This window comes from Panthera pardus, unplaced genomic scaffold (genome assembly GCF_024362965.1).
Source record: "Panthera pardus isolate Hobbes unplaced genomic scaffold, ASM2436296v1 HiC_scaffold_27, whole genome shotgun sequence".
NCBI classification, from domain to species: Eukaryota; Metazoa; Chordata; class Mammalia; order Carnivora; family Felidae; genus Panthera; species Panthera pardus.
The window spans coordinates 92,418,352-92,984,148 of record NW_026526843.1 but is presented as its reverse complement, the minus strand read 5'-3'; the positions used below and the strand labels follow the sequence as shown (position 1 = coordinate 92,984,148).

Genomic DNA, 565,797 nt, shown 5'->3' with positions numbered 1-565,797 from the left:
TAGATCTGAGGACACCTTCAGATTGAGAGTGAGGGGATGGAGAACTATTTATCATGCTACTGGAAGCCAAAAGAAAGCTGGAGTAGCCATACTTATATCAGACAAACTAGACTTTAAATTAAAGGCTGTAACAAGAGATGAAGAAGGGCATTATATAATAATTACAGGGTCTATCCATCAGGAAGAGCTAACAATTATAAATGTCTATGCGCTGAATACCGGAGCCCCCAAATATATAAAACAATTACTCATAAACATAAGCAACCTTATTGATAAGAATGTGGTAATTGCAGGAGACTTTAACACCCCACTTACAGAAATGGATAGATCATCTAGACACACGGTCAATAAAGAAACAAGGGCCCTGAATGATACATTGGATCAGATGGACTTGACAGATATATTTAGAACTCTGCCTCCCAAAGCAACAGAATATACTTTCTTCTCGAGTGCACATGGAACATTCTCCAGGATAGATCATATACTGGGTCACAAAACAGCCCTTCATAAGTTTACAAGAATTGAAATTATACCATGCATACTTTCAGACCACAATGCTATGAAGCTTGAAATCAACCACAGGAAAAAGTCTGGAAAACCTCCAAAAGCATGGAGGTTAAAGAACACCCTACTAACGAATGAGTGGGTCAACCAGGCAATTAGAGAAGAAATTAAAACATATATGGAAACAAACGAAAATGAAAATACAACAATCCAAACGCTTTGAGATGCAGCGAAGGCAGTCCCGAGAGGAAAATACATTGCAATCCAGGCCTATCTCAAGAAACAAGAAAAATCCCAAATACAAAATCTAACAGCACACCTAAAGGAAATAGAAGCAGAACAGCAAAGGCAGCCTAAACCCAGCAGAAGAAGAGAAATAATAAAGATCAGAGCAGAAATAAACAATATAGAATCTAAAAAAACGGTAGAGTAGATCAACGAAACCAAGAGTTGGTTTTTTGAAAAAATAAACAAAATTGACAGACCTCTAGCCAGGCTTCTCAAAAAGAAAAGGGAGATGACCCAAATAGATAAAATCATGAATGAAAATGGAATGATTACAACCAATCCCTCAGAGATACAAACAATTATCAGGGAATACTATGAAAAATTATATGCTAACAAATTGGACAACCTGGAAGAAATGGACAAATTCCTAAACACCCACACTCTTCCAAAACTCAACCAGGAGGAAATAGAAAGCTTGAACAGACCCATAACCAGCGAAGAAATTGAATCGGTTATCAAAAATCTCCCAACAAATAAGAGTCCAGGACCAGATGGCTTCCCAGGGGAGTTCTACCAGACGTTTAAAGCAGAGATAATACCTATCCTTCTCAAGCTATTCCAAAACATAGAAAGGGAAGGAAAACTTCCAGACTCATTCAATGAAGCCAGTATTACTTTGATTCCTAAACCAGAGACCCAGTAAAAAAAGAGAACTACAGGCCAATATCCCTGATGAATATGGATGCAAAAATTCTCAATAAGATACTAGCAAATCGATTTCAACGGCATATAAAAAGAATTATTCGGGGCGCCTGGGTGGCGCAGTCGGTTAAGCGTCCGACTTCAGCCAGGTCACGATCTCGCGGTCCGTGAGTTCGAGCCCCGCGTCAGGCTCTGGGCTGATGGCTCGGAGCCTGGAGCCTGTTTCCGATTCTGTGTCTCCCTCTCTCTCTGCCCCTCCCCCGTTCATGCTCTGTCTCTCTCTGTCCCAAAAATAAATAAAAAAACGTTGAAGAAAAAAAAAAAAATTGAAAAAAAAAAAAAAAAAAAAAAGAATTATTCACCATGATCAAGTGGGATTCATTCCTGGGATGCAGGGCTGGTTCAACATTCGCAAATCAATCAACGTGATACATCACATTAACAAAAAAAAAGAGAAGAACCATATGATCCTGGCAATCGATGCAGAAAAGGCCTTTGACAAAATCCAGCACCCTTTCTTAATAAAAACCCTTGAGAAAGTCGGGATAGAAGGAACATACTTAAAGATCATAAAAGCCATTTATGAAAAGCCCACAGCTAACATCATCCTCAACGGGGAAAAACTGAGAGCTTTTTCCCTGAGATCAGGAACACGACAGGGATGCCCACTCTCACCGCTGTTGTTTAACATAGTGCTGGAAGTTCTAGCATCAGCAATCAGACAACAAAAGGAAATCAAAGGCATTAAAATTGGCAAAGATGAAGTCAAGCTTTCGCTTTTTGCAGATGACATGATATTATACATGGAAAATCTGATAGACTCCACCAAAAGTCTGCTAGAACTGATACATGAATTCAGCAAAGTTGCAGGATACAAAATCAATGTACAGAAATCAGTTGCATTCTTATACACTAACAATGAAGCAACAGAAAGACAAATAAAGAAACTGATCCCATTCACAATTGCACCAAGAAGCATAAAATACCTAGGAATAAATCTAACCAAAGATGTAAAAGATCTGTATGCTGAAAACTATAGAAAGCTTATGAAGGAAATTGAAGAAGATACAAAGAAATGGAAAGACATTCCCTGCTCATGGATTGGAAGAATAAATATTGTCAAAATGTCAATACTACCCAAAGCTATCTACACATTCAATGCAATCCCAATCAAAATTGCACCAGCGTTCTTCTCGAAACTAGAACAAGCAATCTTAAAATTCATGTGGAACCACAAAAGACCCCGAATAGCCAAAGTAATTTTGAAGAAGAAGACCAAAGAAGGAGGCATCACAATCCCAGACTTTAGCCTCTACTACAAAGCTGGAATCATCAAGACAGCCTGGTATTGGCACAAAAACAGACACATAGACCAATGGAATAGAATAGAAATCCCAGAACTAGACCCACAAACGTATGGCCAACTCATCTTTGACAAAGCAGGAAAGAACATCCAATGGAAAAAAGACAGTCTCTTTAACAAATGGTGCTGGGAGAACTGGACAGCAACATGCAGAAGGTTGAAACTAGACCACTTTCTCACACCATTCACAAAAATAAACTCAAAATGGATAAAGGACCTGAATGTGAGACAGGAAACCATCAAAACCTTAGAGGAGAAAGCAGGAAAAGACCTCTCTGACCTCAGCCGTAGCAATCTCTTACTCGACACATCCCCAAAGGCAAGGGAATTAAAAGCAAAAGTGAATTACTGGGACCTTATGAAGATAAAAAGCTTCTGCACAGCAAAGGAAACAACCAACAAAACTAAAAGGCAACCAACAGAATGGGAAAAGATATTTGCAAATGACATATCGGACAAAGGGCTAGTATCCAAAATCTATAAAGAGCTCACCAAACTCCACACCCGAAAAACAAATAACCCAGTGAAGAAATGGGCAGAAAACATGAATAGACACTTCTCTAAAGAAGACATCCGGATGGCCAACAGGCACATGAAAAGATGCTCAGCGTTGCTCCTTATCAGGGAAATACAAATCAAAACCACACTCAGATATCACCTCACGCCAGTCAGAGTGGCCAAAATGAACAAATCAGGAGACTATAGATGCTGGCGAGGATGTGGAGAAACGGGAACCCTCTTGCACTGTTGGTGGGAATGCAAATTGGTGCAGCCGCTCTGGAAAGCAGTGTGGAGGTTCCTCAGAAAATTAAAAATAGACCTACCCTATGACCCAGCAATAGTACTGCTAGGAATTTACCCAAGGGATACAGGAGTACTGATGCATAGGGGCACTTGTACCCCAATGTTTATAGCAGCACTCTCAACAATAGCCAAATTATGGAAAGAGCCTAAATGTCCATCAACTGGTGAATGGATAAAGAAATTGTGGTTTATATACACAATGGAATACTACGTGGCAATGAGAAAGAATGAAATATGGCCTTTTGTAGCAACATGGATGGAACTGGAGAGTGTGATGCTAAGTGAAATAAGCCATACAGAGAAAGACAGATACCATATGTTTTCACTCTTATGTGGATCCTGAGAAACTTAACAGAAACCCATGGGGGAGGGGAAGGAAACAAAAAAAAAAAAAAAGAGGTTAGAGTGGGAGAGAGCCAAAGCATAAGAGACTGTTAAAAACTGAGAACAAACTGAGGGTTGATGGGGGGTGGGAGGGAGGGGAGGGTAGCTGATGGGTATTGAGGAGGGCACCTTTTTGGGATGAGCACTGGGTGTTGTATGGAAACCAATTTGACAATAAATTTCATATATTAAAAAATAAATAAATAAAAATTAAAAAAAAAAAAGAAGATACTTAGAAGACTGGAGATTTTAGCTCTTTATACTGCCAAAATCAGTCTTCTCCACCAATGTGATCAGAAATAAAAACAGGAAATTTACTCTCTATGACTCACAAAATGGCACATACTAAGTTGTATATTAACAAGACCTAGGGTAAGCAGATAAGTCACCAAGATAGAGGAGACCAAGTAGTCTTAAGCATGGGTAGATACTATAAGGGAATAATTAGGATTGAATTCCATACAAAGTTAAAAAACATGGGAACACAAATTAATGCAGTAAAAACAATGTATCATTGGAGAGTGGTGAGTATTTGAGTCTGGCTGGATTACAGGGTTCTTTCACCAGAGTAGCAGGATGAAATTCTCTTTTGCGGTTGGTAAAATTTGATGGTCACATGAAAGAATATGAACACATTTTGTGAGTTGCACATTGATTGTTGCTTTAACAAATAAGAGATATTCTCACTGTAGTATTTCAGGAAGGCAAATCCTGGAGGCATAAGAAATGAGTTGAATTAAAAATGGCAGAGTGGGGGCTCAAAAGGTTCATTCCCTTCACTGAAGCAACAATTAAACTGTAAAAAAATTAAAAGTATCAAATTTTTTGGAGCTCTTTAATGTAATAAGAAGAACTTGCAGCTATCAAGGAAGTGTTGAATGAAGAAGCAGGTTGCTAAATTTTGCCAAGAAAGTGTTGTAGTGTTTTGCCTATCAGTCAAGCATCTCCCATTACCCTGGGCATTAACAGTCAATAGAGATGGAAGCCCATGATCCTGGTGTGGCTTTCTGGGGTGCCAATACAGACCTTGTTCTAAAACAATTGTGGTTGTGTGATTTTCCTGTCTGGTGGTTCTCTGAGAGACCAGCACAGAGGCAGACCTTTGCTCTGCCCACCTTTCACTGGAATGGCTTCCTGGTTGGCAGCATCTGTTTAAATTACTTAAAGATTTGTACCCCCAGTACCAACCTAATTCAAGGGATAACAGACAGGATTCACAGCACACAGACCCAAAGTCTGGGAAGGAGGAGTCAGGAGGAAGATCGTTAGGGGAGTAAGGGCTTTATAGGGCTTTCATGTATACCAAGGAAGCTGGAAGGTTCAGCTCATGCCCAGGACAGGACATATGCTTAGTAAACACCTAAGAGGACCCCAGATTTTGCACCTCTGTCTGATTTGTAGACTCTGCACAACAAGGAGGTATAGGGTGAGACAGATTTGTAGTCAGCCTGGCTTAATATGCAAGGAGTTTCCCAATTCAGAGCCAATATGCAAAGACCAGGAGACTATTTTTAATCTCCAGGCACTTAATGATATCTCTGTTAGGTCACTGGCTGACCACTAAGATAATAGGACAGAGTCTTCAGTTACCACATATAACAAAGAATTCAATCTGAAAAAATCATTTGGAAATGTCACTAAACAAATGGATGGCTCCAACCACAGCAATCAATAGCAGCAAACTCTTGGAAAGAAAAAGCATCTGATTTCTGGAGCTACTATATCAAAACGTTTGAAATACCCAGTTTTCAAAAAAAAAATTCTACAGTAAACAAAGAAATGGGGAAGTATGGCATATGCACAGGAAAAAGAAAATTGACAAAAACATCCTGAGGAGGCCCAGGTATGGACAAACTAGACAAAGACTTTAAATCAACTATCTGAACTATGCTCAGAGAGCTAAAGGAAACCATGGACAAGAGTTAATTGATACCAGAGCAGTTTATAAACAAAGAATATCAATAAAGAGATGTAAAGTATAAAAAGGAAACAAATACATTCTGGAGCTGAAAATACAATACCCAAGTTGAAAACTTCACTAGAAGGTTTTTCAATAGCAGATCTGAGCAAGCAGAAGAAAAAATGAGCAAATTTAAAGATACGTCAATTGAAATTATCCAGTCTGAAGAACAGAAAAAAAAAAGAAGAAAAATGAACAGAGCCTGAGGGACCTGTGGGATACCATCAAGAATAGCACAATACATATTATGAGAGTCTAAGAAGAGAGAAGGAAAATGGCAAAAAGAACACTTGAATAAATAGTAGCTGATCACTTCTCAAATTTGATGAAAACCATGAGTCTACCCACCCAAGAAGCTCAACAAAAACCAAGTAGTCTAAACTCAAAAATATATACACTGAGACACATTATAATGAAATCATCCATCAACAAGTGAGCACATAAATTGTGAAATATATGTTTATAATTTATATTACTATATTTATTGTATATATAATAAATATATTTATTTCACCCATACAAAGGATTGAAGTACTGATACATAGATACATGAGTGTATCTCTGAAATACTATGCTAAGTGAAAGAAGCCAGAAAGAAAAGATCACATACCGTGTGATTCTGTATATATATATATATAAAATATCCAAAATAGATAAATTCATTAAAACAGAAATCATACTGGTGCTTGCTACAGTCTAAGGGGAATAGGGAATGGAAAGAACTGTTTAATGGTTCCCTGTTTTCCTTTAGGGTGATAAAAATGTTTTGGAACTAAATAGAGGTGGTGGTTGCACAGTAATGTGAATGCACTGAATAATATTGAGTTTTTCACTTTAAAATGATTAATTTTGTATTATGTGAATTTCACATAAAAATGATTTGAAATTAGATCTTGAAGGCTAGTAAGAAAAATATTGGAATATTTTTGTTTCTGCATGAAATAATAAGGTAAGACTTGGATATTAACATTTTCCATACACAGACAACCACTGTGAGAGATGTAAGAAGGAAACATCATTAGGATTTAAAAGACTTGTCTGAAGGGAAGATAAAGAATTTCAGACTATAGTGACTTAGTGATCTAAATATTTATAAAAGATAAAATGAAATTTCAGAAAAGAACTTGGTTGCTTTTATATTGTTATATGGGTACTTATAACATTATATTGACCTTCAGGCAGGGTAATTCTGGCAGTGTCTGTAAGACAACAAAGTATCAATTCCAGGAGTATATTTTTTGTTGTTGTTGAAAATATCTTTAACATAAAGAACATAAATACTTATTAATTCCTGGTAGTAAAAACACAGGTGTTCAATTTTTCCATAAATTTCTGATTTTTAAAAAATTTTTCAAAATAAAGACAATAAATGAAGGCAAGGAGAATAAATGAATCTGTTTAAAAATGAGAGCATGAGGAAGAATAGATTAGCTAATTTCTAGTTGGGGGAAAGATGAGAATGTATGTGTGTAAAGGCAATTGTTATTCAGTATGTATTAGTTCAGGCTGCATAACAAAATACCACAGACTGGGTGGTTTATACAGCAGAAATTTATTTTGTCAAATTTTGGAGGTTGGAAATTCGAGATCATGGTACCATCATTGTTGGGTTCTGGTGAGAACTTTGTTCCTAGTTTACAGAAGGCTGCTTTTTTTCTGTGTCTTTGGATGGTGGAGAGAGCTCTGGTTTCTTCTCTACGTCTTTTAAGAATACAAATCCCATTGGATTAGGGCCCCATCTTTATGGCCTCATTTGCCTTTAATTAATTTTGCAAAGGCTATATCTCCAAATAGTTACCTTGGAGGTTACACTTCAACATATGAATTTGGAAGTGGAGGGACAAAAACATTTAGTCCATAACAAGTATATGAAAATTAAAAAAAAAAAAAGAAAAGATGATGGACAGAGAGGAAGTCATTGTGCAATGTCATACAAGCAATTAGATAGCATGGAATCAGAAGCTTCAGTTGATTTGACAGGCATGTAGGAATCCTCTTGTATAGAGAGGAAGAAGAACTAGAATTCACAGAGACATTTAGAGGCAGTGATGAGAGGCGGTAATTAGAAAGAGGATTTTTTAATTACATGGTCTCAGTCTTTCAACTAGTTTGTAAATGTATTCATTTATCGAGAGTAAGAGATGCTGTGATTAAATTATACCCTGAGGAGTGCATGAAGAGTTTGAAATGGCTTCCATGGACATTATAACAGAAATTCAAGAAGAAGTGTATTTTTTTTATTGTCGAGGAGCAGTGAAGGAGCACTTGAGGTTAGAAGACATTAATTTGCAGTGGATTTTCAAAGTAAATGATCATAATTTTCTTCTGATCAACTCTTGACAGCAAGGCTTGGTAATTGGCATGACAGATCTGGTAGTGAAAGTTTCCATGTGAAAAAGAAAATAAGAACCATGAGAGATGGCAGCTAGTAGTTGATGTAGTTGTTTCTAGCTAGACTATGATGCTCCTCTGCTGAAGACAAAACCACAGAGTATCATCATCAGATAAAGGTTCTCCATGACTGTGATTGAACAAGACAAGAACAAAGACAAGAACTCCATAATCATCCAACCACAAACATCCCCCCTCTTTCAGCTAATACAAGTAATTACTGCTTCTTGCTTAATGATAACTTTAGTCCCACTCCTTTCCTCTTGCCACCTAGAAAATTATAATGACCCAATCCTCAAGTTATTCTTGCTTTCTATCTATGTACACTCCAGAACAGACATTCACTCTTTGGAGGGGGCCTCCCTAAATCAGTTAGCATAAACCCAAGTCCTAGGAAGATCCCTGAACTCCTTATTAGTGGAGTATCTCACAGTTCCTCCTGATTTAATCTCCCATGTTGCAACAATAAACTTAACTTTGTTGACTGTAGGTGTCCTTGATGGTCTCTCTCTGGAGGATGTCAACATAGGGCAAAAAATTTTTGACTTTCATCCCTAACACAGCTGTTTGGGGGGTCCAAGCCAAGAAGACACTAGTGAAACCAAAAAGGATCTGATAGACATGAAAGCCAGAGAGCTAGCACTTAGAATAATGGTGGAGATCTGGTTTAATGTGTGAGAGACTGGACAGGGAACATGAGAAGACAGACTTCACACTGAAAATGACATCTTGTACGGAACACTTAATATTTACGGCTGTAAGCACAGCTTCTTGAATTCAGTAGATTGTACTTTGATTAAAAACTAATTGGTATTTTGAAGATGGAGCTTAGAGCTCCTTCTCTTAACCTTCTTTTATCTCAAGATGAATAGACATTTGCACATCAACTCAGCCTCACAAAGTATGTCAGAAACACAAAGATTCTGTAATGTTCTCTCTCTTTCTCACTGACCTAATAGAGAAGAAAATAGGAGGAACCATTGCCAAAGAAGAGAAGCTTAGGGATGCACTTTCTCTATTTTTCAGGCATGGCAAAGTCACTCAAAATAAAACGTAATTTATTTGTGTTGTCATTCAAAGACCACCCTTTCCCACTAACTTGTCGATGGAGAAAAAATATCACTAAATATTCAATTTGGTGCGAACTTAGTGTGATACAAAAATATTGAGGAGCATCAATTCAGAAATGCAGATAATACAGATCATCAGATTTTGAATAAAATATTTCATCTTTAAGACAGCCTTCCCTTACCCTTGCTTCCCTCCCTAAGGTGGTACCAGGGTATAAGGAGAGAAGGGTTTTAAGTACCTCCCTGACATTATAAAAAAAAGCCAGGGTCCTCACATGTGATGCCCTCTATTCTTGTGGTCTCTGGGACAAGATTCCTTGTAAACATTGGTTGTGATTAACCCTGCTGACAGTCATGGCTGAAGTCTCCGATTGGTTCAGTTAGTGATCTTACCTCTTTTAACTTGGTCAGAACAATTGGACCTCAACTTGGTTTCCACTGGTGACAGGTTACTGATTGCAACTGATCCCCCATGGCATCTGCTGGCTTGACAGCTACAGTGAGCCCCTCTTATCAAACCAGTCAGATTTCAATCTGTGCTATATGGGAATTGGGGTTGGCTCAGCAAAGGAAAACTTCAGGGCTTCCCTCTGTCAAATCCCATTATAAGGCCAAGTTCCTAGAGTCTTGTTCAAGATTGAAGGGAGAGGTAGCCCAAGAAATGACTTTTTCCTAACGCACAATGGAGAGTGAAAGCATCAGCCTCCTTCTCAGCCTTTAATGTTATCCTTTTCTCCAGAAGCTACCTCCATTCCATATCCTTCAGCCACAGTGGGGAAATGGGTGATTACTTCCTTCTTTCCCTCTTTCCTTCCTTTTCCTCTTCCTTCCATCATTTCCTAGCCAGAAAAGGGCATTATTTCCCTAAACTTCCCCTATGCTCTATTTTCTTTGTACCACCAAGAAATAAACTTAAAAGCCAGTAGTTATTCAAGGGTGGGATAAGGAATAACTCTATAAATTCACTTAGTATGGTTGACACTTCATAGTCTAAGATTTGGAAAATACTTTCTAATGGACGACACTACCAGACTTGCAAGGCTGCCACCTAGTGTCATAATCCAATTTAGAAAATTAATGAATATTACCTAGGTCTTCCATGACCAGTTATGATCACCCTTCAGACAGATGAATGCATAGGAAAAATTAAATTAATTGTGGTTTGCAGTGAAAGCCATAAAGAGACTAACCTGTTAGTTCAGGGAGAACTGATTCATAAAGAAATTGTGATAATGGTGTCAATTTGTGAGAGTAAAAACAGCAACCAGAAAGACTACTATATATAATTTCTGATATTGTATACCTTAACATGTTCTATTGAATTTGAGTGTTTTGGGTGGCAGTAGAGGTCCTCTGATTATTTTCATTGGTAGTAGGACATATGACTATTAACTCTGAGAGAGACAGCACTATACAAAGGCTTTCCATCCCTAGGGACTTGATTTATCCTATAGGGTCAAGGAACAAACAGATGGTGGTTCATATGTTTTATATGCATATTTTGGATTTATTAAAAATTTCTAGTCTATGGTTATTATTATAAATAATTCTATTTTTCCAATCAACAGACAGATTCACTTGCCATGTAATTCTCTGTTGCAACTATTATAGAACTATGAGGAAAGTACCGGGTTTAAGATTCGAGCATTGCCCTAATCAGAAGAGAGAACTGAAAATTTTCATAAGCCTCTTTAAAATGCTCTAGGGTCTTTAATAAAAAAGCTAACATAACACAAAGTATACTATTAAACATATTTACACATTAAATATCCCCTAATGTTGTACAAATACTAGATCTTACCAGAAACTGGTTTATAGTCCATGTTATTAAAATCTCATTTTTCCCACTTCATAAATTATTTCAGAGTCACTTTTCTCCAGCAAGTGACTATAAAGTGCTGGTATTTTTTTATCCTCTTTAAATACATTTCAAAATTTAACACAGTGGGAAATTGCTCCTCTGTTGGAAATTACATATAGCTGTGCTCAGCAAATGAATGTTAGTTGTCTTTCAAATTGAACATATTAATTTCTTCCAGTTTTATTGAGGTATAATTAAAAAATAAAAATTTTATATATTTAATATTTTCATATGCTCACATATTATAAAATAATCACCACAATTAGACTAATTAACATATCCATCACCTCACATAGTTGTCATTTTCGTGTGTGTGTGTGTGCGTGTGTGTGTGGTAAAAGAACACTAAAGATCTACCCCCTTAGTAAATTTCAGGTATACAATACAGTATTTAGTCACATTGCTATAAATTAGACCTTCAGAACTTACTCATTTTGCATAACTGAAAATTTGTACTTCTTGACCATCACCTCCCCATTTTTCCCTTCCCCTAGTCCCTGGCAAACACCATTTTACTCTGTTTTTATGAGTTTATTTATATTCCACATATAAATGAGATCATGCAGCATTTGTCTTTTTGTTTCATGCTTGTTATACTTAGCATAATGTCCTCCAGGTTCAGCTAAATTTTCACAAATGGCACGATTTCTTTCTTAATAGACACACACACACACACACACACACACACACACACACAGGAATATTATACATACCACATTTCTTTATTCATCTGCCAATAGACATTTAGGTTTCTTCTATATCTAGGCTATTGTGAATACTGCTGTAAGGAAAATTGGAGGACAGATAATCTCTTTGAGATCCCGATTTCATTTCTTTTGGATATATACCCAGAAGTGGAATTGCTGGATCATAACATGGTTCCATTTTTAATTTTGTCATTTAATTTCTGTATAATGATTGTAACCATTTACATTCTCATAATACTGAACAAGGGTTCCCTTTTCTCCACATTATGGTCAACACTTGTAATTTTTTGTCCTTTTGCTAATAGCCTTTCCAACAGGTGTTAGGTGATAATCTCATTGTAGTTTTGATTTCCCTTTTCCTGATCCTTAGTGAAATTGAGCACCTTTTCATAGAACTATTGGTCATTTGTATGTTTTCTTTTGAGAAATATTTATTCAGATTTTTTCCCTATTTCTTAATTGGGTTGTTTTTCTGCTATTGAGTTGTTTGAGTTACTTACATGTTTTGGATATTAACCCCTTATCTGATACGGTCTGATAATATTTTCTCCCATTCTGTAGGCTACCTTTTTACGCTCCCAGTTGTTTTCTTGGCTGCACAGAAGCTTTTTAGTTTTATGTAATCTCACTTGTCTATTTTTTTCTTGTGTTGCCTGTGCTTTCAGTGTCATATCCAAATAATCAGTGCCCAGACCAATGTCAAAAAGCTTTTTCCCTATGTTTTCTTCTAGTAGTATTTCAGTTTCAGGTATTATGTTTAAGTCTTTAATCCATTTTAAGTTATGTTTTCTATATGGTGTGAGTTAAGGGTTCAGTTTCATTCCTCTTTATGTGTATATCCAGTTTTCCTAACACAATTTATTGAAGCAACTATCCTTTCCCCATTTTGTGTTTATGGCACCCTCCCTGAATATTAGTTGACTATAGTTGTGTAGATTTATTTCTGGGCCCTATTCTGTCCAATGATCTATGCGTCTGTCTTTTTTAATTTGTTTTTTTAACGTTTATTTTCAAGAGACAGAGAGAGACAGAGCACGAGCAGGGGAGGGGCAGAGCGAGAGGGAGATATAGAATCTGAAGCAGGCTTCAGGCTCTGAGCTGTCAGCACAGAGCCTGATGCGGGTTCAAACTCACAAATGCGAGATCATGACCTGAGCTGAAGTTGGACGCCTAACTAACTGAGCCACCCAGGCACCCCACTATGTGTCTGTCTTTATGCTAGTACCATATAGCTGTGTAATATATTTCAAAATCAGGAAGTGTGATGCCTCCATCTTTATTCTTCTTGCTCAAGATTATTTAGGCTTTTTGGGGTCTTTTATGATTCCATATGAATTTTAGGATATTTTTTTTTATTTCTGTTAAGAATGCCACTGGGATTTGGATTGAATTGGATTTGTAGGTCACTTTTGGTAGTATGGACACTTTAATAATATTAATTCTTCCAATCCATTTATATGAGATATCTTCCACTTATCTGTGACTTTAAATTTATTCATAATGTTAACTAAAGCAAATTAAATTCCATACTGTAGGATGTCAACCTGATTTAAAACTTGTAGTTTAATGGTTAAAAATAACTATTGTTTTAAATAACACCTTAAATTAGGTTAACAAAAAGTTAATCACCTTGTAGCAGTTGAATGATCAAGTTACATTAATTTGGAGATGACTTAGTTATAGAGTATTATTGATTTAGCAAGTGTACTTCATTTCATTTAGCTCATTTTATTTTTTTAAAATTTAAAAAAATAAATAAATAAATAAATAAAATTTTTTAAACATTTATTTATTATTGAGAGACAGAGAGACACAGAGCATGAGCAGGGGAGGGGCCGAGAGATAGAGAGACACAGAATCTGAAGCAGGCTTCAGGCTCTGAGCTGCCAGCAAGCACAGAGTCCGACTCGGGGCTTGAACTCACAAACCGTGAGATCATGACCTGAGCCGAAGTCAGACACTCAACTGACTGAGCCACCCAGGTGCCCCACGTCATTTAGCTCTTTTTACATACACATGCCCACAGACTGCAAAATATTTACTAGATATGTCATAAATATCCCTTTAATAAAAATACTGCAAGTATTAAAAAAAAATACTGCAAGTATTACTACTTCCACAATTCTCCTTACTTCTCTAACAATAGAAATATTTGGGGTCTTGCCTTTATAATGGCAAATTTATATTATAGAATGTTTTTCAAGGTTTCAGATTTCAAAGAGCAGAGAGTACTATTCCAGATAGTAATTCCTCAGAAGCATGGTCATAACAGTCAGTCCTTTGACTCTCTAATCATGTCACATGCCTACAGTGACACTCAAACCTTTTGATCCTTGGAACCATGCCATGAGTAAATTTGGTCTTTTAATCGGAACCTACTCAACCAGGCACATTGACAACTGGATTGAATTGGAAATCAACTTAGTTCTGTCAGTGTAACAGTACACAGTCTTCAGCGAGTCTTCTTGCCTTTGTGCATCAGTCAAGAGTGACACTACAGGGACTAAAAACAATGGAATAATGATTGTCTTCTAGATACCTGAATTGATCACAGAAACAAACATATCCAAAGAAACCTTTAGGCCTACCAAAGCCCTACCATCAGCAACATAGAGTAAAATGTCCTATGAATCTGGACACAACCCATTGTCCCCTGAAGCACAAAAAAGTCAAGACAGATCCAGCAATGTTGTCTTAGAACAAAGCACAATGACAAGAGATATGGAGTTGCAGGTCATTATGTTGTATGCTGTGGTGATGTAGTCATGAAGGACATAGCCTCTAAAGAAGGTATCTCACTGCATGTAGGAAGCCTAGCAAGAAAGGTACATATCCTAAACTGGTACTAGTAAGTTTTAATATCACAGAGACAAGATGAGTGTATGGTTTTAAAATATATCTGAAAACTCATTAATAGTCTGCCCATCAAGACGTGAAGTCTCATTTCCCATCTCACTCCCTTTTGAACATAGAATGGCCTTAGTTAGCAACATCTAATAAAGAGAATGTACCTGAAGTGATGCTGTGTAACTTCTGAGGCTAGTTTAGAAAAGGCCGTACAACTTCCCACTGGCTTTCTGAGGATACTTCCATTTAGAACAAAGCTGTTATAGTGTATGGAAGCCTAATCCACATAGAGAGACCATGTGTAGGTTTTTCTGTTGTTAGCCTCTGCTGAAGTCCCACTCAACAACCAACATCAACCACCAGACATGTAAGGAAGGCTTTGAGATGGTTCCAGCTTCAGCCATCATTCTAGTGCAACGTGAGAGATTCCAAGTAAATCTCTGCCAAGCTGAGCTCAAGTCAACACCTAGAACTGTAATGGAATAATAATTAAACATTAATTACTGTTCTTGTTTAACACCACTAACTACAGATCAGATTGTTAATCAGGAAGAGATAATTGAAACAATAGGACATATACAGGGGTAGTAGCTTTTAGACATGACCTGTGAGAACATTACTCTGAAGCTAGCATGTTTCCCTGTTATCATCCAAGGATTAAGGCAAATCTCAGGTCTCTATCAGAGACACTGAGATGTAATTCATGTAAAATACTGTGAGATTGAAAATAATAGCCACCTACTTTGTATATCGTTTCCATAATATGTAGGAAAATGATTTGTTGAAATTTAAGAAATGAAGAGTTAAAGAGTAAGAATTATTCCATTCATGAGATTATAACTTCACCATTTGTCACGAATATTCTAAGCATCTTGACAGGTATAGTCTTCCAGTAGATAGGGTATATCCATGTATGATACTATTATAGAACTAACCACTTAATCACATTTTATATGATTAATCTGTATGCTTACACTCCTTGTTGTTCCAAAAAAGGATTTGAGGAAACTTAAAAGAATATGTAAGATTGGAAAATAAGTGAGTTTAGAAAAAATTGTGGCAAGGGAAAATAAAATGAAGGGTGAGGACTAAGCACGCCCATGACTTAACATCTGTGGGCCACAAATTTCTAATGTTCCATATACAGTATTAAATTTAGACAATTATATAATTCAAGAGGCTTACCAAATGAAATCAAATAACTACTCAAGAGCACTTACTCCTTGAACTACAAAAATGCGACATTTTTTTCTGGAGAGGAGTGTCAAAAAAATAAGACATTATGTGCTACAATGAACATCTTTTCAATTATTCTGTTGACAAAGTCCAGGATATATATTTTATTTTGTTTTCTGTTTTTCTTTTGTTTTTCTTTCTTATGGTTTAAATTATGTAAGTGATACCTTCTTAATTGAAGAAAATATGAAAGATAAATTAAAAGATAAAAAAATATTTCTTCATCTTGCCACCACTTGATTTGAAATATCTCTTTTATCAAGTAAGAAGTTCTGCACAAATTACTTACTTTCATTGAAATAATGACCAAAAATCTTCCAAATTAGGTGAAAACTATAAACTTTTAGATTCAAGTAACTCAAAATCTAAGCAAAAGGAACATAAAGAATACTACACCAGCATACATCATAATCAAATTGCTCAACACCAGTGATAAAGAGAAAATCTTAAAAGCAGCCAGAGAAAAAAGACATGTTACATAAAAAGTGATGAATTTAGGGATGACAGCAAATATCATGTTGGAAACCATACAAGTGAGAAGACAGCACTGCAAAAGAAAAACTATAAACCTAAAATTATATTACCAGAAAAAAAATGTCTTTTAAAACCGAAGGCAAAATTGTTTCAGGTGTGTAAAAGCTGGAATAGTTAATCACCAATGGATCTGTACTACAATAAATACATACACAACGTGATACCTTTTGTGGCTATGTCAGTCAGACTTTTTGAGTGTTGATGGAAATATTACAGACTTGGAGATGTTGATTTAGGATTCATCAACATAAAGATGACTGATATCATAGGTGGCAAGAAGATTCTGTAAAATAAGGAAGGAGGTACAGAGCCAGAAGAAGATGAGAAGTGAGAGTTAAATTTGATGAGTGCCTAATGTACCAGACACCATACAAGGTATTTAACATACCTTATCTCATTTTCCCCTTCCATTAGGCCTATAAGGTAGATATAATTATCCTTGCTTTATAGTTGAGAAAACAAACTCTTGAGAGTATAAGTAAATTTCCTAAGAACATGCTGCTTATAAAGAGCAGAGGCAGGATTGGAATCCAGGATACACATCTCCACTATTAGCTTATCATATTAATATCTCTACCATGTTGCTTAACTATACCTTTACCTGGAAAAAAAAAATACTTGTCTCTTCCCTCTAGCTACCTGTCTACCCATAATAGGTAAAGTCCTCCACTGACATAATCCTGTGCATTTCCTTTGTAGCTCTTTTTACAGCTGTAATTGAATAATTACTGATACAATTATTTGCCACCTCTGCTAGATTTTAAGTTCCATGGTCCATGGAATAAAGGTATCTTTTTCACAGTGCATGAAGCAGTGCTTCAGAAATAGCAGTTGCCCAATACATTGTGTTTGAATGAATGCTTCATCTGTACCATTGCAAACAGGCTGAAAAGGAACTAGTACCAGGACTGAGAACAAGCTATTGAATTTACCAACTAGTAATACTCTAAAGTCACATGATTTAACGTGAAGTGTCATTCTCATTACAAAGCAGCTATCTAGAAGAATGACCACAGTTAATAGCCTGTACTAGCACTGTACAATAGAAGCATAATATGAGCCTCATATGTAGTTTAAAATTTTCTAGTAATCCATCAAAAGGATGAAAAACAGGTGAAATTAATTTTAATAGTACAATTTATTTAATCCAATATATCTAAAATATTAACATTTCAACAACTAATCATTTTAAAATTATTTATGAGATATTTACACTCTTTATTTCCATACTAAGTCTTCAAAAGCCACTGTGAAATTTATACACACAGCAGATCTACAATTTTTCCACAAGAAAAATCAAGGAAGGCTTTCTATGGTGGAAAAGCATGGCACTGTTGTCATATGTTGAACAATTAAAAGTCATGTCTCATCTAGAAAAATACGTTTGAAACATGAAAAATGGTAGGGAGGGAGTTGAGAGGTTCATGCCAAGAAAAAAAAAGGAATTATGGAAGGGTATCTAAGCTAAGGTTCCTCCATCATTTTGGTCCTATTAAAGATATTAGTAACCAGGTTTTAGTCTAGAAAACCCCTACATTAATGCTATTAGGTATACTTTAGAAGTAGAAATTCATGAGTGAATTATTGCGAACTCTGAATTTTTCATCCCTATCTCTACTTAAATTCTGCATAGAATCCTCGCTACTAAAAAGTTTGGCTGCCAAAATGAAATGTTAAAAAGGAAGAAAACTCTGTTGCAAAAATCAACTATGTAATAATCACTAACAGTTTTGTCAGAGATATGACAATAAGAACTCCCTGCATTTTGAGTAATCACATTCATAATAGGAGGGAAAATGTGCAAAACTCTTTATGAGCCAAACCCATTTCCTGGGGGCATATACATTGGCTAATATTAGGATTTAAAAATGAGAGCAATCTGGCTTGTGTGTGTGTGTGTGTGTGTGTGTGTGTGTGTGCGCGCGCGCGCATGCGGACAAGCAGAAAATGAACAGGGGTAGAACAAAAATGGAAATAATTGGAAGTTACTGAAAGACCTGTGGCTGCAGTGAGGAGCGTAATGTGCTCAACAATGGAGATTTCCAAGCAATCCAGAATTTTGCTGCCCAAGTCTCATTCCCACCTTCCTGCCCCCGATGGCCTGTGTTCATGCGAGATGAGCCACAGTCCTCTGGAGAGACAAGATCCTCTGCCCGACTTGCTGGTGTTTTAGTCTGGCCGTTTGGAAATATGCTCCTGTTGCTGCCGTGATCTCAAGATGCATGAGGAATGTTGATTTTTCAGTGTGTTCTTTCACACTGGCCATTTCTCTGGCAGGCTGTTTCGGTGAATGTAGTAAGAACAAGTGTATTATCCAAACAGTGGGAAATAAAATCACAGCTGGGCATTATCTCAGCCGCAGGCATCGCATCGTGAGCGCTGTGGTATTGTCTGGCTGATTGTACCCGAAACTGCCAGAAGGCCGAGAAACTTCTGTCACGGATAGCACCGTGAATTGGAATGAGAGGACTTCTGGGATCTCAGAGATACTTGGAGCTGCGTCTCTGCACGGTCCTAGAAGCCTCCTTTCCTGGACCTAACCTGGTTCAGAGTCTGAGGTGGTGACACGTTTACATTTATTGTCTTCCCTGAGGAAACAGTGACATTCTCCTCCCTCTCTACCGTGGAAACACAGGTGCCTGGGGTGTTTATTGGCTCCCATCAGTCACACACATATGCAGCACTGGAGCATGAAGGTGGGTTATCTTGAGAGAGGCACAGGAAGATTATCTTTGCCCAAATAAATGTCTCTATTTTATTTTAATCTAACGAATGGAATGTAGTAAAATAGTGGCACAGAGTAAAGTGGCATTGTTAAAATCCTGATATATTTTCCCTTTCATAAATCCAATCTTACGAGCCATGTGAGCCTAACTAAATGGCAAACACATTCTCTTGTTGGAGACCAAGAGCGTCACACATTTGAACAGGAGCACAAATTGTAGAGCAAGATATGCCATAGTGAGGGTGGGTGACACTACAAAAATAGCAAATAACAGTTATCTGAGTAGGTTTCCCACCCTAGCAAGATGTGATTGTTCTTCTTTTTGTCATGCCTACTTCCAGATTTTCACTCATGTTTCCAGTGTACTTGTCAAGCTGAACTCCTAAGTTAGGCCCATGATGTCCTATTACTAAACTGTTTTTACAACAAATAGGATAACTCATAACAAAGTAGTACTGTATTATAACCCAAAGTATAAAACAAATATCCATGAGTCCATGCTAAAATAAATGATTGATTAAATAAATAAATTGGGGAAAAGAGACAAATCTCCCATGGAGAAGAATTCCAAATAATTTTAAGTAGATACTCCAGCCTCAGTGGGGTAGAGCGTAGCTCCCACTTCTTAAGTGTGGGCTGCTTATGGTGACTTCCTTCCAAAAAGTATTGTGATGGAAAGGGGAGAAAAAGAGTAACTTTACAATGGAGAAACCTGACAAACACTACATCAGCCAGGCGATCAAGGTCAACCTCAACAGTGACAAATCATGCTGACAGCATGTACCCTGGGTAGGATGTGTGAGAAAGACACTTCACCTCTATGATCTTCTTCCCCAAAACTCATACTCCCAGTCTAATCATGAGAAAAACATCACACAAATCCCAGTTGAGGGACATTCTACCGAATACCTGACCAATATTTCTCAAAGCTGTCAAGTTCATCAAAAACAAGGAAAGGCTGAGAAACTGTCACAGCTAAGAGGAGGGTAAGGAGACATGATAACTAAATGTAATATGGTATCCTTAATATGATCCTGGAACAGAAAAAGAATAGTAGGTAAAAACTAAGGAAAGCTAAATATATACTTTAGTTATAATGTATCAGTAACAGTTTATTAACTGTGATAAGTGTACCCTATTAATGTCAGACGTTAATAATGAGGGAACTGGCTATAGAACATACAGGAACTCTGTATAAAATCTTGATATTTTTTCTGTAAATCTAAATTCATCCTAACAAATTATTTTTAAGGGGTTAAGTTCCCCCAAAACACACAACATTTGCACATATAAACTGGAATTCAAATGTAGGGTTTTGTGATGCAGAATTCTGCACTCTTTTTACTACACCATACTGCCTCATTTCACAAGTCCCTCTAGGGTGTACCATGTGTGGCCATTTTTAGTTTCCAAAAATATCCCTATTTTATTTTATTTTATTTTATTTTATTTTATTTTATGTATTCATTTATTTTTGAGAGAGAGAGAGTGCGTGTGTGCACACACGAGCGGGAGGAGGGGCAGAGGGAAAAGGAGACAGAGAATCCCAAGCAGGCTCCACCCCCAGCACAGAGCCTGACACAGGGCTCAATCTCGCAAGCCTGAGATCATGACTTGAGCCAAAATTAAGAGTCCGATGCTTAACTGAACCACCCAGGCGTCCCAGTATATCCCCATTTTAGGAGTGAAACACAAAATTCCCTTTTGTGTATCAGCTCCTGTCCAGTTCTGCATTTAAGGGTGGAAAGGAACATAAAGAGGAATTAACATTAAGAAAGTAATTCACTAAGTGCCAACCACTCCCCAGCATGTTTGCATGTGTTAATTTTCTCTAATTCCAATAACAATCCATGAACATTTTTGTCAAAGGCTGTCAACTGAAAGTAACAGAAAACTCTTTATTATTTTCTTGTCTCCTTCTCCATTATGTTGGCTCCTTTACGTATATTACTTGTCTTGTGAGTTTGAGATGGCTAATCTCTGCCAGGCTCTTGTCTATTTGATAGACAGGAACAAGGAGTAATGAAGCCAACAGGAGGCACCTATATTGGAAAAGTAAAATATTTCCCTGCACACTACTACTTATAGCTTATTGACCAGAACTGTGTGAAAAGGGGAACGTCTCATGGCAAGGGATCCTGGAGAAGCAAATATTTATGCTGCACACATTGCCTAGACAACATCATGTTTCTGTTAGTAAAGAAGAATGGAGAATAGATCCTAGGTAGGCGACTAGCAGATACTGCCCTTCTTTCGATTGTATACGTGAAGAAATTTATAAATATTTCATAAGAAAATTTCATAAGAAATTTTAAGCTCCCTTCCCAGGTCATAGATAATAAGTAGAAGAGATGGAATTTAACATAGAACTGACTGGTTGAAAACATTTGCTTTTTCCTTCAAACTGGACTGGGAAAGCAAAATCTACCTACCCCTTTTTGCCTAATGGATCACTTCTCAAAACCTAAAGAATAGGTTCGTTACTTAAAATCACATAATTAGTAGAAAATCCATCTTACCACATGGTCTTGCAGATTTCTACCTGTGACTTTTAAAAACATGTATTATTGACTATATTCCCTGTGCTTTACTTTTCAGTCTCTTATTTATTTTATATTTGGGAGTTTGTACCTCTTAATCCCCCTCACTTATTTTGCCCATCCCCTCAGCCCCCTTTCCTCTAGTAACCACCAGTATGTTTCTCTGCATTTAAGAGTCTGTTTTTTAGATTCTGCATATAAGTAAAATCCTATAGTCTGATTTGTTTCATTTAGCATAATACCCTCTCGGTCCATCCATGTTGTCACAAATGACAAGATTTCATTCTTTTTTTAGTAGCTGAGTAGTATTCCATTAGAATGGAATAGTGTGGTGTACATACCACATCTTTATCCATTCATCTGTTGGTGGATACTTGGGTTCTTCTATATCTTGGCTATTGTAAATAGTGCTGCAATAAACATAGGGGTACATACATCTTTTTGATTTACTGTTTTCATTTTCTTTGGGTAAATACCCAGCAGGGGAAATACTGAATCATATGGTATTTCTGTTTTTTAATTTCTTGAGATACCTCCATACTGTTTTCCACAGTGGCTCTACCAATTTACATTCCCACCAACAGCACATGAGGGTTCCCTTTCTTCCACATCCTTGCCAAGACTTGTCATTTGTCTTTTTTATAATAGCCATTCTGACTTGCGTGAGGTAATATCTCATTGTGGTTTTGATGTGCATATTTCCCTAATTGGTGATGTTGAGAATCTTTTCATGTGTCTGTTGGCCATCTGTATGTCTTCTTTAGGAAAATGTCTATTCAGGTCCTCGGCCTATTTTTTGTAAATTGGATTGTTTGTTTTTCTTTTGTTGTTGAGTTGTATAAATTCTTTATATATTTTGGCTATTAACCTCTTATCACATTAACCGTCTACAAATATCTTCTCCCATTCAGTTGGTTGCATTTTTGTTTTGTTGACAGTTTTCTTTTGCCTTGCAAAAGCTTTTTGTTTTTTTTAAAGTTTATTTATTTATTTGTAAGTAATTTCTACATTCAATATGGGTCTCAAACTCATGGCCCCGAGATCAAGAGTCACATGCTCTTCTGACTGAGCCAGCCAAGCACCCCCAAAAGCTTTTCATTCTGATGTAGTCCCAATAGTTTATTTTTGCTTTTGTTTTCCTGGCCTCAGGAAACATATCCATAAATATGTTACGAAGGCCAATGTCCAAAAGATTTTTGCCTATGTTTTCTTTTAGGAGGTTTATAGTTTTGAGTCTCACATTCAAGTCTTTAATCCATTTTGAGCTAATTCTTGTATATGCTGTAAGATAGTGGTCCAACTTTTATTCTTTTGCATGTGGCTGTCCAGTTTTCCCAACACTTTTTCACATTGTATGTTTTTGCCTCCTTTGTCATAAATTAATTGACTGTGGGTTTATTTATGGATTTATTTATTAAATAAATCTCTCTATCCTGTTCCATTGATCTATATGTCTCTTCTTGTGCCAGTACCATGTTGATTTGATTACCATAGCATTGTAGTAACTCTTGAAATCTGGGATTCTGATACCTCCAGCTTTTTTTTCTTAATGTTTGTTTATTTTTGAGAGAAAGAGAGACAGAGCCTGAGTGGGGAGGGCCAGAGAGAGAGTGGGAGACACAGAATTTGAAGCAGGCTCCAGGCTCTGAACTGTCAGCACAGAGCCTGACGTGGGCCTCAAACCCACAAACCGTGACCTGAGCTGAAGTGGGACATTTAACTGATGGAGTCACCCGGGCACCCCTATGATCACTCCAGCTTTGATCTTCTTTCTCCAGGTTGCTCTGGCTATTCAGGGATTTTTGTGGTTCCATACAAATTTTAGAACTGTTTGTTTTATTTCTGTGAAAAATGTTATTGGTATTTTGATAGGGACTGCATTGAATCTAGATTGCTTTTGGTAGTATGAACATTTTAATATTCTTCCAGTCCATGAGCATGTCATACCTTCCTTTTGTTTGTGTTATCTCCAATATCTCTTATCAGTGTCTTACAGTTATTAGACTATAGGTCTTTCACCACTATGCTTAAATTTATTCCTAGGTATTATATTCTTTTTGATGCAATTGTAAATGGGATAGTTTTATTAATTTCTCTTTCTGCTAATTCATCATTAGTGTATAGAAATGCAGCAGATTTCTGCGTATTAATTTTATATCTTACAGTTTACTGAACTCATTTATTCTAATAGTTTTTCGGTGAAGTCTCTACGGTTTTCTAAATATAGTATCATGTCATTACAAATAATGACAGTTTTATTACTTACCAATTTGGATGCCTTCTATTTCTTGTCTAAATGAAAAAGACTCTAAAAACAAGAATAACATTATCACTCCTACATAGTGAGTAGAATGTCTTAATCTCATACAATATCTAGCCTATACATTGCAATGAGTTATGTCCCTTAACTCTTTTTATTGATAGAATGCCTCTCTTTATTTTCTTGCCATTTATTTTTTGGGGGGGGAAAAACCCGTGAAGGGTTTCTTGTATACTGTTTCACACAATATGGATTTCGCTAATTGAATCCCTGTAGTTTAGTTTAACATGCTCCCTGGTCTCTTGTGTTTTATGTAAATTCTTGATTAGATCTAGAACTTTCATTAGATTCTGATTTGCATTTTTAGGAAAACAGCTTCATAAATGGGATGATATGCTGTTTTTAGAAGGCACAGAATATTAACACTCTCTCTGTGTCATAGTAACAGCCACCGATGGTCTTTGCCTTATTCCATTATTTCATTAAAGATTGCAAAGTGATGGTGTTCTAATTCAAGTATTTTTTTTTTCATTTATTAGCTGGAGTGCTTTTATAAAGAGCTACCTAAAGTTACATTGAGTTCTGGAAAAGCAAGACTAATGCTTAATACTTGTATTTATTTTCTAAGTGATGAATTTATTCCTTTGCATTCTGCATTCCCCAGAGTTAACCAATGAATGTGATGGGGTGTGTGTGTGTGTGTGTGTGTGCATGCATGTGTGTATGTTAGAGAGTGCTCATGGATCTAAACATATTTTAAAACTTGTTTTCCATTCATTGTAGTAATTATTATTATTCATGTTCAAATTGTTCCATTTTTGACAAAATATGATTCTTCTCTAATTGGTTTGGCATGATTTATATATTATTTAATAATCTTCTTGTTTCCTAGTATGTACAGATGTTTTGGGCTCACTTTCTACATTTTTATCTCCCAAGTGTATAATCACCCATTTCTATAAGGAGACTTGTGTTTCTTGTTTTAAATCTTTTTTTTTAACTTCTGTTTTTATAGACTTTGCTTTTCATTTATTTCCTGTGTTATTTTTTTGCTGTGCTTTCTGTAGCAGTTATTCTGTGTTCCTTGTAATTTCATCATCATTTAAAATATTTTTTTCTATTTGTTTTCTGAATTCTGTTGATTCACATTTCACATTATCTTATTTTCAGGCTATCACTACCTGTTTCTGATCACCTGTTTTGGTTTTTGTTTTGTTTTGTTTTGAACTCTTATATTTGTGCTCTGTGATATTCCTGCATAACTATAATTGCTTTTTCAAGCTTTTGCTTTTGTTTTCTCTTTCCTTTTTTTTAGTTCTTATTGTAATGTTAGATTATAATATTTATCTGCTTTGTTGAAATTATTTTTAAATGAGTTTTCCTATTATATATAGGAATCAATGTTGCTTTCATTTATGATTTATTCTATGGTGCCTTTCTGTGCAGGCAGAGCTGCCTCATTTCCTGTTACTTGCATTTACACGGGATGGGGTTTTCCTAGACTTGTAGTAGGAGATGGAGCAGAGGATACAAGGGTGTGACAACACATCATCCCAAGTTTCATAGCTCACATCTCTCTCCTGTCACTACAGTGAATGTCTTGCAATATGTTAATTTCTATAACCGGCCCTGCTCTGATTCTCAGAGCCCAGCCTGGTTCTGGTGACCTTCTCCCACCAGCCTTGCATTTCCTACTCCCCTCCGCAGCCCTTTCTTTCACCAGGATATACTCTTAGACACTATTTCTTGCTGGCACATCTGCTATCTGCTACCTCTGGGCTCTTGGACACTTTCTGAACCATGTCTCTCTCTTCCTTCCCCAGTACTCTTGAGGTGCTCAATCTCAGTTATACTCACAGTAGTTCCCTCTCAGATGGGACACTCTCATTTGGGAATCAACTATCTGCTGGAGACGTGTGAGATCCACCGGCCCTCAGAACCCCTTTCCCCACTCTGCCCTCCCCTCAAGCTTTAAAATCACCAGCTTCTGTGTTGCCTCACAGTTGCTGTAATACTTATGCGGCTGAAGTCTGTGAGTTTTCTGTCTCCTAGTTTCACTAAAGATACAAAGTTGTTTTTAATTGCTTCTTTTTTCTCCATATGATTGCCAGGAGAAAAGAGATATTCCAGAATTAGTTGCTTGGTTATAAAGCTTTTGGTTATCAAGTTTGATTTCCAAACTTTTCCAAATACTTATAGGAGTAGATATCACTTACTAAGGGCTGCCAAGGCCCGGGCTCAGTGCCGTGGACTCTAGATATAATGACTCACTAGGACAAATCGGAGCACTAATTGCTGCCATTATCTCATTTTCAGATGGAGTAGCTGAGGTCCAGGAAGGTTAAGTAATTTGCTTAACCTGCCATGAAGAGAATAAGTTAGAAGAATTGGGATTTAAAACCCATTTGTTTTAAATCCAGAGACCAAACTCTGATCCCATGAAATGGCTTGCCACACTTCCTGCAGATTTTAATATCCCAAGACTAAAATGCTTATATACATTTCCTCTTGTGCATATAATGGTACATCTTGTCATGGTTTAATGTGGACCAAGCATAAAGACCTTGATTTATAAACTGCACTGAATATGATTTCCTGACAGCTTCACATATTTTTCAGTCCACTTGAAAGTGGAAATATGACCTATAATTTTAACATGAAAAGATAAGTATGTCCTACATTTCAGTAATGTGTGAAAATAAAAGGAAATCTTTAATCTTTTCTCTAAAACTTGATAAAAATGCTGAGTTAAAGATAAACATGGAAACAAAGAAGATATTTTGAGCATATTGCATATGTCGAAATCCTAAGATATTATATCAGGGTACATAAGTTATCCACCGTGACAATTTGTACTTTTTGATTTGTCAACATCTTCATAAATTTGTAATTAGTGCACTATATTCCACACATAAACTGTATCGTAACTATAGTTTCGAGGTTATACATTTGTGTAGTTTAAAACCAAAGTGTGTAGGGGTGCCTGGGTGGCTCAGTCAGTTAAGTGTCCAACTTCAACTCACGGCTCATGGGTTTGAGCCCTGCATCGGGCTCTGTGCTGACAACTCAGAGGCTAGAGCCTCCTTCTCTCGACCCTCCCCCGCTCACATCCTGTCTCTGTCTCTTTCAAAAATAAACATTAAAAAAAAATTTAGTTTTATTTATGTGTGTGTGTGTGTGTGTGTGTGTGTGTGTGTGTGTGTATAATTTGTTTCCTATTGATTCTGTAAGAAATTACCATAAATTTAGTGGCTTAAACAAAACAAATTCCCTCTCTTATGGTTTTGGAGGTCAGATGTCTGAAATCACTTTCACTGGACCAAAGTCAAAGTGTCTGCAGGCCTGGTTTCTTCTGGAGGCCTTGAGGGGTGAATCTGTTTCCTTACCTTTTTCAGCTTTAGTGGCCATCTGTATTTCTTGGCTTGTGGCCCCTGCTGCCATCGTCAGTGTGCATCACTTCATCTCTGCTTCTCTCAGCACCACCTCTTCTCCTCTGTCTCCTTTATGTATAACACTTGTGATTACAATTAGGGCCCGGGAAAAACTCCCATATCAAGATCCTTAACTTAATTCCATCCACAAAGTTCTTTTTGCCATATAGGGTAACATTGACAGGTTCCAGGGTTTCAGACCTAGATACCTTTAGAGGCTATTATACAACCTACTATCCATATACTATATATACTATTCAGTCTAATACATATATATTATTTTTATATTATAATTTATATCATACATATTTATATTTTGTGTTATATGGCATAAATGTAAATGTGTATATATTTTATATGTCTATATCTATATTATATAACTTTCACAAATTAAATACAATTACATTATTTTACGTATATGATAACTGGCTTTTAGTCGTCATCATCAAACAACCAATATCAGGCTCAGAGTGTTTGAGCAATCTTCCAGAAGTACTTTAGCTCTTCAGTGTCAGGGCTTGGGATAGAATGCAGTACTCCTTGATTTTGAAAGTCCTTCCTGATTTTCTTGAAGAACTAATGTATTCAATAAAGAGAAACTGCATCTTGCAAAGATGTGAACTGGAATTAAAGAAGGAAAAATTAATTTGAAGCTAATTTATTCTGAAAAGTTTAATTTTATGGTGAATTCTGATTTTGTGGACACTATCATTTCTGCACCAAAATTATTTAGACATATTCAGGAAGTATCCACACTGCTCAAAAGCCCTGGATAATATCTGTTTTTTCTCATGATGATATCTTTCACTTGAGGACAAAGCCTGAAGGCAGAGCTAGAATTAGACAGTTAATACAAGTCATATACACTTCTGTTAGTCAGCACAAGCTGCCATAACAAAATACCATAGGCTGGATGGCTTAAACAACAGTAATTTATTTTTCAGTTCTGTAGTCTAGAAGTCCAAGATCAAATTGCCAAAGGGCTGGATTCCAGTGAGAGTTCTCTCCTTGGATTCTAGATGGCAGCCTTGCTGTGTCCTCACATGACCTTTCCTTGGTGTGTGTATGTGGAAAGAGTGGCGGGGGGGCGCGGGGGATAGAATCTCTTTCTTTCTCTTCTTATAAGGCCACCAGACGTATCAGATTAGAACCTCACCCTTATGCTCTCATTTAATTTTAATGATACTAAAAGCCCTATTTTTACATGTAGTCACAGTGGTGGTTAGGGCTTCAACTTACGAATTTTGGGAGAACACAATTCAGTCCATAGCAACATTGGGCACTAAAATACTCTTTTCCTAATATTAAGTATTCCACACAACATAATTACACAACTTTGTGTTTTCAATTAATATATCCTTTAAATATGATTAAATGCATTGAAATGGCATCACACACAAATTTGTGTTTTTCTTTTTGCCATAGTACAGTAGTGGAATATGTGCACGTGAGATAAGGTAATCACCAGTCCTTCTTGCAGCACACTATTACAAGCTTATGGGGCTCAAAGTACTATCCAGGAACAAGAACCATGTCACTTTTCTTCATTAGTTGGTGAATATTGATTCAATTCTTAACAAATGGAAAAGAGTGGAATTTCTTTTCAGGCATTTATGGCACCCAGCAGCCTGACTGACTAACTGCACAGTAACTTAGAATATATATTACTTTTTTAAGGGTGAGGACATGTACATCACTTAAAATGACATCTGCTAGGAAAAAAGGCACAAATGTTCAACAAATGTTGGAATTCGGTAAATGCGTAGAAATGAAGAGGTGATTGAGTATTCTAAGTAAAAATTCATATTTTGAGGGAGACTTCCAGGTTCAGCTCCAGCATGTAAAGAACTTGAGCTCATCATTCCTGTTCTTGAATCTATAAAAAGCCTGAGTAGGGGCGCCTGGGTGGCTCAGTCGGTTAAGCGTCCGACTTCGGCTCCGGTCACGATCTCACGTTCCATGAGTTCGAGCCCCGCATCGGGCTGTGGGCTGATGGCTCAGAGCCTGGAGCCTGCTTCCGATTCTGTGTCTCCCTCTCTCTCTGCCCTTCCCCCGTTCATGCTCTGTCTCTCTCTGTCTCAAAAATAAACGTTAAAAAAAAAATTAAAAAGCCTGAGTAAATTGAAAATGTATGACATTGTTTGAACTCATCAGAAAATTAAGGTCACGGGGCAAATGGCCACACTGAAATCTGGAGATGTGCTAATCCAGTGAGTAACAACTGAGGTTTGTTTGCCTGGAGCAAAAGACACTGGAGCCATAAGCATGTAGGAAAACTTAAATTATAATTTTGAAGAATTTCTGGAGACGAAGTGTGGACTAGTATGAGAACTAGTGTGGTAACCACTGTCTTAGTCCCCTCACCCCTTTCTTGGGTCATATAGACAAGAATCCCACCAAGTTCTCACAGTGAAGAATAAAGAAGGATCTCTTCATGACTCTGGCAAGAGGAGGAGAAAAGTGACCATTGTAAAGTATTTCCAAAGTATTCCTCATAACAAAGGACCATTCTTCAGGGGAAAAGACTTAACCAGAGCCTTATCCCATCTGAAAGAAGAGAATTTCTCTGACTTTAGCTTTCTCCAGCCTTCTGTCTTATGTAGATGGTGTGGAAATTAAGGTACACTTGTGAAGATCACAGAAGAAGGGCACAAACCTGCTAAAAGACTGATATTTAATCATAGGATTTTACACCAGTTATTACCATCCTTTTCACACTTTACCACCACACCAATAAAGCTTCAGTATAATTATAGTTGGTTGCAGCAGAAGGAGCTACAAGATCCAGACTCTATCTAAGGAGAAGTTTTGGGAAAGCCCAAAGACAACAGAGACCAAAACCATGACAGTGGAGGAATTTGAAAACTCTGGGACCTACCACTATAAGTAACCATTTAAAACAGCTCAATTTATGGGTGCCTGGATGGCTCAATCAGTTAAGTGTCCCACTCTTGATTTCAGTTCAGGGAATGATCTTTTGGTCATGAGATCGAGGCCTGTGTAGGACTTTGCGCTGGGCAAGGAGCCTGCTTGAGATTTGCTCTCCCTCTCCCTCTCTCTCTGCCCTTTGCCCATTTGCTCACATGTGCACATGTGCTTTCTCTCTCTAAAAAATAAAAATAAATAAAAAATAAAACAGCTCAATTCTGAGTGGCATTAACATAAAGTCACACCCTATAGGCCTATTTACTTTAGTTCCTATTACTTGATACTACATTTCCAGATTTCTATTAAAAATTACAAGGCATGCTAGAAGGCAAAACAAAAGCAAACAACAAAAACAACAAATCACAGTCTGAAGAGATAAAGCAAGCATCAGAACCAGACTCAGGCATGACACAAATTTTGGAAGTATCAGATTTAGAATTTAAAATAACTATGATTAAAATAAATAAATACAATAAATATGATTAATGTATTAAGGGATCTAATGGAAAAAAAGATAATGTGCAGGGGACAAAATGGGTTATAGAAAGAAAGAGATGGAAACTCTAAAAAATAACCAAGAGGAAATGCTAGATATCAAAAACATTTTCACAGAAATGAAGACTGCAATTGATGGGCACATCATTAAACTGGACACAGCTAAGGAAAGAATCAGTGAGCTTGAAGATAGGTCTGTGGAAACTTCCCAAATTAATGGCAAATAGAAAAAAAGAATTTAAAAATCAAAACAGGAATATAACAACTATGGGGCAATTTCAAAAAGTATAGCATAGGTGTAATTGGAATATCAGAAGAAAGATAGAACAGAGATGAAAAAATGTTTGAAATCATGGTGATTGAGAACTTTCCAAGATAAGTGACAGACATGAACTACAGATCAAGGAAGCTCAAAGAAAACCAAGCAGGAAAAGTATTTTTAAAAATCTACCAGGCATAAAATATTCAAACTGCAGAAAGCCAATGACAAAGAGAAAATCTTTGTGTGTTAATGCTGAATTATTTTCTCCTTCAGTTCTTCCAGTTTTTTGCTTCATGTATATGCAGGCTCTTTTGTGAGGTGCATATATGTTTATTGTTGTCATATCTTCCTGATAGATTGACTCTTTTGATATTATGAAATATCCCTCTTTATCTCTAGTAACTTATTTTTTAAAGTCTAATTTATCTGATGTCATTAGAGCCACTCCAGCTCTTTTACGGTTGTTGTTTGCATTGTGTCACAGTTTTCCATCCTTTTTTCTTTTAATCTGTATCTTTGAATCTAAAATATGTCTCCTATAGATATCATAGAGGTGGATATTGCTCTTTCTTAAAATATGTTTATTTTTGAGAGATGTAGAGAGAAAGAGAGAGCATGAGCAAGGGAGGGGCAGAGAGAGACACGGAGGAGAGAGAATCCCAAGCAGGTTCCATGCTGTTAGTGCAGAGCCCGACATAGGGGTCAATTTCATGAACCATGAGATCATGACCTGAGCTGAAATCAAGAGTCAGACACTTAACCAGCTGAGCCATCCAGGTGCCCCTGGATTTTGTTCTTTTATGCAATCTAACTATATCTGGTTTGATTGGATTGTTTAATCCATTCATATTTAATGTATTATTGATATGGTTAAATTTACATCTGACTTTTTTTGGTGTTGTTTTCAAAGATTTAAGTTTTTTACCTACCTCCTCTATTGCCATTCCACTCTCTGCTTTTATGAGTTTGACTTTTTTAGATACCACATGAAAGTGAGATCATATAGCATTTGTCTTTCTGTGTGTGGCTTATTTCATCTAGCATACATCCTCCAGGTTCATCTGCATTTGTTGCAAATGGCAGGACTTACTTCTTTTTTAAGGCTGAATAAAATTTCATTGTATATGTATATAAACTGCATTTTCTTTATCCATTGATCTGTCAATATATGCTTAGGTTGTTACCTTATCTTGGCCGTTGTGAATATTGTTGCAGTGAACATGGGAATGCAGATATCTCTTTGAGATACTGATTTCATTTTCTTTGGATGTGTACCAGAAGTGGTAGTTTTACATATATTTTTTAAATTTTTGCCATGTTTATTTATTTATTTTGAGAGAGAGAGACAGAGACAGAGCGTGAGTGGGGGAGGGGCAGAGAGAGAGAGGGAGACAGAATCCAAAGCAGGCTCCAGGCTCTGAACTGTCAGCACAGAGCCAACGTGGGACTCAAACTCACCAACTGTGAGATCATGACCTGAGCCGAAGTTCGACACTTAACAGTCTCAGCTACCCAGGCGCCCTTAATTAGACCTTTCTTTGCAAAGAAATGCTTGTAAGTTTGAGTTCCACCTCGGGTTCTCTGCTGTCAGCACGGAGCCTGTTCTGGATCCTCTGTCCCTCTCTCTCTCTCTGCCCCTTCCCTGCTCCTGCTCTCTATCTCAAAAATAAATAAACATTAAAAAAATATTTTTAAGGGCTGAACGTCTCAGATAATTTATTACAGCAACTCTGGATACTGACCTTTCTCTAGAGATGATTGTGGTGGTTTTTTGTTTTTGTTTTTGTTTTTGTTTTTGTTTTTGTTTTTTTTGCTTGTTTTGTGATTTGGCTCAACTATTTCTATAAAGTTTATTTCCCCTCAGTTATTTTTCCCTTATTTTTGTCTTTCAGTTATTTTTCCCTTTTTTATCTTTGTCTTTTGTCTAGAGCTCTCTTCTGTTGTTACAAGGCACTTACTGGTCAAGGTTATGTTTAAGTCCTCTTAGCCAGTATGTATTTTACTCTTTAACATGGGACATTTGTGTGGTTTAGAGGCTGCCACTATCTGAGTTCAGACAATTTTCATTTTTTCCCCCATATTCAGCTAGGTACTAGTAGCTTGAAGTTTATCTCTTTGATAATTCTAGATAGAGTGCAGCTTTGGGTATGTATACAGTCTTCCAGACTGCCAGAGATTACTGTGCTGTTATTCTTAAGCCTTTCTTCTTAGAAAGTGCCTGGGTTAGAGTACTTCACTGGACAGTCAGTGTCTTGTTAGAGGTTTTGGTTAAACCCATTGTGCCAGTGAGACTTCCGCCCTGTATCAATGGATCTTTGTGGTTCTGCCTCATGTTCTGCTCTGACTAGTTCTCAATGAGTGAAGTATAATATATATGCACAGACTTCAACTCTGGGATTGGCTGTGATCCTAGGGAGGTTCTTCCTGGCTCACTCTTTGGTTCTCACCATTAAAGTTCTAGCTGTTCTGCCAATTTTTTTATATCAGAATTACCACCTTCAGTCCACCAAGGTCTCCATTGTCATTAACACCCTTAGGCATGAGTTCTCCACTCCCTGTTCCAAATAATGTCCATCCATCCCCTCGGTCAGAGCTGAGGAGTTCTTGGCCCATAAAAGCTTATCTGTCTTTATTGTTGGAAAGAACCCCTGTGTCACTGCACTGGAGATGATGATGAGGACCTACTTTTCCAGAGGAACAATCTCATTCTCACACTGGGCACTGGGTGACTGCAGTATTATCCCTGGTCTTCTCAGCTTCTCCTCCAGACACAAAACTTCTAATCTTTCAGTGAGCTGGGGCTTTGACAGTTGGGGCTAGTATTTTTGCCCCACAGCAACTGTGCTAGAGGTTTCACTTGATGAGTGGGAACTGGATGTGAGAAGGGAGACCAATTCTCTCTTCCCCCCACTCAAAATAGAGGTTCTACACTTTGAGAGTGAAAAGAGTGAGAAAAACCAGCACCGTGCCCTTCCTGTGATGACAATATAGCCTCAGACTGGGAACTGGAGTGACAGGGATCCAGAATATTCTTTGCTGCACATGCCTGGAGTAGAACTTCTATAACAGAGTACTGTGAATGGGTGGGTAACGGACTGGTTTGTGGCTCAAATTCCACAGATTCTCACCACTCTTACCATGATTCAGTAGATTTAAAAAATAAATAAATGTTTCTCCTATGCGGTATGGTTTTAGGAAAATTCCCAGAAACTTGAAAATATTTTGTTGTTGTTGTTTTGTAATTTTTACTGGTTAAATTGTTTTGCCAGGCAGGGGTTTTTGCCATGCTTCTTATGTTATCATTATAGAAGTTCCACCTCTAGTAACTATTTCATATTCTTTGTACTCATAGTTTCTACCCCAGGATCTTATGTTTCATGTCCAGTGTCTTCCTCCTTGTTGATGCTAAAAGAATGAATGAAGTTTCAGGAGATTGGCCGGCAAGCTCTTCAGGATGGTGTTACTGTGTCCTGCACAGCTACTTGTCCTTTTCCGACTCTGACTCTGTACTGGGAAGAGGAAATTACGTCTTTGCTCTTTCCTGCATTAATGAGAGCACTGTTTCTTTCCAGTATATAGAAGGCAAGCTTTGTGCATTCTTCCTCTTTTATGCAATGTTGTGTCTGGGGACTTTAAAATTATTCAAAAATCCATAAGCAAATCAGTCCTTGATTATCTGCCCTGCTACCCCAGAATTGGTAATGTAGGTATGAAGTCTTATTGTGGCACTGGACCATTTATCTACTAAGCTAAAATCTTTATTGCTTTCCGATAAAGCAAAACAATCTAATTTTTCTGGAGCGCCTGGGTGGCACAGTCGGTTAAGCATCCAACTCTTGATCTTGGCTCAGGTCATCTCATGGTTCGTGAAATTGAGCCCCACATCAGGCTCTGCACTGACAGCATGAAGTCTGCTTGGGATTCTCTCTCTCCCTCTCTTTCTGACCCTCCCCCACTTGTGCTTTCTCATGCACACACATTCTCTCAAAATAAACTTTAAAAAAAATTATTTTTTCCATAAAAACTCTAAAAGTCTTTAGAAGAATTAAATGGTGTCCCTAGGAATCTTCTTTACACTTGACAAAAAAAATCCAAGAATACTGGTACTACTCCTTATATTATTACTTTGGGTTATTTCTCTTAGGCTACACTTGGGATGGTTTCAGAGTTGTTTCTGATCAGTACAATGTGACTCTTCCCTCTTGAAAACTGGACATTACCTCTTTTTAAGTTCATCCTTTTATTCTGAGAGAGAGAACTCAAGTTGGGGAGGGGCAGAGAGAGAGGGGAGAGGGAGAGAGAGAGAATCCCAAAAAGGCTCTGCACTGTCAGCACAGATCCTGATGCAGGGCTCAAACTCATAAACTGTGAGATCATGACCCGAGTCAAAGTCAGACTCTTAACCAACTGAGCTGCCCAGGCGCCCCTGCAGACTACTTCTTTTAATGCAGCCTAAGATGGAGGCAGATAGGCTCTGGAATTAAGCACTGCTAGATGTTTTGGTTTATATTCTGAGAATCATCACTGCAATGAACAAATTTCTAAACAGAAATGTATTTATAAATAGCTGAGCTGCAGTTCTAATAATTCATAGTTCTCATGTCCACTTACAGCTCTCTATTTTCACCCTAAATCACTGCCTATCATGGCAAGTGACGGCCTGATCTATTTTCTGGGTTTGAGAAAGAATTTTGACTTTCTTTCATATTAAAAAGCAATTCTTTCTTACCTTAAAACTTCTAAAATTTTCTATTTCCCCTTATACACATGATCTCAGTTGAATTCTACTTTTATATGGGCCAATGTGTTTCTTTTTATATCTGTTTTTAGTCCTCTAAAAGACTGAAAGAACTATTAGGACACTTGCTTTTGAAAAACATAAACTTAGTCATTCTTTAAAACAGACAATTCCCTTAGCTCTCTCCAAAGTGAAAACACATATAGAAAGCTTACTGATTTTACAAGGTTGTAAGTAACATCAATGTAGGTGCCAGGAAATGGAGTTAGGGAAGGGGGTATTTTTTTTCCTGGAAATGTACTCAATCTGCAGTTAACTAATAGTGTGGGCCTTGCAATATTGTTGCCAAACTCACTAGAGGAAATGATAGGTGGGAAGGAGGAAGATGTCAGCAACAAACTTTATTTCCACAGTGTGTTTATTTCTCTCTCAGAGGATACATAACTGCCATCATTAAGTTATTTCTCACATTGTTAACCTGGAAAATACCATTTTTGATACCAGTGTCAAAGAGCAGTATCAAAGAGAACAGCTGTTTATGTGCTCATAGTATTTTGCTTCAGAAGCATGCGTGGCCTTTACTATTTCATGCATGGTACAGAAATATTTATATGAACAATAGGACTACTAAACTATTAAATGTATGAAAAGGATTCAGAAAAAGATTCTGCTCCCAGCATGCTGTAGAAGAGTTCCAATATCTGACTACCTTAATGCCTTTAAATACAGGATGGGAACATCAAAGACTTTTTTCAGATTTCCAAGTTTTCTGGTTATAAATGTGAGCTGAATACACATATCTGACTATGTAAAAATCATACTGCTTCATGGAGATTAATAATATAGTGCAAGCAGTTAAGAAATGAAAAATAATCATGTTTACAAACAGAATAAAACACAGATATAAATGTTATGGGTTTTTTTTTAATTTTTTAATGTTTATTTTCGAGAGAGAGAGAGAGTGAGAGCATGCACATGAGTGGGGGAGGGGGAGAGGGAGAGGGAGACACAGAATCCGAAGCAGACTCCAGGCTCTGAGCTGTCAGCACAGAGCCCGACACGGGGCTCGAACTCATGAACCGTGAGATCGTGACCTGACCTGAAGTTGGACGCTTATCCAACTGAGCCACCCAGGTGCCCCTAAATGTTATGTTTTTTAATTTAAGCTAAATTGTAGGTGAAATGGTTCTTTTTATTATTAATTATTTTATTTTAAATTAATTAAAATTATTATCATTATTATTAAAATGGGCCTACAATATATTACCATGTACAATTTGCATCATGTATACACATTGTTATTTAAGGAATTTTATTTTACATAATTTATAACCACAATATTTTTTAAGGAGATAGATGTAGGTAAATATAATATCATATAAATATTTAAATGTAATAGATGTATAAGTAAAATTAAATGTTTTTTATTTGGTTAGAAAAGCTCAAAATCTAAAATTCAATACTTCATTAATGTATGAGAATTCAAAATTTATTTTTGTCAGAAGAATCAACATATTGATAGTCTGTGCATGTGTGCATGTATGTAATTATGTAATTAAATAATGTTTTACTTTTCACAAATAATAATGAATTTGCAGTTCAGTCTGAGAATATTTGAAAGGTAACAAATATTTAGAGATATAACAGTTCCTACAATACCAATATTTTTCTAGAGCCTTAAGTATAATCTTTTCCAACAAGAAATTATAATACACTCATGCAATTTCAATAAGGCAACTTAAATTGTACACTTTATCTCTCTTAACTATAAATCTGACAATTCAAAGTGATCTGTGAAAATAAAATCCTAAAACTCTGATGGAAGGTATGCTTTATTGTATCACCGAACTACTTTACATTCCTTTTGCTCTAAAACACGTTGGTGGTTGTCTTAGCACCACCAAAATAATTCAGAGTGTAGACATCATGTGATTCTCATAATATCATAAAAAAGCTTAGGTAACTTGTTTGGATAATAATATATTTCAATCTTTGTGTAGTTGTAATCACTACCAGATATGCAAATCCTTTTCCTTCAAAGTCAATTAAATACCTAATTACAAGTTACTCCTGCATGTGTTCCTCCCATGGCTGTCCTTTCAAATGCTTCAGAGTCATATAGCTCTTTACAAAATCATACAAAATAACTTATGCAAACTGTATCCTAAATAGCTTAAAAGTATTAAAAGTTCCATTTTATAATTTCTTCTGGGTAATGAAGTGATATATCTTCATCTTTCTTTTCTTTTTTAATATGAAATTTATTGTCCAATTGGCTTACATACAACACCCAGGGCTCATCCCAACAAGTGCCCTCCTCAATGCCTGTCACCCACTTTCCCCTCCCTCCCACCCGCCATCAGCCCTCAGTTTATTCTCAGTTTTTAAGGGTCTCTTATGGTTTGGCTCCCTCCCTCTCTAACTTTTTTTTTCCTTCCCCTCCCCCATGGTGTTCTGTTAAGTTTCTCAGGATCCACATAAGAGTGAAAACATATGATATCTGTCCTCTGACTGACTTATTTCATTCAGCATAATACCTTCCAGTTCCATCCACGTTGCTGCAAATGGCATGATTTCATTCTTTCTCATTGCCAAGTAGTATTCCATTGTGTATATAAACGACAATTTCTTTATCCATCTTCATCTTTCTAAAGGCCAAAAAGTGTCTTCATTCTTGAAATGCCTGGTTTTGCAGGTTTGGCAAAAAAGTAAGAGTGAAGGGGAGAGCAGGTCATGAAAAAGAGATGGGAGTGCAGGCAGCACCTGGAATGTGGCAGGATGGTGTTTAGGAAGAACTAAACAAATTTACCCTCTTTTGGATATTTCTTTCTGCCCTGTGACTCTCATCTTATTCAGTCGAATAGCCATCGGTGTGAGTCAGCCTTGGCTTTTGAATTTCAAACATCTAGGATCAGAAGAATAGGAATAATTTGTATTCAGAGATAATATATTCATAAGAAGTTATGATACAGAAAAAAAGATTTCTTGATTTGGTGATTTGGGTTAATAATAAAAGTGTGAAAAGTAATAAAAGTCTGTGAGGGTTTAGAATTTAGGATGAAAGGGAGTGACGTTGGCAAGATGATCAAATAAGAAATTCTTTATTTATATTCCTCTCACAACAACAATTTGACATGCAACCATGAACAAAAGTGCCTTTGTGGGAGCTGGGAGATCCAGGTAGAAGGTTGTGAAACTTCAGTACAGTTTCACAAGAATGAAGAGAGTTGTTTTGAGAAAAGAGGCCTCCATTCAGGCAACCAACTTCCTGACCATTGTCCTGGCTATAGACCTAGATACAGGTCCAAGAAATAAGAGGAAAGATGGAAATTTCACAAATATATGGAAGCTAACAACATACTCCCAAAGAATGAATGAGTCAAGAAAGAAATTAAAATAAAAATTTAAAAGAATCTTGAAACAAAAGAAAATGAAAATCCAACTACCAAAATGTACGAATGCAACAAAAGCAGTTTTAAGAGGAAAACTGATAGCAACAAATACTGAATTTGAGAAAAAATAAAAATCTCAAATAAACACCCTAACTTCCTTACACCTCAAGGAACTAGAAATAGAATTTTAAAACTAAGCCCAATATTAGCAGAAGGAAAGAAATAACGTTCAGAGCATAAATAAATGAAATAGAGATCAGCAGAACAGTAGAAAAGGCTGACAAAACAAAGAGCCAGCTTGTGAAAAAATAAACAAAATTGACACACTTTAGCTAGACTAGAAAAAAAAAAGAATCAAATAAAATCATAAATGAGAGGGGAGATTTTATAACTGATACCACAGATAATACAAAGGATTGTAAGATACTATTATGAATGTTTGTATATACCAACAAATTGAATAACCTAGAAAAAAATGGATAAATTCTTCAAGACCTGCAGCCTACCAAGACTGAATCATGAAGAAACAAAGCCTGAACAGACCCAATAACATTGAAGGACATTGAATCAGTAATCACAATCCTCTCATTAAAGAAAAGCCAGGACCAGATAGTTTCAGTGAGTTCATTTATTTTTTTAAAAATGTTTAGGGGCGCCTGGGTGGCTCAGTCGGTTGGGCGGCCGACTTCGGCTCAGGTCACGATCTCGCGGCCCGTGAGTTCGAGCCCCGCGTCGGGCTCTGTGCTGACAGCTCAGAGCCTGGAGCCTGTTTCAGATTCTGTGTCTCCCTCTCTCTGACCCTCCCCTGTTCATGCTCTGTCTCTCCCTGTCTCAAAAATAAATAAAACGTTAAAAAAAATTTTTTTAATAAAAAAAATAAATAAAATAAAAATGTTTATTTACTTATTTTGAGAGAGAGAGACAGAGCATGTACACACACAAGCGGGTGAGGGTCAGAGAGAGAGAGAGAATCCCAAGCAGGCTCCATGCTGTCAGCACAGAGCCCCACGTGGGGCTCGATCTCATGAACTGTGAGATCATGACCTGAGCTGAAACGAAGAGTCAGACACTCAATCAACTAAGCCACTCAGGGGCCCCTCTACCAAACATTTAAAGAAGAATTAAAGACAATCCTCAAACTCTTCCAAAATAATTGAAAATGAAGGAATACTCCCAAACTCATTTTTTGAGTCCAGCATTACCCTGATACCAAAGGCAGAAAAACACACTACAGGAAAAGAAATTACAGGTCAATATCCCTGATGAATATAGATTCAAAAATTCTCACCAAAATACAAGCAACTAATTCAACACCACATGAAAAGGACCACACACCATGATCAAATGGGATTTTCCCCTGGGATTCAAAGGTTATTTAACATACACAAATCAATAAATGTTATATGCCACATTATTAAAATGAAAGATAAAAATCATGACTATTGGAATAGATGCAGAAATATCATTTGACAGAATTCAACCTCCATCCATGGTAAAAACTGTCAAAAAATTGGGTATAGGTGGAATGTACCTCAACCTAATAAAAACACAATAAAGGACATACATGACAAGCTACAGCTAACATCATACTCAAAAGTGAACAAGTGAAAGCTTTCCTCTAAGATCAGGAATAAGACAAGGGTGCCCACTCCAACTACTCTTACTCAACATAGTACTGGAAGTCCTAGCCAGAGTAGCTGTCAGCAGTGGAAGAAGAGTCTGCCTTGTGTGAATGGAGGACTCAGTTCTTGGATTTCCCACAAAAGATTTACATGAGAATCTGAGCTTGAATAAAGACAGCCAGGAGGAAAGTAGCAAGCACAAAGCAGTTTATTAAGGACAGTACATTTTATTTCTTTTTTAAAAAAATTTAAAATTTTCTTATTTTAGAGAGAGGGAGAGCATGAACAAAGGAGAATGGCAGAGAGAGAGAGAGAGAGAGAGAGAAAATCCTAAGCAGGCTCCATGCTCAGCACGGAGCCTGATGCAGGGCTTGATTCCATGACCCTGGGATCATGACCTGAGCTGAAGTCGATAATCAGACACTCAGCTAATTAAGCCATCCAGGCACCCCAAGGACAGTACATTTTCAAGAAGGGAGAGAGGCAAGCCCAGAGGTGGCAACTGCCTTTAGGCTACAGGGATTCTTTCCTTTTATGTCAGTGACATGGGGGGAAGGTGGATGGGGTCATGGGTCTTGGACAGGGGGAGTGTTTGACCCTACAAAATTTGTACTAGAACCATCATGGCAGCCTTCCCCCATAGTGTTGGGAGTGTCTATAACCACAATGCAAATGGGTTATACTGAATCCAGAAGTTACTCCGGGGCAGAGGTAGAAGAGGAGAGTGCATGTTTTGTACCTGTGGCTCTTCATTTGTTAGCCTCAGGGTCTTAGAAGCCACAAGGCCAGGATGTTGAGGGGTCTTAGAAGCCACAAAGTCGTGATGTTGTGCCCCCAGGCTTCTAATGTGTGATGTTGTGTCCCCACACCCAGCTTCTAATGTGTAACCTATTTATTACCATCCTTCCCTCCTGCTCATGTCTAACGAACTGCCTACTCTCATAACTAGGCAAGAAACAAAAATAAAAAGCATCCAAATCAGAACAGGAAGAAGTAAAATTATCTCTCTTTGCAGATGACATAATGTTATATATAGAAAATCCTAAAGACTCCACCAAAAAAAAAAAAACTATTAGAACTAATCCACAAGTTCGGTAAAGTTGCAAGAATCAAAATCAATATACAAACATCAATTTCATTTCTATACACAAAGAGCAAAATATGTGAAGAATAAAGAAAACACTCCCATTTACAATAGCATCAAAACCAATAAAATACTTAGGAATAAATTTAATCAAGATGGTGAAAGATCTGTGCACTGAAAATTACAAGACTTTGATGAAAGAAATTGAAGAAGACACAAATAAATGGAACCATATCCTACATTTGTGGGTCCAAAGAATAAATATTGTTAAAATGTCTGTACTACCCACAGCCACCTGTAGATTCAATGCAATCACAAAATTCCAGTGGCATTTTTTACAAAAATAAGAAAACAACCCTAAAATTCACAGGGAACCACAAAAAGACTCTGAATAGCCAAAGCAATCCTGAGAAAGAACAGAGCCAGAGCATCACACTTCCTGACTTTAAACTATGTTACAAAGCTATAGTAACTAAAATAGTACGATACTGGGACAAAAACCGACACATGGATCAGTGGAACAGAATCAAACGCCCAGAAATAAACCTTCGCATATACAAGCTACTTATATTTAACAAGGGAGCTAAAAATAGTCATGGGGAAAAGATAGTGTCTTCAATAAATAGTGTTGGAAAGGCTGGATAATCACATGCAAAAGAGTGAAGTTGGACTCTTACACCACTCACAAATATTAACTCCAGTGCATTAAAGATTTAAACAGAAGACCTGAAACCATAAAATTCCTGTGAGAAAACATAGGGAAAAAGCTCCCTGACACTGCTCTTGGCAGCAATTTTCTGGATATGATGCCAAAAGCACAAATAAGAAAAGCAAAAATAAACAAGTGTGACTATGTCAAACTAAAGTCTTATGCCCAGGAAATAAAACAATCAATAAAATGTAATGGCAACCAATGGAACGGGAAGAAATATTTGCAAAACATTTGTCTGGTAAGATGTTAACATCTAAAACATGTAAAGAACTCAGAACTCTCATAACTCAATAGCAAAAAAACAGTTCAGTTAAAGAATGGGCAGAGGACTGAATAGATATTTTTCAAAGCAGACATACAAATGGCCAACAGGCACATGAAATGGTGCTCAACATCACTATTCATCAGGGAAATGCAAATCAAAACCCCAATGAGATATCATCTCTTATCTGTTAGAATGGCTATTATCAAAATCGTAAGAGATAATAAGCATTGGCAAAGATGTGGGAAAAAGTAAAACCTTGTGCACTGTTGGTGGGAATATAAATTGGTGCAGCGATTATGGAAAACAGTATGGAGGTTCCTCAAAAAAATTAAAAATGGAACTACCATATGCTCCATCAGTCCCACCTCTGGGTATCTATCCATCCAAAGGAAGTGAAATCACTACCTTGACAAGATATCTGCACTTCCATATTCATTGCAGCATTATTCACAGTATCAAAGACATGGAAACAGCATCCATTGATGGATGAATGGATGAAGAAAATGTGATAAATATATATCATAAATGAGTATTTTATGTGTGTATGTGTGTGTATATATATATATATACACATACATATATATGTATGTATGTATGTATATATATATATATATATATATATATATATATATATATATATATATGAAATTGAATATTATTCAGCCACGAGAAAGAAGGAAAGCTTGCCATTTGCAACACAGTGGATGGACCTTGAAGGCACTGTGCTAAGTGGAATAAGTGAGACAGAGAAAAACAAATACTGCACTATCTCACTTATATGTGAATCTAAAAAAGCCGAACTCTTAGAAACAGAGTGGAATGATGGTTGCCAGGGACTGAGGGGTGAGGGAAATGGGGAGATGTTGATCAAAGGATAGAAAATTCCATTTAAAAAAATTATTTTTAATGTTTATTTATTTTTGAGAGAAACAGAGACAGAATGTAGGTGGGTTAGGGGCAGAGAGGGAGACACAGAAGAAGAAGCAGGCTCCAGGCTCTGAGCTGTCAGCACAGAGCCCGACGCGGGGCTCAAACTCACGAGCTGTGAGATCATGACCTGAGCCGAAGTCGGACACTCAACCGACTGAGCCACCCAGGCACCCCGAAAATTCCATTTATAAGATGAATAGGTTCTGGGAGTCTAATATATGGCAGGGTGACTATAGTTAACGGTACTGTATTATTTATGTGAAAATTGCCAAGGTCTTAATGTTCTCACGATAAAACAAAAATAGTAATTATATAAGGTGATGGAGGTGGTAGCTAACTTTATTGTGGTAATCATTTCATAATATATACGTGTAACAAATCATCACACTGTATACCTTAAACTTATACAGCGTTATATGTGAGTTGTCAATTATATCTCAATAAATCTGGGGGGGAAAAGAATTTAGAATGGAAGGACCCATCCTGGAATGAACAATGGACAGGAACAGAGACTAATAGAGACTGTGAACTTCAGGAGTGATTTCATTGCCTTACAGTTGGTCATTGGTAAAGATTTAAAGGGTAAAATATCCCTTTGTTAACAGTTTATTTCCTGTTGGCTGTCCAGCAGGTGTGATGTTACTTTGAGGTCTAGATTTTCCCAGTTCTCATTAACTTTGCTCTAGATTTTCCCAATTACCATTTAACTTAGGACAGGCCTCATTTTCAATGTCTAAAGCCACTCATACACCCTGAGGTATAGGGTGGGACCTAGCCATCTTGAGAAGTCAGTTTGAAGGAAAAGTCTCTTGCATATGGACATGGATGGAACTGAACAGAATCAGCTCAGTAACTTTCCCTGGTCATGAGAGACACAATCCAGTGAGATGAAAAGGATCTTCCAGGTCATTGCCATCTTGTGAACCTAAAGTTACATTGCAGAACATTCCTATAGAAGAGTCGAGTGTGTCTCTTTCACCCTTTTAACATCATTCAAGGCAGTGGATAGGTTGTACAATGAACTTTGCAAGATCAACGTAAGCAGGGTTGTCAACTACACTGTCCTTGTGGACATGTGCAGTTCAAGGATGGATATATCTGTAGGATATTAGCTTACATGTTGTTCTTGTGTAAAATATACCATGACACTAAAAGCTACAGAGAGGAGAGAACTCTACAATATATTTCTTCACCTTTTTCTTAGTGTGGATTTTGCATAAAGGAACACGTGTCACAAAAGCTTAGGTGCTACTACTTTATTAAGGAGGTGCAACCCTAGAAGCAGGAGGGAGGAGGACATGATAAGGTAAAGGAGGAATGAAAATCAATACAAAGTCATACAGCATAGAACTTCTGACCGACCAAATGCTTGGTATCAAGCACTGTTGGTTGAGCCATCGCTTGGAACCAACTTCCAAGATGCCATGTGAACAATTGCATTTCGGGATAGTCCATCCAGAGGAGGAATGGGAAACTTAACCTGTTGGCTCCAATTTCCCATTGTTCACTGTTCTCATCATTACAAGATTTACTCCACTGCTCTTCTGGATGGCATTTGCGTTGGAACTAAGCAGATATTGCAGCATCCGAAGTCTTAGAGTCAAACAAGGATGTGCTAGAGAAATGTGACATGAGAACTGCTATCGGTTTGCACTTTTGTGAAGTTAGTCAGAATCTATGCCAAGATGATTGTCATAATAGCAGCTGGACCAGAACAAGTGCCCAAAGAAAATCTGAAGTGACATGTGACATGCATTTGATATAACCCTTCCTATCTGCACCCCCAGCCAAGGGCTACCCCACTTGGGTAGGAAATCCCTTCTAATTAGCCTAGAGATTTGATACCCATACACAGCCATGGGGAATATATTCCTCCTATTCCTAAGTGAAACAGTAATTGAAAGGTGAGCTATTTTTCAGAACTCAGATATGGACAGTGCAGAGGATTAAGATATGGATGGGTGGTCACAATCTGAGTCTGAGAAATGCCTTACATTTATGAAATCTGAGAGGCTAAGTATTTGAGGCTCTTGGCACTATCAGGGCAAAACAACCATTGATTGTGGCAAAATATCTGAGTTAAGTGGAGCAAGTTTATGGGCCAGTAGAGAGATGAAGGGAGTTAACAATCTCTTTAACACTCTCTAGAAGGCTAGACAAAACAGTAACCATATTTATGCTAAGGTCATATGAATTTGGTGCACTCTGTGTTGGCAGAAACAGCTCTAAGTGAACCTTAGTAGAATACAAGAAGAAGCCAAAAGCAGGACAGGCATTCATACAATATTACAAAAACATAAAAGTACAGATAAAATTTCAAATTTCCTAAAACTACTGTACCAAGGAATCACAAAACAAAATATGGCCAAATGAAATTGGAAGAATCAATGGCAAAAATGTTACAGCCACAAAACACCAATCCAGTTATCTCAAAAATTAGGTGTGCATGCTGAATAATTCTTTGGTAAAAGTGGAAATCACAAAATCTTTGTAAAAGAAAATGAATCACCATATTTCAAACCTGGGTTTTGTATCTAAAGCAGCAATGAAGGTGAGATGCTTAGTAATTAACATTTACTAGAAAACTAGAAAGCCTGGAAAAGAAAGAATATTTCAACTGAAGAAGGCAAAAAAAGAACAAGCAAAAACAAAGCACCAAAATAGGGCAACAGTAATAATTAAATCAAAATACCAAAAAAAAAAAAAAAAACCCACACACAGACTTGATCAATAAATTAAAATTTTCTCATTTTTTGGTAAGAAAAATGAAATAGGACATTCTGTCAAATATTGTTTTGTTTTTTAAAAAGTGGGTAGGAATAAACATCAGTAGTGGAAATGTAAACATATAATTTAAGATTTTAAAAATAAATGTAAAAACAATATAATACTTTGAACACATTTATAAGGATAAATATGAAAAGCTAAGTGGCATGGAAAATTTTTTTAGGAAAGTATAAATAAGATGGTTGGTTAATAAGAAAAAGAAAGCTATATAATGAGAAAGTAGTTAAATTTCTTCAATAAAATGGACATCAGACCCATGTGGACTTATAGGTGGGTTCTACTAAATGTTAAAAAAGCAGCTAATGCCAATTGTATGAAAGCTGTTCCAAAACACAGAAAATAAGATGGGAAACTACCTAACTGATTTTATGAGGTTAGTAATGACTGTGACCCTAAAGACAGAAAGTCACAAGAAAATAAAATTTTAATTAATCACACCTATAAACATAGAAACATAAGTTCTAAACAGATCATCACCAAACCTATACAATCAACAGTTTACTACAAAAATTATGTAACATCAAGGGCTAATCTCAAGACTGAAAGAATAGCACCATATTAGAAAATTTATCAAAGTAATCGAATCACTATAATAACAAATGAGAGAAATATTTCATTAATAATAGCTCTTAATATACCATCGAATAAAATGCAGCAACTATTTGTGGTAAATATTTTTGGCAAAGTTAACTTTCATAAGTGTATCTACCAGACATCTATAACAAATGTATGTACGGTGTAAGGTTCAAAGATCTAGAATAATTTACATTAAAGCAGGAATAAAATTATCACCCCTTATAATAATAGCATTGTGCTCAAAGTCCTACCCTTTGCAATAAAACAAGAGAAAAAAAATATGGAGTGTGGTTGTAAAAGAGAAGATGAAAAATATATTATTTGCAGACAATTTGATCATTTATGAACAAGTCAAGATAATCAACTAACAAACTTAGAAGAGAAAATTCAGCAGTGGAACTTAAATTTATTACTGACAGCTACCTATAGAGTTACGCTGTTTTACTACAATTGTGCTTAGTACACCAAATGCAAGAAGGAAGACGGAAGCATTTTGAGTTGGTTTGTCAGTGCATGTGGTTAAAAAACAGCAGGTTAGGGGTGCCTGGGTCGCTCAGTTGGTTAGGTGTCTGACTTCGGCTCAGGTCATGGTCTCACACTTTGTGAGTTTGAGCCCCATGTTAAGCTCTGTGCTGGCAACTCAGAGCCTGGAGCCTGCTTTGGATTCTGTGCCTCCCTCTCTCTCTCTGCCCCTCCCCAGCTCGCTCTCTCTCTCTCTCTCTCTCTCTCAAAAATAAACATTAAAAAATAATAATAAAAAAATAAATAAAAATAAAAAAATAAAAAAAAATAGCAGTCTAATGATATTAAAGGAAATTGTTTGGAAATAGATTAATCAGTGAGTGAGATCTGCATTTTATTTTTAGACTTACCTGTCAAATCTAAATCTACCAGATAATTGTCAACTACATTTCCAATTATCCTGTAGAGATGCAGTTTAAATGTGAATTTCCATTAGGAGAATATAAATAAACCAAGAAAGTAAAATTTGAAGCACAAACATCCTGGCTTGTTTTTGTTTTTAATATACTCCTCCCAAAAAATCAGTTGAAAATCTCTGAGAAAGAGCAGAGTTAGTTTCTTTAGTGGAACAAAATGTCCTGACTAATAAAAATAATGTGTTTAGATCTCTTATTCAAAGGAACATGGTTTAGTTAACGAATGAATGATGAGAGATGAAATTACCTTCAAAGCAAAACAAAGCTACCATCATCAGAGATGCTACTTCAAGAATAATATATAACCTTTATTACTCCATTGATACATAGTTATGACAATAAATAGACATTGCTTTGAGTTGATAACAGCATTCTATCACTTCCTGAAATGTATGTGTCATGTAGTTTCTTGATTTAATGTACACGTGAATAAAAAGAAATCAATGCAAAATTCATTTTTCATACGGAAATGAAAAGGAATGAAGAAACCAAGATAACTACATATGCTTTGCTCAGCCCTCCTGCAATGAATTGTACCACATTGAAAGCATTTTTATTAGATTTTAAACCTGTTGATTGATGAGCTATTTTTAATATTCCTTCTCTTGGAGATGCACTGGGTGTGCACACACATAATGCAATTCATTTCTCATATACAGAACCACTTAAAGTTGAATAAAAACAAACAGCATTCTAATCTCATGACATTTGGAAAACAGCATGTGGAAAAGAAATTAGAGTATAGATTTGGCAGTAAAATAAAATGACAGAATTGGATTCCCTCATCTATTCTTCTCCAGCTTGAGAGAGACCTAAATTTAAGAAGGTGGTAAAGAAAGTAAAATGAGCCAATTATAAGTAAAGCCAACTATTTCAAAAACATTTCATTTTTAAATGTGCCTGTGATTTATTTATCTGCATATTACTTTAGCACGTTTCTTTCACTTGTAAATTTTGGAAGTTTGCCTTTGTGGCAAGTTACCGACAATGAGCTCAGTCTTTTTCAATTTAGGAAAATCAAGTCTGCTCTAAGTGCTAGCAGACTTATAAGAAATGCAATCCTGCCTCTACTGTAATAGATTTAGAAGTCTCCAATGCAACAGCGCTAATAATAAGATTTTGAAAGCAATTTTAACCCAAAAAGTCAATGACCTGTAGGATTGATTCTACTTCACTGAGGGTGTATTAATAATGCCATTTCTTTGGATTTCAGAAATAATAGATTTATTTCACTATAGACACAAAAGCAGTGAAGTCAACTTTATTTTTGATTTACTAAATTATTTCATGTCTGTATCTTACAAAATATTATTTAGAATTAGATATGGAATTAGATACTTGGGAACTACTTTAATGTGTCAGGTTAGTTTTCTGTAGCTCTTTTGAGTATAGCTTCTGTTAAATAGGAAAGTTTTTCCTTTTACCCTTCTAGGTTCTTTGGCTGGTCTAATAATTAAACTGACATAAGACAGATTAACAGGAGAAAAACAAATTTAATTTCATATGTACAGGAGCCCCATAACAATATGAGACTCAAAAGCAGCTCAGGGGTTTATATGCCATCCTAAACTAACAAATGGGATAAGGGCCTGGGACTTCAAAGGGAAAGGGGTAATTCACAGGACAATTAGAAAAGCAGATGTTGGGGCACCTAGGTGGCTCAGTCAGTTGAGCATCCAACTCTTGGTTTTGGCTCAGGTCATGATCTCTCAGTTCATGGGTTCACGCCCCGTGTCAGGCTCCGTGCTGATGATGCAGAGCCTGCTTAGGATTCTCTTTCTCTCCCCCTCTCACTGCCCCTTCCCCACTCACTCATTCACTCTCTCTCAAAATACATAAACAAAAACTTAAAAAAGAAAGAGCAGATGCTTGGTAATTACATGTTTGTCCTGCCATACAGATGGGTCATTCAGAGAAAAGTTATCTCTGTCTGAGCTAGGCCTCTAATCTAAATTCTTTTAGATAGTTAAGAGAGAGGTTAAAGTTTGTCTTGAGTCTCCTGGGTCTTGATTGTCTTCAGTTCAAAATAATCCACATGCCAAGGTGACATATTCTGCTTTCCTTTGCTTCTATTGGCCAAATGAATGATTTGAGTCATTATTATATAAAAATGCTCCTTTTGACAAGGTATACAGGTAAGCTCTACTTTCTGAGCTGACATTAAAGTAATCATTTAGCATTCTGATAATAAGACCAAGACTGCTGGTATATTTCCTATAATATAGGGAAAATGAGAAGTAACTTGTATATTTAGGAATATTAAGTTCATAAGATTAAAAGAGGACATTAGTTGTTGATGCCATCTAGTGCTGAACGCATGGCAGAGGATGGGTGAAATGCTGTTATAAATACTGAGGAAACAAAGAGTACAGAGCCACCTAGTGATTATTTTAGCACTTCAAAATAGTCACATCAAATAGGATGTATGAATTGTGTTCAGGAAATGTTCCATAAATCTAAAGTATTTTCAGTTTTTACATAGCATCAAATTTCATTTCATTTCATGGATCTTGATCCTCTAAAACAAAGATCAGCAAACTATGGCCTATGGGCCAAATTTAGCCTGCCATCTGTTTTTGTACATTGCATAAGCTAACAATAGTTTTTACATGTTTACATAGTTGAAAAGCTTAGACAAAAGAATAATATTTTGTGACATATGAAAATTGTATGGAATTTCAGTGACCATAAATAAAATTTAATTGGAGCACAACTATGCCCATTTATCTACCCGCTGTCTGTGGTTGCTTTAGAGCTATAATGAAAGAGCTAAGTAATTATATGTGGCCCGCAAAGCCTAAAATATTTATATCTGGCCCTTTACAGAAAAAGTTGGCTGCCCGTGTTATAAAACATATTGGATTTGAGAAACATCCCAGGAAAGAAAGAACACATGTGTATATTATACTTAGTATGTATAATATATGTTTATATGTGTGTGTATTGTATGTATAGCCCTATTTCTAGTTTCTTTAGCACATCTATTTGTTGTATTATTTATTCAGTTATAATTAAACATCACTTTCCATAAATACAGGATATTATCCTTTTTAGAGCTTTGCTCTCAAGGATTCTAGGGTATAAGTTTCAAGTTTGAGCTCCATTATTTTTCTCTTTATTTCTTTCTCCATGCCTTAGCCTGAGTACACAAAGCCTCCAAGACATTCCCGCACTGCACTCTTCGGGAGTGTTTCACACCATCTGGGTAACTTTTTCATAAAGGTCCTACATAGTAGAGTTATAAATCATTGCTTGACATTTCCAAAGGGTTAACAAAAGGGATGTAAATTCTATTAGCATTTCTTGAGGAGGACAGGCCAGTCGCCATCTTCCCTCTCTGAAGAGTTTGATAGCATGAAGTTTCTATAAAATGGAAACAGGCCCAAAAGGGAGATAAAGATGCCAATAGTAAAGGTTAAAAACTCCAGTAAAATTACTCTAAGAAATATGCAGGTATTCTGGCTGCTTTTGACATGTGAAAAGGGAAGAGTGGAAAATACAGGAGAGAGATGAATTAATAATTGTTTACTGCTATGGACATTTGTCTGCTATGCTTGGACAGAATGATTTTGAAACATACTTGAGATTTGTCTGACATTTATCTTCTCAAACTTCCCTGTTTGTAATTTGGTTTGTAAAACAGTGAGACATAATAAAATACATTTTAAGATGCACGTTTTGCAGATAAGCGTTTACATTTTTATTTCTTTCTCCATTTTACAGCCTTAATTTTACTAATACCTGTGATATGTGAACTTAATGCAAAACCCAATCTTTATATGAATGGAATACTTTATAGAAACTTCATACAAGGTCTCTGCTCTAACCTCCTTGGCCCAGAAGATACTGCTCATCGATATTCCTGTCAATGCTTTTTGGGAAACAGAAATGATTGGGGTCCCATTGGGGAATGGGGCTAACAGTGCCTCTGGACCAGGAACCCAGAATTACTTCAATCCTACCTAGCCCTGCAGGATTTTCCCTGTCACCTTCCCAAGAAAGGTACATGAGAGGCACAGAAAATAAAGAGGTACTTTATTCTTAAATAGTTCTTTGGTCCTAAACCTCACACAGAGCACTACAAGATGATCTAAGTTACCTGTCAGGGTTCATAGTCCTGTAGGCTGGAAGAGAGATACTTAGAGCTCAGAATCAAAGCAGGCTGAGTGGCCTCCTGGCTTCCATGGACCTGCAATGAAAAATGTTTGTTTCCTATTTCAACTAGACAAAAGGCTGCACCAAATTTTCATGTTAAATTCTGGCCCCTTAGACCCCACTTCTGTGAACAAGAAAAGACTCATGAATGGTGCAGAAGGATAGAGCTGCTCATATGAGGCCAATCTATATGGGTGAAGAGGAAGAGAACACACAGAAGGAAGAGAAAGATCAAGTTCATTGGAGAAGGCCCTTTAAGCATTTAGTACTAAATACAATCAAAGACTGGCTCACCAGATTAGGACCCTTGCACATTGGGTGTACACATTTTTTGCCTTCATCATATCTTTATTGAAAAATGAGTAATAGGGTCAAAGGACCAATAGTGATTTACTAATGGGGAAGTTTCCTATTCATTAGTTTTAACATGTAGAAATTTTTCCTCTTACTGATCAAAATTTTACTTCTACTTCGCTTGTAACTTTTTCTCAGTGTTTGCTTTTAGGTCTGCCCTCTAGATGTACATAGTTTTTCATGAAGCTGCTGGTGTAGCAGGATTTACCCTTTATCACCTCAAATGAAAAATTTGATTGCTACTCTCTCGCCATACACATACACACAGAGGCAGAAAAAGGTATCATCTGAATGCTTGAAGAACCCTGACTTTAGGAAACCACAATCTTTTGAAAGGGGCTGCTAGCAACTCTGTCCAACCTTTGCCCTAGAAAGAGACAATCTTTATTGTGGCTGGCATCTGAAGTGGGAGAGGTGGGACAGATGTTGTGGGACTGATGCCTTAAACTGTGGAATCTGACTTTATATCCAAGTAGATCATGTGAGAATTAAGTTGAATTCTCAGCACCCTGCTGATGTCTGAGAATTGCTTAGTTCTGTGGGAGAACCCCTCTCCCCCGACACACAGATTGGAATGGGGTCCTGGAACCAAAAAGGAGGAGGTAATTAAGTTTAGATGAAGTCACGAGGGTGGAGTCTCCATGGTGGCATTAGTGTCTTTATAAGAAGAGGAAGGGGCGCCTGAGTGGCTCAGTCAGTTAAGTGTCTGACTTCGGCTCAGGTCATGATCTCACGATTTGTGGGTTCGAGCCCCACGTTGGGCTCTGTGCTGACAGCTCAGAGCCTGGAGCCTACTTCGGATTCTGTGTCTCCCTCTCTCTTTCTGCCCTTCCCCTGCTCATGCTCTGTCTCTCAAAAATGAATAAAAATGTTTAAAAAAATTTAAAACAGAAGAGAAAGAAACACCAGTGCTTGCTATCTCTGCCATGTGAGAAAAGAGCAATAAGGTGGCCTTCTGCAAGCCAGGAAGAGGGCCATCACCGAAAGCAAGTATCTGCTAGTATCTTGATCTTGGCGTTTCTTGCCTCCAGAACTGTGAGAAATAAGTATCTGTTGTTTAAACCACCCAGTTTATGGTGCTGTGTAATAGCACCCAAGGTAACTAAGACAGTATTCTGTAGAATTGGCATGCCATAATTGATTAATAATTCTGAACTATTTCCCTATTAGTGCCCTTTTAGATTTTTTCCCTCAAGTGTCCTGTTGTTATAAAAAAAAATACTGTAGTAAACATCCTTTCTACTTAGCTTTGTAAATATATTTGAGTATTTCTGTAGGAAAGATGAAAAGAAATGGAATTCCTTGATTACAACAGGTACATTGAGAAATTTGAAGGATATGTACAAGTTGCCCAAGTCAAATTATATTCCCCCAACAGAGTTTCAAAAGCCTGTTTTCCTGAGAGTGCTCACATACTTATGACCTCACCAAGGATAAATCCATAGAAAACTATGATTTAAAATTAACATTGGCTAGCACTTTAGAATTTAATATAATTTTACCTTTATATCAAATTTAACCCAACAAAAATGCTGGAAGCTGGCTCTTACTAGTTCTAATTTTAGATAAACTAAGTGAGACATTTCAGTAAATGAGCCTATGGAAAAGAGATGTAATCAGAACTTCCATTGCTAATTTCTTATATTTTGTATTCAGTGCTGCTGGCTTTCCCTGACACAAGGTATGTGCAGTCCAAGAGGTCATATATCAAAAAGAATGCAAGAGCTTCCTACTGGAGCATTTCTAGAATGTATTTCATCCCCCAAAGACAACTTTACTATATAGCTTCATCACATTTTCCAAAATCGAGTTTCATGGCAATGGACTTGCCACCAGGGACTCATATTGAGCTTGAAATCAACTAAAAGTCTAGTTTTGTTTGTTTGTTTGCTGCTACTGTTGTTATAGTTTTAACATAAATGACCACTTAGCCAGGTCTTCCCAACCCATTTATATATGCAATGAATTTTTTAAATCCTGAGTGAAGAATTTATATGTATCCTTAGAGGATATAAACACATCACCTTGCTAATTTTAGCTCATATATCCACTTGTCAAGATCCTGATGGTGATTCTATCATCTTTCATATTAGCTGACTCTTCCATTTCTGCATCATCCGTGCATTTAAAAAGCATACATTCTTTCCATGAATCCATTCAACTCACTTATTAAAATGTTGAACAGGACATATCCAAACACAAGTACATGTCTGTGCCACCAGCATGTTTTCTGAAGGCGGACATCATTCTATGTCTGTCTGTCTTATCTTTTATCAGAAGACCCATGGTCCTGAATTGAAATGGCTCTGATGTCACTAGCCCAGGCATGGGGTATAGGAGATGATTGTGGCAGAAAAAAAAATGTTAATGAAAGGGACAAAGCTGCAACTTTTCATTTAATTCTGTATTTAAAACTGGCCTCATGTGAAAGATGCTATAGAAGGACTGGATATAAGAATTAAATTCTTATAAAATGAGGTGACTTGACTTTATTTTTTTCCTGAGCATCAGTGTAGTAAATTATTAAAAATGCCATTCTCTTCTTAGATTTTCAGAAAGCAGGAAATTGTTAATATTCACTTGACAGATTGATTGGCTAATATTGTTCCCTTTTTTTTTTTTCAAAGAGGTCATCTGCCTACTGAATTGTATTGTTATCATTTTGGCAATTATGTTATTTTGTTTTATTTTATTTTATTTTATTTTATTTTATTTTATTTTATTTTATTTTATTTTTATTTGAGACAAAGAGAATGTGAGTGGGGAAGAAGGGCAGAGGAAGAGAGAGAGAGAGAGAAAGAGAGAGAGAGAGAGAGAGGGAGGGAGAGAGAATCTTAAGCAGGGTCCACACTCAGTGTACAGCTTGACATGGGGCTCAATCCCATGACCCTGGGATTGACCTGAGTTGAAATCAAGAGCTGGATGCTCAACCAGCTGAGCCACCCAGGCACCCCCACAATTATGTTTTTTTGAATTGAGATAGAATTCACATGACAGAATTCACCATTTTAATCATTTAAAAACATATAATTTTTTTATTATTCACAATGATTCATTATATTCACAGTGTTGTACAACTATCATCAATAAATAATTTAAGAACATTCTCCTTATCCCAGAAGGAGAGCCTCTACCCATTAAGCACTCATTCCATTACTTTCTCTCTGGCAACCACTAATTTACTTTCTGTCTCTATGGATTTATCTATTATGGACATTTCACATAAATGGAATTATTCAACAAGTGACCTTTTGAATCTGACTTTTTAATTAGCATGTTTTCAAGATTCATCTATGTTGTAGAATGTATGAGTACTTCATACTTTTTAAATTTTGTTTTTTTAATGTTTATTTTTGAGAGAGAGAGAGAGAGAGCGCACAAGCAGAGGAGGGGCAGAGAGAGAGGGAGACACAGAATCTGAAGCAGGCTCCAGGCTCTGAGCTGTCAGCACAGAGCCCAATGCAGGGCCTGAACTCATGGACCATAAGATCATGACCTGAGCTGAAGTTGGACACTTAACCCCCTGAGCCACTAAGGTACCCCTTTATGGTGTAATAATATTTCATTACACACACACACACACACACACACACACACACACTACATTTTGTTTACCCATTGTTCAGTTAGTCAACATTTAGATTGTTTCTAGTTTAGGGCTATTATGGATAATGTATAGATAATGTTGCTATAAACATTTATGTCCAAGTTTTTGTGCGAACATACGTTTTCAGTTCTCTTAGGTATATACCAAGAAATGTAATTACTGGGTCATAGTGTAGCTCCATGACTAAGTTTTTGTTTGTTTTTTTTTTCTGAGAGAGAGAGAGTAAGTGCAACTAGGGAAGGAACAGAGAGAGAGGGAGAGAATCCCAAGCAGGTTTCACACTGTTGGCAGAGAGTCCAATGTGGGGCTCAAACCCACAAAACATGAGATCATGACCTGGGCCTAAACCAAGAATTCAGTGCTTAACTGAGCCACCCAAGTGCCCCAGTGACTAAATTTTTTTAAGGAACTGACAAAATATTTTCTACAAGAGTTGTGCCATTTTACATTCACACTGGCAACATATGAGGGGGCTAGTTTCTCCACATCTTCACCAACACTTCTTATCTTGTTTTTTTTTTTTTATCATACTCATTTTAGTAGGTGTGAGACAATACCTCATTGTGGTTTTGATTTACATCCCCTTATTGATTAATGATGTCAAGCATCTTTGCCTATGATTATTGGCCATTTGTATGTCTTCTTTGAAGAAATATATATTCTGTCTTCTGCCTATTTTCTCAACTGGCCTGTTTATCTCAACTTGGCTAGTATATATTCTAGCTTTTAGGCCTTTATTAGATAAATAATTTGCAAATATTTTCACCCATTCTTTGGGTTGTCTTCACTTTTTTGATCATGTCTTTTGATACATAATGTATTTAATTTTGATGAAGTTCAGTTTAGCTATTTTTTCTTTGGTGATTTGTTCTTTTGGTGTCACTTTTTTAAAAGTCTATTTATTTATTTTTGAGAGAGAGAGCATGAGTGAGTGAGGGGGAGGAGCAAAGAGAGAGGGAGAGAGAGAATCCCAAGCAGGCTGTGCTTGAGATCATGACCTGAGCTGGGATCAAGAATCGGACACTTGTCTGGATGAATGGATAAAGAAGATGTGGTTTATATATACAATGGAATACTACTTGGCAATGAGCAAGATTGAAATCATGCCATTTGCAGCAACATGGATGGAACTGGAAGGTATCATGCTGAGTGAAATAAGTCAGTCAGAGAAGGACAGATATCATATGTTTTCACTCATATGTGGATCTTGAGAAACTTAACAGTAGACCATGGGGGGAAGGGAAAGGGAAAAAATAGTTACAAACAGAGAGGGAGGGAGGCAACCATAAGAGACTCTTAAATACAGAGAACAAACTGAGGGTGGATGGGGAGGTGGGGGAGAGGGGAAAATGGGTGATGGGCATTGAGGAGGGCACTTGTTGGGATGAGCACTGGGTGTTGTATGTAAGCCAATTTGACAATAAATTATATTTAAAAAATAAAAAATAAAAAAATAAAACCCTTACAAAAAAAAGAATTGGACACTTAACAGACTGAGCCACCCAGACACCCCCTTTTGGTGTCATATTCAAGAAACTATTGTGTAATCCAAGGTTATAAAAATTTACACTTGTTTCTAAGAATTTTATATTTGCAGCTAAATGTATCTCACTGTATACCTTGTATATCTGAAAGTCTTTGATCCATTTTGAAATAATTTTTGTATACAGCATAGGAGTTCAAATTCATTATTTTGCATGTGAATATCAAGTTGTCCCAGAACAATTTGTTTAAGAGACTATTCTTTCCCCAATGAGTAGTCTTGAAACTTTGGTCAAAAATCAGTTAACCATAGGGGCGCCTGGATAGCTTAGTCAATTAAGCGTCTGACTCTTGGTTTTGGTCCAGGTCATGACCTCACAGTTTGTGGGATTGAGCCCCACATTGGGCTCTGTGCTGACAGCATGGAGCCTGCTTAGGATTCTCTCCCTGTCTTTCTTCCCCTCCCCTGCTCTCTAAATAAATAAATAAACAAACAAAAGAATTTTTAAAAATCAATTAATCATAGATGTAGAGGTTTTTTTTCCCATAGATTTCCAATTCTGTTTTATTGACGTGCAGCTCCATCCTGATGCCAGTACCACACTATTTTGATGACAGTAGCTTTGTAGTAAGCTTTGGAATTAGAAAGTGTGAGTCCTCCAGCTTTGTTTATCTTCCTCAAGATTGTTTTAGCGATTCTGTGCTCCTAGCTTTTCTATATGAATTCAGATAATTTTATCCATTTCTGAAAAAAAAACACATTTGGAATTATGATAGTGATTTTGTTGAATCTGTAGATCAATTTGGGGAGTATTGTCATCATAACAAAATTAAATTTTCCACTGCATGGACACGGGATATCTTTCTTTAAGGTTTTTTAAAGGTTTTCTTTAAGCTCTTTCAAAAATTCTTTGTAAATTTCAGTGTATAAGTCCTGCACTTACTTAGTTAAATTAATTACTAAGTATATTCTGTTTGATGCTGTTGTAAATGGGGTTGTAATCTTAATTTCATTGGGTTTTTTCATTGCAAGTGTATAGAAATACAATAGGTATTTATGTATTGATCTTGAATCCTGCAACTACACTGAATTCATTTATTAGCTCTACTTCTGTGGGTTATTTAAGACTTCTGTATATAAGATCATGTCTTCTACAAATGCAAAATTTTACTGCTTCCTTTCAAATCTGGATACATTTCATTTCTCATTCTTTCCTAATTACCTTAGGTAGAACTTCTAGCACAGTGTTAAATAGAAGTGGTGGCAGAAAACATCTTTGTCTTGTTTTTAATTTTAGGGGTAAAGTATTCAGTCTTTCACCATTAATGTCATGTTAGTTGTGGATTTTTTCTAGATACCCTTTGTCAGGTTGAGGAAGTTCCCTTCCATTCATATTTCGTGGAGGGTTTTTATCATGAAAGAGTGTGGATTTTGTCAAATGCTTTTTCTGCATACATTGAGATAATCATGTGGAGATTTTTCCTTCTTCTATTAATATGATGTATAATATTGATTGATTTTCATATGTAGAACCACTCTTACATTCCCGGGATGAATCCCATTTGATCAAGGTGTCTGATCCTTTTAATATGCTGCTAGATTCAGTTTGCTAGTATTTTGTTGAGTGTTTTAACATTTATAGTCATAAGGAGTGTTTTTCTATAGTTTTCTTGTGATATCTCTGTCTGGCTTTGGTATTAGGCAATATTGACATTGTGGAATAAGTTAATAAGTTTTCATTTCTCTTCTATTTTTGGAAGAGTTTGAAAGCAATTTGTGTTAATTTTTAAATGTCTTGTAGAATTCATCAGTAAAGCCATCTGGTCCTGGGGTGTTTTTTTTGTTATAAGGTTTATAATGATCAAGATAAATCTTTTCACTTGTTATGAGCCTATTCAGATTTTCTGTTTCTTCATAAGTCAGGTTTGATAGTTTGTGTTTATAGGAATTTGGCCTTTCCATTTAGGTTGTGTAATTTGTTGGCATACAGTGGCTTATAATATTCTCTTATGATCCTTTTTATTTCTGTGAGGTCAGGAGTAACGTCCCATATTAACTGCTGGCATTAGAAACCCAAGTCTTCTCTATTTTTCTTAGTCTATCTAATGGTTTGTCCCTTTTCCTTGATATGTTCAAAGAACCAACTTTTGGTCTTATTGATTTTCTCTATCACATTCTATTCTCTATTTCATTTATCTCCACCCTAATTTTTATCATCCCTCCTGCTGCTTGCTTTGGATTTAGTTTAGTCTTTTTTTTCTTCTAGTTTCTGATGGTAGCAAGTTACATTATTGTTTTGAGATCTTTACTCTTTTTTTTTTTAATGCAAGCATTTACAACCAAAAATTTCACTCTGAGCTCTACTTTCAATGCACCCCCTAAGTTTTGGTATGTTGGTTTTTCTTTTTTTATCTCAAAGTATTTTTCTAATCTGTTATTTCTTGTCTCAGATGGCTGAGGCTAATATATTTGCTATTAAATGCTTGTGATAAATGCCCACTGGGAGGCTATCCAGCTGTGAGAAAGTTTCATGTTTGCAAAACAAAAGCAAGCCCTTGGAACTGAACCTTCAGAGAGCCATCAGACAGGACAAAATTCCAATTCTTTGTAAAACAAAATTTGTATTGCCCCCTCTGGTGCCTACAAGGAACTACTGGTACTGCAAAGGTGAAAGAGACCTTGAGGAATTTTCCTGCTATGGTATTTGTTTAAACTTTTTTAACATCTGTCTCTGCTTGTTAGTACTAAAAATGCTGCCTTCTCTTCTGGACTTTAATTCCAAAAGTTGGACTGTGGCTTCAATGATCCCTCATTCCCTAATACTTTACACACTGCCTGGCAAATAATAGCTGCTCAACAGATGCGTGTTAATCAGCTCAATTCTTTAAGGTAAAGAAATTAAGACCTGGGAGGATTGATGTGACTTACAGTGGCTCACACAGCTACTCAGGAGGGAAACCTCACTGAATCCCTGAAGATTCCAGTAAAAATATTGTGTTGTTAATTTACTACTTTGGATTTTAATCTTTCCTTGCTACTTTGATTTGCCCTTGAGGACACAGACCATGTGTCTACTTATAGAATATTGTGTTAGTTTCTCCATGTGCCTAACCCTAATTCCAATATGCATGGATAGTCCCAAAAGAGATCTTTAAGAAATATATGGACTACTTTATTCTAAAAATTTTGTTGTTAAAAAATACTTCAGAAAGAAAATGCTTTATGGTCAATCTCAACTGCTATACAGCAAATTGCCAACCATCATTTCCCAGATTTCTGACAAATCTCAGAGCTAAGTAGAGACTACAAAGTAACAATTTCTTTCTACTGTTTGTTAGTTCATCCCAAATACTATCTATACCTTTAAATGACCATTTAAGTAACTTTCACCTCTTGGAAATTCAGTACGATAAAACCTATGCAGTAAATGTCACCATGTGATAATATATGCCACCTTGAGGGAGAGAAAGGTACAAATGTGACTGACATGAATCTAAGAAACACAGATCTACTAGATTTGATATAATCAAGAGGGAAATCATCCATTTCCTTTATTGTACATAACGCTTCTGACAATAGCGTCACTCTAAAATGCTAATCCTTACTCAGCGCTCCCAGGCCTTGCCCTAAACCCCTATAGGAGCAATTTTCTCTGACAGCAGGCAGTAGTTCAGTCACTAGTAGGCAAAGGCATAAAACTGATAAACTTAAATCCCTGCTCCCTTAGCCAAGGAAACAATAAATAAATTCGACAGATACGTAATGAACAGGCTGCCCAGCCAGTGTTCTGAGCTCCCCAAGCAGGGATTTAAGTCCAAATATGTTATCAGTGTGTCTCCAGCAGATGAAAAGCACAGATGACAGAGAGAAACAAGATAAAAGCATGCAGGCTCCCCAAAATTCAACAAGAGGCTTAGTACCCAGTAATCATGTCAATCTGTTAGGGTCAAACACTAATACTTCCTGCCTTTGGAAGTCTCTTTAGGTCCAGCCACCAACTGTATACAATTGTTTAAAAAGGAAAATATTTTTTTAAAGGAAAATCTTAATTCAGGGGGTGGGGAGACAGTATAGAAAGAAAAGGCAAACATTCTTATGGCTGACACTCCATGTTTTGTTTTGTAGGATGTTGGTTGTGAAATTTACTTCTTGCTTCTGAGAATTGTTTTTCAAATAAAGCTTTCAAAATATAGTGTATATAACTCAAAGCCTTTAAAATTTATGCTATAAGATTTGTTAATGTTCTTATAAATCAGCACTTGGTAGTAACAAATTATCAATATGAGTTGTATATTAAAATGACAAATCAGAATTTGACAGTGAAGATAGAAGGTGTTTTCATATAAGACAGTCAAAGCACTAACTAATGAGAATATTTGGAAATGTGACAATGATTCATAGCAGGGCTCTTGGTTACAGTGGTAAATCCCGCAGAAGATTTTGCATCTGTCAACTAGGACTTTTGGTCCATTGTTTATAAATCAGGGAAGTTAACAAAGAGTCAGTGGTCTGTAAATCCAGATACTAAATTAGAAATTTTTAATTTTTGTTTTATAAATAAGTAACCTCAAGAATTACTTATGTAACTAAGCAAAACAAAAATTGCATTTAAAATCAGGTGAAGGTTAGCATTTATAAATCAAAGTTGTAAAAAAAGATTACCAGTATCAACTCAACCAATTCTACAACCATAGACCATAACAGGGATGTGTAGAGCAGTATGCCAACATTTAGCAACGTCCGAGAAATAATTAGCTCTTGTGCACCCCTCACAGACCTGTTTGTTCATCTCCAAATAGCTCCTGAAAGGAGAGGGAAGACTGTCATTACAAAAGAACATGAGTGAAGCAGAATCAAGGGACATTAAAGAGCCCAGGCTTAAGGAACCCACACAGGTGACTGACTCGGAGATGAGCTTAAACACGGCACGTTTGCCTTTCCCTGGCTGTGTTTCAGAGAGACTCTATTGCTGGACTGTGTCCCTGTGAATTACATCACGAGGGAAGAGCTGGGCCCAATGGAGTTTCAGGGAGATTGATCCTGTCAAAGCTCCTCTGTCCCGTATCTCCACATCTAGCCAACCCTTGACAGTCAAGTGCCTTGTTCTGCCGGTCACCCTGAAGCTGCAGTAAAATATCCTGCCTTCCAGTTCCAACTGCTTTCCGTCTTCTTCTCTCCATACCACATTAGTTAGTGTGTCACTAATTAATGAAATATATATGCTCCAGATTTGGATGGTTGTTAGTCCGTGACCTCATGTGGGCTAATAGCTTTATATGTTAATAAAGACCTTCATTTGCCTGCTGACCAGATGGTAACTTGTCTTTTTTTGGATGAGGTCAGGGACCTTAGTGGCCCACCACCCAGACTAATCCTCCCCAGGAGCATGATACCATGAGAATATATCTGACCTCAGGACCTAAGTTGATATCTCTACATCTCAAGAAGCACTTCATGAAGAGCTTACCCCGTGAGCTTTCAAGTCAGGAAATGCTGTTGCCTACACCCCTTATGTGCCACTGCTAGACTCTCCAGGGGCAACAAAGCTCTGAAAGGGCTGTTTGGACTCTAGCTGCATCTCTCCTCAGCTTGCCTTGTGGATGTGTACCCTCTTGTACACACGTCTGTTATTACACTGGAAAGTGATGTCATGGCTCTATTTATGGAAAATGGCCCTAATTCTAGAAAGGATTCTAGAAGGCTCTGCTGGGCAGCATGCCCCTGTAGTTGCTGAATGGATCATACAGTAGTGAGGGGAGATGTCTAAGGCAATAACAAGGAGGAAGTCTGGCAGCTCAGGGAAGTGGCTGATAATCCACTGGTACTCAAACACCTGAATATATTAATATAGTTTGCTCACCACTCAGGTACTAGATCTTTAGTCCAGGATCCTAGTGGAGCAGCTTTGGTGACAAAACATAGCTTTTCCTATTAATGACATTTTGGTCCAGGTGAGGAACACAGCATAGTTATTAGGATAGAGAGAACCAGCTAAGCCACTTGCAGGCTGTGTCTACAGCATGTTCCTCATTCTTCAAGCCATGGCTGTCCAGCAGTGAAATGGGGGTGATGACACGTACCTCACAGGGGTGTAAAGATCAAAGGAAATGGGAAAGTGCTCAGCATAGTGACTACACATAGACATTGTGCAGTAATGATCGGAATGTAATGTTATACTGGAAGGGACCTAGGTAAGATCTCATCCTATCCTTTGTTGTACATGTGAGAACCTTTACGTCCAGGGATGGTCATTTCCTCATGGTTACCCAATAGTTCATCACAAGCTCAGAAGAGGAACACAGATGTCCTGTTTCCCAGTGGAATGTTCTTCTTTCTGCATTACACTCTATCTCCTTGATCCTTTCACCAATGATTTACAGTAACTTTGGGGTGCCTGGGTGGCTCAGTCAGTTAAGCCTCCGACTTCGGCTCAGGTCATGATCTCGTGGTCTGTGAGTTCAAGCCCCACATCGGGCTCTGTGCTGACAGCTCAGAGCCTAGAGCCTGCTTCAGATTCTGTCTCCCTCTCTCTCTACCCGTCCCCTGCTTACACACTCTCTCTCTGTCTCTCTCTCTCTCTCTTAAAAATAAATAAATGTTAACAATTGTTTTAATTTACAGTATCATTGCCCCTGTGGTGCATTCATAAAATATGTGTTCATAGAACACAGAGTAGGGAAGAGGGGAAAGTCAACAGGAAATGAGGCCATACGGATAGAGGACAAAACTTGTAGAGATATGCCTATCAAAGGGACATCGAAGGGAGTGGGGTATTGAGGGGTTCCAATGACAATAGCACATGTTTAATATAGGCTATGGGCTCCTTCTTTCAAGAATGATTAGTCAGTATGATGCCATTTTCATTTCTTGTCCTCACAAATAGTTCCCAGTTATTCTCTGACTTGATTCTCCAGAAGCTCATGTAGAAGAATATATCCTGACCCAACACAGACCATATTGCTTTGGGAACTGTTGCCGCTAAGTCTCCTGTGAATCTGCATTTCTCTAACTGGCTGCTTTAAGATGACGTTTATAATAAGCAGCGATGTTAAGTAGCTAGCCACAGCACGAAGAGTGCTTTCACCAGATCAGCACCACACCTGACTGCTGGGCACAGCAAACTCACATTTAAAGAACCGCCTGATACGTCACCCTACCCCCTGCTTTTTGTTTATCCTTTGTCAGTAAATGGGATTGTGTGGGGGGAAAGCAAAGGAAACGAGCATCAGGCCTAGATTTTAGCCGCCCCCTTTTTCCCTGCCTCCTCCCCCCTAACCTGTAGATCTATAAATGAGCAGCTCCATTAATGGGAGCTGAGATATGGTTCTCTGGTTCACTGGTGTCTGTGCTTGTGTGTGTACATGATTTTTCGATAGACACAAATTCTTAATAGTTACTAAGGCAGCAGAACACGTCTACCTTCTAAGAAGCAGAAGAATCAGTCACAATCTGTCAGAAAACAACTGTTTGCCAAGGAACTCTTCCAGAAGCACTAACCTTTGTTTAACATGTTACTCATTTTCTAAACTATTAGGTATGGTTTATAATGGCATTGACTTACATGATACCATGCTTTACATCAATTAATACCTAGTTTATTAAAACATTAATGTTTTCCATAGACAGCTAACTGACAAACTGATTGTGTGAGAGAGAGACTTATAAGAGATTTCTTAGTGAATATTAAGCATTAAGGTTTTTTTTTAATGGCTTATAGTAGCTCTCTAGTACATCCCAGACTCTTACTATCTTTCTCTTTCTGGAAGAAACAAGCCAGTGCTATGCAAGTATGAAGTCCCTCTGGGCTTAGTGAGATAATCCACAATTAACCATTGGAAAGCATGTGCATAATTAAGTAAACATCACTACTGATGGAAAAGTTGTGTGTGTGTGTGTGTGTGTGTGTGTGTGTGTGTGGGCACGCACACGCCCGTGTGCATGCACACATACCTGCAGAGAACTTGAGAATAGGCTAAAGAAGAGAGTTCTAAACTATGTAAGAATACTAAATGTTGCTCCAGTGTTGGTGAAAGATAAGATTCATGTCTATTCTTTTACAGTAAGTGTCTTAGCCTACTAGGGCTCCATAACAAAATACCATAGGCTAAGTGGCTTCAACAACCTGAATTTATTTTCTCACAGTTCTGGAGGCTAGAAGTCCAAGATCAAGGTGCCGTCAGTGTTGGTTTCTTGTGAGGCATCTCCTCTTGGCTTGCAGATAGCTGCCTTCTTACTGTGTCCTCATATGATCTTCCCTTCATGCATATACATAGAGAGGTAGAGAGAGCACTCTGGTATCTCTCTTACTCTTCTTATAGGGACACACGCCTACTGGATTAGGGCCCCACCCTTATGACCTTATTTAACCTCAACTATCTCCTTAAAGGTCCTATGTCCAAATACAGTCACCCTTGGGATTACGACTTCAACATATGAATTTGGAGGGAGGTAGCATGATATACAGAAAGTGCTGGGTATTGGGAACTTGATTCCAGTTGTCTGGCCTTGGACCAGTTACTTTATCTTTCTGTCCCTCAGTTTCCTCCTCTGCCTACCTTGCAAGTTGTTAGCCTTTAATAGGTACAAACTATTATTTTCTTTTTTTGTTTGTTTGTTTCAGGCAATTTCATTATAAGGACTTTGCTTTACTCTTCATATAATTTGTCAACAATTATTATAATAGAGTTCTTTTTTATTCTCTGTGTGTGTTTTGTTGTGTTCTTTTTCGGGGTGTGTGGTTTACTTTCAATTGAATTGTAAGCTCTTTGAGGGCAGGGAACATTACATCTTATATATCTTTTTATCTGGCATCTAGCATGATATATTTTACATAGTAGACCTTTAAGCAAGTCATGTTAATTTCTATGGTTTGAAAGTTTCGGCACGTACCCCCTTGATTTGGGGGCCATTTCCTCTATCGTTACACCTGCATCATGTATAGCCCTATTAATTAATTTCAGCACATTATATGGGATTTCTGAAGTGCTTCAGTTAGTAATTAATGGCTGATGCTTATGCATTATTTTCCACCTCATTCTAGAAAATAATTGTCAATATATGTTAAGTTCTGAAACGAAAAGATTCACTTGTGTTGGTGTCACCTGTTGAACTCAAGTCAATCCATTTTCAGCAAAGTTCTCAAAAAAGCAGACACAGACTGTTATCTATTAAGTTTAACTTGTTTATGTTCGCTACTACAGTAATATTTTACCCATTTTTATAAAGGGTCTCTGTCAAATCTTTCAAGCCATTGTTTTTTTATAAATTATATCTGAAGACTACGATTTTCAGAAAAGGAATAATTAGACTTTGTTGTGTATCATTAATAATTTGAAGAAATAGTCAACAGTATTTATTACTGCTAAAAGAACATAGAAGACATATTAGTTCAAGGAGCTTATGGTCCAGTCTGGATGACAGAATCTAAGGCAATATAACAAATGAAAATATAATAGTTTGGTCAGGACTGTTTGACCTCATCAAGATTATAGGTCACTAAAGAGAAGGGATAAACTTACATTTTCTTGCATCTCCTACAGTAACTGTTTCAGTGCCAGACACAATTAATGTTCAGTAGACCTTTATTCTGTGCATCAGCTAACCAGTTTCTTGACCCACATTGGAAAATTTTCTGACATTCAATTTCTGTCATTTTTTTCTTCATGATTCCAGGTGGTCAAGATTGTGAATATAAATAAAACAAGAACATTTAAATGACTTGCATTGTCAGGGCAAATATGTATGTATTTTAATGCATGAACCAACAAGATATACCTCCTTTATTAATAATGCAGTAATAGTGCAATGTTTTCATATATAGTCAAGTTAATTACATGTTTAACAGCACCACTCTGTTCTAAACTTCTCTGTAGCCTCCAACTTAGATTATCTTCTTAAAATCTGGGTGTAGATTGCTGAATTGTGAATTCCCAGGGTTCTGTCAGGAGCTAATATCAGGTATATTTCACACAACCACATGCCCTTCTGCAGGCTAGCTTTTTCTCTTGACTTCCTCTTCCTGTGAATGTGTATCGTACTGCCAGTCTCCCATCCCCATCCCAGCCACACAGGTTACTGATATCATTCATTTTGTACCTCTGTCTTTTCCTTTTCCTCACCCCTCAAACACAAGCAATGGTTAGGATATGAGGAGTTCAGAGTCTGACTTAATTGTTATTTCTTTCAGTTTCCACTGCTTCTAGTTCAAATTATCATTACCTCTCACCTACCCCTAAGTGAACTTCTGGTCACCATTTTCTCTTTGTTCCAGATACTAGCTTGGATTTCTCTGTCACTTGTTGACTATATAAATATGACCTTGATTCCACCTTGGTGATGGGCTCCTCCCTCCATTCATGCTCCACCAATCTATTGCTTACTTTATCCACATGCCTTGCTTCTTACCATGTCTACATATCTAAAGTGTGTCTCTTCTTTAATCCTGTGCAAAGTCTGTTTTTATAAAACATTTCTTCTTTAAACACCTACAGTACTGCAAATGCACCCTTCTAGTAACGTTTATCACAAGCTCCCTATAACAGTGGTTACTGGTATATTTAAACTTATTTAAGGTCATAAAGTATTTGATTTATATAGTATCTAATCTCATGCTTTATGCCTAAATTTCACCATTACTGGCTTATACCCAGGGAGTTTAAAAAGGAAGAAAGTTTAAACCATCATGGGTTTATGGAAGAAATACAGTAAATAAACAAATGTAACAAAGTTAGGAACACAAGAAATTGGGAACACAAACAGGCAAAATCATGTATTCGGGTATCATGTATTAGAATATCAGGCAAAATCACGTATTATTGTATTTCTTACACAGAAGGATTCTTAAACTTTGGTATAAATCACAATCATGAGAGAAACTCTTAAAGATAGATAGATAGATAGATAGATAGATAGATAGATAGATAGATAGATAGAAAAATAGAGATATAAATGTTCATCAAACCATTTTATTGTCCTAGACCTTTTGCATAGAGGATATTGCTGGCCTGCTCATAGGGGAATTCAGTAGGCATGGTGTGAAACAGTGGGTTAGACTACATAATCTTCATCTCAAACCCCAATTTAATTGAACATATAAATATCAGTCCTTAAAAATTTCCTGGGGAAAACATTGTGTCATCATTATATTAAGAAAGTATTATGTTTTTCTTCCTAGTTATCAGAAATACTGTAAAATGCCAATTATTAAAGAAAAATGTAGGGTGGCTCAGTCAGTTGAGCGTCTGACTTTGACTCAGGACATGATCTCACAGTTTGTGAATTCAAGCCCCACATGGGGCTCCCTGCTGTCAGTGCACAGCCTGCTTCAGCTTTGGCTCCTCTGTCCCCCTCTCTCTCTGCCCCTCCCCAACTCACTCACTCTCTCTCTCTCTCAAGAAATAAGTAAACATTTAAAAAAATTTTCTTTAAAGTTTATTTATTATTGAGAGAGAGAGAGAGAGACAGAGCATGAGACTGGGAGGGGCAGAGAGAAGAGGATACACAGAATCCGAAGCAGGCTCTAGGCTTTGAGCTGTCAGCACAGAGCTCAACACGGGGCTCAAACTCACAAACTGCGAGACCATGACCTGAGCCAAAGTCAGATGCTTAACCAACTGAACCATGCAGGTGCCCTGAAATAAGTAAACATTTAAAAAAAAAAAAAGGAAGAAAAATGTAAGTAATTTTCTATAGCATATGTGGTACAAAACAGAAGAACTAGAAGTAGTTACTTTGTTTAAGCAGTTGTGTTACTGACTTATACTACTAAGCCATGTAGGTCCTACAAAATGATGACTGTTGTTTATTTATGCCTTATGTACACTGACAGTGAAAAAGTCATGATGCTAGTAAAGGCTTAAATGTAGTTAGAACTTAAGGCTCCAGTTACTTTACTAGCCCATTCTTGGCAGTTGCCAATATATTTTTATTGTCATTTCATGGACTAGGTCAGGATTTCACAAAGTTTTAGTTATAGAATAGTTGACTCACAAAATGCCCCAAGATAAAAAGGATCAATACTAATATAAATAATTGAATTAAGAAATAAATTGAGAAAGCAGAGCTCTTCTTTACAGAATAATTCTAATTAATAAATGAAGAAGGAATGAGGGAAATAGAAAACCACCTTTAGGCAATCATCACAGTAAGAATTGGTATAGGCAAGAACTGTTGTTTTGATGCTAAAATTAGCTGATGGAAGTATGATGAGAAACAATATATTTGCATAGTCTCAAAGCCTGTCCTCACAAGATATTTATTACCCACAAAAGGAAGAAAGCAGCAACTTTTTGGTTTTATTTAAAGAAATGTAACAGACCTCACCTACACGAGTGATCACATTTTACACCACCTGCAATAAGGCACTTCAACATGATGAATCCTGTGATATGATTCACTGAGGACAAATTATTTCTTTGGTATTCTTGCCAAAAATACATAACTTCACTCTAATCATGAAGAAAACACAGACAAATGCAAAGTGAGGAACATTCTAGAAAATAACTGACCAGTGCTTTTCTAAGTGTGTCATGAAAGGTATGGAAAGAATAAGGAACTGACATAAACTAAGGAGATGTGACAACTGAATGCAAATGTGGGGAACTGTGTTGGATGGTGGACTAAAAAAGAGACATTATTGGGAAGACTGGCAAAATTCAAATAAGGTCTGTGGTTTAGTTCATTGTATTATGTCACTGTTAATGTTCTGGTTTTGATAATTGGCATTATTGTTATGTAAGATGTGAACATTAGAAGAAGCTGAATGAAGGGTACAAAGGAACTCTGTGCTATTTTTTGCAACAAAATTTCTGGAAGTCTAAAATTGCTCAAAATAAAAAAAAATAAAATTTAAAACTCAGGAACTGATTTGAAGGGGTTCCACGTATCCAAACTTGGGGCAATTTGGGCATCAACAAGTACGATGATGGTAATAGATTTTAACACCTTAATGCAAAAATACCAAAAAATATGGTTAAGCATATGCAACTACATGGAAGGGACTGATTATGTAATGGTGCCTCATTATACAAAACAAAACAAAACATGAAATTCTTTGAACTATGCCAAGTATGAGTGACGTTAAGACTGCTCAGTGTTTCTAATTTCTTCTCATACAGTTATATACCTTTTATAAATTTTAAAGTGTAAAAAATAGTTTGGAGCTATTCCTTTTTAAAAATTTAGAGTAAAGAATTAAATTTTACTTTAAATGACTAATTTAAACTAAATGGTTTTTTTCTTGCTTTTACATTTAAAATTTTATATTGGGGGGTGCCTGGGTGGCTCAGTAGGTTAAGTGTCTGAAATCAGCTCAGGTCATGATTGCGTCGCTGTTTACGGGTTCGAGTCCTGTGTCAGGCTCTGTGTTGGCAGCTCAGAGCCAGGAGCCTGCTTCAGATTTGGTGTGCCCCTTTCTCTCTTCCCCTCCCCCCTCAAAAATAAATAAACATTAAAAAATAATAAAATTCTATACTGGGAATGAAACTATAATCTTCCCATTAAAATATTGCCTTTCTCATTGTATCTAGTATTTTTTTCAGATATATTTTTTAAAGTATAACATATATTGGACCAAGTTTTCTTCAAACATACAAAATTACAAAGCAATAAGGAATTAAAGTGACTTCTGATAGATTTTTTTTTCTTCACGTGGTTTCAGGGGAATGTAGACTGTCTGGGGGCAGAAAAGCCACAGTGTCAACTGAATCAATAACTACTAGACAATTTTCCTAAATTGTTATTTTTTATAAATTTATTTATTTTTGAGATAGAGCAGGGGAGGGGCAGAGAGAAGAGAGAGAAAGGAGAATCCTTTCGGGGATTCAAAATCACAAATCATGAGATCATGACCTGAGCTGAAAACCAAGAGTCAGACGCTTAACCGACTCAGCCACCCAGGTGTTCCACTGCTAGACAATATTCCTAACAGCAATGCCTGAAGCTCATTTCTAAGGAATTATACTTGAAATCCACCATCACCTTTGTGATTCCCTTAAGCTTAATATTCCAAAGCCCACTGATGTGAGCACTGAATGTGATTTTCTTTAAAAATCTAAATAAGATTGGCTTCAACCCTCTATAGATAGATCAATGTCCCACCAAATATTTTTGCAAATTCCTGATAGGGAAGACTTATTTTTTATGGCCATTTCAACTTCTGATTTCCTGCCCTGTCTTCTTATCCTCCAATCTGTCTCAGGAGTGTTCCTTTATCTCCACCTTAGTTGTGTGTATAATATGGTACACATTACCCTTCTCTTTTGCCAAAGGCAAACTTGCATGCAGACTCTTTGTTTAAGCAGAATTTTGCTGAAAAATATGTCTATGTATAACATAGCAATTAGTTCCAAATTGCTCTTAGATATGCTTAATCACCTTGTTACAGGGGAATTTTTCCCTATACCTACCATCACACGTGGCACCCTGGCTTCTTGACATTTTCCTGAGTTTGTTGTTCTCTCAGTGGCATAGGTCTATCACTATATTATAGAGAACACAATGAAGCTTCTTAATACTTACTTCCTGAAGCACTATTTATGTCACAGGTCCCAGGATCTCCGTGCTATAGCAAACTTGAAGTGAGCAGTGTCCAGCCAGTGAAATTTATCCTGTCAAGTATGCCAACTGTAGAGGAGGAGAAATTATCCTCTACTCCTTTATGTTCTTTGTCTGGTAAATTGATATAAGACAGATTAACAGGAGACAAGCAAATTTAGTTACATATGTATGGGATCCAGACAATTGGAGCTTATATGACATCCTGAGATAAGGAATGGGATATGGACGGGACTTCAAAAGGAAGGATGGTAATTCAAGGGACAATAAGAAGAGTAGATGTTTGGTAATTAGATGTTTGCCCTGCCATACAGGTAGATCTTTCAGATAAAAGTTATCTCTGGTAATAGCTCTCTCTGAGTCAGGCCCTCTGTTTCAATTCTTTTAGGTGGTTAAGGGAGTGGCAAAAGTTTTTCTTTAGTTTGCTGGGTCTTGAATGCCTTCAGCTCAAAATAACCCATGTGTCAGAGTGGCAGATTTGGAGGTCATTCTGCTCTTTTTCAGAACCTACTTTGAGTCGGGCTTTTATACATAATATCTTTAATCCTCACAAAGTAATTACAGTTGTGCCCATTTTACAGATAAGGGAACTGAAGTTAAGAATTGTTAATTGGTCTGTTTAAAGCCACATAGCTGTTAAGTGGGCCTGCTGGAGATTTTAACTTGATATGTACAAATCCCAAATCTGTTAACTTTCCCATTCTGTCATGCTGCCTCCCCATGCATTCTTCCTTCTGAGCAGAGGAAGTATTTTAGATGGGAAATAACTATTGAACTTCTGCTTTTATCATTCTGCCAAACATAAGTATTTGCTCCCTAAACTCTTTTTAAATTGAAAATGGAAGCTGGAGGAAATGGGGAGATATTGGTCAAAGGTTTCAAACTTCCAGTTATAAGATGAACAAGTTCTGGGGATCTAATGAACAGCATGGTGGTTTGAGTTAATAATACTGTATTATATACTTGAAAATTGCTGAGAAAGTAGATCTTAAATGTTCTCACGGCAAAAAAAAAATGGAAATGGTAATTATGTGATGGGATGGAAATGTTAGGTAATGCTATAATAGCGATCATTTTGCAATATATAAATGTATCAAATCAACATGTTGTATACCTTAGGGGCACCTGTGTGGCTCAGTTAGTTAAGCTTCTGACTCTGTTTCAGCTCAGGTCACGATCTCACAGTTTGTGAGTTCAAGACCCATGTTGGGCTCCATGCTGACCATGTGGAGCCTGCTTGGGATTCTCTGTCTCCCTCTCTCTCTGCCCCTCCCCTGCTCACTCTCTATCTGTCTCTCTCTCTCAATATAAATAAATCAACATTTTTAAAAATGTTGTACACCTTAGACCTACACAATTTATATGTCAATTATATCTCAATAAAGCTGGCAAAACTGGAAACTGGAGAACCAATATTTATTACACAGTACTACATAATTTGAAGGAACAGACAATTATCAGCTTCTCTTGAATTTTATTTGATTTGTTCCTTCAGATAGATACTGCTTTTAGTGTGAGTGACAGAACATACATATAGAAATAAGGAATCATTGTTTTGTGATACTGATAGGTAATAAGCATTTTCTGTCTCTTCAAACATATCTTATGCACATGTGTTTTCTCAAAAACCCAAAGATTCATGCAGAAGTGAGAAAAAACAAAAATAAGTACTATGGGCCTAGTTGTCCAAATAAAAGAGGAATATCACAGAAATACGAGGCAACATGGCTTCATTGATCATTTGTCTACCTGGGGTATCAGAATGTTTGTCTACTACAACATATATACTATGTTATATATGTTATCATATAATAACATAGAACAGACAATGTCTGTGTTCTTCCCAATTACTTATTTCTGCTGAATAACTTGCAGCAGGGCCATTAATCAAGAGAAAAATGAAGCTGATTTTTGGTGATGAAAATTGCTTTCCAGTGACTGATTACACTAATCAGTCTTCTGAAAGGGAAATCAAGAGTAAAATGGCCAATAATTCCATAACACTGCAGCACGCATGGAGAAAAGCAACTCTTGAGAAAATGTTGTGGGATAAGTAAGTTTGGGAAGCACTCTAATTTGAAAATTCACATTGAGTTTTTGGGACACCAAAGGTTATAAGAAGTAGAGAAACTGACTTTACTCTTTTCAATTCTATTTCTCAAGTATATTTGATCACAGATTCCTTTTTTTTTTTTTCATCAAACATGTAACGTGTCCAGAGACCTATGTGTTCTGAGGATCTTAGATGAGAAATGCTAACGTAAAGAATGACAAGTCCCTGAAGGGGTGGTATGACCAGTGTTATATTTAGGAAAAGGAATCCTGCAGAAGTATGTAAGATAAAGTGGAGAAGAAAAGGAGCAGGAGGCAGGGAGAGCAAATCTGAGCAGGGAGGGTAGTTATGACAAGAAAAGATAAATGGTACAGAGATACCCAAGTGAGAACACACAAGGCGTGAAGACTTTAACTAGACAACTCTCTCCTATTTACAAAATAATTATAGTATCAAATAGACCTTTTTACATGTGGAATTTCTCTTGTCAAATTTTGGACTAGTGTTTACTGTAGCCCTGTAGGAGTTTCATTTTTTTTTTTTTACTTTGGTTTGTTTATTTTACCTGAATGTATATAAAGTATATTTTCCTACTTTATCTGAATGACATATTTCTGATTGTATATGTTCAAGAATTTAGCCAGTGATCCCTGAAAAAAACACAGATGGCAGACATGAAGAAGAGGATCTACGATAAAAAATATATTCTTAAGCTCCTTACATCTAATTTCTGACCAATGGCTAAGGAAGTATCAACCTCTAAAGAATTCTTCCCCACACCCTGTTCTTCCCTAACCCCACCCACCCCAAATGGCTAGGTCTCTTCGACTCGTTACTTCCAGGAGACACCAGTGAGAATTTTTGTCCTCACCCCACTTTATGGAAGTAGTTATTATGTACCATAGAACTGAAATTCCAGAATTTAGGTGAAATGTCCATCAAGAAGCCAGGAGGACAAAAAAATGCCACATATGATTGGAAATTTCCAGGTTTCCAGTGAGAGGTGTGTTCATTTCTATATGCAAGTTTTAGTGTCAGTAAATTAGTTTGAAAGGTTTATCTAAACAAATCTGTCATAAACTCGTTTGTACTATATCCCTTACTTAGAATCTGTCTAAAATTAATAACAATATTCTAAGCTTCGATAATAGGTAATGCTGGGGAACGTTTGCTACCACCACGCCTAACAATTCTATGCCATGGCACTTCCTCCGGATTGAGTGCTGTAGATTTCTTCTGTTTCTACTTGAGGGCAAAATTGAATAATAAATGGCAGTTGTATTTTAATTTAAGATAACATTTAGAAATGATATAAAAAACTTGCATAATGAGAACACAGGCTTCAGAATCTAAGGCAGCCATTGGGAGGCTTGTTTTTTTTGTTTTTGTTTTTACCTCTTTCATGTTTGAAACACGTTCTTAATGATGTGGTATCAATCTGTTTTAAAGCATTTCTAAAGTGGCACCGAATTTTATAAATTATTTTATAAATCATTTACATGTCTCCCGATGTGATAAAAAACATTTTTTAATAGGGGCACCTGGGTGACTCATTCAGTTAAGCATCTGACTCTTGGTTTGGGCTCAGGTCATGATTTCATGGTTCGTGAGTTTGAGCCATGCATTGGACTCCGCGCTGACAGTGCAGAGCCTGTTTGGGATTTTCTCTCTTGCTCTCTCTCTGCCCCTCCTCTGCTCGTGCGCACTCCTTCTCTCTGTCTTAAAAATAAATAAAAACTTTAAAAAAACGCATTTTATAATAAATTATTACAGTAAAGGCAATGCTATAATTACTCATTATTAATAGCGTATTTATCAATGTTTCTTCATATTAAAATAGCATAGCGATATTTAATGTTGAAAAAAGTCCACTGAAATAAGAATTTTTTTCCAGATTCTCGACTCCAAACTAAAATACTTAGATTTTTACCTTTTAAAAGTTTTACAGTAAATATGAATGTAGATGAAATAAACATGTTCGAATTTTATAAGATATCCAACCTCTAGGGACACCTGGGTGGCTAAGTCATTTAAGCATCTGATTCTTGATTTTGGCTCAGGTCATGATATCATGGTTCCTGAGATCAAGCCCCATGTCTGGCACTGTGCTGACAGCACAGAGCCTGCTTGGGCTTCCCTCTCTCTCTCTCTCTCTCTCTTTCTCTCTGCCCCTTCCCTGCTCACATGCGTGCATGCACTCTCTCAAAATAAATAAATAAACATTTTAAGAAAAAAAGATATCTAGCCTCTAGAGTATAAAAGAGCTCTGGGAGAATATAAGTGAGGTAGAAAAAAATTAAAATTGGGTTGCGTACTATAACTTTAAAGCACTCTCTGCAATCCTTAACCAGGAAAGTGTCTCTAAATATTTATTCTAACATGTTACTATTTAGTGTATTTATGCCGTCTTCTGGCAGTGGTCCCTTAAACTAGGAATATTCAGATTTTCAGGCTCTGGTAGCATCAGTTAATTTGGTATTTCCACGCAGAATTGTTAGCCAATGTTCTTTAGGTTGTATGGAGTGCTGTAAAACCAGAATTGAGGCCACAATAGTGGTTCTCCTTAATAAATAGAAATAGGATGGTTTTAAAAAATCATTGTTCTTTTAGTCTGCTAGCCCCAGTATACCAGAATAGATACTAAACACTCAAAAAAATTGTAAAAATTAAACATTTGGAAAATAACAAGTGTATATGAAGAGCTGGAGCAACCAAAACTCTATTTCACACAGTGCTGGTAGAAGTAGAAGTTGGAAAACAGTCTGGTATTTTCCAACAAAAGTAAACAGGAGCATACCTTATGATCCACAATTCCACTCTTTAATATGTAACACTTACACATATGCACTATGCAATGGTTAAGGAATGTTCATAACAGCATTGTTCTCTTTTTTCACATTTATGTATTTATTTTGAGAAAGAATACATGCCTTTGTGTGCATAAGCAATGGAGGGGCAGTGAGAGAGGGAAAGAGAGTATCCTAAGCAGGCTCCACACTGTCAGCGCAGAGCCCAAGGCGGGGCTCAATCCCATGGATCACAAGATCATGACCTCAGCTGAAATCAAGAGTTGGACACTTAACCAACTGAGCCACCCAGGTGCCCCAACAGCATTGTCCTTAAAGTCAAAAAAAAAAAAAAAAAAAAAAGGAATCAGCCTAAATGGCCTTCCATAGGAGAATGGACAAGTATTCATTCATTGTATGAATAAGCACTAGAATATTATACAACAGGAAAAGTGAATGAACAGCAGCTGTAATCGTCAGTATGAATGCAGTTCAAAAATGAGTCACTAAAAAGACATGCTCTAAGATTATATTTATATAGCACTAAATGAGGTAAAACTCAATAGCAAATTGTTTATGTTAAAAATATAAAATAAAAGCAAGAGAATAAGTAATATAAATTTTTGGACTATGAGTATATCTAGATTGAAGAGGGGAAGGGGAGATCAGGGAGGAACATCCAAGGGGCTGTGAGGCACTGATAATATTTTATTCTAAATTTGGTGTTGGGTACAGGAGCACTTATGTCATTGTCATTCATTATTGTTCATTACATGGTAATTATCTTGTCAAGTAATTCATTAAATTGATATACCCCTTTTTGTAAGTATGATGTTTTTCTTAATAAAAAAATGTGATTGTGAAGCAAAATGATTTTAGGCTTGGCAGTTTGCTCAGAGGCAGACTCTGTCAGATGTGGACTTGCTCCTCTTGAGTGGTGGAAATTATTTACAATATTTATGGTGATTTGGACATAACACCCTCTAAGGACCTACCTACATCAACTTGGTCTTAATGCATATTTTTTAATACACTGTTGAATTCGATTTGCTGATATTTGTTGAGGAATTTTGCATCTATGTTCGTGAAAAATGTTAATCTGTTTTCTTATTATGTCTTTGTCAGATATTGGTATTAGGATAATGCATAAGTTAGGAAATGTTCTCTCGGCTTCTGTCTTCTGGAAGAGATTGTGGTGAATTGATATAATTTCTCCCTAAAATGTGTGGTAGAATTCACCAGTGAACCCATTTGGACCTGGGGCTTTCTGTCTTGGAAGGTTATTAATTATCGATTCAATTCCTTTAATAGATATAGGCCTATTCAGATTGTCTATTCCATTATTTTTAAGCAGAAAAAGAACTCAAATATTTAATCAAACTGGATTTAGACTTTATATTATAAATAAATACTATTTGTAAGTTTTGTTATTGCTTTTCCCACATTTAATTTGGCAGTTTTTTAAATTGTCTCACCTTTATGGAATCACACCAAAGTATTTAACCTAGTTTTCACATAAGCTACTCTCTCTTATATTGTTTCTATTGCTTTTAAATAGCAATTAAATTATGCAATTATCAGAACATGTACAATACTATAAACAGATATAACAAACACAGATCATTCTTTGTAACCATTCATCTCTCCATGAGAGTGGGCTGACAATAGAGTAGCCTACTAGCTCTGAGTCTTGAGTATGCCCTGGGCATCAGTGGGCTTGCTTTCCAGAGATCTTGGAGAGCACTGGTTAATTTGGTGATTTGGTTGAGGAGACATAGATTTGATAAATGAGCTCATGATTTATTAAAGAACATATGAAGTATTGTGGTACAAAGGAAATATGAACTAGAAAGCACAGTTGGCCTGACATTTATTATCTCTCACTTAATCTTCCAGGACTTCAGTTACTACCTTATACAGTAGTGATAACAACTATACTACACTTAGTGAAGAGATGTTCTAGGCTAGGGAATTATTTGGGATTCCTTGGGGGATGATAGAGGATAAGGGAGAGGAAAACACAATTATAGTGCATTTAAACAGCTTTGCATCCATTATGTAATACAATATTATCTTTGGACCACACAAGTCTAAAGTCCTTATTGTAATCAATGCAAAGTAAAAGACTAATTCTGTAAAACAGGATTATTTTTACAACACAGTAGATAGCCAAGAATAATGACATTAAAAAATGTTTATTTGGGGCGCCTGGTGGCTCAGTTGGTTAAGCGTCCAACTTCGGCTCAGGTCATGATCTCACGGTCCGTGGGTTTGAGCCCCGTGTCAGGCTCTGTGCTGACAGCTCAGAGCTTGGACCCTGCTTTGGATTCTGTGTCTCCCTGTCTCTCTGCTCCTCCCCCACTCACGCTAAACATTTTTTAATGTTTATTTATTTTTGAGAGAGAGAGAGTCAGGGAGAGAGAGGGGGAGAAAGAGAATCCAAAGCAGGCTCCACATTCAGTGCAGAGCCTGATGTGGGGCTCTTTCTCACAATCATGAAATCATGACCTGAGCTAAAATCAAGAATTGGATGCTTAACTGACTAAGCCACCCAGGCACCCCAAGAATAATGACATTTTTTAACTTATTATAAACAAAATAGATTTTTTTAAGTGTTACATGCTAGGTGTCTTCACTCAAGACATCAACTTGCTTCTCTTAAAATGAAGCTGTCTCTAAAAAGTAAAAAAGGTATTCCATGAGAATCATGAGCATAAACAATGCCTATCAATTCAGTTTTTAGAAAACGATGTTCCCCCTTCTGAGGGACACAAAAATACTAAAACATATGACCAAAAGAGCATTCAGAGATGGGAATGAGAGTGACAGTGAACTGGTAAAAACATTCAAACCATTGACATATTTCAATGAAGAGGCACTGAAGAGCAGAATATATTGAGGAATATATAAATATCTGCATATGTTTATGATTCTGCCTGATATTCTCTCTCTCTCTCCTTCTGCCACTCCCCCCTCAAAGAAGTTAAAAAAAAAAAAAGAAATCACATTTTCACTTACTTCACTCCAAGGCAGTAGTCAAAAAATAGAACCCTGGTGTTGATTACCCTGAGTCTGTACCAGCCATGAAAAATTGCTCCCAGCAAGGGGTACCACCTTGTCTTTCAGTCTTAATTGTCAACTCTAACAACCAATATGTTTTATGCTCTTTTACTTTCTACATGACCTACCAACTATTTATATAAATTGAACATACATAATTTTTTAATGTAAATTGAACTTTACTTGTCTTTCACTTTAATTCTCTCTCTCCATTAGCCAGTTATCTGGATTCCATTCAGAATAGCTCTTCCATCCAATAATCTGGGGAGATGGGATCTGCCTTAAGATGCTGACTCCCCTGAAAGAGCTCTTAAGCAATGTGGAACTGTGAAATCCTATGTACCATCTCTATCTTGAATGATGTGGCTTTCCATCATTCTTACTTAGTTTCCATAGATTTAAATAAATGCTTCTCAGTTTGTTTTAAGTCCTTTGATGGATCTCTAGAGACTTTGAGTGATTGTCTATGCCAATTTCACCAGCTTAACATATGTCTCCCCAGGGGTAAGACTTCCCCAAACTTCTCATACTACCATTCTGGAAGTCCCACCTCCCTCAGAATCTGAAAGATGGTTATTTGAGATACTATTGGTAAGGCATCATTATTTATCTTCATCCGTCAATTAACATATCACCAGATGCATGAGATGCAGTATAACTAATAGTGGGAGCATAACAAATCTCAACTGAGAACCAGTGAGTCTAGAATATAGTGATGCCAGTTAAGGTCAATAACGCTGACTGAAGGCACCACACTCAGTGACAATTAGAGCCTGCTGAGAAGTACACATGAAAAAAAAACACCATCTCTTGGGCAGCAGGTAACGTGTTGAAGGGTAGGGCATAAAGCGGTACATTTTTATTTGCTTAGCAGCTGCTTTGGTACAGCCACTTGTAATAGAAGTTGAGCCCTGAGAGGCACGAGATGATATAGATCAGACGTTTGTCAAACTTTAACTTGTACACAATCACTACGCATCCCATTGGGGAGAACAGTAAGGGACGGGACCGACAGATATGTGGGACAGATGCGGAGCTGATGAGGCAAGCGAGACGTGGAAGGCTTTACTCTTCATAGTGGAGCACCAGTTACTTGTGACTTATCAAGGGGTCCACAAGTTTAATAACTCAAAACTATACAGTTCTGGGTGTGTGTGTGTGGGGGTACAGTCTTTTCATCAAATGGTGCTGGGAAAACTGGATATCCACATGAAAAGAATGAAGCTAGACCCATACCTTACATCATATGAAAAAAAAAAATGAATCAAAGACCTAAACATAAGTGCTAAAACTACAAAACTCAGTAGAAAACATAAAGGGAGGCTTCATGACACTGGATATCTTAGATAGGACACCAAGCTCAGGCAAGAAAAGAAAAAATATATAAATTGAGATTAAAAGCTTTTGTCCATCAAAGAACATTATCAAGAGAATGAAAAGGCAACTGACAGAATGGGAGGAAATATTTACAAATCATATATCTAATAAGGGATTGATATCCATAATATATAATGAACCCCTAAAACTCAACAACACAACCCAATTTAAAAATAGGCAAAGAACTTAAATAGACATTTCACAAAAGAAGATAAAAAATGGCTAATAAAGACATCAAAACCTACTCAGATTTCACTAATCACTAAGGAAATGCAAATCGAAACTACAGTGAGATACCACTGTCATCCCTTAGGACGATTATCATGAAAAAAAAAAAAAAAGAAGTGTTGGTGAAGATGTGAAGAAATTGGAACCCTTGTGCACTGCTGGTGTGAAAGTAAAATGGCAAGTTGCTGTGGAAAACGGGACAGTAGTTTCTCCAAAAACTAAAAATTGAATTACCATATGATACAGCAATTCCACCTCTAGGTATATAACCAAAATAATTAAAAATAGAGACTTGAGCAGATATTTGTATGCCAGTGTTCAAAGCAGTAATATTCACAATGGCCAAAAGATGGAAATAACCCACATGTCCACGGACAGGTGAATGGTTAAACAAAATGTAGTATATAAATGCAATAGTCCCCTTTATCAGTACTTTCGCTTTCCACCTTTTCAGTTACCTGTGGTCAACCCCAGCCCAGAAAGGAGATGATGCTCCTGAGAAATCAGCAGGCCAGCAGTAGCCTAAAGCTATGTTACAATGCCCATGTCATTCATTCACTTCTCTTCATCTCATCAGTTAGGCGTTTCATATCACCTAACATCGTCACAGGAAGATGGTGAGTATAATGCAATATATTTTGAGAGAGACCACATTCACATAACTTTTATTACAGTATATTGTTATAATTGTTCTATTATTGTTAACCTCTTACTGCGCCTAATTTATAAATTAAACTTTATCTTAGGTAGATATGTGTAGGAAAGAGGAAAGTATACATAGGGTCTTGCACTAACCATGGTTTCAGGAGTCTTGGACTCGAATCACCCCTCAGATAAGGGAGGTCTAGTATACAATGGAATCTTTTTCAGCATTAAAAAGGAATGAAATTCGGATACATGCTACAACATGGAAGAACTTAAAAACATTATGCTAAGTGAAATAAACCAGACACAGAAGACGAATACTATATGATTACACTTGTATGAGATACATGAGAGGGAGGTCCCATTTTTAGAGCGCCAGCCAGGGGATGGGGCACTTTCCAGGCACCAGCCTCTGGGTTCAGAGAAGGAAACTGGCCCTGCAAGGGGCAGGGCCAGGCGCACTCCAGCCCTTCTTGCCTGGAGCAAGAGCCTGAGGCCAAGGCCCAGGTGCAGCCGCCTCTCCCCCAGCACCACTGCCTCCCGCAGCCCAGGGGCGGAGCGGGCGCCGGCAGAGCTCGGCGCGGGGCTGGCGGCGAAGGTCCGCGGCGGAATCGCCGTAGCTGCCGCTGCCGAAGACCCCCACCCGGGCCGGCAGCCCCCGCAGACCCACCTTCCCGGTGCGCGGCGGCTCCGCTGCTTCCCTCCAGAGGAGGTCGGGCTCCCCGCTCTCCGGACCCGCCTGGCGACCTCGCCTCCGGCGGGGCGGGCGGCCGCGGCGCCCGGGGCATGGCTTCGGCGGGCAGCGGCATGGAGGAGGTGCGCGTGTCGGTGCTGACCCCGCTGAAGCTGGTCGGGCTGGTGTGCATCTTCCTGGCGCTGTGTCTGGACCTGGGGGCCGTGCTGAGCCCGGCCTGGGTCACGGCCGACCACCAGTACTACCTGTCCCTGTGGGAGTCCTGCCGGAAACCCGCCAGCTTGGACATCTGGCACTGCGAGTCCACGCTCAGCAGCGGTGAGGGCCCGGCGCGCCGCGACCCCTGCCTCCCGCCCCGCACCAACCCGCGCCCCACTGCCCGGACGGCCACCGCCTCTCCGCCCCTCCCCAACCTTCTGGGTCCCCTACCCTTGTCCGCCCCGCTCCAGCCTGCCCCTTCGGGGACCCTGGGGCTGCAGCCGCCTCCCTGATGGCCACCCCTCGCCTCTCCTCCGTCCGGGCCGCCAGACCCAATGCGACGTCCCACGCCCTCTCCGTCCTCCCATGGCCATTCCTTGGGCTCTGGAGTAACACGTATGCTATTTGGGGTCATTGTTATCATTTAAGGCGAGAACCGTGTGGCTGTGTTAAAAACGCAACGCCTTCAACACTCTCTTCAAAAAAAAAAAAAAAAGACCAGCATAAACGCCCCAACTCCACCGAGACGCTGTGGGTTCTCTGCTCGCTCTTCCCCACTCTATTCTCCCTCCACTCTCAAGGAGGAATTTGCCCGAGTTTACCTCTTCGTGCCCACGTTTCTGCTCTACTCCACTTTGTCTGGGTTTTCCCCAAGGAGTTGCGGTTTGGGTTTTATTTCCTTAAATTTCTGAGGGATGTGGAAAGTTGGAAGACAGGCGTAATTTCCTTTCCTTTTTTGGTGACACGTCGTTGGTCATGAGTTGCCCTTCTTTCTTGCCCTGTCCAGATACCTCCTCTCTCCTCCATACCTTTCTTTCTCTTCAAGAACCATTTACAAAAGCCTGGAACCTTTATAGTGTATTCAGCCAACACTAAAAACTGCAAACATCTCTACTGTGGCAGCTCCTAAGACAGACTTGGTTCTTGGAGTGGACACAAAGTGCTATAAAGGATATTATTAGAATGATTTTTGAGTGTAACTATTAGATAATATTGCAACCATGTTAATTTTCGTGATTTGATCATTGATAGTGGTTTAGTAATTTTTTAAGGAAATACACAGTGAAGTTTTCAGGAATAGAGAGGCAAGATATAGGCAGCTTACTAGAAAAGGGGGTGGGGAAGGGAGAGAAAACAAAGCAAATGTGGGAAAATGTAATTGGTGAATATGAGTCAGGGGCATTTTTTGTATTCTTACAGTTTTCCTGTAAATTTTAAATTATTTACATTTTTAAGTTCAAAATACTACTGTTCACTGGTATTAAGTTCTTTCACACAGTGCATTTTGAACAAGTAACTTGCCTTTCCTATAAAGGAGATTGATAAATTAGGAGGAAAAGTCATTACCTTTGGGAAAACTGTAGAATATCTACAACTTAAAACTTATATTCATTGAAAAAAACAATATGAAGAACCAGATTTTATGTATGTTTTAGAAACATGAGCCATATTGTACTTGAAACATTTCGTGATATTTGGTATAGATAGTGAAGGTTCTAAATAACATTTGGGTCACATTTACAAATGGCACTTTATTCTCTTTAGAGTACATAATAACTTAGGATTGGTCTAAGAATATGGCTACTTTAAGACCAAGCCAGTTGTGTTAAAACACACACATACAGGGGCACCTGGGTGGCTCAGTTGGTTAAGCCTTGTACTCTTGATTTTGACTCAGGTCATGATCTCACAATGGTGAGAATGATCCCCACATGGCATGGCATGGCATGGTGGCTCCCTGCTGACAGCGCAGAGGCTGCTTGGGATTCTCTCTCCCTTTCTCCCTGCCCCTCCCCTGTTCATGCACCTGTGCTCTCTCTCTCTCTAAATAAACTTTTAGAAAATCACAATTAAAAAACCCCACACATAAATATACACACATTGACACATACACTCACAAGAAATCACATAAAGCAGTACAGTAGTGATACATCAGACGTACTCAGTTGTGTTCTAGCACATCTAACATCACTTGTTTAGTACCCAGTGTTATTTTCAAGGTCGGTGCACGGGAATGGATCTTTATATGCTGGCTACCTCTGGTAATGTAATTTCCAAGTGCAGAGCAGTTCCACAGAATTTACACCACTGCCGTTTGCATTTCCAGCCCCGCTCTCCTGGAAGAGCATGCCCTCTAGAGTAAAGAGTGGTAAACAGGGGTTTTTCTTAAAGTGGGGAAGGGAGTTGAGTTCAAAAATAGATATGTCTTTTCTTTTGTACTACAAGTAAGAGATTTTTATTATTTGTAAAAAATGTTTTTTAATGTTTATTTACTTTTGAGAGGGACAGAGAGAGAGAGAGGGAGACACAGAATCTGAAGCAGGCTCCAGGTTCTGAGCTGTCAGCACAGAGCCCGACGTGGGGCTCAAACCCCCAAACCGTGAGATCATGACCTGAGCCAAAGTCGGACGCTCAACCGACTGAGCCACCCAGGCGCCCCAGGAGTAAAAGATTTTTAAAACCGTGTCAGCCTCTATTAGGTTCGTCCACTCTTTCTCACTGATTAAGCAGAGTCAGGTGATGATATCTATATTGTTCCCCAACAGAGCCTTGTGTGAAACAAGTGCTTCCCCCCCTGCCAGGGTGATCCATCTGAGCTCAGCAGAGTCCTGTGGAAACAGGGCCCTGGAAGACAGACCAACACACGGGGAAGTGAACCTGGCTCTACTATCCACAGAGTATTCTTAGTTAGATGCCACTTGCAGAGTTCTTCACAAAGGCAGTGTGGGATCGATTTGTAATTGGTAGCAATGCACGCCATTTGGGAATGCAGACTGCAGACATCCATCCAAAAGGTAGGCAAAGCTTGTGAACGGCTCTTAAAAATTGCCAGTGTACTTACAGTTTTCTCATTATTTTCAAAAGCTTCTCTTGCTTCTTCAAATGTGCAGATTTCTTCTTTGCATTCACGCTCAATGTTGCCCTGTCTTATTTCTTCAAAAAGTCCATTAGCTCTTGGGTAGCGTTTCAATACTGAATTGGCTTTTTCTCCTGTGAGGAAAACTAAGGAGAGAGAAAATAATAAGCATAAAATTATAATTTAAAAAAACACGTGGAAACTTCATACACAAGGTGAAAACGGCTGGGTGCTCTTTAGAAACCACAGCCAACATCCTAAACCTCTTCCCGAGAGTCAGCAACAAAGTAGCATTTAGCTCCAAACCACCACCTCTGCTGTCTTCCTCATCACGTGAGCATGTCCTTTCAGTAGCAGTTGCCCTGGGCAGGGACAGTGACATAATTAGCTGTTAGATTCAGACTTTAGCACATTCCTGCCAACCATCGGCGTTTAAATATAGTAATAGCGATTCCACTGCTTATACTCACTGTTGTAAGTGGATTACCTCCCGGGCATTCTGCTGTTGCACAGCAGCAACCGAATCAAAATCCAGTCTCCAGACTACCAGTCTTTGTCCCTCTAAATAAACCTAAATAAAGCTGCAACTGACCTAGCAACATAAACCCAGAGAACCCCTGCTTGTATGAAGGGAAGGGATGACAAAATAGCATCAAGAAATTAAGATAAATTTGGCCATAATTCATTCCAAGGAACACTAATTATTTCGTTCTAAATTCACTTAAGGTAAATATATTGTGACTCTTGAACATATCTATCCCCATCCCACTCTGCTTCTGAAAAAAGGAAATGATTCTTCATGATATATAGAGATATTGCATGCAAACAGTGCACACCCAAGATATCCTGTACAATAAAAAGGCAATAGCTGCACCACACACACACACACGCTCACTCATGGGGAATTGTTTTTATTTTTCCATACAAGTAAATTTAAGCTATAATTCAATTCATATTTCTAAAAATTCTTCCTACTTTGGAGGCATATATATAATACCACCAGAATTTAGTCTCTGTTAATGTAAAGAGCTTAGAAAATTTCTTAATCTTCTAAGTTTAGAAAAGCTACATTATAGACATTTCAAAATTTTTTTAAGTTTGAATTTTCCAAAGAATTTTTTAAAGTATTCTTTTTCCAAAGAAAATATTGAAGTAAATGAAAAACAGAAAGTGAGTCCTTGTTTTTTTAATGGCTGTGATAACAATGAATTTAAATTTTATTTCACTATAGAAATGTATATTTCGTGTAATAGAAAATATAAATTTTTCACCTAGTATTTTTTAGGTATCCAAATTAGAATCAACTAGATGGCACTTGTACATGGTAACAATGGTAGGCCCACAGTGACTGTTTCCATCTTTCCACACTTCATTAGTGAAGCCATCTAGAAAACTGACTGTCAGCATGGCTGAGTAAGAGATTCAGCTAATTTTCTTTCCAAAAAGCAATGCTAAACTGGAAAAATTGTAAAAAATAACTATTTTAGTACTATGGAAATTGACCAAAAGCATACAACAAATTGCGAATGTTTATTCAAGAAAAACAGTGGAGGGGTGCCTCAGTTGATTGAGCATCCAACTCTTGATTTTGGCTCAGGTCATGATCTCAAGGTTTGTGGGTTTGAGCCCTGCATCAGGCTCTACTCTGGCAGTATGGAGCTTGCTTGGGATTCTCTCTCTCCCTATCTCTCTGCCCCTCCCCACTGCACTCATGCTCTCCCTCTCTCAAAATAAATAAATAAACTTAAAAAAGGGGGGGGGGAGTGAAAATCTGTGGCATTTACAGCCTGAACTCCTGTGCTGCCTCCTTGTCCCTTGCTCTGTTGTATAGTAGTTCTACTAGGATACAGCAGGCCATGAGGATCAATGGCCTGGATGATGGACAGAGGTTTTTTGATTTACACTGTGGAAAAAATCTAAGCTCAGGGGTGATATTAAAAACAATAGCTGGGGCACCTGGGTGGCTCAGTCTGTTAAGCATCTGACTCTTGGTTTCAGCTCAGGTCACGATCTCACAGTTCATGAGTTTGAGCCCCACAGTGGGCTCTGTACTGACAGTGCAGAGCCTACTTTGGATTCTGTCTCTCCCTCTCTGCTTGGCCTCTCCCCCACTTGTACTCTCTCTCTTTCTCAAAATAAATAAACTTAAAAAAAAAAAACAAAAACAATAGCTAACTTCATGGCAAACAGCTGAGGAAGACCAACATCACAGCTAACCTAGGGTTGCAGTATGGGTTGGTGTGAATTACAGATAGGAAAATCAGCCATAAATTTAACAGAGAGATCTGGCAACAAGGCAGCCATCATAGACTTTAATAAGCCACCACATGGCCCAGCTGTTCTAGAAGGCTGTGTACATCTGCAAGGCTGCAAGGGTGTGTGCACTATCAGGAAGACCAGAGAAAGGCCCAGTTAGCTACTTGTCTCTGGTTGAATGCGAGGCCTTGCATACCAAGGAAGTAAAAGCCATAGCAGACTTGTAAACTTACTGAACCTTAGTGCATTCCCCAATTTATGTTTGCAGATCCATCAACAAAGGCTGAAAGTCTTACTGGCTCAGGTTATGTTATGGACTGAATGTTTCTCTATCCCTCCAAAATTGAAATGTTAAAGCCCCAACCCCCAGTGTGACTGCATTTGGAGATAAGACCTTTATGGAGGTAATAAAGCTATAGGATTAGTGCCCTTATGAGAAGAGACACCTTTCCACCACATGAGGACACAGCAAGAAGGCTGTCATCTATAAGCCAAGAGAAGAGGCCTCAATGAAACTTACCTTGCTAGCATCTTGATCTTGGACTTCCCAGCCTTCAGAACTGTGAGCACTGCAGAATGGTGGTTTTGTCTAAGCTATCAGTTCATGTTCTACCAAATGAGCCAGCCACGTGCCCCTCAAGTAAGGTGAAGTAGATTGTGATAACATACATATTGTGCTCCCTAGAGAAATCACTAAAAAATAACTTTAAAACATAAGGGGGAAAAAACGAATTAAAATGGTACAGTGGAGAATATCTATTTCATACAAATGAAAGGAGTACAGGAAGAACAGGAAAACACAAAAGACAGGAAATACATCGCAAACATAGCAATATGGCAGATATAAATCAGCCATATCAATAGTAACATTAAAAGTAAATAGATTAAACTCTCCAATCAAAAGAAAGACAGTGTCACAATGGATAAAAAAGAATATCCAACTCTATACTGTCTACACAGGATACGAATTATATTGAAACAAATGGTTTGAAAGTAAAAAGAGAGAAGATAGAATATACAAACAGTGGGCAAAGGAGAGCAGCAGTGGCTATACTAATATCAGGAAAAAAATATGCATGAAGACACAAATTCTTACTAGAGGCAAAGAGGGATGTTTTATAGTGATAAAAAATTCAAATCATTGGGAAGAGATAACACTATAAATGTACATGTTCATAACCAGAAAACCTCAAATACATGAAACAAAACTGACAGAACCAAAGGATGAAACAGTAAGACAGAAATAGTTGGAGATTGCAGTTCCCACTTTCGATAATGTATAGAACAAATAGGAAGAGAAGCAACAAAGAAGTAGAAGACTTTACTAAAACTCCTAACCAATTAGGCCTAACAAAAATCTGTAGAACACTCCACCCAGCAACAGCTGAATACTTCTTCCCAAGCACTCATGAAATATTCTCCAGATTACAGTATATTCTAAGATGAGCCTCAATGCATTTAAAAGGATTGAAATCAAAGAATGTTTTTTGACCAAAATGGAACAAAATTAGAAATCAATAACAGAAGCCAATTTGGAAAATTTACACATATGTGGAAATTAAACAACACACTTCTATGGGGCACCTGGGTGGCTCAGCCGGTTAAGTGTCCGACCTTGGCTCAAGTCACGATCTCACGGTTCATGAGTTCAAGCCCCACGTCAGGCTCTGTGCTGACAGCTCAGAGCTTGAAGCATGCTTCACATTCTGTGTCTCCCTCTCTCTCTGCACCATCCCCACTTGTGCTCTGTCTCTCTCTGTCTCAAAAATGAATAAACATTAAAAAAAAACTTTTTTTTAAACCACACTTCTAAATAACCAATGGGTCAAAGAGATCACGTGGGAAGTTAGAAAATACTTTGAGATGAATGACAAAGAAACACAGCATACCAAAAATTATGGGATGCAGCAAATGCAGTGATGAGAGAGAAATGTATAGTTGCAAATGGTTACATTAAAAAATATATATCCCAAATAACTTAACATTCCAAATTTTTTTTAAAAAATGAGAAAGGTCAGAGCCGAATAAACCCAAAGCAGGCAGAACTAAGAAAATGTTAAAGATTAGAGCAGAAGTAAAAGCAATGTTGGACAGGAAAACAATAGAGAAAACAAGTGAAATCAAGTGGGGTTCTTTTAACAATCAATAAAATTGACAACATGTAGCTAGACTGACCAAGAAAAAATGAGAAAAGACAGATTATTAAAATCATGAATGTAAGAAGGACATCACTGCCTCACTTATAGAAGCAAAAGGGGAATACAGTAAAACCATGGTTTGCTCGCATAATTCGTTCCGGAAGCATGCTTGTAATCCAAAGCACTTGTACATCAAAGAGAATTTCCCCATAAGAAATAATGGCCAGATGATTCGTTCTACAACCCAAAAATATTCATAATAAAAATGATTACAGGGGCTCCTGGGTGGCTCAGCCGGTTGAACATCCGACTTCGACTCAGGTCATGATCTCATGGTTTGTGGGTTCGAGCCCCACATCCGGCTTTGTGCTGACAGCTCTGAGCCTGGAGCCTGCTTCGAGTTCTGCGTCTCCCCCTCTCTCTGCCCCTCCCCCACTCACGCTCTGTCTCAAAAATAAATAAACTTAAAAAATGATTACTGTAATATAGTACAAAATAATAAAATACAAAATATAAAGAAAAACAAATTAACCTTCACTTACCTTTGAAAACTTTCGTGACTGGTGTGAGGGAGACAAGAGAGAGGAGGGTTATTGTGTAGTACAGCTTTCACTATCCCTAAAGGAATCACTGCTATCTATTGGCTCAGTGGAACCCTTTTGTTTTCATGCACCTTTAATAAGAAACCCATCCAATGGACCCAGGCTTTTGCCTCCTTTCCAGGATTTCTTGGAAATGTGACATTGCATTGGCCTTGAACAGATTAATGGCTCGCACTGCTACAACCTTATTCAGGTGGTGCTTTTCTACAAAATTTTGCACTATTTCCCACATTTTACATATCTCCCTAATCTCATTTGAAATGAGGGATTCCTCTGCCTTTTTCTCCTTCTCCTCTGCAAACGAGATCTCCTCCATAACCTCTTGCTGTTGCTCGCAATGCAGATCCATCAGTTTGTCGGTGGTCAGCCCCTGGCCATGTTCCTCCACCAGCTCTTGAATGTTGTCCTCATTCACCTCCAGTCCTATGGTCTTCCTCAGGGACACAATTTCATCGACAAGTGGCAGCTCCTGTTCATGAGCAAGCCCCTCTAAGTCATGTCCAAGAATGCAATCAGGCCACAGTTTTCCCCAAGCAGAATTGAGGGTTCTCTTGGTGACCCCATCCCAGGCTTCATTGATGATCTTGAGGCAGTTCACAATACGGAAGTGATTTTTCCAAAACTCTCAGAGGGTAAGGTTTGTTCCTTCAGTGACCTGAAAGCATCGCTAAAATAGTGCTTTGGTGTTTTAGAGTTTGAAATGACCTGATCCATGGGCTGGAGGATTGGAGTGGTGTAGGGAGGAAGGAACTTGACCTTAATGAGCTCAAGTTCCTCCAGTAAGTCATCCTCAAAGCCTGGACGATGAGCAGGAGCATTATCCGTAACCAGCCAGGCTTTGAGTGGCAGACTCTTTTCTAAAAGGTATTTCTTCACTGCAGGACTGAAGACCTCATTGATCCACTCAACGAACAAGATACAAGTGACCCAAGCTTGCTGTTGGACCTCCACATAACATTTAATTGGCTTTTCTGCTCCTTGCGTTTCTCGAAGGCTCATGAATTCTCAGAATGTTACATGAGCAGGGGCTTGCCTTTGAAATCCCCACTTGCATTAGTGCAAAATAAGAGGGTCAGATGGTCTTTCATGGGCTTGTGACCAGGCATTGCATTCTCTTCTTCTGTAATGTAGGTCCTCTTTGGCATCTTTTTCTTAAAAAGCCCCGTTTCATCACAGTTAACATCTTGTTCCATCAGGTAACAGTCGGAAACCATGAGCTTCTGGAAGTTGGTAGCAAATGCCTCAGCTGCCTTAGCATCTGAACTCGCAGCCTCTCTGTGCCTCACAACTACACGGATGCCACTTCTCCTATTCAAGTTATCAAACCATCCCCTGCTTGCCTTGAAGCCTTCTTCGCTTTCTGTTGACGTACCCGGCAGTTTACTTACGAGGTCAAGTGTACAAGGCCCTTGCCTTCTCGCAAATAAAGTTCTCAGTCACGGTATCACTTGCTAGTTCTTCTGATTTATCCAAACATCTTTACCTACATCTTTCAGAACACGTGGCCATTGCTTTGATATTCTTGTGACTCCTTTTGATGCATCTAGAACCCTTATTTCTTCTTTGTTCCTTAATGTTATGCATATGGTCGATGTAGACTTCTTATAAAATCTTGCAATTTCAGCCACTCTCTTGCCTCATTTGTACTTCTTGATTTCCTTCTTAACTTCCACTGTAATCATCTCCTTCTTACTGCCTTTCTTTTCAACCTTTTCTGAATGGGAGCTATTATATACACTTGCATGGATGTTGACTACAGTACAGTATTAATAAACTCTTGTCATAGACTATATTTAACGTAACTGGCAATAAGGCAGCAGAGGAAAGTGTCTATATCTGCAGGCAGCCTGACCTGGAATGAAGCAAAGCATTCCTGAGCTTACTCTTGTATGGAAAAGCAAATGATTATCCATAGGTGCTTTGAAGTGACAAAAAATACACCAGTTCCAGTTGTGGGCACCTTCCAACATTCTGAAAAATCACTGATTTCTGTTAAACACTGTGGCTTGAGACCAACCATCTGAGCATGGGAGACGATCTGCCACAATCCCGCAGCAAGAGAGAGAGACAAGAACCATTGGTTCAATTGTGATCATGTGACATTCAGAGTCAGGTACTACTCATATTATAAGACATCACTTGTTTATCAAGTTAAAATTTATTAGAAATGTTTGTTTGTCTTGTGGAACACTCACAGAACAACTTACTCAGAATGCAGGGTTTTACTGTACTTTGAACCAGAACTAGATCTGCCACCTAGATGAAATAGAAAACTTCCTAGAAGATACAAACTACAGAAACTGACTCCAGAAGAACTAGAATATTTGAATAGACCTATGTAATTAGCAAAGTGATTAAATTAGTAATTTTAAAACTTTTCACAGCCAAAAGCCCAGGCTTTTGATTTCACTGGTGAATTTCATCAGATATTTAAAGAATTCATACCTATTCTTCACAAGTTCGTCTGAAAAACAGAAGAGGGAATATCTCCACATTCTATGAGGCCAATGCTATCATGAGAGCAGAACCACACAGAAATATCATAAGAAAACTACAGATCCATATCCTTTATGAGTATAGATGCAAAAATGTGAATTTGGCTTGTGGGCCATAGTTGGACAACCCATGATATAAAACAAATTAATTTGTGATAAAACAGCAAAACAGATAAAAATGTGTACATGTGTGTGTGTGTGTGTGTGAGATCAGTAATTCTTGATGCAATAATTGCTGTTGAGCACTCGGATATCACCTCACGCCAGTCAGAGTGGCCAAAATGAAGAAATCAGGAGACTATAGATGCTGGAGAGGATGTGGAGAAACGGGAACCCTCTTGCACTGTTGGTGGGAATGCAAATTGGTGCAGCCGCTCTGGAAAGCAGTGTGGAGGTTCCTCAGAAAATTAAAAATAGACCTACCCTATGACCCAGCAATAGCACTGCTAGGAATTTACCCAAGGGATACAGGAGTACTGATGCATAGGGGCACTTGTACCCCAATGTTTATAGCAGCACTCTCAACAATAGCCGAATTGTGGAAAGAGCCTAAATGTCCATCAACTGATGAATGGATAAAGAAATTGTGGTTTATATACACAATGGAGTACTACGTGGCAATGAGAAAGAATGAAATCTGGCCCTTTGTAGCAACGTGGATGGAACTGGAGAGTGTGATGCTAAGTGAAATAAGCCATACAGAGAAAGACAGATACCATATGTTTTCACTCTTATGTGGATCTTGAGAAACCTAACAGAAACCCATGTGGGAGGGGAAGGGAAAAAAAAAAAAAAGAGGTTAGAGTGGGAGAGAGCCAAAGCATAAGAGACCCTTAAAAACTGAGAACAAACTGAGGGTTGATGGGGGGTGGGAGGGAGGGGAGGGTGGGTGATGGGTATTGAAGAGGGCATCTTTTGGGATGAGCACTGGGTGTTGTATGGAAACCAATTTGACAATAAATTTCATATATTAAAAAAAATTGCTGTTGAAGTTAGAGTACATTTTTAGTGTGATTGGTCCAGCACTTGCATGATTATATGACTGAGTCATGTAAATTGAGGCATTATTATTGTCCAGCTGTCCAGGTGATACCTCAGGGCAGCCATGTTTGAGTACCAGGATGTTAATTAAACCAGTGCTTCTCAGACTTCAGTATGCATATTCATCACTTGGGATCTTGTTAAGACATGGATTCTGATTCAGTAGTTTTGGAATAGGGCTTCACATTTTGCATTTGTAACAAGTGTTCAAGTGAGGCTGATGTTTCTGCTTCCTAGACCATATTTTGAGTAGCAAGGTGCTCGCACCGGTTTTCATAGCTTGGGATGTCTAGGTCCTGCCCCAAGGGACTCTGGTGTATATGGTCTTCGATGTGGCCTGTGCCTCAAGATTTGTAAAAGCTCCACAGGTGACTCTAATGGCAGAAAAACTTAAGAACCTCTGTGCTACAGTTCATGGTTTTTTTATAAATTTTAATTTTTATATTATCAGTATCCCTAATATGGTTCTTTTTCCCATTTCTTACCCCATTCCACACCTCTTTGTGTCAAAACATCCCTACATATGGCGGGAATCAGAGTGAGAGTTCTTTGTCCTTTTGCTCTTATCCATCTCTGAGGAGTGATAAGTAGTTCAGGCAGAAAGAAGTTCAAGACGGAAATCAGGCAACCTGGATTTGGGAAGAATAAGCAAATCGTGTTCTAGAAGGCAATTTAAAAGGAAAGCCGGCTTGGGGCGCCTGGGTGGCTCAGTTGGTTAAGCCTCCGACTTTGGCTCAGGTCATGATCTCATGGTTTGTGAGTTTTGAGCCCTGCATGGGGCTCTGTGCTGACAGCTCAGAGCCTGGAGCCTGCTTTGGATTTGTGTCTCCCTCTCTCTCTGCCCCTCCCTCACTCACGCTCTGTCTCTCTCTGTCTCTCAAAAATTAAATGTTAAAAAAATTAAGAAAAAAAAAGGAAAGCCGATTTAGACAAAATAGCAGGATTACCACAGAAAGTTGTGGTGGTAAAACTCACTCCCAGGCCTGAGCTAGGGGCAGTATAAACACAAATCATCCTTGCTGAGTCCTGGCTGAACCTGAAGACCAAAGAAGCTACAGAGAATTGATTTTTTTCCCCCCTTCTCAATATGCAAGGTGACAGAGTTGGCTAAAATGTGAGAGAGATTCCCAGGAGCAAAGTATAGACATGCAATCTTTTCCACAAAGCACAAAACACATAAAGGAACTTATAAGTGAGTGAAAGATGATGATAAATATGGTGGTGGTGGTGATGATGACGGTTGTGATGTAAATGAATATGGCTAACACATAAAGTACTTACACTGTGCCAGGCACTGTTTTAAGAGATTTACATATGTTAACTTATTTAATCTTCACAGCAACCCAGTGGAATTGACCCTTTTAATATCCTTATTTTAAGTGTGAAGAAACTGAGGCACAGAGAAATTCAATAATATATCCAAGGTCACCCAACATGAGTGGCTAAGCTGAGATATGAACCCAGGCCATCTGAGGTTAAGAAACCGTTACAACAAACTGACTCTCCAGAATAGGAGAGTAAGAAGGATCCTGAGCAAACTGATGGTTTTAAACACACAAAAAGATGCTTGCTGTTTGCTTCCTCATGTCTATGGGAGGGGTACCTATTAAAGTATATAAGTAAATAGGTAAAATCTAACACAAACCCAGAGAGAGGAGAGGTCCTCAAAGTAGGCAGAGAAAGAAATAGTGAAAAGACCAAGTATGACTAAGAAAAATAAAAGTCGTAATAACATTTTCTGGAAACTAAACTCAAAGGGCCATAATCCTCATTCTTAAGAAAGTATTAAAGCACAGTCATGGGAAAATGTGAAAGCAGATTACTGCTTAGGTAAACATGTTCATATTTTACTAATACTTCAGAGCTGTCTATTAGCTTTAAAGAGATTCAAGCTACCCATGTGTCTTTGAACATAGGACACAAAATCCATAAATTTTAAATTTTGATCTTTGTAAACTACACATGGTGCAGAAGAAACAAAATGTTTTGGGTCTTTTTTTCCCCAGACATGGATGACCTTAAAGTTTACATGGCTACAGATTTCATCCGGTCAGAGAGTGGACTGAGAGAGGGGAGGACTTTTTAAAGGGAAGCAAAAAAAAAGTCCATAGAGACTAGCTCTGTCATTTCCTTGAGAAATATTTTTACTGTGAAATAATTTCTTTCTACCAATAGCCATGAAGATAAGGTAATAGGCCACCTCCTCTCCACATCTTGAAAAGAGAAACCAGAAACCACACTAGGGTCAGAAACAGGCTGATTTGGGGACACTGGGTATGGGCACAGATGGTCACAGTGTGCAATGAGATAATAGTCAAGGTGGGACCAGCGGCCCTCTGGATGTTTGAATATCTCAACCCATCCTCTAATGGTAGCTGCACTGGGCATGGGGCTGGCTGGCTGTGCCACACTCTCTATACTCTGTTTCTGGTGAGCTTATCTGGTCCCATGACCTCAACACCATCTGTATCTGATGTCACTTATGTGTGTATTTCCAAACCTGACATCCCACCTGAGCTCCAGATTCATTCTTCTGACCCCCTGCATGACAGTTCCACTTGCATATCTAATAGGCATCTCAGATTTTACGTGACATGCCTTCCCCACCCCTCATGTTCCCCAGAAAGCATCCTCAGATTAATAAATAGCATTACCATCAAGTCAGGTGTTCAAGTACAAATAGAAGAACCTAGATAATTTCCCCCATTTCTCATTTGTCACCTCTGGTGTATAAGCACATCTTGTTGATTCATCCAAATCCAACTAGAATTTGTCCATGTCGCTTCATTTCCTCAGCCACCACCTCAGTTTAAGCCACCAATGTCTCTCATTGGACTAGCTACAAATATCTCCTGACTGGCCTCCCAGCTTCAACTCTCCCCCACACTCTGCATTCCTCAAAGCAGCCAGACTCACTGGATTAACATTTAGGGGGATTTATTCTACTTCATAATCAATATGACAAATTTGACCTTCAACCTTGACCTTGTAGTTTTTCACCATTCTAGTGAGATAATTTGGGGTTTTGTATACTGCTGTTATTTTAATGGAAGAAAGGGTACAATTGAAGGAGGAAACTGTATTCAGATATTTTGTAAGGGCAATATGCACATCCAGCATGGTGACCTAGGGAGTCACTCCCCTGTATATGGGAAACCAGCCTAACACTCAGTTCAGTTGTCACTGTTGCCCAGGATAGCTCGTCAAAGAAATATTCTGCCATTTCTGCTTCCAGGGCCCCCATGTTGCTACCTAGCAGCAACAATCAGTAATATTTGCATATTTTAGTAAACTAAATGTTTTAAAGTGAAGTTGAAGACTCCCTTTAATACCAGTCTAATCCCATTCTTCACTTCTTTCTTAGGGACAACCACTATGGTGAATTCTATACCGTGTTCTTTTATACTTTTACCATACATATGCACCCATTGACACCAGGACCCCAGACGAGCCACCTCACCTCACCCCATCTCACCCCATCCCACCCCACACCCCACCTCACACCATCCACTCCATCCCATCCCATCCAATCCCACTCCCACCTCACCCCACCCCGTACCTCACCCCATCTCACCCCATCTGATCCCACCCCCCACCTCACCCATCCACCCCATCCCACTCCACTCCCTACTTCACCCCATCCCACCCCATCCAATCCCACCCCCCACTTCACCCTTCCACCCCATCCCACCCCCCCCCCACCACACACCACCAATCCCACACTGTTTATAAAGAGAAGATTGATTTGTGTTTTCCAGGGTTCCATGGAATACTTTCTCCCTCCTTCTTCAAAGATCCTGAGCTGCATAGTGATGGGGTTGGGTGGGTGGAGAGACTCCTGAATACCTGTTTTAAAACTTAAAAGGTGTGAGATTTGCACACGAATCAACAAGACCTTTATTTATGAACCAAATAACTTTATTGAAACCAAATAACTTCATTTATTTATGGAAAACTGGAAGAAAAAAAACTGGGACGTTTTGCAAGTGCAATACTGCAAAATGCATGCTCCGCATGGTGACCAGGGAAGTCACCATGCACCCTGTGGCTATGGGAAGGCAGTCCCAACTCAGTTCTTGTCGCTGTTGCCCAGGGTGAGCTTGTCAAAGAGGTACTCTGCCAAGCCATCTTCCAGGGTCTCTATCTTGCGCAGGCTGGTGATGTAGCCCCCCAGCTCTTTGATGACCTTGACTTGCTCGTGCAGGTAGTTGGTCTCCAGGAAGCTGCACAGATGGGCGTCGTTCTTGTCGGTGGCCAGCTGGTGCAGGTCGAGCAGGCTCTGGTTCAGGCTCTTCTCCAGGTGAAAGGCGCACTCCATGGCGTTGAGGCCGTTCTCCCAGTTGTCGCGGTCAGGCTTCACGATGTCGCGGAGGCGGATGCGGCCCCCACGCTGGTTCTGCAGCTGCATCAGCTTCTCGGCATGCTGGCTCTCCTCGTGGGACTGGCGCAGGAAGAACTTGGAGAAATTCTCCAGGGCCACGTCGGCGCGGTCGAAATAGAAGGCCATCGACAGGTACACGTAGGAGGCGTAGAGCTCCAGGTTGATCTGGCTGTTGATGGCGGCCTCGCACTGCGGGTGGTAGTTCTGGCGCACTTGAGAGGACGGCGCGGTGGCCATGGCTGGCGGCGCTGGCACCAAGACGAGGGCGAAAGCGGCTCAGAAGCGAGGGCTGCGGGGTGGGCAGCAGCAGGGCCGCAGGTGGCAGTGTCCTCGGAGACTGCCCGGCGAAGAGTGAAGAGAGAGGCGGGAGGAAGGTAGGCTCAGTGCCAGGCAACGGCTCTGCGATGGGGCCAACGGGTGGAATCCGTTACGGGGAAGTGGTGGGGGCGGGGTGGGGAGGAAAGATCCGTTATGTGGGGGTGGGGGAGAAAGAAGTGAAGGATGGAAGAAGGGGGCGGGTCACGAGTGCTGTGTTCAGGTTCTATCAGAGCCTGGGTAAGACAGGGAAATGGCTGAGCACCTGGCTTCTAATGAGTTTTTAATTTTGCATTAATTTTTCTAGTTTGCAAGAGCTTTATTTTATTCTCAAATTGTTGTCTTCTATAGCAGCCTTTTTTTATTTTATGAAGTAATTTTCTTCCCTTAAAATAATTTTGAGAATATGAATTTGAATGTTTTGGTGAATTATTTTCTTCTTTGTCCTGTATTATATCTGAGCTTTTTTGTTTGTTTGTTTTTCACAAATATTTCTGTTAGGTTATCATGATTTTCTCTTTTACCTTTGTCAAATACCTGCCAAACCTTGGTTTACTTATATTTAGGAATAAATGACTTGTTTGATTAGCCTAGGTAGTTAGCAAGGATCTGATCTATAGTATACTTCTTAGAATGGAAGGGCAGGGTGTGTCAATTGTTTGGCGATTTTGTCCTTCTTGAGTACAAAGCATGAAACTTGGATAGTGACCCTCCCTGTTAATAAAATAAATGTAATTTTGACATTGGAAGGGTAATGTTTTTTCCTTCTGGGTAGATGTGTCCTTTTGTTTCTCTTCTGTGAAGTCTGCAGTTATCTTAAGCTCATTCACTGTCTTGGGAGATTAAACATGTCAGATGCCACAGGTGCTTACTTCCCATTGTAAGAGTGGGGGAGAGTCAGAGCAGGGCAGGACAAATACCTCTGCTGTTCACACTAGCTCCTTCATCTCACGGCTGACCCAGGAGCCTCAACAGTGCTACAATTTCATTTACTCTGGTGTTAGAGTTTCTCTGAATGTGACCCGGTTGTCTACTGCAGCTGGTGCAACTTCTCTGAGTTGGCCAGTCTGATAGCCTCTTACCATGTTTTTCCAGAATTCCTCACAATATCTGGTCTCCTAATGACAGACACCCTTTCTACTGTGTGTGAGTGTGTGTGTAGATAATCTTTGTGTTCAGTTCACCACCATGATTCAGTTATCTTTTTACTAAACTATTTATAAATGAAAACTATACTTTGTTTAGTATAAACTACAAAGTTCCCTCTGTAGCAACCATTGGTATTATTTGTGATATCAGTAGGAGAAAAAGAATGAAAAAAAAAAAGAAATGATACTTATGTTAAGAAAAATCAGAGAGTTAAGAAACTTTAGAAACCTACTCCTTAGTAGCACATTTTTTTCAAGTGCACATAGACTATTTACTAACACCATATTCTAGACCACAACACGAATCTCAATAAATACAAAATTACTCATATCATGAAAGATATGTTCTCTGATCACAGTAAAACTGAATTAGAACTCGTTAACATAAAAATATCTGAAAAACACTTAAATATTCAGAAGTCGATAATATGTTTCCAAACAACCCTGAGGGTCAAAGAAGAGATCAAAGGGAAATTAGAAATTATTTGGATTGAATGAAAACAAAAAATAGCATATCGATATTTGTGAGATGTAGCTAAAGCAGTGTTTGCATGTTAATTTTTGAAAGCTTTAAAAAATTCTTATTTCAGAAAAGAAGAAAGGTCTCAAATCCATTATTTAACCTTCCACCTTAAAAAGAAGAAGGAACTCCCAGGTGGCTCAGTCTGTTGAGCAACCAACTCTTGATTTCGACTCAGGTCATGATCCCAGGGTTGTAGGGTTGAGCCCTGTGTTGGGCACCATGCTGCACGTGGAACCTGCTTAAGACTCTCTCTCTCCCCCTCCCTCTCCCTCTCTCCCTCTCTCTCTCCCTCTCTCCCCCTTTCCTTCCCCCTCCTTCCCTCCCTCACTCTCTCCTTCTCCTCCTCTTCCTCTCCCCTGCTCACATGTTCTTTCTCTCTCTAAAATAAAATTTAAGGGGCGCCTGGGTGGCTCAATCGGTTAAGCGTCCGACTTCGGCTCAGGTCACGATCTCGCAGTCCGCGAGTTCGAGCCCCGCGTCGGGCTCTGGGCTGATGGCTCGGAGCCTGGAGCCTGCTTCCAATTCTGTGTCTCCCTCTCTCTCTGCCCCTCCCCCGTTCATGCTGTGTCTCTCTCTGTCTCAAAAATAAATAAACGTTAAAATAAAATTTAAAACAAATTTAAATTGAAAAAAAGGGAGAAAAAGACCAAAATAAACCAAGCCAAGCAGAAAGAAGGAAATGATAAAGATATAAGCAGAGTTTGTTTTTATACATATATGTTAAAATGAGTAAGTTATGAGTTAAACTAGTTCAGTAAGTTGAGGAGAATTGGGGTCAGTATTTGGGAAGGTAGCTCAGTGTACTGAAGACTCCCCAAAGTAAGAGGACCTGAACATAAGTAGTAATTTTGTAAACAGGTTGAAAGAACAAGGGTTGTGAAAAGAAGGATAGGTCTCTGGTCATAGACCAGAGGTAGCAGTTAAAACAGGAGTCTGCGTCTAGGTAAAACCCCTCAGGATGAAGATGTTTAATGATTTCAGATTCAGAGACAGGCAGAAATGAGTTTGAATTCTAGCTCTTTCATACTATGGACATATATGATTTTTGTCATGTTAATAAAGCTTTCTGAACCCCCAAAATAAAGATATGAGAAGAATAGAGTGAAATTGAAAATATAATAAAAATAAATAAAGTCAAATCAATGAAAGTTGGAAATCAAAGAAGGTTCTTTGAGAAAATTAAATAAACAAAAAGATAAATCTCTAGACAGAGTAATGAGGAGAAGACACTAATCAGAGAGAGAATACACAAATGACCAGTTACAGGAATGAGAGAAGAGATATCACTACAGATCATACACTCATTCAAAGGTTGATGAGGGAATATAATTGTGATATAAAATACATATATTTTGATTTTTCATCCCCAGCTCCTGACCAGAGGTTCTAAAACCTTTGTAATTTTCTAAGTGATAAGAGTGATAGAAACATCTTTGTTATAATACTTGTTTGTTTATTTTTTCCCCTAGCTCCTCAAACAGCTTTGGAGTGACAAAGATAAAAGGAGCATCTTTTGTTATTCCTAACAAACTCCTTTCAACCATACCTGAATTTATAATAATGATGTGACTTCTGGAAAGCCCCTAAGGATGGAGAACTGTTTGCCAGAGGAACTAACCATGTGATTTCAGCCCTTCCTCCCGACCTCCTGAGGGGGGAAGGGCTGGAGGTTAATTGATTGATTTGACTAATCATGCCTAGGTAATAAGCCCCCTTTAAAGCCCTAATTGAAGGGATTCAGAAAGTTTCCAAGTTGGTGAACACATGGAGTTGCTGGGAAGCTGAAATACCTAGAGAGCTTCCATGCCCCTTCTCCTTCTACCTTGCTCTATGCATCTTCCATCTGACAGATTCTGAGTTGTATATTTTTATAACGAACTGGTAATCTAGTAAATAAACTGTTTTCCTAATTCTTTGAAACATTCTAGAAAATTATCAAACCTAAAGCGGAAGTCATGGGAACCTCCAGTTTATAGCCTGTCAGAAGCACAGGTGAGAACCTAGATTTGCAATTAGTATCTGTAGTAGTTGGGACAGGGGAGGGGCAGTCTTGTGGAATTGAGTCATTAACCTGTGAGATCTGTGCTAGTTAGTGTCCTCATTGGCTTTTAGAACATCCAATTGGTGTTGGGGAAGTTGGAGAATTGGTTGGCATGGGGAAAACCCCCACACATTTGTTGTCAGAAGTGTTCTCTTCAGTAACAAACAACTTTATACCTATAACTTCAGCAATATAGATGAAATTCAACTACAGGCTAATCTAATGTATGAACATAAATACCAAAATCTTAAATACGTAAGTTACCAAACAAATCCACAGTGACCGTATTGTGCATATGAAGGTACTAATGTTCATTCAACAGGAAATATGTACCCTAAATAGCCCTGTATCTTTAATTAAATGGAAATTTTAGTTAAAATATTCCCATGAGAAAACTCCAAACCCATTGGCTTTACTTATGAATTCTGCTGAATATTTAAATAAGTAGCAAGTGAATTATACAAGTTCTTCTAGAAAATTAAAGAGGACAGAATACTTCCCAACATATCCTGAGATAACCAGGGGAAAAATTACAAGAAAACTACAGACCAGTTTTCTTCATAAATATAGGCATAAATATTCTTAATAATGTGTTAGAAAATGGAATTGAAAAATGTACAAAATAATGGCATATTGTGACCAAATGGAGTTCATCTCAGGAATGCAAAGCTAATTCAAATTAAAAAATCAATGTAATACATCAATGTAATTCATCAGACTAAATAAAAAATATCATATAAGCATCTGAATAGATTCATAAAAACCACTTGACAGAGACGCCTGGGTGGCTCAGTTGGTTGGGTGTCTGACTTCAGCTCAGGTCATGATCTCATGGTTCATGGGTTCAAGCCCCGCGTCGGGCTCTATGCTGACAGCTCAGAGCCTGGAGCCTGCTACGGATTCTGTGTCTCCCTCTCTCTACCCCCCTCCCCTGCTTGTGCTCACTCTATATCTCTCTCTCAAAGGTAAATAAATATTTAAAAAAAATTTTTTTAAAGCACTTGACAAATTCAAATATCCATTCCTTTTTTTATTACTTTTTTTTTTGGGGGGGGGGGGGAGAGAGAGAGTGTGTGTGTGTGTGTGTGTGTGCAAGGGAGAGGGGCAGAGGTAGAAAGAGAATCTTTAGCAGGCTCCATGCTCTGCACAGAGCCTGACATGGAGCTTGATCCCACGACCCTGAAATCATGACCTGAGCTGAAATCAAGTGTTGGAGGCTTGACTGACTGAGCCACCCAGGCGCCCCTCAAATATCCATTCCTGATTTTTTCTTTTAAATCTTAGCATAATGGAAGGAAATTTCTCAACCTCATATAGGGCTTCTTTGAAAAACCTACACCTTGCATCATACTTAGTGGTAGAAAATTAAATGATTTCCACCCTAAAGTCAGCAGCAAAACAAGGATGTCCATTCTCATCACTCCTAATCAACTTTAAACTGGAGGTCCTCGCTTGTGAAATAAGGCCAGCAAAGGAAATGAAAGGCACACGAATTGGAAATGAAGAGGTAAAACTAGCTCTACTTGCAGATAACTTAATTGTCTATGTAGAAAATCTTAAAGTGTATATGAAGAAGCTACTGAAACTAATAAATGAGTTTAGTAAGATCTCAGGGTATAAGCCCAATATACAAAAATCAGTCTTGTTTTTATATACTAGCAACGAACAATTGAGAAGGAAAAAAATTAAAATTCTGTTTAAAATAGCACCCAGTTGTAGCAATATTTTGTGGACTCTTTTGGGTTTTCTACATAGAGTATCCTGTCCTCTGCAAATAGTGAAAGTTTGACTTCTTCTCGGCTGATTTGGATAACTCATTACTTTTTGTTGTCTGCTGAGGTTAGGACATCCAGCACTCTGTTCAATAAAACTGATGAGAGTTGGGGCACCTGGGTGGCTCAGTCGAGTTAAGTCTCTGACTTCGGCTCAGGTCATGATCTCTTGGTTCGTGAGTTTGAGTCCTGCTTCGGGCTCTGTGCTGACAACTCAGAGCCTGGAGCCTGCTTCAGATTCTGTGTCTCCCCATCTCTCGGCCCCTCCCCTGCTCGTGCTGTCTCTCTCTGTCTCTCAATAATAAATAAATGTTAAAAAAAATTAAAAAAAACTGGTGGGAGTGGATATCTCTGTCTTGTTCCCGACTGTAGAGGAAAAGCTCGTAGTTTTTCCTCATTGAGAATTATATTAGTTGTGGGTCTTTCATATATGGCCTTTATGATGTTGACATATGTTCCTTCAATCCCTACTTTGTTGAGGGTTTTTATCAAGAATGAATGCTGTAGGGGCACCTGGGTGGCTCATTTGGCTAAGTGTCCAACTTCAGTTCAGGTCATGATCTCATGGTTTGTGAGTTTGAGCCCCGAATCAGGCTCTCTGCTGTCAGCACAGAGCCCACTTCAGATCTTCTGTCTCCCTCTCTCTCTGCCCCTCCCCTGCTCACTCAATCTCTCTCAAAAATAAATAAACCTTAAAAAAATCAATTCAGAATATATTTCTACTTTCTTAAAGTAATACATGCCAACCCCTTGAAATTTGGTGACATATATTAAAGTATTAAGTTTAGCAAAAAAGAAACAGTGACTAATGCATAGTTTCTATTTTGATCACTTTTGTGTAGGCTTTTGGACTTACCCTGATTGTAGGTGGGGAATGATAGTGAAATTTGATGATTGTTTTCCCCTTTTGTAAAGGAGATTATAATATTTGTATGTTTATGTTTTTCCCTGCCTGTATAGAGAAAATTAGTTAATATGTTTTCTGCATAGGAAAAAAAATCTATAGCATAAAATAAAACCTGATGATAATTAAGTCAATGGTACCTGCAGAATTTTGTAAAATTCTGGAGTGGCATATGGGCTTAACCCAAATTCACCTAAAGGAAATTCTCAGTCATGCAGATTACTTTCATTTGCATGAGATTCCTGAATATATAGTACTCTTTATAGGAAATTGTTTTTATGGAGAAACTGTAGAGCATTTTAGAGAACAGCCTGTGCAAAGAAAACCAGACAAAAATCAAGGAACTGCACAAAATTTGTGGACAAATCAAGCAGTAAGGAGATGTAAGATTTGAGAAGTCCATTTGTTAACTCTATATAGACTTAGGATGAGAAGAGATGATGAGGACCTGCCTACCTACCATCTGTCAAGCACTGAGCCATCCACAGACTTATCTCTTTTGAACTTTAGGACAACAAATCTATTCAATGGAACCATGTATACAGGTAAAATAATAGGTATCAATAGTCCCAGTTTACAAGTAAAGAAACCAAGACCCAACAAGGTAACTAAGTTGCCCAAAGCCATATAGCTAATGGCAAAACTAGGAAGTAAACCCAAGTCTACCTAATGCAAAATTACTTTGTCGCTGAAAGATAAAATTTCTAAAGATCGTGTCTAGTTACTAGAACTAAGAGAGTCTAGAACAGCACTGTCCAGTAGAAGTATAAAAGCCACAGGGGCGCCTGGGTGGCTCAGTCGGTTAAGCGTCCGACTTTGGCTCAGGTCATGATCTAACAGTCTGTGGGTTCGAGCCCCGCGTCGGGCTCTGTGCTGACAGCTCAGAGCCTGGAGCCTGTTTCAGATTCTGTGTCTCCCTCTTTCTCTGACCCTCCCTGTTCATGCTCTCTCTCTCTCTGTCTCAAAAATAAATAAATGTTAAAAAAAAAAAAAGAAATATAAAAGCCACAAATGTAAGCCATATACTTAATTTTTTCCCCTTTGTTTTTTTAAATTTAAATTCAAATTAGTTAACATATAGTGTAGTACTGGTTTCAGGAGTAAAATTTAGTTATTCATCAATTACATGTAACACCCAGTGCTCAGCTCAACAAGTGTCCTCCTTAATGCCTGTCACCATTTAGCCAATCCCTCCAACCACCTCCCCTCCAGCAACTCTCAGTTTGTTCTCTATAGTTAAGAGTCTCCTATGGTTTGGCTCCCTCTCTGTTTTTATCTTATTTTTCCTTTCCTTTCCCTATGTTCATCTGTTTTGTTTCTTAAATTCCACATATGAGTGAAATGATGATATTTGTCTTTCTCTGACTGACTTATTTCACTTAGCTTAATACACTGTAGCTCCATTCACATCATTCTTATTTTTAAGGCTGAGTAACATTCATCATATGTATATACCACTCCTTCTTTAGCCATTCATCAGTTGATGGATGTTTGGGCTCTTTCCATAATTTGGCTATTATTGATAGCACTGCCATAAACATTGGGGTGCATGTGCCCCTTCAAATCAGCATTTTTGTATCCTTTTGGTAAATACCTAATAGTGTAATTGCTGGGTTGTATGGTAGTTCTGTTTTTAAAGTTTTGAGGAACCTCCATACTATTTCCCACAGTGGCTGAACCAGTTTGTATTCCCACCAACAGTGTAAGAAGTTTCCCTTTATTCCACATTCTCACCAACATCTGTTATATCCTGAGTTGTTCATTTTAGCCATTCTGACAGGTATGGGGTGATATCTCATTGTAGTTTTGATTTATATTTCCCTGATGATGAATGATGTTGAACATCTTTTCATGTGTCTTTTAGCCATCTGTGTGTCTTCTTTGGGAAAATGTCTATTCATGTCTTCTGCCCATTTCTTCATCGGATTATTTGGGGTTTTTTGGGGGGGGGTGTTGAGTTTATAAGTTCTTTATGTATTTTGGATACTAACCCTTTATACAGTATGTCATTTGCAAATATCTTCTCCCATTCTGTTGCTTGCCTTTTAGTTTGATTGTCTGTTTCCTTTGCTGTGCAGAAGCGTTCATTTTTGCTTTTGTTTCCTTTGCCTCCAGAGACATATCTAGTAAGAAGCTGCTGTGGCCAAGGTCAAAGAAGTTGCTGCCTGTGTTCTTCTCTAGAATTTTGATGGTTTCCTATCTTACATTTAGGTCTTTCATCCATGTTGAATTTATTCTTGTGGATGGAGTAAGAAAGTGGCCTGGTTTCATTCTTCTGCATGTTGATGTCCATTTTCCCAGCACAATTTGCTGAAGAGACTATTTTTTCCATTGGATACTCTTTCCTGCTTTGTTGAAGGTTAGTTGGCCATATATTTGTAGGTCCATTTCTGGGTTCTCTATTCTATTCTATTGATCTATATATCTTTTTTTGTGCCAGTATCATACTGTCGGGCTGACTACAGCTTTGTAATAGACCTTGAAGTCTGGGACTGTGATGCCTCCAACTTTGGTTTTCTTTTTCAACATTACTTTGGCTATTCAGGGTCTTTTCTGGTTCCTTATAAATTTTAGGATTGTTTCTTCTAGATCTGTGAACAAAGCTGGTGTTATTTTGTTGGAAATTGCATTGAATGTGTATATTGTTTTGGGTAGTATTGACATTTTAACAATATATGTTCTTCCAATCCATGGGCATGGAATGTTTTTCCATTTCTTTGTTTTCTCTTCAGTTTCTTTCATAAGCTTTCTATAGTTTTAAGTGTATAGATTTTTCACCTCTTTGGGTGGGTTTATTCCTAGGCATTTTGTGGGTTTTGGTGCAGTTGTAAATGGGATCAATTTGATTTCTCTTTCTACTGTTTCATTATTGGTATGTACAAATGCAAGTGATTTCTGTATATTGATTTTATATCCTGTGACTGCTGAATTCATATATCAGCTCTAGAAATTTTTGGGTGGAGTGTTTCGGGTTTTCTATGTAGAGTATTTTGTCATCTGCGAAGAGTAAAAGTTTTACTTCTTACTTGGCAATTTGTATGCCTTTTATTTCTTTTTGTTGTCTGATTGCTGAGGCTAGGACTTCTGGTACTGTGTTAAGCAACAGAGGTGAGAGTGGACATCCCTGTCATGTTCCTGACCTTAGGGGGAAAGCTGTCAGTTTTTCATACTTGAGGATGACATTAGATGTGTGTCTTTTGTATATGGACTTTATGATGTTGAGGTTTGTTCCTTCTATCGTTACTTTCTTCAGGGTTTTTATCAAGAAAAGTTGCTGTATTTTGTCAAATACTTTTGCTGCATGTATTGAGTGGATCATATGGTTATTATCCTTTCTTTTATTAATGTGATGTATCATGCTGATTGATTTGCAGACATTGAACCACCCCTGCTGCCCAGGAATAAATCCCACTTGATGGTGGCAAATAATTCTTTTAATGTATTGTTAGATTTGATTTGCTAGTATCTTGTTGAGAATTTTAGCATCCATGTTCATCAGGGAAATTGGTCTATAATTTTCCTTTTTAGTGGGGTTTTTATCTGGCTTTGGAATCAAGGTACTGCTGGCCTCATAGAATGTGTTTGGAAATTTTCCTTCCATTTCTATTTTTTTGGAGTAGTTTCCAAAGAATAGTTATTAATTCTTCTTTAAATGTTTGGTAGAATTCCCCTGGGAAGCCATCTGGCCCTGAGCTCTTGTTTGTTGGGAGATTTTTTTTTAATGTTTATTTATTTTTGAGAGAGAGAGAGAGAGAGAGAGAGAGCAGGGGAGGAGAAGGGAGAGAGGGAGACACAGAATCCACAGCAGGCTCCAGGCTCTGAGCTGTCAGCACAGAGCCCGACGCGGGGCTCGAACCCACAAACAGCGAGATCATGACCTGAGCTGAAGTTGGACACTTAACCAACTGAGCCACCCAGGCAACCCTATTTGGAGATTTTTGATTAATGATTCCATTTATTTACTGGTTATGGGTCTGTTCAAGTTTTCTATTTTTTCCTATTTCAGTTTTGGTAGTTTATATGTTTCTAGGAATTTATCCATTTCTTTCAGATGGCCCAGTTTGTTGGCTCATAATATTCTCTTGTAATTGTATTTCCATGGTATTGGTTGTGATCTCTCCTCTTTCATTCATGATTTTATTCATTTGGGTCCTTTTCTTTTTCTTTTTGATAAGTCTGGCTAGGGGTTTATCAATTTTGTTAATTCTTTCAAAGAACCAGCTCCTGGTTTTGTTGATAGGTTCTGCTTTTTTTATTTCAATATCATTGATTTCTGCTCTAATCTTTATTATTTCCCTTCTTCAGCTGGTTTTGGGCTTTATTTGTTGTCCTTTTTCCAGTTCCCTTAGGTGTAAGGTTAGGTTGTATATTTGAGACATTTCTTCCTCCTTTAGGAAGGTCTGGATTGCTATATACTTCCCTCTCATGACCACCTTTGCTGCATCCCAAAGGTTTTTGACTGTTGTGGTTTCATTTGCATTGGCTTCCTTGTACTTTTTTATTTCTTCTTTAATATTCAGTTAACCCATTCATTCTTTTGTAGGATGTTCTTTAGCCTCCAAGTATTTATGGTCTTTCCAAATTTTTTCTTGTGGTTGATTTCAAGTTGTTTAGTGTTGTGGTCTGAAAATATGCATGGCATGATCTCGATCTTTTGGTACTTTTGGCTGACTTGTGACCCAGTATGTGATCTGTTCTGGAGAGTATTCCATGTGCACTCAAGAAGAACGTGTATTCTGCTGCTGTAGGATGGAATGTTCGAATATATCTGTTAAGTCCATCTGGTCCAGTGTGTCATTCAAAGCCAATGTTTCCATATTGATTTCTGCTTAGATAATCTGTGCATTGTTGTAAGTGGGGTGTTAAAGTCCCCTACTATTATTGTACTATTATCAATAAGTTTCTTTTTGTTTGTTATTGACTGACTTATATATTTATTTATTTGGGTGCTTTCAGGTTGGGGACATAAATATATATAATTTTTAGGCCTTGTTGATGGACAGATCCCTTAATTATGATATAATGCCATTCTTTGTTTCTTGTTACAGTCTTAAATGTTTTAAAATGTAGTTTGTCTAATGTAAGTATGGATACTCTGGCTTTCTTCTGACATCCATTAGCATGATAGATGGTTCTCCATTCCGCTACTTTTAATCTGCAAGTGTCTTTAGGTCTAATGTTCTAAAATGAGTCTCTTCTAGGCAGCATACAGATGGGTATTGTTTGGTTTTTGGTTTTTTTTTTTACTCCATTCTGATACCCTGTATCTTTTGATTAGAGCATTTAGTCCATTTACATTCAGAGTGATTATTGACAGTTGTGAATTTAATGCCATTGTGTTGCCTGTAGAGTTAGTGTTTCTGGTGATGTTCTCTGGTGCTTTCTAATATTTGTTGCTTTTGGTGTTTTTTAATTTTGTTTTTTTCTCCACTCAAAAAGTCCCTCTTAAAATTTCTTCCAGAGCTCGTTTAGTGATCATGAACTCCTTTAGTTTTGGTTGTCTGGGAAACTCTTTATTCTTCCTTCTATTCTGAACGACAGTCTTGCTGGATATAGACTTCTTGGCTGTATGTTCTTCTCATTCAGCACATTGAATATATCCTGCCTCTCCTTTCCGGCCTACCAAGTTTCAGTGGGCAGATCTCCTGTGAACCTTATCTGTCTTCCCTTATGGGTTAAGGACTTTTTCCCCCTTGATGCTTTCTTGCTTCTTTCCTTGTTTGTGTATTTTGTGAATTTGACTGTGATATGCCTTGGTGATGGTCGGCTTTTGTTGAATTTAATGGGAGTTCTCTGTGCTTCTTGTATTTTGATGTCTGTGTCCTTCCCCAGATTAGGAAAGTTTTCTGCTGTAATTTGCTCACTTACACTTTCTGCCCCTTTTTCTATTTTCCATAATTTTATCTTCTTTATCACTGATTTGTGTCTCTGCTTTTTCTGTCCTCGCCATTGTGGCATTCATTCAAAATCGCATCTCAGTTACAGCATTTTTTAACTTTGGCCTGTCCAGATTTTATTTCTTTTATCTCTGCAGAAAGGGATTCTCTTGTGTCTTCTATGATTTTTTTCAACCTCAGCTAGTATTCTTATAATCTTGGTTTTAAATTCTAGTTTCTAGAGATAGAGATGTGTAAGAAAGAATAGACTATAGTCAAACTCTTCTTTTTTGGTGAGTTGGGATTCACAAAGCTCTGGAGAGCTTAAGTCACTGTTAAAAGAGCTGTTGATAAGAACACAAAATTGAGTTTAACTAGTAAAAATTACTTAGAGATATATGTATTCTGTGTATCTGGGGCTATATATTAGCCTTTCCTTCATTTTAATTCTCTTTCCTTCACTATCAGTTTATCTCTCCCTTCTTCCCTCTTTCTCTCTCTCTCTCCCCTTAAGTTTCTGTACCTAGAGATACAAGAAGTAGAGTAATATTGAGGAAGATGAAAACTAATAATTACTTAGCAATAGAGCAACCCTACATAAAGTGGGAAATTTTTAAATGCTAGAGTGCCAAAATTAGACAAAGACATCACAAGAAAAGGAAGCTACACATCATTATTGCTTATAAATATAGATGAAAAACTCTTCAATAAAATCCTAGCAAACTGAATCCAGCAACATAGAAAAAGAAATATACAGGGCACCTGGGTGGCTCTGTCGGTTAAGTGTCTGACTTTGGCTCAGGCCATGATCTCACAATTCGTGCATTCGAGCTCCATATCAGACCCTTTGCTGACAGCTCAGAGCCTGGAGCCTGCTTCAGATCCTATGTGTCTCCCTCCTTCTCTGCCCCTCCCCTGCTCACACTCGTCTGTCTCTGTCTGTTTCTCTCTTTCTCTCAAAAATGAAATAAACATTAAAAAAATTTTTTTAAAAGACAAGGAAATATACTTCATGATCATTTGGGATTTATCCCAGGAATGCAAAGTTGGGTTGACTTCAGAAAATCAACCAATGTAATACATCATATTAGTAGAATAAAGAACAAAATGTTCATTATTTTCTTAATGTATGAGAAGGGCAAATGCAACTATCTTTCATGATAAAACAAAAAAAGCAAAGCAAAACACTCAACAAACTCAGCATACAAAGGAACTTCTTTAACCTGATAAAGAGTGAATCTAAGAAAAACTCACAGATGACATCGTGCTTAATGGAGGAAGACTGGATGTTTCTCCCTTAAGATCAGAAACAAGAGAAGGGTCTCTGCTCTCACGACTTCCATTCAGCATCTTAAAAGAGGGTCTAACCAAGGCAATTAGGTAAGAAAAAAAAAAGACATCCCATTTGTAAAGGAAGAAGTAAACCTATCTCTATTTGTAATGACATAATCATGTACATAGACATCCCAAGGAATCTATAAAACCTATTAAAAATAATCAGTGATTTCAGCAAGCCTGCAGTATTCAAGATCAATCTACCAAAATCAGTTGTATTTCCATACGTTAGTAATAAGAAATCTGAAAAAGAAATGTTAAAATTTCAATTACAATAGCATAAAAAATAACAAAATACCTAGAAATAAATTTAACAAAAGAAGTGTAAAATTGTACCCTGAAAACTATAAAACATTCTTAAAAATCACTAAAGAATACCTAAGTAAATGTAGAAACATCCCATGTTCACGGATATGAAAATTTAATATTAAGTTGCAGTGCCCCCCAAATTAATCTACAGATTCCAGCTGCCTTTTTGTAGGAACCAGGTTATATCCTAATTCTAAAACTATATGGAAATGCAAGGAACTCAGAATTTACAAACCAAACGTGAAATTTTAGCACTTACTAAAAAGCTTCAGTAATCAAGACAGTGTGGTGCTGGCATAAAGATATTCATAGATCAAACTAATAGAATTGAGATTCTAGAAATAAACCCTTACATTTATGGTAAATTGATTTTAAGTAACAGTATCAACAATTCAATTGGGCAAGAAGAGTCTTTTCAACAAATAGTGCTGAGAGTACTAGACATCCATCTATGAAAGAATAAAGTTGGGTCCCTACCTCACATTTCACATAAAAGTAACTCAAAATAGGTAATAATCCCCCTCCCCCGTTCATGCTCTGTCTCTCTCTGTCCCAAAAATAAATAAAAAACGTTGAAAAAAAAATTAAAAAAAAAAAAAAAAAATAGGTAATAATCCTAAATATGAGAACTAAACCGATTAAACTCTTAGAAGAAAACATAGGAATAAATCATCATAACCTTGGGTTAATAAATGACTTCTTAGATATGATAACAAAAGCACAAGCAACAAAGCAATATAAATTCATCAAAACTAGAAACTTTTGTGCTACAAACAATACCATTAAAAACTCAAAGCTAATCCACACAATGGTAGAAAATATTTACAAAACGTGTATCTGATAAGGACTTATATCCAAAATAAGTTTAAAAAATAACCGTTTACAACCCATTAGTGAAAAGATAAATAACTCAATTTTAAAATAGGCAAAATATTTGAAGAGACAAATGAAATTTCAACAAAGAAGATATACAAATGGCCAGTAACTACATAAAAAGATGCTCAGCATCATTAGTTACTAGGGAATTTAAAATCAAAACTATAATGAGATATGTCACATACACTAAGATGACTATAATTTTAAAAAAAGACAAAACAAAAAGTATGAAAATGTGGAATAATTGAAACACTTGTACATTGTTGGTAGGAATACAAAATAGTATAGCCACTTTGGAAAATGTTCTGGCAGTGTCTCAAAATGTTAAAAATATAGTTAATATATTTCCCAACAATTCCACTCCTAAATATCTACCCAAGAGAGATAAAAACATGTATCTACACAAAAACTACATGAATGTTTTTAGCAGCATCATTAATAATAAAAAATTTGAAATAAATCTAGTGCCCATCAACTGACTGAACAAAATACAGTTATTCCATATAATAGAAAATGTTGGCAATGAAAAAGAATGAAGTACTGCTATGGACTGAAACATGGATGAACCTTGAAAATTATGCAAAACTGAAAGAAGTCAGCCTAAAGAAACCACATTTTGTAGATTCTATTTGTATGAAATATCCAAAATAGGCAAATCTATCGAGACAATATAGATTAAGGGTTGCCTAGTACTGGGGTCAGGGAGAATGGGGAGTGGCTGCTAATGGGTGCAGAGTTGATTTTTGGGGTGATGAAAATGTTCTAAAATAGATTTTGGTGATGGTTCTGTGAGTATACCAAAAACCACTGAATTTTTTACTTTAAATGGGTAGATTTTATGTTGTTTGAATTATATCTCAATAAAGATTTTTAAAAATGAAAAATGTGGGGACACCTGGGTGGCTCAGTCAGTTAAGCATCAGACTCGATTTTGGCTCAGGTCATGATCTCATAGTCACGCACTGGGTGTGGAGCCTGCTTAAGATTCTCTCTCTCCCTCTGCCCCTCCCCTGGTCACATGCTTTCTCTCTCTGTCTCTCTCACTCTCAAATTAAAAAAAAAAATTAAAAATGTAATTCCTTTCTAATGTTATTGAAAAATAAATTCCTAATATGACACTTTGGCTACTTCAAGTCTTTTTACATGTAGGAAGTGTAATTTTGATTAGGTGAGTTGAAACTATTGTCGGCCTGTTAGTTGCTGCTTACATACTTTTTTTTTATTTTAATTTTTGACAGAGACAGAGAGTGCAAACAGGGGAAGGGCAGAGAGAGAAGGAGGGAGAGAATACCAAGCAGGCTCCTCACTGGCAGTGCAGAGCCCGACATGGGGCTTGATCCCCCTATGAGATCATGACCTGAGCAGAAACCAAGAGTCTGATGCTTAACTGACCGAGCCAGCCAGCTGCCCCACTGCTTACATACTTTAAATACAGATATTATTGTATGATGCTTACTCTACTAGTGAGTAGAGAATAAATGTCCCTTTTGGGTAAGTTATACCTACTGTACATAAATGAGTTAACATATCAGACCTCCTTGCAATGTTGGACTTTGACTAGTGTCCGGGAACTTCAAGTTTAGGAGTGTTCCCACACTTTCTTAACTGATAGACGTGGTTAAGTTTATTCCTAGGTACTTTATTATCTTTGGATCAGTTGTAAATTGGACTGTTTTAATTTCTCTTTCTGTTCCTTCATTATTAATGTATACAAATACAACAGATTTCTGTACATTGATTTTGTATCCTGTGAATTCATGAGTCAGTCAATGTAATACATCTCATCAACATGAAAGGATAAAACCCATATGATAATTTCAATAGATGCAGAGAAACCATTTGACAAAGTATATTCATTCATGATAAAAACCCTGAACAAAGTAGGTTGCTGAATTCATTTATCTGTTCTAGTAGATTTTTGGTAGGATTCTTCAGGTGTTCTCTATATAGTATCAAGTCATTTACAAATAGTGAAAATTTTACTTCTTCCATGACAATTTAGATGCCTTTTATTCCTTTTTGCTGTCTGATTGCTGTGGCTAGGACTTCCAGTAGTGTGTTGAATAAAAGTGGTGAGAGTGGACATCCTTGTCTTATTCTTGACCTTAGGGGAAAAGCTCTTAGTTTTTCACCATTGAGTATGATGTTCACTGTGGGCTTTTCATATATGGACTATATTATGCTGAGGTATGTTCGCTCTAAACCTACTTACAATCCTGTGTGTTTTTGTGGTGTCAGTTATTTCTCCTCTTTGACTTCTCATTTTGTTTATTTGAGTCCTTTTTTTTTTTTTTTTTTTTTTTTGATTAATCTGGCTAAAGGTTTACCAATTTTGTTGATCCTTTCAAAAACCAGCTCCTGGTTTTATTGATCTGTTCGATTGTTTTAGTTTCTATTTCATTTATTTCTGCTCTAATCTTTATTATTTTCTTCCTTCTCCTGGTTTTGTGTTTTGTTCTTGTTTTTCTAACTCCTTTAGGTGTAAGGTTAGGTTGTTTATTTGAAATTTTTCTTGCTTCTTGAAGTAGACCTGTATTGCTATAAACTTCCCTCTTGGAACTGCTTTTACTGCATTCCAACAATTTTGGACCACTGTATTTTTATTTTAATTTGTCTCCATGTATTCTTTTAGTTCATCTTTGATTTCTTGGTTGACCCATCATTGTTTAGTAGCATGTTATTTAACCTGGATGTATTTCCAGATTTTTTTCTTGTGGTTGATTTTTAGTTCATAGTGTTGTGGCCTGAAAAGATGCATGGTATAAACTTGATCTTTTTGAATTTGTTGAGATTTGTTTTGTGGCCTAACGTGCAATGCATTCTGGAAAATGTTCCCTGTGCACTTGAAAAGAATGTGCATTTCACTCTTTTAGGTTGGAATTTCTTAATATATCTGTTAGCTCCATCTGGTCCAATGTGTCATGCAGAGTCACTGTTTACTTGTTGCCTTTCTGTTTAGATGATCTATCCATTGATATAAGTGAGATGGTAATGTCCCCTACTATTATTGTATTACTATCAATTACTTCCTTTATGTTTGTCAATAGTGGCTTTATGGATTTGGGTGCTTCCATGTTGGGTGCAGAAATATCTATAGTTGTTATGTCTTCTTGTTTGATTGTTCCCTTTATGATTATATAGTGTCCTTCTTCATCTCTTATTACAAGTTTCATTTTAAAGTCAAGTTTGTCTGATATAAGTATTGCTACCTTGGCTTTATTTTCACATCCATTTGCATGATAAATAGTTTTCCATTCCTTTACTTTTTTTTAAGTTTTTATTCATTTTTGAGAAAGAGTGTGCAAGCGGGCGAGGGGCAGAGAGAGAGGGAGACAGAGGATCTGAAGTGGGCTCTGCACAGACAGCAGAGAGCATGATGCAGGGCCTCATGAACTGTGAGATCATGACCTGAGCCAAAGGCAGATACTTAACTGATTCAGCCACCCAGGTGCCCCTCCATCCCTTTACTGTTAATCTGCCTGTGTCTTTCAGTCTGAAATGAGTCTCTTGTAGGAAGCATATAAATGGGTCTTGATTTTTTTATCCACTTTCTATCACCCGTTGTCCTTTGATTGGAGCATTTAGTCCATTTTCATTCAAAGTAATTATTGATAGGTGTGTACTTATTGCCATTTTGTTACTAATTGTATGGTTATTTTTTTAGTTCTCCTGCTCTATTATTTCCATTTGTTTAACTCTCATGCTGTGATTTTGTCCTGTTCTTTAATTTGGGGCATATTCCTCTATCTTCTCATTTTGTCTATCTTACTGTGTCCATTTCTATATGTTAGGAAAATCATCTACGTCTCCTGCTCTTGAAAATTGTGGTCTTATGAAGAAGAGGTCCTGTAGTGCCTTGCAGTGCAATGTGCCTTCTTCACCAGACCTTGGTTGTTCAGGAGTGTCTTCTATGTGTGTTGTATGCACCCTACTGTTGTGGTTGAGCCGTGTGTGCCTTTAGTCCATTCATTTTCAATGTCTCTCTTGGTCTACTGTGGGCAGGGTTTGGTCCCTGTATTGTTAGTGGACTAGTCTGGGGCCACCTTGGGCATGAATTGAGTTATAATAGGTGTTTGTTGGGGCACCTGGGTGTCTCAGTCGGTTAAGCATCTGACTTCAGCTCAGGTCATGATCTCAGAGTTCATGAGATCAAGCCCCACATTGGGCTCAGCACTGTCAGCACAGAGCCTGCTTCAGTTCCTCCATCTCCCGCTTTCTCTGCCCCTCCCCTGCTCACATACACATGCATGCACTCTCTCAAAAAATAAATAAACATTAAAAAAAAAAAAAGAACAGGTGTTTGCAGAGCTCCAGTATCACAGAACTGCAGAGTGCTCTCCCGGTGTTGTTCCCTGAGAAGGTTTTGCTGGTGTGCGAAGACTACAATTAACCAAATGTCCACTCCCAGCCCACTGGTGGAGCTGCAGTTGCACAGGTTTGTGAGGTTATCGTCCCCTCTCCCTTGGGCAGTAGTCACTTTGGAGTGCTGCTGGCCCCTGTTCGGGCTGCTTGCACCCTGTCAGGCCTGTGGTACCACTTTGATTGGGCTCTGGCCAAGGGTGTATGAGAGGGAGCAGGTCTCCAGGAGGGTGAGTCATGTGTCAGCAAGTTCTGTGCTGGTCCATTGTGGGAGCTGACTTGCAGCCACCTGGGAAAACTGCTGAGGCAGGCTGGGTCGGAGGAGGCAGATATGCAGAAGCACATGAGGACAGGGTGCAGTGTTTAGCAAGACACGTGGAGAGTGTTGGCACTGTGTTGGTCCTGGCTGGTGTCTGTGTATCTAGGCTGGAAGGCAGGGGAGGGACATGGTACCCTCCAGCAGTTTTGTTCTCGGAAACATCTCCGTAAGATCCCTGCCTTTCTAGCACATGCTCTGAGATTACTAAATAAATCTCCTTCCCCTATATCCCAGGCATTTTTCAAACTGCTGCTTCTATGCTATATCTCAGCAGGGATGTTTATTGTGTTTTCTCTGTAAGAGTGGGGACTCAGTTTCCTATCACCCTCCCATTCTCCCAGAGCAGAGCCACTGATTTTTTAAAGTTTCTGCTGTTAAGCCCCACTGATTGTAAGATCATAAAATTAGGCCCCTCTGGTTTTCAAAGCCAAGTATTATAGGGATTTGTCTTTCCAGGCAGGTTCCCCGTGCCTCAGGAGCCTGCTGTAGGGTCTTCTCTCCTCTCTCTGTACCCCTGGTTTCCTTCCCTCCCACTAGCAGTCCCACAGGGCAGTTTGGCTCCTGACCATGTCTCTACCCTTCCTGCCCTCTTTGATGTGGCCTCTTCTTTACATTTAGCTGTGGGGAGTCTGTTCTGCCAGTCTTTAGGTCATTTTCTGGTTTATTTACTCTGATATGGATGTTATCTCGGTGTAACTATGGGACGAGGTGAGCCTAAGATCCTTGTACTCCGCCATCTTCCCCAGAAGTCCTGGATATTTCTTTTTAGTACGGGTTTTATGAAAATCAAGATATTTTTAAGAGGCAGAAAAGTTCATTTTTAATGGTAAAATGTGAGGTATTCTGGCTAGTTGCTACTAAGGCATTTACTGACTGAGTTTATTGAAGTCATATCTAAAATGTAATAGGTTCCCTCATTGAAATAATGTTTTGATAATCCTTGAAGATTAATTCTATAGGTGGAAAATTTAAGCATGAATATTGTCAATGAAATTTTTGTCTCCAAATTCAGTACCTGGCCTATGTGAAGAAGTGTTATGAAATGAGCCCTCAGTGCTTGTGAGTGTACACATGGTTCCTGCTGCAACACTTAGAGTCAAATTCAGAGACAGTGGGCAAAGATCACTCTTGGCTTTTACTTTGGCTTTCACTTCAGCAGCATGTCAAATATAGGCACAATGGAAAATGTCTAAATCAGTAAAACCATAAGGTCAAGAATTTTAGAGTAGAAAGATATTCTATAGGTCTTCCAGCTCAATATCTTATCCAGTCTAGAGATAAATGTTCCTTCAGCTGTATGAATACTTGCATTATTGGGAAACACATTCTTGCCTGAGTTAGCTAATTCCAGAGTTGGGATGTTCTAATCCCTTTATATATTGTCTCTGCACCTGCGTCCCTAATGTTGCCACCATTGGTCTCAATTCTGCCAAATGGAACAAAAGAGAATAACAGTGACTTATTTGAAAATTTTCAAAACCTCATTTCAAAAATGTTGACTACTCACATATCAGTGTCACCCTAGCGACCCACACTACCCACTGTACTTCTCTTATTCATATTTGTATTTTAATAAGAACCTTAGAAAGACATACATTTTCCAAGTGATGTCTGATCATTTCAGAATACCATGGGAGTTCTCTGTCCATTAATTTGGACACGACACTCCCATTAATTTATAATAAGATTCCATTACTTTTTCCAATGGCTCAGTTAACACTGTTAATTCATATTAAGAGGCAAACCCTTGTGGTTGTTTTTTTTTTTTTCACATTAATTGCTGTTCAGGCTGGGTCTTCTCTATCCAGTACTAGTAATCAATCTTCTGGACTTTAATGCAAGGCTCTCATTTTTCTTAATAGGTTTCAGCTTGTTAGCTTCACCTCATCATTCTCTCCCATCAGATTCTTTAGTACCTGATTCCATTATCCGAGGTCTCTGCCAATTGTTCTCTGTAGAAAAGAGTTAATATAGCAGGCCTGACACTAGTATCCTTAGAAAGGCCTGCTTGTAAACTTGGCCCTTAGCTGGTATCTGGGAGTTGGAGTTTCAGGAGAGTTCTTTTTTTTTTTTCTTTACCAGATATTAAGATTTATTATAAGCTTATTGTAATTATGGGCAGTGCGGTACTGATGTTGGGTTAGAATACTCAGGTGGGAAAAGGAATGGCTATTCCTTAGGATAGTAAATGGTGCTGGAATGATTGGCTACCCATAGACAAGTAAAGGAATTGTCTATATCATTCCATACCTAAATAAAAATCCTATGTGGATTAAAGACCAAATTGTGAAAGGTAAAACTTTTGATCATTTGAAGACAATGTAGTACACAATCTTTATAATGTGGGACAGAAAAATATTATAAATCAAGGCCCACAAAGTACATACCATGAAAGAAAAAAATGACATATTCAGCTCTATTAAAATTAATAATGACTGTTTATAAAAATATACCTTAAAGACAGTGACCAGATAAGCCACAAATGAGGAAAAACATTTTCCACACAAATAACCCAGAAAGGATTGGTTTATAGAATAGGTAAAGAATCTGAAAAGGCTATATGATAAACACATAATACAACATGATAGAAAATTAGGCAATAGATAGGAACCATATTTCTCAGGGAGGTACTTTGAGACTTGAGTCCCTAGAAACTGGCTTCTCTGTCCTTTTGACATGTCACCAATCATTCTTTGAGAATTTATTAATGCCACGATAAGATGTTCTAAGCTCATTTTCACTTTCTCTTTCGCAGTTTTAGAATTAGCCATTTCTCCAAGGAACCCTGATTCCTTTAAGGGAGAATAGTATTTGGAAAGCAAGATTTGCATGCTGGGTTACTATTGTGGTGTTGCTGCTCCAGTTCCTTCTGTTTGGACAGAGGGAGGGGACATTTGTACACACACACATAGACACACACACGCATATACACCTACACATTTACGTCTTTTCTTATACCCATGTATATCTACAATACTGAAAACCATTACATCACACTGACACCTCCAATTTCAATCCAACACTACAACGTTCATCTCATTTTGTCCTTGGATCTCATTATCGTTAATCCTTTTACTTATTTCATGATTTCCTTACATGCACCAATTTCCCTTTGCCACCACCAGGCCCTACCTTACAACTACTTCCTTACCCCACTTTGGACTATAGGGCTGCTGCACCTAGATGCCACCATGTGGACTCCCTCTTCATCCTGCCCAGTCTCTGACACCGTGACCCAGGCCACCCTCATGTATGGACACCCTGTTCACCCTGCTCAGTCTCCAGCACTCATGGAAGACCTTCCTCCTATGCAGATATTTGTTTATCTTACCTCACTCTGGGCCACCATTGCTTTCCCTATCCTGGTGCAAATGCCTGCCCTGCTTGTCTCTACCTAATGGCTTTATGTCTGAGTTGTTCTGGAAAACAAGGGGAAAGGAAAAGGAAAAGAAATGCTACTTCTAGATCTCTATGGTTCCATTTTTTATAATCTTTTTAATCCATGAAAATATGTTATAATTTAAAGGTAATTTTAATTCTATCAATTAATTACTTATTAAATAATTCTTTATATTCCCATATAAATATCTTTGTGATTAATAGACAACACTGGAATGAATAAAAATTTTTATTTTTTAAGCAAGTGGTAGAAACACAACCCTAGGAGCAAGAAAGCCAGTTTGTTTGAAATTGAATCTACAACTGAAAGAAGAAAAATAAAGTTGAATTTTAACAACACTGAATATTCCTTTTAAGAAGATAGTATGTAACATTTAGTTTGGAAAGTTTTAAAATTTAAATAAAGAAAGCTACTCAGTAAAATGTGAAATCTTTAGGATGAACAAATGTAATCTAATCATGTTTGGGCTCTGTGATTGAAATATGTTAGTTGATCCTGAAGGATTGTTCTCTAATACATATCTGTTTCCATCTAGAAAAATAACCAAAAAAGCCTTTTCTTACCTTTGGTCCCATTTCTTTGAATTATGTCAAGTAAAATTAAACATTGAAAACTAAAAACTATCCAAGGAAAGCATGGATTGATATGAGCATATTTATTGTTATGAGTATTGTGTAAGAAAACCATCTACTGAGTTTTTAGTATAGATTATGCTTTTCCATATATCACTTAATTCTTAGTAGATACTGTTACTGCCTCAGTCTTGCCTTGAGCCAGAATCAGGAGAGTTCTTTTTTTTAATTTTTAATTTTTAATTTTATTTATTTTTTGAGAGAGACAGAGTGAGCAGGGGAGGGACAGAGAGAGAGGGAGAGAGAGATTCCCAAGCGGGCTCCACGCTGTCAGCGCAGAGCCCTATGCGGGGCTCAGACTCGTGAACCATGAGATCATGACCTGAGCTAAAATCAAGAGTCAGTCACTTAACCAACTGAGCCATCCAGGCGCCCCCAGAATCAGGAGAGTTCTTAATATTCTCTAATTTATAGGAGTATTTACTGTACCTAGACTCTTTGCACAATGTGTTTTATTCTGAGCACCTGCCTTTCTTTTGAAAGTCTGGATTTTCACTACTTGACAGGCAGAGGGTGCCTTTGTGACCAGCCTCCAGTAAAAACCCTAAAATGAGTCTGGAAGGGCTTCCCTGGGCAGAAACATCGCACGCATGTTGCTGCATTTCCCTTGCTGGGGGAAGAGGATGCTCTGTGTGAGCGCTCGGGGGAAGCAGAGAGCATAAGAACACCGGCACATGGATTCCTCCAGTCTCCGCCTGTGTCTTTTCCTTTAAGTTCTGGCCCTGTATCCTTACTGCACTGCTGTGATAAGTCCTAGTCCTGAGTACAACTATATACTGAGTTCTATGAATTCTTTTACGTGAGTCCTTGAGGTGAACCTCTGAAATTAGTGGTGATATTGAGGATCCCTGACAGTCCTGACTTTGCACTACCTGCAGATCTAAATTGCCTGATTTCAACCATCAAACACAGAAAGGGCAGAGAAAGGGAGAGCTTTAGGATGGATATGACAGTCGCATCTTTGAAGCTTAGTCTGTGTCTTCACTTGTGTGTTGTGACTAATAATGACATTGAATGTTTCCTCATGATATCTGCCATCTAATGAGGCAGTACTTCTTAAATGGGTTCTGATAGCTGTCATCGCACAATACCCTCCTTGAAAAAAATAACCCCAAAGTCAATTTTTTGGGGAGTTTTCAATAAAACGGACTCCACTTTGACATTTACAGTACCTCATAGCACAGTCCATAACTGACAGACTTCAAGGAAGATGGAACTCCTCTTGTCTTTCTATGAACTGTTTCTAATGTGAAAAAGAAATGTAGACAATAATATAAAAATCACCCATCTATCCCCTACCCAGATGCATTTACTGTTAACATTTTATCATGCTTGCTTCAGTACATTTTCTTTTTTAAAGAAATTAAATATTTTTGGGTCAGAAGCTTCTTTTGCCTGCCTCCTCAATGGCATTCTCTAAGCTGCTCTTCCTAAGAGGTAATCATTACCCTAAAGTGTAGTTTTTATTTCCTGTCTGTGTTTTCATACTTTTTCCACATGTGTAGCTGGTGTTTTTTGGAGTGCGTTTAATATTTACAGAAGTAGTTTTGATATTATTTTGCGCACCTAGCTTTTGGTGCACATATCCTGTAGATATGTGTAGATATGTGTAGCCCTTGCCTAAATATCTTGACTCATTTATACAAAGTAATTTTATACCTGTTTCACCATCTATTTCTTTATTGATTTCTACTGTTTTGTTTGGGGTATTGTTTGTTATTGTTATTGTCATTATATTTGGCTATTACAGAAATTTTTTGCCATATGTATCCTTGTAGGAAGTTCTTTGTGTCAATATGCACTTAGGAGTTTCTCTTAGCTAGATAACTACCAGTTGAATTGCCATCTTGCAGAGAATGTACATCTTCTGAAATGTGGGAGAAGGGAAATACTGAGCTCCAGCTTACTCTAGAGGTTCTGTCCCACCTAAGGGGATAGAAAAAACTGAGAAACACTTGTGAAGTTTACAGTCCAGAGGCATGGTCTCACTAAAAGATTGAGACCTAGGGGCACCTGGGTGGCTCAGTCGGTTAAGCGTCCGACTTTGGCTCAGGTCATGATCTCACGGTCTGTGAGTTCGAGCCCCGCGTCGGGCTCTGTGCTGACAGCTCAGAGCCTGGAGCCCATTTCAGATTCTGTGTCTCCCTCTCTCTCTGCCCCTCCCCTGTTCATACTCTGTCTCTCTCTGTCTCAAAAATAAATAAACGTTAAAAAAAAAAAAAAAAGAATGACTACATTTAAAAAAAAAAAAAAAAAAGATTGAGACCTAATCATAGGACTAAAGAATGTTTCCCCTTTCCCCACCCCTTACCATTGTATTACTAAAGGCCTATTTGTAGCAGTTCCTTTTACCCAGTACATCATGTCAGGCAATCAAGAAAAAATTACACAGCATGCTAAAAGACAAAAAAAACACAATTTGAAGAGACAGAGCAAGCATCAGAACCAGTCGTGGCAGGTGAGTTGGAATGATCAGACAAGGAATTTAACATGACCAGATTAATATGCTAAGGGCTCTAATGGATAAAGTAGACAGTATGCAACAACAGATTGGTAATGTAAGCAGAGAGATGAAATCTTAAGAAAGGACCAAAAAGTAATGGTAGCAATAAAAACACTGTAGTAGAAATGAAGAATTCCTTTCGAAGCTTTATTACTAGACTGAACATTGCAGAAAAAAGAAAGAATCTGAAAGCAAAGAGAACAAAGCCTGAAAAAAAAAAAACAGAACAGAATATCCAAGGACTGTAGGGCAATTATAAAAGTTGTAACATACATATATATATATATATATAATAAGAATACAATTCCTATATATAATAGGAATACTATATATATATAATAGGAATACAAGAAGAGGAAGAAAGAAATGAGCTAAAGAAATATTTGAAGCAATAATGACTGAGAATTTGCCCTATATTAAAGTCAGACACTATGGGGCGCCTGGGTGGCTCAGTCGGTTAAGCGTCTGACTTCAGCTCAGGTCACGATCTTGCGGTCCGTGAGTTCGAGCCCCACGTAGGGCTCTGGGCTGATGGCTCAGAGCCTGGAGCCTGCTTCCGATTCTGTGTCTCCCTCTCTCCCTGTTCATGCTCTGTCTCCCTCTGTCTCAAAAATAAATAAACGTTAAAAAAATAATAATAAAAAAAATAAAGTCAGACACTAAACCACAGATCCCGAAAGCTCAGAAAACTCTAAGCAACTTAATGTCAAGAAAAAGTATACCTAGGCAGATCATTTTCAACTTACAGAAAATCCAAGATGAAAAAAAAATCCTGAGGGGCACCTGGGTGGCTCAGTCGCTTGAGCATCGAACTCTTGATCTCAGCTCGGGTCATGATCTCATGGTTCATGAGATCGAGCCCTGCATGGAGCTCTGTGTTGACAGGGCAGAGCCTGCTAGGGAGTCTCTCTCTTTCTCTCTCTTTCTGCCTCTACCCCACTTGCATGCTCTCTCTCAAAATAAATATTTTTTTAAAAGTCCTAAAAAAAGCCAAAGGAAAATAGTTCCCTACCTATAGAGGACCAAAGATAATAATTACATCCAACTTCTCAGAAACCATGCAAGGAAGAAGAAAGTGTAGAGAAATAAAGTGTTGAAAGAGAAAAAAACCTACAAACATGGAATTCTGTACCCTGTGAAATTATCCTTCCAAAGCAAGAAGAAATAAGGACTTTCTTAGACAAAAATTGAGGGAATTTGTTGCCGGTAGACCTGCCTTTCAAAAAATAGTAAAAGAAATTCTTTAGTAAGAAAGAAAATAATACAGGTTTGAAACTTAGATCTATATAAAGGAAGAGCATTGAAGAAGGAATAAGGGAAAGTAATATAAAAACTTTTTTTTAATTTAACATTCATTTTTGAGAGACAGAGACAACATGAGTGGAGAAGGGGCACAGAGAAAGGGAGACACAGAATCTGAAACAGGCTCCAGGCTCCAAGCTGTGGGCCCAGAGCCTGACTTGGGGCTCAAACTCATGAACTGAGAGATCATGGCCTCAGCCAAAGTCCAATGCTTAATCAGCTGAGCCACCCAAGCGCCCCAAAACTTTTTTGATTCTTAATTAATTTAATAGATAAGTTTGTTTAAAATAATAGCAACAATGTATTCAATTGTGGATGGTTATATATATATACGTCAACCAATATATACATGTTTATGTATGTTTATATACAAATGAAATGAATGACGTCAAAGTTATAAAGGACAGGAAGAAAGAAATAAGATTATTTTGTTATAAGATACACTCCCCATAAAGTGGTATATATAGTGTTATTTGAATGATGACTTGGGGAAGTGATGTTACCAAGACAGTGGAGTAGAAGACCCCAGTCTCTCTCCTCTCACAAAGATCAGCAATTATATAGCTATCCATGAAAAAAAAAAAAAGTAGCTCTGGGAGAGCTCAGAGATCTACAAGAGGACATATATAAACAACTTAAGAAGAGCCGCCTGGGTGGCTCAGTTGGTTAGGTGACTGGCTTCGGCTCAGGTCATGATCTCGCAGTTTGTGAGTTCAAGCCCCACGTCGGACTCTGTGCTGACAGCTCAGAGCCTGGAGCCTGCTTCAGATTCTGTGTCTCCCCCTGTCTCTACCCCTCCCCTGCTCATGCTCTGTATCTCTCTGTCTGTCTAATAAATAAACGTTAAAAAAAAAAAAAACTTAACAAAATCAGGAAAATAATGCAAAACCAAAATGAGAAGTTTCACTAAAAGAGAAAATATAAAGAAGAAACAGAAATTTGGGGGCTGAAGAATACAATAACTGAACTCAAGAATTTACCAGAGAGCTTCAACATTAGACTTCACTAAACAGAAGAATCAGTGAACTCAAAAACAGAAGATTTGAGGGGCACATGGGTGGCTCAGTCCATTAAGCATCCAACTTCAGCTCAAGTCATGATCTCACGGTTTGACTTGTGCTGACAGCTCAGAGCCTTGAGTCCGCTTTGGATTCTGTGTCTCCCTCTCTCTCTGCCCCTCCCCCAACTCATGCCCTGTCTCTCTCTTTCTCTCAAAAATAAACATTAAAAATTTTTTTAGAAAAAGAATGTTTGAAATTATACACTCAGAAAAGCTCAAGGAAAAGAAAATAAAAAGAAATGAAGAAAGCTTACAGGACTTATAGGATACCATTAAGAAAAAGAAATTCCAGGAGGAGAAGAGGAGAAAGGAGCAAAAAACTTATTTAAAGAAATAATAGCTGAGAACTTTCCAAACTAGGGAGAGATTTAGATATCCAATTTCATGCAGCTAATAGGTCACCCCCAAAATTTCAATCTAAAATTATTTTTTCTAAGAAATATTATAATACAGTTATCTAAAATCAAAGGCAAAAGAGAATTTTTACAGCAACGAGAGAAAAAAAGTTTCTTTCATATGAGGGAACCACTCATAAAGCTATCAGCAGATTTTTCATCAGAAATCTTTCAGGCCAAGAGAGAATGGGCAATACATTCAAAGTGCTGAAAGAAAAAAAATTATCCAACCAAGAATACTTCACATGGCAAAGTGGTCCTTCAGTAATGAAGGTGAGATAAAGACTTTCCAAAACAAACAAAACCTGAGGGGTTATCACCAATCAGCCTGCCTTTACAAGAAAGGCTAAAAGGAGTTTTTTAAGCTGATATGAAAGGACGCTAATTAGTTACATGAAAATGTATGAAAATGCACAACACACTGGTAGAAGTAATCATATAGCAGATTCTGAATACTCTGTGTAATATTATGGTGTGTTAACCACACCACATGAGTCTTATACCTTCACATAAATTCAGGGAGAAGGGTCTGAATAGACATTTTTCCAAAGAAGACATGCAAATGGCCAACAGGCACATGAAAAGATGCTCAGCATGGCTAAGCATTAGGAAAACGCAAATCAAAACCACAAGGAAATATCACTTCACACCTGTTAGAATGGCTGTTATCAAAAGGACAAAAAAAAACAAAAAAGAAGTGTTGGTAGCTCAGAGCCTGAAGCCTGCTTCAGATTCTGTGTCTCCCCCTCTTTCTGCTTCTCCCCCACTCACACTCTGTCTCTCTGTCTCTCTCTCAAAAATAAATAAACATTTAAAAAAAAAAACAAGCATTGGTAGGAATATAAACTGATCCAGCCACTGTGGAAAACAGTATGGAATTTACTTTAACATTTAAAACTACTGTATGATCCAGCATGTTGCTATTATTTATGATAGCCAAGACATGGAAGTAACCTAAGTGTCTATTAATGGATGAATGGATAAAGAAAATGTGGTATAAAGACATCCCTCAGAGATATTATAGATTCAGTTCCAGACCACTACAATAAAGCAAATGCTGCAATAAATTGAATTGAATGAATTTTTTGGTTTCCCAGTGATATAAAAGTTTGTTTACATTATACTGCAGCCTATAAAGTGTGCAGTAGCATTATATCTAAAAAAATGATGTATATACCTTAATTTAAAAATACTTTATTGCTAAAACATGCTAACCATCATCTGAGCTTTCAGTGAGTTGTAATCTTCTTGCTGGTGGAGGGTCCTGCCTTCTATGTTGATGGCTGCCAACTGATCAGGGTGGTGGTTGCTAAAGGTTGGGGTGGCTGTGGCAATTTAAAAAAATAAGACAACAGTGAAGTGTGCCACATCTTCCTTTTGTGAATGATTTCTCTGTAGCATGTGATGCTATTTGATAGCATTTTTCCCACAGTAGAACTTAAAATAGAGTCAGTCCTCTCAAACCCTGCCTCTGTTTTATCAACTAAGTCTATATAATATTCTAAATCCTTTTTTTTTTTAATTTCAACAATCTTCACAGCATCTTCATCAGAATTTGATTCTGTCTCAAGAAACCACTATGCCCATCCATAAGAAGCAACTTCTCATCCATTAAAGTTTCATCATGACATTGTAGCAATCCAGACCCATCTTCACACTCCACTTCTAATTCTAGTTCTTTTGCTGTTTCCACATCTGCAGTTACTTCCTCCACTGAAGTCTTGAATCCCTCAAAGTCATCTGTGAGGTTTAGAATCAACTTCTTCCAAACTCCTGTTAGTGTTGACATTTTGACCTCTTCCTATGTATCACAACTGTCGTTAATGGCATCTAGAATGGTAAATTCTTTACAAAAAATTTACTTAGCTAAGATCCATCAGAGGAATAATAATCTATGGAAGGTAGTAGCCTTACAAAATGTATTTCTTAAATAATAAGGCTTGAAAGTTAAAATTACTCCTTGATCCATGGGCTGCAGAATGGGTGTTGTGTGAGCAGGCATGAGAATAACATTAATCTTTATTTAAATATTTATTTTATTTTGGGGGAGAGCACAAGGAGGGGAGGTGCAGTGAGAGGGGGTCAGAGGATCTGAAGCCGGTTCTGCAGACAGGCCGACAGGAGTGAGCCCGATGTGGGGCTTGAACTCATGAACCACAAGATCGTGATCTAAGCTGAAGTCGGATGCTCAACCGACTGAGCCATTCAGGTGCCTCTGAGAACATTAATGTTGTGCATCTCCATTAGAGTTCTTGGGTGACCAAGTGCATTATCAATGAGAAGTAATACATTGAGGAATCTTTTTTCTGAGCAGTCGGTCTCAGCAGCGGGCTTATTCAGTAAACCGCATTGTAAACAGATGTGCTATTATCTGGGCTTTGTTCTATTTATAGAGCACAGGCAGAGTAGATTTAGCCTAATTCTTAAGGGCCCTAGGATTTTTGGAAATGGTACATGAGCACTGGCTTCAATATAGCCACCAGCTGCATTAGCCCATAACAAGACAGCCTGTCTTTTAAAGCTTTTAAGCCAGGCATTGACTTTTCCTGTCTAGGTATGAAAGTCCCAGATGGCATCTTCTTCCAATACAAGGTTATTTTTTATACATTGAAAATCTTTTGTTTAGTACAGCCACCTTTACTAATTATTTTAATTAGATCTTCTGGATTACTTGCTGTAGCCTCTGCATCAGCACTTGCACTTTTATTCTATGGAGATGGCTTCTTTCCTTAAACTTCAGGAACCAACCTTTGCTAGCTTCCAACATTTCTTCTATACCTTCCTCACCTCTCTCATTCTTCATAGAACTGAAGAGAATTAGACCCTTGCTCTGGATTAGGCTGGCTATAGGGAATGTTATGGCTGGTTTGATCTCCTATCCACACCACTAAAACTTTCTCCATATTATCAAGAAGGCTCTTTGGCTTTCTTATCATTCATGTGTTCACCCTAAGAGCACTTTTAATTTTTCAAGAACTTTCCTCTGCATTCACAACTTGGTTGTTTGGCACAAAAGGCCTAGCTTTTGGCCTATCTTGGCTTTTGGCAGGCTTTCCTCACTAAACTTAATCATTTCTAGCTTTTGGTGTAAGGTAAGAGATATATAACTTTTCCTTCACTTGAACACTTAGATGCCATTGTAGGGTCATTAATTAGCCCAATTTCTTTTTTTTCTTCCAAGATTTTATTTAAATTCGGTTAGTACAGTGTAATATTAGTTTCAGGTGTACAATTTAGTGATTCAACACTTCCATACATCACCTGGTGCTCATCACAACAAGTGCCCTCCTTAGTCCTCATCACCTATTTAACCCCACCCCTCCATCCATCTCCCCTCTGGTAACCATCAGTCTGTTCTCTATAGTTAAGAGTCTATTTCTTGGTTTTCCTATTTTTCCCGCACGTTCATTTGTTTTGTTACTTAAATTCCACATATGGCTGAAATTGTATAGTATTTGTCTTCTCTGGCTGATTTATTTTGCTTTACATAATACCCTCTAGTTCCATCCATGTCGTTGCAAATGGCAAGATTTCATTCTTTTTTATTATTGGCCCAATTTCAATACTGTTGTGTCTTAGGGAATAGGGAGGCCAAGGAGAAGGAGAAAGATAGGAGAACTGCCAGTCAGTGAAGCAGTCAGAACATACATTTATTAAGTTCACCATCGTGTATGGTTCATGGTGCCCCCAAACAGTTATGACAGTAACATCAAAGATCACTGATCACAGATCACCACAACAAATACAACCTTAATGAACAAGTCTTTGAAATATTGCAAGAATTACCAAATTGTGACACAGAGACACAAAGTGAGCAAATGCTATTGGAAATGGTGCCAATAGACTTGCTTCATGCAGGATTGCCACAAACTTTCACTTGTAAAAAACACAATATCTGCAAAGCAATATTCACAAAAAACAAGGTATGTCTGTATTTATATTTATATTTATATTTATTCAGTTATTGTAAGGTTTCGCTCATGAAATTATGGAGACTGGCAAGTCCCAAGGTCTGTAGTCAGCGACCTGGAGACCCAAGGAAAGCCCATGATGTGGTTCCAGCTAGAGGGCCAGCAGGTTTAATGCTGAGGAAGAGCCAAAGCTTCAGTTTGAATTCAAAAGCAAAAAAAAAAAAAAAAAAATTCACCCTTATTCGAAGTAGGGTCAGCCCTTTTGTTCTATTCAGGCCTTCAATTGATTGGATGAAGCTCATCCACACTGGGGCCAGGCGGGGCTGTGGTGGGGTTGGGGGGGAATCTGCTTTACTTAGTCCATTCAAATGTTAAGCTTATCCAGAAACACCCTCACAAACAGTCAGAATGTTTGATCAAATACCTGGGTACTCCTTTGCCCCATCAAGCTGACACAAAATTAACCATCATGTAAGTCCTTTGTCCTACATATGAATTATAAGTATTCTTTTCCAGTTTGCAACTTGTCTTTTAGGTTTTAATTTTAATGAAATCCATTTGATCAACTTGTTCTTTTATCGTTTGTGGGTTTTATGTCCTATGAAAGAAATTTTTGTCTACTCCAAGTTTGCAAAAAGATTTTCTGCTATGCTTTCTTCTAGAAGTTTTATAGCTTATATTTTATGATTAGTTTTACAATCTATGTTTAGTTAATTCTTATACTATGAGTTAAGGGTTTAGGTTCATCTTTATTGATATTGATAACCAATTGTTCTAGAACTTTTGATGAAAAGATTATCCTTTCCCCACGGAATTACCATTGAAACCTAAGTAACCATATATATATGGGGGTCTAGTCTGTTCCATTCATCTAAATGTATATTCTTATACCACCAAATACCACAATATTTTGATTATTGTTGTTTTCATGTTGCTTTCATGCCAGTCTTAAAGTAAAGCAGTATGGGATTTCCATCTTTGCTTTTTTTTTTCCTTTTTACAAAATTGTTTTGGAGACATTTGGATTTCCATATAAATATTAGAATTAGGTTATCAATTTCTATGGAGAGTCCTGCTGAGATTTTGACTGAAACTATGTTGAATATATAGACACATTTAGGAAAGGTTGGCATGTAAATAATATTTAGTCTTCCAATCTGTTTATGGTATATTTCTCCATCTTTTTCGTTTTCTTTAATTCACTAAGCAGAGTTTTATAAATTTTAGTATATACAACTCACATATACTTTGTACAATTTATCCCAAGTTATTTCATGGTTTTATACAAATTTAGGTGACAACGTTTTCAATTTTTTATTTTCCAATTGTTCATTGTTTACTAGTATAGAATACAATTGATTTTTGTATATTGATCTTGTATACTGAAACCTTTTATTGTTTATAAATGTAGTTTTAGTAGCTTTTAGAACTAATTCCTTGGAGTTATACATAAATCATGTTGTCTGTCAATAAAGAGAGTTTTACTTCTTTCTTTCCAATCTAGATGCCTTTTTGCCCTTTCTCTTACTTTATTTAGCTGGCTAGTATCTCCCGAAAATATTGATTTGAAGTGATAAAAACAGACTTGCTTTCCTTATTTCTGGTCTTAGGGGGAAAGTGCCCAGTATTTTACCATTAAAAATAATGTTTGCTGGAGAGCTCTTTATCAAATTTATGGTGTTGCCTTGTATTTTCTGTTTGCTGAAAGTTTTTATAATAATGTACATTAAATTATGTGAAATGCTTTTTATGCATCTATTGAGATGGTCTCATTTTTTCTGCATTATTCTGTTATTATCTTGAATTAAACTGATTGATTATTAAATGTTATGTCAATCAATCCTTCATTCCTGCATTAAACCCTAAATGTTCATGATGTATTATTCTTTGTTATATATTGATGGATTTTGATTTGCAGTGTTTTAAGGATGTTTCCATGAATGTCCATGAGGGATATTTTTCTGTAGTATTTTTCCTCCCCATAATGACTTTGCTTGGTTTTAGTACTATGGTAATGCTAGACTCATAAAGTGGGTCATGAAATGTTTCCATTTCCTATATTTTCTGAAAGATTTTGTATAGGATTATTATTAGTTATTTCTTTTTAAAATTTTTTTTTACATTTACGTATTTTTGAAAGACAGAAAGAGAGCACAAGTTGGGGAGGGGCAGAGAGAGAAGGAGACACGGAATCCCAAGCAGGCTCCAGGCTCTGAGCTGTCAGCACAGAGCCCCATGCGGGGCTCAAACTCACAAACCGTGAGATCATGAGCTGAGCCAAAATTGGATGCTTAACCGACTGAGCCACCCAGGCACCCCATTACTTATTATTTCAATGTGTGATAGAATTCATCAGTGAAGAAAATTGCCCTTGGCATTTTCTTTATGGAAAGGTATTTAAATAACTTTCATCAGTATACATGTGTTCAGATTTTGCATTTCTTCTTGTGTCAGTATGAGTAATTTTGTCTTTTAAGGAATTTTCCATTTCATCTAAATTTATAAAATATATTGGTTTTCAGTGTAAAAGTCTTGTACTCCTTGGTTGAATTCATTTCTAAGTATTTTATTCTTTCTGGTGCTATTGTTAGTAGAATTGTTTTCTTAATTTCCTTTTCAGATTATTTATTGCTCAGATATGGAATAAACTGCTTTTTGTGTATTGATGATGTACTCTGCAACTTTGCTAAAATTTGTTTATTTTAATTTTTTGTTGGTGGTGGTTATTTAGGATTGTCTTTATATAAGATTATGCCATCCGTGAATAGAGATAGTTTTACTCCTTCCATTTCGCTTAGGATGTCTTTTATGTCTTTTTTTGCCTAAGTTCTGTGGCTAGAACTTCCAGTAAAATGGTTAATGGAAATGACAAAAACAGACATCTTTTTTTTTTCCTGACCTTAGAGGGAAAGCTTTTAGTGTTTCATCATTGAGTATGATGTTAACTTTGGGTTTGTCATATGCCCTTTAACATGTTGTGGATGTTTCCTTCTAGTTGTAGTCAATTTAGTGTTGTAATAATAAAAGGGTATTGGGGCGCCTGGGTGGCTCAGTCGGTTAAGCAACCGGCTTCAGCTCAGGTCATGATCTCGCGGTCCGTGAGTTCGAGCCCCGCGTCGGGCTCAGTGCTGACAGCTCAGAGCCTGGAGCCTGTTTCAGATTCTGTGTCTCCCTCTCTCTATGACCCTCCCCTGTTCATGCTTGATCTCTCTCTGTCTCAAAAATAAATAAATGTTAAAAATAAAATTAAAAAAAAAATAAAATAAAAGGGTATTGATTTTTGTCAAATACTTTTTCTGTTTCAATTGAGCTGAATTTTTTATTCCCTTAACATTCTGTTAATATGATTTAATTGATTTTTGTATGTTGAACCAACCTTGCATTCCTAGAAAAAACCCTACATGACCCATGATGTGTAATCCTTTTAATATGTTCCTGAATTCAGTTCTTTGTTGAGATTTTTACATCTATATTCATAAGCGATATCGTTCTGTAGTTTTCTTTTGATGTCATTGTCTGGCTTTGGTATCAGGTAATCCTAGCCTCATAGAATGAGTTAGGAAGTGTTCTTTCTTCTATTTTTTGCAAAACTTTGGAAGGATCAGTATTATTTCTTCTTTCAATGTTTGGTAGTGAAGCCATCTGGTCCTAGACATTTTGGTGAAAGATTATTTATTATGGATTCAATATTTTTACCTGTTATAGGTCTTTTCAGGTTATCTGTTTCTTCTTGATAAAGTTCTGGTAGTATGTGTGTTTCTAGGAATTTGTCTGTTTCATCTAGGTTATCAAATTTGTTGACGTACAATTGTTCATTGCATTCTTTTAACATACTTTATATTTCTGCAAAGCCTATAGTAATGTCCTCATATTCATTCCAGATTTTAGTTTTTTGTTTCTTCTCTCTTTTTTCTTTCTCTAACTAAAAAGGCTGTTACTGTTTAAAGAAATAAATTGGGTTCATTGATTTTTCTCTTTTGTTTTTCTATTGTCTATTTCATATATCTCTACTCTTTATTATTTTTAAGAATAATCTTTATTATTTCCTTCCTTGTGATACTTATTTTTTGTACTTTTCTTTTTCTAGTTTTTAAGGTGTAAAATAAGTTCGAGAGCTTTCTTCTTTATAAATATAGGCTCTTATACCTATAAATTTCCCTCTAAGCATTGCTTTAGCAGCATCTCATACATTCAAAGTAATACTGATAATGGAAGACTTACTTCTGCCATTTTTCTATTTTTTTCTCTATATCTTTCATATTTTTGTTCCTCAGTTCCTTCACTATGAACTTCTTTTATGTTTAATTGATTTTTTGTAGTGAACTATTATGATTCCCTCTCATTTATTTTTCTGTATATATTACTTATTTTCTTCCTGGAAACCCTACAGGTTGCAGTTAATATCCTCAACTTAGAACAATCTATTTTGAATCCATAACAACTTAGCTTCAATAGTATACAAAATCTATAACCATGCAGCACCATATTTCCCCTTTTATATTGTTATTCTCACAAATTATATTCATACATATTGTGTAACCATTTCATATGGTCATAATTAATTTTTGTGCATTTTCTTTTAAACCCTATAGGATAAAAGGAGTTATAAACCAAAAATACAATAATACTGTCTTTCATATGTAGTTACTTTTACTGGTGTTCTTTATTTCTTCACACGGCTTCTCCTTACTGTCTATAAATTAACCCATGAAAATATATTTAACTCCACTAGTGATTAGGGAAATTCAAATCAAAATCACAGTGAGGTGCCACTCATGCCCACTAGGATGACTATAATTAAAAATAAAAAGGCATTTTCATGTATTACATCTTTATGTAGAGAAATTGGGCCCTCACATATTGCTGATGGAAATATAAAATGATGCAGACACTTCAGAAAACAGATTAGCAGTGTCTTATGAAGTTGAATATGTGCTTACCACATGCCACAGCAATATCACCCCTGAAGTATCTGCCCAAGAGAAATGAAAACATTCTTTTAAATTTATATGTTCATAGCAGCAATAATCCAAACAACCTAAAAATAGAAATAACTCCAATGTCGGTCAGCTGGTAAATAAACAGAAGTGGTATATTCATACAGTAGAATATTATTCAACAATAAATAAAAGGATGAAGTGCCAATATATGTTGCAACATGGATGAACCTCAAAATCATTGTGCCCAGTGAAAGAAACCAGGCAAAAAAAGAATACATATTGTATACTTCCATATATATTAAATGTCTAGAAAAGGCAAATTTATAGATCAGTGTTTGCCAGGGGCTGGAGGTGGTTTTGCAGAGTGACTGTAATCAGGCTCAGGGTAGTGATGAATTGTTCTAAAATTAGATTATGGTGATGGTTGCACAAGTCTGTAAATATATTAAAATAATCAAATTGGGTGATATCAAGGTCACTGGCAGAGTAGGGAACTCCAAGGGTTTATCTCTCTACACAAACACCCATTGGATGGAAACATTTGAGAGCCTGGGGACAGTGACAGAATGAATGATTCATCATAAATCTCTTCACATGTTTTGATTTCTGAATCTCGCAAATGTATTACTTCTTCTAAAATTTAATGCAAACAAAGCAATTTTTTCAGGGAAGTCAGAAAGTACCGGTGACTCTTTCAAGAAACCTGACTGTGACCTAAAAGTAGAGAGTGCAGCCAATTTGTGATACATATAAGGATAGGGACCTGTGCATTTAGTGAACACCAAGCGTAAAATAAGCCATTCAGGGCTGGGTGCAACAGAGACTGGGACTCTGGGACTGAACATCTGGAAGGGATGTGTAAACACCACCCATAAACCTGTCATTTTTTAATAAGACAGGGATAAAGAGATTTATCTCAGAGTACTACTGCTTAAATGAAATCACCTATGTAATGTGGATCACATAGCTCAAGGAATTGAGATGACAGCAGAGCAAAAAATATGCAGAGTTTATCTCCTTTTGAAACCAGATGATTCTAGCCCAATCACTTATCAGCTATGCTATCTCAGAAAATGACATGACTCAGAACCCAATTTCTCATATGTAAAGTAGGGAGGATCCATACTATACAAGGTTGATGTGACAACACAGTCTGAAAAGCATGTGAAATAGCACCTCACATATAGCATGCACTTATATCACAGGTTATTCAAAAAAGGAGAAAAACTGATGGATTTAACTTTGAGACTAAAAATTGCCTTCTCTTTGTAGTCCTCTTATATATGTTAGATTAACCATATGTAACAGAATATCAACATACACACGTGCGCGCACACACACACACACACACACCTATAAGATCTGAGACAAATCAGAAAGAGAAGAGGTCCTCAAAGCAGGCAGAGAAGAAAATAAAGTAAAAAGACTAAATTTGACTAAGCAGAGTAAAGGGTCAATAGCATTTCCTGTAAAGTGAGCTCAAAGAACCATAATCCTGATTTTTGAGGAAGTGTTGAAGCATAGCCATGGGGAAATGTGGAGTGTATTTCTTGCTTACCTAAACTTGTTTATATCTTACTAAATGCTTCAAAGCCATCTGCTGGCTTTAAAAAACTACCCATGTGTCTTTGAATGTAAGATACAAAGTCTATAAATTTTTATCTTTATAGCCCACACATAGCAAAGAAGAAACAAAATATTTTGAGTATTTTTCTCATGTGGATAAGTATTAGGGGTTACATTAGGGGTTGATTATTTCTTCTGGTTAAGTAGAGAATGGACTAAGAAAGAGAGTTTTGAAAGGGGAACATAAAGAAATCATACAAATACATGTCTATTATTTCCTTTGGAAATTTTGTTTAACTGGGACATAATTTCTTTTTACACATAGCCCTGAAGATAAAAAAAAAAAAAAAAAGGCTAAATCTTTACCACATCCTAATGGGAGAAACCAGAGGCCACAATGAGATCAGGAACAGGCTGATTTGAGGATACACAGGGAGTGCACATAAGTGGCCATTACAGTCTGGTGTCTTAGACACTAAGTCTAAAGTTCTCTTTTGTCTAGCAAAAGAGCGGACGCAGGATTGAAACAAGAGATGGCTAATGTCCTGGAAAAAGAAAAGAGCCCCGAATAAGGGTCCTTGCCCCATATTTATTCGGATCAGAAGGCTTGCAAACATGATGGGCGTGTACAAAGAGACAAAGGAACTAGGAACATTAACTTGTGGATGTGAGGGGGGAAAAGAGGGTTTTGAAGATATACAGTGTTTGGGGTTTGGGTTAATATAAAACAAAATCCTGGCGCTGGGCAGATGGGTAGATGGTTGTTAACAGCAGACAGGAGGCACTGTGCCTGTTTATCTTTGCTAGCCTAGCGGATGAGACAGATAGGGGGGAAAACCTCAGGGTTAATAAGGCACCTTTTCTTTTGTTAACCATCTCCGCTCTGGGCTGCTTTGCCTGCAACGCAGCGGTCCATAGTCTAATTCACCAATTTACCTGCCCTGACCCTATTCTCCTATGAAAGCAGCTTTCTGCTATAGTACTAAATTTGGGGTGCTTTCACTCTGAATATCTAATCTTGTTATTCCTATGTGTTGGTCACCTTTGTGCCGTTTCTATTTCAGGCCTTTGCCTCTCTCTATTTGGGGGGCTCAGCACTCCCTCCCTATTTTGTGGTGCCTTTGCACCTCCCTATTCCTGGCACCTTTGTGCCTCCTGTAAGGGTAGGGCTAACCTGTAGCCTTAAGAAATAACAGCTTTGTTTTAACACTACAGGAGGTTAAGAGATAACAGCCTTATCCTATCAATCAAGGGATGGATTAGCTCTTGATTGGATTGGGGCAAGGGCCTGTTTGAACTGTTTCCACCTGGGAACTATTCGTTTGTTCTGTTCCCAGGTGATAATAAGACGCTGTGGTCGGCTATAAAAACTCTGTACCCCGTCTGTCTGAGACCGCACTCTGGTCAAGAATGTCCCGATTGATCGGTTTGCTTTGCCTCTCATTGCAATAAACTTTGTTGTGACTGTCACTAGTGCCCGTAGCATTCTGTTTCAGGAGTCGTATGGATGCAACATTTGGTGTATGGGCCGGGAAAGTTAAAGGTCTGAAACAGGGCCCTTTCCTCTGGTTGCTCTACCGACCTGTGGAAAGAGGCTTGGGATTGGGAGAGGCAAGGATTGGGGTGCGTCATTTGAATGACTCAAGAAGGGTCTGCCGGGCGCGGCTATAGACCCAGAGTTAGGGTTCATACCGGGATGCCAGTGGATCCCATTTGGTTTGGTTTTTGTTAGAAAGAATCCTATTTTCATGTGGCTGCCGCGGCCTACTGGCCTCAAGATCTCGAACTTGTGTTCTCTTCGTGTCTTAATTACTTTCTTTCCATTGATTGTCTGTGTGTCCTTCTTGGTTTTGTCTTAATTGTTTTCTTTCCGTTGACTGTCTGTGCGTCCTTCTCGGTTTTGCCTATCTTTGTCATGGGTCAAAATCAGAGTACCCCCACCCCTCTGGGTCTCATACTAACCCATTTCCAGGACTATGGGAGAGCTGCCTTAATTCTCGGCTTCCATGTCAAGCCAGTCCTTCGAACTCTCTGCGAGGTGGAATGGACCGGCTATCAGGTTGAATGGCCTCGGCAGGGGTCCTTTAACCTTACTCTGTACATAAGGTTCATGCTATTGTCTATTCTAGGCATGAAGATCAAATCCCATACATTGAGGCATGGAGAACCCTCATCGAAAACCCTCCAGGTTGGCTAAAACCTTTCCTTCCCCCTCACCTCCCTGAAGCACAGGTTTTGCCACTTAAAGGCTATCCACTTGATAGGAATATTGATGGGACTAAGCGGCCGCCCCCTTTACCATCTGCACTGGAGGAAGAAGAAACTTGTAAATGGCCCTATAGTTCTCACCCAGAGAATACGGTCTGGATGCTTCAGACCAGGAGGCAAGCCCAAGTTGGGACACTCCCCTGAGCCCGTCTCACACCCAGTCAGGAATCTCCTTCCATACCCCTCCCTTACCCCTTCGGCCACAGCCACCCCTGCAGGGTGATGTCCGACCCTTTACGATTTATGTACCCTTTTCCACTAGCGACCTTTATAATTGGAAGCTTCAAAACCCCCCGTTCTCAGGAAAACCCCAAGCATTAATTTCTCTCCTTGAAACTATATTTGTGACCCATCAGCCAACCTGGGATGACTGCCAGCAGCTCTTGCAGGTTCTCTTCACTACCGAGGAATGGGGTAAGATCTGTCACGAGGCCCGGAAATTGCTGATGGGGCCAAACAGGCATCCCACCAAGGATCCTGCCTTACTCAAGGAAGTCTTTCCTTCCTCGCACCCTGAAGATTGGGATCCACACACTCCTCACGGTAGGTGATCATTGACCCTATTTCGCCAGACTCTACTGGGAGGTCTCCGAGTGGCCACCCGCTGGCCCACAAACATGTCTAAGGTAACTGAAGTAGTTCAGGGGACCGAGGAGAGCCCCTCAGCCTTCTTAGAAAGGTTCATGGAAGCGTACTGTACCTTTACCCCTATTGACTCTGAGGCACCTGAAAATAGAAGGGCATTAAACCTGGCCTTTGTCTCACAGGCAGCCCCAGATATTCGGAAGAAATTGCAAAGATTAGATGGGTTTGAAGGGAAAAATTTATCTGAGCTAGTTGAAATAGCCCAAAAAGTTATTAATAATAGGGATTCTCAGGAAGAGAGACAGACAAAAAAATTGACTAGGGTGGTAGCGGCCGTCCTGGATGCCCGCAAGGGACAGGGACCCCAAACGCCCAAAGAATTCTAGTCTGGGAAAAAGAAAAAAGACAAAAGGTTAGAGTGCCACTAGGAAAAAATTGCAAGCAAGAGGGACACTGGAAAAAGGATTGCCCCAACTTAGCCCAGCGTAAAACTCATCCACCCTAGGCGTCTATAATGAAAGTTGATCCCGACTGATGGGGCTGTGGCTTGGTGGCCCCTTCTGAGCCATTGGTTACTGTTAATATAGGGGGCCAGCCTAAGACTTTCTTGGTGGACACTGGGGCAACCTTTTTAGTTCTAAAACAAGATCCTGGCCCCACCAGGTGAGGAGCAACCCTGGTGCAAGGAGCAACTGGGTCCCAAACTTGTAAATGGACCACTGAATGACGACAAGTAGATTTAGGCCGTGAAACTGTTACACATTCTTTCCTAATCATGCCTGAATGCCCCTACCCTGGATTACTGGGTAAAGACCTATTACATAAACTAACTGCTTCTTTGAGATTGACTGAATGGGGTATGCATGTTAAAGTCGGCCAGGATGGCCCAACAATAGTAATGGTGACTGTGCCACTTGGGGAAGAAGGCCTACTTAACCCCGGTGCCCAATGAAAATGTTCACACAGTCGATCCCCTCCTTAAAAGTCTCCAGGCAGACTTTCCAGGTATGGGCCGAGACCAATCTACCTGGAATAGCGATTCATCAAGCCCCGATAATTGTGGAACTTAAGGCATCCACGCTTCTGGTAAGACTGAAACAATACCCTATGTCCCGGGAGGCTAGGCGGGGAATCGCTGTTGACATCAAGCATTTGCACGACTCAGGCATTCTGACCCCATGCAAGTCGCCATGGAATACTCCACTTCTCCCTGTCCAAGTCTAACTCATCTGATTTTCAGCCAGTTCGAGACCTGAGAGCAGTAAACGCCAGAGTAATGGATATTCATCCCACTGTACCCAACCCGTATACTCTCCTTAGTCTGCTTCCCCCTTCTCAGGTGTATTATACAGTTCTGGACTTAAAAGATGCCTTCTTTGCCATCCTGCTGGCCCCACAGAGCCAGCCACTGTTTGCATTTGAATGGACCGATCCTGAAGAGGGAAAAGCTGGACAGCTCACCTGGACGCGACTCCCCCAGGGATTCAAAAACTCCCCTACTCTTCTTAATGAAGCCCTGCACCAGGATTTAGAACCATTTCGAATCTCCAAACCGCAGGTATCTCTGTTGGAGTATGTTGATGATATCTTGCTGGCAGCCCCCTCTTATTCAGAATGCCTGAGTGCCACCAAGGAACTCCTGAGTCTTCTGCAAAAACTGGGATACCGAGTATCAGCCAAAAAAACACAGATCTGTCGCACTGCTGTCATTTATTTAGGTTACAACATTAAAAAAGGTAAACGCTATCTCGATGAACAAAGACTCGATATTCTTCAGCCTAAAACTCAAACAAGTTCGCGAGTTCCTGGGGGCAGCAGGCTACTGCAGACTATGGATACCTGGCTTTGCTGAACTGGCAGCCCCTTTGTATGCCACTCTCAAGGGGGTCTCCGGAGTCCTTCACATGGGGGGAGACTCAAACTAAAGCCTTCCAAGCTTTACGAGAGGCTCTCATGACCCCGTCGGCCTTGGCCCTGCCAGATCCCACTAAGCCATTCTGTTTGTTTGTAGCCGAGAAAGGGGGGTAGTCAAGGGAGTTCTGACTCAGCGCCTGGGACCTTGGCACTGACCAGTGGCCTATTGATCCAAAAGGCTAGACCCAGTTGCTTCTGGGTGGCCCACATGCATTCGACAGATTGCTGTCACCACGTTACTAGTCAAAGACGCAGATAAACTAACCCTGGGACAGACGTTGTCTGTTACAGGGCCCCACGAAGTGGAGGCCTTACTGCGGGCTCCCCCAGAACGGTGGCTATCAAATGCTCGGATTACTCAGTATCAGGCATTGCTGCTACACCAGCCCCAGATACGTTTTTGTGCCCCCGCAGCCTTAAACCCAGCTACTTTGCTGCCCGAAGGACTAGGTCCCCCTCTACATTCTTGCCCAGAGACCTTAGCCACAGTTTCGTCCCTCCACTCCAATCTCACGGACATTCCCCTACAGGATCCTGATATCAACATGTTTTCAGATGGCAGTAGTTTTGTGTTTCAAGGGCAAAGGTATGCCGGTACTGCTGTTACGACAGACCGCGAGGTTCTATGGCAACATGACCCTTCCCCTGGGAACCTCAGCCCAGCGCGCAGAGCACATCGCGATAACTACAGCCCTCAAACTCAGTAAAAACGAGTCAGTTGATATTCATACGGACAGCCACTATGCCTTTGCAACTGCGCATGTGCACGGGTCCATCTATCAAGAGCGTGGCCTCCTCACAGCGGAGGACAAGGACGTCAAAAATAAAGCCGAAATTCTAGACCTTCTAACAGCCATCTGGGAACCTGCGAGACTCGCGATCATTCACTGCCTGGGACATCAAAAAGGCAACTCCCTAGAGGCAGTCGGAAACTACCTGGCTGACACGGCAGCCCGGGAAGCTGCCCTAACTGAAAGTAAAAGTGCTTTGGCACTACCGATCTTGATGGATCCCCTGCTTCCACCGGAGCCCAATTGCACTCCTAAAGACTTGGAGTGGATTTCAAGAAAAGGAGGAAGTATGGTACCAGGACGAAAGTGGTTTCAGGATCCTGAAGGAAAGATACTCTTACCCGCGGCACTTGGGTGACGCATGGTGCATCTGCTCCACCAAGGGACTCATCTGGGAAAAACAAAGATGGCGAAATTGGTGTGGAAAAAGTTCAGGGTGCAAGGGCTGGTGAGAGGCCTGAGAAAATTGAAACTTAAAAGCTTAAGTTACGGGAAACTGAAACCTAACCAAGCTTAACCAGCTTGTTCCACTTCTGTACAATTGCTTGGCGCGCCCATGTATTCCTGATCAATCATTGTTGCCTGGCACATCCGTGTATTCCTGATCAATCATTGTGATACCCGTACCCCCGGTTGTGGTCTGACCTAAAGGCAGGAACCAATCGAATACTGTTAAGTGTCCAACTTTAAACACCAACCAATCGCAGCTCTGTAACTGTGGAAAATTCCTGGTTTCCCCATGACTTGTTTGTACCTGTCTATAAAAGGGGTGTAAAAACCTCTCTCAGGGCCTCTTGGCGTCACCGGCAACAGGGGCGCAGAGGTCCAGGTTCGAACCTGCAATAAACGACCCTTGCCGCTTGGCTTTGACTTACGACTCTGGTGGTCTTTTGTGGGAGGTTTCAGAACTTCAGGCATAACACTGGGAAAAGAGATTGAGGAGATGGTTGAAAGATGTGTAAGTTGCGCCCAAGTAAATCAGGGTACAAATAAGGTTTCAGAAGCTAAAAGACACAGAGGAACTGAACCAGGTGGCTTTTGGGAAGTAGATTTTACTGAAACTAAGCCAGGGAAATACAGATACAAATATCTGCTCGTTTTTGTGGACACCTTCTCTGGATGGGTTGAGGCGTTCCCCACTAAATCAGAAACGGCTCCGGTGACAGTTAAAAAGTTATTAAATGAACTAATCCCTCGATTTGGGCTGCCTCTGAGCATAGGATCGGAAAATGGCCCGGCCTTCACGGCACAGGTATCGCAGGGTCTAGCCAGAGCATTGGGAATAGATTGGAGATTACATTGCGCATATAGACCCCAGAGCTCGGGTCAAGTAGAAAGGATGAATCAGACGCTAAAGGAGACCTTAACCAAATTGTCCCTTGAGACTGGCGAAAATTGGGTTGATGTTCTGCCTTTTGCCCTTTTGCAAGCGCGTTGTACTCTATTTATCAAGGGATTGTCCCCTTACGAAATTTTATTTGGCAGACCTCCACCTATCTTGCCAAGGCTAGGAGAACAACATAAAGGAACAGCTAGAACAGGACCACTTGTTGGCTTCATTCATTGCCCTGCATCTTGTACAAAAGGAAATAACTAAGGCCTTGAAAGAAGTCTTCGCCCATCCTCCTGTTCTTCCCCACCCCTTTCAACTAGGAGACTTAGTTTGGGTCAAGGGGCGAGTTCGTGAAATAAAAATTATGATGATTAGGTCAAACTATGTCCCCTTAGTTCCTAATGATGAATCAAGGGATTGATTCACGGACAAGAAAAGGGGGAAATGTAAGGGTAGGGCTAACCTGTAGCCTTAAGAAATAACAGCTTTGTTTTAACACTATAGGTTAAGAGATAACAGCCTTATCCTATCAATCAAGGGATGGATTAGCTCTTGATTGGATTGGGGCAAGGGCCTGTTTGAACTGTTTCCACCTGGGAACTATTCCTTTGTTCTGTTTCCAGGTGATAATAAGACGATGTGGTCGGCTATAAAAACTCTGTACCCGGCTGAGACCGCACTCTGGTCAAGAGTGTCAGTCCCGATCGATCAGTTTGCCTTGCCTCTCATGGCAATAAACTTTGTTGTGACTGTCACTGGTGCCCGTAGCATTCTGTTTCAGGAGTCATGTGGATGCAACACCTCCCTATTCTCAGGGTGTCTTTGCACCCCCCTATTCTTGGAGTGCCAATCTGGTTTACCCAAACTCGGGTGTAAGCATTTTGTTGACTTTGTATTTCTTTGTACCTTGTTAACCCATTGGTGTAAGCCCGGGGATTCCTAAGCTTAGACCCCACAGTTTGGAATAAGATAATGGTTAAGGTGGGGACAGCAGCTGTCTGGGTGTTCAAACACCTCAAATCCTTCTCTAAATATTAGATCCCCTGGGTTTGGGGCTGGCTGTACCATACTGTCTCTACATTATTTCTGGTGAATTTACTCAGTCATAGTGCTTCCCATGTGTATATTTCTTTTTTTTTTTAATTTTTTTTAACGTTTATTTATTTTTGAGACAGAGACAGAGCATGAATGGGGGAGGGTCAGAGAGAGCCGGAGACACAGAATCCAAAACAGGCTCCAGGCTCTGAGCGGTCAGCACAGAGCCCGACGCGGGGCATGAACTCACGGACTGCAAGATCATGACCTGAGCTGAAGTCAGACGCTTAACCGACTGAGCCACCCAGGCGCCCCCCATGTGTATATTTCTAAGCTTGACTTCACGTCTGAGGTTTATTTTTTACCAGCTACCTGCATAACAGTTCTGTTTGGATATCTAATAGGCATCTCAATGAATTATATTTAAAAAAGAAGAAAAAAAAGTGGGAATCTACCCAAAGGACATACGAGTGCTGATGCATAGGGGCACATGTACCCCCATGTTTATAGCAGCACTTTCAACAATAGCCAAATTATGGAAAGAGCCTAAATATCCATCAAATGATGGATGGATAAAGAAGATGTGGTTTATATATACAATGGACTACTACTTGACAATGAGAAAGAATGAAATCCTGCCATTTGCAGCAACATGGATGGAACTGGAGGGTATTATGCTAAGTGAAATAAGTCAGGCAGAGAAAGAGAGATACCATATGTTTTCACTCACATGTGGATCTTGAGAAACTTAACAGAAGACCATGGGAAAGGGGAAGGGAAAAAAAAGTTATAGAGAGGGAGGGAGGCAAACATAAGAGACTCTTAAGGACTGAGAACAAACTAAGGGTAGATGGGGGTGGGGGATAGGGGAAAGTGGGTGATGGGCATTGAGGGGGGCAGTTTTTGGGATGAGCACTGGGTGTTGTATGGAAACAATTTGACAATAAATTATATTCTAAAAAAAAATGGGCATCTCAGATTTTACATGATATGCTTTCCCACCTTTCCATGTCAGATATGCCTCCAGCAAAAGTCCCCAAATTAATAAATAGCACTACTGTCTACCCAGGTGTTCAAGTCCAAATATCAGAATCTATGTTATTTTCCTCATTTCTCATTCTTCACCTTTGATCCATGAGCAGATCCTATTGATTTATCCAAATCCAACTAGAATTGGTCTCCATTTCATGAGCCTCTGCTCCAGTTCAGATACCAATGTCTTTCATTGGCCTGACTGCAATATCTCCTGACTGGACTCCCAGCTTCAACTCCCCCACGTTCTTCAACGCAGCCAGATTCACTGGCTTAACTTTCAAGGGGGTTTATTCTACTTCATATTCAATATCACAAATTTGAGCTTCAGTCTTGTCCAGGCATTCTTCAGCCCTTCTAATAAGGTAATTTTGATTTTTTTTTTGGGGGGGGGGGGTACCATGTTACTTTAATGGAAGGGCACAATTGAAGGAAAAAATATATTTGGATGTTTTGTAAGGGCAATAAGCATGTCCAGTTTGGTGACCTACGAACTCACTCCCCTGTCTATGGGAAAGCCAGTCTAAGGCTCAGTTTATCACCGTTGCCCTGGGTAGGTTGTTGAAGAGATACTCTGCCACGCTGGCTTCTGGGGTCTCCACCTTGCTCCCCAGTTACTGTCAACAAATACTAGTGGTGCCTGGGTGGCTGAGTTGGTTAAGCGTCTGATTTCGGCTCAGGTCATGACCTCACGGTTTGTGAGTTCCAGACCTGTGTCAGGCTCTGTGCTGACAGCTCAGAGCCTGGAGCCTGCTTAGGATTCTGTGTCTCCTCTCTCTGCCCCTCCCCAACCTGTGCTCTATGTCTCTCAAAAAAATAAGTGTAAAAAAATTTTTTTAAATGTTAACAAACATTAATATTTGCTTATATTAGTAAACTAAAGATTTTCTAGTAAAATTTACCAACCCTTTATTTTAATCCCTCCCCAATCCCATTCCCTCTGCTTTCTCCAGAGGCAACCCCAACTGTGACTGTCAGGTCATGTTTTTATACTTTTATCATGGCACAGGCTCCCATATTCACCAGGGCTCCATCCATCCCACCCCACTCCACCCCACCCCCATATACCTTCAGCATTTATAAGGAGAAAATTGATTTTTGTGTTTTCCAGGGTCCCATCCACCTCCCACCTTCTCCCTCCACCTTGGGAGATCCTGAGCTGTGTGTGGATGGGGCATGGGTGGGTGGAGCGACTCCTGGAAAGGTGAGAAATTTCCACACACAAATCACCCAGAGGACCTTTATTTCTTTAGGAACCAAATAACTTTATTGAAACAAAATAACTTTATTTATTTATGGAAAACTGGAAGAAGAAACTGGAACGTTTTGCAAAAGCAATACTGCAAAATGCATGCCTGGCATGATGACCAGGGGAAGTCACCATGCACCCTGTGGCTATGGGAAGGCAGTCCCAACTCAGTTCTTGTCGCTGTTGCCCAGGGTGAGCTTGTCAAAGAGGTACTCTGCCAAGCCATCTTCCGGGGCCCCCATCTTGCACAGGCTGGTGATGTAGCCCCCCAGCTCTTTGATGACCTTGACTTGCTCGTGCAGGTAGTTGGTCTCCAGGAAGCTGCACAGATGGGCGTCGTTCTTGTCGGTGGCCAGCTGGTGCAGGTCGAGCAGGCTCTGGTTCAGGCTCTTCTCCAGGTGAAAGGCGCACTCCATGGCGTTGAGGCCGTTCTCCCAGTTGTCGCGGTCAGGCTTCACGATGTCGCGGAGGCGGATGCGGCCCCCACGCTGGTTCTGCAGCTGCATCAGCTTCTCGGCATGCTGGCTCTCCTCGTGGGACTGGCGCAGGAAGAACTTGGAGAAATTCTCCAGGGCCACGTCGGCGCGGTCGAAATAGAAGGCCATCGACAGGTACACGTAGGAGGCGTAGAGCTCCAGGTTGATCTGGCTGTTGATGGCGGCCTCGCACTGCGGGTGGTAGTTCTGGCGCACTTGAGAGGACGGCGCGGTGGCCATGGCTGGCGGCGCTGGCACCAAGGCGAAGGCGAAGGCGGCTCAGAAACGAGGGCGGCGAGGCGGAAGGCGGTGGCGGCGGGTCTCCGGCGCTTTTTCAGAGTAGCCGACCAGGCAGGCCCGGCGGCAGTCTCCGAGATGCGGCTGGAATGAAGTCCGTTACTCCGGAGGTGGGGGTTTGAATCCGTTACGCGAATCCGTTACGTGAAGGGGCGTGGTCACGAAGGCGAGGGAGGGGTGGTGGGCGGGGCGCCGTGAGGCACGAGGCCCAGAGCAGCTCCACGCTGTCTTGAAGCCATTTTTAAAACTATCTCTTTTTTAAATGTATATTTAATATAGTTTAATATATTGCTGTGATATGTGAATATATTTCATGAGAAAAAACCACAGGATTTTTTATTTTTTACCTGTTTTTTTCAAACATTCATAAAATAACTCTTGAGATACAATTCATATGCTATAACATTCACCTTTTGAAAGTGAGTATCTACATGGTTTATAGTATATTCATGGTGTTAGGCAACCATCACCACAATCTAATTTCATAGTTTCATCACTCCTGGCCTAGCAGCTCTGGAGCTCTGGGCTGGAACTGGAAGGTCCGTCCATTACCCAGGAGTTGGGAGAGGGGTGAGGATCCGTTAAAGGATTTTTGTGGTCCGAGGGAAAGGGGCCCGGGACTGTGGAGGGGCTAGGGGGCGGGGCCGGGGCGGGGTGGAGCTCGAGCTCTGTTCTAGGTTTTAAGGAGCCTGAGTGACACAGGGAGAACAGGGAGACACTGCGCTGAGCATTTTAATATTTTAAAATGTTACTCATGAATGTAAGTGCAACGGTTTTGAGTTAATCACATGCATGGTTTCTTTGAACAATTTACATGAATACTGTCCTGATGTGATTGTGCATTAAATACGGTGCTTTTGTGGTATCATTGGTATATTTAGTATCATAAGGCTTTATTTGGATGGCAGCTATCCTCTGTGGCTCAACATCCATGATGTTGACACTTCTGATAGCCTCCTCACTCAGTTCCTAGACCTTACTAGTTTCAGTGACTTCACTTCTCTCCTATTCGTGGTCAGGTTCAGATTTTTCTGGCAGCAGAACAGCACCTCCAAAATCTCAGCGAGTCTTTCTACCTCTCGATCTTCCACTGTTTTTGCATTTGTTCCTCATTCCCTTTATTCTCTCCCATTTCATAAACTTTCAGCTTAGTTTTAAAAACACATTCTTTCTGCCCTGTCTGGATCCCAATATGGACAGTGTCAGTGATCTCTTCACTGACATCCTGGATTTGCTCACTCCCTTTTACCTGGCCTGCTAATTCCCTTCCTCCTGGGTAAATTCAGGTTTCTCTTTTCTCTCACAGGAAACAAAAGGTTTAGGTGCATTCATAAGTATTTTTTAATGTTGATTTATTCATTTTGAGAGAGAGAGAGCGAACAGAAGGGCAGAGAGAGAATCCCAAGCAGACTCCACACTGCCAGTGAAGAGCCAGATGTGGGGCTCATCCTCACCAATGGTGAGATCATGACCTGAGCTGATAACAAGCGTCCACCACTTAGCCAAATGAGCCACCCAGACACCCCACCTAGGTGCTTTTTTTGTTTCACCTGGGTGTATTCTTAAAGAAAGCACTACTAACCATGTGGTTGTGTTCCTCCTCTCCAACCTCATCTGTACTTTCATTGCCACTCAGCAAGCCTTTTATTTATTTATTTATTTTTAATCTCTCAGGTATGTTCTACAAAATGAGCCACAGTGGTAAGGAATACCACTGATTTCAAATTGCCTCTTATTCATTCATTCAACAAATATTTATTGATTACCTAATATAGCCCAGGCACTGATTTGTGACTTGGGCATGCATTAGTAACAAAGACAGAAGTGTCTGTTCCAGGGGGGTTTGCAGCCTAGGGGAGAAGCAGACCAAACAAACACAAAACTGCCATCTTTCCCCCCTTATTGTTGCAAGTGCATACATACAAGATATTATACATTTGTATGGAAATTTAAAAAAACAATATATTCTTAGAATTCATGGATATTATAGTGGAAAATATAAGATCAATGTAGGTATCTATACCTAATTTGTGCATTAATTGAACAACCATTTATGTACTCCAAATATATATCAGACACTGTTTGATTCTGGAGATATACAGAAGAATCAAACGTGGCCTCCATTCTCAAGATACAAGATAGTGACACATTATTATAATTGCTCTCAAATAAAATTAGTATAAAATGCCTATTTTCACGGAAAGGATTAATCCAATGGCTCTAACTGATGCCCCTTGGGGGGGGGGGTCTTTTTATTCCTCTTTGGAAGTTTATACTATTTTATAATCAGTTTTTATGAAGAAAGCAAAGAATCAAGTATCAAATGTCCCAGTATAAACCTCTCTAGAAGGTAATTGTTGATTCTGTAAAGAAATGGAATAATAACACCGTCTACTTGATAAATTGATTTTTTTAATTTAATTTTTTTTTCATTTACATCCACGTTAGCATATAGTCTAACAATGATTTCAGGAGTAGATTCTTTAATGCCCCTTACCCATTTAGCCCAGCCCCCCTCCCACAACCCCTCCAGTAACCCTGTTTGTTCTCCATATTTAAGAATCTCTTATGTTTTGTCCCCCTCCCTGTTTTTATATTATTTTTGCTTCCTTTCTCTTGTGTTCATCTGTTCTGTATCTTAAAGTCCTCGTATGAGTGAAGTCCTATGACTTTTGTCTTTCTGACTAATTTCACTTAGCATAATATTCTCTAGTTCCATCCACATAGTTGCAAGTGGCAAGATTTCATTCTTTTTGATTGCCAAGCAATACTCCATTGTGTGTGTGTGTGTGTGTGTGTGTGTGTGTGTGTGTGTGTATACCACATCTTTATCCATTCATCCATCTATGGACATTTGGGCTCTTTCCATACTTTGGCTCTTGTTGATAGTGCTGCTATAAACATGGGGGTGCATGTGCCCCTTCAAAACAGCATACCTATATCCCTTGGATAAATACCTAGTAGTGCAGTTGCTGGGTCATAGGGTAGTTCTGTTTTTAGTGTTTTGAGGAACCTCCCTACTGTTTTCCAGAGTGGCTGCAACAGCTTGCATTCCCACCAACAATGCAAAAGAGATCCTCTCTCTCCACATCCTCACCCACGTCTGTTGTTGCCCGAGTTGTTAATGTTAGCCATTCTGACAGGTGTGAGGTGGTATCTCATTGTGGTTTTGATTTGTATTTCCCTGATGATGAGTGATGTTGAGCATTTTTTCATATGTCAGTTGGCCATCTGGATGTCTTCGTTGGAGAAGTGTCTATTCATGTCTTCTGCCTATTTCTTCACTGGATTATTTGTTTTTTGGGTGTTGAGTTTGGTAAGTTCTTTATAAATTTTGGATACTAATCTTTTATCTGATATGTCGTTTGCAAATATCTTCTCCCATTCTGTCAATTGCCTTTTAGTTTTGGTCATTGTTTCCTTCACTGTGCAGAAGCTTTTTATTTTGATGAGGTCCCAATAGTTCATTTTGGCTTTTGTTTCCCTTGCCTCCGGAGACATGTTGAGTAAGAAGTTGCTGCGGCCAAGATCAAAGAGGTTTTTGCCTGCTTTCTCTTAGAGGATTTTGATGGCTTCCTGTCATCAAATTAGGTCTTTCATCCATTTTGAGTTAATTTTTGCGTATGGTGTAAGAATGTAGTCCAGGTTCATTTTTTCTGCATGTCGCTATCCAGTTTTTCCAGCACCACTTGCTGGAGAGACTGTCTTTATTCCATTGGATATTCTTTCCTGCTTTGCTAAAGATTAGTTGGCCATACAATAAGTTGATTTTAATGAGAAAATCACACACTAGAACTGGAAAAGAACTACATGATCAGTTCTCAATGATATAAAATTTTATTCTATATTTGCTTAACACAAGTGCTTTGTCTTCATAGAATTGTAGACTTGCAAAATTTCCTTGTGTGATTCCATTGTAGACTTCACTGTAAGAATCTATTTAAAGAAGTCTTGATTTTGTGGAATATTTCCTTATTATATTCCCAATATTTAATAATGAAATTAACCCTACAATTTGACTCTGTAAATATTTTAAATAATAATGTCATTGAATAGTTTTATGTGTACCATGTACTAAGGGGTGTTAAGAGCGTATCTCAAATATTTCATCCCTCATCATTACCTCCTAGGGAAGTAGGTAACAGTAAAATATATAACTAAGAGAAACATAAGACATAAAAATCAACTCTTCTAAGAGAAAATCAACAAATAAGCATGGACTAGGACCTCAAATTTCCACAAAGAAAATATGTATATGTATAAACAAAAACATTCCATCCATTTTTTTTCTTTAGTAGGAATATAAAATTAAATACAAACATAGAATGGAAAAACTTTAGAGCAGATTATGTTTTTTTTAATTTTTTTAAATATTTATTTATTTTAGAGAGAGAGAGAGAAAGAGAGCATGAGCAGGGGAGGGACAGAGAGGGAGATGCAGAACCCAAAGTGGACTCCAGGCTCTGAGCTGTCAGCACAGAGCCTGACGTGGGGCTTGAAGCCACAAACTGCAAGATCATGACCTGAGCTGAAATCGGACACTTAACTGATTGAGCTACCCAAGTGCCCCTAGAGCAGATCATGTTTTTTAAAAATATGATTATAGGACCATAAAATGAAATGTTTCTAGTCAGTATCTGTGTTAGGGTTCTCCAGAAAAACAGAATACATGTATATATGAATGTGTGTATATATATATATATACACATATACACCTAATTATAAGAACTTGGCTTGTATGGAAGTGTTGAATCACAAACTTGTGCACCTGAAAATAACATTACACTGTATGTTAACTAACTGGAATTTAAATTAAAACTAACTACATTAATTAATTAATTGGGATGGGGGAGAAATTGGTACATGCAATTATAGAGGTTGACAAGTCCCAGGAGCTACAGTCAGCAAACTGGAGACTCAGTAGAGATGATGGCCAGCAGCATTAAGAACCATGAGGAACTGATTTTCAGTTTAAGTTTGAAGGCTAGAAAATACTAATGTCCCGGATTGAAGGAAGTCAGGGAGGAGGATTTCCCTCTTACTCAAGGGAGGGTCAGCTTTTTTGTTCTTTTCTGGCCTTCAGCTGATTGCCCTCCCAGGGGTGAGACTCACCCAATCTACCAATTCAAAATTTTTTAAGGCAAGGTGTTTTTTCAGTTTTACTGAGACATATAGGCATTGTATTAGTCCAAGATGTACAACATAATGATTATATATATATATATATATATATATATATATACACACATATATATAGCCAAATGATTGCCACAATAAGTTTGTTAACACTAATTACTTCAAACAGTTACAATTTTTTTGTCTTATGATAAGAACTGTTAAGATTTACTCTTTTAACAACTTTGAAATATACAATACGGTATTGTTAACTGTAGGCACAATGCTGTACATTACATCCCCTAAACATATTTATCTTACAACTGGACATTTTTATCTTTTGACCACCTTTACCCATTCCCCTACTCCGCATCACCACCCCCCATCTCTGGCAACCACCAATATGTTCTCTGTGGGTTTGGGTTTTTTGGATTCCACTTGTAAGTGAAATCATAAAGTATTTGTCACTGTTTGGCTTATCTCAGCATAATGCCCTCAAAGTCCATCTATGCTGCCACAATTGGTAGGTTCTCCCTTTTTATGGCTAAATAATATTCCATTGTATATATGTTACAATTTCTTTATTCATCCATTGATAGATACTAAGGTCATTTCCATGCCTTGTCTATTATAAATAATGCTTCAGTACATGAAGGTGCAGATATATTTCTGAGATAGTGATTTCAGGTTCTTCGGATATTTACCCAGAAGTGAAATACTGGATCTAGTTCTATTTTTATTACTAGTAGTTCATATTGTATTTAGTAGTTCATAGTAGTATTTATATGAGTAGTTCTATTTATAATTTATTGAGGAATTGCCATACTGTTTTTCGTAGAGGAATCTCCATACTAGTTTCCAAAGTGGCTGTACCAATTTCCCTTCCCACCAACAGTGCACAAGGGTCCCTTTTTTCCACGACCTCACCAGTGCTTATTATTTCTTATTATTGTCTTTTTGGTGATAGCTATTCTAACAGGTATGAGATGATATTTCATTGTGGTTTTGATTCACATTTCCCTCACTATGAATGATGTTGAATAGCATTTCATATACCTGTTGGCCATTTGGATGTCTTCTTTGGAAAAAATTTCTACTCAGTTTCTCTGTAATTTTTTAAATCGGTTTTTTCCTACTGAATTGTATGAGTTCTTTATATATTTTGGATATTAGCCCCTTATCAGAGAGATGATTTGCAACTATTTTCTTTTTAAAGAAAATTCCATACATTGCCTTTTCATTTTGTTAACTGTTTCCTTTGCTAAGCAGAAGTTTTTTAGCTTGATGGTTCCTCTTGTTTATTTTTTAATTTGTTGCCTTTGCTTTTGGTGTCAAATCCAAAAAGTCATTACTAAGACTAATGTCGAGAAACTTACCCCCTATGTTTTCTTCTAGGAATTTGATGGTTTCAGTTCTTATATTCAAATTTTAATCCAATTAGAGTTGATTTTTGTGTGTGCTTTAAGATAGGGATCCAGTTTCTTTCGTGTGTAACTGTATAATTTTTCCAACACCATTTATTGAAGTGACTATTCTTTATCCATTGTATATTCTTGCCTCTTTTGTCATTAACTAGTTGACTATTTATGGGCTTATTTCTATGCTCTGTATTCTGATTCATTGATTTATGTGTCTATACCAATTCCATATTGTGTTGATTACTATAGCTTTGTGAAACAATATGAAATCAGAATGCATGGTACCTCCAGCTTTGTTATTCTTTTCCAAAATTTCTTTGGCTGATTGAGTTATTTTGTGTTTCCATACAAATTTGAGGATTGTTTATTCTACTTCTGTTAAAGATACCATTAGAATTTTGATAGGAACTACCTTGAATCTGAATCTACATTCCTTCAAAGAGTATGGACATTTTAAAAATATTAATTCTTCTAGTCTGTGACCATGAAATATGTATTCATTAATTTGTGTCTTCAGTTTCTTTCATCAATGTCTTATAGTTTTCATTGTATAGGTTTTTCACCTCCTTGGTAAAATTTATTACTAGTATTTTATTATTTTTGTTACAATTACAAATGGGATTGTTTTTTGTTTGTTTGTTTGTTTTTTAATGTTTATTTATTTTTGAGACAGAGAGAGACAGAGCATGAACGGGGGAGGGGCAGAGAGAGAGGGAGACACAGAATTGGAAGCAGGCTCCAGGCTCTGAGCCATCAGCCCAGAGCCCGACGCGGGGCTCGAACTCACGGACCGTGAGACAGTGACCTGAGCCGAAGTCGGACGCTTAACCGACTGAGCCACCCAGGCGCCCCAAATGGGATTGTTTTTAATTTCTCTTTCTAATAGGTGGTTGTTAGTGTATAGAAATGCAACCGATTTTTGTATATTGATTTTGTATCTTGCAGCTTTACTGAATTTGTTTATTAGTTCTAACAGTTTGGGCTGAAGTCTTCAGGGTTTTCTTCTATTTCTTTTAAATGTTTATATATTTATTTTGAAAGAGAGAGCCCCAGTGCATGTGCATGCATGAGCAGGGGTGGGAGAGAGGGGGAGACAGAAAATCCCAAACTAGCCGAGGTGGGGCTCAATCCCAAGAACCATGAGATCATGAGATCATGACCTGAGCTGAAGTCAAGAGTCGGATGCTTAACCAACTGAGCTACACGGGCACTGGGAGGGTTTTCTATATATAATATCATGTTATCTGCAAATAGAGACAGTTTTACTTCTTCCTTCCAATTTTGATGTGTTTTATTTCTTTTTCTTGACTGAATGATCTGGCTAGGACTCCCAGTACTTTATTGAATAGAAGGGATGAGAAAGGTCATCCTTGTCCAATTAAAATGTCACCCTTACAGATACACCCAGAATGTTTGACCAAATATTTCGGTACTCTATGGCCCAGTAAAGTTGACGTGTAGAAGCAACCATCACAGTATTATTCATAACACATGCAGAATCAACAAATAAAAGTTCCAGTGTTATAGTCTATGAAAACTATTTGTTTTGACTTTGAACTCCTGTCATCGTTTAAAAATGTTACAGAATAGTTACACAGCTAGTAGTAGGCAATAAGTTCCTTTTTTTTTTTTAATTTATTTTTTGTAGTAATCTCTACACCCACCGTTGGGCTCAAACTCACAACCCTGAGATCAAAAGTCACATGCTCCTCCGACTGAGCCAGCCAAGCACTCCTAGACAAGAAGTTCTTACTTAGTATCAGTGATTAGCTCTCATTTATTCATTTGTGTATTTTTACTGATCACCTTTTTTATGCTAGGTATTTTTATAGGTATTAATATAAAAACTTGTTCTATAAACTCGTATTTGCATTGTTTTGTAGCTAACTGCTATTCTACGTTCTATATAATCTCTTCTTTTGTTTTTCAGTATATGAAATTTATTGTCAAATTGGTTTCCATAAAACACCCAGTGGTCATCCCAAAAGGTGCCCTCCTCAATACCCATCTCCCACCACCCATCAACCCTCAGTTTGTTCTCAATTTTTAAGAGTCTCTTAGGCTTTGGCTCTCTCCCACTCTAACCTCTTTTTTTTTTTCCTTCCCCTCCCCCATTGGTTTCTGTTAAGTTTCTCAGGATCCACATAAGAGTGAAACCATATGGTGTCTGTCTTTCTCTGTATGGCTTACTTCACTTAGCATCACACTCTCCAGTTCCATCCACGTTGCTACAAAGGGCCATATTTCATTCTTTCTCATTGCCACGTAGTACTCCATTGTGTATATAAACCACAATTTCTTTATCCATTCATCAGTTGATGGACATTTAGGCTCTTTCCACAATTTGGCTATTGTTGAGAGTGCTGCTATAAACATTGGGGTACAAGTGCCCCTATGCATCAGTACTCCTGTATCCCTTGGGTAAATTCCTAGCAGTGTTATTGCTGGGTCATAGGGTAGGTCTGTTTTTAATTTTGTGAGGAACCTCCACACTGTTTTCCAGACTGGCTGTACCAGTTTGCATTCCCACCAACAGTGCAAGAGGGTTCCCGTTTCTCCACATCCTCTCCAGCATCTATAGTCTCCTGATTTCTTCATTTTGGCCACTCTGACTGGCGTGAGGTGATATCTGAGTGTGGTTTTGATTTGTATTTCCCTGATGAGGAGCGACGATGAGCATCTTTTCATGTGCCTGTTGGCCATCCGGATGTCTTCTTTAGAGAAGTGTCTATTCATGTTTTCTGCCCATTTCTTCACTGGGTTATTTGTTTTTCGGGTGTGGAGTTTGGTGAGCTCTTTATAGATCTTGGATACTAGCCATTTGTCCGATATGTCATTTGCAAATATCTTTTCCCATTCCGTTGGTTGCCTTTTAGTTTTGTTGGTTGTTCCTTTGCTGTGCAGGAGCTTTTTATCTTCATAAGGTCCCAGTAGTTCATTTTTGCTTTTAATTCCCTTGCCTTTGGGGGTGTGTCAAGTAAGAAATTGCTACGGCTGAGGTCAGAGAGGTCTTTTCCTGCTTCCTCCTCTAGGGTTTTGATGGTTTCCTGTCTCACATTCAGGTCCTTTATCCATTTTGAGTTTATTTTTGTGAATGGTGTGAGAAAGTGGTCTAGTTTCAACCTTCTGCATGTTGCTGTCCAGTTCTCCCAGCACCATTTGTTAAAGAGACAGTCTTTTTTCCATTGGATATTCTTTCCTGCTTTGTCAAAGATGAGTTGGCCATACGTTTGTGGGTCTAGTTCTGGGGCTTCTATTCTATTCCATTGGTCTATGTTTCTGTTTTTGTGCCAATACCATGCTGTCTTGATGATGACAGCTTTGTAGTAGAGACTAAAGTCTGGGATTGTGATGCCTCCTGCTTTGGTCTTCTTCTTCAAAATTATTTTGGCTATTCGGGGCCTTTTGTGGTTCCATATGAATTTTAGGATTGCTTGTTCTAGCTTCAGGAAGAATGCTGGTGCAATTTTGATTGGGATTGCATTGAATGTGTAGATAGCTTTGGGTAGTATTGACATTTTGACAATATTTATTCTTCCAACCCATGAGCACGGAATGTTTTTCCATTTCTTTATATCTTCTTCAATTTCCTTCATAAGCTTTCTATAGTTTTCAGCATACAGATCTTTTACATCTTTGGTTAGATTTATCCCTAGGTATTTTATGCTTCTTGGTGCAATTGTGAATGGGATCAGTTTCTTTATTAGTCTTTCTGTTGCTTCATTATTAGTGTATAAGAATGCAACTGATTTCTGTACATTGATTTTGTATCCTGCAACTTTGCTAAATTCATATATCAGTTCTAGCAGATTTTTGGTGGAGTCTATCGGATTTTCCATTTATAATATCAGGTCATCTGCAAAAAAGTGAAAGCTTGACTTCATCTTTGCCAATTTTGATGCCTTTGATTTCCTTTTGTTGTCTGATTGCTGATGCTAGCACTTCCAACAGTATGTTAAACAACAGCAGTGAGAATGGACATCCCTGTCGTGTTCCTGATCTCAGGGAAAAAGCTCTCAGTTTTTCCCCATTGAGGATGATGTTAGCTGTGGGCTTTTCATAAATGGCTTTTATGATGTTTAAGTATGTTCCTTCTATCCTGACTTTCTCGAGGGTTTTTATTAAGAAAGGATGCTGGTTTTGTCAAATGCTTTTTCTGCATCGATTGACAGGATCATATGGTGCTTTTCTTTTATTCACGTGATGTATCACGTTGATTGATTTGCGAATGTTGAACCAGCCCTGCATCCCAGGAATGAATCCCACTTGATCATGGTGAATAATTCTTTTTATATGCTGTTGAATTCGATTTGCTAGTATCTTATTGAGAATTTTTGCATCCATATTCATCAGGGATATTGGCCTGTAGTTCTCTTTTTTTACTGGGTTCTGTCTGGTTTAGGAATCAAAGTAATACTGGCTTCATAGAATGAGTCTGGAAGTTTTCCTTCCCTTTGTATTTTTTGGAATAGCTGGAGAAAGATAGGTGTTATTTCTGCTTTAAATGTCTGGTAGAACTCTCCTGGGAAGCCATCTGGTCCTGGACTCTTATTTGCTGGGAGATTTTTGATAACTGATTCAGTTTCTTTGCTGGTTATGGGTCTGTTCAAGCTTTCTATTTCCTCCTGATTGAGTTTTTGAAGTGTGTGGGTGTTTAGGAATTTGTCCATTTCTTCCAGGTTGTCCAGTTTGTTGGCATATAATTTTTCATAGTATTCCCTGATAATTGCTTGTATCTCTGAGGTATTGGTTGTAATAATTCCATTTTCATTCATGATTTTATCTGTTTGGGTCATCTCCCTTTTCTTTTTGAGAAGCCTGGCTAGAGATTTATCAATTTTGTTTATTTTTTGAAAAAACCAACTCTTGGTTTCATTGATCTGCTCTACAGTGTATTTAGATTCTATATTTTTTATTTCTGCTCTGATCTTTATTATTTCTCTTCTTCTGCTGGATTTAGGCTGTCTTTGCTGTTCTGCTTCTATTTCCTTTAGGTGTGCTATTAGAGTTTGTATTTGGGATTTTTCTGGCTTCTTGAGATAGGCCTGGATTGCAATGTATTTTCCTCTCAGGACTGCCTTCACTGCATCCCAAAGCATTTGGATTGTTGTATTTTCATTTTCATTTGTTTCAATATTTTTTTTTAATTTTTTTTTAACGTTTATTTATTTTTGAGACAGAGAGAGACAGAGCATGAATGGGGGAGGGTCAGAGAGAGAGGGAGACACAGAATCGGAAGCAGGCTCCAGGCTCTGAGCTGTCAGCACAGAGCCCGACGCGGGGCTCGAACTCACGGACCGTGAGATCATGACCTGAGCCGAAGTCGGACGCTTAACCGACCAAGCCACCCAGGTGCCCAATATATTTTTAAATTTCTTCTCTAACTGCCTGGTTGATCCATTCATTCTTTAGTAGGGTGTTCTTTAACCTCCATGCTTTTGGAGGTTTTCCAGACTTTTTCCTGTGGTTGATTTCAAGCTTCATAGCATTGTGGTCTGAAAGTATGCATGGTATGATCTCAATTCTTGTATACTTATGAAGGGCTGTTTTGTGACACAGTATGTGATCTATCTTGCAGAATGTTCCATGTGCACTCGAGAAGAAAGTATATTCTGTTGCTTTGGGATGCAGAGTTCTCAATATATCTGTCAAGTCCATCTGATCCAATGTATCATTCAGGGCCCTTGTTTCTTTATTGACTGTGTGTCTAGATGATCTGTCCATTTCTGTAAGTGGAGTGTTAAAGTCCCCTGCAATTATCACATTCTTATCAATAAGGTTGCTTACGTTTGTAATTGTTTTATATATTTGGGGGCGCCTGTATTCAGCACATAGACATTTATAATTGTTAGCTCTTCCTGATGGATAGACCCTGTAATTATTATATACTTCCCTTCTTCATCTCTTGTTCCAACCTTTAATTTAAAGTTTAGTTTGTCTGATATAAGTATGGCTACTCCAGCTTTCTTTTGACTTCCAGTAGCATGATAAGTAGTTCTCCATCTCCTCACTTTCAATCTGAAGGTGTCCTCAGGTCTAAAATGAGTCTCTTGTAGACAGCAAATAGATGGGTCTTGTTTTTTTATCCATTCTGATACCCTATGTCTTTTGGCTGGCACATTTAGTCCATTTACATTCAGTGTTATTATAAAAAGATATGGGTTTAGAGTCATTGTGATGTCTGTAGGTTTCATGCTTATAGCAATGTCTCTGTTACTTTGTCTCACAGGATCCCCCTTAGGATCTCTTGTAGGGCTGGTTTAGTGGTGACGAATTCCTTCAGTTTTTGTTTGTTTGGGAAGACCTTTATCTCTCCTTCTATTCTAAATGACAGACTTGCTGGATAAAGGATTCTTGGCTGCATATTTTTTCTGTTCATCACATGGAAGATTTCCTGCCATTCCTTTCTGACCTGCCAAGTTTCAGTAGAGAGATTGGTCATGAGTCTTATAGGTCTCCCTTTATATTTTAGAGCACGTTTATCCCTAGCTGCTTTCAGAATTTTCTCTTTATCCTTGTATTTTGCCAGTTTCACTATGATATGTCATGCAGAAGATCAGTTCAAGTTACGTCTGAAGGGAGTTCTCTGTGCCTCTTGGATTTCAATGCCTTTTTCCTTCCCCAGATCAGGGAAGTTCTCAGCTATGATTTCTTCAAGTGCACCTTCACACTTTTCCCTCTCTCTTCCTCCTCTGGAATACCAATTATGTATAGATTATTTCTATTTAGTGCATCACTTAGTTCTCTAAGTCTCCCCTCATACTCCTGGATTTTTTAAATCTTTTTCTCAGCTTCTTCTTTTTCCATAATTTTATCTTCTAGTTCACCTATTCTCTCCTCTGCCTCTTCAGTCCGAGCCGTGGTTGTTTCCATTTTATTTTGCAGCTCGTTTATAGCATTTTTTAGCTCCTCCTGATTGTTCCTTAGTCCCTTGATCTCTGTGGCAAGAGATTCTCTGCTGTCCTCTATACTGTTTTCAAGCCCAGCGATTAATTTTATGACTATTATTCTAAATTCACTTTCTGTTATATTGTTTAAATCCTTTTTGATCAGTTCGTTAGCTGTTATTATTTCCTGGAGATTCTTTTGAGGAATTCTTCTGTTTCATCAATTTGGATAGTCCCTGGAGTGGTGCGGAACTGCGGGGCACTTCCCCTGTGCTGTCTTGAATAACTTGCATTGGTGGGTGGGGCCGCAGTCAGACCTGATGTCTGCCCCCAGCCCACCGCTGGGGCCACAGTCAGACTGGTGTGTACCTTCTCTTCCCCTCTCCTAAGAGCGGGATTCACTGTCGGGTGGCGTGGCTCTTCTGGGCTACTTGCACGCTGCCAGGCTTGTGGTGCTGGGGATCTGGTGTATTAGCTGGGGTGGATCAGCAAGGTGCACAGGGGCGGGAGGGGCAGGTTCAGCTCGCTTGTCCTTCGGTGATCCGCTTCGGGAGGGGCCCTGCAGCACCAGGAGGGAGTCAGACCCGCCACTGGAGGGATGGATCCGCAGAAGCACAGCATTGGGTATTTGTGCAGTGCACGCAATTTCCCTGACAGGAACCAGTTCCCTTTGGGATTTTGGCTGTGGGATGGGCGAGGGAGATGGCGCTGGCGAGCGCCTTTGTTCCCCACCAAGCTGAGCTCTGTCGTCCGGGGCTCAACAACTCTCCCTCCCGTTGTCTTCCAGCCCTCCCGCTCTCTGAGCAGAGCTGTTAGCTTATAACCTTCCAGATGTTAGGTCCCGCTTGCTGTCTGAACACACTCCATCCGGCCCCTCAGCTTTTGCCAGCCAGACTCAGGGGTCCTGCTTGCCCGGCAGGCTGCCCCTCTGCCCCGGCTCCCTCCCACCAGTCATTGTTGCCTGCACTGCCTCTCTGCCCTTCCTACCCTCTTCCGTGGGCCTCTCTGCGCTTGGCTCCAGGGAATCTGTTCTGCTAATCTTCTGGAAGTTTTCTGGGTTATTTAGGCAGGTGTAGGTAGAATCTAAGTGACCAGCAGGACGCGGTGAGCCCAGCGTCCTCCTACACCGCCATCTCCCCTCAATCCTCTCATAATCTCTTCTTTAAAAATTAATACATGCATTAAGTTCTATGATGCATTCATAGAGAAACTGACCATAGGTAGCAGCAATTGGTGCTTTATCTCACTTTCAATACATATATATATATATATATATACACACACATATGTTTGTATGTATATACACATGTGCATAAAAATGCATATATGTGTATGTGTGTCTACATACGTATGTGTGTGTGCATGCATATTGATAACAAATAAGGGGTAGCGAGGGGTAGTGAAAAGTGATGTATCAACCCATATTTTACACCCGTATTTTATAGGTAAAGACATCATGAATTAAAGAGTATGTTAACATGCGCAAGCACACATCTTGTAAATAGAGAGTGACTCTCTGAACTAGAATCTTCTCTAGGTAGTTTGGAAAGCTTAGCTGTGTACCATAAGTTCCTTTTTGAAGAAAGACGGTTTAACTTTTTTTTAACACTAAATTTCACATAGTAGGGGCTCAAAAATATTAATTAAAAGAGTGAGTAACCTTTTAAAGTTTTAGTCACATTCTATCCAAATTAAAACAGTGAGAGGGTGTAGATGTTAAATATGTGTTCAAAGTATATTTCCTTTAAAGGAAAAAAAATGAATATACCCAATGATGACAGATTATTATTTTAGTCAAGTGTGCATAAACCTGAAACTAGGTATAAAAATCTGTATGCTTAAAGGTATGCTTTTATAACTATAATAAAATTTATAAATATATGCAAATAATAAAATTACAATTAAGAAACTCTTAATTTTTTTAAATGTTTATTTATTTTTGACAGTGACAGAACATGAACAGGAGGAGCAGAGCAAGAAGGAGACACAGAATCCAAAGCAGGCTCCATGTTCTGAGCTGTCAGCACAGAGTCCCAGTGAGGGGCTCAAAACCAAGAACTGTAAGCTGAAGTCAGACTCTTAACCGACTAAGCCACTCAGGTGCCCCTACAATTAAGAATTTCTAATTATGTTTCAGATTATGCTTTTTCTCTTAAACATAATCATATCTCACTGAGAATTGATGTAATTTCTTTTCTCCATATACTGAGATTCAATTTTCCTTTTGGGTACCATGCCTATAGACCCTCATATTCATAGACCATCTCAGTTCTTGACCAGTCCTCTTTATTGAAATGATTGACACTCTTTAGTTCATATGATAGCTCATAATGTAATTTTGCTTTCAGATAGTGGAAGCTATTATTTAAATATGTCTGTCTATGTTAAAATACTTTATTTTGGTTCAGTTTGTTCATTTTATGAAGTACCGTTAAAAGTCTCAATAACTTTAATAACTAAAGGTACTGAAGTTTCATTCTATCCAACTATTTTTTATTTCCTAGTCATCATTTAGTCTTTATGGATGGTAAAATAAGTTGATGTGACTATAAGGGTGGACATGGGACAATTGTCTTTTTTATACTAGGACATACCGATCTAAAAGCAGTCACACACAGCCTGATTCAGAGCACACATGCAAATGTGGACTCTGAGTTTGTGTGGCTGTATTGAGCTATGAAGAAATCAAAATTATCCTGAGAATACTTATAAGTAATTTCTAATTTAGATGTAAACACAAGAACAGATCCATGGAATTCTCAAATACAGATAGAGAATACTGAGTTAGAACAGCGTGAACACACCATTTATCTAATCAGTAACTATTTTGTACTGGGGGCATCCGGGTAGCTTGGGTCAGTTAAGCATCTGACTTCGGCTCAGGTCATAATCTCACAGTTTGTGGGTTCGAGCCCTGCATTGGGCTCTGTGCCAACAGCTTAGAGTCTGGAGCTTGCTTTGGATTCTGTATCTCCCTCTCTCTCTCTGCCCCTCCCCTACTCACGCTCTCTCTCTCTCTCTCTCTCTCTCTCTCAAAAATAAGTAAATATTTAAAAAAAAATTAAATAACTATTTAGGACTAAATGTCCAGCTTTGTGTGAAAAGCTGAATGATTATAGCAGACGTTGACTTTGATCTCATGGCTCAAGTTTCTGTTTCTCTTCATTTTTTTACTGAAAAATATACATGTGACCAATATAAAACTAGTTGCTGGGGTGCCTGGGTGGCTCAGTTGATTAAGCATACAACTTCGGCTCAGGTCATGGTCTCACTGTTCAAGAGTTCAAGCCCTGCATGGGGTGAGCTCGAGCCCCACTTTGGGCTCTGTGCTGACAGTATGGAGCCTGTGTGGGATTCTCTGGCTATCTCTATCTCCCTCTTTCTCTGCCCCTCACTCACTCATGATCTCTCTCTCTCAAAAATAAATAAATAAATATAGATAGATAAAAGTTGCAAATGAATTATTAGCCAATAGTATGTGTATTTTTTCTGTAATATTTTAGCAGCTTTATTGAGATATAATTTATATACCATAAAATTCACCCATTTAAGTCTACAATGGTTTTTAAAATATATACAAAGTTGTGCAGCAATCACCATAATCTAATTGTCATCACCGCCCCTCCCCCAAATCATATCTATTAATAGTCACTTTCCATTTTCCTCCATCTCAGCCCTAAGTAACCACTAATCCATTTTTTGCCTCTATAAATTTGCATCTGATGGACATTTCATATAAAAGTTTCATATAATAAATGGTCTTTTGTGACTGGTTTCTTTCACTAACATGCTTTTTGAGGTTCATCCATGTTGTAGTACATATCAATATTCATTCTTTTTATTGCTGAATAATATTCCATTTTATGGCTATACAATATTTTACTTGTCCATTCATCAGTTGATGGACATTTGAGTTGTTTCACCTTTTGGTAGGTTCTTAAACTCCTAATAATTTTTTCTACATGGAGCCTATTTCTTTTCTTTTTAAAAAAGTTTATCCAAATTCAAGTTAGTTAACATACAGTGTAATACTAGTTCAGGAGTAGAACCCAGCAATTCATCACGTACATATAACACCCAGTGCTCATCCCAACAAGTACCCTCCTTAATGCCCATCACACATTTAGCCCATCCCCTGCCCACCTCTCCTCTAGCAACCCTCAAGTTTGTTCTCTGCACTTAAGAGTCTCTTATGGTTTGCCTCCCTCTCTATTTTTATCTTATTTTGCCTCCCCTCCCACTATGTTCATCTGTTTTGTTTCTTAAATTCAACATATGACTGAAATCATATGCTATTTGCTTCTCTGTATTAATATATTCATTTTGAAACACTTATATGTATTCAGTAACATGGAAATCTTTACTTCTGTTGTCATGGACATGGAAATTGCTACAGAATCGCTATAGAAATTTCTCATACCTTTCCCTACATAGTGATTATGTTTAATTAAAATATATTTGATGGAATTATATTAGTTAGCCTAAAGGTCCAGAATGTCTTGGGTGAGACTGTAGATACTTTGTTACACTAAAATCAAGTGTAGCAAGTTTTTCCAAACAAGTTGGGGGAAAAACATAAACCTTATAAAACTTTCCTTATGATTCCATGCCTTACTTACTATAATAACACAGGATGTTTGTAGAACAAACATATTTAATGTCATCATTATTCTTCATAATTTGACACAAGTAATGTCCTCTCACTTTTTCATTTTCTAAACTTTTTCCATATTCCCAATGGCTTATTTGCTTATTTCCTCTTTTATAAAAATATGATAATGATCTCAATAAGCCAATGGTAAAACTCATTGAAAAACACAATTTCCATCATAATAGTTCTGTAAAGTGTTTCCTGTGTGTTATTCATATTTATCACCTTCACCCTAAGCTATTCATTCTTCATTTCTTGCTCATACATGAAAAATAAACATGCCTTTTTGACTTAATTTCTTAAAGTCTTTTGCCACTTTCCAAATACATCTCTGAGCATTTAAGTTCAGTTAAATCTATTTAGAGAGTTTCAAATTTTTAAGAAATATCTGATATTTAGTAGCATTCTGCAAAAATAATTTTAAATCTCATTTATTATAAAGTGGACTGGGGTATATTCTTTAGCTAGAAAGACTAATGCAGATGGTGCTCTTAAATTATGATTTCTTACATGACAAACAACCCATGAGGAAAGGCTTACTAATGATCTGCTAAATGCTACCAGCCGTATGACTTGACTTTCTATTAGTAGTATTACCCCTTGATTTTCTCCTGCCAGAAAAGTGCAGATTCGTCTAAACTATTGGCAAAAAGATGAATTTATACAGTGTGTGTGTGTGTGTGTGTGTGTGTGTGTGTGTTGGAAGAAGGGTTGAGTGTAAAGACAAAACCTAGCATTCTTTTACAGAACCTGAATTAAAGATGTGTTATAGAGTAACTGGTGGATTTGGGAAGGAAGGTGAGGCCAAAGGCAGCCCTGTTTAAAGGGGAGAGAGAGGCTGTTGAAACTGAAAATTGAGGGGGAGAAAACTATTGAAATGAATTACTCTTCCCTTTGACTGTGTGCGTGGTAAAGTCCCTGGCCTGGAGCAGAAGGGGAAAGCTGGACTGAGAGCAACTTCTGGTGGCAGGGAATATTTTTTCCTTGTACATGTAATTGCTTAGCATTCCTTATATCATAAATAACTGCCAAAGACTAAAAGCATTAACGATAACTGGACATGTCAGTTCTGCATCCAAAATAATGTATTTACAGTGCTTCCTTCCCTATTTTGCCATGTCTCTGTCAATCATCAATACTTTCATTCCCCCTCTAAATCATTACTTTGGTCCTTAATTAAATAAATGTATTCTTTACTTATGCTGCAGAGAAATCAATTTTCCAAGTGTGGTCCTTCCCCCTTAATTCTTTTTTTCTTTTTCACATTAACAATCCCTAATTTTTAGAAAGAAAAAACTTTATAAATGAATCAAGGTACCCAATTCCCCAAATTATGAAAATGAATTCCTATATCATTATAGATTGGTAAATACATTGATCACATTGGAGTACTTTAGTATTTTGTCTACAGAGATTACAGCTACAAGATGAAAAACCATACTTGGTTTATTCAGTGGTTACAAGTGTAGGAGGGGAAAATGAAAATAGTAATAAAAAGATTCTGTTCAGAACAAAAATCCACTTTCTTTTCTCTTAGAGACATTGTTTGATAAACCATAGTGACGATTCTTCTAGCCATGCTATTAAATATTTTTAGTTAGATTACATTTTAAATTAAACCAGTTCATTGGAATAAATCTTTGTATGGGACACTAGGTTTTATAAAACTATTTCATAGTTGAATCATGTAGAGCATCCCTCAGACTATATTCTTGCAAAAGAGTGTTGGGTCAAATGAACAAGAGAAAATATGTAGTAATATATATTATTAGAATTATTATTTTTTTTTTTCTAGAGAGAGCGAAGTGCAAGCAGGTGAGAGGGGCAGAGGAAGAGAGAGAATCTTAAGCAAGGTCCACACTCAACATGGAGCCCCATGCAGGGCTTGATCCAACGACCCTGGGATCACAACCTAGTTGAAATCAAGAGTCAGATGGTCAACAGACTGAACCACCCAGGCGCTCCAGTATTCGAACTATTGTTATAAAACAATCATTCCATTCACATTTTGTGATAGGTTCAACAACATCTTAGAAAACTGGTGTGTATATGTGTATTTAATGCATACATTTATATGTACCTACTAGGCTTTGATAGTTAATGTCCGTGTTAGCTAAAATTTAGGATTATGGTATGAATAAATAAATACATATTACATTTTTATGTAATACAAATACTATATATTTGAAATTATTCTAAAGAAAAATAATTATCAACATGCAATCATAGCCTGTATTTCATAATTAGCATTACAGATATAACTTATGAATAATATGAATATTTTTGCCTGACCTTTTCTAATGTTGGACATTAGTCAGGTAGACATTAGGAAGAAATGCATCTTAGCTGATTGTGTGTGTGTGTATTCTGTGAATTTTCATTTCTTTAAAAAATATAGGGTTGCCTGGCTGGCTCAGTTGGTCAAATGCCCAATTCTTGGTTTTAGCTCATGTCATGGTCTCAAGTTTGTGGGTTTGAGCCCTGCATTGGGCTTCATGCTTACAGCATGAAGCCTGCTTGGGATTCTGTCTCCTTCTCTCTCTGCCCCTCCCCTGCTTGCTCTCTACCTCTCTTTCTCATGAATAAATAAACATTAAGATGTGTGTGTGTGTGTGTGTGTGTGTGTGTGTGTGTGTGTATATATATATATATATATATATATATATATATATATATATATAAATGTATTAGAAGCCATGGAGTAGAATTAAATCAGCACTAGTAGAAAACAGATTATTGATTATTCTGCATTTTCCTATACATAATACAAAGTGATTTGGGAAATATTTTGCTAACTATTAGAAAATAAGGCAAGATTTTAAGTTTTCATCCCTTAATATGTTGTCTGTAATGAGCACATGAATCTTGAGAATTTATATTATTAATGATCTATATTCTCAGTGTACTGCTGCATCACTTAAGTGTACATAGGTACAGAACGAATGCAATAAGCATTTCTTATTCCCTTCATTGGAGGTGGTGAAAGATATAGGGTTCTATGTCAAATAGACCTCAGTTGAAAGCCTGGCTCCATGCCTTCCCAGCTATATGAACTTGCTAATAGTGATGTATGCATCAGAAAAAATCGTAATAATGATATGAAATAGTATTAGTGATTAGTGATAGTATAGTGAATTAGGTGATTCATTTAAGATGATGCTAATATTACACTTAGCTAATTGGTTGCAATCAATACATGGTAGCTATTATTTTAGGAACTAGACTCACCCTGATAAAGCAGTATACTAATTATATGAAAGCTCACTTAGTTTTTTCAATTTTTAATTTTAGATTCTTCTGTTATAATTCTGGAAGGCTAATAGTTTTTGTCTAATTCTGTTCCTTTTCTAATTTAAATAGTCACTGAAATCTCTTTATGTTATTTCTAGGGGAAAGGTTAGCAGGTAATGCATTTTTAAAATGTGAATAGCTTTTTGGGATGCCTGGGTGGCTCAGTCAGTTAAGTATCCAACTTGAGCTCAGGTCATGATCTCACAGTTTGTGGGTTCGAGCCTGGAGTCAAGCTCTATGCTGACAGCTCAGATCCTGGAGCCTGCTTCAGATTCTGTGTCTCCCTCTCTCTCTGCCCCTCCCTTGTTCATGCTCTGTCTCTCTCTCTCAAAAATAAATAAACATTAAAAAAATAAAAAATAAAATGCCCATTACCTAAATCAATCTACTATCAAATTTAATGCCATCCCTACTAAAATACAAACAGCATTTTTCATAGAACTAGAACAAATAATCCTAAAATTGGTAAGGAACCACAAGAGACCCAAAGAAGCCAAACACCAGTTTGCATTCCTATCAAGAGTGCAAGAGGGCTCCCATTTCTCCACACTCTCACCTACAATGTTTCTTTCTTCTCTTGTTGATTTTAGCCATTCTTACAGGTATAATGTGGTATCTCATTGTAGTTTTGATATGCACTTCGCTGATGATCACTGATGTTGAACATTTTATTTAAGTTTATTTATTTTGAGGGGGGTGGGGCAGAGGGAGAGGAAAGTGAGAATCCCAAGCAGGCTCTGCACTGCCAGTGAGTAGCCTGACGTGGGGCTCAATCCCATGAACTGCTGAAATCAAGAGCTAGACCACCTACGAGCAGCTAGAAATAAAGAAGGGTATGGGGCTCATAGCAACCAGCACATGGATCTTGGTGGACTGTGTATCTGATGGCAATGGTACCTGATCAGAGCATAGCCAGCAGTTTTGCCCACCTGTGGAGTGAGGACATTGGCCTTCTCTGGCCAGGAAGCACATCAGCAGTTCTACCTAGATTTGGTCCCCAGCCAGCATTCCAGTCTAGCCATAGAGCCCATCTTATGGCCCTACCCAGGCAGAGTGGCAAGCCAGCAACCCTATCCAACTGCAGAGCATAGCCTTTGAGCTTGCCCAACCAGGAAGCCCCTTCAGTGACCCTGTAAAGTCTTGGAAAGCACCCTATTTACCTTCTTGGCTGTGGAGCCCAGCATACAGTCCTGATTAATGGCTGAGCACAGCTTGCAGCCTTGCCCAGGCAGGGAGCCCATTCAGCAGCAACTGTTCAGCCTTGGAGCACAGCCAGTGGTCTGCCCAATCACAAATCCTTGTCTGCTTCCTTGTCTAAAATGGGAGTACAAGCGGCAGTACCACCCAATAAGGGAACACAGCCAGTGACCCTACTTGACTGGAGATACTTGCAGAGTTTAGCCATGATCCCACCTGGCCGTGGAGATCAGCTGGAAGTAAAACTGTTACTATTTGAATATGACATGATAATATATATGGAAAATATATATATGTATATATCATAAATATTCCACACAAAAAACTGTTAGAACTAATAAATGGATTCAGTAAAGTTGCAGGATACAAAATTAATATACAGAAGTCTTTTGCATTTCTATACACTAATAACAAACTACCAGAGAAATCAAGACAACAATCCCATATACAATTGCATCAAATAGAATAAAATACCTAGGTATAAATTTAACCAAGGATGGAAAATATCTGTACACTGCAAACTATAAGACATTGATGAAAGAAATTGAAGAAGACATAAATAAATGCTCATGAAGTAGAAGAATTAATACTATTAAAATGCCCATTCTACCCAATGCAATCTACATATTGAGTGCAACCCTTATCAGCATTCCAAGGACATTTTTCAAAGAACTAGAACAATAATTCTAAAATTTGTATGGAACTCAAAACTCCCTGAATAGCTAAAACAATCTTGAGGAAGAAGAACAAAGCTGAAGTATCACAATCCTAGATTTCAAACTATACTACAAAGCTATAGTTATCAAAACAGTATGGTACTGGCACAAAAATAGACAAACAGATCAATGAAATAGAATAGAGGGCCCAGAACTAAACTCACACATATGTGATCAATTGATTTACAACAAAGGAGGCAAGAATATACAACAGGGAAAAACAGTCTCTTCAATAAATAGTGTTGGGAAAACTGGACAGCTACATGCAAAAAAAAAAAAAATGAAACTGAACCACTCTCTTATACTATATACAAAAATCAAGTCAAAATGAATTAAAGACTTGAAAATAAGTCCTGAAACCACAAAACTTTTGGAATAAAACATAGATGGTAAGCTCCTTGACATCAGTCTTAGTGACATCTGTGAGGGGGAGGGTGTGACTCCAAAGGCAAGAGAAACAAAAGCAAAATTAAACAAATGTGACTACATCAAACTAAAAAGTTTTTGTGCAGCGAAGGAAACCATTAGCAAAATGAAGAGGCAACCTACTGAATGGGAGAAGATATTTGGAAATCATGTATCTGCTAAGGGGTTAATATCAAAAATGTATAAGGAACTCATATAACTCAATAGCAAAAAAAATCTGAATAAAAATGGGCAAATGATCTGAATAGACATTTATCCAGGAAGACATACAGATTGGCCAACAGATGCATGAAAAGATGCTCAACATCACTAATTATTAGGGAAATGCAAATCAAAGCCGTAATGAGATATCACCTCATACTTTTCAGAATGACTATTATCAAAAAGACAAGAAATAGCAAGTGTTGGCAAGGTTGTGGAGAAGAGGGAACCCTCATACACTTTTAATGGAAATGTAAATTGTTGTAGCCACTATGGAAAACAGTATGATAGTTCCACAAAAAAATAAATATAGAAGTACCATATGATACAGCAATTCCACTCCTGGGTATCAGGTATCTATCCGAAGGAAATGAAAATACTAATTTGAAAATGTGTATGCACCCCTATGTTTATTGCATTATTATTTATAATAGCCAAGATATGGAAATAACCTAAGTGTCCATCAATAGATGAGTGGGTAAAGAAGATATGGTATATATGTACAACAAAATACTGCTCAGCCGTAAAAAAGAATGTATCTTGCCATTTGCAACATGGGTAGAACTTGAGTGTATTATGCTAAGTGACATAAGTCAGACAGAAAAAGACAAATACCACATGATTTCACTTACATGTGGAATCTAAAAAACAAAATTCAGGGTCATAGATATGCAGAACAGATTGGAGATTGCCAGAGGTGATAGGGGTTGGGAGGATGTAAAATGGGTGAAGGACATTAAGGTACAAACTTCTAGGTATTAAATAAATAAGTCCTAGGAATGTAATGTACAGCATGGGGAGTATAGTCAATAATATTATATTATCTGTGTAAAGTAACAGATTATAACTAGACTTACTATCGTGACCATATTGCAATGTAGACAAATGTCAAGTCACTGTATTGTACATGTAAAACTAATATAATATTGTGTGTCAGTTAAACCTCAGTAAAAAAAATACACACATTTGTAATTTCTGGGATTCAGCAACAGGCAGGTCTTACTGTAATTCTCCTCTATAAGTAAAGGAGAGTAAACATTATAAAGAACACCTGTATGTTTGATGCTAATATGTAAGCATGTGTGCATGTATTTGTACTCAAGAAAGTAATTTTCTTTTCTATATATAAAAAAAGGAGCTAATGCCAAGATTTGAATGGATAGTCTTTGTGACTTTGAATGGTCTTTGTGTGTCAAGAATGTTAATAAGAGTAGTCACAGAGAGGAAGACAGTAATTTAGACACTAAGAAACCTTAATGAAAAAGGAAGTAAGTGAAAGGAGAGTAGCTGATTGCATAAGGATATGAGTGGATGATACAACCTGAGGGCTTGTGTTCCCATCTTACAAAGATGAAATATACACATATACTTCCATATACAGATGGATTCTTTCATTATTAGAAACAAAAGTGTGCTTTAGATCCGTGCTACAAATATTTCTAGATACAGATTTACTTGTCCCATCCAGTTTTACCTGTTGTTTTGGACCTATAAAGAAGTTGCTCGATGTCTTATTTTAAATGTATGAGTGAATTTTAAATTGCTATTCACAAGATGCAAAGATTAATTTCACTTGAATAGAGGGGCGCCTGGGTGGCTCAGTCGGTTAAACCTCCAACTCTTGATTTCAATTCAGGTCACGATCTCATGATTCTTGGGTTCGAGCCCCACATTGGCCTCTGCAAGTCATTGTAGAGCCTGCTTGGGATTCTCTCTCTCCTTCTCTCTCTGTCCCTCCCTGGCTTGCACACTCTCTCTCTCAAAATAAATACACATTCAAAAAATTTTTCACTTGAATAGATATGTGAGGATATTTGATTCTGCTGTGTAGTTTTGCACACACAGATCTGTGCACACTAGATTTGGCATGGACTTGAAGCTCCCTAGTATTCTGCATCCATGTCACATATGGAAACATTCTTTCATGGTGAATTTTTATGAACATGTTGAAAAATTTTAAATATATTCATTTGGAAGGTATGATAAAAAAACAGCATTACTAAAGTTTTACCTATAATTTTGATGAATGTTTTAAATTGTTTTTCTAAAATTTATTTATTTTTTGAGAGACAGAGAGAGCACAAGCAGGGAAGGGGCAGAGAGAGAGAGGGAGACACAGAATCTGAAGCAGGCCCCAGGCTCTGAGCTGTCAGCACAGAGCCCAATGTGGGGCTCAAACTCATGAACTGCAAGATCATGACCTGAGCTGAAGTTGGACACTTTAACTGACTGAGCCACCCAGGCACCCCTTTATGAATAGTTTTCAATCTAGTCTGGGGACTTGATGCAATCCTGACAAGTGAGATAACAACTTTAGTATAAATGAAGCTAACATTATTTTGGCTGTGAATTTTAAGTTTTGCTTAACAAAATAATTGTCGTAATTATTTCCTTACAGTTTTAATATAAATGAAACTATACAAGTCTCTTTTACTTGGCACATTTATTTTGAAATTCCTTTCATATTGTAGTTGACATAACTAGGTTATTTTGTTAAGTAATTCTTTTATAGTTTTACTTTTACAAATGATATAATGATCTAATATTTGCCATGCTATAAAAATCTAAGAAGAGTATATATGAATATTGATTTCATAGTTAAAAAAATATTGATGAACCCAAGCAGAAGGTCATTGAGGAAACTTTATAGACATTAGGTGTTAAATTGACAGATGTGGAATCAAAATTGCACATGCACAGTGGAATACTCATCATGAATTCTACTTGATGTTAGAATGAAAGAGAAATCACAAAGTAAGCAGTAAGTAGAAAAATGTTTAAACATCTTCATGTGGATCTTCTTCTATATTTGGTTGCATTTTCATTACTCGTTCTATAGGAGTCTTAACAGAATCATAGCTCCATCCCTTCCTGGTAAACAACTTCTCAAGGAAGCCTGGCATCCTGTTGCCCTTGAGTTGAATGAAATCTTTAAAGGCAATTGTTCCATAAAGATCTTCAATAATATCCTTTTCAGGAACCTTCTTTCCAAAACTACCATCTTGACCTTCAAGTAAGACCTTGGGGTCAATCAAAGGTTCATCATTTATTAGCTTTTTCCACAACTTGGGCTTCAGGTACCATGCTCCATACCTCATTTTCACCCAATTGGGTTTATAAGGACTCTCTGGTGGCTGGAGTTTCTTCTCCCAGTCTTTATCCTGTAAGGAGAATCTTAGGCCCTCCATCTCATCTAGCCCCTTCCTGTTCTTTAGATCCACAGGAACCTGGTTTACTTTCTTCAGGCAGACCACTTTACGGGTTAGTTTGCACTCATAGCCAAGGTCAAATAGTTTCATGACGAACTCTTCATCAATGCCCGAGTCTCTGAAAGTAGCAACCCATTTGAAGAATTTACGAACTTCTCTTGGTACTTTTCTTTGAAGAGGAGGAATTTTGAGCAAATCATCTGTGCTTGATTTCTTTTCTTCAGGAGGCACTTTGTCTGGATGTGACCCAGGAGTCTTCTTGGGAAGTTCAACTTTGGCAGGACATTTCTCACAACGCTTTGTGGGAGACTTCCTTCTTTTCTCAGTGTTCTTACAAGAAGCCCAAGTGGCCTCCAGCTTCCTGTCAGGATCCAGCACTTCCAGCACCTTTAGTAAGAGGTCTGCAGGTAGATCTTTCTCCAAATCTGGGTCGAGAGCCAAGGGACGCTCAGTCAGTTGGGCCTCAATGTCCTCTAAGAATGCCTTCCGTGCTAGCTGGGCTGGTGAGAGAGTGGAAAACAGGTCTGCTTCCTTGGTCAGCTTTTTATGACTCTTTGTTGGGGCAGGTTGGGGAACTCTGTGAGTAATCACGGGGAGAAAGCCCTCCTTAGGGCTGCGAGTGATCAGACCTTTGCAAGGTGGACACCCCCTTCTGAAGTCATCCAGCCCCTCTTTCACAAATATCCACCTCCGGCTGTCCAGGGAGGTGGGGAACTTCAGAAGCTTCTTCTTGTGATTTGCAAAACACTTGGAAGGTAATTTGTCTTTGTACCAGGGCTTGCAGTTCATGCCCAGGGGCATTGGTTCCAGTGGCCCTGGGGCTAACAGCCACTTCTTGTTCTCCATGGTACCTCTAGCCCCCGGGTGACCGCCAGCTTTAGTGGTTTGTTTTCCAGTTGCTAGGAGACTTGGTAGCCAGGCGCCCCAGATTCTTCCCAGAGGGGGGTCCACGCAGTTGCCTCCTGGCAGCCGGCTTTCTCCTGGGATGGGTGCCGAAGCTTCATTCCTTTTTGTTGAAGGGTACTATTCCGTTATGTGGGCGTACTCCACACTTTAATAATCCATTCGCCTTTTAATGGGCCTGTGGGTTAATTCCAATTTGAGGGTATTACAAATAAAGCTGCCACAAATATTTGTGTTCATATCTTTGTGCATCATTTCATTTCTCCTGGGTAAACTTTAGCAGAGAGGAATAGCAGAAGCATATGACAGGTGTTTGTTTAACATTTTAGGAAACCACCTAACTTTCCCCAAGGGGATGTTTAATATTCCTTCCAATAGTGTATGAGAATTGCTCTTCGTCCACATAGTGCCCAATACTTGGTATGATTAGCCATGTTAATTTTGGCTATTCTGATAGGTGTATAGTGGTATCTCACTGTGCTTTTAATTTGCATTTCCCTAATGACTATCTGTTCATGTGCCTAGTTGCCATTTATCTCTCCTGTGGTGAAGTGTCTGTTCAAATTTTTTACACATTTTAAAATTGTATTGCTATATATCACTGAGTTATGAGTTCTTTGTGCATTCTGAATGTTAGTCCTTTATCAAATATATGATTTGTAAATTTTTCTCTCAATTTTTTCTCTCCACCTATGGCATACATTTTCATTGTCTTTACAGTGTTTTTCAAAGAGCAGAGTTTTGACATTTGATGAGGTCCAATGTATCAGTTTATTTTTTTATGGATTGTTCTTTTTGTATTGTATCCAAGAAAACTTTCCCTATGCAAAGGTCATAAAGGTGGTTTTCATTCTGCTAAGTTTTATAATCTTAGGTTTTACATTTAGATCTGTCCTCTACTTAAATTTAGTTTTTTTTTTAGGTGATGCAAAATATGGATCAAAGTTTTTATTTTTTTATTTTTATTTTTTGCCTGTGGATATCCCATAGTTCCAGAATTTTTTTAAGAATCTTTTTTTTTTTTTAAGTTTATTTATTTGGGGGGAGACAGAGAGAGAGAGTGCACACACATTTGCCTGAGCAGGTTAGGGACCTGCAGGTTAGAGAGAAAGAGACAAAATTCCAAACAAGCTCCATGCCATTAGTGCAGAGCCTGATGTGGGGCTCAAACCCACAAACTGTGAGACCATGACCTGAGCTGAGAGCAAGAGTTGGATGCTTAAGTGACTGAGCCACCAGAATTTTTTTTTTTTTTTTGAAAGAGAAGCTTTTCTCCACTGAATTACGTTTGTAATTTGGTAGGTATAAGTTGTTCATATTGCTGTGAGTTCATTTCTGGACACTTTGCTGCTTCACTGCTTTCTCTGTATGCCAATTCCACACTGTGCTGATTACTTTGTATTTTATAAGTCTAAAAATAAGACTGTATTCGTCCTTCAAGTTCGTTCTTCTTCTGCGAAGTTGTTTTGACTATTCTAGGTCTTTTGAATTTCTATAGGAATTTTAGAATCAGTTTGTCAGTGTCTCTAAAAAAACCTGTTGGGATTTTGATTAGGATTTGGTGGAATCAATAAATCAATTTTGATATCTAATATTGGGTTTCCTGACCCATGAAAAAAGTCCATCTCTCCATTTACATGTATTCTTTCATTTATCTTAGCAATATTTTGTACTTGTCAGTGCATAGTTCTTTCACATCTTTTTTCTCTAAGTTTTCCTTAATATTTTGTTTTTTGATACTACTGTAACTAGTATTATAATTTTTAGTCACCATGTTCATTGTTACTATATACAAAAATAATTTATTTTTGTGTATTGATCTTGTATTATGCAACTTTTGTAAACTGACATCAATTCTAGTAGCTTTTTTTAAAGTTTATTTTTTGTTTTGAGAGAGAGAGAGAATATGCAGGAAGAGCAGAGAAAGAGGGAAAGAGAGATAATCCTAAGCAGGCTCTGCACTAACAGTGCAGAACTCATGAACCATGAGATCATGACCTGAGCCAAAACTAAGAGTCAGATGCATAACCCCACAGAGCCACTTGGGCACCCCGTCTAGTAGCTTTTTTCTTTCTCTTTTTTGTAAAGTCCATTGAATTTTCTACATTGAGAATCATGTCATCTCTTAATAAAGATAGTTTCACTTCTTCCTTTTCAGTCAGAAAAAACTTTTTCCTGGCCTTATTGCACTGGCTAGAACCTACTTGTATTGATTATTCATTTTTGAGAGACAGAGAGAGAGAGAGAGAGAGACACAGATATGAGTGGGGGAGGGGCAGAGAGAGAGGGAGAACAGAATCTGAAACAGGCTCCAGGCTCTGAGATGTCAGCACAGAGCCCAACCTGGGTCTTGAACTCACAAACCGTGAGATCATGACTTGATCCAAAGTTGGGCACTTTACCAACTGAGCCACCCAGGTGCCCCAATTTTTATATTATTTCTGATCTTAGGGGGAAAGCCATTAAATGTGATGCTAGCTTTAGGTTTTTTGTACGTATTGTTTTTCAGTTTAAGTTCCTTTTTATTCCTAGAGGTCTGAGGCCTAGTGACAAATGTTTTGTTTCAGATATGTGGATTGTGTCAAATGTTTTTTCTGCACCCATTGAGATGTTCATACAGCTTTTACTCTCTAAAGTAAAGTTTGCTAAAATAATAAATAACAGGGGCGTCTGGGTGGCTCAGTCGGTTGGGCGTCCGACTTCGGCTCAGGTCATGATCTCGCGGTCTGTGAGTTCAATCCCCGCTTCGGGCTCTGTGCTGACAGCTCAGAGCCTGGAGACTGTTTCGGATTCTGTGTCTCCCTCTCTCTCTGACCTTCTCCCATTCATGCTCTGTCTCTCTCTGTCTCAAAAATGAATAAATGTTTAAAAAAATTAAAAAAAAATAATAAATAACAGTGATTTCCGTGTGGCTTGAAATTTTCTTTGTGGGAAGATTTTTTTGGTTTTTTTTTTGTTTTTTTTCTTAACTGCAAATTCAGCTTCTCTAATAGCTATAGGGATATTTAGGTTATCTGATTTTTCTTGAAGGAGTTTTAGTTTGTATATTTCAACTAATATGTTTGTTTTATTTATATTGTCAAAATTATTGTCATAAAGTATCCATACTATTTCCTTATTGTCTTTTAGTATCTGTGGAATCTATGGTAATGTCACCTCTTCCATTGTTGATTTTTGTAGTTTGTATCTTCTTTTTTCCTTTTCTTCCTAATCAGACCAGGTACAGAATAAGACAATTTATTGACCTTCTTAAATAAAGTTTTTAATTTCATTGACTTTTCCCATTATTTTTTGTTTTCTTTTTGATTGGTTTCTTCTCCCAACTTTGGTCTGTTGTTGTGTCACCCTTAATGGTCTGTTCATGGCAATCTACAATGCTTTTTCCAGCATGAACCTCAAAACTCTTCCAGCGTCTACTCATTACCCGATTCCAAAGCTACTTCCACACTTTCAGGTATTTGTTACAGCAGCAACTTCTTGGTACCAATTTCTTAGTCCTTTCAGGTTGCTGTAACAGAACATCCTGCACTGGGTGGCTTATTCACAACAGAAATCTATTTCTCACAGTTCTCGAAGCTGGGAAGTCCAAGTTCAGGATACAGGCAGATTAAGTATCTGGTAAGAATCAACTTCCTGGTTCATAGACACCCATCTTTTCCTGTGTCCTCACATGGCATAAAGGCTTAAGAATCTCTCTAAGGCCTCTTTTATAAGGACATTAATCCCATTTATGAGTGCTCCACCCTCAAGACTTAATCACCTCCCAAAGGTCTTATGCCCAAATACCATTATATTGGAGATTAAGTTTCCACGTATAAGTTTGGGTGAGACATAGTTAGCCTGCAGCATGTGGACATTCATTAAATTTTATATATTTTATAACCTCCACACTACTTTTTGAATTACTTTGGCTTAAAGACTATATCACTCTTAAATAGATTTTAACATAAAAATATTTACCAGGGCTCCTGGGTGGCTCAGTTGGTTAAGTGTCTGACTCTTGGTTTTGGCTCAGGTCATGGTCTCGTAGTTAGGGAGATCAAGCCCTACATCATACTCTGCACTAGAGGCATGGAGCCCACTTGGGATTCTCTCTCCCCCCCCCCCCCCCGTCCCTCCCTCATTCTCACTTGCTCTCTGTCTCTTTATCTCTCAAAATAAATAAACATTTTAAAAGTATTTACCCATGTAATGGTCAGCTTCATTGTTCTTTACTCCTTGCTTTAGATCAATATATCTATTGTATCATTTTCCTTCAGGGAAAACAAAAATATAGTGTACCATATGTCTGCTGGTGAAGAAATTGTTCTTTTCTTATGTGCTTGAATTTTTTCTTATTTTGCCTTGTTTTTTTTAAGATTTTTTTAATGTTTATTTATTTATTTATTTGGGGGGAGGGGCAAATAAATGTTTATTTATTTGGGGGGAGGGGTTCAGCATGGAGCCCGACATAGGGCTCCCATCTCACAACCATGAGATCACCTGAGCCAAGAGTATCAAGAGTTGGATACTTACTCAACTGACCCACCCAGGTGCCCCATTTCAGAGATATTTTTAAAGATGTATTTTCTGTGTATAGAATTCTGGGATGATAGGTTTTTTCTTTCAGTACTTAAAAAAAAGACAGCTCCATTGTTTTCTCATTTGCATTGTTTTGGACAACAGGTATAAAGTCACTGTGATTTTGGTTTGTACATAATGTGTCTTTTTCCCGCCTCTGGCTACTTTCAAGATGTTTTCTTTATCATTGTTTTTGAGCAAATTGATTATTATGTGCCATGGTATCATTTTTTTTGTATTTCTTGTGGTTGTGACTTGTTGAACATCCTGAATTTGTGTGTTTATAGTTTCCATCAAATTTGCAGGGAAATTGCCCTAATTTCTCCAGATGTGTTTTCTGCCTTGCTTTTTTCTTGTCTTCTTTGTAGATTCCAATATTCCACATATTATATTACTTGAAGTTTCATACAACTCACTGATGCTATGCTCATTTAAATGTTGTGTTTTTTTTTTTTCCTTTGTGATGCATTTCAGGGCATTTCTCTTGCTAGGTCTTAATGTACAGTAATCTTTTTTTCTGTAATATCTGATCTGTCTTGAATGCCTTACAATATAGCTTTCATCTTACACTTTGAAATTCTTATCTCTAGAAGTTTGGTTTAGTTTGTTTTTTCATGTCTCTGCTTAATTTTTTGAAAATTAGAAATATAGACATTAAAACTGTTTTAAGGTCTTTTCCTGATAATTTTAACATCTGTATCAATTCTGAGTTGGTTTTGATTGACTGGTTCATCTCTTAATTATAGAAGCATGTTACTGCCTCTTCCACTCTAGTAATTGCTGGATGCCAAAAATAATAAAATTTACCCAGGTGAGTGCTGGATTGTTCTGTAATTATGTAAATATTTTTGAAACTTGTTTCTATAAGCTGTTAAATTGCTTGGAAATGGTCTGATCATTTTGGGTTCTTTTTCAGATTTAATAGGCAGAAACAGAGCAGTGCTCAATCTATGGCACATTATTCCCTACTCTTCCATGTACACAACTAGTGCCTGTGAATATTGAGGCTTTCCAGTCTCGCTGGCAGGAACAGTCACTATCCTAGGCCTGGTATACATGCCAGGCATTGTTACTTATAATCTTTTTAGGTAATTCATTTCCTGGCATTAGGTAACTTCCTCATGAGCATGAGCAGATCAATAATCAGTTGAACAATTAGGATGGGGGTGGGGTTGGGGTCTGAAAGTTTCTGAAGTTTTCTCTCTGCGTAAAATTCTACTTTCTGGTCTTAAAAAGTCTACCCATTTTGTTCTCCGATGTCTCTTAGCTTAATCTCTTAAATTTAGAGTGAATGTTGGCCTCTGCCTAGACTCCTCCTCCTTGAACCATGGCCTAGAAATCTATTAAGTAATCTGGGGTAACCATAAGGCTCATCTCATTTGTTTTCCACCTCTCAGGGACGGATCTCTACTGCCTAATGTCCAGTGTCTTACAAACTATTGTCTTATATTTCCGCACCCCTCCCCTTTTTTTTTGGTTGTTTCAACAGGTAAATCTAGACCCTTTTTCTCTATCTTGGCCAGAGGAAATTTTATCTTTCTTTCTTTCTTTCTTTCTTTCTTTCTTTCTTTCTTTCTTTCTTTCTTTCTCTTTTTGCTTTGTCTCCATGAATTTGGGAAGCTGCCCTCTCAAAAGTTACCAAAGAATTCTTAACCATCAAATACCTTATCATATTCTTACCACTGATCTTAATCATTAAAAATTGTGGATCATGGGGCACCTGGGTGGCTCAGTTAGTTAAGCATCTGACTCTTGATTTCGGCTCAGGTCATGATTTCATGGTTCAGGAGATTGAGCCCCATGTCAGGCTCTGCACTGACAGTGTGGAGCTTACTTGGAATTCTCTCTCTTTCTCTCTCATTATAAATAAATAAACATTAAAATTTTTTAAATATTTTGGATCATACCGACATTATTGAAATTTATATTCTTCCAGGGGCGCCTGGGTGGCTTGGTTGGTTAAGCGTCCGACTTCGGCTCAGGTCATGATCTCACGGTCCATGAGTTCGAGCCCCGCGTCGGGCTCTGTGCTGACAGCTCAGAGCCTGGAGCCTGTTTCAGATTCTGTGTCTCCCTCTCTCTCTGCCCCTCCCCTGTTCATGCTCTGTCTCTCTCTGTCTCAAAAATAAATAAATGTTAAAAAAAAATTTAAAAAAAAAAAGAAATTCATATTCTTCCTGAAATTTTATACCATTCAGTTTTTCTCCTAATGCTTATGATATATATCCATTTTGAAATACACAACATGAATACCAAACTCCTCACCATACCACATTGCTATTTATAATTCTGATCTAACATAGCTTTTCTTTTGTCATCACCAAAATTCTCCAATACAAAAATCACAGATTAGATATCATTCCTCAGTTATGGCCTGATAATATGTCTTTGTTTAAATCCATTTGGTTATTTATTCCTCTATTTACCACACATTTGTTAAGTTCTGTGCTGGATCCTCAAACTGCTGCAATTAAAAGTATAATTACTCTGTTTTCCCAATAATGAAATTCCCCTTATTTCTTTGCCAATGAAATCAGCTTTTTCATATCAATTACTTCAAAAGTTGTGTCCACATTTTATCTTTGAGGTAAATCTTTTCTGAATAAGTATTGACTGGTATAGGCGAAGATTACACATCAATGAAATGGAATTAAATGCAGCAGTACAACTAGGGTAAACTAAGGTTGGTATCAGAAGCTGAAGTGTGAAACTAGGAAATAAAAATGTAAGCAAGAAAATAGGAACATGGTCTAAGTCTAGAGATAATTGCTTGTTTTGTTTTGTTTGTTTGCTGCAGTGTGAATCACTGGCAGACAATCTCCACTTAAATGCAGGGGCAAAGTGACATTTTCAGATGAGAAAATAAAGATGATTAGTAAGTTCACTTAAGTTTATGGCCAGAAATGGGACAAATTCTGATACTCAAATACCTTTAAAAGTTCTGTATCTTCCCACTTTGTCATATGACATTCAGATGACACTTGAGCAACTCCAGCCATCCCAGCCCTAAGCAACCACTGATCTACATTCTGTCTCTTTAGATCTGCTGATTGTGGACATTTGATATGAATGGAATCATAGAATATGTGGTCCTTTTTTATTAGCTTCTTTCATTTAGCATACTGTTTTCATGTGTCATCCATATTATAGCATATGCTGGGTACTTTGTTTCTTTTTATTGCAAATAATTTGTGTGGATATACTATATTCATTAATCAATTGAACATTTGGGTTGTGTCCACTTTTTTATTATGAATAATGTTGCTATAAACATTTATGTACAGGTTTTTATTTTTCTATTCAGTCTTTTGAAATTCATTACTCGTATTTCCCCAGCTTCATTGAAATATAATTGACAATTTAAAATTTTATATATTTAAGGTGTATGACTTAGTGAATTGATACACATTTATATTGTAAAACAGTCAGCACAGTCAAGCTAATTAACATATCCAGCACCTCACACAGTTATCATCTTCTTTTCTTGTGTGTGTTGAGAACGCTTAAGATCTACCCTCTTAGCAAATTTCGAATATACAATATGATATTGTTAAAAAAATTTTTTACATTTATTCATTTTTGAGAGACACAGAGAGGCAGAGCACGAGTGGGGGAGGGGCAGAGAGAGAGGGAGACACAGAATCTGAATTAGGCTCTAGGATCCAAGCTGTCAGCACAGAGTCCAACACGGGGCTCAAACTCACGAACCAGGAGATCGTGAGCTGAGCCGAAGTTGGATGCTTAACCAACTGAGCCACCTGGGCACCCCAAATTTCAAATATACAATATGATATTGTTAACTATATTCACAGTGTTGTACATTAGATCTCCTGAACTTATCTTAAATAACTGAAACTTTGTACTCCAACAAACTTCCCACTTCCTCCTCCCCCCAGCCTCTGACAATCAACACTACAGTACTCTCTGCTTCTAGGAGTTTATTTTAGATTCTCTATGAAAGTGAAATCATGCAGTACTTGTTTTTCTGCATCTGGCTTATTTCACTTAGTATAACATTCTCCAGGTTCATCCACGTTGTTGCAAAAAGCAGGATTTTCTTCTTTTTAAAGGCTAAATAATATTTCTGAGTGTGTGTGTGTCTCACGTTACCTTGATTCATCTGTGGGTGAACATGTAATTTGTTTCCATATCTTTTTTTTTAAGTTTATTTATTATTTTTGAGAGAGAGAGAAAGATAGCACGTGAGCAGGGAGGGGCAGAAAGAGAGAGAGAAACTCAAACAGGCTCCATACTGTCAGCTCAGAGCCTGACACGGGGCTCGGACTCACAAGCTGCAAGATCATGACCTGAGCCAAAACTAAGAGTCAGAAACTTAACCAACTGAGCCACCCAGGCACCTCTGTTTCCATATCTCGGCTATTGTGAATAATGCAGCAACAAACATGGGAGTGAATGTATCTCAATATACCCATGATTTCATTTCCCTTGGATTTATATTGTAGAGTGAGATTGCTGGATCATAATGTGGTTCTATTTGTAATATTTTGAGGAACTTCCATACTGTTTTCCATAGTGGCTGTACCAATTTACATTCCCACTAACAGTGCACAAGGGTTCCGTTTTCTCCACATCCTCACCCACACTTGTTATCTTTTATCTTTCTGATGAAAGCCATTTTCAAGTGTGAGGTGGTATCTCATTGTGGTTTTGATTTGCATGTCCCTGATAATTAGTGAAGTTGAGCACTCTTTTATACCTGTTGGCCATTCGTATGTCTTCTTTGCAGAAATTGAGGTCTTTTGTCCACTTTTTAATCAAAGTGTTTTGTTTTGTTGTGCTATTGGTTTGTTTGAATTACTTATATATTTTGGATATTAATCCTTCTCAGATATATGGTTTGAAAATATTTTCAACCTCTCTGCAGGTTGCCTTTTCACTATGTTGATTGTTTCTTTTGTTTTGCAGAAGCTTTTTGTTCCATGCAACCTCACGTGTCTACTTTTGCTTTTGTTGCCTGTGCTTTTGCTGACATATCCAAAAAATAATTGCGCAGCCTAATGTCAAGAACCTTTTCTGTATGCTTTCTTCTATTAGTTTTATAGTATCAGGTCCTATGTTTAGGACTTAATCCATTTTGGGTAGATTTTTTTAATATGGTATGAGATAATTTCATTCTTTTGCATGTCTATATCCTATTTTCTCAGCACCATTTATTGAAGAGCCTCTCTTTTCCCCATCGTGTGTTCTTGGCACCCTTGTCAAAGATCAGTTGATCCTAGATGTATGGATTTATTTCTAGGTTCTCTATTCTAGAGTTTCTTTGGTCTATATGTCTATTTTTATGCTAGTACCATACATTTTGATTGCTACAGCTTTGCAGTATATTTTGAAATCCGGAATTGTGATGGCTCCAGCTTTGTTCTTCTTTCTCAGGATTGCTTTGGCTATTTGGGTTCTTAAATTCATTAACCCTTGTTTTGTGACCTAATATGTAGCCTCTCCGGGAGAATGTTTTGTGTGGACTTGAGAAGAATGAATGTTCTTCTACTCTTGGGTGGTAACTACTATATATACCTGTTATGTCTGTTTAGTCTATAATGATCTCAAATCAGTTCATGATTGCTTTTCTGTTCTATTGTAAGTGAGGCACTAATGTCCCCTACTATTATTATACTGCTATCAATTTCTGCTTTTAGATCTGTCAATATTTGCTTTATATATTTAGCTGCTCTGAAATTGGGTGCCTATATATTTATAATTATTGTCCTATTGAATTGCCACTTTAATTATTATACAATGACCTTATTTGTCTCTAGAGAGTTTTAAACTTAAAGTCTATTTTGTCTGATAAGTATACTCAACCTTGCCAGGCTGGATAAGGTGAGCAGGACAGGCCCACCACTAATAACAGCATCCCTTTGGGGGCCTTTTAAAGTTATGGTGCTACTGCTCCAGGGTCAAGGACAGGAGACTGGTGCTCTCCATACTCCCACCACACTCCCCCTGGCATCAGCATGACATAAAAAAAAAGCCAGTGCAAAGGATTGACTGTTTTTTTCTCCTCTAACTACATAAACATATGTCTAATAAATATATATCCATTTCCAACAACTCTTGTGAGAGCAATAAGTTGCCATGACCAAAACATATTACATGAGTTTCATGCTAATGAGGTTTGAGAAGCTGATAAGTTTTTCTGTTTTTTCATTTTTGTTAGTTTAGTTATATATTGACCAGCACTTATCAGTCCATGCAGTGCATGTATGTCATAGAATCTAATGGTAGGAAGAACATGTAATGCAAAAAAAAAAAAATGGAAGGGGGAACAGGGGCCATCAGAGGATATATAAGTATGTATTTATCACAGTAATTTGAGGTATTCACTTGTATCTTCTTATGGTTGTCATTAGATCAGCCCAGAATTCAGTTCAAGATTTGGTACCTGGGCATTGTCCTATACAGTTCTTGCTTATGTGGATATCAGAGCTTCTAGCACTCTGAAGCAAGTTGGAGATCCACAAGAGTTCTGAGATCAGCTTGTATATACCGATAGGAAATGACCTTTGTCCCCCCTTTCTAAGCATACACATTTTTTAAATAATAGACAATCTAGAGCTGTTTCCTTTACCTTTTTGTACCTTTTCTCATGTGTAAAATGAAGTGGTTGAAGCAGATTATCTGGCTTCATAGACCAAAATAATTTAAGTCAGGGAGATTTTTTTCATAAATATTTGACTAATCTCTGTGTAGGGAGAATTTTAAAGCACCATCTCAATGATCTTTAAGGAGAAACAAAGAGCTTTATCCTTCCATTAAGAACAGAGAATGAAGTCCTTATATCTTAGAAGTAAGCAGACATTTTAGGAGCTTGGATCAATGCTTTAGAAAATAATTTAGTCCTCTGTATTAAAGAATTCTTAGTTTCCAAGAAAAGTTGCAGCTGCCTTCCACAATATAAGCCTTTTGATCCATTATCTCTCAAAACTAGTGCTCTAAGGAATCAGTTGTTTGGTCTCCTTTTAAACAGTCACATTAATGTTTTTTTTAATTATTATTTTAAGTTTATTCATTTTGAGAGACACAGAGAGACCGAGCAGAGGAGAGGCAAAGAGAGAGAGAGATGGAGAGAGAGAATCCCAAGCAGGCTCCGCCCTGTCAGTGTGGAGCCCGATGTGGGGCTCGAACTCACAAAATGTGAGACCATGATCTGAGCCAAAACCAGGAGTTGGACGCTTAGCTAACTGAGCCACCCAGGTGCCCCTAATGTTTCTTTTCAATTTTTTTTGTTTGTTTTTCTATCCAAACAGTAATTGAATGAGGTAATCATTTATCTGCAGTTCAGTTATTACAACTGCCTCCATGAGTTTTAAAAGTTCAAATGGATTACTGAAACAGTACTTTCTATTTGGGAGAAGGTTACAGTACCTGTCCCCTCCCACTAAGAACATATTTACTGTACTATCTTAAAGACTAACTGCAATTTTTTGTGTTTTTTCTCCCCTAGTAAATACCAAGAATAGCATGGGGTTGGTGAATAGCTTGACAGACTTGACAGTAAAAAGCATTATAAAGCTCTTAATATATGTTTTAATATTTATCAACTATTTGTCTGTAGATATATCTCATTGTCCATCTGATTCTTTTATTTACCCTTGTGAATAGACCAATCAAGTTCATTAGAAAATATGAGCAAGAAACACTTTGAATTGTCACCAATATGACAATAGATTACATTTTAACAGTTTAAATTGTCTTTAAAAGCAAGAAAAAAAGATCTGTTTAATTATCAAAAGCTAATCAGTGTTTCTATTTTTAAATCCACTCCGGGGTTTCTGATCTGCAAAGCAAAATAAATAAGGGTGGGGGTGGGGGTAGGGATACAATATCTTTGATTTTGTTTTCCAGAGATGGTGACCATTTGTTAATCCAGGGGTACTACCAAAGTTTGAGCCAGGAATCCACCCCCCACCCCACCCCCAACCCCTGTCCAGCCTGGTAGTCCTCCCCAGATGTTGATTTCCTTAGGGAGTAAGGAAAGAGGGGAGCTAGAAAGAATCCTAATATGTCTGGAAGAAGAAAACAAGTGAGCCTTCTTTTTGGTTTTGTCATTGATATGCAGAGTGCATGCATTAACATGCATAGAAAAGTGCCAGGAATCTTCATTTAGAGTCATTCTCTAATTCTTTTCTAAAGCAATCTGTTTAACTATATTCACAGATGCACTTTTTTATCTCAAAGAAGAAAACAAATGCACTAGTGTAAATGAGAGCTCATACTTTAGGTATGAAAAGAATCAATGTTGACGGTGGTATTTGATCCGTTGCATGTGTTTCAGAATCTTTGATTATGTATCTTTTCTTAAAATATTTTGTTATTGAAGTATAGTTGACATGGTGTTACATTAATTTCAGGAGTACAACATATTTATTGTGAGTCCATATGTTATGCTATACTCACCACAGGTGTAGCTGCCACCTGTCCCCATACAATGCTATTATAATGCTGTTGATTATGTTCCTTATGCTGTACTTTTCATCCCTGTGACTTATCCATTCCATAACTGGAAACCTGTATCTCCCCCTCCCCTTCACCCTTTTTGCCCATCCCCTACCTACCTTCCCTCTGGCAACTACGTTTGTTCTTTGTATTTATGCATCTGTTTCTGTTTTTGTTTGTTTCTTTGTTTGCTTTAGATTCCACATATAAGTGAATTCATATGGTATGTATCTTTCTCTGTGTGTCTTATTTTCTTAGCCTTAATACTCTCAGGTCGGTCCATCTATGTTGTCATAAATGGCAAGATGTCATTCTTTTTTTTTTTTTTGATGTTTTTATTTTATTTTTGGGAGGGGGATAGGGGAAGAGAGAGAAGTGGACAGAATATCTGGATCGGTCTCCACGCTGACAGCAGCAAGCCCAATGCGGGGCTCCAGCTCACAAACTATGAGATCATGACCTGAGCCGAAGTCGGCTGCTTAACTGACTAAGCCACCCAGGTGCCCCAAGATCTCATTATTTTTAATGGCTAAGTAATATTCAATTGTGTGTGTGTGTGTGTGTGTGTGTGTGTGTGTACCCCACATCTTTATCCACTTATCTTATCGATGGACATTTGAGTTGTTTCTATATCTTGGCTTTTGTAAATAATGCTACAGTAAACATAGGGATGCATGTATTTGCTTAAACTAGTGTTTTTGTGTTCTTTAGGTAACTATCCAGTAGTAGATTTATTGGATCATATGGTATTTCTATTTTTAATTTTTTGAGAAACCGCCATACTGTTTTCCACAGTGGTTGTATCAATTTACATTCCCACCAACAGTGCACAAGGGTTCCTTTTTCTCCACATCACCAACACCTGTTATTTCTTGTCCTTTTCATATTAGCCATTCTGACCATGTAAAGTGGTATCTTTTTGTGGTTTTGATCTGTACATCCCTGATGATGAGTGATGTTGAGCATCTCTTCATGTGTCTGTTGGCTATCTGTATGTATTCTTTGGAAAATGTCTATGCAGTTCCTCTGCCTATTTTTTAATTGGAGTATTTGCTTTTTTAGTGCTGAGTTGTAAAAGTGTTTTTTATATTTTGGATATTAACTCCTTATCAGATTTTTCATTTGCAAATATCTTCTCCCAGTCAGTAGGTTGCCTTTTTGTTTTGTTGATGGTTTCTTTCACTGTGCAAAAGTTTTTTATTTTGCTGTAGTCTCAATAGTTTATTTTTGCTTTTGTTTACCTTGCCTGAGAGACATCTAGAAAAATATGGCTATGGTTCATGTCTAAGAAATTGCTGCCTATGTTCTCTTATAGGAGTTTTATCATTTCAGGTCTCACATTTAGGTCTTCAATCCATTTTGACTTTATTTTTGTGTTTGGTATAAGAAAGTAGTCCAGTTTCATTCTTTTGCATTTAGCTATCCAGTTTTCCCAGCACCATTTATTGAAGACTCTTTTCCCCATTGTATATGCTTGCCTCCTTTGCCATATATTAATTGACCATATAAGTGTGGGTTTATTTCTGGGCTATTTTGTTCTGTTAATCTATGTGTCTATATTTGTGCCAGTACCATACCATTTTGATTATTATAGCCAAGTAGTATATCTTGAAATCTGGAATTGTGGAAAATCTGGAATTGAAATCTGGGTGGCTCAGTTGGTTAAGCGTCCAACTCTTGATTTTGGCTCAGGTCATGATCTCATGTTTCATGAGTTTGAGCCCCGTGTTGGGCTCTGCACTGACAGTGTGGAGCCTTGCTTGGGATTCTCTATATCCCTCTCTCTCTGCCTCTCTGTCTCTCTGTCTCTCTCTCTCAAAAATAAATAAATAAACATTAAAAAAACAAATCTGGAATTATACCTCTAGCTTTGTTCTTCTTTCTTAAGATTCTTTTGCTATTTAGAATCATTTGTTCTAGTTTTGTGAAAAATACTATTGTTATTTTGATAAGGATCACATTGAATCTGTAGATTGCTTTGGTTTGTATGGACATTTTAACAATATTAATTCATACTCTTTTATTTCTGACAATAGAGTTTAAATAACAGGACAGGTCATTTCATTCCATGATTATGTAATTTTTACATGAGTTTGGACATCTATACAAGGATCTCAGGGCATTTTAAAAAATAGGTACATTGGCTCAGTCATATTTGGGGAACGAATTAGTGACAATTCCAGTTGTCAACCATCATGTGCAAAAGATGTTCATGTAAAAATAGCAGAAAATGTAGAAGTTAAAAGGCTAAAGAAAATTCACATCAACCGCAAAGAGGACACAGATGTAAAAATGTGGAGTATTGTGTGGTGTCAGAATAATGCAAATCATTGAACTTTCACTTTCGTATTACATTTATTATATCCCATGTCTTTTGGTTAAGGAAACCTTTGCACATGATTACTTCTCACTCAGTGTGCCTTCTTCAGACATTTACCACCAGGCAAATCTTTATAAGAGCAATTGCACACATTTGTTACACTTAAGTACTTTCATCTCTTCCGTCTAGCCCAAGACCCTTAATCTAAGTAATACAGTGTATTCGAGACCAGTACCCTCAAGGAATATGTCAAGATAAAGAAGCAAACTGCTGCTAATCCACTGCTTTCTGCTTCCACTGCCCTCCTTCTAGCTCTTAAAGCCCCTGACCTGTGGCTATGCTCCTTATCTGGTCGGCTTTCCTTTAGGCTCTCTCTTACCCCTCCAATAAATCCTCCATACTGACTTGAGTAGTACATCTTTCCAGAATCAAGACCCATCATGGCATTTTTCCTTCACTGGATTTCTGCATCTAGAAATAAAATCTAGCTTCTCAGCTGGGCATTCAGAATCTTCCACATGTTCTCTTGACCTGCATTTTCAACTTCATCTTCTTCATTTCTTGTGTTCTGGCCATGGTGTTGCAGCATCTGTTTCTGAGTATGTCCCACCATCCTCTTTCCGAGTCAAGCTCAAGTTTGCTTCTCAGACTAGCTGCTAACCCTCATCCCTCCACTGCCATATCTGATGAAGCTGATGATGATGGAGTCCTACCCATCCTTCATGACTTTGCTCAAAATGACTTGCCCCACAGAAGCCTCCTAGATCCCTGAAGTTGAAAATAATCTTTTACCTATATTTTCAGAATAATTTGTGTCTTTCTTGGTGAACCCCTTAAGAGCTGACCTTTTTATCAGTTATTACTAGCACGTCCCTCTCACTAGATCAGGAGTGCCTTTGGGGCATGGACTGTGCCTTAATTATCATTGTGTCCCCTATAGCACTTAGTACAGTATGAATGTTTGGCAGGTATTTAGGAAACATTTGGTGAAGACATAAGGGAAGATTGCAGCAAGAATATTACACAAGTGACATCCAGAAGGTAATAGCGAACATTTTGATGGTTTTTAAGATGACTTTATCTCTGGCCTTATTTGTGACACTGTTTGGCATTGAAGACCACAGTACATAAAACGTTTATATCCACTTTATTGAAGACAGTCATTATATGTATTTATGCTAAATATTTAATGGTAGGGTCAAATGGGGGTGGAGCCAACATTGGTATTGTATATAGAATTTGACATTACCCAGATGTAAAAATAATTTGTTATATATGCTTATTGAAAGTCAGTTCTCCATGGGGTACCTCGGTGGCTCAGTGGGTTAAGTGTCTGACTTCAGCTCAGGCCACGATCTGTCAGTTCATGAGTTTGAACCCCACATCAGGCTGTCTGCTGTCAGCACGGAGTCCACGTCAGATCCTCTGCCTCCCTCTCTCTCTGCGCCTCCCCTGCTTGTGCTCTCCCTCTCTCTCAAAAATAAACAAACATGAGGAAAAAAATTTAAAAAAAAGTCATTTCTACTATTCTGTAACATATTTTTAGCTCATTGGTCAAGAGTTCCATCTAATTTGCTTTTATTTTTATTTTTTTAATGTTTATTTATTTATTTTGAGAGAGAGAGAATGCATGTGACTGGGGTAGCAGGAAAGGCAGAAAGAGGGATAGAGAAAATCTCAATCTTTCCAAAATCTCTGCAAGGAAGAACTTGTCTCCTTTCTGTAAATGAGAATCTTAAGCTCAGACAGCTTAAAATGTCTGGTCTGAGCTCTAACAGTCAGCAAGTGGTAGAACCAGGTTCAATCCAGACTTTCTGGCCCAAAATAGCTAATCCCACCTTGGACAAGAGAATGTAGGTGAGTCATTCTATAGAAATATCATTTGTAGTCCATCCCTAGACCCAATCAAAATTTTCACCTGTTCCCGAAATATATCTAGCCTTGAAGAAGTGTTGCAATGACTAGATTTCCCTGTATAAACCAACTTATCTCTTTGTGTTTTAGCAATGCCTAAATTACCCTGAAAAATATCTATGACCATTTTCTAAGATTAGTATGGTTTGTTCTCTGAAAGAAAAATGACACCAGAACTTGTTGGAACTCAAAAATGAGTGACATGCGGTCAATGCAAATCTTGCAAATTAACTTGACCTTCAAGAAAAGTTCAGGAGGAACTTACTTTATTCTTCCTGCCTCCCCCCCTTTTCTTTAAAAAAAAATTTTTTTCTCCTCCCTCTAAATACCAAAGAAGTGTTTCTCAGGAGTTCCACCTTTGAAAACAGCCTGCCTGGGTCCTTTTGCTCTGTCTTCTCCAGTATGCAGAGCCATCTATGTTTTTGTCTTCATGATCCCTTTTTTTAAGTTTATTTAAGTAATCTCTACCGCCAGCGTGGGGTTTGAACTCACCACCCCAAGATCAAGGGTTGCATGCTCTTCTGACTGAGCCAGCCAACCACCCCTTCATGATCCTTGAAGTCATTGTTTCTTAAGGAGTTTTTAATTTGCTCTCTTTTTGTCCTCCTGAAGAGACCGAGTGAGTCATTGTATGCCCTCTGTCTGTTTCTGCCAACCAAGCTGTATTTCCCAAGTCTAAATTTGTATATGTGGTTTGACAGAGCATGCTCTTTAAGACAGGGGAAAGGATATTTATTTAAATTGAGATTGTCCCAAATCCTTTGGATGTATGGACACCATATCTCTCTATATTTTGTGTTCCTTTATTCTGTAGCTGGGACTTACCTTCAAATGAGAAGAGATGGGCAGCCTCATTCCTAACTAGATATGTTATTTAATTCTGTTATTTATTCTTATTCATAACACCTCTTCACAAATCCCCTTGGGAAATATAGACTGGCTTATTTAGAAGTGTCTCAGATGTGTGTTATCATTTTAGAATTCTCTTTTTCCCAATTGTTGCGCACGGCATTCAACAAATATTTGTTGAATGAGTTAATAAATGAGTTGAAATTAAGCTGAGTTTAACTGTGGCACACATGTAATCTTTGTGACACACTCCAAAGCCCAGAGAATGGCCAACAGTCTAACATTCTTCTGTTGACCATTCTCTGATTCTTGGTATGTGCCACAAAGATGAAGTAAATGCTAAACCTGACTCTGAATTTTCCTGATAGTGCCTCTGTTTCAGTTCTGCATATCTTTTTCTCATTACCACAGATGATTCAGCCTCACTCCCATTTGGTAGAGACCACTTGGATGTTGAGAATTTCCTACTACATATCTTTATCAATGCAAACTTATACAAAGACTCAAGGTGCTTTTGTTTTAAACTGAAATCTGTAATGTCCAAATGCTGACATTATTTTTTTGTCTGTGAATGAACTCAGACTTGCTCTGAAATTTTAGGTGTGAACCTAGTAATGAAAAGGTAGCCTTTATGAGAGACAGAAACTCATTGTCATCCTGCTATCTGCGTAGCAAATTGATTAGATTGTTCCCAAGTCTAAAAGGAGGGTAAATACTAACCTGATTCACTGTGAAGTCTGAAGTTAATTAAAGTTGTCAGGAGATGTTATATGATAGCAGGGAACCCTGTGGATTCCTAGTACCTACTCTGTACTTTTCATATGTCTTTTTGTTGGGCAGCCAGACACTGTGCAGTCTAAATTTGAGTTTTCCTTGCTTCTTTTCATTCCTCCAGTGATTATGCCAGATTAATAATGTCACAGTCGTGGAAATTCTAGATTGGTTACTTACACTGCAGAGTTGAACTGGCTGGAAATCATGATCCTGTTGCTTTACCTTGTACATGAGGGATGACTTTGGGCCCGGGGCTGGCTGTTTTCTGCATAGTCTCCGCAGTCTGTACTCCATGCTACTTCAATAGGACTTTGTTGTGAGTCTCCAGTGATGGTAAGAGTCCCCAGTGATGGTAAGCACACAGCCAAGACGCCAGGACACTGAGGGGGATCAGGAGTGGCCTTCCCAGCAGAAGGAGGAGCAGAGAGTGTCAGGGTGAGGAAGAGCAGGGAATGTTGGGGAAACTTACTTTTGTGATGAGACAAATAACAGGAGCAGATGAGGCCGCATGAATGGGCAAGCCCAGGCCAGGAAGGGCGTGATGCCACCTCACCTAGGACTGGGAGCCACTAGGGCATAAAGCTGTTATGCGATGCTGTTAGATTTACACTTACATCCATCACTCAGGCAGCTGTGTGGAGGGTGACCTTGAAAAGAACTATAGTGGAAAATAATTCAAGTTGGCAGGTAGCACGGAAACCCACAAAAGAGATCACTGAGGCCTAAAGAAAGGTAAAAGAAATGGGGAAGACAGGCTGAATTTGAGTGGTATTTCTGGGCAGGGGCAGAGCTGTTCAATGTGATGGTGCAAGGGATCTGGGGACAGAAGGGACGAGTCACAGTTCTTAGGGTGTGTGGCAAGATGACGGTCGTTTGCAGCTGGGACTGATAATCCAGGAGGAGGAAAAGTGGGTCCCTTCTTTATCTATATTTTTTAAATAAATACAAGTTGATAGCATTTACACTACTTATAGACACCTTCCTCAAGGGTCAAGTACCTGGAAGACGCTGAATGGGGTGTGGGAGGGCTTGAGTTGAGGGGCTGGTGACACACCCATGGGTAAATGTCTGACAGTCAGAAATGCAACTGTGAAGCTTCCAGAGATACTAGATCTAGGAGTCACCAGCTCCCAAGTAATACTTGAAACCGTGAGAGTGAACTTGTCTACCCAGACAGCATGGCAGAAGGACGACTCTGGGTTTGGTAGAACTCTAGAAGATTCGTACGTGAAGATGTCTATTTAATTACCTTTTAAAAAATAGGTCCTGTTAGCCTAGGCCGCTCAGTTTGTTAAGCGTGCAACTTCAACTCAGGTCATGATCTTGCAGTTCACGAGTTTGAGCCCCGTGTCGGGCTCTCCTGACAGCTGGGAGCCTAGAGCCTGCTTCAGATTCTGTGTCTCCTTCTCTCTGCCTCTCCCTCCCCCCCTTCTCAAAAATAATTAAAGATTAAACAAATAAAAAAGTAGGTAATCACGCACATTAAAGGAAATCCAAGTGGTTGAAAAGACACATATAGAGAAAAATGAGTTTTTCTACAGCCTTATCCCCTGGCTGTAGTGTTCCCAGCTCCAAAGGCTACCACCTCTATTGGTTTCTTGTGTATCCTTTCACAGATATTATCTGCAGATGCAAATATTTGCAAATATGTTTGTTAGGATTATTTCACACAATGCCATATAGTGTTCATTCTGGTTGAGTTGAGGTCCTGGTGACACACCCGTATGTAAATATTTGACAGTCAGTGAGAAATGGGAACTTTGGAGCTTGTAGGAGTGTGGGCCAGAGATAGGAGATTTATGAGTCACTAGTTCACAGGTGGTAGTTCAAACAGTGAGGGTAAATTTACCTGCCCGGGCAGTGTTTATCCCCTTGTAAAAGTGCAACAGAGAAAAGAGAGTAGTGAGCAATAGATAGAAAAACAGGAAGAGAAAGATAATATAACCCCAAGAGAAGAGAAGAAAAGGTGACACATTATTGTGTTCAAGAAATTAAATTATTGGAAGAAAAAAGAGAACACTTAGTTGTTTTTTATTTCAAACGGGCATGAGGAGGAAGGAAAGTACTATGCCAAAAAGGAATGTAGGGGGCTTTGGAAGATGTGGACAGACATCCCAAAGGTACCCTTTCTCTACTTGTTTCATTTGCTTAGGACTGCCTTTCAGGGAAGTCTTGGGAGGCCTTGAACACCACAGGCATCTCAGTGGTGACACATTGAAACGGTAGGTCTTTTCTCCTAGAAACACCCTAGCATCATTTTCCTCATTTGGAGCGCTCATGTCTTCATTACTGTCCTAATGTGAGAAGCAACCCGCTCTGGCTCCAGCTCAGAGGTTGTTGACTGCAGCTTGCTGGCCTCTTGTGACCAGGAAGGACCCTCCCAGCTCCTGGCTCTGCCTGGCTTCGCTGTGACTCCAGGGAGGAGAGGGGAGCCTAGAGGCAGCAGTGGATGCTAGGTGTCTAATCACGGGCTTCCTGGGAATATTGGACAATCTGCTTCTTTACCCAAACCACCATTTACCTGGAGAAACTTTCGATGGCCCAGAACAAACCATGGAGGCCACATTTGGGCCCACCCTCCAGTCCCTTGTTTCTAGGATGTGGATAATGTTGTATGGATAAGGCTTTCCAGTTTCTCAGATGAAAGGTGAAAAAATAGATGGCAGGCGAGATATGTTTCGAGAAGCCTCTCACCAGCCCGTGAGGGGGAAGACCGAATGGAAATAACATATGCCAAAGAAGTTTGTAAACTCTAAAGAAGTACATACATATGCAACATTATTTTGGGGGGGAAAAATCAGCAACCATGTGGCCTCCATAAAAGTCTCTTGGACACTTGCAACTTCTCCAAGCTTCAGTCTCCCCATCTGGGAATAGTGGTACATCCCACAGGCAGGTATTGCCAGAATTACATGAGTCCGTAGGTAAAGGGCTTACCTTTTACTGTGCAGGACTGACAGCTATTAAAGTTTTAATAAATTTAGCTATCATTACTATTTTTAAGTATTATTCTCTAGGAGATACAGTCCCATGCTCAGATGTATGACAAGATGGACTTTAAAGCCTTCTCAGGCCTAAAGTTCCACATCACATGACTCTACGCTCTACATTATTGCCTGCAATTTTATGAGCACAGGAAAACAGCAGAAGAGACCAGAGACACGTCACAGCAGAAGCCTGTGGTCACACACTGGAGGGAAACTCCATCCTTTCATTCTCAGACACTCTGGTCCTTCCCAGTCACACAGTCACTTGGAATGGCACAGAGGCTGCCTGTGACAACAATCTCGGTCCCAGTGCTGTGTGCCAAGAATGCTTTCCAAGTGGGGAAAAGATTGGCATCGAGCTAAAGTAAATCAAAACAGTAAAACTTTGCAAGATGGCTGGAAAAAATGAAACAAACCTAAGTAAATAACTGGTCATAAAAACTAGCAAGCATGATTTAGATGTCAGTCTGATTTTTTTGCATGTTATAAACAATATAAATTCTTAACATTTTGGCAGAAAATAATACAAGTAATATCACATAGTTTGTCCATTCTGACAGCAATAGAATTAAGTGTGATTAGTGTGCATAGGAAGAAACCATATATGCTTTTAATGGGACACAGAACTTACATATACCTAATTCTTCTTTTTGAAAGGGTAGAATAACAACTTGGTGAATTAACTGCAGTAAATAATAATAGACTATAAAATCCTTAGAAGAATCGATCACTATAAATCAGCAAACATTTCAATATAGAAGATATAGTTTGGAATTACAAAACAAAAATTTAATATCAAAATGGCTCATATTCTTGACCATTTCTTGAACACCAGATGCTGTGCAAAGTCCTTTTTATGTGTTATAGTATTTAATCCTTGAACATATAGCATGTTATCGCATTTTACAAATGTTGACACTTAGGTTCTTTATAGAATTTTTTTCTTTCTCTTCATATAACTTACCACAATTCATAATTATATATTGGTTTGGGTATCTGATTGATATAAAAATTATAACCTCTTGTGAGAGGTAGCTGGGTCCATTTTTATGGTTGGTGAAGTAGAAGGGGCAGCACAGGGATCTGTACCAAGTTTGATTCCAGCTCAGAGCAGCTGTAGCCTGGGCTGTACCTTCCACGGACTGAGAACTGGCTTCCCCTCTCGACTCCCCAATGCTGGCTCTGCATACTGACTGCACTGGAGTTTAATGGCCTTTCCCTATCCCCACCCCCACCCCTACCCCTGAGGAGATGAGCTTCCTCTTCAGCAGCCATTATGCTAATACATTTAGTCAAAGAAGACCATCCCTGAAGGATTTCATGAGTGTGAACACTTAAAACCTGCAGAAGCACTCTGGGAAGTGAGAATACTAGAGGAGCAGTCTTGTTGCCAGAGGAAGACCTCAATATTAGTTGACAGCAGTGTAGACTTCTTCAACCAGATGAGAGCTCTGCACTGGAGCACGTTATTGAGTCATGTCTGTGGGTCCAAGATAGGAGTATCATTGGGAAGATGCTATTAATATTAAGGCTCAGGCCTTAATATTAAGGCTTTCTGTTTGTCTAAGCCATCGGTTTGTGGTACTTTGTTACCCTGGCAGCCCTAGCAAACTAATACAACTAGTGAAACAAACTGAGAAAATAGGGTACAAAAACACCCACTATCTGTGTTTACTGATAAAATTATTCCAAAAATAGGCTGGATTCAAAGCAAGGGCTTCTAAGCATAGCTAACTTTGACGTTCTTGATGGCCTGTTGTTTTCACAAACTCACACTTGGTTGTAATATGTGGTGACTAACCTGCACTTTATTAGTTTGGCCATTGTTTCTTTGCTGAAGAAATTGACTGAGTCTATTTCAGGTGACAACATAATAAATAATGAAAATTTCTGCCAATAATTTATTAGCACGTTTCCAAACCAAATTTCTTAGCAGCATAATCACATAATCAGGTAAATTTCATTCCACTTCAATTTAGAAGTTAAAGAAAGACATTTTTAGTGTTCTTAATATTTAGAACATTTGCATCATTTTGTATTCTGTTTTCAAGTCTGTATGCCAGTGCTTCTAAAGATTAGAATCTTTCTGTTCATATGTCTCTATTTATCTATCCATCTATTTTTTAAAAATCCACGATTGCTATTTTATTATTTATTTTCTATGACTGCTGTCTTAATCATCATGTGACATATGAGGTATATGAGCAACCAAAGATTTTTTCTAAAAGTCCTTTTTATCTTTTAATATTTATTTGATATTTTATCAACATATAAATCTATCTAGGCTGTTAGGAGAGTATATGTATAAGAAATAATATCTTTTAAGGCTTCTAAGAATAATTGTAGAGGCCACTTTTAGACAACAGTCTTGAGCATTGGAAACTTGATCAAAGCAAAAGGGCTTCTTGGCTGAATACAAACAGGCCTATCAGGTGAATCCCCCCCACAAAAAAAAATATCCATAGGCCCTAACTAACCAATGGGTACCTACAACCAGGCGCAGCTACCAAAAGAGGGAAAATCCCATACGTCGCCATGTCGCCATACCTCCTCACCTTCCCCTTTTAAATACAGCTCCCACCCACTGCTTCATGGCAGACGGTCTCTCCTTTGCTATCTTGCCCACTGCTCCCTTGCAGTGTATTTGATAAACTTCTACCTCCTTTGTTCTGCTTCCAGTGGATTCTTTCACCGCCCATACCACAGGCTTCCTCCTGATCATTGCCCCACATTTGGGGGCCCCTTCTGATCAGGAGAGACACCACAATAATCTTATAGATTTTTATTTTGAAATGCATCATTCAAATTAATTTTAACATGTGAAGATTTTGGTTAAAAAAAATCTTCCTGGGCACCTGGGTGGCTCAGTTTGTTAAGAATCAGACTCTTGTACCCCAATGTTTATAGCAGCACTCTCAACAATAGCCAAATTATGGAAAGAGCCTAAATGTCCATCAACTGACGAATGGATAAAGAAATTGTGGTTTATATACACAATGGAGTACTACATGGCAATGAGAAAGAATGAAATATGGCCCTTTGTAGCAACATGGATGGAACTGGAGAGTGTTATGCTAAGTGAAATAAGCCATACAGATAAAGACAGATACCATATGGTTTCACTCTTATGTGGATCCTGAGAAACTTAACAGAAACCCATGGAGGAGGGGAAGGGGGAAAAAAAAAGGAGGTTAGAGTGGGAGAGAGCCAAAGCATAAGAGACTCTTAAAAACTGAGAACAAACTGAGGGTTGATGGGGGGTGGGAGGGAGGGGAGGGTGGGTGATGGGTATTGAGGAGGGCACCTTTTGGGATGAGCACTGGGTGTTGTATGGAAACCATTTTGACAATAAACTTCATATACTGAAAAAAAATTTTTTTAAATAAAAATTTTAAAAATTTAAAAAAAAGAATCCGACTCTTGTTTTCGGCTCAGGTCATGATCTCATGGTCCTGAGATGGAGCCCAGTGTTGGGCTTTGCTCTTGGCTCAGAGTCTGCTTAGGATTCTCTCTCTCTCTCTCTCTCTCTCTCTTCCTGTGCCCCTCCCCTGCTCATGTACTCTCTCTCGCTCTTTCTCTCTCTCCCTCTGCCCCTCCCCCTCTCAAAAAAAAAATAAATTAAAAAATTTTTAATTTAAAACATCTTCCAAAATATTATCACAAACATGGGTCTCAAAGCCACTATTTTTATTCATGTTGTAATGTTGGAGTCCACCACCTTTATCCCAATAAAGATAAGGTAAGAGAAACCACAGTGAAAACCATGAAGGTATACAAAATTTATAGAACAGCTAAAGGTATCGTGTGCTATCTATTCTTTAATGTATATATTTATAAGGGAGGAATGAATAAAATATCTTCCCTCATGTTGCTAATATTAAAAGACTAAACTGAGCCCTCCTAGAGGTTTTCTTCAGTTTGACTGTTTCTGTATCAATACTCAAACTTATTTTATTTCTGTTGGGATAAAAAGGATCTTCCCCTTTAACAAGAAAAAAAATTTTTTTTCATTTGGGTCCTAGGACTTAGTGAACTCCAGCTGACTGTTTAGAATATATTAAGGCACAGCAAATATACTGGAAGATTTGGCAGAAAAAGCTTTAAATTCACCTACATTCTGTATTTCAGAGCTGTGATTTTTATAGTCACTCACTGACTTCCTTGATGGCTTCAGTAAAGGTTAGATTTGATAATATTTTTTGTTATTTATTTGTATTATCCCACTAGACTATAAAGAAAATCATTGTTTGAAAAAAAATCCCTTTTTTAATAACTCAATTTTAATAAATTCTTAAATATATATGGGATTTTAAATAAAAAAATTCATCTAATTTAGGCTGAAACTGTGTATCATTATTTGTGGATTTGAAAAGTAGGATATTCCCTTGTGAAAAGGGAAATGGCCCACGTGAAACATTCTAAAATTAATGTTTAAGCTAATCTGAAGTTCTCTGTCAACCATTCTGTAGGGTTACATTGAGCATTTATAAACAAGAAAGCTGATTTCTAGATACTGCCTAGAATGTTACCACCTCTCAGCTTTTTTTTTTTCTTTAGAAAATCAGTAAAACTTGGTCTATTTTTTTTGGTTTTTTATTAAGTTTTAATTTTATTTTTTATTTATTTTTAAATTTTTATTTACATTCCAGTCAGTTAACATACAGTGTTATATTAGTGCCTCTCAACTTTCAACTAAAGCTTGTTACCTTTATTTTTTTTAATTCCATAAGGAATTAACTTCCATTCAACTAGGTTTCATTTCCATCTTCATTTCTAGTATTTCTAGTATTCTTAGACAAAAGGGTGCTCACTTTTCTCCATGCATTTTCAGCAATAGGAATCTTCCTTTTCCTCATGACTAGGCTGTAAACCAAACATCATCATATCCCAAAGACAGATTACTAATCAGATATAAATCACAAGTTTGTTGGTAACCTGAGACACATAATGGCCTTTATTATTTTTAGTAAGTACTTTATCACCAGGTGCACCTAAACATTAATGTTCACGTTACTTGTTTACATTCAAGGCCAAGGAGTCAAGGGAGGGAAGAAAACTGGAAGGGGAGAGAATGGGAGACGATGGCATCTTCTTAACTTGGCTAAAGAGCCAACCTTGAATTTGAGCCAAACGAGTTTGAGCTAACCTTGAATCAGAGGAAATCAGTCTGTCCTGGGGTCTGCTGTAAAGCAGGGCTCCCTGTTCTACAACCCACCTTCCCCTTCCTCCTCAAAATCAGAATTCCTTACTTTTCATTGTCTGTGATCATTATGCTTTGTTTGTACCTGATCACAACCAAGGGGTGGAGGTCTCTTGCTCCATTGTGCAGTTAATCATATGGTGCTTTAATGGTCAGGCCTTTAAAAAAAAACCTTTTAGACAATGATGAGGGAGTGTGGGGCAGGCTGAGGGCAAAGTACAGGCTAACAGCACCACCACCACCCCCCCCCCGCCAGGTGGAATATGTGTGATATTCCTCAGACACTCCTGGCTGCCCGAACAAGGGAAAGGAAAGTAAGCAAATGGTTGACTGATAGAGATCACAGTCATGCAGGACAGGAGTCTCCTTCAGTTTATGGATAACTTAGTAAAATACAAGAAAACGGCAAGCTTACCCATAGCCTAATCTCCAGAAACCTATAGACTCCATTTCCTGGAGCTCTAATATCACCTTCATCAAGGTGCAAGGGGGTTTAAGTGCTTGCCATGGTGATGTGGGAAACTAAGGTAAATGAAAAAGTAAATTCCCTTACTGCCTACAGCCCATTTGACTAGTCCTTGAAACAGGCAGTGTGACCTTCCTCTAGGAGCTCAGCTGCCTCGATGATGACACTTTGCTAGGGGCAAAAGAGAATCTTGGCTTAACATGATCCTGACCCCTCAGGATCCTGTAAGTCTACTTTAACACACAAAAATTCCTTTGGAAACTTCCTTTATCTCAACTCCCCCAAGATAAATGCTAGCAGTCATACTCCAAGCTTATGGCCCGCGGATACACATCTGAAGGGTCTCATGACTGAGGTTTTACTAAACAGTAATAAAAGGCATTTTCCTAACACCACCTAGCCCCTCAATGTCCTGGAAACCTTGCTTCCAAAATTCCTTAGAGACTTATGCTGTCCCTAACCCCCTCCCAACCTGAAGATATATAATCAGTTACCAGTCACAATCCGAGTGCAGCTCTTCCTGCCCAAAGGTCCTGTCCCCGTGCTTTAGTAAAATCACCTTTTTGCACCAAAGACGTCTTCAAGAATTCTTTCTTGGCTATCAGCTCTGAACCCCACCATCACCCCAAAACCCCATCAATGACGCTGTCATAGATTTTTGTTTAAATATTCAAAATTCTCTGTGTTACAGTGTTTGTATTGGCAGCCAGATGTATCTTCTTCTTCAGATTGTGAATAAATCTGGTGATTTTACCGGGCTGCTAGTTAACAAAGTGTTTCCTCTTAGACTTGCAGACTCCTAGCTCAGGTAGTTGCTTGTTACTCTACAAATCCTAGTCTGCACTCACCATGACTTTGGTGACAACAAAAGGAAAGTTTTTCTAGTATTGCAAAGGCCACAGGAACAGTTCTAGTGGTGAGTTTTAAGTTTTCCAAACCTTGTTCACTTTTTCTTATGATTCTCTTGGCCTTCTGAGTGGTGAGGTTAAAGCAGAAGTGGAGCTTCTTTTTTTAATTTTTAATTTTTTAAAATTGATTTATTTTTGAGAGAGACAGAATATGAGCGGGGGAGGGGCAGAGAGAAAGGGAGACAGAATCTGAAGCAGGCTCCAGGCTCTGAGCAAGCTGTCAACACAGAGCCTGATGCGGAGCTTGAACTCACAAACTGCGAGATCATGACCTGAGCCGAAGTCGGATGCTTAATCAACTGAGCCACCCAGTTGCCCCTAAACACAACATCACTATCTCATGAGCAGAGAAAAACCAACAGTCAGTCTAGCACAAACAGCCAACAAGGCTTTAAGCCAATCAAATCATTTCCTTTCTTTGCTTCTGCCCCCTCTCTATGATGTCTTTGTCCTGGCGCCTATTGCAGAGTGTACCTAACCACTTTTCCTTTGGCACTGCTTGATTCAAATTGATTTTTCTCAAATAAACTCTTAAAAGTTTTAATGTGCCTCATCTTCTCTCTTAACAACACCAAACCCTGAACACCTTCAGATAGGGACATTATTTCCTCCTGAACATTCAGTTCATTGAGTGGATGTGATTTTTGCTACCGTAGAATCCTGGCAAAAGGGAAAATAATTATCTTACATCTTCAGTCTTACTATGTTTTGCATTATATTTTGATATACCAGACTCTGAAAGGCTTTCAAAAGGATAGCAATAATTTTATTGAAACACCTGCATTGAAATTCACTTAGATTTTTTTCTCATTACCAGATTCTATTCCAGGTAAGTATTCTGTAAACGGATTACCAGTATGTTGTACACTTGTTGTAGAACATTACATATCTTGTCTACATCGAAAATAGTAAGCCTTGCTTGCCATCTAAAATATTTTAAAGTATTCTTTACATTAAAAATTTATGTTTTATTTGTAAACCTTTAGAGGCTTTGTCTATGTTTCTGAGTAAGTTAAGTGCAGTTTTAAAAAGGCGTTTGGTATCTACTTTTGTAACCTCATCAGAATAAAATACATTGTAAGAAAAATATTTGCAGTATGTGATTGTTGAGAACAGTGACTATTGCTGTTTTGCTAAAGTGTGTGCTCAGCTCGTAACAATAAATATTTGTTGAAAAAAGGAATGAGTCTCACAGAATTTAGTAACTTGCCCGTGGTCACTGAAGGGGAGCAAAATTTGCTACCTCAAAATATGCCTCTTTGGCATAAGAATTATTTGGGGCTTATTATTTAAAAAAAAATTTTTTATGTTTATTTATTTTTGAGACAGAGAGAGACAGAGCATGAACGGGGAAGGGTCAGAGAGAGAGGGAGACACAGAATCTGAAACAGGCTCCAGGCTCTGAGCTGTCAGCACAGAGCCCGATGCGGGGCTCGAACTCACAGACTGCGAGATCATGACCTGAGCCGAAGTCGGTCGCCCAACCGACTGAGCCACCCAGGCGCCCCTGGGGCTTATTATTTTTGAGAAACTGCCGACATAAGAGAAGCTGTGAAAACAAAGTAGAAATTACCCTTTTCTGAGGGAAATTTACTTTTATATGGAAAATCTCCATTTGTTGAGGATGTTTTCCTCTCTGCACCAAGAAGAGGAAGATGACTCTAAATCTCTAGAAATTTATTAATGGAAAAAGCAAAGACCTAAATCTTGTTATAACAACCTTACCCTTGTTGACTGTGCTTTTCTGGTAGCGTCCTTTAACTGGCTCCCCCAAACCCAACATTTTGTTTTGTCTTTAGCTGGAGATGTTATTTAAGGTGGTGGCTCTATTTCGGGGGAGTTACTCCATTTTCCTGGGTCTCTTCCCTCAGTACAGGAGGTATACATGTTATTAAACTTCTGTTTGTCTTTCTCCTGTTAATCTGTCTTTTATTACAGGGCAGGGGGCGGGTGGTCCTCAGCCAAGAATGTAGAAGGGGAGAGGGAAAATTATTGTCCTTGCCTATATCACTCAGCTTTGGGAACCATTATCTTTTGGACTCTCTTTATACAACATTGGGTCTGCTAACTATATAGAGCTGGTCAGCCATTTTACAAGGATTCAAACAGGAGAAAAAAGTCAAATGAGCACATGCTGGTTCTCAAATTGTTAAGCTTCTGGATCAAGGTCAGCAGGTGTGGTGTCTACACGGGGTGTCTCTCCCAATCAGATGAGGGCCCCCAAAAGTGGGGCGACTGATAGGGTGGAAGTCAGTGGAGTGGGAGGTAAAGAATGCCCCTCAGGCAGAACAAAGGAGATAGAAGTTTGCTGAATATAGCACAAGGGAGCTGCAGGCAGGAGAGCAGAGGAGAGACTGTCTGCCATGAGGCAGTGGGTGGGGGCTGTTTTAAAGGGGAAAGATGAAGGGACGCCTGGGTGGCTCAGTTGGTTAAGCGTCTGACTCTTGATCTCAGCTCAGGTCTTGATCACAAGGTTGTGAGTTCAAGCGCAGCATTGGGCTCTGCGATGAGTGGGAAGCCTACTTAAAAAAAAATCTACATTCTAAAAGGAAAAGATGAGGAGGTATGGGAACGTATGGAATTCTCCTCTTTTTAGTAGAAGAGGGAGATCAGCCAGGTGATCGCTGTGGCCCTTTCTATATTCCACTGTTCAAGTCTGTTTGCCTGAAAGCACCCTCTACAGCAGGCACGTACATTCAGACTTTCTGTTATGAGAGAAAAATAAACATATGTAAGACAGGTGTTATGTTACTTGCAGCATAGAGTACTCTCCTGATGGACTCTTCTTTCCCCAATAAGAGCCACAGCCTTTGCTTAGCTGCTTAAAAGGAGAAAAGTATTCTGGAAAACTAGTTTTGAACAACCATACTGTAGAATTCCTATGTGCTCAGGAAAAAATTCTGTTTCACATGGCAGTTGGGGAACTAGAGGGCTCTTCGCTGTTTGTGCTTCTAACATCAGGGGGCAGAGAGGGAGAAAGGAAGGGACAGGTATATTTTAGAGCAAAGTTGAGGACTCAGCTCTAAAGACTGTGAGACTTGGGACTTCCAGATCTATTCTAAAATCTCTTAATCTGACACTAGTTTGACAGTGTTTAGTCAACACAGAAGCAGTGTGGAGAAAAAGCAAACTGAGGGAAGTAAACATAAGGGGACACAGAATGTACCTGGAGACGAGGCATTTACTTTCAAGTTGAGCGGCCTGAGTGACGTGGGTGCCAGCTGGGGTTGAGCCAGTGAGGCCTGGGGTCCTGACACAGGTCAGCAGTAGGAAGGGGAGAGAGCAGTTTGCCAGGCAAGCAGGTTTCCCGAGGCACCTGAGACCCACGAAGCCTTCTGGATCATTTGCCCGTGAGGCGTGGCCCCGTGCATGTGCACGTTACACGGAGGACTGCCCACACCTGGGACCCGTACAGCTTCTCAGCCATCTGGGGCCCAGAAAGTGGTGGACGCTCCCTCCTGATCCGGTCACCCCGATGAACTGAAGAGAGCAGGGGGACAGTCATTTCAGCCGCAAGGTGATGCTGCACAGACATTTTCTAACATGTGAAAAAGGATGTAGGGTTCAGTTATGCAACCAACAGCAGCCACAGATGATTGTAACTCTTTGACGAAGTATTCGAGTCCTGCCTTGCCATTACTTGTGTCACTTGGGATTTGTGTCGGCAGAAGGTAAACTCGTGATTGCTTCTGCCTCCTGAATTTATCAGAATTAGGGGTGTTCAGGGCGCCTTCTCTGTTTCTAAGGTTAATAGAGTGCTGATTCCATTGTACCAGCAGAGCCCCCATGGACTCAGAATGCCGCAGGTTGAAGGAAGACTTTAAAGGTAATCTCCTGTTTTCCAGATGAATCAACTGAGGCCCAGAATTGTAACAAAGCTAATTTGAGTGGAGACCAACAATATGCCTCTACAATGCCATGTTTGTATCCTAGTGCACCCCTCCTGGTGGGAAAAGATCCCTACTCAGTGTTTTCTAAAAGGCCCCTTATAGGGTTGCTCCAAGTGTTGGTTGTAGGAAGCTTTCGTGCCATATCGGACTGTCAATACTCCGTGTCAGTGCAAGTGACCCCCTTGGGAGGCAGCAAAGATAGAAATGAGTCAGTTAACTGAAAGAAGATAGATTGACGATGCAGTCATTTGGAAAACCACTTAATTTCACTTGCTGCCACCGTCAGATAAGAAGCATATACACAATCACATAAGCCAGGAGGAGTACCACTTAATATTTTTTCTAAGTGTTTGAGTACCACCACCTCTTGGGGATTACCTCTGCATATTTGTGTGAAAACACACAATGAAATATATTACTGGGATATTAAGTGGCATTTTCTTATAAGGGACTTTAAATAAATTTAATATTTTAGTTTATCAATTATGTTATTTCTCTTCAGTTTTCAAGTATGATTGATTAAAATAGTTTGCGATTTGTGATCATTATTTTATTAATAACAAAATTATTAAAGTATTGAGAGAAAATAATTTCCCACAAATAAATTTAATTTAAATAATTTTCCATGTTATACTAAGAGAAAAAAAAGAGAGGGAGAAAATAATTTTGAGGTTTTTAACATGAGCAACTCAGAGGATGAGTTTGTATAATTATAAATACCATAATAATTATGGAAGATTATTTATAAAAAAGGCTGCAGTAATTTCCGCCCGCTGTCCATGCCTTTGAGCATTTCCCTCCCACAGTGGCTCTGTGATTGCCCATGTGACTTGCTTTGGTTAATAGGTCAATAGCAAATGTGACATAAACAGAGACTTGAAAATTGCTTGCCCTCTTTTGCTGCTCTGGGAAGCCTGTAATCACCACCATGAGCAAGCCCAAGCTAGACTCCTGGATGATGAGAGGCACACAGCCAGGTCATCCCCTGCCTCATCTGATACAGAGTCAACAACAACCAGACAGGTGAATGAGGCCATCTAGTACCAAGCAGACAAAGTGAAGTTTAAGCTAAATCTGAAGAAGGATAGCAGTTAGCCAGCAGTTTCTTTGTGTCAACCAGTACCAAATACCAAGCCAGGGCCTCTCAAATCTGTATACTAGTGTCAGACATGTAAGAGCGACCCTTCCTCAGGAGCATAATAGTTATAATTCCTATACTAAAAGGTTCTGGGTAAATAACCTTTGATCAAGTGGTCACCTGGGACAAAGTAATGTTTGCAATTCTCCTGTGATAAACTATACTGGGACCCCACATTGGGTATAGAGATTACTTTAAAATAATTATTAATAATAATTAAATAAATATGGAATTCAAAAATGTCTACATACAGTAATTGTTTTTACTTAAAAATATTTTACTTTATTCTGTATATGAATGTATATAGTCTTTCTTTCGACTTAAGAATAGCATCACTGGGGGCGCCTCAGTGGCTCAGTCGGTTAAGTGTCCGACTTCAGCTCAGGTCATAATCTCTGGTTTGTGAGTTTGAGCCCCACATCAGGCTCTGTGCTGGCAGTTCAGAGCCTAGAGTCTGCTTCAAATTCTATGTCCCCGTCTCTCTCTGCCCCTCCCCTGCTTGCACTCTGTCTCAAAAGTAAACATTGAAAAACATTTAAAAAAAGAAAAGAATGGCATCCCTGGGGCACCTGGGTGGCTCAGTTGGTTAAGCGTCCAACTCTTGATTCTGCTCAGGTCATGATCTCATGGTTTGTGGGATCGAGCCCCACAACAGGCTCTGCACTGACAGCATGGAGTCTGCTTGGGACTCTCTCTCTCCTCTCTCTCTGCTCCTTCCTGGCTCGTGCATGTGTGTGCACTCTCTCAAATAAGTAAACATTTAACAAAAAAGAGAATGGCATCACTAACTCAATATATATCTTTCCTCTAGCACAGGGGTCAGCAAAGTTCTTCTGTAAAGGTTCAGCTAGTAAATATTTTTGGCTTGTAGCCCACATGATCTGTGTCACAATTACTAAATTCTCTTGGCATAATGCAAAAGTAGCCAGACAGTACATAACCAAATGGGTGTGACTGTGTCCCCAAAAAACTTTATTTCTGAGCACAAATTTGGACTTGGTAATATTTTCAAAGAAAAATTTTCAGTACTAAATTTAAAAAAATAGATAAAACCAAAAACAGTTACCAAAATCTTTGGTGCTTAGTCAAAATTAACAGATCAGTCTGGATCTGAACTTTAAAGTGAGTTCAGTTTAGTATCAGAATCCCAGCTTAGTATCAGAATATTTTGGAATTGTTTTGGAAAAAAAGGCAATATTACACCTCAAGGCCAGCCCAGTGGTATACAAAGCCAGGCAGTGGGAGCAGCTGTCCCTATGGGAAGGCTTATTACTTCCACTGTTTTGCTGTGCTTAGCGATAATGAAATGCAGACAGATTTTAGTCAGTTTTATTATTATTTTAAGTTGTCTACAGTCAATAAGTTCTATTATTGCCTGTACTCTGCCTTCACCAAGGGGAAATAGCTTCCACTGCGTCATCCTTGGAATGCCACTCAGGGCCAGCCTACAAGACTTTTGCCTCCCTAATGTAATCTGAGGACTATGGGAAACCTTCTAACAAGTACATCATAAAGCACCTGAAATTCTACCATTAATAACAGAAATAATGAGTCGGTTAACCGTCCGACTTCAGCTCAGGTCATGATCTCACCATTCATGTGTTGCAGCCCCGCGTCCTGACAGCTCAGAGCCTGGAGCCCTCTCTCTCTCTCTCTGCCCCTCCCCTGCTCTTACTCTATGTCTCTCTCTCAAAAATAAATAATCATTTAAAAAAAATTTTTTTAAATAACAGAAAGAATGGTAATGATAGAAATGGATAAGAATTACCATTTGTTGACTACCTACTGCATGCTAAACATTGTGTGTTAAATGCTTTACTTATATTTTAGAAGTGAGGGAATGGAATTTCAGAGAAGTTAAATACCTTGTCCAAGACCACAGGACAAGTATGTGGGAGATCCAGCATTGGGCTCAGGGAGCAAGTAGGGTAGAGAAGGTGTGGAACCCTTCAGGAAAAACAATGCTTACAAGTGGTGTGAAGTAAGAGGGTTGCATGAGAAAAATATGAAAGGCTAGGCTTGAAATGAGAGAGTATCTCACAAGTTTCCCATGGCTGCTTTTGTGCCCCAATGTGTCCTTTCTCCTTATCTTTGGCAGTTGATTTCTTGCTAAAAATATGCAGAGTGCTTCCATGCTGCTACTCTCACAGTAGCCAGGGTTTTGTGCCAACGGAGCCAAAGAACACTCGCTTGTTCACTTCGTAAGCTAAACTACAAAGAATGTCAACCATGAGATCAAAGGAGTAAACGATTGTCGTATAAAATTGCTCTGAAAGAAAGCTTACTCCACCTACCTTTATGAAGAACCTGAAATAATTATTCAAGCCTTTTTCGTAATACTTTGACACAGTATTTGAAAACACACCAAAACATACTCCTGAAGCCAATATTACACTACGTTAACTTACTAGAACTTAAATAAAAACTAAAAAATAACACAAAAAACACACCAAAACAGCATTCACAAACATCACCATATTGGGCAATAATCAATTGCTATAATTTGATTGTTAAATAAGATCACCCTTTCTAACCTCTAAATCATATTTGACACTGTTTGAAAAGTTGGATGATTGCCTAAGATACAGAAGTAGTTTTGGTCTCATAGAAAGATTTCAGCATTTAACAGAGTCAGGACCCTATAGATTTCCTGGTTCAAAAGACATATGCCTTACATTGGCAACCCAGATGTTTTCTCCTCTTCCTGAGACTGTAAATGTTTTAGGTATGGTCAAAGACATCAACTAAGATGAATATTGAAAACTCCTCTAGTGAGAATAAAAGGAAAATAATAGAAAAAAAAATAAAACAAAAAGCATGCCCACCTTGGTAAAAAGATAAGGGAGAGACAGGGAAGGTATAAACATATTCACTATAATTGGGAGTAAATGTGACATTGATAGAAAGTTTTAAAGTTAAGAGACTAAAAGGGACTCTCCGACTTCAGTGTGCATCTTTGTCACCTGGAAGGATTGTTAAAGCATAAATTGCTAGACTTAATCGCCAAAGTCTCTGATTCAGAAAGTCTGAGGTGAGTCCTGATAATCTGCAATTTTAACAAGTTTCCAGGTGATGCTGATGCTACAGGTCTGGGGGCCACACTGGGGACCAGAGTAAGTTAAGTGGGTCTTAAACTTCCCACCAGCAAGAGAGAATAGGTGACCACTGCCTGCATGTGAATCCTGTCTCTACCACTTACCAACACTAAGACTTTAGTCAAGCTACTTGACTGTTCCCTGAGTTTTACATTCTACTCTATGATATATCCCTGTTTGTTTTCATATAAAAAATTATACCCCCTTAATATTTCAAGTAAAACTGTAAGTCCTAAGGAAGGGGGCTGCATAGCACACTAGAATCACCTGGGAGACTTGAAAATAGACTGATGATGGGTGACACCCATTCCCAGAGACTCGAATTCATCAATCATAGGGTTAGTTTGGGAATAGGCATTTTTAAAAATGGTTGAGGGGTGCCTGAGAGGCTCAGTCGTTAAGCATCTGACTCTTGATTTCAGCTCAGGTCATGATCTCATGGTTCATGGGCTGGAGCCCCGCGTTGGGTTTCTTGCTGTCTGTGTGAAGAATCCTGCTTGGAATTTTCCCTCTCTGTCTCCCTCTCTTTCTCTCTCTCAAAAATAAATAAACTTAAAAAAAAGAGAAAAAATGGTTGGTATAGTTATAACCTTACATGGTATACACCAGTGAAAATATATAAACCAAGACTATACAAATCTACCTGGGGAAATATTATACCCTCAAAAATCAACTTGTACGAAAAATCACATTATTATACCCCCCAAAAGTAACTTGCAGGAAAAAATCACCTTTTAACACAATAATAACACTTCTGTTAAGATTAAACACATCTAAAATAGTTCCACTTACACAGATGGTAAAAGTGTGACAACAGACACAAGAAACAAACTACACTCCCAAAGTAATAGTTACCTCTTGGGAGGAAAGGGCTCGGAGTATCTCAGTGAGGAGGCACACAAAAAAAGCTTCTGTCACAAAAATATTTAACTTCCTTTAAAAAAAGGAATTGGAGGGGTGCCTGGGTGGCTCAGTTGGTTGGGCGGCCGACTTCGGCTCAGGTCATGATCTCACGCTCCGTGAGTTCGAGCCCCGCGTCGGGCTCTGTGCTGACAGCTCAGAGCCTGGAGCCTGTTTCGGATTCTGTGTCTCAGTCTCTCTGACCCTCCCCCATTCATGCTCTGTCTCTCTCTGTCTCAAAAATAAATAAACTTTAAAAAAAAAAAAAGGAATTGGAGCAAGTATGGCAAAATGTTAACATCTAATACATCTAGGTGGGGGTTAGATGGGTCATTTTTATATTAGTTACTTTTTAAAAAGATTTTTAAAGTGGTTTTTATTTATTTTGAGAGACCAAGTGTGTCAGTGGGGGAGAGGCAGAGAGAGACGGAAAGAGAGAATCTCAAGCAGGCTCCGTGCTACCAGCACAGAGCCCAATGTTGGGCTCTATCCCACAAACTGTGAGATCATGACCTGAGCAGAAATCAAGGGTTGGATGCTTAACTGACTGAGCCACCCAGGGGCCCCTCTACCTTTTTTTTCTAAAGTAAGCTTTATACCCAACATGGGGCTTGAACTCACAGCCTCTAGATCAAGAGTCACATGTTGTACCGACTGAGCCAGCCAGGTGCCCCTATATTTCTTTTGAGTATGTGAAAGAGTCATAGAAAGGAAACTACATTTTCTTTCATCAGGGAGTGTGTCAGTTATGCACCCTGCTACAGGATGCTGAGAACATCTAGGGGATCTCTATTGTATTGAGAATTGACATTGGGGCTCAAGAAGAGTCTTAAGGGGTGAGAGCTCCTGCAACACATTTGGGAAGCATTGCTTCACCATACATTCAGTGTCATTATTTGTTACTCCAAACAAGTGAAGGCACAGTCTTAAACTTATAAAGGTTAGACTATACTAGTCAACCTTGAGCTCCCACCCATGCTTGTTAGATAGAATCAGGCAATTTAGATCTGCAGGTAGTGCAAAGTCAGGACTGTCAGGGATCCTCAATATCACCACTAATTTCAGAGGTTCACCGCAAGGACTCACGTAAAAGAATTCATAGAACTCAGTACATATTTGTACTCAGGACTAGGACTTATCACAGCAGTGCAGTAAGGATACAGGGCCAGAACTTAAAGGAAAAGACACAGGCGGAGACTGGAGGAATCCATGTGCCGGTGTTCTTATGCTCTCTGCCTCCCCCGAGCGCTCACACAGAGCATCCTCTTCCCCCAGCAAGGGAAATGCAGCAACATGTGTGCGATGTTTCTGCCCAGGGAAGCCCTTCCAGACTCTTTTTAGGGTTTTTACTGGAGGCTGCTCACAAAGGCACCCTGTGCCTATCAAGTAGCGAAAGTCCAGACTTTGAGAAAGAGGACAGGTGGCCTGAATAAAACACACTGTACAAACAATCTAAGCATAATAGACATGCTTATCAATTAGGGAGTATTAAGAACCCTCCAAGTTCCCAGACACCACCAGCCACAGACCAAGTTTACAAACAGGCCTTTCTAAGGTTACCACTCTTAGGCCTGTGAACTATTTTCTGCAGAGGACAATTGGCAGAGACCTCAGATCGTGCAACCAGAAGTATTACAGAGCCCTATGGGATAGAATGATGAGGTGAAACCAACAAGGCGAAGCCTATTAAGGGAAAACAAGAGCCTTGCATTAAAGTCCAAAAGATCGATTACTGGTACTGGATAGGGGAGACCCAACTTGACAGCAATTAATGTGAAAAACACCCAGAGGGTTTGTTGCTCAATATCAATTAACAGTGTTAACTGAGCCATTGGAAAAACTTAATGGAACCTTATTCTAAATTAATGGGAGTGTCATGTCCAGATTAATGGACAGAAAACTCCCATGGTATTCTGAAATTATCAGACATCACTTGGAAAATGTGTGCATTTCTAAGGTTCTTATTCTATCTAACACAGATATGAATAAATAAGAGAAGTACATAGTGTGGGTCACTAGGGTGACACTCATATGCGAGCACTGTTAACATTTTTGAAAGGAGGTTTTGAAATTTTTGAAATGAGTCATCATTATTCTCTTTTGTTCCATTTGGCAGAATTGAGACCAATGGTGCAGCTTTAGGGAGGCAGATGCAGAGACAATATAAAAAGGAATTAGAATGGCCCAACTCTGGAATTAGCTGACTTGAACAGGAATGTGTTTCCCAGTAATGGAACCACTCGCACAGCTGGATGAAAATTGATCTCTAGACTGGATAAGACATTAAACCCATAGACCTATAGAGACCTATAGAGTCTCCTTCTACTCTAAAATTCTATGGTTTTATTAATTTAGACATTTTCCATTGTGCCAATGGCCTAGATGCTGCTGGATTGAAAGCCAAAGTAAAAGCCAAGAGTGATCTTTGTCCAGTGTCTCTGAATTTGACTCTGACTGTTGCAACAGGAAGCATGGGTATGCTCACAAGCACTGAGGGCTCATTTCATAACATTTCCTCCTAGAGGCAGGCCTTAATTTTGGAGACAAAGCAGTTTTCATTGACAACGTTCATGCTTGAAATTTCCACCTCTAGAATTAATCTTTAAGGATTATGTGACAAACCTCAAGACACTACCTCAGTGGGAAGACTGTTCAATTTTAGATGTGATTTCGGTGAATACTAGCAAGTTCCTTAGTCCCCACTGACCAGAACTCCTCAGATAATACCATTAAAAAGTCATTCCCTTGCACCTTGGGAATATGTTGACTTTCACAAAACCCCTATTAAATACAAACATCCCTGGGGGAAGTAGTGCTGTAGCTACTGTCATCATAATATCATCATGTAAACCAGAGGTCTCTAAACTTTTTATATCACATACCCAATCGGTAAAAAGAAAAAAAAAATTAAGTTGTATCCCTACCCTGTATATATTCATTTAGTTATTTATCTCCTTGACTATTTTGACTCATTCAAGCTTATATCCTTAAAACAACTATAACTCTAGTCACATCCAGCTCTCTGCCTGTTCTGCAGCTGTGCCATGCTAGTGCATTTGGCTGGAGTAAAACCCATAACCGTGCAGATGGTCCTGTCTTTAAATTTATGCTGCACACCTCATGTGGGCCCTTAGTGCAGCTGGACCATCGGACTGTTCTTCCTTAATCTAGTCACTCTCCCTAAAGTGTACCTCAAACTTTAGTGTGCTGTAAATCACCTGGGGATCTTGATGAACAATTTTTGACATTGCTATGGAATATGAGAACCTATATTTCTAACCAGCTTCCAGGTGATGCTGACACTTCTGGCCCTTGAGTAGCAAGGTCCTAGATGACTATTTTATACCTTACTATCTCTCTTCACACCTCTGACTCCTCCTTTCCCACCCCTACTCCCAGCTAGTGACCTGTTTCCTGCTGCACTGAGGAAGTCCTAGCAATCAGAAGAGGACTTCACAGACTCCACCAGCTCATCTCTCCAGCATTTGGACACATAGTTTCTTCTTCCTGTTAGTAGACATCTCAAACATAACTGGCCTGTAAATGAACTCCAATGTTGTCCACATAATCTTTTCTACCAAGTTCCATGCACCCTCTTCTGATGGCTTTGTTATTTCTCCAGTTGCTCAAATCAGAAGCCTTGATTTACTCCTCATGTTTCTTTCCTTCACAACCTGTATCCAATCCTATTTGCTTTACCTTCAAAATATATCCATTGTCTGACCACTTCTCACCACTTGTACTGTTACCACCATCTCCAGGTCACCTGGATCACCATAATCATCTGGTAAATGGCCTCTCTGCTTCAATCCTTGCCCTCTTAGGGTCTTTGTAAAACCAAGTCGTTAGAGTGATCTTGTTAAACTTACCATGTTATTGCATCTAAAATGCCATCAATTGTAATAAGCAGTCTTGATTTATAAGTGACATTGCCATGAACTAAGAACTATGAGACTTTGCCTTAATAGTAATCTTATGCAAAACATCACACTTTTTCATCAGAATCTGCCTGTTTTGAAGATACTTGCACAATTCCAGGACATGTGACACTTTCTACTGCATCCAGATTCATTGCTTGATGTAATGATAGGCAATCCTTTTGGAAGCATGTCATGAACAAGAGAAAATCAAGGTCCATCTACTCGTTGGTGTATTTTCATTGGTCTTTTAAAGCACTTACGTGGTCACTGCTTTGTAAGAAATTCCAGACTTTCAATAATTCCTCCAATAATGAATGTTCCTTTCACTAGTCTCAAGGTTTTCCCCTGCTGCTGTGTTTCCCTGACTTTCTCTTGCACCTCAACTTCTCGTTTCAGGACTACATCATATAATCATTTGCAAAGCACATAATATTCATAATGCACAGAATTTGATGGATGAGAAGAAAATAAGGACTTCCCTGAACAAGCTCCTCTTTGTGCAGTCAATGACAACTATGTCTGAAATGCTACCTGCAAGATGACTGTTATAAGACAGTTTGTACCAAGGCTATCTCAATAGCCCCAATCTAAGACCTGATAACGTGTAGAAAAAATTGTGTCTTGGAATAAATAAAATTCAGCAAGTCAGATCATGTAGTTGCTATACTCAAATCTGTCAACTCCTCTCCACTGTGCTTTTCAGAATACATACCATATCCTATAAGGTGCCATGTGAGCTTAGCTGGGATGGGCCCAGCAACTGAGTCTTTGTCGCAGCGGGATTTTGTCATTTGAGTGACTAGGTGGGTATTTGGAATGTAGCCATGGGAATACTGAGCTGGGGATATGTTTAGTTTGGATTTCTGAGGCATATTTATGTGGTTTGCATTCCTTCTTAGAGGTAAAGCTGCTTCTAGCCTTGCCATGTAGGGAATGGCTTCCAGAAGTGTCCTGCCCATTTTGTTGACTCACCCAGAGTTAGAACGTGAGGATGCAAGGCCCAGCAGTGCTTAGTGATATAAACATGTGTTAGAGTTCGTGGGGCCTGGAAGCATGTAGGTAAGTGGGAGAGAGAAACAGTTATTGAGATGGATAGCACCAGGTGCTAGACTATGGGGAACTCTTCTAATCACTAGATATAAAATTGTAAGCAGAATGGTTTGCTCCCATCAATGCTTGTCTAAACAGAAGTTCTCTCCTATCAGGAACATACATGAAAATGCAGCACATGCAGTTACATACTTATGAGAAGCGAGATGATTATGATTCATTTTCAGAAATACCAAATGAAAGCTGTGCTGTCTAGTCAACAATAGGTTTACAACCTATTAGAAATATGTATGAACCACCCCCCACATGTACAATGGAGTCCCAAACCCTTGGACACTTCACTTCCTGATTCTTCTTACCCTCTTCATTTTGCAGACTTATTTTTCATGAGCTTTCAATGAGCATGCGCCAAAGAACTGAAGTCTCTGCCTCACATCAAGGAATGTATACTTGTTCCAGCAGACTACTTTTTGCCTTATGTGGGCATAGGCATAGTCCGGTAAGGCTGTAACCTCTGTAGTGTTTAGCCAATGAGGAATCAGGGGAGGGACTTGCATGATAGGAGATAAATTGTCTGCTGTAACCTCACGAGTGTGCCTGCCCATCAGACACCCGCTCTAGTGAGAACATTGATTAAAGCCTAGCTTCATTGTGCTCTGAGTCTCCATGTCCCTACTTTCATTGGGTCAGTAGACTTATTTCTCACAATACTGTATCATAATGCAGGATTTTGGTGTTTGTTCTGTTAGCCTTTTAAGGTTTGAAATTTATTGCAATTTACTTGGTCATTCTGCATAAATCTTCACTTTTGTACCTAATTTTCCATTTGTACATTGGAATTATTTCTCTTTTTTTTTAAACATTTATTTATTTTTGAGACAGAGAGAGATGGAGCATGAATGGGGAAGGGTTAGAGAGAGAGGGAGACACAGAATCTGAAACAGGCTCCAGGCTCTGAGCTGTCAGCACAGAGCCTGATGCGGGGCTCGAACTCACAGACTGCGAGATCATGACCTGAGCTGAAGTCGGCCGCTCAAACGACTGAGCCACCCAGGTGCCCCTGGAATTATTTCTCTTAAAGAGGAGATCGATTGGAGCGCCTGGGTGGCTCCGTCAGTTAAGTGTCTGACTGTTAATTTCGGCTCAGATCATGACCTCACAATTCCTGGGTTCGAGTTTGGAGCATGCTTGGGATTCTCTTCCTCTCCTCTCTCTGCCCCTACCCCTCTCTCGTTCTCACTCTCTCTCAAAGTGGATAAACTTATAAAAAGAGAAGAGCCCCAAATTGTGTAAGATTCAGGCCCCACAAAAACCTAGATCCACCTGTGCTCTGACATCTGTACCCCCACCCTTCTCCTTCTCCTCCCCACCCCCACCCTGACCCTGCTTCTGTACATACTTACACAGAGCTCTTACCATGATAGCCTCCTTACTGGTCCCCAGACAGTGCAGACATTCCCCAGTCTTTGCACTGGTGATTCCTCTGTCTGGAGCCCTCTTCCTTCAGACATCCACACTGGTTGCTTCCTCCTCTTTTGAAAGTCTTTTCTCAAAATTTACCTTCTCCATAAGGCCCTCCCTGTCTTGTCCTTTCATTTTAAATATGCAGCCCATATCTATACACACCCCTCAATTTTTTTTTACTCCACTTTAATTTACTCCTTTCTATAGCATTTGTCACACTCTGAGGTAGATGGATGGAGAATGATTGACAGATCAATAGATAGATGACAGGCTATCGATACATAATCAAGCTATTATGCTTAGAGGTTATTGCCTGGCCCTCCATGAGAATGTACTCAATAAGTATTTGTTGAATGAATGAAACTCTACTTATATCAAAACCTGTGAATCATTTACTTAGATGACATAGTAAAATGCTCTTCCAAATTGAACAAATTCTTCTAGGATCTTAAGTGAGCCTTTCACGATGCCTTGTAGAAATTTAATACTAACATTGTAGGGGCCCAAGGCAGGCAGCCCCAAGATAGGCCATGTTGGCATAAAGATTATTTTGAGTTAAAAGTAATCAAAAACCCAGCAGATGCAGGAAAAGCTGTCTGCCTAAATTTACACTGGAAAGGAGAGCCTGTACCAGGAAGAGAGCTATTAACAGAGACTCCCCTTCACCTAAGAACCTTATCTGCATCATAGGGCAACCTTGTTTTTCAAAACATATCCTTTCCCCTTCTTGCTAATGGTCTTTCTCCCCTTTGTGTCCCCACACCCCTACCCTCTCCTTAGTGACTATGAACTTCCTGTTGCTTCACTGTCTTTGGAATTTCATGTCTCTGGATTCCCCATACATACACCTATTAAATTTGATTTTCTCCTGTTAATCTGTCTCATGTCAATTTGATTCTAAGTCCAGCTAGAGGGACCATAAGCCAGTGGAAGGTCTTCCTTCCCGACAGCATGATACTCTAGGCCCAGCACGTGAAAACGTGTAGAAAATGTGAATCTTGAATTGAAAAATCCCAGAGAAATATCTTAGATTTTTGTTGTGGTCATTGGTTGCAGATTCCTTTGTTTTGTTTTTGATTATGTGAAGATGTTTTTAAGCATTTTTTTTTTAGAGCAGTTTTACGTTCACAGAAAACTGAGGGGAAGGTATAGAAGTTTCCCATGTCTAGTTTCCCTGTCTAGTGGTTGCAGATTCTTACTACAGAAAAATGACAGGACAGTTTTTATAGTTGAGTGACTACATGACAAAAGACAGAAGCTGCCTTTGAAATAAAGCTTCTCGTAGGCATAGTTTTCAGTTCAGGAAACCAGAGTATTCGATCACGGTCATTCTTTAGAACAATGAGGAAAATGAGTACAGCAGAAAATGTTGAATGCTGTGAGCATTTGACACAAGCCAGACATTTGAAGTGATTGTTTAATAACTTCTTTCCTGCCTGGATTAGTTTAGGTAGGGTTTTTTTGTTTGTTTGTTTTGGCTTTTTTGTTTGTTTGTTTGTCCTTTGAGAATGAGGATCACTTTTGTACATCTGAATGATACAGTGACATCAAGGGCTTCCATCACAGTGCAGGAGGCCATAGTGGCTGGATCCTCGCAGATGTTAATTTGGCTTATGTCTCAGAACTTCACACTTCAGGAAAAATCTTCCTCCTTTTCTTGACCAAAGTGAGTTGCACTTAATATCTGTCTCTCGTGTTTTTACTTGGCTGTGGGCTGCTTCAAGCAACTTCTGTCACAGTGCAAACAGCTGGATAGAAGTCATGTGTCTCCTTTTCGCTGAAACAAAGGAGAGATTCAGGTGTAGTGTTTTCTGTCTGGCCTAGCAATTGCACCAGAAACACATACTGTGCATAGATGTTCTGTGGAAGTCTTAATTTTAAGAGGAGTATCCCCTATCAGGATCAGTTGTGGTACAAAATATTGTTGGGATGCTAAATTATTTTTGCTCTTTCTTTACATTATAAACCGATATTTGTAGATTTATTTTATTTATTTTGAGAGAGAGGGAAAGAGAGCACACATTCGTGCATGAGCTGGGGAGGGGCAGAGAGAGAGAGCGAGAGCGAGAGCGAGAGAGAGAGAGAGAGAGAGAGAATCCGAAGCAGGCTCCTTGCTGTCAGTGCAGAGCCCAATGCAGGGCTCGATGCCACGAACCACGAGATCATGACCTGAGCCAAAATCAAGAGTCAGACACTTGATGGACTGAGCCACTAGTGGTTCCTTTATGGCTTTGATTCTTGTCTCATCTTGACCCTTGGCAATGGTCAGTGAGCTCTAGCTGTCTATTCACAGCATGGTGGACTGGCAGGAGGGAACCTCCCATAGGCACGTGTTTGTGAGGCTTCATGGTTTGTGGGGCAGAGGGAGGGGCCGCATGTGCCAGAGCCTGTGAGGCTGGTGGTCCTCTGAGATTTGTTCCTTTGTTGATCCGAGTGAACATGACTGTAGTCTCACTGCCTCTGTTACAGCAAATATTCGGCTCCCAGGAAGAGACAAGCCACACACACTCGGGGAATCAGGAAAAGACTGTTTATTGCACACCAGTGCCAGCCCAGCGGAGTCACCTCCAAAGGCCGAGCCCCGAACCTTGGCATCAGCCTCCTTTTATGGCTGGGATGGTAGGGGGTCAAGAGAAAAAAGAAAAAGGGGAGAGGGCACTTATCAGTGGTGCTTTCCGGGCAGTTGGTGGAGGCAGGAGGCAAGTAAGATTACAGAAGCCAAAAGTATGCAAGGAGAGTATCCAGCCTTGCACATATGGCTAGCCCCTTTTATCTTGTTTTTGCTAGCTTTTCTTCTTACTTCCACTCGGGCCCCATAGTCTACTCTCAACACAAGGTTGAAATTAGAATCAGATCATGTCACTCCACTGCTTCAGACCTTTCCTTGGGTTCTCATTTCATTCACAATAAAGGCAAAGTCTTCACAGTGACCTGAAAAGCCCTCCTTGATCAGACCCATGCCTTCGTTTTGCCTTTCCTACCTCTTCCCCTGCCTTTTTTTTTTTTTATTAACCTCTTTTCTTACCCTCCACTTCCCTCACTCTAGTTGAACCACACTGGTCTTCTTGCTGTTCCTAGAATGTATCAAGCACATGCCCCCTCCAGTCCCTTCAATCTGCTGTTCCCTTTGCCTGGAATTCTCTTCCCTCCTGTTTCCTTATGGTGCACTCCTTCATCCTCCATAAATGTCTCCTCAGAAGTCTTACCCTGACCACCACATTTTGTGATTTAGTTTGAGAGTCTGCATTTCTTTTTTTTTTTTTAATCTTTTTTCCTTTTTTTTTTTTTTTTTTTTTTTAGACAGAGAGAGACAGAGCATGAACGGGGGAGGGTCAGAGAGAGGGAGACACAGAATCTGAAACAGGCTCCAGGCTCTGAGCTGTCAGCACAGAGCCTGACGTGGGGCTCGAACTCACGGACCGCGAGATCATGACCTGAGCCGAAGTCGGCCGCTTAACCGACTGAGCCACCCAGACGCCCCTCCTTTTTTTTTTTTTTTTTAAGTAATCTCTACACCCAATGTAGGGCTTGAACTCACGACCCTGAAATCAAGAGTTGCATGCTCTACTGACTGAGCAAGCTAGGTGCCCCCTGACCACCACATTTTAATTAGCATTCCCTCGCTCATTCACATACACACACACACACTCTCTCTCTCTTTCTTCCTTGCTGTATTTTTCCCATAGCCCTTTATCATTAGTATTCTAGATTATTCTAGTTAATTATTATTTGTCTATCTTTCCTACTAGAATGTATGCTCCAAGAGGGCAGTGATTTTTGCCTTGTCTGTGCTATTCACTGCTCTAATTCAAGCCCCTGGAATAGCACTTAGAATACAGTCAGGTTGATGGGGAACCTGGGTGGTTCAGTTAAACATCTGACTTGGTTTCGGCTCAGGTTATGACCTCACGACTTCATGGGTTCAAGCCCTGCATCGGGCTCTGCACTGGCAGCATGGAGCCTGCTTGGGATTGTCTCTCTCCATGTCTCTCTGCCCCTCCCCTACTCGTGCTGTCTCTGTCACTCTCAAAATAACTAAACTTTAAAAAAACACAGGCACCTGGGTGGCTTGGTTGATTGAGTGTCTGACTTGGCTCAGGTCACAGTCTCATGGTATGTGAGTTCAGGCCCCGTATCCAGCTGGCTGCTGTCAGCACAGAGCCTACTTTGGATCTTCTGTTCCCCTCTCTCTCTGTGCCTCCACTGCTCCCACTCTCTCTCTCAAAAATAAATAAAATATTTTTTTAAAAATTTAATAAAAAATAAAAAGAACATAGGTTGAGCATCCATACTGGTTTGCCAGGGCAGTCCCAGTTATGCCTCTTGTCCTGGCCTGAGTATTAACTGCACTCCCTTCACTGTGCAGTGTTAGATGATTAGATTTCTGGTCACTGTACACAGGAGAGATGCTCAGTAAATATATTTTAACTGAGAAGCTGCTCCTTCAAGGGCAGAGTTTCTCCAGTTGCAGTTCAGGCAAATAGTACAGGTAAAAAAAAAAAAAAAAAAAAAAAAAAAAAGCAGAGCACACACCTGTATGGTGGTACAGAAGAGACGTTGGCGTCTGGAAGGTTAGTCTTTGGATTATGGTCCATCAATCTCTGATACTCACCAGCAGAGTCCTACTCTCCAACAAAGAGCACAGTGGAGTTGCTGTTCCTGCAATGAAACTTAAGGACTAGAAGGCCTAGTGGAGCTAAAATGCAGAACAGCATTGTCAGGGCAGAGGAATTTCCTCTGCCCTTCAAGGTCCTTCTAGCCAGACTAAGAATCAAACTAACATGAGACATTAACAGGGGAAAATGAAATTTAACTTCATGCATATAGGGAATTCACATGGACATGGAAATACGAAAGACAGGCAAAATGAGGTATATATGTCGTTCTGAATTAAGAAGTGGGTAGGGGGGCACCTGGATGTCTCAGTCGCTTAGGTGTCCAACTTCGGCTCAGGTCATGATCTCACTGTTCGTGAGTTCAAGCCCCACATCCAGCTCTGTGCTGACAGCTCAGAGCCTGAAGCCTGCGTCCGATTGTGTCTCCCTCTCTCTCTGCCCCTCCCCTGGCTCACATTCTGTCTCTCTCAAAAATAAGTAAACATAAAAAAAATTAAAAGAAAAGAGAAGTGGGTAGGGGTCTGGGACTTCAAAGGGAAAGCATGCATGCAATTCACAAGAAGATGAAAAAGAGTAAGTGTTAGGTAAACAAATGTTTGCTGGACCACTCAGAAACAATGAGACACATAGCACTGATCAAACAGGCCTTGCTAGGTTCTTCCCTGTCCACCATACCTAATTCATATCATAATGTAGTTATCTGTGGTGATAGCTCGCTTCCTGGAGCAGGTCCTCTGTCTGATTTCTCTTGAGGCAGTTGGTAGAGTTGTAAAGAGTTGTTCCTGAATATAACTAAGGGCCTAAATAGGCACACTGAGCCCTGTCTCTCTAAACAGTGAGCTCCTCCTTTGGTGGAACTTGGATGTGATGTTGCCAAGGTGCCCTGCCCATCAGAGAGGGAACAAATTTATTGTGAGTGAATGAGGGAGGCAAAGGGAGTAGAAAAGGTGGAGGGCATGGTTCAACCCATCCATCTGCCTGGCCTCTAAAAGAGAGGAGTGGACTGTTCTTTAAAGAAATTGAAAAAAAAAAAAAGAAATTGAAATTTTGTCCTCTTTACCTTGCTAAACAAGAGACTATATATGCTTTTCACTGAGACTATCTAAGCTTTAATTTTTTGTTTTCCTTTGTTTTGTTTTTTGGGAGATCTGGAAGCTCTAAGACCAAAAGAAATGGTCTTTCTTGATGTTTTTACATGCAAATTTTGACATACCCAATTTACAACTCCTGAAACATATTCCTTGAGAGCTGATTGTACCCAAGCTCTGCCATTTCCAAACTCTATTAGCTTAGGCAAGTCACTTAGCATCTCAGTGCCTCCTCAGTAAAATGTAAATATAATGGTTCTTAACTCATTGGATAACTTTCAGGATTAAATGAGTTCATAAATATCAAGCACTTACAACTGTGCCCTACATAGGATGGGCACACCACAAATGGAAATTATTATTGTTGTGGTGGTGATTGTTTTCCTTGCCCTGGATCTTTGACCTCTCACACTTTCCATCTCTCACCTGACATGTACCACATTCCTGGTAAGCATAATTAGGGGAGAAGACAGAGGCTATTGATTGGAGGTGAAATAAACATTGAGATTCCCCCAAATGCCACACCCCATCTGCACCTATAGTACCTCCAGTCTTCTTTCACTGACCATGGGTTCATGAATGAAATGGCAGGAAAGTGAAAGAATAACAAAGAGTCCCTTTAATGACCTGGAAATATAGCCTTTTAGCATATGGAAATGCAAAAAGTAGAAACTAGCAAAAACAAATTTTAAATCATGCCAACATAATGCACAGACTGTATCAATCAGGATAGGCAAAGTCTTGTACAGTGACAAAGAAGCCCAGCGTTGTAACAGCGTATAACAGCAAGAGCTTATTTCTTGCTCACCTAACCTGTCTGTCACAGAGAGGCTGAGTCACCACCCCAAAGCTCTCTTCTCTAGCTGACTTGGGCTGAGCAGCCTAAGATGCATCTCCAGATGCAACCAACATCTGGGGAGTTGCTATACTATCACCATGGCACATAAAAGGGGGATGAGGCAAATATCATATACTGGCTATTAAAGCTATAGCCCAGAAATGAGTCACTTCTGCTCACATTCTTTTGGTTAAAACAAGTCAGATGTCTATGCTTAACTTCAACAGGGTATGTGAAATCTTTGAAGCCGTATTCTAAAAACCACAAACATAAAATGTTGCTTCAAAGGCACTAATTAAGAATATGTAATATGTGAGGCACCTGGGTGACTCAGTCAGTTGAGCGGCCAACTGTTCACTTTGGCTCCAGTCATAATCTCAGGGTCATGGGATCAAGCTCCATGTTGGGCTCCATGCTGAGCTTGGAGCCTGCTTAGAATTCTCTTCTCTCTCCTTCTCCCCCTCTCCCTCACTCACATACACTCTCTCTCTCTAAAATAAAAAAAAGAAAGATATATTTAATATTTAACAGTATAAAAATACAAATCAACCTGAAATTAGTAATCTCAAACCTTACTCAAATTGTATAAATTCAATTTTTTTCAGTCTTTAAAATTTCATAATTAGTATACTTTTCTGAAACCATAATCACAAGCATGATCACCACTCTGTATAATTTTCAGACATTTCAGTTGTCTGAGAAAGAACTGCATGAAAAGATCATTCTTGTTCCCACTTTAGGACAATGGAGAGAGAAGTGGAAGTTTCCCCTGAGTGGTTTGTATTGTCCTAAACTCATAGATACGTAATTTCTAAAGTACATTTATCTGTAATGTCTTTTGTTCCTGGTGTTTAGTGTGTGCATATCAGTATTCAAATTGCTTTAATCCAAAGGAATATCTTAAAAATTCACTTTGACTAGGAAGTGTATTCTATATATACTCTAGCTATATATAACCTGTGTCTTTATATATATATAATCTATAAGGTTTACTAAATTGTAAGCATGGACTGTGTATATATATTTAGTTAACATTGGTAAAACCAGCTGTACAATTCAGTGTTTGCATTTAAAGCCAACTCTGAAAGATCCATAGTCATGGAATCATTATCATCAGCAGCAGCAGCAGCAGCATGAAAACAAGATCTTGATTTACTAAGTTTTATGTACTTACTTAGTCCTTTCAATGCTCAGAAGGAGGAGCTATTATTTCCCCTCTATTTCACACATTTGAAGATTGAGGAGAGGTTAAGAGACCTAACCAAGGGTCACACAGCAGGTAGCAGGGAAAGCGCTTAGATTCCAATCTCCCTGGCCCCAGAGTGGGTGCTCCTAAATACTACTTATGCTCAGTCTGACCAAACCCCACGAAGTGAAATAGGACAGTTTTGATTATTCAACTGCACTTATCCACATGGATTCCCTGAATAAATAATTTTTTTAAAAAGGTTACATAGGGCCAGACAAAATGCCCCAATGAGATAGGAGTAGAAATAACTTGCCCAGGGGCGCCTGGGTGGCTCGGTTGGTTAAGCGGTTAAGCGTCAAACTTCAGCTCAGGTCATGATCTTACGGTCCGTGATTTCGAGCCCAGCGTCGGGCTCTGTGCTGACCGCTCAGAGCCTGGAGCCTGTTTCAGATTCTGTGTCTCCCTCTCTCCCTGCCCCTCCCCTGTTCATGCTCTGTCTCTCTCTGTCTCAAAAATAAATAAACGTTTAAAAAAAAAAGAAATAACTTGCCCAAAGGGTCATTTGTCACCTACCCACTAGTAGAATGAGTCCAGTACAATGATGTCTCCATTTAAAGTATGTAAGTAGTGAGTAGCAGGCTTTTAGACTAAAAGAATGAAAAAAAGAGTTGTGCTTAAAGGTAAACAACTGAATTCTTAATGTTAAAGAAAAAATAACTATAAAAATATTTGAGTTAAACTTGATAGGTATGTCAAAGTCTTCTTTATTAAACATAGAGGTGAGTGACAAAGAAAGTGCTGTAGCTTCAACTCACCTATTAAAAAGCGAACCTCCAGGCATGCCACGAGACTTAAGTAGCCAAAGTATCATATTAGGCTTTTAGTTTGCAATAGGATCAGAGATGAATTACATCTTAACTCATGTTAATTCCAACATCCTGTCAACCAAATACCTTGACAAGCCGGTTAATGAGACCATTGACAGGACAGTGTAAGATTAGTTGTTTTTTAATGTGGCTTTTCAGTTTACATTCCCTTCATAAAGAAAAGCTTCATAAAGAAATTGCATTGGAAAATCAATTTGTAACCAGAAAATAAATTGTTATTTCAATAAGTTTGCTGAGGTGAGTAGCCTACAATATAAAGGGCATTTATTTTTAGGTATATTGCTCATGTTCAAGAATTTTCTATTTGCAAGGCTAGCTTGGTTAGCCTCTGTACAGAACAAAGTTAAGATACCATGCCTGAGATGGCTAGCCTAAGAACAGTCTGCTTGTGAGGCTGGATCTTGGCTAGCATCTGGGAACTTGGATTTGAGGAGGGCTCACACCATTCCCAGAACTGATAAGGGTGGCTTACTGTATGTAAATTATTTGTGCAAATGACGTGGTTTATGCTGAACTCCTGCTGCCCTTCTGGAAATCTGGAAACTTGATAGATGATTGGCAGAGGGTACCTATGTGACCAGCCCCTAGTAAAAACCCCAGATGCTGAGTCTTTAATGGGCTTCCCTGAGCAGAAACATCAGGCATGTATTCCTCCATTTTTGTTGCTGGGGGAAGGTTTGCTCTGAGTGATTCTTCATGGGAGAAAGAGAGCCTGCACGTGGGTTCTTCCAGATTCTGCTTGTGTCTTTTCCTTCATGATCTGGCTGTATATCCTTATTACATCACTGAAATAAGCCTTAGCCTTGTGTACAACTATATGCCCAGTCCCGTGAGTCCTCTTAGTGAATCTCCGGATGTAGGGGTAGTCTTGGAGACGCTCGGCATAGCCACTTTTCTGCAGGCGTTTACCTCCACAGGCTTTAATTTAAAAAGCAGTACTGCATTAAGGTGTTTCATCAGAAAGTTGTGGAAAAGACTTGACATTTCACTCCTGTTCTGACAAGATAAACAGAACTCCAAATATATTTGCAATCTGTGATTTCACTGCATCAGCTTGTAACAAACATTTTACACAGTAAGAAATTCTGGAAGGGAATCAGGAAAGCAAGGGAATGTACACAGCAGAAACAATAGTGCACTTCTAAAGAAAAATAAGCAGAAGTGTCATTGTTCCTTTAGCCTTGAGGCACAATTATTCTTTGTTCTGAGAATTGTGAAAAAAAAAAAATCTAAGAAGCCATAGGAAGGTCTCCCGTGGACTTCCAAAAACAGCAGCCGTGGGAGAAAGTGGGCAGAGAGCAAGGGATCATGTTATTAATGAATGTCATCTTTTAAAATTATAGTATTACCTTTACTACAACATCAGTCTGTGTTTTGTCTAGTTTTCTTTTTAGGTGCCGGAGGCTGTTAAATATTTGTGAACAAAGGAAGGAAAAATATTCACACAGTATGTTCTGAAATTGAATTGAAAACAAAGGAACAAAGCAGTGTTCATTGAGATCATCACATTAAAAGAAAAGATGCCTGACATCAGATAGAATGAAAATGCCAATGCCTGACATCAGACAGAATTAAAATGCCAATTCCATAATAAATATGTCATGAAGAGCTACTGTAACACAATATAAAATGTTGGAAAACAGTAATGCAATGTGTATCTTCTAAGCATCACTGTTAAGTTTTTTTCATCCTTTAAAGCAATGTGATTTTTCAGAGTGTATAAAATGCAATGTTATGAGAGTAACACATTTTATATAACTTCACAGGGTGTACTCAGAAAATGAGTAATAATTTAAGGAAGAGATTTGATGTATTGAGAGGATGGCTCGAGACTCTTTTCCTTTCCCCCCTTGCCATCCACTTACCACTTGGTAATTTATTTTTTTCCTATAAACTAAATGATTCATTAATGGGAGAAAAGTTAAAATACTAGCCTTAAGGGGAAGTGGGGCTTGAGAGAAAGTTGTGTTGGGAACCAAGGATTTCCTGTCCCCTTCAAGATCCTTCTAGACAGACTAAAAATCAAATTAACGTGAAACAGATGAACAGGAGAAAATCAAATTTAATACTGCATGTACAGGGAATCCCCACAGACATGGAAATTCCAAAGACAGGTAAAATGAGGTATATATGTCCTCTTGAACTAAGGAGAAGTGGGTATGGGTCTGGGACTTCAAAAGGAAAGAATACAATTTACAAGAAGACGAAAAAAAGAGTAAATGTTTGGTAAACAAATGTTTGCTGGGACACTCAGAAACAATGAGACACAGAGGACTTTGATCAAACAGGCCTTGCTAGGTTTTTCCCTGTCCATCATACCTAGTTCATATCATAATATAGGTATCTCTAGCTCTCTTCCTGGAGGAGGTCCTCTGTCTAAATTCTTTTGAGGCAGTTGGAGGTGGGAACAAAGAGCTTTTCCTGAATCTGCTTGGTTTTGATGGCTTTTTAATTCCAAATACTCTTGATGCCAAACTGGCCCATCCTGGGGCGGCCTGCCTTGGTCTCTATAGTTGCAAGAGGACAGGATTAAAAGGAGAAAGGTAGTGAGAGTGATGACTAGTTTGAGTACTGTGTATAGATTTGTATCACTAGTAGAGAGTTACTCTAGTTGTAATGCATAAGCCTATTGAATGACTTGTCATTAAAATAGAAGTGCTCTGACAAATAATTATGTCTATCAAAGAATTTCAATATTGTCACAGAAAGGATTATTTTCCCATACTCTCAGTCCAGTTAAAATATATAAATCATTTGTAACAAAGACATGTTTATCTCTGTTCCATTTCTCGGGATAAAGGTGAGTGGATTTAGCTTCACAATTTTCTTTTCTAAGACTTTAAATTCCATTAAGGAAAGGAAGTGAATCCATAACTCTGTACTTATATTTTTCTCCCACACCCTCAGGCTCTTCTCATAATAGGAATCTGGAGAAAAGGGTAGGGAATGATGGGGAGTATCTTGCTCCTTTATTGCCATTTTGTGAAAAATTAATTTTACTTTGTAATTCATAATTGAGAGACTACAACTCTATATGAATTCAGTTCTAGAATTTCCACTGTTTTTTTATAGTTCCTAGTTTTTTGCTGAGACTCCCTGTCTTTATATTCAGCGTGAGGGTATTTTTTTAATGTTTTTTATTTATTTTTGAGAGAGAGCGAACGCAAGTGCAGGAGGGGCAGACAGAGGGAGACAGGATCCAAAGCGGGTTCCACACTGACAGCAGAGAGCCCGATGCCAGGCTCAAACTCACAAACTTCGAGATTTTGACCCGAGCCGTAGTCGGATGTTTAACCGACTGAGCCACCCAGGCGCCCCCACATTTCTCTTCTTAATAAGAGAGGGACTACTTTCCACATGGCTACTTCTTGCACGTTACAAGAATATCGATAGGACCAGGATTACCTCAGAAAAGTATTTATGCAGTCGATCCAAAGCGAGCAAAGGGGCTGACTGACAATAAAGAATATCTTTATTTACAGACAGAATGATGTTTGGGGGTTTCTGGTATTTTAGAAGATGTTACTTCTGCTTGCTTCCTTTTCTCAGCATTCTTAGCAACTTGCTCTATATTACAAGGGCAACATAGAGTGTGTGGTTGGTGTACAATAAGAGGTATAGTATATATATATGTATATATATGTATGTACATATATGTACATACATATATATACATATATATATAGTTGTTATACACAAGAGAATAATCCACAGCCCAGACTGAGGAGGGTAGGAGCACCGGGAACCTGCCACTGAGGGTTGGTGCAGCAGGGACTGCCTTTCTGCTGATTGCCCTTTATCCCCAGGGAGGCTAGCGGGCTGGGCTTTGATCTTTCTCTCTTGGGGCTATCTGCCCTAACAAGTGGGAGAGGCCTGCGCATAACCCATTCAGGACTCCCAAAGACTGAAAGGTTCTCCAGTCATTACTGATTCTCCCTTGAAAAGTATTTCCTATCTTGGATTTTGGATTTACTGTGAACAGACTGTTTCATTGTTATAATTGGGTTTTAATTTTTTTTTTAACTTAGAATATCTTAGCTAATCTTTCATAGTTTATCTGGTGTGTTTCTTTATATTTTTGTAACTATCTAACTTTAAACCCTTTCTTCAATTTTACTAAATGTTTAGCATACTTAGTTTTATATATTTTAACTCCTTTCATACCTATCTACAGAAAGGGAGAAGAGAGAGACTAAAAGACACAGGAACAGACTGGATTTCTATACACAATGCAGTATTTTTGTGCAGAATCATCGAAAACTCTTTTCTGAAAGAGCCAATGTCTCTGTCCCCATAGATAATTTTAGCAAAAAGAATTTTATTATTTTAATATAATATATAGTATTTTCTAGAATTATATACATTATGTATAAAAATATAATAGAAATTGATTTATTAAATAATTTATACTATATTAATATGTATTATTATATTAATATAATTATATTACATACAGTATGTTCTAGAATATATACAATATAAAGTACATCAAAAATACCCCAAAGAGTCACAAGAAGAAAAAAATCACTCATAGTCCCATCCTTCAATCATTGTTTACAATTTTAAAAACTTTTACACTGAAAATGATGCTAAGTAGATAACAATCCACTACAAAATCATGAACATCTGGTTAGCTGAGGAGGTAGTCTGTAGAAATGGAGATTTGAGACTTTGACATTAGAAGAGCATAAAGCAACCAAATGAATGAGAAGGAATAAAAATATTCTAAAGGTACAGTTTTAACATTTTTAAGGGATAAAAAAGGAAGTGATAAGCCACAAGCAAAATCTCTTAGATCAAGAAAAATCCCTAATGCTAATTTCTTGATAGGAAAAAGCTGGACATGGCTCCTAAGCCCCCAATATAGAAAAACTGATGTCACCCCAAAGACCAATAACATTAGCCCTAAAAGCCAAAGTGCTTCAGAGTGTCCTTCCTGACGGAAATAAACAGCATGAGGTAAAAGTAATTAATCTAATTTTATGGCCCCACTTGGGAAAGAGCAATCGGGCAATTTCCTCACTAGGTGCATAAATAAATAAATAAATAAATAATTCTGTTTATATTAATTTTGGATATATGTTTTATATGTAAGTCTAGCATCTTTTTTCAAATAAGCACTGCCCTTCCATTTAGGATTGATAACAGAAAAATGCACATTCAAGCTGGAGGTTTATTTATTATTGAGTTCAAAATTGACTAAGAAATGACTGTAAAAGCTCAAGAACTTATATAGAACCATTAAATAATTTATAGAGGAGCATAACTGAGAAAAGGAAAGAAGACTGGGAAGAGAATAAGAGCAAAGGACAGAAAGAGGGAAGGGAGATGAGAAGGGAGGATTTTTCTTTAAGTTTGAAATAGATTTTGGTTTTTGGGTTTTGGGGTTTTTTTTCTTTTTCTTTTTTTATTTTAGAGAGAGAGAGAGCGCACGCGCGCACAGGGGAGAGGGGCAGGGGAGAGAGAGAGAATCCCAAGCGGGCTCTGCACTCAGCAGGGAGCCCAATGCGTGGTGTGATCCCAGGACCCTGGGATGATGACCTGAGCCGAAATCAAGAGTTGAGCACTTAACCGATGGGGCCACTCAGATGCCCTGAAGTAGAATTTGTTTTTGAGAGAAATGAGCCATGTATGCAACAAATTCCCAAATTCAATCTAAAAATCTCCATTACTGAAGTTCTTAAATTGCTTTTAAAAGTTAAATTACTGTTTCATTTTTCACAGTGCAGGCATTCTAGGCATTCCTGTTTAAAACATTGACCTGATTAGTTTTTCGGTTTACTTTTGGAAATTAGTTTTTCGTCTCTAATTAAGCCAAGTGTGATAGGTTGAACCATGACCCCCAAAGATATCCATATCCGAATCTCGGGAACCTGTGAATATATTGTCTAACAGGGTAAGAGGGTCTTTGCAGATGTGATTAAGTTAAGGATCTGGGATGGAGAGCTGAGCCTGCATTATGTAAGCGGGCCTTAAATGTAACCACAGCGTTTCATGTAAGAGAGAGGAACAGGGAGACTTGGCAACATAAGAGGAAATCTGACAATGGAAGCAGGAAGCAGAGGCTGGAGAGAAGCAAGAGATCTGAGCAATGTAAGGAAGATGAAAGGAGCCACTAGCCAAACAATCCAAGTGACCTCCAAAAAATGGAAAGGCAAGAAAACAAGTTCTCCCCTCAAGTCTCTAAAAACACAGTCCTGACACCACCTTGATTTTAGGCTTTTTAAAGATTTTAGACAGTTCTGACATCCAGAACTGTAGGAAAATAAATATATATTGTTTCAAGTCAAGTCAGTAAATCTGTGGTAATCTGTTAAAACGATAACAGGAGGGGCGCCTGGGTGGCTCAGTTGGTTAAGCTTCTGATTCTTGATTTCGGCTCGGGTCACGGTCTCATGGTTAGTGGATTCGAGCCCCGTATCAGGCTCTGTCTGCACTGTCAGCGTGCAGATTCTCTATCTCACTTGGGATCCTCTGTCTCACTCTCTCTCTGCCCCTCCCCAGCTCACTCTCTCTCTTTCTCTCAAAATGAAAATCATGAAATAAATAATAATGAAATAATGAAATAAGTAAAAAAATAATGAAATAATATTTTAAACATTAAAAATAATAAAACAACAACAGGAAACTGATACAGCAAGCCAGTTTAAAAAGATCTGAAAACTCAAGAAAAGGCTCTCTCTACATATATTCATAGATATACATACATAAAGGCTGTGTGTATAAAAAGCTATCGTATTTATATAAAAAGGCTATTCATATATATACATATTTATGAAGTCAAATATCTGACGTGTTAGATTTTTAATAAAAACAGAAAATACAACACATTCCTCTGGAATCATATGAAGGTACTGTTAAGATACATAACATTATATACTACTTGTACTACTCTCAGTCTCAGCCAGAAAGCTAAGAAGCCATTACTCTATCACTTGTGATTTTACTAAAGCACAGATGAAATTTAAATGTGATGGAAACTCCCTTAACCAACCTCCTCCTGAAGGAGATGTGGATTAATTGATGATCTCCATTTCAACTGTAAAACATACTAACCGATGTCCACAGCATATTGAATATTCCTGGGCAATAATACTCATGCCTACTTTTGATCCCACCAGTTAAGCTGTCTGCTCTAAAAATAGTTGTGCTCTTTCCAAAACCAATTTATTTCAGTAAATAATATACATCCATAATTTGATCACAAAGATTAGAATTCTTATTTTTAATATTTTCAAGTTTTATTTTATTTTTTTAAATGTTTATTTTGAGAGAGCAAGAGAGTGCACGCGCTCACACACACACACAAACACACACACACATACACACATATGCACGGGCGTGCATGTGTGAACAGGGGTGGGGCAGAGAGAGAGGAAGAGAGAGAATCCCAAACTGATAGCGCAGAGCCCAAGGTGGGGGGGTCAATCTGATAAACCACAGTGAGATAATGACCTGAGTGGAAACCAAGAGTTAGAGGCTTACCCAACTGAGCCACCCAGGTGCCCCTTTAATATTTTTTTTTTATTTTTAAGCGATCTCTACACCCAATATGGGGCTCAAACTCACAACCCTAAGATCAAGAGTCACATGGTCTACGACTGACCTAGCCAGGCACCCCACAAAGGTTGTGATTCTATATGTACAGTTTAATTCTACACTTAGACTAAGTGTTTCACAAATTAATAAAATATATATTGAAAAAACCCTGTTATTTTCATGAAGATGCTTTGGAAAGATTTAATGTAAATGAATAGTTCATAAGAATTACTGTTAGAGTATGTATGGGGAGACAACTTAAAGGTTTTGAAAAACATCATAAAAATATGGAAGGATTCTTAGATTGCTTCATAAATGTCTTCAGTTTCTTAAAGCCCTTCTCGGACACTCAGAAGTGGAAATTAGAGATGATGTGCTGGTTAAGAATGTAAACTTGGAAGCCAGACAGCCTGTGTTTTAACCTTATCTCTACCATTTACTGTCTGTGTATCCTTAGGCAAGTTTCTTAACCTCATATGTAAAGTGAGAATAATATTTGCTACCTCAAAGAGATACAGGAAGGATTAAAAGTGCCTGACACATAGTAAGTGCTCAACTATTATTATTATTCTTTTAATTTGAGAGACAGAGAAAGTGAGCACCAGCGGGGGAGGGACAGAGGGAAAGAGAATCCCAAGCAGGATCCATGCTCAGTGTGGAGCCTGACATGGGGCTCGATCCACAACCCTGGGATCATGACCTCAGCCAAAATCAAGAGTTGGAAGCTCAGCCCACTGAGCCACCCGGGCACTCCTCAACTATTGTTATTAATACTATTACCGCTATTAAATATGTGGTTTATTCAAGAATATCTATCTGGACCATCTATTACTGGAATCATACTCAAAGAAGAGTCCTGGGCTTTATGTCAAAAGACTGATAAGTAAATATTCATATAGTTTTATATTAAAAAAGATTTTTCAATTCTCCACTTTAGCCAACTTTGCCAATTAACAAACCATTTCCAATCCTAATCGCTTCTGATGAGGGATTCTCCTATAAATTGGTTTGTTTTTCTGTAAATTATTAGCTTAAAAACACATGCATAAGACCCAAAAGCACATGAAAATTAAAAGCTCCTGTGACCTGTAAGTATCACTTGACCCAATCCTTCCTTCATATACTTTTTTTAAGATTAAGCCTAAAACAATAAGACAATCTGCCTGTGGCCCATGGCATCCTGTACCACTCTGGCCTAGCTCTTGTGTCTCCATGCACCATTCATCTTATGATAATAAGGGCCAGGGTCCTTTCAAGCTGAAATTGCCTTCTGTAGCTGGTACAGAAGGATCCATTAGCATCTGCTTTCAAACATTTCAATGCTGTTGCATCTTTGTTGTTACCTTACAGAATCATATTGAAGTCGACAGTATTAGAACTCTCCTAAGACCTAGCGTTTAGTAGTGCCCTAGGTCACCCAGAGGTACCTATCCACCAGAAATGAGAGAAGTGAATCACTGCCTTCTTTTTAGAAAAAAAATTTTTTTAACGTTTATTCATTTTTTGATAGAGACAGAGCGTGAGTTGGGGAGAGGCAGAGAGAGGGAGACACAGAATCTGAAACAGGCTCCAGGCTCCAAGCTGTCAGCACAGAGCCCGATGCGGGGCTCAAACCCACGGACCATAAGATCATGACCTGAGCGGAAGTTGGACACCCAACCGACTGAGCCACCCAGGTGCCCCATGAACCACTGCCTTCTGACAAAATAAACAGAATATCCTTTTTCTTATTTGGGATCATAAGAACTTAATAACTACTTCTGGTTAGACAATAAAGGGCTGAAGTGAAGAAGGTAGTGGGATCCCAGGTTGCTTCTGATAGAATCATGTCAATGTTTTAGTAATTAGGAATTGGGCTTTTCTCAAATGTCTTATATTGGAAATTTCTAATTATTTGGGGACAAAATGTTCCCACTTTTTGGATCAGATTGGGGAAAAACACTCCAAAGTCTACGGCTGTTGCTCAAAAAGGAAGACTAAATACGAAGGAAGCAAGTGTTGTCTGATAACATTTATTAAGGGTGGGCTCTGTTGTGCTTCTTCCCAGAAATTCAAGGGAACTTGGTCCCTCTTCTCCCAGAGATAATGGATTTAGGAAAATCAACTCAGATGGTGATGAAACTAAAGGTATATTTGAGCTAAAAACAAAATGGCCAACGAACATTGAGACTAAATAGAGAGCAAATAGAAAATTATTAAATGTTGCCTCTCTGTGTCTGCCTGAAAGCTGAATGTTTGGTTGACTAAAGGAATTCAGGATCAATCATACATTTTAGATTAAGAGTCATAAGAGCACCTGGGTGGCTCAGTCGGTTAAGCGGCTGACTTCGACTCAGGTCATGATCTCACAGTTTGTGAGTTCGAGCCCCACGTCGGGCTCTGTGCTGACAGCTCAGAGCCTGGAGCCTGCTTTGGATTCTGTATCTCCCTCTCTCTCTGCCCCTCCCCCACTCACGCTCTGTGTCTCTCGAAAATAAATGTTTTAAAAAAAGAGTCATACCTTCTGGCATTAATAAGGGATACTTAGAGGAAAGAGCACAAAGTGTCTAAAGACCTGGATTCTAACCCCAGCTCCACTAAGTATTAAGTTAAAGATACATAACATTTCAGAGATGAGTGAACTGGAATTAGACACTACTGACCCTGACCTTTACCAGCTGTGACTTTGGGCACAATGCTTAACCTTCCCTAGTCTTGGAGTTGCTATTTGTAAAACAGAAGTAAACTCCCATGGGTAGAAGTAATAATTACATGGAATAACATGTAAAGAGCATAGCACTGTGTCTGACATCCAAGTGCTCAACAAATATTAACTGTGATTTACTTATTCATGTGTTAGGGAGGGGGTTAGAGAGACTGGTAGGAAGGAATGAGTGTCAGAATTGGTGCCATTAGCTCATTGAAAAGGAGCTATTTTTAAGAATTATTATTTATAATTTTTCAGCCTCTAAAGAAATATTGGTACTCTAAGGTAAAACTCAGGATGACCATACCCTAGCCAATCAAATCTTTCATCACAGATCTTGCCCTTTCATGTGAATGTCCAGGGTCTGTGAATATTTTTTTGTGTAGTAACCATTCTGTCAAATCATAAGTTAAACAATTAGCCATGGAAATAAATGAATATGCAGAAATGCAATTTATATTTACAGTAGTTATTTTAGCTTTTATTCTTTTTTTGCATTTATGCATTTATTTAGAGAGAGTGAGAACGAGCATGCACCCACACGAGCAAGAGCAGGGGGGTGGGCAGAAAGAAAGGGAGAGAGAGAAACCCAAGCAGGCTCCCCACTGTCAGCGCAGAGCCCCACTTGGAGCCTGATCCCACAAACCATGAGACCATGACCTGAGTCGAAATCAGGAGTTGGTTGCCCAACCAACTGAGCCACTCAGGTGCTCCAGTTTTAGCTGTTATTCTAATATTAGCAATAGTGGTTAATATTGATTATACCTGCCCAACGATTGAGACCTGTTTAGCCACCAAAAAAATTTCCAAATTAAATGAGGTTAGGGCTTAGTGAGAGTACCTGTTTGGGTCCTCCAGGGAGCTGACTCTGAGATAATCAGGATTACAAGAGGTTTGGGGGAAGGATGGAAAAGTAACATCTGTGAAAGGTAGGTGGGTAAATGCAAAGGTGAAGGGACTGAGCAGAGAAAACCTTGAGCCTGAAATGCTGATTTGACACTTTGGAAAGGCAACTTCGGACCAAAATGCAGATTGATAAAGTCTCAGCCAACCCAAGAGAGAGCTCCAGAACAAGGATTGCTTCTTAAAGGAGTCGTGCATTGGGTAGGAATGACCAGGTGCCAGTGGCCCACCATGTCCAGTCACTTGGTAGGGGTTACCCATGAAGCATGTATCACCCTCACCCTCCATGAAAAGTTGAGGTCCATCCTGTAGGTGATATAGCATGAGGCTGCCAGCTAACTGGACTTCTAGTATTAGAACAATTTTCTGTTTTGCAGGAAAATTTGAATGGTACACCTGAATGGCTGCTAAAGCCCATAATATACAAATCCTCAATATAGTTTATTAGAATAAGAATTTCTCCTATTTTTCATGCCCTATATAATTTAAAATTTTGTAATTTAAAGCTTTTAAGTCTTTTCTTGAATATATTTTACCAAATTCTTGAGTTGTTAATTTTAAGTCAATTATAAATTATAAAGGTTTTAAAAAATATATTTAAAAGTTGATTTATTTTATTTTTAGAGGAAAGTAAATATTCATTCCTGTGTTCCCAAATATAACAATGAAGTTGGCATTTAAAAATGCTGACATACTGGGGCATCTGGTTGGCTCAGTCAGAAGAGCATGTGGCTCTTGATCTCTGGGTTGTGAGTTTGAGCCCCATATTGGGTGTAGAGATTACTTAAATATAAAGTCTTTAAAAAATAAAAAATAGAAATGCTGATGTACCTTGCCATAAAATTTTACTCAGAATTTGCATTGAATTAAAATTCATAATTTTAAAGTCATATTTGTATTATTGTAAACATATGTTAGATACAAAAACAGCATTCTCTATTAGTTTTCAGGTTCTCTGAGGATAAGCATTGTATCTGTACTGCCAAGTATATTCCAAGATGGTCTATACTGCCCAATTATCATGTGGTGAGGGATTATTTACACTATACCCTTGGGTGCACCTGGGTGGCTTAGTCTGTTAAGCATCCGACTTCGGCTCAGGTCATGATCTTGCAGTTCATGAGTTTGAGCCCCATGTAGGGCTCTGTGCTGACAGCTCAGAGCCTGGAGCCTGCTTCAAATTCTGTGTCTTCCTCTCTCTCTGCCCCTCCCTTGCTCACACTCTGTCTCTCTCTGTCTCTCAAAAATAAATAAACGTAAAAAAATTTTTTAAATATACCTTTCAACTACCCTACCATCCAGTAATCGCACTACTATTTACCCCAAAAATACAAAAACACTAATTCAGAGGGATACATGCACCTCTATGTTTATTACAGCATTATTTACAATAGCCAAATTATGGAAGCAGCCCAAGTGTCCATCAATAGATGAAGAAAGAAGATATATATATATATATATATATATATATACACACACACATATGATGTATATATATATGTATGTATATGATATATATATTTGAATATATGTATGATGTATATATATATTTGAATATATATATAAAATAATGTAATGGAATATTATTCAACCATAAAAAAGAATGAAATCTCACCATTTGCAGTGACAAGGATGAAGCTAGAGAGTATAATGCTAGGTGAAATAAATCAGCCAAAGACAAATACTGTACAATTTCATTCATATGTGGAATTTAAATAACACAACAAACAAACATGGGGGGAAAATAGGAAAACCAAGAAACAGACTCTTAACTATAGAGAACAGACTGATGGTTACCAGAGGGAATATTGGTGGAGGATGGGTGAAATAGGTGTTGGGGACTAAGGAGTGCACTTGTTGTGATGAGCACTGGTTGTTGTATGGAAGTGTTGAATCACTATATTGTACACCTGAAACTAATATAACACTGTGTTAACTATACTGGAATAAAATAAATTAATATAAAATAAAATAAAATAAAAACCTTTCATGTCAGTGGGGTATATGAAACATTCATTGAAAATGAAATATGTTTTTTACATATCCTTTTTACTGAATTCAGGAGGATGATAGGCTAGGCTTTTGAATTACTCTGTAAGCAAAATAAACCACAGACATTAGAAATGTAAAGCCATACTCAATTCATCATGACAGCAAACTGGAGGATATTCTTCCACAAATATTTTTACGGGGATATATGGACAGTCAGATTGAATCTTGTAGATATATACTGAAATTTCAAATTCACTTTAAGACATTTTTTTCTTTTCTTTTTTCAATTTGAGAGAGAGAGAGAGAGAGAAAGAGAGAGAGAGTCCTAAGCAGGCTCCATGCTCAGCAAAGAGCCCAATGTGGGGCTCAATCCCACCACCCTGGAGGATCATGACCTGAGCCAAAATCAAGAGTCAGATGCTGAATCAACTGAGCCACCTCGGCTCCCTAAGACATTTTAAGAAATATGAATATTGATTCTCTAGATAATCTAAAGATTTAAGTAAGCTAATTTTCATACAAATGTCAATCATAGGCATTATGTAACTAACTTTGGTAGTCTATAGCCAAAAGACATTCCCTGTATTCTGATGAGACCCAGTAAATGTGCATAGAAAAAAAAAGTTCATTATTTAACATATCCTAAGTATGCCACACTTTATTCAGTATTTTTCCAACATTTTACTATACGTTTTTCAAACATACAGGAAAGTGGGAAGAATTGTACAGTGAACACTCACCACCTAGATTCTACAAATAACATTTAACTTTAGTTGCTTTATCACATTTATCAGTCTATCCATTTCGCTATCCTTGAATCAGTCCAAATTACTTATTTATTTGTTTAATATTTATTTATTTATTTATTTATTTTGACAGAGAGAGAGAGTGCAAGCACACATGAGCCAAGGAGGGGCAGAGAGAGAGGGAGAGAGAAAATCCTAAGCGGGCTCCATGATGTCAGTGTAGAGCTCAACTCGGGGCTTGATCTCATGAACCGTGAGACCATGACCTGAGCTGAAACCAAGAGTAAGATGTTTAACGTACTGAGCCACCCAGGTGCCCCCCAAATTATTTTTAATGTATTTGAAGGTAAATTCTATACATCAGTATATTTCTGCAAAATACACTAGATTTAATTAGAGTTTAATTTTTTTGAGGTAAAATTTCCTTTTTTTTAAAGCTTATTTATTATTTTGAGAGAGAGAGCATGCACGAGCAAGCAAGGGAGCAGCAGAGAGAGAAAGAAAGAGAGAGAATCCCAAGCAGGCTCCATGCTGCCAGCACACCAGCACAGAACCCCATGCAGGGCTCAAACCCACAAATAGTGAGATCATGACCTGAGCCAAAACCAAGAGTTAGACACTTAACCTACTGAGCCACCCAGGTGTCCCTTGAGGTAAAATTTCTATATGATGTCATGCAAATGTCTTGAGCGTACCATTCAAGGAGTTTCCATAAATGCACAAATCTGTGCAATCAGAATGTAGAATGCTAATACCATCTCGTAAAGTTATCTTGTGCCCCCTTACCACTTCTCAGTCTTCTAATACTCCACAGGAAAATATCATTCTCTTTTTTTCCTACCACAGATGAATTTTAACTGCTCTAGAAATTAATATAAATACATACTCTTTCATATAAGGCTTTCTTCACTCAGCATATTTTTTTTCTGATTCATCCACATTGTTACTTTTTTCAGTAGTTCTTTCCTTTTTATGGCTAATATCTCATTGTGTGAAGATGCCTCATTTCATTTAGCCATTGTCTTACTGATGGAGGCCTGTGTTTCCAATTTCAGGCTGCTGTGAACCTTCTTCTAATAGTCTTTGTGTATATATTTTTTTCATTTCTCTTGATGAGAGGACTCTGGATTATAGGGTAGGCTTATGTATAGTTTTAGAAGAAATTGCCAAATCTTTCTCTAAAGTAGTTGTATGGTATTACATTCCCACCAACCATGTATGAGTGTTCCAATGGCTCCATATTTTTACTAACATTCAGTGGTGGTGGTCTTTACAATTTTGACCAAACTGATGGGTGTGTTTTGTTAGCCAATTGTGGTTTTATTGTGCATTTCCCTGATGACTAATGGTCTTGGACACAGTGTCATGTGCTCTTTGGACATTTGTGTCTCTTCCTTTGTGAGGGTTCTACTCAACTTTTTTGTTCATTTTCAAATTATTTACTTTTATTGTTTCCAGAATTCTGTATGCATATTGATACCAGTACTTTGTGAGTTATATGTTTTGCAAGTTTTTCTCCCAGCCTGAAGATTTTTCATTAATTTTTTAAATGATGCCTTTCAATGAGCCAAAGTTTTAAATTTTTATGCGGATTAATTTATCATTATTTTCATTTATGGTTATTGCTTTCTTCTATGTTAGAACCTTTGTCTACCCCAAGTCACAAAAATAGTCTATGTTTTCAAATAAGAGATTTATAGTTTTACTGTTTATATTTAGGTCTATGTTCCATCTCAGATTAGTTTTGTTTATGGTGCAAGGTAGGAATTGCATTGTATTTCTTTACATATTAATACCCAGTTCCAGCATTATTCATAGAAATGTACTTCTTGTTCTCAATGGGTTACCTTGGCTATGTTGTCAAAAAGCAAATGACCATACAAGTGGGAGGACATTTCTGGGCTCTCTGTTCAATTCTGTTGATATTTTTATTGATCATCATGCCACACTATTTTGATTAGTATGACATTATAGTAGGTCTTAAAAGTCAGTTATTGTGAGTCCCCTAAGTTTGTTCTTCATTTTCAAAATTGCTTTGGATAATTTAGATTATTCCTTTACAGTTTCATATCCTTTAATTTCCTATATACATAATTTCCTATATACATAATCAGTTTGGCTATTTTTTGTTAAGTCTGCTGGGATTATGACTGGGAGTGTGTTGACTCTAAAATCAAAATTGGGAGAAATATATATCTTAACATTATTGAGTTTTCCAATCCGTGAACATGGTATATCTTTCAATTTAGTTAGGTCTTGCTGAATTTCTCTCAGCAGTATTTGGTACTTTATAATAAAGAGGTCTTACCTATCTTTTGTTAATTTTTTTCCTATTTAATAGTTTCTGATGTTATTGTAAATCAAATGGGTTTTAAATTGTATTTTCTAATTGTGTGCTAACATATAAAACAACTGATTTTTACATTATTTAATTTCCAAATATAGTTGATCCTTGAACAACATGGGTTTGAAGTGCATGGGTCCACTTAGATGCAATTTTTTTAAGGCACATACTTTTTTTTCTTGGATTTTTAAAAATGTTTTATTTATTTTTGGAGGGGGGAGGGGCAGAGAGAAAGGGGGGCAGAGGATCCGAAGAGGGCTCTGCAGCAGTGAGCCTGATACAGGGCTTGAACTCATGAGCCATGAGATCATGATCTGAGCTGAAGTTGGTTGCTCAACCAACTGAGCCATCCTGGTGCCCCAGATTTTATTTTTTTGAGTAATCTCTACACCCAATGTGGGGCTTGAATTCACAGCCCCAAGATCAAGAGTCATATGCTCTAACGACTGAACTAGCCAGGTGCTCTGCAAATTTGTTTTGATAAAGGACAGTACTTTAAGTGTACTTTCCCTTTCTTATGATCATCTTTTTTTTTTAATTTTTTTTAACGTTTATTTATTTTTGAGACAGAGAGAGACAGAGCATGAACGGGGGTGGGGGGGGGTGGTCAGAGAGAGAGAGGGAGACACAGAATCCGAAACAGGCTCCAGGCTCCAAGCTGTCAGCACAGAGCCCGATGCAGCGCTTGAACTCACGGACCGCAAGATCATGACCTGAGCCGAAGTCGGATGCCCAACCAACTGAGCCACCCAGGCGCCCCTCTTATGATCATCTTAATGGCATTTTATTTCCTTCAGCTTGCTTTATTGTAAGAATACCATATACAATACATATAACATGCAAAATATGTGTTCATTGACCATTTATGTTATTGGTGAGGTCACCAGTCAACAGTAGGCTATTAGTGGTTTAAATTTGGGGGGAGTTAAAAGTTATGTGTGGATTTTCAACTGTATAGCAAGGGGTGGAGGTTGGTGCCCCAATCCTCTGTGTTGTTCAAGGGTCAACTGTATGTGAATTTTGTCTAGCTATCATATTGTATTCATTGCTAATTTAATTTCATTGTAGTCAGAGGACATACTCTGCATGATTTCAATTCTTTTAAGTTTATTGACACCGGTTGTATGGCCTATCATATGATCAATCATGCTACCTGTATGTTTATCAAAAATTTTCAAGAAGATACAAAAGAAATACAAAAAATAAACCCTTTCTTGTAATTTATCAAACCACTTAGGAGTTAAAAATATAAACACATGGAACAATATGTCAAATACAGGTAAAACTAAAATTATATCATTGTGTGAATTAAGCACATAAGTGATGAAAAATTCTTTTTTAAAAAATGTTTAGTGGGGTTCCTGGGTGGCACAGTCAAGCCCTCTGACTTCGACTCAGGTCATGATCTCACAGTTCGTGAGTTCGAGCCCAGCATCAGGCTCTCTGATGACAGCTCAGAGCCTGGAGCCTGCTTCAGAGTCTGTATCTCCCTCTCTCTCTCCCTTTGCCCTCCCCTGCTCACACTTTATTTCCCTCTCTCTCAAAAATTAAATAAACATTAAAAATTTTTTTAAATGTTTATTTAATTTTTGAGAGAGAGAGATAGAGCACAAGCTGGGGACGGACAGAGAGAAAGCGGAACAGAGAACCTGAAGCAAGCTCTGTGCTGACAGCAGAGAGCCCAATGCAGGGCTCAAACTCATGAACTGTAAGATCATGACCCAAGCTGAAGTCAGATGCTTAACCAACTGAGATACCTCAGCACACCAGCAATGAAAAGTTCTAAAGAAAAGGATTGGTTAAGCAAGATGGTGGAGCAGCTTAGAAGTTCTCAGCTTGTCTCTTCCCTGAAATGCAGCTAGATCAGCACCAAACCATTTTGCACACCTAGGAGACTGATCTGAGGATTAACACAACAATCCGTATAACTTGAGCCACAGAACTTGGCAGGTGCGTGGTATGGAGAGGTGAATTGTTGGAGAGAAAAGACACAGAGGGTAGGGAGCTGTTTTTGCAGAGAGAGGATAAATAAAGAGGGACAGAGTGCTGTGCACTTGGAGAATACAGGAAAAACATCCCCCTGAAAGTAGCTGGAGAGAAAGAGAGTGAAAACACAAGGAACTGAACAAGAAATCAGCTCCCCAAAACCATTGACACAGAGAAAGGAGAGGGTCTCAATACTACAGGACTCTATAAATGGTGGAGCACAGAGTCTGAAGTTACAGAGCTCAGTGCCTGGTAGTGCTCTGGTGAAGAAACAGGGTGAATCCCCAAGAGCAGGCAGCGAGGTCTGAGGGGTCTGTGTGCCAAACGGGGAGCAGTTCCTCTGATTGGAGAGCATTTGGTAGAGGCCATACAGCACCCCCCCATAGGCAAAGGTCCTAGCGGACCCCAGAGAGCAACCACGTTTGCTGGTAATGGGACAAAGACATCAGAGTATGCTGAAACCTGGTGCTGGCTGTGTGTTGTGATTTGCCATAATCTCTGCCACTGTGTGATTGCACAAACATTTTCTGGTGCAGGTCAGCACCCAGCCATTGGTCAGCAAGACCCTCCCCAAGAGAGTCGGGGTGGGTCCAAGCTGCAGGGGTCTCTGAAGTAAGGGATTTTGAAACACAGCCCCATCTGAGATAAAACCCTGGAGGGAGGTGCCACCTGGCAGGTTGACTGCTTGGACATGGACAGTGGTGAAGTGGGGAGTGAACAGAGGCCTGAGACAAAGAAGGGGTGCTTGACTACAGGTCGGTGAGAGCGCAAAGTTCCTGTGCCAGGGACTAGAAAGCTGGGTGAGCCATTTCCACCTCTCCCGCACACAAGCATACATGTGCCCACGCATGTGCACCACACTGATCCACTCCGGTAAGCTAACCAGCGCCACCTAGTGGAAAACGGAGCTAGTAAACCAAGCCCCGCCCAACTGTGCCCTCCAAGCATATCCCCTAGCCAACTAGCACAAGCCTCTCTGCCAGCTTAGTGTACAGACTATAGAGGGCTTCATAGTTTGAGTTCTAGGAGAAACTGTGTAACTTCATTCGGGTTTCACTCTTTTCACTGGTTAATCTATTAGATTTTTTTTTGTTATGCTTTATTTTTGCTTCTGTCTTTGTTTAAATGTTTTTTTTTCTTCCCCCCCCCCCCCACTTTCTTTTTCTTGGATACAGAAAGAGAAACATTTATTTTTCTTTTGTTTTTTTTTAATTGAAAAAAAATTTTACTATGTTACTTATTTTTTGTAAAATTTTTATTCTATTTCACATTCTTTATTTCATTTTATTCTATTTTATTATATGCACTTTTTAATTTTTAAATTTTTTTGTACTTTGTTTCTTTTCTTTCTTTTCTTTCCCATTTTTCACTATTTTATCAAATTACAGTGGAAAACTTTCCTAATCTGGGGAAGAACATAGACATCAAAATCCAAGAAGCACAGAGAACTCCCATTAGATTTAACAAAAACCGACCATAAACAAGGCATATCATAGTCAACTTCACAAGATACAGACAAGGAAAGAATTATGAAAGTAGCAAGGGGAACAAAAAGTCCCTAACCTATAAGGGAAGACGAATCAGGTTCGCAGCAGACCTATCCACAGAATCTTGGCAGGCCAGAAAGGAGTAGCAGGATATATTCAATGTGCTACATTGGAAAAATATGCAGCCAAGAATTCTTTATCCAGCAAGGCTGTCATTCAAAATAGGGGAGATAAAGAGTTTCCCAGACAAACAAAAATTAAAGGAGTTCACGACCACTAAACCAGCCCTAGAAGAAATTTCACGGAGACTTTTTGGAAAAAAGATGAAACAAAACAAAATAGACCAAAAGCAACCAAGACTAGAAAGGACCAGTTAACACCCCCAGAAACTCCAACTCTACAGGCAACACAATGGCACTAAATTCATATCTTTCATTAGTCTAAATGTCAATGGACTAAATGCTCCAATCAAAAGACATAGGGTATCAGAATGGCTAAGAAAACAAGACCCACCTATATGCTGCTTACAAAAGACCCATTTTAGACCTAAAGACAACTTACAGATTGAAAGTAAGGGGATGGAGAACCATCTATCACGCTAATGGTCACCAAAAGAAAGGTGGTATAGCCATAGTTATATTAGAAAAACTAGATTTTAAAATAAAGACTGTAACAAGAGATGAATAAGGGCATTATATCATAATTAAGGGGTCTATCCATCAAGAAGATCTAGCAATTGTAAATATTTATGCCCCTATGTGGAAGAACCCAAACAGATAAATCAATTAATCACAAACATACAGAAACCCATTAACAACAATACCATAATAGTAGGGGAACCTCAACAGTCTACTTGCAGCAGTGTATAGATCATCTAAGCAAAAAATCAACAAGGAAACAATGGCTTTTAAAAAAAAAATTAATGTTTATTTTTGTGAGACAGAGCATGAGTGGGGGAGGGGCAGAGAGAGAGGGAGACACAGAATCCGAAGCAGGCTCCAGGCTCTGAGCTGTCAGCACAGAGCCCAACGTGAGGCTCAAACTCACAAACTTTGAGATCATGACCTGAGCCGAAGTTGGATGCCCAGTCAACTGAAACAATGGCTTTGAATGACACACTGGACTGGATGGACTTAACAGATATATTCAGAAAATTTCATCCTAAAGCAGCAGAATACACATTCTTCTTGAGTGCACATGAAATATTCTCCAGAATAGATCACATAATGGGACACAAATCAGCCCTAAACAAGTACAGAAAGATCAAGATCATACCTTGCATATTTTCAGACCACAGCTCTCTGAAACTCGAAATCACCCACAAGAAAAAATTTGGTAAGACCATGAATACTTGGAGATTAAAGAACATCCTATGAAATAATGAATGGGTTAAACAAGAAACTGAAGAGGAAATTTAAAAGTACACGAAGCCAATGAAAATGAAAATACTGCAGCCCAAAACCTCTGGGATTCAGCAAAGGTGGTCCTAAGAGGGAAGTGTATAGCAATCCAGGCATTCCTAAAGAAGGAAGAAAGGTCTCAAATACAAAACGTAACCTTATACCTTAAAGAGCTGGAAAAAGAACAGCAAAGAAAGCCCAAAACCAGCAGAAGACAGGAAATAATAAAGACTAGAGCAGAAATCAATGCTTACCAAAACAAAACAAAAACAAAAACAAAAACAAAAAAACAACAAAAAAAACCAGTAGAACAGATCAATAAAACCAGAAGCTAGTTCTTTAAAAGAATTAACAAAATTGATACCCCTAGCCAGACTGATCAAAAAGAAAAAAGAAAGGACCCAAATAAAATCACTAATGAAAGAGTAGAGATCACAACCAAAACTACAGAAATAGGAACAATAATAAGAGAATTTTATGAGCAATTATATGCCAATAAATTGGGCGATCTGGAAGAAATAGACAAGTTCCTAGAAACATAGAAACTACCAACTGTAACAAGAAGAAATAGAAAATTTTAACAGACCCATAACCACTAAAGAAATTGATTCAGTAATCAAAAATCTCCCAACAAACAAGAGTCCAGGGCCGGATGGCTTTCCAGGGGAATTCTACCAAACATTTAAGGAAGAGTTAACACCTATTTTTCTGAAGCTCTTCCAAAAAATAGAAATGGAAGGAAAACTTCCAAACTCATTCCATGAAGCTAGCATTGCCTTGATTCCAAAACCAAAGACCCCACTAAAAAGGAGAACTACAGACCAATTTCCCTGATGAATATGGATGCAAAAATTCTCAAGAAGATACTAGCCAACCAGACCCAACAATACATTACAAGAATTATTCACCATGGTCAAGTGGGATTTATTACTGGGATGCAGGGCTGGTTCAATATCTGCAAATCAATCAATGTGATATGTCACATTAATAAAAGAAAGGATAAGAACCACATGATCCTCTGAATAGATGCAGAGAAAGCATTTGACAAAATACATCATTTCTTGATAAAAAAAACCTTCAAGAAAGTAAGAAGGATCATACCTCAAGATCTTAAAAGCCATGTATGAAAGACCCAATGCTAATATCATCCTCAATGGGGAAATACTGAGAGCTTTCTCCCTAAGGTCAGGAACACAACAAGGATGTCCACTCTCACCACTGTTATTCAACATAGTGTTGGAAGTGCTAGCATTAGCAATTAGACAACACAAAGAAATAAAAGGCATTCAAATCACCAAGGAGAAAGTCAAACTTTCACTCTTTGCAGATGACATGATACCCTATGTGGAAGACCCAAACGATTACACCAAAAAACTGCTAGAACTGATCCATGAATTCAGCAAAGTCGTAAGACATAAAATAAATGTATAGAAATTGGTTGCATTTCTATATACCAGTAATGAAGCAGCAGAAAGAGAAATCAAGGAATCAATCCCATTTGCAATTGCACCAAAAATCATAAAATACCTAGTAATAAACCTAACCAAAGGGGTGAAAAATCTATACACTGAAAACTATAGAGAGCTTATGAAAGAAATCGAAGAAGACACACAAAAAAACGGAAAAACATTTCATGCTCATGGATTGGAAAACAAATATTGTTAAAATGTTGATACTACCCAAAGCAATCTATGTATTCAATGCAATCCCTATCAAAATAACACCAGCATTCTTCACAGAGCTAGTACAAACAATCCTAAAATTTGTATTGAATCAGAAAAGACCCTGAATAGCCAAAGCTATTCTGAAAAGAAACCAAAGCTGGAGGCATCACAATTCCAGACTTCAAGCTGTATTACAAAACTGTAATCATCCAGACAGTGTGGTACTGGCATAAAAACAGACACATATGCAATGGAATAAAATAGAGAACCCAGAAATGGACCCACAAACATATGGCCAACTAATGTTTGACAAAGCAGGAAAGGATATCCAATGGAAAAAAGATAGTGTCTTCAGCAAATGGTGCTGGGAAAATTGGACAGAGACATGCACAAGAATGAACCTGGACCACTATCTTACACCATACCCCAAAATAAACTCAAAATGGATGAATGACCTAAACGTAAGACAGGAAGCCATCAAAATCCTAGAGGAGAAAACAGGCAAAACCTCTTTTACCTCAGTCACAGCAACTTCTTACTTGACATGTGTCCAGAGACAAGGGAAACAAAAACAAAAATGAACCATTGGGACCTCATCAAAATAAAAAGCTTCTGCACAGCAAAGGAAACAATCAGCAAAACTAAAAGGCAACCCATGGAATGGGAGAAGATATTTGCAAATGACATATCAGATAAAGCATTAGTATCCAAAATCTATAAAGAACTTACCAAACTCAACACCAAAAAAACAACAATCCAGTGAAGAAATGGGCAAAAGACATGAGTAGACACTTTTCAAAAGAAGACATACAGATGGCTAAAAGACACATGAAAAAAATGTTCAGCATCACTCATGAGGGAAATACAAATCAAAACCACTATGAGATATTACCTCACACCTGTCAGAATGGCTAAAATTAACAACTCAGTCAACAACAAATGTGGGTGAGGATGCGGAGAAAGAGGAACCCTTTTGCACTGCTGGGGGGAATGCAAACTGGTGTAACCACTCTGGAAAACAGTATGGAGGTTTCTCAAAAAATTAAAAATAGAACTACCCTATGACCCAGCAATTGCCCTACTAGGTATTTATCCAAAGGATACAGGGGTGCTATTTCGAAGGGGCACATATTCCCCAATACTTATAGCAGTGCTATTGACAATAGCCAACGTTTGATAAGAGCCCAAATGTCCATCAACAGATGAATGGATAAAGAAGTTTGGTACATATATACAATGGAATATTACTTGGTGATCAAAAAGAATGAAATCTTGCCATTTGCATCAATGTGGATGGAACTAGAGTGTATTATACTAAGAGAAATAAGTCAGAGAAAGACAAATATCATGATTTCACTCATATGTGGTATTTAAGATACAAAACAGATGAATATAAAGGAAGGGAAGCAAAAATAATATAAAGACAGGGAGGGAGACAAACCATAAAAGCCTCTTGAAATACAGAGAACAAACTGGGAGTTGCTGGAGTGGTTTTGGGTGGGAAGAGATGGGCTAAATGGGTGATGGGCATAAAGGAGGGCACTTGCTGGGATAAGCACTGGCTATTATATGTAAGTGATGAATCACTAAATTCTATTCCTGAAATCATTATTACACTATATGTTAACTAACTTGGATATAAATTAATAATAATAATAATAATAATAATAAAAGAAAAGGATTTGTCAGAGTAGGGATTCATTCAGAGTGAGCATCCCTCCACTCTGTAGACATCAGTGTTTGAGCCAATTCTTTTTTCTTAATGTTTATTTTTGAGAGAGAGAGAGAGAGAGAGAGTGAGTGAGCCAGCAGGGGAGGGACAGAGAGGGAGGGAGACACAGAATCTGAAGCAGGCTCCAGGCTCCAAGCCCAGAGCCCAATATGGGGCTCGAACTCACAAACCACGAGATCATGACCTGAGCCAAAGTTGGACACTCAACCTACTGAGCCACCCAGTTGCTTCTTGAGCCAATTCTTGAAACAGGTGTTGGAGATAAACTATTGAATTGGAAATTGGAGCACTAATAAATGAAATGACTTAACATATGGGATTTTTAAAAAGTTGGGCAAGTCATAAACAGAAAACAGCATGGAATCTCCTTCCTTCCCTATATTTCTTCTCCTTTTTTTCTACAAGAATGTTTTTCTAATCTTGTATGTGTTAGGCTTTGTGATTAATGTCAGAGCTGTACTGCCCCTCCTCTCAAAGAGTTCTCAGTACAGAGGGAGATTCAGGCATAAATGAATTAAGACATAAGCGTTAAGAATAAGGGGGATACAAGTACTGTGATAGCAAGGTGAGTGGAAATAACTAATTTACTTTGCATGCTGTGGCACTAGGAAGACTTTACATATTGGCTGTATTTTGAGCTGGATCTTTAAAAATGTGTCTGCCATACAGAGAGAATAGAAAAGTCCTACCAGCATGAGAGTATAAGGTAAATATAGAGAGTAGCTTATCATGTATATGATGGGTTGGGGTGTGAGTTTGCAAAGATGCGCTAGAGCCAAACAATTAGAAAACTTGATTGTGCTTAGGGAGCTTACCTTTTATGTTAAAGTGGGTAGGAGTCATGAAATGTTTTTAAGAAATACAGTGGCTTAATCATATTTGTTTTTATAAAGCTATCTTGTGGAATTCAGAAGGGTGGATTGGATTTGGAAGAAACTAAAGACAGGGAAACTAGTTGGGAGACCATGTTGTAGGTCAGGCGATTAATGATGAATCAGGCAGGACAGAAGGATTAAGATGTGAGACATATACAAGGTAGAGTGAATCAACAACTGAGGATAGAAAAGAAGGGATCATGGGTGGGGTGCTTGGATGGCTCAGTCAGCTGAGCGACTGGCTCTCTATTTCGGCTCAGGTCATGGTCTCACAGTTTGTGAGATGGAGCCCTGCATTGGGATTCTCTCTCTTTCTCTCTCTCTCTCACAAAATCAATAAATATTTAAAAAATAAGGGATCATGGGTGACTTTACTATTTCTAATGTATGTGATGGGATGCATGGTGGTTTCATTAAGAAGGAAAGAAAATGCAGAAGGAAAGGCAGAAGAAAAATTGAGTTTTGTGTCTTATAAATTGAGGAGGAATTATCCATTCATCAGCTGTAACTATAGATCTGAAGATGAGGAGAAGGCTGAGGGCTAGAGTTTCGATTGGCAAGTCGTTAAGATTTATTTGATATCAGTTAAGCTGAGAACTAGCTCTATACCCAACTGGTGTGTCTCAGGGAGACTGAAGTATTGAATGAGGATTAGGCTGCGGTAACTTGTGAGGCCCCTCTGGGCCTTTGAGTAAATATTAAGAGGAAGGAGTGGTTGAAGAATATGGGATAACCAGGAGATGCAGTGCTAGTGAAATAGAGCTGGAATACCAACTCTGACCATTTGGTTCCTAAACTTGCCTTACTTCTTACACAAGAGGTGTATCATAAAACAATAACTGGATGAAAATTAAGCTCACATCATGTATTACTTAGAACATTTTGGAGTTTATGCAAGAGAAAATAATTTGAACTAGCTTCAGTTAAATAAGACATTCTTATGAGAATGCAGTGGTACCTCACAGAAGCCACGAGTAAGAATGCGATTATAAGTAGGAGGCAGACCACCATTGAGGATCTAGGTGGTCTTATGTTACATGGCAAAGGGGAATTAAAGGTACAGATGGAATTAAGGTTGCTAATCAACTTAAAGTAAGATTATTTGAGATTATCTGACAGGCCCAATATAATCATAAGGGACCTTAAATGTGGAAGAGGTAGGCAGAATTGTCAGTGTATCAGAGTAATGTCATTGCTGGCTTTGAAGATGGAAGGGAGCCATAAACCAAGGAAGTTGCCTCTAAAATGTGGACAAGTCAAGAAGGATTCTCCCTAGAACCACAAATTCCATAAAGGAATTCAACTCTGCTGACACCTTGATTTTAGCTCAGTGTGACCCTTTTCAGACTTCTGACCTCTGGAGCTATAATAAATTTGTGTTGTGCTAAGCCACTAAAGTTTGTGGTTATTTTTTTACAGCAGCCACAGAAAACTATTATTAAGAATGGTTAATACTTGAATAAGAGAGAGAGGTAAAAGATAACTTCAAGGCTGTATTTCTTATGCAGTTGTTCCATGGTGAACTTTAAAAAAAAAAAAATCTGTCCAGCAACTTTTCTCTTGTTCCAAAAATAGCATCTTCCCCCCACACTTTGTTTTTATCTTGTCCTCCAACTGTGGTTCTACTGGGGGTGCCATTCTTTTTTCTTTTTTTAAGATTGATTTGTTTGTTTATTTATTTATTTATTTATTTAGAGCAAGAGCAAGTGAGGAGGGGCAGAGAGAGACAGAGAGAGAGAATCTCAAGCAGGCCACATGATCAGTGCAGAACCTGATGCTCACGAACTGTGAGATCATGACCTGAACTGAAATCAAGAGTGGGATGCTCATCCGACTGAGCCACCCAGGCACCCCTGGGGGTGTCATTATTATGTCATAGATATACTTTTTCTCCTAGAATGGTTATTTTACTTCATCTTACCCAATCATGCTCCTTATCTGGTGTTCTAAAAATTGGAACTGAGGGAAGAGAGGCCCATTCTGTCTGGTAACAACGTGACAGGTGTGAGCCCACAGTGAGCCCACAGTTTATCAGAGACCACGGTTCTAAGCCTGCAGAACATGCCTTTCAGAGGTTCCAAAGGAATGACCCTGTCCAGAGAGGCTGGGTTGAGAGCCTAACCTGGAATTTGAAGCGTTCCCGTTACTTGTTCTATTTATTCTTTTTTTTTTCAACGTTTATTTATTTTTGAGACAGAGAGAGACAGAGCATGAACGGGGAAGGGGCAGAGAGAGAGGGAGACACAGAATCAGAAGCAGGCTCCAGGCTCTGAGCCATCAGCCCAGAGCCCGATGCGGGGCTCGAACCCACGGACCGCGAGATCGTGACCTGAGCTGAAGTCGGACGCTTAACCAACTGAGCCACCCAGGTGCCCCTGTTCTATTTATTCTTAAAGCCAATCATAGACTTACCCCTTCACAGTTTGGGTTACACAATAACTTTCTCTTTTTTGCCTAAGATACTTCATTTTACTTTTGGTCGCTTTAATCAAAATATCCTGACAAACTCAGACACAAAATAAGAAAATAAACCCATAATTGAATGAAAGTTTGTGAACATATATACACATCTATTAAGAATGCAAAAATTACCTTTATTAACCCAGTGGTTTTTTGGGGGCACCTTCTGTACGTGAAACATTAGTGAAATGAATAGGACAAAGTCCATTTCCAGGCATTCACAGATTTATTCATCCTACAGTCTGTGTTTATGTTTACCAATGTACATACCCTCCTGTAATATGTCCTCACTACAATCCTCCTGTACTTATTTGACAAATGCAAAATAGAAATGAGTTCAAGAAGGTCTGGTTTGTAAAATACACAAATGGAAGGACCACAAAGGTTAATGGGGAGAATTTCAGGATATTCAGATCTCTAAGGGCAATTACCAGACTCTCCCCAAAAATGCTGCCATCACAGTCAAAACAGTTGCTAGGCAGGACTAGGGGTGTGGCCTTGTGACAATTCTTTTATTCTTAATAAGCCAAATGTTTCTCAGTTCTATCATAACTAAAGTAAAAAGAAGAAAGGAAAAGTAATTTGGAATATATCACTTTAGGCCCACAGGACAATTCATGTTGGGTTCACTCAGGTGTGTTTGTTTTAATAGCTGATCTGAAGGCACGTGAGATACCCCAGCTGACCAGACTCTAAATAGAAAAGCATAGAACTTAAAACTAAGCACGCATGCAGCATGGAATAATAATCAAGTTAGGCTTCTTAAAATGCTAAATGCCATAAAACCTGAAACCATTAGGGCAAAGTCCACACAACACAGGCCGAAAATTCTGTTTGTAGACAGGCTTTTAGAAGGCTCAAATTCTAAGGTGCTACCTAAAAAGTAGGGTCAAAGATGCGTCTTATTTGAGAACCCGTGTTCTTCTTCCCAAGATATTTGGGTAGGCTTATTCAACTCTCTTTTTAAGAAAAAGCGGATTATTGTCACCGAAAGTGCAGAAACAGCAGCAACAGTTCTCAGGGAAAGGGCTGAGCCTTAACAGCTGTCTCTAGTTGGATAATCACCCACTACATTCTGGGCTGGCACACAGCAGAGTCACGTTAACGAGGATACACTGCACAGGAGGTCTGTGCATGAGATATCCCTAAATTCCTCACCTCTGGAGGGCGGATAATATGTGGGGAGATAGGCGTGCAAAAGGGTAAAAGGCTAGCTAGGAAGGATCCAAGGTGGCTCCAGGGAGAGGCGTGGTGGCCCCCGGGGACTGACTAGCTTGGCCTCGCGCCAAACGGGCTTTCTTGAGGATGAGTGTGGGGGTGCACCGAGAGGACTCGACAACTTCTCTGCCTGTGTTATAAACAGACCTCAAGAGTGGAAAACTCCAGCCCAGTGCCCGGAGCACTCGGTTTTCCGGACCCAGGCAGCCGCGGCTCCGCCCCTCGGTTTCCCACCCCGCCTGGCCACGCCTCTCCTCTCCTAACCCGGCCCGGGCCCCGCCCCCGCCGCTTCCCACCATCATTCCCTTCGGCTCCTGGTTCCTGGTAGGTTCGGCAGCAGTGGGAGCGCGCAGGCGCGGCTGGAGGCTCGCAGAGCGCAGAGTAGCGGCGCGGAGCGCGCGGTAAGTGAGGTGTTGGCGCCGGGATTGTGGCTGGGGAACCAGGTTCGCGCCGAACATCCCGGCAAGATTCGGGGAGTGTGCGGGTGACTGCCCGGGGAATCTTCGGTCCCGGGAAGAGAAATTGGCCGGACGTGAGGCAGAGGGAGTTAGCCGCGCTGCCTAAGAGTGTCCAGCTCCGGCCGCGTGGGGAGCGGAGTACGTGGTGGCGGGAGTGGGTGAGGGTTTGTGTGAGGAGAAAAATAGGAGGAAAGGGCTCTAGAGACTGAAGTCCTTACTCAGGCTTGGCAGGACCGGGAGGCTCGCCAAGGGCGCTGGAGGGTGTCCCAGCTTCAAGTTCAGTATCCCCTTCTGGGTGCCCCTGAGCGGCGTCCCGGGCCCATCCCTTCCCCCGCCCCGCCTCTCAGAGTGCGGAGTTGCCAGGAACGTTCCGGGTTTGGGGGGAGAGGATTTGGGGAAGGTAGGCTCTCGCCCCTGGCTAGTGCCAAGGAGGGCGTGGCGTTCGTGTGACTTTCCTTCACCCCGCCTCCGGGAATGTGTCCGTCTTCTGGTACATTGTGCTCATGGACTTTTTAACAAAGGCTATGACTGTTTTCTAGGCAGTGGCGGGTGACAGCGGGGGCGGGTCGGTGGGAGGGGGGCGCGTACGAGGTCGCGGTGTGGTCCTGGGGGACGGGGGCGGGGGCCGGCGTGGAGGGAGTGGAAGGAAGGGAACAACCTTCCTGCCTCAGCTTTTTCCTTCTTCCTGGTCCGCTGATTTTGATCAGTGGTAAGAACAGCCTCAAGAGGGATATGATTGGAAATCAGTGTGTGTTCGGACTCTGGCTGCAGCCGTTGGTTTTGTAACTGTGCTGCTGATGTATTTTCTAAGCGTCCCTTCAGGAGAAAAACGAAACTAATGAAATCGAAGAGGAAATAATTGAACGAAAGGGTGAAGAGGTGGAGTGTCAAAACTTAGAGCTAAATTAATGCCTTCTGGTAGTCATAGTATAAATAAAGCCAGACTTTGAAGGATGTGAAGGTGTGCAAGTCAGGGGAAGTGAGGAGATTAGGGTGCTGTTGATTGTTTCAATCAAGAGGGAATTATCGGATGTGTGTGTGTGGAGGTGTTGCCAAGTTCTTGGATAGACTCACTTTAGAACCCTTACGAATGATATTGGGAATATAAAACATTAGGGCAAATACTGTAGTATTGGATAAGGTTCCAGGGCTTTCATTTGCAAAATTAGAGTCTTTATGAAAAGTAGTATGTGTGTTTTCAAGCATAAATGTTGATTTTTTTACTCATCTGTTTAACTTAATACAACAAAACAAACAACTTCTTCCTCCTCCACCCCTTTCCCTTGATTGTGAATCCTGTTTTATAAACATTTAACTTTCAGATCTAAAGTGTTTAAAGGCACCCCCTCCGAAGTGAACAGGATTTCTTCATGTGTTGTCATTTTACTCTTTCTTTTTCCTGTTATTTTAAGTTAAATTCCATGAACATTACCAATTTTGGGGAGGGAGGTGTTAGGGATACCTTTTCCTTTTCCAGTGCTTAATGAACCCTTGTTCATCCTTTCAGACTCAGCCCAAATTTTTCTTGGAAAAATTTGCAAACTCTCCCAGAATGAATTAATCGCCCTCTTTTCTGTTAAACTAATACCACTGGTCTTATTTCTCTCTTGGAACTAGAACCTCAGTCTTCTGTGCTACCCCAAAACCTAGGGCTGCTGGGTATGTATTAAGTGCCTAATAAATGCACTTACATGTAGATGTTAATAAATGCTGTTAGAAGATAATTCATATTGTGTAAAGTTAATGGGATAATAAAAGAAATGCCGAATACTGAAATTATATGTAATTGAACGACATTATTTGGAATGTGGATAAGAAAAAGTGTGGCAATAAGTCCCCATTTATTAGTCTGGTTTATCCTTCTAAAAGAGGTGGAAAAGCTTTGCAAATATAGGCAAAATAGGCATCAGAAAAGGGCAAAATTTAAAACAGGTCAGCTTCTGATACTGAAACTAGTGAAAAGTCCAACATAAAACTGAAGATTAATCTTTTATAGAAAGACACTAACTGGGTACTGCTGTAATTTAGGAATTTGCGAGTGAATCAAGCTGGCCAGATGGTATCCTCTGAAGGCTAATAATGTAACTAAAGAAACTAACCTATTAGACCAATTAGAGAGTCTAAACAGTTGTGTTTAGAAGGAATACTTACAAATCTTACCGTGGTTTGAACATTTAGCTAGTGGGCCTCTTCATGTTGTAGTACTCTCAATAGGCTTGGCCCCACTATTTCTGCAGCCTGTTTTTGACATCTGTCTTAAGTCTACCAGCATCATTGTCTTTACAGTCACCTTTGGCTCTTGAAAGGAATTACCTTCCCTTTGCTCTCTACCACTCAAGCTCATCACCCCCTACCTAGCTTTCATCTCCTCAGTGGATTTACTGACTGGAGACAATATCATGAACAAAATGATCACTCAGTTTAAAAGTGAATAGAATTGACACGAGTCTGAAAATGAGTCAAGATGGGCTACTTGGTTAGTCTGTCTCATCCCAGCAAAGCGGATAACTGACTTCTATTTTACTCCTTTCATTTTGTTCCCTCTTGATCTAAATGTGAAGTTTTTCTTTCTGTCACTTAAAAAAAAATAATAATGTTAACCATCGTTCACCCCCAAACACTTCAAGTTAGTACCTGGTTTTTATGAGAAAACCTTGGGTCTCAGAGAGGATGAGTAGAGTCCATGAAACTTTTTAAAAGAAGTTCTACAGGGGCACCTGGGTGGCTCAGTCGGTTAAGCTACCGACTCTTGATTTTGGATCAGGTCATGATCTCATGTTTCTTGAGTTGGAGCCCCACATCGGGCTGTGCGCTATCAGTGCTTGGGATTCTCTCTTTCCTTCTCTCTTTGCCCCTCCTTCTCTCTCTCAAAAATAAATAAACATTAAAAAAAAGCTCTGCCAAAAAAGGTTGGGGGGTGCTGCTGGGTAGCTCAGCTGGTTAGGCAGGTGTGGAGCCTGCTGGGGATTCTCTCTCTCCCTCCCCTCTGCCCATCTCCTGCTCACACTCATGTATGTGCGCATGAGCTCTCTTTCTCAAAAATAAACAAAGTTCTACGTACATCCTTTGTGGCCTTTAGACTCGCTTACTGAAAAAGATACTCCAAACCAATGTGGTTAAGGCTTCCTTTTTTTTTTTAAGTTTATTTATTTATTTTGAGAGAGAGAGTTTGTGAGCAGGGGGAGGGGCAGAGAGAGAGGGAGAGAGAGAATTGCAAGTGGGCTCCGTGCCCTACTTGGGGCTCCATCCCACAAACTGTGAGGTCATGACCTAAGCCCAAATTAAGAGTCAGTCACTTAACTGACTGAGCTACCCAGGAGCCCCAAGTCTTCCTTCTTAAACTTTCTTCACCTAGAGTTCCTCTTCATATTTCTATTTTTTTCCTCTCATTCTTTGTCGAGACAACCCCAGCCACTTCCACTGAGCCATCTTCTTAGGGTCTGTCCAAGACTCTCTTTCCCACTCTATGCAGGATACAATATGATCATCAAGGGCATGGAATATGGAGGCATTTGTTAAACTTCTTTGTCAGTTTCTTCATTTATAAAAATAATGGTTATAATATTTACATGGTAAGTGAGGTCAGGAATATTACAGTTTATAATGTTTAACACATACTAATTGCCCTAAAAAAGGTACTATTGTTATTTGTTTTTTTTAAATTTTTTCAACGTTTATTTATTTTTGAGAGATTGAAATGGAGTGTGAGCGGGGGAGGGTCAGAGAGACAGAGGGAGACACAGAATCTGAAGCAGGCTCCAGGCTCTGAACTGTCAGGACAGAGCCCTATGCAGGGCTCGAACACACTAACAGTGAGATCATGACCTGAGTCTGTGCTGAAGTCGATGCTTAACTGACTGAGCCACCCAGGTGCCCCATGTACTATTGTTATTTGTAATTGCCATTTCTTATGAGAAATATAATTTCAGTAGCAGTTAATTCCAAAATGTGATTGTATTGGGGCACTTGGGTGACTCAGTTGGTTAGGAGTCCGACCTCAGCTCAGGTCATGATTTTGCAGTTTGTGGAATTCAAGCCCTGCTTTGGGCTCTGTGCTGACAGCTCAGAGCCTGGATCCTGCTTTGGATTCTGTGTCTCCCTCTCTCTCTGACCCTCCCCCACTCACACTTTGTCTCTTTCTCTCTCTCACAAATAAAACGTTAAAAATTTTTTTAAAATGTGGTTGTATTGACATCTCCTACACTGTTCAAACTCTAGTTCTGTATTTGTAGATCCCTCCTATTATCTAAAACAGGTGGCTTAACACAGTGGTTCTCAAACATCAGTGTCACAGTAATCACAATAATGCTCACTTAATTGTAAGTAAAATTGGAAGGGGAATGTGACAAAAGATGAGTCCAAGATTTTGATCTGAGCAATTGGAAGGATGGAGTAGCCATTTAGTGAGATGTGGAAGATTGTAGGAGGAGAAACTGAGAGAAGGAGGATCAGGAATTCAGTATGGAGGCACCTGGGTGGCTCACTGGGTTGAGTGCCTCTTGATTTTGGCTCAGGTCATAATCCCAGGGTTGTGGGATTGAGTCCCTTGTTGGCTCTGTGCTGAATATGGAGCCTGCTTGAGATTCGCCCTAGCCCTTGCCCTCCCCATCCCCTCCCCTGCCTCCCTCCCTCCCTCTCCCCCTCCCCCTCTCCATCCCTCTGCCCCTTTCCCTTGCTCCTGAGTGTGCTTTATCTAAAATAAATAAATGAATAAAAAGTTCAGTACTGTGTATGCTGAGTTCAAGATGACTTTGATATGTGGGTGGAATTCAGGAGAGAGGTATGTGTAGACAGGAAGCTCTGGGAATGGATCAAATCATTACAAGGAAAGAGAAGAGGACACTCCTTTGCTTTAAAAAAATATTAATGAACTACTTTTAGAGGACTTTAGGTTCACAGCAAAATTAAGCATACCATACAGAGAGTTCCCATATACCCCCTGTCCCTAGACACAAACAACCTCCTCCACATCAACATCCTGCAACACAGAGGTACATTTGTTACAATTGATGAACTTACATTGACACATTTTGTTTTTTATTTTAGGGAGAGAGAGAGAGCGCGCAGGAGAGCGTGCACACTCAGGAGCACAAGCAGGGTGGAGGGGGGTGGGGAGGAGGGACAGAGGTGGGGGGGGGAGAGAGAGAGAGAGAGAAAGAAAGAAAGAAAGAAAGAAAGAAAGAAAGAAAGAATCTTAAGCAGGATTTAAGCTCATCATGGAGCCCCCATGCAGGGCTGGATCCCATGACCCTGGGATCCTGACCTGAGCAGAAATCAAGATTTGGGTGCTTAACTGACTGAACCACCCAGGCACCCCATTCTTGCTTTGACACATTTTTATCATCTGAAGTCCATAGTTTAAATTAAGGTTTACTCTCAGTGGGTTTGAACAAATGTTACTCTGTGGGTTTGAACAAATGTTTAATGACTGTATCTACTACTGTGGTATCATACAGAATAGTTTCACTGCCCTAAAAAAATTCTGTATTCTATTTATCTACCTCACTACCTCACCTCCTCCCCGCCACCACCCGCCCCAACCTCTTCTGTCCCCAGGCAACCGCTGATCTTTTTACTGTCTCCATAGTTTTGCCTTTTCCATAATGTCATATAGTTGGAATCATAGTATGTAGCCTTTTCCTATTGGCTTCTTTCACTTAGTAGTATGTAATTAAGGTTTCTCCATGTCTTTGCATGGCTTGATAGCTCATTTCTTTTTAGTGCTGATTCACATTCCATTGTCAGGATGCACCACAATTTATTTATCCATCAATCTACTGAAAGACATCTTGGTTCCTCCCAGGCTTTGGCAATTGTGATTTTAAAGATGCTCTAAACATCTGTGTGCAGGTTTTTGTGTGGACATGAGTTTTTAACTCCTTTGGGTAAATACTACGGAGGACAATTGCTGGATCCTATTTTAACAGTATGTTTGCTTTTGTAAGAAACAGCCAGACTGTATTTCAAAATGGCTGTACCATTTTGCATTCTCCCTCACAATGAGAATTCCTGTTGCTCCACATTTCTACCAGCATTTAGTTTTGTCAGTGTTTTGGATTTTAGCCATTCAGATAAGTATGTAGGGGTATTTCATTGTTTTCATTTGGAATTCACTAATGACATATGGTATTGAATATCTTTTCTTTTTTTTTTAAATTATTTTAAATGTTTATTTATTTTTGTGAGAGAGACAGAGACAGAGCTTGAGTGGGGGAGAAACAGAATCCAAAGCAGGCTCCAGACTCCGAGCCATCAGCCCAGAGCTGGACGTGGGGCTCAAACTCATAAACTGTGAGATCAATCATGATCTGAGCCAAAGTCGGATGCTTAACCGACAGAGCCACCCAGGCGCCCTATTGGACATCTTTTCATATGTTTACTTGCTGTTTATCTTCTTTGATGAGGTTTCTTTTTAGGTCCCTTGCCCATTTTTTAATCAGGTTGTTCATTTTCTTATTGTTTTAGGAGTTCTTTGGATAATGCTCCATCACATGTCTTTTTTGGAAATCTTTTCTCTCAGTCTGTGCCTTGTCCTCTTGACATTGCCTCTCACAGAGCAGAAATTTCTAATTTTAATGAAATCCAACTTATCAATGACTTCTTCCCACAGATCATGCCTTTAGTGTGTATTTAAAAGTCATCACCATACCCAAGGTCAATTAGGTTTTCTTCTGTGTTATCTTCTAGGAGTTTTACAGTTTTGCATTTTACATTTAGTCTATGATCCATTTTGAGTTAAATTTTGGGAAGGGTGGAAAATCTGTGTTTAGATTCTTTTTTGTGTGTGCGTAAGTGGATGTCCAGTTGTTCCAGGTCATTTGGTGAAAGGACTGTCTGTTCCATTGTATTGCCTTTACTCCTTTGTCAACAGTTGACTGTATTTGTCTGGATCTATTTCTGGGCTCTCTTTTCTATTCCATTCATGTCTTAGTATTCTTTACCAATACCGCAGTCTTGATTACTGTACCTTTTAATAAATCTGTAAATAAGGTAGTGTCAGTCTTGTGACTTTATTCTCCTTTAATATTGAGTTGGCTGTTCTAGGTCTTTTGCCTGTCCATATAAATATTGGAGTAGGATTGTCATTATCCACCAAATAACTTGTTAGATTTTGATTAGGATTATGTTGAAACTATTGGTCAATTTGGAAAGAGCTGACATCTCAACAATATTGAGTCCTTCTATCCATGAACATGAAATATTTCTCCATTTATGTAGTTCTTCTTTGATATCTTTCATCACAGTTTTGAAGTTTTCCTTAAAGATTCTGTACATACTTTGTTAGGTTTATACATAACTCATTTTAAGGGTGCTGATGTAAATGGTAGTGTATTTTTAATTTCAAATTCCACTGACTTATTGATGTATATAGGAAACTGATTAATTTTTATATATTAATCTTATACAACATTGCTATAATTTCTTACTAGTTCCAGGAATTTTTTGTTGATTCTTCTGCATTTTCTATATTGATGAGAATGTCATCTGGGAACAAAGACCGTTTGATTTATTTCCCTATCTGTATAACTTTTACTTTTCTTACTGCATTAGTTAGGACTTCCAGTATGGTGTTGAAAAGGAGTGGTGAGAGGGACATTATTGTCTTGTTCCTGATAGTGGGAAAATTTTGAGTTTTTCACTATTAGGTATGATGTTAGGTGTATGTTTTTTGTTAAGGTGTTCTTAACAAGTTGAGAACCTCTCTATTCCTAATTTACTGAGAGGTTATTTTTGTTTCTTTGTTTTAGCCATGAATGGGATCTAAATTTTGTCAAATACTTTTTTGGCATCTATTGGTATAATCATATGATTTTTCTGTTTTAGCATGTTGATGTAATGGATTACATTAATTAGTCTTTGTTGAAACAACCATGCATACCTGAGATAAATCTCACTTGGTCATGGTGTATAACCATTTTTTGTTTTATTTTAATTAAAAAATTTTTTAAGTTTATTTATTTATTTTGAGACAGTGAGAGTGAGGGAGGGCCAGAGAGAGGGGGAGAGAGAATCCCAAGTAGGTTCTGGGCTGTCAGTGCAGAGCCCAACACAAGGCTTGATCTCATGATAGTGAGATCATGACCTGAGCTGAAATCAAGTTGGACACTTAACCAACTGAGCCACCTAGATGCCTCTGTAATTCTTTTTATACGTCGTTGGATTTTATTTGCTAATATTTTGTTATTTTTGCATGATATATTCATGAGTGATATTGGTCTATAGTTTTCTTGTAATGTCTTTGCCTGGTTTTGGTATTAGGGTAATTCTGGCCTCATGAGAAAGGAATATTCTCTTGGTTTCTGTCTTCTGGAAGAGGTTGTAGAGAATTGGTATAATGTTTCCTTGAGTGTTTGATAGAATTCACAGATGAGTCCATCTGGTCTTACTGCTTTCTGTTTTGGAAGGTTATTAATTATGGATTCATTTTTTTAAATAGATATAGGCCTGTTCATATTGTCTATTTTTTCCTTGTGTGAGTTTTGGCAGATTGTATCTTGTAAGGAATCCATTCAATTCGTATAGGTTAGCACATTCATAGACATAGATTTGTTCATAATAATCCTTTATTAACCTTTTAATGTCCATGTGATCTGTAGTGATGTCTCTTCTTTCATTTCTGATACTGTAATTTGTGTCTTCTCTTAGCCTGGCTAGTGGTTTATTGATTTTATCTTTTCAGAGAATCAGGTTTTGGTTTTGTTTTTTTTTTCTCTATTGATTTCTTGTTTTCCATTTAATTGCTATCTAATTTTTATTATCTTTTTGCTTTTAATTTGCCCTTTTTCTAGTTTTCTCAGGTGGAAGCTTAGATGGTTGATTTTAGAACTTTTTTTCTAATATATATATTCAATGCTGTAAATTTCCCTCTAAGCACTCCTTTCACTGCATCTCACAGTATTTGATAAGTGGTATTTTCATTTTCATTTAGTTAAAAATATTGTTAATTTCTCTTGAGAGTTCTTTGATCCGTGTGTTATTTAGAAGTAAGGTGCTTAATTGCTTTGTATTTTGAGATTTTTCAGTTATCTTACTGTTATTGATTTCTAGTTTAATTCCATTGTAGTCTGAGAATAGACATTGAATGATTTCTATTATTTTAAATTTGTTAAGGTATTTTTAATGTCATAGGATGTGGTCTGTCTTGGTGCATATTCCATTGAACTGGAGAAAAACATGAATTCTGCTGCTGTTGGATGAAGTAGTCTGTAGATATTAATATATCCAATTGATTGATAGTGCTGTTGAGTTCAACTATGTACTTACTGAATTTTTGCCTGCCTAGTCTCTCCATTTCTGTTAGAAGGGTATTGAAGTCTGCAACTATAATAGGAGATTATTCTATTTCTCCTTACAGTTGTGACAGTTTTTGCCTCATATAGTTTGACATCCCATTGTTATGTGCATACACGTTACGGATTGTTTTGTATTCTTGGAGAATTGACCCCTTTATCATTATGTAATGATCCTCTTGATCTCTGATAACTTTCTTTGCCCTGAGTCTACTGTATCTGAAATTCACATAAGCTACTCCTGCTTTCTTTTGATTGGTTGATAGCATGGTATATCTTTCTCTGTCCCTTTGTTTTTATTTATTTATTTATTTTCAAATTTTTATTTAAATTCTAGTTAATATAACCATCCCTTTACTTCTAATCAATATGTCTCTTTGTAGTTAAAATGGTTTTCTTATAGATAGCATTTAATTGGGTTTTGTTTTTTATCCACTCTGACATTCTCTGTCTTTTAATTGGTATATTTAGATCATTGTTGGATTCATATCTACCGTATTGTTACTGGTTTGTATTTGTTGCCCTTGTTCTTATCTTCCACATTTTTTTTGCCTTTTGTGTTTTTTTTTTTAAAGTTTGTTTTTGAGAGGGCGGGAGGGGGAGAGAGAGAAAAATCCCAAACAGGTTCCACATTGTCAGCGTGGAGCCCAATGTGGGGTTCCAACCCCCGAACAGTGAGATCATGACCTGAACCAAAATCAGTAGTTGGATGCTTAACCAACTGAGCCACCCAGGCACCCCAGTATCTTTTGTGGTTTTAATTGAGCATTTTATGATTCCATTTTCTCTCATTTCCTTGCATATTAATTATGCTCTTTAAAAGATTTTTTTAGTGGTTGCCCTAGCTTTTGCAAAATGCATATTTCCAACTACTCCAATTCTACTTTTGAATAATACTGTGCCACTTCATGGGTAATTCAAGTACCTTATAATAACAGAATATTCCAAATTTATCTTTCCCATGCCTGTATCATTGTTGTCATTCATATCAGTTCTCATAAGCATATTATATATATAACCGCTCATAATTGAATGCATTGTCGCTATTTTGAACAAATCATCTTTTAGAGCAATTCAGAATAAGAAAAATTAAAGTTTTTTAGTTTTACTTTATTAATTTTTTATGTTTTTTTCTTTATGTATATCAGACCTATATTATTTTCCTTCTCCCTAAACTTCTTTTAACATATCTTGCCAGGCAGATGTACTTGGCAAAAAAATTTCCTCAATTTTTGTTTGAGAAAGTCTTTATTTCTCCTTCCTTTTCGAAAAATAATTTTTCAGGGTACAAAATTGTGTTGGTGTGTGTTTTTTCTCTCAACACTAATGAATGTTTCACTTTACTCTCTTGCTTGTGTGGTGCTTGAGAGAAAGTTGGTTGTAATTTTTACCTGTGCTCCTCTAGAGGCAAGGTGTTTCCCCCTCCCCCCCCCCCCCCCCCCGCTTTCAATATTTTTTATCTTTGATATTTGCAGTTTGACAATGATTGCCTACATGTTACTTGTTTGTTGTTTTAGCATTTATCCTGCTTGGTGTTCTCTGAGCTTCCTGAATCTCTGATTTGGTATCTGACATTTACTGGAGAAAGTCTCAGTCATTATTGCTTCAGATATTGCTTCTATTCCTGTCTTTACTTCCACTTTCTGATATTCTCATTATGCATATGTTACCCTGTGTACTTGTCCCACAGTTCTTGGATTTTTTTTTCAGTCTTTTTTCTCTTATCTTTTCTGTTTTGGAAATTTCTGTTCTACTATTTTCAAGTTTAGAGATTGTTTCCAAGCCATGTCCAATCTACTAATGATCCATCAAAGGCATTCTTTATTTCTTTTACAGCATTTTTGATTGGTAGTATTTTTAAAAATTCTTTCTTAGCAGTTCCATCTCTCTGGTTATATTACATCTATTCTTACATGTTGCTTAAATTTTTTTTTAATGTTTATTATCAAGAGACAGAGAGCATGAGCATGAGAGGGGCAGGGAGAGGAGGGGAGGACACAGAATCCAAAGCCGGCTCCGGGCTCTGCACTGTCAACACAGAGCCTGACGCGGGGCTGGAACTCACAAACTGCGAGACCATGGCCTGAGCGGAAGTTGGACGCTTAACTGACTGAGCCCCCCAGGCGCCCCACATGTTGCTTAATTTTTCTATTAAAACAAATAGCATATTAATCCTAATATTTTAAAATTCCTGGTCTGAAATTTCCAACATTCCTGCCATATCTGACTCTAGTTCTGATGTTTGTTCAGTCTCTTCAAACTGTGTTTTGCCTTTTCATATGCCTTGCAATTTTTTGTTGAAGGGTAGACATGATGTACTGGGTAAAAGCAACTGTAGTAAATAGGCCTTTAGTAATGTTGTAGTAAGGTGTGGGGGTAGGGGAAGTGTATAGTTCTGTGACTTGGTCTCAGTGTTTGGTGAGCTTGTAATGCTTGTACCGTGAACTTCACCAGTGCTTCTCAGTATTTTTTCCCCCTTAGGTGGTGGTATGTCTGGGGGCGGGGGGGGGGGGCGCCTGGAGTTGTGTATTTCTCCTCTCTAGTAGGTTTGAGTCTTGTTAGGTTCTGGTAAAATAGGGTCTTCTGAAGGAAGTCCTTGTTACCAAGATCAGAGTGCTCTGGCATATTTCAAAAAGACTCCCTTTTCCCTCCCTGCCCTGGAAGCACAAGGGAATTTTTCTTCACTATTTAATGTGGGAACCAGGTCTAGCTTCTGAAGGTAAATCTCACAAAAGTGTGCCCCCCCCCCCCATGACTGGGTCCACCTGAAGAGTTTACCTCTCCTACTTGTCTATACTGCCACCTCCAACAATTCATCACTTACAGTTCAGGTTGTCCTACCTTGGCACGGTTACCTCTGAGATTTCTGCTTTTGGATTTCTGCTTGTTTAGGTTCTCTTACTCTGTATTTGCTTGTCTTTCCAGTTTGGGGGCAGCAGTTTGCCCTGTGATCTCACTTCTCTGATGTACTTAAGAAGTGTTGGATTTTCAGTTTGATCAACTTTTTACCTGTTAACTAAGAGAGAGTTGTGACTTCTGAGCTCCTTATGTGCCAGCCTGGAAACTAGAAGTTCCCTGTTGCTTTTCTTGAGACTTTTATCATTTAATTGTCTGTAATATTAGTGGATTTGTTTGTTTTTTGCCTGTTTCAACCTTTATATAAATGGGATCATCTGTATATACATCTTTTTTTGAGTTTATTTATTTTGAGAGAGAGAGAGAGAGAGAGAAGGAGTGGGAGGGGCAGAGAGATGGGGGAGAGAGAGAAGAATCCCAAGCAGGCTCTGCACTGTCAAGGCAGAGCCTGATGTAGGGGCTCAATCTCACAAAGAGTGAGATCATGACCTGAGCCGAAACTGAGGATCGGACACTTAACTGACTGAGCCACCCAGGTGCCCGTGTATATATATCCTTTTGCTCATCATTAGGTTTGTGGGATAAATTCATTAGTTTGATACTTCTCAAACATTGATGCGAATGTGTATCCCTTACGGATCTTGTTAAAATGTAGATTCTGATTTGGCAAGTCTGGGATGTATCCTAGATTCTGCTTTTTTAACCAGGTTTCATGTGATGCTGATGTTTTTTTTCCCCATAGACTGTACTTGGAGTAATAATAAGGTTCTAGTTCAGCCCATTTTCAACTGCTCAATATGCTTTGTATACCTCAGGTAATCTGTATAGATTTTCTGCTGGAATAGGAAGGATATGGGAAACTATCCTTTGCCAAGTATCATTTTCCAGGACTGGGGCTTGGAGGAAACAAGTTACTTTATATTTAAAATGGATATTGTAAATATATTTAAAATGGATATTGTCGTCAGTATAGTAAATTGAAGATGGTATTTGAATAAAATATTAGCAAGATAGTCTTGTAAAATTTCTCACATTGCATTTTTAGTTGTAGGTTATTATATATAGGTAATTTTTTGGTAAGGCAAAATTGAAAGGACAAATTGGTGCACATGTGTACATGTATGTGTGCTCACTTAGGTATGTAGGGGAGTAATAAGGTAACTTTTTTTCAGAGCTTTTGACAGGAAGTAACAACTCAGGTGTTTTGTTTTGAATTTATTCCCCCTGTTCACAGGGCTTAGAAGACAGCTTCTTGCTGTTGTAACACCTTTTCCACAATGACATAGTAATTTGGTTATCCTGAAAACCCTGGGAACCATAGAAGTATTGTCAGTAGAAGTGGACTTTTATTAGAGTCCTAAAGAAATGGCTTTATGCAATATATGTCAAACTGTAATTCAGCCTTTACTGAACACCTTTGCTGTGTAAGGAGCATGTATACTAATTTTACCTTTTATAAAAGAGAAGTTTAAATACTCAAGAATGTTATTGAGAAAAAAAAGAATGTTATTAAGCATAATGAAGTAAGAATCAAATAAGGTACCAGAAGACAGGGGTAATCAAAGCTTTTAAAAATGCTCAATGGTTGCTTTGCTTTCTCCATTATTGGGTGGTAATAATTGGTATACTTATTTTCAAGCTCATTCAGATACTAATGATGAATTTTTGATAGCCCTCATTATTTTCTTGAAAGGCTTGGCATTTAAATGGGTCATAATTTAAATGACAATGTGAACTTCTTAGGTTTAGTGCCTCAGAATTTAGAACCTAGGGTTTCTTTAGGAAAATGTGTTATCTTTTATGTCCCTGACTTGGAGTAAGATTTCTTATATTTTATTTTCTCTCTTCTTTCAAAATTGTGTCTTAGAAGGTGTTTGTTATTTTCTGGAGTCCTAGGTAATTAAACCCTTCCTTTTTGAGTGGCAAAGCCTGGTTATTCAGAGCACTATGTGTTCTGCATATCTGCCACAATCTGTCTCTTGTATGCTTGTTCTTTGTGGTTTGGTTTCTAATGTTATGCATTCCAATTTTGTAGAGAAAAAAATCCATATGACTAACTCACCACAGTAATCCTCTCTGACATGTTTGCTTCAGGGAGAAAGCTGGCAAAGTTAGAAACATATGCCTAGCTTTAAAATTTGCTGTCACTGCAAAAAAAAAAAAAAAAAAGTTAATGGAATATATTCTAGTTTCTCTCTCTGTGTTAGTCTTACTCATGGGACCAAAGTAATGATTTTGGCAAGGATACATTTACTTTCCCATGTAATTTTATCATGCTTCAGTATCTCACTCATTTTTCTTAGGATTTATCAAGAAAATAGTATTACATATGGAAGTAAAAAATATTTTCTTGGGGCACTGGGTGGCTTAGTTGGTTGAGTGTCCAGCTCTTGATTTTGGCTCAGGATCTTGTGGTTCATGAGATTGCACCCTTGTGTCAGGCTCTGTGCTGACAGCGCAGGTCCTGCTTGGGATTCTCCCTCTCCGTCTCTGCCCCTCCCCCGCTCACAGTCTCTCTCAAATTAAATAAATAAACATTAAAGAAAACGTTTCTTTAGGCCCATAAACAGTCTTCAGATGTCAGTCTTCAAATGTTTTTGTTGCATTGATATGAATTATATTGCAAAATCAATGTGTTCTTTGAATTTTAAAGTTTCTTTAAAGTGCTAATGGTAGATGTTAATATTTATTATTACCATTTTCTGTATATTTTATTCTCTAAACTATGAATGTTTACCCAGTTTATAGAACTGACCTTTGCAAAGTTGACCAGTCCATTCCCACTGCTCTTGTCCTAGTTCAGATTTTATTACTTCTTTCCTAACACTATAGTCATATCCCTTTTACTGATCTACCAGTCTTTAACTTGAATCTGCCCATCCACAGGTACTCAAAGCCTCCAGCTTATAGACACCGCCCTTCACAGTGCTTTCAGAATGCCCCATCCACCCTTGTAGACCCAACTATTCACTTTCTCAAAGGCTGTGTATGCCTAACCTTTCTGAGTTGGCTTCAGCTTTTTCTATTTGAGTTCCTCTTTTGCATTTCAATTCTTAACTATTTAGCTGGGGCCACTTCTCTGCTACAATCTCAGCCTTAGAGCTAGAGGTCAGAGCATCTATTTTGTCTTCATCTACTTGGTCTCTGTCTGGTTCCTAATACCAGGAGTCAGGATGCTGAATATTCCTGGACTCCTTGTGTCTGTAGTGGGTATTCTCCAGTCTCCTTTAACATCTAGTATCAGGATCCTCAGAAGACCAGGAATGGACTGGGGCAAATCCTGTGTAGAGTGAGATTTTATTTTTTCTCTGAAACCCAAACCTGTTTTATGGCAGTTAGGTTTTTCACAGGAGTATACTGAGTTTATTATTCAGAAGATTTCCTGAACTATTTTTTCTTCTCATCTCTCAACTCTTGGCTATGTGGGTTATGTTCTTTAATAATAATAATAATAACAATAATAATATAATAATAATGATAAGCCACTCCTGGCCACATGATTATCTTTCTTAATAACAACAAGAACAGTAACAGCAATGACAGTAACCCTTCTGTGCTGTACCAGATATGTTACTTTCATTATTTTTATTACTCTGTATGGTATATGATATTTATCTCCATTTTATAGTGAGGACACTGCAGTTCAGAGAGGTTAAGTGCCCCTGGTCACTTTGGGATATGTGGTAGAGCTGGAATTCGAATCCAAGTCTCCCTTGCACTAAGTGTTGGAGCTTTTTCCAGGAGGCCCCATTGCATGAAGCATGCTTTTGGGCTGCCTCTTCCCATTCTCAGTTTTACATAGTGAGTACACAGTGAAATTGTATTTAGGAAGAGAAAATATATATTGAATGCTTACTATGTGTGCCTTTTAAGCATCAGCCATGGTCTAGCAAGCATTAAGTAGTTAATGAATGTTGAATAGATGAATGAAAGGGTACTACGTAAACTAGTTAGAAAGGCTAATCTCCCTGTGTTTAACACAGTGGCAGGCATGCTGTAGGCACCCCAAAAAAATATTGGTTGTATTGATGAGATTATCCATTCAAATGGTCTTTGATTTAATTAGATTATCCACTGTAGTCTTCTGTTAAAACAGATGATGATAAGTATAAGTATTTAAGTCAGAGATCTAGCCTTCTGGTGATGTAAAGATGTGTTTTAATGGATGTTTTTTTCCTTTGGATCCCTCAAAAAGTAATTGATATCATATGATGAACTCTACTTCCAGAAGGCTTCATTTACTGACTTCATCTTACTGCATCTCTTATCCAGTCCCTAAAACTCCTTCCTTAACCTCTGCCCTTTTCCCTGGATAATGCCATCCATTCCCATGACTTCACCTTCATTCTGCATACTGACAGTTCCCACAGCTGTATCTAGTCAGAATTTTTCCTTGATCATCCAGGCTCATATAAATGACAGTGTATCTTAAACTGAAATTCTTTTTTTTTTTTTTACAAAAAATTTTTTTCAGCGCTTATTTATCTTGAGAGAGAGAGAATGAATGGATGAGCGAGCATGGCAGGGGCAGAGAGAGAGGGAGACACAGAATCTGAACCAGGATCAAGGCTCTGAGCTGTCAGCACTGAGCCCGACATGGGGCTTGAAGCCACAAACTGTGTGACCTGAGTGAAGTCAGATGCTTAACCGACAGAGTCATCCAGGCACCCCTGAAATTCTTTTTTTTTTTTTAAACGTTTATTTATTTTTGAGACAGAGAGAGACAGAGCATGAACGGGGGAGGGTCACAGAGAGAGGGAGACACAGAATCTGAAACAGGCTCCAGGCTCTGAGCTGTCAGCACAGAGCCCGACGCGGGGCTCAAACTCACGGACTGCGAGATCATGACCTGAGCTGAAGTCGGATGCTTAACCGACCAAGCCACCCAGGCACCCCACCCCTGAAATTCTTAAATAAAACTTCTTCCCCACCCCACTGATGTGACGGTGGGGTTCTGGGAGTGAATGGTCAGGAAATTATTCTTGAGACATTTTTGGTGCAAAAAGGTGGTTTTATTAAAGCATGGAGACAGGGACAGGACCTGTGGGCAGAAAGAGCTGCACTGGGATGTGAGGAGCAATTGATTATGTACTTTTAAGTTGGGAGAGGCAGAGATGAAGTTTCCAAAAGGATTTTCATATGTTAAAGAAGACAGGATCCTGGAGGTCTGGCTCCTGTCAAACCTAGGTTCCTTTTTTGCCTCTAGCAAAGCATTAACATTAAGGCAGTTGTGAGTTCCGTGAGGAATGTCCTATTCTGCCTGTCTGAAGTATTTGTCAATGGGATGCAAGTTGTAAGGAAATTTAATTTTATCTACATTTCTTTTGCCTTTGTTCTCCGTTTCATCCACTACCCCACAAATATATCTGCTTCTTCTTTGTGTCTCATATTGTTACAGGGGAAGGAAGCTCTGTATTCAGAATAAACACCTCTGGGTAAGAAGCAGCCTGAATATAAAAGCATGAATGTGACAGAAGGCTTCCCTTAGCCTTTCTTTAGGAGAAATAGCAGTCCTGGTTCTAGCCTTAGGGCCTCCAAATTAAGGGGCTAACCGGAGTCTGCATCACGCCCTTCAAAGAAGTTTTTGTCTTTTGGTGCTTTTCTGTGCTCTTTTGACCTTCTCCTCCTTGCTAATGCAAGCAAGGATGGCAGGAGAAGGGCCTCTTTTTCATTACCTCCTTTTATCAAGCATAATGTATGAGAGAATGTAGTCTGATTACCATTTATAACAAAACTCTTTCCAAATTTTATCTAAAATACAAGTCTTGGGATTAAACTGTTCATAATTTTTCATCAAATATTTAATTGACTACAGGAGTCACATGACTTGGTAAATTACTTTGAGTTAGCTTCTCCCATTGTTTATCTATAGCACTTAATGAGGACAGTTATGTTATCTTGAATCTTCATTGTGGTTTCACTTGCACAGAACTCTCCCAGGGTTTGTGTGGATTTTTCTCCCATTGTCTGTTTCTTTCTTAGCTGGATAATAGACCATTGGTTGTTTTGTGAGTTATTTTTCTTTCCAGTCCTTACAGAGGGCCTGCCCGGTGACATTGTGCCATTAACTCTTACCTGCTTCTCTAGGCCTATCCATGGTTTCTCCTTCTTGTGCTACAGTTACTGGACTTCAACTGATAGTGTTATTTTTTTCCTGTTACATTATTACAATGGGATGTGGTTTTGCTTCTTTTTTCTCCTTCATCACACACTGGGTGGGACCTATTTGCCTAAAACAGTATAAGAATTATCTTCAAACAGCTTGAATTAAGTTAAATGTTGTCTTTGTGTAATGTTGGCAAAGAAAACTTCAGCACTCTCTTCCTATAGTCATATTAGAAATTTATAAGGAATATTTCATCCTTTTTACTCCAAAGAGGTTTAACTCCTTATGTAATATTGATGGAAGCTATGGATTCTTTTTCTTTTTAAGTTTACTTTTTTATTATTTATTTTGAGAGAAAGAGAGTGTGTAGGGGAGGGGCAGAGAGAGAGAGAGAGAGAGAGAGGGAGAAGGAATCCCCCTTCCTGGCTCCACAGTGCCAGCAAAGAGCCCAATGAGGGGCTCGAACTCATGAACCGTGAGATCATGACCTGAGCTGAAGTTGGAAGCTTAACTGATTGAGCCACCCAGATGCCCCTGGATTCTTTTAAGATGATCAGAAGTTAATGCACTTCTAGCCTCCATTTGGCATAGGTAAATCTTACTTGCTGTATGATCATTCATAATCTGTTCATATCTGTATTTAAAGAAATGTAATTCGAATTCAGTTTTTTAAAGTTTATTTATTTTGAGAGAGAGTGCACATGCGCATACACACACACAAAAGCATTGGGGGGGGGGCAGAGAGAGAGGGAGAGAGAGAATCCAAAGCAGTCTCTGCCAAGCAGGCTCTGCGCTGAGCCTTACACGGGGCTCCATCCTATGAACTGTGAGATCATGACCTGAGCGGAAATCAAGAGGTGGACCGAGGAGCCTCCAAATTCATTTTGGTGTAGGTTCTCCAGTTAGCCAGGACTAAGGCACACTATCTCAGAGAGCTCTGATACAAGTTTGTTTACAACCTAAGGTTCTAGCCCTCTCTGGAGTAGATGTTTCTGGTTGTTTCAGAACCCTAACCTTTGAATGACCTTGCTTAACCAGAAGCAGCAGTATTAATTCCAGGGAGTATTACCAGACCCTAAGAGTATCTGTAGGACTAAGAGTGAGTAGTTAGGGAAGTCATGTATAGCTGGTATAGTGCTTCCTTCATTATGGGCTGCACATACCTCCCACAAATAGGCCCCCTGCTTCAAGGGTGCTTGTGTAGGGAGTGGTTAACTCCATTAGTCTGTACAGGTAGATGACAGAGGATATTCTGTTAAAAAATTCACACTCATCCTACTTCACCATGACTTTCTTTTAACTAACTTAGCCCCAGGTGAGATACTCTGTCTCCTCTTAGTAAGAGCTTCAGAAATCTTGGCATTGAACATGGTTCTAGTACTTTTGGTTTACAGAGAAGCAGGTTAAGTTCAGCATATTGTAGAAAAGCTTCTCTGTGTTGCACCTTGGCAGCCTTGCATGTCTTCATCAGGCCACGGGGGCAGTGCTTGACCATAATCTGACTTAAGTCTTGTCAAAATGCCGTGATGCTTCTTAGAGTGAGGGGTGATAGGCAGCTTCTCATAACATATCTTGTGGGAAACTGCCATCAGGACATTTCTCACCCATCTTCTGGGTTCAGCTGAGTTGCAGGACTTTCCACCTTGTATGCTGTGCGGTATAACTTCAAGTATCTTTGTAAGTTTATAAAACTGCTTGGATTCAGTTTCAAGGTCCCTCCTTGACAGCAGCATGACACATTCGCTTGGACTGTGTCATCTGGCCCTTCCTGTTTGATGTCATCATGTGGGAACTAGACAAATTGACAGCATACTGGTTTTGCTTTTGCTGTCTGTGTAAGTAATAAATTGTCTGAATCCATTTGAGCTTATTTTCTGTTTCCCTGCTGAATCTATTGAAGTGTGCCAAGCCAGCCTACTAGCTGTAGTAGTAATACTTGTGGCCCTGTCAGCCATCGTATTGCTCCTTTGGGAATGTTTGACTAAGCGACATACTGGGACTCTCACTGGCAAATAAATACTCAGCTGCTTTATGCACCATGGTGTGCTCTTTGGGCCTCATACTTGTGTCTGGGCAGAATGGGGTCCCCAGTTTGCAGGTGGATAGAAGCCAGGGCTTTCTAACGGAATTACCCTTTCCTCACGTTGCCAGGCCAAGGAAAATAGCAATATCTGCTCGTCAGAAAGTCTTATGTATACAACTGGAAGGATCACACAAATTCTGAAGCTGCCTGCCTCCCCCTGCCACCACACACCCCTCAGTGTGCTAGGAAACAAAACATAATCACAGTGTTTGGGCGTATTCATAGTGGTGTACCTTAAATGGTGTGTTCCTGCTCAGGAATTGCCTCCTGCTCGTAGATCCTGTGGCCTCTTCAGTCTATAGTATTTTGCTTTCCAAAGAAACTAAATGTTTTACCCTGCAAGCATCTATAAAACATTCCTATTCTGGCATTAGCTCTGAAAAAAAATAGAAGATACTATGGAGGATAATTTCTACCTATATATTTTTAGAAATTTTTCTCTAATACTTTTCTGGATTTGCATTTTTTTTTTAATGGAGACATTTAAAGGTATGAATTTCCCTCTAAGCACTTTTAACTGCATTTCACAGATTTTGATGCTGTATTTTCATTACCACTTAGTTCAAACTATTGCCCAATTTCTCTTGTAATTTATTTCTTTATCCAAAGATTATTTTGAGTTTTATTGTTTCCTTTTCAAATATGTTGGGTTTCCTTGGTTTTCATATTGACATATGTGACGAAAATGTTAATACAGTGGGTCTGGTTGCTGACTCCATGTCTCTGAGGGAACCTGGAAGCATGGTTGATTCTTGGTCAACCCCTCGGAATGTGGTTCTTTGAATGTTTTTATTTTAATGGTTGATTTTGTTTTGTACGTCAGGAGCAATAGACTGTGCTGTACCTGTTTGTCTGAATTGTTTTGTACAAACATGCAGATTGATCATGTGTACCTGGTTTCATTCCTGGGGCCCCAGGTTTCAGTTACCATGACTGTTGCATAGCAGGATATGCCTACATGACTAGCCCTCTGTAGAAGCCATGAATGCTGACTCAAATGCTCTTTCCGCCCTTCCTTGGACAGATATTTTGCGCATGTCTATGTATTTTGCTACTAGAGAAAAAGCATGTGTAAGCAGCTTATGTCTGGCCTCTCTGGGTTCTTCCTATTGCATGTCTTTTTCCTGATGCTTTTATTTTGTACCCTTTGGTGTGATAAATCTTAGCTATGCGTATAACCTGTTGAGTTCTGGTGAGTCACAAATCTAAGGGTGGTCCTGTTCCCTAAACTGTAATCTAATTTATAATTTCATTGCGGTCAGAGAACATACTATGTATGATTTCATTGTTTTAATTTGAGACTTGTTTTATAACCTACAATATTGTCTTTCCTGGTAAGTATACCATGTGAACCTGAAAAGAATGTGTACTCTGCCACCATTGGGTATATTGGTCTATAAATATCCACTAGGTCAAAGTGGCCAGTAATGTTCTTTAGTTCTATGCCTTTGTTGATCCCCCCCCCCCCCCCAAGTTCAATCTGTTCCTGAGATAGGGGTTAAAGTCCCCAACTATGACTGGGGAATTGTCTCTTTCTCTCCTTAATTCTCTTGATTCTTAATACATGTATTTGAAATTTTGTTATGGGATGCATACCCATTTGAGATGATGCCTTCCTGTTGAACTGACCCTTTTATCATTATGAAGAGTCCTTCTTTATCTCTGGTAGTACATTTGGTTTTGAAATTTGTCTTGTGATATTAATGGTCATTCCAGCCTTTTGCTTACTCTTTGTGAGGTATGTTTTTAATCTGTGTATTTATATTTAGAATCATTGTCTTGTAAGCAGTGTATATTCGTGTGGTTTGTTTTACTTTTGCCTTTTGACAATCACTGGAGCATTTAGTTTGGTAATCTTTAATTACTGACATGATCGGCCTTAGGCCTACTCCTTTATTTTGTATTTTCTACACATCTCTGTTTTTCCTTCCCCTCTTCCTCTTCTTTGTCTTTAGAGTATTTGACTATGTTTTCAGAATTCTATTTTATTTTTTCTATTGATATTTGAGCTATTCTTTTTTTGTACTGTTTGTACTTTTTTTTTTTTTGTAGTGGCTGCTCTAGGGATTACAATGTACAGACATAACTTTTCACAGTCCACTTAATTAATGTAATACTTAATACATTAGTTAATAATGTACCAGAAATAAAACATAGAAATCTTAAAAGTTACAGGCCCACATCCCTGTCCTTTTTGTTATAGTTGTTACATACACCCACACAAGACACTGTTTTAGTTTTAAATAGTTATTTGGTTTATAAAGAAATGTAGAGGAAAATAATAGTCTTTTGCATTTACTCATTTACTCAGCCATTTACCATTTTGGATGCTCTTTATTCATTTTTGAGTATCTCGGTTCCATCTGGTATTATTTCCTTTCCATATAAATAATTTCTAGTATTTCTTACAGTGCAATTCTGCCAACAAATGCACTTCTTATAGAGCCAATCTCTCAGTGACAAATGCTTTTTAGTTTTATCTGAAATATCTTTATTTCATTTTTATTCCTTAATGATATTTTTGCTAAATACAGAATTCTGGGATAACATTTTCCCACCCAGTGCTTTAAATATAATGTTCCAGTCTTTCCTTCATGGTTTCTCATAAATCAACCATTAGTTGGATCATTGTTCTCTTGACTTTGATATGTCATTTTTCTCTTGCTGCTTTCAAGGCTTTCTCTTTATCTTTGTCTAATAGTGGTTTATTACATACTTTGGGCTTCTCTGTGTTTTTCTGTTTTGTGTTCAATTAGTATCTTGTATCTGTGAATTTCTGTCTTTCATCATTTTGGGGAAATTTTTGTCCATTATTTCTTCAAATGTGTTTTCTCTCCTCTTCATCTGGTATTTTAATTATACTTATTTATGACTGTTTAATATCATCTAACAGGTTTCTGAGCTTCTGTTCATTTTGTTTCATTTTTCCTCCCTATTCAGTTTTTGTGATTTTTTTTTTTTTTTGATCTGTCTTTAAGTTCACTTACCTCCTCTGTCATGTCCATTTGGCTGTAAATTCAATCTACAGATTTTTTTTTCAGAAATTATATATTTTTTTGTTCTAAAATTTCTCAATTGTTTCTCTGTGCCGGGGTTTTCATGAATTGATCATTTCAACATCTCTGTCATAATTAAGTATGGTTCTGATGCTTTCTCTGTCTCATCAGACTGGTTTTGTTTCATTTTGTTTTTGTTTGATTTTATTATGATTGGTAATTTTTTGTTGAAAGATGGACATGATGTACTAGGTAAAAGGAACTGAGGTAAATAGGCTGTTAGTGTGAGGTTTGATTTTTTTTTTTCTTAATTTTATTTTTTCCAACTTTTTTTTTTTTTTTTTTTTGGGGGGACAGAGAGAGACAGAGCATGAACGGGGGAGGGGCAGAGAGAGAGAGGGAGACACAGAATCGGAAACAGGCTCCAGGCTCCGAGCCATCAGCCCAGAGCCTGATGCGGGGCTCGAACTCACGGATCGCGAGATCGTGACCTGGCTGACGCGATCGTGACCTGGCTGAAGTCGGACGCTTAACCAACTGCGCCACCCAGGCGCCCCAGTGTGAGGTTTGATTTTTATCTGGCTAGAGGTTAGGTTAAGCTGTGTTCAGTGTTTGTTGTAGTGGTAGATATCAGAGGATAAAATTTCCCTTGTCTTTGTTTTTGACTCTTCTGTTGTCTTTGGGTTCCCCTAGGGACTTGTTCTTAAATAAAGTCTGAGATGTGAATTTATTTCCATTTCTTTGCAGTATTCCCCTGTTATTATATAGGAGTCATATTGATGTGGTAAGATGTGGGAAGAGAGGAAGTGTCTGTAATCCCACAGTTGGGTCTCTGGCCTGCAGTGAGCCTCTGCCCCTGGGCTGTGACCTTCACAAGTGCTTCTCCTCATTGAGTGAGACAGGAAGGCTAAATGGGAGCTAGAAATGGGTATTTCCCTTTATCCATGTGGAAGGCTAGAGGGGGTTAGAGCCAGCTGGGTATTTGTTTATTTTGAGCCAGTTTGAGTATTTTACTTTCCCAGGATTGGTTAGTGTCTGGTAAATTGAACTGGTTAGGGTGTCTTGAGGGCAGGTCTTGTTAAGAAGAAATGTTCTGGGCATGTTAAAAAATGGGTACTTTCCTCCTGCCCACCCCTGCTTGGAAACCTGAAGAAATTTTTCTCTGATCTTCATTGTGGGAACCTGGTAGGGCCCCTGGAGGTAAAATTCACAACACTGTGAAGGTCCCCCAAGATGGGGCATCCCTAGAGTTTTTAACTCTCACACTGGGACACTGAGCTTCCAGCAATCAATGATGCTGGTGTTGGTTCTGGACTTTTCTGTTTCTGGGCTTCTGCTTTGGTGAGCTGGATTTTCTGTATCTGCCTGTCTGTTTCTATAATTTGGGGGGCAGTGGTTTGCCCTGTGACCTCAATCTCCTGATGGATCTAGGAGGAATTGTTGATTTTCATTTGTTCACCTTTTTTCTTGCTGTAAGAATGGGAATTATGACTTCTAAGGTTTTTACTAGAGCAGAAACTGGAAGTAAAATTTTTATGAATTAAAAATACGCCTCGTATTTCATTGATGATAGCCACTTTAACATTCTCCTCTTTTAATTCCAACATCTAGTTCATCTTTGAGTTGGACAAGAATGATTTTCTTTCCTCCTGATAACATATTTTCTTGATTCTTTGTATACTGAGAACTTTGGGATTATATCTTCATTATTGAATGTTAAAGTGATGAGATTCTGGACCGTGTTTTTTTTCCCCCCAATAAGTATTATTTCCTTTGTTTTAGCAGCTAGTCTTTTTTTTTTTTTTTCTGGCTAGGTTTGAACAGCTAACTTTTTCTTGTGCAGTAGCTCTTGTCTTTGTTCAGATCTGTTGTTTTGGGATGGGCTGCTAGGAGTCTAGTCTGTGCAAGCATTGTTCAGGGTTTAGTCAGAGATGTGGGTAATCAGGACTTAGGGATCTACTCTTTGGCTGTTTCTGTTCAACGCTCATGATTTTTTGGATTCCTTTTATTTGGTTATCAATGCCTGAATGACTTTTTGTTTGTTTTGTTTTAATATGTGTTCACTCACTTCTGCTGTGGGCTGCACCTGGTCCCAGACTAACAGGCATACCATCTCCCCTCTAAGTGAGTGCACAGTCAGCCAGTGTCTGTCTGCTTCTTTTCATTCACTTGCACCTTCTGGGTGGCAACTGTAGTCTTAGTTCAGAATTTGTTCTTTTGCTTTGCATTTGTTTTACGCCAATATGGTCCAAGGTTCAGTTTAAAGATGTGGATAGACAAAATTGGGGGATTCCCTCTCTAGCTCTCTTCGTTCTGGGATTCCTCCACTTCTTGAGCATTTTCCCAGCTCAACTTTTCTGGTTCCCTAGGCCTGAATAATGACTTTTACCCCCCATGTGTGCCCCCTCTAACTGCTGCTCACCCCAAGTGCTGCACTAAGCCCTAGGCTAAAAGTCATGGTGATGAAAATTTATTTGTTTAGCTCCCTGTCTCTATTCCTCCTAGCAAGTATGAGTTCCCTGTGAGAGCCTGTATGCTTTTGTTCACTGCCCAGTACCTTAAGATTGTTTTTCTTTCTACTATAACCAGGTTTTGTAGTTGTTTTCTGTGTGTATATGTGCAGGGGATGGAGAGAATCCTATAGACTCTGTGTTTATCATACCTATCATATTTTCTTCAGGGCAAAAAAAAATTTTACCAAATCATCTCTTAGAAACCAAGACCATGTGTTCCTTTAATGAGTGTTGGTAAGACTGAATCTTGTGATGTCCTAGCCTCTTGTTTTTCACACAAAAGGGAGTAGGATATATATAGAAAACCCAAAAGATTCTACCAAAGAACTGCTAGAACTAATAAATGAGTTCAGTAAAGTCCCAGGATACAAAATCAACATACAGAAATCTGTTGCATTTCTATACACCAATAATAAAGCAGCAGAAAGGGAAATTAAAGAATCACTCCCATTTACAATTGCACCAAAAACAAGATATCTAGGAATAAACCTAATCAAAGAGGTAAAAGACCTGTACTCTGAAAACTATAAAACACTGATGAGAGAAATTGATGATGGCACAAACAAATGGGAAGGTATTCCATGCTCATGGATTGGAAGAACAAATATTGTTAAAATGTCTATACTTCCCAAAGCAATCTACACATTTAATGCAATCTCTATCCAAATACCAACAGCATTGTTCACAGAGCTAGAACAAACAATCCTAAAATTTGTATGGAACCACAGAAGACCCTTGAATAGCCAAAGCAACCTTGAAAAAGAAAAGCAAAGCTGGCGACATCACAATTCTGGGCTTCAAGTTACATTTCAAAGCTGTAGTAATCTAAACAGTATGGTCCTGGCACAAAAATAGGCACATAGATCAATGGAACAGAATAGAAAACTCAGAAATGAACCCACAACTATATGGCCAATTAATCTTCCAACAGAGCAGGAAAGAAAAAATATTCAATGCAAGAAAGACTGTCTCTTGAACAAATGGTGTTGGGAAAACTGGACAGCAACATGCAGAAGAATGAAACTGGGCCACTTTTTTGTACCATACGGAAAAATAAATTCAAAATGGATGAAAGACCTAAATGTGATACCTGAAACCATAAAAATCTTAGAAGAGAACACAGGCAGTAACTTCTTTGACATTGGCTGTAGCAACTTCTTTCTAGATTTGTCTCCTGAGGAAGGGGAAACAAAAGCAAAAATAGACTATTAGGACTATGTCAAAATAGAAAGCTTCTGCAGAGCAAAGGAAACAATCAACAAAACTAAAAGGCCACCTGTGGAATGGGAGAAGATATTTGCAAATGACCTATCCAGTGAAGGGTTAGTATCCAAAATATATAAAGAACTTATGAAACTCAGCATCCCCCAAAATGAATAATGCAATTGAAAAATGGGCAGAAGACATGAATAGACATTTTTCCAGAGAAGACATCCAGATGACCAACAGATAAATGAAAAGATGCTCAACATTACTGATCATCAGGGGAATGCAAATCATAACTATAATGAGATATCATCTCACACCTGTCAGAATGGCCGAAGTGAACACAAGAAACAATAGGTGTTGGTGAGGATGTGGAGAAAGGGGAACCCCTTTGCACTGTTGGTGGGAATGAAAACTTGTGCACCCACTGTGGAAAACAGTATGGAAGTTCCTCAGGAAGTTAAAAATAGAACTACTTTCCAATCTAGCAATTGCACTACTAGATATTTTCTTAAAGAATACTAAAATACTAGTTCACAGGGATATGTGCATCCTGATGTTTATAGCAGCATTATCTACAGTAGCCAAATTGTGGAAACAGCTCAAGTGTCCATTGACTAATGAATAGATAAAAAGGAATTTATACACATACACACACAGACATACAATGGAATATTACTCAACCATAAAAAGGAATGAAATCTTGTAATTTGCAATGACATGGATGGAGCTAGAGACTATTATGCTAAGTGAATTAAGTCAATCAGAGAAAGACAAATACCATATGATTTCATTCATATATGTGGAATTTAAGAAAGAAAACAAACGAGCAAAGGGAAAAAAAAGAGATAGGCAAACCAAGAACTTAACTGTAGAGAACAAATTGATGGTTACCAGAAGGGAGGTAGGTGGGGAGTGAGTGGGTGAATGGTGGATGGGTGAAATAGGTGATGGGGATTAAGGAGTACACTTGTTGTGATGAGCCCTGGTGTTGTGTGGAAGTGCTGAATCACCTGAAACTAATATTACACTATATGTTAACTAGCTGGAATTTAAATAAAAACTTAAAAAAAATAATATGAAAAGAAAAAAAATTGAACACTGTATCTGACAAAAAAAGGGAATAGGAGAGGAAGACATTTTAGAGTTAAGCAGAATTCTTTGGGGACTGTGAGCAACCTATGTGATTCCACCTCACTAAGTTGTTTTGAAAATAGAATAAATTTTCATAAAATTTGGTAAGTTTTAAAAACCTATTGCTGTTTTGAGCTAAATGCTAGATTCTCCTTTGCTTAGTACAGTGCCTGCTGTAGGTATTCCGCAAATGTTATTTGAATCCATTAATTATGTATGGATTCACCATAATAAATCACTCACCATTAATAAATTAGCTAAGAGTATTTTGATTATCTCAGAAATATGATGATGAAAGAAAATATTTGTGTATGTTTCTTCTAATGTAGATACATGGCTAGTATATATAGAGTCATTTAAAATAAAAGATTAATTTGTCTATGATATAGTTTGTTATCTAGTGCTATGTATATGAATTGTTTGGAGGAAAATCCTGTAATGGTTATTTCTTACTTCTAACTCATTTGTAGAAGGACTGTAGGGAATAGTGAGCTAAGTAATTAAAGTTCGTTTTCTAGTTTCCACCTAATATGACACCACAGGAAATGAGATTATTGAACACCTTAAGAATGCATACAGCAAGTAGGCTTATAGAAATAATCAAAGAATTTAGGTTATAGAATAGCTAAGGATTAAAGTTTCTCTAATCTTGGGGCTAAAGTGTTCTGGAGCATATGTCTACACACATACGAAGTATAGAATTCATCAAACTACAACTTGCAACACTTACAGCTCAATACCTTCTTGTTAATTTATATGTAAGAGATTATGTAGGGTCTTGATATCATTATAGTAAGTCACAGGCTGGTTCATACGTGCTACTCACTATATAATGGGAATGAAACCAAAGCAGCCACGTTGGTCTGTTATTAAAGTTAGAGGCTGGTGTTAGCATTGACCTGTTAGTGTGATTATTGTAAAAGAGATATAGTATGGAGCTATTTCAGGGAAATTAATCCAAGTATTAAGCATCATAACTCAGAAACTCCCTTCAGTTCTCTGTCCTTGGTTTCTGTTTACTCAGTGCTGTAGGCAGACTAGTGAATCCTGAGAAGGCTTAGGACTTCTAAGGGGCTGTGGTAGCTGTTTTGCTTTTGGTTTTAATGACCCATAACTACAGATCCCCCTGTATGCAGCCTCTTTCTTTCTCAGATAACCTGGGTTGAAATCCAGTGCCCCCAAACTGCTTTGAGGCCCTAATTGCATGAGTGAGCACTAAAAATGTGAAAATAATCATAGACCAGAATAATAAGGTAAGTGAGATCAAAGAATATTTTTATGGATACTCATGCATGTTGCCAGCAGAATTTAATTTTTCTTCAAACGATTCTCAGAGATCATTTATAATTTAACACATTTACGTTTCATTCTTCTGAGCACCCTGTTTCATTTCTGTTAGTTCTGTACCAGACCACCTTCATTACTACCCTTCATCTTACTCTCACGTATCTGAGGTAGATGAATGCTTCAGTTGAATGAGATGTAAGGAGGTATATATATATATTTTTTGTAAGTTTATTTATTTTGAGAGAGAGACAGAGAGTGCATGTGTGCAAGCAGGGGAGGGGCAGGGAGAGAGAGGGAGAGAAAATCCCAAGCCAGGCTCTGCACTGCCAGTGTATAGCCTGACATGGGGCCCAAACCCATGAACCATGAGATCATGACCTGAGCCAAAATCAAGAGTTGGACGAACGCTCAACCAACTGAACCACTCAGGCTCACCGAGGAGGTATATTTTCAAGAAATTATTTCTCATGTTTCTTGGTGTCTGTTTGATAAGAAGGACAGGGAGAAAGTCTGTTTTAGAATAAGCTACATGAGGTAATAGCATCCTATAATGCTTATATGAAATTGGGTGAAATGCTTTTCCAAAGAGAATTTTCTCTTCAAATTGGTTTATGGAAGGGACCTTCCCTAACATTGACTTTCTTTGGTAACTAAAACTGCAGCTAGACATTTCAGAAACAGGTTCCAAGGTGGTGAATAGATGGTAAGGTAATTTTCTTAAATGCTTGGATCCTGGTTGTCTCCAGAGGCTTTGAAGCTGTGAGTTACAAAATAGGCTGATTTGATCTCTTAGGATTTTTGCCAGGTTAGTAGTTACACTGAGATTGTTAATACTCGCAGGTGGCAACACAGTATTCTTCCTTTTACTCCAGGAGACAGATGATTCCTAGATGATAAGGAAACAAGAGTAAGTTTTAGTTTGGAACACTTGGAATATCAGACTTCTTATTGGCCAAACACAGTGGTATATCTAAGCTGTAGTCATGCAGCCACAGAGTTGTTACTTCTTGTTTTATTGAGATAACCTTGAAAATGTCCATTAGACTGTAAGCAATGTGAGGGTAGGTTTTATGTCATTTTGGTCATCATTGAGTCCTGGCACAATGCTTGGCTGTGGTAGGGAAGAATGAGAAGTATACAGTGTTCTAGATTTCTTTACTTGTTTTAGCATAGGAATAGAGGTAACCATGTTGGACAGAAGACAAGGTATTCTGTCTCTTCTGTTCGTAGTCTCATATTTCAAGACTCAAATGTTGCTGTGTCTGTGAAGCCTTCATATCATTTCTGGGTCTAATTGACCTGACCACTTTTCCCTTAATGTATCCTTTACCTTTTTTACAGCATTGATGACATTTTTATTGCGTTAAAAACAAGTTTATTTATTTATTTATTTTGAGAGAGACAGAGACCATGTGAGTAGGGGAGGGCCAGAGAGAGAGAGAGAGAGAGAGAGAGAGAGAGAGAGAATATAAATCACAAGCAGGCTCTGTGCTGCCAGTGCAGAGCCTGATGTGGGGTTCGAACCCATGAAGCTGTGAGATCATGACCTGAGCCGAAACTGAGTCAGATGCTTAACTGACTGAACCACCCAGGTGCCCCCTTTTATTGTATTTTTGATGTGTATCTGTCTCTGTCATAGTGGAGAACTCAATTACTATTTGTCTATTCCTAGTATATTAGTGGGAATGAGTTTGGCTGCAATTAGCAGGAAATGCAATTAATAGAAGTTTAGAGAAGGGTATATTTATCTTACAGAATAAGTTTTGGAGGTAGGAAATTCAAGGGTAGGTGTCTTCAAGGGCACAAATATTTCTGTTTTTTTTTTTTTTTTAGCCCACCAAGTTTAACATATGGTTCTCATTCTCATGATCGTATAACAGCTATGCTCCACATCTCATATCACTATCCCATGCAGAAGAAATAGGGCAAATGGCAGAAGGGTTTGCCAGCAGTATGTCCTCTTGAAATGAAGACTTTCCCCTTGTATCATATTGGCTAGAACTGAGTTACATGGCCACCCTTACTTCAAGGGAGTCTGAGAGCTTTTCTGGTACTTATACTAGAGAAAGGCAGGGGGCAAAGGCATTGTTGATGGCATTTGTGTAGGTAGTCTACAATGCCGTGTTCATGATTGGGATCTCCCTCAAAAATGTTCTGGTACATGTCCAGGCAGTTATGTCACACATTGAACAGTAAGCTTACCATATTAAATATCAAGGAGAAAATCTGTTCCTTTGCTATTGCTTCAGACTCTTTGTTATCTGTTTTAGAAGTATGGCCTGGCTTGTGGTTTCAAGTTAAACTTACTTTGGTCATTTCCAAAATGGAGGATATGGTCAGGGATGGAAATAAGCAGCAGTACAAGAGAATGTGGTTCCAGGAACTTGGCTCCAGCAGCATGGAAACCATTTAATCCTGTAAGTGATGGACTCTAGAAATAATCTGTCTGCTTCCTAGGATTCTGTCATTTTTAGATGTCCTTTAGCTCTCAATTTCTTCCTCCTCCTGTGAATTGCATTTGATAGAGGGAGAGGCTGCAGCACTTGTTGTGCCCCCTTACTTGTAGTGTGAGCTTATGTAATTTCTGTATCAACAAAGAGTCTCTGGGTGTCCTCTTCTTTAAGCTTTAAGAATGAAGTTGAGGGCAACTGGGAACTCTTAGGACCCTCTAATACCTGCTGCTTCCCCTTGCTCTTATTCTCTGTTGCCACCTTAGGGCCCTCCCTCCCTGTGATTCATGAGTTTACATGTGTTCCTTACTGTGTTCTCTAGGTAGTTGTGAATTTTAATGTCTCTTGATCTAAATACAAAACATTTGTTTGCAGCCATAAATTCTCTTCCTACTTACCACAACATAGGAAAACCCTACAGTCATATATATTAGATCTTTTTCCTCAGAGACCAGGCTTTCCTCCACAGTCCTTCCATTTAATTGTTCTGGGAAAGGCAGGAGCTTTTCTGCAGGTTTCTCTATTTTCGAATTATGTCTAGGAAATGTATGTCCAATTTGGTAGTGGAGAAGTTTTTTTTTTCCTTTGAGAGCCACGTATATAAAAGAGGAAGAGCTCAAATGAGGGCCTCACATGTAAAGAAAGATCTTACTTAGAGGATAGTTCTTTTAAGTAGAAGTTTAATTTTTGAGAGAAAATGTTCCTCATGCATTCTTCTGAAATTAAAAACAGAGAGTGCATACACCCATAAAGAAGAGACAACACAAAATTTTAACTAAAAGTTATAGGTTTATAGAAGAACAGATAGATACATACATACATATACACATACATACTTATTCAACCTGACAGGTTATCAATCAAGGAATTGTAAACTAAAGCAATGACGTACCATTTTTCATTCATTGAATTCACAGATTTGAAAAAAACAAAATGCTCATACTCCCCATTGTTGACAAGTATGGGGAATAGGCAGTTTTTAAGTTTTTTTGTAATTATGAAAGATTAAACATACAAAAATAGGCCAATATAATAATAACTTTTGTGTCCACCACTTTTTTTGGATCTTTTTAAAAAAGACCTGACACTCCCTAATCTGATTCTTCCTCATTCCTTCACTGTCCCCCTGATAGCAACATCAGGGAACTACTCTCTGCAAACAAGCATGCTCAAACATCAGTGGTAAAAATGAAATTGCTTCCAGTTTTCTGGAGAGCAAGTTAGCAATACATATCGCCCTAGGAATTTAATTTCAGAAAATGATAAGAGAGACCCATACAAGTATAAAAGTAAGTACATTTATCAGTGTTATTTTTAATAAAAAAAATGAACCCATCCTAAATGAACATCAATCGAAGATTAGCTAAGTCAATGAAAAAACATGGTGGATTACAAAACAGCAATGACAATTTATGCATGTTCCAAGTTGTTTGCTTTAAGTATACTTCAGTTTGGTGAATAGAAAATATTCCCCATACATGTCATGCAAGAATCTGTAGTCAATCCTATGTTAAAACCTGTAATTTGGTTTTGTGTTTCAGACAGTTAAAATTAGAAAAAGGTAAAAGTGAAAATGGGAAATTAAAAGACTGGTTGAGTTGATAATGAAAGATAGTTAAGTAGGCAGCTGGTTGTTCGGGCTCTTCAGGAGACTTGATGTCTTAGCCATCAGTTACTGAGTTTCTCTGTGTCAGCTGAGTGCTAGATACTATCATCACTGCAGAAAGGCCAAGTGATGGCCTCATCCCTCAAGCAAGTCTGGGGAGGAAATAATACACATGCAAAAAACTGGTGAGTAAACAAGCAAGAGTAATGGTTGGTAAATGAGTACTACAGATTTGAATGCTATAAAAATTCAGAGGACAGAGAGATTCTATCCTCCTAAACTGATAGAGGTATTTTTCTAAGCAGGTGGGGGAATTATACTGTCATTAATAATGGCTTTAGAATAAAAATAAGCCAAAAGGAAGGGACATTTTTCTCTCCCTCCCTCCCTCCCTCCCTCCCTCCCTCCCTCCCTCTCTTCCTCTCTTCCTTCCTTCCTTCCATCTTTCTACCCAACGTGGGGCTCAACTCACAAGATCAAGAATTGCATCCTCCTTTGAGCCAGCCAGGCACCCCATGGGGCCGTCACATTTCAATTAAAGGGAATGATGTGAACATAGGCTTGGAAGTGAGAAAGTGTATAGTGTTTGTAGAGAGCTAGCTTGACTTGATTTGTAGGATTCCTGTTGGAGTGGAAAAGCAAATAAAAGTGACTACAACTCAACCTAAGATGTCAACCTTGTTTGTCTTAGGACGTCTGATTCAGGTTTTCATGCATTTGTATTTGTTGCTTTTAATTTTAAGTCACAAAAACAGCCATTTTAGTATTAGAAAATGCATTGTAGGACATATGAAATAAAGCTGATAACTGTAAAATTTACATTCTTGGTTCATTACTACAGTGGGGACAGTATTAGAGTGAGAATCAGACCTGGGATGTGCTACAGGATCTACCAAGTAGTGATTCTGTAACCAAACCAAGGCTTGATTTAAAATTGAGTACTGAAGTGGCGATAGTCCAGAACAGTATTCCCCTCACCCAGTACCAGAAGCTCTAGTGCATTGTCCCCAGACAATTGGACTCCGGTATAAGGTTTTGGGGTTACTTTTCAGCCATTACTGTATCATAACATCTTTTGTTTGGGCTGATTATTTGGTAAACCAACTTGGCAAGCTTTCCACAATGTACCTGCAGGGAGTAGTAATTCTTAGGGATCTAAGGCTACCCACAGATGGAACTACAGTCCCTCTATTCTAATTATTTAGAATAGAATGATATTCTGAATTCTCTTGGCCCCTGGGGTTCCTTATCAGCATTTCTTTCAGGACTGCTTCTGTGTTTTGGAGAAGGGCCAGCACAGTGAGTCAGATCATTTAGGTTTTGTTTGTAGAGTGGCCGTCAGGATATTTGTCTGGATCAGCAAGGTGCAATGAGTTTCCTTTGGCATAGGCATTCCACTGGGCCTGGTGTGTTTTTGGTTGTATCTACGCAGTTTCAGGAAGCCATTTGAATGGGTCAATTTCTTTCTTTTTTTTTTTAATTTTTTAATGTTTGTTTATTTTTGAGAGAGAGACCCAGCACGAGCAGGGGCAGAGAGAGAGTGCGCACGCGTGAATGCACATGAGCAGGGGAGGCATAGAGAGAGAGGGAGACACAGAATCTGAAGCAAGCTCCAGGCTCTGAGCTGTCAGCACAGAGCCTGATGCGGGGCTCAAGTTCACGAACCATGAGATCACGACCTGAGCCGAAGTCGGACACTTAACCGACTAAGCCACCCAGGTGCCTGTGGATGGGTCAGTTTCTAAATATATTACACATACATAGGGTACCTTGCCTCTCTGCTATCTTGTCATTGGTCTACTTATGACAAAGAAGCTATAAGAAATTGTGCTATAAAATACCATATTGTATTTATAATATGGATGTTGAAGTTACTCATTACATTTCTTCTTTTAAAGACACTAGGAATAAGTTTTCTCTCTAATCTTAAAATCATAAGCAATGAGGCTTCTGGGTAACTACTTTCTTTTTATCTTAGGGATACTGTGGCTCATGTAACTAATTGTGTTTTTCTTTTGGCATTGGCTCCTAAGAGGTTTATCTCTTTAGCAAAAATTCCACCTTTCAGCAAGATTTTTATATACAAACTTGAGTCCTATCTATTCAGGTTTTATTATCCTGAATCTTCTTGATTTTTCCCTTTGTCACATTTTTCTCAAATGCTTTTTTAATTTTTATCTTTTATGACATAATAGGATATAAGTAAATAAAATGAATTTGATACTGAAATGTTAAGTTTAATGTGTTGAATTGGTATCTGTTTTTGCTTTTTTTGTTTATCGTGCTTTGGTGATGACCTAGGGTGCCTAATTAGGTGATGTCCAAAAGTATATAACAATTGAACATTTAGACAAGTTAGTGTGAGGGGTAAAGCAAGAAGTGATCATATGCCTCTAGTAACTACTGAGAATACCTCAAGGTTTGCACAAGTTGTATCTTGGCCCTTTCCTCTCAAGCTTCTCCAAGTCTTATTTTATTTCACCAGGAAGCCTTTTACAGGAAACTAAACAAAGTCCCAGAAATGTCTCACAACTGATTAAGTAACAGAACAAAAGATAAGCCCCGTGTGTATTCCCTGGTCAGGATAAATTCTTCCATATGTACCCTATATAATCCAACTCTTTCACTGCCAGACTGTTGCTACAATAGGAAAACTCCAGTTTTTGTAGTCTATTTCAGCTAGGTATTAAGAAGGAAGCTGATTAAATTAATTTACATATGTGTGAAGAGCTAATAACCACCCCCTAATTTTCCCAGTAACATATACTTGTTTGCCCCCAAAGGATAAGATAGCTCTATCTTTAGATGTCTATGTCCAGGTTCTCCCACTATCTGTCCCAAGGAAATATAAAAAATGAAAATAACAGTTTATATTTAAAAAATACATGGCTACTTTATGGCAGCGAAAATAGAGTAAATTCTTAATGTATGCATAATTTTTATTGGATGTAACAGTTTATTTCTGAATAATAGAATATTTAGGAAATAGTTAAATTATGGTGCATGAATATAATTCAGTTATTAAGAATCCTGTTCATGAAGTATTTACTTTTATAGAAAGATTATTACAATGTATGAATAAAACAAGTTTGACATGAAACGGAGTATCATAGGAGCTCACCTTGTTAAAATACAATATTTTATTCAATAAATTTTGCATGTCTAGTATGTCAGGTGTAGTGAGGAGTATGGGAATATAGCATCAAACAAGATATACATGATCCCTGCCCAGCATTCAACAAAATAGGACATCATTATAAAAATAAATCTCCCTTTGGGGCTTGATGATTTCTAGTCAAATGTGATTAAGCTCATTTTCTGGTTTGTGGACTCTCCAGGACCTTGTTTTCATTTCTCTTCTGCTTTTTGTCTGAGAATTCAGAGCTCTCCAGTTCAATTAGATTGAGCAGTGGAGTTTAAAAACAGTAGCAACAGACAATTCAAGCCTAGCATTCCCCATCATCTCTAGTTTTGTTTGTTTGTTTTGTTTTTTAAACCTATGTGGTCATTGTTGCCCAACAACATCAGTGTAATAGTTTTTCCTAGGAATCCATTCTTGAGATTTTATCTGGGCTGCTCCTGCAGGAGAAAGTACTAATTAATACAGGGAAAAAAAAAGCATTTCTGCATGGGCCTTCTTATTTTACCTTACAACAAACCCATACTCATGCTTTTATAGAATGTAATTCTTATTGTGAGGCATTATCAACTTAATTTTGTTCTTGAGACAATTTTCCTTTAAAAACTTTGAATGATACTTACTGGGAATGGACCTTTATTCAGGAATAGTTTTTGTAGAAGAAAGCTATAAATCTTGTGTAAGAACTTCATCCTACAAAATAATACCTTCTTCAGAATTGAGGTTAATATTCTAGTTGTGTTAAACCATTAATTTTGTTTCTCCCGGCAGCTTTAATATAATATCCTTGAACATATTCACCACAGTGATGTATTTTGTTAGTGATGCAACAGTATTACATGTTATAGAAAGACCTCTTCTTCTAAAGCCTAGAGCGATATCAAATTTATTCCATATAGTATTTATGATTAGTTTTCAGTGCCATTTTTTGTGATGTGCATATAAAGTAGAACAATGGGATTATTGAAGGTGTGAGAACCTTTTTTTTCTGGCTGAATTGTGAATGTTGAGCTCTTGAAGTGATTTAGTATATCTGATCCCATTTATTTAAAAAAACTGTAATAGTGAAACTTCTTCTGTGATCCCATTTAAAGCACCAGTTTGTTACATTTAGGGCTGAGATTTGGTGCTGTGGTATGCCTAAGATAATACAACCAAAGCCACATTGTTTATTTTACTTTTTCACTCACACATGGTGTCCATTATGCATTGATCTTGTCCAGTAATATTAACTTTCTTTAACTGATTGTTCTGCTATCTGAAGACTCTTATTAAAATTTAATCAGTAAACTAAAAATAAGCAGCTAATGCCATAGTACATTCTGGTAACTCACAAGACAAGAAAAAAAAAAGTAAAGCCTAATGTAGATTGTGTGAGGTTAAAGGAAGGTGAGTATATATTTTATTGGCTATTGAAGGGTATATATAAGTTACCAATTTTCCTCTCTTGAGAAGTATGTAATGGGAACACACTTATAGGTAATACACTTTTTCATTTGCTGAATACCTACTGTTTTCTCTATACTAACACTGAACTGTCCTGAATTATATGGCATTACACAATAGGCTTAAAGCCTATCTGGCCCCCTTGTTTTTCACAGAAAAGCTTTTGTAGGTAATGACTACAGCTCACATGATTCTTGAGCTCTGTCCTGCACTTCCTTCCCATTCACCAAAGTGAAGCAAACCCTACCCACATGCATCATCTTCATAATGGCCTCTCCCTTTTTGTTTCATTCTTAAAGGGTTCCTACTGCCTTACTGCTTTTCTTATTGCTCTTCTCAAAACATTTCTAGATTTAGAAGAGATACCTAACCATATTCCTGTTATATTAGGTTTGTTTTTCTTTTTCTTTTTGATGACTTTGTTCTGCTGGCTCAAAGGCACTTATTTTCACAATAATACAAAGAACTCATTATTTTAGAATATTATGGCATTTTGTTGATCTTAAAAGTAGTATTTCTCTAAACGAGCAAAAGACTTGAAAGAGGCATTTCACAAAAGATATCCAGTGGCTGGTTAACGTACAAAAAGGTGTTCAACTTCATCACTCATTAGGAAAATGCACAGTGTAATACCATTACCACCCACCAGAATAGCAAAGATGAAAAAGAATATACTAAGAGTCTGTAAGAATGTGGAGCAACTGGAAGTACACTGTACTGTTGTTGAGAATGAATATTGGTACAACCACCTTGGAAAAGTGTTTATCAGGTAATGAGTAGAGCTGAATATAGGCATCCCTATGACCCAGTAATTCCTCTTCTAGGAATATACCTGACAGAAATGGGGATATAGGTTCATAAAAAGACATGTACAAAAATTTTCACAGCATTGTTTCTAATAAACCTAAACCTGAGAATAATATAAATGTCCATCAAATGATAAAATGAATACATTAATGGGGATAGGTACTTAATATGGAATCAGTAGTGAGAATGAATGAACTAAAACTATAGGCAGCAACATGGTTGAATCTTACAAACATCATGTTGAACAAAGGGAGCTAGATTCAAGATTATGATTGCATTCACACGAAGTTCACAGACATGCAAACCTCATTTGTGATACAAGAAATTAGGCTAGTTGGGAGATAGTGACCAGGCAGGGGGCACAAGGGGGGCTACTTTGGGGTGCTGGTAATGTTCTGCTTGGTGTCCTGATCTGGGTACTGGTTACATAGGTGTGCTTACTTTATGAAAATTCAACAAGGAGTGTACCTATGATTTGTGCACTTTTTTGTATGCATACTGTATTTTAATAATATTTTATATGAAAGATTAATAAATACTGTATTATCTACTGCTACATAACAAATTACACTCAAACCTGGCAGCTTAAAATTATGAACCTATACTGTCTCACATAGTTTTTGGGAGTCAGCAATCCAGGAGCAGATAAGTTGGGTCATTTTGAGTCAGGGTCTCTCATGAAGTTGCTATTAGATGGCCTACAGGCCTGCAGTCATGTGAAGGCTTGAATGGGGCTGGAGGATCTATTTCAAGGTGGCCCTGTCACCTATCTGTTGACAGAGGCCTCAGTGAAAGCTGTTTTTACCACAGACTAAAAAAAGAAAACAAAACCCACAGGTAACATTGTGGGTATGTGAGTGTATAAAATATGTTTTTACATGTGTTTGTATGTATTTAGCAAATTGCGCACATTCTCGTAATTTTTTCTCTGCTCAATACATTGAGGGCATCTTTTTTAAATTTAAATCATCTATAGTTCTGTTTCATCTTTTTTGCATATAGCTTTATTGAAGTATAATTGACATACAAAATTGACATACATGCACATATTTAAAGTGTACAATTGGATGAATTTTTGAGTATGTATACACCCATGAAATTGTTATCACAGTTAAAGTAATGAGTAATCTATCACTCTAAAAAGTTTCCTCATGTCTCTATTATAATCCCCCCTCTCATCCTTTTTAATGGCTGAAAAGCTTTATTTACATATGTAAAGTGTCTTCAAAATCCATACTTAAATATTTCTCACAGGTAGGTCTAATTTTTTGTTTGAATTGTAGAACTTCCACTCCATTTTGAGGAAGAAATCTCCCCCTCCCCAGTTAAGAACATGCAAGCCATATTGCCTGAGTTAGAATCTTAGCTCTGCCACTTTACAAACCACGTATGACTTTGAGCAAATTGCTTAAATACTCTGCATGATATATTTTTTTATCTATACACCAGTACTAATGATGGTACTATACCTAACTTACAAGATTGCAAAGATTAAAGTAATTAATGTATCTGCTGATCTGATAACCAAACACTACATTATTGTCTGCTGTTATTATTCTCATGGGTTGTTATGCTAAGAGCCTAGGTTGTCAAGCTTCTCCTGATAATATCAAAGCTATGAGTTGATAGGGCCCTACATTCTAATATCCTACCAGCACTTACCTCTTCCTTTCGCTACCACTTCTGTATCACATCCCTGCGAGGTCTTTACTAAAAGTGAGGAGAGGTATGTACTTAATGTTAGGATCTTTTAGTATTTAGGTAATATCTTTGGGACATTTCGTATGCTGAGAGATACCTAAAATAGGATACTTTAAAAAAAATCCCAAGACTTTATGTCAAAATGCCACTTACATTTCATCATTGAAAGTCATTAGTGGTCTCTTAGATACTAGTGATTATGCATGTATAATAGCTATTCCTTTTACATATACTAAGTATATATTGTATGAAAGATTCAAAGAATTAAGATATTTCTTGTCCTTGGGAAGTTTACTGTCAACTTGAAGAAATATGATTAGATTTTGTAGTAGTGAGTGTGGAAAGACGGGCATCAGGTATTAGAGATATGGCAATGGAAGACTGAGTAGGTCTTACTGATTGATGATGTTAGCGCCACTCTTGTAAACCCATGTTATAGGGGTGCATTTTACTACTTTTTCTAAACTGGACTACAACCCAAATGTCTACCAGTGGTAGAATGAATGAATACAAAGCAAATATACCTAACAAGGAGTCAGTAGTCAGAATAAATACACCATAACCACATGTAACAATATAAATGAAATTTACAAACATGAAGTTTAGTGAAAGAAGCCAGCTCCAAAGGAGTATACACTATGATTCCATTTATACAAAGATCAAAAAACCGTGCAAAACCCATCTATAGTGTAAGAAATCAGGCCAGTGGTTGCTAGTGCCTACACACACACACACCCACACACCCACACACCCACCTCAAGCCTACCTACCCTTTTCTTCACCTTGCGTATTCCAAGTATGAGACTTGCCTTTATCACTGTAACTGCCATTACCACCATCACCACCATGGAGTATCCAGGGGTCTGTTCTTCAGGGCATATGGTCCAGGGAAGTTACAGAGAGGGCTACCTGCATGGGGCAAATTGGATGAGTACTGAATAAAGCTTCAAGCATGAATAGGCATCCTTCTAGCAGGGAGACATCAGCAAGGCGATGACTACTGTCTGAGAGAAGCCTTCACCATATATCATCAGGAAAGATTCTGTCCATGTGTTTGCTCTTATGGTCTTTTGATGCTAAATCTACTCCCAAGGGACTCCTTGGCATTCAAGCAATGCCCCTCACTAAAAATGGCCCGTTGTTTTAAATCTGTTTGGTACCTTCAGGTATGGCCTATACTGGGCCCCACTGACTTCTCTCCTCCCTTTAGTCCAAGGGAGCCTTTCTGGACTGGGAGAGGGAAATGAGTAAATGCGGTTGAAGGGAGAACCCTTGCTCTCATTATTTTCTTCAATCTTACTGATTTTGCTAGAAGACCTCTCATTTCCCCCAGGTACCTTGGATTACAAAGTTAGGAAAATTTGCTTTTTGCCTTTTTTTCTGACCAAAGTTTATCTTTCATTTGAAACAATGAGAACAGAATGGGTTAGCTATTTGTGGGGGAGGTGGCAGGTAAGGAGTTAAAAAAAAAGTGAACTCTTGGGATAAATAAAACTTTAAATATCTTAAAATTTGATTCTACAACACATGGGTTGAATGAGGTAATGAAGATATAATTACTATAATTATAGAATTCAGAGGGGATGCTACTTTATATATGTGGTGGAGAAAGTAATATTTGGTTTTAGATCTATGATGTGTCAGGTGGTGGCATGATACCCAGGTGTAGATTTCTCTGACATTTGGAACTGTGGAAGTTAGGAGAAAGGTCAAGGCTGGATATATAGCTTTGTATTTTATTGAGGTGGAAGTGATAATTGAAACATCACTGTGGATGAAATAATTTTTGTTAGGAAATCTAAATGACTTCATCAAATGATTTATGGGGCATCTAGATTATTTGACGTAGTCTGTGATGACTTTTTATTCTCTGAGGTATTTCTATAGCTTTAGCATGATCTATTTAGATAGTTACACCATTATCATTAATATTTTATTGTGTCCTTGAAATGTAAGCCCCACTGTCATATAAAATTAATATCTCTAACTTAAAAGTTATATAGGGAATTTTCTAACTGCTGTTACTGATAGCACTGGATCTTTATGTTTCAATAATATTTATCCTGGTCTTTGTTGAATTTCTTTTGACTTACTGATTTATGAAAATCTCATAAGCTGTTTCATTGTACACTCCAGGAGTTGGCAAATAATGGCTTGCTGCGTGTTTTTGTGCGGCCTCTGAACTGAGAATGGATTTCACATTTTTAAATGGTTGAAAATTTTTAAAAGAAAATTTCATGACACATGAAAATTATATAAAAATCCAATTTCAGTATCCATAAATAAAGTTTTATTAGAAATAGCCACACACAAATTCATTTCTGTGGCTGCTTTTGTGCTACAATAGCAGAGTTGAGTAGTTGCGACAGAGACTGTATGGCCCAGAAAGCTTGAAATATTTACTCACTGGCCCTTTATAGAACAAGTTTGCTGACCTCTGGTATACATCAACAGCTGTGTTGACTAGTTACTGAAAGCTACTAGTTACTACAGCTACTGAAAGAATAGTATTTTAAAAAGTGATTATTTTACACAATCATCTTTATTTTTTTCAAATTTTTACTTAAATTCTAGTTAACATATAGTGTGATATTGGTTTTAGGAGCAGAATTTAGTGATTCATCACTTACCTTTAAAACCCAGTGCTCATTACAAGTGCCCTCCTTAATCCCCATCACACATTTAGCACCACCCCCCCCACCACGTCCCCTCCAGCAACCCTCAGTTCTCTATAGATAAGAGTCTGTTGTGTTTTACCTCCCTCTTTTTTTTCCTTCCCCTGTATTCATCTCTTTTGTTTCTTAAATCATCTTTAAATAATTTCTGCCCTCCTCTGCTTTTTCCCTTTGGTATGTACATTACTTGTCATGATTTAACATGTAGACATTTTGCTTGTTGAAATAAACAAGCACAGTCTTTCTTCCCATGTAGATTGTAACTTTCATGAGAGCAGGGATTTTTTTTTTCCTCTTTTGTTTTCTGCTGTCTCCCCAGCACCTAGGCAAGTAGTAGAAACACAATGTATTAGAGTAGTCACACAGTATATGTTGAACTGAAAAGATGACTTTGCTGAATCTGCTACATACTACTTTACCCAAATCTGAGGATAACTGACAAGCAGATGGAAACAAAGTGTTATTTTCTTCATTTGCATAATTTGCCTAATTTTGCTTTCTAGATTTTAAAAGGTTAAGTATCCAAGGAATTCGGTAATACCTGACCGCACTTTTGATGTTGCTTCCTTGTGTATATCACTGGAAGGAACAGCATCTATAAATATTAATACATTGCAGGGGCACCTCGGTGGCTCATTTGGTTAGCCTTGGACTCATGATTTTGGCTCAGGTCATGATCTCACTGTGAGTTAAAGCCCCACATTGGGTTCTGCACTGACAGTGTGGTGTCTGCTTGGGCATCCTCTCTCCCTCTCTCTCTGCCCCTCCCCCACTCATGCTCTATTTCTTAAAAAATAAACTTAAAAATATTAATGCATTGCATATGTTAATTTAAAAATTTATTTTATATATTATGATTTTATAATTTATTTTATAATATATTCAATACATACTACTTATTTGTTGTAAGTATTTGTTTCTCAAGCCTTTATGTCAGTTATACATTGAGGATAATGGGCTAGCAAAGTGAATGGCACATAATAAGTACCTAAAGTTAGGGTAATTGAAGAATTAATTAAACAGCCTTTTTGGGAATAGGTTTCTTTATAAATGTAGAGGTATTATTTAGTGCTTTCCCACTACATTTAGAATAAAATCCAAACTTTTCCCCCAGTAAAGCTTTGCACGATTTGACTGTTTGTCTCTGACTCCAACCTCTTCTCTCTTGCTGGTGATGGTGAAGCCAGACTAAACTTATTTCATTCCTCTAATACCTTATGTTCCTTTATGTATAGTTAAAAAAAAAATTATGACTTCCCCAGAGCCTCTAAGCTTTATTAGGACAGGAATCACATCTGTTTTATTCACCATCAAATCCCCAGTGCTTACCAAAATTCCTGAAATGTAGTAAGTGGTAAGTAAATACGTGTGGAATGACTACGTACATGGTTGACAGAGCATTGGACTTGGTGTCAGAAACTCTGGATTAAAATCCTGGCATGTGTTCTGAGTCTTGATCTAGATGCCACTTAATGCAGGTGTATTTGTGAAGTCATTGAGATATTCAGTTATAATGTGAGCACTTTTTAAAAAATTTGTTTTGAGAGAGAGTGAGCACAGGTGCACAAGTGGGGGAGGGGCAGAGAGAGAGGGAGAGAGAATCCCAAACAGGCTCCTCCTCACTGTCAGCGCAGAACATGATGGTGGGGCTCCATCTCATGAACTGTGAGATTATGACCTGAGCCCAAATAAGAATTGAACACTAACTGACTCAGCCACCCAGGTGCCCCAGCCTGAGCACTTCAGATGTGAATATGTTGATAAGTCAGAGACAACGATCCTGGGGTGCCCCTACTTACTAATTATGTGAACATGAGTGAATCAATTTCTCTGAAGTTTAGTTTTATCATTTATTAATACATCTTATTGTACCTGCCTCATAAGGTTGTTGTAGCACTGATAAGATGACATGTGAAACTGCCTTATTGTTGTAGATATAAAACATGTACTCGTTGAGTCATTATTATTTGAAGCGGAGAAGATGCAGAGGGAAAGCACTGAGAAACCTAGTTAGAATAAACCCATCTCTTACAGAAGAGCCCTTTAGGCAGCTGACCAGACCTGGGGCTTTAAGAGACACTATGAGGAAAGAATGGACTCCGTCTCATCTCTAGCATATGCAGGAGGACCCTTAGGCCCTCTTAGCCTTGAAAGTAAGAAGGAGCTTTGGGGCTTAGGGGAGAGCAGGAGACTAGGACTGGCAGAGCCCTTACTAAGATGGCCAGAACTTAATGTAATGGTGTGTCTGAGTACAGTGGAGGACAGTGAAACGATTGACCTGCCTAACCAGTCATGAGAGAGACATGTAGCTGAAAAATAAAGCCAGCTTTGACGTGCTGCTTCTCTACAAATTAAAATGTAGCTTGTAGTGTTTCAAAACCAATGAAGAGCTGGATATAATTGAATCTCAGGATTACTGGAAGAGGAATCATTACCAGGATTGGGAGTTTCCAGACTATGATGGTCACTGGAAGGCTGGGAAGAGGGGCAAGTACATGTAAGGGGCATAAAAAGTGAGAAGGGAAGCTCTTAAAGAACTGATGGTACACGTTCCAAATTTAAATAGTAGATGCAGCCGAAGCTAGAACCTTAAAATAAGATTTTATTCTTAAAAATTTAGCTCATAAAATATATATTATTTTATCCTCTGTCTTAAGTAGCAATAGTAATGCTTAATGTATTGAACCAGATCAATAAACTAGAAAATGAACCACCAGAACTAGATTGAACCAAGACATTTTGGGAAAAGAAAATTGTTATCATTGTCATAAGTCCTGCTTAATGTGCATTTATTATTAAGAACTGTTGTGTTATCATTTAATGCTCCTACCAAGCCTATGGAATTAGAGTTACCATTAATAACCCCATTCTAGATGAAGAAACTGAGGCTTAAAGAGGTTAAATAAGTTGCCCAAGGTCAGATAGTTAGCAATTGACAGGGCACACCTCAAACCCTCGGTGTGTGTGGTGGCAAAGCCTATACTCTGACCTGTTGGTGGAACTTGTGTCAGGATGCGTATAACCTACCACTATTTGAAAGGCGGTGGTACTAGAAATCAGCTTTGTTCCAGCATGCCTTCCATATATATAAGAAATCCACACAGAGAAGAAATCCTCTAAACTGTAGACTGTGGAATCTGATTATACTGGAAGAGTATATATAACATTCTCTTACTAGATTGTAGGTTCCAAAAAAGCAGAGAATTTGTCTCTTTTGTTTGCTGTGGTTTCTCTAAAGCAAAGTTTCTCATCCTTGATGTTTTTAACATTTTGGACTGAATAAGTCTTTGTTCTGGGAGGGCTGTTCTGTGCATTGTAGGATATTTAGCAGTATCCTTGGCCTCAGCCCACTAGATGCTAGTAGCACTCCTCCCCGGTTGTGACAAACAAAAATATCTCTAGATATTGCCAAATGTCCTTTGGTGAGAAGATTGCCCCTAGTTGAGAATAGCTGTCCTAAAGAATAGAGCAGTGCCTGGCAAGTAAAAGACACTCCGTAAATATTTTGTAATTGACGACAGGAATAAACATTGTTCTACAAAGTGTACTGCTTGTGATGTTCAAAATAACTGGAGGAAACCCTGAAAAAGTTTGAGAGTTTTAATAGTTACACATTTTATATGCATCAGAAAAAAAAAAAACGAAAACATATCAAACCCATGCTTTCATGTACTATTTTACAGGACAGGGCTAAAGTGGATACTGAAGTAAAAACACACGAAGTTAAATAAGCACAGACGATAAATACATTTAGCAAAAATCATGAGATTGCTTAAGGTGGTATGTAAATGACTAATTTGAAGCAGTGATCTGTACTAAGGGAAATTTACACAAACATAGTGTGTCCTAAATATACCTGGTATGACAACTTCTCCTAAGTCTGGTTTGTATAGGCCATTAGAACCCTCATTGGGAATGATCTAGTGCCCTGCACATACTAAACAAGATGTAGAAGACAAATTGCTTACCCTCTGAGAATTGGACAGTCTAAGAGATACTGTAAGGTATGCACATCTGTATGAGATAGCACCTAAATTTCATATTGTATGAGAGTTCAGAGGAAAAAGAGATTACTTCCTGTTCAAGTAATGAGGAAGGGCTTCACTGAATTTGAAGGATGAATGGAATTTTAGCAGGTGTAGATAATGCAGAGGAAAAGAGCAGAGGCATAGAGTTTAAAGCATATTTAAGGGATGAGTGGAGGCCATTTTGGCTGGAGTGTGGTATAACTGTTAAGAAAGGTGGAACCTGGCTATAAAGAGTGTTTAATGCCAGGCTGGTTAAATCCATGGAACAGTGATTTTTATTTCCTAAAGTCTGGCCAACAGTCGCTCTGTTGTTCGTGTGTGTGTGTGTGTGTTTAATTTTTTTAATGTTTATTTATTTTTGAGAGAGAAAGAGACAGGGCATGAGCAGGAGAGGGGCAGAGAGAGAGAGGGAGACACAATATGAAGCAGGCTCCAGGCTCTGAGCTGTCAACACAGAGCCAGATGTGGGGCTTGAACTCACGGTGAGATCATGACCTGAGCTGAAGTCAGATGCTTAACTGACTGAGCCACCCAGGTGCCCCTGTGTGTGTGTTTTTTAAGTGTGTTACCATTCCTATAGAAGTAATATTTAGCTTGGATGGAGACCTGAGAATCAAGATTGACAAATGCTCCTACTCAGAAAGTCAGAGAGGTATTAAAACTAGAACACACACACACACACACATGCACACAACACACACACCTGACAAAAGAGAACAGTGCAACAGGGGATCAGAGCAGTAAGAGCAGGCTAAATCCTGGCCATCAGAAGAAGCATGTTGGTAACCTGCAACTGGGGGAGTTCAGGGTTTGGGAGTAATGTGGACTATAGGCCTTGAACCTCATATCTCTGTGAGGAAGTTTTCTTTAAAACAAGTTCTGATCTTTGGAAGTTTACCACTAGAATACTTGGTGAGGCAGCTGACAGGTAATACTGATTTTTGCTTCCTTAGTTTCATCTTCCCCTGGAAGAGAGCTGCTTCCAATACCTGTTCCCTCCATTATGTTGACCTCTGGAGAGGCAAGTCCTCTTTGAAAGTCCTGGCCCATGCCTGGCAACCCTTTCCTTTGTAGGTCCTCTGACACAAATGCAAGTAGGCTTGATTCTTTTCAAAAAGGCTTTATTAAATATTAAGGAAGAAAGAAGAAATAAAATATAAAAAGTCTTATCAGATTTACCTAGCATCTCTGATAGCACTGTACTCTCATCAGTCAAATCTCCTTTCCCTGTTGCCATCAGAGATACCTTCTCAAATTCCAAATTTTGCCATATGACTTGTCTGCTTAACTCTTTCATGATTTCTCATTTATACAGGGATTCTTTACACAGTACTTATTTATCTGACTTGGAGGAATTACAATTAAAATTAAGATGATACTTGGGAAGGGTAAAGGACCTTCCTGTGAATATGTATGAGAGTTCCAGCTCTTTGCTAGATCCTTCCCCGAATAGCTTCATCTGAAGGGTCAGGGGTCACTATATTTCAGACCCTGCTTCCTGTGGTGCTGGCTTTCTGATGAGGTATATCTAGTTTGTCTCAGGGGGAAATCCCAGTGGGTGAGACTACAGCTGTCTACCTCAAGTCAACCTGAAGAGTTTGACCCTAACCCATTTTATAAGTTGGTGTTCTGCATAAGATTTTTTTGAGACCGGTCTGCAGCTTTAAAGGTGGGAGAGTAATGAGAGAAACCATTAGATGTTTTCTAAAGTTCCTTTTGGTTCCAAAATTCTCTGAGAACAGCCCCCCTGACTTTTTTCTTGATTCACTTTATGTTAGTTTGCTCTATACAATTAATACCTTGTTAGGAAATAATGAAATTTCAGAGCTGCAAGAGGCTTTCATAGTTACCTTGTCCAGTTTCCCAAACTCAGCTCCAAAGAAAAGGACTCCTGAGAAATATTGGCTACTTATAAAAAGGATTATGTAGCCAAATATACTGAGAGACTATACTTTGATCACATTGCTAATTAGCATTTTTTTTAAATTTAAATTCGAAGTTAGTTAACATACAGTGTAGTCTTGGCTTCAGGAGTAGAACCCAGTGATTCGTGTCTTACATATGACACCCAGTGCTCACCCCAAAAAGTGCCCTCCTTAATGCCCATCACCCATATATCGCCCCCCCCCCCCCCGTTTTCCAGCAACCTTATTTGTTCTCTGTGTTTTAGAGTCTTTTATGGTTTGCCTCCTTCTCTGTTTTTATCTTATCTTTCCTTCCCTTCCCTTCCCTTATGTTCATCTGGTGAGTTTCTCAAATTCCTCATATGAGTGAAATCATATGGTATCTGTCTTTTTCTGGCTGACTTATTTCACTTAGCATAATACCCTCTAGTTCCATCCATGTTGTTGCAAATGGCAAGATTTTGTTCTTTTTCATCACTGAGTAGTATTCCATTGCATATATATACACCACATCTACTTTATCCATTCAATATCAATGGACACTTGGGCTCTTTCCATAATTTGGCTATTGTTGATAAGGCTGCTATAAACATTGGGGTGCATGTGCCCCTTTGAATCAGCATTTTTGTATCCTTTGAATAACTTCCTAGTAGTGCAATTGCTGGGAGTATTTTTTTTTTGATGCTATTATAAGTGGAGTTATTCTTTATATTTCAGACAGTTCATTGTTAGGCTATGGAAACAACTTATTTTTGTATGTTGATTTTGTGTCCTGTAATTTTACTGAATTATTTTATTCTAACAGGGTTTTTTTTTTTTTGAAGAATCATTAGGATTTTCTGTATACAGGATCATATCCTCTGCAAACAGAGATAATTTTACTTACTCCTTTCTAAGTTAAATGCCTTTTATTTCTTTTTCTTGCCTGATTGCTCTGTCTGGGTCTTTAGTACTATGTTGGGTAGGAGTGGTGAATGTGCATTCTTGTCTTGTTCCTGATCTTAGAAGAATAGCATTCAGTCTTTGATCATTGAGTATAATGTTAGCTTTGGGCTTATCTTATATGGCCTTTATTATGTTGAGGCATGTTTCTTTCATACCCAATTCAATGAGAGTTTTCTTTTTTAAATTACCATGAATGGATGTTGAATTTTTATCAAATGCTTTTTCTGCATCTGTTGAGATGATTATATGATTTTTATCCTTCTGTTTTATTTTTGAAGAGTTTGAGCAGGATTAGCATTAATTTTTCTTTAAATGTTTGGTAGAATTCACCAGGGAAACCACCTAGTCCAGGACTTCTTTGTTGGAAGTTTTTGATTACTGATTCTATCTACTCATTATTAGTATGTTCAGATTTTCTATTTCCTTATGATTTAGCCTTGGTGGGTTATATGTTTCTAGGAACGTATCAGTTTTTTCTGGGTTGTCTAATTTGTTGGTGTATAATTGTTCATAGTAGTCTTACCCTTCATATTTGTGGTGTTACTTGTATGTGTCCTATTTCTGATTTTATTTTTTATTGGTCTAGCTAAAGATTTGTCCATTTTGTTCATCTTTTTAATGCACCAACTTTTATTCTGTTAATTTTTTCTATTGTTTTCCTATCTTATATTTTATTTATTTCTGCTCTAATATTTAGTATTTATTTCTTCTAACTGTGGGCTTCGTTTATTCTTGTTTTACTATTCCTTGAGGTGTAAAGTTAGGTTGCCTTTTTGAGATTTTTTTTTTCTTGAAACTTCATCGCTATAAACTTCCCTCCTAGAACTGCTTTTGCTACATCCCATTGGTTTTCTTATGTTGTGTTTCTATATTTTTATGTCTTAAGGTTTTGTTTTAATTTCCCCTTTGCTTTCTTTTTTTGTCCATTGATTGGACAAGAGTGTGTTGTTTAATTCCCATGTATTTGAGAAGTTTCTAACTGTATTGATTTGTAGTTTCATACCACTGTGGTTATATAAGATAGTTGATATAGTTTCTGTCATCTTGAATTTGTTGAGACTTGTGGCCTACCATATGATCTATCATAGAAAGCATTCCATGTGTACTTGAGAAGAATGTGTGTTCTGCTGTTGGATGGAATGTTCTGTTTATGTCTGTCTGGTCCATTTGGTCTATAGTGTATAAATCTGTTCTTTCCTGATTGATTCTCTGTCTGTATGGTCTATCCATCACTGAGAGTGGGTATTAAAGTCTTCAACTATTATTGTATTGCTGTTTATTTCTCCTTCTAGTTGTGGTAGCATTTTTTAAATGTATTTACATGCTCCCATGTTGGGTGAATAAATATTTATAATTGTTATATCTTTTTAATGAATTGACTCTTTTTTCATTATATAATGACCTTCATTCTTGTGACTATTTACAGCTTAAAGCTTATCTTGTCTGATAAAAGTATAGCTATCCCTACTTTCTTTTGGTTATCATTTACTTGGAATGTCTGTTTCTATCCCTTTACTTCATTTTATATGTGTCCTTAAAGTTCAAGTGAGTCTTTTGTAGACAGTGTGTCATTTGGATCCTGTTTTTAATCCATTCAGTCATTCTGTGTGGATTTTTTTTATTGGGAAATTTAATCCATTTAAAGTAATTATTGATGGGTAAGCACTTACTAATGCCGTTTTGTTGTATTGAATTCTGCAGTCATATTTTTTTTGCTCTAAGATTTGATGGTTTCTCTTACATTTCTCATTTTGTTCATGCCACTGTTTTCCTAATTTAATTTAGCTATCTGTTTTCTTGTAGTTTACTGACATTCTTTAAGAAGATCATTCTGAATTCTTTTTCAGACAATCCATAGATCACCATTTTATTAGGGTCAGTTATTGAAGCTTTATTAGTTTCTTTTTGTGGTGTCATGTTTACCTGTTTCTTCATGATTCTTGGTTCTTTGCATTGGTATCTCAGCATTTGTTTAAGCAGTCTCCTTTTTCAGACTTTACAGGTTCACTTTAGCAGGGAAAGACCTGTCACTACAGCTTGGGGGTACTGGACAGGTCTTGTGGTAGCCTCTGTGGGAAGGCAGGGTTTGCTGTTGGGGTCTCTTGTTTGGTGCGGCCATTGCCCGTGCTCTGAGGTTGGGGCTCCATGTTCAAGCAGGATGACTGGGCAACTATCTTCTTGTTTGGATGGGCTTTTACTTATTTATTTATTTGTTTATTTATTTAATATTAAATTTATTGTTAAATTGGTTTCCATATAGCACCCAGTGCTCATCCCAACAGTTGCCCTCCTCAATGCCCATCACCTACCCTCCTCTCCCTCCCACCTCCCATCAACCCTCAGTTTATTCTCAGTTTTTAAGAGTCTCTTATGGTTTGGCTCTCTCCCTCTCTAACTTTTTTTTTTCCTTCCCCTCCCCCATGGGTTTCTGTTAAGTTCCTCAGGATCCACATAAGAGTGAAAACATACGGTATCTGTCTTTCTCTGTGTGACTTTTTTCACTTAGCATAACACTCTCCAGTTCTATCCACGTTGCTACAAAAGGCCAGATTTCATTCTTTCTCATTGCCAAGTAGTATTCCATTGTGTATATAAACCACAATTTCTTTATCCATTTGTCACTTGATGGACATTTAGGCTCTTTCCATAATTTGGCTATTGTTGAAAGTGCTGCTATAAACATTGGGGTGCAAGTGCCCCTATGCATCAGCACTCCTGTATCCCTTGGGTAAATTCCTAGCAGTGCTATTGCTGGGTCACAGGGTAGATTTATTTTTAATTTTTTGAGGAACTTCCACACTGTTTTCCAGAGTGGCTGCACCAGTTTGCCTTCCCACTGACAGTGCAAGAGGGTTCCCATTTCTCCACATCCTCGCCAGCATCTATAGTCTCCTGATTTGTTCATTTTGGCCACTCTGACTGGCGTGAGGTGGTATCTGAGTGTGGTTTTGATTTGTATTTCCCTGATGAGAAGCGGTGTGGAGCATCTTTTCATGTGCCTGTTGGCCATCTGGATGTTTTCTTTAGAGAAGTGTCTATTCATGTTTTCTGCCCATTTCTTCACTGGATTATTTGTTTTTCGGGTGTGGAGTTTGGTGAGCTCTTTATAGATTTTGGATACTAGCCCTTTGTCTGATATGTCCTTTGCAAATATCTTTTCCCATTCCGTTGATTGCCTTTTAGTTTTGTTGATTGTTTCCTTTGCAGTGCAGAAGCTTTTTATCTTCATGAGGTCCCAATAGTTCATTTTTGCTTTGAATTCCCTTGCCTTTGGGGATGTGTCAAGTAAGAAGTTGCTGCGGCTGAGGTCAGAGAGGTTTTTTTCCTGCTTTCTCCTCTAGGGTTTTGATGGTTTACTGTCTCACATCCAGGTACTTCATCCATTTTGAGTTTATTTTTGTGAATGGTGTACGAAAGTGGTCCAGTTTAATTCTTCTGCATGTTGCTGTCCAGTTCTCCCAGCACCATTTGTTAAAGAGACTGTCTTTTTTCCATTGGATGTTCTTTCCTGCTTTGTCAAAGATTAGTTGGCCATACGTTTGTGGGTCTAATTCTGGAGTCTCTATTCTATTCCATTGGTCTATGTGTCTGTTTTTGTGCCAATACCATGCTGTCTTGATGATTACAGACAGCTTTGTAGTAGAGGCTAAAGTCTGGGATTGTGATGCCTCCTGCTTTCGTTTTCTTCTTCAATATTACTTTGGCTATCCGGGGTCTTTTGTGGTTCCATACAAATTTTACAGTTGCTTATTTTAGCTTTGAGAAGAATGCTGGTGCAATTTTGATTGGGATTGCATTGAATGCGTAGATAGCTTTGGGTAGTATTGACGTTTTAACAATATTTATTCTTCCAATCCATGAGCATGGAATGTTTTTCCATTTCTTTGTATCTTCTTCAATTTCCTTCATAAGCTATCTATAGTTTTCAGCACACAGATATTTTACATCTTTGGTTAGATTTATTCTTAGGTATTTTATGATTCCTGGTGCAGTTGTGAACGGGATCAGTTTCTTTGTCTTTCTGTTGCTTCATTATTAGTGTATAAGAATGCAACTGATTTCTGTACATTAATTTTGTATCCTGCGACTTTGCTGAATTCATGTATCAGTTCTAGCAGACTTTTGGTGGAGTCTGTCAGGTTTTCCATGTATAATATCATGCATCTGCATGGGGCTATTAATTGTGCTCTGCAGTCAGGTGGGGCCACTAGCTGGGTTCTGTGAAGTCCCAGGCTGTGTTCCCTGGCAGTATGGTGCCATTGGTTGAACTCCTTGATTGGGCAGGACTGTAGGCTGGGCTCTGCAATCATCCCTGGTTGTATGGGGTCTCAGACTGGGCTCTAGAACCATATGGTGCCACTGGCTAAACTCTTGTGTTTGTATGGGACTTGCAAGTTCGTGCCCTAAAGTTGAGTGAGGCTGCATGTTTGTCTTCATTATCATGTAAGCCATTGGCTATGCTCAGGTGGTAGGCAAGGTCATTGGCTAGGCTTCCTTGTCCCTTGGGACCACAGTCTATGCTCCTTGATTGGGTAGGGTTAACAGCTTGGTTTCCTGTCTGGGTAACGCCACAGGTTATGTTCAACAATTAGACAAGGTGAGTAGTCTAGGCTCCTCTGCTTATCGGGGTTGTAGGCCAAGCTTCTCAACTGGATGGGATTGTAGGCTAGGCTGTGTCTCACAGTACAATAGGCTGTGCCCCCATGTTTCCCAGGCCACTCTTCAGGCTCCTTGGTTATGTGGGGTCAGAGGCTTTGGTGAACAGTTGGGCATGGCTGCTGGTTTGACTCCCTGGGGGAGCAGAGCTATAGGATGAGCTCTGTGGTCGCTCTAGTTCCCTGGCTGGGCTTCCTGGATGGGTGGAGCTGGAGGTTACACTCAGTGCTAGGGCAGGACTGGGAATTTGCCTCCCTTCTTGGGCAAGGTGGTAGAACAGGCCCCCCTGTAAGTATGGCCCACTGACTGGGGATGCAAATCAGGCAAAACTCCCAACCAAGTTCTGTAAGCCAGAGGGGGCCCCTGGCTCAGCTCTGTGGATAGCCAGAGCTGCTGATTGGGATCTCTTTTTAGGAGTGCTGCTGCAAGCAGGAAAGCCATCAGCCAAGACCTGAACACAATTTGCTGTAAGCCCCACCCCCTTCTCCATCTCTGTCCCCAGTAGTCAAGCCCTGCACATTCTTCCAGGGACCCCTGTGAGGCAAGACATGAATGGGCTTCCTGGGAAGTGTCCCATGTGCTGGGGGAGCTAAATGTCTGCCCCGGGCTCTCTTTTCCCAGTATAGAAACTGTAGGCCCTGGTGGGGGGCTCTCATTGTGTCACTGTGCCACTGTAGGGGAAGGGCAGTGGTGTCAGAGTGTGTGCAGTCCTCTTACCCTTCTAATGTGGGATTTTGACAATGATGTTTCTTCTATGGATAGTTGACTGTTGGTCTTCTTGTGAGGGAGACTATAGTTGGGAATGACCTGTATGGCCATCTTGATGATACCATTCTCCTATATGCTTAACTTCAAGTAGGCTATACATTCCTTAATGGGACAGATAGATTACGTCTTATAATTTTGCCTCTCTGGTGCTTAGCTCCATGTTGGGAATGTGGCAGGTGAACAATAAATGTGTGGTAATTCTATTATTGAGCCCTGTAAGAAAGTGAAGCATTAAGGTATGAATTGGCTTCTGTGTGTACATTTTCAACTTTTAAAAACAGAATTGCTGTTCCTCCATGTATACCTGCATTTGGATTGTGTGTTTTTTCCTTCAAAATCTCTGTTGTCAGTAATTCATGGATATTGATTCATAGTCTTTATTGGTAATAACTCTGTGGGCTGCTTTGCTTCAGGGGTTATTTAATTAGGGTATTGCTGTTTGACACTATTCAAGATAGTGTTATACCCTAAAGGGTATTGGATTTGTCACAGAATGACACTGAAGAGAAGCCAGGGATAGGCAAACTAATAACATCCTAGGTTGGCTATTATAATTGGGTTTTTTGGCTTTTTTATCCAATATTTTTTGTTTATATCACTGCCTTCCTAAGAAATAAGCATGTGACCAATTGGATGACTTTTATATGGCAAGGGCAGAAACTAATGGTGGGCAAATAAGGACATAGTAAGTTGATAACAGATAGAGTCCATGCCTCCAGAATGCTGTGTTTCTCTAAAGTTAGATATCTATTTGTGATGAAGAAAACATTTGTGTAAGGGGGCAAGATTGGAATGCACTAAAATGAAATGCTCATGTTGACCACATTAGCTTTAATGGAACTTATTTGATATAGTGACTCAGTCTCTGTGAATCTGACTATGTGTATGCGCTGTGTTTTATACAGGGAATCATCATCCAGGGACCTGCCAGAGACCACAAGAAAACATGGGGAGGAGTAAGTTTCTCTTGCTTTTAAATAATTTAGACTTTCTCCATATTAATCTATATATACAGGAAATCAAATTTGCAGCTCAATGTGTTTTTTTTTGTGAACATCTAAATTGTATTTCTGGTTAGTGTTAGAAAGTTTTTGTCTGAAGCAGGGCTATGCAGAGAAACACCAACAGACCACATGCTGCTCATTGGCAAGGTTTTTTTTTTGTTTTTCCTCTTTTCTGAACATCTCTCAGTACAGGGAGAGATGGCTCAAGCTTGATATCTATAGACCTGCCTTAATCCGAGCTTCTTTGTAACTCTTGGGAAAGTTACTCATTTGCTTCCATTGGTTCCTAAACCTTGTTGATAATTAAATAAACAAAAAAATGATTCTGCTATGCAACCAATGACAGTATTAAAAAATTCATTGTTAGGTTGATTTATAAATGGTTTTGATTTCCCCTAAAATGTTAAAGCCTGGCATTAAGAACCATTAGGTGAATTCCTCTGATTTTTCCTTTCTCATGAGACTATTTATGGGCAGGAGACAACAGACAAATTCAAAGTCATTTTATTGTTAATAGTAACCAACCACCAGTGACTTCATAAATAATCCTAATCAACATAGACCATAAAAGCAGATGCATAAAAGACCTCAGAGGGAGACTTGGGGTTGTGTAGTATAGTGAGAAGAGTACTGGGCATAGAGTCAGAAGCCTGAAAAAAATTCTACTTCTAGTACTTTGATCTATTCCTAGAGTTTCCCTATATCTGCTTGTCCACCTCAAGTGGGGTTCGTATATTCTGTACTTCCAGCTTCAGGAAGTTGTGGTTGGCATAATGTAATGATACATATAAAAGTGTGTTGGGAACTCTGAAGTATAATAGAAGAGAGCAGTGGTATCTGCTCATTCTTGTCTTTATTGAATAAGTGTATTTTCATTGGTTTTGTCTCTTAACAGTTAAAATGAAGTTTTTTGATCAGATGTTTTTGTAGGCAGCAGGAATGGGACTAGGGTTATGCAAGTGATAGAGAGTACCTCCTTAATATTTTGTGCTCTAAGCACTTTGCCTGCCCCACCTTAGTATGGGCCCTAGAAGGTAGCCCCAGGGACTATGGATCAGTGATGGAAAGTTTCTTCCTGAACCTTGTTGAGTCAGATTTTGCCTCTTTTCTCCAGTGATTTCTTTAGGGATTGATTAGCCCCAGGGATTTTGGTTTTTTCCCAACCTCCACAAAATATGTCAATCTCCTGATAGTTTAGAAGTGTAAAAAAATTGAATAAATTTAGTTTAGAAATATAAGAAAATGAATACATTTAAAAAGAACTGTTGAAAATTCTGGGACTAATCCATGCCATGTTCTAACCCTAAGTCAGCTGTCAGCACAAGTTTCTGGAGTAACTCATTGTGGCTTGGTCCTTACCTAATCTTAGGCTTCAGGTGGATTTTGATAATGTTTGGATTGTTGGATTTCATCATGACCACATGAAGAAGAAAGCTGCACTGAGAGCAACACATTCCTTGTCTCATCTCTTCCTTTTCAGAATGATCCTCGGGTCATTAGCAAGGAGATCTTTAGGAGCTTACTTTAAAGGTGCTTCAGCAGGTGTTTATTTAAATGGTCAGGCAACTAATAAGAGTTCTTGATAAAGGATAGGGCATGGTACTGTTATTTGCAAAGATGGGCATATTTCCAACCTGGAGATGAAGTAAGAGAAGTGCTCCCAAAAATGCTACTTTACAAACACCTGGAAACTTATAATAGCAGCATTTTGACTGTTTGTGTTGTCCACTTTAAAAGCATTCTTAACATCCTGAGTCTTGAAGCCTCTCCATCCTTTACTCTCTAAGCTTTACTTAGCTTGCCTGATTTCACTTGCTAATTGCTGTCACTGTTAGTGGGAGAAAAAAGATGGTACTGTGTGGTAATTTTTTTTTTCTTTTCTGGCATCATACAATGAATTTTTTACTGGATTTGGCAAAGATTCTGACAAACATAGCTCAATGTGTCATACAAAGGGGCAGCAGAGGAAAATATCACAAAGACATGGCACTAGCCTCATTAATGAGGAGGCTTGGAAACAAAGAACACAGCTGGGAAACCAAACAGTGTAGGTGAAAAATTAAAATTAATATTGAGGTGAATTTCTTTTAGTATCCTTTGATACTGGATGAAGAAATTATTTATAAATATGTTAATGAATCATTCTTTTATGTGACATGAAAAAAATTGTAAGCCATGTCTTACAAATGGTGATGGGAGGATAAGAACACACTTTTGTATTTAATTTCTTATGAGACCACCATCACTGTCCATTTTATATCCTTGAAATCCCATTTACTCTACATATATCCCATATATGTTATATATATGTATTTATGGGATATATATATATATATATATACACACATATATATATATATACACACACATATATATATATACACATACACACACACATATATAGTAAAATGGGATTTACTATATATATATATGTAGTAAATATGTATATGGGATATATATACTATATGTAATAATATACTATATATTTATATTCTATATAATAGTACATGGTATTTAAATATGCTATATTTAAATATATATTGATAGTAATTTCATATAGTATAGCACAGTAAATTATCTATTATATACTATATTTAATGTATGGTATGTATATTATATTACATTATCCTATATATAGTATATAGTATAATATTTATAGTATATATATAGTAAATATATTTATATATAAATATATATATATATATATATATGAGTTCTGAGCTAGGGCTTTGTACTTAGGACTTTTTTTAATGTTTATTTATTTTGAGAGAGAGAGTGAGAGTGCAAGCAGGGGTGGGGCAGAGAGAGAAGGAGAGAGAGAATGTCAAGAAGGCTCTGCACTGTCAGCGCAGAGCCCGACATGGGGCTCAATCCCATGAACTGTGAGATCATGACTTGAGCCGAAATCAAGAGTCAGGTGCTTAACCGACTGAGCAATCCAGGCACCCCTGTATTTAGGACTTTTAAGAATATATAATTATTTTGATATTAACAAGTATCTGTGGAACACTTCATAACTCTTAGATATTTCTCATATGTTATCTTACTTGAGTTGTAAGAGAACTCTGTGATGTAAATTAGGGATATTATCTTTAGTTTATATATTATAAAACTGAGGGTCATGAGAGAAAGTCGCATCTGAAGTCCACATTCTATAAAATGAAGAGCCATAGCGCAAACTTAGGTGTCCCTATGTCCTATGCAGTTTTTCTTTTCTTTCAATAAACCATGTTCTGAATGCCCTAATCATTAGTAGTGTATAAAGTCAATTAAAAACTTAGGAGCTATCTGTTGATTTGAAAAGTTTGGAAGAAAATGTTTTCAAAGATCTACGGTGACGTTCATATATTTCTTGAAGCATGGGGGACTGGACAGATGGGCAAAGAGAATTTGGCTCACCATTTATGATAACAGTTAAAACATGTGTATCAGATGGTGGAGTGCCTCAAATATCAAAGTCTTCTGAGCAGCGGGGCACACAGCCCAGTGTGAGGTGCCTAAAGTTAGAGGCTTAAGACACCACTTACCTGGTAAAAGCCACCCTTTTTGTCGTTGTGGTTTTTCTTAACAGGAAGAATATAATACATTATGGAACACCAGAATAGTATGAGACAACAAGGGGAGATGCTGTTACAAAAAGGAACAGCATGTATGAATAAAATCATAAGATTTTAGTGGAGAATTACTATTTGCACAAAGAAGAGAATGTGAATATTTTACAAATGTGTATAATAGGCTCACAAAATACTATGTACATAATGATCGAGTATTTATTATTTTCAGATGGAAATTAAAACTTTATTCTACCTTTTCTACCTCCCACCCCCTGAGCAACTGGTATATTCATGACAAAATGACAAGTCTCAGTACTCCACAAAGCAATTTCTTGGGATTTTTCTTGCTAAAAATTTTGGAGGTTATTGTTTTGTACAATGTTTGAGTAGAATTTGATTTTTTTAAATGTTTATTTTTGAGAGAGAGAGAGACAGAGCATGAGTGGGAGAGGGGCAGAGAGAGAGAGAGAGAGGGAGAGAGAGACACACAATCTGAAACAGGCTCCAGATTCTGAGCTGTCAGCACAGAGCCCAACGAAGGGTTCGAACTCTTGGGAAGGGCGAGTTCATGACCTAGGCCGAAGTTGGACGTTCAACCAGCTGAGCCACCCAGGTGCCCCAAATGTGGTTTTTTAAGTCATACCTGTTTTGCATCTGAACTTTTTTTGTTAGAACGTAGTTCTCTTACTGTATGTTCTAAGTGCTCTAGCGGCAGTTCATGGTATTTATTAGTCTAATATATAGTTATTGATTGTTAAATTTACTGTCTTTACGTTAGGAACAGTGCTTATGGTAGAAATTCATTATGCTGTCTCAATTATAGCAAACCTGTTTTACAAAATAGGAATAATATTTAGCCATAAATTTTCAAAAGGGTTAATTTTGCTTTGTTGTATAGAGAACAATGTCTGGAAGAGCTGAATGATGGCAAACAGACAGGTCTTATTTGTGGAGAATAATTAAAATAAGAATATGAAGATAGCTTAGCACTTTTTGTTTCTCCTCTTTCATTATTTAGTCTGTGAAAATAGCTCTTACCCTACCCAGGGTCTGTAAAATCTTAATCTGAAAAAGTCAGTTTCTGTCATCATATTCTATACCTAATGGTAGCTTAATGTCCTTGATGTTCTAGTATACATGAACATATCATTGTGCTATAAAAAAAAAAGTGGCAAATGTGCCAGTTACAGCCTCTGTTTTTTTTTTTATTAAAATGTAGCAGCATAATTTCATTGGGTCCCTGGATGTGCTTGGCTCCTTTTACCCCAAGAAACCCAGAGATGTTCCCCCACTTATCAAGACTTAGTGGACAGAAAGATGGTTTACAGCTACCACAGTATATCTGTCTCTAAGCTCTTGGATTCAGTGCTGAACTACTGTTCAGTTGAGGCCAATCCTAAACTTTAACTCTGAGCATACAGCTCTATATTGTCAAACAGAGAATGAACATTCAAACTGACAAGCCTTGTAAAGTGACTGTCTCTTAATGTAGTGTCTAATTTTATTTCACAGCTCCCTGGTTTATAGTTCAAGTAAAGGCACACATTTAAAGACAATTAATTATTTCATTTTCTGGCCTATATTAAATTTCAGAGTCTCTTTATTACGGTAGCATATTCATGCCTCTGCAGTTTAGATGATGTCACCAATTTATCGTAAACCCTTACCTTCATAATTTTATAACAGTAATACAGATCTGCTTGGGGTTGACAACAGCCATTATTTTTTCCTGGCAAGTCTTTCCCACTAGGAAAATGAGTTAACTATTGAAGGGTCAAGCTACTTAAAAAACAGAACAGGGGCGCCTGGGTGGCGCAGTCGGTTAGGCGTCCGACTTCAGCCAGGTCACGATCTCGCGGTCTGTGAGTTCGAGCCCCGCGTCAGGCTCTGGGCTGATGGCTCGGAGCCTGGAGCCTGTTTCTGATTCTGTGTCTCCCTCTCTCTCTGCCCCTCCCCCGTTCATGCTCTGTCTCTCTCTGTCCCAAAAATAAATAAAAAACGTTGAAAAAAAAAAATTTAAAAAACAGAACAAAACAGAACATCTCATTGTAATGCTTGATGCTTTTTGTCTTTGATGCCTTTTACCTGTTTAACAAGAAAATAACCTTTGGTACATAAGTTAGGCTTCACTATTGACATTTTTTTCATTTGAGGCAAAATTCACGTAACACAGAAGTGACCTTTTTAAAGTGTACAACTCAGTGACATTTAGCAGCGGTTTAGTGATGTTTAGCAGCATCACTGGCATCTCCATACTAGATGCCAGTGGTTCCTTCCTCTCCAAGTTGTGACAACCAAAAATGTATCCAAACATTGCTAAATGTTCCCTGGGGGTGCAAAATTGCCCTGGGCTGAGAACCACTGGTTTAGAATAAAGGAAAGTAAATCTTTAGACATAAGCCATAACTCACATATTATGATGTTTTTCATAGAAGTAACTTGAGTCTAAAGGAGAGCATTGTATGGTTCTAGAAACCAAGGTATAGCCCTGGTTCTATAATGAAGCAGCTGTATCCTTGGGTAAGTTACTTAACCTCTGGACTTCAGTTTTCTTGTCAGTAAAATGAAGGGTTTGAAATGGGTCCGTGGTTTCCAGTATGCTCAGTGAAGCACCGACTTTTCTAAAGGGTCCCTGAGGAGCCACCTTACAGGAAAGGAAGAAAACAAAGTGCTCCTGGTATGTAGCACCTCCCCTTCAGATAGAGAAAGCAAAAGTTTGCATTCTGCTTTCATTTCTAGAGAAAATTCACATATAAACAGTATTAATTTCACCAGTAAAAATTCATTTCTGAAATCTGTGTGCTAATTAACAAAGGCACTAATTTGTCATTGAGAGTCTGTTTCTTAAATCCATCATGCTCTGCTGTTGTTGGCAGAAGAAAAAGGTAGCTGAATGCAATCTTTGCCATCTGAAATGTGACTTTTTGATTAACTGTAGAATGTATTCTATTAGGACACTTAATCCACTCCTACAGTCTAGATTACAGCTGACTATCACATGGGTGGTATTACACTGTCTGTTGACAAGTTGTAAAGCATTCACTATAACACAGGTATTTAATACCATATTTCATATTTGGTGAGTTCTGTCTACATCTCTTTTTCCCATTAAATGGTGATTATCAGTTATAGTTATTTCCATATTCTTCCATATGGGACAGAACTGTAATCAATGTAGATAGAATCCATAAACTAAAAGGAAATTTTTATGGTTGTAAGAAGTGTAAACACTAAAACCAATGATCTTCTTGCTGATACAATCAAGACGTTAGTGATAGGAGAAATACCTATCTTTGGAATTCTTCTGTTTTGATGATTTCACCTGATTGTGTGCTTAATTTTGACTTGAGTGCTGCCATCTACCATTTCATGAAGAATTTTTTAATAAGGAGCTATAAATTATAAAATTCCTTCAAAGAAAACTTGGCCTTCTACATTTCTTTGTGAGAGAATCTGTTTTACCATTTCTCTGTATCTCATTATTCCTTATTAAGCATAAAATCATTGGGGTGCTTGGGTGGCTCAGTCGGTTAAGTGTCCGACTTCAGCTCAGGTCATGATCTCATGGTTCGTGGGTTTGAGCCCTGCATTGGGCTCTGTGCTGACAGCCTGGAGTCTGGAGCCCGCTTTAGATTCTGTGTCTCCCTCTCTCTGCCCCTTCCCTACTCCCGCTCTATTTCTCTCTCTTAAAAAATAAATAAAACATTAAGGAAAATACATAAAATCATTGGACAAGAGACATCTGAATATATGATGTAAAATTTGGCTTTTAAGAAAACCATATTGAGTTAGTAAGACTCATTCTGGGGAGAACCATGTTTATTTTGTTTTTAAAGAATATTGACTTTATAGACATACATTACCTCTGTTGTTTTCTCTTTTATAGAAATCCATTTCTGGCATTTGCTCCACACTTACTCCCGGAAACCTGCCTGTTACCATCTGGCATTTTGTTGCATACCTCCGGAAGCACAAAGATACATATTTTTTCAAGTCTTAGGTACAGATTATAACCACCACATTGTCCTTAAGAAGCAGCTTCGGGATATTAAAGATACTAGCAACAATTATTTCTTCTCTCAAACCCTGAGACTTCCCACTTTGATTAGCTCAGTCCTGTCACTTCAAATTATTTTTTAAATATCTGATTTCTTATATGGGTTTCAGCTCCCTAATTTCGATGAAAACATGTATATTCTACATACCATTCTAACTAAGCTATACATTTGTGATATCTTTATTGGGTACATGAACACCACCATACAACAAATTTTGAATTATAAACCTACCTGCTATGAAAAAAATTAACCTTTAAATTCTACAGATAGGTTACAGAGGTGAAGTACAATTGGGAAACACTTTATTTTTTTCACCTTATCAAGAAATAGGAAGATGGTCTGGCATCTTTTTAGTTTGCATAATTTTGTTTTTTAGTAAGTGAAATGTCACTTTGGAATGTGGGAATTTGTTTTCCTAGGGAAACTTATTTCCATCAGTCTGTGATAAGAAATACCATTTAATACCTTTTTCAGCCAGAAAAAACCTTGAAGGCATTGTATGCATGCCCAACTGAGTAAATAATAGTACAAAATGGCTTACAAACAAGAAAACAAGGAATTATGAGTATGACACTTGATTATTTTTTTATATAAACCTGAGCACGGGGTTAGCTGGGGAGCATGCCTTGTTGATTTTCTCTTATTATTTATTTATTTACTTACCTACATACTTATGGTTTGGGGGGGATGGTGTTTGCTTGGCTGTAAATAGCGTATTAATATCTCAAAAGGATTTGGATAAGATACACTATTCCTACTCAACAAAAACCTTTCCAGTTATAAAATTCTTCAGAGTTACAACTGAAAGAGCCTAAGAAATCATATACAACACCTTAGCTTCACTAATTAGGAGAAAAGCCCAGATAAATTAAGCAAGAAAATTCAGAATCATGTAGCCAGTTTAGTGCTGGACCTGAAACAGGAATCTGCATATTCTGAGTACAAATTAAGGACCTTTTCACCATATCACACTCCTATCATTTGCTGCAGTTTCATTGGTCTCAGTACACGGTTGCTGAAAGTGGTAAATGGATATTGGCTTCAAAAAGTTTGTCTCAAAAGGCAATTTTTATGTGACAAACAGAAAAGCTCAAATAAGTGGATGGTTTAGTATATTCTCTCTTTTATGAGAAATTCACAACTAAACAGGATATTAGAAATTCATTCAGAAAAGAAAAACAGCTTCCTGGTTAGTGTGTGGATCTATTATAGACTCAGTCATTGGTGTGCCAACATTTACAGACATGGTCTAGGAATAAACTTTCCATTAGAATAAATAGACTTTGCAGATCTCTGATGCTTACCTTTTTAATAAGTGTTAAAAAAAAACTTTCTAAAAAGCATTTTTTATGGAACTAGTTCTAAAACAGACCCTATAATCTACTTCCTTCCTAAACAATATCCTGAACATCATATGGCCCTTTCTTAGTAACTCAGATTCATTATAAACATAATCACTGATGCTCACAGCTTTGGGAGTTGTTAATATGGGAGGTGGTTAGAACCTACTCTAAATAACCCTCAAAGGGTCTTCTCTCTTTGCCTCTGCCTTCAGATTAATCAGCTTTCACTTCTTGTTGCTGTCCGTGTGTTGATCTAGTTCAGCTCACCTCTGCCCCTTCTACCTTTTAGCTGTAATGTGCAGTGAGGCTTTCAAGTCTCATAGTCAGGCTTATGGATGAAGGTTGAATAATTTGATCCTTGATGAGTCTAAGGGAGCTGGGGCTTCCTGTAGGTAAAGCATAAGATAAATTATAATGTAAGACCTTAAAGGGTCATCTCTTGTTTCTGAGTTCATGAGACTAAGTTTATTTGAGTGTTTTCTGCATAAATGATATATTACTATCACAAGGATTATGTAAAATATTGAATAGCTACCTGAACTATCAGATAACCTCAAAATGAATAGAAAGTAATTATTCAGTATGTTTTGTTGTAGCTGTTCCTGATACTCTTTATATACATACATACATATATATATATGTCATGTGTGTAATTTTCTTTTTTTTTTTTAAGTTTATTTATTTTTGAGAGAGACAGAGATAGCGTGAGCCAGGGGAGGGACAGAGAGAGAAACTCTCAAGCAGGCTCTACGCTGTCGGCACAGAGCCTGACACAGGGCTCGAACTCACCAAACTGAGATCATGACCTGAGTCGAAACCTAGAGTCAGACGCTTAACTGACTGAGCCACCCAGGCGCCCCTTGTGTTTAATTTTCATTTCTTATTCTAGCCTTAAGAGCTTCATTGTGGTCTACTGTTAAAATTCTCAAAAAAAATTTTTTTTAATGTTTATCCAATTTTGAGAGAGACCGACAAAGCATGAGCAGGAGAGGGGTGGCAAAGAGAGAGAGAGAGGGAGACACAGAATCCGAACCAGGCTCCAGGCTCTGAGCTATCAGCACAAAGTGTGACGTGGGGCTTGAACCCATGAACCATGAGATCATGACCTGAGCCAATGTCAGAAGTTTAACTGACCGAGCCCCCCACACACCTCTATTGTTAAAATTCTAATAATGATAGGCTGTCCGCGTACACTTGATCAAACTTGAAGTTAATAAAAGTAAGCATATAACTTATTGTAAAGGGTGCTTCCTTATGATTTTGTTACAAGTGTTAGATCCTTATAAATAAGGACTAGAAATAGACCTTAATTTACGTTCTGAAGAATTTCTGAAAAAATTGTTTAAAGTTTATTTATTTTGAGAGAGAGTACGTGCATGTGTGTGTGTGCTCACAGGGGAAAGGCAAAGAGAGAGGGAGAGAGAATCCCAAGCAGGCCCCATGCTGTCAGCGCAGAGCCCAACACGGGATTCAAACTCTTAAACCATGAGATCATGACCTGAACTGAAACCAAGAGTTGGATGTTTAACCGACTTAGCTACCCAGGTGCTCTGAATTTCTGAAATTTTAAAATCTCATGATATCTCCCAAATATTTATTAATCATCAAAGTATATTGTAGCCACTAGGCAACATTAGGTAATTGGAAGAACCTATGAAATTCTCATAAGGCTTTAATAGTGGCTAAAGGTATGGTGCAGAAGGAGAAAAATGGCTCCTAAGGCCATCTTTAGTCACAGAGGACATGCTTTGTCTTCAATTGTGAACCACCAAGATATGTCTAAGATAACCTTGTTTTCTGGGGAGCCAAGGCACACGTTTACTGAAAATCTTTGCTACTCTACTGATCATAGAGCTGAGAGTAGGCTGCATAATTAGTTAAGTCAGATGCAAACCATCAATCTGTACATTTTTAATAAACAGTCCAGACTAGTGCTGAGTGCCTCCAAGAGAGTTTCAGACTTAAAACAGCACTTTATAAAGCTAGTACATTTCATTCCAAACTTGACCTAGGAGACCAAACTCCCGGGCATCCCTAGTATTAAGCATACAGATTCCCTGCAAGTTAACCCTATCCTTATTCATTTATTGTGTATTTTCTGACTGTATTTTTATTATCAGTTTGGCAGATCTCTTGTTTTTCCTTTTATGGATTAACTGCCACTGTGACAGTGACAATTCATACTACTATTTATTGAGCATTCATTCTTTGCCAAGCCATGAGCAAAGTATCTTATGTACATGACTTCATTTATAACTATGAGATTGGTGCTATTATTTCAATCTCACAGATGAAGAAAGCAAGCTTAGGGTTTTTGCTTTTCTCACATAGCTGTCTACTTTAACAACTTTTTCTTAACTTTATAAATGTGGAACTGATGTCCACCACTGAACGAGCTTGGGATACCAGTGAGATCACATTTGTTACTCAAACAACCACGGCCCCTGGTAATACAAGAATGTCTTTCTTCTTTCCCTGTCAAACCCCATTCCCATGGGAAATTTAAGAACTCTAGGATTACACATTAGGTCTAGAAGAGTAGGTCTTGACTCTTGCATTGAAGAAAAGATAATGGAATGCTAGATTAGTTTGTGCAAAGTCCCCATTTTCTGTTACTCTTGATCTTCTTGCTACTGTTGCTAGTATGTAGTCTTACATCAAAACCCGGGCACCTAAACCAGGCTTTCTGGTACCCAGAACAGTTCCAGGGACACTAAGGGAATCACCACAGTAATTGAGACATAAGTTGCCCTAGCTGGGCTGGCAGTAATTTCTAGCAGTGCTAGAAAATGAAAAGCGAACCTTTTTATGTAGCATTTCACTTACCTGTGCCCACTCCATAATACAGTAGGCCTGATTTCCCAGTGTTTGAGCCATTTAGTGACCTTGTTGTTTCAGTTTTTATATCTCTGGTCTCTTCTACAGGCAGACTCCTAGAACCAGGGTGGCTAACTGAGGAAGAGCTAACTTAGTATAATCTACGACTGAGTGATGTGGCTAGTGATGTTAATCTTATGAGTAATTTATATGAGAGGTTCTGTAACATTGAATCTTCCAAAGGATCTTTGTTTCCTTCTTCAGAGAAGGAACTTCCCCACCCGTTTAAGCTTGGAGTGCCTAATAGATTTGGGAGGCCAATGGCAAGATTCCATGTGTCTCCAGGCCGGAATTTCCCAAACTTTCTGAATTTATGGTGCCTTTAATTGTCAGAGTGATTTTTTTCATAGCAGCCATAGGTTGAAATAAATGCCTAATAATTCCATTTATTAAGTAATTAGGTCCAAACAACTTAATAAGTATTTATATCCTGGCAGCTTAGTAGCCATTTGGAAAAGTAATATACCTAAATTGAAAGAAAGGAATATTTTTATTTCAACTTTAATTAGGCATGCAGTTACTTACAGGATGTGTGTGCCTCTTGGGCACTGTCCAACTTCCCTAACCATTGGAATCGTATTGGATACGGTCACCTCCATTTCCTGTTCCATATTGCTTTTTCATACAGTATGTTTTTTTAACCACAGCTGAAAATCCATCTTCACAAAGGAAATGAATATTGGAACTATCTAATGATGAAAATGTTAACTATCTTAAGCTGGTAGTTTGTGTGGTGTGCAACAGATCTCGAATATCAATGCATTTCCTTCAGAAATACAAAATATCTGCTCATTCTCCATGAATTTGCTGCAGCACCCTCGGGGCCCTTGGTGCATAGTTTGGGTACCAGTATGCTAGTTCCTTGCCAAACCAAGAAGCATCTGGCTTTGCCCTCTTCCCCAAACAGTATGTGTCTAGCTACTCCACTTCTACATAACTATTAGGGGAAATCATATGATTATTTCAGAACAAAAAATGTTGCTCCAAGGGGAGCATAAATAGAAGTATCCTATACATTTCAAAAGATAGTTTCTCTTGCTAAAAAAGGATGTTCAAGTGCTGTCTCACTAGAAACTTTGCCCTAAATGTATTTATTTCACAACCATATATTATGTTTGCAGTGCTGCTTCATAATTAGAGACACAGTCCATGGTTTCTCAGCTTCTAGTGACTTAGTCTTAAAGCTCCTCCCATTGTGCGTTTTCATTTACTCGACGCTTATCAAATTCTATTCTTACCAAGTTCTTTACCAGGTATTATGAAAGACCGGTTGGATCAAAATACTAATACACAGACTCTGCCCTCAGGAAGCTTACAGTCTTGAGTTTTGATAGGCGTATCAAAAATAATAATATAGTTTAATTACTTGCTGTAATTGAGTTATATGCAAATACCTAGAGTCTGTAGCACCTCTAATGACGCGGATAGTAGAACCTGGAGAAAGTTTTTAGAGGCTGTTACATCTGAATAGAATAGGAGTTCATTAAGCAGATGAAATATTAGTACACAATTAGGCATGAAACAAATGGAGAATGGTAAGATTTGGTTTGAATGGAGGGATAAGGTGCATGGTAGGTGTAGTGGCTGAAGAAATTGCCCAATAGCCATATCTTTCCTATCTTTCCCCTTCTTTCCATTCCTGTTGCCACCGTTCTAACACATGGCCTCATTATTTCTCAGTCTGGTCTCTTGTCAGCAGCCTCTTACGTAGCCTCTCTCCCTTGAATTTTCTCTTCAACCTACCCATAAATCTGTTGTATTTATACATTTTTCTAAGTAATGAAGTATTGGTCTAAAATCTTGAATGCCATCAAATAGTTTGAATATTTTAGCTTAATATTAAGTGCCTCCATGATATGGCTATTGGCCCCCATTTCCAATTTTATTTTTCACTTCCCATTTTGATTCTTACACTCTGCACCTATTGACCACTCACTGTTCCTTATTTATGTCCCTTGTTTTATTCAGTTCCAAGCCTTCGCACTGTTTTGTTTTCCTAGGATGTCTTTCCTCACCATCTTTGCACATCCCAATCTTACCAGTCCTTAAAAAGGCCAGACCAAAAAAGCTTTGCAGGGGTCCTTTAGGTCATCTAAACATACCTACCCAATAGAACTATGCCTGCTTTCTCACCTTGAGGAGCATCCACCATGGTTAGTCTTGTATTAGAGTTCTTGGTATATCTCTTTTATCTTCATTATCGTTTACACTGAAGAACCTTGTGGGCAGAGGCCTCTGCTAGTCATTTTTGTAACTTGCTATGATCTCCTTGTACATAGTCTGTATTCAGTAAATATTTCCTAAGAAAAAGAATTTTGTTCACCTAAGAGAAAAATGTCAACATTTGTAATGTTAAATAGTGGTTCCTTTAGCAAAATCAGACCCAAGGTGAAAGAACTGATTAGATAATTGGAGTAGAGATTTTTCAAAGGTGGTTCTTAACTTTCAGGCCTTATCATCTGCTGTTTTTCAGGAAATCTTTGTACGTGACTGCACTTGGCTAAAGATTTTTGGCATTAAAATATCAGTTTTAGTATCCTACAATGCATTAAGAAATATATTCTACAACCACCTCTTTTATTTAAGGCAGTAATATAGGTAGTTACATGAGCCATTCTCATTTATTTTTATTCTTTTCTTTTGAAGAGAAAGCACAGGTGAGAGCTATTAGTTTTGAAATCATGAAAAAGTAGTTACATTTTTAAGATAAATATACTTATTTGGTGGGTGTGAATGTGTCAGTCTTACATTTAAATGTTTTCTTTAGTAAGGCTTTTTCCCAGCTGAACCTAAAGAACACATTTTAGGTTTTTCTTTATTTCCTTTAATGAGAAAATTACATGTTTGAATAACACCTCAGTGTTGTGTTCTCATTCTGTATACTTGTCACATTATTTAATCTCTGATACAGGCATACACATGATTCTGGACAGCTGTGGGCTGACTCACACCCTTTGATGAGAAGGAGGAAGAGGGAAGTGATCAACTTTAGTTTTAAACATCACTGCCTTAGTTTTTGAAGTCCAAATACAAGCCCTTGCATCACAGGAAATGCCCAGTATTTTTGGAAAAGATAGTCTGATCTTCTCCTATAGGTCCAAGCTGCCACCTTCTCCTTTATTTTGTTTCCACATTGAAAAAAATCTTAATTCTGGTATCGTTCATTAGATTTCCAAATTGCTTTGATGAGGCCCTACCACAATTTTCTGTTCCCTAGCGTATGGCAGACGTAACTAATCTATAAGTGTCTTTCCTATGGGTCAGATTCTTATTCCAGGTAGTATCTTCTAATTGACCAGATTTGGCAAGTAACATAAAATTTACTCACCAGCTTATTCTAGAGTTCTCAGTATTATATTACTTTGCCTCTCAGTACAAGAAATACACAGAACGTGTTTGTGGAATGTTCTTGGTAATTTGATTAGACTGGGGTTAGAAGAGCTGTGTCCTACTATAGGTTTACTTACAGTTAGTTGTTTAACCTTCTGAATTAGCCTGCTTTCTGGCTACAAGAGTTACCTGCTTTCCTTGACCCCCTTTTCCATGTAGATAGCATAAAAGAAAGTTTTCTCTGAGCAGAATTTAGTTTTTTCTCTTAAAAATCTTAAAATACATTGTTGTTGATTGGCTTATTTTAAAGAAAACTGTCCCAAAAGCCAGGGATATCTTAGACTGTATTAATACATTGTGTTTAAAAACAAGGAATGTTATGGAGTATTGCACTGAGAGTAGGACACTGTATTTTATGAGATAAAGATAGTCCAGAGACTCCTGTCCATTTTATGTGCCCAACACATGAAGAAACTAGACCTGTTTATCCTGGAAAAGAGAAACTTCAGGGGAAATCATTTACCATCTTCATGTATTAGGTGACCTGTTCCATGGAAGGGAATTGTATGTCATTTCAGAGGGCATAACCAATGGCTAGGAAGTTGTTAATTCAGTGAAATGTCCTTTGATAAAGGGCTCAGAGGAGCCCGTATTCAAATAAATATGACAAATGTATTCCTTTTTTGGAGATTTGCAGATACAGATTAAATATATATTAAGGACCCTCAAAAGTCACACAGTAACAGATTTGTTAAATTTGTTAATCCCAACATTCCATAAACACCTTCCTCAGAACTAGTTTTCTAAGGAGCTCACATTTAGATAGTGGTTCTCAGACTATGGTAGTGAGACCAGCAGCATCAGCATTACCTGGGAACTTACGAGAAATACAGCTTCTTAGCCCCACCCCAGACCTGCGGAATCAGAAACTTCGGGAGGTGGGCCCAGCAATCTGTATGACTTAATTCGTGCAGGGAATTGTCATGCTGCCACTGTGAGAAGTAGTGCTAAAAAATTTCACTGCTATTTTCCAACTCAGAGCACCCTTTTAGTTTCATTTCTAGCACTTGCCACAACTTTTATTTTTTACAGTTTCTTCTTAATGATATTCTAGGACTCTGTAATTCATTGTTATAGATAGTTCTCTTTCTGAGGTGTAGAAGGAAGGAAAGTCTTATGAAAGGCCGCTCATAGTTTTCGATCTGGTATCAATTTGGATACTTTGAAGAATCCTAAGTAATGAATCCATATCTTCTGTAAAGTGAAATACACATTTCTATAATGAGGTAAACCTTAAATTCCTTGCTATTGTTGCCATTTAAAAACAATTTTTTTAAGTTTATGTATTTATTTTGAGAGAGACAGAGTGAGTGGGGTAGGGGTAGAGAGAGAGGAGGAGAGAGAGAATCCACGCAGGCTCCTCACTGTCAGTACAGAGCCTGATGCGGAGCTCGAACTCACACTGTAAGATCATGACCTGAACTGAAATCTTGGATGCTCAACCGACTGAGCCACCCTGGGAACCCCTATTGTTGCCATCTTTAAAGGAGCACTTAACTGTTTTTCATTTTTCATTTACTTCAAAATGTTCTTTGTAAAATATTGACTTTTCCTTAATATCTTAAAATTATCTGTAATATGCCTTCTCTTATGTTAGTAAGATTAGAGAGTTTTCTGATTTCTTTGCATTAGCAGAGATTAAATTCTTGTAGCATTTTATTTATATGAACAAGTATGACACTTTTAGAAAAGTGAAATTGAAGTATAGTTTAAAATGAATCTGTATGGGGCACCTGGGTGGCTCAGTTGGTTAAGCATCTGACTTTGGCTCAAGTCTTGATCTCGCGGTTTGTGAGTTCTGGCCCCACGTCGGGCTCTGTGCTGACAGCTCAGAGACTGGAGCTTGCTTCCGATTCTCTGTCTCCCTCTCTCTCTGCCCCTCCCTGCTCACACTCTGTCTCTCTGTGTCTCTCAAAAATGAATAAATGTAAAAATTACAAAAATAAAATGAATCTGTATGTTAAAATAGAAATAATTCCCCATAAGTATACATATAACTAGTGCCTTATTTATTTTACTGGGTATCATAAATGTGCATTTTGAGTGTTTATATGAAATGTCTCTAGTGTTTATGCAGAAGAATTTTTTTTTTTCTGTAGGACAGTGAAATTGGGTTAAATATGTTAAAATATCACAATATATTTACTTTAAGTGTACTTAGAACAAAATAATTAGTGTTCCTTGGAATGAATTATGGCCAAATTTATCTTAATTTCTTGATGCTATTTTGTCATCCCTTCCCTTCATACAAGCAGGGGTTCTCTGGGTTTATGTTGCTAGGTCAGTTGCAGCTTTATTTAGGTTTATTTAGAGGGACAAAGACTGGTAGTCTGGAGACTGGATTTTGATTCGGTTGCTGCTGTGCAACAGCAGAATGCCCGGGAGGTAATCCACTTACAACAGTGAGTATAAGCAGTGGAATCGCTATTACTATATTTAAACGCCGATGGTTGGCAGGAATGTGCTAAAGTCTGAATCTAACAGCTAATTATGTCACTGTCCCTGCCCAGGGCAACTGCTACTGAAAGGACATGCTCACGTGATGAGGAAGACAGCAGAGGTGGTGGTTTGGAGCTAAATGTTACTTTGTTGCTGACTCACGGGAAGAGGTTCAGGATGTTGGCTGTGGTTTCTAAAGAGCACCCAGCCGTTTTCACCTTGTGTATGAAGTTTCCACGTGTTTTTTTAAATTATAATTTTATGCTTATTATTTTCTCTCTCCTTAGTTTTCCTCACAGGAGAAAAAGCCAATTCAGTATTGAAACGCTACCCAAGAGCTAATGGACTTTTTGAAGAAATAAGACAGGGCAACATTGAGCGTGAATGCAAAGAAGAAATCTGCACATTTGAAGAAGCAAGAGAAGCTTTTGAAAATAATGAGAAAACTGTAAGTACACTGGCAATTTTTAAGAGCCGTTCACAAGCTTTGCCTACCTTTTGGATGGATGTCTGCAGTCTGCATTCCCAAATGGCGTGCATTGCTACCAATTACAAATCGATCCCACACTGCCTTTGTGAAGAACTCTGCAAGTGGCATCTAACTAAGAATACTCTGTGGATAGTAGAGCCAGGTTCACTTCCCCGTGTGTTGGTCTGTCTTCCAGGGCCCTGTTTCCACAGGACTCTGCTGAGCTCAGATGGATCACCCTGGCAGGGGGGGAAGCACTTGTTTCACACAAGGCTCTGTTGGGGAACAATATAGATATCATCACCTGACTCTGCTTAATCAGTGAGAAAGAGTGGACGAACCTAATAGAGGCTGACACGGTTTTAAAAATCTTTTACTCCTGGGGCGCCTGGGTGGCTCAGTTGGTTGAGCGTCCGACTTTGGCTCAGGTCATGATCTCACGGTTTGGGGGTTTGAGCCCCACGTCGGGCTCTGTGCTGACAGCTCAGAACCTGGAGCCTGCTTCAGATTCTGTGTCTCCCTCTCTCTCTCTCTCTGTCCCTCTCAAAAGTAAATAAACATTAAAAAACATTTTTTACAAATAATAAAAATCTCTTACTTGTAGTACAAAAGAAAAGACATATCTATTTTTGAACTCAACTCCCTTCCCCACTTTAAGAAAAACCCCTGTTTACCACTCTTTACTCTAGAGGGCATGCTCTTCCAGGAGAGCGGGGCTGGAAATGCAAACGGCAGTGGTGTAAATTCTGTGGAACTGCTCTGCACTTGGAAATTACATTACCAGAGGTAGCCAGCATATAAAGATCCATTCCCGTGCACCGACCTTGAAAATAACACTGGGTGCTAAACAAGTGATGTTAGATGTGCTTAGAGGGACAGCATTTATGTCTTAGAAGCAGCAGATACAGAAGTTTTAATGAAAGGGGTTTTGATCTTTTGTTATGTAGAAAAGGACCCAGGAGGTAAGAGGAAGGAGCTCCAGGAGAGAGGATCAGGGAAGCATCATTGTTGTATTCCATGTGTGCATAGCAAAAACAGAGTGTATAAATTGATAAACTGTGAGCATCAGTTTTTATGTTTTTATTGTTTTACTGAAGTATAATTGACATACAGTACTAATTAGTTTCAGGTATGCAACATATTGATTGGGCAATTGTATGCATTATTTAATGCTTACCACCATGAGTGTGGTCATCTTTTGCCACCATACAAAGTTATTGTTATTACAGTATTATTGGCTATGTTCCCTATGGTGTACTTTTCTTGACTGTGACTTAACTTATTTTATCATTGGAAGTTTTTATCTGTTAATACAGTTATCTATTTTGCCCATCCCTTCACCCACCTCCTATCTGGCAACCACCAGCCTGTTCTCTGTATTTAAGGGTATATTCATTTGTTTTGTTTTTTAGATTCCACATATAAGTGAAATCATAGAGTATTTGTCTTTCTCAGTCTGGCTTATTTCACTTGGCTTAATACCCTCTCCGTCCATGTTATTGTAAATGACAAGACCTCATTCTTTTTTTATGGCTGAGTAGTGTTCCATTGTGTGTGTGTGTATGTACCACATCTTCTTTATCTGTTTGCCTATCATTGGACACTTAGGTTGCTTTTATATCTTGGCTATTGTAAATAATGCTGTAGCAAACATCAGGATGCATATATCTTTTCAAATTAGTGTTTTTATGTTCTTTGGGTAAATACCCAGTAGTGGAAGTTACTGGGTTATATTTCTATTTCTATTTTTTTTTTTTTGAGAAACCTCCATACTGTTTTCCACAGTTGGTGTACTAATTTACATTTCCACCAACAGTGCACAAGGCTTCCTTCTCTCCACATCCTTGTCAACACTTTATTTCTTGTCTTTTTGACAGTAGCCAATCTGAAAGGTGTGAAGTGTTATCTCGTTGTGGTTTAATTTGCATTTTCCTAATGATGAGTTATGTTGAGCATCTTTTTATGTGTCTGTTGGCCATCCATATGTCATCTTTGACAAAATGCCTTTTCACATTCTCTGCCCATTTTTAAATTTGATTGGCTATTTGTTTAAAGTAGTTTTTAAATCTTACTTAAATCCCACAATCAAAAACAAACAAAAAAATCATCATCCATAATCCCATCATGCACTCACAAAAGCACTGTTATTGGGCTTTTAATTTCTTTTTGCCTTTTTTCCCCCTGCATCTGCTTAGTCCTTATTTGTTTTATTTTACATATTTATTTTTTTCTTCTTATAAAATTAATATATGTTCATTGTAGGGAATTTGAAAATATAGTAAAACATGAAATGAATAAATCATTTCAATATTTAGCATCATCAGTTTTGTAATTTTGGTATATATTCTGGCCTATTTTTAATAAATAGATAATTAAAAATTTTTTTAATGTTTATTCATTTTTGAGAGACAGAGACAGAGTGCAGACAGGGGTGGGGCAGAGAGACAGGGAGACAGAGAATCGAAAACTGAGCTGTCAGCACAGAGCCCAGTGTGGGGCTTGAACCCACGAACCGTGAGGTCATGACTTGAGCTGAAGTCAGACGCTTAACCAACTGAACCACCCAGGTTCCCCATACACAGGTAATTTTTAAAGAACAGTAGTATTGTAGTATAAATAGTGCTTTGTAGCATGCAGTTTTTAATAAAAACTGGCTCATGTTTTTAAAACAAGCAAAACTTCGTTTTTGATATTATCTTTTATCAAAAAATACAAATTTTAGGTATTCTATCATCTTCATAAAGCCAGAGTTTTCATCCTGCTTTGTCATTCTCCTTTAAAGGAAAGGTAAGAACTTTAGTGGGAAGATACTTTGAAAGTATGTAAGTCTTCTGTTCTTCATCAGACTTCTGCCCACTAGTTTTAATATCTGCTATTGATGATTTTTGACTGAATCAATTATAGTTTCCAGTGGTGATTTCTAACTCCATCCTGTGTACATTTGTTAGTTGACATTCCGCTATGGGCAGGAACAATCTAGCTAGGTAGCTATACAGACCTAAAGATTATTCAAGAGCTATAATCCATTATTGTCAATGTTTTGGTCACATTGTCCCATATTTGGCTAATGGAGGTTTCTTCAGACTGGTTCTCTGCTTCTTTGACATTATCATTTTTTAAAGCACTTTTTTACTTTTTGGGTGAGCAAAATGTTCCAGGATCATCATGTACTTCCCTGCCCCCACCTTGGAATTGGCTATTTCTGTGAGGAGCCTTGGTTACTTTTATTAGAAATAGTATTTAGAAATCAAGATGTAGTAGCTAGTATATTCTCATTGCTATGAATGTACCATTGCTTCTGGGCCTTCCAGCACCAGAACTTGGGGGAAAAAATCACAAACACATGTATATGTACAAAAATGTGAACTTACAGATTCATCCTACTGCTCTCCAATTCCAGTACCCCTCAGGGTTCTTATTTGTTTCCCCTTTCTGTATTTGTAGATGAGATGGAGATATTCTCTGTTTTTTTGACAGTGAGAACCGTGGCTCCCAATAACATCAATATATTATCTCATTTACTCAGTCCTACAGCACACACAGAGTGGTTTCAGAATTATAATACTAATACCATAGTGGGGAGAGGGACAACTTTTATATTCATTCATTCATCCATATCATTCCATATGTATTCAGAGATTATTCTGTTTTTTAGAAGCTGTATACTACTTTCTTATAAGGATGTGCCAGTGTATTCAACCAGTCAACTGTATTTGGGTATTAACTAGTTTTGAGTATTTTTGTACTTTACAGATAATGCTGTAATATATAATTTTGTGCTTCTGTATTTTTGCATTATTGGAAGTGGATCTTCAGGGTGAATTACAAGTGGATTGGTGGTCAAAGGGTTAATGCATATGTAGTTTTGTTAGATATTGCCAGAATGCCCTCAATAAGGGTTGTACCATTTTGTACTCCCACCAGATATTTGAGAATGAAATATATATATTTTATGACAGTCTTAACAGCAGAGAGTATCTAGAAAATTTTGACATGTTTGTCAAGTCATTGGGTGAGATGTGATATTTTGATGTTGTTTCTGCTTAGGAGTGAAGTGGCATATTTTGCCATGTGTTTTACGGGCCATTTTTATATCTATCTTGTGAATTGTCTTTGTCTTTTGCCCACTTTTCTATCCGGTTTCTGATCTTTTTTTCCCCTCAGTTTCTAAAAAGTATTTTAGAGATATTTGTTTTTATTGGTGATGTGTATTTCATATATTTGCTTGCAATTGTCATTTATATTTTGACTTTGCTTATGGGTTTTTAATGCATTTTTTTCATTTTCATTATAGCCATAAGTTAAACACATATTTTATTGAATATAGATTTTTGATCATAGTCAACAATCTTTATTTATACCCTAGGGATAGAGGAATTCACAGTTTCTTCTTACAAATATACTTGAGTTTTGACATTGAGATCTCTGTTTCACTCACTGTTTATTCTTGAGTATGGCATGAATTATGGATATAATCTTTTTCACATGCTATTCAGTTGTCCAAAGACCATTTTTTATACAATCCTTCTTTGCTTCAGTGATTTTAGTTACCCTTTATCGTATTCCTAAATTCAATATATACTTAATTGATTTCTAGATTTTATATTCTAGTTCATTGGTCCATCATTCTGCTAGAATGCCATTACCACACTGCTTTAATTAGAGAGGATTTTCAGTGTATTTTAGTATAAGTTAGAACCAGTTCCCCTTATATGCTCCTCTTTTCCAATGTTTTGTGAGCTATTCTTGCATGCCTGCTTTTCCATATAAATTTTAGCATTAATTTGTCTAGCTCCAGAAAAAATAATTTGTCAGTATTTTTATTGGGATTTCTTTTAGTCTGTAAATTAACTTAAGGGGAACTAACATCTTGAAGATATTAAATCACCTTCTCCAAGAGGAAATTTCTTTCTTTTGGTTGAAATCAACATTTCTGTCTTGCAGGAATGTTTTGTAGTTTGCATCATACAAATTGTGCACATTTTTTGGGTGGGCCCCTAAGTATTATTACTCTGTTGCTATTATACATGGGGTGTTCTTTTCCATGGTATATTCTAACTGGTTATTATTTGTGTATGTGTAAGCTACCAATTGTTTTAAACCTTGCTGAGTTAAATTGGCTTATGATTAGCCACAAATATTTAAAGTGTACAATTTGGTAAGTTTTAACATATGCACACATCTGTGAAACCACACTGTGAATCACTACAACCAACATAGTAAACAAATGCATCATTCTCAAAAGTTCCTTCTTGCCTCATTATAATTCCTCCTTCCTCTCCCCACGATCACCACCGCCCCAGGCAGTGATTGATCTGATTTCTGTTACTGTAGTTTAAATTTTCTAGAGTTTTCTATGAGTGAAATCATGCATTGACTTCTTTTAGTTGGCATTGATTATGTTCAGATGCATCCATATTGCACGTATCAATAGTTCATTCATTTTTATTGCTGAGTAGTACATTATTGTATGTATATGGACATTTGGGTTGTTTCCATTTGGGGCTGTTACAAATAAAACTGCTGTGAAGACTCATGTGCTAGGCTATTGACTTCTTTCAAAAATATATTTATTTAAATTCAAGTTTGTTAACATACAGTGTAGTATTGGTTTCCGGAGTAGAGCCCAGTGATTCAATGCTTACATATAACACCAAGTGCCCATCCCAGCCAGTGCCTTTCTTAATTCCCATCACCCATCTAGCCCATCCTCCCCCCACATCCCCTCCAGCAACCCTCATTTTGTTGTCTGTCTTTAAGAGTCTCTTATGATTTGCCTCCCTTTTTGTTTTTATCTTATTTTTCCTTCCCTTCCCCTATGTTCATCTGTTGTGTTTCTTAAATTCCACATATGAGTGAAATCATATGATATTTGGCTTTCTCTGACAGACTTATTTCACTTAGCATAATAACACTAGTTCTATCCACATTGTTGCAAATGGCAAGATTTCATTCTTTTTGATCGCCATGTAGTGTGTGTGTGTGTGTGTGTGTGTGTGTGTGTGTGTGTACACACACATACCACATCTTCTTTATCCATTTGTCAGTCAGTGGACATTTGGGTTCTTGCCATAATTTGGCTGTTGTTGATGGCGCTGCTATAAACTTTGGGGTGCATGTGCCCCTTCAAATCAGCATTTTTATATTCTTTGGGTAAATACCTGGTAGTATGCAATTGCTGGGTCGTAGGGTAGCTTTATTTTTAATTTTTTCGAGGAACTTCCATATTTACAATCGCACCAAAACCTGTAAGATAGCTAGGAATAAACTTAACCAAAGAGGTAAAAGATTTGTACTCTGAAAACTATAGAAGGCTTATGAAAGAAATAGAAGAAGACACAAAGAAATGGAAAAACATTTAATGCTCATGGATTGGCAGGACAAATATTGTTAGAATGTCTCTACTGCCCAAAGCAATCTACACATTCAATGCAATCTGTATCAAAATAACACCAGCATTCTTCACAGAGCTAGAACAAACCATCCTAAAATTTGTATGGAACCACAAAAGACCCCGAATAGGTATTGACTTTTTTAAGTTAACAAACCATATATTTATTTTGATATGAGACCTAAGAAATCTCATGGCCAAAGTTATACTTCCACAGATGCATTCTGTTTTTTAAACTTTTTATTTTGAGATAATTATAGAGTCACAGAAAATTACAAAGATAATACAGAGTGGTCCCATTGTAGACTTTAACCCAGTTTTCTCCAGTGGTTATATCTATAAGTGTAGTACAGTATCAAAACTAGGAAACTGACATTGGTACACTCTGTGTATATAGTTCTGTGCCATCTTGTCACTTGGGTAGATTCTTGTCATCACCACTACAGTTAAGATTCAGAATTCTGTCATCATCAAAAAATCTTCCCTTGATAGTCACATACCTCCTCTTCCACCACCATCCCTAACCTTTGGTAATCACTGATCTGTTCCCCACCTCTATAATTCTGTCATTGCAAGAATGTTATATAAATGGAATTATATAATATGATATGGAATCTTTTGATATTGGCTTTTTACACTCAGTATAATGCTTCTGAGATTCATCCAAGTTGTATGTATCAGTAGTGCATTCCTTTTTATTTCTGAGTAGTATTCCATTGGTATGGATGTACCATAGTTTGTTGAAGCATTCATTAATTGAAGGACATCTGGGTTGTTTGCAATATTGGCTATTACTTAGAAAGCTGATGTAAATATTTGTTTGTAGGTTTTTTTGTATACCTAAGTTTTTATTTCTCTTTGGTAAATCCCCAGGAATATAGTTGTTGGGTTGTGTGGTAAGTATATATATAACTCTTAAGGGCACGGACAAACTAATTTGTCATTATACAGATTACCATTTTACATTTCCCCCAGCAATATTTGAGTGATCCAGTTTCTCTGCATACTCACCAGCACTTGGTGGTGTTTATTTTAGTCATTCTGATAGGTGTATAGTGATGTCACATTGTGGTTTTAATTTCCATTTCCTTAATGGCTAATGATGTCAAACATTTTTTCATATATTTATTTTCTATTTATATATTCTCTTTTGTGAAATCTCCCTTCATGTCTTTTGCTTATTTTCTAGTTGGATTGTTTTCCTTTATTATTGAATTTTGAGAATTCTTTATATATTCTAGATACAAATCCATTGTCAGATACATGTTTAGTAGGCTATTGATTTTTATGTGTTAATTGTATATCTTACTTACCCCTCTGACCCCTTGTATTGCTTTCAAGGTGAACAATATTTTTAATGCTTAGCTTTCTGGCCATTATGCATCTCAGTGCTTCTATGTGTCCTTTCCTCTGCATAGAGATAGGATGCTGCATTTCAGCACTCTTTGAAGCAAATAGAGGAAACTCCTTCAGCAATTGCTCAAGCAATTCTCTGCACTTTCCAGCATCATCTTTTCCCCTCTGATAGATTCATTCTCATTAGTCTACACGCCTTTTAAAAAAAACCTCTCTTCACCCCACATCCCCCTCCAGCAACTACCTTCTGTCTTGAAACTCTGTTCTGTCTGTATTCACTCCCCTGATGGGGTTTCCTAGTCTCATGGCTTGAAAGGGTAATGATTCCAAAATTTATATCCTGGAGGGCCACCCTGCACTGCAAAACTATGTGACTGCTTACTAAGCATCTCCTCTTGGAATCCTTAAACTCTACATAAACAAATTCATGTCCCTTCCAAAACAATCTGCTTCTACCACAGCCTTTCTGATCTCAGTAAGTGGTAACTGTCTTTCCAGCCATCTCTTTACTAAGCCCCCAAACCTTGTTGTTATTCCTGACTCTTCTATTTCATATTCACATCTCATCTGCTGATAGTGTTGGTTCTAACATGAAAATATATTCAGAACCTAACCACATTTTAACTCTCTCTACTTGTTACCACTTTACATCCCAGCCATCACTCTCTCATCTGTATGATTTCTTGCCCCCCCTTTTGTTGTTGATTCTCAAAACAGCAAGGCAGAGTGATCTTTTAAAGTACCTTGTCTGTAATGGTGTTCCATGTTAGTAAACGTCGAAGTGCTCAGAATCACCCAGAAGGCACTATGCTAGCAGTCCCCATCTTGCTCCACTCCACTCATTCACTGTGGCTGCAGTTTCTTCTTTACCACATCTCCTATGACACTCCACTCTTCACTCACTTTGCTCTGGCTTTCTTGTGGCTCCGTACATATACACAGAACATGTCCTGCCTCATGACTTTGGCACTTGTATTTTCCTCTTCCTGATAGATATGTCTGAGCTCGCTCACCACTCTCAGGTAAAGTTTACATTCTCAATGAGGACATATCTTACCTTAAATTGCAACCTCTTGCCCCTTCTGTGAATTTTCCTTTCTAGCACCTATCACCGTCTGACATTTGTTGTTTTTATTTATTGTTACCCTCCCTTGAGAACTGTTAGCTTTATAACAGCAGCGTTTCTTGTCTGTTTTGGTCATAGCTATGGTCCTTACAATATAAAACAGTGCTGGCACGTAATAGGAATTAATTAAATATTTGATGAATGAAAGAAGGAACAACTGGATTGGCATATTATGAGATACATTTATTTCATAGGAAGTAGCGATCTAAAACTTATTCACAAATTAGCTGATACATGTGGACTTAATTTTAAAAGTTTTTTTTATTGGTGTTAGGTTCCTTTCCTTCTTTATATAATAGTGTAATAGAAATGGTTTCTAATCCTTAATCTGTTTCAGTGTTTGTTATATGTTAAGAAGGATCTGCTCTGTATTAAGAAACACTGAACAACACAGTTTCATCTTTGAAGTTCATGATTGATTAATTACGACAGTGAAGAAAATGATTGACTTTTGTGATTTGCTTACTGTTAGACTACTTATCAAATAACTATCTTTTTGTTTACTAAAATTTATTACTCAGAACAGGTTTATTCATACCTATTTTCATCATCCCCAAATCTGAAGTGTGTTAATTTAGAAGTATTCTTTCAGTAGGATGGGGTGGGGTTTTTTTCGTCATATTTTATCTAATTTGGAACACAAGTCTAATTATAACATACAATGGAAGCAAATGTACTTTGTGGTTCTCATTTTCACCATGTAGAGATTTGGCCAGATTTAATCAGATTTATCTGCTGAGTACCTGCTGTATAACAGACACAGGACATAAAACAGTGATTAAGCTGACCTTCCATCATGGCATTTGAGATGTGATAGAGACAGCCTGTGTACACACAGAATCTCACATAAGCAGTAGTTATCAGAATTCTGTGCCAAAATCCTTGGCCTTCAGAATGACACGGACCTGATTTGGTGTCTCAACTCTGCCACCTACTGACTGGTATTGCTTTGTGCAAAATCTATACCTTTCTAGGCATCATTTTCCGTATCTTTTAAAAAGGAGAAATTATACCTACAGCTTTAGGTTTGTGGCTGTGCACTTAGCTTAGTGCTTGGCACAGACAATGCTCCCAGTAAATAAATTCTATTCTAGTTTTTAGGTGCTCAATTGCAGTCACTTTATTTAGGAATCATTATTTGATCTCTTCCATTATTTTGTTTTTTCCTTTCTCTTAGCCCATCAGGGTGCTTTGCATGTTAGAACTTTAAATTTTGAGCTAACATGAATAAAGTATTAGTGATTCTTTAAAACATCTATTTCAGAACTTTTCTTCACAAATTACTTCTAGTTTATTTGTGCTTGACTTTTCTTTTCTTTTTTTTTTACTTTTTTTTTTTTTTGAGACAGAGAGAGACAGAGCATGAACGGGGGAGGGGCAGACAGAGAGGGAGACACAGAATCGGAAGCAGGCTCCAGGCTCTGAGCCACCAGCCCAGAGCCTGACGCGGGGCTCGAACTCACGGACCGCGAGATCGTGACCTGAGCTGAAGTCGGACGCCCAACCGACCGAGCCACCCAAGCGCCCCAATGTGCTTGACTTTTCAAAATAGTTGTCCTTAGAGTTGACTAGAGTGCACAAGAATCAGGTTGGCTGCTTGTCAAAACTGCATAGTTCTACCTAGCATCTTGATCCGGGTTTCTAATACTATTCCACCAGTAAAAGAAAAAACCACGACTCTTTGAGGGGAATGGCTGATTCTAGGGCTGAGGCAATGAGAATACACGATGAATTGGAGTATATTGTATTACTAGAAAGTAAGAAAGTGCTAAAAAAGAAAAAAAAAGAGTGGGAGGATGTCAGGGGGACACAGGAGCCAACTTGAAGGAGCTCCCAGTGGCCAAAGCTGGAACAATTTGAGTAACAAGTAATGTAGTATTGGGTTTTAAACCAAAGCATATAGTAAATGCATCAGAGTCCCCAATGATATAAATGAGTGAAAAAATAAATAGGTGAGAAAAATACATAGTACACAATAATTCCAAATTATGTATACAAATACTCCCATCTCTAGGAGGCAGAACTTTATTCTCTGCCTTTCTTGTGTGTAGCTTGGGTTTAAGGATCCGTTCCCAAGAAATAGAGTATGGAAAGTGCTGGGAAAGAACTTACAGTGGACAAACCTGGCAGATACTCCCTTGACCAGGTGATCAAGGTTAGTATCATCAGTGATAAGTCATGATGTATATCATGTGATGAGAAGGGAATTCACTTCTGTGGTATTTTCCCCACAAACCCATAACCTCAATGGGATCATGAGAAAATTACCAAAGACATCCAAATTGAGAGACATTCTCTAAAATACTTGACTCCTCAAAACTGGCAAGATCATGAAAAAGAGGAAAAGGCTGTCTCAGACCAGAGGAGACTAAGTAGACATGATGATTAAATGCAGTGTGGATTTGGGGTGCCTGGGTGGCTCAGTCGGTTAAGGGTCTGACTTTGGCTCAGGCCATGATCTCACAGTCTGTGGGTTTGAGCCCCGCATAGGGCTCTGTGCTGACTCAGAGCCTCGAGCCTGCTTTGGATTCTGTGTCTCCTTCTCTCTCTGCCCTTCCCCAACTCATGCTGTCTCTTTCAAAAATAAATAAACATTAAACAAAATTTAAAAAAAATAAACGCAGTATGCATTGGATTGTGGATCACAGTCATTAGTGGGAAAACTACTGAAATCCAAATCAGCTGTTAATAATAATGGACCAGTTTTGGATCACTATTTCTTTTTAAAAATTTTTTAAAAATATTTATTTATTTTTATTTTATTTTTTTAATGTTTATTTATTTTTGAGAGAGACAGAGACAGAATGCGAGTGGGTTAGGGGCAGAGAGAGAGGGAGACACAGAATCCGAAGCAGGCTCCAGGCTCTGAGCTGTCAGCACAGAGCCCGACGCGGGGCTCGAACTTGCGAGCTGTGAAATCATGACCTGAGCCGAAGTTGGATGCTCAACTGACTGAGCCACCCAAGCAGGCACCCCAATATTTATTTATTTTTGAGAGAGAAACAGAGTGCAAGTGGGGGAGGTGCAGAGAGAGAGGGAGACACAAAATCCAAAGCAGGCTCCATGTTCTGAGCTGTTAGCACAGAGCCCGATGCAGGGCTCAAACTCAAAAACTGTGAGATCATGACCTGAACGAAGTTGGATGCTTAACCAGCTGAGCCACCCAGGTGCCCCTAGTTCACTATTTCTAACAAATATACCATTCCAATGTAAGATGCTAATGTTAGTGGATACTGGCTGAGGAGTATAGGAAAGTACTTTGTACTGTCATTGCAACTTTGCTATAAATCTAGAATTACTACAAAATAAAATTTATTTTAAAAAAGCACATTTTAGGGTCCATAGGTCTCCAGGGGGCCAGGGAACTTCCTTTCATGAGCAGTCTTAGGGATTCTAAGGTGGGTGATCAGCAGATAACATTTTATAACATTGTGAAGCAAGTGGTTCAACTAAAACCTCTTAGTTGGAATACTCAAAAAGCTTTGCACCCAGGGGTGTGGATGATTGTCCTGTCTGGGTGCATCACTGCAAGTCTTTATTCCTATTCCCTGGGTGCTCCATGCTCTACTCCACCCCAAGCTTTGGTTGCATTTTAGAAACTGAGTCAGTAATATCCAGGCGTTTTATTTTTTTTTAATTTTTTTTAACATTTTTATTTATTTTTGAGACAGGGAGAGACAGAGCATGAACAGGGGAGGGTCAGAGAGAGGGAGACACAGAATCTGAAACAGGCTCCAGGCTCTGAGCTGTCAGCACAGAGCCCGACGCGGGGCTCGAACTCACGGACTGTGAGATCATGTCCTGAGCCGAAGTCGGCCGCTTAACCGACTGAGCCACCCAGGCACCCCATATCCAGGCGTTTTAGACCTTAAGTCCAACTATTGCTTTTTCGATAATACCTGTCATTCCAAAGTGTTGCTATTTAAATTTGTTTTGTGTGAAAATTGTTGAAAGAGAAGTTGAAGAAAAAACTATGCAGCGCCCCTTAATACTAGGTTTTGTTACAAAAGTTACACCGGAGATCTCAATTTAGAGCCTATGGCAGGAGATAGCATGTAAACACTTTTGGGTGGGAATAGCAATTACAAGAAGTGTTCAGTGTCTGAGATATTTTAGAGTTAGTCGCTAGTTGCCCAGAGATTTCTCATCACACTTTCAGGCCCAAACTCAGATACTTTGGCATCATCAGGGAAATTCCTATTTCACTTAGCCTCTGATGGCACTTGAGCCACTGATTCAGAACTTTGCCCTTTGAGGGATGATGGACTTCAGTAAAGAAAGGAGGTAGGAATCAAGTTTGGGCATAGACACATAGGCAAATGTGGGGCATTGCTGCCACCATCTCCTAGCCATATTCTGCATTTTCATCCACATCTTCCCTAGGCCCATCCTGGGGCTTCCTAGTGGGGCTTCCTCACTACTTCTTTTGGGATTTCCTGAGAGAGTAAATTAGGCAGGGCCAAAGTATGTTATTTTGTGTGTATTTTGAAATTCCCTGTCTTGTTCCTGATCATAGAGGAAAAGTGTCAGTTTTTCACCATTGAGTATGATTTTAGCTGTGGGTTTATCGTTTGTGGCCTTTAATATGTTGAGGTATATTCCCTCTATACCCACTTTGTTGAGAGTTTTTATCATGAATGGATATCAGATATTGCCAGATGGCTTTTCTGTATCTATTGAGATGATCATATAATTTTTATCCTTTATTTTGTGAATGTGGTGTATCACATTGGTTGATTTGCGAATATTCATTCATCCTTGCATCCCTGCAGTAAGAATACCCCTTGATCATGGTGAATGATTCTTTTAATGGATTATTGAATTCAGTTTACTAATATTTTATTGAAGATTTTTGTATCTATGTTTCACCAGGGATATTAGCCTGTAGTTTTCTTTTTGTTTAGTGGTTTGTGTATCTTCGTTTAGTGTCTTTGATGGCCTCATGGAATGAATTTGGAAGTGTTAGGTACTCTTCAATTTTTGGAATAGTTTGAGGAGAATAAGGATGAACTCTTTAAATGTTTGGTAAAATTCACCTATGAAGCCATCTGGTCCTGGACTTTTGTTTGTTGGTAGTTTTTTTTTTTTATTATAAAATTCAGTTTTGTCACTAGTAATCAGTCTGTTCAGATTTTCTCTTTCTTCCTGATTAAGTTTTGGAAGATTGTGTACTTCTAGATATTTATCCATTTCTTTCATGGTGTTCAATTTGTTGGCATATAACTTTTCACAGCAGTCTCTTATAATCCTTTGCATTTCTGTGGTGTCAACTTCTCTTTCATTTCTGATTTTGTTTATTTGTGTCCTCTTTTTTTTCTTGATGAGTCTGGCTGAAAGTTTATCAATTTTATTTTTTCAAAGAGCCAGCTCTTGGTTTCATTGATTTTTTTCTTATGTTGTTGTTGTTTTGTGTTTTGTGTTTTTTGTTTTTTTTGTTTTTTTGTTTTTTTTTTTTTTTTTTTTTTTTAGTCTCTATGTCATTTACTTCCACTCTGATCTTTATTATTTCCTTTATTCTACTAACTTTGGGCTTCGTTGTTATTCTAGTTCCTTTAGGCATAAAGTTAGATTATTTATTTAAGATTTTTCTTGTTTCTTCAGGTAGGCCTATATCACTATTAACTTTCCTCTTAGAACTACTTTCACTGTGTCCCAAATATTTTGGACTGTTATGTTTTTATTTTCATTAGTCTCCATGCGTTTTTTGATTTGCTTTTTGATTTCTTCATTGGCCCATTGGTTGTTTAGTAGCATTTGGCTTAGCCTCCACATATTTGTGTTTTTCCACTTTTCTTCTTGTACTTGATTTCTGGTTTCATACTGTTATGATCAAAACAGATGCTTGATATTATTGATATTATTTCAGTTTTGTTAAATTTATTGAAACTTGTTTTATGGCCTAAGCTATGACCTGTCCTGGAGAATTCTCCATTTGAACTTGAAAAGAGTGTATATTCTGCTGGTTTTAGATGGAATGTTCTGTATATATCCGTTAGGACCATCTGGTCTAATGTGTCATTCACAGTCACTATTTCCTTGTTAATTTTCTGACTGGATGATCTATCCATTGATGTAAGTGGGGTGTTAAAGTCCCCTAATATTACTGTTTTCCTGTCAATTTCTCCCTTTCTGTCTTAATATTTAGGTGCTTTCATGTATTCAGGTGCTTTAATGTTGGGTGCATACATATTTACAATTGTTATATCCTCTTGTTGGATTGATCCCTTTATCATTAGTAATGCCTTTTTTGTAATTAGTAATGCCATATGTTTTGTCTGATATAAGTATGGCTTTTTTTTTTTTTTTTTTGCTTCCACTTCTGTGGAAAATTTTTTTCCATCCCTTCACTTTCAGTCTGTATGTGTCTTTAGGTCTGAAGTGAGTCACTTATAGGCAGTATATTGATGGGTCTTTTTACTTTTTTTATCCACTCATTTACCCTACGGCTTTTTTTTAATGTTTATTTTTGAGAGAGAAAGTGTGTCTGGGGGAGGGGCAGAGGGAGAGAGAGAAAATCCCAGTAGGCTCCATGCTGTCAGTGCGGGGCTTGATCCCATAGACCATGCGATCATGACTTGAGTCGAAATCAAGAGTTGGACGCTTAACCTACTGAGCCACCCAGGCTCCCCTACCCTGTGTCTTTTGATTGGAGCATTTAGACTTTTATATTTAAAGTAATTATTGGTAGATATAAACTTATTGCCATTTGTTAATTTTTTTAGTTGTTTTTGTACTACTTCTCTATTCCTTCTTTTCTTGCTCTCTTTCTTTGTAATTGATGACTTAATTTAGTGTTATGCTTGGATTCCTTTCTCTTTATTTTTAGTGTATATATTATAGGTTTTGGGTTTGATGTTACCATGAGGTTCATATATCCTAAGTATATAGGAGTCTGTATTAATTTGATAATTGTTTAAATTTGAACACATTCTAAAAAATAACTTTATTTTTACTCCCATTTTATGCATATGTTGTCACATTTTATATATTTTTATTTTGTGAATCACCTTAACTATTTTTTAGATATAACTGATTTTACTATTTTTGTCTTTAACCTTCATACTAGCATTATAAGTGATCTACTGCCTTTACTGTATATTTGCTTTTACTTGTGAAATTTTTTTCCTTTCATAATTATCTTCTAATTATGTCCTTTTCTGCTGAAAAAAGTCCTTTTAACCTTTCTTGTAAGGCCATTTTAGTGGTGTTGAACTCCTTTAACTTGTTTGTCTGGGAAACTCTTCCTCTCCACGGTTCTACATGGTAACCTTGCTAGGTAGAGTATTCTTGGTTGTGGGTTTTTTCCTTTTAGCACTTTGAACATATCATGCCACTCCTAGCCTGTAAAGTATCTGCTGAAAAATCAGCTGAAAAGCCATATGGGGTTTCCCTTATATATAACTGGTTGCTTTTTTCTTGGTGCTTTTAAGATTCCCTGCTCATCTTTAATCTTTGACATTCTAATTATTATATGTCTTGGTGTAGACCTCCTTGAGTTCATCTTATTTGGGGGTCTCTTTTATTCCTGGACTTGGATGTCCATTTTCTTCCCTAGGTTGGGAAAATTTTCAGCTCTTATTTCTTCACGTTATTTTCTGCTGCTTTCTCTCTTTCTTCTTCTGGGATCTCTCTCATGTAAATGTTAATATGCTGGATATTGTCCTAAAGAGCCCTTTACTCTATTCTTACTTTTTAGAATTCTGTTTTCATTTTGTTGTTCAGCAGTGTGCTTAACATTACACTATCTTCCAGATTGCGTTCTGTTTTCTGCATCCTCTAATCTGTTGATTCCTTTTAGTGTATTTTACATTTTATTTACTGTATTCTTCAACTCTGATTCTTTTTTTTTTTTTTTAATATTTTCTATCTCTTTGTTGAAGTTGTCATTGAGTTCACCTACTCTTCTCTAGTCTGGTGAGCATCTTTATGACTATTACTTTGAACTTTTTATGAGGTAGATTGCTTACCTCTGTTTCATTTCATTCTTTTTCTGGGGTTTTGTCTCATTCTTTCATTTGGAGCATATTTCTGTCTCCTCACTTTGTTTGACTTTCTGTGTTTGTGTCTATGAATTAGGCAGAATATCTACGTCTCCTAAACTTGAAGAATGGCCTTGTGTAGGGACATCCCCTTTTTAGACTGTGTGTCCCTGGCAGCTTTGGCTGGTTGGCTGGAGTTTTCATGGGCATGGGCTGGCAGTCCCAAGGCACTCCAAGCTGTGACCACCCAGGTTGGACAGCTGGAACTGAAGTGGGCACAAGCTGGGGTGTCCTGGGGCTTTCTGGGCAGAGGGTACCCTGGAAACACAGTAGACTTGAAACCAGTATGGTCTAGGATATCATGGGGCACTCTGCATAGGGGGTGCCACAGTGAGTCCCCTGGAGATCAAGTGGGTGTAATGCTGGGGTGTCCTAGGATGTTTTGTATCTGTGTTGCCTTGGTGAGATGACTAGAGCTATAGTGGACACTGTCCAGGGCTGTCCTGGTGTGTGCATTGCTGGGGTCACCTTATTGGGAACGCTGGGGCTGGTGTGGGCTGGGGCGCCCAGACTCTACTCCCATCTGTACAGTCAAGGTGGAGAGGGAATGTAAACAGTGGGGCTCACTAGTCCCTTCAACCCAAAGGGTTCTAGGACTGGTTCCTTTATATTCTAGTTGCTCTTTTAAAATTAGTGGTATTTTATTCTCTGGCATTCAGGCCCTTTTATAGATTATGAATCTTTAATCTAGTCTCAGTTATTCCTTTCAGGTTATGGTCCGAACTTAATTTGGAGGGTTTCAGACTGTATATTACCAAAGCGGTGGACATGCGAGCAGTTTGTTAACCTTGACCTGAAGTTACCTCATTTCCTCTCCTACTGCCAGTTAATCTTTTTCAAACCTATCCTCATAGACTGAGTACTGGCAGGAATACTGGGCCCATTTTTGTCACTTGTACAGTCATCTCCACCATATAGTTAATGTAACTCTGCATATTACAAGCAACAATATCTAGTTAATGATGCCCTGTTTAACCTCCATATATGCTGTTTACCCATGGTTACACTAAAGACACATAGAATTTCAGAACTCCTCAGTATACCTCATCAGAATTAATTTGGCAGAAGATATTCTTCTAATGGATCTGGTGGACATCCAAGAGTTCCATGGCAATATTGCATCAGAATTTGAGGTCACATAAATGATGATTCAGGTGTCTAAAGAGACCCTGCTTTGTGTAGCCACCCTAGTTTGACAGTCTAAACTCCTATTCCTTAGAGATAGGGAGATATGATCTACCTTTCTGGGCACTTTTGGGCATAAAAACTCATACCTTTTCTCCCACTTATGTTTTTTTAAAATGTTTTAATGTTTACTTTTGAGAGAGAGAAGAGAAGAGAAGAGAAGAGAAGAGAAGAGAAGAGAAGAGAAGAGAGTGTGCAAGCAGGGGAGGGGCAGAGAGAGAGGGAGACACAGAATCTGAAGTAGGCTCCAGGCTCTGAGCTGTCAGCACAGAGCCTGATGCGGGGCTTGAACCCACGGACTGTGAGATCATGACCTGAGCCAAAGTTGGACACTTAACCAACTGGGCCACCCAGGTGCCCCATTCTCTCCCATTTAAAACTTCCTGTTAGGTTTGCTTTATGCCCACCTTTTTCTCCTTTGCTCCTTCAGCTCCTGCTAGACCTTGACCTTAAGATCATGAAGCAAAGAGAGGAGCATGATTTGCCCTTTAACGTTACCCTTCCCATTTTTTTTCCTTTAGTATTTTGAGGGGAATGAGGTAGAAGGGGACAGAGGTCTCTAAGTTAGCTGGTATTGCTGTATCCTCTTTTTGTCTGTCACTAAATCTTTGGTGGGCCTAATTATAAGTTGGGTGGGAGGTGCATGGTGTTCTTCAGGGGGTCCTAAAAGAAACCTCTGTACAACACAGTTCCAGAAATAGGAGTTATGGTCCTGTGTTGGCCTCTACCAACCCCTTCCCCAGCTGGCTTCTATCCTAGTATGCATGCTTCATATCCTTGTTGGGGCCTTTTGCCTGGCAAACAGCCCTCTGGTGCAGAGTAGCTGCAACATGGCTCAGGTTTTCCACAGTATCCACTGAACCGGTGGAAAATTCCTACACCCTTGTTTTTTGTTTTTTGTTTTTTTAATTTTTTTTAATGTTTATTTATTTTTTGAGAGAGAGAGAAAGAGAGAGATACAGAGTGTGAGTGGGGGAAGAGCATGGAGAAAGAGGGAGACACAGAATCTGAAGCAGGCTCCAGGCTCTGAGTTGTCAGCACAGAGCTCTAACTCACGGATCGTGAGATCACGACCTGAGCCAAAGTCGGATGCTTAACTGATTGAGCCACCAGGTGCCCCTTGAACACCCTTGTTTTCCACCTCGGGAAAGATCTATACCATCGCTGACTCTGTTGCTTTTCCTCAAATATACCCTGCCCTTCATATGGGCATAGAGTGCAGTATTGGGGGTTCATCAGCTATTCCACAGCTTAAGCAGATGTCCACTCAGGGAATGAAATATTAGTGTTCTCTTCATACATGTATCCTGTAACTGACTTTCTTGGAATAACTGAGCTCCCCTCAGTTGTTCAAAGTCTTAGGGTCTAAACAAGAACTATGAATCCATGAAATGTGACACACTAGCCTAGCATGTGTAGTAGTGATTCTAGTGGCCCTGTCAGCCACTGTGCTGCTGCTTTGGGATGCTTAACTACTTGGTAGACAGTACTGTCCTTGTTAGAAATGACTCACATTATCTAACAGTGAGCTGCAATCAGTCAGTGTAATTGATGAGAATAAAACTTTCACATTCAAATTGGGATGTGAGTAGAAACCTAGATCAGCAACTTTGCTTGGTATAAATGGTTATGCATCTCTTCATTTGAAAGATGATGTCACATGCCTCCCATAGCATGCTAGAAGGTTAGCTATGAATTCAGAAGTGGGGTTTACCTGTTTCTCAAGCAATTATATTCCTTAGTCTAATACACTAAACCTCCCACTCCAAAAAGGGAAGGAAAAAAAGTTGGAAACCACCCATTTTAGGATGAGACCGAAATGTAAAATGACACAATATCCAACAGAAAATGACAATTTTTTCTTTATTAATGTTTTGTGTCTACATAATACTGTAGACTATTAAGGCCACAAATAAATTACCAAAAAGTTTAAACAGTTATGAGTATTTTAAAAGTGTCTACTTTGATAGATATTTCAGACAAGTGAGTAAAAAAATATTACCATATTTCATTGATTCTCTGATCATTTATTCACATTTTCTCTGAAATTGAAGTTCAGCTTATCAGTGACATCATGGATTAGTTTAAAGCATGTTTTTTCCCCTTTTTTAAAGGTTTTTTGTTTATTTATTTATTTATTTTGAGAGAGAGAGAGCACAAGCAGGGGATGGGCAGAGAGAAGGAGAAACAGAGTCTCAAGCAGGCTCCACACTGCTCGAACTCACCAACAGCCAGATCATGACCTGAGCTGAGATCAAGAATGGGATGCTTAACTGACTGAGCCACCCAGGTGCCCCTTTTTTCCTTTTTTTTTTTTAATGGTCATTCATTTTTGAGAGACAGAGCATGAGCAGGGGAGGGGCATAGAGGGAGACACAGAACAGGCTCCAGGCTCTGAGCTGTCAGCACGGAGCCTGATGTGGGGCTTGAACCCATGAACCGTGAGATCATGACCTGAGCCAAAGTCGGACGCTTAACCGACTGAGGCACCCAGGCGCTCCTTCCTTTTTTCCTTTTTTAATACATAAAAAAATAATGTGCTTTTCGATTCATGGTATATTTAATAAAATACAGCAGCTAATCACCTCTCGTGCCCACTCCTCAGAAATTCCCATCTGGGTGTGGTCACTACTGTAAATCAGTTTCTGTTATAGTAGGTAGCTGCTGATTCCTTTAATATTTGGGGTTGTCCTTGGTTTCTTCCCACACGGGTGTTAGGGTATAGTCTCCCCAGGACAAGGCTGACAGTGGCCCTCATAGTTTGAATATCAGTAACTGTAGAAATAAAATTCCATTTAGCCACTTCCAAGATACGATCAAATCAGTGGCAAAGGAAATTGGTGTCATAGACTCTAAGTCTAAAGTTCCCTTTTGGCCAACAAAAGAGCAGGACACAGGATTAAGGTGAGAGATGGCGTATGTCTGGGAAAAGACAGGAGCCCCGAATAAGGGTCTTTGCCCTATATTTATTAAGATCAGAAGGCTTACAAACGTGATTGGCGGCACAAAGAGACAAACTGTGAACATTAACCTGGGGATGTGAGGGAAGAGGGGCATTTGGAAGATATACAGTGTTTGGGGTTTGGGTCAATATAAACAAAATCCTGGCGCCGGGCAGATGGTTGTTAATGGCAGACAGGAGGTGCCATGTCTAACTTAGCTAGCCTAGGGGATGAGACAGTCAGGTGGAATAACCTCGGGGTTAACAACGCACCTTTTCTTTTGTTAACCATCTCCGCTCTGGGCTGCTTCACCTGCAACGCAGCGGTCTATAGCTCAATTTATCTGTTTACCTAACTTGGCCCTTTCTTCCTGTGAAAGTAGCTTTTCTGGTACAGTACTAAATTGGGGGGCATTTTTGCCCTGCATGCCTAATTTTGTTTACCTCATATACCTTTGCATTGGGAGCCTGGGTACCATCAAGCTGAAACAGAGGATCTGCTCCTCCACTGTACATACAACAACCAACTGAGAAAAGAGGGCTCTGTCTTTTCTTGAATTGTATATTTTAGAGAGTAGCACTAATGCCATAACTTAGAACCGCATGATTATTTGAACATTAAGGTATCATCCCATTCCCAAAGCTAATATTTGCTACCAGTCACTGCTTATCATGAATAGACTAAAAGCTGATTTTTCTTTCCATTCCACTGTTGAAGAAAGATTCATGGAATAGACCAATTATATTTATAATCGATAGGGTCCATGAAAACCAAATAGGTTAAGCTCTTCATTTTTAAAATAGCCCCACAGAAGTCATTTTACTCCTTTTTCCATAGCGAGATACTGATTGGTACAGCCGAAAATAGGACCCAGGTCTCCTAATTCAGTGTCTTCCCTCCCTTCCCATCCCCTCCTTCTGCATTGAACATAATTCTCTCCTAATTTAATTGATGGTTATGCCAGGGGTTCTCCAATGAAACAACTTAGTTTTTTCAAGTTCAGATATGAGTGAAATGGAAAAATTGGTAGGCTGGCACCTACTTTTAGCTAGATTTTTAATTTTATTGTTTTAAAATGCTTGGAAACAATACCATTTGGGACAGGCAAAGGTAATATTCTTTTCATCTTTGGACCAATATTGTGAATGCCAAAAAGACGAATGATGCATGCAACTTCTGATTGGAATTGGAACTTGTAGCTTTTGATTACTAATCTAGTACTTATAAGCACCATACCATGTAGCCGATATACCCGGAGCATAAGGCAGGATGTCTTGAAGAGAAGAAAACCTAATAAAACTTGCAATATAATAGGGCCAGTTAAGAATGAATATAGACGTAGTCTGAGGTTTCCTGTTATTATCTGAGAAGTGGCATCTTGAACTTCTAGACAATTCTGAACTTGTTTGGTTTGACGGTAAGATCATTTTCAAGGGAGCTGTCTTGAAGCTAAATAAACTGATGAGGTTTAATTATGATTCTAGAGTGATGTCTGAAGAGGTAGAGGAGATGATAAAGAATTAGTTCTATTTAAAGTTAATGAAACTTTTCAATTCTACAAGTATTCATTTTTATTACTTTGAAAGACATTACATTGTAAAGATTCAGGTGCATACTAATAACTAAAATGAGATAAACTAGCAAAAATAATAATTACCCATTAACCTAGAATTTATATTAGTTTTTCATTAAAACCGTTCTCTTCCACTTTGTTTTCTATTTTAAAATGTTAAAACTCAGGGCAAACTCTAGACAAAAGCAGAGATAAATAATTATCTACTAAGGGTTTTAGTATCTCTTCAACTTAGCATAAAAAGATAATTTATTCCAATATACACCATTCTTTTTGCCTTCTCTGCCAGCTCTTGTATTACTCACTTCCGTTATCTTAGAAATCCTGTGCTCAATGGCAGTTTGATTATGATTTGCCCTACCACCAACATAATTGGAGAGAAAAGAAAGTAATTGCTTGAATTAATGTATTCTAAGTTACTAATGAATAGAAATGAGGCAGAAACTGTTGATTACTGATATAAAAACTATTTCACCTCCTTCTTTCTTGCTAAGAGAACCCCAGTTTAGGGGAGTAATAACATATCTAGTTGCTAGAGATAAATCATAATTAGCCTAAGTCAGCCATAGCAATATTGTTCCCTTTTCGTAACTGGTAGTAATGTCTTCTCTCTCATTCTTGATATTGGTAATTTCTGTCTTCTCTCTTTTTTTACTGATCAGTCTGTCTAGAGATTTATCTTTTTTTTTTTTTAATCTCAAAGAATCTCTGTTTGGCTTTATTTAGTTTTACATATTTTTGTTTTGTGTTTCACTGAATTTTTTGTTCCTTTATCATTTCCTGCCTTCTGATTGGTTTGTGTGTATATTGCTCTTCTTTCTCTAGTTCCTTAAGGTAGAACTTTAGATTTTCAATTTCAGATATTTGTTTTCCTTTTTTAATGTTATAGGGTTTGAATCATTTGAAATTTATTGAGACTTGGTTATGGCCCAGAATATGATTTTTCTTGGTAAATGATCCATGTGTACTTGAGAAGAAGGCGCTTCTAAAGAATATATTTTAAAGTTTCTTCTCTTCTGTTTCCAGCATTCTTTCTTTCTTTTCTTCCTCTTCCTCCTCCTAATTGTGACAAGTAATACCACACTGGTTGCCTGCAGAGAGGACAGCTGTGTGGTTTTGACCCATGGGAATGTATTACCTTTTCAGACAATTATTTAATTTTTAGTAAAGAATGATAATTGAATCATAGTGGTGGCTAAAAACACGCACAAAATCTACACACACAAACAAAAGGATTATGAGTAGCAGACCAGAAATTATGAGGAATTCTTGGAAGACAGGAAAAGCAGGTGCTATCAGATTAGTTAATTCAGATAACTCAAAACACCTGCAGTAGAAAACCAAGCATGTGCATAGAAACTTGAACAGTTACACTGCAGAAGGTCCCCAGGTCAACCATGTGATTAAAGAGCTACTATGAACAGCAGATGTTTTATCTGCCCTGCTCTGAAATGTCCCCAAACCCTACTTAAATTAGAAGTAAGCACTTGTAGTATTGGACCTTTAGGCTCCCCAAACTACACTCCAAAGACAGTGAATGAGGTTGAGACAAATGCAGACCTGCACAAAAGAAGGGATAAAACAGAAGCACACATGTACCTAGAAGGGACAAATAACTACTTTTCCATCATCAGAAATGCCATTTTTGTTTTGGCAAGAGGAAGGGTCCCTACCCTACCTACAAGCACCCTGCCATGTACCCCCAAAGAGGAGACTACTACTTTATATTGACATACTGTGCAATCCCGTTCCAAGGAAAAGCCTATTAGTGAAATGGACATCACAACTGTACATCAGATACATGCTGATTATGTAGGCTAATCAAATGTGCCCTTTATTCCTAAATATGAAAGGACAAAGTTTGGGAAATATTTGAGGAAGGTGAAAGAGAAGATCATAAACAGAGCAATTTCTGAGGTTAAAAAAAATACAGGAAACAGAGTTACCAAAAAAGCCAAATTCATACTCAGAATTTTGAGAATTTGAATAAGAATGTGAATTGAATAAAACTATGAATTTGAATAGGAATATGAATTTGAATAGGAAGGCTGAGAATATTTGAATAGGAACAGGCTGTAATAAAAGGGATCCATTCAAGATCCCTTTTTTATACCAATAAAATTAAGTAATTGTAAAACGGACACATTATTGCAAAATTAAAATCTTAAACCCCAGGGGGCGCCTGGGTGTCTCAGTCGGTTAAGCATCATGATCTCAGAGTTCTTGGGTTCAAGCCCTGCACTAAGCTGTGTGCTGACAGCCCAGAGCCTGGGGTCTGCTTCGGAATCTGTGTCTCCCTCTCTACCCCTCCATCTTTCCCTTGCTTGCTCACTCACTCTGCTTCTCAAAAATAAATAAACATTAAAAAAAAAATTCTTAAACGGTGCTCAGCGCAGGGTCTCCCTGCCTCACTTAGGCTCCACCCGAACCTGGAACAGAGCATGCGCGGCCCCGCCCCACCCCTTATCCCCCTTCCCCCAAACCGGAAACTCGCCCCCGTTTCCTGTAACGGACCCCAGTTCCGGTTCTATCCCAGAGCTGTTGCTGCGTCCGAACCCAACGGACGCTGCCTAGAGGTCTCCATTGCCACTGAGTGCCTCTGGCTTCTCTCGCCATTCAAGCTGGGCAATCTTCGGGGCCGCCGCCGCCTTCGGCCTCGCCACTGCCTGGTCCGGGGTCCTCGCTTCAGAGTTGCCTTGACCTTGGGGCCAGCGCCGCCAACCATGGCCACCGCGCCGTTCTCTCAAGTGTGCCAGAACTACCACCCCGAATGCGAGGCCGCCATCAACAGCCAGATCAACCTGGAGCTCTACGCCTCCTACGTGTACCTGTCGATGGCTTTCTATTTCGACCGCGCCGACGTGGCCCTGGAGAATGTCTCCAAGTTCTTCCTGCGCCAGTCCCACGAGGAGAAGGAGCGTGTCGAGAAGCTGATGCAGCTGCAGAACCAGCGTGGGGGCCGCATCCACCTCCACGACATCATGAAGCCTGACCGCGACAACTGGGAGAGCGGCCTGAAGGCCATGGAGTGCGCCTTTCACCTGGAGAAGAGCGTGAACCAGAGCCTGCTCGACCTGCACCAGCTGGCCACCGACAAGAACGACGCCCATCTGTGCAGCTTCCTGGAGACCAACTACTTCCACGAGCAAGTCAAGGTCATCAAAGAGCTGGGGGGCTACATCACCAGCCTGTGCAAGATGGGGGCCCCGGAAGATGGCTTGGCAGAGTACCTCTTTGACAAGCTCACCCTGGGCAACAGCGACAAGAACTGAGTTGGGACTGCCTTCCCATAGCCACAGGGTGCATGGTAACTTCCCCTGGTCACCATGCCGAGCATGCATTTTGCAGTATTGCACTTGCAAAACGTTCCAGTTTTCTTTCTTCCAGTTTTGCCATAAAGTTACTTGGTTGCAATAAAGTTATTTTGTTCCTAAATAAATAAAGGTCTCTGGTTGATGTATGCACATCTTTCACCTTTTAAGTTTTATAGTAGGTATCCAGGAGTCTCTCCACCCACCCAACCCTATCCATATGCAGCTGAGGATCTCCAGAAATGGAGGGAGAAGGTATTCCATGGGACCCTGGAAAACACAAAATTAATCTTCCTCTCATAAGCAGTGTGGGTGGTGGTGGTTTAGAGCCCTGAAGAATGTGGGAACCTATGCATAGTAAAAGTATAAAAACATTGCCTGAAAGTTATGACTGAGGTTGATCTGGGGAAAGAGTGAAGGAAATGGGATTGGGCAGGGATTAAAATAAAGGAGGTCTTCTACTTTACCCTAAAAACTTTTACTTTATCAAAATAAGTAAATACTAATATTTTTTGATTCTAGATAGCAAGAAAGGGACCCCAGAAGCCATTATGGCAGAGAACCTCTTTAACAAGCTCACTGTGGGCAATAGTGATAAGAGAAACTTAATCTTAGGCTGGCTTCCTACTGGATATGAGAGTGATTTGCCTTTGGTCCCCTGTGCAGGACATGCATATTGTCATTAGAAAACTTTCACTTCCCCTTATGAATAGTGTGGTTATGTGGTTTGGGGTAAGATGGGTGGTTTGGGGCACTGGTTGCTGTAGATGGATGTATATGGTAAACGTATAGAAAAAACATGGTCTAGAATTTATAATAGTGGTTGCTTCTGGGAAAGAATTGAAAAATGGGATTGGACAGGGATTAAAATAAATGGAGCCTTCAACTTCATCTGAAGTTTTTAGCTGATTAAGTCATACAAATGTTAATGTTTATTGTTTGTAAGTAACAACCTGGGGACCCTGGAAACTGGCAGAGTGGAGTAACTGATTGGCAGGTTCACCCTTGTTGTCAGTGACTATGGGAACTGTGTTTTAGGTTTGCTTCTCTGGAGACACAGGTGCAACTTCAAATGGCCACCAGTACCAGGCATGCATGCTGCCATCAGAAAACCTCTAGTTTTGGGGGTTTATGTACACTTTGTAATAAACCCTGTTCAGTATAAGGGTTGAAAATTTAACAAAGATGCTGAACATCAAAATATTTGAGAATGACTGTGAGGTAAATTGAATCTTCTAGAAAGAAATAATTCATAATAATAATAATTCATAGTCATAGAAGAACCTTCTATAATAACAAGCACTCAGTAGAAATTCCAGAAGGAGAAAACAAGAGTTTGTGTAGAGTGGTAGACAATAATCAGGAAATAATTTTTCAAAATACTATAATCTCGGGGTGCCTGGGTGGCTTGGTCAGTTAAGTGTCCAACTCTTGATTTTGACTCAGGTCATGATTTCATGGCTTGTGAGATCTAGCCCCACATCAGGCTCTGTACTGACAGCATGGGGCCTGCTTAGGATTCTCTCTCTCCCTCTCTTTCTCTGCCCTTCTGCTCACGTACATGCGTGTACTCTGTCTCTCAGAATAAATGTTAAAAAAATACTATAATCCAAATACTATTACCATGTATATTTCCTCCTTTAATCTACTAGTGTTCTGAATTACATTAACAGATTTTCCTGTGTGGAATTATTTTTTATTCCTGGAATGAAACTTACTTGATCACTGTTGATTTGTTTTACTATAATTTTTTGAGATATGATTGAGATGTATGTGGCATTGTGTAATTTTAAGGTGTACCGTGATACACTGATATATTGGGAAATGATTGCCACCAAAGCCTTAGCAAAAACCTCTATCAATTCATGTAATTACCATTTCTTTTCGGTGGTGAGATTTCTTAAGATTTATTCCCTTAGCAATACTTAAGGATATTATATTGTTAACTATAATGACCCTTCTGTACATTAGATCTCCAAAGTTTGTACTATTTGATCAACATCTCCCCATTTTCTCCAATCCTTCAGCTTGTGGTAATCAACATTCTAATCTGTGTTTCTGAGTTTGGCTTTTTTGGTTCCATATATAATTGATAGACTACAGTATTTGTGTTTTTCTTATTTCACATAACATAGTGTCCTCAAGTTTCATCTAAGTTGTTGTAAATGGCAGCTTTTCCTTCTTTCTCATAGAGAAAGGCATGAATACCCAGAAAAGAAATGGCTGGATCATATGGTAGTTCTGTTTTTAATCTATTGAGGAATGTCGATACTGTTTTCTTTACTGGCTATATCAATTTGCACTCCCACCAACGGCGCACAAGGGCTTCCTTTTCTCCACATCCTTGCCAACACTTGGTATTTCTTGTCTTTTTAATGATAGCCATTCTAACACATGTGAGGTATATTGCATTGTGGCTTTGATTTTTATTTCCCTGATGACATGTGATGTTGAGCACCTTTTCTCTGCCCATTTTTTAATTGGGTTGTTTGGTTTTTTACTGTTGGGTTGTATAAGTTCTTTATATATTATGGAAATTAGCCCCTTATCAGACATATGATTTGCAGGTATTGTCTTCTATTCCATAGTTTCTTTTTGTTTGTTTTACTGTTTGTGTCTTTTGCTGTGCAGGTTTTTTTTTTTTTAATTTTTTAATGTTTTATGTTTGAGAGAGACAGAGACAGAGTCAAGCAGGGAGGTGCAGAGAGAGGAGACACAGAATCTGAAGCAGGCTCCAGGCTCCGTGCTGTCAGCACAGAGCCCAATGTAGGGCTCAGACTCACAAAACATGAGATCATGACCTGAGCCAAAGTCACCACTTAACTGACTGAGCCACCCAGGTGCCCCAGTAGTTTTTAAAATTAGTATAGTCCCACTTACTTATTTTTGCTGACATCACTCTTGCTAGTATTTTTATTTAGGATTTTGTATCTCTCTACCTTAATAAGTAGTTTTCTTTCAGGTGTGTAAGTACCATCTTTGTCCTGTTTAGGTATTAAGATTACTCTGGCCTTGTAAAATAAATTGAGAAAAATTTTTTTCATTTTTATATGCTTGTGCTTTTGGTATAATATCCAGAAAATCATCTCCAGGACCAATATGAAAGAACTTTTTTCCTATGTTCTCTCCTTGGAGTTTTTTGGCTTCCGTCTTAGTTTAAGTCTTTAATCCTTTTCAAGTTAATTTTTGTGCATGGTGTAAGACAGGGGTCCAATTTCATTCTTCCGCATGTGGTTATCCAGTTTTCCCACCACAGTTTATCAAAGACACTGTCATTTCCCCATTGAGTATTCTTGGCACCCTTGTCAAATATTAGTTGACCCTTTATGCATGGGCTTATTTCTGACTTTTTGATTATGTTCCATTGGACTGCATGTCTTTTTTTTAATGCTGGCATCATGCTGTTTTGAATTATATAGTTTTATATTGTTTGAATTCAGGAAGTATGATGCCTCCAGCTAAGTTCTTTCTTGAGATTGCTTTGACTAGTCGGGGTATTTTGTGACTCCATAGGAATTTTAGGATTGTTTTTCTATTTCTGTAAAACATGTCATTGGAATTTTGATAGGTGTTGCAGTGAATCTATAGATGGCTTTGAGTAGTATGGACATTTTAACCATATCAGTTCTTCTGATCAATGAACACAGGATATCTTTCCATTTATCTGTGTCTTCAGTTTTTTTCCATGCAATTCTTAAAGTTTTCAGTGTACAGATCTTTCACCTGCTTGGTAAATTTATTCCTATGTATTTTATTGTTTTTGATGCTAATGTAAATGGGATAGTTTTCTTTATTTCTTTTTCTTGTTGTTAGTATATATAAATGCAACTGTTTGTGTTTATTTTATTTTATTTTATTTTATTTTTTAATGTTTATTTATTTTTGAGAAAGAGAGCATGAGCAAGGAAGGGACAGAGGGAAGAGGGAGACATAATCCAGATCAGGCTTCAGGCTCCAGGCTCCGAGCTGTCAGCACAGAGCACGACATAGGGCTCAAACTCATGAACCACGAAATCATGACCTGAGCCAAAGCTGGACGCTTAACCAACTGGGCCACCCAGGCACCCCTGTTTTGTTTTTATATCCTGCAACTTTTTTGGATTCATTGATTATCTCTAATAGGTTTTGGTGGAGTATTTAAGACTTTCTAGATATAAAAGCATATCACCTGCAAAGATAATTTGACTTTTTTTTCCTTTCCAATGTGGATGCCTTTTATTTCTTTTTCTTGTCTAAATGCTCTGGCTAGGACTTCCAGTATTATGAATATGAGTGGTGAGAGTCAGCACCTTTGTCTCATTCCTAATCTTAGTAGAAAAGCTTTCAACCTTTCACCATTGTGGATGTTGTCATAGCTTGCCCTTTGTGACCTTTATTATGTTGATGTATCTTTTCTATACTCAATCTGTTGAGAATTCTTAATCATAAATGTTAAATTTTGCCAGATGCTCGGGCACCTGAGTGGCTCAGTCAGTTAAGCATCGTACTTTGGCTTGGGTCATGATCTTGTCTAAATCATTGTTTTCCAAGGACTCCTGAACTGATGGACTCCTGAACCAAGATGGACGGGAGCCAGTTGACAGGCCACTATAGGGTTCATACCTGGGAACAAAGTCTATATGCCCTTTACCCAATGCACAAGTGGTTTAGACTCTTCCTGAGTCACTTGGCATATGGAGCTGGATCATCCTACAGCTCCCACAAAGCCACTTTTGTCTGTGGGATGGATGCTAAATGATTCTTGGGGTAGGGGGTGCAAAAACAACAGATGTCTTATTACACCATGCTGCTGACATCACTCTTGCTAATACTTCTATTTAGGATTTTGTATCTCTCTACCTTAACATGTAGTTTTCTTTCAGGTGTGTAAGTACCATCTTTGTCCTGTTTTGGTATTAGGATTACTCTGGCCTTGTAAAATAAATTGAGAAAAAATTTTCATTTTTATATGCTCTGGAATAGTTTTCATATTATAGGTGTGGTTTTTTTTTGTTGTTGTTGTTCTAAGAAGATTTAGTAGAATTCACATTAAAATTATTTGAGTCTCGGGGCGCCTGGGTGGCTCAGTCTGTTAAGTGTCTGACTTCAGCTCAGCTCATGATCTCTTGGTTCGTGAGTTTTCTGCTGTCAGTGCAGAACCCACTTCAAATCCTCTGTCTCCCTCTCTCTCTGACCCTCCCCCCATCTCTTTCTCTCACAAAAATAAACATTGAAAAAATTATCTGTGTCTCTTCTCTTTTTAAAGATAGATGATTTTATTTCTGTAAAAAATGACATTGGGATTTTTAGGGATCACATTGAGTCTGTAGGTTGTTTTGGGTACCACAGGTGTTTTGACAGTATTAAGTCTTCTATTCCACAAACAAGCTATATCTTTACATTTACTTGTTTCTTTAATTTCTTTCAGCAAAGTTTTGTGTCACATTCATTGATTATCATATGTTCAACTATCCTCATGCCCCAAGGATAAATCCACTTGGTCATGATGTATGATCATTTTAATGTGCTGTTGAATTCAGTTTGTTGATATTTGTTGCATTTATATTCATTAGAAATATTGGCATATAGTTTTATTGTAGTGTCTTTTTCTGGCTTTGGAATCAGAGTAATACTGGCCTCATAAAATGGGTCTGGAAGTGTCCCTGCTTCTTCATTTTCTTGGAAGAGTTTGAGAAAGATTGGTATTAATTCCTCTTAAATTCATTTAGAACCACAAAAGACCCAAATAACCAAACAGTCTTGAGAAAACACAAAGCTGGAGGCCTCACACTTCCTGAATTCAAAACATATTACAGACTTACAGTAATAAAAACTATATGGTACTGGCATAAAGACAGACATATAGACCAATAGAACTAAACAGAAAGCCCAGAAATAAACCCACATATATATGGTCAAATAGTCTTCAACAAGGATGCCAAAAATCCATAATGGGGAAGGTATAGTATACTCAATAAGTACTGTTGGGAAAATAGGATATGCACATGCATAAGAATGAAAATTGAAACCTATATTACACCAGACACAAAAATCAACTCAAAATGGATTAAAGACTTTGACATTAGGCAGCAGGCAAAGGGAATCACATTAGAGCTACTGATAAAATTATAGCTAAAATTGATAAATCATCATGCACTTTGCCATTGAGACTCTCAAGCTTTCTTACACATTAGAATTAGCACCAGACTACATCCTAGGCCAATTATATCAGTCTCAGGGGGCAGGAGCTAGGCATTCCAGGCACTCAAACCAATGTGAGCACCTTGCTCCTCAAAGTGTACTCTATGGCAAGCAGCAGCAACCTCACCTGAGAGCCTGCTAAAATTCAAAATCCCAAGCCCCATCCCAGACCTACAGTATCAGAATCTACATTTTAATAAGATCCCAGGTGATGAATATGTACCCTGACATTTGTGAAGCACTGATTTATCATCCTAGATTTCAACCATGGCTATATACATTGGGATAAACTGGAATGCTGGAAAATAATACTCATACTCAGACTTAAACAACTTATCCCATTATATCTTTATGAATATACTGGAACAAACACACTAAAAACTTAGTGTAACTTCAACAATTATTCAATTGGCAAATATTTAAAAAGATTTGAAAACCCTATCTAATTTCCACTGATGTTGGATATGTGCATACACACTCAAAAAAATTTTTTTAATTCCACTATACTTAACATACAATGTTATGTTATTTTCACGTGTTCAATATAGTGATTCAACATGTTTATACATTACTAAGTGCTCATGATAAGATTATAATTTATTTTTATGATAAGTGTACTTTTAATCCCCTTCATCTATTTTACCCATACTCCCACCCTCCCCCCTACCACTGGTAACCATGTGTTCTCTATAGTTAAGAGTCTGGTTTTTTGTTTGTCTCCTTTTTCTTTGTTAATTTGTTTCTTAAATTCCACATATGAGTGAAGTCATGTGGTATTTGTCTTTCTCTAACTTCTTTCACTTAGCATTACACCCTTTAGTTCCACTGACGTTGCAAATGGCAAGATTTCATTCTTTTTTATGGCTGAGTAATATTCTTTTATAGATGTACTATATCTTCTTTATCCACGGACACTTCGGTTTTTAACCTATCTTGATTATTGTAAATAATGCTGCAATAAACATAGGGGTGCATTTATCTCTTTGAATTAGTGTTTTTTTTGGGGGGGGTAAATACTCAATTATGGAATTACTGGATCACATGGTAATTGTCTTTTTAATTTTTGAAGAGCCTCCATACTGTTTTCTGCAGTAACTGCAGTAGTTTGCATTCCCAACAGTGCACAAGGGTTCCTGTTTCTCCACATCTTGCCAACACTTAGTGTTTCTTGTGTTTTTAATTTTAGCCATTCCAACAGGTGTGAGGTGATATCTCATTGTAGTTTTGATTTGCATTTCCATGATAGTTAGTGATATTGAACATCTTTTCATGTGTCTTTCTGCCATCTGGATGTCTTTGGGAAAAGTCTGTTCGCGTCTTCTGCCCATTTTTAATTGGATTATTTGTTTTTCTTGTGTTGTATAAGTTCTTTATACATTTTGGATACTCGTTATCAGATATGTCATTTGCGAATATCTTCTCCCATTCAGTAGGTTATCTATTAGTTTTGTTGGCTGTTTTCCTTTGCTGTGCAAAAGGTTTTATTTTGATGTACTCCCAATAGTTTACTTTTGTTTTTATTTCCCTTGACTCAGGAGACATATCTAGAAAGATGTTGTTACAGCTGATGTCAGAGAAATAACAGCCTGTGCCCTCTTCTAGGATTTTTATGTTTTCAGGTTTCACATTTAGGTCCTTAATCCATTTTGAGTTCATTTTTGTGCATGGTGGAAGAAAGTGGTCAGTTTTCCCAGAACCATTTGTTGAAGAGACTGTCTTTTTTCCATTCCGTATTCTTGCCTCCTTTGTTGAAGATAAATTGACCATAACATTGTGGGTTTATTTCTGGGCTTTATATTCTGTTCCATTGATCTGTGTGTCTGTTTTTGTGCCATTACCATACAGTTGTGATTACTATAGCTATGTGATATAACTTTAAATTTGTAATTGTGATGCCTCCAGCTTTGTTCTTCATTTTGAAGATTGATTTGGCTCTTTAGGGTGTTTTGTGGTTCCATACAAATTTTAGTATTCTTTGTTCTAGTTCTGTGAAAAATGTTGCTGGCATTTTGATAGGGGTTACACTAAATCTGTACATTGCTTTGGGTAGTATAGACATTTTAACAATATTTGTTCTTCCAACCCATGAGCATGGAATGGCTTTCCATTTATTTGTGTCATCTTCAGTTTCTTTCATCAGTATTTTATATTTTTCAGAGTACAGGTCGTTCACTTCCTTGGTTAAGTTTATTCCTAGGTATTTTTAAATTATTTTTGGTGCAGTTGTAAATGGGATTGTTTTCTTAATCTCTCATTCTGCTTTTTCATTATTAGCATATAGAAATGCAATGGATTTCTGTACATTGATTTTGTATCCTGCCACCTTACTGAATTTGTTTGTTCTACTGGTTTCTTTGTGGAGTGTTTAGGGTTTTCTATATAGTGTCATTTCATTTGCAGATAGTGAAAGTATTACTTCTTCCTTGCTGGTTTGGATGCATTTTATTTCCTTTTGTTGTCTTCTTGCTATGGCTAGGACTTCCAGTACAGTGTTGAATAAAAGTGGTGAGAGTAGGCATCCTTGTCTTGTTCCTGATTTAAGGGGAAAAGCTCTCAGTTTTTCACCAGAGTATGAAGTTAGCTGTTGGTTTTTTATAGACTGTCTTTATTATGTTGAGGTATTGTCCCTCTAAACCTACTTTGATGAAGGTTTCTATCATGAATGAATATTGTATTTTTGTCAAATGCTTTATCTGAATTTATGGAAATGATCATATACTTTTCATCCTTTTCTCTTATTGATGTGATAGATCACTTTGATTGATTTGTGAATATTTAACCACCCTTGCAACCCAGGAATAATAAATCCCATTTTATCATGTTGAATGATTTTTTAATACATTGTTAGATTCACTTTGCTAATATTTTGTTGAGGAATTTTGCATCTAGGTTCATCAGAGATGTTGGCCTATAGTTCTCTTTTTTTGTGGTGTCTTTATCTGGTTTGGGTATCAGGGTAATTCTGGCCTCATACAATGAATTTGAAACTTTTTCTTCCTCTTTTCTTTTTGGGAATAATTTGAGAAGAATAAGTATTAACTCTTCCTTAAATGTTTGGTAGCATTCACTTGTGAAGCCATCTGGGTCTGTACTTTTGTTTGTTCAGAGTGCTTTGATTACTGATTGAATTTCCTTGGTGGCAATTGGTCTGTTCAAATTTTCTCTTTCTTCCTGATTCACTTTTGGTAGGTTATAGGTTTCTGGGAATTTATCCATTTCTTCTAGTTTGTCCAATTTGGTGGAAGATAATTTTTCATAATACTCTCTAGCAATCCTTTGCATTTCTCTGGTGTTTCTTGAGTCCTCTTTCTCTTTTCCTTGTTGAGTCTGGCTACGGGTTTGTCAATTTTATTGATTTTATTTTCAAATACCCAACTCCTGGTTTCATTGATCTGTTCTATTGTATCTTTTTGGTTTTTATATCATTTTTTAAATTTCAAGTTTTTATTTAAATTCTAGTTAGTTAATACATAGAATTTAGTGATTCATTACTTACACATAACACCCAGTGCTCATCATCACAAGTGCCCTCCTTAATACCCATCACCCATTTTGTTCATCCCCCCATCAGCCTTCAGTTTATTCTCTATAGTCAAGTCTCTTCTGGTTTGCCTCTCTCTTTTTTTCCCCTTCCCCTGTGTTCATCTCCTTTGTTTATTAAATTCCATGAGTGAAATCATGTTATTTGTCTGTGACTGACTTATTTCGCTTAGCATGATACATTGTAGCTCTATCCATGTTGTTGCAAATGGCAAGATTTCATTCTTTTTGATGGCTGAGTAATATTCCATTGAGCATGCAACACACACACACAACACACCACCTCTTCTTTATCCATTCATCAGTCGATGGACATTTGGCCTCTTTCCATAATTTGGCTGTTGTTGATAATGCTGCAGTAGACATCACTGTGCACATGCCCGCTCGAATCAGTATTTCTGTATCATTTGGGTAAATACCTAGTAGTACAGTTGCTGGACTGGAGTGGTGCAGTTTCTAGATTGGATTGCTAGTAGTACAGTTGCTGGATTGTTCTTTTTTTTTAACTTTTTGAGGAACATCCATGCTGTTTTCCAGCGTGGCTGCATCAGTTTCCATTCTCACCAACAGCGTAAGAGTGTTGGTTCCCTTTTTTCACATCCTTGCCAACATCTGTTTTTTCTTGTGTTGTTAATTTTAGCCATTCCAACAGGTGTGAGGTGGTACCTCATTGTGGTTTTGATTTGTATTTCCCCAATGATGAGTGATGTTGAGCATCTTTTCATGTGTTGGTTGGCCATATGGATGTCTTCTTTGGAGAAGTGTCTATTCATGTCTTTTGCCCATTTCTATACTGGATTGTTTGGTTTTTGGGTGTTAAGTTTGATAAGTTCTTTATAGATTTTGGATACTAACCCTTAATCTAATATGTCATTTGCAAATATCCTCCCATTCTGTCAGTTGCCTTTTAGTTTTGCTGATTGTTTCCTTTGCTGTGCAGAAGCTTTTTATTTTGATGAGGTCCCAACAGTTCATGTTTGCTTTTGTTTCCCTTGCCTCCAGAGACATGTTGAGTAAGAAGTTGCTGTGACCAAGGTCAAAGAGGTTTTTGCCTGCTTTCTCCTCGAGGATTTTGATGGCTTCCTATCTTACATTTAGGTCTTTCAGCCATTTTGAGTTTACTTTTGTGTATAGTGTAAGAATGTGGTCCAGGTTCATTTTTCTGCATGTCGCTGTCCAGTTTTCCAGCACCACTTGATGAAGAGACTGTCTTTATTCCACTGGATATTCTTTCCTGCTTTGTCAAAGATTAGTTGGCCATATATGCTCTCATATTTTATTCTGTTTTTTATTTGTTTCTATATCATTTATGCTCTCATCTTTGTTATTTCCCTTCTTCTGCTGGATTTAGGCTTTATTTGCTATTCCTTTTCTAGCTCATTTAGGTATAAGGTTAGGTTGTATATTTGAGACTTTTCTTGCTTCTTGAGGTAGGCCTGTGACCTCTTATGACTGCCTTTGCTGCATCCCAGAAGTTTTGATCATGTTTTCATTTTCATTTGCTTTCATGTATTTGTTTTCTAAATTTTCTGGTTGGCTTATTCATTCTTTAGTGGGATGTTGTTTAGCCTCCATGTATTTGTAGTCTTACCAGATTTTTTCTTGTAGTTGACTTTAAGTTTCATAGCTTTGTGGGCTAAAAATATGCATAGTATGATTTCAGTCTTTTTATACTTGTTGAGGCCTGGTTTGTGACCCAATATGTGATCTATCCTGGAGAATGTTCCCGGTCAAAAAGACTATTCAGCTTTAGGATGAAATGTTCTGAATACATCTTTTACGTCCATCTGCTCCAGGCTGTTCTTCAGAGCCGTTGTTTCCTTGTTGATTTTCTGCTTAGATGTTCTATCCATTGTTGTAAGTGGGGTGTTAGAATCCCCTAGTATTATTGTATTATTATCAATGAGTTTCTTTGTTATCAATTGATTTATATATTGGGTCCTTCCGAATTGGGGGCATACATATTTACAGTTGTTAGATCTTATTGGATAGACCCTTTTATTATGATATAGTGCTCTTCTTCATCTCTTATTACAGTCTTTGGTTTAAAGTCTAGTTTGTCTGATATAAGTGTGGCTTCTCTATCCTTTTTTAGGAGTCCATTAGCATGATAGATGGTTCTCCATCCCCTCACTTTCAATCTAGAGGTGTCTTGAGGTCTCCTATGTATCTCTTGTAGGTAGCATGTAGATGGGTCTTGTTTTCTCACCCATTCTGATACCCTTGTATATTTTGACTGGAGCATTAAGTTCATTTACATTCAGAGTAATTATTGATAGATAACAAATTAGTGCCATTGTGTTACTTGCAAAGTTGCTGTTTCTGGAGGTTTTTTCTTTTCCTTTCTAGTCTTTGTTGCTTTTTGTCTTTGCCACTTAAAGGGTCCCCTTTAATATGTTTGCATGGCTGGTTTAGTGGTCACAAACTCCTTTAGGTTTTGTCTGGGATGTTATTTATCTCTCCTGTTCTAAGTGATAGCCTTGCTGGATAAAGTATTCTTGGCTGCATATTTTTCCCGTTTAGCACATTGAATATATCATGCCAGTCCCTTCTGGCCTGCCAGGTTTCTGTGGAGAGATCTACTGCTAACCTGAGTTGTCTTACCTTGTAGGTTAGGGATTTCTTCTCCCTTGCTGCTTTCAGGATTCTTTCCTTACTTCTATATTTTTCAGAGTATACTACAGTATGTATTGGTTTTGGCCGGCTTTTGTTGAATTTGATGGGAGTTCTCGGTTTCCTGGATTTGGGTGACTGTTACCTTCTCCAGATTAGGGAAGTTTTCAGCTTTAATTTGTTCAAATAAACCTTCTCCCCCCTTTTCTCTCTCTCTTCTTCAGGGACTCCTATGATATGAATGTTATTATGCTTTATGGAGTTGCTGAGTTCCCTACATCTACATTCATGATCCAGTACTTTTCTTTCCCTCTTCTTTTCAGCTTCATTATTTTCCATAATTTTATGATCTGTACCTCTGATTTGTTCCTCTGCTTCACCATCCTCATTGTCATTGCATTTAGTTGGTTTTGCATCTTGGTTATACCATTTTTTATTTTTGCCAGGCTGGTTTTTATTTCTTTTATCTCTGCAGAAAGGGATTTTGTAGTGTCTTCTATGCTTTTCTCAAGCCCAGCTAGTATCCTTATGATTTTTGTTTTAAATCCTGGTTCAGATATATTACTTACATGTTACTTATATCTGGCCATGACCTCTTCCAGTTCTTTTGGAATGAATTCCCCCATATTGGCATTTTGCCCAGATCTCTGTCTTCTCTGTGTTAGGAAAACCTGTTAGGTTTCCTGCTCTTGAGAGTACTGGCTTTACGAAGAAGAGGTCATATACTGTCCAGGATTTGGCACTTCAAGAAGTTTGTGCTGTGTGCACTCTGTTGTGTTTAGGTTGCTCTTTCCCTATCAGTCCTCTGCAGTCCTCTCCTTGCTTGCAGTGTGGAGTATTTGGACCTAGTCTGGTTTGTGGCAAGTTTTAACTAGATGTGTTTTGGTCTGCTAATTAGAAAAGTCTAGATCCTATTTCCCCTAGAGTTGAAGCTTTGCAGCACTCTATGATCAGTAGACTTAGTGCATGTGGGGAGTTTTTGCTGGTGTTCTGGGGGAGGGGCCTGTGTGTTGCTTCTTAGGGAGACTTGCCCTGCATGATGCAGTCAGTGGAACAGGGCTTGATGTAAACTGCTCCAGCCTTTACTGGGGGTGCTGTGTTCCTCACTGAAGTCTGTGCTGATGGGCAATAGGAAAATGGCATCACCCTCTTCTCTCAACGCTGGAGAGAGGTGATTGCCCCTGCTGCTGTTCAGGAAGCCCTCACAGAAGTACAAACAATCTCCCCTCTTTTGTCCCAGCCTTCCATCAGAACCCTGTCTTCATTCTATGTCTGAGTTGTCCATGTGTGTGTACACACACTCCTGTGTGTACTGTGTTGCCGGGTTTCAAAGTTCCAAATCTTAGGGACCTGGCATGGCACAAACACGCATTGATCCTCTGGGGGAGGATCTTGCCACACTGGGTCATGCTGGTTTCTTCCAGAAAAGCAGTCGCACAGCCATGTGAGGCTAGGAGTTCACAGTAGAGCGCATCCAATAGCTGGCTTCCAGGTCAGCAGGTGCCTCTGATGCTATGCTAATTAATGGGTCAGCTCAATGGCATCCGCCTTCTCTCCTGTCCCTTGAGAGACAGTGCTGCCTCTCCCAAATGCACTTCAAGAAGAGGAACTATTACTCTTCGTGCAACCCACAGGATCCTCAGACCACGCTGTCCACTTAATGGGCCTCTGTCCTCCCTCCCCACAGAATCACCACTAAGCCTGTCAGGCATGACCCTGGTGATGGCACACATTTGTAAAACTGCAGACTTTGAACTCTGCTGCTTATAAGGACAGCCCCTCTCTCTTTCTCAGTCAATGGTTTTGGGGAAGAGTTTTTGTTGTGCAACCCCCTATGTGCTTTCACTCTTTGTTTCTCACTCCTCTCTCCGTGATCAGGGCTCCCTCCCCTCTGCAGCACCCACAGTTCTTTTCTCCCCTAAATCAACTCTCCACAGCTCCTACCTTCCCTGTTGTAGCCATTTTTTTTCTCCCTCTAGATGTGCAGTTTGTTCTTTGAGCCCTCAGATCAATTTCTTGGGTGTTCAGAATTATTTGATATTTACTTTGTTGTGTTTGAGGCAGAGGGCAAGCATAGGATCCCCCTGCTATTCCGCCATTTTAACTCCTCCCCTAGTTCCTATATCATTTATTTCTGCTCTCATCGTTATAATTTCCTTCTTTGTACTGGTTTTGGGTTTTGTTTTTTCTTGTTTTTCTGTTCCTATAGGCATAAATTTAGGGTTTTGGGTTTTTTTTTGTTTTTTTTTTTAGATTTTTCTAGGTTTTTGAAGTAGGCCTGTATTATTATAAGATTCCCTCTTATTACTGTTTTTGCTGCATCTGAAAGAGTTTGGACCATTGTGTTTTCATTTTCATTTGTTTCCATGCACTCTTTGATTTCACATTTGACCCATTGATTATCAAGTAGCATGTTATTTAACCTCCATGTATTTGTGCTCTTACCAGATTTTTTCTTGTGGTTGATTTCTAGTTTCATAGCATTGTGGTCATAAAAGTTACATGGTATGACTTGGATCTTTTTGAGTTTGTTGAGACTTGTTTTATGGGCTATTACATGATCTGTTCTGGAGAATGTTCTGTGTATACTTAAAAAGAATATGTATTCTGTTTAAGGATGAAAAATGTTCTGAATATATCCATTAAATCCATCTAGTCCAATGTGTCATTCACAGGCACTGTTTCCTTGTTGATTTTCTGTTTGGATCATCTGTCCATTGATGTAAGTTGGGCGCTATAGTCCCCTACTATTGTATTATCATCAATTAGTTCCTTTATGTTTAACTGTTTTATGTATTTGCGTGCCGCTGTGTTGGGTGCATAAATATCTTAAAATGTTGTATCTTCTTGCTGGATCGTCCCCTTAATGAGTATGTAGTGTTCTTTCTCTCTCTCTCTCTTTTTAATTTTAGAGAGACTGAGTAGGGGGAGAGGGGCAGAGAGGGAGACATGGAGAGAATCTAGGCTTGATCCCACAATCCTGGGATCATGACCTGAGCCAAAATCAGGAGTCAGATGCTCACCTGACTGAACCACCCAGGCACCCCTCTTTATCTCATTACAGCTCTTATTTTAAAGTCAGTTTTGTCCAGTATAAGTATTGCTGTTGCTACCCAAGCTTTCTTTTCATATCCATTTGCATGATAATGTTTCTTCATCCTTTCGCTTCTAATCTGCATGTGTCTTTAGGTCTGAAATGAGTCTTTTGTAGGCTGCATATAGATGCATCTTTTTTTTTTTTTATCCATTTCATCTTGCTATGTCTTTTACTTTGAGCATTCAGTACATTTATATTCAAAGTAATTACCGATAGGTATGTATTTTTTGCCATTTTGTTACTCGTTTTATGGTTGTTTTGTAGTTCTCTCTCTGATTCTTCCTTGCTCACTTCTTTCATGATTAGTTGGCTTTCTTTAGTGATATATTTGGATTCCTTTGTCTTTATTTTTTGCATTTCTGTTACTGATTTTTTGATTTGTGGCTACCATTTGTATATAACATCTGCTACATAAAGCAGTCTATATTAAGTTTGTGGTTTTTTAAGTTTGAGCCCATTTTTTACTGCTTTACCCCCATCCCCACCACATTTTAGGTATACAGTATCCTAGTTTATATCCTTTTTTTTTTTGTGAGTCACTTGGCTAATTTTTATAGATGTACTTATTTTTACTGCTTTTGTGTGTCCTACTTATTCTCATAGTCTTTCCTTTTCAGTCAGAGCATCCCCTTTATCATTTCTTATATGGCTGGTTTACTGGTCATGAATTCCTTTAACTTTAGTTTGTTTGGGAAACTCTGTCTCTTCTTATATTCTGAATGATAGCCTTGCTGGATATTCTTAGCTGCAGATTTTTCCCTTTCAGTATTATGAATATATCATGCCACTTGATTCTGGCCTGCAAGGTTTTTGCTGAAAAATCAGCTAATAGCCTTATAGGCTTTCCCTTCTATTTAATTAACTATTTTCTCTTGCTGCTTTTAGAATTCTCTCTTTATCACAACTTGTTGCCATTTCAATTTCTGTGTTTTGGTGTGGACTTCCTTGGGTTGATTTTTTTGGAGTTTCTCTGTTCCTCCTGCATCTGAATTTCTGTTTCCTTCCCAATTTGTGAAGTTTTCAGATATTATTTCTTCAAATAAATTTTTTGCCTCTTTTTCTCTCATCCCTATAATGTGAATGTTACTATCCTTGATGGAATCACTCAGTTCCCTAAGTCTGTTCTCATTTTGCCTAGTTTTTTCCCCCTCACCTGCTCAGCTTGATTACTTTCCATTACCCTGTTCTCCAGGTTGCTGATTTGTTCTTCTGCTTGTTCTACTGTTTATTCCATCGAATGTATTTTACATTGTATTTATTGTGTTATTTCTGATAGATTCTTATGCATCTCTTTGTTAAGGGTCTCACAAATGTTCTCCACTCTTTTCTCAAATCAAGTAGTATCTTTATGATCATTATTTTTTTAATTATTATTTTGAGAGTGAGCGAGTTGGGGAGGGGCAGAGAGAGAGGCAGGGAGAAGGAATGCCAGGTGGGCTCCGCACTGTCAGTGCAGAGCCCGACGTGGGGCTCAAACTCATGAACCATCAGATCATGACCCAAGCTAAGTCAAGAGCTGGACACTTAACTAAGCCACGCAGGTGCCCTTGAGCATTACTTTAAATTTAATCTATCAGACATATTACTTATCTCCATTTCACCTAGGTTTCTTGCTGTGGTTTTGTCCTGTTCTTTCATTTGAGACATATTCCTCTGTTTCCTCATTTTGTCTATCTGTGTCTGTTCCTGTGTTAGGAATGTGAGCTATGCCTCCTCCTCTTGAAAGGAGTGGTCTTAAAAAGAAAAGGTCCTATAGCACCCTGTAGTGTACTGTCCCCTGCTTACTAAAGTCTGATGCTTCAGGGGTACCTCTTATGTGTGTAGCATGCACCTTGCTGTTGTCAGCTGCTTTCTCCTTCAGTCCAGTGATCAGCAGGAGCTTTCTTTGACTGTTGTGGCAATGTTTTGGCCCTGTGGTGTTAGTGGACCAGTCTGGCGCTGCCTTGGGCTTGAGTTGAGTCAGACCAAGCATTTGCCAGAGATGCAGTAGCACCAAACTGCAGGGTGCTTTCCCTGCCATGTCCTCTGAGAACCTTTCATTGTAAGCTTTTATCAGACCAGCTCTCTGCTCCTAGCCTACTGCTGGGTCTGTAGTCTGACTGGAATGTGTGGTTACCTTTTCCTCTCCCTAGGGCAGGCATCAATTTGGAGTGGTGTTGGCCCCTGTTGGGGCTTCTTACACACTGCCAGACTTCTGGCCTGGTTTGATTGGTCTCTGGCCATGAGCAATTGGAAGAGGTAGATCTGCAATGCGAGCTGTGGGGTGGTTGGCCAGTCCTATTACCAAGATTTGCATGCCCGAGGCCCTCTGCAGGAGGGGCCTTGCAGACCCCCAGCTGACAGCTGAATTGGGCCTGTCTAGAAAGGGGCAGATCTGCAAGAGTTGGGGCTGTGATGTAAGTAAGGTAGTGAATATCAGCTGCCTGCTGGTTCCTTCACTGGGTGGGGCGAAGGAAATGGTATCTTCCAGCTCCTTTGTTCTTGGGGAAGACCCTCGGGGATCTCTGCCCCTCCAATTGAGAAGAGTAAACAATTCTCCCTCCTGTATGATCCAAGTATTTTTCAAACTACTGCTTCTATGCTGTATTTCAGAGGGCTGTTTGTTGTTTTAGCTCTTTGTGGGTTAGGGACTCCACTTTCTCTCACCCTCCAGGCTCTCATGGAGGCAAGCCCCCTGATTTTTAAAATTCTAGGCCTTAAGTCCAGCTCATTGTTAAGAACTCACGAAATTCAGCCCCTCTGTTTTTCAAAGTCAAATATTACAGAGAATCATCTTTGCTGTGTGGTCTTCCTGGTGTGGTAGTCTTATTTCTCTCCCTTTGCTGCACCTAGGGGGCCTTCCCTCCCATGATCAACTTGCAGTCTTGCAAGCTTGTACACATTTCTACCCTTCCTACCCTTTTTGATGTGTCCCCTTCTCTATATATGTTGTAGAATTTGTTCTGCCAGTTTTTGGGTCATTTTCTGGGTTATTTACACTGATGTGAGTCTTGTCTATTTGTATCCATTGGATGAGGTGAGCTTAGGGTCCTCCTACTTCACCATTTCCCCCCCATAATCCCATACTTTATACCTTTTCTTACCTAATACACATCTTACTTTCTTTGTATGTGATTGGGTTTTGGAATGGTGGGGGTCCAGAACCGACGGCCCAGAAAGAATTCTTGAGACGTCTTTGGCGCAAAAAGGTGATTTTATTAAAGCACGGGGACGGGACCTACGGGCAGAAAGAGTTGAACTGGGGTTGTGAAGACTGATGTTATATACTATGGACTTGGGGGAGGTAAAGGCAGATGGGAGGCCTCCAGAAGGACTTTGATATACTAAAGAGGACTCATAAGATGTCCAGGGGCTTTGCTATTGTCAAGCTAAGGTTGTTTTCCCTGTAGTAAGGCATTAACATTAGGACAGTAGGGGGTTCCTGGAGAAATGTTATACTCTGTATTTGCCTCAAGTATTTGTCAGTGGGTTACAGGTTATAAATTTAATTTTACCTGCCATTTCTTTCTTGCCTTTGTTTCCCCACATCACTATGGAGGTTAAGGTGATTTAGAGCTCCAGGAAACTGAGTCCATAGGTTTCTGGAGATTAGGCTATTGATAAGATTGCCTTTTTCTTGTAATTGACTAAGACATTTGTAAACGGACAGGTGTCCTGTGTGACTGTGATCTCTGTTAACCATTTGTTTTCTTTCTTTTCCTTTGTTCTTGGGAATCCAGGAGTGCCTGAGGAATATCACATATATCCTTCCTTGGTGGGGGTAGGGGGGAGGGTGGGAGGAGTTGTACTAGCTAGTGTTTGGCCTTCAGCTTGCCTTATGTTCCCTCATCATATAGAGATGTTTCTTTTATTATTTTTAGTAGATTTACTTATATATACTGGAATCCTTAGTCATTAGAAATCTTAACTTCTAATAAAAACTGAGAAGAAATTGTGAATTGTTATACTACATTTAGTAGGTTGGCAAATTTATGCATAGATTTCATAATTTCTGGTAGCATATGCTTCCTCATAGTACAAAATGTGGCACAAGACATGTTTGCTGAAACATCCAAGTATCTTTAGGTAACAAGAGCCAAAAGTAGATACATCTGTGTTCATAATGTTTCAGTATTTTATCTTACTTGGCAATGATCTAGATATTCAGTGAATTTCCATCATTTAACCTAGAAAAACTCCAAAGTTTTAGATTATCAAAAATATTTGGGTTAACTACTTTTAAGTAGACCTACCATAAATATTACTATTGAAAAGTCTGAAAAGGCGGAGGCAGAGGGCACCTGGGTGGCTCAGTCACTTGAGCTTCCAACTTTGGCTCAGGTCATGATCTCACCGTTGGTAGGTTCAAGCCCTGCATCTGGCTCTGTGCTGACAGTTCAGATCCTGAAGTCTGCTTTGGATTCTGTGTCTCCCTTTCTCTCTGCCCCTCTCCCACTTGTGCTCTGTCTCTCTCTTTCTCTCAAAAATAAACATTTAAAAAAAATTTTTTTAAGTTTGCTTATAAACATTTATCCCAATTATATCTGTTTCATTTATTTTTTAACAGTCATATTCAGATTAACAGGAAAATTTCACGAGAGATTAAAACAGCTAGCCATCACAACAAAGTTTGCAAAACCTACAGCATGAGTTTGACTAATTAACTCAGGTAGAATAAAAGCTATAGGACTACATTATATTCAGTGCTGACAGCTCTGAATACATCTCTATTTTAATTAAACCAATATAGCTAAACTAGCTTTCATTTACCAGATATTATCTCAGATCACATGAATTTGTAAAGCATTTCGGTTAGTTTCTGTATTCTGGAGAGTTTAGAAATATTAAATTTGATAAGTGCTTATTTTTCTGAGTCACTTAAATCAGATTTTACAAATTAATTTTGGCAATACCATCCAGGGCCAGAAAAATGTGCCATATACATCCACAGACATAGATAGACACATAGAAACTCTATAGCTTCCATTCCAGAATTTTAGCTATGAATCAGGTACAATATAAACCCCACTAGTTAATATTAACACTTGAATCCAAATTGTGTTCCAGGCAGACAGAATAAGTTCAAGTTACCTGCTCCAGTGGCTAAGCCTTTTTGCTATTATATGTGGAGGAAATTAAGATTTGTATTTGTCCTTGAAAAGCAACTTTATGGAGGCTATAGACTAGATTTGCGCAAGGGAGCTTTTATAGCAGTTTATATTTAAATTTGTTTTATGTTTATTTACTTTTGAGAGAGAGAGAGAGACAAAGAGTGCAAGTGAGGGAGGACCAGAGAGAGAGGGAGACAGAGAATCTGAAGCAGGCTCCAGGCTCTGAGCTGTCACCACAGAGCTGGATGCGGGGCTCGAACTCACAAACAGTGAGATCATGGCTACCAGTTTGTATTTTTTTTAATGTTTATTTATTTTTTGAGAGAGAGAGAGAGAGAGCGTGAGTGTCAGAGACAAAGACACAGAATCAGAAGCGGGCTCCAGGCTGCACAGAGCCTGACGCAGGGCTTGAACTCACAAATGGCGAGATCAGACCTGAGCTGAAGACTGATCCACTCAGGCGCCCCTAGCAGTTTGTATTTTTAAAAGCTGCTCTCCCCTACTGTTTTTCCTTCAGTCTTAGGTAATTGAGGGCAGTATCTTACTTACCTCCTTGGGTATTTACACTTCAAAGACGTGTAAAACTTACTTCTTCAAGGGGCAGAGAAAGAATGTAAGTTTTCTACTAGAAGTTGTAGTGTAGTGTCTTTTGGATGACTTCAGCAGTCCTAATGTAATAGTGAAGACTCATACTTGGGGGGGGGGGTGTCTTGTAAAAGGAAGTCTCTGGACTCAGGGTCAAATGGGACATCTTTAGGGTTGGAAATGAGGGAGGGGGCCATTTGGGTTAATAAAGTCATGGAAATATAAGCCCAATTGGATGCCAATTTTGTATAACAGGAAACAGGCCTCATCTTAATGTTTTCCCTTCACTGTGATCCTTAGCAGTGATCACTGTTGGAAGGATGGGCACAGTACCAGGCAGTAAATTATCTGTATGCAGAGGGGAAGGCCCCTGTACAAATATCTGGCTCCAAGGGCCTTTGCCTTCCCTTTTCTCTTTTCCTCACTAGAGGCTTTGATAACCCTGTCACCTTTTCCTTGGTGGCAGGGATGCCTTACGAAGCACATTTCTTGGTTTTTCCCAGTTCATGGGAAAGGTGAGGGGCTCAGGATCTGTGGTACCTCAGACTAATCAAGCATATAGCTCAGATGGATCTTAATTAAGAAGATTATGGGTTTTAAGGTCTTTAGAGATGCTGACCATTTAGTCCATTTCAGCCACCATGAGTAACATTTCATCGCCCCTTCTAAAAACAGAACAAAACCCTGCAATTGCCAGTTAGCCTCCCTCTCTTTTTCCTGCTGCATAAAATCTTTCAAAAAGGTTTGAATTTCAGTTAAAATAGTTTCTGATCTGTTTCCACTTCATTTTCTCTTAAAGTTTTGGATGATGTCAGTGTGCACCCTCTTCATAGGCATTTGCTTTCCAGGATGTCCCAATAGACCTTTCCAGGATTTGGGTCTGCCTCCACTAGCCCAATATGTACAAGGTGTTTGGGAAAAGCCCCTGGGCCTCTGGAGTGTAATACCAGAGCCTTGGTATGTTGGTATGCTGCAGCAGTGAGCGATGCCCGGGAACCTTCCATGGGGTTCTACATTTATCAAGGAGCTAGTGCACCTCCTCAGAGTCCTTAGGGGGTGCTGGCAATAGATGTTCAGGAAGTGTATATTTGCCTATTATTATTTTTTTTTTTTTTAGCAATTCTGAACTAGAGATTGACCCATGATAGCTCATCGAGTCAGAGGACAAAGAGCAACAGTAACATGTGACCTGGTGGCACAGAGACCATAGGCCTCTGTTGTGTTTGCCTTTTCACAGGGCCATTGGTTTCCTATTGCGAGGCTATTTCACTCTCTGGGTTAGGACTTAACACTCAAGGCACAACCCACTGACTCAGCTGTGTGAGGCAGAGGTTTCCCTCAACTACAGGCAGGAATCCTTTTCTTCTGCCCAGAGCCTCTCCTTGGGCAGTGGCAGTAGCTTTGCAGTTCACTCCACTCTACTTACCTCTCCTTGGACTTGAGGCATAGAAGACCCTTGTACACATTAATAGGTCCTTATAATTAATGGTCTAATCATCTCATTAGACCCTGTGGCCTCCATCAGGCTGCTCTGGGAAGAACATTGAATTATTATAGCAGCTGTGATATTTGGGGTTCATACCACAGGCAACACATGAGAGAGGCAATATATGAAAGCACAGAGCAGTGCAACAGACCTCCAGTAAGCAGTGCTCCTTTCTCAGATGAGGGTTACCCACCTGAGTTAGGTGGTTTTAAGCAAGTTGCACTTAGATGGCGTTCAGTTAACTGCAAGGGCACACATGCAGTCCTGCTGACTACCTCAGTTGTGTGCAGGTCTCAGCCTATCAGTAACCAATGTTGAGGCTGGACCAGCCCTTATGGTTTTTATTATGATTGCAAGATGCCCTCAGCAATATCATCAAGAAACTTTGAAACGGACCAGATTAAGTGCTTATAGGTTGTGGAAAGCACACAGCAATGGTGAGAGAGAGTGAGAGTACAGGATTAGGATTTTGTGTGTTCACTCTTTGTGAATTTAAAACATAAGAGCATGAACTTAAAGCACAGAAGAGAAAAACAAGTAGTCCCAATGTTCAGTTCTCTCTCTAAATCAAAGGAGCAGGAGTAGGGTTATGGGAGTGGGGTGGCTCTTTATCTAGTTGGATAGCAGGCAATATATTCAAGATAGCCATCTTTAAGGTGGATGCCTCTGCGATCAGACCTTAAGTCAGGTGCTTGAATCACAAAAAGGAAAAGCTGTCAGAGCTTGCACTACAGTATCTTATAGGCTTCAGAGTACAGGTTGTTTATCTCCTTGGTTAAACTTACTCCTAGGAATTTTATTATTTTTGAGGAAATTGTAAATGGGATTGTTTCCTGAATTTCTGATAGTTATTAGTATATAGAAATGCAACATTTTTATACATTGATTTTGTATCCTGCAACTATAGTGAATTTGTTCATTAGTTCTGTTTTTTTGATAGTCTTTAGAGTTTTCTATACATAATATGGCATCTACAAATACAGTTTTGCTTTTTCCTTTCCATTTTGAGTGCTTTTTTTTTCTTTTTCTGGTCTAATTGTGTAGGACTTCCAAAATTATCTTGAGTAAAAATGGTGATAATGGGCATCCTTGTCCTGATCTCACAGGAAAAGTTTTCAGCTTTTCACTATTGAGTATAATGTTTGCTGTGTGCTTGTCATATATAGTCTTTATTAAGTTGAGGTAGGTTTCCGCTATAGTCACTTACTAAGAGTTTTTATCCTAAATGGATGTTGAATTTTGTTGAATGCTCTTGAGATGACATAAGATTTTTATCCTTCGTTTTGTTAAAGTGGTATATCATATTGATTGATTTGCAGATGTTGAACTATCCTTGCATCTCTGGAATAATTCCCACTCATTAATAGTGTATGGTCCATTTAATTTACTGTTTAATATGATTTGCTAATATTGTGTGTGTGTGGGGGGGGGGGGTCTTACATCTATGCTTATCAGGGATATTGGCCTGTAATTTTCTTTTCATGTGATGTCCTCATCTGGTTTTAATAGCAGGATAATGCTGGTCTTATATGAGTTTGGAAATGTTTTGTCCTTTTCTACTTTTTGGAATGGTTTGAGAAGGATTTGTATTAATTTTTCTATAAGTGTTTAGTATAATTCACCAGTGAAACCATCTAGTCCTGGACTTTTGTTTGTTGAGAGGTTTTTGATTACTGATCCAGTCTCCTAACTAGTAACTGGTCTGTTCAGACTTTCTCTTTCTTTTCATGATTCAGTATTAGTAGGTTGTATATTTCTAGGATATTATCCATTTCTTCTAGGTTGTCCAATCTGTTGATGTATAAATGTTCCTAGTATTCTCTTAAGATCTTTAGCATTTTTGTGGTATCAGTTGTAACTTTTCTTTATCCTTTCAGAAAACCACCTCCAGGTTTCATTGATCTTTTCAGTTGTCTTTAGTGCCTCTTTTATTTATTTTTTGGTTCATTTGATCTTTGTTACTTCCTTCTGTCTACTAACTTTGGGCTTTTTCTTCTTCATTCCTTGAGGTATAAGGTAGGTTCTGTAGATTTCTTGTTTCTTATTATACACATTTATCAGGAACTTCCCTCTTAGAACTGTTTTTGCTACATCCCATAACTTTTGGTATGTTGTGCTTCCATTTTCATTTTAGAGGTATTTTTAAATTTCTTTTGATTTCTTCTTTGACCCGTTGGTTGTTCAGGAGCATGTTGTTTAATCTCTACATATTTGTGATTTACTCACTTTATTTCTAGTTTCTTACCATTGTGGTTGGAAAAGATGCTTGATGTGATTTGTCTTAACACTTGTTTTGTGGGGGCGCCTGGGTGGCTCAGTCGGTTGAGTGTCCGACTTTGGCTCAGGTCATGATCTTGCTGTTTGTGAGTTCAAGCCCTGCGTTGGGTTCTGTGCTGACAACTCAGAGCCTGGAGCCTGCTTCAGATTCTGTGTCTCCCCTCTCTCTCCCCCTCCCCTGCTTGTGCTTTCTCTCTCTCTCAAGAATTAATAAACAACAAAAAAAATAGAAGACTTGTTTTGTGGTCTAATATGTGATCTTGGAGAATGTTCCATGTGTGCTTGAGAAAAATGTGCATTTTGTTGTTTGGGCTGGAATGTTCTGTATATATCTGTTAAGTCCATCTGGTCTAATGTGTCAAGGAATATCTTTACCCATCCCTTCACTTTGATCTGTGTTTGTGCTTACATCTGAAGTCTCTGGTAGACAGTATATGCATAGGTCTTTTTTATAATCCAGTCATTCACCCTATGTCTTTTGATTGGAGCTTTTAGTCCATTTACATTTAAAGTAATTATTGGTAGGTATGTCCTTATTGCCGTCTTGTTGTTTTCTGGTGGTTCTTCTCTATTCCTTTCTTTTTCTCTTGCTCACCTCCCTTGTGACTTGATGACTTTCTTTAGTGTTACACAAAAAATATAAAGAAAGGAATCCAAGCATATCTGTTACAGATTTTTGGTTTGTGGTAACCATGAGGTTCATAATAGTACATTCTATGTAGATAGACTACATTTTTATATTTTTGTTATGGGATGAAGTCCATTATATTTCAGCTCACTCATCAATTCTGCTTCATCCATTCTGTTATTGAACCCCTCTAGTGTATTTTTAGTTCAATTATTGTATTCTTTAATTCTATAACTTCTAGTTACTTAAGGTCACCAGCTGCATTAGCCTCTAACAAGAGAGTCAGCTTATATATATTTTTAAATATTTATTTTGAGAGAGGAGTGCAAGCTGGGGAGGGGCAGAGAGAGAGAGAGAGGGAAAGAGAGAATCCCAAGCAGGCTCCATGCCCAGCATGGAGCCTAACACGGGGCTCAATCTCACAATGGCTAGATCATGACCTGAGCTGAAATCAAGAGTCGGATGCTCCACCGACAGAGCCACCCAAGTGTCCCAGTGTATATTTTGAAGCTATGAAGTCAGGCACTGACTTCTGTACTCTAGCTAGGTAAGCCCTAGATGGCATCTTCTTTCAATGCAAGGCTGTTTCTTTACCATTGAAAGTCTATTATTTAGTGTAGCCTTCTTCATTGTCTTAGCTAGAGCTTCTGGGTAATTTGCTGCAGCTCCCATATCAGCACTTGCTGCTTCACCTTGCACTTTCATGGAATTGGAAGTTGGCTCCTTGATCAACCTCTGCTGGCCTCCAACTTTTTTTTTTTTTTTTTTACAGCTTCCTCATCTCTCTCAGCCTGCATAGAACTGGAGAGAGTTGGGGCCTTGTTCTGGATTAGGCTTTGTCATAAGGGAATGTTATGTTATTTGTGTGTTCAATGGACAAGCACTTTCAATTTCCTTCAAGAAAACCTAGCTTTTGGCCTGTCTTGGCTTTTGACAGGATTTGTGTTTGATTTGAAGTGAGCAATGTGTCAGTCTTATTTTCACTTGAACACTTCAGGAGAACATATTTAACGTTTAAGTTTACCCCCCCTTTCTATAGGTGCATTTTGTGGCACCCCAAAACAATTACAATAATGATATCAAAGATCACTGATTACTGTAACAAATATAATAACGAAGTTTGAAATATTCTGAAAGTTACCAAAATGTGACAGGGACACAATTGCTGTTGAAAAGATAGCACTGATAGGCTTACTCAACACAGTGTTGCCACAAATCTTCAATTTATAAGAAACACAATAGCTGTGAAATGTGATAATACAGGAGTATTGCCTGTACTTGAAAGGGAGAAGCCTTGTGAGCACTGGGTATAAATGCTTCTGGGCCCTTTCATCAATACAAACCCAGTTCCAAACTTTATTATGTTCTAAGCTGGTTAATCAGATTGTAGGACATGTTTATCCTCCTCCTTCCAATTATGAAATCTGAGCAACTAGAATAGAATTTGACTATTCATAAATGGCAGTGAGAAAATTCACAACAGAAAAGCACACATTTTATAAAAGGACAATACTGTACATACAAAATTTTGTTCTGAAACTCACCTACTGTAATGAAACATTTACCTTTTGGGGCTCCTCCCTCTGAAATGGTTCAGACCTCTCTTCAGATTCCATTCATTATTTGTATAATTTTAACCTTCTCTAAAACTACTGTGACCTTTAATGATTACTCATTAAACAAAATTCCTCTTCTCTCTAAAAGCACTGCTTTACAATGTCTTGTAATCATATGCTCACCTTTTGGCTGCTTTCATTAAAAAGACCACTTATATAGCTTACAGAGATATAAACTGGGGCTTTTTGTTTGAATAACAATTATAATATTAGTCCTTACTTCATGTGAATTTTCATGTGATTCTAAGTCTAGTTCCCAAAAAAATAAATGTCATTACCTTTTTATTCAGATAATGTTACTTTGATCTGTAAAATGAGCCAGCTTGCTTTTGACTACACATTTAATATGAGAAGACTGAATTTTCTAGAAAAATGGCCAAACGGGTTCAGAATATCTTATGGATCAAGGCAGATTGCTTTTTGGCTTGCTGTGCATGCCTGGTCTCTTATGTGTTAAATGATCTTGGGTTTATTATTAGGTATCCTCTCTCTGCCTTCGTTTCCTCATCTTCGAGTGGGAATGATAGTTACACCTTTATTGCTAGGTGTGGATTGAGTTATTATAGATAAAATAAAAAATCTGGTTTTATACTTTTTGTCTAAGCTTTGTAACACTTAAAAATATAAGTTGATTATTTTAGGCTGTAGGTTATTTCCCAGGATTCCACATAAACCAGAGAAATTTAATTATACAAGCCAAGCATGAAAAAAAAAATCATTTTCATGTGCATTATTGATGCTTAAGACAGTATAAAAAGAGCCACTTTTTATTGTATTTATCTAAGGTTAGCATTATATAATTGTTTGAAATCACTGTCTCCCCCATTTAATATTATCCACAAAAACCAAATACATATGACTTGAGAGATTAGGAGGAAACAGAGAAAATTGTCATTGTCAGATAAAATTGACCACAAATAAGATATTTGATAGGTCTCCAAAATAAATTATTAGTAAATTAAAATTTTAGTTGATACAAAATAGATGTAAAACATTTTCTTAATTATATAAAATATTCATAGTGATTATACCTTTGTGATATGATTTATATTTTTTTTAGATGTTTATATATTATCCTATAATCAGAAATAAAGATGGCCATCCTAAAAGTGGTAATTTTATACAAAAAGTTAATAGTGTACACATACAGAAGCACATTTACTTTTTTTTCCTAAATGTCCTAAATTTTGACCTGTGATTAAATTTGTATTCATGAAATAAATGAATCACTTGACAATTTAAGGTTTTGGTACTGTCCTAAAATAAATGCTGTATTCTTGGGGTGTGCTATTTCTGCTTCTGGCTTATTTTAATATTGAACCTTATATATTTTCATCTGTACATAGCCTTTAGTAGACCATACAATATTATGCCCAAATTTATCTTAGAATCACAGAATGTTGGAGTAATGTACCTTTTAAATGACCTAGTTCAGGAGCACCTGGGTGGCTCAGTTGGTTAAAAGTCCAACTTTGGCTCAGGTCACCCTGTCACAGTGGGTTCAAGTCCCTGCGTGGGGCTTTATGTTGACAGCTCAGAGCCTGCTTCGGATTCTGTGTCTCCCATGCTCTCTCTGCCTCTCAAAAATGAATAAACATTAAAAAAAAAAAACGATCTAGTTCAGGGGTGGAACACAGATGGCTTTGAGTCATTTTTATGCCCACCATACTTTCAAAGCCTGTGTGTGAGGGGATTCATGATGGCAGCACAGGAAGACCTAGAACTCACTTCTTCCCATGAATACCACAAATTTACAGACATAGAGTTTTGGGGTTTGGTTTTGTTTTGTAAAGGACCTGAGAACTAGATGAACTGCACCTCCATGACAAAAGAGATGTATCAAGAGGGGGCAGTGAAGTAGAGAAATGGCCTCACCTGGGAACCCACCCCTGATGTAGTAACCCCACAACCAGTACTCTCCATTGAAGAGTTGAAGGGATTATATCCCACATCAGAAATCACAACCCTGAGGGCCAGCACTGGAGAGGTGAACCCCTAAAATGTCCAGTTTTGAAAATCAATGGAGATTAAGACCAGGAGAATCGTAGAACTGTGGGAAATGGAGATTCTGCTCTTAAACCCACTTGCCCTGATAGCCAGCATCCAAGCAACAGACTGAAACGTTCCTAGACCACACTGAGGCAGACCCACTTACTAATTTTAAAATGGCTACAGGAGAAGCAGGAACCCGTAGGGACATTGCCAGCCAGCACTTCATCCTCACAAAGACACTATTTTTGCAATCTCATCCTAACTTGCTGATGATGGAGCTGACAGTCATCATATTTGGTGCTCATGCTCTAAATAGTAGAATTAATAACTACCCTTCTTAAATTATTCCAAGCTAAAGAGGAAGGAACACTTACTAATTTTACGAGGCCAGCATTGCCGTAATATCAAAATCAGACAAAAACCACAAAATTACATGCCAGTATCTCTGATGAACATAGATGTAAAAATCCTCAACATATGAGCAAAGTTCAACAATACACTAAAAAGACCAAACATCATAACCAAGAGGGATTCATTCCAGGCATGCAGGGATGATTTAATACTCACAAATAAATCGATGTGATACACCATATTAATAAATTGAAGGATAAAAATCATATGATTAAAATAGACAAAAAGCATTTGACATAATTCAACATTCATTTATGATTAAAAACTCAGCAAAACGGGTATGGAGGGACTGTACCTCAACATAATAAACGCCATATATGATAAAATCCATAGGAAACATAATACTCAATGGTGAAAAGCTGAAACCTTTTCCTGTTGATCAAGAAGAAGACAAGGATGCCCACTGTTACCACTTTTATTCAATGTGGTATCGGAAGTCCTAACCACACCAAGTAGACAAGAAATTAAAGGTATCTAAATTATAATGGAGTAAAGCTTTCACTACTTGCAGATGATGTGATACTATATATAAAGACTCCACCAAAAAAACTATTAGACTAAATGAATTCAGTAAAGTTGCAGGATGCAAAATTAATATACAGAAATCTATTACACTTCTATACACTAAATAAAGCAGAAAGAGGGATTAAGAAAACATTCCCGTTTACAATTGAATCAAAAAAGAATACTGTACCTATGAACTTAACCAAGGAAGTAAAAGACCTGTACTCTGAAAACTTTAAGACCTTGAAAGAAATTGAAGACAACAAAAGTAAATAGAAAGACATACTATGCTCATGGAGTGGAAGAATACTGTTAAAATGTCCATACTACCCACAGCGAAAATACCAATAGCATTTTTCAAGAAACGTTCGCAAATAATCCTAAAATTTGTATGAACCACAAAAGATCCCAGATAGCCAAGTCAACCTTAAGAAAGAAGAACAAAGCTGGAGTGTCGTGATCTCTGATTTAAAACTATACTACAAAGCTATAGTAATCAAAACAGTATGGTATTGGCACAAAGACACATAGATCAATAGAACAGAATAGATAGCCTAGAAATAAACCCACACTACATGGTCAATTATGACAAAGAAGACAAGATCACACAGTGGCAAAAAGACAGCCTCTTCAATAAATAGTGTTGTGGATACTGGACAGCTACATGCAAAAGAAGCTGGAGCACATTCTTATACCATATACAAAAATCAACTCAAAATGGATTAAAGAATGTAAGACCTAAAACCATAAAACTACAAGAAAACTTAGGTAGTGTAAGCTCTGTGATGTCAGTCTTAGCAATTTTTGTTTTTGATCAGTCTCCTCTGGCAAGGGCAACGAAAGCAAAATTAACAGGGGCACCTGGGTGCCTCAGTTGGTTAAGCATCTGACTCTTGATCTCAGCTCATGTCTTGATCTCAGAGTCATGAATTCAAGCCCCGTATCAGGCCCTTCACTGGACTCCACACTGGGTGTGAAGCTTACTTTAAAAAAAGCAAAATAAACAAATGGGACTACATCAAGCTAAAAAGCTTTCACACAGCAAAATAAACCCAACAAAACGAAAAGACAACCTACTGAATGGGAGAAGATATTTGGAAATGATGTATCTTTTTTTTTTTTAATTAAAACATTTTATTTTTGAGGGAGAGAGAGAGTATAAGTGGCTAAGGGCAGAAGGAGAGGGAGACACAGAATCTGAAGCAGGCTATAGGCTCTGAGTTGTCAGCACAGAGCCCTACACAGGGCTCCAACTCACAAACCGTGCAATCATGACCTGAGCGGAAGTTGGATGCTCAAAGAACTGAACCACCCAGGCACCCCTGGAAATGATATATCTGATAAAGGGTTGATATCTAAAATATATAAACAACTCCTACAACTCAATAACAACACAGAAAAAACCCATTTAAAAAATAGGCACATGACCTGTGTAGACATTTTTCCAAAGAAGACCTATACATGGCCAACAGATACATGAAAAAATGTTCAACATCACTCATCATCAGGGAAATGCAAATCAAAACCACAAATGCAATACCACTTCACACCTGCCTGGATGGCTAGTATCAGAAAGACAAGAATAACAAGTATTGGTGAGGGTGTACACTGTTGGTGGGAATGTAAATTGTTGCAGCTACTATAGAAAACAATATGGAGGTTCCTTAAAAAAATTACAAATAGAACTATATCATCCAACAAGTCCACTTCTGGGTATTTATCTGAAGAAAATGAGAATACTAATTCAAAAAGATATATGGACCCCTATGTTCACTGCAGCTTTACAACAGCAACCTAAGTGTCTATCCATAAGTGAATGGATAAAGATGTAGTATATATATACACAGTGGACTTTTAATCATAGAAAAGAATGAAATTTCACCATTTGTGACAACATGGATGGACCTAGAAGATACTATGCTAAGTGAAATAAGTCAGACAGCAAATGGGAAATGCCATATGATTTCACTTACATGTGGAATCAAGACAAGACAAGAAAACAGAAACAGACTGCTAAAAACACAGAACTGGTAGTTGCCAGAGGGCAGGAGGACAGATGAAACAGGTGAAGGGGATTAATAGATACAACTTCCACTTATAAAATAAGCCATGGGGATGTAGTGTATAGCATAAGGGAATATTGTCAATAATATTAGAATGACTTTCGTGAAAGATGGTAACTAGACCTATCATGATCATTTTGTAATGTACAAAAGTTTCAAATCGCTATTGTACAAAATAAGAGTGATAGAAAACAAAACCAAAAGCGTCAGAAATATCCTGGTAAAATGAAGTGAAGGATTAAAGTAAAATCTCACAAATAAGAATAAAGTCCACTGAACAAGTGTGGGATTTCTTAGCTGCACATTGGAAGCTGTAGGACCATGGAATACTACCTAGATTTATGAAGTGGAAAAAAATAGCTACAACCTGAGACTGAAATATCATTATGGTAACATTTACCAGTCAGGGTAAAGGAAAGCTATTCACAGAGCTGTACAATTTTATAGACTATTTCCCATGTGTCTCATGTATGGAAAATTTGCAGAAAGGACTACTCAATTACAAAATAAATCAGAACAGCAACTTCAAAATCAGGGAAGATGGAGAAAAAATAGTAATGAGCAATGAATCTTGCAGTGTATGTATAATTAAGTCTGAGTGGACGATGATCTAGTGACTAGGAATTGGTAATGTAAATGCTGAATTTTTTTTAAAAAGCCTTTGTAAATAAAGTATATAACTATAAAACAAGCAGCTTTAGTGCCCTGAGTCTTATTTTTAACCAGATTCATAGATTTATGTTAATGCCATGCTATCATGGGACATCTGGCAATACAATCCCCAGTCTAGTCCAACTCCCTCTATTTGCCCCTTTGGATAATGGCCTGGTTCCCTTCCTTGATGCCATATATTTACTGTCAGTGACTTGTAGTACCTGCAAATAAATAGGATTGTGAGAAAAGCACTTACTGGTTAAGTTTAAACGTTGAAAAAATAGTCAATAGGATTAGGGGTAGTCTCCTTACGGGATAGATTAACCAGTGAATTTGAGGCGGAGATTTGATATACAAAAATTGTAATAACTACTATTTGTTTATATGTCTGGGACTTAGTTAGATATGTTATATATGTTATCTCATATGATGCTTAGATAGCCTGTAAAGTACAGGTTAGTATTATCCTGCTTTTCAGGTGAGGAACCTAACGCTTACAAAGAGTAACTTGTCCAGGTCTCACAGCTAGTAATTGGGTCAGGTTGCCTTTTTGTGTTTTCAGTATTTCCCCCCAAACAAATATTAAAGATTTGAACTACTAGTCCTGGTGTCTTTCAGGAGTATAGTCTATGTTAGGAAATAACCTAACACAATTTCTTCACTAGCCTGAGCTTTCTACTAGGGACAATGTGTAATTACAACATTCAGTGAATATCTGTGTACTAAACTTTGGGGGTGGAGAGGGAGTTGAAGGTCTGGTGGAAGGAGACCTCAAACACAACCATGAGAAAACAAAGCATTCATCTGTAAAGTGTTTAACTACTGAAAGCCTATAATAGCCTAACATAGCACATACCATTAACGATGATGGGGTTTCACATCTCACTGATGAGAAACTTCATAATTGGGCATGGAAAATGTTATGTGACATTTTTAAGGGAAGATTATTTGGTTTAAGTGGGAAATGGGAAATCTCTCATGCTTTGTTTTTCCTTCTAAAATGTCATAGCTGGGGGTGCCTGGGTGGCTCAGTCAGTTAAGTGTTCGACTTCAGCCCAGGTCATGATCTCACGGTTTGTGAGTTCGAGCCCCACATTGGGATCTGTGCTGACAGCTCAGAGCCTGGAGCCTGCTTCGGATTCAGTGTCTTCCTGTCTATCTGCCCCTCTCCTGCTCCTGCTGTGTCTCTCAAAAATAAATAAATGCTAAAAAAAAGAAAAGAAAAGAAAAAAAAAAAAGAAAAGGTCATAGCTGAAAACATAACTAACTCCCCAGGCTTGAAAAGATTCTTGGGTTCTGACTGACCATTTTACAGAGGATCCAGAATGAACACTGTAACTTGACTTATTTCTCATTTCTTGTCATGAAATATATAGGCTTTAGGTCCTTTGAACCAACAAATCTGGTTTTGGTTTTTGGGTCATTATGTTAATAGCATCCAGACATTGGTTCTTTTGATATTTCCCATCTTTTGATCATACTGATTTTTAATATGTCTTTTATTTTCAGAAGGAGTTTTGGAACACCTACACAAAAGCCCAACAAGGAGAGAGTAACCGAGGAAGTGACTGGTTTCAGTTTTACCTTACCTTTCCATTAATCTTTGGCCTCTTCATTATCCTTCTTGTCATTTTCCTAATTTGGAGATGCTTCCTCAGAAACAAAACTCGCAGACAGACAGTAACTGAAGGCCACATTCCTTTCCCTCAGCACCTTAATATTATCACTCCGCCTCCCCCACCAGATGAAGTGTTTGATAGCAGTGGATTGTCACCAGGCTTCCTGGAATATGTAGTTGGGCGCTCAGATTCTGTCTCCACTCGCCTATCCAACTGCGATCCTCCACCCACCTATGAGGAAGCCACTGGCCAGGTGACCCTCCGGAGGAGTGAAACAGAACCTCATTTAGACCCACCCCCAGAGTATGAGGACATCATCAATTCCAACTCAGCCAGTGCCATTGCCATGGTGCCTGTGGTCACCACCATCAAATGAAACTGTAACCTTTTTACTATAATCATTTTTAAAATACTAATGAAAGAACTTTCTAGCACTTTACCACTACATAAATGTGCATTGACTTATTGTATTGGACTCTGACAGCATACCACTTCACATTTTCTGATTTTATTTTCATTAGATTTGTTTCCGACTATAAAATCATTATCCATGCTCATTTTTGCTAATCAAAATATGTGAAGAGGGAAAAACATATTAGTGGAGGTCTTTATGTGATGTGATGAGGTACACATATGTGTGTATGTATTTCTATGCATACATATGCGTAGGCACATCAGCCCAGTATATGTGCAAGTGTCTTAAAAAGCCATTAACTTCTGTCTAAATCACCTATAAAGAGAACATTACTCACCAAAATAAGGGGGGGGGGGGACAGCAACAACTTGTACCATAGCCAGCCACATGCTGTTGAATTTTGAAAATAAGATGAACTTAGTATGTTTTCTAATTCTGATTCTTACTGGCTTTGGTTAACCTCCTTTTTCTTCAGCTACCTTAAAAAATGCATGTAATCCACCTTGATTTTAGAAACATCTCAAAAGGAGAGAGGGAAGGCACAATAAATGATAATTTACTTATAGTATATAGCAAGAATACCATTGGTCATTAGTGGCATTTGGGTAGTTTGGAGGAATGATTTTGTTATTGTTGACTGCCTTCCCCTTAACTCCTAAAATTAAACACTGTTTGCTTGGTGTCTGAATAGCTCATGCTATTTGTATTAACATCTTGGTTAAATACAGAGAGGATCTCCTGGCAGCAGGATAGTTTCTAAAGTAGTTACATGTATTAATGACAGGGAAGAGATACAGATTTCTCATTTGCTCATTTGTGACCATAATTATTTTCTTTTTGCTGTTTCAGTGCCTTTTACTCTACTGTCTACTCCTTCTCTTACCACCACAGAATTTGTAAGAACCCAAGAATTTAGTAAAAATCTTGAAATTATCTTCTTAGTTTTTATATAGACTGAAGTCTTTGCTTCAAGATGATTAGGAGGCATTTTCCATTAAATTAAGAACTATGATTTTTGTATTGCTCTCCAGTTGGAGGAAGATTGCAAAGTCTGTTGTGCCAGGTGCACATAGTTTCACATATTTTCATTGTTGCTATTTCATTTTGTATTTTCGTCAAATTTTTTAAAGTGCAGGATATTTACTTTGCTCTTGGAGTAAAGGGAACAGGCTGTGAATGAACTGCCAACAGAAACTGGCGCAGAAAGGAAAAGAGGGCTGTTCCATTAATATAGGCACTGATGGAAAATTCATTCTGTTGGTCAGGGAAATATCTCTGCCACTCCCAAGCCCCCTTAGTGTTGGATAAAATGGTTAATGAGGCAGAAGGAGTACAGGTTTTGTAAGTGTCAGTCATATCCTGCTGCCTCCATCTCCATCCCTACAGACAGCCCCCCTCCAGTCCTTCCCTGGAACCCAAGGAAGGAGGAATGCTGGGGGGAAACCCTGAACCAGGAGTCAGATGACCCGAATTCTAATCCTGTTCTCTAAAAAAGGTACTTGCCCTGGTACCGTGGGAAAGACCCATATCTACACCTCAGATTCTTGAACTCTGAAACGGATAATGTCATTTATCCTGCCCTTCTCCAGGGGCTTTAAAAGGATCTAATGAGATGGTGTGTATGAAAATAATTCTTTAGATGTGAAGAGCTGTCTGCGTGTAAGGTCATAACATTGCTCTTATTGTGCTTAAGGGAGAATTTTCTCCCTGTTTCCCTAAAATTTATCAGAGGCTTCACATAGTGAGAAGTAGAGTAGACTGCTCCATAAATGGCTAACGTGTTCCTGATCCGAGTATCTTGCTGTTAAACTTCTGTCACTCTGGTCTATCCCAGTGCTGTGCCAATTTAAGAGACGACAGCCAGCTTATCACAAACAGGATTAAGAAGATATTGGAAAGGAAACTAAGATGTATGTGTTTAAGATGTATGTAGTTAATAGGTTTCATATCTTTCCTGAACTAAGAATTAATAAATCTTGACCCTCATCTCAGTAGAAATGACAATATTAATTTGAATTTGGCCATGAGCACATGGTAACTTTTGGCTTCTAGTTGTAGCTGAAAGTGGGAGTGTTTGATCCAGTGACGTGTGTGTGTGTGTGTGTGTGTGTGTGTGTGTGTGTGTGTGTGGCTATTTTGGCTCTTTTTTAAAGGAAAATTAAGGTTCCTTTTTTATGGGCTTTTTTTTTTTTTTTGATTATTAACATTAGGCCTTACATTAAACCAGCAGTTTTTAAAGTGTGGCTGGCCCATGAACCCCTGGGAGCCCTTGAGAGAATTTTAGGACATCTGTGAGATCAAAACTATTTTCATAATAATACACAGGCATTAGTTGTCTTTTCACTCTCTCAAAAAGAAGTTGAAAATGCAAAACAATGCCATTTCCCACAAATCTTTTTTTCTGTTTTAGGAAATATAGCTATTTTCTTAAAAATGTTATTTATGTTAGCATGTAATAGACTTTCATTTTTAAATAAATGCTTACAGTTTTTTTTAGTTTTATTTTCTAATATGGCAAATATTGATGGATATAAACTCTATAAACAAAAGCATCCCGATCTCTAATAAATTTTAAAGAGTATAAAGGGGTCTGGAGACCCAAAGTTTTAGAATTACAGGGTCAAAGGAGCAGGATGTTCTATTACTATGTATATACTTGCAACTTTATCTTACATTTTAAAGTCTTGATATTGGATTTAATGCTGCCTCTTAATGATACCTGAATTGCAGTATAAGAATGGATATTGATTCTTGAAGCAGAAGCCAAACACTTAATCAGTTGATACAGCTTTTTGGCCTGTTGGTCCAAGACAACACACTACTCTGTAGTGATACTGATACTAGCCACAGATCTCTGGCAGCATTCGTGTGATAAAGACAGGATAACAAAATACCACTTTCTTCAAGAAACATTTCTTAGTTCGTTTTGCTTGATTTTGATTTGGGTTTTACATTTTTCAAAACCCTTTTGCTACCCCTTCTGGTTTTATAAACTGAGTTTCTTAACATTTGTTATAATTAAAGGGGCTTGTCTGGAATAATATTTTTTATGCTTTTGCCTTTCTTACACGATTGATATTACATTCACCTTTGGTCGTTTTTAATAAAGGTTTATTTTTGCAGATATATTTAGTACCTTTCTTAAGCAGTAATTAAGTTGAATCAACCAGTTTGCATTTAAATGAGAGAATGGGCTTCATAGTCTTCCAATGGAATGATTTCCAGGCCTCCATGATGCAGTGGTTGTGTATGGGATCCCAGAACTGGCACTTTCTGCCTTTCTGCTTGGAATGTCACAATGAATTATATGTGTTTAAAGTAAATTCAAGGATTTCTTTTTTTCTTATTGACCAGTACAAATACAAATGTTGTGTTTGATTCATTGTTAATGATGACTTCAAGATTGATGATGTGATACAATAACTGTGGAGGTAGCTTTAACTTGGTTCTGTGTAAATAGCATGTGTTTTATTATAATTCACATTTTTAAACACTTGGTTTACATTAAATTATGATATTTAACTATTTTTATGTTTATACTAGGTAAGGTTTTTCTTATGTTTCTGTGTTTTTGGTATGCTAAATAAAGCTATTTTTAAACCCAAGAGATTTGTTTTCTGCCATGTATTAATTCTGTTACGGTAAGGTGATAACATGCTGCATAAGCTTTTATTAATTGTGGTCTTTTTAACAAGGGAAGATTATTGTTTCTTTTTTCTTACATATTTAAGAAATATTGTTCAGTAATCCTAAATTGGAGAATACCTCAGGGTATTCTCAGCAGAAGAAAAAACTCTGTACTAACTTTTGAATGATGTTGGCATGATGCAAAATGGGAACACTTGCTCCAGAGGGCCCTCCCTGCTGTAGTGTAGTGTGTCAAGTCTTGGGTATTGTGTTGTCTGCAGATACCAAGGAGCTGGGTTTTTTTTCCTCTTTAACAGCTTATATTTGACATTTGAGAATATGAGAAAGGAAAGCACAAGATGGAAACATTTGTGACCACAGGGCATCTTCCTAAGTGTAGTTACCTCAAAGACTAAAAAGGTGATGTGATAGGTCATTGACCAAGCAAATGTAAATATGACTTGATCTTTATGGTATAAAAATTAAAATGATTTACTTACCATCTATACCTACAATTTCTCCTTGAATGTAAGTCTGAGTATCCATTTTGTAAGTCTAAATCCCCAAAGAGTTGTCTAAAACATAACAGGGTACTTTTTAAAAACTATATAGCAATTTCTAAAAATTATATAACATACAGATTAATAATACATCATGAAACCCAACACCGAGATCAAGATACTTCTAGCACCCTAGAAGGCTCCGTCATATACCTCTCCTTCAACATAACACTATTCTCACATCTATCATAAGAGATCAGGTTTTTAAATTTCATACTTGGCTGTGGCCATATGGACTTGGCTCTCTTCCTTTTTTAAATTCTTATTTCAGAAAACTTCAAGGTAGAAGTTCCAGAGCTGCTCTTCCATCCTTCTCCTTGAACCTACTCCTCTTCTAAACCTTTTCTACACACCTGAAGCTCTTTGAGGGCAAGAATTATGTTTAATCCCTTTAATTCTCTTCCTCCAAAACATCAAATACCTTAAAGTGAGGGCTTTTTTAATATCAGTTTTCTGTCTTCATGCTTGTGTTTCTGCTGTAGTTCTTATCACCTACCATTTCCTTAAACTTTGTATGATGACATTTTGTTCTCATTTTATCTATATATCTATATCCAATCTATATCTCTATATTTTTTTACTTCAAAATCTGTGATCTGGTCCCACAGGCCTATCTGATTTTATTTCCTTCCATAGCTCAGGTAATAGATATTTACAAAGTGCCTACTTTGTGTGAAACTAGGGTCATAAGAAAATAATGGTGCTTATAGATGTCATCCCTGGGATTTTGCAGCAGGCCAAGTCTGGGATAAATTTGTAATTTAATTTAGTGTAATCCTAATTCCACTCCAGCTCACAGAGATTCTTTTTCCACAAAGTCCCACTGTGTTTATAATCAATCATTTTTATCATGGTCCTGCATATTAGTCTATGTTGTTATTTTTATAAGTTTTTAGCAGTGGTAGCTAACTTTGAAAAAAATTCATAGAACCCTAATATGTTAAATTGATCACTCTCTCAAAAATAAATATTTAAAAAAGGGGGGGGGCACCTGGGTGGCTCAGTCGGTTGAGCATCCCACTTTGGCTCAGGTCATGATCTTATGGTTTGTGGGGTTGAGCCCCACAACGGGCTCTGTGCTGACAGCTCAGAGACTTGAGCCTGCTTCAGATTCTGTATCTCCCTCTCTCTCTGCCCCTCCCCTGTGTGCTCTCTTTCTCGCTCACTCACTGTCTCAAAAATAAATAAGCATTTAAATTGATAAGGCTGGTGGTTCACTACAGAAATAGGAAGCTTGGAACCGCACCTTACTTCAAGTCAGTCCAAGTCACAGCAAACACTAGAACTTCATGAACATAATTAGACAACCACTGTAATATAACATCTATCAATGTCCGATTTCATACCTCCTCACACACAATTTACAGAATCTCCTCCACTAACAGACTGATTAGGGTTTAAAATGCTCTTTTTAGTCCAGTTCCTAACTCCTAAGCAAACTGCACTGACCACTAACATACACTGTCCACAAAAACTGAAGAGAGAGCCAAAGAATGTTAATAGCTCTGATTCTGTGTTTATGTCACTTCCAACATCACCGTATTTCTTGCTACATTTTCAATAAGTCCCTTTGCATTTGTGGTTAATGATTTGAATATATTCATAAATCCTTTTTAAAAACAAACATTGCACTATATGCTAATTTGGATGTAAATTTTAAAAAATAAAACAAGTTATAAAAAAAATAAGTCAAAACAAGCATACAGTGATGTCAATGAAATAGCATGGAGTAGGGAATTCCAAACGCATGTTCTTCCACAAAAGCAGCAAATAGGGGCACCTAGGTGGCTTAGTCGGTTGAGAGTGCAACTCTTGATTTCGGCTCAGGTCATGAGCTCACATTTTGTGAGTTTGAGCCCTGTATCAGGCTCTGTGCTAACAGTGCAAAACTTGCTTGGGGTTTGCCCTCTCTGCCTCTCTCTCTCTCAAAATAAATAAATAAACAAATTTTTTTAATGCATCAAATAAACTGACAAAAATTCTGGGCATCAACTTCATCAGAACTCTAGAAACTAAGTATAATTTATAGCAACCAGGAAAGGAAAAAACCTTTAATCGTTTGGCCTTATCCCCTGCTTCCTTTCTCAGTGGCATCTTGGAAGACAATAGCCCACATTCTAAGTATATGTTCCTAGTACCAGAGGAAGTAAAATGGACCTTATTCTCAAAGAACTGAGGTTGATTGTTCAGCCCTGTATCTTGGCTTCCTGAAGTACCAGCTCAAAGGCTTGCCTTTATTTTGCCTAACCTAGAACTCTCCCAAATTGGAAGCAACCACCTGGGGGATATTTTTCAAAAACACTTAAAGGTAAATGCATTAGGTGCTACCACCTGGACAAGGGATAACATTTGGGGAAAATAACAGAAAACTGAAAACCTTGGGAAGAAAGGCTGGGGAATAAAGAGAATAAGCACTTTTAAAAACTTCCACATAGGAATCTAGATGGCTAAATGCATATAAAGAGCTCAGTGAATTCTCTAAAAAAAAAAATCTGAGAGGCTCTAAACTCTCAACTTTGACCTTAGATTCTCCATAAGCAGAAAGTGAAAGTTAGGAGAGAGTTATATGTCATCTGGCCAAAAGTTGAAGGTTTCCCCCAACACACAAAGAGAGCCCATGTGCTAAAAACAGGATACTTTTGGGGAGAGAGTTTAACAAACTCTCAGATCACTAGCTGACCACTATAATAACAGAAACAAGACTACAGTAACACATGTGACAAGGAATACAGACTTTACAAAATGAGTTAAAAAACATCACTAAACCAACGAACAACTAGAACAAATGGCAAAACAAACCCTGAAGACAGAGGAAAATCAGATTTCCAGAGTTGCCCTTCTATAATACTAATTCATTAGTCCCATTACTGCTGAGAATACTACCCAGCCCTGAACATCTAGGACGCTGACCAGAGAACCTAGGAAACCACAGAGCCCATCCTATAGCCTTGCTTAGGAAGGAAACCAAGACAGTCCAACTATTCTAAGCCCATGGTATCCATTCCTACATGCCAACCTCAGAGCTTGGGCAGTGGCATCACCCAAAAACAGAACCCAATAGCAAGCTTCACCTACCCAAGGATGTTACCAGCAGACATGGGTTTCTGGACATGTCCAGAAACCCAAACTAAGCTGACTAGTGAAGAATGATCTCTGTCAAACTGAACCTGTCAAGTCTGGAAAAGGAGAACATTTACTCAAATGCACAGACACCAACTTAAGGAATCAAGGATAAAAGTAAGGTAAATGGGACACCACCAAAAGAAATTAATAAATCCCCAACAAATGACTAAAGAAACGAAGATCTATGAACTGTCAAAGAATTCAGAATAATCTTTTTAAAGTTTAGTGACCTAAAAGTACACATAGACAATTCAGTGAAATAAAACAATGCATGATAACAGAAGTTCAAAGAAATAGGAACTATCAAAAACAAACCCTACATCTAAAAAATATAATAAGTGAAACTGATTATTCAATAAAGAGCTTCAAAAGCAGGCTCAACCAAGAAGAGCAAATGACCTAGAAGACTTGAAATTATCAACTTATTAGAAGAAAAGTAAAGAATAAAGAAAGTCTAGGGGACTTATGGAACACAATCAAAAGAAACAGTATCTGTATTATGGGGATTCAAGAAAAAGAGAAAGGAATAGACAAGATATTTAAAGCAATAGTGGTTACAATCTTCCCAAACCTGGAGACAGAAATGGACATCCAGATCCACGAAGCCCAAAATATCCTTGAATAGGTTCAACATGAATGGGGCCACACCAAGACAGATTATAATTAAATTGTCAAAAGTCAAAGAATTTCTAAAGCAGCCAAAGAGAGAAGTCACATACAAGGGAATCCTGTATAAGACAATGGGTGAATTTCTCAAAAGAAACATTTTAGGCCATGGAAAATGAGATGAGATATTCAAAATATGTGAAGAAAAAAACCTTTCAACCAAGTTATCCCAGCAAGGTTATCCTTCAGAAATGGAGAGAGAGAGACTTTCTCAAACAAAAGCTGAGAGAGTTAATCAACATTAGATCTGCCTTACAAGAAATGCTAAAGAAAATTGAGTAGAAATAAAAGGATGGTAATAAACATCATAAAAACATAAGAAGGTAGTGTAAAACTTACTGCTTATGATAAATATACAACCAATGGCACTTAAAACTCTAGTATAGGTCCAAGATGGCAACATAGGGAGACCCTGAACTCCCCTCCTCCACAGAAAACACCAAATTCTACCCATTAACAGAATAATTCCTCCTGAAGAAAAACTGAGGACTGAACAGCTTCTCAACAACCAAAGAAAGAGAGAACAGCAAGAGAGATGGAGACACAGTAACAAAGGGAACCCCACCCCCAACACTGCAAATAGCAATGGGGATAGTACTGAAGGACTAGGAACAATTTCCTATGTCCTTGGGCATAGAAAAAAAGCTAAAGTTTAGAAGAGCAACTAGCATATAAAAGGGACAACACCAGAAATCCGCAAAGAGGCAGAAGAACTGTAGGAACACTAGGTCAAAGGGACTGGAGAACAATAGGTTTACATTCCTACTCCACCTTAAAAGCATGGACTGAAGCAGGGTCTTGACGCCATAACAAGTGGATCCAGTCATCACAGTAAGCTTGCAACCTCCGCACACTCAGTGTCTGCAAGCCCACACCCACCACTTGTGGTGCTGGAGCACAGAAAATAAGCCATATTTTAAACGTGTCTTGTTTTATTTTTGTTCTATTTGGGTTCCTTTTCCCTCTTTTTTTCCCCTTATATTTTTGTCTTTATTATTTTGTCTTTTTTTTAACATGTTTTTTTCTCTGATGTTGTTGTACTTGTTATTATTTTCTTCCTTCTATAAAAAGCCATGATCTAAAAGAGTAACTAGCATATACAGCCACAGCTCCAGCCAGCCAGCAAAAGTCACTAAGCATACACAGTCTACATAGGGAAAACCATACACAAGACCACCCCTCCAAATTTAGAAGTAGCTGTGCCATCTCATCCATAGAAACAAAGTCAAGGAAAATGGGGAGACAGAGGAATATATTCAAAAAGGGAAAAAAAAGAAAAATCTTAGGAAAAAACTAAATGAAACAGAGATAAGCAATATGCCTGATAAAGAGTTTAAAGTAATAAAGATACTCACCAAGCCGGAGAGGAGTTCAAGAACTCAGTGAGACCTTTAATAAAGAGGAAGTAAATATTAGAATGAACCAGAGTTGAAGAATACAATAACTGAAGTAAAAAACATACTAGAAGGAATTAACAGTTGATTAGAGGATGCAGAAGAATGTATCCATGATCTGGAAGACAGGGTAATAGAAAGTACAGAAGCTGAACAGCTAAAAGAGGAAAGAACTTTTTTTTTTTTTTTTTAATGAGGATAGATTAAGAGGTCTCTTGGACAACATCAAGTGAACATTCACATTATAGGAGTTGCAGAAGAAAAAAAGAAAAAGGTGTAGAAAACTTATTTGAAGAAGTAATAACTAAAAATCTCCCTACCCTGAGTAAGGAAATAGAATCTAGGTCCAAGAATCACAGAGTTCCAAACAAGATGAACCCAAGTAGGCCCACACCATGGCACATAATAAAACGTCAAAGATTAAAAAGAGAGGATCTTAAAAACAGCAGGAGAGAAACAAAAAGTTACCTACAAGGGAAAACCTATAAGGCCAACAGATGATATTTTAGGAGAAACTTTGCAGGCCAGAAGGGAATGGCAGGATATATTCAAAGTGCTGAAAGGAAAAAAAAAATCCATGACCAACAATACTCTACCCGGCAATGTTATCATTCATATTTGAAGGAGACATAGAGAGTTGTGAGGCAAACAAAAGATAAATAGGTTTATCATCACTAAATAAGCCTTACAAGAAATGCCAAAGACACTCTTTATGTGGAAAAGAAACGGCCACATTAGATATAAGAAAATTCTGAATACAAATACATAAAATATGACAGAATTTAATAAAACATGGAGCAGAAAGAAAGGAAGAGAAGGCAAAGAAGAAAAAGAAGTATGTTTTCTTCTTTCTCTGTTTTTTTGTTGTTTTGTTTCTTGGGATTTTTTTTAGAGTGTGTTTGAACTTAAATGACCACCAAATAAATACAAACAGCTACTTACTTAGAATATATATGAATCTCATGATAACCACAAACCCAAAACCTACGAAAGATAAACAAAAAACAGAAAGAAAACAAATCATAACACTATAGAAATTCACTGATTACAAAGAAAGAGCATGAAAAGAAGAAAGGGAGAACTAAAAAAACAAAAAACGAAAACAAGAAAACAAATTTTAAAAAGGCAATAAGTACATACTTATCGATAATTACTTTAAATGTAAATGGCTTAAATGCTCCAATCAAAAGATACAAAGTGGCAGAATGGGTAATAAAAGAAACAACAAGACCTATCTGTATTCTGCCTAAAAGAGCATACCTAAAGACACATACAGACTGAAAGTAAAGGGACAGAAAAACATTTGTCATACAAATGGAAGTGAGAAAAAAAAGCTGGGTAGCAATACTTATATAAGACAGAATAAACTTTAAAACAGATGGTAATAAGAGACAAGGGAGGGGATTACATAATGATAAAGGAATCAATCCAATAACAGGATATAACAATTGTAAATATCTATGCACTCAACACCGGAACACCTAAATACATAAAGCAAATATTAGTTGATACAAAGAGAGAAATTGATGGTAATAATAGGGGACTTTAACACTCCACTTATATCAATGGATGTAAGAACACATTGGACCAGATGGACATGAACAGATACATAAAGAACTTTCCTCCCAAAAACAACAGAATGCACATGGAACATTCTCCACAACAGATCATATATTAGGCCATAAAGCAAGCCTCAATAAATGTAGGAATACTGAAATCACACCATATATCTTTGCTGATCACAATGGTGTGAAACTAGAAATAAATTGGAAGAAAAAAACTTTAAAAATCTCAAATATGTGGAGGCAAACATGATACTAAACAACTAGTGAGTCAACAAAGCAATCAAAGGAAAAATAAAAAATACATGGAGACAAATGAAAATTAATAGTCCAAAATCTTTGGAACACAGTGAAAGCAGTTATAAGAATGCAGTATATAGTGAAAAAAAAAAACAAAGCCCAAGGTGGGTAGAAGGAAAGAAATAATAAAGATCAGAGCAGTAATAAATAACAGACTAAAACAACAATATAAAAAAAAAAAAATCAATGAAACCAAGAGCTGGTTCTTGGAAAAGGAAAACAGAATTGACACTCCTGACCAGACTCATCAAGAGAAAAAGATAAAGAACCCAAATGAATAAAATAAGAAATGAGAGGAAAAGTAACAACTGACACCACAGAAATTTATAAGAGAACACTGCAAAATATTATAGGCCAACAAACTGGACAATCTAAAAGAAATGGATAAGTTCCTAGAAACATACAATATTCCAAACCTGAACCAGGAAGAAATAGAAAATCTCACAAACTGATTACAAGTTACAACATTGAATTGGTAATAAAAAACTACCAAAAATAAAAGCCCAGGACAAGATGGATTCACAGGTGAATTCTAAAAGACACTTAAAGAAGAGTTAAAATCAATTCTCTTCAAACTATTCCAAAAAGTAGAAGTATCAGGAAATCTTCCAAATTCTTTTTATGATGCCAGCATGATCCTGATACCAAAACCAAAGACACCCCCCCCCACACACACACACACAGCAAGCAAAGCAAAGAAAAAGGAAAAGAAAAAAGAAAACTACAGGCCAATATCTCTGATGAACATAAATTGAAGAATCTTCAACAACATAGTGGCAAACCACATTTAACAATACATTTTAAAAGACTCCTCACCATGATCAGCTGGGGTTTATTCTAGGGATGCAAGGATGGTTCAACATTCAGAAACCACTGTCATATACCACATCAACAAAACAAAGGATAAAACCACATGATCTTCTCAACAGATGCAGGAAAAGCATTTGACAAAGTATAGCATCCATTCATGATAAAAATTCTCAAAAAAGTGGGTTTAGAGGAAACATACCTCAACATAATAAAGGCCATATATGGAAAAACCCACACCTAATATAATACTCGATAGTGAAAAACAGGTAATTTTCCCTTTAAGGTCATGAATAGTATCCAGTCTTGCCATTGTTACTCTATATATTAGTGGAGGTCCTAGCCACAGCAATCAGATGAGAAAAATAAGAGCATCTATATAGATAAAGAAAAAGTTAACTGTCACTCTTCACAGACATAATAATATACATAGAAATCCTAAAGACTCCACCAGAAACTAGTAGAAGTAATGAATTTGGTAAAGTGGTAGGATTCAAAATTAATACACACAAATCAGTACCATTTCTATATACTAGTAATAAATAAAGAGAAATTTTAAAAACAACACAATTTACAGATGCACCAAAAAGAATACCTAGGAACAAACAACCAAAAAGGTGAAAGATTTGTATTCCAAAAACTATAAAATGCTGATGAGAGAAATTGAAAATGACTCAAACAAAGGGAAAGAAATCCCATGCTCATGGATCCGACAAATTAATACTGTTAAAATGTCCATATTATCCAAAGCAATCTACAAATTCAATGCAATCCCTGTCAAAATACAACAGCATTTTTAACTAAACTAGAATAATACTAAAATCTGTATGAAACTACAAAAGACCCCAAATAGCCAAAGCAATCTGAAAAAGAAGAACAAAGCTGTTGGTATTACAATCCCAGATTCCATACTTCAAGTTATATTACAAAGCTGTACTAATCACAACAGTATGGTACTGGCACAAAAACAGACACATAGATCAATGGAACAGTAATAGAGACCACAGAAATAAACCCACAATTATATGGCCAATTGATCTATGACAAAGAAGACAAAAATATACAAAGGGAAAAGACAGTCTTTTCAACAAATACTGCTGGGAAACTGGACAGGTACATGTAAAAGAATGACACTGGACCACTTTCTAACACCATACACAAAAATAAACTCAAAATGGATTAAAGACATAAATGTGAGACATGAAACCATAAAAATCCTAGAACAGAACACAGGCAGTAATTTGACATCAGCCTTAGCAACATTCTTCTACATATGTCTCCTAAGGCAAGGGAAACAAATGCAAAAATAAAGCATTAGGATTACAGCAAAATAAAAAGCTTCTGCAAAGCAAAGGAAACCAAATCAACATAACAAAAAGGCAACCTAACCTACTAAGTGGGAGAAGATATTTGCCAGCAATATATCTGATAATGGGTCAATATCCAAACATATAAAGAATTTATAGGGGCGCCTGGGTGGCTCAGCTGGTTAAGCGTCTGACTTTGCCTCAGGTCATGATCTCATGGTTCGTGGGTTCAAGCCCCGAGTTGGGCTCTGTGCTGACAGCTCGGAGCATGGAGCCTGCTTCAGATTCTGTGTCTCCCCCTCTCTCTGCCCCTCCCCTGCTCATGCTTTGTCTCTCTCAAAAATAAATAAACATTAAAAAAATTAATAAAAAAGAATTTATACAACTCAACACCAAGAAAACAAGCAATCCAATTACAAAAATGAATAGATCTGAATAGACATTTTTCTAAAGAAGATATACACATAACTAAGAGACACATGAAAAGATGCTCAACATCACTAATTAGGGAAATGCAAATCAAAATCACAATGAAGTATCATGTTACATGAGTTAGAATGGCTAAAATCAAAATGACAAGAAATAAGTGTTGACTAGGATGTGGAGTAAGGGAATCCTTGTGCACTGTTGGTGGAAATGCAAACTGGTATAGCAACTGTGGAAAACAGCATGGAGGTTCCTCAAAAAATTTAAAAAATACAACATGATCCAGTAATTCCACTATTGGTTATTTACCCCCAAAAAACTAAAACAGTAATTCGAAGAGATATGTGCAACCCTATGTTTATTTCAGCATTATTTACAATAGCCACATTATGGAAGCAACGTAAGTGTCCCCCAATAGATGAATCATCAAAGAAAACACTGGAATATTATGTAGCCATAAAAAGGATGAGATCATATCATCTGAGACAACATGGGTGGACCTAGAAGGTATTACGCTAAGTGAAATTAGACTGAAAAAGACAAATGCTATATAATTCTACTCATGAGTAGAATTAAAAAAATGAACAAATAATCAAAAAGCAGAATCAGACCTATAAATACAGAAAACAAACTGATGGTTGCCAGGGAAGGGGGTGAGGTTTGCACAAAATGGGTGAAGGGGAGAGGGAGATATGTGCTTCCAATTATGAAATGAACAATTCATGAGAATAAAGGGCACAGCATAAAGAATACAATAAATATTTTAGTAGTGCTGTAATGGGACAGATCGTTGTGGTGAACATAGTATTATGTATGTATTTGTTAAATCAATAAATTATACACCTGAAATTAATATACCATTGTGTGTCAACTATACAATAGAGAAATGAATAAATGAATGTTGTAGTGCCTATCCTTAAAGAGCTTATAGTCCTGCCCCCTTCACAATTTGAATAGGTTTATGAAGGTAGTAAGACCATCTATAACAACAAACTCTAGCTTGAAAGTTAAAAAGCAAATATAATAAAAATAACTACCATAATCTGCTACTAGTTACTCCATATAAAAATTATGCATACTATAATATCAATAACCTAAAATGTGAGGGTAAGGAGAAATAAAAATGTAAGTAAGTATTCAATTGAAGTTATCAGTATAAAATAGAGTGTTATAAATTTAAGATACTTTGTTTAAGCCTCATGGTAACCACTAAGAAAAATCTATAGAGGTACACAGAAAAACATTATAAAAAAAAGTCAAAGCATACTGATACCTAAAGAAGTCAAACACACACAAAAAAGGCAGCAGAGTAAGAAACAAGGAATAATTGATCTACCAAAGAGAAGCAGTTAATAATAAGGCAAAAGTAAGTCCCTACAATAAAAAAATTAAACAAAAATGGTTTAAATTTCCATATTACTCAGCCATAAAAAGAATGAAATCTTGTCATTTATAATGACATGGATGGAGGTAAAGAGTATGCTAAACAAAGTAAGTCAGAGAAAGACAAACACCATATGATTTCATTCATATGTGGAATTTAAGAAAAAAACCAGATGGACATAGTGGGGGAAAAGAGAGAGACAAACCAGAAAACAGCCTCCTATCTATACAGAATAAACTGAGGGTTGCTAGAGGGGAGGTGGGGGGGGGGGGGGTATGGGTGAAATAGGTGATGGGTATTAAGGAGGGCACTTGTGATGAGCACTGGGTGTTGTATGTAAGTGATGAATCACTAAGTTCTACACCTGAAGCTAATATTACACTGTATGTTAACTAACTGGAATTTAAATAAAAACTTAGAAAAAAAGAATATTTCCTAGGGATGTCCTGAGAAAAAGGAACACTTTTGCATTGCTGGTGGGAATGCAAACTGGTGTACCCACTCTGGAAAACAACATGGAGGTTCCTCAAAAAATTAAAAATAAAACTACCCTATGACCCAGCAATTGCACAACTAGGTATTTATCCAAAGGATACAGGAGTGCTGATTTGTAGGGGCAAATGTACCCCAGTGTTTATAGTAGTGCTTTCAACAATAGCCATATTATGGAAAGAGCCCAAATGTCCATCAACTGATAAATGGATAAAGAAGATGTGGTATGTACACAGCCAACACATATACACATACACACACACACATACAGACACCATGGACTACTACTCAGCAATGAAAAAGAATGAAATCTTGCCATTTGTAACAATGTGGATGGAACTGGAGGATATTATGCTAATCAAAATAAGTAAGAGAAAGACAGATATCACATGATTTCACTCATACGTGGAATGTGAGAAACTTAACAGATGATCATAGGGGAAGGGAAGGAAAAATAAGATAAAAACAGAGAGGGAGCAAACCATAAGAAACTCTTAAATACAGAGAATAAACTGAGGGTTGATGGGAGTGGGAGGTTTTGAAAGTGGGTGATGGGCATTACAGAGGGAACTTGTTGGGATGAGCACTGGGTGTTAAATGTAAGAGGATGAATAACTGGATTCTACTCCTAAAGCCAAGGTTATACTGTATGTTAACTAACTTGAGAATAAATTTTAAAAAAAGAAAAAAAAAGAGACATCATATAAATGGATGTCAAAAGAAAGCCAGACTAGCAATACTTATATATTACAAAATAGACTTTAAACAAAGAGTGTAACAAGAGACAAAAAAAGACATTATATAATAATAAAGGGGACAATCCAACAAGAAGATATAAACAAATTGTTAATATTCATGCACCCAACATGGAAGCACCCAAATACATAAAAGAGTTAATAATAAACATGAAGTAACTAATTGACAATAATACAGTAATAGTAGGGGACTTTAACATCCCACTTACATCAACTGACAGACCATCCAAACAGAAAATCAACAAGGAAACAGTGGCTTGGAATGACACACTGGACCAGATGGATTAACAAATATGTTTAGAACATTCCATCCTAAAAGAACAGAATACACATTCTTTTCAAGTGCATGCAGAAAATTCTCCAGAACAGACCACAATTAGATCACAAAACAAGTCTAAACAAATTCAAAAAGACCAAAGTCCTACCATGCACCCTTTCTGATCACGGTGCTATGAAACTAGAAATCAACCACAAGACAAAATCTGGAAAGATCACAAATACATGGAGATTAAATAACATGCTACTAAAGAATGAATGGGTCACCCAAGAAATCAAAGAAGAAATAAAAAAAATACATAAAAACAAATGAAAATAAAAATACAATGGTCTAAAATCTTTGGGATGCAGCAAAGGTGGGTCTAAAAGGGAAGTTCATAGGCATACAGGTCTACCTCAAGAAGTAAGAAAAATCTCAAAGAAACAACCTAACCTTATACTTAAAGGAGGTAGGAAAAAAAACCCACAAAGCTCAAAACGAGCAGAAGGAAGGAAATAATAAGTATCAGAGCAAAAATAAATTTTACAGAAAAAAAAAAGAGAACTGATCAATGAAACCAGGAGCTGGTTCTATCAACAAAATTGATAAACCTCTAACCAGATTCACCGAGAGAGAGAAAGAGAAGGAGAGAGTGAGAAAGAACTCAAATAAACAAAATTGGAAATGAAAGAGAAGGGGCGCCTAGGCAGCTCACTTGGTTGAATGTCGGACTCTTGATTTTGGCTCAGGTCATGATTTCACAGTTTGTGGGATTGAGCCCCACGTTGGGCTCGGCACTGACAGGATACTGACTGCTTGGGATTTTCTTCCCCGCCGCCCTTCCCCTGCTACACACACACACTCTCTCTCAAAATAAATTAATTAATTAAAAAGATGAGCATCACATTTTAGGTGGAAAAAAAAAGATATGAAAGAGGAGAAATAACAACCAACACCACAGAAATAGAAAAGATTTAAAGAGAATATTATGAAAAATTATATGCCAACAAATCACACAACCTAGAAGAAATGGATAAACTCCTAGAAACATGTAACCTTCCAAAACAGAATCCAAAAGAAATAGAAAACTTTAACAGACTAATTACCAGCAATGAAATTCAATCAGTAATCAAAAAACTTCCAACAAACAAAAGTCCAGAATCAGAGGGCTTCACAGGCGAATTCTATCAAACATGTAAAGAAAAGTCATTATGTATTCTTCCCAAAATATTCCAAATAATAGAAGAGGAAAGACAACTTCTCAATTCACTCTATAAGACCAGTATTATCCTGATACCAAAGGCAGATAAAATACCACAAAAAGGAGAACTACAGGCCAATATCTCTGATGAACATAGATGCAAAAATCTTCAACAAAATATTAGCAAACTGAGTCCAACAATACATTAGAAAAACTCATTCACCACGATCAAGTGGGATCTATTCCTGGGAGGCAAGGGTGGTTTAATACTCACAAATCAATCAACATGATATATCACATCAATAAGAGAAAAGATAAATAACATATGATTATGTCAGTAGATGCAGTAAGACCATTTGACAAAGTACAACATTCATTCATGATAAAAACCCCCAACAAGGTAGGTCTGAAGGGAATATACCTCAACATAATAAAGGACTTAATATGAGAAACCCACAGCCAACATCATACGCAATGGAGAAAAACTAAGAGCCTTGCCCCTAAGGTCAAGAACAAGGCAAGGATGTCCACTCTCGCACTTTTATTCAACATAGTACTAGAAGTCCTAGCCACAGCAGTCAGACAACAAAAAGACTTAAAAGACATCCAAATTGGCATGGAAGAATTAAAACTCTATTTCCAGATGACACCATACTATATATAGAAAACTTTCGGTGGTGAAAGACTCCACCAAAACAACTACTATAATTGATAAATGAATTCAGTAATGTGGCAGGATATAAAATCAATATACAGAAATCTGTTGAATATCTGTATATTAGTAATGAAGCAGCAGAAAGAGAAATTAAGAAAACAATCCCACTTGCAATGCACCAAAAATAATAAAGTATCTAGGAACAAATGTAACAAAAGAGGTTAAAGACCTGCACTCTGAACCATAAAATAATGATGAAAAAAAACTGAGGAGGAAGCAAATGAAAAGACATTTCATACTCATGGAATGGAAGAATAAATATTGTTAAAATGTCTACGCTACCCAAAGCAATCTACAGATTTACTACAATCCCTATCAAAATACCACCTGAATTTTTCACAGAACTAGAACAAACAATTCTAAAACTGGATGTATCACAATTCCAGACTTTATTACAATTCTATACTAATCAAAACAGCATGGTACTGACAGAAAAATAAACACAGAGTAGAAAACCCAGAAATAAACCCACAATTATATGGTCAATTAATCTTTTTTTTTTTTTTTTTTAATTTTTTTTTTCAACGTTTTTTATTTATTTTTGGGACAGAGAGAGACAGAGCATGAACGGGGGAGGGGCAGAGAGAGAGGGAGACACAGAATCGGAAACAGGCTCCAGGCTCTGAGCCATCAGCCCAGAGCCTGACGTGGGGCTCGAACTCACGGACCGCGAGATCGTGACCTGGCTGAAGTCGGACGCTTAACCGACTGCGCCACCCAGGCGCCCCAAATATTTTTTTTTTAATTTTTTTTTTTTCTTTTTTTTGGTCAATTAATCTTTGACAAAGGAGGAAAGAATATACAATGGGAAAAATGCAGTCTCTTCAATAAATAGTGTTAGGAAAACTGGACAGCTACATGTAAAAGAATGAAACTGGATCACTTTCTTACACCATACACAAAAATAAATACAAGATGGATTAAATACCTAAATGTGAGACAGGAAACCATCAAAATCCTAGAAGAGAACACAGGCAGCAATATCTCTGACATTGGCCAAAGAAACATTTTTCTAGATATTTCTCCTGGGGCAGGGTAACAAAAGCAAAATAAACATTCAACTATATCAAAATAAAAAGCTTCTGCATAGTGAAAGAAACTATCAGCAAAACTAAAAGGCAACATTCAGAATGGGAGAAGATATCTGCAAAGGACATATCCGATAAAGGGTTAGTATCCAAAATATATAAAAAAACTAATACAACTCAGCATGGAAAAAACAAGCCAATTAAAAAATGGGCAGAAGATATGAATAGACATCTCTCCAAAGAAGACATACAGATGGCGAAAAGACACATGAAAACATGTTCCGCATCACTGATCATCAGGAAAATGCAAATCAAAACTACCATGAGCTATCACCTCCCATATGTCAAAATGGCTAAGATAAAAAACACAAGAAACAAGTGTTGGCAAAGATGTGGAGAAAAAGGAACCTTCTTGCATTGCTGGTGGGTATGCAAACAAGTGCAGCCACTGTGGAAAACAATATGGAGGTTCCTCAAAAAGTTAAAAATAGGATTACCCTACAATCCATTAATCACACAACTGGGTATTTACTAAAAAAATACAAAGCACTAATTCAAAGGGTTATATGCGCCCCTATCTTTATTGCAACATTATTTGCAATAGCCTAATTATGGAAGCAGCCCAAGTGTCTATCAGTAGATGAATGGATAAAGAAGAAGTGGTATGTATATACAATAGAATATTATTCATCCATAAAAAAGAATGAAATCTTGCCATTCACAACAACATGGATGGAACTAGAGTGCACTACACTAAGCAAAATTCATCAGAGAAAGAGAAATACCATATGATTTCACTCATATGTGGAATTTAAGAAACAGAATAAGCAAAGGAAAAAAAGAAAAATAAAGAGACAAACCAAGAAACTGATGGCTACCAGAGGGTAGGACAGTGGGGGGATGGGTGAAATAGGTGATAGGGAATAAAGATTACACTTCTCATGATAAGCACTGAGTAATGTATAGAACTATACATTGCACTATAGTTGAATCACTATACTGTGCACCTAAAAGTAATAACACTGTATGTTAACTATACTAGAATTAAAATACAAAACTTAATTAAAAAACAAAAAAGGACATCATTAAATAAAATCAGAAACAAAAAAGGAGATGTAACAACTGACACCACAGAAATACAAAGGATTATATGAAAATCTTATGAAGTATATGCCAACAAAGTGAACAGCCTAGAAGAAATAGATAAAATTTTAGGATCATAAATTTTAAAAAACTGAATCAGGATGACATAGAAAATCTGAAGAGACCAATTACTAGTAATGAAATTGAATTGGTAATCAAAATCTACCAAAAAATAAAAGTCCAGAACCAGATGACTTCAGAGGTAATTCTACCAAACATTTAAAGAAGAGTTGTTATCTATATTCCTCAAAATATTCCAAAAATAGAAGAGGAAGGAAAGCTTCCAACTACATTCTACAAGAGCAGCATTATCCTGTTAACAAAAGCAGACAAAGATACCACACAAAAGAAAACCATAGGCCAATATTCATGATGAACACAAGTGCAAAAATCCTCAGCAAAGTATTAGTAAACTGCATTCAACAATACATGAGATAAGGATCATTCACCACAGTCAAGTGGGATTTATTCCAGGGATGTAAAAATGGTTCAATATTCCTAAATCAACCAACATGATATACCACATTAACAAAACAAAGAGGGGTGCCTGGATGGCTCAGTTGGTTGGGGTCCCTTTGGCTCAGGTCATGATCTCACAGTCTGTGAGTTCAAGCCCCATGTCAGGCTCTGCGCTGACAGCTCAGAGCCTGGAGCCTACTTCAGACCCTGTCTCCCTCTCACTACCCCTCCCTCACTCACATTCTATCTCTCTCAAAAATAAAAACATAAAAATTAAAATAAATAAAAGAATAACAATATAAAAGTCATCTCAATTGATGCAGAAAAAAAAACACTTGACAGAATTTGACATCTGTTTATAATAAAAACTCAACAAAGTGAGCTTAGAGGGAACATAATGCAACATAATGAAGGCTGTATATGAAAAACCCACAGCTAACAGCATACTCAGTGCTGAAAAACTGAGATTTTTCCTCTAAGATCAAGAACATGACAAGCATGTCAATTATTTATTCCACACAGTCCTGGAAGTCCTAGCCACAGCAATCAAACAAGAAAAAGAAATAAAAGCCATCCATACTGGAAAGGAAGAAGTTAAAGTGTCACTATTTGCAGATGATATGATACCATACACAGAAAACCCTGAAGACCCCAGCCCAAAACTGTAAGAATATATTAGTTCAGTAAAGTAAAGAATACAAAATTAACACTGAGAAATCAAGTGCATTTCTATATACTAATTACAAAGTTGCAGGAAGAGAACCTGAGAAGACAATTCCCTTTACAATTGCACCCAAAATAGTAAAATACCTAGGAAAAAAACTTAACCAAAGAGGTGAAAGACCTGTACTCTAATGACTATAAAACATTGACAAGGGGTGCCTGGGTGGCTCAGTTGGTGAAGTGTCCAACTCTTGGTTTTGGCTCAGGTCATAATCTCACAGTTCGTGGGTTTGAGCCCTGCATTGGGCTTCATGCTAACAGTGCAGAGCCTGCCTGGGATTCTCTCTTTCCCTCCCTCTCTGCCTCTCCCCTGCTCTCTCTCTCTCAAAAATAAACTTTTTAAAAAAACATTGATGAAAGAAATTGAAGATGACACAGGGTGCCTGGGTGGCTCAGTCGGTTAAGTGCTGACTTTGGCTCATGGTTCGTGAGTTCGAGCCCCGTGTTGGGGTCCGTGCTGAAAGCTCAGAGCCTGGATCCTACTTCCAATGCTGTGTCTCCCTCTCCCTCTACCCCTCCCCTGCTCATGCTCGCTCACTCTCTCTCTCTCAAAAATAAAATAAACATAAAAAAAAAAAGAAACTAAAGATGACACAAATGGAAAGGTTCCATGGTCATGGACTGGAAGAATTAACATTGTTAAAATGTCCATACTACCCAGAGAAACCTATAGATTCAATGCAATCCTTATCAAAATACCAACAGCATTTTTCACAGAACTAGAACAAATAATACTAAAATTTATATGAAACCACAAAAGACCCCAAATAGCCAAAGCAATCTTGAGCAAGAATAAACCGGGAGGTAACACAATCCCAGATTGCAAGATACAGTACAAGCTGTAGTAATCAAAACAGTATGGTTCTGGCACAAAAACAGACACATAGATCAATAGGACAGGATAGAGATTCCAGAAATAATCCCACACCTTTATGGCCAAATAGTCTGTGACAAAGGAGGCAAGAATATACAATGGGGAAAAGACAGTCTCTTTAATAAATGGTGCTGGGAAAACTAGACAGCTACATGCAAAAGAATGAAACCAGACCACTTTCCAACACTATACACACAAATTCAAAATGGATTAGCCATCTAAATGTGAGACCTGAAACCATAAAACTGTTAGAATACAGGCAGTAACTTCTTTGACATTGGCCTTTGAAACATTTTTCCAGATATGTTTCTTAAGGCAAGGGAAGCCAAGCAGAATGAACTACTGGGGCTACATAAAAATAAAAAGCATCTGGACAGCAGTGGAAACCATCAACAAAACTAAAAGGCAACTGACTGAATGGGAGAAGACACTTTCTAATATATATCCAATAAGGGGTTAATACCTAGAATATATAAAGAACTTCTACAACTCAACACCAAACCATTTTTGTGACCAATCCTTACCTTAGAGGATTAAAATAAGACATAGTACCTTTATATAGATGTAATGAAAAAAATGTAAGAGCCAGTTTTGTTTATTGTAATGCACGTGCCTCACATCACGTTTTTGATTGCTGAGGCATCTGCTTCAAAGACAACTATCATGAATAAACACATTATCAGCCACACTGATGAAGAGCCAAGCCACCCACCCCTGAAGTTTCCTTTGTTTTAGAGGTCTTTGGTTGACTTACCTAACAGTCCATTTGACACTTGCTTTTTTCTTTTCGTTTTAATTGCTGCTCTTATATTTTAAATTCACCAATAAACAGAGAACCTGAGAAACTCTAGGCGCCCTACCCTAGGCCCTAATAGAAGCAGAGCCCCAAATCTTCATATGTGTGTGCTCTCTCACTCATACACACACTCTCTCTCTACTGCAATGCCATTGTGTGGTCCCTGCTATACCATGTATTCTCCAGGATTTGTGAGTAATAAACTGTGTTGTTTTTCAAAGTTCCCTGATGGTCGTTGCCTACGTATGTCTTATAATCGTAAGAAGAACCACAAGGGCTGGTCCAGCTACAACACTGGCTCAGAAAGGGGAAATGTCTGAGGGTTCATCTCCAGCCCAGGTAAGTGCCCCTAGACATTTCTAGCCAATAACGTCACTGCTGATAGGCTGAGACTGGCACAAAACAATTGGGGTCGTTGGTAGAATTACATGCTTGCTATTGCAATTAACTGAAGGGAAAGCACTTTTGGGGGCGCCTGGGTGGCGCAGTCGGTTAAGCGTCCGACTTCAGCTCAGGTCACGATCTCGCGGTCCGTGAGTTCGAGCCCCGCATCGGGCTCTGGGCTGATGGCTCAGAGCCTGGAGCCTGCTTCCGATTCTGTGTCTCCTTCTCTCTCTGCCCCTCCCCCCTTCATGCTCTGTCTCTCTCTGTCTCAAAAATAAATAAACGTTAAAAAAAAAAATTAAAAAAAAAAAAAATGAAGGGAAAGCACTTTAGCTACAAGCGGCTTACTGACTAACCCAGGTGTGTAACACCATCTGCAAAAGGAGCACTGCTTCCTAGATGTCCATCACACTGCTGTGCGCTTTCACATATTGCCTCTGCCATGTGCTGCCTGTGGTATCCATCCTAAAATGTTACTGCTGCTGTAATAATTCAACACCTTCCCCGGAGCAGTGTGATCAAGGCCATATGGTCTAATGAGACAATCAGACCATTAATTATAGAGGCCTTAATTGACTATTAATGTGCATGAGGGTCCTTCATGCCTTGAGGCCAAGGGGAGCTAAGGAGGATGTGCTGAATCTCAAGGGTAGTGTCACTGTCCAAGGAAAGGCTCTTGGCTAAAGGCACAATGTAAGGATATTCCCATAGATAAGGAGGATGGAAGATCCCCACCGGAGACTACAGTGTCAGGGGGTTGTGCCTGGACTATGAGTCTTAACCCAGAAGAGTGAAATAACCTTGCAACAGGAAACCAATGGCACCATGAAAGGGGAAATACAACAGAAGTCTCATGTCTCATCGCTTCACTAGCTGCTGTCACTCTTCTCCTGACAGGGTATCATGGGTCCAATCCCTGGTGAAATGTTGCTAAAAACAAATTAATGGACAAATATAGTGTCCTGAACATCTGATGCCAGTGCTCCCTGATACATGTAGAACCCCATGGAAGATTCCTGGGTGATGCTCAGTGACACAGCATATCAACATGCCAAGGCTCATGTATTACACTCCAGAGGCCCAGGGGCCTTTCCCACAGACCCTGTAAATACTGCATGAGCATAGGCAGACCCCAATCCTGAGGATGTCAATTAGGATAACCTGGGAGAGGAATGTGACCACCTGTGAAGAGGGCCCACAGGGTATCATCTGCAATTTTTTCTGGTGACAACATGTAAGATTAAGGTGGCGAGAGAAAATCAGAAAGTAGAAACTGAGATCAGAAACTATATCTGAACTGAAATTCAAACCTTAAAGATTTTGTGTAGCAGGAAGGAGATTAGAGAGCTTATTTTGTGTTTTTTGTTACTCATGGCTGCCAAAATGCATTAAACTTGCCAGCAGCTGTAAAGACGTAAAATCCCTTATCTTCTAAAATATCCATCTGGGCTATATGTTTATTTACTCTGAGATACCACGGATTCTGAGCCCCCCCTGGCTTTCCTCTGAATGGGGCAGAACCAAGAAACGTGCTCCACGATGCATCCCTACCACCAACAGAAAAGCCAATAGGGTTATGGAGTCCTCTAGTAAGGAGAAAGAAGGATAAGGGAAGGCAAAGGCCTCTAGAGACACCAATACCAGGTCACTCCCTTTCCTCACTTGGATTATTTATTGCCTGGCGCCATGCCCATCTTTCTATCACAGCAATCACTGCTAAGGCTCACAGTGAATGGAAAACATTAGGTGAAGCCCATCTCCTGCTGTACAAAATTGGCACAGTCCAATGGGTTTATCACTTCCATGATCACACAAACCCAAATGAAGCCCTCTTTCATTTCTTACCTTGAATAGTCCCTATTTGACCCTGAGTCCAGAAAATTCTTTTTACAGGGCACTCCCCCTAATTCAGGATGGCACTACTATATTTTATTGTGACCGCTGAAACGATCACTAGGGCATTGGAGGGCAATGACATGGTTGATGGATGTAAAGGAGATTCCCACCCAGGTATTTCAGACTTATGACCCTCTGCTCCCACTGCCCCATAAAGTTCTCATTTAAAGAAATTTCCCTCAACAGAAAGGGTTCCCCACTCCTTCCCTAATAAACCCTGATTTAATTTTGCCTCTTCTAGGAATATACAGGCAAACTTCAACTGGAGTTATGAAATCTCCAGGTTGCTGACACTTACTCTCTAGACAGTTTCTAAACTCCAAGCCCTGAAACTAGCATTTTCTCAACTACCGCCCCTTCTGCCATCCATCCTCTTGCCACACAGCTGCCCTCTAACCCCTGTGGCCCTAACCCAGTCCCCGCTATTTACTCTGCCCCCTTTCCTAACCTCCAAGACTGAGAGCCATCTAAATGCTACCCCTGAAAATTAGTGGCTCCCCAGGGCTTGTCCCACCTCTCGAGGACAATTGCCCCGATACCAGTCCAAGGGGCCATTGGAACAATAAAAATGCACAGCTCTTTGTGGCCCTATTAGACACTGGGGTCCAAGTCACTGCCAGTCTAGGCAATTTCTCTAAATTTCCAGAAGGGGAGACCTTCTACTTATAGGGAGTTTCTTTTCTTTTTTTTTATTTTTTAAAATTTACATCCAAATTAGTTAGTATATAGTGCAACAATGATTTCAGGAGTAGATTCCTTAGTGTCCCTTACCCGTTTAGCCCATCCCCCCTCCCACAACCCCTCCAGTAACCCTCTGTTTGTACTCCATATTTATGAGTCTCTTTTGTTTTGTCCCCCTCCCTGTTTTTATATTATTTTTGTTTCCCTTCCCTTAAGTTCATCTGTTTTGTCTCTTAAAGTCCTCATATGAGTGAAGTCATGATATTTGTCTTTCTCTAATTTCACTTAGCATAATACCCTCCAATTCCATCCACATAGTTGCAAATGGCAAGATTTCATTCTTTCTGATTGCCGAGTAATACTCCATTGTATATATATACCACATCTTCTTTATCCATTCATCCATCGATGGACATTTGGGATCTTCCCATACTTTGGCTATTGTTGATAGTGTTGCTATAAACATGGGGGTGCACGTGTCCCTTCGAAACAGCACACCTGTATCCCTTGGATAAATACCTAGTAGTACAATTGCTGGGTGGTAGGGTAGTTCTATTTTTAGTTTTCTGAGGAACCTCCATACTGTTTTCCAGAGTGGCTGCACCAGCTTGCATTCCCAAGGGAGTTTCTAGTAAAATAATCAAAGGTGTACAAATCCATTCAGATGTGACTACTTGGACCATTCACATCAAAAGCCTTCCTCTAGTTGTGGTCTGCCTGATTCTCTTTCCCTATTATAGGCACGGTTGTAGTGACACACAGAACAAGTCCAAGTTCTTGGCCTTCCTGGTGGAATGTGGGGGGTAAGCTTAGGAATCCCCTGGGCTTACACCAATGGGTTAACAAACCATAAAGAAATACAAAGCCATAAAATGGTCACACCCGAGTTTGGGTAAACCAGATTAGCACCCGAAGAATAGGGGGGTGTAAAGGCACCCTGAGAATAGGGAGGTACAAAAGGACCCCAAAATAGAGAGGAGGTGCAGAGCCCCCAGAATAGAGAGGGAGAGGCAAAGGCCTAAAATAGGAACGGGAGTAAAGGTGCCCAATACATAGGTATATGAAATAAATAAGATTAGATATTCAGGGTGGAAGCACCCCAATTTAGTACTATAGCAGAAAAGCTGCTTTCACAGGAGGATAGGGCCAGGGCAGGTAAATTGGTGAATTGGACTATGGACCGCTGCACTGCAGGCAAAGCAGCCCAGAGCAGAGATGGTTAACAAAAGAAAAGGTGCCTTGTCAACCCTGAGGTTATTCCCCCTATCTGTCTCATCCCCTAGGCTATCTAAGGTAAACAGAGATGCTGCCTCATGTCCTCTGTAAACAACCTTCCTCCTGACTGCCCAGTGCCTGCATTTTATTTTATATTGACCAAAACACCAAATACTGTATATCTTGAAAACCCCCCTCTTTCTTCATGTCTCCAAGTTAATGTTCACAGTTTCTTTGTCTCTTTGTGCACACCCATCATGTTTGTAAGCCTTCTGATCTAAATAAATATGGGGCAAGCACCCTCATTTGGGGCTCTTGTCTTTTCCCGGACATTAGCCATCTCTCGCTTTAATCCTGAGTCTGCTCTTTTGCTGGCCAAAAGAGAACTTTAGACTTAGAGTCTACAACAGTGGGATTTGCCAAACGGACACCCGTGACTTTTCCTACCTCAGTCAAGATGGTAAATATTCCTTAATACCAACTTAAACAGGGCACTGAAGGTCTATGCTCTGTCATTAAAGATATTCTTGAGACAGGAATCATTAAGCCCATAATCTCCCCTTTTAATAAATCTATCTGGCCAGTACTGAAGCCAACCACTAATGAAAGGGACTTCACCACTGACAACCAGAACCTCAGTGCTCAGGTGCCCCAAATAAGGCTCTAATTCCTAATATTATAAAACTGGTTGAGGACATATAATTGGTCCAAGGAGCATCCTTCATGGTCACTGACCTAGATATTATGTTCTATTCTGTTCTTACCATGGAGGAATCCCAGGCCCAATTTGCTTTCACTTTGGAAGGGACTCAATATACATTTATGAGATTCCCAATGGGATATTTAAACAGTCCTGCAGTTGCACATAACCTCTGCCACTGGGATTTAAATATCTTATAATTGGAAAGGTGCCATTTTGGCATTATATCGTTGACATGATGCTGAGGGGTCCCCTCTGAGGAAAAAATATGGGCAGATTTGCACACCCTCACACACTACTTAAATGAATGCAGCTGGGCAACTACCTCTCACAAGATCCAAGGTCCAGCCTCATCTGTCAAGTTTCTGGGCATCATCTGGTCCTCTAAAGGCCAAGAAATTCCCCACACAGTCAGACATCAATTAGTCACCATTAAGCCACTCACTACACTCAGGCACAACACATACTAGGTCTTCTCATGCTCTGGAGGCAACACATCCCTCAGCTCTAATTCTTCACCCTATACACACAACCACACCAAGCCCACCATCTACCACTGGTGTGAAGCCCAACAGTATGCTTTGGAAGTTGCCCAGCAGGCAGTCCAACAAGACTTACCTTTAGTGCCCTCTGGCTCCAAATTTGAAGTCAAGTCCTTGGCCATACCTGACTGCCTCCTGAAGCCTCTGAATCAGACATGAGTCCATCTGGCTTCCTATGGGGTTTGGGACTAAGTGCTTACCCCTAGTGACAGCCCAATGTACTCCCCTTGAATGCCAGCTTTTGGCATCCTATCGGGCTCTTTTAGAAGCTGAGACCCTAACCAGCCCCCACCCGCTACTGTTCTGCATACAAGTTCCTATAATGCCCCAGGATAGAGATGTCTCCCAGCAGAAGATCAGCACAGCCACTGATGTCTCCTTTGTGAAACAGAAATGGTACCTTCAGGAAAGGGTTAAACCAAACCTCAAAGGCCATCCCAAATTACAGGAGGATGTGGATTCCCCCATGCTGAGCCATTGACTTGAGAGCCTTGAGGAAATAACAGTGGCATCCCTGCTTCTTCCTCCTCTGGCTACTTGGGGAGCTCCTTGGGACTAACTATCTGAGATGTACAAGGAGTTGGTGTTCTTCATTGATGGCAGCACCACCACTGTACACAGAGCAGCTCATTGGAGAGCCACAGAATTCCACCTTGCCTCAGGTACCTCTCTAGTCAGGAAGGGCACTCCCAGCTCAGCCCAAATGGCAGAACTTGTAGCTGTTCACCTAGCCCTTAAGGACACCATAAGGACACCAAATGGAGCCTTTTACAGATCCACATTATCAAATATTTCTGCACTGTGGCTAATGGTCTTGTGGTTTGGTCTGGCCAATAGCTAAGGGACAATTTTCTCATACATTCCATCTAGGGTGCCCAGATATGGAATGAATTAGCAGTGTCTCTGATTCCTATCACTGTTATTTGCATTTCTGCACAACTAACCACTCTACACTAGAAGCCATTTTCAACAATATCATAGACTCCCTCACTAAATCCTCCACAATCTGCCCAGTATGTACACCTTAGGGTACTGACCCTTCCCACAGCTCACAAAATGGGCCCACATAACCTTGGGTAACAGGGAATTCATGCTTTAATAACGGGCTCACATGTGGGGATTCCTCCTCTCCTGAGTAGCAGCTAAGGCTTTGACAGATGAGTACATTCCCTGCTCCCAAACCAAATAATGGAGGCTATCTATATGGGGACATAACCCCTGGATAGACAAACTATACTCCCTCTGGCAGACTGATTTCATCTGCCCACTGCTCCCTTCTCCTGAGGCTTCCAGATAGGTCATCACAATCATCAATACTTACATGGGACTCCTCTTGGTGACTCCTATGTGGAATCCCTCCTTCCTTACTAAATTTATTCTTGTTCCCTTCTGATTGCCAGATATATTGACTCTGATCAGAGTCCCCATTTTATCTCCCCAGAGGCTTCACAGTGGGCTCTCCAAATAATATTCTTTGGAACTTCCATCTACGTTACCAGCCCCAGGTCCCTAGCTTCATTGAGTATCCTAACAGCCTTCTTAAAGAGATTCTACTTAAATTACTTTCAAGTAAGTAGTCCTCTAAATGGATCAAACTCTTGCCCCATCTTGCTTAATTAAGGTCCTCATCTTGCTTAATTCTGACCTCTGGGCCTTCATACCCCACATACCAATTATTATACACCCTAAAAAATTCCACATACGGTCACCTCTGGCAATCCTCAGACTTTTGCATTCCAAGACAATGTTCTTTTTATTTTGTCCTCTGACTCTACTACCCCTTCCACTATGATTTTTCTTTTTAAATTTTTTTTAAATGTTTATTTATTTTTGAAGGAGAGACAGAGTGTGAGCAGTGGAGGGGCAGAGAGAGAGAGGGAGACAGAATGTGAAGCAGGCTCCAGGCTCTGAGCTGTCAGCACAGAGCCTGATGTGGGGCTTGAACTCATGGACTGTGAGATCATGACCTGAGCTGAAGTTGGACGCTTAACTGATTAAGCCACCCAGGTGCCCCCCCGTTTTGATTTTTCAATCATCTCACCATCTGCTTCATGCTGGTGAAGTCCAATAAGATTCCCTTATCATTGAATGTCCTCCAGGACAAAAGCCCACCAAGTTAGTGCATGATTATTTCTCGGGAAACCCTGGCAATAGTGAGGACGTTCCAAAAGGGGCCACCTCCATGCTGGCCACTTTTAATGAATATAGTGGTTGTAAGGGCTGGCTAATGAAGCTCAATCTCCCTACTAATTTATATATAGTATAAATGATCACCCTGGAACCACCCAGTGACAGAGTTTGGGTGTATGAAAGAGGGAAACTCTCCATTTGGTAGACATAAACCGTATTTGGAGAGAAAGCTGTAAGTCATTGCCTTATCCCATACTAGATAAGGTAACCCAGTACTTTCTCACCAAGAATAACCATACTCAACCATTAATACACAAATAGCTCATCCAGAAGGAATAGGACCCAACCTCATGTTCTATATGGCTATACCCATTCTTACTGCTTTGTATGGCTGGGTGATAGGGTTACTTGGTAGACCTCACAGACCTAATAAGCACAGACAGATACAATGCTGGAATAATACCGCTCCAGCCCACAACTGCACCACCAGAAAAGTAGGAAACCTGTCAGAAGGGCTCAGGCTGGCATGCCACAGAGACTGGGTAGCAAAGGGACTGAATCCCTTTACAGGCAATGAGTACTCTGAAAGCAATGTCTAAATGACACTCACACCCCAATTTCTGTACATCAAATATTGTTACAAGCTACAGGCCCTGACTGCCTATACATAAAACCCATCTGGTTACAGGGACTGTGCTTCCATGATTTGTCCATTGTCCTCAGGAGTGGAGCCCAGGAAGGCCTAAAGAGCATCCATAAGATCTCTCTTAATCTGGGATATATATGTGCCCAGAATCCTTATTTTCTTTGGATGAGCTTTTCGAATGAAAGGGCAGTCACCTATTCCATTGCTAAATGTGCCCCTTATGACCCAGGAAAGCTATCAACAATGTGTTCCATTAGCTGCAGGTATCAGATATGCAGCTTAGTCCTCAGGGAAGCCTCTAATCTATATCAGTTAGCCTACTCCCAGCCCCTGACCAATCCTCCACCTGGATAGTCACACGGGAGGGTCACCCCCCTCTGCATGGTCACCACTCCAGAGGACCTCACCTGTGAATGAGACAGACTTGTTGCTGGAGAGAACATCATCTCAGACGATATCACTCCAGCCCAAGAGTTTGCCACGGGAAATGCCTATGCCTCCTATACCAGAGACAACAATCCAGGGACATATCACCATTTTGAAGACTTAGCTACTCACCCCAAAGGCCTCAGCCTCCAGTTTATAGTGAACTTATTGGCAGAACATGCAATGTGGACTAATATTTTCTGGGAACAATGGACTAAACGTCCCTGATGGAACAGGAGGATGACTCACTGCAATAGTATTTTGCAGAATTTTCCAGGTGATTGTTGATTGATTCTACCCTATACCAAGAGGCCACTGTACCAGATTTCCCCACTATGGCAGGCAAAAATGTACCCTCAGAACCATACAGCTCTCCTGTCTACAAATACTGCAATTTGTTAATATCCTCACCACTAATTCTGATGCCTCAGCCTCACAGAGTAGATTGTAGTGTAAGTGTTTGGCAGGATTTTTAATTGTAATGCAAGTGCCTGACACTGAGCTTTTGACTGCAGAAGCAGCCACATCAAACTTATCTTGAATAACCACAATGCCAGCTATAAGACTAGATAAAGAGCCAGGCTGCCCCACCCTAAAGTTTGTTTAGGTTTAGGCAACTGATCATTTGAATATGTGTTTTTCTTTTCTCACATTTTAATTCCCATTATTATGTTGTAAATTCACCAACAGGGGCACCTGGGTGGCTCGGTAGGTTGAGCATCCTCTTCATTTCGGCTCAGGTCATGATCCTAGGGTCAAGGGATCCAGCTCTGTGTTGGGCTCCATATTGAGTGTGTAGCCTGCTTAAGATCATCTCTCTCTCCCCCTCTCCCTTTTTCCTTCTGCCCCTCTCCCCAGCTTGTGTACTGTCTCTAAAAAATAATAAATAAAAGAAATTTACCAATAAATAATGAATCCATGAAACCCTAGACCACAATACAGTAGGACCCGAGGCCTGCATGCCTTCTTTCTTTTTGTACCCACAACCTCAATGCATGGCCCCAAGCATGCCATGTACCCTCACATACCCTCTAGGACTTGTGAATAATAAACAATTTTTTCCCAAAATTTCCCTGATAGTTGTTGCTGAGGTGCATTTGCAATCCTAAGAACCACAAGGGGCCAGCCCATCCACAATACTGGCTCTGAATGGGGAAATGTCTGTGGGGACTCATCACATATATATGGGTCCAGGTGAGTGCCCTAGGCACTTCTAGCCAATAGCATCACTACTGATAGGCTGAGACTGACCCAAAACAATAGGGCAGCCCCCATTACCAAGACTTCTGCTATTCACTTTCCTGGTGTGGCAGCTCTTCCACATTCCTCTTTGGGTGAAACTGGTCATTTGATAAGCAGTAAGTGGTCACTGGGCCACTGCCAATCTAGAACTTTCCCCAAGAAAGTCACAGTCTCTGGCCACATGTGACAGAGGAATCATTTGAGCTCCTTCCAGAATAAAAAATACAACTGGCGTCTTGGATATTTAAACCACACATGCTCAATCATAAAATAACTGTCAGGAGAGTGAGGACCAATGATAATCCCAATTGCTCTGTGTTAGTTTCTACATGAAATGGATGTGAGTCTGTTGTTAGCCACTAAATGCAGAACACAGACCCTAAAAATTATCTGACATACTATCCCACCCCTTAGCCCCAGATTAAAAAATTGGGTGTGAAGAATTATGGTCAATTTGAGAAGTGTTGGTTTAGTTAAGCCACATAGGTACATATAACCAGTAAATGATTATTTAGGATTTATGTGTACCAAACTATTGAGAGATGGAATAGAGAGATTATCTGAAGACCTCACAAAACACAGTCTAGTTGAAAATAAGCATACACAAATATCACAGTTATCTGGAGTACTGACCAAGGGCAATAGCTTGGGAGAGAGGTGATAACTCCCTAGAAAACATTTTAATGCCATGAGGAAAGGCAATCCAAGTATCTGTTCTACTCCTAGGATGAAACATTCATTAGGCTCAATGAAAAAGTATGAGAGCCCACAACCTTACAAGGAAATGTCACCTACAAATCATACCAGTGATTGTATGTGGTTGTATGTGATTGTAAAACAAGAACAACCCAGATAAAGGGCTGGGAAAATGGCAGAGTAGGAGGGCCCTAAGCTTGCCTCATCCCACAGATACCACTAGATATCACTCACATCAGCATATAGCCCAGGAAATGACCTGAAGACTGACAGAACTCCACAACTAAAGGTAGAGAAGAAGCCACATCAAAGAAGGATGGAGGGGGCTAGGACATGGTTTGGAAGTGAGATGGACCATGGCCATCCATAGTGGGGAAGGAGCTAGTAGCACAGAGAAGGGCAAAAAACAGACTGTCACACCAAGGAGCCCTCACAGGGAAAACAAATCCCCATAAAATTTGGCTTTTTAAAATGAAGGGGGCTGAATTTTGTGAGTTCTTACAACCAGCAGGACTTAAAGTCTGGAATTTTAAAAATGTGCAGCCTCAGCTCTGGGAGAGCCCAGAGAGTCTTAGGAGGCAAAGTTCCTACCCTTTAAGGGACAGCGGGAAAAGCAGCCTGTGCAGATATTGTTCAGAACCAGCAGTTTGAAAAACAGGGGCAGATGGGAGGAAGAATGATTTACTAATCTCAAAGCATGTCCCAGAGAGGCAGGGATCACGAGGAGATCCCTCCAGGAACAAAGGAGATGGCAGATCCCCTGCCACACACACACACACACACACACACACACACACACACACACACACACACAATGGAATATTATTCAGCATTAAAAAAGAATGGAATCCTGCCATTTGCAACACTATAGATGGACCTAGAGAGTATAATGCTAAGCAAAATAAGTCAGAGAAAGACAAATATATGATCTTACTCATATGTGGAATTTAAAAAACAAACAAGCAAATGAAAAAAAAAAAGAATGAAAGAGGAAAATCAAGAAAGAGACTCTCAATTATAGAAAATGAACTGGTGGTCACCACAGGGGAGGTGAGTGGGGGGATGGGTGAAACAGGTGAAGGGGATTAAGCAGTGCACTTGTCATGACGAGCGCTGGGTCGTGTATGGAATTGTTGAATCACTGTAGTGCATACCTGAAACTTGTAAGCACTGTATGTTACATATACTAGAATTAAAATACAAACTTAATTAAAAAATAAAATGAAAACAATTTTAAAAAAGAACCCCAACAAAGGGGTTTAGCCCACATAACCTAAACTTCCCTCATCCCACCCATGGCCAAAGGCTTGGCAGCCCCCTCTGAGGAGCTCCCTTCATTCTCACACTAGAGCCCTTCATGAGTTTTAAAAACTTACATTCATTTTCTAGTAGAAACTGAGCAAAGAGAGACTATTCTATGTGGCTGAATAGGAGAGACCTGCCTTGCTGAAGGTTAGGACAGTCCCAAGAAAGCTGGGGCAGGGGGCGTGTGGTGTTCCTGCGCTACTCTATGGAATCACAGCAGCTCTTCCCTGCCTGTGTCTGTACCTGTCTGCTCTCACGTTACTTACGCTGGGAGAGGCCTCACGGAAGTCTATGGCCCAGTGCCCTGTTTACACCCCATTTATGAAAGAGGTGGCTCAGGTCACTAAGGGTACAGTTGAAACTCAGATCTGGTTCTAATCCAGCTTCCATGTCATCTTGGGCAAGTAATTTAAAACCTAGGTTTCAGTTTCCTCATGCTGGAAAATCATAAAGAAACAATTCCCACCTCACTAATTGTGAGGATTAGTGATAATGCAGGAAATAAACTAGTCTGGTAAGGACTCATCACATCTTCCATTTATTATCTGGTCATAGCAGCAGGACTGACACTCTGGTCATCTTTATTAACCAGTGCTCACTGGGGCCAGGCTCCTGAGCCCTGGGCTTCATGGAGGCCACTGCCAGGCAACTCTGCCCAAAGTTATTTCATGCCTGTATTTGGGAGTTGAAGCCCTTTTCTATTTCCCACAGATATCTCCAACAGGTTGTTCCAGGGTTTTCTAAGACCAGTTTTGTTGCTCCTTTCCCTCTATACTCTTTTCCAAAGATGGCAAATTGCTCAGGGAATTATGTGCTAAGTGCCTGGCATGCTGTATGATGTAGGGGACACAGATACATGACTCACTCTAGTTCTATGGACCTCACAGTCCAGCAGGGAAGACTAAATGGGACTATCCCTTGAATGATCTTCTCAGTCCTACCTCCAGTTCTAGAATAGCATCCTCCTCTTTTGGAGAACTGCTCCACACAAACACACATCCCAGCTATGTGGTTCCAGTGGTGCCCCCTGTTCTTACATGACACACATCTCCCTCACCACACGTGACAGGCTCAAGGGTCAGCCAGTCACGGTACTTGCCTTTTGTGCCTTCTGTTGTTGGCTTATGGTCAGGCACCTAAGGACCAATCTGATTCTATTTCCCAGCATTGAAGGAGAAGAAAAAGCTTATTCCTTGCTCCTCATGTGTCCTTGGAGGATTTTTTTTCCTTCCATTCTCCATGAGGAAAAAAGGGAGCAGGGCTGATATATATATCTGGTGAATTCAGCAAAAGAAATAGATCATGATGCTTTTGCTATCTACACTTTTCTTCTTTTGGATCTGCATTTCCACCGAGAGGAAATGCTGTAAGTCTACAGGGTCCAAATAGGTATAATCTATAGTTTATCCAGAACTTCCTATAAATGGGTAATTAGTTAGGGTAGGTTAACTGGTATAACAAGCATTCTGAGTCTCACTGGTTTAATACAGGAAATTTTTATTTTTTGTTCAAGATCAGTGCACCTTGGTGGTATAGGTGATATGGGGATATTCTCCTTCTGTCATTCAAAGACTAAGGAAGGGAATGCATATTAGAGCCGTTTTGAGACAAGGCAGACCACACAACAGAAGGGAAACCAAACAGAAGGACTCATTTACCTAGAAGAGAAATCCACTGTAGTCTCCCAGTATCAGAAAAATGGCAAGCTTATATTAAAAAACCTACATTTAAAAACACCATCAATGGGGAAAAACAAAGAGCTTTTCCTCTATGGTCAGGGATGTCTACCCTCATGATTGTTATTTAACACAGTACTGGAAGTCTTAGCCTCAGCAATCAGACAATAAATAAAAAGAAATAAAAGGCATCTAATCAGCAAGGAAGAAGTCAAACTTTCACTATTTGCAGATTATATGATACTCTACATAGAAAGATGAAAAAACTCCACCAAAAATTGGTAGAACAGATACACAAACTCTGTAAAGTCACAGGATACAAAATCAACGTACAGAAATCTGTTTCATTTCTATACACTAACAATGAAGCTGCAGAAAGAGAATTCAAGGAATCACTCCCATTTACAACTGTACCAAAAATCCTAAGACACCTAGGAATAAACCTAACCAAAGAGGTAAAAGATCTGGGGCACCTGGGTAGCTCAGTCAGTTAAGCATCTAACTCTTGGTTTCAGCTCAGTTAAGCGTCTAACTCTTGGTTTCTGCTCAGGTCATGATCTCATGGTCCATGAGTTTGAGTCCCGCATTGGGCTCCATGCTGAGGGTGTGGATCTTGCCTGGGATTCTGTCTCTTTCTCCCCCTCTCTCTCTCTCTCTAAATAACTAAACTTTAAAAAAAAAACAGGTAAAAGATCTGTACTCTTAAAACTATAAAACATTTATGAAAGACATCGAAGATGACACAAAGAAATGGAAAGACATTCCATGCTCATGGATTGGAAGAACAAATACTGTTAAAATGTCTATACCACCCAAAGCAACCTACACATTTAATGCAATTCCTATCCAAATACCAATAGCATTTTTTGCAGAGCTTGAACAAACAACCCTAAAATTTGTATGGAATCACAAAAGACCTGGAATAGCCAAAGCAATCTTGAAAAAGCAAAGCAAAGCTGTAGGCATAATTCCAGACTTCAAGTTATATTACAAAGCTGTAGTGATCAAGACAGTATGGTACTGACACAAAAACAGACATATAGATTAATGAAAGAGAAAACCCAGAAATGGACCCACAACTATATGGTCAACTAATCTTTGAGAAAGCAGTAGAGAATATCCAATGGAAAAAAGACATTCGCGTCAACAAATGGTGTTGGGAAAACTAGACAGCAACATGTAGAAGAATGAAACTGGACCACTTTCTTACACCATACACAAAAATAAATTCAAAATGGATTACACACCTAAATGTGAGACAGGAAACCATTAAAATCCTAGAGGAGAACACAGGCAGTAACCTCTTTGACGTTACCTTTAGCAATTTCTTACTAGATGCATGTCCTGAGGCAAAGGAAACAAAAGCAAAAATAAACTATTGGGACTTCATCAAGATAAAAAGCTTTTGCATAGCAAAGGAAACAATCAACAAAATGAAAAGACAACTTACTCAATGGGAGAAGATATTTGCAAATGACAGATACAATAAAGTGTTAGTATCCAAAATATATAAAGAACTGATACAACTCAACATCTAAAAAATAAGCCAATTAAAAAATGGGCAGAAGACACGAATAGACATTTCTCCAAAGACATCCAGATGGCCAACAGACACATGGAAAGATGCTCAACATCACTAATCATTACTGAAATGCAAATCAAAACCACAATGAGATATCACTTCACATGTGTCAGAATGGCTAAAATCGAAAACACAAGAATTGGCAAGGATGTGAGGAAAAGGAACCTTCTTCAGCTGTTGGTAAGAATGCAAACTGGTGCAGCCACTCTGGAAAACAGTATGGAGTTTCCTCAAAAAGTTAAAAACAGAACTACCCTACAATCGATCAAGTGCACTACTGGGTATTTATCTAAAGGGTACAAAAACACTGATTCAAAGGGTACATGCATCCTGATATTATAGCAGCATTATCAACAAGGGCCAAATTATGGAACCAACCCAAATGTCCATCGACTGATGAATGGATAAAGAAGATGTGGCATGTATGTATGTATATTTATACACACACACACACACACACACACACACACACACACACGATGGAATATTATTCAGCCATAAAAAGGAATGAAATCTTGCCATTTGCAACTACTTGGATGGAGCTAGAGTACATTATGCTAAGCAAAATCAGTCAGATAAAGACAAATACCATATGATCTTACTCATATGTGGAATGTAAGAAACAGATGAACATGGGGAAAAAAGGAAAAAGAGGGACAAAGTATAGAGAACAAACTGAGGGTTACTAGAAGGGATGTGGGGGGATGGGCACTAGTGATGAGCACTGAGTGTTGTCGGTAAGCAATGAATCACTAAATTCTACACCTGAAAGTAATGTTACTCTGCATGTTAACTGGAATTTAAATAACTTGAAAAAGAAAAAGAAAAAAGAAAAATGGTAAGCTTTTGGCATTTGGGATAGCCCCTAGCCTACCTACAAGCAAGCCCCAAAGCATATATCCCAAAGACAGAATACCACTCCTTAATCGACACACTCTCCCCTTCCATTCAATAAGAAGCCTATTAATGAAAAGGACTTCACAACTGTAGGTTAGATCTATGTACTTACCTAGGCTAATCAAACAAACCTCTTATTACTAAATACAAATGGGCAAAGTTTTAAGTATTCCAGGAAAGTGAAAATCATTATGAACTATACTATATATATATATATATATATATATATATATATATATATATATATATATATATTTTAAAGAGGAAAGAGAGAACTCTATCCAAAAATCCAAATTTTTGTTTTCAGAATTTTGAGGACAATGGGGTTTTAAAATGACAACAGGGTGCTATAAAAGGGAGTAATTAGAGAATAAGAGGCAGTCCTTGGAAAATAGAAATACCGTTGCAAAATTAAAACTTAATAGATGTTAGGTGCTCAACGCAAAGTCACCCTCCCCACCCAAACTCTGATGGAACCTGGAACACAGCGCTCATGCCCCGCCCGCCTTTCCCTCTTTCTACCACCACCCCCATGCCAGAAACATAACAGATCTCCCCCTCTACTAGTCCCCATCCTGCGTAACTGACCCCATTTCCAATATCAATCCAGAGCTGCTGTCTGAACCCAGCACCCACTCGACAGCACCCTCCTTTCCACTCTGACAGCGCCCCGAATTGCCGACCTTTCCAATCTGACAGTGCCGACCCTGAAGATTCGCGGAAGACCTGCCACCACTATCTTCGCCTTGGTGCCAGCGCCGCCAGCCATGGCCACCGCGCCGTCCTCTCAAGTGCGCCAGAACTACCACCCCGAATGCGAGGCCGCCATCAACAGCCAGATCAACCTGGAGCTCTACGCCTCCTACGTGTACCTGTCGATGGCCTTCTATTTCGACCGCGCCGACGTGGCCCTGGAGAATTTCTCCAAGTTCTTCCTGCGCCAGTCCCACGAGGAGAGCCAGCATGCCGAGAAGCTGATGCAGCTGCAGAACCAGCGTGGGGGCCGCATCCGCCTCCACAACATCATGAAGCCTGACCGCGACAACTGGGAGAACGGCCTCAACGCCATGGAGTGCGCCTTTCACCTGGAGAAGAGCCTGAACCAGAGCCTGCTCGACCTGCACCAGCTGGCCACCGACAAGAACGACGCCCACCTGTGCAGCTTCCTGGAGACCAACTACCTGCACGAGCAAGTCAAGGTCATCAAAGAGCTGGGGGGCTACATCACCAGCCTGCGCAAGATAGAGACCCTGGAAGATGGCTTGGCAGAGTACCTCTTTGACAAGCTCACCCTGGGCAACAGCGACAAGCACTGAGTTGGGACTGCCTTCCCATAGCCACAGGGTGCATGGTGACTTCCCCTGGTCACCATGCCGAGCATGCATTTTGTAGTATTGCACTTGCAAAACGTTCCAGTTTTTTTCTTCCAGTTTTGCTATAAATAAATGAAGTTATTTGGTTTCAATAAAGTTATTTGGTTCCTAAATAAAGGTTTCTGGTTGATTCATGTGTGAAAACCCCTAACCTTTTAAGTTTTAAACCAGGTATCCAGGCCACATGCGGCACTGGCCTTACAAAATATCCACATAAGAGTTTTACTGCAATTTATCATCTTGCAGTAAAGCAACACGGTATCCCAAAATCCCCTCAATAGAAGGGTTGAAACATATAAAATACAAAATCATGGATGAAGCTCAAATTTGTGATATTGAATATGAGGTAGAATAAATACCCCTAAATGTTAAGCCAGTGAGTCTGGCTGCTTTGAAGAATGTGTAGGGGGTGGAGGAGAGTCAGTCCGGAGATGTTTGTAGCTGGTGGGATGAGAGACACACTGGTGATTGAATAGGAGAGGAAGCTGAAGATAAGGTGACTGAGACAAATTCTAGCTGCATCTGGATGACGCAAAAAGATTTCCTCATGGATCAGAGGTGACGAATGAGAAATGGGGGAAATTATCTAGGTTCTTCTATTTGTACTTGAACACCTGACTTGATGGTAATGCTATTTATTAATCTGAGGATGCTTTCTGGGGAACATGAGGGGTGGGGAAGGCATGTCACGTAAAATCTGAGATGCCTATTAGATATGCAAGTGGAACAGTCATGCAGGGGGTCAGAAGAATGAATCTGGAGCTCAGGTGGGATGTCAGGTTTGGAAATACACACATAGGTGACATCAGCTACAGATGGTGTTGAGGTCATGGGACCGGATAAGCTCACCAGAAACAGAGTATAGAGAGTGTGGCACAGCCAGCCCCATGCTACTTCTCTATGGATTTTTTTCTGCTTCCCTTTAAAAATTCAGCCTGCCTCTCTATCCATGGAATTTGACCAAATGACATCTGTATCCATGTAAACCCTAAGGTTGTCCCTGCCTAGGAAAAATACTCACAACATGTTTCTTCTGTACCAGGTTGGTTACAAAGGTAAAGGTTAAAATTTAGATTGTCATGCCTTATCAAGGACACATGGCTAGCTTGAGTCTCCTTACAGTTTGCAGATCGCTTTGAACATTTACTAAATAAGAACAAGCTTAGTTATATCATAATATCCTTTCACATTTCACCAGGACTGTACTTTAATACTTTCTTAAAAGTGAGGATTGTATTCCTCTGAGTAAGTTTCCAGAAAATGCTCTTGCCCCTTTCCTTTTCTTGGTCAAACTCGATCCTTTCACTCTTTCTCTGCCTGATTTGATGAACTCTCTTCTGACTTTATCTCAGATCATAGATATAGATGTCAAGGGGACTGTTCTCTAGATATGAGGAAGCATAGAGTGAGTATCAATATATGAGTTTTCAAAACTGGAAATTGACTGGGGATCTTTTCTACTTTCCGGTTTTGGAGAAGCAGTTGGTATAGTGGTTTCTTTTTTTTTTTTTTTTTGATTTTTTTTCAACGTTTTTTTATTTATTTTTGGGACAGAGAGAGACAGAGCATGAACAGGGGAGGGGCAGAGAGAGAGGGAGACACAGAATCGGAAACAGGCTCCAGGCTCCGAGCCATCAGCCCAGAGCCTGACGCGGGGCTCGAACTCACAGACCGCGAGATCGTGACCTGGCTGAAGTCGGACGCTTAACCGACTGCGCCACCCAGGCACCCCGGTATAGTGGTTTCTTAACCTCACACTGCTTGGGTTCACATCCCGGCCTAGCCACTTACTAAATTGGGTGAATTTGGGCATGTAATTTAACTTTTCTGTGCCTCCGTTTCCTCCCATGTAAAAGAGGGATAATAAAAGCATCAACGCCATCGGTTGCTGAGAAGATTAAATGAGTGAATATGTTTAAATGTTTCCAACAGTGCCTGGCACACAGAGTACACATAAGCCATCATTTATCACCACCACCTTCATCCACTTCTAAGTTCTTGGTGGTGTTCCTTTGGGGAGAAGATTCCACATCTGTACTTTGCCACTGGGGGTCGCTCTTGCATTTCAACCAACTGTGTCATTCTGAATACCGAGAAGGAAAAATCCTTGGTAGCTGCTTGGCTGTCAGGTGCCGCCAGGAGTCAGGAGGCTAGATTGCTGTTTTCAGGCCCCAAAGTCAGGCCCAAGCCTGGAGGGGGGGTTGCTGTTTCAATCAGCCTTCCCCTTAAATCGCCCCCTCCAACATTTTTTGCGTATTCTTCCCAAACCCAGGTTGCCTGAGCCTCCTCTTTCCAACTTAACTAACATTCCACTCTTCAGAGATGGGAAAGAAAGGACGAAGCGCTAATCCTGATCTGGATGTTTGGACCTGAAATGGAGTGGAATGTGTCAGGGAGAGACAGGATGGGAAGAGGAGACCACCTTGGGGCTACTGATAAAATAATTAAAATTGATAAAATCTCCATGCATGTTGCCATGGACATTCTCAAGTTTTGCTGTACATAAGTATCACCTGCAGAGCTTTAAAAAATCTGAGTGCCCCAGACCCATCCCAGACCAAATACATCAATTTCTTGCACAGGATCTAGACATCCCAGGCAATTAAAACCAGCATGAGCACCTTGCTACTCAAAATGTGTTGTAAACCAGCAGCATCAGCCTCACCTGAGAGCTGATTAGAACCGCAATAGTATTAAGCCCTACCCCAGACCAAATGAATCGGAATCTACCCTTTAACAAGAGCCCAGGTGATCAATATGAACACTGAATTTTGAGTGGTACTTTTAACATCCTGGTTGTCAAACCTGACTGCGCCTTGAAATCACCTGGGGAGCAAGAAAATAATCCTGATGCCTCTCTTTAAACTCAATCATACTCTCACCTAAGTACTGAACCAAAAATAATAGAAACTTACTGCATCTTCAACAGCTATTATTGAATTGGAAACCTCTCATTTTGTTGTTGCGTGTATGGGTGCATGCACATGCGTGCGTGCACACCCACCCACACGCAGACACACCCCATTTTACCCATTTAGTTTTATCACAAACTGGTGTTAGACTATGGGTTGTCAAACTATGGCTTACAAGACAAATCCAAGCCACCATCTGGATTTTTTTTAAATATTCTTAAACACTTTATATTTTGGAGCAGTTTTAGGTTCATAGCAAAATTGAAAGGCACAGAGATTTGCCCTGCCCCTACACAGACACAGCCTACACCACTAATACCATCCCATACCAGAGTGGTGAATTTATTACAATTGATGAACCTACACTGACACATTATATTGACCCAAGGTCATAATTTCTTTTTTTTTTTCATGAAATTTATTGTCAAATTGGTTTCCATACAACACCCAGTGCTCATCCCAAAAGGTGCCCTCCTCAATACCCATCACCCACCCTCCCCTCCCTCCCACCCCCCATCAACCCTCAGTTTGTTCTCAGTTTTTAACAGTCTCTTATGCTTTGGCTCTCTCCCACTCTAACCTCTTTTTTTTTTTTTTCCTTCCCCTCCCCCATGGGTTTCTGTTAAGTTTCTCAGGATCCACATAAGAGTGAAACCATATGGTATCTGTCTTTCTCTGTATGGCTTATTTCATTTAGCATCACACTCTTCAGTTCCATCCACGTTGCTACAAAAGGCCATATTTCATTTTTTCTCATTGCCACGTAGTATTCCATTGTGTATATAAACCACAATTTCTTCATCCATTCATCAGTTGATGGACATTTAGGCTCTTTCCATAATTTGGCTATTGTTGAGAGTGCTGCTATAAACATTGGGGTACAAGTGCCCCTATGCATCAGTACTCCTGTATCCCTTGGGTAAATTCCTAGCAGTGCTATTGCTGGGTCATAGGGTAGGTCTATTTTTAATTTTCTGAGGAACCTCCACACTGCTTTCCAGAGCGGCTGCACCAATTTGCATTCCCACCAACAGTGCAAGAGGGTTCCCGTTTCTCCACATCCTCTCCAGCATCTATAGTCTCCTGATTTCTTCATTTTGGCCACTCTGACTGGCGTGAGGTTATATCTGAGTGTGGTTTTGATTTGTATTTCCCTGATAAGGAGCGACGTTGAACATCTTTTCATGTGCCTGTTGGCCATCCGGATGTCTTCTTTAGAGAAGTGTCTATTCATGTTTTCTGCCCATTTCTTCACTGGGTTATTTGTTTTTCGGGTGTGGAGTTTGGTGAGCTCTTTATAGATTTTGGATACTAGCCCTTTGTCCGATATGTCATTTGCAAATATCTTTTCCCATTCCGTTGGTTGCCTTTTAGTTTTGTTGGTTGTTTCCTTTGCTGTGCAGAAGCTTTTTATCTTCATAAGGTCCCAGTAATTCACTTTTGCTTTTAATTCCCTTGCCTTTGGGGATGTGTCGAGTAAGAGATTGCTACGGCTGAGGTCAGAGAGGTCTTTTCCTGCTTTCTCCTCTAGGGTTTTGATGGTTTCCTGTCTCACATTCAGGTCCTTTATCCATTTTGAGTTTATTTTTGTGAATGGTGTGAGAAAGTGGTCTAGTTTCAACTTTCTGCATGTTGCTGTCCAGTTCTCCCAGCACCATTTGTTAAAGAGACTGTCTTTTTTCCATTGATGTTCTTTCCTGCTTTGTCAAAGATGAGTTGGCCATACGTTTGTGGGTCTAGTTCTGGGGTTTCTATTCTATTCCATTGGTCTATGTGTCTGTTTTTGTGCCATCACATTTTCTTTATTCATCCATCAACAGACACTTAGGTTTCTTCCATATCCTTGCAATTATAAATAATTCTTCAATGAGCATGGGAGCATAAATATCTTTTCCAGTTATTGCTTTCCTTTTCTTTGGATAAATACCCAGAAATGGGATTGCTGGATCATATGGTAGTTCTATTTTTATTTTTTTGAAGAAATTTGCATTAGTTTACATTCTCACCAAAAATGCACAGAGGTTCCCTTTTCTCCACATCTTCACTAACACTTGTTATTTCTTTTTTTTAAAGTTTTATTTATTTATTTTTGAGAGATAAAGAGAGAAAGTGCTTGCGCAGAGAGGGGCAGAGAGAGACAGAGAGAGGATCCCAGGCAGATTCTCACTGTCAGCACAGGCCCCACTGCAGGACTAGATACCACAAACCATGAGATCACGTCGGCCAAAATCAAGAGTCAGACACTTAACCAGCTGAGCCACCCAGGCGCCCCACTTGTTGCTTCTTTTTGACAATAGCCATCATGACAGGTGTGAGGTGACATCTCATTGTGGTTTTGATTTGTATTTCCCTGATGATTCGTGACGCTGAGCATCTTTTTTCACATGTCTGTTGGCCATTTGGTTATTCTCTTTGGAAAAATGTCTATTCAGATCCTCTTCCCATTAAAAAAATTTTTTTTAAGTTTATTTAGTTTTGAGAGAGACAGAGAGAGAGAGCAGGGGAGGGGCAGAGAGAGAGGTAGAAAGAGAATCCCAAGCAGGCTCTGCACTGTCAGCACAGAGCCCAGTCTGGGGCTTGAACTCACAAGCAGTGAGATCATGACCTGAGCCAAAACCAAGAATTGGACGCTTAATCGACAGAGCCACCCAGGTGCCCCATCTGCCTTTTTTTTTTTTTAAAGACAGCTGATTTATTTTGTATTTATTTGAGATTTTATTTTATTTTATTTTATTTTATTTTATTTTATTTTAATTTTAAGTAGGCTCCATGCCCAACATGGGGTTGAACTCACACCCCTGAGATCAAGAGTCACATGCTCCACCAACTGAGGTGGCCAGAAGCCCAGATCCTCTGACCATTTTTTAATAGGACAGTTTGTACTTTTGCTTCTTAGTTATAGGAATTCTTTATATATTTTGGATATTGTCCCCTTATGAAATATGATTTGTAAATATTTTCACCCATTTAGTAGGCTGTCTTTTCATTTTGTTCATGGTTTCCTTTGCTGTGCAGAAGCTTTATAGTTTGATGTAGTCCCACTTGTTTATTTTTTTCTTTTGTTGCTTTTGCTTTTGGTATCAAATCCAAAAAATCATCACCAAGACTGATGTCAAGGCTCTTACTCCCTATCTTTTCTAGGATTTGTAAGGTTTCAGGTCTTATGTTGTCTTTATTTGGAGTTGATTTTTGTGTACGGTTTAAGAAAGTGATCTAGTTTCATTCTTTTGCATATGCTGTCCAGTTTTCCCAGCACCATTTACTGAAGAAACTTCTTTCCCCATTTTATATTTTGGTTCCTTTATCATAAATTAATCGGCCATATATGTGTGGGTTTATTGCAGGGTTATTTTGTTCCACTGTTCTATGTGCCTATTTTTGTGCCAAAACCATACTGTTTTTGATTACTGTCCCCATATTTTTGCCTTTTCCAGAATGTCATATAATTGGAATTATACTATATAATCATAGTCTTTTCAAATTGGCTTTTTTCACTTAGTAGTATGCATTTGAGTTTCCTCCATATATTTTCATGGTTTGATAGCTTTTCTAGCAGTGATTAATATTCTATTTTCTGGATGTACCACAATTTATTTATCCATTCATCTACTGAAGGACATTCCTTGGTTGCTTCCAAGGTTTGTCCATTATGAATAAGGCTGCTATAAACACCTGCATGCAGGTTTTTGTGTGGACATAAGTTTTCAATACCTTTGGGTAAGTACCAATGAACATGAATGCTGGATCATATTGTAAATGTTTAGTTTTACAAGAAACCATCAGACTGTCTTCAAAAGTGGCTATGCAATTTTGCATTCCTACCAGCAATGAATGAGAGTTGCTTTTGTTCCACAACCTAGCCAGCATTTACTGTTGGCAGTGCTCTAGATTTTGACTATTCTCATAGGTATGTAGTTATATCTCATTTCGGTTTTAGTTTGCATTTAGTTGATGACGTATGATGTGAACAATTTTTCATATGCTTATTTGCCATCTTTATATCTTGTTGGTGAGGATTCTGTTAAGGACTTTGGACCATTTTTTTTAACTTGTTTTATTTTTTATTTTTTTAAATTTACATCCAAATTAGTTAGCATATAGTGCAACAATGATTTCAGGAGTAGATTCCTTAGTTCCCCTTACCCATTTAGCCCATCCCCCCTCCCACAACCCCTCCAGTAACCATCTGTTTGTTCTCCATATTTATGAGTCTCTTCTGTTTTGTCCCCCTCCCTGTTTTTATATTATTTTTGTTTCCCTTCCCTTAAGTTCATCTGTTTTGTCTCTTAAAGTCTTCATATGAGTTAAGTCATATGATATTTGTCTTTCTCTGACCAATTTCATTTAGCATAATACCCTCCAGTTCCATCCACGTAGTTGCAAATGGCAAGATTTCATTCTTTTTGATTGCCAAGTAATACTCCATTGTATATATATACCACATCTTCTTTATCCATTCATCCAGCGATGGACATTGGGCTCTTTCCATACTTTGGCTATTGTTGATAGTGTTGCTATAAACATGGGGGTGCATGTGTCCCTTTAAAACAGCACACCTGTGTCCCTTGGATAAATGCCTAGTAGTGCTATTGCTGGGTTGTAAGGTAGTTCTATTTTTAATTTTTTGAGGAACCTCCATACTGTTTTCCAGAGTGGTTGCACCAGCTTGCATTCCCAGACTTTGGACCATTTTTAAATCAGGTTGGTTGTTTTGTTATTGTTGAGATTTAAGTATTCTTTGTATATTTTGGTAATAGTCCTTTATCAGATGTGTCTTTTTCAAATATTTTCTCACAGTCTGTGCCTTGTCTTCTCACTTTCTTAACATTGTCTTTTCCAGGGAAGAAAAATTTAATTTTAATGAAATCCAGTTTATCAATAATTTCTTTCATGGACTGTGTCTTTACACTTGTCTCTAAAAATTCATTTTCATACTCCAGGTCACCTAGGTTTTCTCTTATGTTATTTTCTGGGAGTTTTATAATTTTGTGTTTTACATTTAGATCACAGAGTTAAATTTTGTGAAGGTATAAGGTCTGTGTCTAGATTCATTTTTTTGCATGTGGATGTCCGGTTTTTCCAATACCATTTCTTGACCAGACTATCTTTCCTCCATTGTATTGCCTTCGCTCCTTCGTCAAAGTTCAGCTGATTATATTTATATGGATCTATTTCTGGGCTATTTTATTTCATTAAATGATTTGGCTATTCTTTTACCAGTACCACACTGTCCTGATTACTGTAGCTTTACAGTAAGTCTTGATGTTGGGTAGTGTCAGTTCTCCAACTTTATTCTTCTATTTTACTGTAGAATTGGCTAGTCTGGGTCTTTTGCCTCTCTATACCAACTTTAGAATAATTTTGTTGATATACATAAAATAATCTGCTATGGTTTTCACTATATGTCTTTAAAAATTTTTTTTAAATGTTTATTTATTTTTGAGAGAGAGATAAAGAGCACCAATGGGGAAGGGGCAAGGAGAGAGAGAGACAGAATTCGAAGCAGGCTCCAGGCTCTGAGCTGTCAGCACACAGGCTGACGCAGGGCTCGAACTCACAAGCTGTGAGATCATGACCTGAGCTGGAGTTGGACATTTAACCAACTGAGCCACCCAGGCGCCCCACACTATGTCTCTTTGTAATAAAATTTTATTGGAACTAAGCCATGACCATTTATATGCTATGGCTGGGTTTGTACCACAAAGGTAGTAGGTGAGACAGAATCCATATGTCCCACAAAGCCTAAAATATTTACTATCTTGTCTTTTCTTTATTATCTTGCCTTTTACGGAAATGTTTGCTGACCCTTGTGCAGCATAACAGGCTCTAAATATATCTAAAACTGCCAAATATTTTTTTAAAAATTTTTTTAATGTTTATTTTTTGAGAGAGAAGGAGAGACAGAGTGTAAGCTGGGGAGGGGAGACACAGACACAAAGAGAGAGGGAGACACAGAATCTGAAGCAGGCTCCAGACTCTGAGCGGTCAGCCCAGAGTCCAGCGCGGGGCTCAAACTCACAAACCGTGAGATCATGACCTGAGCAGAAGTCGGACACTTAACTGACTGAGCCACCCAGGCGCCCCTAAAACTGCCAAATATTTTTAACATTTTAATTGCCTTTATATCTTCAATATGCTCTTTGCAGTTTTGCCATCAATTTCTCTACAACCACCACCCTTTGGTATAAAAGAAAGCAATTACTTGAATTAATTACATCTAAAATGCTAGTGATTTAATCCATTATCTCAGCAGAGGGAGTACGGGCAGATGCTGTTGATTAATCCAACAGCCATTTCACCCCTTCTCTGTTATTAAGAGTGCTCCCTGGTTTTTGTGAAGTAACAATGTGCCCAGTTCCTTGGCATAAATCATATTAGTCTAAATTGATCATGAAAGTTTTCTTCCTATTTCAAGATACTTTACAGAGCCTCTTGTGCTTCTAGGGTTGACTACATGACTAAGTTTTGACCTAAGATGTAAATAGAAATAGCCTAGATTTCTGAAAAAAACTTTACTTGCCTGAGAAAGGTGATGAATTTTGCAAAAAGAAATCATTTTACCCTATTCTTGTCATTCTGATTGTGATGCTGGTATGAGGATATAATGTCAAGTGCAAGGGCAGCCACCCTGTAACCATGAGGATAAAGCCAAGAGAATTATAGAACCCAGTGTAGAGCTCTATTATAATTTATCCAGAGGCATAAACTATGACATTTCCTCCACACACCCCACCCCCATCTCCAGCTTCTTGATAAACACAATTAACTTCATTGCTTAAGTTCCTTTGTGGACATTCTGTTAGTTATGATTCATCTAACAGGTATGAGACGACTACAAGGAGATGGTATTTTTCAACTTCATTCAAAATTAAATCTACTTTTTGCCCTTATTTTTAAATACTCAGTATTTGCCAAGTGCCTGCTATATGTGAGGTACTGTTTCTGATTCCTTCCAGACATTATCTGTGTCATTCTCACAACAACCCTACGATATATGGATCATCCTTATTTTATAAGTGAGAAAATGGTTTCAAGATAGTGAATGTCATAGTCTGGAACCACACAGCTAGTAAGTCAGAGAGTCAAAATCCCATCCCCTAACCAACCTCCCCTCTGGTAACCAGCAGTTTGTTCTCTATATTTAAGAATCTGGTTTGTGTATTTTTTCTTTGTCTTGTTTTTTAAATTGCACATGAGTGAAATTACATGGTTTTTGTCTTTCTTTGATTTATTCCATTTAGCAGTATACCTTCTAGGTCCATCCATGTTGTTGCAAATGGCAAGATTTAATTTGTTTTTATGGCTAGGTTGTGTGTGTGTGTGTGTGTGTGTGCATGTGTGTGCATGCACGTGCACGCAAACTGGCGCAGCCACTCTGAAAAACAGTATGGAGTTTCCTCAAAAAGTTAAAAATAGAATTACCCTACAACCAGCAATTGCACTAGGTATTTATCCCAAGGATATAAAATGCTGATTCGAAGGGCCACATGCACCCCAATGTTTATAGCAGCTCTATCAACAATAGCCAAGTTATGGAAAGAACCCAAATGCTCATCGACTGATGAAGGGATAAAGAAGATGTGGTATACATACACAATGGAATATTATTTGGCAGTCAAAAAGAATGAAGTCTTGCCATTTGCAACAGTGTGGATGGAACTAGAACGTATTATCCTAAGTGAAATAAGTCAGAGAAAGACAAATATCATATGATTTCACTCATATGTGGAATTTAAGAAACACAACAGATGAACATAGGGGAAGGGAAGGAAAAATAAGATAAAAACAGAGAGGGAGGCAAACCATAGGAGACTCTTAAAAAGAGAGTATAAACTGAGGGTTGCTGGAGGGGAGGTGGGTGTGGGGATGGGCTACATGGGTGATGGGCATTAAGGAGGGCATTTGTTTGGATGAGCACTGGGTATTGTATGGAAGTTATAAATCACTGGGTTCTACTCCTGAAACCAATACTACACTGTATATTAACTAACTTGAACTTAAAAAAATAAATTATGTATTCTTAAAGAAAGGAGAGAGGACCAAATGGACATTTTTCCAGAGAAGACATCCAGATGGCCAACAGACACATGAAAAGATGCTCAACATCACTAATAATCAGGGAAATGCAAATTGAAACCATAATGAGATATTACCTTACATCTGCCAGAATGAAAAAGAAAACAAGAATGTGGAGAATAGGGAAAAACAGCATGGAGGTTCCTCAAAAAATTAAAAAATAGAAATACCATATGACCCACAATCCCACTACTGGGTAATTACCCAAAGAAAATGAAAACGCTAATTAGAAGAGGTATCTTCACCCAATGTTTATTTCAGAACTATTACAATAGCCAGGCTATGGAAGCAGCCCAAGTGTCCATTCACAGATGAATGGATGAAGAAGATGTGGCAAATATATACAATGGAATATTACTTGGGAGTATGCGGTGTGTATCTCATTTCCTGCAAAGGGCTTCTCTGATGCTAAATCATGGGACAACTCAAGCAAGTACAAACTGCAAGCATAAGACAAATAAAACATGTGGAATTATCTTGACTAACGAAAGATGGGAGTTGTTATTGGACAATTCTTTCTCTCGTATGTCCCTTAAGCAGATAGTTCTAAGATGCATTTCATGAGGCAACCTAGAAGGTTCCCAAGATCACATACCTGTTACCTTTAGCAATGGCCAACTTAATTATATATCCTTGTTTTGGCCTTCTCTTCCCCCATTAACACCCTTCTATACATCATTCCTGCTCCCTGGGATCAGCTTGCAAATAAACTACCTCACAGAGCTTTTTGTCTGTTTGGGGCAGAACATAAGCTAAGACATGAACAGAGAGAAATGCATACACTGTAATTGGATATTTGATGATATTAAGACATTACTGTTTATATTTTTGAGTCTGATAATGATACTGTGGTTGTGGTCGATAGTGTCCAAAGATGGCTCCAATGATCTTCACCTGCTGGTATTCAGACCTTTGTGTAGTTCCTCCCACAACGAATCCAGAATGAACTGTGATTTACTTTAACCATTCAAATGTGGCAGAAGTGATGCTATGCTCGCTCAGTGTCTAAGCTTCAAGAAGCCCTGGAAGCTTCCACTTCCATACTTTGGGCGACCCTTAGTTTTCATGTAAGAAGTCTAGCTGCCTCACCAGAGTGATAACATGCACCAGCCACACAGAGAAACCACACAGAGAGGCCACATAGAGAGGAAGAGGCTCTGAGATTACACTGAAAGAGAGAGGTCCACCTACCCCAGCATCCCATCTGAGCTCCTCCTTCCAGACACATCTGCCACTGTGCCAGACATATGAGTGAGACATTTTGGATATTCTAGCCCACTCAAATCCTCACATGAATTCTGCTGCAGCTGACATCAAAGATAAGTCATCATGCTGTGCTGTGTCTGAACTTTTGACCGGTAGAATTATTAAAAATAATAAAGTGGCAGTTGTTTTCAGGATCTAAATTTTGTAGAAGAGGAAGGAAAACTTCCAAATTTATTCTATGAGTCCAGTATCACCCTGATATCAAAACCAGATAAAGACACCACACACACAAGAAAAGAGAGAATTATAGGCCAACAACTCTCGTGAATATAGATGCAAAAAATCCTCAATAAAATATCAGCAAACCAAATTCAACAATACATTAAAAAAAATCATGCACCATGAGCAAGTGGGATTTATTCCAGGGATGCAAGGGTGGTTCAACATTCACAAAACAATCAAAGTGATGCATCCCATCAAGAAGAGAAAGGTAAAACCCATCCAATCATTTCAATAGATGCAGAAAAAGCATTTGATAAAGTACAACATCCATTCATGATAAAAACCCTCTGCAAACTAGGTATAGAGGAAAATACCAGAACATAATAAAGGCTTTATATGAAAAACCCACAGCCAACATCCTACTCAATGGGGAAAAACTGAGAGCTTTTCCCCTAAGGAAAAGGTCACAAGACAAGGATGTCTACTTTCACCACTTTTATTCAACATAGTACTGGAAGTCTAGCCATAGCAATCAGACAACATAAAGAAACAAAAGGCATCCAAATTGGTAAGGATGAAGTAAGACTCAATATTTGCAGATGACATGATACTATATATAAAAAACTCTAAAGACTCCACCAAAAAAGCTACTAACTGATAAATGAATTCAGTAAAGTCATAAGATAAAAAATCAATGTACAGAAATCTGTTGCATTCCTATATGCTACTAATGAAGCAGCAGAAAGTGTAATTAAGAAAATAATCCTATTTAAAATTGCACCAAAGACAATAAAATATCTAGGGGTAAACTTAACCAAAGATGTGAAAGACCTATAAAACAGTGATCAAAGAAATTCATGACAATGCAAAGAAATGGAAAGACATTCCATGCTCATGCTCATGGGTTGGAAGAACGAATATTGTTAAAATGTCTATACTACTCAAAGCAATCAGCAGATTTAATGTAGTTCCTATCAAAATACCAACAGCATTTTTCTCAGAACTGGAACGAATAATCCTAAAGTTTGTATGGAACCATAAAAGACCTTGAATAACCAAAGCAATCTTGAAAAAGAAAAAGAAAAGCAAAACTGGAGGTATCACAATTCTAGACTTCAAGGTGTATTACCAAGTGGTGGTAATTAAAACAGTATGGTAAAGGCACAAAAATACACACATAGATCAATAGAACAGAATAGAGAGACCACAAATAAACCTACAAGTATGTGGTTAACAGTCTATGACAAAAGAGGCAAGAATACACAATGAGGAAAATACAGTCTCTTCAAATGGTACTGGGAAAACTGGACAGCTACATGTGAAAGAATGAAACTGGACTGCTTTCTTATACTATATACAAAAATAAACTCAAAATGCATTACGGACCTAAATTTGAGACTCCAAACCACACAAATCCTAGTAGAAAGCAAAGGCAGTGATTTTTCTGACATTAGCTGCAGCAGTATTTTTATAGCTATGTCTCCTGAGGCAAGGGAAACAAAAGCAAAAATAAACTATTGGGACTACATCAAAATAAAAAGCTTCTGCACAGCAAAGGGAGCAATCAACAAAACTGAAAGGTAGATTATGGGATGGGAGAAGGTACTTGCAAATGACATATCCAATAAAAGGTTAGTATCGAAAATATATAAAGAACTGATACAACTCAACACCCAAAAAGACAAATAAGCCAATTAAAAATGGACAGAGGATGTGAACGGACATCTCTTCAAAGAAGACATCCAGAGGGCCAACCAACACATGAAAACATGCTCAACATCACTCATCATCAGGGAAATGCAAAACAAAACCACAATGAGCTATCACCACACCTGTCAGAATGGCAGAAATAAAAAACAAGAAACAACATGTGTTGGTGACAATGTGGAGAAAAAGGAACCCTCTTGCAATGCTGGTATACAAGCTGGTATAGCCACTGTGGAAAATGGTATGGAGGTTCCTCAAAAAATTAAAAATAGAATTACCATATGATCCAGTAATCCACTACTGGGTATTTACCCCCAAAATACAAAACCCCTACTTCAGAGGGATACATGCACCATTATGTTTATAGCAGCATTATTTACAATTGCCAAACATGGAAACAGCCCAAGTGTCCACTGATAGATAAATGGATAAAGAAGATGCAGTATATATATATAAGGGAATATTACTCAGCTGTAAAAAAGAATAAAATCTTTCCATTTTATGAAAGTCTTTCCATTTTATGAAATCTTTCCATTCCATGAAACCATATGATTGGATCTAGAGGGTATAATGCTAAGTGAAATAAGCCAGTCAGAGAAAGATATATACCATATGATCTCACTCATATGAGGAATTTAAGAAATGAAACAAGCGAAGGGGAAAAAAGAGAAGCAAACTAAGAAGCAGACACTTAACTATAGAGAACAAGCTGATGGTTACCAAAAGGGAGATGGAGGGGGTGGGTCAAAGACAGGATGGGGATTAAAAAGTACACTTATCATGATGAAAAAAATAAATAAAATAAAAATAAAGGTTCTTATTTTTAAAAAAGGATCTAATTTTGGGGATAATTTATTACACACAAGTAGATAACCAAAACAGTGGTTAGGGATTTTTTTTAAAGTTCTCATCTTTTATAAATATATACTGAAATATTTACAGATAGGAAAATCATAAATCACATGGTTCAGAAACATCTGATCATCTGAGTCAACCTGGACTTCAAACAATACTAAGATGGCCGAGGCTAAGGAGTAAATTTCAGGAAGAAACTTTCCCTTTGCTTGTCTCAAACTGCCATCTTTGGTCAACTCATAGTGAAGGACAGATATGGAATTCATACCCAGGGCTGCTGACTCTAAAGCTTCTGCTTTTAATAACCCTTAGGCTATTTTGCTACTATTTTGTAAACTCTATGTCTGGATAAAAACTGCTAGAGAAAAATCCAGTGATAGTAAGGTGAATGCCTTATCTTTTGACCTCAGTTCAGTAACATACAAGATACTTTTGGCAGTGTAGACAGGCAGGGGGTAACCTTTCTTCCAGCCAAACAAGTTGCTTTATATTAAGAGAAGATGTTTATATTCTTCAGTGACTCAAGCAAGGAATCCTCTCTCTTTATCCTGGATTGCATTTACACTCTGTCAACTAACAACCTTGGCATTTTAAAAGGATTATAATCTTTCTAACCTCTGCTCTCACAGGTTTTTTTTTTTTGTTTTTTGTTTTTTGTTTTTTTTTTTTAGTAATTCCCTTGAAGATAAATTAGCACTCTTTTAAGCATTTAATCTTTTTCCTTTCAGCAATTTCTCTTGGGGGCACATGTGAAGATTTTTGTTTTATTTTCCCATAAATGTCGCATAACCTGTCAGATGTTCATTCCTGAGACATGGAATTGCTACATTTTAGACTATCTGGACTTCTCCATCTACCCTCAAAAAGGGTTATGTGATGTTGACTACTTCAGGCCATGGAGTTGATGCTTAACAAGGTTCAAAGGTGACAATCTTCTACAACCTGATGGGCTAGATATCTTCAGGGAAACAGAGAGAGTTAAAGAGAAGAATATAAATGATCCCTGACTTCCTGAGTTTGGCCAATTATATGAACAGGATGACTCTGGGGGTAGGTGGTAAGCGGGTCATGGCCTTAGTGGTATGCTTTTTAGCTTCTGAGAAGGCTTCTTACCCCTACCTCACAAAGGAAAGGATCACATAATACATTCCCATCAACTAAAAATAACATGTTTGACACATAGAAGGTAAAGTGCTTGGGCATCTTTTCCTTATTAAAAGCAATATTTGATTAAAAAAAGGTGTGAGTACTTTTTCTATAACAGTGGGGCCAATGAAAGTTCATAATGAAGAGACAGGATTTCTAACAAACTTTTTTGGCATAAGGCAGCATTTCTCATATTGTGTATTTGGGAAACATTTGGTCTGAGATACATTTATCTTTTAAAAAATTTTATGATCAATTAAGCCTGGAAAACACTTATATCATGACTCATTTCTTAGATATTTGCAATGCATAATATCATATTATGGCTCTAAAAACTATTGCAATTCAAAAGGCAAGCTAAGTAATGTTAGGTAGGAGACTACTTTTGCTCCAGAAGATAGAAAGGACCTTTTGCCTTTGGTAATTTCTGGATATTATGTTGAAGTGATAAACGGCGCATACTCTTTACAACCTAAGCACAGGAAATCATAACAAATGAAATTCATGTAAGAAAAATGCAAAATTTTATTTAAAAAAATTCCCAGAGTAGTGGTGGAAATTCCAGGGAAATCAAACTGGGATTTAAAGCAAGTTGAAAAAGATATCCAGAATAAAGTTTTATAAGCAAATTGACAAGTAAATATGATCCAAATAGGGAAAATGGCAAAGTATAGGTTAGAAAAGGTCATGTACAGGGGCGCCTGGGTGGCTCAGTCGGTTAAGTGTCTGACTTCAGCTCAGGTCATGATCTTGCGGTTCGTGGGTTCATGCCCTGCATCGGGCTCTGTGCTGACAGCTCAGAGCCTGGAGCCTGCTTCAGATTCTGTGTCCCCCGCTCTCTCTCTCTGCCTCTCCCCCACTCATACTCTTGCTCTCTCTCTCTCTCAAAAATAAAAAAATAAACATTAAAAAATTTAAAAAAAGAAAGAAAAGGTCATGTATAATCCAAAAATGAGATTTTTTCATTGCCCTGTATTTTTTTGGAAATAAACAATTTTCTGAGCTTCTATCATGACTACTTAAATGCTGATCTGAAGGTCCCCAACACAGTAAGTTTGTACCAGAATATAAAGCAATTCACTGTTTCTTTCACTGATAAAGTCTTGCTTCCAAAAATATGTAAGTTAAATTAAACAATGTGCTTGGTGAAATATTTGATTCACATAGTGGGCTAAGGTGTTATCTTGTTGCAAATAATTATTAGAGTTTGCAGGCCAGCATTTTAAGTAGCATTGTCCTGGATGATATAAAATATATGAACACAAAGATACAGGCTTGAAATTTAGACAAGTCCACTGTTTTTGGGTTTTTTTTTTTTTTTTTTAGTTTGTATTTTTGAGAGAGAGAGAGAGAGGGGGAGAGAGAGCACACATGCATGAGTGGGGGAGGGACAGAGAGTGAGAGAGAGAATCCCAAGCAGGATCTGGGCTGTCAGCACAGAGCTCCATGTGTGCCTCAATCCCACACACTTGTGAGATCATGACCTGAGCTGAAATTAAGAATCAGATGCTTAAATCCTGAAAAAGAAAACCAAAGATGGAGGCATCACAATTCCGGACTTCAAGCTGTATTACAAGGCTGTAATCATCAAGACAGTATGGTACTGGCACAAAAACAGACACTTAGATCAATGGAAGAGAGAACCCAAAAATGGACCCACAAATGTATGTCCAACTAATCTTTGACAAAGCAGGAAAGAATAGCCAATGGAAAAAAGACAGTCTCTTCAGCAAATGGTGCTAGGAAAACTGGATAGCAATATGAAGAATGAACCTGGACCATTTTCTTACACCATACACAAAAATTAACTCAAAATGGATAAAAGACCTAAATGTAAGACAGGAAGTCATCAAAATCCTAGAGAAGAAAACAGGCAACAAGCTCTTTGACCTCAGCTGCAGCAGAGTCTTACTTGACATGTCCCCAGAGGCAAGGGAAACAAAAGCAAAAATGAACTATTGGGGCTCATCAAAATAAATTGCTTCTGCACAGTGAAGGAAACAATCAGCAAAACTAAAAGTCAACCGATGGAATGGGAGAAGATATTTGCAAATGACATACCAAATAAAGGGTTAGTATCCAAAATCTATAAAGAACTTATCAAACGCAACACCCCAAAACCAAATAATCCAGTGAAGAAATGGGCAAAAGACATGAATAGACACTAATCCAAAGAAGACATCTACATGGCCAATCGACACATGAAAAGATGCTCAACATCACTCATCATCAGGGAAATACAAATCAAAACCACAATGAGATTCCACCTCACACCTGTCAGAGTGGCTAAAATAAACAACTCAGGCAACAACAGATGTTGGCAAAGATGAAAAGAAAGGGGAACCCTTTTGCACTGATAGTGGGAATGCAAACTGGTGCAGCTACTCTGGAAAACAGTATGGAAGTTCCTCAAAAAATTAAAAATAGAACTACCCTACGACCCAGCAATTGTACTACTAGGTATCTATCCAAAGGATATAAAAATACTGATTTGAAGGGGCACATGCATCTCAATGTTTATAGCAGCACTATTGACAATAGCCAAAGTACAGAAAGAGCCCAAATAAATGCCCATCGAATGATGAATAAAGAAGATGTGGCATATATATATATACACAATGGAATATTATTTGACAATCAAAAAGAATGAAATCTTGCCATTTGCAACAATGTGAATGGAACTAGAGTGTATTATGCTAAGCGAAGTAAGTCAGTCAGAGAAAGACAAATATCATATGATTTCATTCATATGTAGAATTTAAGATACAAAACAGAATAAACATAAGGGAAGGGAAGCAAAAATATAAAAGCAGAGAGGGAGACAAACCATAAGAGACTCCTAGAAACAGAGAACAAACTGAGGGTTGCTGGCAGGGTGTTGGGTGGGAGGGAAGGGCTAAAGGGGTGAGGGGCATTAAGGAGAACACTGGTTGGGATGAGCACTGGGTGTTATATGTAGGTGATGAATCACTAAATTCTATCCCTGAAAAAAATATATTGTGATTAAAAAATAAACATTAAAAAACAAAAATAAATAAATATAAACATAAATACATTAAAAAAAAAAGAGTCCGATGCTTAACTGAATGAGCCACCCAGGTGCCCCTAGGCAAATATACTGTAAGTAAAATAATTCAGGTTACAGAAAAGCATGGTGCCATTTTTGAAAAATTTGTGCACGTGGTGTGTTTGTGTGTACATGTGTGCATGCATGGAATGCTGACTACAAGAATGAGCTTCAGGGGCGCCTGGGTGGCTCAGTCGGTTAAGTGTCCAACTTTGGCACAGGTCATGATCTCGCGGTCCGTGAGTTCGGGCCCCGCGTCGGGCTCTGTGCTGACCGCTCAGAGCCTGGAGCCTGTTTCAGATTCTGTGTCTCCCTCTCTCTCTGACCCTCCCCCGTTCATGCTCTGTCTCTCTCTGTCTCAAAAATAAATAAACGTTAAAAAAAATTTCGAAAAAAAAAAGAATGAGCTTCAAAATAATAACTATGGTTAGTTTGGGGTGGTAGGATTTCAGGAGATTTTAGCATTTTATAATTTATTATACTGTTTGTATGTTTTCTACAACCATGCATCATTGCCCTCAGTATACCAGAAACTGCAAGGAATCCTTGAAATGTGGAAATTAGATGGAACAAAACAAAAGATGGAAATCACAACCCAAATGCCCAGGATAGGAGTGCTAGAATAGCTGCTCCGCTTTCAGAGGTAGCAAATATCATGAATAACAGGAAGCCTGGAGTAAATGAAGAGAGTGATTAGTTGGGTACTACAGGAGGAACACATACTGTTGCCCATAGCCTCTTCCTACTCTCCATGCTTTGCAGTAGCAATTGAAGCAAAAGCTTTTAGATGAATGCAGTACGTGTGGAAGCTCAAGCCACTTGGTTGGGGACAGTGCCCACAGCCCACACCCAGGAAGAACAAGAAGCATTCAAACCCAGAAAACCAGCACTACACCAAAAATATGAGCAGACTCTCTCCAAATTCACTACCAGGTGGAGTACTAGCTGCCCCAACCCTGGCCCTATCAAGCTTTCTAAATTTGCACAGTAGAATGTCTAACAAGGAATCTCAAAACCAAACATAAGCACACAACAAAGAAACAACATCAAATACTTGAAGAAGACTTAGTAAAAAGTGAATTATAAAAAAAGTTATATTGGAGGCAGTCCAAGATGGCAGTGGAGGAAGACCCTGAATTCAGCTCCTCCCATTGACACATTGAATCTACACCTAAACATAAAGCAAGTGCTCCACAAGTAGAACCGAGGGCAGACTGAATACCTTCTGCACAACAAACAATAGAGGAACCACGCAGAGAAGAGTGGGAGAAGAGGCAACATAGTAACAATGGGAACCTCATCCCCAAAGTGATGATATTACTGAGGCACCTGTGTACAGACTTGCCTGCCCTGGGACACAGCAAAATAATAGCAGTTTAAAGGGTAACTAGACCATAAATGAATGATATCCATTTACTAACCCCAGAGCATTTGCCAAATGGTGGAGGAACTGTCGAAATTCTCTCTAAGGTTGGAGGCACTGGCAAGTTCCAATGTTTACGTTTCATCTTCGCCTTGACAAGTGTTATGGAAGCAGGCTCCGGGCACTCTAGCCAGCCTGCTAGGGCCACCCTAGTAAGCCCCAAGTCCCTAGCTCACATCAGCTCCAGCTGTCCCCCAAAGGCAACCCTCTGCCCATGCCAGCTCCCCCGCTCCAGCCATCCCACCAAGGCGACTCCAGTACTGCACGCTCCAGGACTCCCCTGTACAGTGTCGACCAAGCCATTTCACCAAGACTATCCCAGCGCAAAATGCACTGGGACACCCCCAGCCCACACCCACTCCAGCTCCAGCCATTCCGCCAAGGCAGTCAGGCATGGCAGACTCTGGGACAACTGTAACAAAAGACAAAGATGGCATTACATGAGGATAAAAGGGTAAATTCCAGAAGAGGATATAAAATTCATAAATAATTATGCACCTAACACAGAAGGACCTAAATACATAAAAACAAATATTAACAGACATAAAGGAAGATAGTGACAGCAATACAATAACAGAAGGGGCCTTTAACACCCCACTTACATCAATGGATAGATCATCCACACAGAAAATCAATAAGGAAATACTGGCTTTAAGTGACACATTAGAGCAGGTAGATTTAATAGATACATACAGAACATGTCATTCAAAAACTACGGAACACATATTCTTTTCAAGTGCACATGTAACATTCCCCAGAATAGATCACATGTTAGGCCACAGAACAAGTCTCAATAAATTTAAGTAGATTGAAAGTATTTTAACATTTCTCCTGACCACAATGATATGAAACTAGAAATCAGGTACAAAAAGATAACCGAAAAAACACAACAGCATGGGGACTAAACAATATGTTACTAAACAATCAATGGGTTGATGAAGAAGTCAAAAAATACTTTGAGACAAATGAAATCAGAAACACAACTTTCCAAAACCTGTGGGATGCAGCAAAAGCAGTTTTAAGAGGGACGTTCACAGTGATACAGGTCTATCTCATGAAAGAATAATCCCAAATAAATATATAGCTTTGTACCTAAAGGAACTAGAAAAATAATAAGTTAGTAGGCTAACTTCCTTAGTTAGTATTAAAGAAATAATGAAGATCACAGTGGAAATAAGGGAAATGGACATTAATAAAACAATAGAAAAGATCAATGAAACTAAAAGCTGGTTCTTTGAAAAGATAAACAAAATCGATAAACCTCTATCCAGACTCACCAAGAAAAAAGAGAGAGGGGACAAATAAATGAAATCAGAAATAAGACAGAGTTATAACTGATACTACAGAAATACAAAGATCATAAGAGATTACTATGGGGGCACCTGGGTAGCTCAGTCGCTTAAGCGGCTGACTTTGGCTCAGGTCATGATCTTGCTGTTCGTGGGTTCGAGCCCTGCGTTGGGCTCTGTGCTGACAGCTCAGAGCCTGGAGCCTGCTTCAGATTCTGTGTCTCCCTCTCTCTCTGCCCCTCTCCGATTCGTGCTCGCTTTCTCTCTCTTCTTCTTAAGAATAAACATTAAAAAATTAAAAAAAAATAAGAGGTTACTATGAACAATTATATGTGAACTAATGGGAAAATCTAGAAGAAATGGGTAAATTCCTAGAAACACACAACCTTCCAAGACTGAATCATGAAGTAGCAAAAAATCTGAATAGATTACACATAATGAAACAGAATAAGCAATCTAAAAACTTTCTTAAAAAACAAATGCTCAGGACCATATGTCTTCACAGGTGAATTATACCAAACATTTAAAGAAGAGTTAGTATCTATCAAATTATTCCAAATAATTGAAGAGGAAAAAATGTTTCCATACCCATTTTACAAGGCCAACATTACCCCAACACTAAACTCAGATAAAGACATCACAAAAAAGAAAATTACAGGCCAATATCCCTGATGAACATAGCTGCAAAAATCCTCAACAAAATATTAGCAACCTGAGTTCAAAAATACTTTAAAAAGATAATATGCTGTAATCAAGTGGGAACTATTCCAGGATGCAAGGATGATCTAACATCCATAAATCAGTAAATATGATATACTATGTTACAAAATGAATTATCAAAATTATATAATCAATTCAAGAGATTCAGAAAAAGCATTTGACAAAATTCAGATTTAATTTACAATAAAAATTCTCTACAATGTGGGTATAGAGGGACTAGACCTCAACATAATAAAGGCCATATATAAGCTAGGCCAGCTAACATCATGCTTAATGGTAAAAAGCTGAAAGCTCTCTCCTAAGATTAGCAACAAGACAAGGAAGCCCACTCTCACCACTTTTCTTCAGCATAGTATCAGAAAGCCTAGCCAGAGCATTTAGGCAAGAAAAGTAAAATTAAATCATTCAAACCAAAAAGGAAGAAGTAAAACTCACTATTTGCAGACTATGTGATATTATATAGAGAAAACACTAAAGATCCACCAAATAACTGTTGGAATTAATAAAGGAACTCAGTAAAGTTGCAGCACTCCCAGTCAATATACAAAAATCTGTTGCATTTCTATACAGTAACAACAAACAGTCATAAAGAAAAATTAAAAGACCATCTCATGGGGCACCTGGGTGGCTCAGTCAGCTGAGTGTCAGACTTTGGCTCAGGTCATGAACTCGCAGTTTGTGAGTTTGAGCCCCACATCGGGCTTGCTGCTGTAGCACAGAGCCTGCTTTAGATCTTCGGTCCCCCTCTCTCTCTGCCCCTTCTCTGTTTGTGCTCATTCTGTCAAAAATAAATAAATCTTTAAAAAAACCACACACACACAATCTCAGTTACAATTGCATCAAAAGGAACAAAACCTAGGAATTAATTTAACCATGGAGATAAACTACCTGTACACTGAAAACTGTAAGACACGGATGTAAGAAATTGAAGAAGATAAAAATGGAAAAATATTCCATGCTCATGTACTGCAAGAATTAATATTGTTAACATTTCCATAGTACTTGAAATAATCTACAAATTCAATACAACCCCTATCAATATTCCAATGACATTTTTCACAGAAACAGAAAACAATCACAAAATTTGTATGGAACCACAAAAGACCTAAAATAGCGAAAGCAATCTTCAGAGAGAAGACCAAAGCTGGAGGCATCACCCTCTTCAATTTGAGACTATACTGAAAAGCTATAGTAATTAAAACTGTATGATACTGGCATAAAAACAGACACATAGCTTAATGAGCACAGAAGTAAGTCCACACAGATATGGTCAATTAACTTATAACAAGGAAGCCAAGAATATACAATGGAGAAAGGACAGTCTCTTCAATAAATGGTGTTGGGAAAACTGGACAGCTACATACGAAAGAATGAAGCTACAACACCATCTTACACCATATACAAAAATCAACTAAAAATGGATTAAAACTTGAATGTAAGATTTAAAACCATAATACTCATAGAAGAAAACATAGGTGGTAAGCTCCTTGACATCATCTTCGTGATGATTTTTTTTGGATTTGACACCAAAAGCAAAGGAAAAATGTAGAAACAAACAAGTAGGTCTACATCAAACTACAAAACACAACAAAGGAAGCAATCAACCAAATGATAAGGCAACCTACCCCATGGGAGAAAATATTTGTAAATCACGTATCTGATAAGGGGTTAGTATCCAAAATATACACAGAACTAATGCAACTAAAAGGCAAAAAACCAAACAATCTGATTTTAAAATGGGCAGAGGATCAGAATAGACATTTTCCCAAAGACAACATACAGATGGCCAGCAGGCATGTGAAAATATGCTCTATAAAACTAATCATCAGGGAAATGCAAATTAAAACCATAATGAGATATTCCTTCATGTTTGTTAGAATGGCTGTTATCATAAAGACAAAAAATAAGTTTGGTGAAGACAGAAAAGGGAATTCTCGTGCCACCAATCCTGTTGGTAGGAAGGTAAACTGGTGCAGCCACTAAGGAAAACAGTATGGAGGTTCTCAAAAAATTAAAAATAGAACTACCAATGATCCAGCAATTCCACTTCTTGGTATTTCTTCAAAGAAAATGAAAATAGCAGCTTGAAAAAAATATCTGCACTCCATGTTTACTGTAGCATTTATAATAACCAAGATATGGAAAGAACCTAAGTGTCCATCAATGGATAAATGGGTAAAGAAAATATGATACACACACACAGACACACACACACACACAGTGGAATGTTATTTAGACAAAAAAAGAAAAAAGTTCTGTCATTTGTGACAACATGGATGGACTGTGAGGACATTATGCTAAGTGAAATAAGTCAGACAGAGAAAGACAAATCCCATATGATATCACTTATATGTGGAATCGTAAAACACACACACACACACACACACACACACACATAAGCTCATAGATATGGAGAACAGATTGGTGATTTCCAGAGGTGGGGGATAGGGGATGGGCAAAATGGGTGAAGAGGGCCAAAAGTTACAAACTTCTAATTATAAAATAAATAAGTCATGGGGATATAATGTACAACATGAGGACAACAGTTAATAATACTGTATTGAGTATTTGAAAGCTGCAAAGGAGATCTTAAAAGATCCCATCACAAGAAAACAAATTTTTAATTATGTATGGTGATGGCGGTTAACTAGACATCTTACTAACCCTTAACTTACTGGGGTGATCATTTTGTAATATATACAAACATCGAATCCTTATGTTTGTATACCTCAAAATAACATAATGTTATGTCTATTAATTATATTTCAATAAAAAATTACAAAATGCAAGTAATAGCACATCTTTGGTTTGTTACAGAAATGCCATAAGGAAAACACCTAGATTATTGCCTGGTATATAAGAGATACCCAAATAAATATTTATTCTTGTTATTGATGTATTCTACTTTCTAAGAATTTATAGTCTAGTAATGGAGATGAGACTTTAAATAGCAAATCAAAGGTTGAAAAGGAGTTTAAGATAACAAGAGAAGAGATAGTATAGTGTATACTATTATAAATAAGTATGGATTATAAATTTTCTGAGAGTCAGAGAAAGCATAAACCTCAGGCCACAGTGTCCACATAAGGCTTTCCAAATGTGTGATGTTCCATAGCTATTATTTTTTTATGCACTCTAGACTTCTCTCTCTCCAGTTTCTGCCATCAGGTCCTTTGCATGGGTCTCAGGTTAAGGCCCAGCCCATAGTACGTGCTCAGTAAGTGTTAATGCCTCTCAGGGCAGGCGTAAATCTATCAAAGTAATTTCATTCGGTTTGAGTTACTAAATATCTGTGCAAGCTGAAGTTAAAAAGGGCAGCCGTTTACCAACCTGGGGGAAATCCAGGAACACAGATTACACACATTAATTACCACTCTGCAAAACTCTCTCTGGCTTTGATCCACCACCAAATGTGTCGGTTTTTGAAATGTTCATTAATAGAACACACATATGATCATGGCTTCGTTATGGCTCCACTTACATTGGTGCAAGCTGACACGGACATGGTAGGGGAGTAACAGTGAACTTGCACAAGTACGTTTATAACCCACCCGAAATCAGAAAACTGCAGTGGGGCACCTTCTCACAGTTCACCAATGTAGTCAGTGGGTTTATTAGCTCATAAACTGGGAATGAATGTACAGAGGCTGTCAAATTGGTGCCAATTTTACACAACTCCAATTAATTTTCAAACCATAATGACTAAAAAAATGAGGGTATGATGAAGTAATCGAGGGAAGAGAGAACAGGACTTCTCTTCCTCCCTTTTAAATGGGATTAATATGGGTTCTATAAGGTTTATGTGTCTCATATAACAGAAGTTTTACAGATGGGGGAGGAAGGGAGACTGCTCTGATAGACTGATGTCCACAACAAGTAGCACAAGAGAAGCGACCTCAGAGTAGAGTCGTGGCCTATTTCCCCCAGGTTGGTAAACGGCTGCCCTTTTTAACTTCAACTTGCACAGATGTTTAGTAAATCAAACCGAGTGAAATTACTTTGATAGATTTATGTCTGCCCTGAGAGGCATTAACACTTACCGAGCACCTACTATGTGCTGGGCCTTAACCTGAGACCCAAGTGATCAAAGCTGAGCAAGGTACAATCCCTGTCCCTGAAGCACTCGCCATATAATAAGGGCCACCACCAAGAGAATAACCAAGGACAATGCGGTAACACCTATGAGAAGAGCACATTCAACTATATGAGGATACCAGTTAGGACATTCTAAGAATTGGCAAGTAAGGACGCCAAGCTAGAAATCAACGGGCAACAGGCACCTCATATTCTAAAGAGAGCCACAAAACAAACGGAGAGACCTTCTGTCACCTCAGTGTTCTTCAAGGATTGCTTCCTGCACTGGGAACATAATGGACAAAGGTTTGATGGTAAAAGACAACAATGTCTGATATTTATATCAGAGCCAGGGAGTGAGAGAATATTAGGGTTCTTGGCTACAAACAACAGGACCCTCTCCGGATTGTTTTAGGAAAAGAGATTTATTAAAGGAGATAAGGCAGCTTATAGATTCCTTGAGGTGGCTAGAGAATCAGGCTTGGAGGTTACACAGCTAGCAACTCATCTGCTGACAGGCAACACTTGCACGGAGACCTCTGCCAACTCGAGGTTCCGTTGTCAGGCAAGGCCATTCTGTACTCCTCTTCCTTCCTTACAAAGCTCTCTTCCTAATTGGCCTTGCTTGAATGCATCTCATTGATAGGAGCTAATCTTGGGACACTGTAGTCACAATGGAAGCCAGAAAGGTGAGCTCTGGTTTCTGGCCTGAATCAGTGGGAAATCACCAACATATAGAAATAGTGTTCAAAAAATATCAAGTGTCCACAAAGACAGCCACTCCAGAGGGGTTTTTTTTTAATGTGTTTTTAATTTTCAATGGTGAGATGTGACTAGCACTACTAAAGAATGAAAATTTCTGCTGAAAATATCTCTAACAAACATACATCTCTTGGTGCATCTGGATGGCTCAGTCGGTTAAGCAATCCAACTTTGGCTCAGGTCATGATCTCACAGTTCATGGGTTCGAGCCCCATTTCGGGCTCTGGGCTGACAGCTCATCACCTGGAGGCTGCTTCAGATTTTGTGTCTCCCTCTCTCTCTGCTCCTCCCCCTACTCATGTTCTGTCTCTCTCAAAAATAACTAAACACTAAAAAAATTTAAATATACACCTCTTTGGTTTATATCACCTGCTTTTAATTACTGAGCAATTGCCACTGACAATCATTATAAGCCAGTCAGGAAGGAAATTATTCTGAGACAAAATTCATATTTTACCTAAAATTAAAAAGAGAGGGGAGTATAAAACTGGCAGTATACATGTAATTATATTTTATTTATTATTATTATTATTATTATTATTATTAGAGAGAGTACAAGTGAGGGAGAGGGGCAGAGAATCCTTTTAAGTTTATTTATTTGAGAGAGAGTGTACACATGCAAGGGAGGGGAGGGAGAGAAGAGTAAGGGGGGGAGGAGCAGAGAGACAGAAGGAGACAGAGAGAATCCCAAGCAGGCTCTGCACTGTCAGCACAAAACCAGATGTGGGTCTCGAACTCACAAATGTGAGACCATGACCTGAGTTGAAGTCAAGAGTCAGATGCCTAACCAACTGAGCCACCCAAGCGCCCCATGGGAGACAGAATCTTAAGCAGGTTCCACACTCAGTGAAGAACCCAATGCAGGGCTCGATCCCATGACCCTGGGTGGAATCATGACCTGAGACAAAATCGAGAGTTGGGTGTCCAACAAAACTGAGCCACCCAGGTACCCCCACATGTAAATATATTCATGCCAACTTACTACCTTAGGTGAAACCGAGCAAAACAAGGAAACGCTAAAAGAAATTCTTCAGAGGAAGTGTTGAGGCTGTTTTGTTCTAAGGTCTTTTGGATCTTGCCAGAGTATAGTTCCTGGGAGTGTACAGCCATTGAGGAAGGGGCTGAGGGTTGTTCTAGTTGTAATTCCCACTTTCCTCACATTCTTGGGTATTTAAAATGTTTCCATAGGAAACTGTGGTCATCTGTTAGGTGGAAGGGTTTCATCTGATTTGAGAGAAAGGTAAATTTTACTGCTAGCAAAGCCATCTAAATGTTAAAGAAGAAGGGTGGACAGCAGACCAGAGCCTCTGTTCAGTAATCCATGAAGAGTGTGTTTGTGAGTGGGATTTGGGGGCCTCCATCCAAAATCTTGTTTGGTCATTTTGTGTACTTTGACTTTTCATTGAAGTAGAGCATACATACAGAAAAAGGCACATACACAGCTCACTGAATTTTATGAAATAAATATCCATGAAACCAGTACCCAGATCAAGATTAAAAACATTACCTTCAGGCAGACTTCATGAATGCTGACTTGTGCAGTTGCATGGGACCAATACCTACAAGGTCTCTGCACTTGATTTAATGCTCTACTGCAGCTGTCTTGAAATTCTTAGGAATTTTTAGCAAGGGTCCTATATTTTTCTTTTGTACTGGGTCCTGCAAATTATATAGCTGGTCCTGCTCACCAGCATCCCAGAGCCCCCCATCCTCATGCCTTTTACTAGTCACTAACCCTCCCTGTCACTGTTTTCAGATCCTGTTTTTCCACTTTATGTAAAAGAAACAATACAATGTGTGCTCTTTTGTGACTGACTCCATTTATGAAGCATTATGTTTTTCAAATGTTCTCACGTATTGTGTGTAGTTGTAGGTCATTTATTCTCATTGCCATATCATGTTGCATTGTGTGGATATACAATTTTTTTATCCATTCTACTGGTGATGGGCATTTGGGTAGTTGCCAGTCTGGGGATATTTCCTATAGTAGCACTGCTGTTCTTGTACATGTATTTGCTTATTTGTTCATGGTTTTAAACTAGGAAAATTTAATGTTAGGTATAGCACTTAAAAATATCTTTATGTATGGTTTTATGCTGCCGGTTTTGGTAAAAGTATCCACGTTTAAATTAGAGAAATAAATATTTGCTCAAAACAGTAAGATATCTGGTATACTCTGGACACAGTTTAAGATACGATACACATTGTAAGAGAATATTTGTGCACTACAACCACAGCAGACACAAAATTTTCCAGTTTTATCCTCTCAATTTATTTTTGCTATGTACACATCTTTTAACAAAAATATGTGTGATATTATGCAGTCATAAGAAAGGATGAAACTGTGCCATTTGTGACAACATGGATGGACCTAGAGGGTATTATGCTAAGTGAAATAAGTCAGACTGAGAGTGACAAATACCATACGATTCCACTCATATGTGGAACCTAAAAAAATGAATAAACAAACAACAAAATGAAGAACCAGATTTAAATACAAAGAAGAAAATGATGGTTGCTCAACAAATGGTGTTGGGAAAACTGGACAGCCACATGCGAAAGAATGGAACTGGACTACTTTCTTTCACGATACACAAAAATAAACTCAAAATGGATTAAAGACATAAATGTGAAACCTGAAACCATAAAAATCCTTGAAGACAGCACAGGCGGTAATCTCTCTGATATCACCTGTAGCAACATTTTTCTAGATGTGTCTCCTGAGGCAAGGGAAACAAAAGCAAAAATAAACTATTGGGACTACATCAAGATAAAAAGTTTCCACACAGCGAAGGAAACAATCAACAAAACTAAAAGGTAGATTACGGAATGGGAGAAGGTATTTGCAAATGACATATCCAATAAAAGGTTAGTATCCAAAATATATAAAGAACTGATACAACTCAACACCCAAAAAACAAATAAGCCAATTAAAACTGGGCAGAAGACACAAATAGATACTTCTCCAAAAAAGACATCCAGATGGCCAAAAGACACATGGAAAGATGCTCAACATCACTCACCATCGGGGAAACACATTTCAAAACTACAATGCAATATTACCTCACATGTGTCAGAATGGCTAAAATAAAACACACAAGGGACAACAAGTGTTGGTGAGGATGTGGAGAAAAAGGAACCCTTTTGCACTGCTGGTGGGAATGCAAACTGGTGCAATGTGACTGGTGCAGTCACAATGGAAAACAGTATGGAGGTTCCTCAAAAAAAAAAAAAAAACAGAACTACCCTATGACCCATAAATTGTACTACTAGGTATTTACCCAAAGAATACAAAAATACTACTTCAAAGGTATACATGTACCCCTATGTTTATAGCAGCATTATCTACAATAGTCAAATTATGGGAAGAGCACTAGTGTTCATTGACTGATGAGTGGATACACACACACACACACACACACACACACACACACACACAGGAATATCACTCAGCCATAAAAAGAATGAAATATTACCATTTGCAGTGATGTGGATGGAGCTAGAGAGTATTATGTTAAGCAAAACAAGTCAATCAGAGAAAGACAAATACCATATGATTTCACTCATGTGGAATTTAAGAAACAAAACAAATGAGCAAAGGGGGAAAAAAAGAGACAGGCAAACCAAGAAACAGACTCTTAACTATAGAGACTATGGTAACTGATAGTTACCAGAGAGGAGGTGGGTGGCAAGATGGGGGAAATAGGGGATGGGGATTAAAGAGTACAATTATCATGATGAAAGAAAGAAAGAAAGAAAGAAAGAAAGAAAGAAAGAAAGAAAGAAAGAAAGAGAAAAGAAAAGAAAGAAAGGGGGGAAGGAGGGAGGGAGGGAGGAAGGAAGAAAGAAAAGAAAGAAAGAAAGAAAGAAAGAAAGAAAGAAAGAAAGAAAGAAAGAAAAAGAAAGGAGGGAGGGAGGGAAAAAAAACAAGAAAAAATGATGGTTGTCAGAGGGAAGGAGGTCGGGTATGGCCAAAATGGGTGCAGAGGAGTGGGAGATACAGGCCTCCAGTTATGGAATGAATAAGTCATGGGACTAAAAGACACAGAATAAGGAATATAGTCAATGGTATTCTAATAGCATTGTATGGTGACAGATTGTAGCTACATAGTGCTGAGCATAGCATAATATATACACTTGTCAAATCACCATGTTGTACACCTGAATAACATTGTGTGCCAACTACATTCAAGTAAAAAATATAAAATATTTTTAAGTTAAAATTTAAAAAAATATGACATACACCTAAGCATGGAATTGCTGGGTGATAGGGCACGTGCATGTTCAGCTGTGGTAGACACTACCAAGTTGTCTTCCAAACTAATTATACAAAAGTGCACCCCCAGCAGCAGCCTTTGCAGTTCACCTCCTCACTGGGCCTTGTTTTAAGTCCTATGCTATGATGACATCTGCTGGTGGTTAGTGTGACCCTCTCACACCAAAGCTGTTAGATGTAGGAAATAGCAGTTCTTTTTAAGATGTGAAGATCTTACCTTTCCCACCCTAGATCCAGTTGAATGCATTTATTTTTATGTTTCATGTTATGCATCTAGAGGGGAAAACTCAAGGGTATAAAGAATATGTATTAAACATGCACAGAACTTTCTACAACAGAGCCGCTATAGCACCAAGACCCATGGCGAGGGTCAGAAGAGGTTAACATAGGATTATAGTTAGATATTGGGCACTTCAAATTTTGATCTTACCAAATTTTCCATGTCAAAATGTACTCAAGTGCTATTGGTAATTCATCAGATGTATAACATATTTGGAGAAAGCCCATTTACTAGAAATAGAGTAGTTGTTGAGGACTGCATGTTGAATAATATAAATATGTCCCCTTCCCTCTGGGAGCTTACTATCTAGCTGGCAGAGAACTATACAAGTTCTACTTAAAAGTGTGACCACTATTAAGATAGGTCCACATATTATTGGTTAAAGATGTACACTTAAGTTAGACTGCTGGGGTTTGGAGTCTGACCCCATGCTTAATAGCTTAATGGGATAAAGCAAGTTTTTTAAAACTACTTTGTATTTCAGTTTCTTCATATATAAATGGGGGATAATAACAGAACAGACCTCATAATGATTTTGTGAAGATTCAATGAGTGTAAATGTACTTAGCATTAGTGACCAACACATAAGTGCCATTTGAGGTGATTGCCATTATCATTGTGTTTAGGGAAGTGTAGGGTTAGGGAAAGTTAGAAGAGGACAAAAAGGAATAAAGACTGTATTTGAAAAAAAAAGAGGGACGCCTGGGTGGCTCAGTCAGTTAAACCTCTGACTTCTTGCTCAGGTCATGATCTCACGGCTCGTGAGTTCAAGCCCTGTGTCAGGCTCTGTGCTGACGGCTCAGCCTACTTCAGATTCTGTGTCTCCCTCTCTCTCTGCCCCTTCCCTGCTCACTAGCTCACTCTCTCTCTCTCTGTCTCTGTCTCAAAAATAAACAAAAACAGTAAAAAAAAAAGTTTAACAACAACAACAACAAAAAAGAAATGAAGACTGCATTTGAATGTCTAGGTCAGGTAGTCTTGGGTTAAAAAGAGGGAAGAAGACAATTTCCTTGATCAAGTAATGTATATGAAACTTAACTAATTGCAAGCATTAGTGAAGGAATGGAACTCTGCATACCTTCTTAGTTCTATCTCTGTTCAAGTTATCCATTGCTGCATAACAAATCATCCTAAAACTTACTAGCTGAAGACAACAATTCATGCAGACCCTCATGGTTCTATGTGTTGACTCTGCTTAGCTGGATGTGTCTCACTTAGAGCCTCTTATTTGGTTGGAATCAGATGCTGGCTAAGGCAAGAGTTTTCAGAAGGCTCTATTGGGAGGGATGTCGGAGATGTTGCACTCACAAAGCTGGCAGTTGCTGTTTGGCTGTTGACAGGGAACATAACTAAGTCTCTTGACTAGAGCATCTACAAGTCCTCTACATGGCTTGAGTTTCTCACAGAATGGCAACGGGGTCCAGAGAGAAGGGTTTCCCCAAAGTGAGCATTCCAAGGGCCCAGGTAGAAGTTACCGGGCTTCTGAGACCTACCTACAGGCCTTAAGTCCCAGAATGCCACTTCTACCATATTCCATTAGTTAAACAGAGCCAGCCCAGAGTCAGTGTGGGATGTGACTGCACAAGGCCAGGAATACCAGGAGGTGAATCATTGGGGGCCATCTTGTAAACTGGCTACCATTACCAGGAATTCCTACACTGGAGGTGAAGTCAGAGTCACAGGCTGTAACTCAGACCCTATCAACTAGCTAATCACTCTGGGACTTGCCTTTCTCATTTGCAAGTTAAAGGGACTAGACTAGATAACCATTAGTATCCCTTATAACCCTATGATTCTCCATGTATTTCTCAGTCACTAAGTATCTTATTATCTTAACCCCCTTTTGTTTTTAGTCCATTTAATAACACTCACCATTTAATGAGGATGTTGTTTATTAGATGCTATTTGTAGAAGCCTACAAAATTTTGCAGAAGCAATTAGTAACTGGAATCAAATATGTTCTTTTTTTTTAAGCATTTTTAAATGTTTATTTATGAGAGAGAGAGAGAGAGAGAGAGAGAGAGCAAGCAGGGGAGGGGCAGAGAGAGAGGGAGACACAGAATCTGTATCAGGCTCCAGGCTTCTGAGCTGTTAGCATAAGAGCCTGATGCAGGGCTTGAGCTCACGAACCATGAGTTCATGACCTGAGCTGAATTTGGCTGCTTAACCAACTGAGCCACCCAGGTACCCCATCAAATATGTTTTTTATGGAAACCTCCAAACCACCTATTTTTTGTGGGCAGCCCTACTGTCTTGTGCTACTAAAATTAAAAATTGAGTCAGATAAATGGTAGATAAATTGGCAGGGGACTCCTCAATTTTTATAATCATAATTAATTTTAAACTTCCACATGCATGCCTGAATCACTGATTCTCGGAATTCTGAGTGAGTTCCAACATTAGAGTGTGGCTGTTTATATTTTAAGTTTAAACTAACAAAATCAACATTTATCAGAAACATAAACAGGACTAGAACATAGCATTACGTAACTGTCTGCCAAAAAATGCCATTTTTACAGAGAGTAGTATTTTCGCTATTGAATGAATTGAGTTCATCATGTGCCAGTGGGATGCCTCTGGAACTTGTTTCTCTTTATTCTGCCAGCTCAGGTTCCCAACTTTTTGTCCCAAGGTTTGATTCACTTCTTTGGATGCAAGAGGCAGCCTGTGAATCTTCTGTAACCAAAGAAATCACTTCATGCTCAGCTTCTTGCCATTTTATGGACAGAAGACTACAGGTGTTCCTTTGAGGTCTGGCTATAATGTTCATCAAAAAAAAATTTTTCCCTTTATTGATGTCACAGCCTCAGAGCCGGAAACAATGAAAAGTTGGGTTAGTTTCCAGAATGCTTCTCTTAGACCAGACAGACACCATTATCATCACCTTCTTGTTTCCATTCTCCTGTTGGGTAAACCCACTATACAGTCTCTACACAGAGACGTTTTTACTTCTCATAATTTCAGTGTCCTGAATCACATGTGTTGACACTAGTTTAGATTCTGCCATGAAACTTTTCTAAGGTTGTCCCTATCTCCTTAGAATCTTATTTTGTAAATTATTTTTTTATTTAAAAAATGTGTCTTTATTTATTTTTGAGAGACAGAGCACGAGCAGGGGAGGGGCAGAGAGAGAGAGGGAGACACAGAAACTGAAGCAGGCTCCAGGCTCTGAGCTGTCAGCACAGAGCCCATCGCGGGGCTAGAACTCACCAACCGCGAGATCATGACCTGAGCTGAAGTCAGATGCTTAACTGACTGAGCCACCCAGGTGCCCCTATAAGGAAGTTATTTACAAATTTTGCTGTTACCACTTTCAAAGAAAACCTGTGTTACAGTAGTTTTTTTGTTTGTTTGTTTGTTTAAACCAAATAAACTTTAGTTCAATTTAGTAAATGAGTGAGACTTGCAGGACTGCCAATCAGTAAACTAATTTCTCTAATACGGTATAATATGGAATGCCTGCAACATTTCAGTCTACTTTCCTATTCCTAAATTGGGATGTGAAATTAAGGGCTAAAGTATAAATCTTCCAGGATTTTAGACATCTTATTAAGAGAGAAAATGCCTTCCTTTGCCTCCTGAACCATTTGCATAAAGGTACAACATACCCTGTGAGCCTCCTCACCAATGCTCTCTCTCTCTCTCTCTCTCTCTTACATACACACACACACACACACACACACACACCACTAATGTATAATTTCAAGTTCCTGCCACCACTTTCAAACTCATTTGAAAAATTAAACTATTTTAGACACTCAGAAGTCCTTGATTATGACTATGGTTTATTATTTATAAACTAATACATACATGTTCATTTACCTGAAACAAAACAACAAATGGAACACTTGACTACCAAAATTTACTGACTCCAGAGACAATGTCAACTTCAGGGAGAAAGTTGGATGACTTCTCCAACTCACACCCAAAATTGACAGAAATAACTTCATCCTGATTATCGCCCTCAGGCTATTTAGAGCAAGCTGAGCCATTTGTAATGCTTAAAAATCCTACAAGCGTATTCTGCCATCCATTAGTTCTGTTTTTATGATCAAAGAAATTTAAATGCAATGCTATAAACTTCGGAAGGGCAATTGTAAAATGAAATTTACATGTGGCAGTGAAGCTAAAGAATTTAATGTCTAATATTTCATTGTGTTTGAGCAAAATCATCTTCTAATTTAGTTCAAAGTTCCATTCTTAGTGAAAGAACATTATCAACAATAAAGAAATGTAGTTTACATTTCAAAGTGACTTTTTTACATGTAATTCTTATGTTTAAGTGGCCTCATTTTCACAGAAACAATAGAGGATGAAAAAACAGGCACTGAACTTGAAGGCCTCAATTAGACTCTAAGCACTGCCACACTTTGGCGGAGTGATTGTGAGCAAGTTCATCTCTCTAAGTCTGTTTTGTCACCTGTACACTGAGAGCATTGGACTTGTATGTTAGTTAGGACGTAAGTTATCTCTTTCTCTCATGTAGATGTCTAGGTACAAGCATCAGCGGGTAGTGTGGTAACTTCAGGGTAACAGGGCCCCAGAAGCCTCCAATGGGAAAGTTCACATCCCATTGGTCAGAACTTAGTTACCTGGCCCAATTAGCTGCAAGAGATACATGGCATACAAGTGTTTGTACTGGGTAGCCTCGTGCCCAGCTAAATACTGGAACTTCTATGAAGTGCAAAGAAGAGATGGAAAAAATATTGGGGGACAATTGGCAATGTTTACCTACCACAATAAGATAGCCTTTGAAGTCTCCTCTAGGGCTACACTTCTCAGGTTCTAAGCTGTGATTTTTGCTTTCAAATATAGAGTCTTTGGATTTGTAAATTCTGCTCTTAGGAGATAGTTTATGAACTAATTAGGAAATAAAGATATGCTACTAACAGATGAAAAGTGGTATTTTATAAGAATATCAGCAGACTTCCCACTGATACAGATTGAGAAGACATGCCAGGCTTTCCCTCAAATGGCCACTGATGTGTACACTGAGCTACATGGATTTGCCAATACTTAAAGTATTCTGATTTACAAAAGAATTCCATATGATTCAACCTTAATATATTCATATGCTTCATGTAGAAGGAGTATGCCAAACACCTAAGGATAATTATAAAATAGCACTGCCAATCATAATTAAATAAGGTATGACTGTTTCAAGAAAAATTTAAAAACTGGGTTCTTCATAGTATAGTTAACCCCTGAACAACATAGGTTTGAACTTCATGGATCCACTTATGCACGGATTTTTTTTTTCTATAAATATATTGGAAAAATTTTTGGAGATTTGTGAAAATTTGTAAAATCTCTCAGACAAACCATGTGTTAGGGACATATCACCAATTCATAAAAAGGTAGGTTTATCAGGAATGCACTAAATATAGATATTAGCCTATTTTATCATTTACTATCATAAAATATATAAATCCATTATAAAAAATGAACATTTATTGAATCTTATGCACACTTACAGAACATACATGGCACCATTTGCGGTTGAGGGAAATGGAAACAGATGTAAAGATGCAATATTAAATCATAACTGCATAAAAGTAACTGTAGTACAAATTGTACTACTGTAACAGTGTCACAGCCACCTCCTGTCGCTATTGTCATGAGCTCAAGTGTTGCGAGTATTCACTTAAAACACCATGAGCTATTAACCGTCTCCATGTGAGCAGTTTATCTCTCCAGTAAATTGTGTATCACGGCAAAAAGTGGTCTCTTGTGGTTCTCATGTATTTTTCATCATGTTTAATGCAATACCTCAAACCTTGAATAACAGCATGGGATCCATACAAGGTGGCACCAGTGATGCTGGAAGTGTTCCCAAGAAGCAGAGAAAAGCTATGACATTCCAACAAGTTGAATTGCTTGATATATACTGTAAATTGAGGTCGGCAGCAGCAGGTGCCCATTCTTTCAGGATAAATGAATCCAGCAGAAGGATCATTGTAAAAATAAAAAAGGAAATTTGTGAAGCCATGACTGCAGCAATGCCAGCAGGTGTGAAAATCCTGCGCTTTTTGCAAAATATCTCTATCTTGTATTGAAATGTAGCTTTTATGTGGGTACAGGATTGCTGTAGGAAAGGCATACCTATGGATTCTAATAGGATTTGGGAAAAAACAAAGTCATTATACAACAACTTAAAGCAAAAGGAAGGTGAAGGATCTAAAGCTGGAGAATTTCATACCAGCAACGGATGGTTTGATAATTTTAGAAAGAGGTTTGGCTTAAAAATGTCAGGATAAGGGGCATCCGGTGGCTCAGTTGGTTAAAAAATGTCAAGACGAGAGAGGAGAAGCAGCTTTTGCCGACAAAGAGGCAGCAGATGAGTTCCCAGGCACCATGAAGAAAATTATTAAGGAGAAAGACTATCTGCCTGAATAGGTTTTTAAACAGACAAAAGTGCCCTATGCTAGAAAAAAAAATGCTTTATTAGTAAGGAAATGAGCACCAGGATTTAAGGCAGGAAGAGATAGGCTAACTACTGTTTTGTGCAAATGCAGTTATGATCAGGAGTGTCCTTATTTATAAAGCTTCTAACCCCGGAACCTTGAAGGGAAAGATGAATACTGGCTGCTAGTCTTCTACTTGTACAACAAGAAGGACTGGACAATGAGAACCCTTTTTGTAGACTGGTTCCATCAGTGCTTGTCCCTGAGGTCAGGAAGTACCCAGCCTGTAAGAGATTGCCATTTAAAGTTCTTTTGATATTGGACAATGGCCCCGGCCACCCAAAACCCCATGAGTTTGACACCAATGGTGTCAAAATGGTCTGCTTGCCCCCAAATGCAACATCTCTAATTCAGCCTCTGGAGCAGGGGGTCACAAGGACACTTACGGCTCATTGCACACATACACCACGGGAAGGATCGTCAACACTATGGTAGAGAACTCCGAACATCTTGGAAGAATTCCACTATTGAAGATGCCATTGTTATGACAGGAAAAGCCATGAAAACCATCCAGCCCAAGACAATAAATTCCTGCTCGAGAGAACTGTGTTCAGTGTTTCGCATGACTTTATAGGATTTATACAGAGCCAGTCAAGGAAATCATGAAAGAGATCGTATCTATAACAAAAATGGTGGTGGGGCGCCTGGGTGGCGCAGTCGGTTAAGCGTCCGACTTCAGCCAGGTCACGATCTCGTGGTCCGTGAGTTCGAGCCCCGCGTCAGGCTCTGGGCTGATGGCTCGGAGCCTGGAGCCTGTTTCCGATTCTGTGTCTCCCTCTCTCTTTGCCCCTCCCCCGTTCATGCTCTGTCTCTCTCTGTCCAAAAAAAAAAAAAAAAAAAAAAATGGTGGGGAGTAAAGGGTTTCAAGGTTTGGAACTTGGAGAAATTCAAGACCTAACAGACATCACCCCAGAGGAATTAACAGAAGACGACTTGCAGGACATGAGTGCTTCCAAACCAGACAATGCCAGACAACGAGGAAGAAATGTAGAGGTAATGGTGCCAGGACACAAATCGATGCTAGACAGTCTGGCAGAAGGGTTTCAATTATTCAAGACTGCTTTTCACTTCTTTTCTGACATGGACCCTTGTGTGTGTCCACACAAAAAGAACAAACCTTTTAGAGTCTCTAAAAGAAAAGAAGTGAGCTTTATTTGAGTCCAAGTTAGGGCAGCCGTCCGAGATACACAATCCTCACAAAGAAAAGAGTGCTTCGGGGAAGGCACACTTGGTGTAGGGTTATGTACTTTTCCTACGTAAAAAGTTACAAATCACCATAAGACATTCCAGAAAGTTATAGACCTTACTTTAAGCTTTTAGTATGAGCAGATCTGTATGACTTCAGTCTCATTAGCACCAGGGAGGTTTTACTCTTCTCTTTATGTTTGGAATGTTCTCTTGTAGGTCATTTGTCAACAAATCAGACCTACAATGTGTGCTCAAGGCAGAAAGAGCACCCACGCTCTGATGTTTTGCCAAATCATTCTGACCTTGGTAAATGTTAAAATATACCTTCCATGAGACCCCATGAGCAGGACCCACAAACATTAAATGTTGAAAATTTCCTTTATTTTATCATATGATATAGGTACTTGTTTTAGAAAGCAAAATTACAAAAGGGAACACTGAAAGAAGGATTGGTGTCATACAGAAACAGTTTTGGAGACACGAAAAAGAAAAAAAAATGTCAGAAATTACGATGTGTTTCTGTAAACTTACACTGGGTGTGCCTGTGTCTCCTGCCTTCTCTTGCACCTCCTCCCTCTTTCTGCCTCTGCCACCCCTGAGACAGCAAGACCAACCAACCCCTCCTTCTCCTCAGCCTGCTCAACACAGAGACCGGGATGAAGATCTTTACAGTGATCCACTTCCACTTAATGGATAGTAAATAATCACCATGCTGGGCATGCCTGGGTGGCTCAGTCGGTTGAGTTTCCGACTTTGGCTCAGGTCATGATCTTGCAGTTCGTGAGTTCAAGCCCCGCGTCGGGCTCTGTGCTGACAGCTTGGAGCCTGCAGTCTGCTTTGGATTCTGTGTCTCCCTCTCTCTACCCCTTCCCTACTCATGCTCTGTCTCTCTCTCTGTCTCTCAAAGATGAATAAACGTTAAAAAAATTTAAAAAAACCCCACCATGCTGTACAGTTAATAAACTTAGCTGTTGCATATGTAAGTGTCTTCTTGTGAAAATCTAATAACTGTACCACAAGAAAAGTATGTTTTTGTCATCATCATGATCTAAGCATTCATCATGTAGAACACTGTGTGTGACACTTGGAAGTGGACAACCTAGCCTTCCATAGGCATATGGTGAGTGGTATTTAATATAAAAAGAATAGTGTGTTAGTTTTCCTACTGTTTTATAACTTTGCTTTCAAAGAGTTATATTACCATACAGTATGCCTCCCCTCATAATTGGAGAAACTGTATCAGCCTATCATCACAGGAGGATTTTTTGAAATGTAACAATGTTTCCAATACTGTATCATGAATATGACTATAATACTGTCCTGCATGCCATAACATTTTATAATGATTCACTCATTAGTGTATAGGCTAGGCTACCATAAGGCAATCCTATCAATTACACTAGGCTTCAAGGGAAACAAAAGCAAAAATGAACTACTGGGACCTCATCAAAACAAAAAGCTTCTGCACAGCAAAGGAAACAATTAGAAAAACTAAAAGGCAACTGACAGAATCGGAGAAGATATTTGCAAATGACATAGCAGATAAAGGGTTAGTATCCAAAATTTATAAAGAACTTCTCAAACTCAACATCCAAAAAACAAATCATCCAGTGAAGAAATGGGCAAAAGACATGAATAGACACTTTTCCAAAGAAGACATCCAGATGGCCAACCGACACATGAAAAAATGCCCAACATCACTCATCATCAGGGAAATACAAATCAAAACCACAATGAGATACCATCTTACACCCGTCAGAATGGCTAACAGTAACAAGTCAGGCAACAACAGATGTTGGCAAGGATGCAGAGAAAGAAGCTCTCTTTTGCATGTTGGTGGGAATGCCAGCTGGTGCAGCCACTCTGGAAAACGGAATTCAGGTTCTTCAAAAAACTAAAAATAGAACTACCCTACGACCCAGCAATGGCACTACTAGGCATTTATCCACGGGATACAGGTGTGCTGTTTCGAAGGGACACATGCACCCCCATGTTTATAGCAGCACTATCAACAAGAGCCAAAGTATGGAAAGAGCCCAAATGTCCATCGCTGGATGAATGGATAAAGAAGATGTGGTATATGTATACAATGGAGTATTACTCGGCAATCAAAAAGAATGAAATCTTGCCATTTGCAACTACGTGGATGGAACTGGAGGGTATTATGCTAAGTGAAATTAGTCAGAGAAAGACAAATATCATAGGACTTCACTCATATGAGGACTTTAAGAGACAAAACAGATGAACTTAAGGGAAGGGAAACAAAAATAATATAAAAACAGGGAGGGGAACAAAACAAAAGAGACTCATAAATATAGAGGACAAACTGAGGGTTGCTGGAGGGGTTGTGGGAGGGGGGATGGGCTAAATGGGTAAAGGGCAGTAAGGAATCTACTGAAATCATTGCTTCACTATATGCTAACTAATTTGGATGTAAATTTTAAAAAATAAAAAATAAAGTTAAATTAAAAAAAAAGAGTCTGTAACATTCTGACAAGTGAAAACATTTCCAGATCACCACAACATAATAACTGCCTCACAATGACTGGTTACAACCATGTGTGAAATTCACTACTTAAAAAAAAATTTAGAGAAATCTCTTGTATTATTTCAAATAAAATCAAGTGGATTAAAAAAAACTACACTAGGCTACTGTAAAGCAATTGTTTTGCTGCTTCATTATCAGTATATGAATGATATACCCATAAACAAATATGAATTTCTTTTTCACATTATCTTTTCATTTTTGATGTCTAGTGCTAGTAATAAGTATAACATCTAGCATAACCTTATGGTATTGAAAAATACATTTTTCTCTTATTTTCTTAATAACATTTTCTTTTCTGTAGCTTACTTTATGGTAAGGATACGATATATGTGTTAAGCAACCATTTATGTTTTCTGTAAGGCTTCTGGTCAACAGTAGGCTATTAGCAGTTAAGTTTTGGGGGAGTCAAAAGTTATGCACAGTTTGGGGTGCAGTCAGTTAAGCGTCTGACTCTTGATTTTGGCTCAGGTCATGATCTCACTGTCATGAGATTGAGCCCCCTATCGGGTCTGCGCTGACAGTGCGGAGCCTACTTGGGATTCTCTCTCTCTCTGCCCCTCCCCTGCTCATTCTCCCCCTGCCTCGATAAATAAATAAACTTAAAAAAACAAGTTTTACACATATTTTTAACTATGCAGAGGGTTAGTGCTCCTAACCCCCCACCTTGTTGAAAGGTCAATTGTATTTTTTTTCACCAACCCGTAATATTAAGACTCACTTTTATATAGCTCTTGTGTACTTGGGATGGAAATATGAAACTCTTAAGAACCATATATATTTATATATATTCCTGGAATATATTTATGACTGGACCAGTATTGCAAGATACTGGTCTTCTTAATATTTACAAAGGGGACCTAGAAATTCTTGGTTTTTTTTTTCTTTTGACATAACAAATATAAAAGAAATTTGAGCAAGCACTTCATCACCTCCATGTTTACTGGTATGAAGTCTGCAGTTTTATTTCTCCAATAAGAAAGGGAAAGCACAGCCCATGACCTTTTGCTGACTGCAGTGCATTGTTCTTTAGAGCCGTTTCTCATGGAACTGCCGATTTACATGAAATGATCTCTTAGCAACAATCAGTCATCCAGAGTAAGACACTCTTTTTTTAATTTTTTTTTTTTTTAGTTTATTTATTTTGAGAGAGAGATAGAGCAAATGGGGGAGGGGAAGAGAGACAAGGAGAGAGAGAATCCCACACCGGTACTGCGCTGTCTCCACAGAGCCCGATGCAGGGCTTGAACCTACAAACCCTGAGATTATGACCTGAGCCGAAACTAAGAGGTCGATATTTAACAGACTGAGTCACCCAGGCGCTCCATCTAAGTGCAACAAAGTTTTCATCTTTGAAACAGATCAGTTTGCCTTTCCAGTTATAAATACAAAATTTTTAAATGCACATTTAAAGGTCCCATGGTATTATTTGATTTAACAAAGAGTTCTCAGTTTTAGAGATACATAATGAAATACTTGTGGGTAAAATGATAGGATATCTCATAGTTTCTTCAAAATAATAAGGGAGGAAGGGGAGAAATAATGCCATGAACTAATAATTGTTGAAGATGGAAGACAGGAACTAGGGAATTTATGGTAATATTCTACTTTTATGCACAATTGAAATTGACCATAACCAAGGAATAATTGTTTCCTCCTACCCCCCCACAGCACATATAGATAGAACAAAACATACTATTTCATGCAGGTATAGTGTCATCACAAAGTATTGCCAAAACAACTTTAAATGTTTGTATTTATTGTTAAGGTCCTTATAGAGCACTGTTCTAAGGTCATAAATCTTATTTAAAATAAGTAATATAACTTGAGAATAAAATCTGCTTAGTTCTCCCGCACATTTATACACCTCATAAGAAATGAGTTTCTAGTATTTGTACCATTTTTTATAGGTTACAGAACTTTCCCTGGTAGCCTTTTAAAATATTTATATACCACCATTGTTGGATAACTTAACATTGAGAAAATATTTTTCTACTCCTGACAAAAACAATACATAAATCTTTCCTTGTATGCAAAAATTACCTTAGACATTTGAAGAAAATAGAAGAGTGTGTACTTTTATTTTTATGTATAAGAAACATATGGTTATGCTTTTGGGGGAATTATTGATTGACAATATGAAAAATTATTTAAATTTAACTTCCAAAATTAACTTTACTCAAAACAATTCCCTTTGGCAATTAAGACTTCAAAAGCTGATGAGAGGCAATGATTTGACGTCCCACTTAAAAATGTAACTTTATGGGGCACCTGGGTGGTCAGTCGGTTGGGCGGCCGACTTCAGCTCAGGTCATGATCTCACGGTCTGTGGGTTCGGACCCTGTGTCGGGGTCTGTGCTGGCAGCTCAGAGCCCGGAGCCTGCTTCAGATTCTGTGTCTCCCTCTCTCTCTGCCTCTCCCCTGCTTGCTGTCCATCTCTGCCTCTCTCTCAAATAATAATAAAAAAAAAACATTAAAAAATTTAAAAAAATTAAAAAATGTAACTTTACAAGTTATTACCTTAAACAACAAATGTATCGTGTAGGTCATGGCTACTTAAACCATTTCCCAGTTTTACAAAGCAACAATTTTATTCCATACGGCACCATTGACTAAAAAAGTTAGCATTGAATTTGGAAACAATGAAATATGATTTGAAACTTGTCTCCTAACATGGAAGAGTCCAGAAAGTGTAATTTGTTTCTAATCTGTGAACATAATTAAGGGATCCAACTGGTAAAATGTGAACCATGACTTCAGACTCTATGCAGCTTTTTCTCCCATCTATTCTCTCCTCAGAGACAATATAGTTCAGGGTCCTCAATCACTACCACCGCCCTTTTCTCCCTCCCTTCCTCTCCCCTAACACATGTTATCATGTGACATTTTCCTGCACAACCCCAGACCCAAAGTTTAAATTCTATGACACAGTTTGATGGTGATTACAGAAGAGAGTGCGGGCAGTTAATACCAAGGGTTTGGTATGTGATCCGATAATGTGACTCATTTCCAGCATGTGGGCCCAGAGACTGACGGCTACTTTCATACATGTCCTCAATGACCTCATTCTCTACATACTTTTCATAGCCTTTTATCACATTTGCAAAAAGGTATGTATTATTAATCACTTTCATCAGGACATAGCAACATAACATATGAAATACTACACACTATCCAACCAGTATTCCAGATGATATTAATGGCACCAAATCGATGTTTTACCCTATTTCGTACTTTTCTCTCTTTATTGACTTTAAAAGCCCGATCATGCCCAAAACCTCCTTTACTTGTCTCAGTAATCTTCTACCCATGAGTTCATCTAATGATTTATTCAAGTCATGAATATTTTGAAGCCACACACTCTCCTGGGAAAATATGTCCTTCACATTTCCTGTCTACTATGTAAAGTATGCATTGCTGTCTTTAATCTGAACGAAACTATCTTTTCTAAGCTTCCAAGGGTGACTCTTCACTCCATAATTTGAAAAACCAAGAAGCCTAGTTAATTTTCTCTATACACATTCAGGTTTCATGAGCTTCAATCCTGCACTCATGTTAGGGTCTATCTTTGAAGCGTTCTTACTTAGAAAACCTACTCAGTAAAGTTCTCCAGCCGTTCAATTATACAAACTGCTGTCACTGAAGGTGTTTCCAGCACTGCTAACAGTTTACTTGGTCTGTGATCAAAACTAAACAAGGAAATGTATGTGGAAAAAAAAATCAGTGTGCACAGACTCATTCTGCATGCGGCTGCAGCTCCAGGTGGGTGCTTTCTCTGCCCCAGAAACATCCCCACGTGCTATAACCACGTTCACCTACCTGTCAAGGGTGATGCAGCCATCTGGGGACACAGGGAGAAGAAGAAAAATAAGTCAGTGTGGATTTCTGTTGGGTGCCAGGACATGTGGAAGTTTACATTTTGAGAGAGATGTTGCTTTGCCCCGACCAACACCAAGTCCAGAGCATATGATTTCATTCATTAGTCAGTTGGTTTGTTCATTTGTTAAATAATTCATTTGTTAAAAATCTAATATTTATTGAGCCGCTACTGTGTGTCATGCCCTGCTCTGGGTGTTGTTGAAACAATGGTGACCTTGCCTTCATGGCATTTATGGTATAGGTGGTTATATGTATTTCTCCTTCTGAAAGAGAATTTAATTGGCTAGCACTCATGTATATTAGAGGGCTGTATGTTAGAGGGCTGTTAAAAAGTGCACAGCCAATTAATGAGGAAGAGGAAGAGAGGGAGCAAGGTTTACTTAGTATTAGTAGCAGAGATATCCATACATTGCTAAACTTCATGTCCAAAAGAGTTTTAGGTGTAAGAATACTCATGAGGACAAAAGAGTCACTTTTCTCTGAGTCCATACTCCTAATTTTGCTGTGTTTAAGGACTCCTTTAAAAAAAATTTTTTTAACATTTATTTTTGAGAGACCAGGAGAGACAGAGCATGAGCAGGGGAGGGGCAGAGAGAGAGAGAGGGAGACACAGAATCTGAAACAGGCTCCGGGCTCTGAGCTGTTAGCACAGAGGCCGACTCGGGGCTCCAATTCACAAACTGCGAGATCATGACCTGAGCTAAAGTCAGACGCTTAACTGCTTGAGCCACCCAGACACCCCTAGGGATTCCTTCTTAAACTAAAACAAGATTCATATCCACTACCCCTGCCCACACACACAGAATAAAGAGTAATGGTTGTCAAAAGAAGGCCCATAATAAGGAAAATTTCCTAGTAAAGAATAATGTTTTGTTTTAGGGTTCCCTCAAGTACACCCTTGAAACAAAGATTTGATTCCAAGTAGTTTGTTTTTGAGATAACACCAAGAAACAATAGGAGAATAAAGAAGTAAGGCGGGGAAGGGCAAAAGTCTAATACAGTGAGTTCATGAGCACATTGCTGCTGTAGGCAACTGGGACTCAATCCTAATGAGGAGTCTCAGAGAGACTATGAACTATGCGCCTAAGAATTATCCCTCCCATGACAAAGAACCTGGAGTATTTATGTACCAACTACAGTTCTTCCTTGTATGAGGGTAGTTGCTCTGGGCATTAAATACTCCCAGCCCTTCTGATCTGCCATACATGAACTGAGCTCATTCCCGGGGACAGAGAAATCTCTAAGGCAGAGAGCATAAAGAACTATCTTCAGATGACCTCAGGGTACGCCTGGGTATATGGGCAGTTGCCAGCAACAAATTTTAAAATAGATTTGTATTTTCTTAATTACAAGAGTATTTACGTATTAATGAAAATAGCAGTCCATTGTGAGCCATTATATGTCCTCAGACAAAGCTCTACCAAGGACTACAACCCAAAGGTTAGGACAACTGTCCTATATAGCTTGAGAAATACATGTTATAAGAAAGTAGAAATATTTTTCTTCTTAAAAAATCATAAAGGAAAAAAATCATATTGCATACTTATTTCTTTAGAAGATAATCCTATTCTTTGAGCCATTTTTGAAACCAATCTCTGCCTTCGAGGGTGTAAAATAAGATGTGGCACCTTTATGCAGGGCAGCCCCTACCACCAAGATTTTTTGCTATTCACCATTCTCCTGTAGTGCTTCTTCCACACTCCTCTTTGGGTGAAACTGATCATTTGATAAGCAGTAGGAGGTCACTGGAGCCATTGCTAATCTAGAACTTTCCACAAGAAAGCTACCATATCTGGCCAAATGTAACCGAAGAATAATTTGAAGTCCTTCCAGAATAGAAAGTACAACTGCAGGATGGGATACTTGAACTGCATGTGCTCAATCACAAGATAACTGTCAGGAGAGTATTAAGGACCAATGATGATCTCCACTGCTCCTTGAGCTCATTTCTGCAAGAATTGAGCTTGAGTGTAATGGGAGCTAGTAAGTGCTGAGAGCAGGCCACAAAATTTTTTTGCCATTTCACCCCCATGCCTCACTCCTAGACTAAAAACGGACAGTGGGCACTTGTGAGCCATATTTCAAGTGTGGGTTTAGGTAATCCAAGTGGTAGGTATATGCACTAGGCAATTATTTGAGACCTATTATGCGCACTAAACAGTTTACAGAGGGAAGAGGGAAGAAAATATTGTCGAGACCTCACAAAATTACATTCTTGTTGAAAATAAGCATATACAGGGGCGTGTGGGTGGCTCTGTCAGTTAAGCATCTGACTCTTGATTTTGGCTCAGGTCATGATCTCATGTTTCATGGGATTGAGCCCCACATCGGGCTCCATGTTGGGCATGGAGACTGCTTGGTATTTTCTCTCTCCCTTTCTCTCTGCCCCTCCCCCACTCGCTCGCGTGTGCTCTCTCTCAAAAAAAAAAAAAAAAGAAAAGAAAAGAAAAGAAGCATTCACAAAGATTCACAAATAGCAATGGTTATTAGCTCAACTGACCAAGGAACAACAGGTTGGGAACAGGGGGCTAAACAACTTTCTAGAAAACTAGTTTTAGTTCTACAAGGAAAGGCAATCCAAATCTCTTCTCTACCCTGACAATAAAATATCAATCTTCCCAAATGAAGGGTGGAAAGCCACTCCATACACAGAAATGGCCACCTATCAAACATGAGCAGAGTACTGAAATCAAGAGTAACACAAAAGGGTGATGTTCTAGCCAGCACATGAGAGGAGAGCCCACATAACCTAAACTTCCCTCATCCTACCCATGGCCAAAGGCTTGGCAGCCCCCTCTGAGGAAAAGTATCCTTCATTCTCAAACTAGAGCTCTTCATGAGTTTTAAAAACTTACATTCATTTTCTAGTAGAAACTGAGCAAAGAGAGACTATTCTATGTGGCTGAATAGGAGAGACCTGCCTTGCTGAAGGTTAGGACAGTCCCAAGAAAGCTGGGGCAGGGGGCGTGTGGTGTTCCTGCGCTACTCTATGGAATCACAGCAGCTCTTCCCTGCCTGTGTCTGTACCTGTCTGCTCTCACGTTACTTACGCTGGGAGAGGCCTCACGGAAGTCTATGGCCCAGTGCCCTGTTTACACCCCATTTATGAAAGAGGTGGCTCAGGTCACTAAGGGTACAGTTGAAACTCAGATCTGGTTCTAATCCAGCTTCCATGTCATCTTGGGCAAGTAATTTGTAATCTAGGTTTCAGTTTCCTCATGCTGTAATATCATAAAGAAACAATTCCCACCTCACAGAACTGTGAGCATTAGTGAGAATACAAAAATATAAAAAACAATCCAAATCTCTCTGGCTTGTCAAGCACATTTTTTGTTCTTATCAAAGTCCAGTGCAGTTTGGTGGTCAAGGTGATGGGGAAATACTCCACATGTCATTCAAAGACGCAGGCTCCTTCCATACTGTGTATATGTCACAATCTCAGATTTTTTCCTCTTCTCGATTAAGCCAAAGGATTGTGCAGAGAGCTTGTTATTAAACTACACCTGATGATGGCACATGCGATTTTCCCCCATATTCCATTAGCCAAAACTCAGAACAAGGCTCAACATTATTATATGGGAAGCTAGGCCATAAAGTCCAGTTATGTGGCCAAAAGAAAAAGGAAATGGGGTTTGATAAACATAGTTGCTGCCACCATAAATTTGTCTAATTTGGGATACTGTAAAGTATTAGAAATGTAATTAGCTACAAATGTAAAGTTTATGCTTTAGTCATCTGAGTTCTATGTCTATTAATTGGTTTCAAAATCAGATTGGAAGATACAGTGGTTATTTTTGAGTACCCTAAAAATGAACGGAAAGGACTGTTCAAATTAGAGAGCCTTTTCTTTGGGGGTGAAAGCTTGAGCCTACAAGATATTGGAAACCATGCTCCCCACCACGTGGAAGAACCTAGTACATAGAGAAAATTAGGCTTCTAGGCATAGAGAAACATAGACGAAAGTTGCAATAGGAAGAGAAGATTCTGGTGGTGATTCCTAGATTCAGTGATCCCCAAGGCTTATAGGAGATACCTCAGTGCCTTTCCACCAACTTCTCCTTTGTGCTTATGTTGGATTTATTTAGGACACTTGCAGCAGCAGCATTCCTAAGAAAGACTAGCATGTTAACAAGAACAGATTGATAATATCAAATACTGGAAAAGATTTGGAGCAAATAAAATAGTTTTATGCTACTTGTGGGGGTGTAAACTGACACTACCACTTGAAGAACTGGTAACATGTCCTGAAGCTGTATCCTATGACCTAGCAAATCCAACCCTAAGTATATACCCAACAAAAATGTATGAATAGCTTCATCAAAAGTTATATACAATGTTATTCTTAACATTCCCAAATTGGAAACAATCCAAATATCAATAATAGCATGATAGATCAATAAACGTTCATTGGTATATGAGTGGATAAAGAAATTATGGAGTGTGAAAATATATATTCACACAGCTTTAAAAAGGAGATCCTGCTATTTGCATCAACACGGATGAATCTGGGGGACATATGTTAAGTGAAATAATTCAGACACAGAAAGAAAAATAATGCATGATGTCACTTACGTGTGGAATCTCAAAAAGTCAAATACATAGAAGCAGAGAGTAGAACTGCGGTTGCCAGGGGTGGGGAGGTGGGGGACACGGGGAGACGTTGGTCAAAGGTTACAAAGTTGCACTTATGTAGGATGAATAAGTCTAGAATCTAATGCACAGCATGGGGGACTATAGTTAAAAATATTCTTTTACATACTGAAGATGTTCTGACAGAGAGTAGATATTAGGTGCTCCCACCACACACACACAGACACACGCACACACACGCGCGCACGCACACGCACAGGTGCACGCACACACACGCACAAACACACAGGAACTGTGAGGAGATGGATATGTTCATTAGCTTGACTGTAATAATCATTTCACTATGTACATGTATATCAAAACATCATGTTGTACAGCGTAAGCATATATATCCTTTTTATTTCAAAACTTTACAAATGTTTTAAAAAATTCTATAAAGAAAAATACAGAGGTTTTAAAGAAATAAAGATGTGAAATCTATCCCCCTCCAAGAAACTAACTTGTCGCATCTTCATAATCAATGAGAACGAAAAAACTATTGCTACATACTACAACATGGATGAATTCCACAAACGTGCCATGAGTGAATGAAGCCAGACACACAAAAAAGGAAATACTGTACAATTCCATTTACGTGATGTTCGAAAACATGATAAACTAATCTATGCTTTTAGGAGAAAGCTTTGTGGTGGGCATTCTGCTGAGCCACTCACATTTGCCTTTGAGACTAAAACGCTTACTCCTCAGAGCTGCCAGGCTGCGGGCTGACCACCTTCAGCGGCCAGCTCTCTCTAGGAGTTAATCTCCCTAGACCAGAGAAAGCTCTTTTTCTTCAGGTCATGCTTTCTTTATGTTAGTGCACATCCAGTGATGTTTTACGTGAACGTACTAAGGCCCAGTTCACCGGGGCAATTTGGGGCAATTCTGCAGAGCCATCTCAGCTTCGAAGTACTCTGCGGGGGCAGCGAAGGTCTGTACTGTGACTGCACTGCGGCCCAGCTCCTCCCTCTGTCCAATGCTGTTTCTTTCACTCCCCACACAAGCTTGATTGAAAAATCACTTCCTAATAAAGTTCTGGTGAGAATTCGCCATCTCAGAGTCTGTTTCCCGGGAAGGGGACCTGCAATATGATTACTCATTGCACCCATCCTAGGCCACCAGCTATGCTGAGCCTTCCTGCTGCCCACCCTGGGCTCATGGGGAGGACACAGATGTCATGAAATGATGGAGAGGCCTGCTGAGCTCACGGGCACGCCCACCTTACCCATCCCCAGGTGAGTGGGAAGTGAAATAAGACATGGGCTTCTGGGGTGTTGGAAATGTTCCAGTTTGAGATCTGCTTAATGGTTGCACGAGTATATCTATTTTGTGAAATACGTACTGAGCTTTGCACGTTTGTTTTTTTAATGTTTATTTTTGAGAGAGAGGATGAATGAATGAATGAATGAATGAATGAATAAATAAATATGAGAGGAACAGGGGCAGAGAGAGAAGGAGACAGAATCCGAAGCAGGCTTCAGGCTCTGAGCTGCCAGCACAGAGCCCAACACGGGGCTCAAACTCACAAACCGTGAGATCATGATCTGAGCCGAAGTCGGACGCTTAACCGACTCAGCCACCCACGCGCCCCTGCACATATGTTTGTGTACCTTTCTGTATATATGTTTTACTTCAGTAAAAAGTGAGGAAAAACTAGACCCAAGAGGAAGAAAAAAACCTGAAACAAAACTATAATCCCAAGTTTACTACTCAGAAATGAAGACACTGAGCAAATGAAGGTTATTTAGCTAAATACAGTTGATTTCTTGTCCTTTGCAGTAGTTATATTCTACAAAGTCTCTGTAAACACTAAATTAGTGGACATTAAGCCATCGCTCCTAGAGGATATACAAGGTTAAATTGCTGCAAGTCTCTTTGGCCACAATATTTTTTGTCAAGGAGACAATACAAAACCTTGTTTTCTGTGTATAACTGTTTAAACATAACTTATTTTAACATATGCCATTGACTCACTAACATTGTACTCACAGTTAATAGCACTGTAACTAATTCCTGATGAAGCTTATATAACACATGTATTCTCTGTAAGGCACATCACAGCCTTCTTGCACTTAGGAACACTAGATAGTCCTTCAGCACTACATTTGGGGGCCACTTTAACCAGCTAAATCACCAAAAAACCCACAAACAAGACAAAAAATTGGTGCAAAATAGACCATGAAAATAACACTTGTTTTCAGTATGAAAGCTGAATCAAGAAGGCAGAGTGGGGGTTCCGGTTCAAGATGGCAATGTAGGAAGACCCTGAAACTCACCTTCTCCACAGAACACACCAAATTACACCTATTAACAAAATTCCTCCTGAAGAAGAAGTGAGGGCTGACTGAAAAGATACTGAATAACCAAAGACAGAGAGCATGGCAAGAGAATAATAAGAAAGATGAAGAAATGGTAACAAAGGGAACCCCCACCCCCAACACACTGTGAATAGCAATGGGAATAGTACTGAGGGACCAGGAACAGATCCCTTTGTCCTTGGGTACAGAAAAAAACCTTCAGTTTAAAGGGACAACTAGCATATAAAATAGACAATTCTACAACTCTGCCAAGTGGCAGAGGAGCTATGGTAAAGCTCTCCAGGTCAGAGGGATTGGAGAACCACACAGTTTACATTCCCACCCCACCTTCCCTCCCAGCCTAGATGGGAGCAGAGTCTGGACGCCATAAAGGGCTGAGCCGGTTGTCTCAATGACCTTGCAACTTCAGTGAGCCCAGGGTTTATAAGCCCACACCTGCCCTAGACATGCTGGGACACAGAAAAAAAAGCCATGGTTTAAAAGGGCTGAAGAAGGGAAGGAATGTTCTCTCCCCCTCCTCTTCAAAAGCTCAGACCAGAGCAGGGTCTGGCTCACAGTGAGCTTGTGACCTCAGTGAGCCCAGGATCCACAAGCCCACACCAGCTGCCCTGTGATGTTAGGGCATATAAAACAAGTTGTGAGTGTGTGTGTGTGTGTGTGTGTGTGTGTGTGCGTGTGCGTGTGTGTATGTTTTAGCTTTTACTTTTATTTCTTTTACTTTTAAAAATTTGTCTTATTTTGCTTTTATTTTTTTCATTTTTCTTTTGTTTTTTCCTCATTCTCCTTCCTCATCTTTTATTATTTTCTTTTTTCTTTTATTATTATTTTTCCTTATTCTCTCTGTAAAAAGACAAGGTTTAAAAAGTAATTAGCATACACAGCCAAAGCTCCAGCTAGCCAGCAAAAGTCGCCAATCACACACAGTCTGCATGGGGGACACCATATACAAGACCACTCCCTCAACTTTAGGAGAAGTAGCTGTTCCACATAACCCATAGAAATAAAACCCAGAAAATCAAGCAAAACAGAGAGACAGAGGAATATGCTGAAAAAAAAAAAAAAAAAGAACAAAAAGAAAACTCAGAAAAAAACTAAATGAAACAAAGATAAGCAATATCCCTGACAAAGAATTTAAAGTAATGATCGTAAAGATACTCACCAAGCTGGAAAAAGAATGGAAGAACTCAGACCTTCAATAAAGAGAAAATATTAAAAAGAACCAATAAAAGTTGAATGACATAACAACTGAAAGAAACAAAACACACTACAGGGAATCAAAAGTAGATTAAAGGATGCAGAAGAATGGATCGGCACTCTAGAAGCAGATAAGGTAACGGAAAGCATACAAGCTGAACAGCAAAAAGAGAAAAGAATTTTAAAAATGAGGATTGAGAGATCTCTTGGACAATATTAAGCAAACAAACAATCCCACTGTAGGGGTACCAGAAGAAGAATGAAGAGAATGGTGTACAAAACTTATCTGAAGAAGTAATAGCTTAAAACTTCCCTAACCCGGGGAAGGAAAGAGACGTTCAAGTAAAAGAAGCGCAAGAGTTCCAAACGAGATGACCATGAGGAGGTCCTCACCATGGCACATAAAATGTCAGAGATTAACATAAAAAGAGAATCTCAAAGCACTAAGAAAGAAAAATGTCGCCTACAAGGGAAAAATGATAAGATTATCAGATTTTTCAGCAGAAACTTGGCAAGCCAGAAGGGAGTGGCATGATGTCTTCAAAGTGCTGAAAGGTAAAGTCTTCAGCCAAGAATTCTCTATCCAACAAGGCTACCATTCAGAAGAGGAGGACAGATAAAAAGTTTCCAAGGCAAACGAAAACTGAAGGAGTTCATGACCACTAAGCCAGCCCTAAAGAGATATTAAGGGGGACTCTTTGAGTGGAAAGGAAGATCACACATGAGAGTATGTAAGTAAAAAACCACAAAAGCAGTGAAAATAAATATTTCTGAAAAAATCAGTCAAGGGATCCATAAAATAAAAGGATGTAAAATATGACACCATATACCTAAGACGAGGGTGGGGGAAAGGAGTCAAGAATGGGTTTAAAGTTAAGCGACCATCAACTTATTACAGACTGCTATATGCAGAAGATATTATATATAAACCTAATAGCAGCCACAAATCAAAAACCAGTCATAAATGTGCAAAGAATAAAGAGAAAAGAACCCAAGTTATCACTAAATAAAGCCATGAGGGGTGGGAGGGAGCGGAGGGTGGGTGATGGGTATTGAGGAAGGCACCTTTTGGGATGAGCACTGGGTGTTGTATGGAAACCAATTTGACAATAAATTTCATATATTGAAAAAAAAATAAAAATAAATAAATAAAGTCATGAAATAGAGGAAGACAAGAAAGAATCAGAGAAAATCTAAAGAAACAACCACAAAATAAGAATGAAATGGCAATAAATACATATATACCAGTAATTACTTTTTAATTTTTTTGATGTTTATTTATTTTTGAGAGACAAACAGAGCATGAATGGAGGAGCAGAGAGAGAGGGAGACAGAATCCGAAGCAGGCTCCAGGCTCTGAGCTGTTAGCCCACATGTGGGGCTTGAATTCACAAACTGTGAAATCATGACCCGAGCTGAAGTCGGATGCTCAACCAATTGAGCCACACAGGTGCCCCTCAATAATTACTTAGAATGTAAATGGTCTAAATGTTCCAATCAAAAGACACAGGGTGACAGGAGAAAAACCAAGACCCTTTTATATGCTGCCTACAGGAGACTCATTTAAGACCAAAGACACCTGGAGATTGAAAGTGAGAAATATTTATCATGCAAATGGATGTCAGAAGAAAGCCAAGGTAGTAATACTTATACCAGAAAAAATACACTTTAAAAACAAAGATTGTAACAAAAGACAAAGATGAACATTACATAATAATAAAGGGAACATTTCAACAAAAGGATATGATTGTAAATATTTATGCACCCAACATGGAAGTACCCTAATATATAAATCAGTTAATAACAAACATAAAAGAAATAATCAGTAGTGACACAGTAACAGTAGGGGACTTTATACTCCACTTACCTTGATGGACATATCATCCAAACAGAAAATCAACAAGGAAATAGTGGCTTTAAATGACCCACTGGACCAGATGGATTTAACATACATATTCAGAACATTCCACCTAAAACAGCAGAATACACATTCTTTTCAAGTGCACATGGAACATTCTCCAGAACAGACCACATATTAGGTCACAAAACAAGTCACAACAAGTTCAAAAAGACCAAAGTCATACCATGCATCCTTTCTGACCATAATTGTATGAAACTAGAAATCAACCACAAGAAAAAATCTGAAAAGAGCACAAATACATGGAGATTAAATAACATACTAACCAAGAATGAATGGATCATTCATTCAAGAAATCAAAGAAGAAATCAACAAGTACATGGAAACAAATGAAAATGAAAATAGAATGGTCCAACATCTTTGGGATATAGCAAAAGTGGTTCTAAGAAGGAAGTTCATAGCAATACAGGTCTACCTCAAGAAACAAGAAAAATTTCAAATAAACAACCTAACCTTATACCTAAAGAAGCCAGAAAAAGAAAAACAAAGCCCCAAACCAGAAGAAAGAACATAGTAAGTATTAGAGCAAAAACAAATGATATCAAAACTAAAATAGAAGAGATCAGTGATACCAGAGGGTGGTTCTTTGAAAAAAATCAATAAAATTGATAATCCTCTAGCAAGATGTGTTGTGTGTGTACACACACACACACATACATAAACACACACGAAGGAATACAGTTCAGCTTAAAAAAAGAATGAAATCTTGCCATTTGCAATGACATAGATGGAGCTAGATTGTAATGCTAAGTGAAATAAATCAGAGAAAGACAAATACCATATTATCTTACTCATATGTGGAATTTAAGAAACAAAACAAATGAACAAAGGGTAAAAAAGAAAGAGACACAAATCAAGAAACAGACTCTTAATTATAGAGAACAAATTGATGGGAGCACCTGGGTGGTTTAGTCAGCTAAGCATCCGACCCTTGATTTCAGCTCAGGTCATGATCTTGTGGTAGTGGGGTCAAGCCCCACATCGGGCTCCATGTGCTGACAGCATCTGCTTGGGATCCTCTCTCTTCCTCTCTGTCTGCTCCTCCCCTGCTTGTCCTCTCTCTCTCAAAATAAATAAACATTTAAAAAACGAGAGAACTTAACGGTTAGCAGATGGGAAGTGGGTGGGTGGGGATGGGTTAAATAGGTAATAGGGGTTAAGGAGTGCACTTGTGGTAATGAGCACCAGGTGATATATGGAATTGTGGGATCACTATATTGTACACCTGAAATTAATATAATACTGTATGTTAACCAATTAGAATTAAAATAAAGACTTAAAAAATTAAAGATGAGTTAATACCTATCCTGTTCAAGCTATCCTCCAAAAAATAGAAGAATGAGGAAAGCTTCCAAGTACATTCTACAAGGCCAGCATTATCCTGATACCAAAACCAGACAAAGCCACCACAAAATAAGAAAACTACAGGCCAATATCCTTGATGAACATAGATGCAAAGTTATTCAACAAAATATTAGCAAACTGCATATAACATTACATTAAAAAGATCATTCACCATGATAAAGTGGGATTTATTCCTGGGATACAAGGGTGGTTCAATATTTGCAAATCAATCAACATCATACACCACTTCAATAAAACAAAGGATAAAAATCATATGATCATCTTAATAGGTGCAGAAAAAGCATCTGATAAGATTCATCAATGATTTATGATAAAAACTCTTAAAAAATGGGGTTAGAGGGAATATACCTCAACATAATAAAGGCCATCCATGAAAAACCCATAGCTAACATCATCCCCAATGGTGAAAAACTGGGAACTTTCCCTCTAAGGTCAGGAACAAGACAAGGATGTCCACTGATTCCATTTTTATTTAACCTATTACTAGAAATCCTATTCACAGCAATCCGAAAATAAATATAAATATGAGGCATCTGTATTGGTAAAGAAGTTAAGCCATCACTATTCACAGATAACGTGATACTGTACATAGACAATCTTAACAATTCCACCAAAAAACTACTAGAAGTAATAAGTGAATTCAGTAAAGTGGTAGGATACAAAATTAATACCCATAAATTGGTAGTGATTCTATTTACTAAAAATGAAGTCTCAGAAAGAGAAACTTAGAAAACAACGTCATTTACAGTTGCACCAAAAAGAATAAAATACCTAGGAAAAAACTTAGCCAAAGAGGTGAAAGACCTGTACTCTGGAAACTATGAAACACTGATAAAAGAAATTGAAGATGACACAAACAAATGGAAAGCTATTCCATACTCATGGATTGAAAAAATCAATATTGTCAAAATGTCTATATTACCCAAAGCAATCTATAGATTCAATGCAATTCCTGTCAAAATACAACAGCATTTTTTTTTTTGCCAAACTAGAAACATACTACAATTTGTATGGAGCCACAAAAGACCCCGAACAACCAAAGCAATCCTGAGAAAGAACAAAGCTAGAGGTATCACAATCCCAGATTTCAAGATACACAACAAAGCAGTAGTAATCAAAACAGAATAGTACTGTCACAAAAATAGACATATAGATTAAAGGAAAACCCCCAAATAAACCCACATATATATGGTCAATTAATCTATGATGAAGGAGGCAAGAATATACAATGGTGAAAAGACAGTCTCTTCAATAAATGGTGCTGGGAAAACTGGACAGCTACATGTAAAAGAATGAAACTGGACTACTTTTGAAGACCATACATGAAAATAAATTCAAAATGGATTAAAGACCTAAAACCATAGAAATCCTAGAAGGGAACATAGGTAGTAATTCCTTTGACATCAGCCATAGTGACATTTTTTTCTAGATACAAAACATTTTTCTAGAAACAGAAACAAAATCAAACTATTGGGACTACACCAAAAGAAAAAGCTTTTTCACAGCAAAGGAAACAACCTACAAAACAAAAAGACAACATACTGAATGGGAGAAGATAATCGCAAATGGTATTTCTGATAAGGGGTTAATAGTTGAAGTATATAAAGAACTTATACAACTCAACAACAAAAAACCCCAATCTCATTAATAAATGAGCAGAGTACCTGAATAGACATTTTTCCAAAGAAGACACAGATTGCCAACAGATACATGAAAAGATGCTCAACATTACTAATCGCCAAGGATGTACAAGTCAAAACTACAAAGTTATATCACCTCATGCCTGTTAAGCTAAAATCAAGAAGACAAGAAACAAGTGGTGAGGATGTGGAGAAAAAGGAAGACTTGTGCACTGTTGACAGGAGTGTAAATTTGTACAGCCACTTGTAAAACAGTATGGAGATTCCTCAGATAATTAAAAATGCCATATGATTCTATTCATAAATGGAATATTAAAAAAATGAATAAGCAAACTAAAAGCAGAATCAGAACTATAAATACAGAGAACAAACTGATGGTTGCCAAAGAAGAGAGGGGTGTGGTTTGGGCAAAATAAGTCAGGGGAGAGGGAGATATAGGCCACTAGTTTTGGAATGAATAAGTCAAGGGAATAAAAAGCAGAGCATGAGAAATATACTCAATGATACTCTAATAGTGATGTAACAGGACAGATGGTAGCTATACTTGGGGTGAACATAATAGCATAATGTATAGACTTGTCAAATTACGAAATTGTACACCTGAAACTAATGGAACATTGTATGTCAACTATACTCAAAAATGGATAGATAGATAGATAGATAGATAAATGGAATTCTGTAGTGGATATTCAGGAATGCAACTGACAAATGTAACCTCTGCTTACACTGCTTTGTATTAGTTAGAAGAGACTTATTATTCCCATTGATTGGTTTCATAATAAATTCATTTTATTAATCCAGAAAAGAAGAAGGCAGAGTGGGCATGTGAACTTGAGCACATCAAATTTTTTGCCACTCTGCATCTGTGAATCCTATAAAAGTGTCAAAAGTATTTAAGGTTATAAATAAATTTTACTGAACAGTTAAATTTGCAAATGATAGAATCTGTGAAAAATAAGGATCCACTGCTATTTGCAGAATTGGACTTCATATCCCGAGACAGATACCATAAAAGACAACTCTAAATGTTTCTAATGTGTTTTTTACCTTTAGAAAATGCTTAAAAGGAAAAAAAAAACACATAAAAATCCTCAGTATAGCAAAATCTTATTTCATCTACCCATTTTCTACAATAAAGAGATTCGAAGATCAGTGCCTTTTAAGAAGCTCTTAGTACTTTAAAAACTATCCCTTTGAGAGGAAGACTGCTGTATGTATTGGTTATTTAGTGCTTCTATAATAAATTAACACAAACTTCGTAGCTTAAAAACAATGCAAATTTCTAACCACATGACCCAGTGATTCCACAAAGAAAACAAAAACACTAATTCAAAAAGATATATGTACTTCTATGTCTATTGCAGCATTATTTACAATGGCCAAGACATGGAAACAAGTGCAGTTCCACTGACAGATGAATGGATAAAGAAGATGCATAAAAAGAAGTGGTATATGTACATAATAGAATACTGCACAGCCATTAAAAAATAAAAAGAATAAAGAGAGCTTGTCGTTTGTGACAACATGGATGGACAAGAGGGTGTTATGCTAAGTGAAATAAGAGAAACACATACACCACGTAATTTCACTTATATGTGGAATCTAAAAATAACACAAACCGACTCTGAAATACAGAGAACAGATTGGTGGTTGCCAGAGGGGAGATGAGTGGGGGGATGGGTGAAATAGATAAACGCAATTAATAGGTAGAAACATCCAGTTATAAAATAAAGAAGTCATAGAGATGCAAAGTACACCATAGGGAATGTAGTCATTAACACTGTAATAATGTTTTATGGTGACAGATGGGTAATTACACTTACATGGTGAGCACTGAGTATAGAATTATTGAATCAATATGTTGTACACCTGAAACTAATGTAACACAGAGGCGCCTGGGTGGGTCAGGTGGTTGAGCGTCTGACTCTTGATTTTGGCTCAAGTCATGATCCTAGGGTCATGGAATCAAGCCCCATGTTGGGCGTCACGCTGAGTATGGAGCCTGCTTAAGGTTCTCTCTGTCACCTTCTGCCCTTCTCCCCTGCTTGTTTGTGCTCCCTCTAAAATAAAATAATTATTTTTAAAAACAAAAAACAGGGGCACCTGGGTGGCTCAGTCGGTTGAGCTTCTGACTTCAGCTCAAGTCATGATCTCACGGTCTGTGAGTTTGAGCCCCACGTTGGGCTCTCTGCTGACAGCTCAGAGCCTGGAGCCTGCTTCGGATTCTGTGTCTCCCTCTCTCTCTGCCCCTCCCCTGCTCATGCTCTGTCTCTCTCTCTCTCTGTCAAAAATAAATAAACATTAAAAAAAACCCGAAAACCAAAAACCAAAAAACAAAAAACAGGGGTGCCTGGGTGGCTCAGTTGGTTAAGTGACCAACTCTTGATTTTGGCCTAGGTCATGATCTTACGGTCATGGGATTGAGCCCTGCATCAGGCTCTGTGTTCAGAGCACAGAGCCTACTTAGGATATTCTCTTTCCCTCTCTGCCCCTCCCACACTTGTTTTCTCTCTCTCTCTCTCTCTCTCTCTCTCTCTCTCTCTCAAAATAAATAAATAAACATTTTTTTTTTTAAAGCACAAATATCTGTTTTAGTTCTATAGGTCAGAAGTCTGACACAGGTCTCACTGGTTAAAATCAAGGTGTAGGCAGGGCTTAACACCTTCTGGAGGCCTCTGGGTAAAATCTATTTCTTTGCCTTTTCTAACTTCTAGAGGCTGCCCAAATTCCTTGGCTTCCAGGCTTCTTCTTCAGTCTTCAAAGTCATCAATGCTTCATCTATGTGACTATTCTTCTTTCATAATTGTATCTTCATCTGACCATAACTGGGAAAATTTCTCCCTTTTTAAGGACTCAAGTGATAATATTTGGCCCACCCGTATAATTAATACAATCTCCCTATTTCAAAGCTCTTAATTTAATCATATACACAAAATCCTTTTTGTCATGTAAACTGACATACTCACAAATTCCAGGGATTGGGGTGTAGACATCTTTGGGAGGTTATTATTCTGTCTACCACGTGCTACTTTATAAAAGACACTAACTTGACACAACCTGTAAGGAACTAAAGCCAAATAACTTGAACTTAAGGGGGTATTTTTTTCTTTGCAAGTATCATAGAAGGTTATGGTGCTACTTGAAGCTTAGTGTTTTCATGGTAATTGGGTCATGGAAACTACATAAAGTTAAACTTTTGCTCTCTGACAAAGTTTTATTAAAGCATTTACTGAAGTGAATTGGAACCTGAAAATGATTAACAGCCATTATATGTTTACAGCTGAGAGTAATCAAATTTTGGCTACTATCATTCCGTGCGGGAGGACTATATTAGTAAAAGAACTAGGTATGAAACTCTTACGTTCTGGGGAGTTGTCTTAGGCAATTTTGCTGCAGGGAAAGCTATCTAACAAACAACTTTGAAATGTCATTCACACAGGTCTACAGAATTATTTTTGAAGGACTCAGCTGGTACTTGCTAGGCCTGGCTGTGGATTGACTTTGGTTGTGTTGGGTTCATGTCCACTCTACACATCTCCTCATTCTTCAAGATGCCCAGGATATGCTCTTCAAGTGGTGGATTCAAGAAACATAAGAGGCCAAGTCCAAACATGTAAACACATTTACATTTTTTGGTCAAATTTGGCAAACCTTATGTCTTCTTACATAGCATTAACCAAAACAAATGACATGAGACACTCAAAATTATGAGTTAGGAAAGTATGCGGGCAGGGAAGGAAGAAATAATTGTGAGTAAATAATATAAACTGCCATAAGGGAAAAGAGAGTACAACAGAGTTTCAGGAGTGACATGGAAAAGGTGAATGGTAAGATTCTAGTCTCAGTCCATCTTGGGTCTCCAAATCTGTACCATGCCTAAACTGACTTATGGCTTCAATGATTCCAGTGACTGACAGCAACATCAATAAATCACTCACACTGGGAAATTAAGCAATTAATAGAGATGAGAATTCAGATTTTAAAAGCCAGTGACAGCTTTTGTTCATACCACAAACCTAGTTTGAACAAATCAAGTGATTTTCCAAAAAGGCACTTGAAAATGTGAGTGTTGTTAGGCTTCCATCTAGTGGCCACCAAGAGCCATTGTTCAAGATGGATGATGAGTAAAGAATGTCAAAGATAAATAAATGAATAAATAAATAGGTAAATATCAAGAATGGGGGGGGGGTGCATTTTGAAGATTGCAGCAGAGTAGGAGAAGGACCCAAGGCTCGTATCATCACATTGACGAGGTGTAGGGGGTAATGGTGGGGTGGTCCGGAGCCGACAGCCAAGAAAGAATTCTTGAAGATGTCCTTGGTGCAAAAAGGTGATTTTATTAAAGCACGGGGAAAGGACCTATGGGCAGAAAGAGCAGCACTGGGGTTTGAGTGGGATTATATACCCTTCAGGTTGGGAGGGGGTCAGGGATAGAGTAAGTCTCTAAGGAATTTTGGAAGCAAGTTTTCTAGGACCTTGAGAGGCTAGGTGCTTTTAGGAAAACACCATTTATTACCATTTAGTAAAACCTCAGTCATGAGACCCTTCAGATGTAAATCAGGGGTCATAAGCTTGGAGTATGATTGCCAGCATATATCTTGGGGGAGTTGAGATAAAGGAAGTTTCCAAAGGAATTTTTATATGTTAAAGTAGACTTACAGGATCCTGGAGGTTGGGATAATGTTAAGCCAAGATTCCCTTTTGCCCCTAGCAAAGTGTCATCATCGAGGCAGCTGAGCTCCTAGAGAGAGGTCACTCTGCCTGTTTCAAGGACTTGTCAATGGGCTGTAGGCAGTAAGGGAATTTAATTTTTCATTTGCCTTAGTTTCCCACATCACCATGGCAAGCAGTTACACCCCTTTCCTCTGTTCTTAGGTAGCCAAGAGCATCCGAGGAATATCACACATATCTCAGTATCCCACCCGGGGGGGGGGGGGGTGGGCGGGGTGCTGCTGTTAGCCGGTACTTTTCCCTCAGCTTGCCCCACACTCCCTCATCAGCATGAACACAACTAGATAACTATCAAATCATCATAAATACCCCAGAAATCGACCTGAAGACTGACAGAACAAACTCCACAACTAAAGAGAAAGAAGAAGTAACATCAAAGAAGGTAGGAAGTGCAGAAACATGGTTTAGGGGAGAAACAGATTGCAGGTGCTGCAGAGGGGAGGGAGTTGTGGTTGGGGAGAAGCGCAAGAGAGAGAGGAGCACACAGTGAAGGCACAAGGACAACGCCACTGGCTTGGAAAATGAGAGGGGCTGCATTTTTTGAGTTCTTGCAACCAGGGCCTAAAGCCTAGAGTTTTAAAGGTCAGTGGGCTTCCTGGAATAGAACCTGGAGGGCACTGCACTGCTCCTGGAGAGAAGGCAGGCAAACAACCTGGAGGCAGACAGTGTGGAAACAGTAATCTGAAAAATGCCTGGGACACAAAGAAGGGAAATTATTTGCTCTTCTTGGAGCATGACCCTGGGGGGCAGCATTCATAGAGACACCTCTCCAGGAAGCGGGAGCTGGCTGGTGCCATTTCCTGCCCCAATCCCCCAGCCATAAACACAGAGCCACCTGGAGGAAGCAGTGCAGCCCTGCCGCTGGCTGCCTAACTTGCTTACACCAAGCCCCACCCACTGTGCTCTGGCAGGATTGCCCTTCTCAGTCAAGCTTGCCTCAGGCCCAGCATGGTGGGCCACTTCCCCAGAAGGCAAGCACAAATCCCTACCCACACCATGTCACCTGACCAGAGAATTCTTCAGGGCCTCAGATCTGGTGGAGTTGGTGTTAAGTCTCATTTCACGAGCAAACCAAAGCACACCTACTTAAAACTCACGACATTCAGGCCAGGGGCCAAAAACTACTCACAGCAGGCAGGGAGAACCTGCAGATGACTGGCTTGAAGGACACAACAGCCAAAACACCACAGCATAGTGCATGCAGCACACACTGGAGACACTCCCTAAAGAATCATGCTCTGCACACTACAGAACTTCTTTTCTCTTAAGGCCATTATTTTCAGGAGCAGGATATATAACTGGCTTTTCTAACACAGAGAAGAAGGCAGAAACTTAGAAAAAATGCCAAGACAGAGGAATTTATCACAAATGAAAGAACAAGATAAGGCTATGGCCAAAGATCTAAGCAAAAGAGATATAAGTAACATACCTGATGGAAAATTTAAAGCAACAATCATAAGGATACTCACTGGGCTTGAGAAATAGAGGACATCAATGAGACCTTTACTACAGAGATAAAAGAGTTAAAAAGAGACCTTTACCACAGAGATGAAGAATACAATAAATGAGATTGGAAACAGGTTTTATGCTATAAAAAGCAGGCTGGAAGAAGTAGAGGAAAGAATTAGGGACCTAGAAGAAAGTAAAAGAACCACATGATCCTCTCAATAGATGCAGAAAAAGCATTTGACAAAGTACAACATGCATTCATGATAAAATCCCTCAAGAAGGTAGGCTTAGAGGGAACATACCTCAACATAATAAGGGCTATATATGAAAAGCCCACAGCTAATATCATCCTCAATGGGGAAAAACTAAGAGCTTTTTCTCTAAGGTCAGGAACAAGACAAGGATGTCCACTCTCCCCCTATTACTTAACATAGTACTGGAAGCCCTAGCCTCAGCAATCAGAAAACAAAGAGATATAAAATATATCCAAATCAGTAAGGAAGAAGTCAAACTTTCACTATTTAAAGATGACTAGATACTCTATATAGAAAACCCAAGAGACCACCAAAAAACTACTAGAACTGATGAGCAAATTCCATAAAGTTGCAGGATACAAAAATCAATGAACAGAAATCTGTTGCACTTCTATACACCAATAATGAAGCAGCAGAAACAGAAATTAAGGAAACAATCCCATTTACAATTGCACCAAAAGCATTAAGATACCTAGGAATAAACCTAACCAAAGAGGTAAAAGACCTGCACTCTGAAAACTATAAAGTACTGATGAAAGAAACTGTAGATGACACAAAGAATTGGAAAGACATTTAATGCTCATGGATTGAAAGAACAAATATTGTTAAAATGTCTATACTACCCAAAACAATCTACACATTTAATGCAATCCCTATCAAAATACCAATAGCATTTTTCACAAAGCTGGAACGAATAATCCTAAAACTTATATGGAACCACAAAAGCCCCTAAAAAGCCAAAGGAACCTTGAAAAAGCAAAGCAAAGCTGGAGGCATCATAATTGCAGACTTCAAGTTACATTACAAAGCAGTAGCGATCACAACAGGATGGTACTGGCACAAGAAGGGAGAAATCAATGAAACAGAATAGAAAACCCAGAAATGAACCCACAACTATATGGCCAATTAGTCTTCAACAAAGCAGGAAAGAATATCCAATGGGAAAAAATGCTCTCTTCAACAAATGGTGTCAGGAAAATTGTACAGCTACATGCAAAAGAATGAAACTATACCACTTTCTTATACCAAACACAAAAATAAATTCCAAATGGATTAAAGAACTAAATGTGAGGCCATAAACCATAAAACCCTAGAGAAGAACACAGGAAGTAACCTATTTGACATTGGCTGCAGCCACCTTGTTCTAGTTATGTCTCCTGAGGCAAGGGAAACAAAAGCAAAAATAAACTATTGTGACTTCATCAAAATAAAAAGCTCCTGCACAGTGAAGGGAACAATCAACAAAACTAAAGGGCAACCTATGGAAGAGGAGGAGATATTTGCAAATGACATATCTGATAAAGGCTTGGTATCCAAAATATATAAAGAACTTATAAAACCCAACACCCAAAAAACAAATAATCCAATTAAAATATGGGCAGAAGGCACGAATAGACATTTTTCCCAAGAAGACATACAGATGACCAACAGACACATGAAAAGATGTTCAACATCACTCATCATCAAGGAAATGCAAATGAAAACTACAGTGAGATACCACCTCACACCTGTCAAATGGTGAAAATCAACAACACAAGAAACGACAGGTTTTGGCAAGGATGCAGAGAAAGGGGAACCCTTGTGCACTTTTGGTGTGAATGCAAACTTGTGTAGCCACTGTGGAAAACAGTATGGAGGCTCCTCAAAAAGTTAAAAATAGAACTAACCTCTGATCCAGTAATTACACTATTTACAGAATACACAAATACTAATTTAGGGGTGCCTGGGTGGCTCAGTCGGTTAAGTGTCAGACTTTGTCTCAGGTCATGATCTTGTGGTTCTTGAGTTCAAGCCCCACATTGGGTTTTCTGCTGTCAGTGCGGAGGATACTTCAGATCCTCTGTCTGCCTCCCTCTCTGCCCCTCCTCCACTCTCTCGCTCTCTCAAAAATAAATAAAAACATTAAAAAAATGCTAATATAAAGGGATACATGCACCTCAATGTTTACAGCAGCATATCTACAATAGCCAAATTATGGAAATAGCCCAAGTGTCCATCAACTGATGAATGGATAAAGAAGAAATGGTACATATATACAACAGAATATTAGCCATAAATAAGAATGAAATCTTGCCATTTGCAACAACATGGATGGAGCTAAAGAGTATTACGCTAAGTGAAATAAGTCAGAGAAAGACAAATACCAAGTGATTTCACTTGTGGAATTTAAGAAGCAAACCACAGGAACAAAGAAAAAAAGAGATAAGCCAAAAAACAGACTCTTAATTATAAAGAACAACGTGATGGTTACCAGAGGGGAAGTGGGCAGGAGGCGGGGGATGGATTGAATAGGTGATGGGAGTGAAGGAGTACACTTGTGATAAGCACCAGGTGATGTATGGAAGTGCTGAATCACTATATTACACATCTGAAACTAATACTACACTGTAGGTTAACTATACTGGGATTAAATAAAAGCTTAAAAAAAAATATCTAGAACATCTGTGGCGTGCAAGTCCAATTCAATGTATGTTAAGGACAGTATTTATAGACGAGGAATTGTTTCTTAAGGGTTTCTGTCCTCCACACTATACCTAGAACAGAGCCTCACAAACAGAAATTAATGAGAATTTGTTGGTGGATTTCATTCAGACAAGTTCCTTTTCCCTTATGGAACATAAAACCCTTTTTTGTGAATGCCTTTTTCATCTTTTCATAGTCTTGGGTGGTAGATAAGAAGCCATCATCATGCAAATTTGCTTCCTTCAATATTGCCCAAACATGAAAATAATAACTTTTCATGACAAATGACCTGTATAGTCACTACTCTGAATTTGATCTCCATCATATAGCCTGCTTCTTGGCTGATACACTGTTCCTTTTTTCAAATAACAGCCCTCTTATAACTATATGACACATAATTTTTAAATATGTACAATTCAATGTTTTTAGTATATTCCCAGAGTAGTGCAACCATGACGACTATATAATTTCAAAACATTTTCATATCTTCAAAAGAGGCCATGTACCCATGTGTACCCATTAGAAGTCACTCCCCATTCCTCTTCCCTCCAGCCCCTGGAAAATACTAGTCTACTTTCTTTTTCCATGGATTTGTCTATTCTGGCATTTCATATAAGGGGAACCATACTGTATGCAGCTTTTGGTGATAGGCTTCTTTCATTTCAGCATGTTTCCAAGGTTTATCCTTACTGATGCATGTATGAGTACTTTGTTCAATTTTTTTTGTTGTTGAGTAATATTCCATAGTATGGATATACCACATTTTGTTTATCTATTCATCAGCTGATGGGCAATTGGGTTGTTTTCCATTTTTGGTTTTTATGAATAATGCTGGCAGAACATTTGTGTACAATAGTTTGGAGGGACATAGGTTTTCAGTTCTCTTGGGATATAAACCTAGGAGTGGAATTGCTGAGTCATGTGGTAACATATGTTTAACATTTTGAGGGACTACCGGCTGTTTTCTAAGTTTCACACAATTTTACAATCCCACTGGCAAGGTATGAGAGTTCCAATTTCTCCACATCCTCATCAACACTTGTTGTTGTCTATCTTTTTTATTATTGCCATCCTAGTGTGGGTGAAGAGGTTTCTCATTGTGGTTTTGACTGAATTTTCCTGGGGGCTATTAATGTTAAACATCATTTAATGTGATTATGGGCCATTTGCGTGTCTTTTTTGAATACATGTGTATCCAAACCCTCTGCTCATTTTTATTGGGTTATTTGATTTCCATTGCTTAGTTGTGAGTTTTCTGCCATTCTCTGCATTGTCTTTTCCTTATCTTTTGAAGTACAAAAGTTTTTATTTTTTTAAAGTTCTTTTTCTTTTAATTTTTTTTAATGTTTATTTATTTGAGAGACAGAGACAGAGTGCAAGCGGGGGAGGGGTAGAGAGCCAGAGGGAGACACAGAATCTGAAAAAGGCTCCAGACTCTGAACTGCCAGCACAGAGCCCAGTGCAGGGCTCAAACAAACCGTGAGATCACGACCTGAGCTGAAGTTGGACACTTACCCGGTGTCCCAAAGTACAAAAGCCTTTAATTTTGCTGTAGTCCTATCTTTTACTTCAGTTTCTTATGTTTTGGGAGTCATATGTAAAAAACTAGTGCCTAGCCTAAGGCTATAAAGATTTACTCCTATCTTTTCTGTAAGCTTTAGAGCGCTACCTCTTACATTTAAGTCTATAATCCATTTATAAGTTAATTTTTTGCATATGGTGTGAGGTAGGTGTCAGTCTATTTTTTTGAGTGCAGCCATCATTTGTTACCCACTGAATGGTCTTTGGCAACCTTGTCAAAAACCAATTGACCATAAATGCATAGTTTTATTTCTGGGTCCTCAATTCTATTCCATTGATTTACATTTCTACTCTTAGACTAGTACTACACAGTCTTTATTAACATAGCCTTGTAGTAAGTTTTGAAATCAGGAAGTGTGAGTCCTCCAACTTTGTCCTTTCTCATTACCATATGAATTTTAAGTGCGGTTTAATTTTTTCAAAGAAAAATAAATAAATAATAATAAAAACCCAAACGAATTGGGTGTTTTTTGTTTTTTGTTTTTTTAGAGATGTGTTGAATCTTTAGATTGCTTTGAAGATTTACATCTGATTCTGGGTCAGGAATATTGAATAAAGGAGTGCAAGAAAGTAAATGTTTCTTAATGCATGATGCCAGGTATTATAGGAGTATAAATAATGTGCACAATATACAGGTATGACTGGATATGTTGGTATTTGATATATATGAGTTATTTGTTGTATAAACTCATGCTGAAGCTGTATTTTTAAGAATTTATATGAGATAGTCAGGGTTGAGAATAAACTGGTAAAATTAAAAAGATGACAGACAGCAGGATTCATTTTGACTATGGAATAAATAACATTGATGATGGCAGGTGAGTTGTCATGTTAACAATATTAAGTCTTCTGATCCAGGAACATGGAGCGTCTTTACATTTATTCAGGTCTCATGCAGTTTCTTTCAACAATGTTTTGTAGTTTTCTGTGTACAATCTTGCAATTCTTTTGTCAATTTATTTCTTAGTATTTTCTTCTTTTTGATGCTATTGAGAATGGAATTGTTTTCTCAATTTAACTTTCAGATTGTTCATTACTGGTGTTTAAGAACACAAATGAGGGTGGCTCAGTTGGTTAAGCGTCTGGCTCTCGGTTTTGGCTCAGTTCGTGGTCTCATAGTCCGTGAGATTGAGCCCCACATCAGGTTCCATGGCAACAGTGCGGAGCTTGCTTGGGATTCTGTCTCCCTCTCCCTCTGCCCCTCCCCTGCTCATTCTTTCTCTCTCTCCCTTTCTCTCAATAAATAAATAAACTTAAAAAAACACAATTGATTTTTGTGTATTGATTTTGTATCCTAAAATCTTGCTGAACTTGTTCATTAATTTTATAAATTTTGTTGTGGAATCCTTAGGGATTTCTATATGTAATGTGCAAATAAAAATAGTTTTACTTCTTCCTTTCCTATTTGAACGCCTTTTATTTCTTTTGCTTGCCTAATTTACTTGGCTAGAAACTCCAGTACAATGTTGAATAGATGTGGTGAGATCAGATATCTTTGTCTTGTTCCTAATCTTAGAGGAAAAATTTCATTTCTGACCCCAAGTATGATGTTAGTTGTAGGTTTTTGTATATGTCTCTTTTAGGATTAGGAAGTTTCCTTCTAATCTTAGTTTGTTAGCTATTTTTATCATAAGAATATGATGGATCTTCTCAAATTCTTTTCCTGCATTTATTGAGATGTTGTTTTTGCCCTTTATTCTATTAACAAATAGTATATTGCATTGATTTATCTTCATATGCTGAAACAGCACTGCAATCCTTAAATAAATACCACTTGGTTGTGGTATATAATCATTTGTATATGTTGCTGAATTCAGTTTGCTAATATTTTGTTCATAATTTTTACAGCTGTTCCTTAGCACTATTTGTGGTTTTCTTGTCTCGTTTTGATACTGTAACATTTAAAATTTTCCACTTTCCCTAGGTTGTTCTCTTGCTAAATAAATAGTTCTCCATTTTTCCTCAAATCATGCCATTTTCTGGATCTCTAGTTACTCACTAAAGAGAAAGAGAGTGAAACTAAGAATGAAGGAGAGAGACTGAAAGTAAAGAAAGGCAAACGTACTCTCAGCTATGATGGGCACATATGATTAATCTCTAAGTAATTTTGACTTGTTAACTAAATTCTGTGGCCTTATCACAGGTCTTAAGACAGTTGAATTGAACTCTCTAGAGCTCTCTGGACTCCATTTTGTCAAAAGAGAACAAAGTGACTCTGTCCTACACACACGCATTCACGCGTGCCAGCGCTAAACCACGACTATGACCACCACCGTCACCACCATACCTCTTTTAAACTCATACTCTGTGCCAAACTTGGCCTGAGAAGAAACCAACATTCCACCTCTATAGAGCAGTAGCACTTATCTATTCTTTTCCACTTTTTAAATATAAATATGTAGTTACTCTCCAGTGAGAGGGCCAGCGCAGAGCCCAGTGAAATCATGTTGATAATTCTCCTCTCTCTCTCTGAACACTGTGACACAGATAAAAACAAATTTTAAAAAAATATCAAGGAAAATCTAGAAAGGAGTATTCTTATTCAAGGGCAATTTTAGCCTGCTTGTTGGATATCCATCTTGTTTCCTAGGGGCAGGAAGTTAGGAAGGCAACTGACAAAAAGAACATTTGATTTTGAATTGGCTCTTCTTGTTCAGTCACTTGGTTCTAGGCATACAGGTACAAGTCATTCAAAGGACAAAGCCTTGGGTAGCCACCTTAATTTACCCTGGCCAGGAACCTATCAAGAAGCCTCATTCTGCCCCATGGCTTTGATCCAGTATCCTTTGGCACCATACAGTATAAAGAGATTTCTCATCTAGACCTATATTCCAAATGACCAGCCCACCCACAGACCCCATAGCTGACCTGCTGGCCTCTCCATAGGGCCAATGCCTAATAAGAGTAGACATGCTTTACCCTTGCTTTATTCAAAGTTCTCAACATTTTGGTTTTGTTCCAGGCTACAAAATATTTCCTGACTTGTGACAAACTCTTTCTTACTTATGCCTAATTGGACTTATCTTGTTCTTCATTCTTTTGGATTTTTAAGGTGGGAAGTTAGATAATTTATTTGAGACTTTTACTCTTTCCTAAAACAGGCATTTAGTGCTATAAATTCCCATCTAAGCATTGGTTTTAGCTGCATCTCAAAAATGTTGATATGCTGTGCTTTACTTACGTGGAGTTCCAAATAATTTTTAATACTTCCTGGTCTCTTTCAGTTATGGACTGTTCAGAAGTATATGTCTTAGTTTTCAAATATTTGGGGATTTTTTTAAGATACCTTCGTGATTTCTAGTTTAATTCTATTGTGGTCAGAGAACATATCTTGCATGATTTGAAGCCACTTAAGTTTATTGAGACTTGTTGTATGGCCCAGAGTATGGTCTGTCTTGGTAAATGCTCCATGTGCACTCAAAAATAATATGCTTCTAAAGAATAAGCTTCTAAAGATTCCTTTCTTTTATGTCTCTATGATTTTTCTAAACATGAACATTATTTCTTCTTTTCGTTTCTTTTTTCCCTGACTATAACAAGTCAGAACTATAACAAGTAAACCCCACCAGTTGCCTACAGAGAGTAGAACTGTGTGTTTTTTGAGCTATGTGAATGCATTAATTATTTGAAAAATAAGCATATTTTTAAAAAGTAAAGAGTGGTAATTGAATAATGGGAGTGGACTGAACTCAAAGACAATTATGTACACATACACAAGCCAGAATGAATATAGCTAGCGAACCAGAGGTCGTGAAGAATGCTTGGAAGATAGAAGCAGGAGTTGCTTTCAGACTGATAACACCAGAGAAGTTAAAATACCTGCAGTAGAAAGTCAAGCACACTCAAAGAAGGCTCAAGAACAGAATCAAGGACCAGCAGAGGTCCTGGGTGGACTATGAGATTAAAGAGCTGATCTCTGAACAACAGATCTTCCCCCCACCCCCCCTACCCCCACTCTGACCTTCATCCAACCTTGCAATGGACAAAGCCACAGTGGCAAATGAACCACTTTGACTTCTTTAAACTACACTCCCATGACAGTGAGTTACTTGAACAGAAAGGGAAACCAAGTTAGCATAGGCGTTAGACAACTGAAGACCTGCAAAACAGAAATGAAACAAAACAAAAGAATACTTCTACCTAGAAGAAAGATCTATCTACCCAAGCCTTTTGGTATCAGAGAAATGCCATGCTTGGGCATTGGGGATAGTATCTATCCTACCTGTAAGCTCCATGACATCTACTCCCACAGGAGAAGACCACTCCCTGGTTGACACCCTCCATCCTCCCTATTCATAGGAGAAACTTGTTAGTGAAATGGACATCATGACTGTAAATCAGACCCATGCTAATGACCTAGGCTAATAAAATAAGTCATTTACTGCTAAATATGAATGTGCAAAGTTTGAAGTATTTCAAGAAAGTAAAAGAGATGATGACAAACACATGTATTTATATTTTACAAGAAATAGAAATTTACCAAAAAAGTTCAAATTCATATTCTTAGAATTTTGCAAGACAGTGGGTTTATAAAATAAGAACATGCTGCAATAGAAGGAATTGGAGAACAAAATTAAGTATTTGGGAAATAGACATATTATCGCAAAATTAAAAACTTAAACACCAGGTGCTCAGCGCAGGGTCTCCCTGCCTCACATAGGCTCCAACTGAACCTGGAACAGAGCATGCGCGGCCCCGCCCCACCCCTTATCCCCCTTCCCCCAAAACCGGAAACTCGCCCCCGTTTCCTGTAACGGACCCCAGTTCCGGTCTTGTCCCAGAGCTGCTGCCGCGTCCGAGCCCAACGGACGCTGCCTAGAGGTCTCCACTGCCACTGAGTGCCTCTGGCTTCTCTCGCCATTCAAGCTGGGCAATTTTCGAGGCCGCCGCCGCCGCCTTGGGCCTTGCCGCTGCCCAATCCGGAGTCCTTGCTTCGGAGTCACCTTCGCCCTCGTCTTGGTGCCAGTGCCGCCAGCCATGGCCACCGCGCCGTTCTCTCAAGTGCGCCAGAACTACCACCCGCAGTGCGAGGCCGCCATCAACAGCCAGATCAACCTGGAGCTCTACGCCTCCTACGTGTACCTGTCGATGGCCTTCTATTTCGACCGCGCCGACGTGGCCCTGGAGAATTTCTCTAAGTTCTTCCTGCGCCAGTCCCACGAGGAGAAGAAGCGTGTCGAGAAGCTGATGCAGCTGCAGAACCAGCGTGGGGGCCGCATCCGCCTCCACAACATCATGAAGCCTAACCGCGACAACTGGGAGAGCGGCCTGAAGGCCATGGAGTGCGCCTTTCACCTGGGGAAGAGCGTGAACCAGAGCCTGCTCAACCTGCACCAGCTGGCCACCGACAAGAACGACGCCCATCTGTGCAGCTTCCTGGAGACCAACTACCTGCACGAGCAAGTCAAGGTCATCAAAGAGCTGGGGGGCTACATCACCAGCCTGCGCAAGATGGGGGCCCTGGAAGATGGCTTGGCAGAGTACCTCTTTGACAAGCTCACCCTGGGCAACAGCGACAAGCACTGAGTTGGGACTGCCTTCCCATAGCCACAGGGTGCATGGTGACTTCCTCTGGTCACCATGCCGGGCATGCATTTTGCAGTATTGCGCTTGCAAAACGTTCCAGTTTTCTTTCTTCCAGTTTTGCCATAAATAAATGAAATTATTTGGTTTCAATAAAGTTATTTGGTTCCTAAATAAATAAAGGTCTCTGGTTCATTCGTGTGTGCATAACTCTAACCTTTTAAGTTTTAAAACAGGTATCCAGGAGTCCCTCCACCCACCCATGCCTCATCCACATACAGCTCAGGATTTCCATAGATGAAAGAAGAAGTTATTCCATGGGACCACGGAAAATGCAAAATTAATCTTCCCATTCTAAACTATAGGCAGATGGGGGTTGGGTGGTGTGAGGTGGGGCCCTGGTGAATGTGGGTGGGTGTGCATGGGAAATTATAAGAAAAAAAAAAGATGGTGTAGAATTCATCATAGTGGTTTCCTCTAACGAAGAACTGAAGAATGTGATAAGGCAGGGATTAAAGGGAATCTTCAACATTACACGAAGACTTTTTATTTACTAAAATACGCAAATAAAAATAAAATAAAATAAAATAAAATATGCAAACATTAATGTTTGAGCTTCTGGGTGGGAACACGGGGGTCTTAGAAGCAGGTATGGCAGAGCATCTTTTTTGACAAGCTCACCCCGGGCACCAATGATAATATAATTGAGCCTCTAGGCTCACTTTCCCATAGACATGGGAGGGACCTCCTAGGCCACCATGCTGGACACGCATAGTGCCCTTACAAAATATTCAAATACAGTTTTCTCCTTCAATTGTACACTTTCTTCTCTCAGAGTAATAAGGTACCAAAAAACCCCACACTATCTGATTAGAAGAGCTGAACAATATCAGGTCAAGGCTAAGGTCAAATTTGTGATATTGAATATGAAGTAGAATAAATCCCCCTAAATGTTAAGCCAGTGAGTCTGGCTGCTTTGAAGAATACAGAGGGTGAGGGAGAGTTGAAGCTGGGAGGCCAGTCAGGAGATATTGTCACCAGTCAGATGAGAGACACTGGTGGTTGAACAGGAGAGGAAGCTGAAGAAAAGGTGACTGAGACAAATTCTAGTTGCATCTGGATGACGCAACAAGATTTGCTCATGGATCAGAGGTAAATGAGAAATGGGAGAAATTATCTAGGTTCTGCTATTTGTACTTGAACACCTGACTTGATGGTAATGCTATTTATTAATCTGAGGATGCTTTCTGGGGAACATGAGGGGTGGGGAAGGCATGCCACGTGAAATCTGAGATGCCTATTAGATATGCAAGTGGAACTGTCATGCAGGGGGTCAGAAGAATGAATCTGGAGCTCAGGTGGGATGTCACGTTTGGAAATACACACATAGGTGACATCAGCTACAGATGGTGTTGAGGTCATGGGACCAGATAAGCTCACCAGAAACAAGAGCATAGAGAAGGTGGCACAGCCAGCCCCATGCCCAGTGCAGCTACCATTAGAGGATGGGTTGAGATGTTCAAACATCCAGAGGGCTGCTGGTCCCACCCTGACCATTACCTCATTCCACACTGTGACCATCTGTGCCCATTCCAAGTGTCCCCAAATCAGCCTGTTCCTAACCTCAGAGTGGCCTTTGGTTTCTGCTTTCAAGATGTAGTGAGAAGTTAGCCTATTATCTTGTCTTCATGGCTATGGGTAGAAAGAAATTATCTCTTAGTAAAAAGATTTTCCAATGAAGTGAAAAAGCTGCTGAGCTCTCCCCTTTTATAAACTCTTCCCTCTCGCAGTATACTCTGTTTGACCAAATGAAATCTGTGCTCATGTAAACCTTAAAGTTGTCCATGTCTTGAAAAAAAACACTCAAAACATTTTGTTTCTTCTATACTAGTGTAGTTTACAAAGATCAAAATTAAAAATGTATATGCATTGTATATGATATTCAAAGATACATGGGTAGCTTGAGTCTCCTTAAAGCTAACAGATTGCTGTAAGTTTTAGTAAAAAATGAACAAGTTTAGCTAATCAGTAATATCCTTTCACATTTTCCCATGATTGTGTTTTAACATTATCTTAAAAATGAAGATTATGGCCCTTCCAGTTTTGTTTCCAGAAAATGTTATTAACCTCTTTTATTTTTGCTAGTCAAACTTGATCTTTCTCTGCTTGGTTTGAAGTTGTCTGCTCCCCCTGACATTGCCTCAGGGGTGTGTGTGTGTACATATACATATATATACACATAAATACATATGTATATACTTATATGTACATATATAACTGTTCTCTTCTAGATATGAGGAAGCATAGAGTGAGTATCAATATATGAGTTTTCAAAACTGGAAATTGGGGATCTTTTCTACTTTCCGGTTTTGGAGAAGCAGTTGGTATAGTGGTTTCTTAACCTCACACTGCTTGGGTTCACATCCCGGCCTAGCCACTTACTAAATTGGGTGAATTTGGGCATGTAATTTAACTTTTCTGTGCCTCCGTTTCCTCCCATGTAAAAGAGGGATAACAAAAGCATCAACGCCATCGGTTGCTGAGAAGATTAAATGAGTGAATATGTTTAAATGTTTCCAACAGTGCCTGGCACACAGAGTACACATAAGCCATCATTTATCACCACCACCTTCATCCACTTCTAAGTTCTTGGTGGTGTTCCTTTGGGGAGAAGATTCCACATCTGTACTTTGCCACTGGGGGTCGCTCTTGCATTTCAACCAACTGTGTCATTCTGAATACCGAGAAGGAAAAATCCTTGGTAGAGGCTTGGCTGTCAGGTGCCGCCAGGAGTCAGGAGGCTAGATTGCTGTTTTCAGGCCCCAAAGTCAGGCCCAAGCCTGGAGGGGGGGTTGCTGTTTCAATCAGCCTTCCCCTTAAATCGCCCCCTCCAACATTTTTTGCGTATTCTTCCCAAACCCAGGTTGCCTGAGCCTCCTCTTTCCAACTTAACTAACATTCCACTCTTCAGAGATGGGAAAGAAAGGATGAAGTGCTAATCCTGATTCCACCATCATCTGGATATTTGAACCTGAAATGGAGTGGAATGGGTGGACTGGAAAAGGAGAATGGGCAAAAGGGCTACTAATAGCACAACAACTAAAATTGAAAAATCACTTTAGCACATAGGTACTCAAACTTTGCTGCACATTAGAACTGCCTGCAGAGTGTTTAGAACTCTCAACATCCAGTCCACATCCCAGGCCAAATGTATCAGTCTCTGGGGCAGGGCCTAGACATCCCAGGCATGAAAAACAGGGCAAACACCTTGCTACCCAAAGTGTGGTTCTCTGCCCAGCATGTCACTGTCATCTGAGAGCTTGTTAGAAATTCAAAATCTTAAGCCCTACCCCAGGCCTACTGAATCACAATCTAATTTTGGTGGGATGGGTTAAATAGGTGATGGCGATTAAGGAGGGCACTTGTTGTGATGAGCACTGGGTGCCATATGGAAGTGTTGAATCACTACATTGTACTCCTGAACCTAATACAACAGTGTGTGTTCACTAACTGAAATTTAAGTAAAAACTAAAAAAAAGAATCTACATTTTAAAGACCCCAGATGATGTATATGCACACTGAATTTTGAATAGCATTCTTGGCATTCATTTTGGAATCACCTGGGGAGCTGGAAGGTAATTCTGATGCATGGGTTTAAACAACTTACTGGGCCACACCCTCCAGTAAGTAGTGGACCAAGCACAATAAAAATGTACGCTAACATCAATTATTGAATCAATAGTCATTGACCACACGCGTGCATGCACACATACATGCACACACAATTTTACCCAAATCTGCTCTTCTATCATTAACTGGTTTGTTTCAGAGTGTGGGTTGGCAAACTACAGCCTATAAGCCAAATCTGGCCCCTATGTGTTTTTACAAAGTCTTATTAGAACAGAGCTGCACCCATTCAATTATCTATTGTCAATGGCTGCATTTGCACTACAACAATACAGTCAGTAGTTGTAACAAAGACCATATGGCCTGCAAAGCCTAAAACGTTCACAGAAAATCTTCACCAGCCCATGTCTGATAGTAACTTGCCACAGGCCCTGGATTCATCTAAATCTGCCAGATATGTTAAACCTTTCACCTGCCTCTATGCATCTATGCATTTGTCCTTTTCTGTTTCCTTTTATTTTCTCTCACTTTCAATAAATATTCTAGAATGCTTTGGGTAGATACAATATTTTACAGTGTTACAAGTATTGCAATTGTCACCTTCCAGACTGACATCTTTGTGTATTTCAGCAAGTCAGCCTGGGGCCTTTCTGTGTCTTGAGTTTTGCTAGTCCCTCAATAAGCCTTTGTTAATTGAGGGCCGTCAGTCATCCCGCTTCTGGGAGCATCGGAGTGGAACAATGCCTGACTAGCCTTTTTGACTGATTCTCCACAATCACATATTCATCACAGAGACTGCTTAAAGTGTACTCAGTTTTAAGTTATTGCAATCTATTCCAATCATCTTTCTTACTGTGAGGCATTTAAATTTCATTAATATGCAAAACTACTGCCTTGCCTAAGGAGGAACAGACTCCTTCCCTTTTATCTGTATTTCAGCATTTAGTTTTTGTAATGTTGTGTTTGGCTTATAACTTATTATATGTGATATTAACTATGCCACACGCAACAAGGAGGTTTACTCTTTTTTCCTGTGGGATAATTCTCTGTGCATGATTTTCTTTCCTCCCAAAAGTTGAATTCTTCTATAAAGTTTATGGAGAAGTGAATAAAATATATTTTACATCTATAAATTATAAGATAAACCTAAATTAAAACATTCTAGGAAAGGAGCATCCATATTACTTGTGAATTTTTTGGCCAAACAGCCATTCTTTCAACAAATTATATTGAATTCGGTGATGTGTCCTGCACTATGCTTAGCACTAAGAATATAAGGTGACAACACATAGAAGTATGCTGGAAAAGACAGATACATAAGCAGATACCTTCAATCTATTTGGGTGAAATCTAAAAGAGGAGGAAACACAGAGCACTATGTGAGTTCAGGAGAGGAAAGAAGTCTAGATTTTACCTGGGAGAAAGGAAACTCACTGTGGAAGTGACACTGAGTCTTGAAAGATGAATTGGAGTTTTTCAAGTAGACAAAGGAGGAAAGGGTACGTCAGCTCTGTTCATTTGCTGCAAAGGAGCCAAGACAGAGGAAAAGGTTACAGATTCAGGAGTGTAAGGGGATACAGTTAATAAAAGATCTAGACGAGGAAAAGAGAAGTGGTAGATTTACCTTACACAGGAGGAGGGACAGGTTTTTCTTTTAGGAAACTCTATAAAAACTCTTCTCTCAAAAGTAATCACTGACTTTGTAATTAATATCACCTTTGGTCTTTTTTCAGCACTTGTCTTGCTTAATCACTGTAACAATTAGCAGTGTTGACTAGTCCTTCCTTCCTTGCCTTCTCTTTTCATAATTTACTTAAGATCTATCTGTAAAAAAATATACAGACCTAACCACTGTTGGGGAGGGAAATTTTTCTTCTACTCTTCTAGTTTCAGTGGCTGGTCAAACAATTAAAATGACATAAGACAGATTAACAGGAGAAAAATAAATTTAATTTCATACCAATGGGACCTCCAAATATTCAAGGCTCAAAATGCAGCCAGATAATTGGGATTTATATTAAATATCAGAAAGAAGGAGGTCAGGAGTCTCGAAATAGAAAGAGGAGGAAGGCCATTCACAGAAAGGCAAAGGAGATGTTTGGAAAACAAAGGTCGCCCTGTTAGGCAGATAAATTTCTTAGGTTAAGAGGTATAGCTAGTAATATAGCTCTTTTCCTAGTACAGACAGGCAATGGAGTTGGAGGGGGAAGAGGTAAAGAGCTTTTCCTGAATCTGCTGGGTTTTGACTGTCTTTAGCACAAAATAATCCGTATACCAAAGAGGCATATTTTGGGATGAAAGATTCTGTTCCTCTTCCCCTCCCTTTTAGATTCTGCTATTGACCTTTCCAACTTTTATTTTATATACACTCCCCCTTGAGTTCAGACATATCCATGGACAATATTGTTATCTCTATCTCTCTGTCTCTCTTTCTCAGTCTATCTCTCCTCCCAGATTCTTTTCTTGACTACGAGACTTGCACAGTTATATGTGAAACATCTCCCTATGGATGTTCCCAGAAGACTCAGACTCAACAAGTCCCCCAATGAACTCACTGTCCCTTCTCCAAACTCTCCCTAGATTTGCCAGACCTTCCCATAGTCTTACAGGTAATAAATTTCAGAGTCACCCTAGATTTCTGGCTCTTAGTCTGAACACATATTCCTCTCCTACCCAACAGCCCCCATCTTTTTAGGCTGTAATCATCTATGACCTAATAATTTCCCTAATCTCTGAACCTGTCAGGGTTCTTGGTGGCAAATCAGAAAATCTGATTCTGCCTAACAAAAACAGAAAAGACATTTGTTAGAAGGATGTCTAGAACATATTGGGAAGGATGTAGAACTTTACCCCGAAAATTGGAAGCATCATAGTATTAAAAAAAAAACAACAAAATTCAACCGAGTAAATTTGAAGATCTAATTGGCTTATGAATTGATTCATGAATTGGGTAGCACCCCATCTTCAAGTAGAGGGGAGCTCCAAAGGGCTACAGAAAGGGAAAGGTTTTTAATGACAAGGAAGTCATAAACAGGAAAAAAAGGAATATTTTGGGTGACAAAAGAAAAGGATCTTAGTAGGTCGATGACCTTATCTTCCTTTGGGAGATGGAGAGGGCCCACGTGACAGATTACCTTATTGGTACTGATCAGGAAATTTCTGACTGATTAAGACTCCATTTCTGAGGGAGGCTCAAAGTGTAGTTAAATTAGGTTTTAAGACTTGGTGTGGTGACTTGGCCTGTAGTTTTCTTTTTAACAGAAAGTGGAGCTTTGTCAACAGGAGAGGTGCTCAGACATTGGACTGCCCAAAATGATAACATGTAACATATAGTTCTTCTAACCCTCTTTTAGTAGATGCTGTTGGTGATTGGCCCAGATCAACTTGACCAGCCAGGACACCCAAACCTCCAGCTGTTTGTGAGTACTGCAGCTAACAGCATATACCTGTGACCCTCTCAGAAAGATTGGCCTTGACTAACTGGGGAAGCCAAGGACAGAGGCGTAAAAGTTTGGACCCTTTGCCCTGTCTCTACAGTGAGATTTATGCTCCAGAATCTGTCTTGTATCAAGCCAAGGTCAGATTTTACCTGAGATTATCCTTGCTTGGTTCTTCCTTGGCCCTATTCTTCTTTCTTTACTCCTGTACAGATTTCTCCTGAGTGTACTCCTCCAATAAATCCCTGTCTTAGGTTCTGTTTCCAGAGACCCCGAGATCTACCCTTAAACAGAGCTGATCACCCGTTCTCTTTTGTGTTACCAAAACTCAAACTTGATTTCTTTTTAATGGCACTTACTATGGTGTCTGACTTTTTCCACATGTGTTTATCCTTCAATACTGTAGGGGCCAAGGGCAGGCTACCCCAAGATGGGCCACTTTGGCATGAAGATTATTTTGAGTCACAAGCAATCAAAACCAGAAGATTTAGGAAAAGCTCTTTTACCTCCCCCTCAACTGCCTAAATGTACCAGGATATTCTTCTTTACCTAAGAAACTTACCTACATATTAGGGCAACTTTTGTTTTCCAAATACCTCCTCTCACCTTCCTGCTAATGGTCTTTCTCTCCCATGCATCTGAGATGCTTACCCCTCTCCCTTAGCTTAGGATGTCATATAAGCCTCATGTTGCCCATCTTTGGAATTTCATGTCTATGTGGATTCTCCATATGTACAAAACTAAATTTTATTTTCTCCTGTTAATCTAGCCCATGTCAATTTGATCCTTGGTCCAGTTAGAAGGACAGAAGAAATTTCTTCCTCCCCAAAAACAGATTAGGGAATCCTTGAGTGCAGGAAATGGGTGTATTTTTTTTCTCTCCTTAAGCCCTAGAATATATGTAATGGGAACTTTTAAAAATGGTTAGTCAGGTGAAACTAGTTCATAATAAAGGCCAGATCACAGTGGGTTAAAGAATGGATAGAAGTGAGATTGTGGAGACCATAAACATAGTGGTAGGCTATTCTTCGCAATGTCTAAATGTGCCTTGAAATGTCGTTAGTGGCTTACCTATTTCATCGCCCTACTAGATTATGGATAGTAGAGCAAAAACAAGTTTTTAGTAACTAGTTTCAGGCCAAAAGGATTTCTTACAAGACATAAAGCTCATGGAATCTAGTTAATTTCCCAAATGGGTTAAATATATTATTTCTTTCCTTCTTTGCTAGTTTCATTAATAGCTATTCAGAAAGGGTTCAGGTTTAAAATTTGACTTGGCAATTTGTTCCTTTCAAATGTCTGAAGATAAGACTGTGTGGCCAGGACAAAGGATTTCACGCGCCCTTTTAGCATTTTTGAAGCGTATATTCCTTATCACTCAACTATTTTGCACAATCATTTCATATTTAGCAAATGATTCCCATTTTATTACCATGTTGCCTCATCTATAGGAGTCTGTGTGTGGTGGGTATAGGAAAGTCATAAAGTTTACTGAGCATCCATTATGCAGAGAATACTTTTCTATCAATTGTTGGGGTCTAGAAGGTTGATAAAAAAAGAGCAGAAAGAGTCTCTATGTTGAAGGAGCTTAAGCTTATTAGAATTATGGCATACATAGCTTAGGATCACTTACAGAGGACTTTATCAACCAGTTTCAAGTTAATTAATAATTAATATTGAGCCTGTAGGGTTCAAGAGAGAATAGTCTGATGAGATGATAAGCACCAAGTCAATCAAGAAAGGAAATTTTTTTTGGAGAGAAATTATCTTCAAGTGTGCTGATGAGCCTCATTAAAAAAAAAAAACAACAACACTTTCTCAATATTCCTGTGTAGCCCCTGCTTTCCTTCTCATTTCTACTCTATAATCTCAAGACCTGATTCTGACCGTACTATACGCAAACACTGGAACAAACTGAGTGTGTGGTGAATAGTCTGTATTTCAGGTTGGGAGTCTCACTGAGCTGCTGCCGCTTGCTGAGATGCCACGGGCCCACATTCTAGCCCTCATGTTTATTAATTCATGAATTTCTTCTTCTCACTAAACCCAAAGGTGAACAGGTATTACATGAGGGATTGGGAACCTTTTTCTGTAAGGTGTACATATTTTACAATTTATAGTCTTTGTCACAACTAGTCAACTCTGCTATTGTAGTGTGAAAGCAGCCACAGACAATATGTAAATGATGGATGTGGCTATTTTCCAATAAAATCTTTTTTTATGAAAACAAGCGCCTGGCCAGAATTGTCACACAGGTTGTTGTCTGCCAGTTCCTGCTACATAAAACAGACTCACACCAATAATATTTCCAAAAGTCATTAATCACCTGCAGATAGGACTCACATATAACTAAGACAGATTACCTGCATAAAACATCAGAAATTAGCCACTGGGGCACCTGGGTCACTCAGGCATCCGACTCTTGGTTTCAGCTCAGGTCATCTCACAGTTCGTGGGTTCAAGCCCCATGTCAGGCTCTGCACTGAGAGCGTGGAGCCTGCTTGGGATTCTCTCTCTCTCTCTCTCTCTCTCTCTCTCTCTCTCTCTGTCCCACCCACACTTGTGCTCTTTTTCACTCTCTCTCTCTCAAAAATAAACAAACTTAAAAAGAAATTAGCCACTAATGTAACTAAACTACAAATTAGAAGGTTTCTTATTAAGCAATGGATCAGATAAATGGCATTGTTTTCTTGGTTTATATTCTCCCAGGAGTGACCTGAGAAAATGGTTTAAATGCAAGTATATATTTAGAAGATAATCCCTGGAAACATCAGAAGGAAGTAAAGAAGTAAAACAGGGAAGAGAAGGAAGCCAGTAAAATTTGCACTGACAAACAAGATAACTAAGTACAACTAGAGCATGCCTCAGCTTTATCCCAATCATCAGGCAAGGAAGCTGGGATATTTAGCAACTGTGTCAGTCATTAGGTGAGGGTTGCTTCTGGGAAGGAGGAGGGGAGAAAGGGCCCCAGTATCTAGAGAGAGACTTCAGGCAAAGCTGGAAGTTGGGTAGCATATATGGACACACTAAATGTCAAGTGTGTTATGAGTGGGACACCAACAGCATCTGCTACACCTGCTTTCTTCTAAATCATATTCATAATAAGGTAATATGAATTAATGAGTTAATTTCCTATTATAGGAATTTTTCTGAATAAGTAGAATTGCTACTATAGAAACCAACCACCCCTGCCCTCCATGGTACTGGATAGGTATTAATGTATATTTTAAATAGCTAACCTCTGTTCTGAAATATTCCTCATCAGGCAACCATAATTTATATAATCTTAACATGTAACATTTTAAAATCGTCATGATTATGGCTTATTTTTATTGGTGTATATTTTAATAGTTTGTTTTTTTTTTTTGAGAATTAGAAAAACACAGGGCTTGCTGACCAGAAGTGGACCACCACTTGCCCCACTCTCATTTGGCCTTGGTCTACGTGGTTCAATGCGGTATGTCTACTGTGCTTCTATCTTTACTGTTAGAGGACACCAAAGGATGGCCCGTGGAAAAGGAGAAAGAGGATTAACAGAAGAAGAAAAATGGGCAATAATGCAAGGAAATGAGTACCTAGGAGTATCAGAAGCTGAGGGGTTGGACAAAAGTAGGGTGAGCAATAATCACTGCAGCCTATGGGAAAAGAGATAAAAACAGACCTTTTCTGAGTCTTAAAATATATACATAATTTTATTTACAATCAGTGATAACAACAGCGATGGTGATGGGAGATTTGAGGGTATTCATTTTCTGTATCCATGGTTTGGGTTTTTGGTTTCTCTCTATTGCCCTTTACCAGAAACCTTTTTCTTTCTTTTGGTTTAGGGTGCTTGAGCTTATAGTTCCACATAGAAGGACTAGCTGTTTCTGGTGATACACACACACACACACACACACACACACACACACACACACACATATATATATATGTTACATATGTAACATATTTCAGGAGGACCCAAATAAATCCATGGTCACAACTCACAGCTGAATGCAAGGATAAGGAGTAAGGAGGATCACAACTATCTTCTTTGTCAGGTCATGTGGACCCTTAGGGGTTAACCAGGGAGAATTACTCTGGGGGCAACTAAGGAAAACTAGAGTGGATATGTACTCTCTGGGTCCACACCCCTGTTTTGAAACACAACCCTATAAAAGAAGGAGCTCCCTCATGCTGGCATATTCAGAGCAAAATAACTCTGCCTTGAAGCCAGCCAGCAGCAGTATAAGCCAATCAGTTGAGAGCACAGGTTTTGGCATCATACAGACCGGAAGCACACTCCTCAGTTACTTAGCTCCACTGCATGGTATATTCATCCAGACATAAATAGCAATGCCTCACTGAGTATACCATGAAGAATCCACTATTATAAAAGCATTTGAGGGCAATGTAGACTTTCTTAAGATTCCATGGTAGAGATCAAAAGGGAATTTACATTATGCTACCCAATGCAATCAAATTTAAAAATTCTATTTAAGATTTACATTCTTTCAAGTCCCTTCTTAATCCTCCTGTTACTATGATTTTCTTTCTGTCCTGCCTCCATACAACGCCCACTGTCATTGGCTCCACATTCCTCATTCTCACCCCTACTTATTTTTTCTTCCATCTTGCTATGGAGTTGAGCGCCCTTCCAGCTTTCCAGCTCAGCAATCCAAAGGGTTCTCCAGTTAACAGGATCCATCCTCCTTAGAAGGCAAGTGGGATTATGTGTTACTAGTGGCAAGGTGTGGGGGGCATTATTTCTTATGTGTCATTTTTCTATAAAAGACTTTTCCTTCATAGGTATTTTTTTTCTGTGTTTCCATTTCATTAACTGAGAAAGAAACATGGGAGCACCACCTCCAGCTTCTTGTTCCCTTGCTCACTCCTCTCCAAGGGTGAAGGAGTAACTTTTCTGATTAGGGACACTAGGAAAAGGGGCATGGTAGATGTGTGTGGCAGCCACGGAAGTGTGCCACTCAGATCACCCTTCAAGAAAGAACTTGCTCTATGTGTCTGTTTTTGTGCCAATACCATGCTGTCTTGATGATTACAGCTTTGTAGTAGAGGCTAAAGTCTGGGATTGTGATGCCTCCTGCTTTGGTCTTCTTCTTCAAAATTACTTTGGCTATTCGGGGCCTTTTGTGGTTCCATATGAATTGTAGGATTGCTTGTTCTAGCTTCAGGAAGAATGCTGGTGCAATTTTGATTGGGATTGCATTGAATGTGTAGATAGCTTTGGGTAGTATTGACATTTTGACAATATTTATTCTTCCAACCCATGAGCACGGAATGTTTTTCCATTTCTTTATATCTTCTTCAATTTCCTTCATAAGCTTTCTATAGTTTTCAGCATACAGATCTTTTACATCTTTGGTTAGATTTATCCCTAGGTATTTTATGCTTCTTGGTGCAATTGTGAATGGGATCAGTTTCTTTATTAGTCTTTCTGTTGCTTCATTATTAGTGTATAAGAATGCAACTGATTCCTGTACATTGATTTTGTATCCTGCAACTTTGCTGAATTCATGTATCAGTTCTAGCAGACTTCTGGTGGAGTCTATCAGATTTTCCATGTATAATATCATGTCATCTGCAAAAAGCAAAAGCTTGACTTCATCTTTGCCAATTTTGATGCCTTTGATTTCCTTTTGTTGTCTGATTGCTGATGCTAGCACTTCCAACACTATATTAAACAACAGCAGTGAGAGTGGGCATCCCTGTCGTGTTCCTGATCTCAGGGAAAAAGCTCTCAGTTTTTCCCCATTGAGGATGATGTTAGCTGTGGGCTTTTCATAAATGGCTTTTATGATGTTTAAGTGTGTTCCTTCTATCCCGACTTTCTCAAGGGTTTTTATTGAGAAAGGGTGCTGGATTTTGTCAAAGGCCTTTTCTGCATCGATTGACAGGATCATATGGTTCTTATCTTTTCTTTTATTCATGTGATGTATCACGTTGATTGATTTGCGAATGTTGAACCAGCCCTGCAGCCCAGGAATGAATCCCACTTGATCATGGTGAATAATTCTAGAATAGAAACCCCAGAACTAGACCCACAAACGTATGGCCAACTCATCTTTGACAAAGCAGGAAAGAACATCCAATGGAAAAAAGACAGTCTCTTTAACAAATGGTGCTGGGAGAACTGGACAGCAACATACAGAAGGTTGAAACTAGACCACTTTCTCACACCATTCACAAAAATAAACTCAAAATGGATAAAGGACCTGAATGTGAGACAGGAAACCATCAAAACCTTAGGAGAAAGCAGGAAAAGACCTCTCTGACCTCAGCCGTAGCAATCTCTTACTCGACACATCCCCAAAGGCAAGGGAATTAAAAGCAAAAATGAACTACTGGGACCTTATGAAGATAAAAAGCTTCTGCACAGCAAAGGAAACAACCAACAAAACTAAAAGGCAACCAACGGAATGGGAAAAGGTATTTGCAAATGACATATCGGACAAAGGGCTAGTATCCAAAATCTATAAAGAGCTCACCAAACTCCACACCTGAAAAACAAATAACCCAGTGAAGAAATGGGCAGAAAACATGAATAGACACTTCTCTAAAGAAGACATCCGGATGGCCAACAGGCACATGAAAAGATGCTCAACGTTGCTCCTCATCAGGGAAATACAAATCAAAACCACACTCAGATATCACCTCACGCCAGTCAGAGTGGCCAAAATGAACAAATCAGGAGACTATAGATGCTGGAGAGGATGTGGAGAAACAGGAACCCTCTTGCACTGTTGGTGGGAATGCAAATTGGTGCAGCCTCTCTGGAAAGCAGTGTGGAGGTTCCTCAGAAAATTAAAAACAGACCTACCCTATGACCCAGCAATAGCACTGCTAGGAATTTACCCAAGGGATACAGGAGTACTGATGAATAGGGGCACTTGTACCCCAATGTTTATAGCAGCACTCTCAACAATAGCCAAATTATGGAAAGAGCCTAAATGTCCATCAACTGATGAATGGATAAAGAAATTGTGGTTTATATACACAATGGAATACTACGTGGCAATAAGAATGAAATATGGCCTTTTGTAGCAACATGGATGGAACTGGAGAGTGTGATGCTAAGTGAAATAAGCCATACAGAGAAAGACAGATACCATATGGTTTCACTCTTATGTGGATCCTGAGAAACTTAACAGAAACCCATGGGGGAGGGGAAGGAAAAAAAAAAAAAAAGAGGTTAGAGTGGGAGAGAGCCAAAGCATAGGAGACTGTTAAAAACTGAGAACAGGGGCGCCTGGGTGGCGCAGTCGGTTAAGCGTCCGACTTCAGCCAGGTCACGATCTCGCGGTCCGTGAGTTCGAGCCCCACGTCAGGCTCTGGGCTGATGGCTCGGAGCCTGGAGCCTGTTTCCGATTCTGTGTCTCCCTCTCTCTCTGCCCCTCCCCCGTTCATGCTCTGTCTCTCTCTGTCCCAAAAAAAAAAAAAAAAAAAAAAACCGTTAAAAAAAAAAAACTGAGAACAAACTGAGGGTTGATGGGGGGTGGGAGGGGAGGGTGGGTGATGGGTATTGAGGAGAGCACCTTTTGGGATGAGCACTGGGTGTTGTATGGAAACCAATTTGACAATAAATTTCATATATTGAAAAAAAAAAAGAAAGAACTTGCTAGGGGGCGCCTGGGTGGCTCAGTCAGTTGAGGGTCAACTTCAGCTCAGGTCATAATCTCATGGTTTGTGGGTTCGAGCCCCACATTGGGCTTTGTGCTGACAGCCTGGAGCCTGCTTCAGATTCTTTGTCTCTCTTTCTGCCCCTGCCCTGTTTGTGCACCCTCTCTCAAAAATAAACATCTAAAAAGAAAGAAGGAAAGAACTTCTGAAACAGTTGCAAAAATGAAGTTAGTTGACAGCCCCCAGATTCTGAAGGCTATGCTCTTGGGCAGCCCCAACCAATGACCAAACATAGCAGGAATGCTAAGTCCTGACCATTTCTGTCCAATGTGAAACTCCTTTAACAGGTAGAGTTTGCTCTGGGGCTCCCTAACGGGTTGACTGACATTTTGTCAAATCTTCATTGAGATCCCAGGCTCCTCCCGCCCAATTCTGCTTCTTCCCCATTTTATCATTCATAGGATTTACAGCCAAGTTCTAAAAGCTTTTTGCATTTCTGTGTCTCAGAGTCGGCCTCCCAGAAGATCCAACTAACACACGGTGGCTCTACAGTTCCTTTCCTTTCCTCTCTCTCTCTCTCTCTCTCTCACTCACTCATTCATTCAATTTGTGCAAAGGACTCACACACTCTTACAAACTCCATGTGCTGGATTCCCTAGGGAATGATTTCCCCCTGCAAGTGGGAAGTTGAATTCTTGAATGTGCTGTTAAGGAAGAGGTTTCGGTGGACCCATTATGGCCACACATTCAGTTTCATTCTATAATTCAATCTTAAAGTGACAAAGCTGACATTTTTAACTTCATCTGTTTGATTCTTGTGTCTTATGTCTCAATTAGTTTTTGACACAAGAAGGAAACAAAAAAAAAGCTGATTTATTTATCTCAACTCTAATACAAATAGAAAAAAATTCTTACATGTAATTTGGAACACTTGAATGATTTTCTGGAGGCCACATAGGGTATTCCTTCTGCTCTTTTGTAATAAATTCACTTTAAAAAATTCATCAAAGGCATGATCTTAAAAAGTGATGAATATTTAGCAGAGTGACAGACAAAATTTGATTAAGAAACTATTGCAAGAGTCACTTTTGTAGACAGACCTATTACTCTCTTAAGGATCTGACAATATAAAAATAGAATATCTGGACTATGAGCATGAGGCCTTCCTAGAATGGGCGTGTGTGTGTATGTGGGTGTGTGTTTGTGTGTGTGTGTGTGTGTGTGTGTGTGTGTGTGTGTGTATGATATATGAACAATGGGGAAATTATTTGGTCCTATACAGGTTGTTCAGAAAGGGGCTTTAGGAGACAGACTTTAAGGGTGCTAGTCTTCTCATAATCACTATCTTTGGGACTACCCTGCATATAGCCTTTGCTAACATGTTGGTCTAGGCAGCCAAGGTTGTGCTGTTGCACCTCCATCTTCCCTGTAAGATGCCTAGCCCATTTTGCCTCAGTGCCTATCTGTAGAATCACTCACTTGGTGTCCCACCATTGCCCCTCAGCTCACCCAGAAGACTGTCTGCAGCTTCAGTGAACAGTTACTTGTTCTCATCATACTCACCAGAGACTTCTTAACTTGAGTGTCTATATTTTCCTGACTAAGGGCGTTCTCTGGCTACAGGAATGTGCTAGGTCCACTTGTAAGCAGGCCAGAAGTACCAGGAAATGTAATGCCCTAGGAGGGACTCCCCATTAATAAAGGACAGAAATCGGTGGGTACATCCCCAATTTCCTCACTCTCTTGGAGGGGCAGTTCTGTAGTATGATCCATAGAGTCTCTCAGAGAGTACCCAGTAGAATTGAGTTCCATAGCAATAACCCACTTATTAACAAATCTATTACTGATTTTCCCTGTCTCTTTTCCCTCTCTCTGTTTCCTGGTATCACCCTGAAAATAACCTACTTCTACACAAACCCTTTTCTCAGGATCTACTTTTGGGAGAACTTAAACTAAGACACCACCCCTGGTCCTATCAGATTTTCTTCAGGAGATAAAAAAAATGAGTCAGTGAAAAACAGAAAGAAGCAGACATATGTAGTACAGATGAGTCAAAGAAATTATGGAGTTTTATGGTGAAGAGGTAGGAACTCTTATGTCTGTTTCCAAAAGGCCTAAATACAGAACCCATCACTAGTTACAAGTCCTCTGAGACCCAGTCCCATGTCCCATGAGCTTTCCTGCTGCTAGTTTATGTCTGCTTCTGTTTCCTTGCAAGCTAAATAGACTTCACTTCACCAGAAGGCCATATGAATTCAAGCTTGTTCCAAATATGTCTCTTCATATCAGATTATTTTCATTTGTAATGGAGAAACTGGGGCAGCTGGCAGGTTCATCATGAATGACAGTCCTTCTTAACCATAACATTCTAAAATGTGAGAGAAGCCCTGGTCCCCGTAGCAACTCATTATTAAATGATTTTGAAGTTTGGAAGGTAGGCCTGGAAACATTTCTGTAGAGAAGTACTTGGTTCATTTTATTTGATTCTTGTTAGTTTCCCAACAGGCCCTAAAGAGGATGGAGTGTCTATTTGAAGGCCCATGGTCCCATATGATTTTACCTTTTTACACAGTCTGGTGATCACTAAATAAGAATATTTCTGGGGTACCTGGGTGGCTCCGTTGGTTAAGCATCCAGCTTTGGCTCAGGTCATGATCTCACGGTTCGTAGGTTTGAGCCCCTTGTGGGGCTCTATGCTGACAGCTTGGAGCCTGGAGCCTGCTTCAGATTCTGTGTCTCTGTTTCTCTCTCCCTCTCTCCCTCCCCCTGTCTCTCTATAAAATAAATAAACATTAAAAAAATTTAAAAGAATATTTCTGTCAGGGCACCTGGGTGGCTCAGTTGGGTAAGCCTCCAACTCTTGATTTGGACTCAGGTCATGATATCACAGTTCGTGGGATTGAGCCTTGTGTTGGGTTCTGTGCTGGGTGTGGAGCTTATTTGGTATTCTCTCTCTCCCTCTCTCTTTCTGCTCCTCTCCCACTTGTGCTCCCTCTCTCTCTCTCTCAAAAAAAAAAAAAAGAACAAAGAAAAGAAAAGAAGCATTCACAAAGATTCACAAATAGCAATGGTTATTAGCTGAACTGACCAAGGAACAATAGGCTGGGAACAGGGGGCTATATAACTTTCTAGAAAACTAGTTTTAGTTATACAAGGAAAGACAATCCAAATCTCTCCTCAACCCTGACCAAAAAATATGAACCTTCCCAAATGAAGGATCGAGAACCACCTCCATACACAGAAATGGCCATCTATCAAACAGAAGCACCGTACTGAAATCAAGAGTAACGCAAAAGTGTGATGTTCTAACCAGCACATGGGAGGAGAGTCTGCACAACCTAAAGTCTCTCATCCCACCCATGGCCAATGCCTAAACCTGGACTGGATCTAGGAGAAAAAAAAGAAATGCCTGAAAGTCATTATTGTGATGATTGGTAAAAATTGAGAAGGACTGTATATTATATGATAAATAACACTGTATTGTTAAAAAACAAAATTCAATAAGTAAATTTGAAGATCTAATTGGCTTTATTAAATGCTTAATAAATAGGGCAGAATTCCACCTAGCAAGTAGAGCAAAACTCTGAGGAATTGTACAAAAAGGAAGATTTTTATAGGAAGGAGGGTGAGGCAATGAAGTTACTAGCAAAAGAAAAGGTTTATCCCAGGCAAGGTAGCTTTGTCTTAGGAGGAAGAACAGGTGACACTATCATGCAGATTACCTTACCATTTTGGGTGGTTGGAGAGGGCCAATGTTTAGACCCAAGATCTAATTTATTTGACCCAGAGAGTCAAGAGAACACAATTCAAGTATATAAAACATCACCACATCTGACAGAATAACTCATTGATGCAGAAAATTCCTGACTTGCCAGTTAAAACTACATTTCTGAGGGAAGGTGAAATTGCAATTAGAGTAGGTATTAAGCCCCGATTTGGTGACTTGGACTAAATGGCACCATTTTAGGTCTGTGGCTTTCTTTTTAACATACTAATGTTAAGTTTCCTGAATTTGATATTCATGCTATGGTTTTATAAGAGAATTTCCTTGTCCTTAGGATACATATGGTGAAGTAAGCTGCATCCATCTGCCTCTTCAACCTGAAATAATTCAGCGTGTGTGTGTGTGTGTGTGTGTGTGTGTGTGTGTGTGTACATACACTGTAGGAGAGAAAGAAATTTTCTTCTGCCCTTCTAGTTTCTTTGGCTGGTATGGTTAAATTGAAATAAGACAGATTAACATAAGAAAAATAAAAAAGTTTAATAACATGTACACCTCCTGTATACATGGGAGAGATTCAAGAAAACTGAGTAACTCTCCAAAGTGGCTTAAGCCACCACCTTAAATACCATCTCCTGCTAAAGTCAAAAGAAGATATTGGGGAAGGGGGAAGTTAGTTACAGAAGTTACCAAGCAAAGACGCATAATCAAGGGTAAAAGTTATTATGCAAATTTAGGTCATTGCCTTGTCCATTGAAAAGAGTTTCTAGAGACTGAGACCCCCTTTTACTAGTACAGAGAGGGAGACACACTTACAAATGGAGATTTCCCATATGTATACAAATGTCTCTTACAAAAGGGCAACATCTGCTAGGTTTTCTAAGATTCTCCTGTGTTAGCAGTTTCTTCTTTCTTTCTTTATGTTATTTTATTTTTTAATTAGAGAGAGAGAGAGAGAGAGAGAGCGAGTGAGCACGCCAATGGGGGACAGGGGCAGGGAGAGGGAGGGAGGGAGAGGGAGGGAGAGGGAGGGAGAGAGATTAAATCTTAAGCAGGCTCCACGCTCAGTGCAGAGACCAGCACAGGGCTCAATCCCATGACCCTGGGGTCATGACCTGAGTTGAAATCAAGAGTCATACACTAACCAACTGAGCCACCCAGGTACCCTGTGTAGTTTCTTAAAAATAATTAGCCCAACTAAATTCTTAGCTTTTAATAATCACTCTAATGTAAATGGAATAAATGTTCCAATCAATAGATACAGAGTATCAGAATGTATTAAAAAAACCCAAGATCCATCTATATGCTGCCTATAAGAGACTTATTTTAGATATAACTACACCTGCATATTGAAAGTAAGGGGATGGAGAACCATCTATTATGCTAATGGAGGTCAAAAGAAAGCCAGAGCAGCCATACTTATATCAGACAAACTAGATTTTAAGCCAAAGATTGTAACAAGAGATGAAGAAGGATATTATGTCATAATTAAGGGGTTTATCCATCAAGAAGATCTCACAATTGTAAATATTTATGCCCCCAACTTGAAAGAACCCAAACATTAAATCAATTAATAACAAACATAAATAAACTCACTGATAAAAATACAATAAGAAGAGACTTTAACAGCCCACTTACAGCAATGGACGGATCATCTAAGCAGAAAATCAACAAGGAAACAATGGCTTTGAATGACACGCTGGACCAGATGGACTTAATAGATATGTTCAAAACACTTCATCCTAAATCAACAGAATAAACATTCTTTTTGAGTACACATGGAACAGTCTCCAGAATAGATCACATACTGGGTCAAAAATCAGCCCTCAACAGGTACACAAAGATTGAAATCATACTATGCATTTTTTCAGAACACAATGCTATGAAATGAAATCAACTACAAAAAAAAATTTGGAAAGCCCTCAAATACATGGAGGTTAAAGAACATCCTACTAGAAAATAAGTGGGTTAACCAGGAAATTAAAGAAAAAAAAATAAAAAACACATGGAAGCAAATGAAAATGAAAACATGATAGTCCACATCCTTTGGGATGCAGTAAAGGCAATCCTAAGAGGAAAGTACATATTATTCAGACCTATTTCAAGAAGCAAGAAAGGTCCCAAGTACACAATCTAACCTTACACTTTCTAAAGGAGCTAGAAAAGGAGCAGAAAAAAAAGCCTAAATCCAGCAGAAGAAGGGATATAATAAATATTAGAAAAGAAATAAATGATATAGAAACAACAACAACAACAAAAACCTCAGAACAGGCCAATGAAACTAAAAGCCGTTTTTTTGCTAAGAATAAACAACACTGATAACCCCCCTAGCCAGACTTCTCAAAAAGAAAAGAGAGGGGACCCAAATAGATAAAATCACAAATGAAAGAAGAGAGATCATAACCAACACCACAGAAATGCAAACAATTATGAGAATAGTATGAAAAATTATGTATCAACAAACTGGGCAATCTGGGAGAAAAGGACAAATTCCTAGAAACTCACAACTATCAAAACTGAAACAGAAAGAAATAGAAAATTTTAACAGGCCCATAACAAGCAAAGAAATTGAATCAGTAATCAAAACTCTCCCAACAAACCATAGTCCTGGGCCACATGGCTTCCCAAGGGAATGCTACCAGACATTTAAAGAAGAGTTAATACCTATTCTTCTCAAACTGCTCCAAAAAAATAGAAATGGAAGGAAAGTTTCCCAACTCATTCTATAAAGCAAGCCTTACCTTGATTCCAAAACCAAAGACCCCACTAAAAAGGAGAACTACCGACCAATTTCCCTAAGGAATATGGATGCGAAAACTCTCAACAAGACACTAGCCAACCGGATCCAAAAAGACATTAAAAGAATTATTCACCATGATCAAGTGGGATTTATTCCTGGGATGCAGGGCTGGTTCAATATTTGCAAGTCAATCAATGTGATACACCACATTAATAAAAGAAAGGATAAGAACTATATGATCCTTTCAATAGGTGCAGAACAAGCATTTGACAAAATACAGCATCTTTTCTTGATAAAAGGCCTCAAGAAAGTAGGGATGGAAGGAACATACCTCAACATCATAAAAGCCATATATGAAAGACCTATAACTCTTGTCATCCTCCATGGGAAAAAACTTAGAGCTTTCCCTCTAAGGTCAGAAACATAACAGGGATGTCCACTATCACCACTATTGTTCAAAATAGTACTGGAAGTGTAAGCCTCAGCAATCAGACAACAAAAAGAAATAAAAGGCATCCAAATCAGCAAGGAAGAAGTCAAACTTTCACTCTTTGCAGATGACATGATACTTTACATGGAAAAACCAAAAGACTTCACCAAAAAACTGCTACAACTGATACATGAATTCAGCAAAGTCACGGAATATAAAATCAACATATAGAAATTGGTTGTATCTGTATACACCAATAATGAAGTAGCAGAAAGAGAACTCAAGGAAGCGATCCCATTTACAATTGCACCAAAAAACCATAAGATACATAGGGATAAACCTAACCAAAGAGGTAGAAGATCTGTATGCTGAAAAATATAGAAAGCTTATGAAAGAAATTGAAGAAGACACAAAGAAATGGAAAAACTTTCCATGCTCATAGATTAGAAGAAAAAACATTCTTTAAATGTCTATCCAAAACAATCTACGCATTCAAAGCAACCCTATCAAAAGAACACCAGCATTCTGCATAGAGCCAGAACAAACAATCCTAACATTTGTATGGAACCAGAAAAGACCCTGAATAGCCAAAATAATGTTGAAAAAGGAAATCAAATCTGGAGGCACCACAATCCTGGACTTCAAGCTATATTACAAAGCTGTAATCATTAAGACAGTATGGTACTGGCACAAAAACAGACACATACATCAGTGGAACAGAAGAGAAAGCCCAGAAACAGACCCACAGATGTATGGCCAACTAATCTTTGACAGCAGGAACGAATATCCAATGAAGAAAAGATAGTCTCTTTAGCAAATGGCGCTGGGAAAACTGGACAGTGACATGCAGAGAATGAAACTGGACCACTTTCTTACATAATACACAAAAATAAACTCAAAATGGATGAAAGGCCTAAATGTAAGACAGGAAACCATTAAAATCCTAGAGGAGAAAGCAGGCATCAACCTCTTTGACCTCAACCACAGCAATTTCTTACTAGACATGTCTCCAGAGGCAAGGGGAATAAAAGCAAACATGAACTACTGGGACCTCATAAAAATAAAAAGCTTCTGCACTGCAAAGGAAACAATCAACAAAACTAAAAGTCAACTGACAGAATGGGAGAAGCTTTTTGCAAAAGACATATCAGATAAAGGATTAGTATCCAGAATCTATAAAGAACTTATCAAACTCAACACTCTAAAGAACAATCCAGTGAAGAAATGGGCAGAAAACATGATAGATACTTTTAGAAAGAAGACATCCTGGTGGCTAACAGACACATGAAAAGATGCTCAACATCACTCATCAGGGAAATACAAATCACAACCACAGTCAGATACCACCTCATAGCTGTCAAAATGGCTAAAAGTAACAATACAAGAAAGAACAGGTATTGGCAAGGACTCAGAGAATGGGAATACCTTTGCACTGTTGGTGGGAATGCAATATAATATACTGTGCAATATATTATAGATGGGTGTTGGGTACTAAGGAAGGCATTTGTTAATATGAGCAATGGGTGTTGTATATAAGTGAGGAATCAATGAATTCTGCTCCTGAAACCAATATTGTACCATATATTAACTAACTAGAATTTAAATAAAAACTTTGAAAAAGAAAAAGGAGGGGCGCCTGGGTGGCTCAGTCGGTTAAGCGTCCGACTTCAGCTCAGGTCACGATCTCACAGTCCGTGAGTTCCAGCCCTGCGTCGGGCTCTGGGCTGATGGCTCAGAGCATGGAGCCTGCTTCCGGTTTTGTGCTCCCCCTCTCTCTGCCCCTCCCCCGTTCATGCTCTGTCTCTCTCTGTCTCAAAAATAAATAAACGTTAAAAAATTTAAAAAAAAAAAGAAAAAGAAAAAGGAATAATTAGCCTAAAATAATCCTTATGGCTAAGAGACATATTTTTAGGGGGTGGCAAATTCTGCTCCTCTACAGTACATACACATACAAGCACATGTGGAAAAATGTTAACAATTGATATATCTAGGTACCAGGTAAAGGTAGGCAGTAATTTGTGTTTTATATGCGATTTTTCTGTAAGTTTTAAATTATTTCTCAGTAAAAAATTTTAAAATACCAATTTACCTTTTATTTTATGAAAAACATAGAAGTTTTAAATTTTATTTTAAATTTTATTTTATATCCAGTATAGTTGGCACACAGTGTTATATTAATTTCAGGTGTATAATATAGTGATTCAACAATTCTATACATTACTCAGCGTTCATCACTATAAGGGTACTCTTAATCCCCTTCACCTATTTCACACATCCTCCAACTTACCTCCCGTATGGCAACCACCAGCTTGTTCCCTATGGTTAAGAGTCTGTTTTTTGGTTTCTCTCTCTCTTTTGTCTTCTTAAATTCTACATATGAGTGAAATCATATGGTATTTGTTTTCTCTAACTGACTTATTTCTCTTAGCATAATGCCCTCGCTAGCTCCATCCATGTTGTTGCAAATGGCAAGATTTCATTCTTTTTTATGGCTAATATTCCATTTAAATACCCTAATGTCACTGTGCAGTGGAAAGAGAATGGGTCTGAGGAAACTTAGCTCCATGAAAAGTAACTGAGCATTGTGAAATAAAGTCACTAAATCATTCCAAGACTCAGTTTTCTATAAAATAATTGAGCTGGTCTAGATAATCTCCAGGATGACTTCTTGTTCTCATATTTTGCAGGACTTTTCTTCCCACATCTTTACTCTAAAAACACAACGTCATAAACTATTTTTCAAGTGTATCTATTCTTTATTGATTCATTTAAATATAGCAGCCTTCTTCCTGAGAGCAAAACCACGAACCGGCAACAATGACCAGTTTCAATATAAATGTCTGGAAATGCAATTTAATGCATTTTAGAATAGAATTGCTCTAATAGGAACTATAATTAATTCAGAGGCATTCTCATAGAGTAATACTAGGTTTTTGGTATAGGTTCATTTCACCCTTAGAGTCAAAAGAACACAATTCAAGTGCATAAAACATCAGCACATCTGACACATTTTAATAGGGGAGATGCAGTTTATATCCCACATAAATTAAAAAATGGCAGGAAAAATAATGAATAGTTTCATCAACAGATTATGACATTATCTGCTGACAATATTATCTGACTTGTAGTGATGCAATATAAGCCCGACAGCTAGCTGTAAGAATAATGAATCTGAGCAAAAATTGATTGTGAAATGTTCTTGGCTTAAACCTGGAATCACCATCCTGCTGACCTAAGAGAAATCTATGCAGTAAATCGCTTCAGGAGGCCTAAGGATCCAGAAAACTCTGCTTCTAAAGGGTAAAGCATCATTTTCATTTGGAGACCTACTTTCAGGTACTAAATTAAATTTTAGATGGCCTCAGCTTTTTCCTGTCTCTCAAAGACCCAACTCACAAATTTGTCATGTCTCTAGTTTCTGAAAGCTGGCAATGGTAGTCTTTTGTCAGATGAATTCCAAGGCTCGTTCAGCTTGGTTAGTTAATTACAGTCATTATCATGAAAAATACTAGGTCACATTAGTTCCATTTTTTGCTGAAGAGAGTAATGTGTGAATGTTCAGCCTGGTCATTTTGTATTCAGCAACTAACACTGGCTTTTATTGCTTGGCTGTGACATTGGTCGAGGTCAACAGCAAAGCAATGAGCAGGCAGGATAGAGTAACTTATGTCAGGAATGTGACAACTGTACAATGTTACAGCATGTTTTTTGCTTCAACACAATTGCACTGAGCTACTGCCCCATCCCCAACCCGGTCATCTTGGAAAAATGACTTGGTTTCTTTGTTCCTAAAATATTCTATCTGTGAAATGGGGATACTGACTTTATTTCTTGAAAAACAATGACTGAGCTATCTTCTTAGAACAACAAAGAGTTCCCACTTCAGAAGGAATTGTGCATCTGGAAATGTAGGACCTTCCTTTTGTTCCTTCCCAAAGCTTCACTGAAACAACAGGAAAGGGAATTTTTTAAAGCAAGAAACCTGAAAGGATAAGTACAATAGGAGATAAGACAAGAGCAATAAAATTTGGAAATTGGAAAGCAGTCAACGACCTATGAAACCTGAGAAATCTGAATCCTAAACTGGCAGCAGGGAAAGCTGAGAACCAAAACGATTTATCCAGGAGCACTTTGAAAAGGCTAGGAATTGGTGATAATAGCTAATCCTGGAAGTTGGAGTATAGGTGGGACTGACTGCAGGAGGACTGGATGAAATTCTTTTTATTAAGCATTTTGAGTCCAGATCCTCTCCCCTGTATGTAGCACTTGATTGCCCTGTCTGCATTCTGGCAGCAACTGGGGGTTGGTGATTGGAGAGGACAGGATAGGCCACTCCTGGACTGGGGAACACCAAGTAAAGTTGAGGTCAGGAGTACTGTATGAAAAATAGGAGAATAAGTAAACATTTATAGACTGAATTTGATATGACACTTCTCCCAGCTCTCTTAACTCCACACAGACTCTGCAGCAGTGGCAGCCAAACTTGTGCCTTCCAGGCAGGTTATTGGCTAATCCTTCTTTGTGGATCTAGACATCAGATGCCACCCAAGGGAATATGCCAATCATGTTACCACATTACCGTGTCACCCATTCTCAACAAAGACTACCTACTCCCATAGAATTTCCAGTTAGCCTTTTAGTACTTCATTCTTAAGTACGAACAGACAAATGGAAGAGAGTGATGTTCTGAGGAAAGCCTCTAACTTGAAAGACCTAGGACAAGTAAAACAAAACAAACATACAAAAAGAAAAGGGAGTGTGGGGATGGGGGAAACTAAATTTGCAAGAAGAAAACTTTAAAGAAGAGAATTTTGTTAGTATTTTCAAAGAGAAGAGAATACTACATCCATGAAATAAGAAGGAGGTGCTAGTAAAAGAAACATTCAGAGAACTAAGAAAAAAGAATTTTAGAAATGAAAATTATGATCGAGAAATTAAAAGTTTGGAATACAGGGGCGCCTGGGTGGCTCAGTCGGTTAGGCATCCGACTTTGGCTCAGGTCATGATCTCAAGGTCCGTGAGTTTGAGCCCCGCATCGGGCTCTGTGCTGACAGCTCAGAGCCTGGAGCCTGTTTCAGATTCTGTGTCTCCCTCTCTCTGACCCTCCCCCGTTCATGCTCTGTCTCTCTCTGTCTCAAAAATAAACATTAAAAAAATTAAAAAAAAAATAAAAAAATAAAAAAAAGTTTGGAATACAAAGTTGAAGAAGTCTCCCAGAAAGTAGAGCAAGAAAACATAGTATAGAAAAGAGAATTAAAGGACAAATCCACATGGTCCAACATCCAATTAATAAAAATCATAGAAAAATGGCAGAAAGAAAATGGAGAGAAAGAGATTATTAAAGAACTAGAAATAAAATGCCCCATAACTGAAGGATATGGGTTTTCAGTTTAAAAGGCTTATCAAGTGCCCAGAAACTTTTATAAAAAATAGGCCTACATCAAGGCACATCATAACTAATTTTCAGAACCCTAAGGACAGAGATGATCCTACTTGCTTCCAGAGAGAATAAACTGTTCATATTCAAAAGGCCAGAGATTAGAATGACTTCAGACCTCTCAACAACAGCCCAGTAGCTAGAAGGCAATGGGGAAATGTCTTCGAGATTCCAAAGGAAAATTATTCCTAAGCTAGAATTCTATTTAATTATCAATGAAGCGTCAGAGTAGAATGAAAATATCTTTGTACAAGCTAAGTCCCCCAAATTTACCTCTTTTATGTCCTTTCCTAGGAATCTACTAGATGATGACTTTCAACAAAATGAGGAAATAAATCAAGGAAAAGGGAAATAAGGAAACTAGGAAATAGTGGGTGCAACTAAGGAAGCCACAGAAATTCACAGGCTAAAGGGTAAGGGGAGATCATAGAATAGCAATCATGTACCAGGAGTAGAGACCCAGCAGTCCAAATTAGAGGTGGTTAGAAGAACTTAGAGAGGTTATTCAAGATGTTGAAATGGAGGGGACACTGGATGTATCAGAAGTGTTAAGAAGAGATTTAGACAACTAATGGAGAGGTCAGGTTTGAGTTGGTAATAAGAATGTAGAAAATTAAGCAAGCAAACAGTGGCCATCATTAACTCCAGATAGAATAAAAAGTTGTAAAAATGGAAAAATAACCATAGTATTGTATGGGGCTCAGTTGTGAACAGCATTTACACAGCCAAAGAAAACACTTAATACTGAACTCACCCTAATTATGCTGTAACTGTATGAAGGTGGTAGATAATGGGTGCATGTATGTGGTGGGTACTGGAAGGGTGAAACTGAGCTAAATCCTCATCTTGAGTCATGGAAAATCAATACATAACGCTAAAAACTTAAAACGGAGAAAGCAAAAAGCAAGTTATTTAAAGATATCAAACTAATTAGCTAAAATAATTAAAAACTGTTGCCGTTGGAAGGGGAAATAGGAAAAGGATTTGACTTTTCATACTCTGTGCAAATATAGCTTTGATATACATGAAAACTAATTTATAAGAGAGAAAGGGGACATCAATAAGAATAATAATAATTAAAGCACATCAAATATGTTTAAGTTTATCCCAAAAAACAACTCATTATTTTAAAAGCTGGAAAATAAAGGTAAAGAACTAAGCATCTATCTTGCTTTTACTATATACACTGTATGTCAAAGTAACCAAATAGTTGATGAGGGAAAATTTATGTTTTTAGAAGTATTCCAGCAATAAATGAAGAAGGAACAACAGAGTTGGAATATGATCATTTTGTGACCCTCATGATATAATGAATCTGGAAAGTGACCATCAGTGTCTGCTAACTGCATAAAAAACAAGAAAATCAGACATTATGAGCCTCATGATGGAAGTACACAACCCACTTACAAATTATTCTTGCCGAAAATTAAAACTGAGCAAACTAAACCCCTAGAGAAATTTGAACACTGACGATATAAAGGAATTGTTATTTAAGCATGTAAATGATATTGAAGTGTTTATTTTTTTTTCATTTTTAAAATATAATTTATTGACAAATCGGTTTCCATACAACACCCAGTGCTCATCCCAACAAGTGCCCTCCTCAATCCCCATCACGCACTTTGCCCTCTCCCCCACCCTCCATCCCTAAAAACAAATAACCCAGTTGAGGTGTTTTTTAAAAACGTTCTTATGTTTTAGTAGAGGGGTTCTTTTTTTTAAATTTTTTAAGTTTCTTTATTTTGAGAGAGACAGAGACGGTGTGAGTAGAGGAGGGGCAGAGAGAGGGAGAGAATCCCAAGCAGGCTGTGCATCATCAGCACAGAGCCCAATGCAGGGCTCAAACTCCCAAAACCGTGAGATCATGACCTGAGCCAAAACCAAGAGTCAGACGCTTAACTGACTGAGCCACCCAAGTGCCCCTAATAGAGGGCTTCTTAAACTTGATTGTACATCAGTATAAATGAGAAGCTAATTTAAAAACAGATTGCTTAGCCCCCATCCCCAGAGTTTCTGATCTGGTAGATCTTTGGTAGTACCTGAGAATGTGCATTTCTGACTAGTTCCCATGTGATGCTGAAGCTGCTGATATGGGGACCACAAATTGAGAACCACTGTTTTAGACATACATTCTGAAGTGTTTACAGATGCAACTATATGATGTTTGAAATGTGTTTCAAAATTATCTGGGAGGGAAAGAAAGGAGTAGGTAAAGGGTAATATATTAAAAAGATTAACCATGAATTGGTCATTGTGAAAACTGGAAGATTAAAACATGGAGGTTTATTATACTTTTCTCTCTGCTTTTGCATATGTTGGAAATTTTCTATTATAAAAAATGCTTTAAAGGAAAGAAGGTAGAAAGGTAAAAAGACAACAAAATGAAATAAACTAAATAAAGCAAAATGTTTACAAGGATTTTCTCTGAGTACTTTCAGGTTTCTATAGAGCGACCATGTATTACTTTTGTCTTCAGAAAAACTAACAAAATTTATTCATGCTTTAAAAATGTCACCAGTCTGATATATTAATAGAATAAATAAAGGAGAGTTCAGCAAGGTTTCTGGACACATGGGCAACACACAAAAATCAACTGCATTCTTACATTCCAGCAACAAAGAGTCAGGGTAATTTCCAAAAAGGACTATCAATATTACCAACGAAAATATAAAGCTCCTTGGAAGGGATAAATCTAACAAAAGTTGTTCAAAAATTCTATGCCAAAAATTTTTAAATTATTGAAAGGCAATAAAGGTCTAAGTAAATGGAGAGAAAATTTATATATAGCAAGAAAAGAACACAGTATTTTAAAGATATCTACTCCCCCATATTTATCAATAAATTCTATGCAATTCCAATCAACATTTCAACTGCACTTTTATGCTGATTTTAAAATTAATATGGAAGAACAAAGGACCAAGAAAGATTCTGAAGAAAAAAACTAAAAAGAACTTGCTTTACCAGACATCAAGACTTATTAGAAAGCTATAGTATCTAGTAAACAGTAGTATTGATTCACAAATAGGTAAACAGACAAATGCAACTGAATAGAAAGTTCAGAAATAAATCTGTGTGTTTACAGAAACTTTATATATGACAGAGGTGGTATCGCAGTTTAGTGGGAAAAGGGTAAATGGTTTAATAAATGGCATGGGGCAGTTGGTTAGTGATAGAGAAAAAACTGAATCCATACCTCACATCATATACCAAAAACGATTTCAGTAGATTGTGGTATTTAAAAGTGAAAAAGCAAAAGTTTAAACTTTTAGAAGGAAATTAGAAGATAATCTTTAAAATTTTTTTCTTTATGATTGGAGGTAGAAAATGGTTTTTAAATAAGTATCAACCATTATATACACAATGGAATACTACGTGGCAATGAGAAAAAATGAAATATGGCCTTTTGTAGCAACATGGATGGAACTGGAGAGTGTGATGCTAAGTGAAATAAGCCATACAGAGAAAGACAGATACCATATGGTTTCACTCTTATGTGGATCGTGAGAAACATAACAGAAACCCATGGGGGAGGGGAAGAAAAAAAAAAAAAAAAAGAGGTTAGAGTGGGAGAGAGCCAAAGCATAAGAGACTGTTAAAAACTGAGAACAAACTGAGGGTTGATGGGGGGTGGGAGGGAGGGCAGGGTGGGAGGGAGGGCAGGGTGGGTGATGGGTATTGAGGAGGGCACCTTTTGGGATGAGCACTGGGTGTTGTATGGAAACCAATTTGACAGTAAATTTCATATATTAAAAAAGAAAAAAAAAAAAGAAAAAAAAATTAATAAATTAATTTAATTTTGAGAGAGAGAGAGAGTGTGTGAGCAAGGGAGGGACAGCGAGAGAGGGAGACACAGAATCCTAAGCAGGCTCCAGACTCTGAGCTTTCAGCACAGAGCCCGATGGGGGCTGGAACCCACAAACCTGAAGATCATGACCTGGGCCAAAGTGGGACATTTAACCACCCAGGTGCCCCGTAGGTTGTCTCTATATTATCCATATATCTGTCTTTAAAAATTTTTTAAGTTAAAATAAAAATTGTTATAAAATTTAAAAAAAAAATAAAATAAAATAAATAAGTATCAACCATAATGGAAAAGACTGATAAACTTAAAGTTTAATTGCATTGAAATTAAAAATGTCTATGCATCAAAAGACACCACAAAACACTGACAAGACAGGCTGTGAGAAGGTTTTTATAGCACATATGACTAACAGGATTAGGTATCAGAATATATTAAAAGTTGCTACAAATAAATAAAAGAAAGACAAACAGCCCAAACAAAAAAGGGCCAAAGATATGAACAAGCAATTCATAGACTAGGAAAATTCATTGACCAATGAACAGAGTAAAAAAGCAATAATCTAGGAGACAAATATTAAAGCAACCACAAGATACCATTATATATCTATTATATTGACAAAAAAAATTTCGATGATGCCATGGGTTAAGTATATAAATCAATGCAACCTCTCAGTGCTGGTAGGGATTGTAAATTGCCTCAACCATTTTGGTTTAAAATTTGGCAATATCTAGTAAAATGTATGATCTTATGACCTAGCAATTCTGATCTTAGGTATACTCCCAAAAGAAACTCTCATACACAGAAATGAGTAGACGTTTACAGGGTGGTTTTTGTAGAAAAGGAGCAAAACAGTTCTAATATTCATCAGTGTAAACTGGATAAGTATATTGTGGTATAGCATGGTCATACAATGTAATACTATACAACAATGAAAGTTAACGAATTGGCGCTACATGTATCAATAGAGATCTCAAAGGCCTATGTTGATCCAAAAGTCAGTTACAGAGGAAATATACAGTATGATATCATTTGTATATAGTTTATCAACAATCAAAAATGTATATATACACACACATGTAAATTATACATAAGACATAAAGTATAAAGATACAAATGGAAATAATAAATACCAAATTTAGGGTTCTCACAACCTTTAGAGTGGGAAAAGACAATGACTAATAAGGATATAGTTTTAAAATCATCCAATTAAAAATAATAGTAAGGGAATGATTATAACATCATTTTCAAAGTCTTGTCACTGATTATATACATGAAGGATTCAGGGAGTTTTAATGAAGTGACAAGGCCACCAACTGCTAGCCTGAGTAAATTGTAAAAAGCCATCACTAACACCCTATCAAACAAAATAATGAAAGTTACTATTCAATTATTGCTAGCAATAAGAAAGATGATGATTCCTCCTTCAGACAACTTAGAGCAAAGCTGGTTGCACCTCTTCTACCAAAGGCTATTTCCATCTCTTGGCTTGTGCTATTTTTAAGCATCTATCAGGTCTTGAGCAATTTCTATGTATCTCTTTGGCAGTAGTCCCAACATCCAAATTAGCAACTAGATGTATGAATAACCAAGCAAGATAAGGAATTGCCATGCGTTTTGAAGCTCAGCCCCATTTGTCCAAAGGGAAAGTAAAACCCAACCCACTAACAATAACAAAAATTTTTCTGTACCATAGCTTAGTTGTGCTGTCATTTATAGAGTTACATAATTTTCATATCAAGATTTCACAATAGGCCTTTGCTTTTAGAAGTGAGAGAGTAAGGCAGTGTAGTAAAAATTATTTAATTGAACTACTTAAGTTCTGCTGTGACATATATTATGATAAACCACTCTGCCAAAGAAGGGGAAAAATATGTCCCATCTTGGCTTACAAAAAGTAATGAAATACTAGATAAACAATAATAGAGGAATACAGCCACTAACCCTGTGTGGGAAATTCAAGCCCACCAGGGTGGGTGAATAGCCCACCCTGTGTGAAGGCATAAAAAATTATAAAAGGAGATATGTGAAAATATTATATATTTCTAGATGTTGGGTTATGGGTTATAGTTTTCAAATTTTCTACCATCAGCACATACTACTTTTCTAAATGAAAAAATATTTTTACTAAGAATTCAGTATTATAATGTATGTAAATGTTTAAAGGATACGCTTTCAATTCTAATTACTAAGTTATTAATATGAATGATTGAATATTGCAATATAAAATATCATTTGCATGTCTTGCTAATTTTTGTTTCAATATGTTAAGTATTCTATTCCAATCAGAAGTGATAGTTTTTCCATTTTACAAAATCATCTCTTCAACAAATGTTTTCTTTTCTGAACTGTGCTTTCTCCACATGTCACAAATACTCCTTAATCATTTACCTGTGCATTTATAACTAATTATAGAGGCTCTCAATCTTTGCTGCTTATTGGAATCACGTTGGGAATTCTTAAAAATTCCAATGTTCATGCCACACCCCTGACACATTAAATCAGAATTTATGTGGGTGGGAACCCAGGTGTCAGCATTTTGTAAAGCTTTATGGTGATTCCAACGTGCAGCTAGTGAATTAAAGTCTTATTACTCAAAATGGCCCATAAACCAGAAGCATCAGCATTACCTAAGAACTTATTAGAAGTACAGAATCTTAGGCCCCACCCCAAACTTACTAATTAGAATCTGCATTTTAACAAGATCCTTAGATTATTCACATAATGTTAAAAGTTGAGAAGTGCTGTTCTAGAGTCCTCAAATGAATGACTGAGGTTAATAAGTCCAAGGTCATGAGTGTGACCTTTAGTTGCAAACCTTTAGTTTGTCTATGTCAGAAGTAGGTACGCAGTCACTAGTTTAATATTTATATTTTCTGATTTTAAGATCATGTGTACAGATAGTCTTTTGTGTCCATGAGTAGATGTATGTTTGTAATGACCTCCCAAAGTTAAGGAAGCCCTCAGTAAAAGTTAGCTAGTTATTATTATTATTCCTGCCTTCAAGTGGGCAATCTCCCTGACTAGAATGTCCATTTTCCTCCTTCCTCCCCTGGCAAAGGACAACATAGCGTTCAAGTACCAATTCACTGTGGAGCCTCACCCTAAGTATCCTCAGGTGAGGAGTCCCTCCTGCACGTGGCCTTCTGTGATAATTCATCTACTGTGAGACTGTGGTTCCTCTTACCCTGTGTGCTCTTACAGGAGAGGGACCACAAGTCCTTGAATTCCTAGGCCCTCCATAAATACATACATAATGAATCAATAATTGAAAGAGAGAACCATCTCCCCTCATGGAGATTTGCCAAGTGCATGGTAGAGGTTTAATTCAGGCAGAATAGAAAACCACTAGAAAGCATCTGGGTTTCAAACTGATTGGGTTATGAGATGGATTTTTTATGAAGCATTTACTATTTAAAGGAAAAATTTTAAATAATTCATTCTTTAAAGCCTTCTATAGACTCTTATTTCATATATATGGCTTCCAAGGAAAATTTCTTATTACGAGAATTGGACTTTTATCTGTTCTTGTGCATTAATTAATCTACTCATTCATTCAACAGTAAATCATTTTAAATATCTACTCTAAGGTATTACATGTTTTAAGGGCCTATATAAGGGCATAACACCATGAATGTATCACACCTTAGTAGGATTAAGTAGAAACAGCATCATATTATAATATCTTACAATAGGAGATGATGTATATTGTGCAATTAGGCAAAATAGCCTACACTTGCCATAGAGAGCACAATGATGCCTTTTTATGGGTTCTTCTGTGTCCCCACTTTAACTCTGGTGTGCTTTCAACAGCCAGGCTAACACCTGCCCCTCTTCTTCAGGAGGAGGACTCCCCTCAGGCTATCGGAAATGCTTTGCAATGATTGTGGATGTGGAAGTATGAAAACACAGCTTCTACACTTCAGGTTGGGACAACTACTAAAAAGTGTAACTTACACTCCAGAGCTCCCTCATGAAAACAGGTTGAAGCTACCTTTCATGTAATTTGACCTCAAATGGCACCCTTACTTAGCTTTTTCTCTTTTCCCTTTATACTTCTCATTATTGGTGCCTTTCTTCAGCTCCTCTCCTCCATACCACATCCTGCCATAGGAGCATGTCCTTAATAAATCACTTGTATGCAAACTTCTTCTCAGGGTCTGCTTCACAGGATCATGACCTAAGGCAGATTTTGATACTGTATTTCTATATAAATATATAAACACAAAGAATTTTACACACTAAGCACCCTTTAACCTATATTTTATTTTGCCTTTATCAACTATAGTCATTTATATTTTTTATACATCTGTATTTCCTGCTGGGTTAAGGGGACCTTAAGAAGGGGAAATGTTTTATTCCCTTTGTGTTCCCTGTTCCCTTCCCTCCCCATCACTACATCTCATAGACAACTCATATATAATATAAACTAATTAATGTTTGTATTTTTTCAAACCACAAAGAATACACATACATTTTATAAACACGTACATTAATTAAGAATAGTCAAAAAACTTAAACCATATGTTATTAACGGGTTTTTTTTTTTCTAGGCAGGGAGAACATATATTTAAACACCTTATAACTTAAAAATAACCAAGTGAATTTTTTTAAATGAATTCATCATCAAAAGGATTTTAAAGTAAGAAATGGTGAAAATAATTACATCACTACAGAATCTCTCTCTTGGACCATTTTATGATTAATGACTACTAAAATTATTCAAATATAATCTGACACAGATTTTTCAAAAAGTCATCATTAGAAATAAAAGAAGCGATAAAAGGTTTCATCAAGTCTCTTTTGCCATCCAAACCAGTCCTACCCAATTCCTTTTCTGTTTCCCTAATATCCTTCAGCTAAGCCCCATTTGGACACTTACATGCAAAATTCTCACAGCAGGCAAATGAGCTTCGCAACCTGGTTGGCCTGCAAAATGCCCCTTCTCATCACTTCCCAGCAATGACAGTCCCCAGAATAAGGGTAGCAGCCCTTCCTAAGTCTGTTTGCTTTAACTCAGTTACCTGCAATGCCTTAGAATGTTCTTCTGATCAGGCACCTGTACACTGGATTTTAGAAGGCATCTTACTAGAGATAAAATTGATCTCCACTTTCAACCAATTTCCACGCAAATTAGGCTTGGCTAACCATGTAGCCTGAAAAAAAAAAAGCAGTTGCAGAAATTCCAAAGACCTAAAGTATGTTTCATCACCTGTCACAGGTGGTAAAGAAAAGTCATTTTTCCATAAGCTTCCCCATGCCTGAGTTGTTGCCTCATGCCAGCTCTTTACAAAAGTCAATTGTTTCAAAAAAAAAACAAAAAAAAAACAAAAAAAAAAAACAAAAGTCAATTGTTTCAATGTGGCTGTTGCTGTTTTACTTCTTAGGTAAATCTACTTCATTTATTGTTATGGTTGGCCCTTATTGTCAAAAATCCATCCAGTGTTGGTGGAGAAGAACATATCTCCTAGCATTAAAGCATGTGGATAGAGGTGTGACATTCTAAACAAATGCCAAAAATGACAGTGCCTCTGTGCCAGAGAAAAGTGTTTCTTGGTTTCTTTCAAGAATCACCCAAATCAGAACTGGTTGGGAGGGCTTGTTAAAAATGCAAATTCCTAGGACCCACTGAATGAACCCACATTTCTGGAGATAGAACCCTCCTTTTTATGGAGCTCTATCGGACCATCACCAATTGGCCCAGGAATGAGTCCATGACTTAAACAGAGCCATTCAAAGCTACCCCTTAGAATTTTATATTTGGTGCCCCTGGAATGGAAGGTCCATAAGGAGCAGGAATTTCGTTTTGTTCTCTGATGTATCTTTAGCACTTCAAATAGTGTTGATCACACAGTAGGAGCTTATTAAATTGGATACAGTAAATATCAGTTTCCCTTTGATGGTGAACATTGTGAATGGTGAAGCTACCATATTCCCCTACATTTGAAAGAAGGTTAGGATAAAGACAGAATGAGACTGTCTTAGAAATACTCAAGTCCATAATTCTAGTTGCCCCTGAGGCCTACCTATCTCCCTGTTCTTCTCTTGGTTTTGTGAACCAATAAGTTGCTTGAATTTATTGTCCAAATTTGCTTGATTTGGGTTTTTGTCACTGACACCAAAAGTATTCTAATAAATACAGCCAGGATTTCAGAGTCTCTTACTTGTAAATTATTTTATTATATTGTACCAAACTTTGGCAGAAACCAACTTCTGAAATTTTTAAAAATCTGAGATACAAAGAGGCTATTAAGAATACTTGTCTAGCCGTGTAGGAGGACGCTGGGCTCACCGCACATCCTGCTGATCACTTAGATTCCACCTACACCTGCCTAAAGAACCCAGAAAACCGCCAGAGGATTAGCAGAATGGAGTCTCCGGAGCCAAGCGCAGACGAGAGGCCCACGGAAGAGGGTAGGAAGGGAGGCTAGGAAGGGAGGCGAGGTGGTGCGTGCTCCACGGACTGGCGGGAGGGAGCCGGGGCAGAGGGGCGGCCCGCTGGTCAAGCAGAGCCCCCGAGTCTGGCTTGCAAAAGAGGAGGGGCCAGACGGAGTGTGTTCTGACAGCAAGTGGGACTTAACATCTGGGAGGTTATAAGCTAACAGCTCTGCTCGGAGAACGGGAGGGCTGGAGGACAACGGGAGGGAGAGTTGTTGAGCCCCGGACGACAGAGCTCAGCTTGGCGGGGAAAAAAGGCGCTCGCCAGCGCCATCTCCCTCACCCATCCCCCAGCCAAAATCCCAAAGGGAACCAGTTCCTGCCAGGGAACTTGCTTGCACCACGCAAACACCCAAAGCTGTGCTTCTGCAGATCCATCCCTCCAGTGGCGGGTCTGACTCACTCCCGGTGCCACAGGGCCCCTCCCGAAGCAGATCACCGAATGAAAAGCGAGCTGAGCCTGCCCCTTCTGCCCCTGTGCACCTTGCCTACCCACCCCAGCTAATACGCCAGATCCCCAGCACCACAAGCCTGGCAGTGTGCAAGTAGCCCAGACGGGCCACGCCACCCCACAGTGAATCCCGCTCTTAGGAGAGGGGAAGAGAAGGCACACACCAGTCTGACTATGGCCCCAGCGGTGGGCTGGGGGCAAACATCAGGTCTGACTGCGGCCCCGCCCACTAACTCCAGTTATACACCACAGCACAGGGGAAGTGCCTCGCAGTCCCGCACCACTCCAGGGACTATCCAAAATGACGAAACGGAAGAATTCCCCTCAGAAAAATGTCCAGGAAATAACAACAGCTAACGAACTGATCAAAAATGATTTAAACAATATAACAGAAAGTGAATTTAGAATAATAGTCATAAAGTTAATTGCTGGGCTTGAAAACAGTATACAGGACAGCAGAGAATCTCTTGCCACAAAGATCGAGGGACTAAGGAACAGACAGGAGGAGCTAAAAAATGCTATCAATGAACTGCAAAATAAAATGGAGACAACTACGGCTCGGATTGAAGAGGCAGAGGAGAGAATAGGTGAACTAGAAGATAAAATTATGGAAAAAGAAGAAGCTGAGAAAAAGATAAAAAAAAAATCCAGGAGTATGAGGGGAAAATTAGAGAACTAAGTGATGCACTAAAGAGAAATAATATACGCATAATTGGTATTCTAGAGGAGGCAGAGAGAGGGAAAGGTGCTGAAGGTGTACTTGAAGAAATAATAGCTGAGAACTTCCCGGATCTGGGGAAGGAAAAAGGCATTGAAATCCAAGAGGCACAGAGAACTCCCTTCAGACGTAACTTGAATCAATCTTCTGCACGACATATCATAGTGAAACCGGCAAAATACAAGGATAAAGAGAAAATTCTGAAAGCAGCTAGAGATAAACGTGCTCTAACATATAAAGGGAGACCTATAAGACTTGTGACTTATCTCTCTACTGAAACTTGGCAGGCCAGAAAGGAATGGCAGGAGATCTTCAATGTGATGAACAGAAAAAAATATGCAGCCGAGAATCCTTTATCCAGCAAGTTTGTCATTTAGAATAGAAGGAGAGATAAAGGTCTTCCCAAACAAACAAAAACTGAAGGAATTCGTCACCACTAAACCAGCCCTACAAGAGATCCTAAGGGGGATCCTGTGAGACAAAGTACCAGAGACATTGCTACAACCATGAAACCTACGGACATCACAATGACTCTAAACCCATATCTTTCTATAATAACACTGAATGTAAATGGACTAAATGCGCCAACCAAAAGACATAGGGTATCAGAATGGATAAAAAAAATAAGACCCATCTATTTGCTGTCTACAAGAGACTCATTTTAGACCTGAGGACACCTTCAGATTGAGAGTGAGGGGATGGAGAACTATTTATCATCCCACTGGAAGTCAAAAAAAAGCTGGAGTAGCCATACTTATATCAGACAAACTAGACTTTAAATTAAAGGCTGTAACAAGAGATGAAGAAGGGCATCATATAATAATCACAGGGTCTATCCATCAGGAAGAGCTAACAAATATAAATGTCTATGCACCAAATACCGGAGCCCCCAAATATATAAAACAATTACTCACAAACATAAGCAACCTTATTGATAAGAATGTGGTAATTGCAGGGGACTTTAACACTCCACTTACAGAAATGGATAGATCACCTAGACACATGGTCAATAAAGAAACAAGGGCCCTGAATGATACATTGGATCAGATGGACTTGACAGATATATTTAGAACTCTGTATCCCAAAGCAAAAGAATATACTTTCTTCTCGAGTGCACATGGAACATTCTCCAAGATAGATCACATACTGGGTCAGAAAACAGCCCTTCATAAGTATACAAGAATTGAAATCATACCATGCATACTTTCAGACCACAATGCTATGAAGCTTGAAATCAACCACAGGAAAAAGTCTGGAAAACCTCCAAAAGCATGGAGGTTAAAGAACACCCTACTAAAGAATGAGTGGGTCAACCAGGCAATTAGAGAAGAAATTAAAAAATATATGGAAACAAACGAAAATGAAAATACAACAATCCAAATGCTTTGGGATTCAGTGAAGGCAGTCCTGAGAGGAAAATACATTGCAATCCAGGCCTATCTCAACAAACAAGAAAAATCCCAAATACAAAATGTAACAGCACACCTAAAGGAAATAGAAGCAGAACAGCAAAGACAGCCTAAATCCAGCAGAAGAAGAGAAATAATAAAGATCAGAGCAGAAATAAACAATATAGAATCTAAAAAAAAACTGTAGAGCAGATCAACGAAACCAAGAGTTGGTTTTTTGAAAAAATAAACAAAATTGATAAACCTCTAGCCAGGCTTCTCAAAAAGAAAAGGGAGATGACCCAAATAGATAAAATCATGAATGAAAATGGAATTATTACAACCAATCCCGCAGAAATACAAGAAATTATCAGGGAATACTATGAAAAATTATATGCCAACAAACTGGACAACCTGGAAGAAATGGACAAATTCCTAAACACCCACACGCTTCCAAAACTCAATCAGGAGGAAATAGAAAGCTTGAATAGACCCATAACCAGCTCAGAAATGGAATGAGTCATCAAAAATCTCCCAACAAATAAGAGTCCAGGACCAGATGGCTTCCCAGGGGAGTTCTACCAGACGTTTAAAGCAGAGATAATACCTATCCTTCTCAAGCTATTCCAAAAAATACAAAGGGAAGGAAAACTTCCAGACTCATTCTATGAAGCCAGTATTACTTTGATTCCTAAACCAGACAGAGACCCAGTAAAAAAAGAGAACTACAGGCCAATATCCCTGATGAATATGGATGCAAAAATTCTCAATAAGATACTAGCAAATCGAATTCAACAGCATACAAAAAGAATTATTCACCATGATCAAGTGGGATTCATTCCTGGGCTGCAGGGCTGGTTCAACATTCGCAAATCAATCAACGTGATACATCACATGAATAAAAGAAAAGATAAGAACCATATGATCCTGTCAATCGATGCAGAAAAGGCCTTTGACAAAATTCAGCAACTTTCTTAATAAAAACCCTCGAGAAAGTTGTGATAGAAGGAACATACATAAACATCATCAAAGCCATTTATGTAAAGCCCACAGCTAACATCATCCTCAATGGGGAAAAACTGAGAGCTTTTTCCCTGAGATCAGGAACACAACAGGAATGCCCACTCTCACTGCTGTTGTTTAATATAGTGTTGGAAGTGCTAGCATCAGCAATCAGACAACAAAAGGAAATCAAAGGCATCAAAATTGGCAAAGATGAAGTTAAGCTTTCACTTTTTGCAGATGACATGATATTATACATGGAAAGTCCGATAGACTCCACCAGAAGTCTGCCAGAACTGATACATGAATTTAGCAAAGTTGCAGGATACAAAATCAATGTACAGGAATCAGTTGCATTCTTATACACTAATAATGAAGCAACAGAAAGACTAATAAAGAAACTGATCCCATTCACAATTGCACCGAGAAGCATAAAATACCTAGGAATAAATCTAACCAAAGATGTACAAGATCTGTATGCTGAAGACTATAGAAAGCTTATGAAGGTAATTGAGGAAGATATAAACAAATGGAAAAACATTTCATGCTCATGGATTGGAAGAATAAATATTGTTAAAATGTCAATACTACCCAAAGCTATCTACACATTCAATGCAATCCCAATCAAAATTGCACCAGCATTCTTCTTGAAACTAGAACAAGCAATCCTAAAATCCATATGGAACCACAAAAGGCCCCGAATAGACAAAGTAATTTTGAAAAAGAAGACCAAAGCAGGAGGCATCACAATCCCAGACTTTAGCCTCTACTACAAAGCTGTTATCATCAAGACAGCATGGTATTGGCACAAAAACAGACACATAGACCGATGGAATAGAATAGAAACCCCAGAAATAGACCCACAAACGTATGGCCAACTCATCTGACAAAGCAGGAAAGAACATCCAATGGAAAAAAGACAGTCTCTTTAACAAATGGTGCTGGGAGAACTGGACAGCAACATGCAGAAGGTTGAAACTAGACCACTTTCTCACACCATTCACAAAAATAAACTCAAAATGGATAAAGGACCTGAATGTGAGACAGGAAACCATCAAAACCCTAGAGGAGAAAGCAGGAAAAGACCTCTCTGACCTCAGCCGTAGCAATCTCTTACTCGACACATCCCCAAAGGCAAGGGAATTAAAAGCAAAAATGAACTACTGGGACCTTATGAAGATAAAAAGCTTCTGCACAGCAAAGGAAACAACCAACAAAACTAAAAGGCAACCAACGGAATGGGAAAAGATATTTGCAAATGACACATCGGACAAAGGTCCAGTATCCAAAAGCTATAAAGAGCTCACCAACCTCCACACCCAAAAAACAAATAATCCAGTGAAGAAATGGGCAGAAAACATGAATAGACACTTCTCTAAAGAAGACATCCGGATGGCCCACAGGCACATGAAAAGATGCTCAACATCGCTCCTCATCAGGGAAATACAAATCAAAACCACACTCAGATACCACCTCACACCAGTCAGAGTGGCCAAAATGAACAAATCAGGAGACGATAGATGCTGGAGAGGATGTGGAGAAACGGGAACCCTCTTGCACTGTTGGTGGGAGTGCAAACTGGTGCAGCCACTCTGGAAAACAGTGTGGAGGTTCCTCCAAAAATTAAAAATAAATCTACTCTATGACCCAGCAGTAGCACTGCTAGGAATTTACCCAAGGGATACAGGAGTACTGATGCATAGGGGCACTTGTACCCCAATGTTTATAGCAGCACTCTCAACAATAGCCAAATTGTGGAAAGAGCCTAAATGTCTATCAACTGATGAATGGATAAAGAAATTGTGGTTTATATACACAATGGAGTACTACGTGGCAATGAGAAAGAATGAAATATGGCCGTTTGTAGCAACGTGGATGGAACTGGAGAGTGTGATGCTAAGTGAAATAAGCCATACAGAGAAAGACAGATACCATATGTTTTCACTCTTATGTGGACCCTGAGAAACTTAACAGAAACCCATGGGGGAGGGGAAGGAAAAAAAAGAGGTTAGAGTGGAAGAGAGCCAAAGCATAAGAGACTCTTAAAAACTGAGAACAAACTGAGGGTTGATGGGGGGGTGGGTGATGGGTATTGAGGAGGGCACCTTTTGGGATGAGCACTGGGTGTTGTATGGAAACCAATTTGACAATAAACTTCATATATTGGAAAGAAAAAAAGAATACTTGTCTAAGTTACGTGCTAGTGTGTCGCAAAACCAGAACTAAATTTATATTGATCCTTCCTTCCTGGTGAAAAAGAATATAGAGATAAAACTTGGAAGAGATTGAGAGCTTTGAACTATTTTTACCTCTCCTGCTTTCCAATTAGCTTAACATTACAGCATAACTGGCTCAGTGATCAGGGAAATTTTCAGTCACCAGGTACTTTCAGAAATCTCATTCTACTAAAGATAGAATATCTGATCATTCTTGTCTACTCCTGGTGGAGGAGTAGACAACTGTTTCCAACTGTCAATGGAAAGTGAGGGTAACAAGGGGACTGCTCCTTTTGATTTAATTCTAAAGAACTAGAAATTGATGGTGATGTAGAAGTGTTAGAGATCCGAAGAATATTGTTATCTTGTTGTCTTAGAAACTGCCTGACTTAGACCTTGGATATATCTGGATACAAATTTGGGAAGCAAGGATTTCAAAATTCTCACAGAAAAAAAGAGAAATAAACTCTCCTATAGTTGTGCTATAGGCATGGAGGTGAAAGATTAAAAAGAGTTTGGGATGTTTTGTTTGGCCAGCATCCTTTACCTTGTGCTTAGAATTAAACACCTTAATTTCCACTGGAGAATCACTTCTCTTCCACTCCCAGAACATGTAATTTGGTCCCACACATGAGCATACGACTAGTGTGACCAATCAGATTTGTTCTGGAATGGGCATGTGACCCATATCAAGCCAAAGAGAGTTAAAATTTTATTTGAAATTTATTAAGTTTGCTAACCTGTAGAACTGAAGCCTGTCTCCACTGTCAACTGGATGCTATTTTGTCAGCACAAGGAAAGAGCCTGCCTAAGAATGAATCCAACCTAGGGGGTATAGTGCAGGGAAGTATGTGAGAAGAAAGAGGGAGACAGAGAAAGACAGAGAAACACACACACACACACACACACACACACACAGAGAAAGAGAGAGAGAGAGAGAGAGAGAGAGAGAGAGAGAGAGAGAGAGAGAAATTAACATCACTATTTTAACATTTGGTTCTAGCCATGGCAGGATATTTTGGTTAAAAGCCTGTAAGTTCCCTTTCATTGAAATTCAAGTAGAGAGGTTAAATTGGGTCCTGTCTAATACAGAATAAGTATCTAAAGAAACCAATGCAGTTACATAGGGAATTTTCTGAGCAACAAATTTTTTTTTAAATATAAAAACAAGATAAAGGAACTAACCAAATACAAATAAGTAGGAGTATCATGAAGCCTTAAGAATGGCATTAGCAGGGCACCTGGGTGGCTCAGTTGGTTAAGTGTCCAACTCTTGAATTTGGTTCAGGTCATGATCTCATGGTTTGTGGGTTTGAGCCCCATGAGCCCCAGGCTCTGTGCTGACTGCAACGATCCTGCTCAGGATTCTCTCTACCTCTTCCCTGATCACGGGCACGCTATCTCAAAATAAATAAATAAACGTAAAAAAATAATGGCATTAGGAAGACACAGACAATTTAGGCTCACTAAGTAAACACACAAAAAGAAGACATGATTCTTTTTTAAAAATTATTTTCTCAGTAAGAAGATATAGGAAATTACAGGCGTATTCATTGGGTCATAAAAGATGATAGAAAGAAAGCCCAAACTATTTCACTTCTATTATTTTCCATCGAGGAAAATTATTTTCAAATTGAAAAGGTTAGGACAACAAAGATCAGGAGAAAATACACACTCTAAACACTTATAGATTCAAGGTTATGCCCGTCTGAAAACAACTTTGACTGATTTGAGCAGAGAAGCGATTTATTAACAGGAGGTTGGGTAGCTCCTAGAAACTCTGGGAGGGGTAGAAAGCCGGACACAGAGACTAAGGGCCAGAGACATTGACCTAAATGACCCCAAAGAATAGCCTGTTGAAGATTCAGCTGTCCCCGTCACTGTGCAGTGGATACTAAAGCTTCTGCCACAACTACAATGGTAGTGGACATTACATGTTACGACTAGAACCCTGTCTCTCCTGCCCTGGGAACTCTGTCTTGATACAACTATACTTTCCACCTGAGATGTATCTCATAGCCACAGATTTTTGAGCATCCTTGGCTTCAATTCAAAGACTGAATGCACTGACAAATGTATCCAATTAGCAAAATGTAGTTTTATACTCACATTCTCAGTGCAAAGAATGCTGGAGAAAATCTGAATCTGAATATGGCATTTTTAATTCTATAGGAGGAGGTAGGTTCTGCCTCTCACTCAAACTCATGAAGTGTGGATTCCTCAAACAGAGGATGAAATTCAACTCATGTGCAGCCAAAACAACTGGCAACACCCTCCACAGACCACAGTTAGTTTGTTTGCTTTGAGGGGTTGATTCTTAAGGATTATTGACAATGGGAATTCCCAGGAGAACCAGAAGCATTTGGAAACCAATTTTTATGAATAATAATTGAGGGAATTGGCAAACTTTAGTCTGAAGAATGATCCATTTCCTATAGTACTGTGAACACTAAGATGACAGCATCACTTTTTCCAGGAATGTTGTCTAGTCCAAACCTCATGTGCCCCACCCACCCAACTCTTCCATATTGGTCTGTTGCTAGAATTTTCCTAGGAGATAAAACTGGGATAATTGGAGCTTGCTCATTACAGATAAGGATATTTTAACAGATGTAAATGTCCTCTCATGGCCCAACTCTAGATTCACAATAAGCTGCATTTCCAGGGAAATACTTGTAAAAAGGCCAGAGGATCATAGCCCCTAGCAGAGACTAATATATTGTAATGTATGGGCATATAGACCATATAACCATATAGGCTATATGGAGCCTACAATAGCATCCTTTATCCCTTTACTCCTTAGTAATAAAACCCTAGTTTTATATACAGTGGCAATACACCCGACTAAAAGACTATGTTCCAGTCATCCTTAAGTTAGAGAGGGCAATATAACTGAGTTCTGGACAATTAGAAGGAAGGAAAAATATCCTGTGGGATTTCAAAAAGAGCACCTTCAAAGGGCTAACTCAGCTTAGAAGAACAACATTTTGCCCTCCCTCAATTCATTCTCTTGCTGCAAGCTTGGAATTTAGACTTTGTAGCTGGAACTACAGTAGCCATCCTCAGCCATAAAGCGTCTCAGAAAATGAATGCCATGTACTAAATACAGAACAGAAAGACAAAAGCACACCAGGCCCTTGGTGTCATTGTGATGTTATCTTATTACTCCTGCCTCTGTGCCTTGGGCTTTTTTTTTATTGTGGTTAAAAAACATGTAACAAGAAATCTATTCTCTTAAACTTTTAAAGTACAGCACAATACTGTTAACTATAAGCACAATGTTGTATAACAGATCTCTAGAGATCTTCCATCTTGCATGACTGAAATTAGACCCTTTGAACAACATCTCCCCATCTCCCTCCCTTCGACCTTGAGCCCTTGGCAATCACCATCTACTTTCAATGAGTTCCACTACTTTAGATACCTCACATAGGTGGAATCACATAGTACTTGTGCTTCTGTGACTAGCTTATTTCACTTAGCATAATTACCTCATGGTTCATTCATACTGTAGCATATGGCAGGATTTACTTACTTTTAATGGTTGGATACTCCACTGTATTTATATATGATATTTTCTTTATCCATTCATCCCTGGAAACACATTTAGGTTGTTTTCACCTCCTAACTATTGTGAATAATGTTGCAATGAATGTGGAAGTACAAATATCTCATTGAGATCCTAATTTCAATTCTTTTGGATAAATACCCAGAAGTTGACTTCCTGGATCATATGGTAGTTGTATTTTTAATTTTTTGAGAAATGCCATATTGTTCTTCATACAGTGGCACCATTTTACATTCCCACCAGGAGTGTGCAAGGGTTCCAATTTCTCCTGTTCCTAACAGGTGTGAAGTGGTATCTCGTGATTTTGATTTACATTTCCCTAATTATTAGTGATGTTGGGCATCTTTTTATATACCTGTTGGCCAGTCTTCTTTGGAGAAAGGTCTGTTCAAGTCCTTTGCCCATTTTTAAATTGGGTGTTTTGTTTTTGCTATTGAGTTGTAAGTGTTCTTTATGTATTTTGAATATTAACCCATTATCTGATATATGGTTGGCAAATATTCTCTCCCAATCTATAAGTCACCTTTTCATTCTGTTTTTTGTTTCCTTCACAGGTTTCCTGTGCAAAAACTTTTTTTTAAATTTTAGTCAACATACAGTGCAATGTTGGTTTCAGGAGTAGAATTCAGTGATTCATCACTTACATACAACATCCAGTGCTCATCACAATAAGCGCTCTCCTTAATACCCATCACCCATCTAGCTCATCTCCCACCCACCTCCTTCTATCAACCTTAAGTTTGCTCTCTATCATTAAGAGTCTCTTGTGGTTTGTTTCCCTCTCTCCTCTTCCACCCCTTTCCATGTATTCATCTGTTTTGTTTCTTAAATTCCACATATGAGTGAAATCATACAGTATTTGTCTGATTGACTTATTTCATTTAGAATATATTCTAGCTTCACCCACATTGTTGCAAATGGCAAGATTTCATTCTTTTTGATGGCTGAGTAATATTCCATCATATATATATGTATACATATATATGGGTATATATGTATGTATATCACATCTTTATCCATTCAGCAGTCAGTGGACATTTGGACTCTCTCCATAGTTTGGCTATTGTTGACAGTATATGCAGAAACTTTTTTTTAAATATTTATTTTGAGGGGGGAGGGGCAGAGAGGGAGGGAAAGAGAGAATCCCAAGCAGGCTCCCTGCTGTCAGCACAGAGCCTGATGCAGGGCTTGATACCACAGTTGTGAGATCATGACCTGAGCCGAAATCAAGAGTCACTTAACCAACTGAGCCCCCACAGGCTGTGTGTGCAGACCCTGTGTACAGAAACTTTTTAGTTTGATGTAGACCCAAAGCTTTTGTTGCCTGTGCTTTTGGTGTCATATTCAAGAAGTCATGGCCAAGACCAATGTCAGAAAGCTTTTCTCCTAGGTTTGCTTCTAGGAGCTTTTATAGTTTCAGGACTTAAAGCCCTTAATCTATTTTGAGTTGGTTTTTGTGTGTTTTGCAAGACAAGGGTCAAATTTCATTTTTTTACATGTGGATATTTAGTTTTCCCAAGACCATTTATTGAAGAGACTATCATTTCCCCATTGCGTATTCTTGGCACACCTGTCAAAGACCATTTGACTATATATGCATGGGCTTATTTCTGAACTCTGTATTCTGATCCATTGCTCTATATCTCTGTCCTTAGATCAGACCATATTGATTTTTGATTACTCTAGTGTTGTGATATGTGTTGAAATCACTAAGTGTGAGGCCTTTAGCTTTGTCTTTCTTTCTCAAGATTGTTTTGGCTATTCAAGGCCCTTTGTGGTTCCATATGAATTTCAGGATTATTTTTTCTATTTCTGTAAAAAAATGCCATTGGCGTTTGATGGGATTTCATTAAATCTGTAGATCACTTTGGGTACTATGGATATTTTAACAATGATTGTCTTATGATCCATGAACATAGGGTGTCTTTTCATTTATTTGCATATTCTCTAATTTCTTTCAGGAGTATTTGTAGTTTTCAGTGCAAAAATCTTTTGCCTCCTTAGGTAAGTTTCTTCCTAAGTATTTTATCCTTTTGATGCTATTGTAAATAAGGATGTTTTCTTAATTTCCCTTTTGGATTATTCATTGTTAGTGTAGAGAAATCCAACTAATTTTTGTATGTTGATTCTTTATTCTGCAACTTTACTGAATTCACTTACTAGTTCTAAAGCTTTTTTGTGGAAACTTCAGGGTTTCTACATATAAAATCATGTTATTTGTGAACAGAGATAATTTTACCTTTTCTCTCATTTGGATTCCTTTTATTTCTTTTTCTTGCCTAATTGTTTTGGCTAAGACTTCCAGTACAATGTTGAACAGAAGTGGCAACAATGGGCATTCTTGCCTTATTCTTGATCTTAAAGGAAAACATTTCAATTGCTTACCATTGAGTATAATGTTTGCTGTGGGCTTTTCATAAATAGCCTTTAATATGTTGAGGTGAATTTCTTCTACACTTAGTTTATTGACAGTCCTTTCTATCATGAAAGGGTGTTGCTTTCTGTAAAATGCTTTTTCTTCATATATTGATATAATCATGCAATTTTGATCCTTTCTTCTGTTAATAAGGTGTATCACATTTATTGATTTGGGTATATTGAACCATCCTTGCACCCCAGGGATAAATCCCACTTGATCATGGTGTACGATCCTTTTAATGTGATGTTGAATTCAATTTGCCAGTATTTTGTTGAGAATTTTATATTCATTGGCCTGTATTTTTCTTCTCTGGTAGTGTCTTTCTGGCTTTGTTTCCAGGGGTAATGCTGGCCTCATAAAATGAATTTGGAAATATTTTCTCCTCTTCATGTTTTTTGAGGAGTTTGAGAAAGATTGGCATCATTTGTTCTTTAAATGGCAGAATTTACCTATGAAGCCATCTGGTCCTGGGATTTTCTTTGTTTGTGGATCCATTCAGATTTTCTATCTCTTCATGATTCCATTTGGGCAGGCTATATGTTTCTAGAAATTTATCCATTTCTTCCAGGTTATCCAATTTCTTGGCATACACTTGTTCTTAGAAGTTTCATGACCCATTTTATTTCTGTGGCATCAGTTGTAATGTCTTCTCTTTCATTTCTGATTTTATTTGAGTCCCCTCTCTTTCTTAGTCTAAAGGTTTGTCAATTTTGTTGTTCTTTTCAAAAACCCAACTCTTTTATTCTTTTTTTTCTATTCTCTTTTTTTTTTTTTTTTTTTTGAGAGACAGAGCAGGGGAGGGGCAGAGAGAGAGGGGGACAGAATGTCCGAAGCAGCAGGCTCTGCACTGTCAACACAGAGCCTGATGCAAGGCTTGAACTCACAAACCATGAAATCATGACCTGAGCTGAAGTCAGACACTTAACCAACTGAGCTACCCAGGTGCCCCTGCTCTAATCTTTATGATTTCCTTCCTTCTGATATCTCTGGGCTTAGTTCATTCTTTTTCTAGTTCCTTGAGGTGTAAAGTTAGAGTTTTTATTTGAGATTCATCTTTTTTAAGGTGGGCAGTTTTTGCTTCCCTATTTGTACTGCTTTTATTGTGTCCCATAGTTTTAGTGTTTTATGCTTTTACTTTGATTTGTATCAAAATATTTTCTAATTTACATTTTGTTTTCTTTGACCTATTGTTTGTTCAAGAATGCGTTATTTAATTTCCACATATTTGTCAATTTTCTAGTTTTTCTTATGCTACTCATTTCTAGTTTTATTCCATTGTGGTTGGAAAAGATACTTGGAGTGATTTCAATTTTCTTAAATTTGTTAAAACTTGTTTGTGACCTAGCATGTGATCTATCCTGGAGATTGTTCCATTTGTACTTGGGAAGAATGTTTATCCTGTTACTGTTGAGTGGAATGTTCTATGTATGTCTGTTAGGGCCATTTAGCCTATAATGTTGTCAAGTTCTGCATTTCTCATTTATCTTCTGCCTGGATGTTCTATACATTATTGAAAATGAGATATTGAAATCTACTCTTACTACTGTGTTGCTGTCAATTTCTCCCTTCAGTTCTGTCAATGTTTGCTTCATATATTTATATCCTTTCTTCTTGGATGCATATATAATTCTTTTATCTTCCTGAAATTGGCCACTTTATGGTTATATATTGTTTTTTGTCTCTTGCAACACTATTTTACTTGAAGTCTATGTTATCTGGTATAAGTATGGACACCCCTGCTTACCTTTTGATAATGGTCTTTTGGTTACCATTTGCATGAAACATCCTTTTTCATCTTTTTACTTTCAGCTTATATGTGTCCTTAAATCTAAAACGAGTCTTGTAGACAGCATGCAATTGAATTTTTAAAAATCCATTCAGTCACTCTGTTTTCTTGAAGATTTTAATCCAATTACACTTAAGGTAATTATTGATAGGCAATAACTTTTTGCCATTTAAAAAAATTAGAATCTCACTTGTTGTTTTGTCCCTCTTCTCTTTTGCTATCTTCGTTTGTATTTTTTTGACTTTTTTCTGTAGTAGCATCATTTCTCATATTCTTTTGTGTGCTTCTTAAAGGTATCTTCTTTGTGGTTACCATAAGGCTTACCAAGAACACCGTATAGTTAAAACAATCTACTGTAAGACGACAGCAACTCAACTGCAATCAAATACAACAACGTTATACTTTTACTTCTTCCCCACCATACACTTGGTTATTGATGTAACAAATTACATTTTATATTGCATATCCATTAGTATATTTTATAGTTTTTATACTTCATATTTTAACTTCCATACCAGAGTTAAAAGTGATTCACACATTGCCATTTCAGTATTACAGTATTCTTTACTTGTCTGTATATTTAACAGTGAGCTTATATTTTCCTATGCTTTTGTGTTGCTGTTTTGCATCTTTTCAACTTGAAGGTCTCCCTTTAACATTTCTCATAAGGCAGTTCTAGTGGTGATGAACTCCCTCAGCTTTTGTTTATCTGGGAAATTCATTTAATTTTAAATGGTGGTGTGGCAAAAAAATAAATAAAAAAAAATAATAAAGGGAACATTTTGCCAGATAGAGTATTCTTGTTTGGCAGCTTTTTCTTTCAGCACTTTGCACTCCTGGACTGCAAGGTTTCTGCTGAGAAATCCACTGATATTCTTATAGGGTTCCCTTGCATGTGATGAGCCACTTTTTTTCTTGCTGCTTTCAAAACTTTGTCTTTGACTTTTGATAATCTCATTATAATGTATCTCAGTTTGAAATCCTTTAGTTTCCTCTTATTTTGTATCTGTTGGGCTTCCTGAATTTGGAAGTTCATTTTCTTACCCATTATTTGTGAAGTTTTCAGTCATTATATCTTGAAATAAGCTTTCTGCCCTTTTCTCTCTCTCTCTCTCTCTCTCTTCTCCTCCTAGGACTCTAGTAAAACACAGATTGGTCCTTTTTTTGATGTCCCGTAATTTCTTTAGGTTTTCTTCACCTTTTTTTTTTTTTTCTCATTTGACTGGATAATTTCAAATAATCTTTTCTTCAAATTTGCAAGTTCTTTCTTATGCTTGTTCATGTCTGGTGTTGAATCTAAGGAACTTATCAATTCAATTATTGCATTCTTCAGATTCAAAATTTTTGTTTGCTTTTTTTATATTTTCTCTTTGTTGAACTTCTCATTTTGTTCATTCATGATTTTCCTGAGATCCTTGACCATCCTTATGACAGCTGTTTTGAATTTTTTGGCACGTAATTCATATACCTTTGTTTCTTTAGGGTCAGTTCCTGGAGATATGTTTTGTTCCGTTGGGCCGTTTTCCCTTGTTTCTTTATGTTCCTTATAACTTTGTGTTGGTATTTGCACATTTGAAAAAATAGTCAACTCTCCCATTCCTTACAGACTGACTTCATAACAGAGAAATACCTTCACCAATCAGCTGAGCTAGAGATTCTGGGGGCCTCTAACCCTTTTTTTGTGATGGTGTTTTCTTGGATTTGTGCATGTAGATTCCTAGAGAGATTTTTTTTTTTCCAGGAGCTTGTAATCTCTTGCTCCCTCTGGTGTATATCTTCTATACTGTTGGTCCTCTGAAGCAGCAGCATGTTGCCCAGCTCTTTTTTTGTTCTCTGCAGCCCCAAGGCATCTAGAGTATGTATGCCAGTTCCTGTCTGTTTTCGGAGACAAGTGAGACGGAAATGCCAGAATGTCACATGCATACTCCACTCCACTCCTCTCCAACTGAGGGAGAGGCCACCAAACTATATTAGCCTTTGTCTGCTGGGCCATGGGCCTTCTCGAACAGCAGCATGCCACACAGTTCCTTTTTGTTCATAGTGGCCCTGAGGCATCTGGTGTATGCTGGGCCCATCCACACTCTGAGATAGGCAAGGTAGAAGCCAGTCCCTCAGGGAGCCCCCCAAAATCCAGAATGGTGGAGACATGTTCCAGTCTTCTCTTCCCCCACTAAAAGAGAGGCTGCTGAGTTATGTCATCTCTGTCTATTGTACTGTAGTTCCCTAGGGCTTTAGCATGCTCCAGCTCATTTTTGTTCTCAGTAACCTCCAGGCACCTAGACTATGCCAGTTTCCCATCAGTGTTCCAAGACAGGTGAAACAGAAGCCAGTCCCTTGGGCAGGCTCCTAAAAGTCAGAATGTTGGATGTATGGTTTAGTCTTCTCTTTCACTTCCTAGGTAAACCTGGAGCTAGGAGTTTGCTGCATATTGCATGGCACTGTGCCAGGGAGAGGGGCTGTGGCCAGAGCGTACCACAAATGCTCCTATGGACTTCAGTGTCACTGGTTTCATGTTTGTCCTTGGGTGCAAAAACCTCTTAACTGGCTTTCTGAGTTCTCACACGGGGAATTGGTTCATATATTGTTGTGGAATCTATTTCCCTGGGAGGGAGGAAGGTCTGGGGCTTCTATTCTAGTATCTTATTGACATCACTCTGTATCTGTGAGTCTTTTAATAGGTGAGAGAAATTACTGTGCCTAAGTTTTAACATATTTTTCTTCTTAAGCAGCTAAATCTAATCCTAATGGATGCAGATAGATGCCTACTTTAGGTGGTAGGTAATATACAAAGTCTTAAACCTTTATAAACATAGGATGATATAAATCTAAGATTCAAAGTATTTTTCTTCTCACAAATATTTTATGAAAAAGAAGTTTAAAAGAACAATGAAAATACATAAAAGTGCAGTTCTCAGGAAAGCAAATCCTCCTCTTTGATTTATTTTTGTTTTTACCCATAGGAAAACAATGGCTCTCATGCTGTTTTGGTTAATTAGGAAGAAAAGAACAGACATCCAGATGTTAATCCTTTAGCCAGCCTCAAACTCCACATTTTTTTGTGGGGGGGGAGGGTCTGGATACTTAGTCTGCACCACAAACCAGAGTGAGCTTATACTAGATAAATGGCTTCATTTTATTTATATTTAATCATTTGGTAAATGAAATAAAGCCCTTATAAGAGATAATAGACCTCAGATTTAAAAATAAATATTGAGACTAGATAAATATCTCTGCTTTTTCATGACATTTATCTGGCAGCAAGAACCTATTAGACTGTCATGATGTTCTATTCCATTGACTGATCTTCGGGCTCCCTTTTATAGAAGGCCAATCTTTTGGATGCCTTTACACTCATCATTTATATGTACTTACCTACTTATCTCTCCTGAATCCACTAGTATTCTATATCTGAATTCCAATTTTGTATGTCTCAGGCAAAACACAAAATCCAAATGCACAGTGGTTTTGACAAAAAGAGGCTAGGTGTCACCATCTGAATAAAAACCAATTTTACCGAGTAGTGGTGGCCTAGAGCTTCAGTTATGTGAAGGTTCTAGTTGTGAATTTCAAGTAACTATGGTGAGCTACTTACCTGCATGTTAAATACAGAGATAACATTAACAACTTTCTGAAACATCTTAATTGAAAGAGAAAATATAATTAAGAGACTGAATAGACTTACTTTTTTCTTTTTTCACTAAGTTTGGGTTGTACAA

At 38.5% G+C, this 565,797-nt stretch overlaps 7 protein-coding genes and 1 non-coding gene across 10 annotated transcripts; 5 read left to right on the top strand and 3 right to left on the bottom strand.

The window, feature by feature from the left end:
- Positions 1-83,027: 83,027 nt before the first annotated feature.
- PRRG1 (proline rich and Gla domain 1) lies at positions 83,028-398,747 on the top strand. 3 transcript variants are annotated; one of them, XM_053891723.1, is made up of 4 exons: positions 83,028-83,589; positions 316,221-316,271; positions 334,268-334,428; positions 394,618-398,747. In XM_053891723.1, the coding sequence occupies exons 1-4, from the start codon at positions 83,364-83,366 to the stop codon at positions 395,101-395,103; spliced, it is 924 nt and encodes a 307-aa protein (XP_053747698.1). In that variant the 5' UTR covers positions 83,028-83,363; the 3' UTR covers positions 395,104-398,747. The 3 variants fall into 3 exon arrangements, with proteins under 3 accessions (XP_053747698.1, XP_019293998.1, XP_019293999.1); XM_019438453.2 differs by lacking the exon at positions 83,028-83,589 and adding an exon at positions 259,549-259,662; XM_019438454.2 differs by lacking the exon at positions 83,028-83,589 and adding an exon at positions 259,645-259,745.
- On the bottom strand, positions 85,458-87,022 carry LOC128773847 (venom prothrombin activator porpharin-D-like). The gene is made up of 2 exons (XM_053891726.1): positions 86,639-87,022; positions 85,458-86,472 (listed from the first exon to the last, which is right to left on the bottom strand). Exons 1-2 carry the CDS (start codon positions 86,706-86,708, stop codon positions 85,997-85,999), a joined length of 546 nt encoding a protein of 181 aa, XP_053747701.1. The 5' UTR covers positions 86,709-87,022; the 3' UTR covers positions 85,458-85,996.
- LOC109260290 (ferritin heavy chain-like) lies at positions 98,738-99,614 on the bottom strand. Its single transcript, XM_053891725.1, has one exon. It carries the CDS (start codon positions 99,474-99,476, stop codon positions 98,928-98,930), a length of 549 nt encoding a protein of 182 aa, XP_053747700.1. The 5' UTR covers positions 99,477-99,614; the 3' UTR covers positions 98,738-98,927.
- LOC109260289 (ferritin heavy chain-like) lies at positions 149,056-149,825 on the bottom strand. The gene has a single exon (XM_053891724.1). It carries the CDS (start codon positions 149,646-149,648, stop codon positions 149,100-149,102), a length of 549 nt encoding a protein of 182 aa, XP_053747699.1. The 5' UTR covers positions 149,649-149,825; the 3' UTR covers positions 149,056-149,099.
- On the top strand, positions 357,723-361,441 carry LOC128773846 (ferritin heavy chain-like). Its single transcript, XM_053891722.1, has one exon. It carries the CDS (start codon positions 359,503-359,505, stop codon positions 360,331-360,333), a length of 831 nt encoding a protein of 276 aa, XP_053747697.1. The 5' UTR covers positions 357,723-359,502; the 3' UTR covers positions 360,334-361,441.
- Positions 398,748-435,281: 36,534 nt separating the features above from the next.
- Positions 435,282-436,242, top strand: LOC109260291 (ferritin heavy chain-like). Its single transcript, XM_053891237.1, has one exon. The coding sequence runs from the start codon at positions 435,526-435,528 to the stop codon at positions 436,072-436,074; it is 549 nt and encodes a 182-aa protein (XP_053747212.1). The 5' UTR covers positions 435,282-435,525; the 3' UTR covers positions 436,075-436,242.
- Positions 436,243-482,072: 45,830 nt separating this feature from the next.
- LOC128774011 (small nucleolar RNA SNORA77) lies at positions 482,073-482,198 on the top strand. Its single transcript, XR_008418491.1, has one exon. It is a non-coding gene; the product is annotated as a small nucleolar RNA SNORA77 (small nucleolar RNA).
- Positions 482,199-510,515: 28,317 nt separating this feature from the next.
- LOC109260292 (ferritin heavy chain-like) lies at positions 510,516-511,290 on the top strand. Its single transcript, XM_053891236.1, has one exon. The coding sequence runs from the start codon at positions 510,742-510,744 to the stop codon at positions 511,288-511,290; it is 549 nt and encodes a 182-aa protein (XP_053747211.1). The 5' UTR covers positions 510,516-510,741.
- Positions 511,291-565,797: the final 54,507 nt, after the last annotated feature.

Coding starts and splice junctions, on each gene's coding strand:
- LOC109260292 (XM_053891236.1), top strand. CDS start 510,742: ATGGCCACCGCGCCGTTCTCTCAAGTGCGCCAGAACTACCACCCGCAG.
- LOC109260291 (XM_053891237.1), top strand. CDS start 435,526: ATGGCCACCGCGCCGTCCTCTCAAGTGCGCCAGAACTACCACCCCGAA.
- LOC128773846 (XM_053891722.1), top strand. CDS start 359,503: ATGCGCGGCCCCGCCCCACCCCTTATCCCCCTTCCCCCAAACCGGAAA.
- LOC109260290 (XM_053891725.1), bottom strand. CDS start 99,476: ATGGCCACCGCGCCGTCCTCTCAAGTGCGCCAGAACTACCACCCGCAG.
- LOC128773847 (XM_053891726.1), bottom strand. CDS start 86,708: ATGTCACTGTCCCTGCCCAGGGCAACTGCTACTGAAAGGACATGCTCA. Junction 86,473..86,638: donor TGATGAGGAAGACAGCAGAG/GTGGTGGTTTGG, acceptor CTCTCTCCTTAG/TTTTCCTCACAGGAGAAAAA.
- PRRG1 (XM_053891723.1), top strand. CDS start 83,364: ATGGCTTCGGCGGGCAGCGGCATGGAGGAGGTGCGCGTGTCGGTGCTG. Junction 83,590..316,220: donor CGAGTCCACGCTCAGCAGCG/GTGAGGGCCCGG, acceptor TGTTTTATACAG/GGAATCATCATCCAGGGACC. Junction 334,429..394,617: donor TTGAAAATAATGAGAAAACT/GTAAGTACACTG, acceptor TTTTATTTTCAG/AAGGAGTTTTGGAACACCTA.
- LOC109260289 (XM_053891724.1), bottom strand. CDS start 149,648: ATGGCCACCGCGCCGTCCTCTCAAGTGCGCCAGAACTACCACCCGCAG.